General features: G+C 47.0%; 3 protein-coding genes across 6 annotated transcripts; 1 reads left to right on the top strand and 2 right to left on the bottom strand.

Annotated features, from left to right (window-relative positions):
- Positions 1 to 20321: 20321 nt before the first annotated feature.
- Positions 20322 to 121959, bottom strand: LOC147693604 (sialidase-3-like). 3 transcript variants are annotated; one of them, XM_086933825.1, is made up of 4 exons: positions 121803 to 121959; positions 103149 to 103307; positions 48884 to 49098; positions 20322 to 24700 (listed from the first exon to the last, which is right to left on the bottom strand). In XM_086933825.1, the coding sequence occupies exons 3-4, from the start codon at positions 49082 to 49084 to the stop codon at positions 23690 to 23692; spliced, it is 1212 nt and encodes a 403-aa protein (XP_086789951.1). In that variant the 5' UTR covers positions 49085 to 49098; positions 103149 to 103307; positions 121803 to 121959; the 3' UTR covers positions 20322 to 23689. The 3 variants fall into 3 exon arrangements, with proteins under 3 accessions (XP_086789951.1, XP_086789952.1, XP_086789950.1); XM_086933826.1 differs by lacking the exon at positions 121803 to 121959 and adding an exon at positions 117902 to 117953; XM_086933824.1 differs by lacking the exons at positions 103149 to 103307; positions 121803 to 121959 and adding an exon at positions 98201 to 98576.
- Positions 121960 to 163944: 41985 nt separating this feature from the next.
- Positions 163945 to 199291, bottom strand: LOC147693603 (signal peptidase complex subunit 2). 2 transcript variants are annotated; one of them, XM_086933822.1, is made up of 5 exons: positions 199143 to 199291; positions 187969 to 188052; positions 179915 to 180074; positions 178034 to 178169; positions 163945 to 164762 (listed from the first exon to the last, which is right to left on the bottom strand). In XM_086933822.1, the coding sequence occupies exons 1-5, from the start codon at positions 199179 to 199181 to the stop codon at positions 164576 to 164578; spliced, it is 606 nt and encodes a 201-aa protein (XP_086789948.1). In that variant the 5' UTR covers positions 199182 to 199291; the 3' UTR covers positions 163945 to 164575. The 2 variants fall into 2 exon arrangements, with proteins under 2 accessions (XP_086789948.1, XP_086789949.1); XM_086933823.1 differs by having other exon boundaries at positions 187969 to 188049; positions 199143 to 199202.
- Positions 199292 to 200229: 938 nt separating this feature from the next.
- Positions 200230 to 513011, top strand: LOC147693602 (X-ray radiation resistance-associated protein 1-like). The gene is made up of 18 exons (XM_086933820.1): positions 200230 to 200355; positions 242153 to 242261; positions 245692 to 245891; positions 250447 to 250518; positions 252941 to 253013; positions 278330 to 278427; positions 285314 to 285447; positions 292610 to 292714; positions 304230 to 304495; positions 330343 to 330392; positions 351506 to 351643; positions 428065 to 428158; positions 434241 to 434359; positions 440327 to 440632; positions 450388 to 450553; positions 453251 to 453366; positions 481717 to 481822; positions 511770 to 513011. The coding sequence occupies exons 2-18, from the start codon at positions 242168 to 242170 to the stop codon at positions 511955 to 511957; spliced, it is 2325 nt and encodes a 774-aa protein (XP_086789946.1). The 5' UTR covers positions 200230 to 200355; positions 242153 to 242167; the 3' UTR covers positions 511958 to 513011.
- Positions 513012 to 576716: the final 63705 nt, after the last annotated feature.

Here is a 576716-nt window from a genome sequence, read left to right as displayed (position 1 = left end):
TGCAGTGAATCGCTCCCCCAATAAAGTTATTTCTATCACGGAAGAGACTGTTTCAGGGACTAGCGAAATCATCCAGGGGGGGAAAGGAATCGATAAACCCTCAAATCACACCCCTAGACCCTTGATCTCTGGGGAGATTGTGGACCCAGCTGTTATTCTGCCAAAGAAATCTACATATACCCTTACGGTCTTGTCATGGAATATAGCGGGCTAAAGGGGAAAATGTCGGAGGATGATTGGGGTTCTTATGTGGATTCTCATGATGTAATCATATTACAGGAAAGTTGGTCAACTGACGCCATTTACCGGGTTGGTTACCTCAATTATTACAAACCAGCCTGTAAAGGCTCTAAAGGTCGCCCATCTGGAGGCCTGGTTATTTGGATTAGACAATCCTTAGCATTTAAAATCACAGACCTTCCTATTCCAAGTAATGATATATTAGCCTTGAAACTAACCAGTAAAAATAACCATGACATTTTCCTGATTAATATTTATGCAAGGGGGCGACCTGGTGGGAAGCCAGTGAGAGCGGCAGATGATTTAGATGCCCTACTGAATAAGATTGGCAGAGAAAAATGTGTTATGGTGGCTGGGGATTTTAATTGTTCATTTGAACCGTTTCCCAATCTGGATAATGGGGGATATGGGGAAGTCGATCAAATTTGGAACATTCCCCATCTATCTATCCCTCCTGTTAAAAAAGTAACTGAGGCTGCTATGCAGTGGTTAGGACTTTGTCTTGTATGGGATCTACGAGCAGCGAATGGAAGGACAAAATCAGATTTGATGGGAAAGGTTACATTTGACAATTCCCTCCATTCTAGCCATATTGATTATTTACTAATAAGGTTAGAGTTTTGGAATTTACTGGAGGATATGGAAATAGTCACAAGACCAGAAAGCGATCACAATCCTCTGGTAATAAAACTATTAATGAATGGGGGTTTTCTTATGGATACTGTAACCAATTTTGTCACAGCCGAGGCGGTTCTTACGAACGACTGCAGAAGGGTACGCTGGGCTAGGTTCTTAGATAATCCCACCATTATTGATAAGGTTACAGTTGAGGTTTTAGCAGCTACAAATCTGATGGTACCCATATTAAACAAAGGCACATCATTGGATCAAATTGGGATGATCCATGAGCTTCTTTTTAACAAAATTAAAACTTTTTTTATTGAACCTCTAAAAGGAAGAAAAAATGGCCCAGCTCAAACCGGGGCAAAATGGTATAATAAAACATGCCGCCTTGCCCATAGCTCCCTGATAGCTGCTATTAAATCCAAGTCAGCCACTGATATAAAACTAGAAAGGGTGAACTACAAGAAGGTGCTTAAAGAGGCAAAAACTAACTGGGATGAACAGCGCTGGTTAGATTTATATCTTGCAAGTACCTCCACCAACCAACAAAAATTCTGGGAGGTTGTTAAATGGGGAGGGACTGGGAATCAGCAAGTTCCTGTCAACCATGTCCCTGCAGAACAATGGGTCAAGCATTATGCGGCACAGTTTAGTAACACGGAACGGATCTCCCTTATTACTAGGGAAGATACCAGTGTACAGACTGTGGTGCCCCCACTTGACCAGATTGTTTTTACTGAAATGGAAGCCACTAAAGCCCTTAAACAAGTGCAGAATGGTAAAGCCCCTGGTATGGACTGTGTCCCTGCGGACCTTTTTAAGTTTGCCGAAGCGCACTGGGTCCCTTATATAACCATCTTAGCGAATGCTATAGCCAGAGGGGCTAGGATACCAAACTCGTGGAAAGGGGCTGAGATTCTGCCCGTGTATAAAAAAGGGGATAGAACTGATGCGGGAAATTATCGACCCATCAGCCTCATCGACGCCCTTCAAAAGGTAATTGCCAGAATGCTGCTAGGAAAAATCCAGTCATGGATGACAGAAGCTGACATTCTGTCTCCATTGCAGGCTGGTTTCAGGGCAAATATTAGCACAGTTGACCAGATACTTAGATTTGTTATGATCTACTGGAAAACTGTGTTTTTGAGAGGAGGTACTATATTCGCAGCATTTGTGGATCTCAAATCTGCGTTTGATTTGGTCCCCAGAGGAAAGATGTGAGCAGCTCTGAGAAGGATGGGTGTTCCATCTGCACTCCTAGAACTTACCATCAGGATGCATGAGGGTAATTTTGCTAGAGTTAGATGGGGCCGCCAGGGTCAGGTTACAGACTCCTTCCCCGTGACCCGTGGAGTGAGACAGGGCTGTGTCCTGGCCCCTACCCTATTCATACTCTTTATCAACCAGGTGGTTAAGTTCCTCTCAGCTACCCCTACTGATGCACCAACACTGGGTGGGACCAAATTTCCCCTTTTAATCTTCGCTGACGACACCCTAATACTGGCTAAAACTCAGAAGGGTCTTCAGGTGGCTATTAATAAATTTGTGGACTTCTGTAATGAAAATGACCTTGAAATTAATATTTCTAAAACTAAGTTCATGGTCCTGACAAAGAATAAACCACTGAGGGGCCATGTAACGATGAATGGGTCTAGTCTCGAACAGGTGGAAGTTATGACATACCTTGGTGTTACAATGGACTATAGGTTACGCTGGAAAGAGCAAATAGCGGCGCTCAGTTTGAAATTTGCTCGTTAGTCCGGTTGTCTAGTGAAGGAGCAACGGTGCTCTTTGACCAAAAGAGTTTTACCCGCGCTTAAAATTTATAGCGCCAAAATCAGCTCAGCCATACTATACGGGGCCGACATATGGGGGGGTGTGGATCTGGCTGTCCTGGATAGGATCCAGAATACATTTTTTCGAAATCTAGTCAGTCTTTCTCCCTCAACGCCAGCACTACCACTCATGATGGACATGGGCTTTTATTCTATTAAACATCAAGCCCATTATAGGATGGTGGCGTTATGGAGGCGCATATGGTCTACCCCGGAACTTGTCATGTTTGCCCAGGAGATACAGGATGTAAGAGTGCAACAGGGGGCAATTGAAATACCATGGTTTAAGTTAATCAGGAATACTCTTAGTGGAATGGGCCTTCCTTTGCTTTGGTCCTAGCCGGGCTCTCATATCTTTCCCTCAAAGAAAGATTTTAAACTTCTCTTTTGGTCCATGGTAAAAGAAGAACACGTTGCTCTTTCGGAGAAACCTAACTTGACAGGCCTGTTTTTGTTCCACAAAGTAGTTCCACACACAGAGACCTATTGGGATGTTATCCTTAAAAGCTTAGACAGGAAACTTTACCATCAGTTTCGTATAGGTACATTGCCACTAAGGGCTTTCACTAGTGGTTGGCAGAAGTCGGAGTCCACTTCTTGTCCCTGTTGTACCGAAAGCAAAGAAACAATAGGTCATTTTTTATTTGTATGCACTGCTTATCACGAGCCACGCTATAAGTGGCTGAAGCCAATATGTAATAGATTAAACACCCGGGTGAGCAGAGAAGCATTGTTCATCCTGAGATCTAACACATCCGAATGGTTATCCATAGGACTGGCTAAATTCCTTGGGTGGGCCTGGTTAATTAGAACTAGGTCTGTTCGTAGCACTTCGACCTGAAAAATCTAAACAGTTTGTTAGCTTACTATATTTTGGGCAGTATTGATGATTTGTCTCTTTTTTTATACTCAAATGTTTTAAAAACTTTTTATAGACGTCTTCCTATGCATATTTAATTGAGTTTTTTAAACAAATTTCTTCTTGTCTGTTTAAAAATGTTCATGATTTTGTTATATGGTGTGTATTACTATGTATGTATGTATGTATGTCTTTTATGAAGAAAATTCGAAATAAAGACGTTAAAAACTGAAACTGAAACTAAGTATTGTGCACCCTGCCTTAGGGCTGTAAGGCCTGCTCCAGGTGTGACTCACCTGTACTGCATGCAGAGTCTGCACGCATGGCACACAGGGTTGTGTGGCATGTCGAGTTTTCACTTTTGTCTGCACCAAGACACACAGCCTTCAATGGCAGTCTGCCTGGGTTTGGTGAGCGGTCCCTTAGGGTGCTGCACCCGTTAGGGACCCTCTTTGGTACCTCATGCCCTAGGTACTGGAGTATCATTTACTCAAGACTTGCAGGGGGTGCTAAAGTTTTTTCCAATTGGGGAAACAGTTATACAGTTTACGGAAAGAGATCTGGCACTGGGGACCTAGTTGGCAGGAACCCAGTGCACTTTCTGTCAAAATTGCATCGAATTCCAGGCAAAAAGTGGGGTTGACTATGTAAAAAACAGAAGGGCACTTTCCTACACTGTCTGTGGCCTAAGAGGAGCTCTGAAGGACCAGACCTACTCCCCCCTGTATCTATGACAAAGATGTGGCGAGGGCGTGGCTTGGACGCCGATCGGGATGGCGGCGTGAGCTCGCAGCTCCGCGCGGAATCCCGCTAATTCTCCTGTTTTCGGTACCCTGGGCGACCTGGAGGCGACGCACCTGCCCTCTGAAGTGTAAGGGGACAGCCGGGCACGATCGGCGAGTCGCTGGGGGACTGCTGGCCCCGAGGAGATCGAGTTGAGGAGACGGCCGAGGTGTTGCCGAGAGTGAGAAGAAAATGGCGGCGATGAGGCCGGGCAGCCCCGGACTTCAGTGTTGAGCCGAGTTGTCGCCGACTGGCAGGAGATCCTGCAACTGATAGATCGGGGCACTAGGATCAACGGTGCTGTGGCCAAAGATCAGGGGACGTTGACCCGTCCCGCCCAGTCCTTGGGAACCCTCGCTAGCCGCCGTCCCGAGATCTCTCCTTCCCCCTCAGGCTTCCGAGGGGGTCGGCTGAACAGGGCTCGCCAAGCTGGTCATTGCTCCTGAGGGAATCGGCGACGACATTGGACACTGTCCGGTGCCGGGGAGCCAGCACGGAACCACGAGCGCAGACGCTAGACGGGCACTTGGGCCTGTGACGCAGCACCCTGGAATGGCGGCGATCGGAGGGCTGATGGCCGAGGAGCGCGCTGAGGGGGACCCGGCGACATCGACTCGGATGGGCGAGATTCCTTCGCCGGAGTTAGACCAGGAGCAGCGTCTGAATCGACGTTTGGATGCCATACTAGATGCGATCACCTCGACCAAGGAGGCGCTGCATCAAGATATCGCCCAAGTGGCCACGGGCCTGGGGCTACTACGAGTGGACCACGCGAAGCTGGCGGACAGGGTCAAGGACCATGACCAACTGTTGCTGGACCTGAAGCCGTCGGTGGTGACGGCGGAACACAGGATCACGGATATTTTGGCCCGGCTGGACTCGCTGGAACGACGGGCGGAGGATGCCGAAGGCCGCAATAGACGGAACAACGTACGGGTCGTAGGCCTGCCGGAACGGATTGAGGGGGAGGATGCGGTGGCCTACATGGAGAACTGGTTCCGCACAGTGGTGGCGCCGGAGGGGCTTACTCCTTTCTTCACTCTGGAGCGAGCTCACCGGGTACCTGCTCGCCCGCCGGGGCTTGGCCGCCCCCCCGACCGATGGTGGTGCGGCTCCTCCACTACAAGGACCGGGATCTCCTCATCCAGCGGGCTAGGATGTCGGGCCCATATGGGGTGGAGAACAGTAAGGTCACAATTTTCCCGGACTACACCCAAGCGGTTCAGAAGAACAGGGCGTCGTTCCTAGCGGTGAAGAAGGAGCTCCGGGAGGAGGGCATCCAATATTCCCTGCTCTACCCGGCCAAGCTGCGGATCATACTGGATGGCACTACGCACTTTTTTCAGACTCCGGACGAAGTTTGGCAATGGCTGGAGTCGTACAGAGCGGGGACAGACAGGTCGCATAAAAGCAGGCGAGATCAGCCTAAGCCGCCCCGGATTAGGCAATCGCAGCGCATCAGGTCCCGGAACAGGCGCCAGCGGGAGAAGCGAGAGGCTCAAATGGAGGCGGAGAAGAGGGATGCACTCGCAGCGACGGCGGCCATTACAGGGTCGCAACAGACTAGTGAACTGGCAGAATCGGACTCAGGCGGGGAAGGCAGCAGGACGGGAGAAGAACTCTCAGAGGCGGAAAGCTCGAAGGGGCCGATAGTGACCCCACAAACATCGGATGGAATATTTTGCGGCTGAGACTGTTTTGGGACTTGATCGAGACTTCATGGTAGGGTGGTATCCTGTTGGTGAAGAGCGGGTTGCTGGGTATGGGGGCTGAGTGCCTAGTAGGGGATGAAGGCGCGGGACGCGGGCTCCGCTAGCTGGGGTCGGCGGTGACTCACCCCCCTTGGGCCCTTAAGGCCTGCTGTGGTGGAGACCACAGGGTAAGAGTGTGGGAAGTTGGTTCAAGGTTTGGATGGGGGCGGCCATTGGGTTCGTGTGCTCTGTCCTGGGGAGTGGGGTTTGGGGAGTTTTTCTGTTCCGGGTGTGTTTGGGGGGGGGCAACTGCATTGGGGGGGTTGTGTACCTTTATTATTTGAATCGGACTGTTCGATGTTGGAATGGGGACATTACCTAATTTGAAATGCCTGACGTGGAATGTCCGGGGGCTGCGTACTATGCTGAAACGTCACAAAGTTCATGCATACCTGGTGCGTAGGGGGGTTCAGATCGCTATGCTACAGGAGACTCATCTCACCAAAAAGGAGTGCGCTGCATTGCAAAAAAGATGGCGGGGCCTGGTAATTGGCACCACTTATTCAGCGTATGCCAGGGGGGTGTTGATCTGGGTGAGGGCGGGGATACCCTTTCAAGTGCTGAATCAAGTGGTGGACCCGGATGGCCGGTTCGTGGCGGTGGAGGGGAGGTTGTATGGAAGAGATTTGGTTCTCTGCTGTGTGTATGCGCCGAACACTGATCAAGCTCGATACTTTGATAGCCTCTCGGGGTCCTTGGCCTCTTTCCTGGCGGGCCCGATAGTGTTAGGGGGGGACTTCAATTCGATCACGGATGTCGCTCTGGATAGGTCCCATCCCCCCCTGGTGGACTCCCCGGTACGCAGGTTGGCCTTGCACAGGAAGGACTGGCAGGATAGATGGGGGTTGCTGGATGTTTGGCGGGAGCAGCACAGAAACACCAGGGATTACTCCTTTTACTCTGCTCTCCACGATCTGCATGTTAGGATAGATTCGGTGCTCTGCGGAGGGTCCCTAGCCCCCTTGATTTCTCATACGGAGTACCTGGCTAGGACCATCTCGGATCATAACCCCCTATTGGTGCACATTCAGTGGCAGCGGGAGCGCTCAGCGATACCAACATGGCGGCTTCGGCCGGAGACGCTAGAGGATTCTGTGTTCAGAGACGCGGTCCAGCAAGGCATTGATAGTTATTTCGGCGTGAATGAGGGCACGGCTACGAGTAGGTCCACGGAATGGGATGCAATGAAAGTGGTGGTGAGAGGGGTGTGTCTGGGTAGGTTCTCGAATGCTCGCACGACCGTGTTGAATGCGCTCATGAAAGCGGAGGAGACTTTGAGGGACTTGGAGCGCCGCAGGCCGGCTAGGCCGGACTTGCAGACCCAGTTATTGGAAGCGAAGGAAGTGGTTGCCACCGAGACAGAACGTTTGAGGTGTTACGACTACAGGCAGTATATCGTCAGAGCACATGCGGAACGGGACAAGGTGGGCACCCTCTTGGCCAGATTAGCTAACCCGGAACTTAGGGGCTGCCCGGTCCTCAGCATTAGTAATGCGCGGGGGGAGATGGTGCACTCCCAGGCAGCGGTGTTGGAATGTTTCAGGGTGTACTATGAGGGTTTATATCAGAGTCAGCTGGGAGTGGGGGTTCAGGACATTACAGACTACCTGGGGGAGAGGCAGCTCCCGGTCCTGGACGAAGAGGACGCGAAGGAGCTGGGTGGCCCGATCACGCTCACTGAAATACGGGTGGCCATTAAACACATGGCCCGTAATAAAACACCCGGGGTGGACGGATTGCCAATTGACTTTTACCAACAATATGTCGACAGCTTGGCTCCCAGGCTTCTGGTGGTGTATACGGAAGCTTTTACGGCCGGGGAACTGCCTGGGTCCATGCGAGAGGCCTTGATTATACCGCTCTTAAAGCCTGGCAGGGATGCGGCGGATGTCCTATCGCCCGCTATCCCTGTTGACGGTGGATTACAAGATTCTGAGCTGAATCCTAGCCACCAGACTGGCCCCGCACATGACGAGCTTGGTGCACAGGGATCAGGCCGGGTTTATACCCACGAGGAGCACGGCGCTGAACATTCGCCGCTTGGTGGGTATAATGGACGCCATCTTGGACGGGGAAGGAGCGCCGGCGGTCCTATCCGTGGACATCGAGAAGGCTTTTGATAGTTTAGAATGGTCTTTTCTGGATGGAGTGTTAGAGAGGTTTGGCATGGGAGAGGGGTTCCGCCAGTGGACGAAGGTCTTATATGCCTCGGCGACGGCGAGGGTGCGCTTGGGCGGACTGGTGTCGGCGGCATACCCGGTGGGTAGGGGCACGCGACAGGGGTGCTCCCTATCCCCCCTATTGTTTGCTCTGGCGATGGAACCTTTGGCGGTCCATGCGAGGTCGGGCGACAGGTACGCAGGGATAGCCAGCGGTGAGCAGCGACATTATATATCGTTATATGCGGATGACCTGCTCCTGTACCTCGACAACACGGCGCGGGCCCTGGACGGAGCGATGGACCTGTTGTCGGAGTTTGGCCAGTTGTCGGGCCTTAAGGTCAATTGGGCAAAGGCTTGTGTGTTTCCGCTTAGAGCAGGATCGCCCGACCCTGGTGGCGATCTGGGTGTGGTCTGGGAGCCATCTTGTTTCACCTATCTAGGAGTCCGCATCTACCACGCGACCGCGGACCTATTGGAGGGCAACATTGGTCGATGTGTCCGGGCACTGAGGGGCAGCTTGTCCTTCTGGTCGACCCTCCCGCTGACGGTTCTGGGTAGGATCGCGCTTTTAAAAATGGTGGCGCTCCCCCGCTTTCTGTACTACTTCCGGACGTTGCCTGTCGGGATTCCTCAGGGGATCTTCAAAGACCTGAGGACAATGATCATTGGCTTCCTATGGGGGCATGGTCGCCGCAGAGTGGCGCTGAGCACGCTACTTCGCCCCAAGATAGAGGGGGGCATGGCTGTGCCCGATTTCGAGCTGTATTATTTAGCGGCGCAGTTACAGGTCCTCACGCAGAACGTGGCTAAGGTGTTCAGGGGTCCAGAGGAGGACCGGAACCGGGGGATACCACGCCATGTGCTATCCTATATTATCATGCAACAGAGGCTCGAGTTGCGGGGCCTCACTATGGAGGAACGGACGCTCCGGCTGTGCTGGCAAAGGAGCCTTCGGAGAGCGAAGGCGACGCGGCCTTATGCACCGGAGATCCCGATCGGCATGCTGACGGCCTTGCCGCACGGGGGAGATTGGTCCCCATTGCTGGACTGGGAGGAGGCGGGCCTACAGGTAGTGGGCGACCTATACATAGATGGGGCCTTAGCACCGTTTGATGCGCTCCGGGAACAGTTTGGGCTGCCCGACGGGGGGTTCCTTCTGCACGCGGCAGTGGTGGCTGCTATACAGAAGCACTGGAAAGGGGGGCTCATAGAACCGACAACGACTATGGCGTGCCAGTATGTGGTGATGGCGGCGGGTACGTTCAAGGCAGTGACATGCCTCCATAATAGGATGCTGAATGAGGGACTGGAACCGCTCCAGAGGCTCAAGACTAAATGGGAGGAGAGTGTGGGCCGGCCCATACCGGACACGGCATGGGGCCACATCTTGCGGCGCACGTCGAAAGGCACGAGAAATGCGCGCTTCCAGCAAGTGCATTTCTACGTGCTTCATAGGGCCTACTTAACCCCTGAGAAAATACAGCGGCACTTTCAGGTGCCGGATGCCCGATGCCCACGGTGCTCGTCTCCGGGAGCGGACATGGACCATTTGTTCTGGGGGTGCTCGCACCTGGAGGCCTATTGGGCGGAGGTGGGGGACCTCCTAAACGAAGTGACTGACAGGGAGGTGGACTTCGATATGGCGGCATGCCTGTTGCTCTGGTTCCCGCACACCAAACACACCAAGGTGACGAGCAAATTTATTGATCTGGGTCTGATACTGGCGCAAAGGGAAATATTGTGGCATTGGAAGTCCAGGGGGGGACCCTCACTGCGTAGATGGAAGAATGAATTGCTGCGGTGGTCAGACTGCGAGAGTGTGCTCCGGATGAAGCAGGCTGTCAAGACTGGGAATGAGAAGGCTTTGGATGCGGCGCGTGCATGGGAGTTAGTGGTGCAGGCCTTGCGTGATTCTTTGGTGGAGGATGAGGACGGTGGGAATTAGGCCAGCGGACACTGCGGGGCGAACACAACAGAATCATAATCCGCACTGTAGTGGATCCATCCAACACGTCGGAACGAGGCATACACCTTTCGCAGTTGCCAGGGGGGGGGCTTTGGGGGGGTTGGTTAATGGGAGTTTGGGGCGGGTCGGAAGCCAAAGAGATGGTTGCCCAACAGGGCACCTCGAATCCAATAGGATGGTGGAGTACTGTGCGGAGTGAGGAATGGCTGGGGGGTGCGGCCAGGCATGATAGACCTACAGTGTTCGGGGCAGGACCCGACATGGGCGGTACCACCGATAACCACTGGGAAGGCTGACGGAGTGTTGTTGAGGGTGGGGGGGTAAAAGCAGATACGTAAAACGACATATCAACCAGGGTCCCTATGGGACGTGCACAGTGATGTTTTCCTATTGAGTGGAGTATCATGCCGCCCGGCCTCCGGGATGCGGGCTGAATGGCAATGTACGATCTGTGTTCTACTATTGACCGGGGCGAGGTCACAAGTGCACTGGTTGACTACTTGTATTCTGTGGTTTCTAACTCTGCAATAAAAATATATTTAAAAAAAAAAAATGACAAAGATGTGGCATACAAGTGTCAGTAGGCTGAACTCCTGTGTGCCTATAGGGACATAATAATTTGCAAGAGGCCTTTCCCTTAAGTGCCCAGCTGACCACTGACAACTGAACATGGACTTGAATTGGTTGCTTTCCTCTGCTTGACACCTGGAGAGTCTCTAAGTGCCTTCCTCCAAGGTCCTGAGCTCCTTAAAATCAAACTCCTGTTGCTGTTGGGGCACCAAAATGTTTTGGAAACTTTTGAAAACGTTTGCTCCAGAGCTCCATAGCTTCATGGGAACCTGTAGTGAAAAGTATCTGGCCAGCAGTTCCACAGCATCAGATTGAATTTCAGCTTCATCCCACTCAAGGCTCCCAATCTATGTTGGGACTTAAAAGAAATGTCAAGGCTTTTCTTTAAAAAAAATGACACAGTATCTTTCTAAAGTGGGACTTAGAAACTTTTTCAAATGTTTCGACTTCCAGACTTTCACTGGGACCAATCCATTTGTTATATGTAACCAGGACTCAATTTCTTTGGGCTTTATTGGACCTAGGTCCAGGTTTACTACTTTGATAGGCTACCATCTTTCTTTCACTTTCCTTTGTGCTTTTTTGGAGCTATTTCTACTTAGAACTTGTGGTGAGTTTCAGATAACCCAACATGCAAGCTGGCATATAAAGTCAAAATACATTCTATGACAAGCAGGGCACATGAGATGGAATAAAGGGGCAGTGGAAAGCTAGCATTTTTGAAGACTTTCACAGCAGAGATTGGGAGAGTGTGTGAGCAATTTTTGTCTGGGTTTATGTAAAAATTCCTTGTGATATCAGAAAGACAACTCACCATACCCAACTGAAAGCACCTGTACCCAGCTACTTTCCATAAAAGACATTTATTAGGGGGGGGTGTACCACCCCGAACACCCCTTAAATCTATGCCCCTGTCTACTAGTGCCTTGGTGTCTTAGGATAAGCCTGTCTGCTCTGTGCCAAAGCTACCAGTGGGCTGAAGTCAGTTCATTTAGTGACTTTGAGAGTTCATCCTGGCAAGAGTTGTGATTATTCCTTTTGGTGGGCAATCACCCACCCTAAATAATTATCCAATTTCTTACCCATTGGATAACACCATTTTACCAAGAGAGGAAAGCAGGATTCATCCCAGGTGTTCGCGGTTTACTTTGTGCAATCCAGCCACTAAATGGCTCTTTCTTTCGCTCTCCTTTTTACATCAAATGTTTATGCTTTGCATTTAATTCTTACTAAAACCGGGCGGGGTTTGCTTGTTTTCCCACCTGGAGGAAACCTGGCCTGGTAGCTCGGGCTGGACTGTTCCTACTGGAGCAGGACCAAGACTGATTTGCATAAGGCTTGTCTCTGTCTAGAATGGCACAGTGAGTGAAAAATGATGGTCTGGAATGTGGTCCAGTGCAATCGCCAGTGATTGAGACTAATTCAGGTATTTCTTCCACCACCTTGTTGTCTTTTTCCGTAAACCTACAAAGTGTGATGGGTATGCCCAGACATGTGTACCGTACTCACTGTGCCATTGGACTCAATCTTAACCTCACTGATGATACCAGGTAGAAATATTTCTGGGTGTTGCTTGTATTTCCATATGGAAGGGACCTGGCCAGGCATTTTTCACTGCACTGTTCCAATTGAAGCAGGACTAAGACTGATTTGCATAAGGTGGGTCTCTGTCTGGAATGGCCCAGTGGGCAAAGAAAGATGGTCTGGAATGCGTTCCAGAGCGATCCCGCCAGTAACTGAGATTAATTCAAGGATTCCATCCATCACCTTGCTGTTTTTGCAGCAGACTAAAATTACTTTGTCAGAATTGGCAAACTGAGTAACAGTTCATGGATTATATACGGCAGCTGCGTCAAGATTCACATGGAAATAACTGCAGCCACCAAATGTTTTTTTCAAGAGGCCTAGAGATTATCACAACTGTTGCTTGAGCATGTGTTTCTGGTCAAATTTGCCTGTTCCCAATGGTCAAATTTGCCTGTTCCCAATCGTATATGGTTTCTGAAAATTATGTGGCAGCACTACTGTATGACAACTCATCCAAAACGCCACTGCAAGACTGGTCCTCAACCTGCCACGACACTGCCACATCTCCCAGCACCTATGCACACTCCACTGGCTCCCCATCGAAGCTACAGTCACCTTCAAGATGCAAACCCACGCTCACAAGGCCATCCACATCACCCACAGCATACCTGAACAGCCGACTCAAATTCCACGCACCAAAAAGGACCCTACGATCAGCCCAGCTCTCCTACACCGTGGTCCCACGCACCAGAAAGACCAGATCGGGTGGCCACCCCTTCTCCTTCCGCGCGGCCAGAGCCTGGAACTACCTTCCGCTCCACCTCACAGATAACATCGCTCCCCATCTTCGCAAGAAACCTCAAAACCTGGCTCTTCGACAGACCCCCTCCTTGATGGACTGGAACCTGCGACTCCCACCCCCTAGTGCCTTGAGACCCTTAGGGGTGAGTAGTCGTGCTTAGCAAACACCTGATTGATGGATTAATAAATAAATGTACAAAATGCAGCCCCTTTTATTCTGTAATGACCCCACTCCTGCACTAGATTGATAAATCGAATGGTTAGAGAGCTGCACAATTGGTGAAACCATTGCCATTCTTCGATACTTTTTAATTCAATTAATAAACCCTTAAAGAAGGTTTGTGTTATTAGTTTGATATTTGAGTTTTCAAAGTATTTATTCTATCAATTCACCAACATTTTGGGCGATTGTTTAATAACCCAAAATGATGTTTAAAATTATTGCTGTGCACTAGAAATCCTTCCTTGTTTACTGTGTATCTCAATACATTTCAAAGATGTACACTTCATTCGCAGGGCAAGATCATATTCATGGTGCCATTCAAAAATATATTTCCCATGAGTCTTTACATATTAGGTAACCAAGGTTACCACAAACCCACAATTACAGAATGTTGTTTTCAGTAGCCATTATAGCAATTGCAACCATCTATTTTTACTAAACATAATTAATAAACTCTTGATGCTCTGTACATAAATACAGTCAATGTTGAAATCTGTAAAATATAAATTCAGTCTCGATACTGCACAAGGCTGGAGAGTCGTGTGTCTAAAATATTCCTCTGCCACTTCCAACACAAATGTTGTTGTTCATCTCACAACGTTACCTGCCTGGCATATCTTAATATGGCTGCTGACCGCCGCCATATTAGAAGAGTGTCCGGAACAATGCAAAGTAAACTTTATGGGACGATAAGGAATAATCTGCCACTCGATACCGCATGATCTCAGAGTCCGCCTAGATTGCTTCTTATGCTCTCTCCCCATACTTCTCAAAGTGCAGGACTCTGAGTACCTGGGCCGGGTCTTATCGGACCACAATGCCCATAATATCACACTAGCATGGCGACTGCCCACGCTGCCGGTTCCCACATGGCGCCTGCCATGTGAATGTCTAGATGATCCAGTGTTTAAACAAACACAAGCAACACATATACAAAACTACTTAAGCGAAAATACTCACAAAGCAACCACCCGAGCAGCAGAATGGAATGCATTTAAAGTAGTAATAAGGGGCACATGTATCCAACACATCTCAGGAGAACGTAGAATCCTAGAGAGAAACATAGTAAAAAAAGAACGCACATTGGCTACACTGACGCAGGCAGCAGATAGAAATGAAGCCATGCTGGCCGAGGAAGCAGAAGTTAAAACTGCGCACACACGGAGTTGCACGCAGACCTCCGCAGATATAACTTTAGAGCACATGTGGCTAGGGTACACAAGAAAGGTAACAGAGCAGGGGCACTGCTGGCCTAGCCCGTGAAACAAGACACCAACTTGCAACCGATCACTGTAATACGTACTATAGCAGGAGCCCTAGTTCACTCCAAAGCCTCCATAATGAAAGCGTTTCAGCAATATTACTTGCTTCTATACACTGCCACATATCTAGCAGCCCCATGAGACCCTAGATGAATTCTTAGACATGCAACCCCTACCCTGTATAACGTAAAGTGACCAAAATGCCCTAGATGACAGCATAAACGCAACAGCAGTCACACAAGCAATACAGACCCTGGCTACACACAAGGCACCAGGTCTGGACGGCCGACCGCACCTTTTCGACCGAGTTAGTTCACCGACTGTTAGAATTATACAAAGCGGCACTGAAGGAGGGCGATTACCGCAATCTATGCGCAAATCAAAAATAGCCTCATTCCTAAAACCCGACAGGGACCCCTATCACTTAGGATCATACCATCCCATAGCCCTGCTGCCCGCAGACTATATAATTTATGGAAAAATGTTAGCAGATCAATATTCCACAATTCTCCCAATGATAATACACCCGGACCAGTGGGGGTTCGTACCGGGAAGAAACTCTTCCTATAATATTCGGCGGCTGTTCCATGTATAGGATCAGGCCCAAGACTGATTCCCCTTTGCGAGGTGCCTGGTCCTGGACCTGAAGTAGGCCTTAGATACATTATTGTGACCGTACCTCTCTAGGGTTATTCAGCAGATGGGAATAGGACTCCGCCTACTGGCCTACCCTAAGCTCATATACCAGGGTTCTTCAAACTGTGGGGCGCGCCCCCCTGGGGGGGCGCAGCACCATCCCAGGGGGGGCGCGCGCTCCACTCCGATCTTCCCTTTGTGCAGCGCGATGCAGAGACTCTCTGTGAGGGCTGGCGATTTCCGTCAGAGTGGGGCTGCAGGGGCCTAAGAGCTGAACAAAGCTCATTAGCATGCGAATGGTCTCTTAAAGAGGTGTGAAGTGCTCGGGTGCGGCTGGCTGGCTGAGTGTGTGTGTGCCCAGAAGCTGTGTCAGCCCAGGCACACACAGACATGGTGAGATGAAGAGGGAGAGGGAGGGAGGAAGGAGACAGAGACAGACAGAGGGAGAGGGAGGGAGACAGGCAGACAGAGGGGGAGCGAGGGAGGGAGACAGAGGCTGACAGAGCGAGAGCGAGGGAGGCAGCGCAAGGGAGACTGAGGCAGACAGGGAGAGCGAGGGAAAGTGAGGGGGGGAGACATGCAGATAGAGGGAGAGCGAGGGAGGGAGACAGGCAGACAGAGAGAGAGCGAGGGAGGCAGAGTGAGGGAGAGCGAGGGAGAGCGAGGGAGACAGAGTGAGAGAGAGCGAGGGAGACAGAGGGAGAGCGAGGGAGACAGAGGGAGAGCGAGGGAGACAGAGGGAGAGCGAGGGAGACAGAGGGAGAGCGAGGGAGGGAGACAGGCAGACAGAGGGAGAGCGAGGGAGGCAGAGTGAGGGAGAGCGAGGGAGAGCGAGGGAGAGCGAGGGAGACAGAGTGAGAGAGAGCGAGGGAGACAGAGGGAGAGCGAGGGAGACAGAGGGAGAGCAAAGGAGACAGAGGGAGAGCGAGGGAGGCATAGCGAGGGAGACATAAGGAGAGCGAGGGAGACAGAGGCAGCGCGAGGGATGTCGGGTGGAGCCGGCCACCAGACGTCCGTTATGTTGCCATGTGGGTGAATAGATGTATGGGTGGAGTGGTGGATGTATGGGTGGAGTGATGGGTGGAATGGTGGATGTGTGGGTGGAGGGGTGGATGGATGAGTGAGGGGATGGATGGATAGGTGAAGGGGTGGATGGATGGTGGGAGAGAGGATGGATGCATGAGTGGAGGGATGGATGGGAGTGGATGGATGTGTGTATGGTTGGAAGGGTAGATGGATGGGTGGAGGGATGGATGGATCAGTGAAATGGTGGATGGATCAGTGAAATGGTGGATGGATCGATGGGGGGGTGGATGGTGGACGAGTCGGTGGGTGGATGGATGGATGAGAGAGGTGATGGATGGATGTATTGATGTATTGATGGGTGAAGGGGTGGGTGGGTGAAGGGGTTAATGGATGGATGGATGAGTGAAGGGGTGGATGTGGGATGGATGGGTGATTGAGGAGGGTGGATGGAAGGGGGGATGGATGGAGGAGTGAAGGGGTGGGTGAGAGGTCAATGGATGGATTCATGAGTGGATGAGTGGATGGATGAGTGGGTGGATGGGTGAAGGGTGGATGGAGGGATGGGTGGCTGGGTGAGGGGGGAATGGAAAGAGAGGGGGAGGATGGATGGATGGATGAGTGAGTGAGGACATGGATGAATGATTGGCAGAGTGGATGGGCAGGTGTGTGCATAGATGGGTGAGGAGAGGAGCATGGAGATGGATGGGTCAGAGAGTGCATGCATGAGTGGGGGAGGGTGGAGAGCGGGATGGATGGATTGGTGGGTGGATGGATGAGTGGGGGGTTGAGTGGGTGGACGGATGAGTGACTGGGTGGATGGATGAGTGGGTGGGGGGATAGCTGGATGGATGAGTGAGTGAGTGGATGGGTGGAAGAGTGGATGGATGAATGGAGGAGTGGATGGATGGATGGATGAATGGAGGAGTGGATGGATGAATGAATGGAGGAGTGGATGGATGAGTGGGAGGATAGCTTGGGTGAAGGGGTGAGTGGTTGGATGGGTGGGTGGAAGAGTGGATGGATTGGTGAGGGGATGGATTGGGTGAAGGGATGGATGATGGATGGATGGGTGAGGGGGTGAATGGAGGGATGGATGGGTGAGATGATGGATGGAGGGATGGATGGTGGATGAGTTTGCAAGTGGTTGAAGGGGTTTGGATGTGGATGGGGCACAGATGGAGGGAAGGAATGAATGGTGGGGGAGTTGGTGGATGACAAGGTGTACATGATGGATGGGGAGGGTTGTGATGACTTCCTTTGCCTTGGAGGATTGTGTTTTGAGCTGTGTGGTACGCCTCTGTCGTTTCGCCACACCCACTCACAGGCCTGCAGTTTGCTAGGCACTCTTGTTGTGTTGAGCATTGTTTGCCGGATATGGCCCGTGGTGTGCGCATTGCAGTCGATCATGTGGTGTGCCAGATTCCCGAGGTTTGGGTCGGGTGGTGGGGGGGCCCAACATCTGGGGGAATTCAGCTGGGGGGGCTCAACCTGGAAAAGTTTGAATACCTCTGTCATATACACTAGGCCGACCTCCAGAGTAAAGCTTGGGCACCAAATATCGTCCTCATTCCTGATATTAAGAGGCACAAGATAGGGCTGCCCGCTCTCCCTGCTACTGTTTGCCATATCAATAGGAACCACTGGTGACCTGGCTTAGTAGAGAGGGTGATCAATGGGGAATCCCAATAGCGGATACTACGCATGCTGTATCACTGTATGCAAACAATTTTTTTATTCATGTCCAAGACATCACTTCGGACCTCACCCCGATCTTCACCACTTTAGCGGACTTTGAGGCCGTAGCAGGCCTAAAAGTCAATTGGGCTAAATCTACAATATACTCATTATCCAGCAGTCTCCCTTCCCAGCCGATGCAAGCGGGAGGAACGGACATAACGTGGAGTGCTCAAGCTACGCGCTACCAAGGGGTGCACCTGTACCACACGCCACAAGACATATATGAGGGAAAAGACTGTAAAACGCTAAAAGGCATTCGGTCCTTGGTCAACTTCTGGAAAACACTCCCTCTATCAGGAAAATCGTGGTGGCAAAAATGTTCTTAGACCCGAGACTGCTCTATTTTTTCACTGATCTCCCAGTGGTTCCCCCGCTCTTTTTCCAGGAATTAGACATTCTCCTCAGCACTCTCATTTCGGGGGCGGGCCGCAGATTGGTAGCCCTGACCAAACTACAATTACCAATGGACCAAGGGGGACTGGGTGCCCCCTCCTTTGAGGCATACTTCCCAGCGGCCCAGCTGCAGTGGATGTCATGGTGGATAACGGGCCACGCTCTGGGAGAGGCTCACACAAACACAGGGCCAATCTCTGTCCCAGTAATTCGCCGCATGCTGATGCCAGCGGCTAAACCCACATTAAGCTGCCCGTTGCAGTTAACAATAGCACACACCTGCATGAAACGTTTACATCGGATGGCCGCGTAGCCCCTCTGTACTCCCCTCTACTGCCTTTGGTAGGTCTTCCCAGGGGCCGTAATCACTACACAGAACGAGCCTGCACACATGGATAGAACACTCAATTACACTCAATCACAGAAGCAGGCTCCCTGTTTGTAAACGGTCAGCTATTATCATTCGCAGAACTAATAACTGACACGGATCTTCCAAAGGGGCAGTTTCTCATACATAGGCAACTGGTGGCAGATTGCTGCTGCGTCTGGCACACAATAGACACTGAGTCACTCATGCACCCCATCCTACACGCAATATTACAGATTGGCCCCGGACGTCACATAGTGACATGGTTGTATTAGGCAATCCGGGCGCTGGCCGCGGTCGCGCTCACTCCTCTTTGAAAAAAAAGGGAAAAGGAGTTTCAGCAGTCACTCCACGTCAAAGAATGGGAACAAGCACTGGAATTCCCCAAAAAAGAATCACATAACTACTGCTTCAAAAACATACAATACTCTATACTACACCGTGCATACTTAACACCGGAAACCCTCCAATGCTTTTACCCAAACACACAACTCATATGCCCTAAATGCTCTGAACCAAGTGTGTCCTTTCTCCACATGTTCTGCAGCTTCCCGACACTCCGGACGTACTGGAACGTGATACACACCACACTATATGAGGTGACAGGACTCACTGACATCACCACATGGGAAGCTAGCGCGTTAGGCATAATCAAACGTTGGAAATACCACTGAGTAGAGACCCATTTTGTGTCCCTAGCCTTCCTACTAGCCAAGCAAAGTATAGTCATGTACTGGAAGATCCCAGTGGGACCACTGCTAGGGGCCTGGAGGGGAGCAGTCAGTAAATGGGGGGCATCAGAGGAGGATGCCCTAAGACTCAAAGAAGTCCAGGGCACCCGAAAGCACCGCATATCTATGCATTGGGAGATACACGCCTTCAAACAAGAGGTGCCAACCTACACAGATGACTCCACCCCCCTCTAAAATCTTACGGGAGGAAACGTGCCCAAGTAGCACGCGGGACGACCCCCCTAATGACGTCAAGCTCACAGGATGCGGACGCGGGACAAACATAAATATTAAACCTTGCGCCCACTCCGTTCAATCCATTCTGGGCCCAGGCCTATAATGACTAGATGCTAAAGACCATTACAAAGCTCGCCTACATCCAGCGCAAAGCAGATCCTCCTATACAGTGCATCCCAGTTGAACTGACCTCCGTTAAACATTATGTCCCCCATTGAGATGCAATATGATGTATCTTCTCGTACCATTAACAGCTGATAAGTGCCACAGGTGATATACACAATGTAGTCATATTTTCTTATCATAACACACCCTTTCTTTGTTTCTTTTGATCATGAGGTGTACCAGTACAACAATAAATGTTGCTAATGATTGCAGCTCAAATGACAATACGCTAAATTGCATGTACAAACTCTTATGTGCACTTTTAACAGTCAATGAAATTGTCTGTAACCCGAAGAACACAACATGCAAATAAAAAGGATTTGCACAAAAAAAGATAAGGAACAATCTGTGCCAGTAGAAGATATTGATATCTAAATATGGATAACTTTTGATAAACCCTTTGTGGTGAAGACGCTATAGGCTAGGTAAAGTTGAATCAATTTATTCAGTGGAAACATGGTTGTGGAGCTAGCAACAGTAGTGACTCCACCAGGCACAGCTCAACTCCAACTGTAATGTTCCCTCAATACAGTCTAATGGCACTTGGCAACAGGTAACATTCCAACTAGACATGCAGTTCTGAGACAGAATATTCATACTGACAAAGATAGCAAAGTCTCACATTATAGTATACAAGAGACCATACTACACCCTTGAACATGGATAATTTGTGTCGTTGATGTTTTTACCCCAACCTCACTCGATTCCCTCAACATTTCATTTTTCTCTTTGAAACAGCAACTGAGGACAGGGATGTCTCTTGGGAGATTCAAGAATCATGCGCCTAGCTCTTAATCTCCATGCACTCAGTCACACACACTTTGTCTGCCATAGAACCAAGGCTGACGACTTACAGAATAGTAAAACCCAGTCTTTATAGTGTCCAAAATGAATGAGAAAACTCACATGGAAAGAATTGAATTTGACATTATTTGCATACCATTGGCCATTAGGAAAATTCCATCTAGATTGTAGTAAGTGGACGTTTGAGGATGACAGTCCTCTCCTCACTATGTTAGTATACGTTGAAAAATTACTTTTTGATATGTTTCCACTTTTGGTTCTCACTTTTTCTTTCACTTCATACACGCCTATTTCATTGTATCAGAAAAAGCAGTTGGCCTTGTCTTGTTTTCTCAGTGTCATTTTTTGGTACTCCAAAATGTCCAATTTATTTCACTTAAGTGCTATGAAGTAGCTTTGACCTCTATACAAAAAAACAAAAATAAAAAAATACACAAAATTCTTGTTTTGCTCAGCACAATCTGTGACATTTAAAGGAACTTTTTTAAGAGTGTTATATAGCGCAAACTAGACCCGCGACATCGGGTATCAGAGCGCTTTACATGAGCACCAGTTTTGTTACAGAAGGACGCATTAATTTTTGTTAGGCATGGGGAGATTAAGGACCATATGTAGATAATCTCTATGTACCGATTCTTAAATACCAAATTTTACCGATTCGGTATTTAAGAAACGGTAAATAGTATGTAGGTAAAAATTCGGTAAATATTACCGAATCGGTAATATTCGGTATTTAAGAATCAGTATTTACCGATTCGGTAATTCCCATTCATTCCTATGGGCCTATAGGCCCATAAAAATTAATGAAAAGCCATTCCCGAATCGCTAATAGGGGGAACATATTCAAGGGTGACAGGGTGTCACATTGACACCCTGTTGCACTCCTGAATCGTGCATGTGTGCACATGTGGCATGTATGTCTGCAACGTATCCTTAAATAAAATGCACTCACTTGAGTGCTCCCTACGTAGGATTTTAGGATTCGGTAATTTACCGTTTCGGTATTTTAAGGAATCGGTAATTTACCGAATCCTAAAATCAAGCCACCTACATCAGAAAAAGCTAAATACCTGTCGGTAACTGCAAATTTAGCGATTTCGGCCGTTACAGACCGGTATTAACCTACCTACATATGGCCCCTAGTTATTTGCCCAGAATCGCAGGATATTGAGCGTCGTTGCTGAGACTCGAACCCGGTTCCACAACTTTGAAGTTGACCGCTCTAGCCATAAGGCTACATCCTCTACCATTGTTTTCTATGTCATCAAATCCTGTCCTCTCTTGTTAATATCTTTCCGCAATACTATTCTTGTTTATGTCCCCTCTGTCGCCACCGAACACCACTTTGTTGTTAGCTCATTCATAACTGTTATGTTACCTTTGTCCCTATATGTGTAGGTGGTCTCTCAGTTAACACTGTCTCTAGTCTCTTTACAAGAGTTGCATGCTGTCCATCGCTCTGCTCCTTGCCCCACCCTTCTTGAGTATGATCTCTCAAACACAAAGCTGCTTTTCTGAAGAAGTGGCTTTTTTGGTGGGGTAGTAACTCCCTTTTCCCGAGTGGCCTCACAATATGCACAATTGCTTCTTCTAATTGAAACTTGAGGTTACTGATGCCTTTAAGTGGCAAATATCAAAAGAACTGTATCTCTTAATTTGCACATAAGCTTAAAAGTTACATATGCTGTTCATTCTTCCAGGTACTGGGCAAATTATACCCGTTCTCCCTCTTGCAAACTTGCTAGACACCACTCAGGCACTTGATTTAGAACAGAAGGCAGCACTTTGCTCAATCATCTGCCTCAACTCTAACCTATTTCCAATTAATTCTGTATTTCTCATTGAACTAATTGCTAGTCGAAGGACGTTTAAGTATATCTCGCCTACAGCGAAAGTACTGCATTGGCTCACTGTCTCTGCCTCGTCTATAATGCACTGCAATTGATTAAACCTGACTTCCTTGCTTCTAAACACAGCCCGTCCAGTGGCACTTACACTGTCAGAGACATCTCTTTGGCAAGGCTAGACATCCAAAAAATTTACAAAAAAACGTATGTCAATAAGCTTTCTCTGCATATGGACCAAGATTCAGGAACAACTTCCCTTTGCACCTGAGACTTGCTTGTGCACTGTTGCAATTCAGCAAAGGTCTCAGAAGCCGCCTTTTTACATGTTCTGTACCATATTGGACTGTTTCATTTCAGTCACCTTCTTTGCCCTACTGAGTTGCTGTGTGTCAAATTCCCTCTATATTCTTAAGCACTTATTCCTTCAGTCATATTGTGAACAAAGCTGAACATCTATGTATCCTTGCATGCTGGCTGCTTATCCTAATGCTATGTGCTTCACCCCAGGGCTAGGTGCCCGTTATAAATACCCCCGTAAAATGAACAAAATAGATTATTTTTAAAAGGAAGACTATTTTAAGACATCAAAGGTCGATCCACTAGAAACAGATGACTTCATAAAAGTTTTTACTTATAACATGGGTATTTGTACAGCCCACATTCACCCGTAGGTATCTTGGCACTGAATACTAGATGTTTCTTGTTACTCAACTGTACTCATTCTAGCAACCTCAGATGGATGAAAGGCTGAGTGGACCCACCAGGATTTGAACCTGTAACCATTAAGTTGAACACAGGCAACTGCAGTGGACGCATTAGTCCTCTGAGCCACCAGACCCTTCTAAGGGTGACTCAACCATCCTCAAGCAATGACAGTACCCCTCTTGAGTTGTCAAAATGTGAAAGTGCAATGAAACAGCAAAGAAATATCCTTACATGGTCAACATTAGCAACTACTGAGACCTAACCTGGTAAGCAGAATAGACAGGTTGGAATAAATCACAAAGATGAAAGTGAAATTCTAATGAACCCTATGAAAGGAGTAGGCCCTCTGAAAATGCTGAAAGAAGCGGGCGGCACCCCTCTGACATTTTTCATAGGAGACCTATCAGTGGAAGGGCTGCCTAGGGCAGAGAGCCAGGTTCAACATTGCAACATGCTGCGCATAAGGTTGTCCATGCTAAACATTTGAAACGCTATTTCTTCATAGGCATCATGAGCTCCACACTCAAAGAGGCACCCAAACGAACCAGATCCATCAATCGCTACTAGGTCTGAGTATGCACTTGGCCCCTTGTTAATAACCAAGGGATGATTCCAGCTTCCGTTGGTTAATGGGGACTTGTTTAGGTAGATGCCCAGGTCAATTCTCTTCTTCTTATTTGTTGGGTGGGAATAGATAAGCCACGATAAGGTGTTTTTCTGAATTAAGGGGTTCTTCATGCAAGAGTCCTCACTTCCCTCAATATCATTTTCCATTTCCTGATACTCCTCAGGAGGCACAAAGCTTATAATGCTGCCCTGGCAGCCCTGCGGTGGCTCACAGAGAGTCTTGTTAAGTTGGAATATCCCAAAGTCCCACCCAGAGTCAAGACTGATCGCCTCTGCCCTGTAGCGTTTTGTGGTCCGTGCGCTGCAGTATAACATACATGAACCGTCAATGCAAGCAAGCTCAGCCACCTGGCACTCCCCAGTCGAGAGTTCCTGGATCACTCCTCCCTGGTGCCACGTCGTCCCACTGTCGTCGCTGTAGAAGATGAGGGAATGTGGTTTTGTACAGCAAAAAAGGGGTAGGCAGGAGCATTTGCGTTGTTTGAAATAGGCATAGGCTGGGATGATCAAACGTCCACACTGTAACTGGATCCCATGTCCAGGTCCCACTGCAAAGGTTGCCCAGTGGACAATTTCTGGCCCGATTACATTTTTGGTTAGGTCAGTCAATTGGCTCCATGTAGCACCAAAGTCCTTGCTAGTGACAAAGCACAATTTAGCTGCATTCTTTCCAGAGAGGATCTGGTACTCCTCTGTCCAGTTCAGACGCACACACATGAAGAAGAGGAACACCATCTTGCTGTCCCGGGCATACACTGGGCAAGGATTCATGGTACGAAATCCTGTCAACACCGCTGTCTTCATAGGTACCATACACTGCCACTACAGCAAGAAAGAAAAGAAAATGTATTTACATCTTTTAGTTTAAATGACTTCATTAAATTCATTATATTTGTTTATTAAGGACATGAGAAGGTAATAAAATACCTAACACATCACAGCAATTGATGTACCAGGTATGGTTTAAAAATCCCTGTTATGGCCCCTTCCTCCCCTCCTTTCCTACAAATTCTCTCATCCTCGTTGTTTGTTGACTGTTCCTTACTACGCTATTGTAACTGATGTAATGTGTAACGCAATGTTCCTCTTGTATAGCGCTCTGATACCTCCGAGTCTAGCCAGCACTATATAAACCTTTTTAGATATACCTTGTAATGCAACAATCCTCTGGTTTTGCGCTCTGATACCTCCGGGTATAGCCGGCGCTATATAACCTTTCTCAAATCAAATAAACTAAAATCTGGTTTTCCTGAATGCTGAGACCTGAGCAACATGGCTGATGCCCGGTGGAGCTGCCCAGACCGCTAATGAGGAGATGGGCCCTAGTTTCCCCCTTGACCATCACCTACCCAGCCGGGCATTGGGCACAGTTCCTCGTAGTCTCCCCGATATTATTCCTTTATCCCCTCCCTCGTACGAATTATCTGGACTGGTGGAAATGCTATTGAAAAATAAAAAACTTTGGAAAAGTTTGAAGGCCAGCAGTCAGGTTTGATGGATCAGTTTGTTAAACGTTTGCTACACTGATAGGGAGAACAATGACGGCAGTCACAGTCAATGTATAGAGATGTCCACTGGCCTGGCAGGCATTTCTAAACTTGGTGGGTGGAGCAAAGGCAGTAAAGTCCTCTGCTCCCCTGTCTGCCTTTTTTCCATCTGCTAAATCCTAAATGGTGGCCCAGTGGGCGAAAAACAATGGTTTGCACTTTGCCCCGAGGGATTGCCACTGGTTAGACTATTTGCAAGCATGCATCCAATCATCAGTTTGGTGTTTGATTGCCAGTAGTAGGCCTGGATGCCCGGAGATTGGTGTAATTTTCCAAGCCTACTACTGCAATGTTTGTGAATTCTAAAAAGTAGCAAATTTGCATCCATTCAAGAAGTACTTCCATGGGTGCATTTTTCCTATATTTTTGATAAACCGGTCACTAAGGGGCATATTTACAAAGAAGTGGTGCAACACAGCTCATTACGCATAGTTGCATAGGTGCAGGCCAGTCACCAGAAGAGCGCATAACTGCCATTTCTTCAACAAATTGGTGCAGTTCCACTCTCCTCATTCACTGGCCCGCTTTGGGCAAGGGTGTCTGTGTTACAGTCAGGGTAGTATTTGTGTCAAAGGGGTACCTTCCTGTACAAAACTATCCTTGGAGGCATTTTTATCTCTGCATGTGGGCCGCAGAATGCAGCACACATGCCAAGAGGAAATAATGAGGAGAAATAAAGATGCTTCCCCTCTTTACACCAGCCTTAGACGGATGCACCATTTGGCGCAAACCCACATCTACAATTCTTTGTGAACACAGGTTTGTGTTAAAATTCATGGGTGGATACACAGGAACACCTATGCACCATGCATGGAATTCCTACCTGAAGCACGGTAATGCAACCCACATAAGTCGATATTTGCGTGGCTTTGTGAATCCCAAAGAGTATGTTGCAAAAAAGTGACACAACCTGCACACAAAATCTTTGTAAATCTGGGCCCATGTAAATATGCGTTTGTGTCAAATCATTGAGTGGATGCACAGGAGCACCCATGCACCACCAACTGTACCTGGCACACAGTAACATGCTGACTTGCTTTACTTTTTCGTACAAAGCTGCACAAATCAACATTTGCGTGGCTTTGTAAATATCAAAAAAGCATTTTGCGTCGGCACTGTGTCAAAAAAGTGACAAAACCAGACACAAAATCTTTGTAAATTTGAACCTAAATATATTTAAGTTCCTGATCCAAAAAATTAACAAGTTAAAACCTCTTAGTGAAATACGGATGACACGAAAAACCGACACAGGCATAGCAGACTGGACTCAGGGCCAGCAGACCCAACTACCAAGCCAAAATGTATTTATCTGCGGGGGTTCAGACCCCCAAACCCCCCCCCAAAGCTACGTCCCTGCGTCCAAGCTAACTCTAAGAGTAAAATAGGAATGGGACTTTAGCTCCCTAATGTTCTTGTGAAAAAGCAGTTACTCTCTAACGAATAACAAAGCTGCTCAGCGCAAGACGTCTCTAATTCACTTCAATATTAGTTACCAAAATAAAGAGGCAGTCTCTGGAAACTGGAAGGCAAGAACAGGTTTATTGCTCCAGAGGAGAACACATCAATTCAGACACACGGAATGTCTTCGGGAGGTGTTCTAACCACATCTCCGCTGCTTGGTCTTTTATACACGTTTTGCATCAGTTTATTGGTGGTCAAACATCCTCGAAATTCCCGCTCCAAGCAGGTTCCCACACAGACCCAACAGTTATCCTCCCCCACCCGGATCTAACAAATGATCGCTATCTTGCAGCTGGACATTCCGACAGGATCTGAGAATATGTGTGAACACTCTAAGAGTTCGCGTCATTGATTAGATCAGGCGTTTCTGTTAATACAACAAGTCCTGCCGTGTGGGGGGCAATAAACTATGTCCGCAAGGGTTGGTTTAGTGCTTGGGACTGGATTGAGCAGCAAGGTGCGGTCAGGGGGTTATCAGAAGGGCTTGCTTGGGTGCGGAGGATGAAAGGACAACCGGGTTTAGGGCGGGATGTGGCTCCGGGGCTTTCTCACGAGGACAAGGTTTTACAACCCCAGTACGCTTGGTCGTGCCGAGTCAGGGCGCTGGGGATGATTGCGAGGTCAGGGTGAAACATAGGTGACGAGCAGAGCACGAAATGGCTGCGGTGTCTAAAATGGGTGCGGCTTACGCGCACGCAGTGGCTCTCGCTAAGCAAGATGGCGCCGGCGATGTTCATGTCTGTCGATTATTTTTCAACAGTCGCCCCTTTGAACCTTCCTCAAGACATCTTGCTACTCTACTTCAATCCCCATGGTGTTTTGTATTTCAGTGTCATACATTGCGTTAATTCGTTCTATGCGAGTATCTACAGTCTTAGGGCACAGCGAGTTCAGACACAGAGAACACAAGGGCGGTATGCAGTGTATCCCCAGACAGCAGCCACATATTACGAAGACTTGAACCAAGAGGACTATCAGTATTTTCCAACCCCATTCTTTTAATATGCCCCAAAACCAGCTTCCAAGTGTCCACGGCTCTGGTTCTTGATGGATCTCTGATGCCAGCCTGTGAAGATGTTCAATTGCCTTGTAGACTGAAGGTGAGTTATCAGGGCCGAAAGTGCAACAGCTGGCACAGATGATGCGGCATGCTCCACCACGGTCCGCTAGTACCACCTCTAGAACAAGATGGTTCTGTAAAGCCACCAAGCGGACCGCCTGAAGCTCAGCAGTGTTGTTGGTGAGGATGCCAGCTGTGACGTTCAAGGCTGTCTCTACTGCTTGAGACAGGTGTCGAATGGCCCGGCTCTTTGCCATCGGACCCCAGAGCGGGACAAGACCTTTTGCTGCATCGAGGAACTGGGATGCAGCAGAGTCCGCTTGATCCATGTCTTTGGACCACCTTTCTCAGTGGTGTCCAGCAGGTGCTAGGTAGGTAGGAGGTAGAACAAAGGTGATGTAGCATGTGCCCCCCCAGCCTTTTGGGAGCCAGGTGTAGGCTTTTGTACCGCAGATGAAGTACATGTTGGGTGATGCAACAAATGAAGTGGGGTCAGCAGTGTTCAGAGTTCTTGTGATTTGACAAGTGCTGTGGCCCACGATTTTCGTTCCGTGGCCTTCGATGCAGAGAAGGCCTGAGACGTTCACCACAGATAGGGCCCCTGTCAAGGTTGCAGCAGTTCTTTTCTTTAGGAAGGAAAAGGTTGGACTGGCTGGATTGTTGAACACTTGCATTTCCACTTGTTCTTTGGCAGGAATGTTCATTAGGAAGGTTGCATTTGACGTGAGAGGACAAAAAGGGAGCAGTTGTTCTCCCTGTTTTGTTCAACCAGAACTCGTTATAGAATTGTTTTATTGTCCCATCGGAATTGGCATTGTCTTTGTAGCTCTCTTGCAGGAGCATTAACCAAGCGAGGCAAGACCCATGAACAGAGAAGGGTGAAGGGCTGAAAGGAATGGAATGTTCAGTGGCATGTGGTAGCAGCCCACAGACCCAGCAGTTCGTGGCATTTGCGGCAAGATTGTGCTGGTGCAATAGTTGGATGAAAGAGTTGTTCCAGAATTTCTTGCGTCATTCTCGGAGGCGTGGTGACAGTGACACCAGATAGTGTTCTTTCTTCGTGGTGGGCTGCATGGTGGACATTGTTCGGTAAGCAGGAGCACTCTCTTCAATGATCCAGACTGTGACCATTAGCAAGAGACTGGTGAGAGATGCTGCTACAAGTGCAATTGTCTTTGTGCTGTGAACTTTGGCAGTCTTGGAGTCTTTGCGGCGGTTCTTTGGTCGTCCGGGTTCTTCCATCACTTTCAAGGGGCTCGATGACTCACAGGACCACATACTTTGGTCTAGCGTTTCTCCTGGTAGCATTTGTAGTGTTATCTACAGATCTAAGACTTTTGACTCAGTTAGTGGCCTGTTTGTCGAGACACCCTCCTTTCGTTGATCTCAAGTTGTACCCTTTCTTAGATGGCACTGTAGGGTCGAGATACTCTGCCAGTTCAAGTGTCTCTGTTGGTGGGTAACAACTCAGGGCTGGTCGGTCTTTCGTCAGGAGCTCTTCTTGGACGTCCACTTCCTCGCAGGTCGTCAGAGTTGGGGAGATCTTCCTACAGTTATGTGCATGGAGCCAGTTTCGCCTTCCTTCCACTCGAAGAGCAGTTCGTGTGGCGATCAAGACCTGCCAGGGGCCCGTCCACCTGGGTTCCAGACTCTTCGTCCTCTGGAAATTCTTTGTCATCACGAAATCTCCAGGTTTGATATCATGTCCTGGGCCCCTGGATACATCTGGTATGGCTTGCTGCACCTGTTGGTGGATAAGTGTTAATTAGTTTGTCAACTTGTACAGATAATCAGACATTAATATGTCCGGGACATCATTAATGGAGGTTGGTTTTGGTGCCGCCCAAATATTCATAGGCCTGCCAAAGACTACTTCATACGGGGTCAGTCTGTGCTTGGTTGGGGTGGAACGCATTTATAACAATGCCAGTGGGAGGGCGTTGGGCCATCTCAGTCCAGTTGTGGCGACTATCTTTGCCAGTTTTCATTTTAATGTGGCATTGTGTCTTTCTACCAGGCCCACTGACTGGGGGTGGAAGACGGCATGGAACTTTTGCTTTACCCCCAACCCCTTTAGAATGTTCTGAATTACTTCTGCTATGAAGTGGGGGCCATTGTCGCTCAATAAAATTCGACAAAGGCCATATCGAGGGAAGAATTGCTTCAGCAATACCTTTGCAGTAGCTAAGGCGGTATTGTCGCGGTGTCAGAAGATTCAAGTAACACTGGAGTCGACACTAATTCCTATGCCCACCACCTCTGAAAAATACTTATGAAACACTCTGGACAATTGCTGTGAATTACTTAGAATAAAACAGGCGAAGTCTCTTACCCTCAGTATGATCTGGACTAGCCTCAGGATGTGATAGATGACGGGTAATTCTCTGTTCCTCACAAGTAGCCAAGGCGAAGAATCAATTGGAGAATGGCTAGGCGAGACTCTTGGGGAATTGGAATGGAGAAAGTTCTGACTCAAGGAATGAACGCTGTAGTTGACACTGAAATGACTAAACCTTGCTATAAGTAAGCTAATATAGTCCTATTGAACTGACTGAACTAAGGTGGAGTTAAGACCCCTACTCTGGTACTAGAAATATCCAACTAGAATTCCATGAAGTGGCACTAACTAAATACATACTACGAAATTCTTCAAATAAAGTCACTTGCCAGAATCCCACGTTGCGCATGCGATAAGAACAACCAAAACAAGAAGCGCTGACAGGAATTTCCTCGGAACAAGAACTTCACTCAGAGCCGCGCTATGACTCCGGTGAAGAGGTCAGTTGAAGTGCGCAGATTCCAGGGCAGCCGTGCGCTTCATCTCCACAGCTGATCGCGCGCTCTCGTAGACTAGAGCGCTCACTCCTCACTGTTCGTAATCCCCCTTGGCGGCCATGTTGGGATACTCGCTTCCTCAGATTCTGTACACAGCGCTGCAGGAACAACGTGGTCACTCTATGTTGCCTTCTCCAACGTGGATATTTGGAGACCTGCTTTAATGACCGTTGAGCTTTTGCTGGCACTGATCTGATGCTGGCTATGGTTCTGGAAGTCTTGACAGTACCCCCTTTCAAGAATGGTCCTTCCAAAGCGGCCTTGTTGGGGTGTGCCTTATGAAAGGCTTCAACTAGTCGTGGGGCATTTACATGGACTGATGGTTCCCACGACCGCTCTTCAGGTCCGTACCCCTTCCACTCTATCAAGTAATACAGTTTATTCCTCGTGACCTTGGAATCTAAGATTCTGCTGACTTCGTATTCTTCGCTAGATTCTACCACTATAGCGGGTGGAGAGGTTTTTAACCTGACCTTGTCTGGACTTTTCTTCAGAAGGGAAACGTGGAAGGTCGGATGAATTTTCAATGACCTTGGTAATTGTAACTTCGCAACTACAGGGTTAATGATCTTCTGAATTTTAAATGGCCCTATGAATCTAGGCTGAAACTTCCGATTACCCTTTAATCTCAAATGTCTTGTGGATAGCCACACCTGATCACCTTTTTCAAACTGAGGACCTTGTCTTCTCTTTTTGTCTGCCTGCTTCTTATAGGATTGTTTGGCCCTGATTAAGTTTCTCAATGCTCTTTTGTAAGAGCTCTGTAGCTCTTCCATTACTCTAGCAACGGCAGGGACCTCCCCAATCTGTTTTCCCAGTGTAATAGTCGGATGTCTGCCTGTGTTCAAGTAAAATGGAGTAAACCCTGTGGAATCATGAGTTGCGTTATTGTATGCGAATTCTGCAGTCCACAGTAATTCGGACCATTCAACATCCTGCTCTAACAGATAGAGGCGTAAATACTGTTCTAGATCCTGGTTCAACCTCTCAGTCTGACCGTCTGTCTCAGGGTGATAACTAGTTGAATAACGTGTATCTATACCTAAGCTGTGCATAAAGGTCTTCCAAAATTTCGACACGAACTGTGACCCCCTATCTGAAATGATTACTTGTGGAATTCCGTGTGTCCGAATTATGTGTTGATTAAAGGTCTGCACTAATTGTGAAGCTGTGGGTACAGTCTTGAAGGGAATGAAGTGTCCCATTTTGGAAAATGAGTCCACCACCACCAAAATCACTGTGTTACCTTGGCTAGGGGGCAGATCCACTATTAAATCTAATGTCACAGTGTGCCATGGGTAGGGTGCGTTTGGCAAGGGTTGCAATAACCCTTGCGGGGCCTGACGACTGGGCTTCCCCTTGATGCAGATTTCACAGGTCGAAACATATTGTCTTACTTGGGCTGCCAAATCTGGCCACCAAAAGTGTCGCCGGACCAGTTCTTCAGTCTTCTTAACTCCTTTGTGGCCCGCCATCCGATCGTCGTGGCAACCTCTCAAAGCCTCTTCTTGAAGTTTTCTGGTTGGAAGATATAGCTTGCCTTCATGATATGGGAGCCCTTCGACAAGAGTTCTTTTACCATCTGACTCGGCCCACTTACGAAGATCCTCTTCTGAGCAGACTTGCTGAATTTGTTCGTCGAATTCTTTCATTTGCATGGCTCCGATTAATTGTTTCAATGGAACTATGGGTTCTTCGACTGAAGGTTTCTCTTCGGCTGTTGGATTCATGCGTGAAAGAGCATCGGCCTTTCCATTTTTCGCACCTGGTTTGTACGTGATCACGAAGTCAAATTCTGAGAAGTACAAGGACCATCTCAATTGACGTGGCGAAAGTGTTTTTGCAGACTTGAGGAATTGGAGGTTACGATGGTCTGTAAACACAGTGACAGTATGCTTGGCCCCCAGTAAGTAGTGTCGCCAATCTTGGAATGCTTCTCGAACAGCCAACAATTCCTTGTCGGCGATGGAGTAATTGCGCTCCGTGTCAGACAGCTTCCTGGACCGGTAGGCCACCGGATGCAGTTGTCCCGTTGTTTTGTTCCTCTGCGACAAAATTCCTCCGGTCGCGAAGTCTGATGCATCAGTTTCAACGAAAAAGGCTTGTTCCGGATCGGGGTGCATTAGAATGGGCGCGCTAATGAAGGCCGTCTTCAAATCCTGGAAGGCTTGTTCTGCCGTTGCAGTCCACACAAATTTTTGCCCCTTCTTTAGCAGGTGAGTGATGGGAGTGACTTTGGACGAGAAATTAGGAATGAACCTCCGGTAAAAATTGGCAAAACCAATAAAACTTTGGATTTCCTTCACACTCCCTGGTGATGACCACTCCTGAATGGTACGGACCTTTGAGTTATCCATCTCGACCCCAGCTGCGGACAACATGAATCCCAAGAATTCCACCTTCTCGGCATGAAAAGAACACTTCTCCAATTTCACGTACAAGTGGTTATCCAAAAGCTTCTGGAGTATGGCTCGCACATGCTTGACGTGATCTTCCATCTTGTCGGAAAAAATCAATATGTCATCAATATACACTACAGCCACTCGGTCCAAGAATTCTCTCAGAACATCATTTACGAAGTTTTGAAATGCTGCTGGGGCATTGCTCAACCCATAAGGCATCACTTGATACTCAAACAACCCATACTTGGTCCGAAAGGCTGTTTTCCATTCATCACCCTCGGCCACTCTCACCAAATGGTAAGCTCCGCGCAGGTCAAGCTTGGTGTAAATCTTCGCTCCTTTTACTTGGTCCAATAGTTGATTGATTAGAGGTAATGGGTACCGATTTTTCACTGTGACTTGATTCAAGGCTCTGTAATCGATACACGTGCGGAGAGTCCCATCCTTCTTTGGCCGGAAGAAAAGCGAAGACGAAACTGGAGATTGTGATGGCCTTATGAATCCCATTTTAGTATACTCTTCCAAATACTCTTTGAGATAGATGTTTTCCTTTTCTGTGAGCGCGTAAACTCGACTGCAGGGCAGGTTGGCACCGGCTTCCAATTCGATCTTGCAATCATAGCTCCTGTGCGGTGGTAGTTTCTCAGCATTCCTTTTGTCGAACACACTTGCCAAATCTTGGTATTCTTTAGGTATTTCTTCTGCGCTAACAGTGCAGATGTGGAGCGACAACTTGGCCAACTCCGTAGCCGGCGATCCCTGGCACTCTTCTGGATTCTTAGTAAAACAATTCCTCTGACAAAATTCCGAGTTCATCTTGACCGTTCTCCTCTCCCAATCAATAATCGGGTTATGCGCAGTCAACCATGGCAACCCCAAAATCAGCTGGAACTGGGGTGCGTCTATGAGGTTAAATCTGATAAATTCTCGATGACCCTGTAACCCCTCCAATTCTAAGGTCTCCGTTTCTTCTACTATGGGTCCTGAAGTCAAATTGGAGCCGTCGACCGCTTTTACTACTTCGAGGTTCTTCTTCTTGATCGCCTTTATGCCCATCTCTTGCGCATATTTCAGGTCGCAGAAGTTCCCAGTGGCCCCTGAATCAATCATGACTGAAACTTCTTCCAACTTCTGGGTTCCGAATTTGACTGTAAAAAACACGGTAAGATGAGGGGCCGCTGACTGTAATGTGTTAATCAGTTGCTGAGGTTCATGAGTTGACTGTTCGGAACATCCCACCAGGGCAACTCCCTTTACTGGTGGGATAGATCTTTTAACCCCTGGTTACTCTTGTTTCTCTTCGGACATTCCCTCACAAAATGTCCCGAGGTACCACAATACAAACACAACTGGTTTGCTCGCCTCTTGTCTTTTTCTTCTTGGGAGAGAGGGCCCCTGATGGAGCCTATTTGCATTGGTTCCTCTCCGGTACCCGTATCAGGCTTTGAGGGTTTGGGTCTCATACGGTCTAGGCGTGGCACAAACGTCTTGTAATCTCGCTTCTTTTCTGACCTTCTTTCAAACAATCGATGCTCAATTTGAAGAACTAAATCTATAAGTTCTGATATTTCCTGAGGACGTTTCGGGATCTGTGCCAATGCATCTTTTATTTCATCTTTAAGACCACGATAGAATATCGCCACACGTTTACTGTCGGGCCAATCTGTTTCGACGATTAGTTTGTTGAACTGGGCTATATATGCTACCAATTCTCGATTGCCTTGCTTAAGATCTAGGAGTTCATTGTCTGTGGCTTGGTTGGCCGTTCTTCTATCGAATATTCGTAGAAATTCTTTCTTGAAACGATTGAAATCGTATAAGGCTGCGTCATTTCGAGAGACCAACGGCATAGACCAGGCTGCGGCGTCGCCGCTCAAGTAAGACAGCATGAATGCGACCTTGGCTTGATCCTCTTTGAACACTACTGATCTGCACAAGAAATGTAGGGAACATTGTGTCAGGAAAATCTGGGCCTTATGGGGGTCCCCGCTAAAGCGTTCTGGGTTGGCTAAGGGGACAATAGGTGCCACTGAATGAATCACTTGCGTGGCCACTTCTGCACCAGAGTTATGAGAGGAGTTGAAACTAGGTAAAGGAGTTGTTCCCGCTATGAGTTCCTCTAATTTCTGTTGAACGTGACGAGTTTCTTGTTGGGACCTTTTTACCTCATCCCTAAGGACTCTATTCTCTTCTGTGGAACGCGTAAGCTGGGCCTGTAACCCTTCTAGGATTCCCGCCAAGGAGTTCATATCAAATCCCTCAGCCATGTCGACTCGAGTGAAAGGTTGGCACTTCAATCTGTCAGAAGATTCAAGTAACACTGGAGTCGACACTAATTCCTATGCCCACCACCTCTGAAAAATACTTATGAAACACTCTGGACAATTGCTGTGAATTACTTAGAATATAACAGGCGAAGTCTCTTACCCTCAGTATGATCTGGACTAGCCTCAGGATGTGATAGATGACGGGTAATTCTCTGTTCCTCACAAGTAGCCAAGGCGAAGAATCAATTGGAGAATGGCTAGGCGAGACTCTTGGGGAATTGGAATGGAGAAAGTTGTGACTCAAGGAATGAACGCTGTAGTTGACACTGAAATGACTAAACCTTGCTATAAGTAAGCTAATATAGTCCTATTGAACTGACTGAACTAAGGTGGAGTTAAGACCCCTACTCTGGTACTAGAAATATCCAACTAGAATTCCATGAAGTGGCACTAACTAAATACATACTACGAAATTCTTCAAATAAAGTCACTTGCCAGAATCCCACGTTGCGCATGCGATAAGAACAACCAAAACAAGAAGCGCTGACACGCGGGTGGGGTATACCTCCACCCATTTGCTAAAGGCGCACACAATAACTAGGACGTATTTCAGACCATGGCACCTTTCTAATTGGATGTAATCCATTTGGAGGATTCCGAAGGGATGGTCAGGGACTCCAAACCCTCCCCTTGGTACTGCTGTCCCCTTCCCTGGATTGTGTTTTAGGCATACTATGCATTGTTGTAGTAGGCGTTTCGCTGAGTCTGCTATCCTGCTGTTATGCCATACCCTGTTGATCAGTTCGGTCATGGGGGCGGATCCTATGTGTACAGGTAAATGTGCCATGGTCAATATGGGGATCAGGTATGCATTAGTTAACAGCCATTTGTTTCCTTCTTTAGTCCTCCAACAGCCTTCCTCGGCTTTTAATCCCACCCGTGCCCACTCAGTCAGTTCATCTTGTGTGCCTGTCATTTGTATATCTCTTACAGTCGGGCTAGCGTCAGTCCATCGTTCAGCTTGGGACCTGGTCACATACATTTGTGTCGTGGTTCGGTCCTCGGCTGTGGCTCGGGCAGTAATGTCGGCTATTGCATTTCCCTGTCCAATGAGATCTGTCACCTTTTTATGTGCTTGGCATTTTATCACTGCTAGCTGCTTGGGGAGTAGGACTGCTTTGGTCAAGGCGGAGACTAGATCTCCATGCAGGATGGGCGTACCATGTGATGTCAGGAACCCTCTTTCCCTCCAGAGGAGCCCAAAATGGGGAACTACCCCAAAGGCGTATTGACTGTCAGTGTATAGGTTCACTCTTGTGCCTGTTGCTAAAATGCAAGCTCGTGTGAGGGCAATGAGCTCAGCTGCTTGTATAGATCGTTGGGCGATGCGGGCTGTCTAGTACTGTTCGGGCTGTGGTGACAGCATATGCAGCTGAGGTGGTGCCGTCGGGTAGTTTGATGCACGAACCATCTACCCATAGTTCCCCATCTGGTTCTGAAAAGGCTGTGTCTCGGAGATCTACCCTATTCTTTGTCTGTTGTCAGTCAGTGTCAAGCAGTCATGCAATGGGGTCACACTAGGGTCGTTTTCTGGTAGGAGTAGCAATGTGGCTGGATTGAGGGTGGTGCATCGTTTCAGAGTGATGTGTGGTGCTAGCAGGTTCAGCTCATATGTCAGTCGGGCGCTTGTCAAGTGTTGCGTCTTGGTCTGGTTTAGTAGTATGTCGACTGCATGAGGCACTAACACTGTGATTGGGTTGGAGAGGACTATTCCTTTGCTCTGTCGTATGGATACTGCTGCAGCTGCTACAGCGCGCAACCACACTGGCAGTGCTCTAGCTACTGGGTCGAGGGTGGCAGAGAAATATGCACAGGGTCGTTGCTTGTGGCCGATCAATTGTGTCAAAATGGACAATGCATATCCCTCCCTTTCGTGTGTGTAGAGGGAGAATGGTTTGGAGTAGTCTGGTGTTCCTAGAACGGGTGCTGAACAAAGGGCATCTCGTAATTCTTTGAACGCCGACTGGCATTCGGGTGTCCAAGGGAGTGGTAAGGGGATGTCTTTGGCCTAGGAGGAAGAGAAGGGGTTTGACAATGAGGCTAAAGTTCGGCAACCATTGTCGACAAAATGAGGTGAGGCCTATCAATGAGCGGACATGTTTCTGGTTCTTCGGTATCTATTTTGGTCTGGATCCTGTCGGGTGTGAGTGTTCTCCCTTCCTTCGATAAAAGGTGACCTAAGTATGTCACTTGTGGTTTGCAGAACTGCAGTTTCTTTCGGGAGACTTTGTGACTGTTCTCAGCAAGGAAATGTAGTAGCTGGATAGTGGCAGCAACAGCTATTGGAGTGGTGTATGCAGCTAACAGGATATTATCTACATACGATATCACTGCTACTCTGTCCGGTAATTGTATGGCACCCAACTGTCTTTTGAGTGCTTGGCTATAAATGCTTGGGCTGTCTGTGTACACCTGAGGTGCTCTACAAAATCTATATGAGCGGGATCTTAGGGTAAATCCGAAAAGATAGCGGCTGTCCTTGTGAATAGGTATGGAGTAGAATGCATTTTTGAGATCGATGTCAGTGAAAGTGGTAGCTGTGGACGGGATGAGAGTCAAAATGGTGGTGATGTCGGAAACGACCAGGTACTGAGGCACTACGATCTTGTTTATCTCCTGTAGGTCGATGATAAAGCGGTAGGCTTTTCCATCTCCCTCTCGCTGTCTCTTTATGATCGGCAAAATAGGACTGTTACATACATTGCTCACTACCTCTTCTACCACCGCTGCTTCTACAAGTGAGTGTATTATTTCTGTCAGTGCTTTCTCACCCTCTGGTGATATTTTGTACTGCGGTACTTTCGGTAGCGTGGCGTCTTGTCGTATTGTCACATGTACTGGGTCAATCATCATTCGTCCTACATCTGAGTCAGCCCTAGCCCATAAGTGTGATGGTAAAGTGTCTAGTAGGGATGTGTCTGCTTCGGAAATGGGATACATATGCTGGGAAGGATTATCTCTCTGGTGTTGGTGGTTGTCATATAAGATGACTCGTACTCCGTCCGGTGAACAACTGATAGTTGCACGGAAATGCTTCAATAGATCGAGACCCATAATGGCGTCTGGGGTATTGGAGGAGAGAAGGAATGTTGTGTCGATAATGTTATTTTCAAGATTAAAAGGGATCGGTTTGGACAAAGGGTTGGTGGAGGGCGTACCATCAAATCCTATTGAGGTCACATGCGAGCCAGACAAGGGTGCCCTTGGAATCAGTTGTTTGGATAGTGCACTATGTGTTGCTCCCGTGTCTACCAGAAATGGTGACTTTGTGCCCAGGACCTTTGCGGTAACATAAGGGCCTTGCTGATCAACATAGAGCTCGACTGGATCCCTCCCTTGCCCTTGGCTGTCCTATGCGAAGTCGTACGTGTTGTCGTAATCTGACTGTTGGTCCTGATTATGTCTAGGGTGATCAAATGTATTCGCTCTTCCTGGCCTTTCTTCACTAGCGTCATTCATGTATCCTCTTCCACGTCCCCTTCCTCTCTGTCCATTTGCTAGTTCTCTCGCCCCTTTGTCCCTACCAATTCCTAACAGGATCGGGCATTGAGACTTCTAGTGTCCGTACCCCTTACAAAATGCGCACTGATCCTGTCCTAAGTCATGGCGTCGATTAATTATTTCTGGGTGGCTGCACTCTAGGGGCATTCTGCTGATATCCTCCCTTGTATTGCACCCTTCCTGTATTCACCCCTTGAAGCTGCGCAATCATAACTCTTTCCTTTAAGTCCTTCTTTTTCTTTTCGGTAGCCCTATCATTTTCATTTTTCTGATGTTCGTAGTACTGGGCCATCTGGAGGATGGCCGCTGGTTTAGAGGCTGCCCAATTGCATTTGCTGGTCTGCAGCTTCTGTGATACCTCCGGAAACAGCCCTTTAACATAATTTTGTACGAATAAGTGATGTCCGGTCGCGGTGGACATGTCTTGTCCACTGTAATCGGAGAACACTGTTTCGAACCGGGAGAAGTATTCCGAAACATCTTCATGTGGTTTCTGTCTACACGTGGTTACTATGGACCAGACTATCTTTTTCTCCGGGATCATAGTCTTCACCTTTTGTACTATTTTGTCAGGGAGGTCTAATAATGCTTTTACCAGTTTCTGCCCAGGGTTTCGCTGTTTGTCCAGTACACCGAGTTGTTCCCAGGTATGACCGAGCAGATCTGAGTGGTCTACCTTCCTGATTTGTTTCCACACATCTGCTGGCAGATATAGCCCAAAGAATAAGTCGATGTCGGCAAGGGTCATGATGGTTGACCTGTGTAAAATGCAGTGGGATTCTTTCGTAAGTCCGGTAAGGACTTACGGAACGTTAGAATGTCCTGTCTATTTCAGGGTTGATATACCCAATTGTAGACCACCCTCCCTTTCGCATCCTGGTGGTTTATGTCATCGTTATTTCCTTGTCCTCTAGGGGGGAACCAATAGGGGGCAGCTTCTTTTATTGGCATCATATTATCTAGTTTTTCTATCGGGGCCCTGTCATTACAGATGTCATGTCCTTGACTACCCGTCCTTGTTCCATGAAGTGGCGGAAGACTTCTAGTGTGTATGAGAAGAGTTTCGCTACATCACAGTCACTTTCATCTCCCATATCCACTTTCCTATAAAGAGCCATGAGTCGGTCGGGCCCTACATTCTTGTATTTTTCTTCATAAGCTGTGAGAGTGTAGAAACAAAGACGTACGACAAAGTGTTGTTTGTGATTGTCAACATTGGAGTTGCATATGTGGGTTATGTACTCTTCCGCTTCCTTTCTATCTACTAGGGTTTTAACTATTTTCTCGATGCCTGCTCGTTCGTTCTTACTCAGTCACGGTCTCTCGGCAGCCCTTTTTCTTCTGCTTCGATTCCTATTAGCGTGTCTTTTGACGAGGCATTGGGCACGAGAGGCTCGGTCGGCGCAGAGACCATGGAGACCGAGGCACTGGTGCTACCTATGTTCTGTGATTCCTGATGTTGTACTACAGGATGAGTAGGGGCATAAGGAGGTGGCATATAGATGATCAGTGGGCCTAATAGTAAATCATCATCTACTCTTTGCTTCGATGGTAGTTCGGGGTAAAGAGTCGAGGGCGTTCTAACAGGGTATTGACCCGAAATCTCTGACTTTTGCTCCTTTCTAGCATTTTCCCTTTCTTTTATATCTTCTTCTTATCTTTTGTTAGCTAGGTGAGCTGATTTTCGCAGTTCCTTATCTATTCTTGCTTCGTTTCTTTTCTTTCGTTGAACTGCTTCATTTTGCCATAAACCGAAACTATCAAGCATAGTCGGTGTAGTTTTCTTTTTGTGAAGGGCTATTTCTAGCGCTTCCATTTTAGCGGGGTCAAAAGATCCCGTCAGTGGCCACTGATTTTCTCGATCTTTCTTAGTGTGTTTATGCTATAGTTTGCTATAAGCTACAGCGATTAATCCGTATTTTACGTACATGTCCTTATTAGGGGTGCCCTCCGGTGGAGCCGGATGGCTGACCTCTAATAAACGGTCCGGGCTGAACCAATTACCAAACAGTGGGGAGAAGATAGGCATGTTGTATTAGCGGTCAATAAAATATCTCAAACTATCGTGGACAAAGGTCCGCACTACCTATCCTTCGTTGTCTGCAAAGAGAGAGAATTGTCCTATTCTTCGTTGTTTGCAAGCAGGGAATGTCTCAAAGAACCAAATAACCAAATAACCAAAGAACCAAGAACCAAAGAACCAAAGAGCAGAATACTAGTATTCGATCCAAACAATTCTATTTCAATCAATCAAACAATCAAATAACAGTCGTTTTTTACGACCTTACCCGGACCGTATGGACAGTTCTTCGCCTTCCCCTTCCAGTGCCTGATCGTCCTCTTACTCCGATCTTACCGCAGCAATCCTGTGGGATCCCAGTCAGGACCGTAGGTCACTCGAGAGAGGTCCGTTCGGAACCGGTGAAGTTCAGGTTCAAAACATCAAATTTTAAGGTTTGTTGCTTCCGTTTATGGCTTGCCCAATCGGATTCCTTTATTCCTCATAGGTTCGCGCAACGATCCTGCCTCTTTATTATTTGAGGGGATCTGCAGCGTCTCTCGTGAAAAACGAAACGCTCCGCCTGCCCGGTCTCCCTGGTTGCACGTGGCAACAAACCTTAAAATTTGTGGAAACACAGCCCTTGCTACGGAATGTAATATCCCTACGCAAATTACAAATCCTCCGATGATATAACAGAGTGGAAGCGGAGGTTCTACACTCATTATAACCCCTGGGATAAATCTGGTACCTCAAAGTAAAATTGTTATGAATAAAGAAGATGTTTTTAAAACTGTCCTGAGGAAGGTGTTGTAAAAAACGAAGCACCGAAACGGGTCGACACACGGATTTTTAACTGTATAAATTGATTGTTCTTATTATGTACTGAGAAATATGTACTGACTTATGGTAAAACTTAGAAAATATGTCCAATATGTTGTTTTAAATAAAACTGTATGATTTTGTTTTTAATAAATTGCTTAATTAAGTATATGAAAAACTTTTTAATAAATAAAAAAATTATTTAGTTACATACAATTTTATGTTTTGATTTAAAGACACTGTATGGGGATATGAGGATGAAATTGGTCTAAACAAATGTTATTGTATATGACATATACTAGCACCTAAATTGAAATACACAGAAAGGAATTCTGTTTTGGTTGTGATATTTCCCGGCCCTTTCTGGGTTTATTTGGGAAAACTCTCTCTTTTTATAGCAATAGGAGCAGTTACATCATGGTAGTATCAGTCAAGTAATGGATGTTCCAGCCCTGGGATCACTGCATAGGGTTAAATATTAGCCTGACCCAGATGCTGCATCTTCACTAAAAGCTATAGTTCCCCGAGCAGCCCATTGGCAGAGTAAATAGCTGTAGTGTAGCAAGGGTGCCATTGGCCTTAATGCAAGAAAGGAAAACCATCCCCACCGCTCCTGGTCAGTGATAAAAGTAGCCATAATTGACATACAGATGTCCCTCACACAGCTGGAACAAGGTGTCACAGCACCCATCGAACTAATGGTAGCTATACATCTCAACATGTCTCATTCTACCTGTCCCTTCCTTTCTCCCCTCCCATTCCTGCCTCTTCCACCTTTTTCGTCCTCTCTTCTTCCTATCCCTGCCTCCCTTCCCTTACTCTCTCACTCATCCTCACCTGCTTCCTCCCTTTCTCACACCTCGCTATCCTGAAGCCCTCTTCTCTCCTTCTCTTCTACTTCCCTCTCCAGAAATTGTCCACTTTCTTCTGTTTTCCCTTCTCTCCCCCCAACATCCCCTTAGTTTGCTTCTTTCCCGGTCTTCAATCTGCTTACTCCTGTTCTTTCCCGGACATGCTGTTCTGCACACTTCACGTCCTCTTCCTTATTCCCGTTTGTTCATCTGTATCTCATTTTATTTTCTGTAACTTGTTCCTCTTTCTATCTTTCATACTTTCATACTTTCATTTCCTTCACTCCATTCGTCGATCTTCTCCATTTCACCCTTAACTCCGGCCTAATCCCTCCATACCACCATACCCCATCCAGGGCAAGACAGGCCTTCGAGTCCACAGGGCCTTTCCCTGGTGGGAAGGAGGCCGGTTTTGAAAGCCAAGGCCGCTCCTGGTGTCCCTGTCACTTTCCCTTGCTCCGAGAGGTTAATTGCAGACAGTAGGAGGAGGCTTAAAAAAAGAGAGAGAGTGGGGATGGGGAAGGTAGAGAGGAAGTGATCAGAGTGCGACAAGAGGGAAAAGAGAGAGAGAATGGATGGATGGGTGGATGGATAGATGGGTGGGTGGATAGGTGGATGGATGGATGGATGGGTGGGTGGGTGGATGGATGGGTGGGTGGATGGATGGGTAGATGGATGGATGGATGGATGGATGGATGGATGGATGGGTGGGTGGGTGGATGGAAGAGTGGATGCATGGATGGACGGACAAAGAGAGATAAAGGGAGCTGGGCTGGACTGAGCTTTTTGACAGTGCTGCTTCAGGTTCCCCAATCGGGCCCGGACTCCATACTCCAAGAGTGCCAAGACCATGGTAGGTGACCTATAATCTAATTTAAGATAGTACAGGGCAGACTTGGCCCAGTATTCCACCTCTTGGTCCCAGTACCACTGCACCGGTTGTACAACTGACAGCTACGCCTGTAATGTAGAGCACCACATGCAATCAGCTACACTGACCTAACAAAGCATCAGAAAACACTGCTGAGATTATGATAATTGGACCATTTTTCTGGGCTATAAAAGCAGCACCTAAGGCTGGCATTATTGAGCATAATAATATTAGTAGCATCCTGGAATATTCAACCAGCTCTGAAATGTAATTGGCATGCACTGCAAACAGTGAGGACCATTCGGCAATATATTGAATGCGACAGGCACATGATGGCATCGAACTGAAAAAAAAATATATCAAACATCACTGCTGGTGGTATTTTATTTTTCGTGTCGAAATTCTGATGGGCTACCAAGTAGTTATTAATGTATTTCACTTGGAATAGAACAGGGCTTTAAACAGCATTATTTCAAATATGCCAAACATGGATAACTAATCATAATCACAATTTACTTAGAGATCACTTTAGCACTCATCAGCAGTGGTAAATTGCCCAGAGTCCTAAAGCCAACAAAAAAATCAGTAAAAACCTGTAAAAAACAGGAGGTCAAAAAACAAAAAGTGTGGGGGTAAACCCGCTAAAAATGCCAGTTCTAACAGTAGCACAAACCTGCTGTGAGTGCAGTTTTTTAGGTCTCGCCTTCGCAGTGCGCATGCGCAGCAAGGCAAAAAGACCTTTTCCCGTCGCTTTGGCTTTTCAGCCAAGCACATGCACGCGTTCCATTGCCTTCAAAGGCAACGCGTGCACCTCAGGAGATTCACTTGCGGGAGCGCGCGCCACCATCTGGCAGCAATTATCGCTCCCGTGAGTGAATTGCACTCGCCTCCCTCTCTCTCCCCCCCCCCCGCGGCGCGAGGCGCGCATGTTTGTGCTTTTTTATTAGGGCTAGGCAGCTTCAATCTGCTGTGGGGCAGTATCTTTCTCCAAATGCTTGGTGGGTTTTTTTTAACGGTGTAGCGTCAGCCAACTAGCCATCTAGTTTAAAGATTACTGCAAACATGACAAATCTACGAAATACTCCCGATCCAATGGATCCAAAGGATGTCTTCATCCACTCATTCCCTAAGGTTGCCACGCCCCGGTCCGCTTTACTTCCGTATGTACCGCATAGCTAGATGGCGAACAGTGTAGCTGCCACCTTGGTTTGGTAGTACGGGTGTCACACCGACAGCAGTTTAACTGTTTAGAACAAAAAAAAAATAAGCATGGCAGTCCCTAGTCTGTTGACAAAACACACGCAAGGCGATCTGCTTATTATCTCACACTGGGAATAAGAGCGACGGAGGCATTTGTTTTAAATTATTTTTGGGAAAATGTTTTATACTGCCCCCACCCCTCCCACTTTTAGCTCAAGGCTGGTTTCCCTTTGCATGAACCCCTTCCCTCCACGGCCCTCCGAAGTCGGAGTCTGCCGCTTCCCGCAGCTGCTGGCCGATCTTGGAGAAAAGCTTTCTTTTAACTTGTTAATTCTGCCATACTCGCTGACACTTACGCTATGGGCCACATTAACAATGCAACCGTGTGAAATGACACCGTCTACTGTATTGTTCACGTTTTTCGTGCTGAACCACATAATATTATCCATGTTAAAATCTTGCTAATTACTGTACCATTGAGCCGTATGCGGAACAAGTGTCAAATGGCTATTAATGGTCACTGGCTAGTCATGTGTGGCGCTCTAGTGACTACGTGCTCAAAATAATTATAATATTTATCTTCCCCGTGAGTTCACTAAACCTTCACAAACATAACAGTCTTAGGACATACATTGTTTTATTATCAGAAATGAACAAACACTGATTTCCACTTTTGTGTCAAACGAGTGTCAAATGGCCATTAATGCGTAGTGTTTACTGGCTAGGCATTGCGGCGCTTTAGTGACTAAGGCTGAGAAAGCTTAATCTTTCCCGTAAATACTACACATGAATACACCTAACCTTCAAATAACCAACTGTCTCATCATGATTCAGACTTCTCAGTAATGATCCGAGACTGATTCCCCACTTAGAGACAGATTCTGTACATGAATGGGTTGCCACTCTGTAACGGCTGCCGCTGGACAGCCTTCTCTATCGCTCCATGCCATGCACTGTCCGACTGTGCCTGTACACGCACGCATATCAGCTGCTGCAGGTATACTTACTGGCCTTCCGATCGCGTCCCGAAGGATGGATAGGATTGACTCTGTCCTCGGACAACAATAAGGTGAGCCGCCCTGCAAATATTATCGCCAGATAAGAACGCTACGGGGCATTATTCTGCAAGGTTTTTTTGACTGATTAGGAATGAAAAGGACTGACCTGACTATCTCACTTCTTCATGATAGAATCCTGTCGGCCTAGAGTAATTTAATTACATATCACCACTCTTCCAAATTGGTGAGTAGGGTCTCTTACCTAATTATTCTCTTATCTATTTCCGTTGCTCATCTACATTGCTTCATTGCCTAATCACACTGTACATGGTTATGTTTATTCTAGAAGTGGATTCTCATTCACCGCAAGTACTGGTGAGTAAGACCATGACCATACAGTCCTTTAAACATCATCTCTCTTCACAATACCCAACCACTACACTATTCCATTTTTTACCAGTAGGACCTACAGCAACCATTGGTTACCCTGAAAAATACCAGAAGCCTGAAGTGGCTTCTTCTAGGCGAGGGTAAGCATTCGCTCACAACACTTAATAATGTGTGTTTTCCTTACACCGGCCCGGTGTTAATACATCCCTACCATGTCATTAACAGGTATTAAACCCTTTGGACTAACAAGAAGAACCGACTGGTGGATTAACGCATCCACGCCAGGAGTCAGCCACGGGTCAATTCGGCATTTCATCCTTCCGAGGTACACAAACCAGTAGCAGACGCTGTGAGCCTGGCCAAATATACGGATCAGTGGGTCATCTGCATTACATTTTCTTAAAATGTGATTTAGGCAAAAAAAAGATCAGTACACATACTTAATGTAGTGAACATTTTCACTGTCTAGCCTCATGGGTGCTTTTAATATGCACAAAGAATACTTGAACCAGAGCCAAAGGCAAGTGCAAACATTGCTCGTTGGTTTGTGTACAGAACGAAAAAGTCTAATCATACCGGGGTGGAATGTGTTCATCCTGCCAAGGGTTCCCCCGGGTCACGTATGTGTCTGTGAGGCTGTTTAGTCCCTCAGGGGTCCCCATCAAGCTTTGTCCGGATGAGAACTCGATGCTACGAGCGAGTTGGAAATGCCCTCGAACCCACTGCACACAAGCTTAACGGGCTTGAATAAATAACCGACAAAAGTGCTGTCTGTTAAACAGTAAAGAAGGTTAGAACGGGGGGCAGATCCTTTATGGTTGCTGCGGCCAGACTGTGGAATGGGCTTCCTTTGGAACTACGACAAGTTGGGGATCTTCTTCTTTTTAGAAGAAGACTAAAAACTTTATTGTTTCCAAAAATCTAAACTGCTTCACTTGTTCTGGGTGGTCTACCCCTGCCTCTCTACTGCACGTCTCTTTACCTGTACTGTATTGCCAGCGCCAGGATGCCTGTTGGGTGATAGAGCGCTTTAGAAATGAAATAAATAAAATAAATAAACAGTAAACAGTAAATACACACTGAAAAGTTTTTTCTTGCACAGCACGAGGCTAGATCTTGATAATGTTCATTACATTAAGTGTATGCACTGATTTTGTTTTTATTTGCCAAAATAATATTATAAGAAAATTAGTGCCGGAGGAACCACTGCTCTTTTATATATTTCAGCCGTCCGAGGTCGATAACTAGAGTAGTATGAAGCTGGGGAACAGTAAACACCCATCATTTCAGTGCCAAGAGTGTAGGTGCGCTTCACACATAACCTTTTAAGTTATGTAGCTCTTGCTACCTATGAGTTGTCAAGTGGTCTCTCGACCTATCAGGCATGGAGCCAGTGGTCACTCTTCTGCATCCTCACGCCTCCTCTCACCCTCACCACTAATCCACCCAGAGCTCATAGAAAGGCCCCATTATTACCTAGCATCCAGGGTACCAGGGATTAACCCACTGCCCAATCTCTTGTCAGGCAGGCCATACCAACCCAAACATCATCAGCTGGTGTCTCGGGCTGCAGTCTGCAATGGAAACCTGAGAATTATGCACAAGTGCCAACTGTGATGCCGCAAAGTACTAGAAAGACCCAATGAACCACACATGATGTACACCATTCAAATGCTGCAAACATTTCTCTCAGTTTGTAAATAGTGTTGCTGCCACCCATCTCCAGTAAGACTGGTGCTATGGGCCTTATAAGGATGAAAGACTGAGTCATCCCGGCTTCTAGAGATTCAAACCTGTGACCATCATGATTCAAACAGAACCATACAGAGGTGTGTAGACCATTGAGGAATTGTGCAGCCTGGTGCTGTTTCCTGCTGGCTTGAATCCTGCTGCAGAAATTTAGAAGGCCAGAGGGTATCCTAGGGAGGAGATTCTTTGACAGTGTGAACAAGTGCTTAAGACCGGGTGCCACCTATAGGTTGTCTATTGCAGTTGACCACATTTTCAGAACTCAAAACCAAAACGGCCCCAGACAAAGAAATAGGATGCTAATGGACCATCACGGCAACACCCACAAAATATGCCTGCACAGGCACCCATGCCCCCTCACAGACAAAGACTCCATATTTCAACAAGCATTTGCAATGCAATATGTCTCTCATTTGCAAGAGTTTCAGCTTTTGGAACCCTTTCATTTATGTGTTTTGAAAACCTGCAAGGGGTGCGTAAACACACACTTTGTACTTATAATACTTGGTTACGATGAGCAAGGCTGGCAGTAACTGCAAGCCTCTCATCTCGTAAGCAACGACTAGAAGTGCAAAGTGCACGCTTACGTACGGCTTACAGGTTTTCAAAACACATAAATAAAAGGCATTGTCAGTTACAATGCTAATAGCTCAAACTCTCACAAATGCGAGACCTATTGCATTGCAAATGCTTGTTTGTACTAGGCACAATTAATCCTGTATAGGCATACACACTGTTTGCTGCTACAGTGTCACTTTCCATATAGCTCCTTAGGGAGAGATCCTCACTATACCCTTTTTGGAAGCTTGCTCTGTGCAGACTGGGGCAGCTATGACTTGTTCTGCCAGGACCAGGCTCAATTCCCAGTCTGACCTTGCCAGGCTGCCACAGTAAACAGGACTCTCCACCCTTAGTCTGTCATAGGACCCACACCACCACCACGCAAGCAACAGTACATGAGGGATCCACATCGAAAAACCTCAAAGTATTACCTCAACTGAGTCCTTGGCCACATGTCCGCGCCTCATGACCAAGTATTCGGCATCGACATCTTTGGCAGTGGATCGCTTCTCGGCAAATGCCAAGATGGTGCGCGTAGACTGGAGGTAAATCAGTGCTGGAATCCTGTAGGTGACCCCACTCGGCTCCTGCTGGAAGAGGGTGGTCTTCTCAGGTAGGGCAGTGGCCTGCATGGTGTAAAACAATTCTAAAAGACACAAAAGAAACTGCAAAGCATGAGTATGTGAATCAGAAGCCTTCTATGCCACACTTCACAATACTTTACACAAGTAAGGATTACAAAGAAGTGATATCTGCAGTATTTGGAATGGATGGAAAGAACTACATGGCTGACAATGATAACACCTTTTGTTTCGATCTCCTCTGTTCTAACATTGCATTATTAATCCTAATGTGTCTAACCTCATTGGTGCAAAAGATGAATTGTTCTCTTACTAGTAAAAATTGCATTGGTTTGTTGTTGAAGAAAACTCCATGATTAAACATATTCTTAAATAGATGGCACCAGCAAAGGAAGAACCAGAAGCAAGACCATATGATATTTTACAAACTGAAGAGCGAGAAAGTCAAGAGATCAAATAGGAGAGAGAAAGAGTAAACGTCAACCTGTAGGTGAAGGTTCTGTGGCCACAGTGTACCAAATTGTGTGCAAGAGTGGAGAACTATGCCCACGGGCACTGGAGCTCTTCGTCATAGTGTCTGTAGACCAAATTTACTCCCCGCATGCAACAAACATGGCCTGCAGCACTTTTTCATTGCCCGTCCCAGGATGCTACTCAGACTACAATCCATGCAACAAATGTGCTCAGGTGTATTTCTAATTTTAAAACATGCCAGGATACTTTTTTACAGGGTAATCATTGGGGAATAGTAGAATCTTTGTCTCTGCACATTGACTTGCCAAAAGAGCACAATGCAACAAATGATGAACATCAGCCAAATTCTGTGTTGTGAAGAAGCACTGAGAGGGGAAAGGTGAGGACAGGAAGAGACTTATAATAGGGAGCTTGTCATGGAGGTGGATGTGTGTGTGTGACCAAAGAGGAGCCACCTCTCAAAGGGACAAGTACAAAAAGACAAAGAAACGTGGCATGCCAAAGAGCAAGTGTTGGATGAGGGGGGGGGACGACAAAAAGGTGGGTAGATATCGCCTATAAGGTGTACACAGTGTAAGCACCACAGACCTACACTATGAATGTCCACTCATAATATTAGGCCTACCCCAGGACAGCACTGATCCCTGAAGAGTCCCTTCTGCGACACGTTAAATGCACACAGATACCAGGCTATGCAAGAAGTTAGTCTCACACAAACAGCCCACACACATGCACAGGCTTGTGCTCAGGTGTTCATGTGCAGCCAACCATGCACCTCTTACCATAGCGATGCGGCAGTGGCTTTACGTTAAAAGGTGGACACTGGCGATTAGCACTCTCGATGCAATTGCTGTCAATTTATCGTGAGTGAGACTAACTCATAGTAGAAGTAAAAAAATGTGAATTCAAATGCGAAACATTTACGGCAACTTAATGGGTGGAACCCCATCTACTACAATTTATAAAACGAGAAAATGACTTCTAAGGCTCTGATTACAAATTGCGCAATTCTGGAAGGTTGGTAACTTTGTACATGTAAAAAACCTGTGCCCTGCGCACACTACTAGTACAGTGAAATTACGAGCTAAACCCCATGGAAGTGTAGAACAGGAATTACTAGCCTGAAATATGCACTAAATTCCCAATTACATGGCGTGTAACAGACATATTTACAATGTGGCCTGAGCAGGAGGTAAATGTATGTGGGGACTCTTTTGTGGGACAGTGAGAAGTAGGAGAAGTCTGGGGAAGATTTCACCTGGCTGGGGAGAGCATAACAAGCTTCCCTGCTGCCAATGTGTGCAGGCTTTCAATACAGCCCATTCCAAAGCAATTTTACTGAACTGATTTCTGGCCGGTAAAATTGGGTTCCACATTCCATTCAGATAATCCAAGCTAGTTGTTATTGGGCAGGATTCCACACTAGCAAATTTGCTTTTTCACCCCAGATTTTTTTTTTCATTTTCTATACCCTATTTTCTTTGGCTTTATGACTCTGCACCCTTTACCACTGCTAAAAACCAGGAATGTGAGGGCGTGGCTACCCGGCTGAGCAAAATGGCCGCAAGTTGAGGTATCTCCGCGACTCCCTCCTGATACTGCTGATCCGACTCATAAATCCGTGCCTCTGAGGTTAGAATCGCGAACCCCCAGTCCTGTGTACAGCAGACCTCCCGAGCTGAAGTTACGAGCACAGACGCTTGAGGCCTCCTCCGACGTGAGAGCTGGGGCGTTGCGTGACAACCAGGCCAGGAAAGAGATCGTGCCAGCCGGCGTGACTCCCTCCCCCATCCAGGGGCTCTGAATGCTCTGCATCTAATCTCGCCGAGTTGGAATGAGCCGAGATACACAGCGGCCCTGCAGTTCCTGGCCTCTTCTTGCCTTTCTGATATTCGTCTCCGAACATTGAGGATCCACATGCGTATGCAGTGAGGAACCCGGCGGTGAGCGGACCGAGCTCTGCTGAGGCCTGCGGAGGGGCCGTGAGCTGCAGACTTGTGAGGAGACGTGCAAGGGGTATTGCGCCCGGATTATTGCCAGATCTGTGGCGGCCCCCCTCCTTACGGACCTAATTAAATTGCTTCCACGTGTCCCCGCTGGTGGCTGCTGCGGTGCTGACATCCCGCCCACCAAGGGGCCCGCTGGTGCCCAGTGCTTACCGGGTTGGCCCTCTCTGCACCCAAATTAATGCGAGGTACCGCTGGACCTGGCGCTATCAGAGAGCTTCTATACCTTGTAAGTGGCCATTAATCAGCCTTTCATGACCAGTCTGTGAGGACCCAGTCAGTGCTGAGGAGTTCCCTCGACCGCCTTCACAGCAGAAGATCGTGGGCCGGAGGGGTGCGCTCCTTCTTTCCCCCTTCCCCACCAGTGGTGCGCTAAGTGAGGCTGAGACCAGGCACAAGCGGTGGCAATACCAACTACGGAGCTTGGACCGAGTGACGTTGCAGTTCTCACCATGTCTGGTGCAAAGAGCGCAAAAACAACTCAACAGAGCAGGCCGGACTGCTATACTTGCCCGAAAGCGGACTTACCCGAATGCAAGCTGGCAGGGGACAAGCAACAGGGAGGTGCTGAAAACGACTCTCCAGACCTTACACTGAAAGACGTAATGGAGGCCATAACCGGGGTACGCACCTCCATGGAGCAGCGAATGGGCACACTTTCCTCAGAAATTATGCTTATCCGAGCTGACCTTTCCAAACACACAGAAAAAGTTAAACAACTGGAAATTACTACGACCAGCCTGGCGTTGCAAAACAAAGGGTGCATGAGGCGCAATAACATACGCATCCTAGGTGTGCCGAAAAAATCAGAAGGGCCTGCCACGGATCTTTTCGTAGAAACCCTAATCACGTTACACCTGCAACCGAAGGGCCTATCCAACCTATTTGTGATCGAAAGAGCTCACATGGTGCCCAGGGGTCGCTTGAGGCCAGGAGCCCACGCCCTGCCCGATACTGGTCAGATTGCTGAATTACATTCGATCCTGCAAGCTGCCAGAGTTGCCCCGCCAATTAAGTTGGATAATGCGGAAATCACTTTCTTTCCAGACTTTACACAAGCTGTGCAAAAACAACGGCGTTCCTTTCTAGGCGTCTAAAAAAGACTACGTGACAAGGGTCTGAAGTACGCCATGCTCTTCTCAGTCCGTCTCCGAGTCGAGGCCGAGGGAAAGACTAGATTTTTTGATCTTCCGGAATCAGCATCCAAGTGGCTTGACGGCTGGAGGGAAGCGATGGAGAAAAGTTCCAGTGGACCCTGAAGCCGACCACCTGACTTCAACAGTAAGACTCCAAGTGGTCTGTAACCGCTAGCCCACCCTCTGGTTTGCCTGGTACACACCGACAACTGGCTCAAGTAGAAAATAGTTTAAATTGATGCATGCTGGTGGACTCCGACCGTTATTATATACTGTAATTTTGGTCCAACTGGGCCCAGAGAACCTATACCTTAATGTATTGGTGAGGTGGGAAGATGAGATACCTAGGCCTCCCCCCAGTTTTTCTTCTTTTAGTAATTTGTTGGGCGACAGGCACTCTGCATTTTGTAATTATGGGCAGTTTAGAGCCCAGAGTGCAGGGAGGGAGGTTGTTGGGGGGGATCATTTTCATTTGTTTCTTGTTATTGGGTTCGTATCGACAGCACAGTCAGTAATTATTGTGGCGGGAGTTGCACTTTACCACATCATCAATGGGGGTACAAAGGAAGAAGGATAGTAAATTGTTTGGATGGAATGTTAACGGCCTTGGGGACAAGATAAAGCGTTGTGTTGTTTTGCAGCAAATTAAGACATTTGCGACAGACATCGTATTACTCCAAGAAACTCACCTGGTTGGTAACACTTGCAGGGCAATGCACAGGTGGGGCTACTCGATGTTTGCACATGCGGGCTTCACAACCAACTCCCGGGGTGTGGACATCATGATGAAAAGAAAATTTCCCCTATCGCTCACGTCCACTTGGGCCGACGATCAGGGACGATACATCGGGGTCACCGGGACATGAGAGGGGCGGACCATAACGTTTATGTCCATTTATGCCCTGCCGGGCCTACAGTCCACCACCTTCACTGACCTATGCGCTCTATTACTAGTATTACCAGATGGACTGTTGGTGTTTGGGAGAGACTTTAACTCCATACTCTCTGGTACATTAGACAGATACACCCCTCATGTGCTGCCCCAATCTTCTCAATCCTTCTCCGGCTTCCTAGAGGCCATCGGGTTTGTGGATGGGTGGAGAACCTACAACCCAAGCAAAATCCAACACACCTTCCATTCTAGGGCGTACAACAGTCTCACCCGCCTGAACTACATTATAGTTCCCGCCCCACAGGTCGCAAACATTCACAAAATTAGACACCTTGCCATGGGCATTTCCAATCATTCCCCACTATGGGTACACATAGTCCTTGACCATACACAGGTGGGAAGAATCGCCCTCATAAACGCGTGGTACTTACGAGATCCAAAAATTCGTAAAGATCTGATTAAGTCCATAGACAACTACTTCCTGGAAAACAAGGCATCAGTTGACTCTCCCCAGGTCCTGTGGGAGGCCTTTAAAACTGTACCCCGTGGAGAGGCTCTCTCACTGATAGTGAGAATTAAAAAAGACAAACTAAAAGACATCTACGATGCGGAGCAAGAGATATATCGACTAGAACAGGACATGGGTTCGGACATCACACCAGATGCACTCCACACATTCCCCCTCCATCAAGACGAGTACTGGGCATTAGTGACTGACAGAGCCAAAACACTGGGACAGGATAAGTTGGGTCGAATCTACGACTGGGAGGACAAAGCAGGGAAATGTATCGCTTGGCTTGACAAGAAAGAGTACGCTAGCAGACTCGTCCCAGATCTCAGGGATGCCGATATGACTCCCATAACAGACCCCCCACGATATCGTTACCCATTTTGCTGACCATTTTCGAAATGTTTACACCTCAGTGGCGCCACACGCTGAAGATGAATCCCGGGACCTTTTAAGGGAAATTTCTCTCCCCACTTTTTCACTTGAGGATCGAACATTACTTGACAGCAAACTTTTCACTGATGAAATAGCACTCGTGAAACGTGCACTGCACCCTGGCAAGGCCCTGGGACCGACCTGTATCCCTATTGAACTTTACAAACTCCACCCTGACTGGCCCCGTACCTAAAAGCCATGTACGAGGAAAGCCTCGAAAGAAGATCGCTGCCTATAGATCAAAGAATTGCGACTATTGTCACAATTCATAAAGAGGGGAAAACCAAAACCAACTGTGCCTCCTACCGCCCTATCTCACTTTTAAATGCGGAGCCCAAAATTCTTGCCAAGCTACTTGACAACATATTAACTAAAGTTATAGGGGATTTGGTACACCCTGATCAATTAGGCTTTATGCCGCGCAGAAACACTGTGTTAAATCTGCGCAGTGTCCAGAGGGTTTTGGGTAGAGCGTCCACCATACGGGAACAGCCGATCATTGTATCCCTGGATGCTACATGGCCTTTGACACAGTGAGTGGCCCTACCTCTTCGCCGTACTCACAAAGTTGAGATTTGGTCCAGGCTTTATACGGTGAGTGCGTCTTCTATATTGCGAACCTATGGCTCAAGTAGTTGTAAATAACAAAAAAACTGAGGCCTTTACACTCAGTCGAGGGACCCGACAGGGATGCCCTCTATCCCATCTACTGTTCGCACTAGCACTGGAACCCCTTGCAGCATGGATCCGGAGAGACCCAGTCATTCGAGGAATGCGTTGTTCTCCAGATTGGGAAGACTGTATTTCTCTCTATGCTGATGAAATCCTGTTATACCTAACATCCCCTAAGAAATCTCTGATCACGGTTCGCGACATCCTAGCCATCTTTGGTAGATACTCCGGGTTTGAGATCAACTGGCAAAAATCCATCCTCTATGTCCTTCATGGCAACCCCCCTCCATTACCTCCAAACTGCCCAATACAGACTGCTACAGAAGGTTTCAAATACCTGGGAATATTTGTCTCACTTGATCCGGCACTCCAGTATTCCTGCAAACTTGTCCACCCACTGCTCAGGCTCAAACGAAACATTACAAATTGGAAGTCACTTCCACTTTCAACGTTGGGCAATGTTGGGCAATGCGGCCCGATTCAAAATGATGTCGCTACCCCGTTTCTTGCACGCACTGCAGAATTCGGTTGACCCTGTCCCTAATACGTACTTCAGAGAGGTAGAAGGGCTCCAGCGTGAGCTTCTGTGGGACGGGAAAACATGCATCGCCTTACACAAACTTACACTTAAATGGTATGACAGGGAATCGGTTTGCTGGACATCAAAAAATACTACTGGGCTGCACATCTGGCGGCCATCAATCACGGCATCCACGGCCGCCCTGATGACCCGGGATTCAACTAATAAATCACTCGGATGGGACCAGAAACTTACACTAGCAACACCCCTATGGGATTCTCAAAAACTGGGCGATTTGTGGAAAACAAAGGGACTTTGACAAGTGGGAGCTAATAGGCATCTCGCATATAAAAGATCTCTGAAACAAGGGCCGAACTCCAATGTCAGCATGAGTTGGCAGATTCAGAAAGGTTCCGATATTTACAAATACGACATGCCCTGCAAGCGGCCTTGCCTAAGGAATCCTCCACCCCTGACGCACCCCACTAGAGAACAGGATCCTCGACAGATACTTAACGGAGAAATCTATTTCCCTCATATATAAAAAACTCATAAACAATATGGAAGATCCTCTCCACACGCTGCGGGAAAAGTGGGTGGGAGATGGTATTGAAATGCATGACGAGGACTGGCAGGTAGCTGTTTCCTCCCTCAGAACGGTAGAAATTCCAGCACGTCTCCGATTAATACAGTTGAAAGTCCTCCACAGAATCTATGTCACAGGACCTCAACTATTACACATGGGAGGGCCAATGGACGGGATTGTAGACGGGATCTAACCAATTGCGCACGTTCATGCACATAATTTGGCATTGAGATTTCATCCAAAGCTACTGGCAGAAGGTACACGATGTGATTAGTGAAGTTTTGTCAATTGCTCCCCGTCCAGAAGCGCGTAGATGCCTCCTAAATATGTGGATGCCCACTGAACTCAACACCTACACTACTCAATGGGCCACACTCGGACTCACGGTAGCCAAAATAAACATTGCACAACTCTCGACTAGTGTATGCATAGGTAAAAGACGGTTTACATTGCCCGTGGCTGCCCCCGTAAATAGTCTATAATCTGGGACCCCTGGAATACGTATCTTGGTGATATCTGTGTCCCTCCCCGTAATATTGATTTTGATTACGCCCCTTCTCCTTGACCCCCAATGGAATATCGTATTTGTAATGATATTTGTCTCCACTGTATTTTCACAAGTCATGTCTGCTGTACTGTGTGTTTATGGTGATAACATGTTAATAAAAAGATATTATTAAAAAATAAATTTTAAAAAAACAAGAATGTGCCTGCGTTACCCGTTTGAAGCATGTGCTGCACACTGGATCTCCTGTTTTGGCCTTTTTAACTAACCTATAAGTCCACTGTAAATGATGCTTAAATTGTCTCAATGACATTGAAAGTTAAAGTCCAAATCAAGGAGAGAGGCTCTATTTGGCCTACAAAGGGAATGGAGCGCCCAAGGTACTGACAAGTAAAACAGAAAGGTTTCCCTTTGTGTAATGGAATAAATCAATCAAAAATACCTATTCACTCATCTCAAACATTCTGGTTGGACCTGTCACACTTCATGAAACACTTGTAAGTGTTTCACGAAGTGTGACAGGTCCAACCGGAATGTTTGAGATGAGTGAATAAGTATATTTGATTGATGTATACCATTACACAAAGGGAAACCTTTCTTTTTTAATTGAAAGTTAAAGGCCATGCGCGAGCTGCAGTGTACCACCCACATATGTGACAAAAACATATTTCTGCAAGGCACAGCAGTGTGCTCTGGCTATGCTGCAGTTTAAATGGCACTGCAGTGACACGTGGTAGGAAAAGCTGTCTTTGCCATGTAGATAAAGCCTAAAGCCTATTTTTACATATTCAAAAGTAGCCCTAAAGTGTGCCTTGTAAACCTACAGGGCAGGGTGCTAAAATGTCAAATGAAGACACACTATATATTGGGGTCAAATTGCCCTCATAGTGAAATAAAAGCGAAAAGCTACTTCACTTTGTAGGCCTTGCTAGGCTTTTCTGTAATAGGCGTAGGTTGCATTAAAATCGTTAATTTCCACCTCCACTTAGGAAAGGGCTAGAAAAATGCTTCATCGTTTTTACCTACTTGGGGCCCGATTCCCAGAACTAACTTAAGACAAAATCCTAAACTTACTACTTTTGGTATTCACAGAAGTTAGGATTTTGTCTTAAGTTTGTCTTAAGTCTGTCTTAAGTCTGTCTTAAGACAAAATCCTAACTTCTGTGAATACCAAAAGTAGTAAGTTTAGGATTTAGTCTTAAGTTAGTTCTGTGAATCGGGTCCTTAGTTTTTAATCAAGATTAATGGTGAAATCAGATTTTGATAGCTTAAGCAGAAAAGTAACTTTGTAAAAATGTACTTCTAGGCTGTCTGAGCCCACCTGGCTTAAATCAGTTCTGCCACTCATCACACCTCTAGAGCTGGAATATACCTCCTTGGATGGGTGAGTTACCAACTCGGGCTCATAGGACGATGGCTTACCTTTGGGCCCAGGAAAGGTCAATGGAAAATAACTGTTGAGCACTATCTAGGAATTAGCAATCTGGGAGCAGACAGGAACAGTTGGAAGAATAAGGGACATCTCATAGAGGGCTTCTCCTATTCACACCCAGGACCCTCCTATACAGTTAGGCTTCAGCCACCATAGAAGGGAATAGCAGCTTCAAGCCTCTCAGATAGGGAAGTGGCCAAAAAGCTGGAAACAGAAGTGCCCGGGGCAACTACGTCCCATCATCCAGCATCAGAAGCTTCTGTGTAATTTTACAATGAGGCAAAGAGGAAGTGCTGCAAAAGGAGGTTGGGGGGACGGCAAAAAGATGGTTAGGAATGGGCGGTAGGATTTCTCGAGTCACTGACTAGTGCATACGATAAATCTGGCACTTCGACCCCCTCCCTGCTGAAAATAAATCCTGACTTCTGACTCTTGCTGGAAGAAGAGGGGTCACATACGGACTCAAGCATCTGTGACTGGGGGTGAGTAGTTGAAAAGTTTTAGCGCTCCGCCCATCATCTTGTTGTGTTTGCTACCTTGTAAATGTAAATGTAAATGAATTTATATAGCGCAAATCACCGAGCGGTTTCTAAGCGCTTGCTTAGGGAACTCGTCCTGGTATTCCCCTGTGAGATAACCCCAGCAGGGTATCCGCAAGGTGAAAGCCAGGCATCCCGCCGCGAGGGGCTGTTGTGGAGATTAAGCAAGCTATTGCCCAGAGTCGCAGAGTGTGAACCCGTGAATCAAGTACGCACCGGAGAGAGAATTGTCGAGTCCATGGATATTTTAGGACTCAAGACCCCGCCGAGCCGGGAATTGTCCCGGGCTGACCTCTGCTTCCAGGTCTGCCTCCTCTAACCAGTGAGCCACACTTCTCCAGTCCTCTACCTTATATATGTATGTCTATATGTGTGTACATATGTCACAGCACTGGTGTGGCTGTCCCCATGCTCGGTACACCACCAACCCTCGAAGCCTCTGGAGCCTTCATTGGCACATTAAACCCCTAATGAAAGACATACACTGAACCTCCTGAAGTACAGAAGAATTGCATACTGTTGGAAAAAGCAGGGACAGTTTTGCTGTAATACAAGTAATTATCTTTTGGCAGAAAGGATCAGCATATGGAACCAGGCTGCAGAGACATATTCAAGCGTTCCATTATTGCAATCATACCACATGAGACGGAAACAACTACATGTAATAGCACTCGCTGCAAATCTTTCATTTTTACAGCTGATGTGTGAGGTGCAGCACGAACCAAGGCCTGAGTGAGCCGCCTTTAAAGACAGAGAAACCAGTAAAACAGTCCTGTATTTTCCATGCTCAGGTTTTTTTTTGTTTAATCATGCTAGTCTTATTGGTTGGCAATGAAAACATATTTTATCACCTTTGCACTTTGAGCACATGTAATAAAAGGGAGAAGCGCTTCGACATTTAAAAGTATTGGGAGTGGCGGGCACAATCTAACCTGAATGTTCTATTTCTGTCAGGAAAACTCCAATAAATACCTACATTCATTTTTGAACAATAAATATGGGTAATATTAGCTGGTATTCCCATGCTTACCTTTATGGCTAAGGCTGCCGACTTTGTCACTGGGAACCGAGTTTGAGTCCCAGAATCAGCTCACCAACCTGTTATTGTGGGCACATCACTTCTCATAGCTGCAAACTAACTGCGATTCTTCCGTTCAGATCAGCTGGCAGAGGTTATACTACCGTGACTATCTTCACCAATGGCACAGTCCTCATACAAGCCAACAATGATAACCTGGAAGCTTTTGACTCCTTATTTCCCTCTCTCAAGTCAGCCCTCCCTACCCATCCGCACCTCGCCTCAACACCCTCACCGACCACTCTCTCAGCTGACAGAGAAGACCTCGACACGCCCCTTCTCGATCCACACACAGCCCGCCAGGCTCCCCCTCCCCCGCCATATCTCATCCCCCTCACCCACCCATCCACCACCAACAGGAATCCCAACCCTCACCCCTACCCCGCCCTCTAACCATCTCACCCCCCCCAGCCACAGCCACCGACCACCGCCTAGGACAATTACCTTCCTGCCAACAGGCAGTCCCCAGCCAACGAGCCTCCCCTCTAGTCTCCCCCCAACTCTCAAACCTCCCCTGTCTAATCCTCCTCCTGTCCCTCTCCCTATCCCTCCCATGTCTAAACCTCCCACTAGCCCTCTCCCCAAACCTCCCCCTCCCACTACCCCGATCCCTATCTCTCAACCCATTCTCTCTAACTATAACACGCTCGGCCCCAACACAGCTGCTCACAACCCCCCCATTGACTCCATAACAAAGCGGCTCACTGCCCTTGAAAACCAGGTCGACACTATCACCCAGGGCTTAATAGAAATCCTTCTTAACCTCGGTATAGCCTGCAAACCCCACAAACCCCCTCTCCGAACCCCCCTCCTCGCCAACGCCAACATCACCCAGGGGCCCACAGTAGCCCTCAATGCCTACCCGATCGATCCCTATCCCAAGGACCTGGTTTCCAGTCCCAAAAAATCCAAACACTCCAGAGCCCCATGCACCAGGCCCCCGACCACTATCTCTTCTCACTCCCTAGCAGGCTCAAAACACCTGACCTCCAGACCGCGCAGATCAGAAGCTCCTATGTCAGACATAGAAGCAGCCTTACTAGCCACTACCTACGACCCTACCATCTCAGTTTCACCTAAATCTAAAATCCAAGTAATCACGAGCTACCGGAAAGACCTACCCACCCTCAAACGACAGAGATTACCAGTCCTCACCGCTATACCTAGAGAGACTAAAGACAAAACCACCAGCAATCAGGAGAAAATCACCAACTGCCTCCTAATCAACTGCAGATCGGCCTCACTACATGCAACGGACTTAGCCGAAGCTATCCTCACACACTACATTGACGTTGCGTTCCTCACGGAGACCTGGCTAAACAAGGCATCTCCTCCCTGCCTAGACATGCTGGTACCACCTGGTTTCTCCCTCATCTCCAAAGACAGGATAGATCAACGAGGAGGTGGGGTGGCTATCATCCACAAGGACAGCTGGAGCATCACAGAAACCTCCTCCTTCGAGTACAACTCATTCGAATGTCTATCCGCTGTCATCAAAACCAAAGACAACGACTCTCTACTGTGTCATCTACTCTATCACCCCCCGGGCAGAAACAACGAGTTTGGAGATCAACTATCCAACCTGATTGCACAAGGCGCTCTCGGTGATTCCAACAACATAATTCTTGGTGACCTGAATCTCCGATGGAACGAAATCCATAACCCTCTAATCAGATCGCTATCCGGCCTCCTCGCAGACAACAACCTTATTCAACATTGCACTGAGGAGACGCACTACAAAGGAGCCACACTGGACGCCATCATCGCACAAAAGAACTCAATCACGGTCAACCACATACTACCTGTTGACTGGTCAGATCATCATATGATCCTATTTCACATCAATCACCCCATCATCCCGCTTAAACCTCCCCAAGACCCCCCCAAATGGTCAAGAAACCTCTCCCAAGTACCCCAAGACATCCTAGAAGGTCAACTAAGTTCACTTCTTCCAGACAACTCTTTGCACCTCTCGACCAATGATCTCATCGACCACTACAACTCCGAGCTAGTCTCCATTCTCGATAATCTAGCTCCACTAAAGCTCAAAAGAAGCCGTGCCACCCCTTCTAGAACCTGGTTCAATGCGGACCTCAACGCAGAAAGAAGATCCTTGAGAGCCAAAGAAAGAAAGTGGAGAAACAACCCAACAGCCATCCTTCGCTTACAACTAAAATCAGCACGCAGGAAATACAACAACCACATCAAAAACAAAAAATACGGGGGCGTGGCTTGGCGGGCGAAGATGGCGGTCGCAGCCTTGTAGAGCTCCCGCCGGCCCGGACACAATTTGCTCATTTATCCTGGCCCCCGAGCCCGCAGTTGGTACCACGTGAGTGGCATCGGTTCCAGGAAGTGCTCTGACAGCGAGGTGCGGCCTAGTGACTGGTGGTGGACCCGGGCCCTCGATTTTCAGGACGCCAGGTGGCGATCGGTGGCAGACTGCCGGAGATCACATCAACTGGGCGAGTCCCAGCCTGACTTTGCAGCTCCAGTTGCCTACGAGTCGCAGAGGTGCCCTGTGTTCTGGGGTTATGCCCTGGAGAGCCTTTACAGGCGATACGGCGTGGTGGAGGCCTACACCGCCCTTGTGAGACCGGGGCCTCGAGTTTCGCGACATTGGGACTGGCCTAGACTGGCAGCGGTGATTGTCGCCCTTCAATCCGAAGACACTTGCGGCGGCGTCCCGGCCGGGGCCCGCGGCTTTCTGCGCCCACCGCTGTGGGTCCGCTCCTGGGGTTTTGCTGAGAATTGTCGCGGAAGGTGTCCGCCCTGGTCTTGAGGTGTACGGCCCGGCTGAGTGGAGATCTCCGGTGCCAGCGCCACAGGCGGCTGCCTACGGAGTGGCGACGTTGAGACTACAAGCGGCCATGACCAGGGGTGGTGGAGGTGGCCCGCCTAAGCAAGGCCCTATCGACAAATTTACGGGGCCCAGTGGCGGATCAGGGGCGCCCAGCGGCGGCAGCGGGACAGGGCCGGACAACGCGGCGATCCTGGCGGCCATCACCCAGTCCCGGGACATGCTTGATGCCAAGATCGGGGCTGTGGGTGCGGACGTTACACTGCTGCGCCAAGATCTCCGCAATGCGGTGGAGCGGATTACTGAGACCGAATCCCGAGTCTCGGTGGCGGAGACGAATATTGGCGCGCTGAAGCAGAGAATGGCGGAGATGGAGCGTACCCAAAAGACTCTCGCTGCCCGAGTGGAAGATGCCGAAGGGCGCGCACGGAGGAACAACCTTCGCTTTATAGGTTTTCCGGAGAGGTGTGAGACGGATGATATGGAGCAGTTTTTGACCCGATGGCTGGAGGGCTGGCTCCCGGAAGGGGCACTGTCCACTTGTTTCGTGATCGAGCGGGCGTACAGGGCCTTGACACAGCGGCCGCCGGAGGGTGAGCGTCCTCGGCCTGTTATTGCAAGACTCTTGAACTACCACGACCGCGATGTCATTCTGCGAGAGGCGAGGAATAAGGGTTCGCTCTCCTATGAAAATCACACTATCATGATCTTCCCTGATTATACGAAACTGGTGCAGCAGCAGAGACAGTCGTTTGTGGCCGCCAAAGCCAAGTTGCGGGGCCTGAAGCTCCAGTACTCTCTTCTGTACCCGGCCCGCCTGCGGGTGGTATACCAGTCCCGGACACACTTCTTTGATTCGCCCGAGGAGGTCTTTCGGTGCACGGATGAAGCAGTAAGAATCAGGCCGCATGCCCAGCCGGGGCTGGACCCGGGCGGGTGGAGGGGATCATCGCAGGAGCGGACGAACCGCCAAAACCGAAAAGGACGACATCGGAGGTCCAGATCACGCAAACGGTCAGCCTCCGCTAGTGCGACACAGACCAGTGGCACAATGGACTCTGAACACTCAGATGCTGGCAGTTGAACTCTGGTGGGGCCTGGAACCTGGTCCTGTCCGGTAATGTGTTGCCCTACTTTGTGATGGATCAGCTAGTGGGGCTGTTGTTTGGGGGTCTTGTTAATGCCAGACTGTATACGTTCAAGACATTTTGAGGCTACCTGTGGGAATGCTGTGGGGCTCGGGAGGCGACTTCCAAGGGCCTTAGACCCTCACAAGTTGTGGGTGTTGTCTGGGGGGGTGAGTGTGTGGTGATCGGGGTGTTGGGATCTTTTGGTATGGCTGGCCCTGGGCCCTCTGTTCTGGACCCGGGTCTATCCATGATCCAGATACTTCAGTGTTCTATGAGGTATAGGGGTGGGGGGAGCGGGGATGGGGAGGGAGCTGGTTTGTTGCTGTTGTGGGGGGTTCGGGACCGGGGTGGGGTGGGGAGGTTTGGGGTTGGGGGGGTGGGACCGCACGTGTATGTTGATATTGGATCGAGTGAATGGTGGGGTGCGCTGGGGTGGCGCGGGGGGCCTAATGGGGGGGACTGCATAGATGATGGCTGATCAACCTGCTGTGCTTCCTAATAAGGCCATTCGTGTTGTAACATGGAATGTGAGGGGGATGCTCGATAAAATCAAACGTGGAGCAGTATTGCGCTGGGGGAAGAGGGAAGCGGTGGATGTGCTGTTGCTCCAAGAAACTCATATGCTGGGGGGGAGGAGCTTCGCGGGCAACCAAGATGGCCGCGTGAGCTCGGAGCTCCGAAGACCCTCCGATCCTCCGCACTGATCCTGCTATCTATCCTGTCACACGACGGTGGGAATCAACGGCGAAGTTGGTGCTGAAGCGGCGCCCGGTCTCAGACTGAAGATCCGAGCTTCCTGGACCGAATTATGCCGTCGTGAAGTTGGCGGGCACTACCGACGTCATTGACTGGTGTTGTTGGGACCGAGAAGTGGCCTGCCTCGGGATACCCCGTGCGGGCCTGCCACACTTGTTGGACCAGCTGGCCCGGGTGGTCTCCTTCATAACTTTCCTCGTGTCGTATTGGGGTCGCTTTGTATTGTGTGTCTCGCATCGACTGGAGGTGTTCTTGGTGGCCTGCCCCTCCCTTGGACTATCCTGCCCTCACTATTCAACATGGCGGGCAGAGGGGATCCGGACAAAGGGAAACCTCCGAGGGTCAGCAGGAAGCCGACCCAGTCCCAATCTACTATCCCGGAACGGTTTTCCCATTCAAAGGGATCGCCGGGCACGGCGGGCCACACTAAAGACTCGCAACGAGATATGTCCCCTGAAGATCCTGAATTCACACTCCGGGACGTGATGGGAGCCATTGCTGGCGTGAAGGCTGAGATGCATAGCCAACACGAGGCGCTGTCCAGCAAAGTGGATACCCTTAAGATCGAACTCAATCTCATTAGAGCCGACCTCGGCAAGACGAACGACAGAGTGAATTCGCTCGACATCAAAACATTGAGTTTGACTAACGACATGCCGGATGTACAGACCGAGGTACGGGACCTGAAGGCTGCTAATGGGGCGCTTGCTCGCCGGCTTGACGATTTCGAGGGACGGGCCCGTGCCAGAACGTTCGCATTACGGGTGTGCCGGAGGGAGCCGAGGATGAGTCAGTGGACTTGTTCGTGGAAGAACTGGTGGTTAAGAACTTGGCACCGGGAGGACTGAGCAAGTTCTTTTCAGTCGAGAGAGCACACAGGCTGCCAGGTGATCCACCAAAGTCGGGTGCATCCCCTCGCCCCATCATTGCAAGACTTTTTAACTATGGGGACCGGGACGCCATTTTGCAGGCGTCGAGGAGCGGTGGCCCGCTGCGATTCCAGAACGCTGATATTAACTTTTTCCCTGACTTCACACAGGCTGTTCAGAAACGCCGGCAAAGTTTCATGGGTGTGAAGCGACGGCTTAGGGAGATGGGGATGCAGTACTCCATGCTTTATCCTGCAAAACTTCGAATCGAGCATGGCAACCGGACAATGTTTTTTGATCTTCCAGATGCGGCAGGGGAATGGTTGGACACTTTGCCTCAACGTCGGACCGAACCGGAGGACCAGACGGAAGGTGCAGCAGGAGGTCCAGGTTCCCAGGAATGAACGTTCTGCCTATGACTTTCTATCTGGGGGGGTTGCTGCGGTTGGCATCGAACTCGAACAATTGTTTCTTTTTCTTATTACTTCTGAACTTCTTAAGAAGGAGGGTGACGGGGGGGATAGGATGTCTCCTTTCTCCTCTGGGGGCTTCTTGTAGGTTAGTTTCAGGGGCGACAGGCACACTGCTAGTTGGGGTGGCTTCTAGTCTAATGCAGGGGTGCAGGGTGGGGGGTGGTTGGGGCGTGTGTTTTCTATCTGTTCCTTTCTTTCTACTCTCTTCATGGCTGGGATTCCATTGCTCTGCTACTATCGGTTTGTTGGCAGCATTCCGGGGGGGGTTGCTGGGGTGGGACGTCTTTGATGATGGGGGGCAAGTCGTTGAATGTGTTGAGTTGGAACGTAAATGGGTTGGGGGACCGTATTAAACGTGGTGTTGATACAATTACTTAAATGCTGTGTTCCAGATGTTGTTCTTTTACAGGAAACTCATCTTGTTGGTAACACCTGTAAGGCTCTGAACAGGAGAGGGTTTAAAATGGTGGCCCACTCCGGGTTCTCTACGGGGTCCCGCGGGGTGGGCATCATGGTGCGCATGTCCCTTCCCCTAGAGGTGGAGTCTACGATGGTGGATGATAGGGGCCGCTACGTGGCCGTGGTGTGCAGGTGGGAGGGACGCACTCTGGTATTGGTTTCGGTTTATGTCCCCCCGGGGCTGCAAACAGCCACCTTCCAGGACCTTGGTGGCGCCATCTTGGGTCTCCCGGAGGGACTGCTGATTCTGGGTGGGGACTTCAATTCTGTGGTCTCGGGTGATCTTGATCGTTTCCCGTCCAGAGATCTTCGTAGTGCACAGTCGTGGCTCCCGGACTTCATGAACACCATGGGCATGGTTGATTGTTGGCGACTCTTGCATCCCGCCCAGCGACAATACACCTTCCATTCAGGGGCTCATGGTAGTCTCTCCCGTATCGATTATATATTGACCCCCGCGGCTCAATCGCAGTCGGTTTCTAGTGCTCGTCTTATGGCCAGGGGCGTCTCAGACCACTCTCCGGTTTGGGTGTCTTTTGACTTTGGTATAGTGGCGGCAGCTAGGGTGGCGCCTATCAAACCCTGGTATTTTCGCAACCCTAAGACCCGTGACCTCCTTGCTAAGTCCATTGAGCTGTATTTCGCTGAAAATACGGGTTCAGTGACTTCGGCCGTCTCTCTTTGGGAGGCCTTCAAGACTGTTCTTAGAGGAGAGGCCTTCTCCTTGATAGCCGAGGCGCGTAGAAGACGGGATGAGGACTTGGTGCGGCTGGAGTCGGATATTGCTGAACTAAATTCCCAGTTGGTCCTGGGACCGACTCTGGACTTGCTCCATGCTCTCGCCCTGAAGCAGTCGGAGTATGGCGCCACTGCTACTGACGCGGCCAAGGCGATGGGCAGGGAACAGCAGGGTAGGATCTACGACGCCGGTGACAAGGCGGGTAAGCTACTTGCCTGGTTGGACAAGAAGGAATTGGCATCCCGAGTTGTACCAGAAATCCTGGGCGACGACGGCCTGGTCGTCACTGACCCTACTGCTATTGCCGAGGCGTTTGCCGACTATTTTGAGACGGTCTACACGTCTGTCTCCGCCCTATCTGAATCGGACTCGGCTTCCTTTTTGGAGGAGATCGAGCTCTCTTGTTTGTCTGATGTTGAGCGCGAAGACATGGATCGTGGCATGACGGTAGATGAAGTGGCATTGGCGATAAGGTCGCTGCGCTCTGGGAAAGCTCCGGGGCCCAATGGTATCCCAGTGGAGCTGTACAAGCTCAATGCGGACACTGTCGCGGCACCCCTGAGGGATATGTTCTTGGCGGCTCGAGAGGCCGGCGAGCTCCCGCTTGATCAACGTTTGGCCACTCTCGTGGTCATTCACAAAGAGGGGAAGCCTCGAGACCTGTGTCGGTCATACCGTCCTATTTCCCTGTTGAATGCCGAGCCTAAAATCCTGGCGAAGCTACTAGCCAATCGGCTTGTCGGTGTGATTGCAGACTTGGTTCACCCGGACCAGTCTGGTTTCATCCCACATCGGAACACGGCCCTTAATCTCCGCAGGCTTCATGCGGTTATGGTGCGAGCTCACATGCTCACAGAACCGACTGTGCTTGCTTCGCTTGACGCGACGATGGCGTTCGACTCGCTTGAGTGGAACTACCTCTGGGCGGTGCTTGCTAAATTTGGGTTTGGGCCTGACTACATTAGTTGGGTTCGGCTCCTTTACTCTTCCCCGATGGCCAACGTGACGGTGAACGGTCGTTTGTCGGCCTCATTCGCCTTGCGCTGAGGTACTAGACAGGGTTGTCCGTTGTCACCGCTCCTTTTTGCTTTGGCGCTTGAGCCGTTGGCCGCATGGATCCGTACGCATCCCGATATTGCGGGTATCAAATGGTCGCCGGGCTTTGAGGATCGCGTTTCGCTTTATGCAGACGACATCCTTCTCTATCTCACCTCTCCCTGCCGGTCTTTGATTATGGCATTCGACGTACTGGGTACTTTTGGTGGTTACTCGGGCCTGGTCATCAATTGGTCCAAGTCCTACCTCTACGTGCTGTGTGGAGACACTCCGCGTCTCCCTAGAGGCTGCACTATACAGATATTGCAACAAGGATTCAAGTACTTGGGCATCTATATTTCAATGGATGCCCGTACGCGTTACACTAACAACTTACTCCCCCCTCTGGCGCGATTGCGGCGAGATGTGGAGGGTTGGAAGAGATTGCCGCTGTCCCTGTTGGGCCGAGCGGCATTGTTTAAAATGATGTCCCTGCCGAGGTTTCTCTATGCGCTCCAGAACACACAAGACCCAGTGCCGTCCAAGTACTTTGGAGAGGCTGAAAGCCTGCAGCGTACCTTATTGTGGGATGGCAGACCGCGGATCTCTATTGCTAAATTGACTATACCGTGGTACGATGGGGGTATTGCCTTGCCGGATATACGTCGCTATTATTGGGCGTCTCAGCTGACGGCTATTAATCACGGTTTTTACGGACCGGCAGTCAACCCGGGATACGCCATGGATCGCTGGCTTATGAATGACGGGATGTACTATTGGGCGCTGTACTCTAGATCTCTGGACCGGAGACTAACTGGACCCACTAAGACGGCGGTGCACTTGTGGAGGGCGGTGACCAAAACTTTGGGCTGGCAGGGTAGGCTTACCATGGCTACTCCCCTATATGATTCTGATCTGTTGGGAAAACTGTGGCACTCCAAGGGGTTTGACCGGTGGGACCTCATTGGCATTTCCAAGGTCGCGGACATGTTGTCTAGGGGGGAAATCAAATCGTTCACTGCTCTACAAGCCGAGTTCCAACTGGAAGCTACGGAATACTTTCGATACGCACAGCTACGACACGCACTCACATCTTCTATGCCTGTGGGAGAGAAAGTTCCTGAATCGTCCCCGTTAGAAGACAGGGTGCTGGACGGCCATATGCCGGATAGTGCCATTTCCCTGACCTATAAAAAATTAATTAATGTACGGATGGGCCTACTGGTGAAACAGAGAGACCTCTGGGTGAATGACAGGATTGAGATGGATGATGAGGAATGGCAATCTGCGGTCTCCTCCCCTAAGGGGGTGGCCATCTCGGCCAGGCTGCGACTGGTCCAGTTAAAAGTGCTCCACAGGCAGGGCTCGAGAAATTCACTCGACCGCTCGCATTTGCGAGTGAGATTGATTAAGGACGAGCTATTTTTAGGTCCTACTCGCCCTTTCTGGCGAGTAGGAATACAAACTTGACACTTGACCTCTGCCTCTGAAAGCAGAGGAAATGTGACAAGAAAGCAAGATTTAAAGGCATCTTTATTGCTCACGAAGTAAATGAGCAATAAAAATGCTTTTAAATCTTGCTAACTAGTCACATTTGCTCAGTTTTCAGAGTTTGAGGTCAAGTTCATTTAAGTTAGGTCGAGGAGATTTTGTAGTTTACTAGACCTGCAGGTCTAGAGCATTTTATATGATTTGTCGAGCCTTGACAGGGTTTATATCACAGGCCCCAGATTGATTCACATGGGGCTCTCCCAGGACGGCCTCTGCAGGAGAGGATGTGGCGCAATGGCCACCTTTATGCACATACTCTGGGAGTGTCCGGTCATTGCCTCCTACTGGGAGCGTGTGCATGCGATAATGAGAGTTGTGACTGGTGTGACCCTGCATGCGGAGGCTCGGCGCTGTCTGCTGAACGTGTGGGGTCCGACTGATTACAATGTGGCTCAGACCCGTTGGGTCACCCTGGGCAATATGATAGCTAAGAGAGACATCGCCCAGAAATGGGGTGCTTCGACCCCCCCCACTGTTAGCCTGTGGAAAACCAATATGGATTGGTGCATGCTCCAAGAGAAGACTGTTTACATGGCCCTGGGTAAGCCCAAGATGTGGGGGTTGGTCTGGAGTGCTTGGAACTCGTATAGAGGGGACATTTGTGCACCCCCGTAGATGGTTCAGCCGGAGGTCCGCCTATTTCCATAGCTCCCCCTTCCCTAGGTTCCACACGGCTAATCCTGATTTTCTGCTCCCCGTCCACGTGCTTGTCGTGCATCCTGATGCTTGTATGGTGTATCGACCCCACCTCTCGCTGTGATATGTGCCTTACAATTTTTGTGTTTCCTAGCCTAGTGACATTTCTTTCTCTCTCTCTCTCTCTTTTTCTCTCTTCCCTTCTCTCTCCTCTCTTCTCTTACTTGGCTCTGTTGGTTTCTCTCGTTATTTTAGACTTTTTATATCATAAAATTAAACCTGACTACTCCTGTGTTTTTGTTTTGTACATGTTTACGAATTGAGTCACAATGCTGCCAGGCCTCCGGGATGTACGGCTGAATAGCGGTGTACTTTGTTTTGGTAAATAAAGGTTTTCCAAAAAAAAAAAAAAAAAAAAGAAGCTCATATGCTGGGCTCCAAGGTCCTTAGCCTCCAGAGATTCGGCTTCCAGCAAGTTTACCATGCCGGCTTTGCGAGGGGATCAAGGGGGGTGGCCATCTTGGTTCATCGCAGGGTGGCATACGTTCATGAAAAGCAGTGGATTGACCCTCAGGGCCGCTTTGTTTTTATCAAGGGACAGATGGCTGCCGAACCTGTGGTATTCGGTAGTGTATATGCCCCTCCTCCTATGCAGTGGGCCCTGTCTGTTTGCGGTGTGGGATGAAATGCCGGATGTGTTGACAGTGGTTGGGGGCGATTGGAATGAAGTTATGGATGTGGGCTTGGACCGCCAGAGACGCTTGCCTGTGGCTGTGGATCCATCCTCCCCTACCCCGCATTCTAGACTGCATGCGACGGTGGACAGCTTGGGCTGGGTCGATGTGTGGCGCCACTTTCATCCTGCTGCGCGTGAGTTCACGTATGTGTCGGCGGTGCATGGTTCCTTCTCGAGACTTGACTACATCTTTATGCCTGGTGCCTGTTTGAGCCGTGTGAGTGACGCTGCTATCCTACCCAGGGGTCTGTCTGATCCCTCCCCAGTTGTGGTTCCAATCGACCTTCCCACGAAACGACAGCTGTTCCGTTGGCGGATGTCTTTGTGGCACCTACAGCAACCTGAATATGTGCATCACCTGCGCGAAGCGGTTGATAATTACTGGCGCGATAATCTTGTGGGAGACGTTGACGCGGTGATGGTTTGGGAGGCGCTGAAGCCCACGATACGGGGAGTCGATATCGCTTGGTGTGCAGCCGCCCGACGGAAGCATCGGGAGGCCATTACGGCCACTGCCGCTCGCGTAGAGATCTTGGAACAACGTGGCCAGGATGGGGGGGATGAGGCTGTGATACGGCAGCTCTTGCAGGCGCAGCAATCTTATGCCTCGGTCCTGCATGATGAGGCCAGACAGGCGTGGCTCGCCACGCGTAGCAGGATCTATCAATGGGGCGACAAGTCCTGCACAATGCTCCATAGACTGTGTCAGGCTACCTTCCAGCCTCTCACGTTGCCAGGCCTCACGACGGAGGATGGCTCGGTGGTGACAGACCCGGCCCGCCTCGCAGCTAGCTTCGACCATTACTTTGAGGCGCAGTACGCCTCCCGGGACTCCCTGGAGACGGAGGAGATATCCACGTATCTCGATGACCTGCTGCTGCAGGCCGTCTCCGATGACACTAGAACTGCGCTGGACGTCCCGCTCACGGCTGAGGAACTCGGGGAGGCGCTTGGACAGCTCAATACAGGGAAGGCGCCGGGCCCGAGTGGTTACCCGTGCAAATTCTACAAAAAGTTTCACCTCCAGCTGGGGCCCCCGGACAGACGCGCACTTGAGGCAGCACGGGCCCAGGGGGAGTTACCGCCAGATTGGCGCCATGCCGAGATCGTGATGTTCCTGAAACCAGGCAGGGCCCCGGATAGGCACGACTCGTACCGGCCCATTTCGCTTTTAAACATAGAGGCCAAAATCTTGGCAAAGGCCTTGGCGAACCGCCTGCTGCCCTATATTACGGACCTGGTCCACCCTGACCAGGCCGGGTTCATGCCCCGTAGGGCGACTCGCCATAATATCCGGCGGGCGCAGGCGGCGGTTGACGCCATGGGTGCTCGGGATGAGCAGGCGGCACTCCTACTAGCGGATATGGACAGGGCCTTTGACTCTGTGAGTTGGGCATACTTGTTTACACTCTTGCCCCGCCTTAACCTTGGCCCAGTGTTCCTTTCGTATCTGAAACTACTGTACACCAATGTCACGGCCTCGGTTCGGGTGGCTGGGGCCACGTCCGGGCGCTTTCGGATTGGTCGGGGTACCCGACAGGGTTGCCCACTGTCCCCATACCTGTTTGCCCTGGCGATGGAGCCCTTGGCATCTCGGGTGCGTGCTGATGCCCAGATACGCGGGTTTGTGTGGGGTGGTGAATTGGTGGATAGAATCGCATTATATGCGGATGATATCCTCTTTTTCCTCACTGACCTGCAACACTCAGGTCCTCGGGTTCTGGAGGTCATGCGCTTGTTTGGCGAGATCTCCGGCCTACGGCTCAACCTTCACAAATCGACTCTATGGGTGCTGGGTGGCAGGGTCGTGGTAGACCCCTGGGCTGCAGGACTGCGAGTTGCAACGGATGGACTGAAATATCTTGGCGTCTTTCTTTCGGAATCGCGCGCCGTGGCTGGGGATCGTGGCGTCCTACCGGTGTGGGAACGGGTCCAGGCCGATGTCAAGACTTGGTCCAGAATGCCTCTCACCATATTTGGAAGATCGGCCATCTTCAAAATGGTGGCGCTTCCACGCCTTTTGTACCAGCTCCAGAACTTCCCTTACCCTATCGGCCCGCAGTGGTTTCGCCAGGTTAACTCGACGCTGGGTCGTTTTCTGTGGGCTGGTGGAGCGGCGAGAGTGGCGTTGAAAACATGCTTCCTATCTACCTATTGCGGGGGCCCGGCCACCTCTGATCTCCTATCTTACTACCAGGCTTCCCAACTGCTTGTTCTTAATGAGTGGTGGTACGGCGACAGGGGGGATCCGGCGTATGCATTGGAGAGGTCGCTTATGGGCGATAACACACTACACGCCATTCTGTACTCAGCCCATCTGCGTCGTGCACTACCGTCGGTTACCAGAGTGGTCTTTGCAGTGTGGAGACAGGCCCTACGCCGCATGGGCTGGTGGGGCAAGTTGACAGCTGAGACGCGGCTCTGGCATAATGGCCTGCTCCCGGAGCTTTCGACCCTGACCGGTTTTGAGGGCTGGGAGGCGATAGGTATCTCGCTATTGGGCCAGGTCATGTCCGGCACTACCCTCAAATCATTCGAGGAACTTCGCACGGAGTTCCAAATGCCTCAGTCCCAGTTCTTTCGTTATCTGCAGCTGCGCCATGCCCTCACCCCGAGCATTGCCAACCTGGACTCCCTACCAGAGTTCAGCCCAGTCGAGGCAAAGGTCTTTATGGGAGACCTGGGGGATAGGAAGGTATCCCGGATATACCAGACGCTGGTTATCCATTGCTCCTTTACCCTGCACTCTCTTCGGGCGGCTTGGGAGGTGGACGTGGGCCCCCTAGATGAGGACGATTGGAGGGAGGCGTTGGAATCCCCGCGTGGGACCGCCATTGCTGTACGGCTCCGGCTCATCCAATTTAAGTACCTGCACCGGGCCTACTACACCCGTGAACGTTTGTGGAGAGCTGGGTTGATTGCATCCCCGGAATGTCTGCGCTGTGGGGCGGTGCCTGGATCCCTGTTACACACTGTGTGGTCGTGTGGTCGGTTGTCTGGCTTTTAGCGAGGCGTGTGGAGCTGTCTATCTGAGGTCCTAGGCTGGGACCTTCCCCGCACCCATCGGCTGGGGTTGCTGCATGTTATGGAGGGCATTGGTGGAAACATCTATAAACGTCATCTGCTGCTTTTGGGGCTTGTTGTTGCCAAGCGGGACCTAGCCCGGGCGTGGAAGGGAGTGAGGGCCCCTCCCCTGTCTGCGTGAAAAGCTGGTTTGGACTATTACATGGGCCTTGAAAAGCCGATCTTTGAGGCGAGGGGCTGCCCACGCAAACACTACAAAATTTGGAAGCGGTGGGCCGACTACCGGGGTCTGTCACTGGATCCCCCAGCGGAGCGAGAAGAGGACGTTTGATTGTACGGACATTGTTGGCCCGATTCTGCGACACTCCTGTCGCACTACACCTACACTCTTTATCTGCTGCTATATGTACACGTGCGGGGGAGGGGTGGAAGGGAGTTTCTGGGAGTTGGGGGGACTGGGGTTGTGGGGTAGGGTGGGTTGGGGGTTTCTTCATATTGAGCCTATTTTCGGTGCCTGCTTGAACATTTGCTACTCATTTGATATACAATACCTGTACTGTTGGTGGTGATCTCCGAACTGTGGGGTGCCACAATCTTATTGCCAACTTGCTCAATAAAATTGGTTGTGAAAAAAAAAAACAAGAAATCCAGCTTCTTCCGAGAGGCACTGGCCAATTCCAAAAACAGACCTAAGGAGCTCTACAACATAATCAGACGTCAAACATCCAAGCCTCTGCCCTGCAGGAGTCCAAAGAACTATGCGATAACTTCGCCACCTTCTTCAACGATAAAGTCTTAAAAATCGAATTATCTCTAGACATCAACAACTCACACCTCCCGAAGAACAACGCGGCCATCCCACAGGCCCTACCATCCGGCTCCTACCCCCTCCGTTGGCTAAGCTTTCGCCACGTGCAGGAAACTGAGATAATCTCGTTGATCTTGACCTCCAAACCATCAGCTCACATCTCAGACCCCATTCCTCCCTCACTAATCAAAAAAATGAAGCTCACCTTAGCACCTATCTGGGGCAAAATCATAAACAGCTCCCTACAAAGCGGAGTGGTCCCCGACTGTCTAAAAAGGGGACAAGTCACCCCTTTGCTGAAAAAACCCGGTCTTGACTCTACTGACTTGAACAATTTCAGACCGATATCTAACCTCCCTCTACTCGCCAAAACACTGGAACGATGCGTTCTCCTGCAATTGACTCATCATCTGGATAACATCAATCTCCTAGACCCCCTCCAATCCGGCTTCAGACAAGGCCGAAGCACAGAAACCGCGATGCTGAACATCATAGACGACATTCACGGTTCCCTTGACGCTGACAAATGCTGCCTCCTCATACTCCTTGATTTATCCGCAGCTTTCGACACGGTGGACTATAAGCTCCTCATCAAGACTCTGCAAGTAAGAGCTGGCCTCGGCGAGGTAGTTCTCGAGTGGTTTTCCTCCTTTCTACACAACCGCTCGCAAATAATAAAAATGAAGAACTTCACCTCCGAATCCCAGCAAGTCAACAAGGGTGTCCCGCAAGGATCAGTACTTTCTCCTCAGCTCTTCAACATCTATATGGAACCGCTCGCCAAACTACTCAGGAATGCCAATATCCACTTCCACCTCTACGCGGATGACACACAGATCTACCTGGAAACCTCTTCACTTAACGACATCCACAGACTAAATTCCATCTTAAATGATGTTCAAGATTGGCTGACAAAGAATCACCTGAAACTCAATCCCGACAAGACCGAAGCTCTTCTCATCTCAAACAAAGAAGACAACCCTCAAATCATCGAGTGGCTGAAGTCGATCGATGCTCTTAAAGGTTCTCTCACGCTAGCTGATTCCGTAAAATCTCTGGGCTTCACCTTAGACCCCAAACTAACCTTGACAAACCACATTAAGAACTCGGCAAAAAGCGCATTCTTTAACCTCAGACTTCTGAACAGAATCAAACCTTTCATTCCCAACAAGGACCTTAAACTAGCCACGCAATCTCTAGTTCTATCTAGACTGGACTATGGGAACTCAATCCTAACAGGCATCCCCAAATCACACCTGGCTCCATTAAAAACAACATTGCATGCTGCAGCAAGAATGATCACAGGATGCAAAAAATCCGACCACATCTCCCCTGCACTCAAAGAACTTGAATGGCTCCCGGTGGATATGCGTAGCACCTTCAGAACGGCCTGCCTAACCCACAAGGCCCTCCACACTGGAAAACTAGAATACCTGGCAAACAAACTCACAAAAGCTGGCCAAAGTAGAATCTTGAGAAGCTCTAACTCCCTGCTGCTCCTCCTACCAAAAACCAGAAAGAAGAAAACTGCGGACTGCTCCTTCACAGGAAATGCCCCCAAAATATGGAACTCTATCCCCCCGCATATCAGAACCATACTGTCCTATGCGGAATTCAAGAGCCAACTCAAATCCTTGTTCCTCATCCGTTCCCTAGGTCCTGGGTAACTAGGATCAACTTCCATCCCCAGAACTATGTGATAACTCTGTATCCTATTACCAAGAAGTCCTACTGTACGAACTTCTCCTCCCCCTAATTGTCATTTGATGATCACCTTTATTAGTTATGTGTCTTTTTGTCCACCTTTTCATTCCTTTTACTGTAAAGCGCTCTGCTACCTTCGGGTCTTGTTAGAGCTATAAAAAACTTCTAAATAATAATAATAAATAAAATAATCTCCCCATGCCTAAAAAATCTAGCACACTACTCTGCAATATTATGTTATGTTATGTTATGTTAAAATGGGACTTTTATAGCGCAACGGCTACTCCAAAGGAGTGTCCCGGCGCTTTTGAGCTCCAGACCATAGAAAAGAGCAAGAAACATAACAATAACAGAAAGGGGCCCAAAGGAGGGGAAAAATTATCCAGCAAACAACCAAGTTTTCAAGTCTTTCCTGAAAACAAGCAGATTGGAGGTGTTTCGCAGGGACAACGGTAACGAGTTCCATAGCTGAGGAGCGAGGAAGCTAAAAGACCGGCCGCCTAGCCGAGCCTTTTTAATGCGTGGTGCCCGAGCCAAAGCCAAGGCCTCTGACCTGAGGGATCGTGCAGGTCGATAGAAGTTCATCCTCCTCTGAAGATACTTGGCGCCGTTGCCATGTAAGGCCTTATGGGCAAGAGTCATGGCCTTAAACAGTATCCTCTTCCGCACCGGAAGCCAGTGGAGGGAAACAAGGAGATTAGAGGCGCTAGTGCGACGATGAAGGCCAAAAATGGCACGCGCCGCAGCGTTCTGGGTGATCTGCAGACGTTGGAGGAGGTATTCAGGCAAGCCCAGATAGAGGACATTGGCATAGTCCAATCTGGACCCTATAAGGGCCTGAACAGTGATCCTCCGATGTTGCTCCGACAGAAGGGGAAAAAACTTGCGCAACATTCTAAGTATCCCAAAACAAGTTCCCGTAAGAGTGGAAACCTGGGATTTGAGCGAGAGCTCGTTGTCGATTTTAACTCCCAGGTTCTTAGCCCACTTAGAGGACTGTGTGGGAGGGAACATGTCAGCAGGCCACCATCCTCGCCAATCTGGTTCTGATGGACATCCGAAGAATAGTATTTCGGACTTGTCCGAGTTGCACTTGAGGCTGTTTTGTGAAAACCAGCTAAAAACAGCCCCAAGGCACTCGCGGATCCCTTCACCATCGAACTCTTCGCCCTTGCGACAAGTGAAGAGGAGCTGAGTGTCGTCAGCATAAGAGACGATCCGGGCCCCATAGGACTCCGCCAATGTCGCCAGAGGGGTCATCAAGATGTTAAAAAGAGTGGGGCTCAAAATAGAGCCCTGAGGCACTCCGACTCCCAATGGCGGCATCTCGGCGGATCCGGGTGGGACCCAGACCGTCTGGCGGCGGTTGGCCAGAAAGGAAGAAAACCAATTGAGCACCGTCCCCCCTAGCCCGATGTCACGGAGCCTGGCGAGGAGATCCTCATGGGGGACGGTGTCAAACGCCGCCGACAGGTCTAGCATAACTAACAACACCCTGCCTCCCATGTCCAGCACCTCTTTTACGATCTCCGAGACTTCCAAGAGCGCCGTCTCGGTGCTTAAGTTGGAGCGGAATCCCGATTGGGATTCATGAAGTAAATCATTGGACTCCAAGAAGTTGGAAAGCACGCTGTGCACGTGTTTCTCCAAGATCTTGGTCAGTGCTGGAAGGAGCGAGATTGGCCTGTAGTTGGAGGGTGCCTCTGGGTCAAGATTAGGCTTCTTAATCAGAGGAATGACCATGGCTTGCTTCCAGGTCTGGGGCAGAAAGCCCTCGCTCAGGGATAAATTAAGAATGGGATTGGCTATAGGGTTTATGGCATCTGCCATTTTTGCCAGAAATTTTGCCGGGCACGGATCTAATGGTGAGCCCGACTTGAGATTCCTCATCAAGGCTAAAGATGTGGCATCCGAGAGAGGAGGAAAATCAAGCAGAGCTGGGCCTGAGGGAGACAGAGACGCTGCCTCAATCGGCGTCGCAGGCACATCATCTGGGGCTCTCAGCGGAAAGGAAACCTGGATTTGCCTAATTTTGGTAGTAAAAAAATTGGCAATAGTGTTAGCCCAGGTCTCTGCTGGAGCACCCAGAGTAGAGATGGACCGGGGACTAGTGAATTCGCGCACGATTGAGAAAATCTCCTTACAGGAATTAGCAGCATCATCAATCCTTTTGGCAAGATACCGTTTCTTGCTCTGAAGGACAAGTTCGTGATATGACTTCATCGTGATTTTATACCGTTGTTTAGCCTCGGGCTCATACTGGGCTCTCCAAGCCCGCTCCACCACTTTACATTGCCTACGGGCATGGGCTAGTTCCTCCGTGAACCAGGGGGCAGAAACCCGTCGAGCAGCGGACCTGGGTGACTGTAAGGGAGCGAACTCATTTAATCTGGCAAGAAGCCAGGATTGCAAGCTCTCCAGATCTTTCTCCAGGTCCCCAGTACAGGCCACAGGGTGGTCCGTCAGGGCATGTGTGAGCATATCTGAGGTCACCCGATGAAGTGCCCTATAACTGCTGCCCTGCTGTCTCGTGGCGCTAGCGGGGGAAGCCAAGGTAGAAGGTATTTCAAAATGGGCCAGGAAATGGTCAGACCAAACGATTGGCAAAAGTGTTACATTCATGATAGGTATGGTGGAAAAAACCTGATCAAGTGTATGGCCTTTATCGTGGGTTGGACCAGAAAGATAGGGGGAAAGACCCAGGGTAGATGCGAAATCCAGCAATTTGATGGCATTTTGGTCATTGTGGTCGTCCATATGAAAGTTAAAATCTCCCGCAAGTAAGCATTGCTCCGATCTCAGGACAAGGACCGACATGACCTGTTGAAGATCATCGAGAAAGGAGCCCACAGGACCTCTGGACAACCACGTCCAGTCACCAGGGATAAATTCTGGTGGAACAGAAAAAGGATGCAGCTGACCAATCTACTGCCAGATTCCAAGCCTCCAACTCTTATATTCCACTGATTGATCGAAGCTATATAAAAACACCTGTCATACGAAAACAAAATGGCTGGCGCTGCTTTGGAAAGCATAATGGGAATACATTTAATTTAAAGAAGTGCCAGCCATCTTATATCTTGAGGGAAGAGGATGTGGTGTAAGGGCTAAAGTGGCTGACCTCGAAGCTGGGGAACATGGTTCGAGTCTCGGCAATCTACGCCATGGTCTGATTCACATAGTCATGAATAGACTGAATAAACCCCTTGCCCCTGATGGGCACCTTATAAGCAAGATGGCCAGGACTGCATGAGGGAGGGGGAGCGAGATGAAGCAGTGACGGGGCCGGTTGGGGAGCAAGATGAACCTCGGCGAGCTAAAGCTAAGGGTTTTAAAAGTGTCAATACGGAATGCTGCTATCAGGCTAGCCGGCAGAAAGAGGGAGCAGGAGCAAAAATCCAATAAAATACGGGTGCCAGAGCTAACTCGCACCCACAGTGTACCAGGAGCAGGAAATAAGTTAATAAATGAGTCCCCAAGATGACAGATAAACAACCAAAGGGTAAAGATACAGTACTTGGTCCCTGCTCCGTGGTAGGAAAGAAAGACAAAACAGAGGGACAAAGAGGCAGGACGGACCATTAGCAAGCAAGAATTTTTAAAGGACACTAAAACAAACAAATGATAAACAGTGTGGGGCTGGGCTTTAAGCCCACAAAGAGAATAAAGCGGTTTTGAAAACTCAACCTAAAAAAGGACACCCATCCCTAGGCAGGCGTATCTGTGTCTAGCCCAATAACAAGGCTATATGTTAGTGCAATGATGAAACTCCATACATAACTAATAACAATTGAGTCTGTCAATGGCTAAAAAATATGGGGCAATCATCATCAGAGTTAGACTTAAAAGAGCGGGCAAAGTGTTCGCCTCTTTCCCTTCACTGATTGCATTAGCTCCGTGAGACAGATAGCTATGCCATAAGCCATAACAAAACAAATAAATATAACCTCACTACTTGCTGTAGAAAATCCACAGCAATAAAACAAGCAATTAGACTGGAGCAAATGGCTCGTCGTCTAATACCTGGAGTCTTTTCACACATCTCCATCAGCAGACAGGTTTACAGTGCCAGTAGAGGCTGGGGCACAGATCACTTTTACAGTATGCAACCCAAACAAAAGAGATTTAAAGTAAGTGCGAGCACTTTGGTACCGGCTGCAGTGGTAAGGAGGTGCAGCAAGTACCACTAATTCCGTAACAAGTGGCCAGTCAGCTGAAGGTGTCTGATGAAGGCGTGGCCTGAAGCCGAAGATGGTGGACGTGTAGTCCTCGAGCTCCGTCCGTAGCCCTCAATACTAGCAAGTTATCCTGAAACCCCTACCTGCAACCCACCTGAATTCTGTACCGGAGGCCCCCGGGAGTGTGCTGCGTGAAGCGGAGCGTGTCTGTCCACTCGGCCCGTCTCGCATGAGCATTGCGACATCGACACTGGCCGCGGCCTACTGAGCGGAGAGAAGCCCCGGGCTCGAGTGGATGGCCTACCCGGCCTGCCCATAGCCTCTGGCGCAGTCCGATCGGGACCCCACACTGGATGCAGTTGCGGACACCAGCCGGGATATCGGAACACGGCGAGGCGCCCTGATCCTTCTGTGACCCTGCTGCCTCCCTCCCTGCTGCTGAGCCCTGCCCGGCCGCCCTGCTGTGGGGCCTGCGGAGTACACGGGAGCAGCCCCGGTCCGGCTTACCAGCTCGCCGCCCGCCCGCACGGTCAGCGGTACGCCTGTTCTTCACGGCGCTGGCCGGACTGCGGTCGGGTGGCACCAGTCACCTGAAGCCGGCGCTGTGAGCCCGGCTTCCCCCGGACCTCCTCGGGCGCTACGGTACTGTGGCGCATTTTCGCAGGCGCCATCTTGTCTCCGCGCCCGGGACGGACAGTGTCCCCGGATCTGTGCTGTATCATCTTGCTTGCCCCCAGACTTGCCAGTCGGCGGACCCAGAGCGGGGACCCGGCGCGGGGTGGCGCACAGCTGGGGCCAGCGCACCTCACAGCGGACAGCGGACAGCGGACCCCGGATACCCAGGCTGCCAACCCCGACCCACGGTGAGGGAGTGCGACGCGCGCATTGCGGCCCTGCCACCACACAACAGGCCTGTCGTCTGTCGTGCTCCTGCTGGGAATTCACGACTCGCTGGATAATTGCAGTGGCCCTACTGTCTCCCTTCGTCTGCCTCTGGAGGGCCGGGCTCACCCCTGCCTGCAGGGCCCCCAGTGGAACGCCATCCTTCCCAATAATAGCGCCACGCTCAGGGACCCTACACGATCCCTGCCAATCCTGGGGTCTACACAGCTGCCGCCTTTGGCCGCCACAACTGGAACCCTTGGCGGACACGGTCCGGCGTTCTAAGTGGACACTTGAGTGGGCAGCGGCAGTCTGCTGTGCCCTTCACAGCGCCACCCTGCTAACGAGATCCATGGGCAGGAACAGGGGCAAGACTCATGACCAGGGCGCTGCGGCGGACATGCAGTCCACGGGCTCCGAAGACCCGCTGGCCTCCTCCAATGGAGACATAGTTCCACCGACCGGAAAAGGGTCTCAGGACGCAAAGTTGGACCTTATCCTCAATGAAATACGCGCGACGCGCAAAGCCCTGGAATCGCGCATAGACAATATGGCGACTGGCCTATCACTGTTGAGGGCTGACCATAACAAGTTGGCGGAACGGGTGGTGGAGCAGAAGATAGCGCTGAATGACCTAGTGCCACAGCAGACGGAACACTCCACGAAGTTGGAGGGCGTGGAGAAACAGCTTAAACAACTCTGGGAGAGGGTGGACGATGCCGAAGGACGGGCTCGCCGCAACAGCGTCCGCATCCTAGGCATTCCGGAGAGAAGCGAGGGGAGAAACCCCACCCAATTTGTGGAGGACTGGCTATGGAACATGGTGGGCCAGGAGGACCTCACTGCCCTATACAGCGTGGAACGGGCGCACAGGATGCTGCCACGGCCTCCCAAACCGGGGGCGCCTCCTCGTCCCCTGATCGCGCGCCTTCTCCATTACAGAGATCGAGACACTGTCCTACGTGCGGCCAGGGAGAAAGCACCGATACGCTTTGAGGATAAGAACATTTCGGTCTACCCCGATTTCACGCCCACTGTGCAGCGCACCAGGTCCACCTTCATGGGTGTGAAACGCAAATTAAGAGACAGGAATATGAAATATGCTCTTCTGTTCCCCGCTCGGCTTAAAATTCTGCACGACAATAAATCTCACTTCTTCGACTCACCAGAGGAGGCGGAGGAATGGATGGAAGTCACTCTGACACCACCGACCTCACAGGACCCGTTTGAGGATCAACATGGCAGCGACCATAGAGACCCACCGGACCGACGGAACAACACTCCCAGCCCGGGACATCACTCTTCCCACGGAACTCCAGCGAAGGCGCACCCTCCTAGTAATCGGATGGAAGGCCACTCGTCCTCAACACAGCGACAGCGACTAACAGAGGAGGCACTGGCAGCTCACGACGCGGAGGCAACCGGAGACAGACACACCGTCACCACTGACACCCACACGGAGGTATCCGGATCAGTAGACAGCTTGCCGCTGTTCCCGAAGATTACAGCCCAGATGGCGGAGGAGTTCTGATCTGCTGCGAGCATGACCCCCTCCGGGTGGTAATGTATATCTGATCCCCCTCCTTTTTTTTTCGTATATGGTGGGTTGCATAGGGGGCCCACTTTGTTGAGGGCTAACATGCCCATGCAGGCCGTTCAGTGACAGTCGACAGAGGCCTGCCACCCCCCGGTCTGCACATGAACTTCATTGACTTGTGCCCACGTTGGGCACCATGGTTTGGCTCCCGGGCACGTTGGCTTGGGGACCTTCTTGTTAAGGGGTTACATGTTTCCACGACACTCTCACCTACTCGCAAAGCAGAACTGACATGGGTACCCGGGTGTTTCCTTGGGCCGCACAGCACAAATAGTTATGGGGCCGCTAAATAATTACCAACTGTGCACCTGGAACGTGCGTGGCATGGGAGCAGTACAGAAACGTCATAGACTCTTGGCTCAGCTTAACCGCAGGGGGACACAGATTGCTTGCCTGCAAGAGACACATTTGAACGCTGCGGAAACTGTGAAACTACGCAAGAAATGGAGGGGGCAACTCTTTGCTACCTCCTATTCTGCGTTCTCAAGAGGAGCGGCGATCTGGTTCCGCGGCTCTGTCCCCTTCCAGATGTTGGAGCAAAGAATCGATAATGAGGGTCGATATGTATTTGTGCGGGGGCTGTTGGACGGGGATGCTATTGTATTTGGATGTGTGTACTCGCCGAACTCAAATCAATCGGAGTTCTTGTTAACAGTGAACGGGGTTCTTGCGGATTGGGCTGATCATCGCTGGCTCATTGGGGGTGATTTCAATGCTGTGCTTGATATTACATTGGATAGGTCACATCCCCCTCTACAGGCAGCTGAGAGTAGAAAGCAGGCGGATGCTCTTACGAGATGGGCTGGGGGCTGGGACCTGGCAGACGCATGGCGCAGCACACATTCACAAGAAAGGGAATATACTTTTTTCTCCCCACCACACCAGCTTCACACCAGAATGGACCATATTTTCTGCTCCCGCTCAATGGCGGATTCAATTGTCCAGACCCAGCACATGGGGAAAACTCTATCCGATCACAGCTCCGTAGAACTCACCTGGCAGTGGGGCAGGCGGCTGGCCCCCATCCCGACTTGGAGACTGTCTCCAGATCTCCTTGAAGACTCGGTATTCCGGGCCTCCATGTCTGACACTATAGTATCCTACTTCTCCACAAATGTGAACACAGCCAGCACCCGGCAAGTGGAATGGGACGCTTTTAAAGTTTGTCTGAGGGGGGCAGCAATGGCCGCTGGAGTGGGCAGGAAACGGGAGGTAATCAATCAACTGAAGGAGGTGGAGGGCTCGCTAGCATCCCTGGAGAATGAAGCAGCCGGCACAAATGCACCCTTCACACCACTGCAGGAGGCTCACATTAGACATGCAGAGCTGCTGGAAGACCTGAGGCTTCTAGACTATAGAGAATACACGAATAGGCAGCATACACAGGCAGATAGAGCCGGCCCCCTTCTAGCTCGCCTTTTACGAGATTCCCCAGTTAACCACCCTATCCTGAGAATCTTAGACCAGACGGGCAGCACAACTACCACACAAGTCGGGATTAACACGGCGTTCAAGGAATATTACACCACGCTATACAGCCCCCCACAGCCCCTATCCGAGGTTGCCTTCGAGGCCTTCACGAGGGACTTGGATCTACCTCAACTCACTGACAGGCAAACCAAAGAACTGAAGCGCACCATTACAATAGCTGAAATCAGGCAGGCAATACGAGCTCTCCCAAAGGGCAAGACCCCCGGAACGGACGGCCTACCGGCCGACTTTTATGCAACATACATAGACCTTCTGGCCCCACGTTTGCACACTGTTTATTTGGAAGCGCTACGGACGTCCGCCCTACCGCAATCGTCAATGCAGGCATTAATCACGTCCCTCTTGAAGCCTGCTAAAGAAGGGCTTCAGATGGCCGACTACAGACCCCTGTCCCTTCTCAATACTGATTCCAAGATATTGAGCAAGGTGCTGGCATCGAGGCTCGTGCAATACGTACCGCAGCTGATCCACTCGGATCAGTGTGGTTTTGTTCCGGGCCGCAACACGGCCATGAACCTCAGGCGATTGGCCCAGCTTATGCTTGGAGACCGGGAGGACACAAGCTCAGAAGGCTGCATATCCCTGGATTTGAAGCAAGCGTTTGATTCCCTTAGGTGGGACTATATGTTTGCCACGTTGTCTAAATTTGGGATACCACCCGAATTCCTCGCCTGGGTCAGACTGCTGTACACCGTCCCGACAGCTAGAGTGCGCACCTCCAGTCATATATCAGCTCCTATAGCTATAGCACGGGGCACCAGGCAAGGCTGCCCACTCTCCCCCCTCCTCTTTGTCCTTGCCCTTGAGCCTATTCTCTGTAGACTTCGGTTGATGGGCCCCCGACATGGCATTCTCAGGCATGGGACAGCGCATATTGTGTCCGCTTACGCGGATGATATTATATTATATCTCAGAGACTTGAGGGGCGACTTGAGCCCTGTTTCCCAGGTCTTTGAGGACTTTAGGGCGATCTCTGGCCTGACCATAAGCAAATCCAAGTCCTATGGGTTCACGTTTGCAACCACGGACCAGTCTACCCCCCTGCCCTTCGCCCCCCACGAATTCCAGATGGCAGAAACCGCCTTCCGATACCTGGGGATGCAGATTTACAGGGAAGCTGACATGATGATTGACGGTAACCTAGGCTAGGGAGAGCCATCAGAGCACTGAAATTGCAGATACAATTCTGGCTAACACTACCACTCTCAATACCTGGCAGAGCAGCGATATCTAAGATGGTGATGCTCCCCCGTCTTCTTTACCACTTCACCAATTCGCCGTACCTGATCCCAGCAGCGACATTTAAGACCCTTGACACCCTACTAACCGAACTTGTATGGGGCACGGCCGCAGACGTATAGGTTTGTCCAAGCTGCAGCTCCCCTCTTACGCCGGCGGTATGGGCCTGCCGGACTTTAGAGCTTACAACTATGCGTGTCAGCTGCAATGGCTGGCCTTCTGGGTGGCGGGTCGCAATTTTCAGGAGGTCAATATGATGGATGAGGACCATGACATGGGGAGAATACACACATTACTTCTGCCCAACTCGGAAATACCGAGAGATGCCCCACCACTCCTTAGACTAGCGAACATTTATTGGCGGAAGGCATTAAAGTACACGTCCCCTACGTCGTCTTATGCCCCCACGATCCCGCTCTTGGCCATCCCGTTGGGCTCGGGAACTCTTACAGCGAACTCGCTAGCGCAGTGGCATGACGCAGGAGTGTCGAGTGTGGGTGACCTGTTTGCGGAGGGGCACCTGTTATCCTTTGAAGACTTTAGAGCCACACAAGGCGTTCCTAGAGGCTCATTCCTTCTCCACGCTGGCCTTCGCCACTATATAACGCATGCGGGCCAGGAGCCTGTTACAAACCCTCTCATCACGATGCACTACCTAATGGGTACGGGCGCCCACCTGACGAGATGGCTCACTGCTAGCATCAAAGGGGGGAGGGCACTCACTCTGTCGCCACTCCGGGGGACATTGGAGGGAGATATTGGTAGGCCCCTGAGAGATAAAGAGTGGGAGCGTATACTTCAGTTTCCCAAAAAGGTGGCGAGGAACCCCAAGTTTAAGTTCATCCAATTGATGCTCCTACATAGAGCCTACCTGACCCCGCACCGCATACATGTGATGTTCCCTGACGCGAAAAGCAACTGCCCCCGATGTGACACTGAAGACGCATCACTGATACACATGCTTTGGCAATGCCCCAAATTAGGATATTACTGGACCACGGTCCGTGAATCGCTCGAGAGTGCGGGTGCCCTGTCCCGGTCTCCTACATTAGAAAACATATTACTGGGACTGGGACCCTCACAACGCACCAGAACCGTGGCGACACGCTTCTCGGATCTGGCCCTGGTGCTGGCTAAGCGTGCCATCACGATGAGGTGGAAGTCACCCAAACCTCCCAACCCTGAAATGTGGAAAGCGGAGGTGGTACGATGGGGTAAGGCAGAGGGAGAGGCATTGCAGCGAGAGGAACATAGAGGCCTGCGGAAAACGCCGATCTCGCTGGACTGGTTTGCCACTTTGGGAATGTTTGAAGCTGGGGATGACGGGGATGACGGGGATTCATGTGACTCGCCAAATGTAGAATTAATGTGTCCTTAGCCAGACTTTCATTTCATGCACTGTCTCTGACTGTGGTGCGCTACGATGATGTGCGGGGAAACCCGATCCACTGGCCTTTGCCTCGTTCCACCTGTGTATACAGAAAAATGAAGCTACGTGGTACGGCGCCATGGGTGCCCCAGTTTAACGATCATTCAGTTATGTGCACGTTGAGAGAGTGTCGGGTGGGTTGTTTGAGGGTGGGGGGAGGGATTGCATTGACCGGGTTTGTCTAATTGTGACGGTTATAGTCAACGACAAAATGAAAAATCAAGTTACCTATGCAATTATATGTTCTAAGCAGGCGCACGCATGTATTAATCTACTTCTTACTGATCCCAGAAATTTCTGTAAACTGCTTTACCTACTATGCTAATAAACAGATTTTCAAAAAAAAAAAAGAGTCAGCCTGATAATGACTCTCCTATATACTAGAATACAATTCTTTTTTAATTTGATCCTACAAATCTCTGTTTCCAACAACTCCAATTTGTTCCAATGTTTTGATTCATTATTTTCAGAATATACCACCATGGTAATCTTTTATTTCGAAAAACAATTTATTGAAAAAATATGTAATTGTTTGTAACAAAACATGTTTCATAGATGTTGGCTACTTTCTTATTTTTCGTCTTTCTCAGAATACATTATTAACTACAGCATAATATGATGATTCTCCTCTAAAGTACAGCCCTTTTAAAACAGTGTGTATATATTTTTATTCTTCACACCTCCACAATATTTTTTCCTATGGAAATTCTTTTGAGCCTTGTTCTGTATAACTAACTTATGGTATACTTATCTTCGTTTGAACCACTTGCTGCAAGGATGGATATCTTTACAGCTGTGTCATAGCAGGATTAGTACAAATGAAAAGATACATCTTGTTTTAAAGAGTCTGCATTTTAGAGCAAAATCATCTTGTGGTGCCGTTTTTAAAAACACATCCTAAGAGAGGTGAAAAAGTAAAGTAGACTAAACATTTTTTAGCACAGTTGATACATGATACTATACGTGACAAAAGTAAAAGAATAAGACACGAGACATCGAGAGTGGATGCATTAGTAAGGAAATAGATTCAGAAACAAGGATGGAAGATGGCCCTATAAAGATATCTCTGCTAGATAATGGACGAACATTATGTTTGTCAATACAAAGACAGCTTATTAAGGTCTAATAGGTGTATTAAGTGAGGAATTGGCAAAAAGAATATAAAAGGTGTTAAATTGATGATATATGTTTTGGATTCAAATGTAATGAAAAATATTACATGTTTCTTCAATCAATTGTAGTTCTGAATTTATAATTGGCATGGTGGTATGGTATGAAAATAACTAACTAAAAAACAGTTTCAACTGGAAGTTGATGAAAACAGAGAATGACACCACCACATTAAAAATGAGTAGAAGAAGCATCTGTATAAATGAATGCCAAGGAGTGAGCCTAGATATCTTCTTTAAGGAACAACCTTGAAAAACGTGGATGTTTCCCTCGGAGTAAGGTTTTTAATACACTTGCAGGGGCCCTGTGGTTGAATAACAGTTCATTTATGTCCATCCTGCTGAAATTCACGAGTTACAACGTTAACCTCATCCGGCTTCGTTTTGAGAAGTGCCAGCGCCTCCCCACGAGTCATGTGATCCCCTTTGCAGGCGCTTCTTTGAACTTTACGTGTCTTTGCATAAGTTGGCACCAGTCTGCGGTATGAAGTGCTTCCTGTTAGTAACAGATGTGCTGCGGTTCACAGCTTAGCGGTGAAATCGTTGTGCTATTTCCAATTCTCTTACAGAAGTCTGTCTTGCTGTGTGTGTCACATCCTCTTTCATTAGCTAGTCCATCACAGCACAAAACTAACTTGATTAGATTTGGCAAAAGGTTATTCAGTTTGAGCAATGCTTTCTTAACTCCTTAAGTAGTTTGTTGAGCTGGCGGGTGTCTCAAACCAAACCGCCTTACTTTATTTACTTCTGATACAAACTGTGTGTCCCCTGAATATTTGAATGCATCAGGGAGGGTCCCAAGCTTTCCTAAAAAACTGAGTAATTGAACTTGGGGACATTCAAGCCCCTAAACCTGTTACCCCTTCCCTCTGGGATCCGACCAAGTTTCGCTGCCAGTAATTCCCCAGTTACTTACCGGTAATCTTCATTACTCCGAGTCCTTGTCTTCCTCGCCACAGTATTAACACATGAGCCTCCGGCTCCCACAGAAACTCCAAGCACAACCTTTCTCGCTCTAGTCTCCCTCTCCCTCCTCCAAGATGGCCCCCAGTGGCTACAGCCAATCCCATAAAGAAACACAGAACCAGCAAAACGACCTGAAAAACCAAGCCGCAGACATGAAGCCACCACCAGGGCCGGGAGGGAAGGGAAACTATACTGTGGCGAGGAAGACAAGGACTCGGAGTAATGAAGATTACCGGTAAGTAAACGGGGCATTACCTCCTCGTCCGTCTTCCTCGCCACAGTCTTAACACATGAGCTGATACCCAAGCAAATCAGCTTCATGGAAGTAAAAAACAGCCCACAACATCAAACCTGTGGAACACAGTTTAATAACAAAATGCAGATAAACCAAAGAAACCATCAAGGAATACCAGCAGTGAGCACAGAAGATGCAAATGAAACAGAACCTCCACCCCCAACCTGAAGGCGTAATGGGACATGAAGGTATGAGGGGACGATCAAGTGGCAGCCCTGCAAACATCCTCCATGGAGACCCCCTTAAACGCAGCCCAAGACACAGCCACCGACCGCGTGGAATGGCCTTGAAGAGGGAGAGAAGGAACCTCGGAAACCGAATCATATGCTAACAAAATAGTCTCCTTAATCCAACGACTGACCGTTGAAAGGGAAGGTTTCAAGCCCTGACGGGACAAACCAAAATTGACAAATAAATTGTCCACCTTGCAGAAAGGAGACGTGCTGGCTAAATACACCAATAAGGCAATATGAACATCCAAAAGGTGCAAAAGGCAATCCTCAGCCGAGGAAGGATCAGGGCACAGAACAGGAAGCACCACCTTAGCAGAACGGTGAAAATAGGAATCAACCTTAGGCACAAACGTAGGATGAGGACGCAAAACCACCCGATCCAACAAAATAACCAAAAACGGAGCAGACCGGAGGAAAGCCCCCAATTCCCCAATACGCCTGGTCGAAGCAATAGCCACAAGAAACACGACCTTGAGCGTCAAAAACTTCAAGTCAACCGACTCCAAAGGCTCGAAAGGAGCCAATTGCAAGGAACGCAACACCAAAGGAAGGTCCCAAGGAGGCGGAAAAAGGATAGAACGGGGACGCAGGAAAGACAGCGACTTAAAAAGCAGAGCAACCAAAGGAGCCACCGAAAGCAAAGGAAGGACATGAAATGCCCTAATGGCGGCCAACTGCGCCGAAGAGTAGAGATGGCCAACCCTAACTCAAACCCTTCATTCAAAAAATCAAGAATGCGAGCAGGGTCCAAAGAAGCCACAGACAGCCCGCGACCAACACACCAGGAAGCAAAATTATCCCAATGCTTAGCATAGGATTTTAGCGTAGAAGGCCTCCTGGACTGCTGGAGAACACCAGCAACAGCCAATGAACAACCCCCATGGATCAGCGAATCCCTATCAAGAGCCAGGCCCGCAGACCCATGGAACGGAACATAGGCAGAGGAAGTGGAGGGCCCAACAGAGGGTAAGGCACGAACGGCAAGCCCACCCCGGTGTCACAGCCAATTCCAACAAGAGGGGATACCAAGGGCGACGACACCAACCCGGAACAACCAGAAGGACATAGGACCCCTCCCTCTTGATTTTCTGCAACACAGCCGGAATCAGGGGAACAGGGGGAAATGCATACAACAGGCCCCTCTGCCATAGGAACGACAGAGCATCTACCCTCCAAGCATCCCGGCAAGGCATAATCGTGTAGAAGCAGCGGATCTTGGCATTGGACGGTGAAGCAAAGAGGTCGACTATCGGAGACCCAAACAACCTCCTCAACTTCCCGAACATCAATGGTGTCGGGAACAAAGAACCTATGGATGGAAACACACAGCTCAGACAGTCCGCCACAGCGTTCTCCCGACCAGGTTGGTAAATCGCAGATAGGGACGCCAGGTGCAACTCCGCCCATGAACAAATCCGACGACCGAGGCAACTGAGGGAAAGAACCCGGCAACCCCCCTGATGGTTGACATAAGACATCACAACCTGATTGTCCGTCCGGACCTGATCATGGTGACCCCGAAGACGGTCCGAGAAAGCCAACAGACCCAATAGAGCAGCCTTCAGCTTCTTGTAGTTGGAAGAACATGACATCACAGACTGAGACCAAACCCCTTGGGTCGTGGAATCCCCTAGAGTAGCACCCCAACCCAGTAGGCTGCCATCGGTAGTGAGAACTCGAGTAGGCTCAATCAGAAATGGGCGACCCCGAGACAGATGAACCTCGTCCAACCACCAATCCAAGACCATCCGAACCTCGGAGGACACAGGGATCAAAACATCCATATCTAGGGAACAGGGGTCCCAATGCAACAAAATGTGAGACACCACTGGATACATGTGAAGGCGAGCCACCTGCACCGTCAACAAAGACGCCAACATCAGACCCTGAACCCTCAACCACAGGTTCACAGGATGAGAAGGCCCCAACAACAAGGAACAGCAGACACCAGGGACGGAATCTGAGCAGGGGGCAGGAACACCATCCCCAACTGAGTCTTGAACAGAGCCCCAATGTAAGTCAATTCCTGCGCCGGAACCAGGGAGGACTTCGGAACATTCACCAGGAATCCGTGATGCTCCAGGACATGGCACACCCTCCAGACATGCAACTCCGCCTTAGAAAGAGAAGAAGCAGAAATCAGAATATCGTCCAGATAAGGAAAAACACTAATGCCTTCCCCATGCAAATGTCCAATTAGAGGAGCCAGAATCTTAGTAAAAACCCTGGGCGAAGAGCAGAGTCCAAAAGGCAATACCTGGAACTGAAAGTGACGACCCATGACGCAGAATCGCAGAAACTTCTGAGAGTCTGGGTGAACAGGCACATGCAGATAAGCATCCTTCAAGTCTATTGAGGCTAGAAAATCTCCCTGAGACACCAGAGGAAGAATTACCAGTAGCAAAACCATTTCGAATTTCAGATGAGGAATGAAAGAATTTACCCACTTCAAATCCATCACCGGTCTGAGATCCCCTGTGTGTTTGGACACCATGAAGAGGATGGAATAAACACCCAACCCCAAATGATCCTCCGGCACGGGAATCACTGCCTTCTTTACCAGAAGAGAGTTGATGCCTTCCAAAAGCGCCACCCGCTTCAGAGCGTCTCTGGGACAAGGAGTGGATCTGAAACAGTCTGGGGGAGTCTGGGTAGACCCAAGATGCAAACCGTCGGAAACCACCTGAAGCACCCACTGATCTGACACAGTCTTGCGCCAAGAGTCCATGAAGCAAGTGAGGCGACCCCCAACCGGACCCACTCCAGGAGCGACCCAGTCATGATTTTGAAGCTGGAGCGGAGGAGGCAGAAGCACCGGAGAACCGGGATTTGTCAAAGGAAGGAGCAACCCAGCCACGCCACGCCCCCTCCCACGAAAGGGCTGACCAGCACGGCCCCTCCGAGAATGAACAAAAGCCCTCTGGGAACCAAAGGCACGGAAGCGACCAGTACGCTCAGGAGCAAGCAGCTTACGGTCCTCCGCCGTCTTCTTCACCATCTCATCCAATGGGGAACCAAACAGCTTAACACGAGAAAAAGGGATTTTCATCAGAAGACCCTTTTGCGCAGAATCAGCCTTCCAGGATCGGAGCCACAACTACCGTCTCGCAGCGACAGAAGACCCAGCCGCAGAAGCTGCTGCCCCCAACGAATCAAAAGAAACATCAGAAAGCAGTCGAACCTGCTGCTCCATCATCGCCAGAGTAGAAGAGACATCCTCCCCCTGGTCCATCAATTCAGCCAAAGACTGAAAATCTTTAAGCAAATATTGGATTGCATAAGATGAATATGCCGCAGCTCGGATGGGAAAAATTAGCAGCCGCCAAAGTGCGCTTTCCAGCACCCTCCACCTTACGATCTACAGGGTCAGCAGGAGAGGAATCCTCAGAAACAACAGCCCCCTGAGAGAACATACTGGCCATCAAAGAATCAACCTTAACAGATGAAGGGAACTTCACAGCAAAATCTTGCAGAGGATAGCGTTTATTCAACTACGCGGAAAAGATCCCTTGTCCACATCCTTCCACTCCGCCTCCAAAACTCGCAACACAGAAGAATGCAGAGGCAAAGATTCAGGCTCAGGTCGCTGATACTGAGAAAATAAATCATCCTCCAGAGGCACAACAGAGTCGGGGAAAACCAAGTTTTTGCGAATGTGACTCAGCACCTCCTTAAGGTCTGCACCCTGTACAAAACGACCTCTGATGTCAACATCCTCCTCAGTTTCAGAGTCAACAGTCGGAGCGTCATCATGCCTCGCTCTTTTATCAGGAGGAACCGGCACCTTATCCTGAAAAGCAGCAGCCACAGCAGAATTAATCATTCTCTGTAACAATTCTATAGAAGGAATTGCCACCCCAGAACCAGAAGCCTCCAGTGAATCAGGATCAGCCAAACCGGATGAACCACCTTCCATGATAGCCACACACCAGTGAGAAAAACACAGGCATTCCCCAGAAACACCTGACCTGTAAAAGAGGCCGGAGGTTGCTAAGCAACCCTGTAAACCTCCCACAGGACGCCCACCAACGAAAGCCCTGGCCCGTATCACCAAGACTAACCTCAGCGCGATACAAACGCGCCACCCGCAGCCCCAGTGTCGAAGTGCCCACAAGGTAAGCACGTATGTAACCGGCCAAAGAAACCAACCGACCGTGCAATGTCCGCTAAGCAGGACGCGCGGCCAGCAAGGGGCGCACACCCACGCACCTACCACTCAGCAGGAACCTCAGGCGCGGCCCCCACCACAAGCGAGTCCCATGCGAACCAGCCGATGCAACGCTCCACCAAGTCCACTAGAGCAGGACCTGGAGCGCGCACGGCAACAGAAGGGGGAAAACAAACATTGAATATACCAAATTAAAAGCGAAGCAACACACCACTAACTTCCCCCTTCCATATACCAAAAAGGACATAAGGGGCTGCCCCAGCCCCCACTCACCTGTACACCAGGCAGACAGCACTCGGAGAAGTGCAGAAACCAAAAAACAGATTGTTTTGTTGGTTCTGTGTCCCTTTATGGGACTGGCTGTAGCCACTGGGGGCCATCTTGGAGGAGGGAGAGGGAGACTAGAGCGAGAAAAGTTGTGCTTGGAGTTTCTGTGGGAGCCGGAGGCTCATGTGTTAATACTGTGGTGAGGAAGACGGACGAGTAGGTAATGCAGCTATCATTGTTGTTCATTTAAACCAATGGGGAAACCCTTTTGCTCTATTACTTCCGACTGCCCTCCCCCTCCTCTGGGAAGTATAGAAGAGAGCTGTGCTGTGTGCCTCAGTACACAGAGCATCCCTGGATCAGAGTCTCATGTTTTCCTCTTGTGCTCAGTTTTCATTGTATACAAATTCTGGGGAATACCTAACTACTAGTTTAAAGTGCTGTTACTTAATTTAAACACACACTATAAGACCCAATGATTTAATCCTCCTGGATCTGATTATCCATTTAATTGTGCTTTTTGAATTTCAAAACGCTTTTATATTATTTCAAAAACGTCTGGTTATCAGGAAAACACTTATTTATTTGAGCTCATTTGAGCATTATTAAACAAATTATCTACAACATATACACATATAATGATGAACATGTAGCTAAACATTGTGAAACATTTATAACATACACGCATGCACCTATCTCTTCATTCACTAGTTTTCACTAATGCTTTAGAGCATAACATTTTTACAAGAAAATTAAGACAGATGTCATCATATTTAGATTTCACATATTCAACGGATTATGTTTTCAAACAAACAAGCCGACGCGTTTCAAGTCCTTATGTAACTCGTGGGACTCTCATCAGGGCTTCAGGGTTTGTTAATCCTCTATTTTCTATAGACTTTAATATGTGAATACAATATTCTTTTAGCAGCGTATCGCCTTCGCTTTTCAGTGTTCTAGAAGGAAATGCCCATGGAGCTCTGTTCGGATATGCTTTTTATGTAGACGTGTTAATGTTTCTGCCTCATTTTACTTTGTGGCTGTTGCACCGAGAGAAATTGAGGAAAAGGGGGAGGGGTTTTCATTGTAAGCAGTTTGGAGAAGAAGCATACATTGGTTCTGTCAAACAGACGAGGTTGAAAGGGACCCCCGGCCTAATCCCACATTTAACCCCTTCAGTGCTGCCGTCGGGAGCACTACCTCCCGAGTGCTACCGTCGGCCAACGGCCGACGCAGCCCAGCCCACCCTTTAGAACGCCCGCACCGCGGCAGAAAAACCGCTGCGGTTAAGGCGTTAATGTTATGTTACATATATATTTGTACGGCGCACGACTCCCCCAGGCGGGATCCTGTATAAAATATGAAGTCATTCTTATACGTCACAGTTAACTTAGACCTTAGCCGTCAGCTGCATCACCTACATGATGTTAAAAACAAACACTCAGCAGTACCCGGCATGAAGGATCAATGTCTTTGGTGGCACCGCAGCAGAGACATCATCAGGTGTGAGTTAAGAGAGGTTAAGAAGAAGATGGGACAAAGGGCCCTCTCCAGTTATACACTCAGGACTGAGAATTCCTTTCCTCTTTACTACCACAAGGAACTGAATATGCATCTCATCCGAGGGTGGTCACCCTCGCCCATATATTGTAGCCTCTATATTGGCCTATAGTTTTTGCATTGCAAGCTAAGGTTACCTTCTTAATTACTATTCATAATTCCACTCCTATTATCCCTCCAGCATAAGTGAGAGTGTAGCTGAAAATAGTAAATATATACTTGCCTTACAATGTAGTCGAATGCAGGGACATCTTAAGGATTTTGGGGGCCCTGAGCCAAACGGATTTTGGGGGGTACATGTTCAGAACAGCTTTGAATTTAAGAGATCTAATTTCAGCTTTCCCATGACATCTTTAGCCAGGTCACTGACAGCGCACGGGTACACTCGTCCAAATTTTTAAATGTGTATTACATGTAATATTCAGGGATAGTGACTTACATTTTCAATATTTAACACAGCAGCAGTTCACTAATATTAGTGCAAATTATCTCAGTAAAACCCTCCAATTTTTCATATGTGAAGGCCTGTTTTGATCTAAAAGAAACATTTTGGGGATGTTGAATGAGACATAAACATAGCATTTCTCTCTAAAATGTCTGTAATGGACACTTTACCCACATTCAAAATAAATTAATTAAATTAAAGGAAAATGGTATTTGAAACAATTTGTTTAATTACTCAAGATCATCAGGGTAAGACTCTGCAGAACAACACAGCTGACTGTATAAGGGCCCCTGAAAGGCTGGGCCCTGGGCCAGAGCGCACTTTGCCCTTGTCTTAAAACGTCTCGCAGGTCAATTTGCGGGTGGGACACTATTGTAGCTCACTCACAGTGGAGTTAGCCAGTGGCTGAGGTGGGCTGACATATTACCCCACGACGAATGATGTAGCGGGTGAAAGACACAAAAATGTGAATGACACAACACACCAATGAATGAAGAGGTCCAGCCACATGCCCCGGTATCATCTATGTCCTTTTAGTAAAATCAAAAGATCTTGGCTAACGCCAGGCCTGGAACTATTTAAAGTGGCCATCTGGGAGACCGGGTCCCTTATCTCAAAGGACTAACTATAGATTGTGAACTTGACAACATAGCTAATCTAAGCGCTTGTAATTACTCAGGGTGTTTTCCTCTACAGCTGGCCTCAATACAGATATGCAAACTTTACACTGATTAAAGAGACTAAGCAGTCTCATCCAATAACTGGGATTAATAGACTACACCCAGTTCCTCCTTATGAGAGACAAGTTTCGGCCACACCTCCCGGATGCCGGTTGGCAGTGGTTTCCTTGGTAGAGTGCCATGCCGCAGCCTTCATACAGCTGCAGAAACGTACAGACCAGTTTGCCTTTGGCGCGCCAGCAGTGCACCCGCTGCCACTACAGAGCAAGAGGAAAGAGAAAGCACGACGCTTGAGAGAAAGTGGCGGTCTATGGGGAAAGGAACCACCTCCACAGTTGCCCAGGGTAAAGGAAAGAGAGAAAATGGGAGGATGAATTAATGGGCTAAAAATAGGTTTTAAAGTTGAAAGTTTTAATAAGGTTAACAAATTTTTAAAAAAAATTCAAATCCTTTGTTTCCAAACAAGTTGATCCCCTAGAGGAAACTAAGGTGAAGAGCAAACTTTGTGCAGCTGTGAAATCAACATAAAACAAAGAGGATCAAGCACTTTCCGGATATAATATCCTTAAGTGTAAAACATAGGCAAATAAATACAAAAAAACTAAACAAGGGAGACCAAGGTTCGAGCCTCGGTGTCGACTCCACATCCTGTGATTCTGGGCAAATGACTTAATTCCCGTGCCTACCAAAAAAATAAATTAATGTGTCCTTGTGTAACGTAACCGGTGCTCATGTAAAGCGCTCCAATACCTTCGGGTCTAGTTCGCGCTATATAAATCAGCAAAATTAAACCAGCACTGAACGCTAATACTTTTAAAAACACAACTGCAAGCAAACTGCCTTTCTTCTATAGCAATTCTCAGTAGATGTGCATAATGGAACAACGTGAGGAGGAAGAAACCATTTGTAAACGGTGAACTGGACATTCCACCACAGTCTCATGCGTCAAAACCAGAGTGCTTTGAAACGGCCCATACAGCGCTACAGACCAGTGTATAAATAGCCAGACGCATACATTTTGCATGTCACTTCCAGTCACGCCTCCTGGCGCCCTGTCCCCCTCACCTGCCTCCAGCTCCTGGTCTGTCCGGCGGTGCTCTGTCCTCAGGGTCCCCCTGTCACTTGCTGTCAGTTGTTCCGCAGTCCCTTCTGCATTGCTCCGTCCCAGTTGTCAGACCATACATATTCTGGAGGCGCGGCCGAAGCGCAGCCAACGGCTGCATTCGAGACGGAGAGCCGAGCCCATCGCTTCCCGGAGCCTTTGTAAGACTCCTCCCAGTCTGATGCTGGATGCAACACTGGATCTTCGACTTTCTTGTTGGAACGTGTCTTCCAGGCAGTCAGGCAGATGCAAGTATCTTCACCCATCACTGGCTTAACTCCAGAAAGAGAAGTGCCACGGGCAGTGGCGCAAGGTGCTGAGGTTTCAGGTTAATATTACACTCCTTCTGAAGCAGCCGCTGCGAATTTCACTTACTGGTGTTAGAGCGCCACCTACAGTTCTCGAGCGTCAGGTCTGAGAAGAGTGGTACTTCACAAACATTATGGGGCTAATTTACAAGCCCCTTGCGCCGCCGGTGCGTTACTTTTCTCCCATATTAAAAGTGACGCACCGGCGGCGCAAGGGGCTTGTAAATAAGCCCCTATGTTCTTATCTGTAAGGATGTGTCATCTTTTTTTTTTTAGTTCAAAGAAAAGTTTATTAAAATAATCGAATAATAGCAACATAATATACAACATAATATACAAAGAAAAAACTATAAGAATAGCATGAATATTAACTGAGAGCATTATAAGAAGTGTGATGAAATAAAATGAGGGGAGGGACAAAAAAGAAAGGGAGGAGAGAAGGGAGAAAAATACAGAGAGATAACCATGAGGCTAAAACTTTAAAAGTATAATCATTGAATCTACATAACATTGGAGGCAATGCACAAATATGCAAATAAATAATCAGTAATGAATAAGAAGGAGCAAAAGGTTATTCAAGGGGGCTCAAGGGGGTTTCGAAACTTCTTGTTGAACTGGGGATATATGGACGGAGCGCTGGGCACATGCATCTAGGTAAAGGGTAACTGGGAGCCATAATGCAATTCTTTTCGGAGCCAGGGAGGTGGGGTAAACAAATGCAGTATCTAGTCTGTGGTTGTAACATACATTAAACCACCAAGCTTTAAAAGTAATGCCCTTGGAGTCTTTCCAATTAACAGTAATTTGCTGGAACGCAACAGCCAATAATAAATCAACAATATGAACATTTGCGTCAACATCAATCCAAGAAGAGGAAAGTGAACCAAGGAAAATGTCAGTGATAGAAAAGGGGATGGAGGTATGAAAGATAGAGTTAATTTGATTCCAGACTTTAGTCCAGAAAGCATGCGTGGGAGGACACGTGAAAAGCATATGAAAGAGTGAGGCATTGGGGTTAGAGCAAGACCAGCAGAGGTCGGGGGTCAGGGGAAAACGTTTGTGGAGGAGAGATGGCGTGTAAAGAAGACGGTTGTAGAGGAAAAAAAGGGTTTGCGTGAGAGAGGCTGCTCTGGAAGATTTGCGTAGCTTGGTCCATATTTTGTCCCACAAGGATGTGGGCCACGAGACATCGAGATCAGATTCCCATTGTTCCTCAACTTTGGATTTAGGTCTAGGAGATGGAGGATTGTAAAAGGAATGGTATATGGAGGATGCTGATGGGTGAGAGCGTAGTTGAGTGTGTAGAGAAGAGACGGGAGTGATAGGGGGTGTAGTCGAATTAGAGGTAGAAAGAGAGTCATAGGCAGACATAACTGCATTTTTGAGTAGGGTGTATTTATGAACAAAGGAGGCAGGGAGAGAGAAGAGTTGACGAAGAGTAGGAAAAGGGATGAAGGCAGATCCAGTGAAAAGTTGGGAAACCCAGATTAAACCACGCTGCCGCCAAGTTTTCCAGTAAAAGGGTTTCAATTTGATAAGAATGCTATTATTATACCAAATTGTGGTGGTTAGAAGTTCTGTAATAGAGGAGGGAGGGGCCGGAGTCTTGGCTAAAAGTAGTTTCGCTGTATGTTTATGAATTGGACTGGACAGGAATTGGGGCTTGCGCGAGAAGGATAAGTACTCAGCAAAGGTAAAGGGAGAAAGAGAAAGGCGTTCAAGTTCAGCCCACAGAGGAAGAGGGTCATCAGGGTCTGTAAGCCAAACGGCTGCCTGTTTCAGGAGGAAAGCTTTATGATAAGCAGGAAAGTTTGGAAAATTAACCCCACCCTCCGATTTGGGGAGGCGGAGACGCGATAAGGACATACGCGGTTTCTTACCAGACCATAAAAATACAGAGAGTATGGAATTTATTTTAGTGAAAAATTTGGCAGGAATGGAAATCGGTAAATTAGAAATGGTGTAGAAGATAATTGGGGACAGCATCATCTTAATAGTGTCGAGACGACCCCACCAAGAAAGGTATAGGGGGTGCCATCTAGAAGTGAGGTCAGATAATTTTTGAGAGCATTTAGTAAGGCATAATGAAATAGTATCTGGGACAGAAGGAGTAATGTACAAACCAAGATACTTGATATGAGCCGGACTCCAAGTGAAAGTGGATGCAGCAAAGTCGGGTTTAAAAGTGAATTTGGTGAGAGGCAGGATTTCGCACTTGTCACTGTTGAGCTTATAACCGGAGAGATGGGAGTAAGTATGGACTTCAGCGAGGAAAGCGGGGATGGAAGCCGATGGAGTCGAAAGAAAGAGCAAAATGTCGTCTGCATAGGCAGCAAGTTTAACTTGCGATTGGGCAAGAGGGAAGCCATGAATGTTCGGATTTTGACGTATTCTGGATAAGAAAGGTTCCAGGGCAAGGTTAAAAAGAAATGGGGAGAGAGGACAGCCTTGTCGAACTCCTCTACCGAGACGAAAAAATGAAGAAATGAGACCATTAGCACATACCGCTGCTCTAGGGTTCGCATAAAGGAGGGAAATAAGGGAAATGAAGTTGGGGCCAAATCCAAACCATTTTAACACTGAGAAAAGAAAGGACCATTCTACTCTATCGAACGCCTTCTCGGCGTCCAAGGCAATAGCAGCTAAGGAACCATTGAAGCGTGGGGATTTAGATAAGACATTAAAAAGGAGCCTGGTATTGTCGGAGATAAAACGACCCTTAACAAAGCCCGATTGTTCAGGACCAAGGAGATCTGGGAGAAAAGGATCAAGTCTAATGGCCAAAGATTTAGCATATATTTTATAATCAATGTTGACAAGGGAAATCGGTCTATAGTTCTTGCAATGTTGATGATCCTTGCCTTCCTTCGGTATGATGCATATGTAAGCATCCGAAAAAGTACCTGAGGAGGCATCGCTAGTTTTGAAAGAGTTAAGAAGGTGGAATAGTTTGGGTAGAAGAAGGTTTGCAAAGTGCTGGTAAAATTCGACGGTGAAGCCATCTGGGCCGGGAGCCTTATCCTTTTTAAGTGAATGAAGTGCAGTGCGGAGTTCAGGAATGGTAAGGGGAGCTTCAAGGGAGGTCAAATCAACAGGAAAGGTGGAAGGAGGACGGATGCTGGATAAGAAAGTGGAAATAGAGTGAGCAGAGGGTTGAATGCCAGAAGAATAAAGTGCAGAGTAGAAGTGAGAAAATACCTCCAGGATGTCAGCATCTTTATGTTGCAGTACTGAATTGATATCAAAAACAGACTCCACATTTAACTTATTTTGTTTGACTTTCAAATAATTGGCGAGAATTTTCCCCGCCTTATTTTATCCACCATAAAATTTTGAACTGGATTTCAGTAGGTACAGGGAAGCATCATCAGTGGATTGTTTATTATAATTCATTTTTGCAGTGACGAGAGCTGTCAGAGTCTCCGGAGTATGAGAAGTATAGTAGGAATTCTCTAGGAGTTTAATCTGAGACAGCAGATCTTTAGTGCGCTGACGAGCAATTTTACGTTTTGCCGCAACATGTCTGAGGATGAAATCCCTGGCAGCTGCTTTGAAAGCGTCCCAGACAGTGTGAGCAGGCATGGATGGGGTCTCATTAATAACAAAAAATTCATTGGTGAATTCAATAAAGGAGGTGGTAAATTTGGGATCAGTGAGGAGGGTATTGTTGAAGCGCCATCTTTTAGGACCACTGGATTTCGGTAAAAAATCAATGTTGACCAGGACAGGAGCGTGATCAGAAAAAACTATGGGACCTATCTCCGCTTGGGTAAGGGATTGGGAGAGATGGTGGGAAAGAAATATATAATCAATACGGGATTGGGAGTGATGAACCGGGGAATAGAATGTAAACTCTTCGTCAGTTGGATGACAAAGTCGCCACGCATCAATTAATTTGTGTTGGGAAATAGCGTGGGCAAAAAGTTTATGGGATTTATTAAGAACAAATGAAGATTTGGAGCGCCTATCCAAAAAGGGGTCCAATGGTAGGTTACAATCACCTGCTAAAATGAAATTGTCATCTATGCAATCGGTGATACGGGAAGCAAACGCTTTCCAAAAAATAGGATCCCCACCTGTGGTGGCATATACATTAAGCAAGGAGAAAGGGACACCTTTAGAGGATAATTTGACAAATAACCACCTGCCCTCAAGGTCAAAGGCAGATTGTAACACTGAATGAGTAAAAGATTTACGAATTAACAAAACAACACCATTTCTCTTGCCATCACCAGGGGCAGAAAAAACCGTACCCACCCAACCTCTTTGGAGTTTAGCAGCCTCATTGTCAGTTAAGTGGGTTTCCTGTAAAAAGGCAATGTCAACATTAAGTTTAGCTAAGTGAGAAAGTATCTTTTGCCTCTTAATGGGCGAATGTAAACCTTTAACGTTCCAAGAGACAATACGAACTGACATTAAGAAAATATGAAAGGGGAAAGTGCAGAGCAAAAGTGAAGGTAAGCCTCAAAAAATACGAAAAGGAAAAGAGTGAAAAAAGGAATGAAAGTAGGAAAGTATACAGAAGAAAACAGGCAGAGAAGTACTAAAAGGGTAGAGGATGAGAGGAAAAACTGCGATAAGAAAAACATGGGGTAGTACTTACAATAAATGATGGGGGATGGATGTTCAAGAACAGGAAACAGAAGGGAAGGAGTGGAGACGAGAGACGAGAGGAGGGGGGAAAGGCCAACCAACGGAGGACAAGCAAACGGGGCCACGGGACGTCCCATCGGAGAGACACGACGGCACACAATGAGATGATCTGTGAGAAAAAGAAAACAGTGAGATTAAAACAAGCAAACGACTAAATAACAGAAGAAAAGCGGTAGATTAAACAACTGGAGAACAAAAATAAGCCAGCACAAACTAAGACCGACCAGGTCATATAATGACTGAGGAACCTGTGGAAGAAATATCTTAACGTTAGAGGAACAACAAAATATCATGAACAGCAGGAAAGACCGGAAATGTTAGCAACAGAGTCATGGCGGAAAGGAAGAGGAAGGGCCAGAGAATTCCATATCAGCCGGACCGCAGGAATTGAGGAAGCTGTGTAGTCGGAGAGGATCTTCAAAAGTCATTGTCTTGTTATTATAAGTAACTTTGAATAAACAAGGATGAAAAAGTCCATATTTGGCGCCAATGGATCGCAGTTCTGGTCTCATGTCGAGAAATTCTTTGCGACGAGAGGCAGTAGCTTTGGCGTAATCCTGAGCAATGTACAAGGTGGAGTCCGACCATTTCAAGTGAGGCATTGCTTTAGCCGCAAAAAGAACCTTCAGCAAATCAGTATACTCAAGAAAGTACATTATGACACCTCTTGGCTTTGTCGTAGGAGAAGCATTGGAAGGAGCTCTACCAAGCCTATGTGCGCGTTGAATGTTAAGAGAAGTACCTTCAGGAAGATGGAGGAGCTTGGGCAAGAAGGATTTGAAGAAGGCAATGGCGTCATTCCCCTCGCAACCTTCCTTCAGGCCGTAAAGACGCAGGTTATTGCGCCTATTCCTATTTTCAAGGTCTTCCACCTGCTTCTGGAGAGTGGAGAGCCTCACATCCATATGTACTGATTTGGTAGCGGCTTCCTGGAGAGAGGATACAGTCTTTTCCACCTGAGAAACTCTGGTATCCATTAACGACCAATTGTCAGTTAGAACTTGCAACTTTGAGTTGGTCTCCTCCATAAATGGGCGCAGTGCTCGTATTTCCTCAAGAAGGAGTTCCATGGAGATAGCTGTCGGTGATTTTGGGGGCGACGGAGGATTGTGTTTCACCCTCTTAGGAGTGGTTTTCGCTCCAGGCTGGGGGAGGGCGTCCATGTTGAGAGAAGAGTCGCAACTGGAGGAGCCTGCAGAGGCTTCTAATTGAGCCAACGCAGTGAATAGCTTTGAGTTTTTAACGTAGTTGCGTTTAGGGGTTTTGCCCGGACCCTCCGCCATGGAAGCGACAATAAAAAGAAATCTCCAAGGATGGGTAGAGCAGCTGTGCAGCGCAAGAATGAGGAAAACCTAGCAAAGTCAGTGACAGGAGGAGGTAAGGTGAAATCCAACACAAGTCAGGAGCAATTGAGAAGAAATGGTCGCATTCCGATCAATATGAGGTGAATAGCAGAGGTGGCATGTGAATAAAGCAGTAGAAAGTGCAAGATGGCCGCCAAAGCTGAGGAGAATGCTGGAATTCGAATAAAAATGAAATAAAATGATTTCAGAAGAAAAAGAAAGTCACCTGGCCAAATATTCATGAAGCGCCGTCATTTCCTGCAATTATGGGATGTTGCCGTGAACTGTGCACGGTTTTACCGATGACGACGTGTCAGGCGCGCTCCTGAGGCAAGCGCCGGTTTAGGCATCAAGATGGCGGTCGCGGCAGTGGTGGAGCCGCGACCGAAGCAAAACGGAGCCCGCCGTGCAGGGATAAGGAGCTGGTGCACAGCGTGCGATTAATCAGGCGCCAGAAGGGGTCCGCTGCCGTTTGCAGGTGAGCATTGCGGTATAGAGGGGCTGGAGCCGCCGAATTCCTCCGATGTAGACGGAGCCTCACCCCGCTGCTGCCATCCGTCACAGGCGCTTAGCCACGCCCCCAGGATGTGTCATCTTAAATAAAATAATCTGTTGGAAAAGCAAGGATGTGTCATCTTAAATAAAATAATCTGTTGGAAAAGCAACTTTTTAACTTTTGCTGAAATTCTGGTGTATTTTCCGTGCATAATGCGTCACCGTGAGTAAAGCTGTAAATCAGTCACCCTACTTTTATATTGCATTACTTCTCAAATGTTGTTTGTGTAATTCCAGTTTCAGGATTAGACAAGGAGTGGACACATACACAGATAGTCTGATGGTTTTACAGGATGGGCTGAAATGCTGAGATTTACAAAACACTCGTCAGACACAAACCACCGTCAGTGGCGTAGCCAGGGTGTCATGTGCCTCAGTGCAAGGACGGAAGTGGGCTCCGGGCTGCTGTTTGAACGGCGAAATAAAACAATAAGGGGGTCGGTGGGCCTCGGGGCACCGGTTCCACTGCACCTGTTGCACCAATGGAACGAAGCTACGCCTCCGACCACCATGAGTTAGAAACACGTTAGGACACCTTGATGTCAACGCTAAGCTTTAAACAACTTGTGAAGGTTCCCACACACATCAAAGGTCACACCCTTGACCTGGTGTGGACTACAGACCCAAATGTGACACTGAACGAGGTAGCTCCATGCATTTGGTCTGATCATCATTGAGGGCCCGATGTAGGTGCCCTAATACCGGTCGGAAACGGCCGAATTCGGCCGTTTCCGACCGGTATTACGGTTTCCAGATGTAGGGCATGCATTTACAGAATCGGTATTTTACCGATTCTGTATTTACCGATTCGGTAAAATTACCGAATCGGTAAATACAGACTCGGTAAAATACCGATTCTGTAAATGCAGATGTAGCTGGCACATGTCAGAGTGCCACAGGGTTTTAAGAATCGGTATTTTACCACCCAATCCTATTGGGTGGTAAAATACCGAATACAGGTGTGCATGCACATGTGTGCATGCACACCAGTGCCATGTGACAGACAGACATGCCCTTAGGGCATTTCTGTGTGCCACATGGCACACGTGCCTGAATTCAGGGTGCTAGAGGGTGTCAAAGTGACACCCCCTGCACCCTTGCAAAAATCGGTATTTACCGAATCGGTAAATACCGATTCTGTAATGACCATTGATTCCTATGGGCTGCAACGCCCATAGGAATCCATGGGCTTTACCGATTCGGTATTTACAGAATCGGTAAATACCGAATCTTAACGATTCGGTATTTACCGAATCTGAAATACCTACATTCCCCCCCTTCTAATTTACCACTTCTTAAATACCGAATCGGTATGATTCGATATTTTAGAAGTGGTAATTTAGAATTACCTACATCGGACCCTTAGTATCCTGTGAGATACGTATTAATGGCCAAATAATTATTCCACCACCGGAAGTCAGGATAATCCGTAAATGGGCAGACGTTGATTTGAGAACCCTGACCAAGGCGCTTCCGCCTAGGGACTGTCCTCTGAGCTCAGACCATAGTCTGGACCAGCAATACGCGGATCTAACGCGGAGCTTGACTCTAGCTATTGATCAGATAGCACCTAAGAGAACGAAGCTGATAAAAGGACCAGGTAAGGAAGCCCCATTGTTTACGCCATCGCTGAGGGACCACAAAAGGAAACTCACAGCCCTGGAAAGAGGCTGGAGGAAAACTAAACAGGATTCAGCCAGGAACCTCTACCGAACCTCCTTGAATGCATATAAAAAACATATTACTCTTGCCAAAGCCGAATATTATGAATCCCGCCTAAGTAAGGCAGCAAACGTGCAGAAAGAAACCTTCAAGATCCTGTCGGAGTTGACTAAAAAACCGGACAGTGCCCAGTCCCCCATAAACTGTAATTCCTTTCAGGGATACTTTCTGGAGAAAGTAAGAACCATTATCCAGGAGATAAAAAGTGGTATGTCAAATGGGATGGTTACACTTACAGCCCCTCAGAAATCAGTTGACTGCTCCATCACACTGTTTCCAGAGATTGACACTCTGAGTCTGCAACAGCTGATGGACAGAATCAAGTCTGGATCTCCAGCGGACCCGTGTCCACCTAAAGTCTTTCAGGCAGCCCGTCCCTTATTGGAGGAGCGTGTTATCTCCCTCCTAAATAGGTCCTTGGAGACAGGACAATTACCAGCAGAACTTAAAGAAGCGCGTGTGAGACCTCTGCTGAAAAAGCCAGGCGCAGACCCCGCAGTACTAAAAAACTACAGGCCTATCTCTCAACTACCATTCCTCTCTAAAGTACTGGAACAACACGTACTAAAATCCCTGTCCATGTATCTGGAGTCTCACCATCTACTTCACGAACGACAGGCAGGGTTCCGAGCGCATCATAGCACCGAGTTGGTGAAGCTCTCGGTGCTGGATGAATTGAGAGGCCTGGCTGACGGTAAAAAACCGAGCGCCCTGATCTTATTAGACCTTTCAGCGGCGTTCGATACCGTCAGCCATGCGCTGCTGCTGGAAAGACTGAGTGACTTTGGCATCAAAGGCCTGGCCTTCAGATGGTTGCAGTCATTTCTGTCAGGAAGGACCCAAAGAATACAACTTGGGGAAGAAACCTCCGCAGTGGGAAAATTAGAATGTGGGGTGCCCCAGGGCTCGGCCCTGTCACCACTTCTATTCAACCTATACCTGCAGCCTCTGATTGCTTCCCTGGCGCACATGGGCTGCACAGTATTCAACTACGCGGACGACACGCAGCTGTTGCTGAGTGTCGACAACACAAGCGCCGCTCAACTCCACACTCAGAACATCTTGAGATACACGGTCCAATGGATGGCTGGAAATCTTCTAAAAATCAACCCAGATAAGACTGAGGTACTGGTGATTCCATCTGCCACCTCACCATGGTGTGACCTCTACTGGCCCGCAGAGTTAGGCCCGGCTCCAAAACCCAGCCTGAACATGAAGAGCCTGGGGATTAAATTAGATTGTGACCTATCTATGGTCAACCAGATCTCCTCAGTGGTGGGTAGCTGCACCAACATTATCCGACAGCTACGGAAGCTAGTACCCGTCATCTCCCAATCCATGTTACGCTCCATTGTCGCAGCCACCGTGATCTCAAGGATAGATTATGGAAATGCCCTCTACCTTGGCCTGCCAAAAATCCTGACAAATAGGCTACAGGTTGTGATGAACGATGCTGCTCGTCTCATTTTTAGACTGCCAAGACGAACTAAAGCATCCCCCCTGTTACAGAGCCTCCATTGGCTCCCCATTAAGAAGCAAGTGGAATTTAAAAGTTTGTGTATAGCCCACAAAGCCATCAATGGCATGGCACCCGCATACATCAAAGACCGTGTGGCGGTGTACAGCCCAAGGAGAACTCTCAGATCTTCAGACTCTCAATTATTGGTCTGCCCTCGGTACAAACTTGTCACCAAGGGTGGAAGAGCCTTCTCGGTGTTGGTTCCTCAGCTATGGAACACACTACCTGAACCGCTGCGCAGGGAAGAGAACCTCCTACGCTTTAGAAAGGGGTTGAAAACGCTGCTGTTTAGGAGGTCCTAGAGTGCCATCTAGGCTAGTGGATGCCTCTCTGTATTGCTAAGGTTGTTGTTTGTACCATCGATTTCCGAGCGCTTAGAGGCCTGTAGGTGATTGAGCGTGCTACAAATCAAAAATAACAATAACAATAACAATAACAATGGTTGAAATATTGAACAAGAAATGAATGCATAACCGATGTATGTACCTGTCACTAAATGCTAATGAAATCGACATGGAGATGTAAGGATGTGTTCTGGTGTGATAGAAACGTACAATGAGGGGGGAGGGGGGTCTAAGAGTGCTGACACTAGGGTCACCCAGTTGTTGAATAGGGCCATGTTGTCTGTTATGAATAATTGATTATATGAGAATGCTTTTTCTCCATGACGACAGTGGTTATGATATAATGCATATAACATTTATTAAAATATATTAAAAAGAACCAGCTAGCTGGCCCGCTCATGGGCGATAGGACACAAGGCAGCTCTGTTCTACTGCTTCTTGCTGCTGTGTGCTCATCCTACCCCACCTCCAGCTCCTGCCACCCCAGGGTCCCTTACTCCCTTCCTGGGGACAGGGGAAGTGCTAGGTTGCGCTCAGGATATGACGTACAGATCAGGCTGATCTCGCCCCCCTCCCCCGCCCCAACATAAAAAAAGTACCTGAGTTAGTCCACTCTGGCAATGAGTCTTTCAGTGGTTTCACCTTTCTAGACGGAGGCATAAACGAATTAAATGGCGGAGAAAGGGCTGGTCGAAGAGGAGAAGTAGAAGGTAAGGACAAGGTCAAATGAAAGAAAGAATTAATGAGAGGACCAGTAGAACATACATTGCCCAGGTAAATCTGTGTCCACTCAAGAGTCGTTCATGTTGTGAACATCGTCACCGGCGCGTCTCGTTGCGTCATCGTGTTCCAGGTCTGCACGTGCAGCAGAATCATGTCGCCTGACCGATGACAACGGTTCAGGGGAGTTGCCTTTCAGCATTCGAAAGTAAGAAGAGTTTCTTGCAATGTCACTTCAGTTTCCGCAGGCCATGGCACGTCGCAGGCCATGCTTTAAATGGGCCGGTACTGTTCGGTACTGAGTACCGGCACTATTTTATTTTGAGAGGGAGAGTACCGGCACTTCTATTTTTCCATTTCAAGCACTGGGTCCAGCAATCATGTGGCATTCACCAACAATCTTCTGCACATGGGCTTCTAATATCGGAAAACAGATTTTGAAGTAGGAAGCCCTTTGTCACTTCAGTGGCCCAGTGGCCTTCATGTGCCAGCTCCATGGCTGGGCTTTGTAGGGTATATGGGTTGAGTTCTTCTGGGGACGAGCCATGGTGGCTGTTAACCAGTTATCACTGTATTTGCCTGAAAGATTCGAGGTCTGTTAACTGACTGTGGTTGTGACTGTGGACTTGTCTCAGTACCATCCTTGGTTGATTCTCAATGACCTATGAAGCATCTTACAGTGTAGGATCGTTTAGTGATGCTCGGATAACTGTTTCCTTGCAGATTATGTAAGACTCCCATGCTAAAGGAAGCTATTTACCACCTAGCACATCTAAATATACCGATTAACGTGTGGTCACTTTACACACTCATGCTGCAAAAGCAGAGCATGAGAAAATGCATTCCTTTCTTCACACCAATCAATGCTCCTTTTTGCAAGAACCTGCTAAGCGAAAAATTATGGATGTATAACAGAACCACGCGTGCCTTTACCATGCATGCCTTTACTACGCATCCCTTACCACACAATGGGCCCGATTCACAGAACTAACTTAAGACAAAATCCAAAACTTACTACTTTTGGCATTCACAGAAGGCATTTAGTAGTCCTAAATTAGGATTTTGTCTTGAATTAGGATTTTATCCTGAATTAGGATTTTGTCTTAGATTAGGATTTTGTCCTAAATTAGGATTTTGTCTTAAATTAGGATTTTGTCTTAAATTAGGATGTTGTCTTAAATAAAGATTTTGTCCTAAATTAGGATTTTTGTCTTAAATTAGGATTTTGTCTTAAATTAAACTTAAATTTAACTTAAGTTTGCCTTAAATTTAATTTAAGACATAATCCTAATTTAAGACAAAATCCTAATTTAAGACAGAATCCTAATTTAGGACAAAATCCTAACTTAAGACAAAGTCCTAATTTAAGACTACTAAATGTTTTCTGTAAATACCAAAAGTAGTAAGTTTAGGATTTTGTTGTAAATTAGTTCTGTGAATCAGCCCCAATGCCTTTACCACACATTGGGTTTACTAGGCATTGCCATTACCATGCATATGCCTTTACAACACATTCCTTTACAACAAAAATCTAAGTATATAGGAGGCAAGTGAAACCCCTAACGACAGCACATAACGGTCGCCATCTTTTAAATGTTCACTCATAGTAATTCACGATTTTGAGATACAAAACATATCGTATCTGTAATAAAATTAATTTTGTACAATTAACATGAAGCTTAAATCAATCCTAATATTGCATGATTCTAAAGTATTAAACTAATCCTTTCCTGGTGAGTAAATAGCCGAATTCATAATAAACGCCACTATACAACAAAATGCAATTCCGTGACAAATTGCTATAGTGTAAAATACAAAATTATTCACATCAGGAACACATAGTATGAAACAAATACTCATATGGAGTAAGATAATGTGTGTCTTAAATAAACTCCCAAGTGCCATTAGCGTACAGATATGTGCTGGATAATCTAGGCAGCAGCCAAATTTGAAAGTATGCCTCATAAAGGCAGTGCAGAGCCAAATGTCCCAACAATGGTAATATCAGACCTTGGCAAAGGTATGCTGTCAGATAACCGTACAGGTTGTGAACAGCATAAGTATGCAGTCTGGAGAAACAGAGGTTGCAAGATCCCAAGTGGGTGGAAATCGCAAATCAGGGTACCCTAACCAAGTGCCCCAGAGATCCTTGGGCCAACAGGGAATAATATATCAACATCCCAATAGGAGTCTGAGAGAGAGCGTGGTGGATATAAAAACATATGTGTAAAGACAGTGTAGGAAGCTGGCTCTGCATATATATACCAAAGTGGGTATAGTGTGCACAGAGTCCAGGGAGTCCCCCAAGGTATAACAGAGGCTAAATTAGGAAAGTACTAACAACTCTCTTGGTGGTAGTGTGGGCAAGCAGTTATGCTTACCCAGAGGGTGTGTTAATCATTTATTGTATTCACTCACTCAAGAATGAAGGCACACACCCAGAGACTGAATCCAGACAAATTGGGTAAGTATTAAAAAGGTATACTTGTGTTTTCTTTCTAGAACCAAGCAGGACTTGAAATTTTGAAATTTGAAATTTGAAATTTAAACTTTATTGTTTAGTTAATTAAAACCATAACAATTTGATGAATGTCACACATAGTTATAAAATTTATAAATTTGTCGCTTAAAAAAAAATGTACCAATGTTAAAAATTTCAAAGCATTAATTGTTCATATTGTTTTTATACGTTTCTCAAATGCCTGCAAGAACTTCACCAGCTTGCAGTGTATTCTTTGAGCAGTAGTATCCAGGCTTCCAATAATGGCTGATCTGCATGTTCGTAGTTTCATGGACCGATAACTTTCCTTTAGGTGTGACCGTTCCTTGGATAGCATCTTACAGTGACAAATTATGCGTATTAGATCCTCTTTAGGGCTACCACACAGTCGACAAGAAACGTCGTCAAGCAGTTTCCAGGCAGGTTCATTTGCTCGTGTGGGAAAGTCCCCAAGTCTCAACGCCATCAGCTTTTTCTTAATAAAAATAGAATAAGTTGTTTCCAGGTATTTTGCAGCTGTCAATGTCTTATAGCCATTTATCACAGCCCATGAATGCGAACGATGGGAGAACATTTCTTTGTCCAAGATTAACGAATGAAGTTTGGCCACTTTATTTAGGGTCTGTTTTAGGACAACAAATGACAGATTATTATCCCATAGGGTTTTTGAGCAAGTTGTCTCCAAAGCTTGCATAAGAAATTGATTTGCTTTGGAATTCTTTTGGGATTTAAACTCTTGCCATAGGTAGGTATTCAGATTGTTATTACTTGTTTTTTGCTTGATCTGGTACCAGACCTTAATATACGAGTATTGTCTCCCCGGTATTTCGTTTTTTAGTCCAAATTCAAGTCGCAATTGCGCTGGTGATGTCGTGCGTGGGAGACGTAATACTTTTTTGTATATTTTAGTTGTCAGGATGTTTAGTAGGTCGGCATCCTTTCCGTGCATTGCCACACTTGCATAGGTCAGGGTTGGGAGGATTTTGTTTGCCATTACGGTTAGAAGGGGTTTGAGTGATGGTCCTTCCAATTTTTTTGCCAAAGTACTTAGTCCAAATATCAGAGCACCCGCTCTTTGTGTCAGATAGTTCTTCTGTTCTTTTAGGTTAAGTTTGTCGTCTATATAGAATCCCAGATATTTGTAAACCGAGACTTTCTCTAGAGGTTTTCCTTTTAACCATATATCATGATGCAATCCACGGCAATTAGTAATCAACATGGTTTTAGTTTTTGAAATGTTTAATGACAACTTGTTTGCCATCAAGAAGTCCGACAGTTCTGTTACTAATCTGGTTAACCCCATCTTTGTTAGGCTCAGGAGGACAATGTCATCTGCATAAGCCAAATGCTTGAGCTGTAAATCGCCAAGTTTTGGTGGGTGGGCATTGCAGTGGTTCAATTTCGCAGAGAGATCTGAGATAAAGAGGTTAAATAAGTGCGGCGCAAGAACACACCCCTGTTTGAGGCCGATGGTTGTTGGAACTTTTCTCGACAGTCGTGATCCATCTCCAATTTTTACTTGAGACCAAGTTTCAGAATAAAATAGCAACAAACCTTTTAGGATACACTCAGGAATTGCCCATGATCTCAATTTCGCCCACATCAGATTACGATCCACACTGTCGAAGGCCGCCTGAAGATCTATAAAACACATGTTCAGATCCTGTTTTCTACTCATGCACTTCTCCGCGATCATAGTTATGGATAGGATATTTGCTGTTGTTCCGATCCCTTTCCTGAACCCCGTTTGATTTAGGGGAATCAGTTCTTTCTCACTAGACCATGCGACCAAATCATCCAAGAGTAGAGAAGCAAAATATTCTGCCTCGATGTCCTGCAATGCTATCAAACGATAGTTGTTTGCTAAGGATCTGTCCCCACCTTTATAAATCGGCGTAAATATTGATCCTTTCCAACTCTCTGGTACTTGGTTCATGTTCTGTACGTCTGAGAACAGTTCCCCCAGGCAAGGTCCCCAGAATTCCGGAGCATATTTATACGCCGCTTGTGGGATGCCATTCGGGCCTGGCGCCCCACTTGTTTTTCCTTTTTTGATTCTTTTAATTATTCCTTGGGCCAACAGGGAATAATATATCAACATCCCAATAGGAGTCTGAGAGAGAGCGTGGTGGATATAAAAACATATGTGTAAAGACAGTGTAGGAAGCTGGCTCTGCATATATATACCAAAGTGGGTATAGTGTGCACAGAGTCCAGGGAGTCCCCCAAGGTATAACAGAGGCTAAATTAGGAAAGTACTAACAACTCTCTTGGTGGTAGTGTGGGCAAGCAGTTATGCTTACCCAGAGGGTGTGTTAATCATTTATTGTATTCACTCACTCAAGAATGAAGGCACACACCCAGAGACTGAATCCAGACAAATTGGGTAAGTATTAAAAAGGTATACTTGTGTTTTCTTTCTAGAACCAAGCAGGACTTGGTAAAGGTAGGTAAAATATACTTTCAATCAAAGAACATTTCAAGAAGTGCAATTGGGAATGGATTTGCAATTGTTACAGGTTTGTATTGGTTCAAAAAGAAGTTTAAATTACACAGTAATCAATTTTGGAATATGTTTAGATTACTTTTGGATTACATTGACTACTCAGGGTGGTATGCCTAGATACCACACTGGGGATCTCACAATACAAGGTAAGTAAGACTTTTTAGGGTTTGCAGTTTAGTTACTTTTTCTTTCATACAAAGTCAGTTCAACACAAAACATTTTTGATACAAAAACTCGTAACATTGGTTCCTATGGAAGAAAATAGTTATTGGTTTTGCAGGTAAGTAAACGTCTTACAAGTGGGAGTTTTGGGGGTTAGGACTAAGGTTCCCCATGGTCTAGGTAGGCACTCAAATTGTACAACCAGCGGCACTGGGGCGGAAGGGTGCAGAGTGCAGGGGCCCAACGGTTACCCATGGGGCTAAGGGGGCCTTCAGTCAGGGACTACTTACAAGCAGGCCACTTGGCTGTGGGAGCAAAGCTCCTGGGGTTAAGGTCAGCATTGCAGGGGCCAACAATCAGCACAGGAGCTGCACCACCAGCGACACAGAGGACGTCAGAGACCCCAAGGAGGGACTTATTGGTCCCGACCTGCACACCCCTTTTAATGCCCCTAAATGTAGTATTTAGGGGTGACCCTGAACCTTGCCTCCTCAGATTTGAGAAAGAAAGAAGAAGGACTGAAAAGCTGTGCTGACCCAGGAAGAAGAGGATACCTACTGCTTTGGCCCCAGCCCTACCGGCCTGTCCCGACGTCAACCTGCCTACAATGAGAACCCTGGCGAGTCCAGCAGCCAGCAGCCCTCAGAGCCCAGAGGACCTGGCCTGTGACCATCTTTAAGACTCTGTCTCCCATGAGCACCACATTTGCTCAAGCAAGGACTCACCCACAGAATCTGGATTCAGGCGGCTCTGCGATTTTGCACCACTCTGCACCTGACGCCCATGGGCCGAGATCGACAGGCCCAACACCACAACGAGGTTTCCCCAACGAACCTGACCTATGATCTGGTGATACCTGACCTCTCTCAAGCCTCAAGCCAATGCCTGCAACTCAACCTGTAGGGTCTGCCCGACCGCAACCGGAGCTGGTAAAGAGACCCGAAGCCAAAAGACCCCCCTGCACCCGACGCCACATGGCCTCGGGTGGTCCAACAGACAGTGTCCAGGCATCTCTCAAGAACCAACTTACCTCTCCAGCTGGTCGTCGTCTCCAGAAAGTCTCCCTGCCCAATCCTGCAGCATCTTTTCCGAACCAAAGGTCCCCATGGGAACCCACAGGGTGGGTACAACTCCTATTGTGCCACCCTCCAGTGGGATGGGGGCATGAGCCTCTTCCTAATTGGTTAGGTCCTCTCATCTTCAAGATGGAGGCGAAAGGGATGTGTGCTTCACCTCACCTCCTCCACCTAAGGGGTGGTGTTGGCAAAGGGGTGACTTACCTAGTCCCCAGGCAGTGGCAATCAAAAAGTGCACTTTCCTACAGACAGTGCTAATTAAAAACAAAAAAAACAAAAGAGACTTCATTCATCCTAATTACAGGCAACCAAAAGTGTATATAGGACAGGACTGAGGAAAGTGTTAGCTGAGTACACAGGCATTAACACAGACATGTGTACTCTTCTCATCCATGTTGTGGCCATGTGGCTATTTACTGACTAGCTCCAATATGAAATATGTTTCCAATTTGCAGAGTTCCTTCATCCTGTCTCCCCCTCTTTTGTTTTTGGGAATGTGTACTGGACCGCTATATTTCAACTCAGTGGGGTTACTGTTATGGAATTTCTCAAAGTGCTGAGCAACAGGATAGCTTCGTTCATTGTTAGTGATTGCTCTAATGCGGTGGCGTACCAGTATGGTGGTACTGCCCACATATAGTTTCGCACATGGGCATTTGAGAAGATATACAACATAGCTGGTCAACTATTTCAATTTTCTGTACGTGATCTGGGGGCAAGTTGTTGTCTGACATATGATGGGATCCTCCCTGAGATGCCAGTGTTTCTTTAAGGCAAGTCAGACTTTGATGTTCTAGATTATAAGAGGCAACTAATCTTTGTCGCTGAGTCTTTGTTTTTTTTTACTTTTTATGGTCAAAGAGGACTGTTTCCATTTTCTGTGCCCTTGCTCTCTCTCTGATGCTCTTCTTAATTTTGCATCAGGATATCCCTTCTGTTTTTAGCGTTCTGTCATCTCTATTTCAACCAGTTTATAGTCATCTCCAATTTCTCTTCCCCTACCCGAACCAGAACATTAAAAATTAAATAGCTGTGTTACTGGTTTTGCCTGTGAACTTGAGTTTAAGACCATTGTTATTGATTTCTGTGAATAATTGGTTGGCCTCACTCTCTATGCCTTTCCATAGCACAAAGAGTAATCTATAAATCGTATCCATAAGGCAATGTTTTCAGATCAGTTTTCCATGGTGGCTCCCCCGATCACCTGCTTCTCCCACCAACCCATATGCAGATTTGCATAGCTGGGGGCGAAGCAGGCACCCATAGCTGTTCCTCTTAGTTGCTGGCATAGCTCATTGTTAAAAAGGAATATGTTTTTATTCAAGCACCACTCCATCATTTCAAGAAGCATGTTGTTGTGCACTATGAATGTTATAGGTTTCATTCTTAGGTAGTGTTGTGTAGCTGCCAAACTATCATAGTGTCTAATGCTTGTGTATAATGTAGACACATCAAAGGTCATTAAAAGCATATCATTCTTTCACTTTATAATCAAATATACAGCGTAACAAGTCTGCAGTGTCCCAGATGTAGGAAAAGTTATCCATGTACTTAGACACATTTTCAAACATACTGCTCTGCACAGCTATAATGGGTCTCCCTGGTGGTGTTGTCTTATTGTTATGTATTTTTAGTATTAAATAATATACAGGTAACTTGGGGTGATCTTGTTTCAGTACGCTGTACTTGTCCCAACTTAAAATTTCTTGTTCTTTCCAGGTGTTGAGTATATCAGTGAGTTCTCCTTTATAAGTAGATATTCCTCAATAGTAATGTGTTTATAGCATTCTGTGTTGTTTAGCGGCTGATATGCTTCTCTCAAGTACAGTTCTTTATCTCATAAACAATGTTGCCTCCCATGTGTGAGGGCTTCACTATTACATTGTCCAATTTTTTTAGTTTGTCTATTGTTGCAAGGAAAGTTTCTTCTTGATTGCTTCTGAAATCTCCATTCTTGCTTGATTTGAGATTTATATGTGGTAGATTTTTTTTTTAAAGTTTGATTTATTGAAGAAAAAGGGGTAAGAAAGGAGGAAAGGGGAGGGGAAAGAAGAGTTACAATAAGCAAGTGGAGGGAATAAACATTAGAAAATAAAAAATTCCATAAAAGTAAGCATTACAAGCATGAAAATTTGTGAACATATCATGAAAAGATACCTTAAGCAAAATACAATAATATGAAAAACGTAATAATAGTAATAGTCAAAAATGTGAGGAAATAAACAGGATTTAAGGAAATCACGGGGGCTTACTAACTTCAACTGTATCTGGAGCAGGGGAGGGATGAACTGGAGCTGATGAGGAGAGATAAGTTACCAAAGGGAGCCATAGCAGGTCACGCTTGATAGCTAGGGAGATGGGAGATACATAGTTGGTGTCTAAACGGTGATTAAAACAAAGTGCATTCCACCAGGCTTGATAAGTAACATTTGCAGCTTGTTTCCAATTAGAAGTAATAACATGTAAAGCTACGGCAAGGAAAAGATCAAGTAAAGGGTAGTGACTGAAGGGATGAGGAAGATCTGACGAGAGGGAACCAAGGAAAACTAATGAGGGTGAGAAGGGGACCTGAAACTGAAAAATTCTTTGAATTTTCTTCCAGACCGATTGCCAGAACTGGGAAATAGGAGGACATTCGAACAACATATGTTTGAGATCAGCAGAGGGGCATGGACAGGACCAACAGGAAGAGGGAGTGTCTGCTGAAAAACGGGATAAGGCAAGTGGGGTAAATACAATTCAGGGATAAATGAAAAATAAGGTCTGGGTAGTGTTAGCAGCTCTGGAGGTTTTATGAAGTTTAGTCCAAATTTTATCCCAAAAAAGGACCGGCCAGGTCTGAGAAAAATCCAGCTCCCACCCAAGTTCAGTACGAGATTTTAATCTATCATTAGTAAGACGAAAAGAATTATATAAAGTGGATGCAGAGGGAGAAGTTTCTAATAGGAGGGAAGTATTTCTGCAATCTGCAGGAATCTCATTGGAAGATGGAAGAGCTTGAAGATATGAAAGCAAGACTGGATAAAGGGTGTTATATTGCGTTCGGGTAGAAGCAGGTAGAGAGAAAAGAGACTGAAGCTCTTGAAATGAGAGAGGTATATCTTGAGTCAATAATTGAGATATCCAGGATATCCCTCGAGAATGTCAAGTTTTCCAATATATGGTACGGTTATTTATTTTGAGAAGTGAATTATTCCAAATCGGTTGATCCTGAAGAGAGAGAAGAGACGGATAGGAAGAATTTAAGTAAGGAGAAAGGAGTTTACGAGAGTGTGAAAGAATAGGAGAGCGGAGACGAGTTAAGGAAGATGTAAAAGATAAGAATTCACAAAAGGTAAAAGGGGAAATGAAGGAAGATTCCATGTTTAACCAAACAGGGGGGTGATGGGGCAAATTAGATGAAAACCAGCAAGTCGATTGTTTCAGGGAAAAAGCACGATGATATTGTTTGAAATCGGGAAAGCGTACTCCAGATTGAGACTTGTCTTTACGTAAAGAAGCGATGGCTATTCGAGGGCGTTTACTGTTCCAGAGGAATTTCAGTAACAAAGAATCAATCTTCTTAAAGAAAGAGTGGGGAATGAGTAAAGGGAGCATGGAAATAGTATAAAGAAGCAGGGGAGAAAGCATCATTTTTATTGAATTAAGTCTACCCCACCAGGACAAAAAGAGCGGATGCCAACGAGTGATAGCTGTATCCATTTTTTTATATACATAGTCAAAATTTAGTTTGAGAGTATCGGACAACAAAGGAGCAAACCAAACCAGGTATTTGATTTTGGATGGTTGCCATGAAAAGCCTGACTTGTTGGGAACCAAAATGAAAACCGGAAATAGTGTCGTCTAAACGAATTTTAGTAAGGAAGGGTTCTAGGGCTAAAATAAAAAGTAGGGGAGACAATGGACAACATTACCTAACTTCTCTATGTAGTGAGAAGTGATCCGAGGACATTCCATTAACAAAAATAGAAGCTTGGGGGTCAGAGTAAAGTAAAGATATAATAGAAATAAATTTAGGAGGAATACCAATCCAACGTAAAGCCTGAAATATGAAGTCTCACCCAATCCGATCAAAAGCCTTCTCTGCATCTAGAGAGATAGCCGCGAAAGGAAGAGTGAGAGAAGAAGATTTGCCAAGTATGTTAAGAAAAACTCGGGAATTATCTGATGATAGACGCCCCTTGACAAAACCTGATTGTTCTGGCCCGATGATATCCGGTAAAAGAGGGTCCATACGTAAGGCTAATATTTTTGCTAGAATTTTATAATCAGTGTTGACCAAAGATATTGGTCTATAATTTTTGCAAAGGGAGTGATCTTTGTCTTCTTTTGGAATTAAACAAATTAAGGCTTGTTGAAAAGAGCCACTAGAGGCGCCGGCGTCAGAAAAAGATTGAAATAAAAGTAGGAGTTTAGGAAGAAGAAGAGAAGCAAAATGGCTATAAAATTCAATTGTAAAACCATCCGGGCCTGGGGATTTACCATGGTGAAGTTTAGAAACAGCATGAGAGATTTCAGAAAGAGAAATGTCCTGTTCCAAAGTGTGGAAGTCAACATGAGAGATCGGGGGAGAAGGGACAGAATTAAAATAAGCAAGAAGATCATCAGTCGTAGGAGTTTGTTCTGGAGTATAAAGCGTATCATAGAATTTAGCAAATTCTGTAAGAATTTCTTTATCTTTAAAAGTGGATTCACCAGAAGAGGTTTTAATAGATTGGATTTTTGTGCGTTCTTTACGAATCTTTAAGTAGTTAGCCAAGAGCTTCCCCATTTTATTTTTACCTCCATAGTATCTAGAATTACATTTAAGTAGGGTATTAGAAGCGGCATCTGTTGTAAATTTATTAAAAGAGATTTTTGCATCAATAAGAGCTTTAAGGGATGATTCAGATTTAGAGACGTAATAAGCATGTTCTAAAGCCTTGATGTCAGCTAATATTTTCTCCGATTTGGCCGTTTGTAATTTTTTCCGCCGTGATACAAAATTAATAATAAAACCCCTAGAAGCTGCTTTAAATGAATCCCAGATCATAACAAAAGATGAGTCAGAGGTTTGATTTAAAAGAAAAAATTTGTTGGCAAAGGCAGTAAATTCAGTAACAAAAGTGGGGTCTAAAAGTAAAGCATTGTTAAATCGCCATCTGCCAGGTTGTGGGGAGAATGGGAGTAGATCAAGGTCTACAAAAACTGGGGCATGGTCTGAGAGTAAAATGGAGCCAATCTCTGAACGAATAGCGTGTTGGGATAAAGGGTTACTGAGAAAGATATGATCGATACAGGATTGGGATTGATGAGGAGGGGAGAGGAAACTATATTCACGAACATCAGGATTGCATAATCTCCAAATATCTACTAGGGCATTATTTTTAAAGGAATTCAGAAATTGCGTGTGCATTTTAGAGGGAGTAAAAGTAACTTTTGAGTGTCTGTCAAGGAAGGGATCCACAATCTGATTGCAATCACCAGCAAGGAGTATATAATCTCCAGTAAGGGAAGACAACTTGGAAGAAATAGCCGGCCAGAAAGATCTATCGATTGCAGTAGGAGCGTATACATAGAAAAGGGTAAGAGGAATGTTATCTATGAGTAAATTAACAATAAGCCAACGGCCATCAGCATCACATTCATGAGTAATCGATGAAACATTTAACTTTTTATGTAACAAAAGCACAACACCATTCTTCCTAGATGTCGTAGGAGAACAGAAAACATGACCTACCCAACAGCGTTTAAGTTTCAAAGCTTCCGGTTCATCAAGATGAGTTTTCTGCAGAAGGGCAACGTCAGATTTAAGTCTCGCTAAATGCGAGAGAACCCTCTGCCGTTTAATGGGATTATTTAAACCCTTAACGTTCCATGTAGTTACACGGAATGAAACATTTTAGAAAGTAACTATAAGCAACATGCTTAATAATGCATAAAAATACAATGGAGAAAAAATGAGAAAAGTAGAAGAGAAGAGTGAAATGAAAAAGAAGTCAAGGATAAGAGCAGTGATAGTTCCAGAAAAGATGAGATAGAGAAGGAAAGAAAGAGAAGAGGGTGAAGAGTAGAGTGGAGAAGAGTTCATGGTATGAGAAGTAGGAAGGAGGACAGAATCAGTAGAGAAAAAAGAGACAGTACATGTCCGAGACGAACGGCTGAAAGACATACTTACGAAAATGAGAGAACCGAACAGAAAGGGGGGATGGTGGTGGAAGGAGACGACGACGAGAACATCCAGAGCAAACATCAAAACCTCAAAGATGATGACATCCAAGAAAGGTAGCACGAGGGGAGAAGAGGGTAAAAACGAGGTGAAGTGATGAAGGGGAGTACCTGTTGAAAGAAGAGAAACATGAGGGCAAAAACGTGAGCATACAAGGAATAAAAAGAGAGATGGGATGAAGAAAAGGTGAACATATATGAAAAAACATAGAAGAAACAACAATTGAGTGCCTCATAACGTCAACATTGCGAACATTAAAAATTCAGAACCACATTCAAATGTATTAATAAAGGGAGTTAATAAGTCAGTCATCCAGGATTGGACATATCCATAACATCAGGACCATGTCGGCGAAGAAAGGCCTGTAAGGCCGCAGGATCCTCGTAGGTGGTAGTTTTGTCCTTATAAGTAACTTTGAAAAGACAAGGATGCAAAAGGCCGTATCGAACATTGAGAGCTCTAAGCTGCGGTCTCATGTCCAAGAACTGCTTCCTGCGTTCTGCGGTGGCCCTGGAGACATCCTGTGAGATGTAGAGACGATGACCTTCCCAAATGATCTGTTTCTTGAGTTTGAATGCAGAAAGAACTTGAAGAAGGTCGGTATATTAAAGAAAAAGCACGATGACACCTCTTGGTTTAGTAGCAACTCTAGGGCCAAGACGATGAGCCCATTGAATATTGATAGATGATAAAGCTGGTGCGTCCAAAATCTTAGCAAGAAAGGACTGGAAGAAAGCGGTAGGATTGGACCCTTCTGAAAGTTCCGGAAGGCCGTAGAGGCGTAAGTTGTTTCTGCGATTCCTGTTCTCCAAATCTTCTGTCTGTCTCTTTAGTAGTAGGATCTCCGCCTCCATGGACGATATACGAGAACATGAAGATTGCAAGGAGTCTGCAGACTGTTCCAGGGTGAGAACGCGTGCATCCAGAGACGACCATTTCTCCTGCATTGCCTGCATGTTTTTAGTGGTAGCTTCCATGAAAGGCTTGAGAGCGCGTAGTTCCTCTAGTATGAGATCCATAGAGGAAGAGGAGGACGAACTCCCAGGTGAAGGTGGATCTTTTTTGAGACGCTTAGAAGAAACCAAAGAGGAAGGCGTCTTACCCACGTTGGGAGTCTTTGGAATGGCTCCATGCGGTGTCTCTGATTCTGATGGACGGTTTTCCTCCATGTCTGGAAGAGGGGAGTCAGAATCCGAGCCAACCGGAACCTTAGAAGTAGATGTGAGCTTCAAGTTGCGAAGTTTTCCCATGAGAACTCAAGAAAGCAATTGAAAGAAGTCAATGAGTCCATTAAAAGGGCGTAGAGGTCTAGGCACCGCAGAAGAGAAGCGTAAAATTACAGTCAAGCTAGTAACATAACAGAAAAGTTCTGGAGCAAGCTCTGAAGATCCTGAGAACAACGAAGGCGCTGTTATGTGGTAGTCTCAAAGCGAGTTCGACAGAGCCGGGAGGACAATGCTGAGGAAATCACTTCAAAGAAGAAGAGATTATGCAAGAGTTTGCATGGAATAAAAGGGGTGGCATGCAAATAGTGGAACAGACAGAAATTGCGAAAATGGCAAAAATAACATGCTGTAATAGTCAATTATGTCTTGTAGGGAGAAGAAAAGTTCCACAAAAGTTCCACAAATTAATGTATAGAATTCAGCAAAGAACGACATTAGGAACAAATGCAGGGAACATCAGAAGTATGGTAATCTGCAAGCCATGACTAACCGCTGTCGTAGTTGTGCTATGTTGAAGAATTGTAAATAACCTCTTCGCTGTGCGGTAATTGAAAAGAGCAGAAAAGCCTCTGAAGAGAAGTGGAAATGCAGAAAATGGCGGCTGGTTGAAATTAAGGCAGTCCCAGCGACGATATACTGAGCATTATGAGGCACTTCAAAAGTCAATAGAGAGGCTCACCTTTGAAAAAACGCCGCATTGGAGGATGGATGGGAGCAGAAGCGGCACTATTAAGTTTGAGAAGCACCTTCCCGCCGGCCGCTATGAGGAAACGCGGCCGGCGCACAAAATGGCGGCCGCTATCATGAAGAGAACGATCCTCCGTGAAAGACAGGTAAAGTGAGCTCAGAGCCGGGAAACAGAGACGGCTGCCAACGGGTCTCACATTCCGGTTCTCGAAAACGGCTCACTGCATGTAGAAAAGCCCGTCCGTGCCGCAGAGAAATACGAGGCTCCGAGGCTCGATGCGGAGCTCCGGGACTACGCCGCCATCTTGGCCGGCGCGCAAGCCACGCCCCTCATGTGGTAGATTTTTAATCACCTTTTCTGAGAACTTGTCTATGTTATCTTCTGTTGTTTGTGGAATATATCTGGATTTAGGTCGAAAAGGGGTGGCTCCTTCTACCTGGATGTCTATCGAAGGCAGTACTTGATCCAACTATATAGTCAGAGGTTCTCAGGGTATATCTGGATTACCTTCTCCTTCAAATTTCAGGAGTTCCTCTAAACGTTCTGCATCCGATACCAATAAATTGGTGGTGCCTTAATTTTCAACGTATTTTTTATGCTTCGTAGTATGCATTGTGTGGTGGATCATCTCTTTAATCTTGTGTATTTTAGTCAGTTTCCGTTTCTGTGTGAATTTATATAAGTCTATTTTACTTTGAGGATAGTGAAACTTGTTTTTATGGCAATAGGTTAGTCCTAGTTCAAGGATTTCAGTATCATCCTTCATGAGGGGGGTATTGCTCAGGTTCAATATAGCATTTCTCTGGCTGATTATTTCCAGTTGGACCCGGTCAGTCTCCCAGAGGATTTTCCTTGTTGTTCTTTTTCTTCCTTGGCCTCCCTCCTTTGTTTCCTCTGCCTCATGGTCTGCCTTTCCCCCTTCTTGGTCTATAGTCTGGTCATTGGTCTAGCTATAAAAAACGGATTTGCCTGTTACTGAGATGATTGTTATCTCTCTAGTCAGGTCTCCCTGATCCACTTCTGACCCTGTGTCTGAGCTGAAATCGCTGCACGACCGCTCTTTGCCTTCTATTTGTATCGAAATACTTTAGTATATATTTGACCTCTTTGGTAGTCTAAATTGTCACATAGGAATTTGTTAGCTTTCCTTTTGTTATTCTTTCTTCATACTTTGTTAGGCGTTCCTTCAATTCCACTCCAAGGGGCATATTAGCAACGCTTTGCGATAAATATCGCATGGCGCGCTTAGAGCAAATTTTTTTATCGCCGGATATTGCTGGATTTCATCGCCGAGATAGCGCGTTATTAGCAACGCGTATCTAGAAGGCGATATTAAATCCAGCGATAGCCGTGATAACATGCTGTATCACGGTAAAACAAGCGATGATTTCCCTGCGATACTGCAAACCTTGCTGATAGGCAGGCATGGACTCAGCCATGCAATCCACCTCCCATGTTAAAGATGGCTAAGTTGTATTTTTAGCAGGTGTTAAAAACCTTTGATAAAGGGGGCTTAGCGCGGCTTTCAAGCTCGCATTGCGTGTCTTGTGCAGCCTTGCTAATATCCCGAAGCTGTGTACCACCCAATACCCTTACCCACCCCAAAAAACCCTAAAACATCCTTACCACTCAATACCCTTACCCACCCCTGAACCCTAAAAATAACTTAACCACCTAATATCCTTACCCACACCTAAACATACCCTTACCACCCAATACCCTTACTCACCCCTAAACCCTAAAAATACCCGTACCACCCTACATCCCTACCCACCGTGAAGTTTTTATGCCTATTTTAATTGCCTTGTATATATACATACATATTTCAATCAATTGTTGCAAATTCAGCAAATTTTGAACATCAACTAGATTGGTTGTATTGAGATTTTTTGCCTGGTTATGTGCAATATCTATGTTTTTTGCCTTGCTTTAAATAGGGAGTCATTACCCACTTGGGTGTTATACCACTTTAATCATGCATTAAGCAATGTTTAAACATCAGGTATTTTAATGGATCTCAAAATACCCTGACTTTACTGGTTTTAAGCGCTTTAAATAATCATGATGTAATGTTTATTTTAGGGTTTATTTATTGTTATTTGGGCTGGTACTTTTCAAATTGGGCACATATGTGGAAAAACACTTGCGTGTTAAAGGCATTTGGCAGTAAAGGCTGCGTGATAATGGGAATGTGTGGTAAAGACTGCGTGGTAAACGTTTCTCAAATTATTTATAAAAATATCTTTCCTACGTCCAAAATTAAAAAAGCAGCAATTCTTAGATTTCTGCCAAAAGGATAATACTACAGAGGGGGACTGAGTCAGTGTCAGATATGTTTGAGGTTCTGTATTGTATTGCATTGCAACATTTATATAGCACATGACCCTATATGAGGCACTGAAGAGCATAGCTACATGGGTGACACACTACACCGCATAGGGTGAGTGGTTGGAAAGATGGTGTCTTTGTTTTGATCCAGTGATCCAGTGTAGGAAGTGTTTCCATGTCAGGTGTCGTGACCACCAAGGTGCGGGTACAGTGTTATGGTACACACCACTTAGCAGTGTGATGGGCAAGAAGTGTGAGAGAGATGCCCTCAGTTTATGGTTTTCAGTAAGCTAGTAGCTTTGATCAGCTCCACAGCAATCTTCGAGATCTTTTTGGTATCTCTTAGGTTCATAGTCCCCTTAGCTGGTTACTGCTCTGGGTTGTCCATTCTGAGCTATTTTGTTTAAAGGGTATGGTCATGAACAGGCATAGGTTAAAGGGAGAAGTGTTGGAGGGATCTGCTTGGATGGACTTTGTTAATATCATTCCAAATCTGACTGTCATTGTGAGATACCAAGAAGTGGCCTTAGTATGCCACTAGTCGGACCAGCAGTGTTGGACTAAATCAGAGACCTCCATTGGCCAGCGTAGGATCTCTTTGGGGGATGTATGACGTTACAACGCATGCTTTTACCACGCATGCCTTTACAACGCATGCTTTTACCACGCATGCCTTTACAACGCTGGTTTTACAACGCATGCCTTTACAACGCATAGTGCTTTGGGGCGCTGGATAGTGAATAGTTTAATTTACTATTCCAACTCCAGTCCCCGTGGATAGTAGGGAAGGTGTTGGATAGTAAATTAAACCTATTCCCTATCCTAGAGCGCCCCCCAGCGCAATGCGTTGTAATGGTTTGCGTTGTAAAAGTTGCGTCGTAATGGTAGTGCGTTGTAAAAGTTTTGTTGTAAAGGTTGTTTACCCTCTTTGGGTATTCTACACTTGTTCAGATGGTAATGGGTGGTTCACGGCAGTGGACTGGTGCTGTACTGGTGATGGACATGGCCCTTAGCACTCTGTCTTCTACTAGCGTAAAAGTAGTTGGTGGTGGCCACTGAATATAAGTTTATTGTGTGATTGCTAAAATCATTATAATATAAAGTTAAAACATATAGAAGAAGATAACAGTCAAAAATTAAAGATAAAAGATTAAAAGCAAAGTCAGGATTTGAAATTGTGCCGGCAAAATGGCAGGGCGGCCAGTCTCATTTAGCCTGGCGCCTAGGTAGTTATAACTTAGCACACAGTTCAGGCTCAAAGAACCCAGGTGCCACTTAATGAGCTTTTTCTTTGGGTGGCTTCCGAAGATCACAATTTTGGATTTGCTTGCATTAGCTGTCAGCTCGTAGTTGGTGTTGTATCCAGATAGAGCAATAAGGGCATTTTGGAGGCCTATTTTTGTCTGGTGCACAAGAGCTAGATCGTCGGCATACTGCATTAGGTAGATTTTTTTATTTCAAATTTTTGGAGTAGTGAGGGAGGCTTCATGCAGTGCCGGGCTCAAGTCAGCGGTGTACAGGTTGAATAGTAGCGGTACCAGGACACAGTCCTGCTTTAGCCCTTGATTTCTTTTTTTTATTATAACATTTTGCAATATTAGGTATACATTACATTTCTGGCATTTCATGAGTGCATGCATGATAGTAAGGTCAAGTGTACATTGCGTGTTCACACTTTTACATTGTTTATCAGTCTTGTGTCCCACATCCATTCTTTGACAAACCCTCTGGAAATTATCATCACTAACGCCGTACCCCCGACCAGGATCTCTTATTCACTAACATACGACACTGAATCAACTTGTGGAGGATCACAGATGTTTCCCCGATAAGCGTTCCATTTTCCCCACACCTGTGCCCATTTCTGGCGCATTCCCTGTGTACACAGAACGCTTTCTCTGCTATCATTGCGTAGTCCATATCACTGCACCATTGAGGAACGCCCCCGATTTGTGGCAAATCTTTCATGGCCGTCTCCCATGAGAGTTTAATCCTTACCAAGGTTCCCGAGTACAATGATCTGATGGCTCACAGTAAGTTGGGGCAGATGTTCCACCCCACCAGTTTCTGCCAAAGGATATTACGTTCGACCCCGTCAAAGGCTGCAGAGTAGTCAATGGTGCATGCGAAAACTGGGACGGAGCGATGGGCAACTGCTTGTTGGGCTAAATATGACTGGACTGTGATGTTGTCAACAGTAGAGCCCCCAGATCTAAACCCGGTCTAGAAAAATGGCAGGAGTCCTTCGGAGTGTACCCAGTCCGCTAGTTCCTGAAGAAGGGTGCTTGTGTAGGCCTTTACCTAGATGTCTAGCAGAGCGATCATCCGATAATACTTGGATTCGGTGTTTGTGCCTTTTTTGAACATTGGTTGCAGCAGTGCGCCCCTTCAAGAGTCTGCACATCCTCCAAAAGCCTGCATTCTGCCTACTGTATTGAAAGGTTTGTAGACCAAAAGTTGACGTCCTCCCTGAAAAGAGAGCCGGGCAGGCCATTGGGACCTGGTGCTCCATTTTTCTGGATCCTTTTCAAGACCATGCGGACAGCAACTTCGATTTGAACTGTGGTTTCCGCAGGGGGCCTAGGGTGCTCAGCTCTGGCATTACCTAGGATGCTCAGCGGGATGTATCCCTTTGCGCATATGGATTTCTGATCACAAGTGTATATTGACTTCATGTGCGCTACCCAGATCTCTGTTGGAGGATCCATGAATTAGTCTTGTTAGGTGCCAATAGTTCAAAGATCTCTATCCATTTCTCCTCTGTGGCTTCTCGTTTTAGTTTCGAAACGAGGTGAATGTGTGCCTTTCTTGCTGATTTCAACTGCTTCTTCGAGGCTTCAGTTCCGATTTTTTTATGTGCCCTTTGTTTTCTTTTTAATTGCACCGCGCTTTGTTTGATCTGTAGGACTGAGCCTGAAGTAAAGGCTGCTATACTTGTTTTGGTATGGAGAATGTTTCAGCGAAGCAGCATACACAACTCTAGTGCAATATTTTGCCATTCCCCTATGATGGCCACCACAATGGTCCCTGCCAGCCAGCAAGTCCATGTAGATTTCCATGATAAACATTTGTTGATGGTAATCTGCACCCATTTTATTCTCCTCAGGAGTCTGTGTTGTTCCTCAGTGTTTGACTGCCCGAATGGGCTAAGGGTATGACCGCTTTCTGCTGTGGTCTTTAAGTACAGCAGGAGTGCTGGGTGGTCGCTTTTACTCTGAGGGAGCACTTCATAGCTTAGCATGAGTTTCCCTAATCGCTGGCTCAATAGGATGTAGTCAATAGTTGTCTGATTATTATAGGTGGGTGGGTGGACTATGCCCAGTTCAGACAATGTAGATAAAAAGTTTGCTGATTCTAAGTTGTACATCTGGAGGAGTATGTTGAATCTCCCAGTGCTCCTGATGGTGCTGCCGTCAGTGTTCTGAACCCCTAGGTGGTGCATATTAAAGTCACAGAGAATAATAATTGCCTGGGGTACACATTGTGTTATCAAGGTTTCAATCTACTTGATCAGCCAGGTGAGCTTGTCGGTGGATCCTTGAACATGGGGATTATAGTATATATTGATCAGTAGGATGGGTAGTGTTCCTTCGACGCACTTGAGCCCTTTCAAGATGCCGGCTAGAACCACGTCGGAGGTTTTTTTTATTTCTCTAAAGCACAGCTTCAGGGAATGCTTTATGTATATGGAGATGCCCCCAGAAGGTCCCCCAAATAGGTTAGTTTTAATTGCTGGTTTAAAAAACTCTGCACAGCCTGTTAGGGAATTAGGTGTGGTTGCCCGGATTTCTCGCATGCAGATAATGTCAGCCCCCTCGAGGAGCTTGATCGCCTTCGGGCTTTGCAGGATCGTGTGCATGCCCGGAACATTCCATGTAAGGATGTTTAGTGTTTGAGTGCTTTTTGCAGTGCTCTTGTAGTGGAGGGGATCAGTGCTAGCGGCGGGCCCGTGTTTTGTCCGTCATGTTGTAGGCGACCCATCCCCAGTAAGCCAAGTTTCGAGAGGTTGAGAGACGGTGATGTGGACAATCTTTATTGGCCATTGCTACATGCCTGCCCCCATGCTGGCCATCCACCCTACACCTGATGTTCATGTTTGTATGTTTTTGAGGAGTTGCTCCTCAGCTGGTCCCTTTCAGGGCACAGGCCCTCAGGGTATTATTGACGGGAGCATGTCGAATGAATGGATACTTTTCCTTGGCGACCATCTGGATGTCGATCCCCCATTCTGCGAACTTGTCGTTTTCTTTAAGCACACTTCCTGATAAACTTGTGTCGCGCCAAATAGCTTGTTCATTCCTAGGGTGCGTCATCATAGTTACAAATTGCACACTGACAATGTCCCTGAAGGTAACATGAGACAGCAGCTGAATATAATGTAGGAGTTTGAGAATGTTTGCTCCATTGAGAACATCCATGTTGCCTTTTGATATATACAGCGGAGTCATCCTAGTCTTTGACGGTTGAGCACCCCATAGAGCAGAGTTATTTGACCAAAGGCTAAAGTCGCTGTAAGGACCCCTTTGTGTAGATGGAGCTTTGGGGGCATATGCAGGAGTACTACTTTGGTCTTGTCAGTGCCCTGAGATGCTCGATCCCGCCCCTTGTGCCGTAGTAGTTGCATCGGTACACCTCGCCCCCCACAACCTTCACCACCCAAATGATCCACAGACAAGCAAGTTGGGAATAAGAAGTTGCAGGTTTATTTGTGATACAAATAACAGAGCGGGTTAACTGTCAGGCGACCCCCCCTTAAGCCCCGCCACCCCTCGTGGCAGGGCGCCTGAAGTTGAGCCAATGATGCGGACACAATGGCCCTGGCCAGGTGTCGATCCTGGGAGGCACCAGCCTCCCACCGATGGACCTATCGTCCACCTGCCCCACCCTCCAGACAAGGGAGAGTCAACTCACACCTTGCCCATCCAGGCGGGGCGTTATTAGCAAACCCCCGGTTGTTCAGGCTTACAACCGCCCTAAGGACTAACGGGGTGCCGTTGAACCAAGTCCCCGAGAAGGGCCCCTCGGCTTATATATGACTCAGCGCTGTGCATTTGCACTGGGGCTTCAGGTCCTGTTCCTGCGCCTGTCCTGCATGGGGGATCGCCCTGTAACACCTCCTGCAACCTAAAAGAAACATAAACAAAATTAATATACCCCCCTCACCACTTCCCCCCTTTCAGCGGGTGAGCGGTAGGGAGGGGAGCTGAAATTGCGGGCCTCGCGTCCGGGGTCGTGGGGTGAGGGAGAGGGCCTAAGAGGGGCTAACGGGCCTAAGGCTGGTGAGGGACAGCCTTGCGACCGCAGTGGTAGAGGGGCAGCAGCAAAGAGGACGCCGGGAGGGAGGAGCTCACCTATACCTCCCAAGAAAGGGGGGGGGGTGGCCTGACCTAGCGTGACCCCGCCCCTTCCCACCCAAGGGCTGGCCTCGGTTCCCTGCGCCCTACTACGGGGTTTGCCCTCCCATGGGGGTCCCTTGCAGGGACCTCTGGCATCCTTCATAGTAGTTGCATCGGTACACCTCGCCCCCCACAACCTTCACCACCCAAATGATCCACAGACAAGCAAGTTGGGAATAAGAAGTTGCAGGTTTATTTGTGATACAAATAACAGAGCGGGTTAACTGACAGGCGACCCCCCCGTAAGCCCCGCCACCCCTCGTGGCAGGGCGCCTGAAGTTGAGCCAATGATGCGGACACAATTGCCCTGGCCAGGTGTCGATCCTGGGAGGCACCAGCCTCCCACCGGTGGACCTATCGTCCACCTGCCCCACCCTCCAGACAAGGGAGAGTCAACTCACACCTTGCCCATCCAGGCGGGGCGTTATTAGCAAACCCCCGGTTGTTCACGCTTACAACCGCCCTAAGGACTAACGGGGTGCCGTTGAACCAAGTCCCCGAGAAGGGCCCCTCGGCTTATATATGACTCAGCGCTGTGCATTTGCACTGGGGCTTCAGGTCCTGTTCCTGCGCCTGTCCTGCATGGGGGTCGCCTTGTACCTTTTCCACAGCCCTGGGCCTGGCACCCGCTGCGCCCAGAGCCCCCACTACCTAGCCCTTAGTCCTCTTCTATCTGCATCCAGCTGTTTCTAGCGCCTCCCCTAGATCTAATAGGAAATTGCCCTGCCTACTTTAGACAAGTGTACCCCGTCAGATTCCCAGCAGCCAATGGATTTGGCGTGCGGCAGGCCGTGCCTGACGAAACCTACCCCTCGCTGTTCGCTGAATGCCAGATTGGTCTAGGGGTTATTTCTGACCATGATATGTTGCATTGTCCTGGCAAGCCAAGCTTGGCCATTCCTGAGTACAGGTGTTGCCAATACTCATACCACCATCGATGAGGGCAAGGTATGCTCCGCCCCCTTGTTCACTCAGAGTCAGCACCCTGCCTCTCCTTAAACGACCAGCAGCCAGCTACTGCCTGTGTCTTGGATAGGGGCTGGAGTGTTTGTCTGTCCCCGGGTTGCTGAGGCAATACCCTAACCAAGAGCCTAACTATGTTGGGGCAGCTATGGGGCACCAGCAGCCAGCGAATGTTGCCAGGAATACATGTAAATAATTTTGCCTATTCTAAAAACTACACTTCTTCTGTACCGCTTAGCTGATGTTATAAGCTCTCCTGCTAGAGACAGACTAACCCCCACTTAAATGTTTGCCCCAGGTCAGCGAATGTGGCTAGGAATTCATGTAAATAATTTTTTACCTATTCTAAAAACTAAACTTCTTCTGTACCGCTTCGAGCTGATGTTACAATTTCCGATATGGTGGTGCGAGGTAGGTTGTGGACTAGGGTGTTGGCACACTAGTTCATAAATCTGTAGCCGAAGGCCCACTGGGCCTTCGTGCGTTGCTTTGCAATATCTGGCCCTTTGTTTTTAAGACTAACTTGTGACAGAGTTGAGGTTGTTGCCCTCGTTCTACTACGATGAATCGATTGGTCTGCAACAAAGAGATTGTTACTTTAAGGACACCCCTTGACCAAACGGAATAGCGTTATCAATTACATTGAGCTTCCAGTGTATGATGAGCACCACCAAGCAAGATATGCAAGAGTCAGGATCATATCGTTTGCTGAACCTCCCTATTCTCATAACGGACTGGAAATGAAAATATCGTCCAAAACCCAGTGACTTCTTGTACTTGTAATTAAAACCGTGTGTATGAAAATATGTATTTATTTGTTATCATATGGTATTAGCTTTGTTCTACTATCTGAATTTCAAACTGTTAATTAAAATTCAGCCCTTGTTAATTTCCCTTGTGTTCTTCCCTACTGTCATTGTTTGCCACTTGTTTTCCGTGTATGACTGCCTATGAACTTTATTTCACACGGAACACTGGTACGGCAGGTGGAGACATGTTTTTTGCTACTTTAACGCGTTGTCAAAGTACCTAGAGGGGTTACTGATTTATTTTATACTAACTTAAGTTTGTTTGCAGCATCCAATTTCCCATGTGCATGTTTGTTTTGTTAATTAACTAAGGAGGGACATGATGAACATATTTATTAATCTATTTATTAACTATGTGTTACTTGCTTAGCGTTGGGTAACATGACCGATGTTCTTAAATATGTTAGAATGCCTGAGTGTTTTTATTGGGAGGACTACTGGTGATGGGATGAATGACAGCACTTGACATCCTTGCTGTCACTCCCCCGAGCGGGCTCAAGAAGAAAGCCCATGTTTTTTGGGCTGTACTCCTGTCTTACACTGCTCTTTTAGTCCATTTGTTTGTTTATTAAAGTCTATCCTAGCAGCCAAATTCTGTTCACCAACTCCTGCCAGATTTTGTGACAGATTCAAACACCTGGCTCTTCATATACCGGGAAAGCTGTCAGAGACACTATCGCTCCAGATAACAGGACCAGGCGTCCAAAGGCATGAACTGCGAGGAATTTTGCACCAAAGGTATTACTATAGCATAAACATGTTCCATGTATGAGATCCCAGATTATCTCCCTCAGTTGCCATGAAGGCGAAAATTAACCCACCCTATTTATCGAGCAGACATAAGCAGAGTTAAAGAAACTCTTTCATCTGCTATGCAAGTTATTCCTTAAAATTGGCAAACCTAAAGGACGCTGCAGGATGGCCCGCATGGAAATTGGGGAATTCCTCATGGGCCGGGGCTGCCAGTCCTATTTTCTCCAAGAGCCACCTTGAAGAGGCATTATTCGGTTGATGCGATAGCTCTTTTGCGTGGCACAAGGCCATGGCAGGTTTTCTTTTCCTTACGCTCCTATTGTGCCAAATCAGGGTTGTGCCGACAACATTCCAATTTAATACCTGCTCCAGGTTAGTCCTGAACTCACAACCTCGGCATTGCTCATTGCAAGTACTGCATGTAATTACCACTCGCTAACCGATTGCGCCACTGGAGCTTGCTCTAATGATCCGTTCTGAGGCCTCTGTCTCCAATGTATTGATCTTATGAGAAATCCTTGAATATATTTTAAAGTAAAATGTTTCTTGATGCCTGTTGATCATTGAAGCATTGCCTGCGCACTGTGTACTTGTGTAGTCATGTGTGAAATCCTTCGTCTGGTGTCCTGTAAAAGGACAGATTTTCCTCACCTATGGAACCCCCTTTCCCCTCTTAGAAGGCAGATATATGCCGTATTTACCATTGAACTTATTGAGTTCTTTGTACTTAAGCTCTGGGTGCCTAGAGGCCACTTACTTATGCTATCTTTATGTATTTTGCTTACTAATTCCTTAAGTAATCCCTTAAAACTGTGGCTAGTGTTTATCCTTCTTGCTGATAATGTTACGATGTAACTTACTTACTAGCTTCCAATTGATGGACCTTGTACAGACGGGGAGCGCCAGGATCTGAATAGGGCTACGCTCATCCTGTTATGAACCCTTGGCGCGTTTTGGATACGTTATGTGAGGCATATACTCCTCAAAAGGAAGGTCTGCCCGCTAGCTTAAAGCTTATCCCCTGCGTTTTACATATATAGAGTGCATGTTAACCCCATGTAGAACATCAGTTAAGGGTGCAACACATTGCCCTGCACCGCTAGAGCCCCCCCCCATGTTGACTATGCCATAGGATATTTTCCTCCCAGGTGACCTCAACCCTTACTATAAAAACATTTTATAACAGCGGGGGACACTGAACCGGATGAACCATTTGCTCCTGCACCCGCCTTGTGGGCCTTTCTCTGTCAAGGCTTTCCTTGGGACAGACGCCCTCGAAGCTGCCGCCCGGGCTATGTCACACAATATGGGGACGGGGGCTGAAGCCTTATTGTAGGTGTAATGTTACATATTGTATTATATATCTGGATGCCATTGGGTGCAATGACAGAGGCAGCAGATTACCCAACAAGAGGCACACTATGCTAAGCAGAGATTTTTATCCTGCCCTCCCCACGGTGTTTCCTCCCACTTGTGAAGCCCTGCTTACGAGAGCAGGTACCTGAATCTACGAGAAAGGGGCAAGTGCGGCTACGAGGGTGTTCAGGTATATGTTGCATGATATTGCGTGCAAGTTTCCTCAGTGTAGCAAAGTTGTGATGGGCTTTGGTGTCAACATGGGAATTAACCCCCATTTCTACTGGTTGGACTGCACGTACAGTCCTAGCATGGGTGCACCGGGCTCATCAGACTTCCCGGGTGTGGAACAGAGGGCGCCCCCTCTCCTACTCTGCTGTTTGTTGCTAGGTGGCGCAGCTAAACGGTCCAACTGTGGCTAGACGTTTCAGTCCGATGTCCGGGAAGGGCATCATCTATGCTTCGCTGAACCTGATTTTCGTGGTTAATTACTGCGTGTGCGCCCTAATTACCAAATCCTCATCAGCTGCTTCACGCAGTAGGGCGTGCGAGAGGCCCATACTGAGGACGAAGTTCAAGCTAAAACGGGATTCCCATAGTGCTTTTTCTGCAGCCTAGTTGTAATTTGTCCGGGGCGTAAAATCCTATTGCCTCTGTAACCTCTGTTTCCCGTTAGTCGCCTGGCTTTTACCCTACACTCATCTGCGCAGCAGGGGGGGGGCACTGCATTCATGCAAGGAAGATGCAAAGTGCTTTCCCACCCAGCAGACACACTTTATTGAAAATACAGTCATACAAGGGGGGGGAGTCCCTGGGCCCTGGCGCCACTGCACCCTCCGTACTTTTGATGGCTACGTCCCTGTCTATACTTGACCGGCAGACAAGGCCAGCTTATGCATGCACCGCTATGCAACATCCGGTGTGTATTGACGTTTGTAAAACACAATGTTCGCTTCGTGGTCCTCCTTGAGCTACACGCCAACACCAGATATGTATCTAACGACCCGAGGGGCTTAGGTCTCTGGAAATATGTTTCCCGATTTCACCTGAGGCTTCATAGCTTATTGTTACTGGTCTTGTAAAACCAGAATTTTCTCTGCCCACTCGGGTCTCCGAACCCAGCTACGTCCAAACCGTGGCCAGAGCAGCATGCACGGTGTAGGCGAGAGTATTTATAAAACGTTAGTATGCTGCAGCGAAGCATGATTAATTGTTATATTGGTAATGTACTCAGATTTAAATATTACCTGCAGAAAGATAAAACTAGTGAAATATGTTCCTTGATGCCCATATGCAGGACTGTGAGCACAGTGCATGACATCCTTGCACGTTCTATGGACCAATATTAAGTATTTTTTAAGTAAACGCCCTAGTGAGATTAATTGATATGTGTCCTTATGAGAGATTCAAATGTTAGAAATTTTATGTACTGCATTGGGACAGGGCCAATGCTGTCGCCATCAACAGGGCCACGCCTGATAGACAGTTGCGAGAACTGCCTGACCACCCAGCCTCCGGGTAATTATCTTCGCATAATCGTGAAACATCTCCTACGAGGATGCTAAAACAGGCTTGCCAAGCCGCTTAAGGCCTAAGGAAAACCTTCCAAGCTTGAGAATCGATAAAGTGTCCTCCCAGCGGCTCGTACCGATTACGAAATGAACCCGACTCTCGTTGGCTCTGAGATACGTTTAAATAGTAATTTGTGTAACCTTATCGTTCCGATCCTGGCATCTTCCCCTTAAACCCGAAATTAGTCTGCCTACTGTATTATAGAATTTGTGTAGCGCCTTCCTGCCCGTTGACATGATCTCTGTGCGCTTTCTGTTTGGTGCTGGAGCGTGCAGCTCCGCCTCCTCAGCTTGTTGTGTATAAATGGGCGAGTGTTTATGTGGGATGTATTTCGGTGACAAGCCCTGGGCCAGGAGATGCGCTCCAGACCTGATGCCACCGATCTCCGCAGCACCACTTTTTAATGAACTCAAATCCCTTCCTTTTAGTTGTACGTAATAACTTAATTCCTTTCTCTTCCAGTAATATTTGCATGTTATTGCGAATCTTGTTAGGAATATCACATTATCAGTCAGACACACAACAGATGCTGTTCGGAATCGCAAAGTATGACTAAAATGTAGGACACCACCCAAGACGTGAGCAGAACTTCCAACACGAATCAAGCAGACGGGGAGGTCTGTTTGTACAGTAGCATTTGTATAGCGCTTTCTCCCTGTATGTGGGGCACAAAAAGCGCTTGTTCACGCTGCTTTGTATTTCCAATGCCATTTCTTTAAGTCTGTGCATAAATGCAGTTTTGCGCTACTCGCGTGCACGCAGCCCTGAATTGATAATAATGCGGCTGCTGCTCTAGCGCGCGCCCGGGGGGGTGGAGGGTTACAAGGCCGCAAGCTGCTGATCTGTCGAGCCCCCTGGGAAATCTACAAGCCTGGGCCCGAGAGAGCTGGCGATTATTGCGATGAACGCACACCCCACCCCCCCCTTGCACCATCCCCCACACGAGGGCGGGGAAAGCCAAATCAGGGGCCTACCTCACTGCGATGTCCCTGTTGCCACTGTTTAACCGTTCAGGTGGCTGCGACTTATACAAGCCCAAAGTGAGCTGTTAGGCCGGGGGGGGTGAACCCGAGCCCCCCCTCACTGCAAGCTACGATAAATGTTAGTTCTGGCTTGATGGGGCGTGGGGGAGACCGCGTGCGCCGCGCCGCGCCGTTCCTGCCAGTGAGGCGCCTAGCAGGGTTGCGTGTCCCATTCTGGCCCAGTAAGGACCCACCCTGCCACAATAGCTTCCGCAGCTTGCACTGTCCCCCCGAACTCGCAACCTTCAGTGGAATGTGCCGCAGCATCAACCTAATAACTGATGCGAAGGCGACCTCTCTCGGTTGAGGGGGAGGAGCGCGACCTCTCTCGGTTGAGGGGGAGGAGCTGCGCACCCATGCAGTTGTGTATTGTTAAACATGGCTGTGCTCCTTTATGCTGTCGTGGCTTCGCCGACGCCCCAACCTGGGTGCGTGCTCAACCCTCGGGTTCTCTAATGCCTGTGCGTGCTCAACCCTCGGGTACTCTAATGCCTGCACCGCATCGGCATTCCCAGCGCCCGAAACCAAACCTCCAAGCCATTTGCTGCCCCCCTTGCCTCCTCCGCATTCCCACCCCTTACGAGCATCTCCCCCTCCCCGTGGAATCGGACCACGGAGCCCCTGTGCAACTTGGGTTTGGCCCAAGGACGGGGCCTGGGGGAGGGAGAGAGCGTCGCCCTTACCTTGCGCCCGACGTTCCGACGATATCCCGGAATTGGTAAAGTGATCTAATGGGATTAACCAGCAGGGGAGCTGAAATTGCGGGCCTCGCGTCCGGGGTCGTGGGGTGAGGGAGAGGGCCTAAGAGGGGCTAACGGGCCTAAGGCTGGCGAGGGACAGCCTTGCGACCGCAGTGGTAGAGGGGCAGCAGCAAAGAGGACGCCGGGAGGGAGGAGCTCACCTATACCTCCCAGGAAAGGGGGGGGTGGCCTGACCTAGCGTGACCCCGCCCCTTCCCACCCAAGGGCTGGCCTCGGTTCCCTGCGCCCTACTACGGGGTTTGCCCTCCCATTGCAGGGACCTCAGGCATCCTTCAGACTTGTCGATCTTTTTTCCCCGGGGGCAGTGTCGAACCAAATGGGTTGTTCTGTTAAACTTTCAGTGTTACTGAAGCTTCCTTGTTTGTTTATTTCTAACCCTGAAGCACTGTGTGTTGATGTTGGTGGGCTTATATAAGTGCCTGGACGCAACTGAGTGGCCGTGAAGTGGAGACCCTTGGTATGCTGAGTTAGAGTGGCCGTGCCTGAATTGCTAAGCAAAGTGCTCTGTTGGTTGTCGTGGGTGTTTTTGTCCCACAGATAGAAGTTTTCAGTATTGACTGTCTGAGGCTTTTCAATCTGAGTCTGTGGTGTTGTGTCCCCTGGAGTGGTGGTCACTATCTGTGCAATGTAGGCCCCCATAGTAGCCTGCGCGTGTGTTTGTGCAGTAGTGGTTTTTGTAGCTGGGGCAGCCGGGGATGTGCATTCTTAAGAAGTATGGTATGGGGAAGAGAGGTGGGCCGTACCCGACATCAGTGGGCTACTTAGGTGGCCCTTTTTTTCCTGCTGCGTTGCTTGGTTTCTGCCAGGGAGTTTACGTTAATTGTCGCTTTAGCTGCTTTTTGAGACATTTGTCATAGGCAGTACTATTTGAGACACACCCTGCGGGCCTATGGCCCCAGGTTATGAGGTGCTGGTCCGCTATTTGGTTGCTATGTCCTGTCATTGACTCGGAGTGTGATGGCCAGGTTGCCTTGGCTGTTGCCTGCTGCTGGGGTTGGCTATGAGCAGGGGCTAAGTCTCTGCTGGCTTCTGCAAACTCATTTGTGCAGTTCCCTAAGATCTGTGGGCATGAGCAGGTATTGATTTTGAGTTGTAGCTCCTCCACCAACGAGGTAAGTACCCTTGGAAGGGATGCCAGTTTATCTACTATCTCTGGGCACCGGCATTGCGGTGAAAGGGTCGGACTGCTTTTGGCTACTGCAATCCTGTCTACTTTCTTGGCCGTGTCGGCCATTGTGAGTGCCATTACTTGGATGGTTTCCATCTGTATTTCAAGTTTCTCCGATTGCCATGTTAAAGTATTTATGGCTGCAGACAAGGAGGTATTGACTGACTTTAGCAGATTGTCTTGCACACATGAAAGTTCAAATGGTAGTAGTGAAGGTGATCTGTGCATAAAGTAGCTTGAATCTGGCTCAGATAAAGAGTCTAAGATGATGCATGAGCCCTTGTTTCGCTTGTGCATATTTAGGTCCTGATAAGGCTCTGCCGTAGTGGCTTTGCCTTGTGTGCGTAAACTTTATTGGATAGGTTTTGAAGTGTTGAGCGGGCTGATGGGGCCATCTGGAACCTCTAGAGAGGCGGCAGTGTGGGAGCTTCCTTGTTGCTTTATTTCCTCCATAATGGGGGACTCAAGTGAGGAACCTCGATGAGCTCCCAGATTGTGATAAGATTGGGACCTTTCCTTCTCTCGGAGGGGTGTGGCTTCCCTGGAGCGGCTGGGCACTGTGTGTGTAATGGTTGGGTGGGGTGTTTCTAATCCCGTAGATGTGAATCCTGGACCAGTCTCAGCGTCACTGCCAGTGGCCATCACAGTAAATGGGCTTTGCTGTTTCACGGTTTAGGCGTCATCAGTAGCGATTTCTCTAAGGTCCTCGATGTCCTGGCTAGTGGCATCAGGGATGCTCTCTGCAAAGGTGGGGTTCCAAGTGTGTACCCAGCTGCGCAACTCATATGTCTTAGGGTTGATAGTCCGAACCATTGCTCCCCGAGATGCATCTATGTGTGGTGGCATGTCTTCAGAGGTGGATTTTGATTTCTGCTTTAGCCTTGCAGCTGGCAGGCGTGTGCTTTTTTTGTCATTGCTAAGGTGGTGGCCTTGTCCGGGTCCTGCCTGCAAGGAAGCACGAGGGGGTGAGGGCAGTTGGGGAGGTTCAGCAACCTTGACTGTTTTTGGCTCCCACTTCGAATGGAGTCTGGGAGACATCTGTGCCAAGGCCTTGTTTTTGTTTGAAGCGTCCCTCCAGTTTTAGCCACACCTGGATTCTCACAGGGTTCGACCAAGTGACAGAAGGAAGAAACATCCCGGGATAGGTAGAGTGGATAGGACCACCACACAACGCGGATTGCTGCTTGCGTACTTGGTAATGAGTGATACACAGCTGCCCTGCCTTGGTGCGTTACAAGCTGGCTAGCTGGCTGTATGAGCCTTCATGTTGGCTTTTTTGATGTTCCTCTGCGGACTTCTGAGGGTCTGGGCAGGCTAGCTGCTTAGAAGACCAGACTGTTGGAGGAGAGACCAGGGGGTCGGTCGGAGCAGGTAGCCGTTCCTTGAAGTCTAGTCCAGCCCGGTCCAGTCCCTCCCCCCTCCCCCCGAACTGCGCCACAAGGATCCGGAGGGGGGAGAGATGAGCAGACAAAGCGATGTGTGGAGGCCTTGAGGTCCTTGGCTGGGCCCCACCGCTAAGCAGAGCAAGGAGGAGCAGGCAACAGGTCGAGACAGGTGGAGTAGCAGGGTGGGAGCAGTTGTGCCAACTGTGGCACTTGCTCGCTAGCCCACTTTCCCGGCTCTTCCTGCTTCCGCTGAGTCCGCTTCCGCTTACACTCGGAACAGCGTCAACAGTACAGTTCTTTCCTCTGGATTTACTGGGACTGGTGTCTACTAGTGTAAGAGTATCAGGTAGTACCAGGGAATTATCATGCAGCCTGCATGAACTACAATCGCCTGCTTGAACTCTGAGTGTTATGGTACTAGTACAGGTTGCATATTATATTGAATTGTTATTGCAATTATATAGCACTTACTACCTCGGATGCTAGAATGGAAACCTATGACTTGTAAATAGTTTCTGCTCTCCCTCTCCGCCTGCTTACTACACGCACTGAGAAGCTACTGAGAAGATCTGCTCCCTCTGAGCTGTTCACACCTACCAGACATGCGAGAAACCGGTCCTATTTTAAATCCTACAGTGTGTGAAAAAACGCATTTGGCGTGCTGTGTTTAGAGGACTTTTCTCTTCCGATTCTAGAAACGCGGGGTTCCAGTTTGTGCGGTCTGGCGGTGCGCGGGACTGGGCTGGGCAGGAGGCCTATTGAATCAAACAAACAAGTGAGTGAGAATCAGAACATAACCTAAAGTAACGTTCAACTCGAACCCAGGGAACATATATATATATATATATATATATATATATATATATATATATATATATATATATATATATATATATATATATATATATATATATATATATATATACACATTATTTAGCTCAAAAAGGCATTGCGCCCCATGTCGCTTAGTGAGTGTTTCACCTGTATGTCACCAAAAAAGTTCGGCAGTTTAATATAAAACCACACAAAAATGTGCACTAACAGGCCTGCAAACAAATAAAACAGACTCAAAAGAAGAAAAGAAACAAAGAAAAAAGAATTGAAAGGAGCTAACAATTTAGCAAAAAAATAAAGCAAAAAACAAGTGGAAATGTACAAGACCAAGAATGGAAAACAGAAACATCCAAGAAAGCCAGAGAATTCAGATAGAATAAATATCTTCCCTTCAAAATGAATCTCGAAGACGAGACGGCTTACCTCAAGACCTTCCCCATGGCTTGTTGGTCTAATTTGCAACTTAACCCGGTGTTCGACCTGTGAGAGAGTCTGGGTGGATCCCTGCTGTACAGTATCCATTGGGGGTGAGGAGTGAGGAATGAGGAATGAGGATGTCCTAAAATGGATGCTGTGCTGCTGTGATCGCGGACCATATGTAGTCACAATAACCTTGGGCCAGTAGGGTTCCAAACCGGACCTAGATATAGCTTCATCTCAAGCCAGACAATACCGATCACTCCTGATGGTTCAGTCATTCCAGTAACTTCTCTGGAAAGATTCCACTGGGTTTTGTTATTCATAGCCTGTGTCTAATTCATTCACTCCCTGTACTTTATTTCTTAGATAAGAGTAAGTCTAGTGAGTTTCTGATTTTTAAGTATGGTAGGCGGAGCTCACTTGAGAGGCTCCACCTTACACAGCCTGAATAAAGGTGGCTTCCCTGTGGGGTGAGTGACTGGGTTGCTAGGCAAGGGGTAACCTGGGTAGTTGGTGAGTGGTGGTGATCGTAAGTTTTGCATTGAAAAAATGGAAAGAGTACGCTTGCTGGTGGCCAACCTAGGATACACAGGGGACAGTGTACCCTTTTATTCGTCCTTAACTGTGTTGCCTATAGGTATCATTAATAAATAATCACAAAGTGTATGGCATGAATAACATCGAAAGTAAATGGGTTAAATGTGGGTGCAAAACTACTTTCTGTCAGAGCAGAGTTGTCCAGGATAAATGCTGAGATGTAGTGTCTGCAGGGAATCACCCCCTCATATCCTACTCCAAACTGTGGATCCTAGCACCAAATATGCCCTGGCCTGCACGCCGCAAACAATGTATTAGAGGTGTATCCGTTGTATGTCAACCAAGTTCATTGCTTTGTAAACAGTCACTAGTAGATGAGGAGGGTGCTGGCCTAACAGAATAGAAGAGGTAAATTCAGAATTGTTTATTCTTGCATTTTATGGTCCTAACACTGACAAATCAGATACATTTATGCCACTTACTACTACTTAGTTACCAGAATTCGAAGGTTTCTATATCTTTTTTGGGGATTCCCTTGTCTTGTTGAATCCTGGTTTAGCTCCACTGAGCAAAGAAGTCATAACTTGATCAAAGTTAGAGCAAGTGTAGTACAAATCGTCACAGCATTTTGGTCATTAGATGTCGAGAGAGAGAAAGGATACAAGGGAGAATGTTTTATATTGCTGCTCATCATGTGGAATCTCTTACTGGCATTCGTTTCTGTTCAGCCTATTTGATTAATAAAGGTGCTTCCAAAGTCCACATCAGATCCCAATCTGCTTCATACCCTGCTTGTTGGAAGGTGGTTCATTAGTAGGTGCAGGTAGGTACCTACAGCTAGTAATAATACCACAATCACAAATAAGGTGCATTTAAGTCTCAACAAATTAATCATTGCTCAATCCTTGATAGCTTAACTTAGGAGACATGTGTGTAAATCATGTAATATCACCAAAACAGTAAATAAGTAAAAGCCACAACACAATAAAAATCCAACAACAATTTATAAAACTAGAGAATATTCTGATCTTTAAAATGACACCACAATGACAAAAATCCAATGGCCGGAACTGGAGATGTTAATTTTTAAAGCTTAAATGTAAAAAATGTGCCTAAAAGGGTAAAGCGACAACCGAGGCTATATCTCGTGATGGAGCGTCGGTTGGATATGAGTGGTTGGGCCCGGTCAAGTTTTTACCTTCTGACGTAGTCACGTTTTTGGAGCTTTTTCTATCGACAATGAGCGATCGGGTCCTTGGATCTGGATTTCAATACAACAGTGCTAGCCTGCTGCAGCGCAATGCCTCTGTGGGTTCTGGAGGTCTTTGTCGTCGATGGCAAGGAGCTCTGGAGCTTTCAGCTGGGCAAACCAGCATGGTCAGGCCAAGTCGCTGGCTTGACTCTCATTGTTGATGCCAGTCTTCTCATGGCGCTTTTCCACAAAACTTTGCAAAAAAGTTCCCAAACTTTTAGACGTTTTGCTCTTAAGGTTCCTTGATGTAGGAAAGGGTTCCACCTCACGAGCCAAAGGTTCAGAAGCTCTGGTTTGCCTCTTGCGGTTTGGGACTCCAGCTCCACAATGCACCTGGTCAATCCAAGTAAAATCCAGGTGAAGATGGTCTGCTGGAGTTGTCCTTGAAGTGGATGTTGCAGGTGGCGTGTTATAGCATTTTTCTACCTGTTTCTGCTCAGGGAATCTCCTCCTTATCTTTCAAGACAGGCAAAGTCTTTCTGTTGTGGAGTCTTTAGAGTGAAGCAGGTGTAGTCCTGAGTGCAGTCATACCTTGTGCAGTCCAAGGATCCAGCAGGGCAGTTCTTCTCCAGATGTTTTCAGGGAGGGATCTGAGGTGCTCTTGCAGCTCTCCTATATTTATTCCCCATTTTGGTGTTGGCAGAGGGGAAACCATGACCAAAGGGGTGCAAGTTGCCACCCTCTGCCATTACAACTTCCTGGGGAGTGTGACATATTTTTCCCCAGAATGCACATCTCAGCAAAAATCAAAATAGGGAAAATCCCTCCTTGGAGGTCAGGTCTGGTTCACTTTTCGTTACACTCCCCTTCCGACCAGCACCTCTCCTAGTCTAGAGGGATTCCCATCTGGCTGGGGATCAAGAAAGAGGTGGGTGGCCTGTATCCTGTGACATCTGAGTTTCTCCCTTTGAAGACCAGTTTATCTTCTCAACCCCCCTCCTTTCTACGGCTTATCCAAGAACCAAATCTCCTCCCACCAAATAGCTGTATTGTTTCAGCCCAAGGCCTCTTCACATCTAATCAGGGAGCAGCTTGATTCAGGCTGTCAAAGGCTGGCCAGTCAGAAGATGCTGCTACAGGGCCGCTTTAGATAACTTCAGGAAAGCAAGTTCTAAAACTCCTTTCCTGCAATAGGTATAATAACGCTGACCTTAGCAAGATGTTGGATTTATTTTAACTATTATTTTGATACTTTTAATTAGGATGTTAGCTCACTGCTGTCAAAAACTAGACTTTATTAAAGTTTAATAAAGCCTTCGCATGTTAGCCTATGGAGCTAAGAGCACTACAATGGGAAAAACAACGTTGGCAGTGTTTCCCCCACCAGGGTATATAAAACCTTTTATAATGTTCCTGCTTTTTATAACATGGTACCCTATCTTTGGCTCAGCTAGGGAACCTCACGCTCTTCCTTCTGAACCTCTCTTGCCTCTTTCTGTACCTCTCTTTCGGCACCTCAAGTGCCTCTTTCTACACGTATCTTGCCACTTTCTGCTCTTCTCTTGCCTCTTTCTGCAGCCTTCTTGTCTCTTGCAGCACCTCTATTGCTTCTTTGTGCACCTCTCCTACCTCTTTCTGCACCCCTCGTGCTTCTTTCTGCACTTCTTCCTTTTCTGCACCCCTCCTGCCTTTCTGTACTTGTCTTGCCTCTTTGTGTATCTCTCCTACCTCTTTCTGCTCCCCTCGTGCTTCTTTCTGCACTTCTTCCTTTTCTGCACCCCTCCTGCCTTTCTGTACTTGTCTTGACTCTTTGTGCACAGCTCCTACTTTTTTCTGCACCCCTCTTGCCTATTTTTGCACCACTCTTCCTGCACTTCTCTTGCCTCTGTCTACACACCTGTTCCCTCTTTCTGCAGTTCTGTTGCCTCTTTCTGCAATTCTATTGTCTTTCTGTACCCCTGCTGTCTTTCTGCACTAGTCTTGCCTCTTTCTGCACCCCTCTTGCCTCTTTAATCACCTTTATAGCTTCTTTCTGCACCCCTCTTGCCTCTTCTGTATCCCGTTTGCCACTGTGTACACCTCTTCTGCAGTTCTCTTGTATCTTTCCGCACCTCGGTTGATTCTTTCTGCACTGCTCTTGCTTCTTTCTGCACCTCTGACTTAGAGGTAGTTTTAATACCCCCACCCTATTATGTACTAAAGTCTGTTGGACCTGGTCCTTTTTGGCAGGTTCACCCCAAAACTTTTTTGCTTTTTCCTAGCCTGTTTCTGGGACCTGGTGTTGGTGATTTTAGGCCTCTGCGAACTTTTTCACTGTGGTACAGTGTAAAGTGCATGAGCTCTCTGTGTGTGTGGTGAGAGTGACCTGCCCTCCCATAGGAATGAATGGGGAATATGTATGACCATGGTAGTTCCTGATGTGTGGGGAGTGCAGGGTCGAGTTTGGTATGTGCGAACTCGGGAGATTGAATGCTGCACAATGATGTATGCGGCATGAATGTGTCCAGTGTGGAAGTGCCACTTCTAGAAGTTGGCATGTTTGTGTAATTTGTGTCTGGCGTGTGATTGGATGGAGCTGGCTGGTGAGCCTGGCTCCAGGAGTCTGGATGGGTCTGCTCTGGTGGTGAGTGGAGTGATTAGCATGCTGATGTGAGGGAGGGGTACACCTGGGACCTGAATAGGGCTTGCTCCAGCCACTTTGGTGCGTCTGATGTCCCTAGCCTGGCCAGTCAAAGGAGTTCGCCATAACCAGTTGTAGCTGGTTCTCACACTGCCTGCACCCTGCTAGACAAATGATTTTGGGTATAAAAAGGGTGCTGTGACACTCTGAAAATGTTCTTGTTTCTGACTCGAATCTGCCAGGGGCATGCTGCTGCTGGAGCCCAGGGGAAGGCTTGCCTCCCTGGGCCCTGCCCAGCCACTGGATCCCTGGAGGACTTCTTCTTTGGAGCCTTTTTGCTTGGCCTGGGAGGGCTGCAAGACTCTCCCTGACTAGGACCTGTTGGGCTCCCTCGCTTTGTCCCTGGGCTTGATTTCTAGCACTTGGGGAGCGCTGTAATTATCCCTCTTGCGCTTGGGAGCGCTTTATGTTCCAGGCAGGTGCCCACCCTGCATTTTGCACTGCCAGGGACCTTGCCGCTATTTTTATTATTTAGATTCCAAGCGGCTGCCCACGCCGCATATTTGCCTTTTATTTGTACTTTGAGAGCTGCGAGGGTGCCTACCCATCTCACTGCCCGTAAAGCAATCACCGACGCGGCCCGAGCCGCCTGTACAGTCTTTCCCCGGGCCGCCAGCGCTGCCTAGCGTGACCCGGAAGTAGTGGAAGAGGGGGGGGGGGGACCTGGTGAGCCTTTGTTCTGCTTCCCCCTGCCTGGGGGAAGCCTTTGGTGTGTTTCCTGCTTTTCAGGTCTCCCGTATGGAGAGGGAGACCGGAGATGCCTGCCTGCCCGCCTACAGGAAGAGAAGGAGGGGCGCGAGGCACAGTCCTGTGCCTGCCCCCGCCGCAGCTCTGAGGAGGACCTGCCGCCTCCGGCAGCATACCAGAGCCGGTGAGTCGGGCCCGATATTGTTTGTAGGAGGGGCGACGGGGCACGTTGCCAGTGCCCGCCTCTCCTGCCAGTTATTTGGAGCCCACAAAGGGCTCCAGGGGCATTTTGTTTATTTCGAGTCGCAGAGGCTCTGGGGCACAAGTGTATTTCGAGTCCCCTGCGAGGGACTACAACGAAGGGGCCAGATTTGTTGACGAGCCCCGAGAGGCTCCACAAGGTGGCAATCGTTTACTTAGAGCCCACGAGGCTCTTCTGGGGGCCCAGTAATTTGTAGAGCCATGAGAGGCTCAGGGGGCATTTCTTTTGATCACGAGTCCCCAGAGGGGGGGGGACTCCAACAACGGGTCCATATTTGTTTTAGGAGCCTGAGAGGCTCAAGGGCATGTTTTGTGTTAGAGCCTGTGTGGCTCCAACGTGAGCTATATTTCTTTGAAGGGCCCAGGTTCTTGTCCCCATGTTTTGCCTCATTATGATTATAAAGCCTAGAGGGCTCCAAGGTGCACAGTGGATTTCAGGGACTAGGAGGCTCAAACGTATGGCCATTAATTGTTCAGAGCCTAAGTGGCTCCAACTCTTTGCACAGTTTTGTTGTGGGCAGCTGCACCGTTTAGGTGCAATTTGAGAGAGAGTGCCTGACGGACAGAGGTGGCACAGTGGTGCCGGGCTGTCCACAGCTGCGCAGCACTTAGTGCCCGCTGCAGCGTTTAGGCCCTTGTGACTGTCATCAGCTGCCCAGCAAGTAGTGGGCAGCTGCAACGTTTAGGTTTGCGCCGGTGGTGCACCCCTGACTGGCGCTGCGTGGTAGCACGCCCTGACATTCTGGACACAGGGCATTTCAGCCCATCCTTGAGATGGCCAATTGGGCTGGTATGTGATTTTTGCGCAATGTGGTTTTACTATGTTTATAATGGTAATTGCCTAATGTGATTTTTGCGCAATGTGATGTTACTATGATTATGAGGTTATTTTACCTATGTAGGTTTATGTTAGTGAGAGTTTACTTCACGGTGAGTTACGCCCCTAAATGTGATTTATTCTTAGGAGGCAGAGTCCAATGTGTTAAGACTAGTGAGGAGATTGCCTACTGTATTTTTACTGGTTAGGCATAAATGGGATTGCTGCGTATTGTGCTTCGCCTTTAAGCTTGTGTTATACTTCTAAAGGTGCTCATGCTTAGAAGTTTGCTTGGGGGGCGTGGTTTGGATGCTGATGGCGGAGGTCGCCTGAGCGCTCGGCTCCGCGATCGAGCCAACATTAATCCTGCATAGAAGGCGGCAGCCGATCCCTGGCCCACAAGAGATCGAGTGGGAAGGGACACACAACTGGCGACAGGCAATAGAATTCCCTGACAAGGCCTGCGGACAGAGAGAGGAACAGAGCGAGATCCAATGCTCTAAGACGGCGCCGCGACCAAAATGGCGGCCCTGAGTCCTCGTAGGCGGCCAACAGATTCACGGAGCCTGAGCCTTTTACCGGACCCCCCAGCCCGCTGGAGCGGAGCGCAACGGCTGCCCGGACAATAGGGGGACACTCGGTGACTTCCGCATGGCGGCTTTCATACACGCCCACCACGCGACCCGCACTGGGGGCTATACATCGGGCCCGGGCCTCGAGAGGGGTGTGCCCGCAAACTGCTGGGGACTTGTGAAGCCGATCCGCGCTCCAGCAAACCATTGGCGAGTGCGAGCCCCCCCCTGAAAAGAGATTAGACGGAACGGCCCGGCCTCCCGGGCTGCTCGAGCGGGGCAGATATTTGGAGCCTGCGGTCCCCCGGGGGGACGACCAGCGTGACGACCATGGCAGAGATCTGACGCTATGAGGACTGAGCTCGGGGCCCGGCGCTCCCACCTTATGAACAGTTGATGGTCGGGCCCGCCCCCCCGTAGCAGCGCCTGGTGGAGTGTGTGGCCCAATGCCTTATTAAGGCCCAGGAGGTCGACGGAGCGTGCTGGGGATCCGGTGCGAGGTGGGGCGGTGGCCCCGAAAATACACTGTTGAGCCGTGCTTAACGTCGCTGGAGGCGCTGGGCAGGCCCCTCACCAGAGACTGAGCCACGAGGGGCTGAAGTGGACCTTTGGCTAGTTTGTTGGCGGTATTGCCCAGAGCGGAGGAGGCCGGAGCGTGGGCTGTGGCGTGTTGATATCCGATGTAGAGCCTAGTGCAGACGCTGCTGCTGACTAGTCCGCCGCCCCGGGCGGAGATCCCCTGCTGGCTCGGCTTGTCACCTGCTATAGCCCTCTGATGCGGGGAGACTGAGAGACTTTGATTACTTCTGCCCCGACCCGACGCTCTTGCTTTACGGTGTGGAGGAACGGGCAGTGGGTCCCTCGTGGCTTATCATTGGAGCTTGTGCAGTGTACAAGGAGAGGAGTCCATATCGGAGAGCGGAGGCCCGTTAGCCGAGGTGAGACTTGTTAAGATACGCTTGCTTTTTGGTGGTTCATCCCTTTGCTAGCTGTGGTCAACGTTGGGCGCCACGACTGAGATGGGGAAACCGAAAGGAGCCAAGGGCAGCACTCAATCTACATCGGATGTGGAGATGCCGGATAAAGGAGAACAACCTGACCCTGAGACGCCACGAGACCCACACCTCCAGCACCAACTGGACAAGATCTTGACGGCGATAACGGATATCGAGCGGCACTCCAGAAAGACATAGCGCAAGTTGCAACGGGTCTCGGATTGCTCAGGGCTGATCATGGCAAGCTTTCTGACAAAGTCAAGGAGGTTGAAAATGTGGTTTGTACCCTAGAGCCGGCGCAAAAGTCACTCTCGGCCACTATGACGGATGTGCTGGCCCGAATGACGCTCTGGAGAAAAGGGCAGAGGACGCTGAAGGGCGCAATCGCTGGAACAATATCCGAATAGTGGGGCTGCCAGAAAAAATTGAAGGGGGAGATATGGTCTGCTATTTGGAAGAGTGGCTCCAGACAGTGGTGGCGCCAAAGGGACTATCCTCCTTTTACATGTTGGAACGGACACATAGGGTTCCGTCTAGACCGTTGCAGCAGGGCCGCCCCCCGCGCTCAGTGGTTGCGCGGCTGCTACACTACCGGGACAGAGATCTGCTACTTCATAATGCCCGGTTGAACGGTCCCTTCCAGCTGGAAAACAGTAAGGTCAACATCTTCCCGGATTACACTTATGACACACAACGCAAAAGAGCCTCTTTCTTAGCGATTAAACGAGAACTGAGAAGCAAGAGTATACAGTACTCCTTATTGTTCCCAGCCGGGCTCTGAATAATAGTGGATGATACTACCAAATTTTTTGATACGCCAGACGAAGCGTGTAGCTGGCTGGAACTGTACAGAGACGGTAAGGACGGCCCTGGCTCGCTTTTTACAACAGTCCCTGAAGAACGACCACGGCGGAAGTCCAGACTTATAGGCAATGGACGCAGAGGGCTTGGGAGACCTTCATTACTGGAGACAGCGGCGGAGAGGCGAGGAGTTTTGGAGGTGGTATCCAGCATATCGGGATCACAAGAGGCGCCCTTGATGGAGGGCACAGAGTCAGGCAGAGGTGAAGACTGCTCGGACACGGAGTACTCCAAAACTGACAGTGTGCCTATGCCCACGATCACTCCGGAGACGGCTGAAGGAATGCTAGATGGACAATGAAGACTCTTGGTGAGCTGTTACATCTGTAGAGAGAGACTTTTGCGGGAGATTTACTGTGTGTTGCGAGAGGAGATTGTTGACCTGCTAATAGTTGGGTGGAGGGTGAAGAATTGAGCTGACCATAAGTCATTAGAGCTCGATCGCACAAAGGAAGTTCGAGCAAAGGGAGGCTTCCCGTCGGCGCCCGACCTCCCACATTGCCCCTAAGGCACACCTGCGGTAACTACCGTCGGGTTTACTTGATTGTTTTTTGGGTGAGTTTGGATGGGAACTAGATTGCGATCTTTGGGTCCTTTTCTGGGGGAGATGGAGGGAATCGAGAATGTTGTTTTGTTGGGGGGTGGACACGCCATCGGTGCAAAGGGTTTTGCATGTTTAAACCAAGTGGAATTTGAGTCGAGGAGGGAGTACAGGGCATTGTGAGACAATGGGTGAAGTATCTAACTTGAAATGCATTACCTGGAACGTACGGGGACTACATACTATGAAAAGACAACACAAAGTGCATGCCTACTTAGTACGCAGAGGAGTCCAGATAGCGTTACTACAGGAAACACATTTAACAAAGACGGAAGGGCTAGCATTACAACGCAGATGGAGAGGACAAGTTTACAACACTACATATTCAGCTTATGCTAGGGGCGCGCTGATTTGGGTTAGGGCTGGAGTCCCTTTTCAGGTGACTAGACACATAGTGGACCCTGAGGGGCGGTTTGTGGCCATAGCGGGTAAACTGGGAGGCAGGGATATAAACATTTGCAGCATCTACGCACCTAACGTGGACCAGTTGACCTTTTTCGCGACACTGTCGGGCTCTCTGGCCCACTACTTAGTGGGACCACTACTGGTGGGTGGCGACTTTAACTCAGTGGCAGACGTCGCCCTTGATAGATCACACCGAATAGCTAAGGGTAGACTGGAGTGGCAAGCAAAGTGGGGTCTGACTGACATTTGGCGAGCCCAGCACCCGCATACCCGAGATTACTCCTACTTCTCGGGAATGCACAAGCTTCATGTGAGGCTGGATGCGCTCTTGTGCTCTACAACGCTGACACCCATAATTACCAACACCGAGTATCTGACCAGGACGATCTCAGATCACAATCCTCTACTGGCTGACGTGCGGTGGTTTCAGATCGCCTCCTGTGTTCCTACCTGGAGATTACGCCCCGAAATGCTAGAAGACCCACTTTTTCACAAGGATCTGGGGGAGAGGATCATTAACTACTTTGCAGAGAATGAAGGCACGACTAGGGAGAGAGCGACGGAATGGGACGCCTTTAAGGTAGTAGTAAGAGGATACTGTATAGCCAAAAAGGTAGGAATGCGTAGAGTGCTGTTAGACGACCTCAGCAAAGCAGATAAGAAACTCCGAGAGGCGGAGATCTTGCAGCCTGGACACCCTGAGCTTCAACAACAGTGCACAGGAGCGAAAGAAGCGGTGGCAGTTGAAGTGGAAAGGCTGCGCAGTTTCGACCACAAGACTTATATAACCAGGTCCCTTGCGGAGGGAGATAAATCGGGAGCCTTACTGGCCAGGCTGGTCAACCCTATGGGACGCAGCTCACCTACAGTCTCGATGTGCACCCCTGAGGGCGTCGAAGTATATACTCAACCTGAAATTCTTCACAGTTTTTCAAGTTACTACGCAACTCTATATCAGAGTAGATTGACAGCTGGTACTTCGGCCATAGATAACTTTCTAGAAGGACTCCCTTTCCCGCAGTTAGAACCGAGCAAGCGCAGGACTTGGGCAAAGACATCGAAATAGGGGAAATCCATTGCGCCATAAAACGGATGGCACGCAATATAACCCCCGGGCTGGACGGACTACCCATTGAATTTTACGTAAAATACATAGATTTGTTGGCCCCTCGACTAATGGTAATATATAAAGAGGCGAGACAACTGGGTTGCCTACCACGCACTATGCCCGAGGCGTTGGTGATCCCCCTGCTCAAACCCGATAAAGAGAGCAATGACACGGCGTCTTACAGACCGTGGTCGATGCTCACAACAGATTATAAAATTTTAAGCAGCATCCTAGCATCCAGACTGTTGGAACACATGACCATGCTGGTTCATGAGGACCAAGCGGGCTTCATACCTAAGCGCAACACCACTATGAACATTCGCCGACTGGTTCGCCTGTTAGAAGAGGACAATGGGGAGGCCCCCTACCCCATGATACTGTCGGTAGACTTGGAAAAGGCGTTCGATAGCCTGGAGTGGGAGTATCTCCACAGGGCACCTAGATGTTATGGGGTGGGTGAGGAATATCTACAATGGACTTCAGTGCTATATGCATCAGCATTGGCGCGAGTGAGATCGGGAGGGCTGATATCCCCACAATATCCGGTGGAAAGGGGTACGAGGCAGGGATGTTCACTATCCCCGTTGTCTTTGCACTGGCAGTGGAACCCCTCGCAATGACGATTCGTACGGGAGCCCATTATAAAGGGCTACGATCCTTGTTGGGGCAACAGGTCATCTCCCTATACGCGGATGACCTTTTGCTCTTCCTAGAAGAAGCAGACGGAGCTCTGAGGGGAGCAGACACCGTACTGACCACCTTCGGTGAAATATCTGGCCTTAGGGTGAACTGGTCCAAGACGTGCTTATTCCCAATGCGCAGGGGAGAAATCCAGCCAACCACGACCATGGCAATTAGATGGGAACCCAACTGTCTGAAATACTTGGGGGTCTATATTTATCACACCGCAGCTGACGTCTTAGAGGGTAACATCTCTCGCAGCATCAGAGCACTTAAGGGTAGTATGACCTTTTGGACCACCCTCCCACTGTCAGTAGCGGGTCGTATAGCGCTGCTCAAGATGGTGGGGCTACTTTGCCTGCTATACTATTTTAGGACGCTCCCGATTTGGGTTCCTCCTGCTGTATTTCGGCACCTGAAATCATTGATCGTGTCCTTCCTCTGGGGAACGGGCCGACGTAGAGTGGCACTTGAAACTCAGATGAGGCCTAAATCAGAGGGGGGGCTGGCTGTACCCGATTTCGAAGCGTATTACTTAGCAGCTCAATTACAGACATACACTCAAGAAATAGTGCGAGAGTTCTGAGGTCCAGAGGAATCACGGGGCCTGGGAATACCTAGACACGTGCTCTCCAACATAGCAATGCAGCAGAGATTAGCTCTTAAGGACCTCACACAAGAGGAACGTACACTTAGGCTATGCTGGAACCGAACACGCATAGAGCCGGGGTGACCCACCCCAACGCCCCAGAAATTCCACTGGGGATGCTCACAGCATTACCGCATGGTGGAGACTGGTCGCAACTGCAGAACTGGGAGGAGGTGGGGATCCAAGTTCTGGTGACCTCTACGAGGACGGGATGTTACTATAATTCCCAGCGCTCTTGGATCGCTTTGACATACCTAGAGGCGCATTCCTACTGCATGCCGCAATCACGCGAGCAATACAGGCACACTGGAAAGGGGGGCTGGAAGAACCAAAGACAACAATGGCATGCCAATATACTATGATGGCAGCTGGGACGGTTATAGCAGCCACATGCCTGTACACCAGAATGCTTATGAGGGACTTCCTCCGCTGGAGGCGCTTAGAGGTAAATGGGAAGCGGACATAGTAAAGGAAATCCCTGAGACAACATGGGCTCAGCTGATGGAAGAGTATGCGCAACGCGCGGTTCCAATTAGTCCACTTTTATATTCTGCACCGGGCGTACTTGACCCCGGGAAAGATACAAAAATACTTTGCCATAGATACCGCGGCTTGCCCTAGATGTCAGGCAAATGGAGTGGAGCTTGGCCACATGTTATGGACCTGCCCTAGCTTGACCCTCTACTGGAATTCGGTGGGGGATACTCTTAATGGAGTGACAGAGCGTGCATTACAGTTTGACATGGCGGTTGGGGTTCGCCATTGGTTCCCGCATACCCCCAAAAACAAAGTCACTAGCAAATTTATAGATATGGGACTTATCCTAGCGAAACGTGAAATCACACGGCACTGGAAAGCACGAACGGGTCCAGTAGATGCTAAGTGACACAATTCCTTAAATGGGCTGGGGGAGAGCACTCAGATTTCAGCTAGCGCGGCGACAGCAGAACGATAGAGCTTTAGAGTCTGCGCAGGCGTGGGAGACCTTGGTGCAAGCTTTGCGTGATTATGACACACGAAGCGACTCAGAAGACTGATGCTATGACCGGACTGCTTTCCCGTAACACGACATGTTCAATGCATGTTTTCCTATCTGACGGCCCCAATGTTCCAGACCCACAACCACTACCCTAACATCGATGGCGGGGACCGGGAGGGAGGGGGGGTTTAAACTTCAAATTCTACTCCTCTATACACTAAGGCCACAGTGGACTGGATAAGAAGCCCACCACGGAATTGTACCCTGCTGACCAGGATCGCCTCAAAAGCCAATATTTAGCTTTAAATGAGTGACTGAGTGGAAGGGGGGAGATAGTAAGACACGGCTAAGTAGATACCTTATTGTTAGCTCCTAGGGATAGTTTAGTTTGCTTTTTGGGGTATCGGGAGAAATGGAAAAGCAGATGTAGAATCCTTGTTTGCCGGACGTAGCAATGACAATATGAAGTGCGTAGGCATATTGCGATTCTGATTACTGCCGCCTGTCCTCCGAGTTGTGGGCTAAATGGCTGTGTATACCAAATTTCTCTATATCGTTGAATCCAAATAACGATTGTATAATTCTTGACCGGCGTAAATGTGTAAAGATCTGCAATAAAAATATATTTAAAAAAAAATGCTTAGAAGTTTGCTTTGCCTAGTATGTTATACTGGAGAGCTTGTGTGTTCATGCATGATCCATGCCTATGGTTATTAGTATTGCGTAGTGTGTACCTACCAGTGGTTACTGGTTGTGACCTATAATGGTTATTTTGTGCTACACTTATTCTAAGTTCTAGAAGTGCTATTGTGCTATTTCTGCTAAGTGCTGATACTGACTTTGGCCCTGTCCTGGTGTAAATAATCCCTTGTGAATATTGCCCGTGCCAGTTGGCACAATGTATATTGTGGGATTACTATCTGATGTGTTTTGACAATACAAAAGTTATTTTTATATAACCTTGTGTGGAGTTCCTTTTGTGGTGTGCCTAGGATGTTGTTGCAGTTGTGTGCGTGCGCAAATGCTTTACACATTGCCTCCGGGATAAGCCTGTCTGCTCGTGCCAAGCTACCAAGGGGTTGAGCAGGGGTTATCTTGGCGTGTGACTCCCTTGCCCAGACTAGAATGGTGGTTTCTGCCTGGTTTTGGCGTAAGCCTTAGCCAACCAGAAATCCCAGTTCTAACAGAGCCTTACAGGGGAGGTCATCCCATTCACAGGGGTACCCCAACCCCTAGTGTATGTAGGTGTTTTCACAGAATTCTACGTGTCTTTTAGCATAGCACTGGCTCCGGCACCAGTAAACTAAAAGTTGGGGCGCAGAATGACTTTGCAACGAGGCCTCTTTGTGCACCTCTGTTGGTTCTTCCTGCATATCTCTTGCTTCTTTCAGCGTCTTTCTGTACTTTTGTTGCCTCTTCTGTATTTCTCTTGCTTCTTTCTGCAGCTTTCTTCATATGTCCTACCTATGTAGGCATAGTTAGAAAAATTAGCATTTAAAAAAACCTTAGAAATACACTGAAAAAAAACATAGGTTTCAGGGACATTATAGGAATTAATTATCATTTTAACAACCTTAGAAATACACTGAAAAAAACTAAAGGTTTCAGACACGTTATAGTTATTAATTAGCTTTTTAAAAAACCTTACAAATTCACTGGGGAAAAAACAGGTTTCAGGGAGGTTATAGTTCGAAATTAGTAATTTAAAATAAACTTAGAAATTCACTGAGAAAAACACAGGTTTCAGGGACGTTATAGTTAGTTGGACATTTCAGTCATACAAAAACAAAAAAACAGAGAAATTCAGTCATTATAGTTAGTTGAGGTAACTATAACACGCCCCCACAATGCACTGCTGATGTAGAATTGAGTAAAGTGGCATGGAGAGACAGAGGAAGTTCTGTACAGTGAAGTAGAGTGGAGTAGACTGTCGTAGATTAGGGTGGCCCAGAGTGGAGTAGTGCCATGGAGTGGCACAGATTGTCAGGAGTGTCATGGAGGGAGGAGATTGTCAGAGTGGAAGGAGGAGAGGTGTAGAGTGGAGGGGCATAGTGGGAGCTGCGCGAAGTACAGTGTCGTGGAGTAGTGTGTCAGAAGAGTGGCATAGAGTGGAGTATCGTAGAATGGAGGAGTGGAGTGTCGTGGAGTGAAGTGTCATAGAGTGGATTGGTGTAGAGTGTCACAGAGAAACATGCAGAGTTGAGTTGCATAGATTGTCGTTAAGTGGAGTGCTGTGGCATGTAGTGGAATAGAGGCAGTTGAGTAGTGTGTTGTTGAGTGGCATAAAGTGGAGTGCTGTGGTATAGCATAGAGTGGAGTGGCATGTAGTACTGTGGAGTGTAGAGTGATGTAGTGTGGAGTATGCATGGTGTGGAAGCGCACTGCCATTACGGACAACACAATTTCAATATAAAATGACCATTACATTGGTAGAGACATACAACTTTGCTAATAAAACTATACAGCGCATAAATGTGTGTAAATGGCATTACCTGCTGTGTTGATTTGTTTTGGTCGTTTTCAAATATGTTCCACTACAAAATATTTGCTTTGTTTGTGCTTTCCCAATTCTGGTATATCCTGAAATATCTACACATTTCATTTTCAGACACTTAAATTTAGCTGCGTGCCAGAAAAATATCATTTCCTTCAACACCCCCCAGTAGCCAGCAAGATTGTCACATAAATCGTCTCACTTTGAAGTCAAGAGAAGAAAAATACCAAGCTCCCTCGGAAGACACAGCCTGACATTTGACCTCAGTCTTTGAATGCACAGCAAATGCGACGAGGACAAAATTTAAAGGCCTGTTTACAAAAAGAAAGACTTTGTGGTAGAATGCATAGAATGGTGATAAACAGGCTATGCTCCAAAGTAGGGATTAACTCAAGCTGGACAGCCTAAAGCAAATAAAGCCAGCAAATAGAAAGCAAACAACAGTGAATTAGGAAGCCCAAAGCCAATAGTAAGTAACAGACGGAATGCATTCCCAGGGAAGGTTTCAGAATGTCCCCAGGAAGTGTTTAGCAAACAAAACAGCTGCGCTGCCTGGTAGGCTCTACCTATTGATGCTGGATTATGGCCTTTCCTGTAAGCAGTTAGAGCTGCATGGTGGACTTTAATGGAATAGAATTCCAATTTTGCTGAAGCCAGATGTAACCAGTACAGAGAAATGACTTCTTGGCAGACAATAGTATTTTACCTTGTTGGTGACACCATAGGCAAAATCTCTTCCATTTGAAGCAGGAATATCTTATTGCTGGATCAGTCACCTCTTTTAGAATGTCCACAAACAGGGAAAGATTTATATGACCAAATGGTCTGATCTCAGGAGCTATGCAGCCAAATTCAAGGATATCCAGTTAGAATGGAATATACCATCTTTTAATCTGGTGAGCGAGTTCTGTTTGCAGGGCAACCACGTGTGTTTTTGTAAGTTTTTCATAACGTTTTCAAACAAAGATACATGCAGACATATAATATCATTCTTGTCATCAATATATCTGTACAAAGATGGGTAATGTTCAGGAGAAAAATGCTGAATGGGTAACAAAAAGAAAAATCCAACAAACTACATACTCACTAGAAGGGGGAGCCGGGGGCCCTCCAAGGGTGCGTGAGATGTGAGGTGCTGTGTCTTCTGCACAGGAGGCGCGTAGGACGATCTCCTTGGGGATATCAGAGATACTCCGAGAGAGGTACAGATGCAGTCCATAATCTACTCATTCTAGGCAGGGGTGCGTGATGTACTAAGGCGTCAACGTAGCAGCTGACCCTATAGGGGAATTAGGTGCAGAGTTCTCCAGGAGAGGCTGAATCTCAGGTGAGTGAGCTGGGGAGGGGTATTGTGCTGGATGCAAGTAGCAGCAATACACGTGCCATAAGTCCTTAGGCCGTGAGGCCAGGGATTGGAGTGTTGAATAGATTTCAGTTTGCAGGTCGCAGTAAGACATGCTCTCATGCTGTTCTTGTGGGTGTATTTTTGGTTCCCCAGGGAATTGTGATTTACCTCTTCGTCAGTAGTAGCGCAATGGCGACAAACATCAGATAGCATACTTTTATATTAACTATTTCCAGCATGGCCAGCTTCGGGGAAGGAAGAAACGGTGTGCCAATGGCATCAGAGAGAGAGTCCGGAAGACCACAATCCAATATGTGGCTATCTGGGAGCATGTCCAGGTCATGTGGGCGAAATCAGCATCTGGGGCCTGGCATTTGGTAGGGTCAAATTAGGTTAACTGTTGTGGAGACCTCTTGTGTGGTTTAAAAAACATTTGCAGCAAGGTCTGGCACCAGCACTAAAAGCCACTGTAGAGCAATGTGGATCACTGATGCCTGACAATTTTAGTTTTTCAGGATGCATGTTGAGATCAGTGAATTCAGTGGAAATGCACAGAGTAATGTCACTGATCAATTCATCTGAACGTCAGAGCCCAGGGATCCTGGATCTTGAAATCAGGATGCAGTCATAGCAAGGAGCACAAGAGATCTATTTTAGGATAGCAACAAATCAAACAAGATTTCTTTGAGGACATTGTCGTCTACCACCACTTCATGGATGTCTTCATAAGAAGTGCTAAGGGAATCTACTTGCCCATTTAGAAATCTTGGAAAGTGAACTGTCTTTATTGAAAGGCACCTCAACAGAGGCCACAACCAGATATGCAATCTTCTGTGATCTAGTGCCTCTTTGTTTGTGGCAGTGCATTGTTGTTGTACTGTCCGTCTGAATGAGAATGTTGTTCATTATGTGAAATGGCAGGAAGACCTGGAGAGCCAGGTGTGCTTCTCTAACGTCCAAAGGTTTAATGTGATGAGGATTCTCCCTTCTTGACCAAAGCCCTTGTACAGAAATAGCTCTTAGATGAGGCTTCCCACCATCAGTGGTGCATCACTTACATTCATTCATGTTGAAAACATCCACGTCAATTTGTGAGATAGTGATTAATTTCCTGACTGCGTTAGCACAGATGGCGAATGGTTCCGGGATGAGGAGTGAATAGACAGCAAACTTGATGCCAACAGTAGTATTGAATGCTTCGATGTAAAAGATGTACTGGACCAGTGCCAATGGCAGTGTTTCCTCTCGATGGCAAACATGTCAAAGCTGAGGCGTTAGCGAACATCAATGGCTTCATGTATTACTAATGATCTAAGATATTCATATATTCAATGAAAAAAACAAAGGTAAAAGAGACATTCTAGTTAGGCGAAAATATCACCTACACCTAAAGTTTTAAAGTAACAAAACCACTGAAATTAAACATTTATAGGTATCTCAACTACCTATAACTTGTGCCTTCGCCAAGCAGTGGTATCAATGATGTAATTTCAGATGACATTAGGGATGTTATCAATGCAGTCACTGAACATGTCACTGATGTAATATGCGAGGGTAGAAGCAGTGCACGGCGAGGGTGTGAGTTATAGTTACTTTAGGGCACAAGTTCGTTACTTAACCCCTTGGATGCTCATGACGAGCTCAGCTTGTCATGAGGTACACCTCTCGTATGCTCATGACCAGCTGAGCTCGTCATGATTGCATTGTTTTTAGAGTTCTTCAGCACAGCAGGGGATTTGCTGCAGCAATGATGATGTGAAGATAACTACAACTGGTGAATTAGTTCAAAACATTATGTTTTGAACTGACATTTTTACCCAACAATTACATCACTTTAAGATTTTTTTTTCATGTAAAGTAAGCTATTATTACACTTCCAAGCTAAAATGTCAGTTTAACCATTGTTCTTTTCCCCAGTGAATTCCTCAGTTTGTTTACTTTACATAAAGTAAGATGCCCATCATTGGGCATGTAGTCATGTGCATCCAGGCCCCCCTCTCCTACCACAGGCATCCAACATACTTTATAAAAATGTTTTTGGTGTGCTGTGGAACAGTCATGATTCTTCCAGGGAGGTTGTGCTGAGCATCGCACGTCACCCACCCCCATGTATTTGAGAAAAAAATATTTCTCCTACCCCCACAAGGCCAAGGGGGGTCAGGATACCCATTGCTGCCCCCTTATTTTATTTTTTAGAACTTAGGTACCAAGCCCTAAGATGGCAGTAACAACTTTTCCTTCAGGTTGTGCCCACGAAATCATGTGGTTGAGCTTGCGTTTCTTTGGTTCCTCTGCAGCGTGAAATACATACATTTTGAGCCTTAACTTCTCCAAAAACACTTAAATTATGTATATCCAATCATAAAAATGCATACTTTCTGTAAAAACTAGTTTTCTGCCAAATTTGGTGTAATTCTGCCGTTGTAGGTACGGAGGTGTCCAAAGGTTCTATATAAAGTTGCATGGTAAAACCGCATTTTGAGACCCCCCCCCCCCCCCCCCCCTCTTTTTCTTGGCCTCTGCTTGACAGACCACCCCGAAACAGTCCAGGTAACAGCTGAGGGGGATGAGAATTTTTTTTTTTTTTTTTTTTTAACTGCGCCAAAGTTATTAGCAAACTTTAAAAAATCACTTCATATGGAAACGTGGTCCTGACTATAACTGCCCAGTGGCAACAGTCACTGGGTAATGTTGGTTTCTCAACGTTTAAGAGTTCAATGAATCATCCTGTGGTGCAGTTACTCTAGGCTGTATTGCAGATGCCGTAGCAGTAGTTCACATTGGTTTGCTGGTCAGTTTGCCTCCCCTCAGTGCTCCACTTTGCTCTCCGTCTACTTCCCCTCCCAGTCCCGTCATCTGTGCTTTCACCCTCCTGCAATCCAGCATTGCTGCTTTCCCGCCTGCCCATTGTTGCTTCCACTCAATGTTGCCTACCCCCACCTGAAGAAAAAAAAAAAAGAAAAAAAAAAAAAAGAAAAAAAAAAAAAAAAGAGGTGGATTGGACTCCTTTTTACTTATTGATCCGAATGGTCAATAACTACAAAGAAAAAATGCTACCAAATACTTTGTAGGTACGCATGTATAGTGTGTCCACCAATAGTGATGTTAAAGGTATTTTTTTATTCTTTGGCCATGATGCGATACAGCATGGATAAAAACCATTGGGAAAGTCAACAGGTCTGAAAGGCGAGACTACTGGTGTTTTCAATGTCTGTTTCAAAGCTACAACCGTGAACTACTCAGTTTAGAAGAAATTAGTGACTTGGGACATTACTGTAACCAATGTAAAGCTCTCCGTACAGCGAATACCAAACCATGTACTGCTCAACTGTCTAGGTACAATTGAAGTGTAAGACTTGTTTATACCATAGAAAACCCAATAAAGTTTGTGGGGTGAAAAATTTGAATGAATTAGTTTCTATGATACTTTACCTGGAAAATGTAAAAAATAAAAAAATTGACTAGAGTGTGTGCACTCAGGCATGAGGTACCTGGCAAACCTAAAAGATGATTTCATTAAATTGGTTTAACCTCATAGATGCTCGTAAACATCTCTCCCCAGTGCTGCGCTGTCCATTGGAACTAGTGCTGAATGGACGTCCAATGGTCGTGCGCAGCACTGGGGAGGTAGTGCTGCCGTCGGCCAACGCCCTGACGCAGCACTTAAGGGGTTAAGATTAAAAGGTCTAACGTTTTCTGTTGGGGGGTTTACAAATAAGGATTCAGAGTTACTCGCTCTTCATAGAATGATAAGATACAATAACAATCTATTCCCTTAGACATATTTATGCAGAGAAGCAAAGTTGCTCACTGTTATGGTTTCGTTGGACAGTTCATCTACATTCAACACAAGACTTACAAGACAGGCATCTCTGTATTTGGTCTGTTACCATCTACAGGTGAATGGGCAATACACTGTTCAAGGCAATGTTACCCTTGGGGAGGGCAAAGTGGACTAAATAGGTATTTGCTTTATTGTCTCTGAGAAGAGCCAATTAGAATACATGCCAGAAAGCGTTGAATAACACGGGGTGAAAGTTATTTTCTCTAGGAATATGTTCAGGTAATAGATCAGTCGCACATTTATCAAGCTGCATCATGCTGGCAGGTTCTGTAGCCGATAAGCTCGATTCTGAAAGAGCTGACTAGACAGAGATGCACTTTATCTTAGATAACTGTATCCTCACTTGAACTACAATATTAAGTGATAATGTTTTAAAGAAAACTATTACAGAATTAAAACACAAAATTACGTTTTTTTTCTTGTGTCGTCAAGTGGATCTGGTACACACAAATAAACTTGTATCGGTAGGACATATTCTACCACAGTTGTGAGCAAGGCCACCAATCCAAATAAAAGGTTTATAATGCAAAAATACTTTATTAACCGGCCACCCATTAAGACTGCACATACTTTAATTCGCTTCTGTTATTTCCTTTTATTGAAAAACTTTGTAGATAGAAAATGGCAGTTCATATATAAGAGAACATTCAACAGAAATGCTGATATGAAATGTGCCGTGGGACAGAAGGAGATTCACAGATCTAAAAATACCATTGTCTTTTATTTCATGACCTCACATACAGAGTGCTAAGCTTTACATACAGAATTTACTCGCATTTTCACTTGGTTTTCCCCCTCAACAAACAAAAGGTGTATAAAACAGCTTTTTCATTCTCATCAAATAAATATAAAAATAAAGAATGGACAGAATTTTTTTAATGTAATGTTTTGTCCTGAATTCCTAGATGTCAACACATTTTAGACAAGAAAGGTGAAAAAAGCAGAACATTAACTGTAACAAAACTCGACATATAGCATGGCATAAAGCTACATTGTAAAGCATTGCCACTTAGAAAGGGGAGTTATCTTGGCATTCAACACAACTTACCCTGACAACTATTATAAGATACCTCGGTTCATTAATTCCTTCACCCAGACAGTGGATCACCTAGAAAGGCGGGTAAACACTGCAACCTGACAGACCCAAACAGCTCGTAGCACGAGAACGGCTACCAAATTCTTGGATCTGAGATTGAAAAATCCTGCCTATCCAGAATTATGTAGGATTTCAGGACAAAACACAGAGGCATGAACATTCTTATTTAATGTAGCATTTTCTTATTATTCTCTTAAACCTAGCATAATCCCAGCAGAAAGGTCTTTCATTCAACTGCTATTTCACTTTCCTTTCTGTAAGCAAGCTGTCATGAAGTCTGGACACTTCGGGCTCATATACATCCATTACTAATGTTCCATTCTCATCGAAGAAAGCAGCAACAGACTTGGTGAACTCCGCTTCCCTTTGCTTCTTATTTTTTCCACTGATAAATGTCACTTTAAGGGTGTATTTGTCATCAAATCTGAATTGGGGAACACAAGACAGTAATATTTTAATAATGTGCAATACTTGGACAATTTAAATTAAGCAAATTACATTTATAACACTATTGGAGCTTTTGTGCATTTCATATTTGTGTGATTAACGTGCAGAAGCTAAATTCACTCGATTATACATTGAGATTGTGCTAATGTCTTTGAAATGATTTTGCTAGAACACGTAGGAGTGCGTTTTTCTGGCTTATGTTAACTAGGCAGCAATTTAGGCCCAAAACGTCATATTGTTCAAAAGGGAGTTCTACCCCCGTGCCTGTACACTGTTCATTATTTCTGCAGCACACAGTCGAGCAGAGTCCTGTTTATTTCCATTGATGTTCTTGCTGGTCGATTAAAACTTTCCAGCATGGTCACAATAATGTTTCTTTCCTTAAGAACCTTCAGCTAGCTCACTGTACCCGGTTTATTCATAATAGTTTGCTGTTTTTCATGCAACTACTTTGTCTAGCCATCTCTGAATTACATTAGCAAGAGTGGGCAGAATTCATATTCATGCAGTGGAATATTGCTTAGAAGTCAAGGCAATAAGACGTTTTACAGAGTTGAGCTCCGATTTGCTGAGAATGTGATACACTTGTTCATACCATGATCAAGGGTTTATATACTTTTATCACATTTTAAACCATTAAAACTGTAAAATGATTTTGTAGGTGAGCCAGAAGACATTCAGATGCTACAATGGATGCGGTCAGTTTCTCTGTTAATTTTGCTGCTCATTTGGGACTTGGTATACAGGGCATACTGAATAAAGGGCAGATTTAGAAACTTGCTGAGAGCGGTCATGGCATTGGACTTTTGCATTTATGACACCTGTACTGTCCCTTTCGAATGTTTATAATACATATTTAAAACTTATTCAGCTGATCTAGAACTCAATTATTGAGTATGCCCTTTTTTCTTAATTTACTGTGCTCTTGATGTGCTGGGAGGTACCTTACCTTGGTGATACATGCCCTCATGAAATTAAGATTTAACACGGTCTCCAATCCATAAACCAGAGGGTGTGTAGGAGAGACAACATTTTGTGTTGTAGAATTTGTGGGGGACTCAGCACCCACAATAGTAAGAAGAATTCCACAAAACATTAAGAACGATGTACTATAAGGACATCTATAGCTGCAAAGATAAATCAAGTAATCTTTAAACACCATAACTATGTGTTTTTACTACTTTGCTAGCTTTTCCAGCAAAACTTTAAGCTGGCATAATGAACCACGTGCAGCCCAATTCTATCTTAGTTTCTTACTGTGAGCCTTCGACATCTTAAGGACAATCCTAAACATTTTCTTTCCTTTGGTTTTGAGATTTCAAACATTTTGTCAAATGCAAAGCTTAATACTGGAGACAGAGGTGGCTTTTATTTAGTGTGGATATGATAAAGGCAGTGGAAAAGCATTTCAGTGACTTAAAATTCAATATTTCAAGGCCTTCAGTTACAAATGGGGAATGAGAAGACATTTTTAAATCTCTACTTTTCCACCAGCACTCCGAAATGTCAATCCCCTGTTTAGGCTGTACTTCTGCATTGTTTCGAGAATTCTCCTCTTTAACTATCCGCAGCTTGAAATTGTAGATGGGTGCCACAAACCCCAACAGGTGCTCAGATAAACCAGGTAGTGGCCACTACACCATGTTTGCCTTCATCATACTCATAAAGGAACACATCTGCCGACTTAAAACAAGCTTGAACGGTTTGAAAGCCATCACCTTAAGAGCATATCACTCCAATGCGGATAGGTCACCTGCCTGTGCCACCTTGCCTACTTACAATAACGTTCATCAGGGTTGGAGGGGCCACAGGAGTTCCTTTTCTTTTTTTGTAGAAGGAAGAAGAATTTTGTGTTTGTATTGCACAGTTCTGCCCTAATGTCCTCGTCACCAGGGTTCTGGGCTTTGTGAAACAGCTTTGTAAAGGTTAACAGTGTCTGGTCTTTACATCTGTGGAGTGGTTGATTATGAGACTATTGACTGTTGTATGTGGTCTTGTATAGAGTATGATTTGGGAGTGAGAAAATGGTTGTATCTTGTCAGCAGGTGGTGTTCGGTGGCTAAACTGTACGGCACCGGTGTTGTGAAGGTGGTCTGATTTGATTTATTGTAATTGTGACCATAGGGTTGTGCGAAGTATGTTTTTGGTTTGTTGGGATGTATCCTGAAGAGAGATAAATGGTTGTGTGTTTGTTAGGGTGGGGTGCATTGCCTAACATTTTCTGTGGCATCATTTGTATGTTGTTAAGTGTGGAGACCTCTGTAGCGTTGGGAAGCATCAATATCAACTATGTGGCTTTACAACAGCATATAAGATAAGAAAAAGTCTAAAATGTTATGTTGGAGCCATGAGCCTTATGTAGACTCGAATATTAACAGAGCCTGCACTGTTCACAAACATTTAAAGTGAAAAAAACGTTCTAGGATGACCTAACCATCTTGGAGATCTGACCCAACCAAACAAGTGTGACGTTAATTGTTGACAGCGTATGACAAATATCTGCTATCTCTAGAAAGGTGTAGTGTAAACAGCTCTCAAATGTGTATTTTTTTAAAATAAATTAAAACCCACATAATACTGGCCAGCGACAAGAACATTGTGTGTCTTTCTGCATGCATCCAGAGGAAGGACACAGGTAATTTTCTTGCATCCTATCACTATCTAATGTTCTAGATCGGTGATCAGATGTGACAGATTTGATCTACACAGCTACTGGACAGGTCCTTCCACACTCAAGATGTGCTCCCCTTCCAAAAAGAGGTTTCACTGCAAGAGGATTACAACCCCCTCTTTCCCAATTCAGAAAATGGTAATCATTCACACAACAGTTGTCTATAAAAGCAGCAATGCACACACAAACACCTCCCTTGAAGAAAAAGCGTCACAAAGGAAGTAGATGGATTAAACCCAGATCTGTGACTGGGGGTGAATGTTTTGCCATTGTGCAACATTCCGTCCATCATCTTGTGTGTTTTGCTGTTCACCCTATGTGGGAAGGGTATGCCCAGACGTGGGTCCCTTGCTCACTAAGCCAATGGAGTCAAGCTATCATGGCTTAAGACGGCTGATAGCCAGAAACCGGTCCTAGGATGCTTGATTCCGGTCCAGGAAAGACATGGCTTGGCAGTTTGGGCTGGACTGTTCCCATGAGGCACAGGGTCAAGACTGATTTGCATATGGCCATGTATGAACTGGGGTGGCTTGGTGAGCAAAATAACAATGGATTAAACCCAGATCTGTGACTGAGGTTGAATGTTTTGCCATTGTGCAACATTTCGTCCATCATCTTGTGTGTTTTACAAAGGAAGTAGAAGCATCACTATCCAAGACTACTGCCATGATGAGACGGTTGAGGGGGAAGCGAGTGAAGGATAGCTGAGGCGGACGCTGTAGGAGATAGTTGTATAAAAGAAAGATCTTGTACTGGGGTGAGAATGTTAGTACTCAATCACGATGAGTGGTGCAGGCAGATATTTTAAGTGCTTTACTGAGCGAAAACTGCAATGCTATACCAGACTAACAAGTTCATCAACCATAGTACGGAAAGTGGCTGGGCGGCCACATCTACAGCACGGCTTAGCGTTTTAAAGGGTGTCCCAAGCAGACTCTCCTGGTACAGAAGCACATAAAACTGAATAAGTATGTTTGCCGTTATAGGATAAATGGCATGTAGCCATGGTGTGACACACCGTAGCATGGTAAGAGGCATCTATTTTTCAGCAGTGGTGCATGCTAAAATTCCAGTATTAGCCCCAAATTTTAGGAGATGTTGTGGTAGAGGTGGCACAGAGCGGTCGTTGGTTCTTGTACCAGAGCCCATATTAATGGGGTTATGTGACTCAAAGGGGACCGACGGAAACTTAGAGGAAGGGCAGAGATAGGAAAGCAGAATGATGAAGAGTGGGAGAGGGCAGTAAGGTCACAGGAAAGTTATCAGTGCCTGGAGTTAGAGCTCAGAAGCCTCTAAGCACGCCTTGTATCAAAGGACGGCTAGATAGGGGGAAGGAGTTAATGGGGCGCATGCTAGGCATGGGAGTCAATGGATAGGATAGAAGGAGAAGTAGGAATAGGAATGTCATAGCTGGGCAGTTCAGAAAGTACTGATTTCAGAGGCTGGCCAGTTATTTATTTACTTATGGCGGCTAATGTGCATGAACTAGTTGGTAGAAGACAGGTTACAATGCACAGCTCGCTCGAGTGCTGTGTTACTTGCTTCGTCAAATGCATGATCATTGCTAACTGGAACTATAGTATAGGAATAGCAGAGGTAAAATTACATTAATGATCCTATCATGTAAGGGGCGTCACCACTTTTATGTTTCTTATTCGTTTAAGGTACCGGATTTGTAGGTTTTTGTAATTCAAATGGTAGGTGTCCGTCTGTTACACTTTGTTGTGCCAGTCTTCAGGCTGCCTATCAATTGGTTATCATTTGCATGCTGGATCCATCAGCGTGCTTGGACTGTATGATTTTGAACAGTGGTAGAGGGAGAAATGGAAGCGATCAGGCTTGAGACTTTTGTGAAAGGCTGTAAGTGTGTGCAGGATTGTGTTCAATCTTTTGTATTCAGAAGATCATCATAACCATTTTAGGAGAACGTGGGATAGTGAGAGCTCCCAGAGGTGGGTTAAAAGGCCAAAGCTGAGAAGGTACATGACCAGCTTGGTTTGCAGTAATTTAGATTTTGCAACGTAAATCTTTCTGGATTCACTATGCTGTGCATTATTCCGCGGTGTAGTGGTTGGGTCCGGAATCGTAGTCTTTTTCTTTCTTTTTTTTTTGTAGCCCAGGTGGGCGTCGACGTACCAACTTCTGGTGTATTTCCTATGACGTCGGTACGCTTCCTGCCAAAGCTCCCACCTTTGGGCACCATCTTCACATTCTTTTTTCCGCAGTTGGGTCTGGATCGTCGACGAAGGGCTCTAGAGTTTTTGGAGGAAAGAAGAGGAAAAGACTAATTTTACACAAAAAGGTTGTTAAAGATACAGAGGAACAAGATCTCCAAGCCCGGACGACGAAGAAGGAGGAGAACTTAGAGATCTTCGACGTCCAACGGAGAATGCACACACAGGGAGGCACCTGAGCGCAGGAATGGACAAGACACCTTTTAAATTCTGCCGTAACTGCCACCACAAATACGCGCAGAAGGACCAGCACCAGGTCTGCAACCTCTGCCTGCCGGTCGACCACAAGAGCAAGGACTGCAACACCTGCTCTGCCTTCACCCCGAAGACACTCCAGGTCAGAGAGAGACAAAGAAGAGCCAACTACACCATGCAAGGAAACGGCCAACCTCCGTCGCACCGGGACCTGGGCCTCTCCAGTGACAAAGAGGACAACATCGCCGAGGGACCAGATGACTACGCGGTCGTAGAGACCGATAAGAAAACATCTAAGGAGGTAGGAGAGGCGTCGACCCCTAAACCCCGATAAACTCTCAAAAGCCTGAGTCAGACTCTCAAAAGACAGAGTCTAAGTCCTCGAAGGGAGCACTGGCGCCGAAACTCTCGACGGCCGCAGCTGCATCCGAGGACAATCAGCCCAGCGGATCCTTCGAAAAGGACTCCCAGGCAGCAAAGACCGGCGAAAAGCCAAGGTTGTCGAAGCACGTCCCCGAAAAAGACCGCTCGACTTCGAAGGAGCCGAAGGTTGCTTCGACGTCGACAATTAAGTCTAAGAGATCGGCCAAAGCGCTCGACACCGAACATGCTGCCGAGATGGAGAGAAAATAGATAAGGCTCGAGGCCGAAATGGAGAACATCCTGCAAAGGAAGAGAAAGTTCGACAAAAAAATTAAAAGGTTTCGATTCCGTTGAAACCGCCCCCGCCGATCGTCGAAATAGAAGAGGAAGAGGGGACGCGAAGAACCTCCGAAAACTCTCGAGCCCCAGGAACAGGGCCTATACTACAAGGAAGAAGGCGACGATGACCAGCGAACGACTTTCGGCTCGGCATCCTCGATGACTCAGGACCTGGAGTGGGAGTGGCAGGACCTCAACGCCGAAAAACCCGGAAGAGTCGTGGGGACGTATCCTTCGAGGCCTTCACTGCAGAGGACATTGGGGCCTATAACATGGTCATCAGGAACGCGGCAGCGGCTTATGGAGTAAAACTAGAGGAGGAAAAACCAGAGGCAGACTTCCTCTTAGAGATCCTGCTCCCCACTCAAACAAGGAGTCAATTCCTCCCCATGCTTCAGAGTGTCATGGACTAAGGCAGAGAGGCGTTCAAGGACCCAGCGACCAGCAGGTCTGTCACGCCTAGAACGGAGAAGAAATACAAACACTCCTCCAAGGACCCTCCCTACATCCAGGGATCCGTCACAGCGGACTCAAATATTGCGGCAACAGCCAGGAAAACGTCCCAACAACATCAGGCCCACCACCAGACAAGGAAAGTAGGAGGATTGACCTAACTGGGAGGAACGTAGAGAGGAATGCAGCGGTACACCGGCGCATGGCGAACTCCAATGCCCTGCTAAACAGACACCAGCACCAGCATTGGGACGAGGTCGGAGAGCTGCTCAAGCACCTCCCCAAGCAATACCAACAAGAGTGTCACACCTGGTGGAGGAAGGAAAGAATATAGCAAATGCTTGCCTGAAAACAGCCTTGGATGGGGCTGACACATCCAGCAGGCTTATGATGATAGGAATCACAGAAAGAAGACATGCCTGGCTCAGGATCTGAGACTTCAAGCCGGAAGTGCAGAACAACATTCTGAGCACCCCTTTCAATTGGGAAACACTGTTCGGGGCTCCGGTGGATGAAAAGCTCACCCAGATCAAGAAGGAAAATGAAACCGCAAGGTCAATGGGGGCCTTGCAATTTAGAGGGATGAGAAGAGGTACCCCAACAGGGAGACCAAACGGAAGGGGAGGAAACCAGCCAGGAACGTCACACCAGACATTCCAGCAGGCCCACCAGGGTGAAAATCAGGCACAGCAGGGACAACAGAAACAAATCTAGCAGTACCAGCCTACTGCCAGTCCTTTCGCGGGAGGGCGAATGGACGAGGGTAGACAAGAAGAGGGGGTCAACAACCCACCTCAAAGTGACTCAGTCACGCAAAGCCTGCCCACCCACACAACCCCTCCAAGGGTGGAGCACAACAAGGTCAATAAGAGAGGGTTACATGGCCGAAACACCAACGACCATGTAACACCAGTAGGAGGCAGACTAAAACACTTCTTCTAGGAATGGAAGAAGATAACTACAGACAAATGGATACTCAACATCATACAGTTTGGATAATGCATAGAACTGGAAAAGAAACCACCAAACAGAAAACGGAAGGCACATTTAGGAAAAGAACTAGCGCTACTCCTGGAGGAAGCACAAGAACTCCTCCAAAAGGAGGCCATCGAACCAGTTCCATTCAGAGAAAGGAACAAGGGAGTGTACTCAAACTATTTTCTAGTACCAAAAGTGGACAAAACGCTAAGACCCATCCTGGATCTAAGGTTCCTAAACAAATACATAAAGACACAAAAATTCAAAAGGACATCCCTACAAGAGGTCATTCCTCAGATAAGGTACGTGGACTTCATGTCCACCGTAGACCTCAAAGATGCCTACCTGCACATTCCCATGAACAGGTAGCACAAACATCTAAGATTTACAATCAACAAGGAATACTACCAGTTCACAGCCCTAGCCTTCGGACTAAAATCCGCACCAAGGGTCTTCACCAAATGTCTCGCGGCCGTGGCAGCGTACCTGTGGAGGGAAGGGATTCATGTATACCCTTACCTCGACGACTAGCTAATAAAAGCAAGTTCTCATAGAGCATGCAAGGAACACGCACAGCGAGTCACAAACGCTGACAGACCTGGGATTCTCCATACACTGGGGGAAATAGTCAATGGAACCAGAGCAAGTGAAGATCTTCCTGGGTGCACAGATCAACACCATACAGAGCAATGTGTTCCCCAGCGACAAGAGAACACTGGCCCTGCTGAAGGAGACATGCCACTACCAGAAGGGGCGAGCTCTGACAGTGAGCAAGATCATGGGGATGACGGCATCCTGCATTCACTTGGTCCCCAATATACAGCTCCACATGAGACCATTCCAGGAATGGCTGCAACAACAATGGTTACAAGCTACAGGAAGTTGGGAAGATCTAGTGGTTGTAAAGCACGCAGTGCAGGAGGAGATAATGTGGTGGAACAAGGAGAACATATCAAAAGAGAAGCCTTTAACACCACCAACCCTAACAGTGACCATCCCACAGACGCATCCCAGATGAGATGGGGAACACACATGAACAAGCTCAAGGTGAGGGGTCTGTGGACTCCAGCAGATGCGGTCAGACACATCAACTACCTGGAACTGAAGACAGTGTTCCTCGCCCTGAAGGCCTTCCAGAAACAACTCTACAACCAGGAGTGTTGATACAAACAGACAACACGACAACGATGTACTACATCAACAAGCAGGGAGGAACACAATCAGTCGCACTATCCAACCTAGCGCAGGAAATATGGAGATGGGCCCTTCCACTCAAAATAGACCGGCTAGCGATACACCTGCCAGGGAAGGACAATGTGGAAGCAGACTGGCTCAGCAGACAGACATCAGCATCCCACGAGTGGGAGCTCAATGCACAGGAAATGCAAAGGCTTTTCAGGAGGTGGGGAACACCGACGATAGACCAATTTGCAACACACCAGAATGCAAAATACCGATACTTTGCATCCAGGCAACCAGGGGAACGATCCCAGGGGAATGCCCTATGGATAAGCTGGTCAAAAACATTTGCCTACGCATCCCCCCCCCCCTTCCCTCCCCCGATACCACTGATACACAGGGTACTCAACAAGTGCAGAACCAGCAACATGACACGGATCCTGGTGGCACCACGTTGGGCAAGGCAGACCCGGTACTCACATATAATTTAAATGGCACAGGGGCCACCCCACAAGTTCGGGAAAAGAAAATACCTACTCTCCATGCAAAACGGAGAAGTACTACATCCCAGAGCCACAGAGCCTCAGCCTAGCTGCATGGCTCCTGAAGACAGAGTTTGCACATCTAAGGCTACTGGAGAGCACCCTGCGGGTGCTACGAGAGGCAAGGAGACCTACCACACGAAGGTGCTATGTGGGAAAATGGAAGAGGTTCACACAATGGTGCAGCAAGAAAAAACTACACAATAAGATGACAAGAGAATCAACGGTGCTAAGATATCTCTCACACCTGCTGAAAGCAAAACCAAGTTCATCCTCGCTAAGAGTACACCTAGCAGCGATTGTAGCCTACACAAGAGGAGAGACAGGAAAGAGCTTCTTTACATGACAAGTAGTAAAGAGATTCCTGGAAGGGGCAAAGAGGATCGCACCACCCAAGAGGATGCCGCCACCAGCATGGAACCTTAATTTAGTCCTAACAGAACTTATGAAAGCGCCCTTTGAACCCATCCATAATGCCTCAATACAAATGCTGTACAAAAGGGGGTGGTGATGGCGGAGCATCAGAATCAATCAAACACTCACACCCAGTCAAAAGATCTGGGTTTAATCTATCACCGTTCTTCATCCCACTCTGCCACCCCAGTTCAGACATGGCTATATGCAAATCAGTCTGACCATGTGCCTCATGGGAACAGTCCAGCCTGAACTGCTAAGCCATGTCTTCCCTGGACCGGAAACAAGCTTCCGAAGACCGGTTTCTGGCATTCCAGCCGTCTTCAGCCCGGCTTGCTTGAATCCAGTGGCAAAGTGAGCAAGGGACTCACGTCTGAGCATACCCTGCCACACTTATAGCGGCCAAAAAAACTGGGGTGGTAGAGTGGGCTAAAGAACGGTGATGGATTAAACCCAGATCCTTTGACTGGGTGTGAGTGTTTGATTGATTCAGATGCTCCGTCCATCACCACCCCCTTTTGTACCGCTTTTGGCCGCCATAAGTGTGGCAGGGTATGCTCAGACGTGAGTCCCTTGCTCACTTTGTCACTGGATTCAAGCAAGCCGGGCTGAAGACGGCTGGAATGCCAGAAACCGGTCCTCGGAAGCTTTTTTCCGGTCCAGGGAAGACATGGCTTGGCAGTTCGGGCTGGACTGTTCCCATGAGGCACAGGGTCAGACTGATTTGCATATAGCCATGTCTGAACTGGGGTGGCAGAGTGGGCTAAAGAACGGTGATGGATTAAACCCAGATCCTTTGACTGGGTGTGAGTGTTTGATTGATTCAGCTGCTCCGTCCATCACCACCCCCTTTTGTATCAATACAAATGCTAACAATGAAGACAGCCTTTCTGGTGGCAATCACCTCGCTGCGCAGGGTAAGCGAGCTGCAAGCACTAACGCTGCAAGAACCCTACATCCAAATACACAAGGACAGGGTGGTAATGAGAACGGACCCACACTTCTTGCCAAAGGTGGTGTCAAGGTTCCACATGAACCAAACAATACAGATACCGAGCTTCTTTCAGAAACCATCCACAAGCGCAGAGAGCACAGGAAAACAAAGCAGTTCTTTGTGTCCTTCGCCGCCAGTTTCCTGGGTAGACCAGTAACAAAAGACACCATTGCATGATGGATCGCTCTAACAATACAATTCTGCCACAAACAGGCAGGGCAGGAAGTATCGGAGGAGGCACAAGCCCATTCTACCAGGAAAAGGGGAGCAACAATAGCCTTCCTGGCTAACACACCCATTCAGGACATTTGCCTGGCGGCAACATGGGCTTCAGTGCACAAGTTCACTAAGCACTACTGCGTGGACATATAAATGAACAAAGAAGCACAAGTAGGACAGAAAGTGTTTCAACATATATTCAACAACCAACGCTCATCTTCCACCCAGCCGCCACAAACATAACAAACCGCTACAAAGTATATGCACAGCATAGTGAATCCAGAAAGATTCACGCTGCAAAACGAATAGTTTCTTACCTGTCGGTGTAGTTTTGGAGCTTGAAGATCTTTCTGGATTCACTAGCGTACCCACCCACCTCCGCCATGAAAGATGAGGCAGGAGAAGAAGGTGGAAAGACAAGTAATAAAATACAAACAGACACTTTGACAAAGTGAAAAATCACTTACTTCAAGGAAGAACTTGAAAAGAGGGGCAAGGATTCACAAACAGAACACAAACAAGAAAAAAAGAATCCTAAGATGGCGCCCAAAGGTGGGAGCTTCCACAGGAAGCATGCAGACGTCACAGGAAGTTCACCAGAAGGTGGGACGTCGACGCCCAACTGGGCTACAAAAAGACCCAACCACCAAACCGCGGAATAATGCACAGCATAGTAAATCCAGAAAGATCTTCAAGCTGCAAAACTACACAGACAGGTAAGAAACTATTCGTTATGTTCTACTTACAAACCGGTTTGCGATTCAGAGGGCCAAAAAGCTGATGCAGTGACCGGCAGCCCGCACAGGGTGTGTAGTCGGGCTACCTATCCTTTAATTGAGCTGAAGTAGAGGTCTGGCTGCTAAATAAGAACAGTGATGCTATAATACAAAATGGGTGTGTATTTGATTTCCCTGATATTATGAAAGCAGAAGCTTGTTCTTCTTACATGCGGTTTATTATGGAACCGAGGATGCCAAGTCAACATCTAGCGTTTTTTGTTGCGATGAAATCTAGGAAAAGATCAACAGTTTCTCTAGGTACCTCGTTTGCTCCATGGTCCTCCCCCATTTAGGTGACCTTGGATCTCATTACTCAGCAGCCATGAAAGCTTTGTGTAGAAGCAAGAATCATCATCCTTTTTTCACCATGTTCTTTAGTAGAGATTTGCTATATGCTTAAAGATTAGGATAAAGTTTAGAAGAGGATTATTGCTGCATTTAGTCTGGTAAAACTGGTGTTTCTCAAACCTTCATGTTATGCTGGCATTTTTGGTATACACTGAAAACGGCGAGATCACAGCAGGAATAAAAGTGACGGGCATGAATAAATGACAATAATAAAGGGAGGGTGCCATTGATGGCCAATTCTGCTGGTTAAAGGTAGACATGATCACTACTTCTTGCCCATTTACGCATCTTCAGCTATCTGGCTATTATAGCTAGGGTAACAGCCTTCATGGCATATTTCTCAACAGTTAGAAGTGTATCACGTTGGAAGTGTTGCGAAATTAGTGCGCGTTAAAAAAATATTCTACATCCATTTTAGGTTCCTCTAAATGGCCCTCTTGCATTGAAATCCTTTACCAGGGTGTAAATCACTAGAGATAATGCTGCAGGCTATTCCATCACGATATGGGTCAGGGGCAGTATAAACATTGTAACCACTTATAACACATTTAATAAACTCACCACATGTTGATTTATGGTCCTCACGGTTTCCATTATAATTGTGGCAGTATACTGGAGAATTCAGAACCAGCGGGCTGCTTTGTCAATTCAGATGGACCCTCCCTACTCAGCACTGTCGCAACAAAGGTGATGGCAAATTTGCTTTAATTATTTTTTTAGGAGAAATTGCCTCTGCATACATCCCAGGGCAAGATCGCACCAGTATCATCTTCAGAGATTAATTTCAGTGTCTCAGGATGGATGGCCATAACAAGGATTGGGTGGACTGCAGTGGTGTAATAAAGATTACCAAAAAGTAATCTGCTTATTTCTTTCAGGTTTATAGAGATGAGAGATGCACTTCAGGACTTCTGGAAAAGTAAACTAGAATACTGGTCCACCCAAAACGACAAACCTTAGAATGCCTTTCTGCGCGTGAAGTTGCCGAGGTTGGAGGCGGTGCTCATGGAGGCACCCATGCATGCACCATTTACAGTAAACTTCAATATCATGCTGTAGGAGTAGCGCACTCATAGTGCACAGAAGAGCCAGTTGGAATTTAGGAGTATGCATGTTACTAGACTATTAGATTTGTAAAGCCATTATTACACTGGGCAAGACTACCATTTCTCGTGTACGCAATTTGTTAAATGGACTGTATTGTATATATTTATATCTGGTTCTGCCAGTCACGCTACAAATGTGTCACTTGTCTGATAAACCGTGCTCTACAAATGGCCTCAGTTTTAAGCTGTATGGTTAAAAGTTTCATTATTAATACCTATGATATATTAAAAAAGATCCTCACTATCAACTCGAGAACTACAGAGCTTCACCTTGTAGGAAAAGGTTTATGAAAAAGCAGTGCCGTGCAGGTTTCTTCAAAGGTACCAGATAGCATTAATGCAGTCACAGCAGCACGTGGGAGCACATTGCGCCTGAAAACAAACTGAATCCCTTCTCGCTACAATATACATTAATTGTGGAGCATGGACAGTACCGTTTCAGATTAGAGGACAGCTGCCAGATGTCGTCGGGGTCCATTCCAGTAGGATCCTTGCGATGGGCCACCAGGAAGATGCTCTTTTCCTTGTATGAGGTATAGATGGTGAGCACACCCATCATCAAGAAATAGGTACACAGAAATTAAGGGAAAACTGGGATATATATATATAGGTTTAACAGAACAGTTTGATTCAATGAAAGCAGATCTAGGTCCAGACACAGACCAGCAGATTGCCTCATACTCTGAAACATTTAGGTAAAATGCAAACATGTATTACTGCAACTCAATTCAGTTAGCAGCACAAATCTAAAACTCTGTTCCGCTCAACTGAAAAAATCTTTCACTCTGCAACACCAACACTTTCATCTCAACAAGGCTGTCCTGGACAGTTACACCTATGAATATTAATCAGCAGTTCCAGGGGAATCGTTGAGCCCCTCCCCACCAATAGTACCTCATAATTTTAATCAACCAACCAAATGTCTTAGCCGAAAGAGACCTGTGCACCAGCCCACTGCCAGCTACCTAGTAGTAGCCTTCTCATGAGCGGGTACCTTAGGGGGGCAACTATGATCTACTGCTGCAGGCGGTGGACTGAGATCAGATATCCAATCAAAGCTTTCCAACTGGACCTTAGGGTAGTTCTGAGCAAATTACAATATTTAGCCTTATTTCTTTTATCTGTCAAAAATCTGAGCACCAGTTTAGGGTGCTGGGACTCTGCTCTGCTTACTCTCTCATTACTGTTTCACAGCTGATCAGATTAATAAAACCCAGCAATGCAGGCTTGTTCTCGAGTGAAGCTATCCAACAACAGCAGAGATGAAGCACAGTACAATAAAAATCAATTTGATAATAAATGCTGTGCTGGGCAAATGAGAGCGAAAGTAATTCTCCGAGTCAGAGCATTCTGTAACAATTGAAAATTGCACCATAAGGAGATTAGAGCAATACAGGGAGTTAAATTTGACTGCAATTACTTTCATGGAACAACTAGTGAATTGCTGTAATGTTCAAAACACAGCAGAGCTGCCACGGAAATGGAACCATGTGTTAATTTGACACAAAAGGCGACATCTGCCACACGCCATTCTGGAAACAGTAAAGTGGGAGGTTTTAAATATGCAGAGCCCATGTTCTGAACTGCAAATCAGTTTTAAATGTATGCTTACTGTGCAATCTGAAAGGAGGACCGTGACTCAACCTCAGTACTGTATGGCCTCGTGCACTTCAGGCATGCATAGACATGGTCAATACACTGAGACTTTACAAACACGTATTTGCTTCTTTTTGTCTCAACATCCCTTTATAGTGTCAGTCTTATCTACTCATCGAAATGCTGCTCCACCCTTGTGGGGGTGGAGAAGCTTTTGAATCTATGTATTCACATTTATGCCCGGTAAAGTACAGCTGGAGAAATGCTACACTTGAGGGCGTCAGCTATGCAGCTGAACATCCCCCAGTGATTTAGAGGGCCGTTGCACAGAAGATCACAGGCAGCCAACAAGCGAGCTCTTAAAAGCAGGACTTGGGGTGCAGCTTTTTAAACCCAGTTCCACGGACCTCTAGTGGCCGACATTCCTGTACTAAAACCTTATTTGGGATCTGGTAGGCCACAAGGGTCTTCTACCCAGGCCCAGGAATGTATTTCTAAATGTCATACTACCAAGAGATTGAAGTAGGTATCTAGGCATCATTAAGCACGTGAACCACACCCCAAAACTACAACTGCACCCCTCCTTGCTCATGAACAGGGTCTATCAGCGCTTTACATTAGGGTCTATCAGCGCTTTACATTTGCGTGCGCACAATGTTTTCAGAAAAACGGACCTTAAATGTTCAAGACAGTGTGTGTGATGCCACTTAAAGGATATGATACGACACAGATGGTTAGGACGGTTTTAGATTCTGGAAACGGGTGCAAGTAATCCCAGACCAGGGCAACAATTGCAAAGATGCAGGAGATGGTGCAGATGGCGAGGCGGCCATCAATCAGACCGAAATTCTCCACATACCTGTACTTTTCTAGGAGTACCTGCAAAGAAACAAGAGAAAATTAGGCCTCCTCTTTTCCACCATTCGATCGACCATTTCTACAAATGGTTTAATTCTTAAGTATCTGATTTGTACAGGGTTCTCAGCAACTGTTAGTCAGTTTAGATATTGCTTCCCAATGAGTGTGTGTATTTCTGTGCTATGCTATCACTGCTGTATTCTAACTCTCAGTATGGAGAGTGCTCCTAGGCTTTATGGCGGTTTCCTTTGTCACTTCACTGTAGGATAAGAACTAGGTGGGGCAGTACCTGCACCATGTCATCCCAATTACAGCCCTGGCACTACACCGAGGCTACCACTGGTACACCTAAAAAAAAAAGTGGAGCTAAGTTCATGCAGCAAAAACAAATGACATTTTTTCAAATAATCCAAACAGTTTTCCGTGTCTGCACTGCCCCTCTAGTTTTCCCCGAATCAGTTTACCCATTCACTTGTAGGAGGTCCCCTCACTTTGGTTAAACACGACTGTAAGGACAAAGGTTCTTGCATGGCATGTAAACCTCTGAATCTCACCCAGTCTTCCAACTTTCGAGCATACCCAGAGATTTGTCCCGGTAAGTGGATATAGCAACCTGCAAACATACTCCTGCATACAACGTAGACTAATGCCCTTGAAAAAAGGCGATTGGGAGAGTCCATTCTAGGTTTAAGGTATAGGCATTTTCACCTGTAGTCCTAAGGGCAGGAACCCCTCAGGGAATCCTGGTAAAATGAGTTGTGCCCCATTAACTGGGCCCTTCATTTCCCTCTTCCCTCAAGTGTGGGTTGTGCTCGCGGGTTGCTATCTTACAGAAACATGAAGCTGGGTGACAATGTGGGATGTCAGTGATGCCCTAATAACGTTTTTTTTAATTAAACCACTATAAGCATTTTTGGATTATAATTTACAAGAAAAATGTGCACTATCCCAGATGGGACACATGCCCCTTTCATTAAATCTTTATATGAGCACCTGCGACATCACAGTCCCACGCACCCAGTCAGCTCAAACAGTGCTTGCTTCCATCTAATGTATCAATGGCACGGATTTTAAGCATTGTTGGCCCATAGCAAACATGGTAATTCCCTTCCATGCCTGCCAATCGCCCCAGCTTCTGGCATGTTCAGGGGACATGCAATGTCTAGACCTCTCCCTAAAGTGTCTATTGATGGAGGGGTAGACCCTTCCAATATCTTGCAACAGCACGTTTAGCAATCAGGGGCACCATGTTTAGAAGGCAATTGTGCCCCCTATTTAATCAATCTTCGTCTTGATATGCAGAAAGGGACAGTTAAAGTTGTGCACCAGGGCATCCATGCAAAGCCACCCAGCTAATGGTTCAATGGCGAGCGTGAACAGCAAGGGTGATAGAAGGCAACCCTCTTGCATGCCCCTCTGAACAGGGAAGCACTTTAAAGTTCCCAACCAATTTGGACCTTAGCCCACATTCCAGTGTAAAGCTAGTGTGTATAAATATCCTAGGAAAGAGTTGCTAAAACAATCTACCATCAGGAGGGCCAGAAGGCCCTTTAAACAGTCCACTATGGACAAGGTGTTATATAGCCGGAGTAGTTCTTCCTGGCATGAATCCACAATGATCCTGGTGGACAAGGGACTTGATCACTGTCAAAGGTATCGGCAGAACCTTTGCAATACCTTTCAACTCAGTATTAATTAGCCAGAAGGGCCAATGTGAGCCACTGAGGTATAGGGGTGTTTGGGGTGATCGGTGAACACCTGGATTAGGGATCATTATACTACTGGCCACTGTAAGGTCATACAGTAATGTTCTGTCCCAAACACCTCGTTTACTATTGTATTAATCAGTGGGATGGCTTGTTTGACAGTGTATTTAAAGCATTCAGCCAGTAGGCCACTGGGACTGGGGTCCTCAAACCTATAATTGTGCAAAAGCCTACACTAGTTCCTACTCTAATCTGTTCATCTAGCTGTAGTAAACTGGAGTTTTGTTTTCCTCCCTACAGGGATATTGAAGATAAGGTCTACCGGTGCCTCTGGAGTAGCCCTCTAGACTAGTATAGTTGTGCATAATGAGTTGCACATTCGAGATACACCTGCCAGCCAAGCACTAGTTGTCCCCCCCCCCCCTTCTCCCCCGAACTCCTGATCATGCTGATATGTCTGGGGAGACTCTTTATACCTAAATAGCCAATGAAGACCGTTTGATGCTTTGTTACTCCACTGATACATTCTACTTCGTGCAGCAAGCCAGGCTGTCCTTGTCTCGTCCAGGAGTAGTGGTCGCAGTTTGGCTCTGTGGTTGGCTATATTGTGTTTGAGTAGAAAGTCTTGGTAAGTATGGTGTTGTGCCTCTAGTGTCTGGAAGGTCTGTTCCAATTGTGTTGCATCTTGCTGTCCACGTTGATTGCAACTTGCAATGTGAAGAATGCTTCTATGGCAAATACGGGCCATGAAAGCATCCCACACTACCACTTAGGAATTCACCAAACCAGCAGTCTTTGCGAAATAGCCTTTAGTTTCTTTTAAAATATGTACTTTGAACTCTGGGTCAGCGCAGCATCCAACCCTCTCTGGCGCTACTACTGGAATAGTTAAGGATTAGTTTAATATTAACCACATGGCTGCTGCGGGGATTTTTGCGCTGTGCTGAATTGCTCTGATTCCCACTCTTCATGACGAGCTCAGCTCGTCATCAGCACACGACACCCGTGGGTGATGACGAGCTGAGCTCGTCATCAGCAGCGAAAGGGTTAAAGACTGCGGCCCAACACCTGCATATGTACAATGTGTCTCAGTTAATCTGCAGGAGCTAACAGCCTAGTTTAGAGTAGACATTATGAGAGCTGGAATAATATGTGAAGCCACGATCAGGAGGATAAAGCTTATGCTACATATTGCAGAGGCTCATCTTTGCCAAAATTTGGGTCGGGTGTGGAGTGCACCATCTTTGGACTAAGATCTAGTCACTGTAGTATCAACCACTCTGGTAAAGTACTTTCTATGATTAACGGTCTTATTAGGTTTGCTTGCTGTATGACTGCTGTGCCATACATGGACGGCCTCACCTTCACTACACCCCATCGGTGATCCCTGGTCATCACTTATGGGGTATGAATCACCTGTAGGGATGATGTAGTAAACTTGTTCATCTTGGCCGAGTATGCCCTAGGACTGTTTGTGCTCCTAGCATGAGGTCAGGAGAGGAGGCGGTAAGAACGACAAGTGAGTCTGTGGTCTCGCTATGGGAAGATATAACCACACAGGACTGATTCATGTGAGCAATTGAGAGGAGGCTGCTATTACACTCAGCCTAAGGATCCATAACGACAATACGCCCAGCGGTCTGGCCATTGGGCTTGAAGGACCAGTGCAATATTGGAAATGGGGGCTCGCTATGGGAGGATATAGCCACACAGGCCGGATTACTGTGCCAATTGAGGGGCCCCCAATACAACACGCCCAGCAATCTGGGCAGAGGGATTAAAAGATCAGTGCAATAAAGTTCATCGTGGCTTTGGTACCCCGGAACTGCGGGATCTTTGCTAAGTCTCTGTAGAAGGAGACTGACACAGGCATGTACATTAGGGCCGCACAGGTAGTTACTATCTTAGTCCTTCCTGTGTGCCTAAAGCACCACAAAGGGGGGCCCAACACAAGAGCAACAGGAACCCACTCGGGCATGAAGCCCACAGTGTACATGGCCCACAGGCACACACCGCAGACAGAAGAGTGGGAGGGGACACCCCCCACCAAGTCCAAGCTCAACTAGGAGGGGCCCATGATTAGCTCCACAGTCACTCACTCGCCAGCATGCCATTCAGGCTCGAGCTGCCAATCGACCCACTGAGAGGGATCAGCCCAATCCAGCCCTCGGACACCATCAAGCGCTCCGAAGCCACTACAACTCCTGCGGCTCATTCATTTACTTTGGGTGACACTCCTGTCACCTCCAGGCCTGGCTGCCACCCTGCAGTGGCATATGGTAAGTAACCAATGATAGGTACCATCTGCAAACAGGGCCAGTCCCCAGGAACCCAGCAGCCCTAACCTCACTGGGCCGCGCAGGGCAAATCATCCAGGGTTGCTCCACTTTGGCGTCATAAGGCTCAACGGCTGGGCATCTTTAGAGGTTAGCCCACTCATCAGTAGTAGGTCGATGCATCGTAGGGACAGTCGCACCTGCCGCTCAGCACTCATCGCTGGTGCCGGAGTGCTAACCAACTTGGTCAGAAGACAATGATGCCGATGGGGGGTGATCCCGCCTCCACTCATCCGACCAATATCCACCGTTTCTGCTGTAGACTGCACAGGGTGTGTTTTTCCAGCAGCAAACAGTGCTCTGGAGGAATCAGTTACCAGGAAATCGCAGACATGTTTTTTCTTGGCTCAACATAGGATTATGAAGGATCCGAGAGTACCGGATGGAGTTCTCCAACTAGGAGGCTGCCAAGCCACGGCCCAGCAATATTGAATTTTGCCCAAAATGTTGGTTCTCCCTTAGGTGGCTCTCATTTGAACGGACACAACAACCAACATACTGTGTCAAGGCTGACTCCGTGGACTGGTGCCAAGTCTCCCCTAACAGTGGAGGAACTGGGCTGCTTGTCCTTTACCAGGGGTACACTAACTGAGAATTTCGGGACTATCTACTGCTCTGCAATGCCAAAGAAGTAAGTTAGTGAGGATGCAATCTTCCGGGGGTGTATGACATTTCCAAAGTGCAACGGTTGATTGAGAATTAATTTATTCTGATGGAAATTAATGTTGTGTGATTTACCATCAGTCCAAAGTAGAATAAATACTGGCTTCTTGGAGCCAATAACGTATATTTTATTTTGACTTCAAGGAAACGCTCCGTGGCACCCGCACAAAGGCATGGTTGCGAGGAACAAGGCACTGTGCTGAAGTTCACTTCATGACTAAGACTAGGCCCAGGACCATGGGGAAAAAAACTTTGCGAATGTGACCCACCTTGGTAATAGCTGAAATGCCCAGTGTGGAAAGGGCAAGGCACCTCGTGAGGAAGACAAACAACGAAGTCTGGCAGAATGGAGCCTGTATGGAGAATGTTCCAAGGCAGTAGGAGGACCAAGAACCATGAAGACCTAACACAGATATGCCAGCAGACAGCCAGAAGCAACAAAAGAACTTCTGCAACATCGTGGGTACCAAGAATTCCAAATGCAGTAACCCTGCACCATCACAAACTCTCCCTCTACTATCTCAAATTTTCTGGTACCATGTAGTACTAGACTGCCATCCCAAAAGCAACAAGGTGTTTCCTCTTCATCCTAGGTCTTATGTAGGATCCCGTGGCCAAGAAGAGTTGCCCAGTTTCCACAACCATGGGAACTGCCTCTGTAGTCCTTACAGTTTCGATGATAGAGCATTATAAATGATAAATTACACCCAAACATTAAATTCCATATCTAACCGGTGAACCAGGAGTTCCAGTGAGAAGCCCAGATTCTGCAAGTGTCCATGCCAACATGAGATTCAACCATAACAGGCTGTGTTAGAGGTAAGATCCAGTGAACGTGGCACCCATGTCGGCATACAAGGTCACCTGCATCAGTATTATCAATTAATAAAATAGGGCACTGGTTGATCTCCTCTCCAGAACTGTGTCTGATGATCCAAACAAAGACCTCTGGACAACCAGTGGCGCAGTAATTTAGCATAGGGACATCTGGAAACACTGAATCAGTCTCCAAGTTGGGTGGAATGTTGTAATCTTTTTTAGGGCTCTGGGTAACATTGGGATCCCTGATTTTTGGGACATTCTGCATGCTAATCTCACTGAACAATTTCTCCTTGCACCCAGTTCACTGAAGGATGATGCAAAAGGCAGGCATTTTGAGGTATTGCTACTTTGTAACATTGGTACCATTCTGTATGGCACCTTTGCTAACGAATACAAGATTAATCCCCTCCGCCCGCAGGTATTTCCCAAATCCTTTCCCAAATAGGGTGAAATAAGCAGACTAGATGCATGAATGTGTACTATGGCACTATATTGAGCAAATGCTAAAGTTATGTTCGTGGACATATTGCCCTCCCCTGACCTGAAAGCGAAAATACTTTTTTCCCTATGGAGCGTCTCATCTTAACTGTCAGTTCTCCAATGTGTTGAGAAAATAAAATGTAACTAACCACGGCCTTCAGAGCAGTTGAATGATCACTTTCATTTAGCCTCCAGGCAGATAGACAGCAGAAATAAAATACGCTTTTTCTCCCCTCTGAAGGCCATGGTTAATTTACTTATTACCCGAAGAAGGAGCATTATTTGTTTATTTAAGGCGCTTCACGATAAGCATCACATACAACAAGATTACGGTCAGGTTTACTTACTGATGTATTCTCGAGTGTGGGAGAAAAGATTAGCATGCACTGGGAGCATTTGGAAGAGACGGCAGAGCGAGCAGAAGGCGGGGGGGCGGGGGGGACGTGGTTAGGCAACAGCTCCCCTGACAAAAAGGCCACCGAGGGGCCATTTTCTAACCCAGACCCCGCATGAGGTATGGCCCCGCGATTCCTGGCAGGAGCCTCGGCGGACCAGTGAAGGGACGGAGATTGAAGCCGACAAGACTTGTGCATCTTGGAAAGGGCTGCGACATGCTGTAGCGAAGAACAGAGGCTCCCTCCCTCAAGGCGGCCGAGAAACAAGACCGGAAGGGGGCGCGAGCAGAGCGACGCAGGTACTGACAGCAGCAAAAAGCCCGCGAGTGGTGCTCGCGCGCGCCACTGCGATCATATGTTTCAAATTATTGCGGCTGTCAAGCCACGATAATTCAAAACATATGGCCTCTGGTGCGCGTAACAGACACCAATAGGCCATAGGTGGAGCTACGCGACCGCCTATGGCCTATTGCGTGTTCTGTTTAAAAACAGCATGCACGCGAAGGCCTATGAAAATGGACCTTGGAAATCCACACGCACGAGCTAAGTGGAATTTCAAGGTCTGTTTTCAAAGCGCCCGGAATAGGACTCTCGCTGCGAGACACTGCATGCGCAGTGTACGCAGAGCCCGAGCCCTAAAGAACCACTGGATAAAAAGCAAGCATTTAAGAGCGACAACAAGGGTAAGCAATGGTTTGGGCCAAAGCAGATTGTAAGTTGTTGTTATAATCCACAATAGGAGCAAGTCTGCTAGACAGCAAAATAATATTTTTTCGAAGAAACCGAAGCTTATTAACAGAAATCAGTGTCCACAACTCGCATACTGTTTCCAGGAGATAGTGCATTGTCATGAGCAGAATTACCTGCCCTCCTTGAGAACATTATTCCAAGATTGCTTTAACTAACCTTAACGTGAGAGCACTGCCAAATACATTCAGCAAGGTCAACTCTCATTTTACCCTTTCAAACTCTATCGCTCTTCCATATTCAGTTTGCCACATAAAATGTTGCAACGTCTCCAACATTTAACTTGTGAGTAAAATGCAATGGTATCCAATTTGTGGGTGAGGAATTACAGAATACCAAGTCATTTAAGTACAGCATAGTGACCCTTGGACACACATTGCTGCCTTTTTATCCCCTAGATCGCAATCCTGCGATTTGCAGTTCCCTCATTATATTCCTTTGATAAGCAAACATCTAAAACCAAAGAATCTTCGGTAAAACATGAGCACTCGTGGCTCACAAGGGTTCATTACACATTAAATATAGGATCACAGCTTGGCTGATATGTGACAATGCGTTATGCTGAGCAACTGTAAGCTGGAGGGAAGTTGTGCAGCGGAGTGACAACACAAACTGTACATCCGCAGAGCTCACAATTTTAATCTACAGCTACATTAATCCACCCCTTCCGATTCCATTTAAGAGTATTATTTTCAATTATAAAAATGGAGATAAACATTCCCATCAGGGCCACTCTCATATCCTTATTAGCCTTTTCAGGCATTACCTTTTTGGCAGAATCATCCAGGGAGTTCTTCACAGCAGATCCGTCCCACTTGTCAATTTTCACCGGTTTGTCATCGATCTTCCACTGGAACACGAGAGGAGAGTGAAAGATTTTGATTGCAAAACACATGGTGCATCAGAGTTGAGGGAGGAGACAAAATAGCTGCCAAACTACCAGTCTTTGAAGGGTGATTTATCACATTTGCCATTTTCCTTTTTTGACATTTCACAACAGAGTAACCAAACAGGCCTTGACATCAACCTGTCCGGCTGATTCGGTCTACGACTAGCATACAAAAGAAAACATACTGCACTACCCAACTGTACGAAAACTTAGCTTCTTTGCATGGAACCTTCCGTCCAAAGCCTGTATGCTAGGCAACAACGGTTTAACTACATTGCAAAAGATAAAAATTTGTGGTCGTAGGTGGAGGGCAGCTACAGATTTCAAAATGTATACACGTGGGGTTAAAGGAGGAGTCCAGTAAAACTGTTATTAGCCATTGGAACCAAGACTGAGGAATAGAGAATTTCCTGTAATGATACTAGATTGCTCATTTATACGCTGCTATACATGTGTTTTGTTTATAGAAATCGCCTTAAAATAAATTGGTAGAAAAAAAAACAACAAAAGAAGAAGAGTCAGAGAATCTGGTAGACATTCGCAAACAATCAAAAGAGCAGATAGTGCAACTTTGTTATGTAAGAATAGTATACCAATCTCAAATTGGGGCATCAATCTAGTATATACCCTTTTTAATCAGGTGTGTATATCAATATTAAGTGTCATTCCTTGGTCTAGATAAATATTAAAAAACAGAAAGGCACCAGCACCACATCAAACTCAGTTATTGACAGGTCCACTAACATTATGTGAAAATGGAGCTCCCACTAAGCCACGGGAAGCTGCTGGTGGGTGCTGTGGAAGTGGGTGCTGTGGAAGTGACTGAGAACTCAAGCCACATTCTGTGGTTAAGCTAGCTAAACTGTATCCCTAGGTTCCGGGCAGAGGCTTAGGGTGTCGAAAGGAAAAGCAATGGGAGTGGTTAGGAAAGTGGGAGTGATGGAGTCTGAGAAGTAAACCACTTCTCTTGGGGAGGAGCTCTGCATGAGGGAACAGAGTGCTATCCAGTGCAATGGTTGAGGTAATTTTATAATTTTGTTTTGACATGGCATGTGAACGGGTTCAAACCTGATGTACACCATTACCGCAGGGGCAGCAGGAGAGCAAGAGGAGATCATATTCCAGAAGAAAATAACATACCAGACCCAAGACAAAACTTTGAGGCCTACCAACTGGTAGATGTGTGGGAGAGAGAAACACTGACAAAGAGGATGTGGTGTAACAGTGAGAGCTGTCGACTTTGGCGGTGGGGAACTAGGTTTGAGTCCCGGGTCAGTTCAACATCCTGTGATTCTGGGCAAACCACAATATCCCCATTCCTAACCCCCCTCCTCCGAAAAAACGAACGAGTGTCTTTGTGTAATGTAACTGGAGCTCACGTAAAGTACTCCAATACCTTCAGGTTAAGTTCCCGCTAAATAAACCTGCACCAAAAAAAAAAAAAAAAAAGCGGTTGACGAGAGTGGGTAAAATTAATTTTAAAGTCTGGATTTTAAAAGCGTACAGAGATCCACTGCATCAAACATTGCTATGATAATATAGAAGTACTGGTCATGTGTAAAAGAGAGGGAATTAAAAACAAGGGCAAGAAGACATTGAATACCAGAAGTCAAACATAGCCTGGGCCTTGATCTTAAGACGTCTGACTGCAACAACAGTAAATGAAATATACAGCACCACAAAAAAGACCCAACCATAATGACACAACATGATCCATCCATACCGATGGATTCAGAAATGTATGAGATCATTACACGCATCAATAACCAGCCCTTCATTAAAGGTGAAATTAATCATTGTGGCCACTTCAAAGAAGGTCATTATCACCAGTACTCTGCCCTTTCTTCACCAGGAACTACACACATTGCAAAGATCCACCGGATATACAAGAAATCCTTAAATTGTTGTTTCACAATATTCAAAGTTAACCGTAACAACTGAAACCTCTGAATCCTGTTATTGCTCAGGATATAGAAGACACACCTTAGAAGTGGCTGATGTGGGCAAGAACATCCACCCACGTATACGTAGAGATAACTTGGCACTATAGATCAAGGAACATAGCTTCAAAACTTTTCTGATGTAGCAGAAGTCAAATTCCTTCCTAGGCTGATTCAACTGCCATCAGGGTCTTAAATTATGCCTTTTTCTGGCAAACACCCACCAGGTCTTAATCATACTCAGACAAAAATGTCAATAGAGAAGCGCAACATTCAGCTTTGCTCCCATGCTAAGCAGCCATTTTAAAATTACACTATTAGTAGGGAGACCATGCTCTGTATAGACATGCTAGTTCTGGAACACACTCCTGAAGAAAATGGATGATTGGTAATCATCTAGAATTTAGACAGGCAATACAAACCTTGACGTTTACTACAACATAATTTAAAAACACCAACAAGCAAAGCCACTGTATTGCCATACAAGCAGGTCTGTCCTCCACAGGATAAGGTACGGTCACAAGCTTCCGAAAACTCATGTGGGCTTTAAAGGCAGGCTGAAACAGGTTGGCTTTATAAAGGGTTTTTGAGACATTGATACTCAACAATAAACCTTTACTCTGTTTTTAGTTATCTCTAGGGTACCCACCTATTAAAGGACATTTCCTCAGGTATACCTGGAGACATTTTTATCTCTTATCTTCTGGACCCCTGCCACAAATACAGCTATGATTTATATAAAAACTGCCACTTTTTTTGGTTGAGTCCGCCCTAGTTGTAGCAGGGCGTGGATAGGAGCCGATGATGAAACATGCCACTATTAAGTGAAGTAGTGTGGCTCACTGGTTAGAGGCGGCAGACCCGAGAGCAGAGGACGGCCCGGGACCAGGGTTCGATTCCCGGCGCGGCAGGTTTCTGGACCAGGGTCAGCGGACTCGATAATTCTCTCGCCTCGGTGCCCACTCTGATCAGCGTTCACACTCGGCAACTCTGGGCATTAGCTTGCCTCATCTTCACTAACGGCCCCACCAGACCGCCGGGGATGCCTGGTCTCACCCTGGAGATACCCATTAAGGGACCATCTCTCAGGGAAGCCAGGAAGGGTTTCGCAGCGGTCGAAGCGCCTTGGGACCCTCCGGGTAAGTAGTGCGCTATATAAATGCCTATACATTTACGTGGGTGAGGGGTCTACTCCAAAATCTTCGATTTCCCCCCTGTCTATTCTGGAAGTTAATTCTGGCACCACATTTGTGATTGTATTTGGGAGATTGCAACTAGGACCACTTTTCTCTTGCTCTTTCCTTTTAAATGAAAAGTCTTTACATAAAGACACATTTGTGATTGTATTTGGGAGATTGCAACTAGGACCACTTTTCTCTTGCTCTTTCCTTTTAAATGAAAAGTCTTTACATAAAGACACATTTGTGATTGTATTTGGGAGATTGCAACTAGGACCACTTTTCTCTTGCTCTTTCCTTTTAAATGAAAAGTCTTTACATAAAGACACATTTTCATGAGGCGTTTCAGCCAGGAAACCAATATTTGACATCAAGATGTTTTCCTTGATTACAGTGCTCTTTCCTTTTAAATGAAAAGTCTTTACATAAAGACACAATTTCATGAGGCGTTTCAGCCAGGAAACCAATATTTGACATCAAGATGTTTTCCTTGATTACAGTGCATTAACAAACAAGAGTCATCACAGGCTGTAAGAAATGTTATATGACCACAGCAGAACTGACAACCTATTGTTTATGGGAAGGAATACAGCTGGTAAAGATATCCATTAGAGCCCTGATCCCAGAGGCGACCACTGCGCCTCTGGCCTGGTCGCCCCCTCGCTCCTCTACGCTCCTGCTCCAGAGCCCCCCTGCTGACAGAGATCCTCACCGCCGAGCGCCGCCGATAGCAGCGCCCCAGCCGCCGCAGGGCCGTCCGCTCAGCCGATCCCGTTTTCCCGCCGCTTCCTGCCTGCGGCCCCGCCCCCTCGCCAGACGATTGGCGAACGCGACCCCGCCTCCCAGCTGACCCACCCTCCCGGCTCCCTTCTTATGTCGACCGCGCAGCGGGAGCACCGATTGAGCGCCGATGGTGCGCCAAAGGTAAGCCCGTCTGCGCCCGTCTGCGCCTGGTGCCAGGACCCCTGGCCCCCGCAGACCCCAGCCCACCCACCAGACCTACGACACCACCCTACTCCATGCACTCAACGCCGGAAGAATCCCGGGGTGCTACCGAGCCACCCCGAGACGCACCCACGGACCCTTCTGCTGCAACGCCTGCAAGTTCACCTGCATCCGGACCTGCACCACTCCAGCAGTGCTCAAGACCTCGACGAGCAACAGCAGCAGCCACCTAAAGTGCATCCTGCTCAACACCCGCTCCGTCCACAGACACGCCGTCGAGCTCTGGAACCTGCTCGACACTACTTCACCAGACGTCGCCTTTCTCACGGAAACCTGGATGAGCGCCTCTTCAGCGCCCGACATCGCCATCACCATCCCAGACGGCTACAAGATCATCCGAAGAGACCACATCAACCACACCGGAGGAGGCATCGCCATCGTCCACAGGAACACCATCCGCATCACGACCAACACCGACGACACCCTCGCAACCGCCGAGCACCTGCACTTTCAGGTCCACATCAACCCCAAGACCACCCTCCGAGGCACCCTCATCTACAGACCCCCGGGACAACGCACACAATTCAGCGAAGACATTGCCGACTTCATCAGCCCGCACGCCCTCTGCTCCGCTGACTACATCCTCCTAGGGGACCTCAACTTCCACCTGGAGAACAACAACGACCGCAACACCACCACCCTGCTGGACAACCTCGCCAACCTGGGACTCAAGCAACTGGTGACCACCCCCACCCACTACGCCGGACACACACTCGACCCCGTCTTCTCATCCAGCAAGGACATCGCCTTCAGCCACGCCACCGGACTCCACTGGACGGACCACAGCTGCGTCCACTTCAGCTTCGGAAGGACCACGATCCATCACCACCAGCAACAGGTTGCACGCAAGTGCTGGAACAAGATCACAGCCGACCAGCTCACGACCTCCCTGAACATGAATCCTCCCACCAGCACAACGAACCCTAGCCAGGCGGCCACCAACCTCACGAAGTGGATCAGCGACTGCGCAGACGAGCTCGCCCCCCTGAGGACCCCACCCAGCAGACCCGGTAGCAAGAAAGCCCATGGTTCACAGACGAACTCAAGAGCTCCAAGAAGAACTGCCGAGCCCTCGAGAAAACCTGGCGCAGAGACCCAACACGGGACAACATGACTGCCCTCAAGCTCGCCACCCGAAAACACCACCAACTCATCCACGCCACCAAGAAAACTGCATTCAAGGAACGACTGGACAACAACGCACACAACAGCAAGGAACTCTTCAACATCGTCAAAGAGCTCTCCAACCCCAACGCCGGAAACAACGACATCACCCCTTCGCAAGACCTCTGCAACTCCCTCGCCTCCTACTTCCACAACAAGATCGCGGACATACACAACAGCTTCAGCACTCAACCGACGAACGCCAAGACCGAAACACCGCCCCCCACCACCACCACCCTCCGTGCCTGGACTCCGATCAGCACCGAAGACACCGTCCGCACGATGAACTCCATCCACTCCGGATCTCCGACCGACCCCTGCCCTCACCACGTCTTCAACAAGGCCTACGCTGTCATCGCACCCCACCTGCGGGACATCATCAACACCTCCTTCGACACCGCTACCTTCCCGGAGAGCTGGAAGCACGCCAAACTCAGCGCCCTACTCAAGAAGCAATCGGCCGACCCCACCGACCTCAAAAACTACCGCCCCATCTCGCTGCTCCCGTTTCCTGCTAAAGTCATCGAGAAGACTGTCAACAAGCAGCTGGCCGCCTTCCTCGAGACGAACGGATCCCTCGACCCCTCGCAGTCTGGCTTCCGGGCCAACCACAGCACCGAGACCGCCCTGATCGCAGCCACCGATGACATCCGAGCGCTGCTCGACAAAGGAGAAACTGCGGCCCTCATCCTCCTCGACCTCTCCGTGGCCTTCAACACTGTCTGCCACCGTACCCTAGTACAACGCCTCAGCAACGTCGGAGTCCAGGAGAAGGCACTGGAGTGGATCATCTCCTTCCTCGCCGGAAGGACACAGAGAGTCCGCCTCCCTCCGTTCAGATCTGAAGCCACCGAAGTCATTTGCGGCGTCCCTCAAGGCTCCTCGCTCAGTCCAACCCTCTTCAACGTCTACATGAGCCCCCTCGCAGACATCGCACGCCAGCACAACCTCATCATCATCTCCTACGCCGACGACACCCAGCTGATCCTCTCCCTTACCAACGACCCCGCCACCGCCAGAGCCAACCTTCACGAAGGGATGAAAGAGGTAGCCGAATGGATGAAGAACAGCCGCCTGAAACTGAACTCGGACAAGACGGAAGTCCTCATCCTGGGATCATCACCCTCCGCCTGGGACGACTCCTGGTGGCCCCCTGCCCTGGGCACCGCTCTCAAACCTACGGACCACGCACGCAACCTGGGCTTCATCCTGGACTCCGCCCTCTCCATGACCAGACAAGTCAACGCCGTCTCCTCGTTGTGCTTCAACATCCTGCGCATGCTACGTAAGATCTTCCGGTGGATCCCCACCGAGACCAGGAAGACGGTCACCCAGGCCCTCGTCACCAGCCGACTGGACTACGGCAACTCCCTCTACGTCGGAACCACTGCCAAACTCCAGAAGAGACCCCAGCGGATCCAGAACGCCTCAGCAAGACTCATCCTCGACATCCCCCGACACAGCCACATCTCCGGACACCTGAGAGACCTGCACTGGCTCCCGGTCAACAAGAGAATTACCTTCAGTCTCCTCACCCACGCACACATAGCCCTACTCAACCAAGGCCCAGGATACCTCAACAACCGCCTCAACTTCTACGCTCCCAAACGCCAGCTTCGATCGACCAGCCACGCCCTTGCCGCCGTCCCCCGCATCCGAAGAGCCACCACAGGGGGACGGTCCTTCTCCTACCTCGCCGCCAACACATGGAACCCCCTCCCCACCCACCTCCGCCTGACCCAGGACCACCTCGCCTTCAGGAAGCAACTCAAGACCTGGCTGTTCGAGCAGTAGCGGACCCCCCTCCCCCAGTGCCTTGAGACCCTCTGGGTGAGTAGCGCGCTATATAAATGCAATGATTGATTGATACTCCAGCTCTGAGGGTGTCAAAAAAGGTCATAATCTAGTGTAAGAGAAAACAACAAGTGTGAACGTGCACTTTGCAATTGGAGTGTAGGAAGCATATCATTCCCTTCACCTTGGAGTCCTTCACATGTGATGCAACACAATAGTTTTGCTGTTTTTTAATGCCATGACATGTTTGGGAACTAAACGTTGTCAGGTGCCTTTTCTTTTACATACACACTGTGCTCAACGACTGAAGAACATACATGACATATTTGAGTACACTTTATCAGACGCAGTTTGTAAATGACACGTTTTCAATTTTTTATATTTATTAGAGCAGAGAGGGTGACCTTGTCTTCATGAATGCCACAAACCTCTTCAGGAGGTTGTATAGATAAAAAAAATGTTGAGTTCCGCTAGTGGGACCCTCGCACCTACATTATTTTAAGAGTGGCATAATTGAAAATTCCGAAAACATTTTTTTTCTTTTTTTAATAAAAGCCCTCATAAGTTCTCTATTAATCCAGTGGGCATTAGTAACTGGTGGCTAGATGCTCTGGTTCAGTGGATGGAGCATGCCACCTACCAGCTGGGTGAGGGCCTTACCCATTGTATTCCTTCTCATACACAATAGGCAGTCAGTTCTGTTCATATGATTATCCATGGACAATGTACTGGCTATGCCTTCAAAGCCTCCTGACTCGGTTGTGTTTGCTATAAGAAATTGTAAGCAACTTTATTTTCAAACAACCTGACGTATAATCAATCTTGAGTTAACACTTAATGCTGTGACAGGATGATGAGAAAGGTGGGTAAGGCACCGACAGACCGTATTCTATAGAGCAGGCTTCTGCCACTGATCAGTCCCCTTGACTCAGCAAAGACATGAGGCAGGGCTGTAGGCACCAGTTAATGGTGGCCGTTGGTAACTTATGCATGGGGCTTGCTAAATCTGGCCTGCCCTCCCAAAGAATAGAGAGGAAGCAATGATGTCCCTATGTAATGTGTGCCCAAGAAGATGTAACAGAGAACAAGTCAGCTTGGGAAGATGACAAAAAACCCTTTCACCTCCAGGTTCTTCGATCTGCCTTCTGAAAGAACAAATGGGTTAGGTTAATTAGCATGTCAGCAGGCTGCCGGGGTGTCAGAGGTATCGTATCAAGACACTCAACAGAGTGTTACCATTATCACATTAAACAAATACCCCAGAAACAAATGTGTGTTTCCCTTTCAAACACAATCCAACAAAGCTTATCTTCCCTTGGTTTTAAAATCCTGCCAATGTGTCATTTTAAAACAGCTAACTAAATAGGTGTAAAAGATAAGTGATTTCACCATAGGGAAACTGGGATTTTAAAAGTTTCTTTAATAACCATGTGTAATAATATCTAACTTATTTGGCGTTTCTCTCACTCAAGAATGTGCTCCAGTGCCCTGACAGAATATTAACACAATCCGAAACCTCAGATTCTTGGACGGAAATCCACAGGTATTTAACAATGGTGCATCTTTAACTTTCATACATGCATGCATTTAACAGATTATCAATAATATTCATTTGATAAGATGTCCATGTAGAAATAACATAAGGGTCCACACCTTGGTAAAGCAATCTTTTCATTTGACACTCTGTGTCAATGTACGTAAGGTATTAAAGAATATTTACAAATGCACACTTTTTTCAATGTGAGCTTTTGAATCCTTTGAGCCTCACTGCCGCTTTACTGAGACACCAAGTCAATAGATATGAATGTCGCGTTTGTAGATGAACAGGTATATTAAATAAAGGCTGGGGAGTCGACTGGAACACATCAGGGTTCATCATGCACCTTGCATTTGTGGACTCCATGCACTCGTTTATTTTTGGCTATCATGGTGCAAACCAGGAAGGATATAATGGAATAATATAGATGTTTCTATTTTCAATAAACATTACCCATAACTGGATTAGCTGAATTGGCCAAGCTCTACATTTCCACAATGACAACATATTCCACTTTGTTTCTCGGATTAAAATTACATCTTGTATCCTATGCTTATAGTATGCATATTTAGCAAAGTTTCTATGTCTGCTTTGACTAGAACGCAGACCCATTCAACTGCCACGGCTGTGACATGTCCTCCTCAGATGAAGCAACCTCATTGCATAACGCCGGCGAAATTTAGACCCCGCTGATTTATGGGTATTGTTCCCTGCGGTCTGGGTTCTAGCTATGGTAGCGTGGGTGCTATACAAAGATTAATACTTTAGAAGTTTATGCATATATCAGAACATTGGCAAAGTGTAGCTGATTCTGTATCTTTTAAAATTGGAAATCAGGTACATGGTCTCATGTAGCTCATAGGACCATGCATACGACCCACCAATAACTTGATGAATCTGGCTCTCGTGGTTGTGGCCCCATGGAGGACCACACAACACATCTGCATTACAGAAGTGTTTAGGCTGAATGAAGCACAACCATGTTTATGGAAGTCGTCCTCCCCGTATCTCTTCCCACTCCTACATTGGCAAGAAGGAGCATGCAATATTAAAACAGTAATTGTAAATCTTTAAATGGAGATGGAAATGGAAATTTGACTGAGCCTTTCAAACTCAACAAATTGGTGCATCCAAACGAATTTTCAGAATGACTGGATGTGCAGTGAAATGGTCAGGTAGAAGTGTTCATCATGATGCGAAATAAACTTTTGTGCTTTGGGGCCAAAAAAAAAAAAAAAAAAAAAAGATGGGAAATATTTAAATTCTGCTTATAATGTACTAATCGGTGGGTCAACGTGCGCAGCTCCATCAGCCAATGTTTAGAGGCAAAAAGGAGGGTGTCCAGGTGGAATTACTAGCCAAAAAAAGCAAATATGCCTTTGTAGTCGTTTTCTATAACATTTCAACTACAAGGTCCTCCCTTTCTTCTGAACGCTAACACATCCACTCAAGGGCTGTACTGCTGGTACTCCAACTGTGTTACGTGGCAAAATGTTTACGCGATAGACAAGTCAAACTAAAAACTGCACTTACTGGATCCACGTGCTTTAAACTGTCTCGTCAGAAGCATATTCTCTGTATAGCTAAAGCTACTGGTTGGCAGCAAACGATTTATTAGTAGAAGGGTACTTTCCGAAAACAACAATTTTAGCGCTTTAATTTGTGACTTTGGAAATAAAGAAAATACCTTTCAGAACGGTTAGCCAGTTCCAAAATACTCTACTTTAGTACCCCTTCCACTTCTAAGAATATCAGTCCGATGCACTTTAAGGTAGAGGGTTTCAGAAGAGATTTCGTGCTCAAACCTGTCAATTGACCGGTTACAAATAGGTTTCACGGGACTCAGGTGCAGCATATGGATTGGGAGCTGAACAAACTGCGTTCGTCTTAAAAACAATGACATTGTTAAATAATGCACTAACTGAAACCACAAGAGGCCGATCCCCAGTTAAGACACAGCTGGAATCAACTGAAATCGTACATATAAGTGCATGACTGCAGCTTTTTGATCTTTTTGATAGGCGCCTTGACACCTTCGGGTTTTAGTTCGCGCGGTACAAGATGCAAATAATAATAATAATAATAAATGTACTTGTCACTAGTTCAGCAGATAGCCAAAATCCCAAAGCGCATTTACAACTGGACAGCTGCGATCCCCGCTGTGGCCATTGCATGGAAGGCTGTATAACTGTAATCACAGCTCCCCCCTCGCAATCCGCAAGGGCTCCCCTGGGACCATAACCCCCGCCCGTAGGGGCGCCCTGTGGGTAGGAACTACGAGGAGGCACAGCAGGGATACAGCCGCACCGAAGAATAGAGAGCTTGGTTCCCCTTCCACTTGAGGACGCTGCAGAGCATGCCTCTCCGGGAGTAGCTGCAAAGACTCTACCTCCCCTCAACCCCAGACCCCGCGCTGCGCCCCCAGCTCATTACTTTCTCGAGGAGCCCGTTCTTTCCGCTTCTCGACGACATCTTGAAATAAGCCAACTGTCTGCCCCCTCCAGTTCCTCGACTTGTGCGTCGCTCATTGGTGGAGTAGGAGGCTGACGTAGCACTAGTGGGTGGAGCCGAGCAGTCCTGTGAGAGAGACAGTGTCCGTGCATCTTAACGGAACCACAGGACTGTAGAGGAAACGGAGCCCGTTAGTGAAGCCAAAGTACAACGTCAAGAACGAAATCTCGTTAAAAAAAAATAGGCATTCAAATATATGTTTATTCCAAAGTTAGGAAGCACGAACATACTATATATATATAAATAATAAGGCACTCTATTCTAAACACCAATATAACATTCAGCCACTTTAGCGTGTCAAGAAATACTTACATTCCCTTTTCATTATGGCGGCTTTATTTGGATGACGCCGAGGTCAGGCAATCGAAGCTGCGAGCCTATAATCAAGAGAGCGTTTTATGCACAACAGCCATCTTTAAAGGGGATACCTCTGTTGGACGACGACTAAATGAAAGACATAAAAGCTAAATATTGTTTTCATACATCGTTATTACACTATGTACCAATAATAGGGAGCCACTCGCTATTTGTTATCTGTAACAATAAATAATGATTCTTATATAAAAGGTTACCAAATTAAAAAAGACACGTTGATATGTATACTTAACAACGATTACTAACCGAATAAGAAAAAGTGTATGGTTTTTAAATTAAGTCCCACAATTTTGTCCTCTCACGTACTAATGCCTGCAGATCACTCCGTTCACATATGGCCGTCGTTAGACTTCTGACGTATCATGGCTGAAAGGCAAAAAAACCCACAAAAATCCGCATTAGTCTTTTTTCGTTCTTCCTGTCATGTTCGTTCCAGATGTTTACTCGTGTAGTTTTCTCTCGCGACTTGGCTAAACAAGGAAGCCATAAAAAAAACTACAAGACCCACGAGACCGTGCAACGTGAGGGCAAAAACTGAAGGAAGCATGATGGGAGTTGTGGTTTGAGAGCTTCATCATAGACCTGCGCGGTGGAATGCGCATTCCCATGACATTTGATAGCGTCTGTGTTGCCTGGAAACGGCACTTCAGCCAGGAGGAACATGGCGACTCCAGCGGAGTCTGCAAGTTAAGCTGATCGATGAGCAGAAAGAGCACCACAACAGAAGCTCCGAGCCTCTGATGGAAGGAACTCCTGAGAGGTAATCAGAGACATAACCCTTACACCCCCAACTGCGTTCTTTAAGCGGTTTCTCCCCCCCCCCTCCTTATTCTTTCCCATTTTTCGCCGTATAGCTCATTCATTGTATAAATGCTCAGTCTCCAGTATGAGTATTTTCCCCTACTTTTCACCCTTATATTTTCCCTTGAAGAACTTCTTCTTTTTCGATTAGCAACCCTTACTCAGATTTCTATCTTGTCTCCCTCTTGCATGTTCCCGATGTAGTCATCGCAGTTCTATGCAAGCTGTGGAGGTATTGCCACGTGACATGTGAAATACGATAATGTATTTTTTAAAGATATATTCTATTGTTTACAGTTGAATAACAGCAATACAGAAAATAAAAAGACACAAACTGCAACCACCCTCAAACATTTGAAATGCAATAAGAACTGACCGCAGATCAGTGCCCACAGAAGGAAACATCTTAAGTATCATGTCCCGACACTTTCCTCTCATGGCTACAAAGCCAGTGCTTTAAATGGAAAAAAATAAGGGCAGGTACTCGCCAAATTGAGATATGGACTAGGGGGCGGGGCTTGGGGTGGAGCTAGGGGGCGGAGCTATGGGCAGCGCAAAGGAATCCAGCCAGGGGCACCCATTTCAGTATTCATTCACGCAGACAGGGCATTCAGTACATGTGTTTTATAAGCGCTTACATTCGCTTCTGCCCACATTACTAAACCTTGATTCCCACGTGCTGTGCAACAGCATCACTATCGCCACCTGCCTCCTCAGTCTGGTTGCCAGCAAGTGCTGCTGTATCCTGCTATGCCAGCAGGAAGCCTTCTCTTCGATTTCCAGAGAGTAACGAAATATGCCTGTTAGCAGGCCTGCTCACATACATACAGTTCTATGGACTCCACAGAGCCTAAGTGGACGCTGTGTCAGTAATCACAGTGTGAGTCTGGCCCCTGCCAAACTTCCTGCCAGCTCTGAAAGAATGCCTTCTGAAGGCCTCTCAATTAGCACATTGTAAGGCGAGATTAGCACTCGATGAGAGTGTTTCACGTAAACGGACCCACTCTTTGTCAGCTGCAGTGCGTTTCTTTTTGAAAATGCCAATTTCACTGAGCTTGGCTCACATTCCCATGAGTACCGGTACTCTCTTTGGACATAGAGAAGTTCCGGTACTCAAGCGTCGAAAATGTAGAAGCGCTGGTACTCAGTACCAGTGAGTACCGGCCCATCTAAAGCACTGCCTGTTACAGAAGGTACCTTCGTCTCATCATTAGAGGAAACCTCCTGTGACCCCCTCCACCCCCTTCCCAGAAACATAGGCAGAATCTCACCCCAAGCCTGCAGTTCGTCCTCCACCTTATCATCATGTCTGCATTTCTAGAGGTGTACTTCTTCTGCAACTTCCCACTCACTCACATCCTTTGCCCAGCCATCCACACTAGGCCCAACCTGCCCCATCCAGATAATTGCGACTCTCCTCTTTCCCAATAGCAAGAGCAAGTGCAAAAATCTGAATTCCATTTTTTTTACCTTTACACTTCTTAACATCTACAGGGTTGGTCTGCCACCATCCTCCTGCTAGATCTCAGTGCCGCTTTTGACACTGTGGCTCATGCTATTCTAAAGGCAAGATTGGAGGAAGTGGGAATTCAGGGCAAAGCGTCGGAGTGGCTCGCCTCCTTCCTGGAGGATAGATCTTTCCAGGTGATGGTAGGGGACTGCATGTCAGAGCACTTCCCTACCACATGTGGCACCCCGCAGGGTTCGTCCCTCAGTCCGACTTTGTTTAATGTTTATGTCCGTCAGTTGGCTTATGTGGTACAGGAATTTGGAATATTGGTGGTGTCATATGACGATGACACCCAGTTAGTGGTGTCCTTTTCTAATGGCTCTGAATCTAGCAACAACCAACTTCCTATCTGTTTTGAGAGCGTGGTGAGTTGGATGTCCAACAGCTGTTTGAAGCTGAACGGGGGGAAAAGGAGCTCATGTTGTTCGGCGATCCAGGCATCCACTCACCTCTGATACATTGTCCCAAATGCATGGGAGATCCTCCCATCACCAAATGCATGGGAGATCCTCCCATCGTCAAATCCGCTATAAAAAAACTTGGTATTTGGCTGGAGGACTCGCTAACATTGTATTGTCAATCCAGGAAACTCTCAGGGATATGTTTTTCCCTGCTCAAAATGTTAAGGAAAATTATTGATGAAATCCCTGAGCACCTGAGGAAAGTGGTGATACAATCCCTCCTCAAATAACGTTTGGACTATGGAAATTCCCTTTCTCTGGGTTCACCTAAGCAGGTCACTAGGAGGCTGCAAGTGGTACAGAATGCGGCTGCCAGACAATTGTTAAAGATCCTCAATGCATCTCTGTTAGGGAAGCACTTAAACAGCTCCACTGGCTACCTATTGAGACTTGAGTTAAGTTTAAAACTCTTTGCATAGCTCGTAAAGCTATTAACAACTCTGGGACCGAAAAACTGAGCCACCTGATATCCAGGTACATCCATTCTACACATCTCGGATCCACCCAGCAACAGCTCCTTAAGACTACCAGAGTTAAAAGAGACAGATTGTGAGAAGTTGGCCTGGCATATGCTGTCCACTATTCTAGTGGGCACCTTGCACCAGTCCAAACGACCCTTATTGATGGTAGGTTTAAAGACAACCTATATAGAAAGCTATCCTAGTGGTAGCTGTAGAGAGCAGCCTTCAGGCTAAGTCTTGAAGGAATGTAAAGAAGCTTGTTTTACCAGTCTATAATCTCATGAGTGACCAAATGAAAGGAGAACCACACCAGGTATATATATAAAATATATGTATTTATTCTAAACACACTCCTCTAGTCTCTTTATGAGGCTAGAGGCAAAAGTACATCAAGTAAACTTATTTAGCACACAGTAAATTATCACAGTATACGTTTTACCCTAGGGGCCTCACAAACCATATACTAAGAAAGTGGTATAAAAACCTCGACTGACATAGATACAAGGCTTAGAGCCTTTAGAACCGCTAGGGCCACCAGGAACCACCCAAGGTAGTGACACAGGGGACCCACAGGGGACCCGTCCAGTGTCTGAACACAGCAGTAAATCCCCATTAACTTCTATGGGGAAAGTCGCGGTTGGAAAATTACAAGTTAAGGACACTTAGGAGTGGACTAGGACAAAACCCCTTTAGAACTAATACTCAACTCAAAGGCTCAACTACTCAACTACTACTGCTACTCAAAGGCAGTGTTGTGCGGCTGACCTGTCTGGGCGTTGTTGTTGCTCCTGCTCACTCACTGACTTCTGTCATCGCTGGATTGAACCCTTTCTCACCCAGGACGCGGATTTGCACAGGGAGCTGCTGCCGCTGGTAGAAGGACCCGCCCTCACCGCCCACACCGCCCACACCGCTGCGGGACTGCGAGGCAGTCTCCACACCTGCAGCCTCTTCCCGCAGCGGCCCGCCCCCCAGCCCGTTGCTGTATAAACTTTCGCAGCACCCGCTGCGCGGGTGCTACTCAAAGGCAGTGTCGTGCGGCTGACCTGTCTGGGCGTTGTTGTTGCTCCTGCTCACTCACTGACTCCTGTCATCGCTGGATTGAACCCTTTCTCACCCACGACACGGATTTGCACAGGGAGCTGCTGCCGCTGGTAGAAGGACCCGCCCTCACCGCCCACACCGCTGCGGGACTGCGAGGCAGTCTCCACACCTGCAGCCTCTTCCCGCAGCGGCCACGCCCCCTTTACTCAGGAGTATATAAACAGCCTACCCGTCTCGCGCAGCGGGACGCGCGCGGGACGGAGCTCAGGGCGAAGCCCGGGCAAAGGGCGGGCCCTCTGAGGCCCTCGTAGGCCAGAGTAGGCTGGGCTGGGCCCACCCATTTACGTCTGTAGCTCAGTCGTCCGTGCTACAGGCAGGTGAATGGCTATGCTGTCTGAAGAGGGAACCCCTGGGAAAAGAGGAAGACTACTCAACGGGTCTCTGGACAATTACTTCCCTAAGGTTTTGTGTGAGGGTGACAAGGACTCTATTTTGGCTGAGCGAAGGGCTGAGCGGCGACGTTCAGTCGAGAGTCTGAAAAATAGATCCCTTACTGACAGTGCTCCTCTTACTTTGGCCCGGGAGGGAGGGTTACTTGATATGAGTGGGGAAAATGCCAGTCAAGAAGGTGTCCCTCTTCTGTTGCGTGATTTTACCCCCACCCCCTGCTTGCCCTCAGACCATATTGTAATTGTTTCCCCTACTCCTAGTCCCTGCCGTACCACTGTTACAGCGAAGCCGAGGAAGTCGAAACCTAAGCAATTAGTTGTTGCCCAGATTCACCGCCCACCACCTAGTAAAAAAAGGAGGAAATCAAGGGCGGCCCTAGGTAAAGCTAAAATCCCGCACTCTGACTTTGGTAAAGGGTTAAAAACTCTCACTACAAATGAGAGTGTACTAGTAGAGGTGCCGGATTTTCCATCAGCTGAGGCACCATCGCCAAAAACCAAATCACCTGAAATAGTCACACAGGTTGTGGGTTCTGATAGTAATGTTGGGGTCGTAGCATCAGATATTCCATCTCCCCCCACATTAATAGGGAACTTGGAATTTTTACTGAGATCTCTCCTCTTACCTATTAATGAGACCATTAAAAAAGTTGAAATCAGATTGACAATCCTGGAGACTGCTATAAACAGCATGGTTACTTTAACCAAAGCCCAGGGGAGCGGGGTGGTGCATCCCATACCTCCAGTTAGGCTACCTACTAACAATGTTGCTAATTCCCCAATCTCCCCACCCCAGCCGACTAAACAGAAGTCACAGCCCCAGGGTAGGGCTGAGCCTGGCCCTCAAAATCCACCCCCTCCTAAACATATAAATACTCCAGTAATTGAAACGGGTGGTGACCCCAAAAGGTCAGTGACGAAGGCCCCCACAACTAACAAACGGGATGAACATGGGGAAGGTAGATATATTAGAGGCCCAGTAAACAAGGGGCCGCAAGTGGAAATTCCCCCAGAAGCAGTACCCTTTGTGGTAGTTTTGACCGGGGTTCCACCGTTAGCAGGAAATAAGAAGGAGGGATATGCTGAATTAAAAAATAAAATCATACACTGGTTGAGGACATATAGGCCCATAGCACATAATATAGATGGGGATATAGTGCATGTCAGGCGGATCAATTGGCTGGGTAGCAGACGCAAAGATATTGAAGGGGACATAGTGGTGGTTAACTTCAGAGACCCTCGGGCAGTAGACTACATTCTAAACTGGCCCACTGGAAGTGGGGACACTCGTATTATCCCTCGGGCCCTAACTTATTTCTATCCTAGGTCAGAGGCCTTTCCCCCCAATTACCAAAATAAGTTCCACGGTTATAGACCAATCCCTCCTTTACCATATAGCAACACTTATTCTCAGCACGGGCAGTACCCTGCCCAGGCTGCTGACCACTTTGCCTGGATTACAGTACCCCAGAGACACACAATGAACCATGACACTAGGATGGAACATCTAAGACCCTTTACTCCTCTGGATATTTGCAATAGATTTTCGCAGTTCTCCGGGTTGGAAGACTGCGATTGATGTTCACAGTCTAAGGGGGAGAGAGGTGGTCAGTTAGGTGTGGAGGCTCTGCGGTCAGGTGGCCATAAAGGTACATGGCAGGAGGGATCCCCTGTAGTTCAAAATGCCGCTACCATCAGCACCATTGGGGCTTCATTGGTAGCCGCGAGTACGGTCAGTACGGTTGGCTGCACTGTACACCCCAAATCTCCTATCCGGGCAGTGGGTAGCTGCACGACCAAGGTGGGGAATGATGGGGGGAGCAAGGGGGTCCATACCAAAGTATCCCAGGGTCGACGGGTAATAAACCTGTTATCTTGGAATGTAGCGGGGTTAAAAAGGAAGTTGGACATACCGGAATGGCATACATTCATCGAGAAGTTCGATGTTTGTCTGTTTCAGGAAACCTGGAGCCTGCTACCCATAAACAAACCGGGTTATACCACCTTTTTTTCTCCTGCAATAAGCAGAGGAAAGGGCAGACCGGCGGGAGGCCTCACGGTCTGGATAAAAATTGATTTAGACTGAGATGTGATCCACCACGATTCAGAGTGTAGTGATATACTTCATCTCTCCTCTAGGGGTCACATTGAGGGATGTAGGCTTGAACTATTCAATGTGTACGCCCGAGGGGCCCCAGGGGATACCATCTCAGCAACTATATCAAGTCTAGACTCAGCTTTAGTTAACTGTCCTCCTGCAGCTAAAATCATTGTGGGGGGGGATTTCAATTGTACGTTTGAACCCCTCCTCGGAGATGATCCCCTAGGTATTGAAGAAGAAGATTCTAAATGGTCCATCCCAACCCTGTCTTTACCCCCCATTAGAAAATGGTCTGCTAGGGCAATTCAAATTAATGCACTTACCAGGGATCACAAACTAAGAGCTCTTAACGGTAGGACTATGTCCGACCGGGCAGATGCATTGACCTTTAATAGGCTCATAGGGCCGTCCAGAATCGATTACATCCTAATGGATGTTAGCATGTGGACTGACCTAATTGATATGGAGGTGATACCTACTCAGGATAGCGACCATAATCCCTTGTGCAGCAAGTTTAAGTGGGGTAACTTTAAAGATAGGAGGGTGAGTGCCCCCACGAAGATAACTAAAGAGATTATCCCATATAACAATAATCGTTGACTGAAATGAGATAAGGCAAACTTGAAGGAGGACCAACTAGGGACCATTAAATCCCTTGTGGTGGGCCTGTATTTGGATCTGGAGGTTTGGGATCGGGAAAACGGGAGTAGCCTGAACCCTCCCACTTCCCTTGACACAGTCTATAAAGCCACAATTGAGCAAGTAAGTCACTTTTTTATCTCCAAAGGGAAAAGCTGTAGAAAGAACATCACACCCCCCATTTCAAGCAACCATTGGTATTCGGACCAGTGCAAGGGTAAAAGGAAAAACCTGACAGAAGCCCTACTTTCAAGGGATCCTTTACTAGTTAGAGCGGCTAGAAAGGATTATTTGAAAGTATTAGCGCTGGCTAAACGCGAATGGGAGGAACAGCATTGGCAAGACCTAACAGATGCTGTGAGCAGGAGGAACCCGAATCTTTTTTGGGACTTAATCAATAGAGCTAGACAAGGGAGATCGCAACCACTAGCTGCTCATATAACTAGCCAGCAATGGTTTAATCACTTTTCAGCTTTATATGGCGGAAATGAGGACACAAATAGCCTCGGGGTAGCCAGCTGTGGGGGTGGGGATCCTACAGGGGAGGACAAGCTCCCCTAAACGGCCTCTGAAGTAGCAGTGGCTATTAGACACCTAACCCCCAAGAAGGCGGCCGGTCCGGACGGGATCCCTGAAGACCTCTTGATTGCGGAACCTTTGGCCTGGGCCAACCTAATTGCCACAATAATGAATCTGATTGTAAGGGGCCACCCTGTGCCTGATTCTTGGAAGGGGGCTGAGGTGGTAACAGTGTTTAAGAAGGGGGCAAGAGATGACCCTGCCAATTACAGACCTATCAGTTTGATAGATGTAATCCAGAAAGTGGTTGGCAGGGTCATTATCTCAAGGGTTGGCGATTGGATGGAGGAGGCTAGCATCCTCTCCCACTTCCAAGCTGGATTCCGCCGAAAGGTAGGCACGATGGACCAGGTCTTTCGCTTTTTTGTTATCTATTGGAAGGCAGTTACCATCAAAAAGGGCAGTCTATATATGGCCTTCATAGATCTTAAAACAGCTTTTGACCTGGTCCCTCGGGCTAAATTGTGGGAGATCCTAGGAGGGATGGGCTTCCCCGGTAGACTCTTGAGTTTAATTGTAAAGCTCCACGAGGGGAACTACGCGAGGATCAGATGGGGTACCCAGGGACAGTTAACTGATAGGGTCCCTGTGAGGAGTGGAGTACGCCAGGGCTGTGTTATGGCTCCGACTCTTTTCTCCTTGTTTGTGAATGGAGTGGTGGATCATCTGAGAGGGGAAGAGTCGGATGCCCCATCCCTGGCGGGGGAAAGAATCCCCACCCTACTCTTCGCCGACGACACTATACTGATCTCCAAATCCCCAGTGGGTCTGCAAAAACTCTTGAATCGATTCAGCTCCTTCTGCATAAATAGAGACTTAACCATCAACACCTCGAAAACCAAGCTGATGGCCTTCTCACCCTCCAAAAGATTTAAAAATAACTTTTCGCTCAATGGGGCCCCCTGGAGATGGTCGATTCATTCGACTATTTAGGGGTGCGTATAAATAGTCGAATGAACTGGAAGGACCATCTGGCCAAAATGTTACTTGGTCACAAAAGAGTATCTGGGGTGACTCTGAGGGAGTTTCGAGAGTCAACCAGTAATCCTGTCTCCATGGCCATTTATGATGGTCAGATACTCCCGGCTGCATTATATGGCTCTGAGCTCTGGGGGTTCGAAAATGTTTCGGAACTTTCCTTAGCGGAAAATAATTTTTTGAGGGAGGTGGTGGCTCTCCCCGCCTTTACCCCGCTGAACCCCTTGCGACAAGACTTGGGTAGACGAGCCCTTAAGGACCTAGTGAGGCTGCGCCCATTGCTCTTCTGGGTCCGCTTAAGAAGGACTAAGGAGCTTGTTAAATATGCTGAAGGGTTGGATGACCTATTATTGCTTGACACTGGCAATAAGATTGGATGGCTGAACAATGTGAGACACCTGGTTTTCCAACTGGGACTGAGAGATGCATGGGAGTCACAAATGCCGCCGCCCAAACTAGTGATCAAGAAGCTATACTGGGACTGGGTACAGGGCGAGGCATTACGTGGTATGGTTGGGGGTTCACTCACCGATCGGTTTTTAGAGTTCAAATGGGTGAGAAAGCTGGAACCCCTTTTTGATCTGATAACCAAACCCTTAGACAGAGCGCTATATTTAAAACTAAGGTAAGGGACACTCCCGGTGCATGAATTCACCGCGAGGTGGTCCAACTCTGGTGCCCCCTCGCATTCGTGCCCTGGCTGCGCAGCACCTAAGGAGTCTGTGGCCCACCTATTTTTTGCCTGTCCCGCCTACAAAGTGGCTCGGAAGATCTGGCTGAAACCTGTATGCAGGAAGTTGGGGTTGAGGTGTCATAGTCTGGCCTTACGTGTACTCTCTACTGACTCAACATCCACTGCCATGATATGCGGGGTGGCAAAATTTTTGAGTAGTGCATGGATGACGCGCTCAAGGTTACTGAAGCTGCATTCTAGGCTACCAATTGATTGACTGTATGTAATTGATGGCTCTTCTACTTAACTTAGTGACTGTTGAGGATGCTTCGTCCTAGGTCTATATTAATTATACTGTTATATTTTATCATTGTTTTTAGCGGGGGAAATGTATTTTTATTGTGTATATGTACTCTTTTATGGTGAACAAATTTTACCGAATAAAGATATTCAACACATTACCTTTAGAACTAGGCAGTTCTAGAGTCAATACCCACGGGAGCACCGGAGTACTCTAGTTACCTTACCCAGGGAAGCCGGGTGCATAGGTGTCTTTTGGTGTTGGGTTTCGTCGTAATTTTCAATGGCCAGCTGCTGAAAAGTGCTGCAGGCGACCAGGTGAAAAGTGTCCGGATGGATCCAAGTGTGGATCAAAGATCTGAAGAACCTGAAAGCAGAGGGGACAGTCTGGGTCACTAGCCAGTGACCAGGAAGGCGATGAGATGATGCCAACCGATGTGGGGTGATTTCAGGTGAAGAAGGTGAAGCTTGACTCTTCAGCCACGAGGACCAGTAGTTGTCGAAGATGAGCAGGAGCTGAATTCGAGCTGTCCCACGAAGGATGTCGAGTGCTGCAGCGTTGGTATCCGGATTGGACCTACCAAGCCTTGGCAACAGCAACCCACGCAGAAAGCAAAGATTGGCTTTGGTCACCCTTTAGAGGGGAGTCAGGCCATGTCTGGAGCAACCAGGAAAGCCAAAGAAACAGAAGAGTTAACTTCGTGGAGACTCACAAGTCGACGGACCAGGGAAAGTGAAGGAGCCTCGAGTAGAAATGCTAGAAGCGAGCCCACGGAACACTCGTGGAGTGTAGGCCCCCAATGTTTGGTGCAGATGGTGCGCAGGGCTTGGATTACAAGTAGCCCAATGCACAACTTCGGGAAAGCTCGGGAAGTAGGTGCACTAGCAAATGTGCATGGTGTTCAGGGGTTCCGGTTCCATGTTCCGAGGGCTGCAGGTCTCAGCTTTGCTGGGATCTCATGTCGGCCTCGGAGAAGTCTGGAAGTCTGGGTCCAGTGTCCCAAATTCGTCAGGATCCGGCGCCAACCTTGGAAATGCAGACCAGCAAGATGCTTCTTTGGTGCCTGTTTGAACAGGGAAGTCACTCCTTGACCCCAAGGGAGATTCTTCTGTCTTCTAGTCGAAATAGAATGTCGAAGTTCCAGGATATATGTTGCAGAGTTTCGTCCAGGGTAATGTAAAGTCCTAAGGACAGGGTTCCTATACTTATACTAAGTTTAGGGGTTGGACTAACTCTAAGGTCCCACCTACGGGAGGACCTGGGGAGGGGGTGGTTACACCCCTTCCCCTTTGTCCAGTTTCACGCCAGAGCAGGGGATGAGTGCCCCAGCAACTGGTTTGAACTGGGATATGCACAGGGACATCAAGTGTGCCCCCAGCACTGTCTGAAAAGCATTCTCAGAATGCACCCACCCAGCCCCAATACACTAAAGCCTGTCTGGGAGGTGGTTACACCTCCCTGTGACAGGAAACCTATTGTCCAGGGCTCTCTTGCCGGAGTTTCGTCCAGCTGCAGGAGGTCAGACCCGTGTCTGTGGCATCCATTTTGTGATGCCAGGGCTCATAAAAGCTATTACCGGTTAGACCAGTGTGTAAATGTCTCTCCATCAAGAAGGGTGGAATTCTACCCCCGCCACCAGAACTGGCGGGGGTGGGGGGTAGGATTCCAATGCAGTCATTCCAAAGTTAGCATTAACCGCGAGGTTATAATGCACTTAAGAGTATATGGTCTGGCCGCATCACAGATCAGCTACAGAGAAGTGATTCCGAAAGCTGCAGAGGTGTCATGATTCAGGCCCATGTTGGAAGAACTGCATCTCCCAGAGTGCCTGGTGTGTAGTCTGTTGTTTGTGTTGTTGGTCATTTTCCCTGATTCCTATATCTTTCTTTCACTCCTTGCTTCCGGTGCTTGTCACCTGAGAGCCGAGCTGCTCTGTGCCTGGTTAAGCCTTATCGGGCTCTTGGAGAACTTCTGGTGAAGAGTTATTTGCTCGGAGTTAGCGGAGACCGAGCATTGCCGTGTGCAAGACTTTTCCGCTTCACGGCTTGTTTACGCCCCTTTGACCTCTGAGAGCCGCGCTGAGAGCCGGGGAGCCGCGCTGCTCGCGCTGAAAGAAGGAGACCGCTGCTTACGAAAAGACGCGGAGAATACGCCAGCTGCATTTAAGGGAAGTGAACATTGTGTGGCAATTACGGACTGTGTAAAGAGACGCTGATTTTCCCTCGTGTCTCCTCCTTTCATTTCAGAGAGAGCTGGGCGCCTTGATTAGTATTTCACGGAGGTATTGAGACTGTATTTTTTCCCCAGCCTGCCCCTTTGTTTTTGGCTGGATGTTCTGGTGCCATGTGATTTAGTGAAATGACCCCCAGCCTACTGCCCGTGTGGATTTGAGAAAGACTGAACTATGATATTTTTGATTTGCCACGGAGAAGGGGAATACAGTTCAAAATATGGAAGAAATATAGAGAGAGCACATTAGTTTCTTAGATGTGCATTTGGAACTAAGATTTTGCTTTCTCTCTGGAGTTGTGCTCTTTCAGACTTGGATTACTTTCCTTCTTTTTCATTGGACTTTGTCTTCTTGGATGTGTGTGGCAGCATAGATAGTGAGTCTTACTTCTTCTTTATACCTCTTTGCCTTTTGGGCTCTATGAAAGGGAGGGGGTTAATATTGACAAGTGTCTTTTTGTGTATTCATGCAGATTCAGCAAGCAGATGTGAAAAAGAGACTTCTAATCTGTCTTCGCCTGCTGTAGATGATTTCTGGCTGCCAGCCTATTATATTTTATTTCTCCATTTTTCCCCTTCCCTGGAGGAGGTCAACCTAGAAGTGTGTTATATGCATGACACGCCTGGGGGGGCCGCTTCTAGGGAGGAAGGAATTAAGCTACGACATCGCTCCTGCTGCTTCTGACTTTTAAGGTTAGTCATCCTGCCTTGTTTGTGACAGAGTGACAAGCCTACGTCTTTTTGCGGCCTGAGCGATGGACACCAATACTGTATTACAAACCTTGTTGGAATCCTTAACTGCTTTACGGGTTAAGGTAGACGCAGTGAGAGTGGAGAATCACGACATGAGGAGTTAGATGGGTGCATTAAGACGTGATGTTGAGGGATTGGCCCAAGTCAGACCTACAGGAAAGCAGTACATTAGGGAGGCTACTTTACCCCCCCCCCCCTCAGTTCATGTACCTTCCCATTTAGCCCCAGGAGTTCAGGGCCCATCCACCATTCAGGTTATACAACCTGTACAATTACCCTTGGCACCGCCTGAAAGGTTCTATGGGGATCCTAGGAAATTCAGTACCTTTTTAGGGCAGTGTAAGCTGCACTTTATGTGCAAACCCTCTGTTTTCCCTGATGACCATTCTAAGACCGCCTTTATGTTGTCTTATTTGGGAGGCAACGCTGCGAGTTGGTCATTTCCTTTAATTGATAAAAATGATCCTGTGTTAGCTAATTTTGACAATTTTTGTGAGGAAATGCGTAAGTTGTTTGATCGCAAGGCTCATATGTTGTCCTTGGATCGGGAACTGATAACGCTTAAACAGGGATCACTGGATTTATTGACCTACATCACCCATTTCAACCGTCTCTTTGTCGAGACTGATTGGCCGTCTGCCAAACGAGTTTCCTTGGTTTATCAAGGATTAAGAGGGGAGCTAAAGGATGTTCTGGCTCAGGTGGTGAACATGCCTACTTCTTATGAAGAATTGATAGATCTTACGATACAGCTGGATCATCGGTTACAAGAACGGAAGGGCGACAAGTACCGCTATGAGTTGCGATTACCAGTAACAAAACCTAAAGTGGCGTCGGAGGGTGCATCTAATACAGACACTTCGGAACCTATGCAAATAGGGGGAGTCAGAGGTCCTTTGAGCCAGGAAGAACGAACACGTCGACGCAACCAAAAACTTTGCATGTATTGTGGAAAGCCAGGGCATTTTATCAGAGACTGCAAAGCTAAAACAAAGAACAACAGAAATATACCTGCAGTTGAATATCCCTCACAGGATTCGGGAAACGAGAAGGCTCAAACAAACCAGAGGCCCTTGGTTTGAGCTTGGATGAAGTGAAAGAGGTCTCTCATGCCATTGCTAATACCATGCAACCTTCTGTGCCCCACATGAATCTGTGTGTTACCCTTACATGGCCTGGAGAAATACCTGTGATGGTACATGCTATGCTTGATTCAGGAGCTACGGGTAATTTCATTGACGTTCAGTATGCTAGGAGATTGGGAATACCATGCATTGAAAAAGATGTACCTGAAGCAGTGAAAGCTGTAGACGGATCGGATTTGATATCGGGGCCAGTGTGTTATCATACCAGGCCATTAGTGATGCAAGTAGGACAAGAACACTACGAATATATATCATTTGATTTGATCGATGCTCCTCAGTTCAGATTGATTTTGGGCATGCCCTGGTTAACCCAACACGATCCAGTTGTTAAGTGGGCTGCTCGTTCTATCACACTGAGCTCTGTATACTGCAAAGAACATTGTACTCCAACACATCCTCATGAGGAAATCAGAATGGAAACGCCTGCTAGTACCTTAGCTTCCGGATGTATATTGAGCGTACCAAGATGTCTTTAGCGAAAAAGAAGCCAGTAAACTGCCCCCACATCGGGAATATGACTGTGTCATAGATCTGGAACCCGGAGCAAACATTCCGTGTAGCAGGGTATACGCTCTCACTGAAGCAGAAAACGTGTACTTGCAACAATCTTTGAAGAAATTGCTAGAATCCGGATTCATCCGTCCGTCTACGTCTCCTGCTTCGTCGCCCCTGTTTTTCATCCCTAAGAAGGAGGGGGGCTTGAGAACATGCATAGATTACCGGGCTATTAACAGAGTTACCAGGAAGAACAGGTACCCGCTGCCTCTGATTCCAGTCCTGTTGGATCAGTTAAAAGAGGCTAAGATTTTTACCAAGTTGGATCTACGGGGAGCTTATCATCTGGTGCGCGTCCGTAGAGGAGACGAGTGGAAGACTGCTTTCCGTACCCGATACGGGCTCTACGAATACCAAGTTATGCCGTTTGGCCTCTGCAATGCCCCCGCAGCATTCCAATTCTTCATGGACGAGGTGTTGCGGGGCTTATTGGATGTGTCATGCATAGTCTATATATATGACATCTTGATTTATTCCTCTACGGGGGAAGAACATGTTAGACATGTGATGGAGGTTCTGGAACGATTGCAACGACATGAGTTGTATGCCAAGCTCGAGAAGTGTCTGTTTCATACAAACGAAGTGGAGTTTTTGGGATATGTCATCGGTCCGAAGGGTGTCCAGATGGATAAAAAGAAAACACAGGCTATCGTTCAGTGGGAATCTCCGTCGTCTGTAAAGGCTTTGCAGAGCTTTTTGGGTTTTGCAAACTTTTACAGAAGATTCATCAAGGACTTCTCTAGGATTATCCAGCCATTAACCCATCTACTGAAGAAGGGAGCTGCCTTCAAGTGGACCGATTCTGCGGAAAGGGCTTTCCGAACATTGAAGACTTGTTTCGTGACTGCTCCCATTCTTCGGCAACCAGATGCTAGTCAGCCGTTCATCATGGAGACAGATGCATCATACTACGCCATAGGAGGTATCCTCTCACAGAGAAATCCGGATACTGGTCAACTACATCCTGTGGCATATTTCTCTCGGAAACTAACTTCTTGTGAGATCAACTACAGCATCACTGACACGGAATTGCTAGCCATCAAGAGAGCCTGTGAGGAATGGAGACATCATCTACTGGGGGCTAGACACACCGTGGAAATCTTCACAGATCATCGTAACTTGCTCTTTTTGAAAAGCGCAAGGGCATTAACACCACGCCAATTACGGTGGTCTTTGTTTTTCTCGGACTTTGATTTCGTGATTAAATACCGTCCGGGTCCCCAGAATGGCAAAGCCGATGCGCTCTCGAGACCGGAATCTGCTGGAAGAGAACTTTCTCCAGACACCGAAGAGCCACCAAGCATTTTTCGAGAGGCATCCTTTTCTCCATCAGTTTCAGCTATTGGGGGCTCCCTTGAATTCCTGAAAAGAGTGGAAGAGGAAGTCAAACTGGTGGATGTGCAAGCTTGGATAGCTATCGAACCACAGCAAAGAACTTCACGAAACAAACTTCTCTTCAGGGACAGACTGCTGTATGTGCCTACGGCAGAATTACAAAATCAAGTTCTGCAATATACTCATGACTCAACATTAGGTGGATATTTGGGGGTTCAGAAAACCTTGCAAACAGTCACCAGGTATTTTTGGTGGGAGAACTTGCGAAAGGACATTGCAGACTATGTGGCAAAATGTCCTGTATGTACCCAGGGAAAGGCACTGCATCAACGAAGTAGCGGTGGGTTACGCCCTATTCCGATACCTCCTGCGCCATGGCACACCGTCTCAATGGACTTCATAGTGGAGATGCCTCTCAGTCACGGCAACAACACCATCTTAGTGGTCATAGACCATTTAACCAAAATGGGGCATTTTATAGCCCTCACTAAGTTGCCTACCTCAGGGGAATTGGCCCTGGTTTTCTTACAAAACGTGGTAAGGCTACACGGTGTTCCCTCGGTCCTTATCACGGATAGGGGAACACAGTTCACGTCTAAATTTTGGAAGGCATTGTGTGACATTCTGAATATCGATGCACGACTGTCTACAAGCTATCATCCCCAGACAGATGGGAAAACTGAAAGGCTAAATCAAACACTTGAACAATATCTAAGGTGTTTTACCCTGCAACAGAGTGAGGAATGGAGAACGTTGTTGTGGATGGCGGAGTTTGCCTACAATAGCGCCACCCATTCATCATTGGGATGTTCACCCTTCTATTGTGTTCACGGTTTTCATCCCAATTTTCTGCCTTTTGCTCACCCTGGTGTTTCCTCCCTTCCCTCTATCCAGGAGCACCATGCTCGTCTTATTTCCATAGCGAAGGAGGCTAGGGAACAGTTGGTGGCAGCCAGGGATTATGACAAAAAAGAGGTTGACAGAAAAAGAACCCCTGAACCAGTGTATGCGATAGCAGACAAGGTTTGGTTGAGCACAAAGCACCTAAAACTGAAGGGGAATACTCGATTTCAACCTAAATTTGTTGGCCCGTATCCCATTCTAGAGGTTATCAATCCGGTGGCCATGAAGCTTCGTCTTCCCCCTACATGGCATATACATCCTGTGTTTCACGTGTCTCTCCTGAAACCGTATGTACCGGGTACGAGAGTCTAGGGGAGGCCACAGCCAGTTGAGATTGATGGGGACACTGAATATGAAGTGCAAGCAGTGCTTGATTCCAGGAGAGTGAGAGGGGTTTTGCAGTATTTGATTGATTGGAAAGGGTTTCGGCATGAGGAACGCTCTTGGGAGCCTCATTCCAATCTCCGCTGTCCTGGTTTGTTACGGCGTTTTCACGCCATGTATCCGACGAAGCCAGGTGGACCGCCGAGACGTCGGTCGTTGAGAGGGGGTTCTGTCATGATTCAGGCCCATGTTGGAAGAACTGCATCTCCCAGAGTGCCTGGTGTGTAGTCTGTTGTTTGTGTTGTTGGTCATTTTCCCTGATTCCTATATCTTTCTTTCACTCCTTGCTTCTGGTGCTTGTCACCTGAGAGCCGATCTGCTCTGTGCCTGGTTAAGCCTTATCGGGCTCTTCGAGAACTTCTGGTGAAGAGTTATTTGCTCGGAGTTAGCGGAGACCGAGCATTGCCGTGTGCAAGACTTTTCCGCTTCACGGCTTGTTTACGCCCCTTTGACCTCTGAGAGCCGCGCTGAGAGCGGGGGAGCCACGCTGCTCGCGCTGAAAGAAGGAGACCGCTGCTTACGAAAAGACGCGGAGAATACGCCAGTTGCATTTAAGGGAAGTGAACATTGTGTGGCAATTACGGACTGTGTAAAGAGACGCTGATTTTCCCTCGTGTCTCCTCCTTTCATTTCAGAGAGAGCTGGGCGCCTTGATTAGTATTTCACGGAGGTATCGAGACTGTATTTTTTCCCCAGCCTGCCCCTTTGTTTTTGGCTGGATGTTCTGGTGCCATGTGATTTAGTGAAATGACCCCCAGCCTACTGCCCGTGTGGATTTGAGAAAGACTGAACTATGATATTTTTGATTTGCCACGGAGAAGGGGAATACAGTTCAAAATATGGAAGAAATATAGAGAGAGCACATTAGTTTCTTAGATGTGCATTTGGAACTAAGATTTTGCTTTCTCTCTGGAGTTGTGCTCTTTCAGACTTGGATTACTTTCCTTTCTTTTTCATTGGACTTTGTCTTCTTGGATGTGTGTGGCAGCATAGATAGTGAGTCTTACTTCTTCTTTATACCTCTTTGCCTTTTGGGCTCTATGAAAGGGAGGGGGTTAATATTGACAAGTGTCTTTTTGTGTATTCATGCAGATTCAGCAAGCAGATGTGAAAAAGGGACTTCTAATCTGTCTTTGCCTGCTGTAGATGATTTCTGGCTGCCAGCCTATTATATTTTATTTCTCCATTTTTCCCCTTCCCTGGAGGAGGTCAACCTAGAAGTGTGTTATATGTATGACACGCCTGGGGGGGCCGCTTCTAGGGAGGAAGGAATTAAGCTACGACATCGCTCCTGCCGCTTCTGACTTTTAAGGTTAGTCATCCTGCCTTGTTTGTGACAAGAGGGGTCCTGCTCATGTATTGGCACCCTCTCACACAAAACCAAGCACTCTGCCTTCAGGATTGATAAGGCCTGCCATAGGAGTGACTTATAGGTTTATATGTGTCAGTAATATAAGGTAGATATAGGTAACCTATATCTTAGTAAGGGGTGCATGCACCACCTTACCCAGGCTGCAGTAGCAGACCTGTAGTGCCATTTTAGAAGGCTTCCCAGGGGTGGTATAATACATGCTTCAGCCCCTGGTAGGCCTCTGGGGTACCTTTGCCCTTAGTACCTAAGGTACCATATACTAGGAACTCACAAGGGTAACCCAGTAACCAATCTGGAGTGTACCTAATGTACATGAAATCAATTTAGGGAGGAAGCAGCTAGGCTGGGGTCCAGGTTAGCAGGGTCACAGCCAGACTAAAGTCGAAAAACAATGAAACACCAGCAAAAAGTGGGGGTAACCATAGTAAGCAGATCCTACTCTCCTACACAGTACACAGATCCTTCTCCCATCTGATACCTAAGCTGTGGAATGGCCTCCCACTGGAAATTCGAGCTTCCCCAAAGAAATCAGCTTTCAGGAAAAATGTGAAAACCTGGCTTTTCCCACAATAATTAGGCGTTGGCTCAGCTCGTCACTGTTGGAATTCTTTTAGCGCTGGGAAGCTCTTGGGCAGCCATGCGCTCTATAAATCCAATAAATAGAAATAGAAATCTCCCAACAGGCAAACAGCCAGAACCAGCTCAATTGCAACCCCAAAGACCATCGCCACTCACCTCACAACAGACTCTCAAAAAGTTTAACCAAGGTACAACACCAGGCAAGGTGTAAGAAAGACGCCACTGGGGCCTGACACCGATGTTAACCACTGGGCTTACTGGGGTCTATCCTATGCCTCCGCACCAGTGTAACATATGTAAGGTGCAAGAAATTAAAACAGACCAGTTTAAATTGTGTATTACAGGATACAGTCCGGGCCAAAGAATAAAATCTGCTCCACTGTGCATCTTCCAGGGGCACCCCTAGTTCCTCTTTCCAAGCAGCCCTTGCCGGGAACGGGGTTTGGGGTTTGTCAGTGATCAAGGCCAGGCGATTTATAACATAGAGTGAGAGGCAACAAAAACTAAGGTGTGAGAAACAAAGAGTTATACACAGGACCAAGGAAACAATAGGAGTCGGTCCTTGCATGTGATTTTCTTTTTTTATTCCGTTCCTCTTCTAGGATTACAGACAAGCTCAACCTACACGTTTTACTCTAAACATAGGCTTCCTCAAAGCAATAGCATATAAAACTGTGTTTTAATCACTTATTTTAAGAGACACAGCGTCGCAATCTAGCACAATGTCCTCAACAATACAGCCAGAATTTGTAGTCCACTAAAATAGATTTCAGTAACAATTGATATGATCCTGGTATGGCGATCCTGAATAAGTAAGGTATCAGAGTACCATAAATGATTCATCTCCGAGCAGAGAGTTTCCTATTATTGCAGTGTTTAGCGATGTTGGTTTTCTAGACTGCTGTGTCTCGTTTGTAGTGCAGGTGCAAGACCAAATGGCAGGCTCCTTCCAACTCCAGCAATCCTCGGAACAATATTTAAGTGAGGAGGGCAGCCAGAAATGTAGGCCATACTTCTCTAGTTATGGCAGCTATACTGGCATGCTTTAAAAATTGCCCCATCCCTATCCCTAAGGCCTCCTGAGCTGCTCCAAAGCAGATAAAATCCTCATTGAGATACAAGTCTCCTAGGGTCTCTAATCCACCCCCCAGCCCAGCAGTAACATCAACTGACACAGCAAGTGTACGAAAAGCTGGTAGGTCCCAAAAATGAAATTCCTGAGCAAAGGGAGCTCTTCCCACCACTCCCTTACCTGCTCACTCCTAAAGGGATGCTGTGTGCCTGATAAGGTACAATACTGGTGCCTTGTCCCGTCCGCCTGAAAACAACTGAGGGAGAGTAGTACCACATGCCTTGTCGGCCAAAAGCACCTTCTCCCAATGTTTCCCTTCTGACAACCAATGACCGGTATGTTGCAGCTGGCAGGCCAAGTGTTAGACCTGGTACCATTGGCGTGAGTCTCCCTTCCACGTTTCACTGATTACCTCCTCTTTTTTTTATATGTTTTGGTGGTTTAGATGCTTTGGGACTGTGGCACTGCTATTCAGTTCCACAGTGCAAGTGCTCCATATGTTAAATTGATGTAATGGATTAGTAACTCCATGATTGGCTCATTTGATTTACTTGTCAGACCTTAGTATAGCGCACCATGTGTGCCCAGGGCCTGTAAATCAAATGCTGCTGGTGGGGTTGCAGCACTGATTGTGCCACCCACAGAAGCAGCTTGTAAAGTGTGCCTCAGGCCTGCCGTTGCAGAGGCTGTGCGCAGTCTGTGACTGGCATGTCGACCTGGCAAGGGCACCTACTTGCCAGTCCCCAAACCTTCCCTTTTCTACATATCAGACACCCCTAAGGTAGACCCATGCATTGTATGTAAGAGGGAGGACATGCCCTGATGGTTGTGGCATGTCCTGATAGTGAATTACAGCCATTGTCGTTTTTCACTATTGCAAGGCTACCTCTCCCCATAGGCCAGAATGGGCAGTTTGATTATAACATCTTATAATCCTAACTGACCCAGGGAACACAGTAGAAATTCGCATTTAGTCTGCCTGTACTCAGGATGATAAAATACACCTTTTAGTGAAGTTGGTTTTAACATTCTGTGTTTGAAAATACCACTTTTAGAAAGTAGGTATTTTCTTACCTAACCATCCATCCTGCCTCTGCTAGGTTGTGTATTGTATGTCTGATTTTGTGTGTGACAGGGTCTGGGGTGGCTCCAGGAGACAGGGTGAGTCAGCACAGGTCCGTAAAGACCTATCTGCATGTAGAGTGGTGGGAGGAGTAGCACCTGGGCCTGAATAGGACTGTTACACAAAGATGGCCTGCCCCTAGTAGGCTCTATGGCTACAAGGAGTTTTTTAGGTCTCGGCTAAACGCGCGGAAGCGCGTTGTCGCCGAGAACTTATTGTTAGCGAGTGTGCTTCCCAGGAGACACTCCTGGCCGCGCGCATCGCCTTGGAGGCGATTTGAAACGCGCACGCGATCGCGCTCGCTGTGGGCAGCTGCTGTCGTGCATTCACACAGACACACACCAGCACCCATGCACGCACTTGCTCATACAGTGCCATGCTTCAAGGAAGTAAAAATAATGTGGACAGAACGAATAAAAAGAAGTTAAACATGAATGCTAAAGCTGTGATGGGCACTAAAAATCGAAAAGCTTAAATCAGATGTGTGAAATAATAACATACCGAAAAAACTCTGAAAAATAACATGTGCATGAAAGCCAAAAAATGAAAAGCAAGTGTTTACCTGTGGTTGCAGTCCGTGCGAAGCTTTAATACAAATGTTTACATGCTGGCTTATGTGTTTAATCAAACGGAGAAGAGAGGATAAAAGCACAGTGCTAGTGCAATGAGTGAAACAAAACATGGTGCTGTGCTATATATGTCCTCCTAGATCCAACACACAGTCTTACATCGCAGGTGCCAAGAAATATATGAGAGTACCTACATACTGCATCCGGCCGTGAAGGGCATTTACACTACGGAAGGGAGAATGCAGAGTAGTGAGTGCAGAGTAGTGAGTAGTGAGTGCAGAGTAGTGAGTGCAGAGTAGTGAGTGCAGAGTAGGGAGTGCAGAGTAGTGAGTAGTGAGTGCAGAGTAGTGAGTAGTGAGTGCAGAGTAGTGAGTGCAGAGTAGTGAGTAGAGAGTGCAGAGTAGTGAGTGCAGAGTAGTGAGTGCAGAGTAGTGAGTGCAGAGTAGTGAGTAGTGAGTGCAGAGTAGTGAGTGCAGAGTAGTGAGTGCAGAGTAGTGAGTAGTGAGTGCAGAGTAGTGAGTGCAGAGTAGTGAGTGCAGAGTAGTGAGTGCAGAGTAGTGAGTGCAGAGTAGTGAGTGCAGATTAGTGAGTGCAGATTAGTGAGTGCAGAGTAGTGAGTGCAGAGTAGTGAGTAGTGAGTGCAGAGTATTGAGTGCAGAGTAGTGAGTGCAGAGTAGTGAGTAGTGAGTGCAGAGTAGTGAGTGCAGAGTAGTGAGTGCAGAGTAGTGAGTGCAGAGTAGTGAGTAGTGAGTGCAGAGTAGTGAGTGCAGAGTAGTGAGTGCAGAGTAGTGAGTAGTGAGTGCAGAGTAGTGAGTGCAGAGTAGTGAGTGCAGAGTAGTGAGTAGTGAGTGCAGAGTAGTGAGTAGTGAGTGCAGAGTAGTGAGTAGTGAGTGCAGAGTAGTGAGTGCAGAGTAGTGAGTGCAGAGTAGTGAGTGCAGATTAGTGAGTGCAGAGTAGTGAGTGCAGAGTAGTGAGTAGTGAGTGCAGAGTAGTGAGTGCAGGGTAGTGAGTAGTGAGTGCAGAGTAGTGAGTGCAGAGTGCAGAGTAGTGAGTGCAGAGTGAGTGTGCAAAGTGCAGAATAGTGAGTGCAGAGTGCAGAGTAGTGAGTGCAGAGTGCAGAGTATTGAGTGCAGAGTGAGTGTGCAAAGTGCAGAATAGTGAGTGCAGAGTGCAGAGTAGTGAGTGCAGAGTGCAGAGTAGTGAGTGCAGAGTGAGTGTGCAGAATGCAGAGTAGTGAGTCCAGAGTAGTGAGTGCAGAGTGAGTGTGCAGAGCAGTGAGTGCAGGTGCAGAGTGGTGTGTGCTGTTGAGTGCAGAGTGCTGTGTATTGGCAATGTAAATGACAATGCCATTTATTTATGATTTAAAGAAAAAAAAAGAAATGTCATGAGCAATGCCAATAGCTCTACCTTTAATGATGCCGAGACCATTGCATTGCAAATGCTTGTCTTGTATTGTGGCAGAGTATGTATATACCTTCTGTCTACAAAAGTTTGCACTCTGTTGCAATTTTTAGTCTGGCAAAGTTGCCTACATGTGTGTGTCTAATAGCTCCACCACCCCACTATATATTTCCCCTGTCTTCCAAACGTGAAAAAAGGGGAGGGAAGGTTGACAGTGCCTCACGGAAGCAACACCAAGGGGAGGATTCTACCAGACTGGTACTCGCCTGATTCCTCACTTCTCATCATCGGCTACTGTCAACCCCAAAAGAAATGGTAGAAAAACAAAAATAAGGAAAGTGCATATAGATCAGACAGCCATCAAGTGTTGTATGTGCTAGGACCCGATGTGATATATCCGTGCCCAGAATAGTGAAAAACAAATATACCACGTTAAAAAGAGTAAGGCTAACTGGCAACTCCTGACTTTATTCTGTGCTGTTAGCTCACTCTGTTAAAAGTCAACCGACATGTTTCATCACTTTATCTTACGTTTCAGTGATTTCTTCAGGGTTTTTTTGGGTCAGCGTATAGCATGCACCTTTCTGAATCTTCCCTTATTGTACCTGTAGCGGTTGGTAAAACATAAAACACACACATTACATTTGTACATTGAGATGTCTCAGCAAGTGGCACCGAGTCCGGTGCGAACTGGCAAGTGACCATATATTGAGTAAAAACGTATATTACCAGGTGGCCTTCTCTGGCAAACCTACCCGGCCCCCGTGGAAGAGTACTTGTCGTGGACAGTCCCCTAACTCAGTAGTGGGAACCTGTGAACCGCCGAATGGTCGGTATCTGTGGCAAAAACAGGAAGCGGGATGAGCGTTTTGGAATACATCGAGCTTCGCACAAATGCTTGTCAGTTTTAAAGCAAGTATCTTATTGCAAGGTTCCCTCCTTACTTCAGCAGCCTGCCCCACTCACGGTTTCCAAAAGGTTCCCCTCTAGATGTTAAAGAATTGGCTATTGAGACTCCTTACCGCTTACGCGTCCAGGTGCGGTCTGCGCTCACCCCTCGTGCGTCGTAGCGGTGCCGGCAGTCTGTTTACATAGCCCGATTTCTGGTCACGTGAACGGACGTATCGACGTGACGCAGCGCGTCACGCTTCCTCAGTAGCGGACGCCATCTTGGAACGGGAAACTACATCGGGGATACCCCAATGTATCTATATCGCCAGTGCCATGTCGAGTTGGGATTGTGATCCTAATCGAGTGTGGAACTGGTATGTACAGCGGGGCTAACAAGCATTGGTAATTAGGACCCTAAAACCTCTTTATAGGTTATGGATATGGATTGGTGTATTCCTATTTTAACCTACCCATGTGTTACTTTTAAAAAAAGACTTTGAGTAGGTTAGAAAACAGACACTATGGTACCCTGGATGGAGTCCCCTAGCAGATGGTGTCCACTGTGCTTCTACGTTGTTGAATCGAGACATAATGCTTGTCTCTGCAGATTGTTCATTGGTCCCTAAAATGTCTCATACGGGTTGCACTCTAGATCATTGAGACCTTGTTCCACTCAATAATTTAGTTGAGGCCTTGGTCAGCTGTTAATTCTTCATAGATCCACCGTGCCTCTTTCTTGAGTAGTCTGTTGCTCATATTATGTGGGTCTCCTTGTACTCTCTCTATCACGACCCAGCGGAGATCCCTGGGTTTGTGTTTTAGGCTGTTGAAATGTTGCACCAATTTGGCCGAGAGTTTTGCTGTTTTCAATGTATGGTCACTTGCCAGTTCGCACCGGACTCGGTGCCACTTGCTGAGACATCTCAATGTACAAATGTAATGTGTGTGTTTTATGTTTTACCAACCGCTACAGGTACAATAAGGGAAGATTCAGAAAGGTGCATGCTATACGCTGACCCAAAAAAACCCTGAAGAAATCACTGAAACGTAAGATAAAGTGATGAAACATGTCGGTTGACTTTTAACAGAGTGAGCTAACAGCACAGAATAAAGTCAGGAGTTGCCAGTTAGCCTTACTCTTTTTAACGTGGTATATTTGTTTTTCACTATTCTGGGCACGGATATATCACATCGGGTCCTAGCACATACAACACTTGATGGCTGTCTGATCTATATGCACTTTCCTTATTTTTGTTTTTCTCCTATTTCTTTTGGGGTTGACAGTAGCCGATGATGAGAAGTGAGGAATCAGGTGAGTACCAGTCTGGTAGAATCCTCCCCTTGGTGTTGCTTCCGTGAGGCACTGTCAACCTTCCCTCCCCTTTTTTCACGTTTGGAAGACAGGGGACATATATAGTGGGGTGGTGGAGCTATTAGACACACACATGTAGGCAACTTTGCCAGACTAAAAATTGCAACAGAGTGCAAACTTTTGTAGACAGAAGGTATATACATCCTCTGCCACAATACAAGAAAAACTCCTTGTAGCCATAGAGCCTACTAGGGGCAGGCCATCTTTGTGTAAGAGTATTTTGAGTGGGGGGCGGCCTGCTTCTCATCCCCCTAAGGCTCCTGTTAGTTGAGCCTGAATAGGACTGTACCTGCCTTCCACAGTGCTGGCTCCACCTCCTGTGGTGTGTCTGATGACCCTGGCCCACCCTACCAAAGGAAAGACGGAGTCATATAAACAAAGTGCTCCAGGACTGCACAGAACTGGTTTGGACTAGGTACAGGATCCTCTGCCTTCAGAGGACAAATGTTTTTGCAGTATAAATATTGGGGCCAAGACCCCAGAACTTTAGATCACTTCTGGGAAAATAAGACAAACCTTCGCCAAGGAGAGGAACCAAGGAAGCTGCAGGATTTTGGACTGCCAGTGTGCAGTTTGCTGGGTTGACCTGCAGCGGACTCTTGCCAAGGAAAGGAGAAGAAACTTTTTAAGAACTTTCATCATCTTGCAGAATATTACTCCAAGGGCTTGATTTGAGCTTGCCTCCTGACCGAAGTCTCAGGGATACCAGACTTAACCACTTCTGTTTGACTGCATCTGGAACCTGCTGTTCTAGCTACTAGAGAAAGAATTCTGCAACACCGATGCTGGCGAGCGACGCCGTCGTCTGCATCGAAGCTGTGAGTGCTGCTCCAACTTGCAACTAGACCAGACATCGTAAGCCTGCCATAGCCGCGAGCGCTGCTACGACTTGTGACGTAGGCCCGACGCATTCTGCTGTGCCGCATCGACTCCAAAACCGACATCATCGTGGAGCCGATCGTCGACGTGGGTGATCAAGAATCCATCGACATCTTTACATCGTACGGAACCGTGGTTTCGGTGCCATCATGACGTCATCTTCTCTCCGGTCAGGACCAACGCCTCCCCTGCCTGTGCCCGCATCCAGGACACCAACTCATCAGCTCCCCCTAAGCAAGGAACCGACGCCGCAACTCGCCAACGACGTCGCACCTCACCAACGTCGTGATCTGTCTTTGTTTTTGCTTTTCCAAGGTACTGTTCTGTGGGTCTGTTTTGAATCCGGGCCCAAAGCCGCGCACCTTGCGGTTGGCGCCGTACCTTGGGATTTCTTTGACCTTGACGTTGTGATAACTCCTGTTTGGGTTATCTGTTGCTAAAGACTGCTTTTAAGTGAATAACCTATTTTTGAACTATTCCTACCTTCGTGAAGAATTATTATTGATGACAGTATTGTGGATTTTTGTCGTTTATGATCTTGTGATAAGCCTATTTAAAGAATAGTTATTTTTATGAAACCTGTGTGGTGTCCATCTGTGGTGTTTTCACTACATTATTGTATGTGTTCACAAATGCTTAACACACTGCCTCGGGGATAAGCCAGTCTGCTCATGCCAAACTACCAAGGGGGTGAGCAGGGGTTATCCAGGAGTGTAAACCCCTTTCCCTGACTAGAAGCAAGGGTCCCTATTTGGTCAAAGGTGCAAGCCATTGCCAACTAGAGACCCCCAGTTCTAACATTGGTGGTCAGCAGTGGGTATTCTGGACTTGCATTTGTGACTCATATACAGTTATTGGTGTACATTACTAGTGAGTGCAGACCAAACGCGACCACATACTTTTCAGTAGAATATTTTTCCTTGGAATGTTTTTTTTTAGAACTGCCAATTCTTACTACCATGAGCCGACCAGCATCTGTTGCATCTATGGGTCTCGATTTTGAGGAAGAGAGGTTGGAAACCTACAATGTAAAACAGCTGAAGTACTTCTGCAGGAAATCGAAAGTTGCTCCCCAATTTATTTAAAAAAAGGATGAATACCAAAAGGCGCTGCGGGTGTGGGTAGAAGTGAGAAATACCTCAGACTTGGTGGTGGAGCCAGTCAGGGATGCAGATGGGGAGTTGGATGTACCATTGGTTCCATCCAGGGCACGGGTGCCGTTCCCTCCTGGCAGCAGTGTCTCTTTCAAAGGCCTGTCCCCAGGAGAGCTGGAAGACAGGGAGAGAGACTGGATGCACAAGCTGGAGATGGCCAGGCTCAAATTAGAAGGTCAGAGGGACCTCGAGAATAGCAGGTTGTCCTTGGAGAGAGAGAATGAGATTGGAACATGAGAGAATGTTGAGGGAGTTAGAGATCAAAGCGAAAGGCTTAGAAATCAATCCCTCTGCTGGCAGCGCACCATCTGTGCCTTCAGAAGGCAAGGTATATATCCCCAAGGATGTCATCAACAATTTCCATAAGCATGAAGATATTGGGCAGTGGTTTGCAGCCTATGAGATAGCAATGTTGGCCCACCGGGTCCCTGAGAAGGATTGGGGACCGGGGTTGTGGGGCCGCTTTGTGAGTGAAGGGAGGGATACATTGTTAGACCTACCCAGTGAGAATAGGATGTCTTATGCCCACATGAAGGAAGCCCGGATATCAAGGTATGGTTTGACCCCATAACTCTATAGACAGAGATTCAGGAATTGTAAGAAGCTGGAGGCAACCACTTGGATAGAATATGTATCTTTCTTTTGCAGAGTTATGGATGGTTGGGTGAAGGGTATCAAAGTAGCATGGGAGCACTTGTCTGCTAATTGTGTTCCATAGCTACACCAGCACCTTATTGATAGCAAGTTAACTAACCCTAGGAAGCTTGCTGAGGAGGCGGACCGCTTGGTCATCACCCGGGCCCACAAGGGTCACTTGGGAGACTTCGCCAAATGTGGGCAGGGTCCCCAGCAGAAGAGTGGGAGGACAAGGGTAAACAGAGGGAGTTCCAAAAAGGGCCCCAAAGTAATTCCCAAGGGAAACCAAGGAAAGGGTTCCTACCCTCCCCCTGAGAAAAAGTCAGAGCCCCTGACAGGTAAACCTGTTCACAGGGGGCCCGCTACATGCTTTCAGTGTAAGCAAGTGGGACACCATTGGTATGATCCCCAGTGTCCCCAAAAAGGTCATTATATGCCTCCCGTGCACCACCCCGTCAGATGGCGAGTGTAGCCCTGGGTGGGGAGGAGATGGGTGCCCAAGCTGGGTGGAGTCCTGGAGAAATGTCCCTTGTCTCTTTAGGAGAATTTGAGATGGTCCCTAAGACCCAGCTGCCTGATAACACTAAAAAGTACAGGCAGTGGGTGACCATCAATGGCCAAAGGGTGGAAGCTCTAAGAGACACTGGGGCTAGTGTGACAGCTGTCAGTTGCTGGTTGGTGTCCAAAGAGCAAGTTATCCCACATGCATTCTTCCCTGTAGTTGCCGCGGACAACTCAGAGAGCCAGTGTGAGGTGGTTCAGGTTCCCTTTGAGTGGGGGGGTCTCAGGTACTCTCCAAGTAGCTTTGAGGCCAGCCATGCCTGTTGATTGTCTGTTGGGCAATGATTTAGAGAGCTCCCCTTGGGCTAAGTTGGAGAAGAAGGCTCATTTGGAGACAATGGGTCTGCCTGAGTGGGCGTGTGTGACCACTCGGTCTATGGCAGCCAGTAAGGGTGTTCAAGAGGTCCTGGAGCCTGAAAGTATGGCCCAGGAACCTGCCTTAAAGAGAAGAGGTAGAGGTGCGGGAAACCATCCCCCTTTGTTCCCACAGTCCAGGAGGAGGCAGACCTTGAGAGGGATGCCATGGAACCTACAGGGGAGCAAGTGGCTGAACTGTGGGACCTGCCTGAGCTGACCCATTGGCAACAAGAAGGAGGACCCTCCAGGGAGGAATTTTGTGCAGAACAGAAGAAGTGCCCTTCTCTTGTATGTTTGCAGTGACGGGCCACAAACCAGGCAGCAGGTGATCAGTCTGGATCACGTTGGATCTTCTAGGAGAACGACCTCTTGTATAGCGAGCCTAAGGTTGCTGAGCCTGGGTCAGCCCATGTGCTGGTGGTACCCCAGCGCTTCAGCGTCTTCCTACTGGGTTCGGCTCTTGATGTTCCTTTTGCTGGACACCTGAGGCAGAACAAAACCTTTGAACGGCGTGTCACCCTTTTTTATTGGCCCAAGATGCGGAAGAGTTCAGACACTCATTGTAGGACTTGTCAAACTTCTTCTGGCCTTAGTACTGGCCTGGTTTATCGCGAAATATAAATTTTTTTGGTATTGCTGAAGCTGACGGTCTGCATGTTTAAAATTTACAATATCTTGGACATTAAGATAATATTGAAGTATATATTGATCTCATGTTTTTCAAACATTTCTAGGTGTGTTTGTTGTCTAACCTATATCTACAGCTCGCCCTGCTGAAGGTGTGGCTCCGCCTGGGGTTAAACACTGAAACGCGCGTTGGCCATAGAAGTTTGTTCCGTGTCTACGAGATTTTGTTCTCTTACTGTTGGGAGAACCCACAGGATATTTGTCATCTCGCCATCAGTTGGCTGTCTTACCACCTTGAGTGAAGTGTGATGTTGTAGGATTGATGAGTGGTTGTATGAATGAGATTGGGAGTATGAATGAAGTGATGTGTGGGACATTACAGATTATTGATGATGTTTATTTATGACACATTTGTGGATTTTTTAGTCTGTTTTGATATCATGAAAATAATAAATTGCTATTTTTGCTAATCTTGTTTGTGCTCTTATGGCATAATAATTAAGTCAGGGTCAGCTTCAGCTAACAATGTATAATCTTTGGAACCCTGTTCTAGGGCCCTTGGTATTTTGAAATCTAGGCAGTAGCTTTTCCTGCTCAGTTTGTTCTATTTAATTCCCCTGTGCTACTTGCCTAGTATTCGTTTTCGGGGGTCCCCCTTTTGATTGGTGGACTTGTCAAACTTGCCAGGCAAGTGGGAAAAGTGGAAGGAAGCAAAAGGCTCCTCTCCAACCTTTCCCTGTAGTCAGTACCCCTTTTGAACGGGTGGGCATTGACATTGTGGGGCCACTGGACCCCAAGACAGCCATGGGCAACTGGTTTATCCTGGTCTTGATGGACCATGCTACCTGGTACCCAGAAGCCATCCCTCTCAGGTCGTGATGGCCCCAGCGGTGGGACGTGAACTGATGGGGATTTTCTCCCGTGTGGGGTTCCCCAGAGTGGTGGTGTCAGACCGCGATACAAACTTCATATCTAATTCTATGAAGTCCCTGTGGCAGGAGTGCAGTGTTACATGCAAGTTCACCACTCCTTACCACCCCCAAGGTAATGGGCTGGTTGAGAGATTACTTGCAACAACAAGAGAGGGAGGGAAAGACACTCTTATACTCCCTGTAAATCAATATGTAACAACAAAAGAGTGTACTGGAGAGCAAGCTGAAGGTTGCCCTAACAAAAGTTAGAAAAAGGATTGGAAACTAGCACAGCATAATGTATTAAAAGAACCCTCACTCACCGACCTGATCGGTGACATGCTTCATCATAGGGTTCTACCAGAGAAGCAGAATGCTTCTCTGGTATGCTTCCACACCTGAGTTACAGTGGAGCAGGGTATTCAGATGTGTGTGTGCATCAGTGGTGACGTGAAAAGAAGTGATGATTAAAAGGTGTCTGGCGCTAACCCATCCACTATTTTATTCAAGGTCTGCCAGGTACCATTAAAAACGTGAGACGGATGAATGCCAGTTCTATAAAGTAATTGGTATCATCCGATTTTGGTTATTTTCTAAGAAACGGTCAACATGTTTCTGCTTTACAGTGCTATTAGCGAAGCATTCGTCAGGACCTTATATCTGAGTTTCACGGTGGTATGCACACTCTAAGGCGCACCCTAACCTGTGAAACACTACAAAGTGGTACAACTCACAGTTATACCCTGGAGATCTTGTGTAGATGTCAAAAGATCTGTGTAACAACCTGCAAAAAAAGGTATACATATAAATATATATTCCAGCATCTGCATTGTGATGCAAAAGTGCAATTTATTTAAGCAATCATTCATCATTAAAGTGCTTAGTTCCTTGTGTTCTAAAACCTGTCAAATTATAAATTATACAGGAGAGACATGTCATATATCGTCATATGAGGAGTATATAATTATAGACACAAAGCTAAAACCTTTTTTGAAACTTTGTACTTAAATGGAGGCTATTCCTTTTTGGACGGCTGTGCATAGGTGAAGGGATTATTAATCCTTCTGCACACCAGGAGCATTATCTATTAGTAGCTCACAAAAACGGAGTTTGACATGCCAAATCTACCGGTGCTGCTTAAAAACCTACAATCTTAGTAATAAGGTCCCCATATGTGAAGTGGGATGTTAATTTGTCGGACAAAAAGCGACATTTGCAACATGGAGGGAAAACCCGGAACTTATGTGTAATCACTTAATTAAGTGCATCATGGAGCCCGTAGGGAGAGGGAACAGATGTTTGGGTATCTAAGGGGGAGTAAGAGGAAAGTGATCAGGAAGGCTAAGAAAAGACAGTTTTAACATTAAGATATCAAAAACTCTGATCGCTCGTTTACTTACTTCCCTGATCGTCTTGTTCCAGGCAGCATACCTATAAATACACTCCCGGGCCGAATGTTGGTAGTTGCTCGTAGTGTCCGGACTCTAATGGTGTTAGTCAAACGCGTCATCACGGGTCAGTGCATGATGCGTAAATGGGGACGGGGCCCCGAAACGGGACGTCGTTGAGACTAGAGCACTGTTTTTGGTTACGTAGGGGTAAACATGATGAACTTTATTGAAAGAGACAACGCTTACAAAGGAGACTGTGAACCCATCTCTGCTATTGAGCCATATGATATGAAAGGGCTCTATTGTACAAACCACACAGGCTGTCAACATGAAACCCCTATTTAGATGGAGCTTAAGGTTTGCCCATTTACAAGGAAAACCGGGGGGGACGTTGGTTAACAGAAATAGCTGTTCTGATTGTAGCCATTATTTCTTCTATATTAGTTAAAAATATTCTTTTTTTGGTTTGTTCTCACACTCTATGTATATTTGTTCATTTTTTAAGGATCGGCCATAGTCAGTCAGCAATAGAAATTCATACGGAAAATAGATTCTAACTTTCAAATAAATTATTACTGATGAATGAACTCCTTATATAGTGAAGTCTTAAGGAAGTATCGCATTAGTTCTATGTTGTAAAGTTTCAAAAGCATTATTACTGCTGGCTAATCCTATTGTGTAGTTGTATTTTTAGGGGATCATTAAATGAAGTGACACATAAGTTCTATATTGCAAGGTTCTATTAGTCAGTATGTGTCAGTTGAGTGTGTGATGTGGAAACACTCAAAAGCATTTCTGGCTGAGTTACTTTGGAGCGCATGTCAAAGGTCATCCCAACGACAATTTTAACGTTTCAGAACCGTACTCCATGGGATGTTATCGTTTAGTCCTTCAAGGTGGGTGGGCATACGATAATCCATCTTTGTTCTTTTTCAAAGAGCGATTGGTGTGTGGTGGTACCAGGCGGCAGATGTTCTATCACCGTCCACTGTAAATCATTAATAGTGTGTTGCTGTTGGAGAAAATAATCAGTCAATTTTGTATTGTTCTTTTTGCACCGGACATTGCTGCGATGTTCGCCAATTCGTTATTTTATTTTCCGTGCAGTCATCCCCACGTATTTGAGTTTACATGGACAGGTGATTAGATAGATCACATTAGAGGTATTGCAATTTGTATGTGACTTTTGAATCCATATTTTCCCTTGTTCAAGGTCAAGGTTTTTTGAAGTAGTCGTTAGATGGCACACGCTGCACGACCCGCAAGGGTAATGACCCAACACTGGGGGAAGGCCCCAGGTATTCAGGGCCGATGGTTGGTAATCGGGTATATCAGGGCGAGGTCGTGTATGTACCAAAGTGTCCTTCAGGCTGCGAGCCCACTTGTACGAGAACAAGGGTTTTTCCCAATGATGATTATTACTTTCTAAAATCTTCCAATGTTTTCGTATAGACGTACTCACTACATTGGAGGCTGCATTGAGGGGTGGTGATTCTGTCAGCCTAGAGGTATCTGCATCTAGAAGGGCTTCACGATTCTGGTTGCGCGTTCTCTAACAGGCCTTCTTCAGAATGCCATTAGGGTAACCGCGATTTCGTAGTTTCTCGGTCAGCTCGTTGGCTTGACTTTTGAAGGTCGTGATCTCGCTGCAATTTCTCCTTAGCCGTAAAAATTGGCCGAATGGTACATTTTCCCGAAACGGACGGGGCTGGTAACTCGTAAAATGAAGATTATTCTTGGAGGTAGGTTTGTGATGAGTCCTAGTTTGTAATTTGTTGCCTGACTTGGAAATGACAACGTCAAGGAACACCATTTCTTCTTTGTGATGTGTGTGAGTAAATTTCAAATTTTCATCACATGTGTTAATCCAAGTAAAAAATTCCTGAAGGATGTCTTCTGAGCCTTTCCAGGTAATGAGTACATCATCGATGTATCTTTTTCATAGGGAAACCTGGGACATGAAGGGATTGGCGTCTGACAGGATATAACTGCGTTCAAAATCATAGACGTACATCCCCGCCACACTAGGGGCAAAAGTACTGCCCATTGATGTCCCAGTGGACTGGAGGTATAGGGAGCCTTCATATTCAAAGAAGTTCTTCTTTAGAGCCAAAGTGGCACAGTCAACCACAAACTTTTGGGGTGTAATATCGTTCCAATCACTGCCTGCCAGAGTCTCTTTGATTACTCAAATGGTGGAGCCTTGTGGGATACATGTATATAGACTCTCTATATCTAGTGTGACTAGGTAGATGGGTTCTTCATTCAGTTCGATTGTATGAAGGAGGGCCGGCAGGCTCTTAGTGTCTTTCAGATAAGTACTTGTTTTCTGAATGAGTGGTTTTAGGAAAAAATCGCAATATTGTGACAAAGGTTACAAAAGAGATCCCAGACCAGAAACGATCGGCCTTCCTGGTGATGGTGACCTGTTTTCGTGCATTCTTGGCACGGTATAAAAATATGGTATTGTGATTTTGCTTGTGGTTAGGAAATCTCTTTCATGTTTGGTAATGAAACCCTGATCCTCGGCCTCATTTGCCAACGATAGGATAGAATCACGTAGGGTTGACGAAGGGTCCACCGCCAAATGGGTGTAACTGACCCTAAAAGATAGAAGGCGGTTACATTCCGTATCGTATGCCTCTGCGTCCTGAACCACTATACCTCCGCCTTTGTCGGCGGGCTTCACCACGATGTTACGGTTGTTTCTTAAAGATTGTAAGGCTTGAAACTCACAAGCCTGCAAGTTCTTGAACACTTCCGTTTCCCCGAAAGCCTCAATATCATTGTGAACCGCTTGTTCAAAAGCTGTGATCTCTGGAGGAATGGTATGAGGAGGAGGAGTAAAAAGGAGGATTTGATGCGGAAGGTTGTATCTCCTTGATTGCTTTCGGTTAATGGTGTGCCTTGTTTCTCCCCCCAAATTTTTTGTTTCAGCTTACGAAAAAATTCGGCAAGCTTGCAATGTAACTTAAACCGATCCAAGTGGGCCGTTGGAATGAAACCCAGTCCTTTTTCAAGAACTGCTTGTTCTTGAGATGTCAAGGTTGTTGAAGAGAGGTTAAACATTAGGCTCTCGTCTTGCTGGGCCCTGCTTGTTGTGATTTGCTCCTGGTATTGTCCCCCACTGACTCCTCTTGTTCCCAATGCACCTGATTTTGGCCTCGTCTTCGTCCTCTTGCTCTCTGGCCCCCCTCTAAAAAAGGCGGACGGTACAGATTCTGTTGGAAGTGTGAATAGGGCATGTAGGGGGGATTCCACCCCATCATCGGATGGAATGCTGGTGGTTGAAAGGAGTTTGGAAAGTTGGGTCCTCCTGTTTGAGGGAAAGATGGCCAAGATTGGTGATATTGTGGCTGTTTTCTGTTTCTTCCTCTGCCGCGTTGGCGAGAACGATAACTATCCCGACTTGAACCGCTGGCTGAGGAATCATTGTCTGATCCATCGGTACTTTGGTCAGTCTTTGACGGTGGGGTGAAGTCTGGACTGGTATAAGGATAAACCTTTGTATATGACCATTTTGTTAAGTCCTTTTAAAGTTTTTGGGCTTTTGATTGTGCCCGTGGATCCTTATATTCGTTCACTTCCTTAATAAGTTTGTCTAAACGTTTTTTATAGCCAGTTAGGGTGGCCCTGAAATGCATCTCCGTTGGTTGAGAGATTAACCGGACCCTTAAAGGCATGATTATGGGTCTTGAGGAACCTATGAGGCATAAGTGGGACGTCCTCTTGCCATGCTGTCTTTTTGCTTACCGTGAGGTGCCACACAAGTCCTCAGGATTCAGCCCCTTTGAACTCCTGTATGGTCACCCGGTAAGAGGACCTTTGAGTCTGGTCAAGGAAGGCTGGGAGCAATCTCCCAGGAAACCTCCCCAGGATGTATACAGTTACATGCTGAACTCATGAGCCAGACTCGGCGATTCAGACAACTCGCTTAGGCGAATCTGGAACCCAACCAGGAAGAGATGAAGTGGTGGTACGATAAGAATGCCACTCTGATTGAGCTTCAGCCTGGTCAGAAATTTTGGATCATGGCCCCTGTAGAGCCTTGTGCGCTCCAGGACAGATGTACCGGACCATTTGAGGTGGTGGAGTGCAAGAGTGATGTCCCCTACCTGGTGAACTTGCAGTCTCTTAGGAACCCTTTGTGGGTGCTGCATGTTAACCACCTGAAGCTCCACTTTGAAAGGTCCGGCCTGGGCATTTTCCTAGCGACAACTGTTGGAATGAAGGAGGAGACTGAGCCTCCTCGGGTCTGCAACAGAGCAAGATGGGTCAGTGGATGGTGTAAGCCTCTCTGCCATACTGACCCCTGAACAGCAGCAAGATTGTCGCAACTGTTGGGACAATTCCCTGATTTGTTCTCCCGGGTGCCTGGTGTCACTGAGTGGTGCGTCCATGATGTGGACAATGGGGACAGTCCTCCTGTTTAGCACAAGGCTTACAGAGTGACTGACAGGGTCAGAGCTTACATCAAGGAAGAGGTCTCCAAGATGTTTGCCTTAGGGGTGATTGAGTCCTATAACAGCCCTTGGGCCAGCCCAGTGGTCTTGGTCCCAAAGGGTGTTGCGCCTGGTGCCACACCCGAAATTCGGTTCTGTGTGGCCTACCGAGGACTCAATTCATTCACCAGGACTGACGCGCACCCCATCCCCAGAGCTGATGAGCTCATTGATCGGTTAGGGGCTGCGCAGTACCTCAGCACGTTTGATGTGACTTCTGGGTACTGGCAGATCGCTTAAATTGATGGGGCCAAAGAGAGGTCAGCATTCTCCACACCAGATGGGCACTACAAATTCCAGGTTATGCCCTTTGGGATGAAGAATGCCCCTGCCACCTTTCAGAGGTTGGTCAACCAGGTGTTGGCTGGACTGGAGGATTTCAGTGCCGCCTACCTGGACGACATCGCAGTGTTCAGAGCCAGTTGGGAAGAACATCTGCACCACCTCTGGGAAGTGTTGATGGCACTGCGAAAGGCAGGCCTCGCGGTCAAGGCGAGTAAGTGCTAGATCGTGCAGGGATACCAGGTGGGGAGCGGCCAGGTGGCGCACCTACAACCCAAGATTGATACCATCTTGGCATGGGAAACCCCAAAGACCCAGGTGAGAGCATTTTTAGGACTCGCAGGGTGCTACAGGAGGTTTGTCAAGGGGTATGGCAACATTGTTGCACCCTTGACTGAGCTGGCTTCCAAGAAGCAGCCCAAGAAAGTGAACTGGACTGACACCTGTCAGAAGGCTTTTGACGCCCTGAAGACTGCCATGTGCACAGCACCCGTGCTTCAGGCGCCCAACTTCTCAAAGGAATTCATTTTCCAATCAGACGCTTCAGAGCATGGTGTGGGGGCTGTTCTTTCACAGATTAATGAGGAGGGCCTAGACCAACCTGTAGCCTTCATCAGTAGGAGATTACTTCCACTGGAACAGAGGTGGAGTGCAATTGAGCGTGAGGCATTTCCTGTGGTCTGGGCACTGAAGAAGTTGAGACCATACCTGTTTGGGACTCACTTCCGGGTTCAGACAGACCACAGGCCCATCAGATGGTTGATGCAGATGAGGGGTAAGAATCCGAAGTTGTTGAGGTGGTTCATTTCCCTACAGGGGATGGACAATTTACGGTGGAACACCACCCTGGTACAGAACACGCCAATGCTGATGGTCTGTCCAGATTTTTCCACCTTAGTGAAGAGAACTACCTAGGGGAAGGGTAGTTCTCCCCACATTTCAGCTGGAGGGGACACGTGTTAGACCTGGTACCATTGGCTAGGCACAGCCCTATTCAGGTGTCAGAGACAACTCTTCCCACCACTCTAGCCCAGGAAGACCCATCAGCCTGCTGACAAGCCATCAGGATATGCAGGACATACCTCAGCTCCCTTTGTGTGACTGTCTAGAGAGAATGCACAAATAGGCCTCTGTCAGTCTAAACCAGACATTGATTCCACAGTCAAGCAGAGGCACAGGATGGTTAAACAAGAAATGTGTACTTTCTAAAAGTCGCATTTTCAAACACACAATTTAAAAATCAACTTTGTCAAAAGATGTATTTTTAACTTCTGCAACACTGCAGTGGCAGGCCTGAGACACGTTTACAGGGCTACCCATGTGGGTGGCACAAAAAGGGATGCAGGTCCATTAGTAGCATTTGATTTACAGGCCCTAGGGGCACATAGTGCGCTTTGCTTTGGACTTACCAGTAAATGAAATATGCCAATCATGGATTACCAATCAAAATCACAATTTACACAAGGAGCACTTGTACTTTAGTACGGAACAGCATTGGTAAAGTGCCCAGGATACCTAGACCAGCAAAAACGAAGTCCAGCACACAGTCAAAATCACAGGAGGTAGAGGCAAAGACACTGAAGAAACAATGCCAGTATGAAGAAGTATGAACACAAAACACTAGGCTATATTCATTATCATAGCAAAAGCCCCAAGTTCGTCAACCATCTCATAAATAAATACGAACCGACCCGGGATCTTCGCTCTGCCCACCTGTCCCTTCTCTCGCTACCCATGTACAAAAAGAAACGCCTAGGTGGATCTCGCTTCGCCTACCTCGCCCCCAAAATCTGGAACTCCTTTCCCCTGTCTATTCGGAACTGCACTAAGCTAGTAGAATTCAGGAGAGCCTTGAAGACCTGGCTATTCAAACAAGCGCACGGCTAGAGCATTGTCACCTCTGCCTCATCAGTCACCTTCTGTCTCTCAGCGCCATGAAACCTCTGGGTGACCGTGCGCTTAACAAATTCCGAATAAGATAAGATAAGATAAGAATAAGAACAAAGATCGAGGTGAAAGCCAACTAAGACTGATATGTATGTTGCATAAGGCAGGGGCAGACTACATGGATCTGATTCCCTTACCTGCTGCCAGCTTCTACATGCTATGTAGATGCCCCCTACCTGTTATTGGTGACTGACCCATTACTACAGTGACTTGAGAATGCAATACCTACTGAAAAGTTCAGCAATAATGTATCCCCTTCTGTTTTTAATGCGCAATAATCCCGAAGTACATAGCTCAAGTCATTAGACAGTTAGTATGTTTGTACATCGAATGCTTTGCGACCCTACCCGTAAATATACATTGCAGTGCAAAATGTATGTTAGGTAGGATTTCCAGAATCCTGCCCAATTAATATTAATGAGGCAGGATTTATGTTTGCAAATCCTCCTCAATGGGTTGTGAATGCAGAGGTAGAAGCCTGGGAGGCACAGAAGGCCTGCTTCTGAGCATTCACAGTCACAGATCCCCAACTCCCCAATTGTACAGCTTTTCCAGCCCCATCTTTTAAATAGATAGCAACTATATTAATAACATTTGGCATACCCTGGGCCACTTTCCGAATCCCCCAGCGTGAAGCACCCACATTCACACATGATAAAGCAGTGTATCAAACAGTAATTATTAGTTAAAGCATCCCATCCATCACCTTGTTGTTTTTTCATTTGACACCTGAAGTGAACTGGGTATACCCAGACGTGGGCCCAGGGCTCACTGTGCCACTCGAACCAAGATAAACTTAGCCCATAAGAAGAGTGAGATCGCTCCTGGGTTTCTTGTGTCCCGGTTCGGGCTGGACTGTTTGCATGAAGAGCAGGGCCAAGACCGATTTGCATATGGGTGGAGAAGTGTGGCTCAATGGTTAGAGCGGCAGACCCTGATGAAGAGGTCTGGCCCGGGAACAGGGTTCAATTCCCGCCTCGGCGGGTCTTGGGCTCAATTCCCTCGGACCTGATAATTCTCGCCTCGGTGCCTATTCTAATCATGGGTCCCACTCTGCAACTCTGGGCAATAGCTTGCTTAATCTCCACAACGACCCCAACAGCGCTGGGATGCCTGGCTTCACCTTGGGGGTGCCCAGGAGTGGACATTTCACAGGGAAAAGCCAGGAAGGGTTCCACAGCGGTACGCATTACAGCACCAGGACACACCAGTTGGGGTATTAGTGCGCTTTACAAGTACGAATTCTTCTTCTTCTTCTTTTTGTGTATAAACTGAGGTGGCATGGTGGCTGAAAAACGATTGATTGGGTTGTGGCACAAGCGATTGTCAGTGGCTGAGATTAATTCAAGCATTCCATCCATCATTTTGTTGTTTTTGCATCTGATGCCCTAAGAGCGCCTGGTATGCCCAGACGTGGGCTCCGGGCTCACTGAGCCACTGGGCCCCGGCTGATGAGCCCAAAACAACCACAAAACCGGTCCTGGGTTGCTTGTGTTCCGGTTCAGGGAGGATCTGGCTTGGCAGTTCGGGCTGAACATCATCAATACTGTTTTGCATATGACTGGATCCTAACAGAGGTGGCATGGTGGGTGAAAAATTATAGATTGTGATGAGCCACAAGCGATTGCTGGTGGCTGAGATTTATTCAAGCATTCCATCCATCATCATGTTGTTTTTGCCCAAAACCTAGTAAAGCTCTTTGTTGTTCTCCTGTCTTTCGGGGGGCACCACAAGAAAGATTGTGCACATTTCAAATGGACTACAGTGCCTTATGAAGTGCTCCTTTGCGTTGAGGACTATCTCCAAAGGCCGTTTGTTGCAGCTGCCAGACTGTAGAAACCTTTTTTTTTACTTCAAATTTTGATACACTTCTGCAGCATTTAATTCAACTGTGGGTGCTGTTGCCTGCTTTCTGGGGCACCGATCCACAGTTCACAGAGACCACATGGAGGTTCCTGTGCTGCACCGCCTAGGCCATCTCCAGACCCACCTCAGCACTCTTCTCCTTGTGCTGGATGGAGAGATGAATGCCACTACTGCTCCCACCTGCCAGTGGGTGGGTGCAGAGGTGCAGCTATGCTCTTCTCAAGGCACCACATAGTCCAGGCCCCTATGCTCACTGGGGAACAGTAGTGTCAGTGGTTCCCACCTTTCCTTATGGGGCAGTATGTGGATATAGCACAACAGTGCTTCAGGTCCCTGAGGAGCACCAGTACTCCCTGGGTACTTTCAAACAAACCACTAGATGCAGTAAGGCTTTCCTCAATATAGGGTGTGGTATGAAATTTAATTTGGCAACACCACTTTCCACAGCAAGGTGTCCTTTTCCCTAAAGGCAGTTTCCATTCCATCAGCAACGTTCAATTGCCAGTCACTTGCACAACTGCTTTGTCACCAGAAAGAATGGCTGAAGACTCCACAAGACAGGCTCCTCCTCTCGGGGTACAGTTCAGATACCCCCTTTCTCCAGCAGGCAGTTGTTTCTACATGCAGTCTAAAGCTCTCCAGGCAGGGGTCTTGCTCAGATTATCCCTACTAGAAAGGAAGTTGGCAATAAGAGAGTCTTGCTCTGGAATTCAAATAATTCCCTTCCACTCTCAGGGTGGATCTTGTCACTGGTTCATGAAAATACAGGCCCACTGACCTGCATTTCTACCCACTATTTATCCTACGTTTGCAGACGGAGAGAGTGTAGTCCACTAAACCTCTTCCTGGACAAGTTTCAGACAGTTACTGATATTTTCCGCCTCCCTTCCAGACTGTCAAGCCACAGTCTTTGTCCTAGAGTATCAACAGGAAAGGAGGTGTAGCTGGGAGTTCCCGGTCAGGGAGACACAAAAAACAAAGGCACAATAGAGGAGAGGCCTTCCCTCTCGGCTACTATACAACTCTGCCCGCAGTAACACCTCTGGGGGACGAATGATGCATGAAAGTTGTAGGGAGCACCCCTGTTGTTCAGAGGGGCTTCTGTCTCTCTCCTTCCTTTCACAGGAGGCTGCTCCACTTAAAAAAAACCCCAGTAATGTTCTGCAATCAATATCCATATCTGGGAGGCTCTCACTATCCGCCGTAGTGTATGCAATACCCACATATGGAATCCAAAATGGATTCCTGTCCCCTTACAGTAAAGCACTGGAGATACTCTACAGGCTTACCTGTCACCTGCAAACGACCCAGAGCTAACTGTAGGCTTCTGACCTTAAAGTAAAAGGTGGGTGCCACGGGATGCAGCTCATAAGCCACTGTAAACATAGTTTACCGTGTGGGAGACTCTATTAGGGAGGCTCACCCCATAGCATAAGTCCAAATGCAGGAGGGTAGAATGTATGTATTTATATTGTGAGAACCTAGCAAAAAGTGGCAAAGTGCTGTACAGAGTCAAAGGCAAAAGTACATTTAACAAGTGATTGAATTGGTAGCTGGCTTCTGGTTGCTGTAGAACTGTTAGTGCCACATTTCCTAACAAAATGCCAATAATATTAATGGCCTGTAAAAGCCGTTGTTGCAAGCAGATAAATAATGTAATATTGAACTGAGTTTCTTATTGAATTTAATACCTGTTATATAACGTTTTGAGTTTGTATATAGAGCATTACTAGTCTTTGAACCTTTGTTGCATCTTCTTCGTAGGTTTGAGCATCAAACATGGCCACCACTGGCTTGTACAAACTGGATGATGGTGAAACCTTTGCAAGCAACTGTTTTCCTGTCAGGAGCCTTTTTCGGCCCGGGGTTGAGGGTAAGGTTGATTTTTCCACATTTTATCTTTTCTTAAATACACCTCCTCACTGACTGCCACTACTTGACGGCTGTATAATTTTGTTCCCACCACTTTTAACATTATCCAGTTTTATGTTGGATGGCTGTAAAATGGGCCTGGCCATAAGAAATCACCACAAGCATATGGCCTAATACTAGTGAAATCATCAGGCAACAGGCTGATACCCTAAAGCAAGTGGAAAAATGTGTTGATTTTGTAAAAGCCAAAAATCTGATGTGAGAGACTTGCATAAAGTTCATTGCCTCTAGGTATTCTCAAGTGTTACTGGATTAAGCTAATATATGCTTATTTGATATTTGTTGGTGTTAAGGCCAGGAGATTCCTCATTAGATGCACCAAGGGCGTTTTTACTAGTACACAGAAAGAGAAGGGTTTGAGCCTGATTTTATTCCTAGTTGTAGTATATCGATAAAGACACTTTTAATCTATCATGTTAATCTTGGTAATGTGCCTTGGTACAAATAGGGCTCACATCTTCCTTAAACATCCTTTATATTATTTTTTGGGGCAGGCGTATGTGCATTTCTTACCGTATTGGTCCAATACATTTTCTTTGGTTGTAAAAAGCTGCCAGTGTAAATAGTGTATTGAAATGTGTTGTCTCATTGCTATTCAAAGATAGGGGTGCTTGTTAATTTCCAACTTATTAATGCATTTTTCAACTTGAATGACAGTATGTTGGACTTACAGATTGAAACTTCCATCACTGGGGCAACTGGCCGCACAGCTAATTCAGGAGTGGTCTATCAGATTAGCCTTTTGTACATGTATATTTACAACTGGAAGTGTATTGGATACATCCCGGTGTATAACACATGACCACCAGTGTGTGTAGGTGCTTTAAATAATTGATTATATGTTCATTAGATATAACCAACGTGGGTTATTCATTGAACCAACAATGGTAAGAACACTGCTCATTTTTCATTGCAACTCTGCATCAGTATTTTTTTTTCATTATGTCATAAAGGGAAGATGTGTTGATGTAAACAACAGCCTCTGCTTTGTTATGAGTGTGCAGTGAGAAAAACTGGATGTTATGTTTTTTTTTTGTTCAATAAATGTATTAAATTTTAAGAAAGAAAAGAAATAATTAAATAGAATATAGAGTGATACAAACAAAATCCATTGGTGCATTAGGCATATTCGAATGAAGAACAAATAAATCCTGCAAGCAATATAATTGTGAAAAAAAAGAGAAGAAAACCATGAGATGTTATTTTTTTTTAATCACGCAAGGACTATCTACTTTGGATGTCACTTTACTTGTGAGGCCATCTTAATCTTCTTTACCTGCTTCATTCTGCTGCTTTTCTTGATTGGTGACATAAGCTCTGGCACATTCCAAGCAAGCGTTTCAATCACAATCGGATATTGAAATGAAATGTCCTATAACTTCAGCTTTCAATTTTCACATCCCTGTTCCAGATGCCATATTGGATAACATATTTGAGGAGGTTAGATTCAGAGCCAACTAATACTCAAAAGGACTGATAAAGAATAACGGGTTCCAGAATCGTTTGTGTGTTTCTGGAACGGCATGGTATGAGTTTCTAAACTGTGGCAAACTTGCAGTGATCAGTTTGTAATCTCATTTTGTAATCTTACTTCAGCAACTGAAGGATCACCAAATAGAAGAGCTGGAAATCAGACTAACTGGATAGTAAATTAATTTAATACTTTTAGAAATAAATTAAAAGTACTAATCAGATCTAGAGGCAATGAGATCCAGATTGAGTCTCCCTTGGAAGGCCTTTCTGATGATAAACTACATGAAGCCACATAAATGGTTGTAGAGGGGAAACTACTCCTGCTGCCATGGGTTAAATGGTTCCACTGTCACATGTGGAGGTTAGATGTTTGTGTCCGCCCACCTCAGAGAACGGCACGCCTTGTTGGGGGAGGGGATCTTTTCAATTATTTTTTTTTATAATACTCGGGGTCGTAACTGAGCTTTTTAGTAAGCACCCCTAAAATTTACAGATAAGAAAATGTAGGAATAAGGAGATTGTGAGGCCAAGGATTCTGTTTCATCACAATTCCATAATCAAGTCACATCCTTTATACACTTGACTCACTCAAGATAGCAATAGCAAGCAGAGAAGGCTTACCCAGGGTGCGATAGAGGGATAGTGACTCGGCTACAGCGTAACATGGTTTTGTCGAATCTATGACTCCTCTAACGTCTACAGGCTTAACTTAGAGGCCAGTATGCAATGAAACCTACGAACTAAGTCCGCACATCCCTGTCCCCATGCTTCGCTTCCGCTGCGATCAACCCCCCCCCCCCAAGCACTGCATCAATGCGGCCCTCGGTCACACTACCAACCATACTTTTTGGCCCCTGGGAAAATGTTTTTGAGTACCAGTGCTCTGGTAAGAAACTGCCTTGAAAAACAAAAATAAAACAGTACATTTCACATTTATTATATTAGTAACTCACTGGGAGGTTCTTTCGAAATTAAAGGGAACTAAAAAGAAATACAGCATGGTTGGCATTCATCTACGGTCTGAGTGCCTGCTGGAAAGAGTTTCTAATTTAAGAACAGTGCCTTTGATCTACATCTTGATTTGTTTGAAAACTGAAACAGTAAAGGTGCATGATTCAGAAGGTTTAAAAAAAAAATCTCCAGTCTGGTTGAATAGGGATTTTGTATTTAAGTTCTTCATCCTTCTCCCCATTCATCAAATGAGAATGTTTGCACTACCTGGGCTAATTGTTTTTCTTTTCAAATGGCTGATTACAGCAAGCTGACCATTTAAACCGTGCACAGTGTCTTGCTCATCACCACACAACATATGCAGCATTTTAAATACGTTTTGATTAGTTTGAGATAAACAAATTATTTTGTTTGTTAAAGTCTCAAAATATACAGTAGATGGTGGAGTATGTAGTGAGTGCAGCCAATTCATATTTACATAACAAAATTGCAGTTCAAACTCATTTTCCCAGTATTCATGTCTAAGCAGCAACCCATCTAAATGGTGCTTTACTTGCAGTTGCCTGAACTTACTTTGTTCAGCCGAGGTGTTTGAGATGCTTAAAATATTGGTCTCACGACTTTGTCTCACATCTATTGATTCCTAAACCCCCACATATGTATCCCCTCTTACTGCTCTGCAAGAGATATTGAGGTTACATCTTAAAGAGAATACTGTAAGGTTTGGTACCTAAGCAACATTATGTTCACTTTTATTGGTTTATTGAGATGGCTAGAATGTTATCTGCTGTGACTTTGTCTCTCAACTTTCTCTCCATAACCCCTCAAATGTCCTCATCTTCCTGCTCTGCAAGAGATATTGAGGTTTCATGTTAAAGATTATTCTGTGGAGTTTGGTGGATAAGCAATATTATGCTAACCTTTTTGTGGCTCTTGTTTTGTGACAGGCGCTGGGCACTGGCTGGTGTCACACAAAGCCAACCAAGAGCGCAGGTTCAAGGCCATGATCTGTTCAACGTCCCTTCAAAGGCAAGAGTGTGGAGAGAACCGGCTGCATTTCAGCACGCCGGCCCAACCCGTGAAAGGAAGCGCGTGCCCCGTCAGAGAGCCGGAAGCGGGAAACAAAGTCCTAAATGCAGCGTTTTTGGTAAATGCAAACAAAAATCCATATACATTGCTTACATTGCTTCTTAGTTCAAGTATAAACAGTTTGATATTACTGTCTTATAAATAACTTTTTTGAAGGCAATCTCCTCCTAAGCATAGCTATAATCAGCACATTCGTCGCAATCTTAGCATGACCCAGGGGGTTTGAAAGCCCTGCTGACCTACCCCCTAATTATGGGTCTTTTAATACCCAATGGAGATACGGTGCCCATTTACCTTCTTGCATTAAAGCCCATTGCGCCTTTCCCATGCCACTAGGGTTCCAGCTCTAAGTAGGTCCATCGGCAGCCCAAAGCACAGTCTTCACATGTCACCGTGTTTCCGGTCTTTCAGGTGATATAGTAAAATCCTGCACTGAGTAGGTTAGTCAGTGAAGTAATTTATATTCTGCAGATTTTAAACATGGACGTCATACTCTAGTCCCTTATGTTGTTGGTCTTTACTTTGGTGGTGTGGTTCCATAGGAAAGGGTGATGGATGCGAGCAGCTTAGATAGTCCAAATTAGAATGTTTTGTGGTTTCCCGCTATGAGGGCTGTCTTCTCTTGCCACCACTCACCAAGGGGAATGCTAAATACTCTGGGGAAATTGGAGAATATAAAAAAGAAATCTGATTCTGGAATCTCTGGTTGGTACCATAAAGACCCTGTGAAAGTCGCGGCAGGGTCTGAGAGAGGACAGCATAAGAAGCTTTCTTCTCTCCCCGATCCATTCCCTCCCGCCTTTTATGCTATAAGACTTTTCCTGGGATGTTAATCAGTAACACAGCTAGGGTTGTGCTAGATGTCAATTTGAGTATTTACCATGTTTAATTAATGTTATCATGTGTGTGCCGGTGCTTATTACCAGAGCTCATTTTAGAGCACCCAGAGTTGACTCAGCTGCTTGTTTTCATGAGTGCACTGATGGTGCAGTGGTCATGCATTTGTGCATTTTGCATGACTGAACTGCTTATGCAGTAACTGTGAGAGATACACAACACATGTATTTTCATTTCAAGAACCACACTTCTATTGTGGTAAAGGGACTGTGGCACCAGTGGCGGAGAAGGACTCTCATAGACACCCTCCAGACCCCCAACCAGGGAAAGTCACAGGCGTGCCTTGTATTGGCTGAATTAAGATAGGGTGGGCCAAGTCAGAGATGTAGTTCCTGCCTGCCTCCCGCTGAACCAGTTAGCGATGTGAGACCACCTGACTGGCCTGTCATCGACACATCCAGATTGTGATTTATATTCAGAGCCTCGGCCAACACAAATATGAGCTCCTAAGTTGACCCATCCAGTCAAGTAACCTATTGAGTAATTTTTAGGTCGAGCCTAATCAGCGCGCAAGCGCTGCTTAGCATCTGACCTTTTGGAATCGGTCTGTACTTTTTGGAAAACTCGTGCATGTACGGCACTGTTTCCAATGAGTACTCGTACATGTAAGGCATCCACCTTGCGGGAGCGAGCAGCTTCGCCATCTGTTTCCAATTATCCTGCCTGCGCTTGTTAATTGGAAACAGATGGCGCTGCAAGGTTAAATACCGTACAAGCATGAGTGCTTTCATTCTGAACAGCTGCTCTTCATTGCCTCTCCTGGGTTGCAGCTGCATCCTCCTCTTCCCTACGCACTCCTACGCTGGAGTTTTCTTGACGTAACGAGAAAGCTGGAAATATGTTTCTATCAACTCCATTCTCGTTATAGGCACACCTTTTCTATTTAATGCATGTGCCCGCTTATTACTTTTTGCTTAAGAATAGTGTGGCCGCAGCGCTTCAGTTTAATCATAACACTGGCATGCAAGCACTAATTTTAAACTACAGGTTGAACAGCATTGAAATTTTGGATAAGAATAGGATTTCTCCATCTAAAAATGAAGGTAAAATGTGTGCAGTGTGACGTCCTCTTCGCTTGGAATATAGTGTGCTTTCCGAGTCACTAAGCAGATTCTGGGGTCTGCACTGTGTAAGCTGCATGCCGAGCTGGGATGGCCCTCGATAGCATCCACACACTGTTGCACTACGGCTCTCTGGGGTCCCAGCCTCCGTTACAGGTGTGAAGGGGTGTCACATTAATGCAGCCGGTGATCACAGACAGGCGTTCTCCGGAGGGGGGTTGGAGGCTCTGAGGCAGAGGAATTGATACGAGCAACAAGTGTGCAAGTGGGTTAACACAACGTTTAAAGTATAGGTAAAGGGCATTGGTGGGCATCTCAAAGCTCTGATCACAATACACACATTTGTTACATTGTTGACTTTCGGTTATAGCAAGAGTTTTAATGAAAATCGTATCTGAAGCGTTAGTAGGATTCCTCCTCTATGTGTCTCTAAGTTCATCAGCTCTGCAGTGGATGAAAGGCTGAGTTCGGATAGGAGATTAGGATGCTATACTGTGCCGCTACAACACTCTGCAGACAGCTGGTTAAACCTGCGAGCAGCCTCCCCTTTCATCTTCACTCAAAGGACATGCGACGTCTAATGGCTTAAATCTGTATAAAACAGTTGTTATTCAAAGAAATACATGAATTTATGTGACTTCATCTTTTCGATGCATTCTATGTCAAAAATCACTATGGGTGGGTCTCTGGGTGCTTAGTGAATCGGCGCAGTTATAAAATATGTTTATTTTATCAACCTACGATGGATACAAAGCTTGGTTGATGCATGACAAAGTAAAACTTAATTGATGAATCGGAGACGAAAGGGGAGGCTGCTAGCTGCTTTCTCTCCCATGCCCATTCTATTGTTACTTGCACTGGGTTCAAGTGAACTTTGGTGCAGTGTTAGCTGCACAACACCGTCTCAATCTCTCTCTCTCTGTGGCCTGGATGTTCAGATGGCCTGTGATCGCCCACCTTCGTGATTTACTTTTATGCCCCCCAGTTTCTTAATTAAATACTAATAGTTTTGTTTTTTCCTCCATTACAGCAAATTATAATAAACATCTGGCTACAATGTGAATGCAGCCCTTTGTAAAGAGAAAGACCCGGGTCATTAATTTTGTGATACAGAATTTATCATTGTTATACCATAAACGCCTCTGGGTGTGGTGAGACGGGTTGACTCACTCCATTGCGGTCTCTGTAGACAAGCGTCCAGACGCCCTGTGCATAGGAAGAGCTGCCTCGCTTTCCTGTCACTACACCCGGTCAGTCACCTGCTGACTTTCCCCCTCTCCCCTCCACTTCCCTCTCTGCCCCTTTCGTCCTTATCACATCCCTTTAAATCTGCTCTTCGCGTCTACACATTCCAAAATGACAGTGGAGCGTTTACATAGACATAAAAGGCACATAATATTTATAGGGTAATATCTCCAAAGTTGCCAATTCAGTATGCATACAATATTCAGGTAAGTGCTCTTCCTATTGTCTCGTGCTTTGGTGTACAATTGCCGCGCTGAAGGGGCACTTTACATGTGCACAAATTCCGTCTTTCCTCTTTCTTTTAAAGCACTACTCATGCCACTCCTGCTTTCCACTTTTTCCTCTGCATCCCCCTTTCCTTCCGATCTCTTTACAGAGGTCAAATGATCACATCACTGCAAACAAAAAAAAACACAACTAAAAGAACAGTGTCATTTGCAACACCAATAGCTCTAACTTTCACTAATGCGAGACCGATTGCATTGCAAATGCTTGTTTTCTTTGAATTCAGGTACTTGTGGTTTGTCCCCCCTTGTAAATGCTGGACAACAAATACCATAATGCAAAGGAAAAACAGCACTTATAAGCTACTCAACCCAGACAGAGAACAACTCAGGTTCAATCATTCTCTAGATAAAGGTGAAACACTGCTCATTTGAAATAAGCAGCAAAATGCAGTGTATATATTGGCATCTAATTGGGGATCTTACACGGCTACTAGGCTGTCAAATGAACTGTATCATAGAAAGGGACACCGCAGAAGAGGTGGCACCTCCCTTTGCAGTGGGCAGCATCATCAGTGGTGGTGCTGGCCATCACCACCCAAGAAAATGTCTGGTCTCAGGCATTGGGTATTCAACTTTTCTCAGGCACATCCGAATGTAAATAACAAAATTGTAGGACATTCTAACACCTGGCAGTATATTTTTCTATTTATTTTAACCTGTTTTTTGTTTAGAGCTATGCTCTTAAATTAGCATATTTTCAAAACCAGATGTTTAAACAAAAAAGTTAGTGTTGTCGTTAGGAAAAACCTAGTTCTTCCTTACATTCTATGTTAATACAAATAATGGATTTAAACTTCCAGAAATCCATAATGTTGAGAGTTTTGGTCCATTCTTCACCTGACAAGTTACCTATATCTCAAGTAGAGGGCTATACTGGAAGTTACTTTTCAATCTTAACAGCATTGTTTCATGAGAAGCAGACGGCAAAGGGGCTCCTAAAAAAAATTCCAATGACGGTTAAGTGCAGTATCACTAATTAAAAATTCATTTTCCTGCATTAACACCCAATTACAATCTCACCTCTTTTCTTAAAGTTGCCTCCATGTTCTTGTATGTATGGGACACACATAACTTAAAGTTTATTGGCTATACATCGCTAATCCCTTATTTGTTCAATTTCTAGCTGAAGTCGCACTATGTTGATCACCCTTCAGATCTGTGCTCTGTGGATATACGTGACAAACATTTAACCTCTGTAAGTATAAAGACTTCGTATTCATGTATTAAACCATTTTTTTTAACCGGACAGCACAAGGTGGCTGTTGTGGCCTGATGATCCTTCTGGGGTTTGATGCTGTATCTTATACTACACAATACAATATAGTCTCCAGCATCTAGGTAACAAGAATTGTCAAGTCATTGATCAATAGGGTAGAAGAAAGAGTCCTCTTTCACTCTTTGTGGTGCCCTGTTATATTCAAGTCACGTTTAGGTTGAGAAATAAATGTTTGACTAACTTATGGATAACAGCACTGTTGTGGAGATCACTGAAAAATACAATGTACTGCTGAACTAGGTCTAAAAATAACGATTTGGATACTGCTCAACGCAAAGTGGGCTTGACCAATCCTAGGAAATCTAGGTTTAATATTTTGATTACAGCACTCCAAGCAGTAGTCCTCATATAGCCTTATGGCACGCTTCCGAGGATGATCATATTTGTTAAAGGTCTTGAGGTACAGGCCTGAGCAACAATCAACAGCTACCACCACAGTAGATGAGTGATGTCCAGGGTGCAGAGAGAAGCATGTGTGTGGCAGTAGATGTCGGGGTGAACCAGCAGTACCCCGTAAAAATTCACCAGCTGATGCAAGCCTACCATCTTAATTCTTCTTCACATCTCAAACTGTAGAGGATATTGGAAAACCATGAAATGCAATTGATAAACATGTGAAACTGATGGTTCACCAAAAGAAGCGTCAGAGATTGAAGAATGAAGCCCAGGTGGCTGTGCATTTTGGGATCTCCCATCTGAATATTATTTTATTGTCTGAGCTCTGTGTACGTCAAATGTCATTAAATTTGAAGAACATCACCAGCAAAATTCAGGAGGGTCTGATCTACTTATGCCTGTGTAACTGAGGTCAATTATCAGAACAGGATGTAGATATTGTGGACGCCTGCAACCAGACTTATGAAACCAGCAAGGTATCACCAAATAACCTGCAGATTCTGGAAGGTTTAATGTAACCATTAAATGTAGGTTAAAGGGTTAGGAATCACCAGTCAAAAAGGTGTCTCACCTATTAAAGCACATTATTGTTACTGAGGGGTAACCTTTGTGTTCTCAAGGCAACAAGGAGAATTAAATACCATTAAAGGAAGGCCAGGTTAAACACCCTACAATATGTGGGCCAATTAGAAGTGGCCCATTAGTTCTTGTGGGCCCGGTAACAGCTGTTACTGGACCCATCGGAATTGGAGTGGTGGTGCTTACGCCGAGATTTTGATGCGTAAGCGGCTGACATCTCAGCGTGAAACAGCAGGGGAAAACATGGGAATTGGCGTGAAGCACAGATTCCTGGATTTTATTCCACAAAATCTCCTAAAATTCCCATTATTTTCCCACTCTAGGAACTACCAGGACCAGTGGTAATTATACTTCCAGGGATTTAACCAGGCCCTGTAATCGAGGCAGAGGTCTAAGAGAAAGCCACCCGGAACTTATTGCGTCTTCTGACTGTCTTGTTTTGTTTTTGTATTTTAAATAAAGTATTGTACAAAGTGTCATCCTCACACAAAGGTAGGATCTGAAAGTGTGTCTACATACATTTCTGAAAGAAATATGAAGAATATACTATAGGGCAGCAGAGCTGGGAGTTCTTGTAGATTTTTCTGATAGAAAATAAGAGACCGCATCATGCCAGAACTGGGTGAGAGACTTATTTTGGTCTCAAGAATCTTCAGCGACTGAACGAGCCTACCCTGCGGCACGACTAATGTAACCACAAAGGCACCAAGTATTGCACCTGTACCGCCTTGCATTACCACTGTACTGTATTTCTTTTAAAAAATTTCAATAAAATCTTTGAAATTAAAAAAAAAAGAAACCCTGTGTTCAGTATTGCTAAGCAGCAACGAGTTAATTTCTAATTCCAGTTTCCAGACATAATGGAATGAAACAGTTGAAATTTGGCAGCAGTGCAGTATTGACAGAGAGCGAGAGAGGGAAAAGTTACTGTTGGGACAGAGTGCAATAGCACATAAAAAGGTGCATGGATGTAGGGAAAAATAAGTGCCAAACCCAGTGAGCTAAAATGTTGGGGAAATGCTCCCAGAGAGACAAACGTATCACATTGTAGAGATTTTAAAAATAAAGATACTGTCTGAATGTGTTAAACTTATTTTTATATTAATAAAAAGAAAGTGATGACGGTATCAGTCCTTGAAAATGCTTAGAGCTCCACATTTTCGACATGTTTCCGTAATTTTTAACAAACCTTCATTTGAATTCTTTGTTTTAGTCTCTGTACCTGAGACCTTTGTGGACATGTCTGCTGTTGAGTGGAAGAATGCAATTTATTCTATATCTTTGTGGGGCAGAACCTAGAAAAATACCACTTTTTGAAAACTGCCCAACTCAATGTATGGTTTTTTCCTCAATTTTTCTCCTGCAGGTTAAGGAAGATGACTTTGAGCAGTTTGACTGTGTGGCCTACATCAGTGCAACAGAAAACTTGTTATCATTAGGTGAGTGACTCACAAAGTCTACAAAGCACACAGCTTACTGAGGTACTGGCACAGAAGGTGCCCAGCCTGTTTATCTGCCAGTACCCTTACACTGTGGTAGGTCAGGAAGGCTGTGCTCCCTTCATGACTGCACCGCTAGACTGAAATGGACTATGTTGGCCTTGCATGGGTGTCTGTCCATGCTAGGGCACAGGTCTATGCTGGAATAGGACTAGTGATATCCTGCTGCCCCTCTTACCCTTAGAAGGAGGCAGTATTTACAGCTGTTGCTGGTTTTACAGAGTACCTGGTGCTACCATGGTGGTGATGTCATAGGCAGCTGGCTGGTATTGCACTAACTTAGCCCTGCTCAATAATTTGGGTTGATTTTCAGCATCACTGGAGTATTTAGTTTTGATTATTCGTATATCAGTGTGGTAAGTTCATTGTTTCAAAAGCCATGCCAGCGCCTTCCCTGCACTGAATTCCTCCCAGTTTGTTTAATATTTAGGTCTAACATAAAGACAATAATACATGCCTGCTAAAGCTCATGTTATCAATCAAACATAATGCAGTAAGCATATTGAAGGTGTTTTAGATCGGCCCCCTTCAGCCATTGTTCAAACTGTCACTCACATTTGGTACATCCAACAGGCCCTCTTACATAGAAAGGTGCTGTGAGTCAGCTCCTTGAGCCTTTGCTTTGTTGGAAGTGTTGTTCATCTTTTGGATCAGCCCACCCAACGACCATTCGGTATTGAAACTGTCAGTCATAAGGACTGATGGCATTTTGACTCTGTCCTGTCAGAGTCCACTAGAGGGATGAGCACTGAGAAGCAAAGTTTTCCTTCAACATCCACCCCCACTGTGCATGTACACCTACATCTTGGGAGCTGTGGTGTGAGCCTACAGGCATCTGCGTATCCATCTCATAGCAGAAGAGCGTGATGCCCTCATCTCTTCAACCCTAGAGCGAGTGAGGCACATGGTGTCCTCTGCACAATGTCAAGACCCTTACTGTGTATCTGTAAGGTAAGGATCTAGGGAGTGGACTTGGCTGTCGCTGTATTATACTAGCCACTGTCAGGGCATTTTTGCTAACACGTTTCGGCTCATCCTGTCTGTAGGTTCTGCAAGGTTTTCGCCAGAATGAAGAAGGAGAATGTTCTGGAGGCCATGCTGTCTGAGCGACCATTAACATGGACTTCACATTTGGTCAAGGCCCTTAGCATGTTATTTGATTTATTATGCGCTTGAATCACCCCCAAAGGGGTATCTCGGCGCCAGACCAGGATGACAGATAGAAGGAGCTATCCTTAAAATAGATGGGTCTTGAGTGTTTTCCTAAAATGGAAGTGTTTTTCACTAGTACATAATTGTAGTGGGAGTTTATTCCAATGATGGGGGGCGAGAAAGGAGAACGATCTGCAACCTGATCTCGCCTTTCTGAATGGGGGACCCTGAGCAGCGCCTTGTCGCGTGATCTTAGAAGTCTGGAATGGTACAGGGGATGAGCTTTAAGGATAGATACTTAGGCCCTTTACCCTGTAGAGCCTTGTGGGCTAAATAGCAGATCTTAAAAATAATTCTGTTTCTTACCAGTAACCAATGCAGGGACTGTAGAAAAGGGGCAGTTGACGTACCTGGGGGGAGGTTACAAATAAGACGTGCAGCAGTATTCTGTACCACCTGACGCTTAGAGTGAATTGCCATAGTCAAGATGGCTGATAACCAGTTCCTGGACTAGAGTTTTCCTTGTGAAGAGTGGTAATCGAGGAAAGACTCTTCTCAGCATGCGCAACATGTAAAAACATGAACTGGTAATGACAGAGATTTGTTCTTTCATAGTGAGGGATCGGTCCAGCCACTGATTTGGGTACAGGGGCCCTAGCCAGTTCTAATGGATCATTGAAATAATATCGAGAGACAGAATATCGACCATCAAGAATATCGTTGAAAAAATATTGACTGACAAAATATTGAGTTTCTATCTACAAACAGGTAAGTACAAAAATATCGAGTTAAAAATATCGTTTACAAAAATATAGTTTTAAAAAATATCGACTTTATTAAAAACAATGTTAAATTAAATTAATATTAAAAATTATTTACTAAAATATACTTTCAAATACTTAAATTTTCTCTGCTCGGGAAACTACGGGAGTGGTGTCTTTGATTGCCGTTACACCCCCAGGACTTCAGCCTTAATCTGTCCACTTTTCGCGGCTCCCGCTCCGTGGGTGCCGCTCAAGGAAGGAGACTCGGGCCAGTGGGCGATGAAGTGATTGAAACCGGACTCCAGCGGGACTGAGAGGACCAGCGGGCAGTGTGTTGTTAATCTGCCGCAGCTGGTCCTCTTCCCGCCCCCACCTCCTCCATCTATATAATTGCTCAGGGGTTCGCGCACGCGGGACGCGCGCGGGCTGGCGCCGGGCTAAGCCCGGGCAAAGGGCAGGCCGTTGTGTGGCCGTTAGGTGGCTGAACAAGGCTGGGCTGGGCCAGGCCTCTAACTTCTGCTGACCTCTTATTCTACTGTTCCGCAACAAGTAAGACTGTCCCGTTTCTGATATTGTGCACCTATGTCATGCGCTCGCATTGAGCCTATTCATTGGAATTGTTTATTTTGTGTCTAACTCCATATAGCGCTTCTTACCCAGTGTTAATCTTAAGGTTCTCCTCCCCCGTCGCCCCACTAATAACATCTATATATTGGGTACTAGGTTGAAAGGGTATTTATCTATTCAGGGTTCAGGTTTTATTTCATTACCTAAGGCTATTCTCTGGTAAATCCAAGTTATTAATTTAGATAAAATCAGCCCTGCTATATATTCCCACCAACACTGACTCTTGTAGTCCTCATGGCCACTATTCAAGAAAAAAATCTGTTGCCGGACGTAGGGGGAAATAGCAAAGGTACTTTGGATAACTACTTTAGAAAACCTGCTCCTGACATAGAAAGGGAATGTGACCTGGCAGAACGAAGGACCGCCCGCCGTCGTTCTATTGAATCTATTAAAAATAGATCACCTGCGGTCACATTATCCCAGATTAACCCAGTCGGCGTAGGTCTGACACAAGGAAGCGAGAACCCCCTATCTAGACAGGGAATTCCAACGCTCCTGCGTGATACGCCCCCCTCTTCGACTGCTCTTAATAGTGTGGAAGAAAATAATACACTGGCCATCAGCGATACTAGCACTTTAATATAAATAATACCTGATAACCCTCGAGTAGTAATGGGGAAAATGAAAGCTGGGAAGCGGGAAGTTGTTAAAGCCATTGGACCCCCACCAAACAAGAGACAGAAGAGGGGAGGTGCTCAACAAAGAGTTAAGATCAGTCATACTGATTTTGGAAAGGGTAGAAAGGTTACAGTTACACCTGCACCCACCATAAACGCTACTTTATCTCTCGACCCAGCCCAGGAGGTATCCCCTATAAACATCTCTACAATGACTGGAGCTAGACCTGCTTTGACACCCACCAGTAATCATATACCCAAGGAACAACTGTCGACTCTCTCCCTCGACAGCATTGAACACTTACTTAGGGCATTTACTTCTCCTATATTAGAGAGGTTGAAGAGGTTGGAGCAACGACTGGGGGACATAGAAATGGCTATTACCAACAAAGCAGGTCTATCGAAAGTACCAGCAGAGCCAGACTTACCCCCCGCAGCCGTTGTTCCAACCTCTATCCCTTCACACCAAAAGGACTCAATTTTAGCTAGCAACCCGGTGAGTCGAAACTATAATGGGGGGAATCCACCTAAGGCATCTAATCAACCTGTCCAATGCATTTGTAAGGAAATCCTGAAGGGGGTTGGTATAGCTATCACTGGAAATAAGCAGGTTCTAGGGGGGAGGGCACAGCCAGACAGAGTAGGAAGTCAGAGGGGCCGCCAAGTCGAATTACCACCTGATGCGGTCCCCTATGTTGTTGTACTCATGGGTGTCCCTACTTTAGAAGACACTAAGAGGGAAGGCTTTAGCCAATTAAAAAATAAAACCATGCATTGGCTTCGCCAGCACAGACCGCTCCCATGTAATATCAATGGAGAGATTGTCCACGTGCGGCGGCTCTCCTGGCTGGGGAGTCGAGTGAAAGATATAGAGGGCAATTTAATAATCATAAACTTTAGGGACCCAAGTGCGGTCAGACACATCCTAAATTGGATGCCAAGGACCTCTGGTTCAACCATCGTTCCTTGTGATCTGACCTACTTCTACCCAAGATCCCAGGTGACACCCATGATGTCTTTTGAGGCACCTTTTGGCCTTTTGAACAATCCGCCCGTAACATATAACAACCAATACATGTGGCAGGCCCCCAATCTTACATTGCCAAAAAATGTATACGGATGGAATACTGTACCTCATAGGGGGCACGGGAATAACTATAGAAGTTCAGACCACCCGCAAGGAAATAGGGGAATGGACCATTTGCTGCCTTTTACGCCCTTGGAGACAACTAATAGATTTGAAGCATTCTCCGGCCTGGATGACTGCGAATGACGGTTGGAGTCCCCTGTTAATAGGCCTGAGTGTAGGCGAGTTGCTAGTAATACTACTATTACATTAGTCGCTCCTATAACTGGGACTTTGCAGGAGGAGGACAAAGCATTATGCAAAATCCTTAGTTGGAACGTTGCAGGCACGAGAGTGAAGAGGGAAGACCCGCTATGGATTAATTTCATTTCCTCCTATGATGTGATAGCTATTCAAGAATCCTGGGAAACCTCAGTAAACACCTGGCTAGATGGTTTTGCTAGCTTTTTTTATACCAGCGACACCCAATGCGGCGGATGAGAGCGAAGGGGGGATTAATTTTCCTCTTCTCTCTACATTTAGTGGGGTCTTTTAAGCAACTGGAGTCAGGCTCTTCTAATCTTTTGATTGTGGAATGGACTGTTTCACCGAACTGTTCCATCCTACTAATTAAGTTTTATAATTCTCGGGAGAGGGCAATGGATACTGGTTACATTGCACCCCTAGAGACATTTTTACTCAATTTCAGTCTTAATAAGCACACTGCTTTTGAGCTCATTGTGTTGGGCGATTTTAATACCCATTCATGCAATCTCCCCTGTTACATAGATGAATACGCGGGACTTTTAGGGGTATCAATTCCCCATTTTGAACATACAAAATCAGGTGAAGCACTGGAAGCACTATTGGCTAGTTTTAATTTGTATGAATCTTTCAATACAGGTGGGGGGGAGAGAGTCCCCACCTATAAAGGAACACCTCAAGGTTCCATAATTGATTATATTTTCATCACTCCTGGGCTAAACACCAAGGTGAAAACCTATAGGACAATTCCCTCAGCCTACAGTGATCATAACCCTGTGCTATTGGTGATGTGTTGGGGAGACCTTAAACGTGTGGCCTTGGGCCGCCCCCATGGGCAGGAGGTACTTGTGCCTACTGATCAGGGTAGGCGGCTCAAGTTCGGCAAGGTGATCCCAGATGATTTTATGGCAAATGTATTGCCTAAAATCGAGGGAGATATAGAAACATGCTTAAACCAAGAGGTCCCCAACCAAACAATCATACAGGCTTTTGAATCGATATGTGTTCAAATATCGAAGGATCTGACAGTTAAGCCCACTAAGAGAGTGCCTAGTACTTTAAAGTGGTTTGACTCAAACTGTTCACGGTTTGACTCAAACTGTTCACGACTAAATACTCGTTTGAAGCGTGCGTTAAAAGTCATACCAAGGGACAAGACTCTTCTCGCCAATCTAAGGAGGAAGTATAAACTGACACTAAAGGAGAGAAAAGATGCAATTAAAAGTGAAGCGTGGGACAAACTTCTCTCTATCGATGTCTTGCGAGATAGTAAGAAATTTTGGGAGATCATAAATCACCCTTTTTTTGTCGGGACACAAAACGCAGTCACTGACTGCGTTATTCCGGACGAGAAGTGGGTCCTTCATTTCAAAGATGTCTATGGTGACAAGAATAGTACAGCCTCGCGCGGCCAATTGGTTGCTCGGGTGTCCCCCCCGGTAGAGTTTTCTGAGGAGGAGGTGTTGAAGGCCATTTTGGAGACCTCAAAAAACAAGGCGCCGGGCGCCGATGGCGTACCTGCAGACCTATATAGACATTCTCCGATAATTTGGTCTCAGGTTCTAACCAAAGTTTTTAGGGCAGCAAATGAAAATGTGTTCCCCAATACCTGGGCAACCTCCATTATAGTACCAATCTTTAACAAGCATTTACAGTGCAACGGTCTCGCCTTTGCAAAAGTTAGAGCTATTGGCATTGTAAATGACAATTTTTTTATGTATGTGTTTGTTTTGAAAACAGATAAATAAATGGCATTGTCATTTATAATGCTAATAGCTTAATCTCTCGCAAATGTGAGACCTCTTGCATGTGCAACCACACACACACACACACACAGAGCCACACAAAGAGCACACACACACACATAGATGTGGTGGAAGTGGATCTGGTGGATGTGGGGGTGTTGGATGTGTTGGTGGTGGATGATGTGGTGGTTGTGGATGTGGTGGTGGTGGATGTGGGTGTGGTGGTTGATGTGGTGGATGTGGTGGTGGTGGATGTGGTGGGGGTGGATGTGGTGGTGGTGGATGTGGATGTGGTGGTTGTGGTGGTGGATGTGGTGGGTGTGGTGGATGTGGTGGGTGTGGTGGTGGATGTGGTGGCGGTGGATGTGGCGGTGATGGATGTGGATGTGGTGGATGTGGATGTGGTGGATGTGGTGGTGGTGGATGTGGTGGTGGTGGTGGATGTGGTGGTGGTGGATGTGGTGGTGGTGGATGTGGTGGTGGTGGATGTGGTGGTGGTGGATGTGGTAGTGGTGGATGTGGTAGTGGTGGATGTGGTAGTGGTGGATGTGGTGGTGGACGTGGTGGTGGTGGATGTGGTGGTGGTGGATATGGTGGTGGTGTTGGATGTGGTGATGGTGGTGGATGTGGTGGTGGTGGTGGATGTGGTGGTGGTAGATGTGGTGGTGGTGGATGTGGTAGTGGATGTGGTGGATGTGGTAATGGATGTGGTGGATGTGGTGGATGTGGTAGATGTGGTGGATATAGTGGTGGTGGATGTGGTGATGGTGTTGGATGTGGTGGTGGATGTGGATGTGGTGGTGGTGGATGTAGTGGATGTGGGGGTGGAGGTGGATGTGGTGGTGGATGTGGGGGTGGTGGATGTGGTGGTGGTGGACGTGGTGGTGGTGGACGTGGTGGTGGTGGACATGGTGGTGGTGGACGTAGTGGTGGTGTATGTGGTGGTGTATGGTGGATGTGGTGGTGGATGTGGTGGTGGCTGTGGTGGATGTGGTGGTGGATGTGGTGAATGTGGTGGTGGATGTGGTGGTGAATGTGGTGGTGTTGGATGTAGTGGATGTGGTGGTGGTGGTGGTGGATGTGGTGGTGCTTTTAATTACTTAAAGTCCCGCCGTACATTGACAACAATGTGCGTGTCGAGTGGGATGTCCGCTGAAAGTTTACTTCCCAGACTATTAACAATAACAGAGCCTGTCGCCCTCATTGAAATAGGCATGTGCTGGTGGCAGTAACAAAGCCACCTGTCCGTAAACACTGAAAGCCACTGGTTTTAAACCCAACACATATTTAACCTCCCAGACACCTACAGCCATTAACCGTGCAATATTTACAGCAGCCTATTTTTCCATGATCTCAAGGGAGGGTTTGCACAGAAAAGATTGTTTGTTTTCCCTATTAGTTTTCACCGGGTTGAGCAGTGAGCTAAGATGGGCCAAACGAGAAATACAAACGTTTGACCCAAGGGGCCATTAGGAACAGCTGGTTGTTGAAAAATAACTTCGCTCTGCAAAAAAAACACAAGACTTTTAATTTTCACAGCTGTGAGCTCGCCGCTGATCTTGGGGTAAAACTAATGGAGCTGACAAGACCAGGTAGTGAGTGCTCAGCACTTCGAGCCGAGCTAGCCGCACACTGCTCCAGGGGTGAAAGCACGGAGGATGACAAGAGCGGGTGCCTATAAAATGAAGACATCCATCAAGCAGAGACTGTGCTAACAAAAATGTATACTTACTCGTGCCAGCCTGGCAGACTGAAGGCTCTGAAGCAGGGAAGGGGCAGGGATCCTCCAGGGGCCAGGACTCTCGCAGATCACCCCGACCGTGCCACGTGCAGAGTCTGGACACCTAACTCCCCGGTTAAGTTGATCCGTGTAAGCAACCGAGAGGAGGGGAGAGTCGTGGCTGCCTGCAGCCAGCGTTGCTCTGCTGTTACTGCCCGAGCTCAGGTTTCCCGCAGCCTGCCTGCCTGCTGCAGGAGCTTTCACAGGACACAACCTGCAAAAACTTGTTTAGAGTGGCGCTGAAGAGGGGGCGCATAGTAATGCATAAAATGAGTTAGTAGAAAAGTGACGGGTAGGAAGAGCAGTCGATGCTACCAACAAGTTGGCCTGGAGCGAGCCTTGGAAGAGACGCGGGAGGGCAGGAGTGTGATGCCGTGAGCGTGCATATTGGCGTTCCCTGCGGCTCGCGCGTTCACAGACCGGTGTCTGCTCGTGCACCAGTCTGTACCACTTGGGGAGGCAACACAGCGACAATAAGGCTCAAGAGCGGCAGCGCTTCGCGCTGCAACGCCAGGCGAGCCCTAAATATGGGGAAAGATGGCGCCAAGGGCGCTCTTGACAGAGGGTACGGATCTTCGTAGGAGGCCGCGGGAGTGCCCCGACTTCAGCTCCTGCGTTTCTGTTGCTCGTGCATGTCCACTGAGAATGGCTGGACGGGGAGGTTCGCATTGGATATTTACATTAAGGGTTGTGTCAGTGGAATGGGGTCGGCCAGGAGGGGTGCTTTTGCTGCAACACGTAATGCAAAAAAAGAGAGATAGGAGGAGCAGGGGACTGAGGACCTGAGCGTCCCACTCACGGCCTATTGGTCTCGCCCGACTCTGCCTCAGCCGATACTGCTAGACTAGACCAGAAAGAATCAGCCTTCTGATTGGCGGTTCCTACTCCTGGATGCAGAGGGGAGGTGCATTGTGGGAAGCTCCTAAGCTCAGAGCATCCTTGCTGGCAAGGTGAGACCGGGGCAGGAGCAGCATCCTGGAGAGAGCAGGTAGGGAACCTGAGAAAGAGGAGGAACGAAGTGAGTGCTGGGAAGGACTACATAAAGGCGAGGGAGGGGAGGTAGGGGCAGGGCTGCATCAGGGGGGAAATAATGGATGTACTGGAGCTGAGGAGAGCAGTTATGGTCGTCATTTAAGGCCGCTGGGAAAGGAGAAGAATAGGCTGAAGCGGCGTGAGCGATAAGTGCAGCCCAGGGAAGGTATTATATGCGCTACAGGAAGGAGTATATAGAGGGAGTGGGAGGGGCGCCCACTGCAACCTGGAGAGGAGCAGGTATGTGCTACAGCATGGAAGGAGGGTGCAGATGCAAGGACTGCGGCCGAGGGCTGCTGGGCAGGGAGGAGGAAGATGCTGGCTGACTGCAGTTTAAAAAGCTGAGGGGAGGCGAGGGAAGGGGCTAGAATAGAAGGAAAGCATCCAGGAGGGAAGCAGGAACTGAGTCAGGAAGTGATGTCTTAAAGGGCGGGGAGGGGTCGGGGTTACTACAGGTGTAGATAGTGGCCTGGGGGAAGTGACTGATATGGACAGTAGTTAAGGAGGGCATGAGCACGGAGCGATGTAGTGCAGTGTGGGAGAGTAGAGTGCAGTATGGGAGAGAGTGGAGTGCAGTGTGGGAGAGAGTGGAGTGCAGTGTGGGAGAGAGTGGAGTGCAGTGTGGGGGAGTGTGGAGTGCAGTGTGGGGGAGTGTGGAGTGCAGTGTGGGGGAGAGTGGAGTGGAGTGCAGTGTGGAGAGTGTAGTGCAGTGTGGGGGAGAGTGGAGTGCAATGGGGGAGATTGGAGTGCAGTGTAGAGAGAGTGCAGTGTGGGGTAGAGTGGAGTGCAGTGTGAGAGAGTGGAGTGCAGTGTGGAGAGAGTGGAGTGCAGTGTGGAGAGTGTGGAGTGTAGTGTGGGGGAGAGTGGAGTGCAGTGTGGGAGAGAGTGGAGTGCAGTATGGGAGAGTGGAGTGCAGTGTGGAGAGAGTGGAGTGCAGTGTGGGGGAGAGTGGAGTAGTGTGGGGGAGAGTGGAGTGCAGTAGGGGAGATTGGAGTGCAGTGTGGAGAGAGTGCAGTGTGGGGTAGAGTGGAGTGCAGTGTGGAGAGAGTGGAGTGGAGTGCAGTGTGGAGAGAGTGGAGTGCAGTGTGGAGAGAGTGGAGTACAGTGGGGGAGATTGGAGTGCAGTGTGGAGAGAGTGCAGTGTGGGGTAGAGTGGAGTGCAGTGTGGAGAGAGTGGAGTGGAGTGCAGTGTGGAGAGAGTGGAGTGCAGTGTGGAGAGAGTGGAGTGCAGTGTGGAGAGAGTGGAGTACAGTGTGGAGAGAGAGGAGTGCAGTGTGGAGTGTAGTGTGGGGGAGAGTGGAGTGCAGTGTGGGGGAGAGTAGAGTGCAGTGTGGGAGAGAGTGGAGTGCAGTGTGGAGAGAGTGGAGTGCAGTGTGGGGGAGAGTGGAGTAGTGTGGGGGAGAGTGGAGTGCAGTGGGGGAGATTGGAGTGCAGTGTGGAGAGAGTGCAGTGTGGGGTAGAGTGGAGTGCAGTGTGGAGAGAGTGGAGTGGAGTGCAGTGTGGAGAGAGTGGAGTGCAGTGTGGAGAGAGTGGAGTGCAGTGTGGAGAGAGTGGAGTACAGTGTGGAGAGAGTGGAGTACAGTGTGGAGAGAGAGGAGTGCAGTGTGGGAGAGAGTGCAGTGTGGTTTGGGAAAAATTGGGTTGCAGTCTTGGAAAAAAGGTAACCTGAGCGCAGGCAGGATATATTGGGAGTCATGGTATGCGTATTATTTACTGATTGTGGGCAAGCACAGGTGTGTGAGGCGCACCTTCGCACACGCGTATTTGAGGGGTACGACCCACTTTAAAATACAAATTATGTATATGCTTCAGTCACTCGTAAGCATTCCGAATTCCCCAGGGTTGCGTTCCATCGCACAAGGGGGAACAACCGTTTTCAAATCCTTTTTTCTCTACTCGAGAAGGAGTGCAGACCGAACTGCAGAGATCACACGGTGCGTGTTCTGCAGATACCTCACTCTGGTATTTTCGCTGAAGTGCAGGGGTCGCAAATGCCTGGCAATATCTCGTGCCCAGGCTTGGTAACGTTCAGTGCTTGCACTGCACTTAACCCATGCCAACGCTGCCAGGGGCGACTCCCTCCCTGAACACCCCCGCAGGTCTGCAGATGGCGCTGCAGCTCCGTTTCAAGTGCGCAGCAGCTCTCTGCTAATAATGACCGTTTGCATAACCCCTACCGGAGAGAAGTATTATCTTGACTGGTCTTTACTGAATAGTTAACGGTGTCGATATTAATATAAAATAAACACATATCTCTGAGTGGGTTGACCATTTGCTGCAGAAGTCTATGCTTAATCTGCATTTTACAGTTTAGAATCCAGGCGTGCGGCCATTCCTGCAAGCACGATGGACAGATCGCTATTAGTTCAGTAATAGTTATTTCTATTATGAAAAACAAAAATATTGTGGGCAACAGTGGTAGTGTGTTTGCGTCGGCTGAGCCTACAGCAGTCTCTGAACTGAGATGTATTTGACTTTAAGCACAGCGTAGCTTTAGAAACAGCACCGACGATGCCTTATTTTCAGGATCGTTTGCGTGCAGTACACCTCGAATGCGTTTTACTAATACTGCTAAAGGAGGACGCGATCTCTGTTTGAAGGTCATTTCCAGTCGGTATATCTACAAATCTCGCGTAGATGGACGACAGAGGCCACGCGCAGAGATTACGTCACTAGTGCACAAACTGGGCTGCACAACTCTTACTGCGTTCACTCGTGGTGCCTTGGCGGGGCTTGCTGGGCTTGCTTGTGTGCTTCCCAGAGAGACAGGAGATTGGGAACGCGCGCGCGCGGCCGGCTCCGATCGCTGTCCTGAGCGTGCGCGTGACCGTCCCTGTCTCCTGGGAAGCAGACCCGGCAACAATAGTATCGCGCCTGCGCGATGGCATATGGCTTCGCCATATGCATCGCAGGCGCGAGACCTAAAAAAGGACAACGTGAGGACCCGGGGTGCTACAGACCAATTTCCCTCCTTGACTCTGCCATCAAAAATCTGGGCAGAGTCTTACTGTTCAAACTTAGTGGAAATCTGGAGGTCTGTGGGGGGCTTTCCAACATACAATACGGGTTCAGAGAGAAACGAGGTACCCTGGACCAATGTTTGAATTTGCACCTATTGATCGCCAAATATGCGGTGGCCGGGGAGGGGTCTCTTTATCTGGCCTTCATGGACCTCTCCTCGGCCTTCGATCTGGTTAATAGGTCCAAACTGTGGTTGATCCTTCTTGAGATGGGGATAGACCCATCCTTGGTCACTTTTATGGCCTCTTTACATCAGGAGTTATACGCCAAAGTTAGGGTCACAAATGAGGGGAGGTGCACGGACACGTTTAGGTCAGAGAAAGGGGTCCGCTAAGGGTGTATCCTGGCCCCCCTCCATTTTACCATCTATATAAACGGGTTGGGAAAATATCTAGAGGAGGGGGGGGTAGACGCTCCGCGTGTGGGAGGACTACAGGTTCCAGCTCTCCTATACGCGGATGACGCCGTACTGATTGCCCGCACAGGTATTGGCCTACAGACATTATTGGAACGTTTTGGTTCCTTTATGGAAAACCTTGACCTGAAGGCAAATGCTAAAAAATCCCATTCTATGGTAGTGGGTAAACAGAGAGGAAAGTTTAGAACTAAATCATTTATATGTAAGGGTGAGGTGGTTTCAAGGGTTCCGGTCTTCCCTTACCTGGGGGTCCTCTTCGATGAAAGGGGGTCCTGGGCTCCTCAGATAAAGGTGAAGAGTTTATCCTTGGCCCGTTCGACAGCTGCTCTGTTGGGTTTTACAAAAAGGCTGGGGGCTAGGCCGATGGAAGCATTGTTAAGGGTTTATAACACCAAGTGTATTCCCATTGCCACCTATGGGGCCGCCTTGTGGGGCTACGCTACCCAAGATAAAATCCAAAGGGTAGAAAATGGAATAATCAGACAAATGCTCTCAGTCCCCAAATCGACCCCTACCTTTTCTATCCACAAGGAAGTGGGTTTGCCTTACATTGCAGATAAGTTGAACCTGGCACCCCTCTTATTCTGGGCAAAGACATGGCTAAATCCAGAGTTAACTTTGAATCATCTTATTGTGGAGGATGTCGTTTCTTTGGACCATGCCATGAAAATACCCTGGCTGAAGTATCTAAAAAATACATTTTTTGCCTTAGGTAGACTGGAACTTTTTTCAACTCCATCTAATATCAGGAGAGAAGATGTAAAGTGGATCAAGGTCCATTTTATGGAGAGAGCCCGTCTTAATAGAGAGGAGAAAGAAATAATGAAACCATCTGTAAGAGCACACTCTATGTTAATCACTACGCCCTCTCTGGAACCATATCTGAAATATGTCACAAGACCTTTTCATAGATTCCTATTAGTCAGATTTAGGTTTAACTTGATTCAATTCTCTTTAGGCTGCTACCCATCATGGGACAATCCAGAAGATGCCCCTCCTTGTGAGTGTGATAATTTTTCAAAACAAGATACGATGCATTTTATGATGTTTTGTGGGTTTTATACTGCCGCAAGGAAAAAACGCTTGTTACCTGTTTTGAGGGAGGCTGGCTTTACTCAAGTCAGACCTGCATTAATCTACCTCCAGATGTTGGGCAATGTTTACATCACGTTCAGTGTTGCCAGCTTTCAGAATTAGGAATAAACGGGTTCCACTGAACATTTTATTGTAAATAAGGTATCACTAATGGTTTTTAATTCTATGAGCCAAATAAGTCCCAGTAATTATGGCCATCACCGATTTTTGTATATAAACGAACTGTGATTTTAATATACATGTATTGTATGTGGCTTTTATGATTTTTTTTTTAAATCGAATAAAGTGTGCTTTGACTTTGACTTTGACTTAAATTAACTTATAATAATTAAATAATTAATGAAAGTAAAAAAATATTTTTTTTTAATTCATATTACTTAAAACATATATATATAGTAACAAAATATAATTAAATAATAGCCAATATTATTAACGTACAATAACAAAAGTGTAAAAATTACTATTCCCACTCCAAAGAGTGCAAGCATAGGGTAAGCGTTGGATAGCGTAGGGGTTAAAATTACTATTCCCACTCCAGTGGGTGCAACAGTAGGGAAAGCGTGGGATAGCGTAGGGGTAAAAATTACTATTCCCACTCCAAAGAGTGCAACAGTAGGGAAAGCGTTGGATAGCGTAGGGGTTAAAATTACTATTCCCACTCCAGTGAGTGCAACAGTAGGGAAAGGGTTGGATAGCATAGGGGTTAAAATTACTATTCCCACTCCAGTGGGTGCAACAATAGGGAGAGGGTTCGATAGCGTAGGGGTTAAAATTACTATTCCCACTCCAGTGGGTGCAACAATAGGGAAAACGTTGGATAGCGTAGAGGTAAAATTTACTATTCCCACTCCAGTGGGTGCAACAGTAGGGAAAGCGTTGGATAGCGTAGGGGTAAAAATTACTATTCCCACTCCAAAGAGTGCAACAGTAGGGAAAGCGTTGGATAGCGTAGGGGTTAAAATTACTATTCCTACTCCAGTGAGTGCAACAGCTGGGAAAGGGTTGGATAGCGTAGGGGTTAAAATTACTATTCCCACTCCAGTGAGTGCAACAGTAGGGAAAGGGTTGGATAGCGTAGGGGTTAAAATTACTATTCCCACTCCAGTGGGTGCAACAATAGGGAAAACGTTGGATAGCGTAGAGGTAAAATTTACTATTCCCACTCCAGTGGGTGCAACAGTAGGGAAAGCGTTGGATAGCGTAGGGGTAAAAATTACTATTCCCACTCCAAAGAGTGCAACAGTAGGGAAAGTGTTGGATAGCGTAGGGGTTAAAATTACTATTCCCACTCCAGTGGGTGCAACAATAGGTGGTATTATTACCATATATTGCCCAGCCTTCCTGTAAACGAGCGGCAAAGCAGTTTTTCCAGGCGCTGTTCTAATAGTGCACTTGAAAATAAGCAGGGTAAAGAGAGAACACCTCCCCCCGCCCCCACTCCCCTAAGATGCAGAGGTGCCTCATAGCTTTAAGTTGAGGACGTTTCCTGCATCTGCCTATAGAATGACACTATTGCTTTAGTGCATTTTTTTTATATTCAACACAGTTTGTTTTTGTAATGCAATTACCGGTGGCTGTAATTTTACCTCAGCAGTAAATGACCAGTATTTATCACCTGCAGTAATAGTAAATTACAGCCTGCGATATTTCTCTCCAAGGATCCACTAGTCTCAGTTTCACATATATTAAAATACATAGAATTCTTTTATCCCAACCTATGTTGTTAGTAATTGTGCAAGCAGGGCTTCATTCGTAACCCGCACTTGATAGTATTACAAATTGCAATTCCCAAACTACGTGTGGAGGTTTACATCTCCACATTTCCTATACTTATGTGTGTAGTTCTCCACCAGAACTGAGGAGTCTCTGCACACATAAGTATAGGTTTTAGTAGTAAGGGAGGGAGGGACATGGGACTGGCTTAAAGAACGGGCAGATTGGGGAGTAGTAAGAGGGATTTAGGTAGGGTTAGCGAGGACATCACTCACCCACACAAGAGTAAGCCAGTTGCATTTCTCAGGGGGTGAAGACCTGAAGCTTATACTTTTGTAGTCAGTTTACACTTGCAATTGTGAATACCGAAAGTAGTAAACTTACTTCAAAGAGTGAACTTACTCTAAAGTGTTAGTTACCTTTATGAATCAATCACAAAGGGGCACATGCATCAAAGGAAATTGCATTCGCAAATGGTGCGAATCGCAAAATTCGGCCGTTTGCGAATGCAATTCCCATTTTTGGGATGCAGTAACATTTTTGTACTTTTTGCAATTTAAGAAATCGCAAAATTGTGATTTTTTGAATTGCGATTGCATTTAAGGAATCTCAAATTGAGATTCCTTAAATGCAATACATCAAACTCTAAAAATTTGCGGATTCGCAAATAAGGGGAGCAAATTACCATGAAGTTGACCGTAGTGGTAATTTGCGAAAACTTTGAAAAATGCACTAAAGTGCATTTTTCATAGTTCCATTTTACACACACACATGCACTTGGGGCATGTGAGTGTGCAAAATGTACTTCTAAGCAGATTTCAGGGGTGCAACAGGGTGTCCTTTGGACACCCCTGCACCCTTGAAATTGCATTCTTACTTTGCGAATTTCTAATGGAGAATTGCAAATTAAGAATGTCTTTCCATTCATTCCTATGGGCCTCTAGGCCCATAGGAATGGATGGGGAGGTATTCCTTAATTGCGATTCTCAATTAGAGAATCACAATTAAGGAATTTTAAGAAATCGCTATTTTTATAGCGATTTCTTGATGCATTGCAGTTTGCAATTCCTTAATTGCGATTCCTTATTTTTCGCAATTAAGGAATCGCAAAATGCAATATTGATGCATGTGCCTGGAAGTGCCTAATTTGGGACGATAGTTGCACCGGCACTCATTTTGATGCACCAGCACTTCTTTTGTGGCCTCAGACTTAGACTCATAGGAAGGACAAGACAAAGGCAACAAAAACAAGAAAGAAGGTGGAAAAGAAAGATAGGAAAACAGTGACATTGGGGGAAAACAAGGAAGAAAAGGAACCTGCATGAGTGAGATAAAAAGACTAACCCCCAGATGCATAAAGCATCCATTTTGCGATTCCTTATTAGCGAAAAATAAGGAATCGCTAATAAGGAATAGCAAAATGCTATTCAAGAAGAACTCCCTCATAAAATAGCGAATTCTTAAAGTTCCTTAATTGCGACTCGCAAATTGCGAGTCGCAATTAAGGAATACCTCCCCATTCATTCCCATGGGCCTACAGGCCCATAGGAATGAATGGGAAGACATTCTCAATTCGAGATTCCTTAAATGCAAGTAATCAATTTGAGATTCCTTAAATGAAAGTAATCGCAATTTAGCGAATTCTCAATTTGCGATTTTTGCATTTGGGATGATGCATCCCAAATGCAACAAGCACTGGCGTTGCCAATAGGTTTCGCATTTGGAAGGTTGGAGCTATTGGTTGTGTAAATTACATTTTATATTTATATATCGTTATTGGCATTGTCAATAACAATATAGAAATATAAAATGTCATTTACAAAACCAATAGCTCCAACTTTCCAAATGCGAAACCTATTGGCAACGCCAGTGCTTGTCTTTCTTTTGAACTGTGTACAATGAACGTGTTCAGTCTTTTGTGCCAATGGTCGTTTTTAAAATAATTGTATGACTTTCAACATGAACGTTTGAGTGCCATCGCGCTCAAATTTAACAGCAGTATATAATTGTTATGGCTTTGCGCATTTACATTGACATCGTGCTTGTCTTGTCAAATTTTACATCGCACTTTTTGTCTTATGACGTTATTATGAACCTTTGCGTGATTACGAACGTTTGCACGCTCAAATGTAACACCAGTGTATAATTGTTAGGAGTTAACATCCACATAGTTGAAATTAGCGCATTTCTGATGTACTCTCACTTTAAGAATGGAAGCATCTCACACAGAAACAACATAAAATGTGAAAAAAGATCTAAACCAGTCCGAGATAATAGGAGAAAAACAATAACGCCACACGCGTGGATCTTTCAAGGTTCATGTGAAAGGGTAAGCAAGCTTTCTTCAAATTGAAATTAGAAATGTGCTTGCCATTACTTCCCAATGTGCTTTGTGTGTCTTCCCTGTGCTATCAATTTCCCTGTAGCTTTATCCGTGACATCTACTGTGGCAAAGGTGAGGCTTCTTCCTTGCTTCAAAATCTGAGCAGTGATTAACACCGAGTCTCTAATTTTAGCTGCATTCATGTACGTAATGTTCATATCCACACTGAGCCCTGGAATTCCTATTTCTGTGAACGCAAGCGCTGTGGTTGAAACAACATCTATTAGAGTGGCTGTCATACCACCATACATCCTTCACGCTGTGCCGGTGTGTGTGCACTTTCGAAAGTGAATTACAGTGACAAGCAACCACTCGAGATAAGATAACACCAGCAAGAATGTAGCCAGGCCTCTTTGATGGATGCCAGAAGTCGCTCTATAGCTGCCTTCTGCTCGTGGGAGTTAATGCCTGTGTGCGAAAGCGCGATGCGCTTGGAGAGTGTATGCTGGCAAATGGCCGGAGGGAAGCCGAATGGGGGCGGGAGAGCCTGGTGGGGGGGCGAGAATGCGAGCGAGGGGAGGAGAAGTGTGGCAGGCGGATTAGGGAGATGCGCGTGCTTGTGTGGTCACGTGACCCGCTTTTGTGATCACGATGGAGCACTTGAATTTTCGCCTATTACATTCGCAAGCGAATGATAATAGGCGAAACCTCCCTTTGTCAGTGTTGGGCCGAGTGGCACTACTGAAAATGGTGGCGCTCCCGAGGTTGCTCTATTACTTCCGCACATTGCCCATCTGGATCCCTCAGCGGATCTTTAAAGAACTAAGGATGTTGGTAACGGACTTCCTCTGGGGTCACGGACGACGCAGAGTAGCATTGAATACTTTGCTTAGACCCAAGCTCGAGGGGGGGATGGCAGTCCCCGATTTTGAGTTGTACTATTTGGCGGCACAGCTTCAGATATTCACGCAGCACGTGGCCAGGAAATTTAGAGGACCGGAACACGAAAGAGGGTTTGGCATACAGCGTCACGTCCTGGCTTACATAGTTATGCAACAGAAACTAGAGTTGAGGGCCCTTACTATAGAAGAAAAGACGCTCAGGTTGTGTTGGCACAGGAGTTTGAAGAGGACGAAGAAGTCCCGGCCTTATGCCCCAGAGATACCACTGGGAATGTTGACTGCGCTACCACATGGAGGTGATTGGTCTCCGCTGTTGGAATGGGAGGAGTTAGGTTTGCAGATGGTGGGTGATCTGTATGTGGATGGAAGGCTGGTCCCCTTTCAGACGTTGCAGGAACAGTTTGGTCTACCGGACGGGGGCTTCCTTTTGCATGCGGCAGTGGTGGCGGCGATACAGAAACACTGGAAAGGAAGGCTCCTTGAGGCAGAGACGACCATGGCCTGCCAGTATGTAGTGATGGCCGCGGGTACATTTAAAGCGGTGACCTGCCTACATAACAGGATGCTACATGAAGGGTTGGACCCGCTTCTGGGGCTGAAATCGAAATGGGAGGATAGTATAGGTAGGCCCATTCCAGACACAGTGTGGGGTCATATTCTGAAGCGAACATGGAAGGGGACAAGGAATGCACGTTTTCAACAGGTACACTTTTACGTCCTTCATAGGGCTTACCTGAGCCCGGAAAAGATCAAAAGGTACTTCCGGGGGAATGAAGCGCTGTGCCCGAGGTGCCTGGCACCGGAGGTTGACATAGATCACCTGTTGTGGGGCTGCCCAAAGTTGGGGTCGTATTGGCTAGAGGTAGGGGAACTCCTGAATGTGGTGACTGATCGGGAGGTGGATTTTGACATGGCGGCGTGTCTATTGCTCTGGTTTCCACACACAAAGAACACAAAAGTAACGAGCAAATTCATTGATCTGGGGCTTATACTGGCGCAAAGAGAAATTACTTGGCACTGGAAGTCTAAGGAGGGACCATCGGTGAGGAGATGGGTGAATGAACTGCTGAAATGGTCCGAATGTGAGAGTGTGCTCCGGATGAGACAGGCGGTCAGGATTGATAACGAAAAGAGCTTGGAAATGTCAAGGGCGTGGGAGACAATAGTCCAGGCGTTACGTGACTACATGGTGGAGGACGAAGAATAGACAAATCGCATACCTGGGGCTCCATGAGGCTTGGAAGAGCAAAGGCATTACTCGATCTGTAGCGAGCTCCATAGTAGCGTTAGCAAGACCAGGCCCACATCAGCAGCGGTTGCAGTGGGGGGGTGGGGAGAGGGCGTTGTTTGGGGGAAGTGTTAGGCACCGAGGCCATGATCAGAGAGGCACTGCATTTGAACCTAGGGTTAGATATGTTTCCAAGAGTAATGAGAGGGCCCAGACAGGTGGCGAGGGCGATGTGGAGACACACTAGGTCGACACGATAGGAGTTCATTGGTAGATGGGTATGAGACCAGGATTACAAGTGTGACGTCGCTCGGTAGGATCGCTAGAGAATGCTGGCTGGTGTAGGGGAAAGGTTGGGAGTTTAGGGGGGTAAAATGCGGATTCAGAATGATGCCATTGACCAGTTATCCCTCTGGGATGATCACTGTGATGTTCTTGCTGGAAGTACGGATTGATGCGCTGCCCGGCCTCCGGGTTGTGGGCTAAATGGCTGTGTACGATATTCTGCTTACTTTATCCATGCATTGGGACACCATGAGTGTGCTGGTTAATCTATTATGTGTACTGGTTTCTAATTCCGCAATAAAAAAAAATTTAAAAAAAAATAAATAGTAGGCGAAACCTAAAAATACCGGTCGCAAAGGGGCAGATTCTAAGAATCTGCCCCTTTGCGAGCGGATTTTACCTTGACGCTTCTGGGCCTAAGAGCCTTATTACACAACGTGAGCACTGAAAGTGCACATTTAAGACCCTTATTTATTTACAATTTTAAGTACTGCTTGCATTTAGAACCCTGAACCTCCTGAGGCGAAAAGCCGGGAGATAGAGACCTTTGCTTTTAACCTTTGGTGTAACTTTTGATATTGTGTGTAACTTTTAATATCTTCTGTTTTTAAAAACATTCCCTACCTAGCTGCACAGGACTCGCCCCTGCAAATCCACCGCTCAGCTGCCCTGCGCTGACAGCGGGTCTCTCCTAACAAACACGGCGCCATTGCCGGCGTGCGACTAGGCCACGCCCCCTTGGAGGCCACGCCCCCTTCTGAGCAGGTACATAAGCTGATTCGCTAGCGCTGCCTGCCAGAACCCTGAACCTCCTGAGGCGAAAAGCCGGGAGATAGAGACCTTTGCTTTTAACCTTTGGTGTAACTTTTGATATTGTGTGTAACTTTTAATATCTTCTGTTTTTAAAAACATTCCCTACCTGGCTGCACAGGACTCGCCCCTGTAAATCCACCACTCAGCTGCCCTGCGCTGACAGCGGGTCTCTCCTAACAAACACGGCGCCATTGCCGGCGTGCGACTAGGCCACGCCCCCTTGGAGGCCACGCCCCCTTCCGAGCAGGTACATAAGCTGATTCGCTAGCGCTGCCTGCCAGAACCCTGAACCTCCTGAGGCGAAAAGCCGGGAGATAGAGACCTTTGCTTTTAACCTTTGGTGTAACTTTTGATATTGTGTGTAACTTTTAATATCTTCTGTTTTTAAAAACATTCCCTACCTGGCTGCACAGGACTCGCCCCTGTAAATCCACCGCTCAGCTGCCCTGCGCTGACAGCGGGTCTCTCCTAACAAACACGGCGCCATTGCCGGCGTGCGACTAGGCCACGCCCCCTTGGAGGCCACGCCCCTCATCTGCATAAAAGTATGTGTCACTTCCGTACGCGCAGCGGACGGGCGCAGCGGGCGCGCCGTTTGCGTGCCGAAGGCGCGCCTAAGGCAAGCCCGTCTGCGCCCGTCCGCGCCTGGCCCGTGCCTAGGGCCAGTCCCCCTGCCCGTCCAGCTACCTCTGTCCGCACGTGCTGGACCAAATCCCAACTTCTCTTCCTAAAACCCACTACCTGCCCGGCTACTACTCGTTGTAGTCCTGATCACTTGGCAGATGCCTCTTTCCACTGCCCTCGATGTAATTTCACGCTCCTGTCTTGGAGCTGCGCTCTTCTCCCTGCCCTACCCTGCCTATCCACCAGTCCCTCCCCCTAACGCTGAAAGCTGGCTTAGTTAACTGCAGGTCTTTGCCCCGCCATACCAACGAGATTTGGATGTCAATTATCTCCGACGCATGGGACATCCTATTCCTTACCGAGTCGTGGCTCACAGATTCCTCCACCCCTGATATCCACCTTGCCACCCCGCCAGGCTACACCTTAAAGGGCATCAATCGTGCAGGGGGTAAATCAGGAGGCGGTCTAGCCATCATCCTCAAATCCCATCTTAATTTGTCTACTACTAAATTGACAAACATAGGAATGATTGAAGCTATGTACTTTACTGTCTCGGATTCCGCGGCAGTTATATTGGCTGGTACACTAGTTTACAACCCTCCTACCACCTCCACTCTCTCACTAACTGCGCTTACCCACCAGCTGGCTGATCTCTCCCTCAAACACCAATACTTTTTTGCGCTAGGAGACTTCAACCTCCATGTGGATAACCCTCTCTGCTCGAAAGCGAACAATTTGTTAGAAACTATGCAGAGTCTAAACCTATTACAATTAGTCAAAGGCCCCACACATACAGCTGGACATACCCTTGATCTTATCTTTGCCAACTTCTCTAACATCACAGTTTTCCCTTCTCTCCCTCTCACCTGGTCTGACCATTTTCTTATTCCTTTCAACCTTGCGCTAAACCTGAAACCCGCCCTTGCGGCCCCCAGGAAAGAGCCGAGGAGAAAAAGGCTTAAAGTCACCGCTGCCACCTTTGACCCAGCATTCCACTTTCAACCTGAACCTCATTCCAGCGACATCGATAGAAATGTCTCCAGACTTAATGCTGCACTGTTCCAGGCCATCGAATCCATCGCCCCCCTCAAATCCATCTCCTCCGCCAGATCTCGCCCTTCTGCCCCTTGGTTCTCTACCACCCTCCGTGAGTAAAAAAGCAGATGCAAAACACTCGAACGCAGATGGCGACAGAATTACGACCCTGAAGCCAAAGTTATTTACAAAACCGCGTTAAAAAATTTCCTTAAACAAAAAAAAACAACAATGAGAGACTACTTCTCATTACAAATTGCCAACGCCAAAAACTCCTCAAGAACTCTTTTCAATATTGTCAAAGACTTCATTAACCCCCCCGCTAGGGCCACGCAGAACTCCTCCAGTCAGGCACTATGCGATGGACTCTCGGACTTTTTCTTTGAAAAATAAATAAATTACGTGCCTCATTCCCTATTGGGGTATCCCCACCGTTCCCCGATATAAGGACTCCGGAAGCCGCATCCCTGCTGTCCTATAACAAACTGACTCTTGAGACTGCACTCAGGCTATTCACCCAATGTAGATCTGGTGCCCCCTCCGACCCTATCCCTGCCAAAATCATGGGTGATCTGGCCCCCTCATTGGCCAGCTCCTTTCTCTCCATCTGGAATGCCTCCCTCCAACATGGCATCTTTCCAACTGTGTGGAAGGAAGCACTGGTGGTCCCCATCTTGAAAAAGCCCAATGCCGACCCTACTAAATTCACTAACTACCGTCCCATTTCTCTCCTCCCCAAACCCGCTAAAATCCTGGAAAAAGTAGTGCAACTGCAACTTACAGAGTATTTGGAGGACAACTCCCTATTGCACGACTCTCAGTCCGGATTTAGAGCGGGTTTCAGCACTGAGACGGCTCTTTTGGAAGTGGCTGAGACTATTCGTGAGTGTGTAGATAGGGGCGAGGAGGCCATGTTGGTCGTCCTCGACCTATCTGCCGCTTTTGATACGGTCTCCCACAAAATACTCCTAAACCGTTTCAAGCAGGTCGGAATCGGCGGCATCGCTCTTACCTGGATTGAATCCTTCCTCACTGGCAGAAGTCAGAGGGTGATACTTAGACCATTTAAATCAGAGGGTAGACCCCTGCTGTGTGGTGTTCCGCAGGGCTCTGCCCTCAGCCCTTTGTTTTTTAATGTCTATCTTGCTCCCTTGGCCGCCGTGGTGGAGTCTTGTGGAGTCAGAGTGGTCTCGTACGCTGATGACACTCAGTTGATATTCTCCTTCACAGACCACTCTGACTCCATGTTTGCCAACTTCCGCCAATGTCTAGACAACATCAATGTATGGATGACTAATAATCACCTAAGACTTAACTCTGATAAAACAGAGGTTTTGTTCTTCAACCAGAAAAACCCTATTCCCCCTTCCCTATGGTGGCCCACAGTACTTGACCCCACACCCATCCCAGTCCACTCTGTACGCAACCTAGGTTGCCAGTTCGACGACTCACTTTCATGCAAAGCACAAGTCAATAAGGTCGCCTCTGCCTGCTTTATGAAGCTGCGCATGATTAAGAAGATCCTTCCCTACCTCCCCCTGGACGCCCGCCAAACGGTCACTCAGGCCCTCATCACCTCTCACTTGGACTACGCTAACAGCCTGTACGCCGGCGCTCCTCAATATCTGATCGATCGGCTCCAGATCGTTCAGAACGCGGCGGCTAGACTGATCGGAAACATCCCCTACCGTCAGTCAGTTGCCGCCTATCGCAAGGAGCTCCACTGGCTCCCCATTGCAAGCCGCATCCAGTTTAAGATCCTCACCCTCGCCTTCCGAGCCATCAACGGCCTTGGTCCTATCTACCTTCAAAAGCGAGTGTCAATATCTCACTCCGTTAGATCACTGAGATCCAACAACTTACGCCTCATGACCTCCCCTCGCTTTCGACGCGCCAGAATGGGCGGCAGAGGGTTCAGCGTAATCACTGCTAAACTGTGGAACTGCCTTCCAACCGACCTCAGGTTCTGCCCGTCCGAATCCATCCCTCGTGCTAGACTAAAAACCTGGCTATTCTCCGGACTGTGATCCCTTCTTGCTGACTTCCTTTTCCCCCCCTTCCCCCTTGAGGTTCTGGTTCTAGCGCCGGGACACCCCTTCGGGGGTAGCTGTGCGCTGTATAAACTACATAAATAATAAATAATAAATTTATAATGTGTTCATGGTGTTCACACTGATAAGGGACCTCTCAGCTCCTCTTTCCCCTTTAGATGTAATATTCAGAGAACCCTCTTCCCCATCATCTGGAACTGAACCCCACCCTCAATGTTTCTTCGCTAGGTCTGCGATGTACAAGTTCTGATATATGGAAGCACACATTCAAAATGCTGTGTCATATGTAGGTAGTGGAAGGAGAGTACAAAACGGAATGTCGTAGGATTAAGCCTGCATAGATCTAAGTGGGTTGTTTTACGTAACAATGCAGGGAAATACTTTGCATGCCTTTACAGTGCATTGTTTACCCCACATTATTTTAGGACACCTATGCTTTTACAACTCATGTCATTACGATGCATTATTTACATATATTAAACAAATATTTGTGGGGGAAGACCCCCAACTTACCTTAAAAGTGTGGTGAAGGCATGCGTTGCAAAGGCATATATGTGGTAAAAACATTCATAGTAAAACATTGTGTGGTTAAGGCACAGCATGGGGAAAATCTCGTAAAGGCTGTATCGCCTCTAAGCGGTGTCTGATGCTTTTAAGCAGGCAGTGACTGCTTGATCTCTCTGTCCTTCCTCTCTGCACAGGTCACTTCTGTAAGTTTTCTGCACTCCGAGAACTGGAGCTTTCTATGAATCGGATCCAGAATCTCAAAGTTGGTGCTGGAGACTTTCCCCACCTTGAAGTGAGTGCCAGATATCCTTCCCTGCAGCAAGTTTTGTTTTTCTTGTTATTGAATTTTCTTTTCTGTTGATAAATGCAGTGTTGTACATGGCTTCCAAAGGAAACCTTTATCGTGAACAACCGGATCGAAATGTGGTTACTCACTGCAGTGACAGTACAAAGGTGGGTATCCAGGGAGATTAACCACTGTTCTGATGACACAAGGGTAAGCACTCACTTCCCCATTTGTTCTGCTGCCTTGCTTGGCTTCCATTCTCACCATCTTGTTATTCTACTGTGAACATCCAAATGTAAGAGGTGTGCACATATAGCATCAGCCCGTGCTCACTCCCACCATCTATACTCAATAGAATACTATTCTGTGAAATGCAGTGATGTCCTTTTACTAGTTCTGGACACATCAAAATACAATCTACTCTCTTGAATGCGGTTTGTGTGACCAGGCAAAATGTGGTAATAGCTGTGAGTCGTATCAGGAATATTGGCTGTCCTTCAACTTAAGCCCCTCAGAATGAGTGATTTTGGTATTCCGATTCTGTGGAAACTTGAGTTTCTGCAAGAATCAGAATTACACCTTTTTTTATGGGAATACGTGTGAGAAGTTCTCCTGATATGTGATGTCCACTATGCTAGTGGGCACCCTGTATCAGTCCAAACAACCCTTATGGTGATGGTTGTAAAGTCAACCTTATAGACCAGCTATCCTAGTGGTAGCATGGACAAAGCAGCCTTAGGCTAATACTTCAGAGAGCATGTGAAGCCAATTGTTTTACCAATAATAACCCCTTGAATTCCAAATGATAGGACAACACACAAGGTATATATCAAATATATATGTATTTATTACTAACACAACCCCTCTGCGCTCTTTATGAGGTCAGAGTTCGAGATACAGCACAAGTGACTCAATAAGCATACTATAAGTTGCACAAATACCATTCTGCCCTAGGGGCCTCACGAACCATATACTAAGTAAGTGGTATAAGAACCACTTCAGGATAAGTGAATAGGCCTGGGGCCTAGGGAATTGCTGGGACTACACTGAGTAACCAAAGGTTAGGAAGCAGGAGTCCTACAGGATGCGTGTGCTGTGTCTAAACACACACGCGGGTTCTCATAGACTTTCAGCAGGAACTTAAAGTTAACAAAGTAGTTGATTTCGGACACTTCCGGGTGGACTACAGGAAAACCCAGTTAAAGTAGAACACTTGGGGGCGTGGCCAAGATGGCGGCGGAGTGAGACGTCTTTCTCGGTCCCTCCGTCGGCAATTTCTCTACAGCCTTCTCGGGGAGGCAGCGAGGCGACGCTGGTGGACTGTACCCCCGAGAGTTGCTTGTGAGGCCATACCAGACATTGTGCGCCGTACCCTGACGGGGCCCCGAGGTGTGGGAGCTGCAGGGGCCCGCGCGACATAGCCCACGAGTGCAGCCGGTTGGGCGATAGCGACGGCAGGTGTGCCTTGACCCTAGTGTGCGAGAGGGGCTGCGGCATCATGGCGTCCAACAGGACGAAGAAGGAGAAGGCCCCAAAGGACGGAGTTCCGAGCAGCTCGCCGCTGCGAGCAACGCCGGTGGCTGATAAGCCCTCGGCTCCGGACGACAACGAAACCCCGGCCACCAAAGCTTTCATGAGGGAGCTCTTCGCGGCCATAAAGAAGGACATTCAGGAGCTGCGGACACAGCTAGCCTCGGATCTAAGGGAGGTGAGGAGGGACGCCGACGCCATTGGTGACAGAGTCGCGACCCTAGAGGACCACGATCTGGAGACAGCCGGGGACATACACCGGCTTCAACAAGATGTCCTGCGCCTCACGGAGCAGAATCTCAACCTGCAGGCGCACACGGAGGACTTAGAGAACAGATCTCGGCGCAATAACATCCGTCTCCGAGCAGTCCTGTGGAAAGGTGAGGGGACAGACCTGCGGGAATATGTCGATGGCCTCTTCCGTCACATCTTGCAAGACGACGACCTCCGTGAGATTCAGCTGGACAGAGCGCATAGGGCCGGCCTTCCACGTGGAGCTAATGCACCTCCCCCGGATATCCTAGTGTGCGTCCACGATTTCCAGCTCAAAGAAAAGATCCTGAAGAAGGCGCGTGAGCACACCCCCCTCGTGTTTCGTGACCATCGCCCGGTGCTCTACCAGGATTTGGCGGCCTCCACCCTGGCCAAGCGAAGAGGCTTTCGACCGGTCACTGCCTTCCTGCGGGAGCAGGGGGTCCCCCATTCCTTGGGGCACCCCTTCAGGCTGGTCTTTCGATGGAAGGGCAAGTTGGTCCAGGTACGATCCTTGGAGGTGGCCTGTGAGCTGCTGGGACTGGATGGTGCTGATCCCCAGGCGGAGCCCTCGTCCTTCCCGTCGAGGCGACGCCGTCGCTCCACAGAATGGCAAACTGTGGGTAAGCCAACGAAGCCCTCAGGTCCAGATTTGTCTATCAGTTTGCAGGAGAGGGATGCGGCTGTCGCATCTGTAGCAAAGGCGCCGGAGACGCCTGAAGGGTCCTGATATCTGTACCTGAATAATTCACCTCTGCAAGATGACTGCTGGTACTGGAGGGACCTGGCCGATGGACTCTGATGGGTAATGTACTGCCACGTTCCCCGAGTATACTGTTCTGTATCAGGATCTGGGTGGCTGGTGGGGTTAAGTCCATGCCCTCAGCCCTTTGGACTTTTGTGACGAACTTTCGTTCCCTCCTGTTGTCTTCTACATGGGAGGGCACTGTCAGACTGTTGGGGGTTCTGTTTCTGGGGGGTTCCGGTAGGGTAGGGGAGTGGGAAGTTGGGTTGGGAGGGGTTTGGGAGGGGGGGTTACTCCGCATCAGCCGTTGTATACCTCCATGTTGATGCTGCGCAAACGTTGCAGGGGGGCGATGTGTCTGGCCTCAGAAGCGCTGTCCTTGTCTCACCCTTGCAATGGGGAGGGAGCTGAAAATTGTTAGTTTAATTGTCCGAGGCCTTAACAGCCCCGTTAAGCGTGCAGCGATTCTGTCGCTGTTGGAAGCGGCGGAAAGCGACGTCTGCCTATTGCAGGAGACGCATCTCCTTGCCAAGGACACTAAAAGGATGAGGGACAGGCGCTTTCCTACTCAGTTGTGGTCCTCTTGCAATGCGAAGAAACAGGGAGTAGCGATACTGATCAGCGCGAAAGCGCGCTGTAAGGTGCTGTCTCAGGTAGTGGAAGTCAAGGGCAGATTTCAACCTGAGGGGCTGATCCCGTTTTCCACCCTCCGCCGAGAATACTTTGAGTTGCGCGAGTCGGATGCCTTCCCTTACTCACAAGTCGCGCACTGGGTTACGCTTTCCACTAACATTGCAGACATGTCGCGTCCCATGACAACCTTAGAGCGCTGGGTAGTCTTTAAGAAGGATGACCGCAGACTTATCTCTGAACTCTATGCCTTAATCATGAAGCGTCCACACACACAGCGCACCGAGGCGCAGGTTCGGTGGGAGACGGAGTTGGCCCGCCCTCTGACACGCAAGGAATGGGACAGGGTGCACTATTGCGCACATCACACTGCCGCTAATGTTGCTGGGGCTGAAGCTGCTTACAAAATAGTGTCATACTGGTATCACACGCCGGCTAGGATCCACGGGTGGGACCCTAAATGTTCGAGTCTTTGTTGGAGGGGCTGTGGTGCGACAGGTACCTTGACACATCTGCTTTGGCACTGCCCCAAGCTAGTGCGCTACTGGCAGGAGGTTCTGGGTGACATAGACAATGCTTTTGGTATTACCTTTCCCAGAGCCCCGGAGCATGTGCTACTAGGTCTACCTCATCCTAAGGCGTTCCCCCTGCGCTCCCCGCGGGGTAGGCAGATAGCCCTGGCTCTTTTGGCAGCGCGCTTAGTCATCCTTGCGCAGTGGCGTTCACCCGCCGCCCCGACCCGAGGGACTGGATCAGGCGACTTTGGTTGCTGTTGGGCATGGAGAGACTCTCCCTTTGTGTGGATGTTATAGGGGAAACATATGCGGAGCTCTGGGCACCATTTATACACGTGCTGTCACGGGACCTGCGGGAGGTAACATGCCCTAAATTTCTACAGGTTTTACAGCTTATTCCGTTGGAACCGACAAGGGCGAGCTTGTGAGGGCCTGGGAGTTGCTCTTTGAGAGTGGCAAGGTTCCGGGGAGTGAGGGTGGCAGTTGGAGGTGCGGGTAAGGCTGATGCGGAGTGGGAGGGTGGGTGGGAGAGAGGGGGGCCCAGGGGAGGGTGGAGTTGGTGGGGGTGGGTAGGTCTTTGTTTCTTTATTGGTGTTTATTTTTCTTTCTTTATAAAAAGCAGCATCGGCGTCCGAACTGGTTGCACCACTTGGCTGACAGTCCATCCTCGCCGGGTCGCCCTCTGGGTTGTAGACCTTATGGCTGTGTTTCAACGTTGTCTTCCCACGCTCTGCCGGCCTATGGATGTAGGTAGTCTAGCTGTGTTTACTGATGTGTGTCTGCTGAATAAAAACTGTTTGATTCTAAAGTAGAACACTTGGATAGTTCTTACCCACGGGAGCACCGGAGTACTCGAGTTACCTCACCCAGGGAAGCCGGGTGCATAGGTGTTCTTTCGTGTCTGGTTTCGTCGTCGAATCCTATGGAGAACTGCACAAAGATGCTGCAGGCGACCAGGAGGAAGATGTCCAGTTGTATCCAAGGGTGGATCGAAGCAGTGAAGAACCTGAAAGCAGAGGGGACAGAGTCTGGGTCACTAGCCAGTGACCAGGAAGGAACCAGGCGATGTTGAGCTGCAAACAGGTGAAGAAGTGAAGCTTGTCTCTGCAGCCACGTGGACCAGGAGGCGTCGATGATGACCAGGAGCTGGATATGGACTGTCCGTTGAAGGATCTCACTGTTGACGGTGTCGGCTTCCGGATTGGGGTCAACAAGCCTTGGCAAAGGCAACCCACGCAGGAAGGGTAGATCGGCTTCTGTTCAGACCAGCAAGGTCTGGGGAGCTTCCCCTTTACAGGAAAGCAGGAGCAACCCCGGAGCAACCCTGGAGCAACTAGGCAAGCGGTGTTGTTTCATAAAGATGTCTTCAGGAGGGCCACTAGCCAGCGGGCTAGCAACCGCGAAGACTCGTCGAGGAGAAATGCAAGAGCAGGCCCCACGCGGCACACGTGGAGTGTGGAGGGCTGAGCTTCGGTGCACAGGGTTAGGGCTTCTCAAGTCCCAATGCACAACTTCAAGGACGCCTCAGAAGCTGCACAGTTAGCAAAAAGCAGGTACTGCAGGTAGTCCGATCCCACGTCTCTCGTGTCCGCCACGGGTCTCAGATTTGCTGTGGATGTGGGTCGGAGTCAGAGAAGTCTGGAAGTCCAGAGGCTGCGTCGCTAAGTCTTCGGGCTCCGGCGGGAGCGTCGACAAAGCAAACCGGCAAGTCACTGATGGTGCCTGTTTGCACAGTGTGGTCACTCCTTGACCACAAGTGAGATTCTTCAGTCTTCTAGTTACAGTAGAATGTTGAAGGTCCAGAGTTTCGTTTCAGAGTTTCAGTTCAGGATAATCTAAAGTCTCTAGACTCAGCTCCTAGCTTTATACTAATCTAAGCGGCTGGATTACCTGCTAGGTCCCTCCTGTGGGTGGTGGGTGGAACCTGGGAAGGGGGTGGTTACAGCCCTTTCCCTTTGTCCAGTTTCGCGCAGAACTGGGGCTGGAGTGCCCCAGCAACTGGTTTGAACCGGGCTATGCATGGAGCACCTTGTGTGCCCCAGGCAGATCTCATTTCATTCAACCCACCCTGCCCCAATACCCTATAGACTGTCTGGGGAGGTGCTATCACCTCCCAAGGCAGGAACTCTATTGTCCAGGCCTCCCTCGCTGGAAGGGCTCCCAGCTGCAGGATGTCAGACTTGTGTCTGTGGCAGCAGCATCCATTTTGTGATGCTGAGGCTCTGTTTAACCTTAACTGGGTAAAGCTACAACTACATGTTTTCTCCCTCTAGAAGGGTGGAATGCTACCCCTGTCACCAGAACTGGCTAGGGGGTAGTATTTCAAGGCCTATGACACCTTACACGACATGTTTTGATAAAGCCAAACCAAAGTTAGCATTAACCACGAGGATTATAATGCACTTAAGAGTATATGGTATGGCTATATCATAGAACAGCTATAAGGACATGGTTCCGAAAGCTACAGACAGGCTCAGCTCATGCTAGAGCACCAAGCACTCTGCCTTCAGGATTCTCAAGGCCTGTTATAGGAGTGACTTATAGGTATATATGTGTCTATATGTAATAGTAGGTATAGGGATACTATACCTAAGCAAGGGTTGATTACACGACCTTGCCCCAGCTGAGTGATCAGCCAGTTGTGTCAATGTGGATGGCCAGACAGGGGTGGCATAATACATGCTGCAGCCCCTGGTAGGCCTTGGATGCACCTATGCCCTGGGTACCTATGGTACACTATACAAGGGCTCACAAAGGTGACCCAATACCCAATTAGGTATGTACCAAAAGTACATGGTATGAATTTAGAGACAGAACAGCTGGGCTGTGGGTCTGATTAGCAGGCCCACAGCCACACTAAAGTCGAGAAACCAGTATATCAGAGCAAAAAGTGGGGGTGACCATAGGAAGCAGACTTTACTCTCCTACAACGTGGTTTTGGGCTTTTGCTGCACAGATATTCCACTAGGAAATTGAGACAAAATGTGTGTGGGAAGATAAATATGAGGGAATAAATGTGCAAATCCCAAAGTTATTGTCTGTTCCTAAAATCAAATCTTGCTTTACTGTAGTAACACTGTAACCCTGGAATTACTGTGCCATTGGTATCTGTAATTCCAGGTGAGAAATGGGGGGGATTGATGTTGCAAAAGTGCATTCATTCCACATCCGTTGTAGAATATACCTAATGTGATGGATTCTTTGTTTTTATGTATTTTAGATTCTGGACCTTTCCTACAATAACCTCTTAGCTGATGATGTGCTAGCGCTTGGAACTCTCCCTCGTCTGAGAGTCCTGCACTTGACAGGAAATGGTCTCACTCACCTTCCTCCGGACATGGCCGTCTCAGAGCTGTAAGTAGACCATATATCCATGTGTGCGCAGTCCTTAAGATTCTCCAAACCAGCCCTGAAAAATTCTGCTGGCAAAAAAAGATCTTTTACAATTTCTTATTTTTGTAAGGTGCACACCGTGAGCTGATTTCAGGTGTGTCGTAATGCCTGCCTGGATCCTTTCTGGGTGCACTACACCCCGGCGCTTTGATAAACAGACATGTCTTCAGTAAACTATTGCATTCATGGTGATCACCAATTCACTGGAGGGCTTTGAGCAACTAATTTCAGAAAGGAACCCCTGACTTGGAATAGCCTACTCTCTATGATCCTTTGTCCATTCCTCTCAATAATCCTAACAAAACACATTCAAGTCAGTTCTTTGTGAAGTCTCTTCAAAGATCTGGAGGTTTAATCTCTTTTATGTTGCTCAAAAATAGTTGTGACTATGTTCTGCGTGCATGTTTGTGTGTGTCTACCTAAGGATATGTTCGTTAGTGACATAAAGCTGGAGATGGCCCATTGTGACAAAATTGTTGATCTGTGTGGCCATCTAACAAAAGTACCGCTTTTGATAAGTTTAGTGTTTTCACAATAGGTTGTGATCAAAATAAACACAGAAGATTGTGAACACTGGGGTATTTATTAGAGAGTGCTCAACATAACACTTCACTTAAAGGGGATTGAGGAAGCATTGAGCATCACTAGCTGAAGAACCTTCCTTTCTACCCCAATGATGCTAGCCAAGGATAACGCATGAGCAATGGGTCCTAACCACCACACACCGATTCTCAAGCCGCATCGCTAGCTGGGTATCATTGGGGTACCTCTGATGCTCCCGATTGTACACCTAGAGGGGAAGCATGAGCCATTGAAAAAGAGCGATTTCTGTGCCTTGTGGATAACAACAGTATAGGACCCTGGACCAAGAGATCAAATCCTACATAGAACAAACGTGAAAGTGTACCAGAGAGAAGGCTAAACTGGACTTTGTGTTGCTCCCAAGTCTCGGGCCTGATCCATTCTTTCTAATAGGGGCTGGTGCTCCATCATGTTGAAGGCCACCTGTACATCTGGTAAAATTAGCACTGCCAGGAAGCACCGCCCCTTAAAACACCTCTCATCAGTTTTAGAAACAATTGGCAAATTGTATATTGGCTCGCAGTTTGTTTGCTTATCTAGTGAAGAGCTCTGCTTTTTGACCAGAAGAGTCACAATTACATGGTTCAAACTCAAGTCATCCCTACAAAGAAGTATTTATAGTTTTGCCAATCACTGGAGCTTATGCTGGAGCAATACACTACATGATAGCAGCTGGATACATATGTACATTAGATCTGAACGTGCTTCTTTTGAGAATCAAACCTGAATATAGGAGACAGTAACATGGATAGTGTAGATATATTATAGAAGAGCAGGGAATCTGCATGTTCATGATTTGTTATGGCGCAGCTACTTTTAACGGGAATTTCACTAGGTTTTAAGCGTTGGTTTGTGACTATGATGTCTTATCTATTTATGTTTTGTTAGGGATTATTTGTTTTCTTATGATACACTAGGGATCTTTAGAAGCTGTTTCAGTGTCTCAGTTGTTTTGAGTGCATGTCAATGGGTGTTCTCAGTGGGATAGGATTGTTCTCTGCATGGTATATAAGCATGTTTGCCTACCCTGTTTGCCTACCCTGAGTGCCTAATTACATGTGAATGTGGTATCCTGACTTCTATTATAGCCCTAGTTTCACATTAGCCTGTGAGCAGAGCCAATGTGAGGTCCAGAACCTGTCATATGACTTGAAGGGGCACTCTAGGTATGCTCTCATAGTGTGCAGAGGACGACTATCCCTGACATAGGTGTGGCACATAAAGCAATGGTGGCAGTGTGCCGTGTTGTGTGATTTATAGTGTGACCAGACCTTTTTTATCTTTGTCAGTGAGAATCTGGCGTACTGACCCCTCTTAAGTAAACTTCTGCTACGAAGTGTACTCTTGAACCACGTGCTGACCTCATGTGTATGTCAAGTCCATGTGCAGTGAGTCTGTGATACATGTCTAGCAGTAGGACTCTATGGGCCCGATTCACAAAGGTAATCTTAGAATAAACGTCTGAGTTTAGACCTGTAGTCTAAGTTTAGACCAAAAATCTAACTTAACCCCTTCCGTGCTCCCGTCGGGCGTTGGCCAACGGAGCCCCGCCCACTCTTTAGAACGCCCGCACCGCTGCGGAAAAAACACTGCGATTAAGGTGTTAACTAGAAGTAAAGTTAGACTTTTGGTCTAATCTTAGACTTCAGGTCTAAACTTAGACTTTTGTTCTAAGTTTACCTTTCTGAATCAGGCCTTGTATTTGTGCGTCTGTGTGAGCCTGAGTGTTGAAACCATTGGAATCCCTTTCAGATGCCCCAGCGTAGCGTGGCACCAGGTGGAGGATAAGGACAGCTTTCCCAGACAGTGCATTCCTGTGTCCGGAGGGTGGAGCTCCAGATACTGTAGTGAGGAGACTGGATGGATTGTAGCGGTGAAGGATGGGACTGCGGTTTGAGTTGTCAAAGGTTGAAGTGTTTCTAGGTCAGGCAGCTTTGTCAGACACTGGAAGTGTATTGTCTGCATTCCTGTGGCTGGAGGGTGAAGATCCAGACACTGAAGTAAGGAGAATGGAGGCAGGGATACATTTAGATATTCCATGAAGACTTTGAGACTTTGTTAGCAAAGGCTGCTGATTAATAGTCCCTGAGTACTGCTGTTTGGTGGATGGTAGCCATGAACAGTCGGAGTGCAGTTTTGGTTGTTCAATGTTAGGATATTTCTAGGTCTGCCTTCTTGTCTGCTGCAGTTTACTGATTTAGAAAGGCTGATAACAGCCAGGTAAAGAGATCGCACACTTTTTTTTAAACACAATTTTATTGGTTTTTGTAACATTACAGTTCTTATAATCCACAGTATTCGACTTATACATCATAAGATACATCTAATGACAAAATCAAGAACTATAAGATTGACTAACTTCCCCCCGCATCCCACCCTGGTCTCAATCTGACATTGTGTACTTACTTAGTGGTCTACAGTACAACATAATAATAGGCAGTTATTTACAATAGCAGGCGACACAACACATGAGCAGTCCATAGAGCTTATACCCTCCCATATCATATCACCCTCATCATTGGGACCTCAGCCAAACCATCCACTGTTATATTCTCTTCCTATATCTGCAAATCTATGCTTGTAAATTCTTCCAACATTGCATGCCATTCTAGCGAGATGGGTATCTTGCGCAGTCCCCTTTGTTCTTCCCGTTGAAGCTCAGCTCCCTCCACCCTGCCCCATCAGACCATTTCGTTGTACAAATCTAAGGTCGAGGGCGGTCTCACCACCTTCCATCTCATAGTGATATTTCTTTTAGCTAATATCAATTCTAGGTTTGCAAATTTGGTAGCAGAGTTACCCTTCTTGCCTTTCGGCCCCAGACCTAATAAACTACAGTCCAATGTCTCGATATTCAGTGTCGGGGCTACATCGTTCACTATTTTGTGCTCTACTGTCCAGTAATGAGTCAATCTTGGGCAGTCCCATATCATGTGCAGTAATCCGGCGTTTGAGGAGTGATATCGTGGGCAACTATCCGGCACGTCCGGAAACATTAAGCTTAGTTTGTGTGGAGTCAAATACGCTCTGTGAACTATCATAAGCTGAATAAACTTAAATTTGGGAATTCTGGAGACTTTTCATGGGTGTTCCAGTATTGTCTCCCACTCCCTATCTGTGAGTGCCCAGCCAAGATCCATGTCCCATTTATTCCGGGTTACCTGGAGTGGCACTGAGGTGTGTGCTCGAAATCCCCAGTATAACCATTTCGTCAAATGGCCACCGTTGCCCATTAAATATTGCATGTGTGTTAAAGTGTGTGTTGTCTGCTCCTCTCTTCCCGGAGCCCATATCTGCCGTATGTAGCGAGATATATGTGCATGGAGTAAGAATAGTCTAGCTGGCGCTCCTGTTTCCCTCACAAGTGCCTTGTGATCCATTAAGATTCGGTTGTTGAAAAACGTGCCTATCGTAGACACCCCGGCCTCCTCCCATGTTACAATATGTCTACTGGTCACTGTTCCTGATGGTAGAGGAATTCCCAGGAGAGGTACATTGGGAGCGTATGGGGCCACTGCCTTAGTATATAGTGTTTCCCTCCTTCAATATAGCAAGGCCCCTCGCAGGAACATTGACGCCTGCGTAGGAATTTTGCCGCCTGGAAACAACAGTGTGTGCACTGCCCCACTTTCCCACTCCAAAAGGGTCATATTAATTTCTCCAAGGTTGCGGCCTACGAGCCAATGCTCCATCCATTGCAGCTGGCCTGCATAACAATAGGCTTTCATATCCGGGGCTTCCAGTCCCCCTTCTTTAGAGGACAGCTGTAGTTTAGGTAGACCTATGCGTCTATGTCCCAGTCCCCATATCAATTCAATGAGAAGAGTGTCAAGTAATTTAAACGTCTGGAGCGGGATTACAACAGACAGGGTTACAAAGTATAATAACAGTCTTGGTAACATTACCATTTTAGCGATTCACACCCGTCCCGGCACCGATATGGGCAATGATGTCCAAAAGCGGACCTGTTTTCTAAGCGTTGTTAAAGCCCTAGTCAAATTGCCATCCAGCATATCTTCCACATCTCTATATATATGAACACCCAGATATATGAAGGTGACAGTTGCAGTCTGAAGCGTCCAATTACCAAAGTGAATTGGATCAGTCCTGGTAGCGTCATTAAAAAAATATACATACAACTTATTTTCATTATTAGAGAGCCCTGAAAGCTACTGGTATGTGGTAAAAAGAGTCGGGATTGGTTCGTAGTTGTCGTCTAGGAATCAATGGGAAATACAGAATCGGTATTTACCGATTCGGTAAATACCGACTCTTACAGAATCGGTAATTTTTTACCTACATCTGCCTCCTTCCAATTTACCGACTCTTAAATACCGAATTGGTATGAGTCGGTATTTAAGAGTCGGTAAATCGGATTTACCTACATCTGGCCCAAAGTCTCCTAATATTGAGGGCTGTACTTCTTCCCGGAACAGAGCCACACTGATCCGCATGTATCAGTCTAGGGATATATTGCAGTAGCCTGTTTGCCAAAAACTTGCTCAGTATCTTATAAATAGAATTGAAAAGCGAAAGGGGTCTGTAACCTGACATGTCTTTACTGTCCCTGCCTGGCTTTGGGAGCGAAATCACTGTGGCCTGTAGCGTGGTGAGCGGGAGGAGCCCATCTTCAAATGCTGCTCTATACAGTTCCTGCAGAGGAGGAACCAACAATTCAGAGTAGGTGGCATCAAATTCTATGGGCAGTCCATCATTACCCGGCGATTTATTGCGGAGTAGTTCTTTAATAGCTGCTTTAATTTCCATAGGAGTCACTGGCTTCTTTAGAGCAGACGCTTGGTCTCTAATTAGCTGAGGAAGTTGCAGCCCCTGAAAGAATGTCTCAAAGTCGTCATCCGCAGCCTCCTCTGAGGGCACATACAGCTGCTCATAATATGCGCATCTTTCAGTAGCCTGCCCTATCCGCAGTCGAGTGCTGTTTTTGGGTGTATAGGCGACAATCAAGGATACGAATCTCTTCTAGTAGTTCAGAATAGTTTATATGTATCGTTTGTAGCTCATTCCTGCTGAGATCTCGCACTTTATTGTGCCCAAGTAATGGGTGCTTCAGCTTGGAGAGTCAACTCTGTACCCCCGGAGCATAATTGGATTGTGCAGTGCTTAGTTCTGTTGTGTAATTAAATTACATTTGCGAAAAGACCAGCAGAGGGCGGGACATTGAAGTTCTTGTGTCTGTAGGTTAATGGCTCCCACACTACTGGGCCCAGTTTGCAGGCCATAGAAAGATGGGCAGCAGGGCACCAGTGGCAAATGACCTCAACCACCAGGGTTGGGGCCTAGTAGCTTCTGCCTGCCCTTTCGCCCCTTGAACGGGGTCTGACTGCTTTAATTATATACTCGGGCTTCGGCATGCAGTATTCTAGGCTTGGCAAGCAGCCCCGACATTGTTTTATTTCCTGCGAGCACAAGATATCAGCATGCCACCCTCACAAACAGTGACCTTTTGTGTAAGGTTGTCAGCTGGCTTATTGTCAAAGTTAGCTGGGTCGTCGAGACATTACAAACGTTGAGTTCCTATGAGCTGGGGTTGCACCTGTAGGTTACTGGATTCGAATTTATGATCATTTTGGCTCCAGCCGTGCTCTTGACATTGGGCGTTAGTCACAATACTCATGGCCCGAATAAAATGCAGAGCTCTGATATGTCGCATTTAGGTAAGCTCAAATAAAAGCATCCCTTGAACTCAAGGGTTGACCCTCTGGGCGCTGCGAAGATCGTAATAATGCGATTAGTTATTGTTCTGAATAATTGTTCCCAAAATTAATTCAGGTTGTCCAAAAAGGTGAAAGAATCATATATTTATTCAATCCATGAATGTATTCAATGTCTCTTTAAATGTTCAACTTTTCACATTTGTTATCCTGTTTTTACAAAAGCTTTCTTTACAATGAGATTATTCCCAATGCATTTCGTGCATCTCGTGCGCTTCATCAGGGGATATCTGGAAATAAATGTAAAATGAAATGAGGGGCCACCCTTCAAAATCGAAGTATTACTGTGATGCTAATTCAGTGTTGCTGGGATTCTGTCGCTTTAACCGTGTGAATTTTTAGTAATGTTAAACGTGATGGTTAAAAGAATCTAGACTGCCGTATTCTATTTATATCATGCATAATCGTGGTTTTATGTGGATTAAAAGAAGAAGGAAAAAGAGAAGAAGTGCTCGATGTTATTTAGTTAAGCGACAACCCATTTTTCCTGAATATTCTGCTCACATCCTTTTAATATACAATATATTGGACACGTGTTTCCTACAGCGAATTTTAAGTTAGCTGTCCTAGGGTTTGATACACCACTTTGTCTGCCTTGCTTATTGACCTCTGACACCTGCAGTACAGACTTGCATGGAGTGGAATTTGAAATCACCCTCCTTGTGTCCCCAGCTTTGGTTTCTCTTGAAGCCACTCACTGACCACTTAAACATATCCATCGGATTACATTCAGTAGTATACAGTATTTTTTCTACATGTACGCTGTTTACTTAGGATGCCTTTTCAAATATCAAATCTTGTCTTTGCAGTAAAAATCCTGAGATCAAAAGGTTTCCATCTCTTGAAATACTGATGCTTGATGACAACAAACTGTCTCACCCAAGTGTTTTTGCGAGTCTTGCCAATCTGAAAAGGTAACCCAAATAATTTGTTCTTTGTTTATTTTATAATAGTGCATTGTGCTTAGCATATAATCAGTAACCCCTTTGGTCTCTGCATCAATACACCTTGTATAATTTGAGCTTGTAGGGTTCACATAGGTTACATTATAACTACTAATGGCACTAACTATCTGACATTTTCAGAGAATGAAACTGAAGTTCAGATAGCTGAAGGTTTTGATCCCTTGTAAGGTTGTCGGTAAGGGAGTGGAGCTGTGGGGTGACCAATGGTGGCCCTCTGAGCTGGGACCCACTCCGACCCCGGTATCTGAGCTGAAAAACCTGGGGGTCTGGCTGGATGCGGGCCTCTCCTTTGTAGGGCATACTAAAAAAACTGCGGCCTGTTGTTTCGGTCTCCTAAGGGGCTTGAGACCTGTTCTCAAGTTCTTTGACGCCCCGACCAGGCAGCTGGTGATCCAGGCAACTATCATCTCCCGCCTGGATTATGCCAGCTCTCTTCTGGCTGGGGCTAACCAGGCCGAGCTAACCCGTCTGCAGCGGGTTCAGAATGCTGCGGCGAGGGCGATTGTCGGCCTGCCCAGATTCAGCTCGGTGGCAACTGTCCTTCGTACCCTACATTGGCTCCCTGTCAGGAAGCGCATCCTTTTTAAGGTCTTGTGTCTCGCTTTTAAGATTCTGAGAGGTATTGGCCCGGAAATCCTATCCAGCTGTCTTTCCTTTTATGTTCCCACCCGCACCCTCCGTTCCCAGGGTTTGGCCCTTGCGGTGGTCCCCAGATTTAGGCTTAGTCGCATGGGTGGCCGCTCGTTTAGTATAAAGGCCGCGTCAGCATGGAACTCCCTTCCTGTTGAAATTCGTCTGATGGAGGACCTCTTGACTTTCCGGAGGGCTTTAAAAACTTTCCTGTTTTAGCTGCTTTCATGTTTTTAGTTTCCTGTTGTGTTATGTTCTACCTTGTCTCTGCGCCGGGACGCCCCTTGGCTGGGGTATCTGTGCGCATAATAAATCAATATAACATAACATAACATAACATGACTGTGCATTTGTCACAAAGACTGAAATGTATTTCTGAAGTTTTACATGTTTGGGTTTGTATAGTGAGTTTAGTGCCATGTGAGATCCTGGTTTGGAGCTATTATAAGCATAGTTTGTACACAAAGTCATTAAGTTCTCCTCAGCATCATTGGAAGCAGGGTTTAGGTGTAGTTTATGCTTTGAAGGCATGGTGAAATGCAGGTACACAGATTCAACACTCTTCTTAGAAACAGGATTAGTGGCTGCAGAGAAAGTTATCTTTAGGCAAGATTCAAATAAGAGCCGTCACAATGTAGTTATAGTTAGGTCAGAGTTTTCAGAAGAAAATCCTTTTTTTGCCTTGCTGATGACTTTGGTGCTATTTAACAAATGATCACCAAACCTAAAAAGAAAAAGTTCATCCACCTCTGCTCCTTTTTGAAAATTTTTGGAGGTGATCCATCAAGTGGGGGCGAGGAAAGGGGGGGTTCCAAAATGCATGTTTCCAGTGTAATTTCCCATAGGAATTTTGAGAAATGCAGCTTAACAGAATGAAAAAATATTATTTGACAGAAAGCTAGATCTTAACTCAGAAAGTGTGCTTTTCGTGATTTGGTGTAAATCCATTCAGCCATTTTAGAAGATGAAACTTCAAAATATAGTGATATTTGGATGGTTGGTGTTGGACTTGGCCCTTTTTGCAGGGTCGCCCCTAAACTTTTTGCCTTTCTCCTAGCTTTTTTTCTGACATGGTGCTGATGGTTTTAGGACTCTGGGAACTTTAGCACTGCTGTCCAGTGTAAAGTACGTGTGCTCTCTATGATAAACATGATAAGATTGGTCTACACCTGTTTGGCCTATTTAATTTACCTGTCAGTCCCTTGTAAAGTGGTATCTCATATGCCCAGGGCTGGTAAATTAAATGCTAATGGTGGGCTTGCAGCGCTGATTGCGCCACTCACCAAAATAGCCTTTTAAACCTATCCCAGGCCTCTGCCATTGCAGGGCCTGTATGCGCAGTGTTACTGCCGCTGTGACGTGACACCTAAAGTGTGTGCCGTGTCAGTGACCCCCCCCTTTTACTGCATGTCAGTCACCCCTAAGGTAGGCCCTAGCTAGCCCTATGTGTAGGGTGCATTGTAGGTAAACGGTAGGACATGTCCCTTAAGTGTGTGACATGACCTGGTAGTGACTAACATCCATTTTGGTTTCTCACTACTGTGAGGCTGCCTTCTCATAGGAATGCATTGGGGATTCCCTGATAAGTGTTTCAGTGGTAATTCCTGATATGAGAGGAGCAGCGTGGTCAAGTTTGGTATATTTGGAATAGTGATAATAAATGCTAGGCAATGGTGTGCGCAGATTTATTATAACTATTTCAGAAATGCCACTTTTAAAAGTTGGCATTTCTGTTTGCTATGTGTCTGCCTACCTAATGTGGATTGCATGTCTGGCTTTTGAGTGACAGGGGCTGGTGAGGTGTGTGTGGCTCAAGCAGGGGCAGGGTGAGTCCGCGCTAGGCTGAATAGGGCATCTTCATTTGAAGTAGTGAGAGGAGTAGTCCCCTGACCCTGAGTAGGATTATGCCTGCCCTAGTGAATGCTGGTTCCGCCCCCCTGTGGTGTGTCTGATGACGAGCAGCCACTTGAAGAAGGGGAAAAGGAGCCTTGTAAACAAAGTGCTCCAATTCCACCCCGAACCAGTTTTGGCTTGTTCCCCCAAGCCCTGTGCCAGGACAGACAATGCAAATTTGTAGTATAAATATAGGGGCTGTGACCCCATGAAATGTTGTGCTTCCTGGTGCTGAGGGGACCTTCTCCTGCTGGGCTCCAGGAGTTACCGCCAAAAGGGTCTGCCTCCCTGCTGGAGGGCTCTGTGAGCTGGCCTTGCTGGGCGTAGCCTTGTGCCCCTAGAACTTTGCTGGCTGGAGCTGTGGCTTCTAGCGCCTCGTGAGCGCTATACTGTAATTGCCCAAGAGAAGAGCGTGGGCTTCGCAGCACGGAGCTGCCACCTATTTGGGGGGGAGGGTCCCGACGTGGGGATTGCCCCGCATTCTTGCCAAGCAGAGCATGAGCCCACCCTGCTTTATGCATATTTTGACAGCGGGTGCCAACCCCGCGTTTGGTGTTTGCTGGCGGGTGCCCACCCGCTTATGTGCTTGTTTGGGGAAGGCGGGTGCCCACCCCGCACTTAAACGTTATTTTAAAGCGGGTGCCCAACCCGCATTGCAACACCGAGTGAAGGTGCTGCCGGGCTGCTGCCAGCGCGACCCAGAAGCCAGGAGGCCTTGCCTGGTTCTGGGCGGGGCCAAGGAGGTCTGACGCGCCCAACCACGATGAGGGAGAGACAGAGCTCGTGACGGCTCTTCCTGCCTCCCGCCGTAGGAAGGAAGGGAAGCCTTTTTGCCAGGCGGGACCTCCTCATGAGGGAAAGGGGAAGCCCCACGCGCCTGCAGCTGTGAGGAGTCCAAAGACAGACGGAGTTCTGAAGAGTGCCCCCATAGAACCCTGTGAGTGGGGCCAAGTTGTGAGCCTGGTGGGGATGTGTGTCGATGCACATTGTCAGTGCCATCCCCTGTACTCGCTCCAGAGGTACAGAAGTGCCAGTGCCACTTTATTTTGCTCACAGCTGTACCACCGTGGTGGACAGTTGCAACATGGGAGTGATTTTTGTGTTGGGGTCCCTGTGGGGCCCACAGGGCACAGTGAACGCCCGTGCCTCCATTTATTTGCACCGCGGGAGAGACCAGGCAGCTGCAACTTTGGGCACATTGGTTTTGTAGAGTCCCAGTGGGGGACTCCAGGAGGCACCGTTAGTGCCAGTGCTATTATTTCTTTGGGGGCATTTTGGTTTGCAAGATAAGAAAGGAGTGAGATACACTCCTGCCCTGCCCCAGCACATTGTGTGCACTTTGATTTTGCTGCTTTGGCAGCCAAGCCCTGAAATTCTGGACACAAGGGCATTGGGCCCCAGAGAGAGGCCAGTTGGCCTGGGGTCACGGTGGGTACCAGTGTTGGTAGGGCACAAGGCCCTGATGTTAGGCCTACTGGGATTGTTAGAGTGTTTATGCTAGGCTATTATTGCATAATGTGTCTGTGCTTATGAGGTTGGCGCATAATGTGCTTTACTCCTAATGTGATGCTGATTGCATAATGTGAATTATGTTGCAGGATATAATGCTGAGTACAGTATTTTGCCAGTAATTACTGGTTGTGTTCAACATTTACTACTTGTGCTTTGTGATGGTTCTGACAGTCGCCCAATTGGCCCTGTCGTGTATATAATCCCCTGTAAATATTGCCTAGTGCCAGTTGGCATAGTGAATTTGATGTGATTACTATTCTAATGTGTTTTGGATAATACAAAGGCTATTATTATATATAACCTTGTGTGGAGTTTCTTTTGTGGTGTGCCTAGTGTGTTGCTGCTGTGTGTATGTTGCACAAACTCTTTACACATTGCCTCTCGGATAAGCCTGACTGCTCGTGCCAAGCTACCATGGGGGTGAGCAGGGTTTATCTTCAGCGTGTAACTCCCTTGCCCTGACTAGAGTGGTGGGTTCGAGGCATGTGGGCTGCTGAATTCATATCTGTGCATAGACCGCCACCTAGTGTTGGGTCCGGATGATTGCACATTGTTGTCCTGGAAGAGTCTTCGAAGTATCACGAGATAGGTGGCTCCTCCCCTGGACTACAGTGCGCATGGGCATCGCCTCCATCCCCAGATTGTTTTTTTCCGCCATTGGGTTCGGATGTGTTTCGGTTCCCTCTGTCGGAACCGATAGTTGTTCAACTTCTACTCGAGACCAAAAGGTCTTTAGGCTGGGCGTCGGTATAGTTGCGTACGGGTTTCTTTCTGACTCTCAGCTCCTATCTCTTGCTGCCCTTCCACGTGCCTTCGGCGCGGACGGGCCTACACTACAACTTTTGCTATGGAGCGAACTCCATTCAAAAAGTGTCCGCTGTGTCACTCCAAATATTCACACCTCGACGTGCACCCTGTGTGCAATACCTGCTTATCGCCGGATCACCGCGAAGACACCTGCATGGCGTGTTCGAAGTTCCGAAGCAAGAAGACTTTAAAGATTCGCCGGGCCAATCGGCTCCAGGCTCAATTGTCGGCTTCGGCACCCCCACCAGATGACATTTTCCAGGAATCTGTCGAGGGAGAAGACGACGTGCAGGAGTCGGACTCTGGCCCCGCGTCCGAAGAGGAAAACTACGACGCGGGTGACGCGGACCTTGACGAAGTCTCCGACGAGGTAGGGGACGACGATCAGGCTTGTGCCACGATGGGAGATAGCTCAGAGGACGAGCATCCCCAGTCGGACTCAGGGGCTATTCCCCTTCATACGGCCCAGGTCGAGGGATCGCCTTCGGGCCTTACCCAAGATCTGCCTATCAGTCCTACGTCCCCGCCTCCGGGCCCGGTCACGGACATTTCTAAGCCATCTCTTCTGTTGAAGAAAACAAAAGTGAAACCATCTGGTCACGCACCCTCGGATGCGAAACCGAAACTGAAAGTTGCGTTGGTGAAGAAGGTTCTGGAGGCGTCAACTTCCAAGACATCCAAAATGGCCGACTCCAAGAGCCGCGCCAAAATGGCCGACCCGAAGCCCTCGGGGTCGACGCCGAAGGCGAAGGTCTCCGACGCGACCGCGTCGGCACCGAAAGGGGTCGGGGACCCGAAGAAGGTTTCGAAGAAGCGTCAGGGCGACGACGCGCCTAGGCATGGGGCGTCGGCCCCGAAGAAGAAGCCTACCGGCGATCAGGCTCTCGAAGATGAGGGGTCGCTCGAGCAGGTGCAACCCTCGACGAACCTTACAAAGAAAGTGGAGGAATCCTTACAGCGGATCCGAAAGACCACGGTGGTTCCCACTCAGGACACTGTAGTGCCTACGCTCACGCCTAAGCCTACTAAAGAGAAAACGCCTATTCGTTTCGTCCTTCCGCCCAAGTCGGCGCCAAAGGCCTTCGCGCCGAAACAGGGCGGACATTCAGGGGAGGTGTTAACGCCGAAGGCTGCCTTGGTGGTATCGAAGCTTCGGCTCCAGCCGCTTGCGGTGGAAGAGCGTCGTGAGGTCCTTATCGACGCCAACACCGGGAAACTGTCGCTCCTCAAACGAAAAATCACGTCGGAGCCGGCGTTGGAACCTTTCAAAATCCCGCTCAAGAATAAAAGGTACTCTGCGGACTCTCCGGCTCTGGTGGAACCTGTGTCCCCACAGGCCTTGGAACACTCGCCGACGCATTCCCCCGCGGCCGATGCGGACGAGGAAGATGCCGAGTACACTTATCCTGCGTACTCGGATCCGGAGGAGGAGCATGTGCCCTGGGCCGGGGGAGGCGACGCAGATGACCCGCAGTCGGGTCAGGACACTCAACTTTTCACCGCCAAGACGTCCCCGACAGAGGACTCGACGGCCTTCAATGCTTTGATTGAGAGAGCCGCGGCGAACCACGACGTTGAGCTGCACTCAGACCCCGTGGATGCGGACTTCTTGTTCGACACCTTCTCGGTAGCCGAAAAGCAAGTCAAAACGCTACCGATGCTTAAGGGGGTGCTTAAGCATGCACCGGAGGTTTTCAGAGAGCCCACCCGGGCGCGGGTGGTCAACCCTCGCATCGACAGGAAATATAAGGCGGCACCCACGGATCCCACCTATATCAAGGGACACTTTCCATTGGACTCCCTGGTTGTTTCCAACGCTCGGAAAAGGGCGAATTCTCAAACTACTGGTGACGCTCCTCCCCCAGACAAAGAGTCCAAGATCTTTGAGGCCTCGGGCAAACGTATTGCTGCCCAGGCAGCTAACATCTGGAGAATTTCTAACACCCAAGCCCTGCTTGCACGTTATGATAGGGCCCATTATGACACATTAGAGGCCATTCTGCAACACTTGCCTGACCAATACAAGGAGGCAGGAGAGATGCTCATTCAGGAGGGTAAACTCATTACAAATGCATCCATCAAATGTGCTCTGGACGTGGCAGATACAGCCTCTAGAGCCATCAATACAAGTGTGTTACTTAGACGTCATGCCTGGCTTCGTATTTCGGGGTTCAAGCCCGACATCCAAACCACTATTTTAGGGCAAACAGTTAACCCTGACCATCTGTTTGGCCCTGAGGTGGATGCCTCACTAGAAAAAATGAAAAAGGATACCGAAACTGCAAAGTCGATGGGGGCTTTACAAAGTCAGCAGTTTCGGGGTGGTTCCTTTCGCCGTTCAAATTCAAAAGGCACCTCCCGGGGACAGGCATCCCAGTCCGCACAATACTACAAGGGTAACACCCAGCCCTCGTATAACAACAAGGGTAGAGGTGGTTACAGAGGCAATAATACCAAAGGCAGGGGACGTGGAAACAATGGCTCCAGGTCCACCACCACCAACAAGCAGTGACGTCTTGTCACTGCCCCCCAACCATGCAACACCGGTTGGGGGGAGACTTCAGCGGTTCCTGCCGGCGTGGAAGAACATCACCACGGACAGGTGGGTGAGGTCCCTTATCCAGTACGGGTACTGTCTAGAGCTTACTTCCATTCCACCAGACATACCCCCAAGAAACCGTCCTATGTCAGGCGAGCATTTGACCTTATTGCAGCAGGAAGTTCTAGTTATGCTGCAAAAAGGGGCAATAGAGCTCGTTCCATTGCGAGAGCGGGGAACAGGGGTTTACTCCCTCTATTTCCTGATTCCCAAGAAGGACGGATCCCTCAGGCCTATCCTGGACCTCAGGCCCCTAAACTGGTACATACTCTCGGAGCACTTCCATATGCTCACGTTACAGCAAGTGCTTCCCCTGCTTCAGCAGGGGGATTTTCTGGCTACACTGGATCTGAAAGATGCCTATTTTCATATCCCCCTACATCCTTCCCACAGGAGGTATCTCAGATTCACGCTCTTAGACCAGCATTACCAGTTCAAGGTCCTGCCGTTCGGGGTCACCACGGCACCAAGGGTATTTACGAAGTGCCTAGCGACTGTGGCGGCGCATCTCCGTCGCCAAAACGTCCACGTCTATCCTTACCTGGACGACTGGCTCATTCAGGCAAGGACGGAACAACAGTGCGCAGACCATGTGTCACGCACCATTCATCTCCTGCACGATCTGGGCTTCTCACTGAACTACCCCAAGTCCCATCTCCAGCCCGCCCACGTGCGACAGTATCTGGGCGCGACGATCAACACTCTGGCGGCCACTGCGCAGCCAAATTCAGTGAGAATCGCCAGTATCCAGGCGCTGATCCAACGGTTCAGACCCCAACACTCGCTTCCAGCGAAGGTGTTCATGCAGTTGATAGGCATGATGGCCTCCTGCATCTCCATTGTCCCGCACGCGAGACTACATATGCGTCCGCTTCAGGAGTGCTTAGCACGTCAGTGGACTCAGGCTCATGGGCAACTGACAGACCTAGTGTTGGTGAGCGGTCGGGCATACAACTCTCTGCATTGGTGGAATCCACAAAACCTTTGCAAAGGCCGACCATTCCAAGAGCCTGTCCCACAGATTATCCTGACGACGGACGCCTCTCTCCAGGGATGGGGAGCGCATGTACTCCATTACACTGTGCAGGGACTATGGACACTACAGCAGAGGAAGATGCACATCAATGTGTTGGAACTGATGGCAATCTTCATGGCCTTAAAGGCGTTCAAAGTACATCTGTGCAACAAGGTCGTGTTGATCCGGACGGACAACATGACGGCCATGTACTACATCCAGAAACAGGGGGGCACGCACTCTCCACAGCTGTCTCATCTGGCTCAGAGCATGTGGAAGTGGGCCATTCAGAGGAATATCTTCCTCATGGCAGAGCACCTCCCGGGCAAGGACAATCAGATGGCGGACCTCCTCAGCAGGCACAGCCATCAGATGCACGAGTGGGAGATACATCCATCAGTACTCCAACCGTACTTCCAAATGTGGGGTCATCCAGAGATAGACCTGTTCGCCACAAAGGAGAACGCAAAATGCCAAAGCTTCGCCGCCAGGTTCCCACACCCCCAATCACAGGGCAATGCGATGTGGATGAACTGGTCAGGCAGATTTGCGTACGCTTTTCCCCCAGCATCTCTGATACCGCTGGTGGCACGCAAGCTCAGGCAACACTCGATGACGCTCATCCTGGTTGCTCCAACGTGGGCTCGCCAACCATGGTATACCACGTTTCTGGAACTCTCCGTGGTACCGCATCAAAGGCTTCATCTCACTCCCAGCCTTCTGACGCAGAGCCATGGCGACATTCAGCACCCAGATCCGCAACAGCTCAACCTGGCGATCTGGCTCCTGAAGTCCTAGAATTTGGCTACCTCAATCTTCCTCCCGATTGCATGGACATCATTCGGGAGGCAAGGAAGCCCACTACTAGAGCTTGTTATGCGGCTAAATGGAAGAGGTTTGTCATCTACTGTGTGAACCACGACATTGACCCGCTAGATGCTTCCATTCAAAACATCATCTGTTACCTTTTTCACCTGTACCGATGTAATCTAGCGTACTCTTCCATCCGCATTCACCTGTCTGCTATGGCAGCATACCTCCAAAATAGGCAGCACCTGTCACTCTTTAAGGTCCCTGCTATCAAGGCCTTTCTGGAAGGACTCAAAAGGGTCATTCCACCAAGGACTCCACCAGCTCCGGAATGGAACCTCAACGTGGTTCTTACAAGGCTGATGGGTCCCCCTTTTGAGCCACTGTACTCTAGTGAGCTTCAGTTTTTGACTTGGAAGGTGGCTTTCTTAGTAGCAATTACATCGCTACGGAGGGTTAGTGAGTTGCAGGCACTCACCATCCAAGAGCCTTTTTTCCAAGTACATGCTAACAGGGTGGTGCTCCGCACTAACCCTAAATTCTTACCCAAAGTAGTCTCACAATTCCACATTAACCAAACAATTGAATTGCCGGTGTTTTTCCAAAACCCAGAAACGCTGGCGGAGCGCATGCTCCACACCCTTGATGTGAAAAGGGCCTTGATGTACTATGTAGACAGGACTAAAGATTTCCGCAAAACCAAACAACTTTTTGTTGCTTTTGCCACACAACACAAGGGAAACGCTATCTCCAAGGCGGGGATTGCTAGATGGATAGTAAAGTGCATTCAGATCTGCTACGCTAAAGCTAAGCGCACTCTCACTATCCCACCGAGGGCCCACTCCACTAGGAAGTTAGGGGCCTCTATGGCTTTCCTAGGTAACATTCCCTTAGAAGATATCTGTAGAGCAGCCACATGGTCTACCACACATACTTTCACTAAGCACTACTGGGTAGACGTGCATTCCAAACAGCAGGCAGCTGTTGGTCAGGCTGTTCTAAAAACGCTTTTTCAGACTGCTGCAGCTGGCACGGGCGGCCGCCGTTAATGGAGGGACTGCTATGTATTCTATGCACAGATATGAATTCAGCAGCCCACATGCCTCGAACTGCAAATGCTACTTACCAGTATGCATCTGTTCTTGGCATGTAGGGCTGCTGACATTCATATCGCCCGCCCTCCTCCCCGGCGCCTGTAGCAGCTGCAGTATTTATTCATACAAACACATATGCACATAGCATGGTCATCACTCACATTCTGCACTCCATCTCTGCCAATGGCTAAAAACAATCTGGGGATGGAGGCGATGCCCATGCGCACTGTAGTCCAGGGGAGGAGCCACCTATCTCGTGATACTTCGAAGACTCTTCCAGGACAACAATGTGCAATTATCCGGACCCAACACTAGGTGGCGGTCTATGCACAGATATGAATGTCAGCAGCCCTACATGCCAAGAACAGATGCATACTGGTAAGTAGCATTTGCATTTCTGCCTGGCTTTGGCGCAAGCCTTAGCCAACCAGAAATCCCATTTCTAACAGTTGGTTCTGTGATAGTCCAGCGGTACCGTAGATTGAAACAAAATTGGACATTCTGATTGGCCGAGAGGGCTTTTTTCTCAGTTATTTGCGATGTTACCAGTGATGTCATAGAACATGTCATGAGTGATGTAAAATGTGAGGTTAAGAGCAGTGCATGGTGTAGGGGTACAAGTTATCGTTAGCTCAGTGAACTATAACTCGTTTCAGTGTTTTTCAAACGTTAGCCTTTATTTTATTACAAGCCCTAACTATAAAGTCACTTTACCCTTTGTGTTATTTCAGTGAATTTCTAGAGTATCTTTAATGTAAGCTAAAAGCTTAGTCTATAACTTCACTTTAACACTGGCAAAGCTAATAGGCTGACAGTCATCACTAGACCTGATGCCTTTACCAAATGATTGTTGCCAAGTCGATATATTGCCCAATCAGACATCCTGATGAAAAAAGTCTGATTTTCTTTTGCAGTTTTTGGGGGGATTCTTGACTACTGAAGGACAAGAGTGAATGGAAAGAACATATGTTGGGGGGCGGAGCTATTCATGTGGGTGTTATGGAGCATGAGCTCAAAGTTAGTAAAATCAATTGAAAGGCTGGGTCAGTGAATCAGCTACCAAACAACTGCACTGCTAGATTTACTTGTTTTTTGTGGTTTTAGACTGAAGCAGTTGTATTTGGATAAAAATGGAATTTGTGAGATCCCATACCTGCATCAAATGGAAGATGAACAACACATATCCAGTCCAACTTGGGTGCGAGTCAACACCAGTCGGAACGAGTCCTCCCGCTCCCTTTCAAGGATTCATTCACAGTTAAAGAACAACCAACAGACAGACTTACCTGGAGTGCAGGAAGACATTCATAGTGATGGAGAGGAAATTGGTTATGTAGTGTCATCGAATAAGGATGATCCAGATCGTACAGGTAGGTGTCACATTGTGCATTAAAATGTAGATGTGCCTTTGTACCATGGCATTAAAATGATGATAGTTCTGTTAAGTTCTATGCAGGTATGCTGAAACATGTTACAATGTTTTCCTAAAATGTTGCCTTAGAAAGGTGAGATGCACCAGGGTGTACAACACCTGGTTAAGACAAACACCAAAAAAGACACATCATGCAGACAGGCATCTACGCAGCAGTGTAAGGGTGGACTCAACAGTACTACCTCTTGTACTCCTTCCTATTTTTGTTTGGATTGTGTTGCATGTTTGTTGTGATTCCGCAGTACTTAATTTGAGCTAGTGGTTGCCGGTGAGCACCACTGACACTTATTTTAGGGAACTGAGCCCTTTATACATGTTCGCAGGCATCAGTGCTGCTTATCAAAGATTACGGGGCTGATTTAGATCTTGGCTGGGAGTTGCTCTGTCACAAATATATTTCGGCGGACAGGATATCTGTTACTGTTGCACCTCCAGCACCTCCAACCCAAAGGATCTTACAACCTTAGCAAGAGGAGTGACATAGATATTGAAAAGAGTTGGGCTCAGGGAGAAGCCCTGAGGAACACCGCACAATAAGGGTTTGGGGGCTGAGTAGAACTGACCAAGCTTCAATGTCTGTGCCCTCTCACTGAGAAAGGAGGCAAAAAGCCCCAATGCCGAGCCCCCAATACCTATCTCTCTAAGGCGATCAATCAGCCTGTGAGGAGACAGGGTATCAATGGCGGCGGCGAGGTCAAGTAGAACAAAGAGAGTGGTATGCCCTGCGTCCACTCGAGTCCGAATGTTGTCAAAAACAGCCGTCAGTGCTGTTTCCGTACTATGGTGACTTCTAAACCCATGTTGAGAATCATAAAGTCGGTGGTGATCATTTAGGTAGGTGCTGAGATGAAAGTTCAAGTGAGTTTCCAGGATCTTAGCTGGAACAGGGAGCAAGGAGATCGACCGATAATTCTTCAGTTCATCAGGATCCAGAGAAGGTTTCTTTAAAAGTGGCTTCACTACCGCCTCGTCCACTGAGTGGGATATTGCCCCTCGAAGATAGCAACATTCAGGACATAAGTAAGAAGGGGAATGATGACTTCACGGCCAATTGTTAGCACCTTGAGGGGGCAGTTATTCAGTGGGGAGCCCGATTTAACCCGTTCTAAAAACCGATCAGTCACCTCATATGACAAGCAAGGAAAAGTAAGAAGGCTGGTAGACACCTCCGTGAATGAGGCATCATTAAGATGATGAGAGGGTCGAGTAGGCGACCCCGCGATGGAGTTGGCTACTGCAAGCAGGGAATAAATGTCTGAGATATTTGTATGGAAAAATTCAGAAATGTTATCTCAATGTTCCAGGGGGAGTTCTGAGGGGTCAGTGACATTGGGAGAGGTGAGGGAGTTTAATACCTTCAAAAGATCCCTGGAAGATTTCAAAGATTCAATGGTCTTGGAAAAGTATAGTCTCTTCTCCTCCATGATAGCAGTTTTATAATTATCTAGACAACGTTTATCCAATTCCCTACTTCCTGTTCTAGGTCTGTGCGCCAGAGCCTCTTCTGTTTACGACAGCCCTTCCTCAGCTTTCTGAGTCTCTCCGTAAACTAGGGAGCAGAGGATTTTTTCCTAGCTACAAAGTGTTTACTAAGAGGTGCCAGGGTGTCCATTGCTATCGATAGATGTTGTGATTGATCCACAGCTGCCAAATTCACATTGTGAAACTTAGAGAGCTCAATGTTATTAAGGAGATCAGAAAGAGACTCCTTGTTGATGAGGCTAAAGTTCCTCCTGTCTTCTAAGGTCCTGCTGCCAGAAAGGGCCTTCGCTGATGCCATGAAGTGTAAATCAAAAGGGATGGTAAAGTGGTCAGACCAAGCTAGGGGGATAGGTTCCACCACCCTTATACGAGGGTCATTAGAGAAGACACCGTCCAGGATATGCCCCGCTATAAGGGTGGGCTTTTTGACTAATTGTGTGAAACCACAGCCACTCAAGGTTTCCAAAAGGCATTGAGAATCTTTACATTGGGTATTATCTAAATGAAAGTTGAAAAACGGTGAGCAGAGAAAGAGGAGGGTGAGGTGGAGAGAGAAGATGATTAAGTGAGAGGAAGCAGAGGATGAGATGGGCTTGAGAACAGGGCGCAGAGGGTGTGGCAGAGAGAGCAAACAAGATAAAGCGCATAGTTACACGCCCACACAATACTAGTAGGACGACCCCAACAGTAGATAGAGTATGCTACTCATACCCCTACAAGTCCATCCTGCATGTCCAAAGCCAGCTCTCAAACAGGTGGGAGACATTAGGCAACCCCATTCATCTTCACGGCCCACCCATGCTGCTTCATGGCCCTCCCAGTTCTTGAATCCTGGAGCCAGGCCTGTTAGTAATACTGCCCAAAGGCTGGGAAGTTTGGGTATTTCAGAAAGACGCTTCTCTATTGAACCATTGGGGCCCATGCATGCGAGCACAAGGCTGCATTTTATTTCTGACACCTTTATGGACTCAATGCAGTAAAAAAGAAGGGGTGGCCTTGTATCGCTGCAACCTCTGCATTCCCCCTGCCATCTGCAGGCCCCTTGCTTCAACACCTTGGTGCATAACATAAATTCACCTCCCAACCTCAAAGTTTATGGGGGTGCGATGTGTACCGCACAATTGTCCAATTTGCCTGGTCTGTGTATGAGCAGTTTGAGCCAGTCCACTGTTTTGGATTAGCATTCTGGGATTTGTAATTTTCATTATACCATCGTAAAGTCAGGACTACAATTCCCAAAATGCAAAGAAAAAACCTGTAGTAGCTAAGGTTTTCACAAATGGACCTAGGAAACTCGGGAGCGCAGACAATAAGGCTCCAGGCTGTCATCTCTGAGCAAATAAAGAGGGCCGAAAATTGCAGAATGTAAGCTGTGTAGCGGATACTGCTGAGGAAATAAAGTAGGATTGCCCCTTCCTCTCTGAATCTGGCATCTGGGTGTAGGTGAGATCAGATGTTGAGCCCCATTAGACAAACCCACAGATTGTAAAGTGTACCCATCACCAGTACTTTTATAAGTTCCAGCACTGCCACTGGATAGACGAAAAGGAAGATGTACAGCAGGCAGAATTGCTGTTTAATTCTCCCTTGCCTGCAGTGTTTGTCACCAAGAAGATTACTGAAGGGACGATCTGATCTCATCTTTTACAGCAGTGCCTGAAACAGAGAATAGAGGTTATACCTTCCCCACCCCTCCCCTTTGGCAAAACAACTTCTTTCAATTCCCCACGAGTGCTGGAGGCTGGAGGCTGACTGAAAGCTGAGAACCTGCATCTTGTCCTGGGAGTTCAGTGAGCAGTTCTTGTACCACCTCAGCCAGCCTCCTGTCCCTGCCATGCCATCCCCCCTGTAACAGTGTTACCCTGAGCAGGATCTGATGGTGGGAGGAGCAGCTCCTGTGTTCAAGTCTGTAAACTCCCTGTATGATGGGGCTGGGACAATGAGGGAGTGCAGCAGGAGGTAAAGGAGTTCTCTAAGGAGACTGGAGAGGCTACTATGAGGCTAACAAAAGATAAGTCATAGCTACTATAGCATCCTCCCAGCCCGGAAGCATGCACATGAATACGCCACACACAGACCTCTGGATTGTACATCTTTATTCCTCTTCATACAATCACACACTGTTCTCTGATTGTCATACCCGTTAATAAGCACACCAGAACACCTTAACACCTCCCAGCCAGTTATATACTTACTCTGTTGAGTCCGCCCAGAACAACAAGGGTCCTAGGACACATAGTCTAACAACACTACACCCCCCCCTTGTTATTGAAAAAGCGCAAACAACAATTACATTGTATTTCTTTGATAAGTACTCGAGGCGCTCTCACTAGTCGGGCAGATCAAGTGGCAGGAAGCGGTTGAGATGCACTCTGTTCATGCACCGATGATACAGGTTCTGATGCTTAATCTGGATTGTTAGGTGGGATGGCCTCATTGATAAGTACAGGAGCTGATGATCGCAGAGGTAGGTACTTAAAATGTGACGAGTCCCATGTGATGGACTGTCTAGGACGATGGGCCGTCACCAGTGGTCCTTTGCACATCACAATCCTCAGAGGATTGTCAGCAAGTAGAGTGTATGTTTTCCGCTTTTGCTTCTGCTTGACCAGGACTAAATCACCTTAACTGAACACTGTGTCTTGTGCCCTCCGACACTAATCAGTATATGTCTTCATTTTTCCCTATTCGAAAAGTGTTAGTGACACAAACTTTATCAGCACTCATGGAGCAGGCTACTGTCCATTGCAGCAGGTTGGTTTAATGGCTCTCCCAAATAGCAAGGTGGCAGGACTTTCCCCAGTTGTGGAGTAAGGAGCTGAACGATAAGCACGGAGGGCCTGATGCAAGGCTTGCTTTAATTTAGTCCCCTCCATTGGTGTTCACTGAATAAAACTTTCAGGAAGAAATGAACCGCCCAACTTGTAATTAGGGTCTAAGGGCCAGATGTAGGTAATTTCCATTTACTGATTCATAAATACCGACTCATACTGAATCGGTATTCCTGAATCGGTAAATGGTATGTGGGTAAAAAATCGGTAAAAGTTACCGAATCGGTATGACTCGGTAACCCAAATTGGTAATTACCGAATCGGAATAATCCGAGTCGGTAAATTCCGAGTCGGTGAAACCCAAGCATCCCTATGGGCCACATGGCCCATAGGAATGAATGGGATTCACCGAATCGGAAAGATCCTATTCGGATTTTACCGATTCGGTAATTACCGATTCGGTAATTACCGAATCGGGAGTTTGAAACATGCCATGTGAGCCTGCCAACCAATCAGGGACAGCCTACACACCCCACAACCAAGGCCCTGTGAATCCAACCAATGAGAGTGAAGCACCCCACCCCAGTACCTGGGAGTGGCCACACCCATGCAGGTGGAAACCAACAGAACAAACAATTCTTCAGAGCAGAGCATCCACAGGCAAGCAGAGTGACAGAATGGAGGCACAGGAAGGCCAAAAGGATGGTGGTGAGAGGAAAAGGAAGATAAAGTTCAGCCCAGAGGAACTACAGGTGGCTGTGGATGAAATAGTAAGCCACTACAGCCAAATATTTGGGAGACAGTCTCTGCATGTTGCAGAGACTGTGAAGAGGAACATTTGGATAGCTATTCAGGCCAAAGTCAATGCCATTGGTGTCACCCACCGGGAGATTGAGGACATCAAAAAGAGGTGGTATGACCTGCGCATCGTGACGAAGAAGAAAATTGCTGCACAGAAAAAGGATGCTGGTGTGACTGGAGGTGGCAGGATCAGAGCCCTAAAACTGACACTAATAGAGGAGCTAGTGGAAACCACCATGGAGCCAGAATGCATCCATGGGATAGGAGACCTGGATAGCACAGCGAAAGCAGCCAAGAAACAAGGTAAGAGGCATGTTGCCACATCCACCCCCAGCAACCCAACCCTGTACCCCACTGTGTACACACATCACACTGCAGAAGAGCTCAGACTTTGTGGCAGCAATGCATCATGGTAGACGTAGTCATGTATACATAGATGCAAAGTACACCACACATGACTCAGCAAGGCATGCCACACACATCACCAATTAGGCAATGTGGACTGTGCAAAGGTGTGCAGACTATTTAATTAAGAACCACACACAGACAAACAAAAACATTGACCCTATGTCAATTTGATTCCACAGGAGAGTCGTCACGCAGTTCAGCACCGCCGAGGGAGGAGAGGGCAGCACCAACTAAAAGAGGGGAGAAAGAAAAGAGGAAAAGTTGTCACAGCGCAGGAGAAGGAGGAAACGCTCCCACCCAGGAGCCCTCATATCCAGACCCACCCACTACACCTGTCCCAATGTCCCCTCTGTTGTTTGGATCTCCTGACCTCACAAACACACCCAGTGCAATGTCCAGAGGGTCCATGCCGGGAGGGGAAAGTAGCCATGCGGAGCCCCCGCAGAGGATCCCGCAGACCTCTGAATCAGAGGATGAGGAAGATGTCCCCCAAAAGAGTGCACCAGTGGCTGACAGGCCAAGACCACCGATTGCAGCAGGCGCTGCGCGCACCAGTGTCCTTGGCAGGAGGGCACGTGAGGGTGGGGAGGGCCAGGAAGGGGAGAGCGTCTTCTGTGGCCTGGAGGGCACAATGGTGAAAGTACAGCGCCAGCAGGCCAAATCACTGCAAGCCATGCATAGGCAGGTTCGCTGTATGAACACCAAAATGTCCAACATGGACAAGGGCATAAGCCAAATGCCATCTAGCCTGGAGCAGATTGCACAAGGGATCACAGACATCTCAACATACATGGGAGTTCTCTCAGACAAGTTGGACAGGGATCATCTCCAGCGTGCCAGGGAACGACAGTACATGCGCCAACAGACAAAGGCCAAGAGTAGGTTCGCAACCAATACAGCACTCCTCTGCAGACGCTCCATTTCAATGCAGGAAGCAATAGTGCACTGCTGCACAGACTTAACACGGGGCATGGGTAGAGTGACCTCTGCGATGGAGCAGGTGTTGAACTCCAACACAGGCAATGCTGGTGACACGGGTGTGGAGGAGACTGAGGGGTCAACCAGCAGGAGTGGCTCCAGTACACCTGTACCGGAGGTGCGCAGGAGCGGCAGGCACAGCCATGCGGAGTCAGGCACCAGCAGGGAATCTGAAGGACAGGCATCAAAATCCCGCAATGTAGTGTGAGGACGCAAGCACTGACCTATGTGGGAGACAGACTCAACTGCACACAGTGACGGAAACTGAGAATGTGCAGCCAGTGACATTGACGTACATTGATGGATCCTCTTCAGAAGTGACAATGATGACGTGGTGCTGATTAAACTACTCATGTCATGAAGTATACCTGTGTATGTGTCATACTTTACCTAGAAATATCGTTGTGTTATTTCTGTCCGTCTCAATCTACCATCTAGTGCGGCTGGTCCTGTTGCCTGGGGCTCTGCATGTTCTTGGTCGTCATCTATGTTCTCATGATGTGTCAACTCCACCTCTGTGCCTTCCTTGGTAGCAAGATTGTGCAAAATGGCACAGGTGACTATTTTTTTGCAACACAGGATGGGGGTGTACTGTTGCGCACCTCCACTTTTGTGGAGGCAACGGAACCTGCTCTTCAGGAGTCCAAAGGTTCTCTCCACTACGTTGCGGGTGGACCTGTGTGCCACATTGTATCGCCTTTCTGCTCTGTTGGTTGGGTTGCGGTACGGTGTCAGCACAAAGGAACACAGGGCATATGCACTGTCACCTGGGAGAGAACGAGAGGTACATGAGTTATATTCACATTTCACATTTAGCTGAGATACATTTCAGGGTGTGTACAACATCTTTACTTAGCAGATATCCATCTCCAAAATCTCCATTCAGTAGCTGTGTGTATATTCCGCTGTTCTGGAATATGTAGGAGTCGTGCGGGAATTTGGCAACTATGTCGGTGATGATGTTCCCTGCATTGCATATCACCTGCAAGTTGATGGAGTGCGTAGACTTACGGTTTCTGTATATGTGTTCGGTGGCTGCAGGTGGGCACAGGGGAATGTGGGTGCCATTAATGCAGCCTATCACATGCGGGAAGTGTGCCAGTCCATAGAAGTCTGTTTTAGTTTTGGCAAGTTCCACAGGTGTGTCAGGGAACTGTATGTAATGTCCCATTTTCTGAGTCATGACATCCAGGAACTTCCTGATAAAACGGGACAGACAGCTCTGGGATCCACCTCGTACTGCAGCTATCACACTCTGGTAGCTCCCAGAGGCAAGCAGGTGTATGCTACACAGCACCTGGACATGGGTCGGGATGGCGTGGGCCCTGGGTGTTGGATGATCCAGGTATGGGTGGAGGTCCCTTATTAGGTCTATGATGGTAGTGGGGTGCAGCCTGTACCTCTGGAGTATCTCAGGCTCAGTCAATTGGAACAGAGTGATCCTCTGCCTGTACACCTGCTCCTCCCTTTGCCATACCCTCAGACCTGCAGCCTGTAGCCTTCGCCTCCTCGCAATCACATAGAGTGCCGCCATTTTGACAACACCGTTGCATTTTGGGCCCTTTTTTATAGCATGCACATGGTTACCACCAGCTTTCAGTCCATGGTAAATACTGACTCTTTAATACCGAATTTCAATTAATTCGGTATTTTTGGCCTTTCCTACATCTCGATGGCCATGTTTTCCGATTTCTTATTTACAGATTCGGTGAATAAGGACTCGGTAATTTTCGTATCGGTAAATTACGAATCGGTAATTATGTACTCGGTAAATACTGAGTCGGTATTTTTCCGATTCATATTTACCGATTCGGTATTTTTTTGTCACCTACATCTCTTTCTCGCTATACCGGTCGGTAACGGCCAATTTTACCGATTTTAGTCCATTACCGACCGGTATTTGGCTTCCTACATCTGGCCCCAAATGTCTTAATCAAAAAAGTAATGATCAATGAACATTTTTAAAAATATGGTTTAATTCTCGGCTTCTAAAATGTAAAAATCACTTTTTTGGACTTCACATTTCTGTGTGGTAAGTGACTTACAATCATGCTCCTAAATCCTTCTTTCAAAATCAACCAAACATCTTGATTTTATGCAGTGCTTCATAATACACACTTCTGCTGCAGCTGAGTGCTGAGTATAGCCAGAATTTATGGAGATAAGAGGGGGAAATACATTGCATGGGGCCCCTTAGCAGATCTAGCAGGAGTGGGACCCTCTTGTTTCGTTACACCACTGAGCCCACAGCTGTGAACAGTGTGCTTGACCACACGGCCTGGCGCAGAGCTTTTCTGCACACCAGGCCCTATGGCCAGAACCTATGGCCATTTGCACCCGGCACTAGGGAGCAGGTCTGGTGCAGACCCCTCTTGAAGGCTTTGGCTGGACTTCGAGCCCCCCACACATGGCTTGAGGCCCTGCACAGTGAACTCGGTGGCCTGGGGCTTGCTCACGGTTTAGTCACAGGCCAGACGTTGAGCCAAGAGTCTGCTGCTCAAAGCCAAAGGTTGTTTGCAGTGGGCTTAGAGGAACAGGGGCTGAGTGCCAAGGCTGGACTGACCGCAGCGGGCATCGGGCATTTCCCCATAAGATTGGAAGGGTGGAGGACTGGGTTTGCAGCAGTGCAGCAATATCGGCCCCCAGTAACAAAAACAGCAGTGCTTCACACTGCACCCAGACCCCGCCCCCTCCCAAGGGGGGGTGGGGGGAGGGGGGGTCCGACAAAATTGCTGAGGCTGCTTAGGGTTCCCAGTCCTGATGAGAGCAGGACCTAGCAGAAGGCAGAAGCATGAGGTAATAATATTTAACATTGAAGTATGCTATGCACTGTCAGTATGTAAACAAACTATTTCATATCTGTAGGTGTGGCATCGTTATGGAAATGGTGAGGTATGTGATGTCATTTGCAATGTCATCTTTGTCATCCTCTGTGTGGTTGTAAGCAGTGCATTGTGGCAAGTGACGGTTAACCGTAACCGATGAATGTCAGTGTTTTTTAGCTGACAATCATAAACAAATTTCACTTTATGACAGAAATATATGGTTTTGATGGTGTAAGCGCAGGTTATAGTTTGTGTAGCAAACAATTGCATTTGCATTTGTCACCCCGAGTGGGATGGGTATGCTCAGACGTGGGTCCCTCGCTCACTAGGCCACTAGATCAATCTATTCTGGCTGATGAGGGCTGATAGCCAGAAACCGGTCCTAGGATGCTTGATTCCGGTCCAGGGAAGACATGGCTTGGCAGTTCGGGCTGGACTGTTCCCATGAGGCACAGGGTCAAGACTGATTTGCATATGTCTGAACTGGGGTGGTGTGGTGAGCAAAATAATGATGGATTAAACCCAGATCTATGACTGGGGGTGAATGTTTTGCCATTGTGCAACATTCCGTCCATCTACTATGGCTGCAACAACTGTCCGTGCCGCAAACTCTCTAGCTAGAGATATGACAGGTAGATGTGGTCAGACATCTCCCCCTATGTTAATATGCTACCAGACCCTGCAAAATCTTAGGCAAGAAAAATTTCACGGGAAGGAGAATGTACTTCTGCGGAAATGACCGACGAAGCAGTGGATGTGGCGTTTACAGATTTCAGGCAGCTAGCGGGTGCAGCAGTGCTAAGGGGGCGAGGTTGGCTGAAATCTACATCCTTTCACCAAGAGGTCCAAGCTAAGGTAATCGACATGCCATTTGATGGGGAGTTTAACTTTAAAGTGCTTTATTCGATCTTACTCATAAGATCATAAAAGTGTTCACAGTCACAGTTTATAAAAAACATAATACAAATGATCATAAACCCAAGTATGAAAATGATGCAAAAATTAATTATATCTTAAAAACGAATTCATCAATATGTACACAATAAAAACATGATGAGCCATCCTGCTGTATCTTACAGGGCCCAACTGCTTTCTCTTTTTCAGACATGCCCAGAGAAATGAGGCTAGAGAAAAACAAATATAAGAATTCTGCAAGGATTTAAGGAAAAACAGACCTACAACGCAAAATTTAAAGTTGTGACTCTTACAAATTGGTACAATAAATTTGTATCGTTCTTGACAATAAAAACCACAAAAAAAATGGAGATCATTTTGTGGGGACTTGTTGTCACAAGGACATACTGAGAGATCCGAATGGTTGTATTGCTTCCCTGGAAATCCTATCATCAATGGGATCATATTTAAGCGAAATCTCAGTAATATATATTTGTGGTGTGAGAATGTGACATCCGCAGGTAACAAAAAACTTCCCTCCATCAGCACAGGTGTTAATTCATACAGACGAGCCGTCTGGGTGTGGGAGTTTTTTTCCTTTCTCGGATATTGAGCCCTCAAAATGAATATCTCTGCCAGTTTTTGCTTAGATATGAATTTACAAGTAGAGGGGTCTTTAAAAAGGCAGCTTGAACCAATATCAGATAATTCCGACTCCACATACTGTAGCCACTTAACCCTCCTATAATTGTCTGACTTTAAAATAATTGTTATCAAATTTTGTATGAGGGGGACTGTCACCCTGCGCCAGATACAGTGCCACAGTAGGAGTGGTGCCATTTTAATTGTGTCAATGATGTATGGTAACGCCAGTTCCATGTGTAAAACATAGTTTGAGTATGGCTGTGGAACAGAAGTAAAGGACTTTAAACATTTGTTCTCTATGGCCTGCAGAGTATCACAAGGAGCCTCCCCCAAATTGCTGCACCACATACTGCTGCCGCCTTAGTTTTAGCATGATAAATGTTAATGTTATGGGGCATTTGTACAAGCGCACGGCTACTCCGAAGAGTGTCCCGGCGCTAAGGAAAAGAAAAAGAAAAGACCCTGGGAAGAGAGACACAGTTAACTCCCACTCATACATAGATCTCATTATTGATGGAACAGCCAGGTCTTGAGTTGGCGTCTGAAGCTCAGGAGCTCTGCTTCTTGTCCCAAAGATAAAGGCAGCGAGTTCCATAAGCTACTCACTACCACCTGAAAGGAACGTCCATCCTTCCTTGCCCTACAGAATTTAGGCATTAGCAGCAAATATTGGGTTGATGACCTCAAAGTCCTTGCTGGAATATAAGGCATAATTCTTTTTCTAATATACTGTGCCCCACTGTTATGCAACGCCTTGAAGACCAACACCAGAGATTTAAAATCAACTCTGTTTTTTACTGATAACCAATGAAGTGATCTCAGGTGATTCGTCATGTGTGTTCTAGGCCTGACTATAGAAATTGCTCTCTCGGCTTAATTCTGAACAACCTGAAGACGGTTCAATAAGTACTTGGGGGTATCTAAATAGAGCACATTCGCATAGTCCAGCCTAGACATTATCAAGGCCTGGACCACTGTCTTTCTATGGGACAGTGGCAGCAATGGAAGGAAATTCCTCATCATTTTTAACAGCCTGAAGCATATACCAGCCATTTTCATTGTGATAGGTCTAACTCCCAGCCTTTTAGTGAATGTTTTCAGTGCCATAAGGTTTCTCTGCATGCCCAATGCTCTTCCCTCTAATAATTTAGACCATGATTGATTTCTATCAAAAAGGACTCCTAAATAGGTGAACGAGTCCACCACCTCAATCTTACCGGAGTCCATAAAAAAAGAAGGAGGTCTGTCGTGTTCCCCGCGCAATGATAATAAAAGATTTGCTCTGGTTAACCTTTAAATCTAATGATGCCATAAAAGTTGAATATGCAGTTATAAGATGCTAGAGCCCACTCCCAGTTCTCGCCCTCAATACGACATTGTCCGCATATGCTTACATTGGTAACCGCTGATGGTTGGAGAGCACGGGGACGTCTAAGGCTGCGCCATCAAGATGTTTTCCCACACCATTAGTGTAGATGGAAAATAAAAATGGTGCCAGGACGCAGCCTTGTCTTACCCCTCTCAAGATCTGAAATGAGCAGGTAAATTCCCCGTTCCTCCCATAGTGGACTGAGGAGGAGGCGTCAGAATACAACTGCCTGATGAAGTCCACCAGTGCCTGATCTATTCCCATGTCCTCCATTATCTGCCAGAGTCTAGGCTGGGACACACAGTCGAAAGCTGCGGATAAGTCCATAAAGGCGAGATAGATCTTCCCACCCTTAGCTCTGACATATCTATCCATGATCAATGACAGATTCAGGCAATGGTCTATTGTTCCTTTTCCCTCTTGGAATCCATATTGGGACTTCATTAAGAAATTTTTACTCCTCGCCCATGCCTCTAGTCTCGTTAAAAGTTGGCGGCCCATAAGTGTGGCTGTCGTATCGATCAGTGAGATCGGTCGATAATTTTTGGGATTATTTTTGTCTCCCTTTTTATGAATGGGGACAATAATACTTGTTTTCCAGGACTTAGGGGGGCCCCTATGGCAATTTTGTTAAAAACATTAGTTAAAAAGGGAGCCCATATATCCATGTTCTCAAAGAAAAAAATCCATTGGGACACCATCGGGCCCCAGGGCTTTCCCACTGCTGCATGTCTCAATCCCGTTCCTGACTTCATTATAGTTGAATGAAAGGTAAATCTCAGGGGTAAAGGTTACTGGTGGAGATACGTAATCAGTTTGGGAACAAAATGCCTTTAAAATGAGCCACCCAATCCACCTCCCCCACATTAACATCAAGATCTGGGTTATTTGGAGTTTTAAAATGCGGCCATTTATTATTCCCCAGAATTCCTTTGAGTTGCCTGAGGCCGAGGCCTGCTCTAAATTTGCCCAGATTTCTATTTTGAGTTCCTTTTCCCTATTTATCCTCACCGTTTTATATTCCCTTCTAAGTATAGAACTTTCTGACATATTCCTAGGCTTGACCCCTAAAGCTGTAATAAGCGCTTTCTTTTTCTGGGAGCAAATAGAGGCAAACCAGCCCTTCCCCCTTTTCAACTTGTTATACATTCCAAAAAGTCTACAAAGGAAGATGTCACAGACTGGGGGTCGTTGTCAGAATCTAAACAGATACTAATAGTGGGAAGGGCACTCCTGATTATTTTTGGTATGACCTTCCTTTTATCCACTTTTGGCCACTTCAGTTGATATTTGTTTTGCCTTGCTAATATTAGTTGACCAGTTATCTGAGGGTTTGTTGTCAACTTCTGGATACATTTAATTTCACACAGTAAAATCGTATGATCACTAAAAATTTTGAATTCAGTAGTTACTTTACTACATCTAATATTTAAAGAATTAAAAGCCAGTATAAAATCAATTGTCGATTCCTGGTGAACCCTACGAAATGTTGGTAATAGGGTATCATTTCTGGAGGCTAAGTTGTTGACAATAACCATATTTCTTATTGACATTAAGGTATTGAGAGAATTTCCATAAGTATTGTGCGAAAAGTGATGGACAGGATTTCCCCTCATATACCCCACACCACAAACCCTCTCTCAATTGTGTTTGCACGGATGTAGATTTAAGTCTCCCAACCATAGAATATTAAGGGCCGCCTTTTTTTTAAATATAAATAGTTACCTTGTCAATGGCACAGTTCACTTCATCCAAGATTTTAAAGCTATTTATGCCACAATTATTATAATAAAAATGTATTAAAAGCCATTGGTCTTGGTTCGTAAACTCTAAGATCATGAGATGAAAATTTGGGGAAGTTCATTCCATCATCTTTACTTTTACTGGTAGTGTATTTGGAATTAAAGTGATGAGTCCCCCCATTGCTCTTCCCGATGGAGATGGAGTAGCTCTTGTTTGGAAAGAGCGGTAACCATTTACAAAAATATCTTCTATGTTCCTAGTCTCTTGAATGCAGGTGATGTCATAGTCCTGCCACAGACTGAGCCATTGGCTGTCCCCAAGTTTGTTTGCAAGACCTGCGACATTCCAAGATGCTATTCTTATTACCTCTGACAATCTGCTTATAGTGTTACTCGGGGTTATAGTCACTTCTTCACTAAGGGGAGTTTCTCTTTGGCCAGCATGTCGACGAGGCCCTTCAGGCTATCAAAAAGGACACAGAAACAGCAAGATCACTGGGTAGCCTTCAGTTTCGTAAGTCGTCCTTTCGAGGTGCTAAAGGACGTGGATCCTTCTCCAATAGAGGGGGCTACAATCAACAGAGGTCATACCAAACCTCCCAAAGTAATCAGAGACACCAACCTTACAAGCAGCAGTCATACGGACAGCGAGGTAACTCCTATTCGCAATCAAGAAGGAAGCCCTCCTACCGTGGACGAGATTCCACCAAGAAACAATGAGACATGCCACCTGCCACCATCTCTGCCCCCCACCAGTCAAATTTTGGAGGAAAAATATCCCAATTCTACTCGAACTGGTCCGCAATTACTACAGACAAGTGGGTCCTGGATATAGTGGCCGGAGGCCACAATTTGGAATTCATCAAGATCCCTCCAAACTCTCCTTCGAAGGGCCTACCTCCGGCTCATCTCAAGGAGCTGTTTTCCAAATAAATTTGATGATTCGGAAGGGAGCGATTGAAAAAGTCCCTCATTTTCAAAAAGGAACAGGATTTTACTCAAGATTTTTCCTCATTCGGAAAAAGTCGGGAGAATGGCGCCCCATCCTCGACCTGCGCGCCCTCAACAAATACCTGAAAAAACTGTCCTTCCGAATGTTAACACTTCAAGAAATCCTCCAGCTCTTTTCGGTAGGGTCTCACATGGCCACCCTCGACCTTCAAGACGCTTATTTTCATATGCCGATCCTCCCCAGACACAGAAAATTCTTACGGTTCAGAGTGGCTGGCAGGGACTTTCAGTTCAGAGTCATTCCCTTTGGACTACGGTCAGCACCTCGTGTGTTCACAAAATTTCTAGCTCCTAGTGGCTGCATACCTTCGCTTAGAAGGCATTCAAATCTTCCCATACTTGGACGACTGCCTTATCAAGTCAAATTTTTTTTCAAAGGCAAGCATGCAAGTTCAAAGATGTCTATTGTTGTTCCAATCTCTGGGTCTCTCCATTAAGTTCAACAAATCTCATCTGATTCAGTCGCAAAGAAAGACCTTCTTGGGAGCCACGCTGGACACCCACCTCACTCAAGCTTTCGTCTCAAGAGAGAGACAACACAAGATCTGCAAGCTAGCTCGCCTGTTGCAAGAAAAAGAGTGTGTTTCAGTTCAACTATTCAAATCTTTCCTGGGGATGATTTAATCCTGCATCCCTCTGATACTCAACTGCCGTCTCAGAATGAGGCCTTTGCAAGAAGAACTCAACCTCCAATAGTTGCAGGTTTCAGGGACGTTCGACAACGTCATTCTCATAACTCCTTGAATGCGAGAAGCCTTTCTCTAGTGGTCTCGGATAAAGAACTTCCGAGAAGGATGTGCATTCCTGGTGGAAGTACCAAATTTCACTATCAACCCTGATGCCTCCCTCGAAGGATGGGGGCACACCTCCAAGGAATGACGGTCAACGGAAAGTGGAATGTACAGCAAAAGAAGTGGCATATCAACCTCCTAGAGTTGCGAGCTTTTTTCTTGGCCTTGAAGTCCTTTCGAACTGTCATCCAAGGGACCTCAGTACTAATTTGGACAGGCAACACTACAAGTATGCATTACTTAAACAAACAGGGCGGTACGAAGTCGGCCCTGCTCTCTCAACAAGCCCAGGAGATCTGGGGCTGGGCACTGCGTCACAAGATCAACCTTTCAGCTGTCCATGTTCCAGGGGTCTCCAATGCCCTAGCGAATTCCCTCAGCAGATCTACAATATCCTATCACGAATGGGAGATGCATCAACCAACATTAGATCGAGTCTTCCGGGAGCGAGGCCATCCCAATCTGGACCTGTTTGCGACCAGCCAGAACTGCAAATGCCCACACTTTGCAAGCTGGCTTCCCGACAAGGACTCGTGCGGGAATGTGCTTTCAATGAACTGGTCACAGATATATGCCTATGCCTTTCCTCCAACTTGAATTTGCACACTTAGGTATTCCTGCGGACTGTCAAGAAGTTTTGGCCAATGCTAGAGCACCTGCCACGATGAAGACATACAAACTCAAATGGAGGAGATTTTGCACTTGGTGTCAATCTGTCAATTTACATCCAATTCATGCCAAACCAGAACAGATCTTACCGTTCTTTCTTCAATTGTCAAAATCAGGTTTTTCTCATTCCACGTTGAAAGTATTCTTGGCATATATTTCAAGGTTCCTACAGGATGGTTCCAACTCTCTCTACTCTACTAGAGTTATTCAACAATTCTTCAAGGAGTTATTTCTTATGTTTCCCCCTATTTGGCGTCCACCTCCAGCCTGGCATCTAAATGTGGTGCTCGCGCAACTTATGCAGCACCCCTTTGAACCTATTCATAAAATGGATTTAAAGTTCTTTTCTTGGAAGGTGTCTTTGCTTTTGGCACTGACATCAGCAAGCAGGGTCAGCGACATTCAAGCATTCACGGTTAAGACACCTTTCCTACAGTTCCCCTCAAATTCAGTGGTACTTTGTACTAATCCCAGCTTCATGCCTAAGGTGCCTCTGGATTTTCACCTTAATGAACCGATCATTTTAAAAACTTTCTTTCCAAATCCTCAAACATCTGCTGAAAGAGCCTTGCATTCCCTTGACATCAGGAGATGTCTCAAGTTCTATCTTCAACGAACTGCAACAATTCAGAAATCAGATCAGCTATTTGTAGCATACAGAAGATTACGTCAAGGGTACTCTGTATCCAAGCAGACCATAGCTCGTTGGATGTCCGCGTCGATTAGTCGGTGTCATCAGCAGGTAGGAAGACCTTTACACACCATGCCGAGAGCACATTCTACGAGAGCGATTTCCTCATCTACCGCTCTCTTTGCTGGCGTGCCTCTTAATCAGATCTGCAGAGCGGCAACTTGGTTCAGCAGACACACTTTTACCAAACATTACTGTTTGGAGTCTTCAAGTGATGCAGATACGTCAGTGGGACGAGCTGTTCTCCACAATCTTTTTAAATAAGGTGAGCCTCTGTTCTCCCTCCTCCACTTTGTTCTTTTAAGGCTTATTGACATACTGTTTATATATCTTGAACTTGTTATGCATATGTTAAGCACAAATGTATCTATATACAATTATGATATTATTCATACTTCAATATAGTATATGTATGCTTATATGTGTATATATATATATATATATATATATATATATATATATATATATATTATTTGTATATATATATATTCTTGTTACAAGAGCGTCTTACGAGCATTATGTTGTGTACTGCTATCTACTCTGATTCAGGCATGTGAATCTATGAAAGACACCCCAATACTGGAGAAGAACAATAGTTACTTACCTGTAATCTTTAGTTCTCCAGTATTGGTGTCTTTCATAGATTCACAAGCAACCCGCCCACCTCCCCTCAGAGACTGGTTTAGGCTATCTAGCTTTGGTTCACTCCTGTGCGAGAAATCTGAGAGCCTGAGCCTCTGGGGAGAACATTCTGGTGGGTGCTGTCGCCTCATTGGCTGCAGTTTGAACTAGTACATAATGACTATGATAGTCATCAGTGTGGAAGTTTTTCTCTTGTAGCTTAGGGCTACTTTACTTCCTGGTTGGTCATTACCAAGGTTTTTTGTGTCATAATTGATTATTATGTACATATTAATGCTTTTTATGTATTGTGGGACTCCCACTCCGACGACGGGAAATGATTCAGACATGTGAATCTATGAAAGACACCAATACTGGAGAACTACAGATTACAGGTAAGTAACTATTGTTCATTTACCTGATTGAAGGAAGGTAGTGATAAGAAAGGATAGTTTAATTTGAGAAAATATTAGAACAATTCAGCAGTAAATCCATCAGGTCCTGTCACTTTTACTGATTTAAGGGAAAATAACGTTACAAAAAGAAGGGTAAACCCACAAGGAAGTCACTGGGACCTGGGTTGTAGCAGTACAGAAAATGGGGTCCCAGAACAGAGAACATCAGGGACCATGTTGTCCGTTCATTCCTGGACCCACCTGCAGTGACCACGATACTGTCCCTCTGGAATCTACCTCCTGTACTCAGACACCACAGATGTGGACATTGAAAAGCTTGCTCTAACACCATTCAAACCAAGGAGTTCCATCACAAACAACACAGGATGCTTTTAAAAGCTCACTCTAATTGCAATACGTTTAATTTCATTTATTGTATTGTATGCCCCTGTGATTTGATCTACGTGGGTCAGACCCAGCAAAAGATCAAAGTGAGGGTTTTGACACATTCCAGTCGCATTCGATGTGAAGTAGTGGGCGCACCGCTGGTAGAGCATTTCAAACAAGCTGGACATGCGCCAGACAGTTTCAAATGGATTTTACTGGAAAAAGCTACCATTGGACTAAGGGGAGGTAACATTGGATCAGTGCTAGACATCCGTGAATCGAAATGGATGCCTTTTTTGATTCTGTCAACAGTGGGCTTAATGAAATGGACAGCAGTTATGTCCAACTAGCAACCATTTGCCCATAGATCATTACACTACACGCATGACTGAGTTTCCTCCAACCTCACTCTCTGAACCTGGGCTGTAGCTTCTATCCAGCACAACCCCAGGTACCAACGCGTCTTTACCATCATGTAAGAGTGGTACGCGTGATAGGGCCTGAGTTGTTTTATTAATTTTTTATTCATTGTTGGTTGTCCAATATTCATGTATCTATTGCGGTTGTGCTTATCTATTGAGTGTTTTTCCCTGACAAGCTTTTGCTCCCATCATCTTCCATGATGAGCTTACACTTACCCCCCCTTCTTCCTACCTGGGTCAGTCCCACGATGAGGTCTTTTATCCTTATTAGCGCTTTTTACCACCCTGTAAGGTAGGTACGCGCTCCAACATTTGGTGACTATCTGGGCCTCAATAGTGATGTATCAATGTATAAATGTGCGGTCGTCTTGTATTTATTGCCTGTGTGTCCGCATATTGCCTGTGAATTGTCTTAAACACCTCCCTACCTATGTACACTACACCACTTGGTTCCTTGCTCTTAAGCGCCTTACCACCCTGCGAGGTAGGTACGCGCCCTGGGCTTTTGGTGTTGATCTTTTTCTCATTCAGCCCTTATGAGAGGGTAAGCTTGATTGTAGATACCGTGACCATCTTCTGTGACCTTTGTGACGGCCCACACTGCTGCATTAATGTGCACTTATCTACCCGGCCTTCCGCCGTTTTTCGTGATATTGATGATATACTAATGCGCCCCTGTGACTGTAGGATCTTTTTCCAGACATAATCAATTTTTATACATATTACTTTTACCGACTGGAGTCAACATGCATTTAGACCTCTTTTCCAATGGGCATTTTCTTCAGCTTTTTCATAGTTAAGACAACCTTCCTGTGTTAGACTTTTTTCCCTCGCCTTACGCATAGAGCGTGAGCACTACGTGCACGCGCGCCCAAAGCCGTCAGTTTCAGCTTCTTAAACAGCGTCTGTCTATCGGGTCCCCCGCTCGACTGATGACACAGCCTTGGCTCTGACTGATTCCCTCTTTTCAGTTATGTCCCTTCAACCCCGCTTTGACCGTTGTTGTTATACACACCAAACTATCACTGTGTGGAGTGTAACTCTTGGTCTTAATCATTTTCAGAGACCGTGGTATTGCCGATGGCTCCCTGGTGGCTCTACAATTCCTATTCTAAATCGAGGATATTGTCCACGAACCGTTTTCCGCTGTAAGTCTGAACCCTGCTTTGCTAACGTGCTCCAATTAGACTCATGATTATGTCCTTTAGCCCATTGTGACACTGTGTGCGTCACTTTTTACAGATGAGACCCTGCCTCTGACCCGAGGACATCAATATGTTTCCCTTGTAAGTTTGACATTTCCTTTATCCCGCAATTTTTGCAGAAGAGTCAACACACTATTTAGTTTATTTAAATTGTGCACATTATTTGTTCACAGATGAATACCTGGTTGCATGCATTGCCCTCGTCTCCCTGTGAGACAAGCCCACACAGTATTTATTTGATTATGTAATACTTCACTTCCGCTTTCCACCGCCTTTAGTTTAACTTTGATCCCCTTGGGACCGCCATGACTGTGTGTTTTTTATGTCTCTGCTCTAGGAAGCTTGCTCACCACCCTCCCCCTTCCTGAGGAAGACCCCTCTGTAAGGGTCCACTTTCCCTACGCGCTTCTGGGTCGAAACGTAGACCACTGTCTCTCCTGCCAACCTCTATCCCTAGCACAAATTATACTGCTTACACTAGAAGTCTGGTTACCTGAACTACATGATCTTTTACTGTACATATGTCTGGCTCTCGCCTGAAGCCAGTTTTGAAGAGTTTTATTTTGATTAAGTACGCTTGACTTGCTTCACGTTCCTTACCTTGCACTACCTCCTACCACTTTCCCTTCCCTACGACTTGTGATCTTATGAACTTATGCTTTGTACTTAAATATGTGTTAGTACTTTGTGATTAAAAAACAACGTACTCCTAAGTTGATTACTTGTGTGCTTTATTTTAACAATCAGTCAATTCTATTGTGATTTCCCTCTGTTCTGGGACCCCTTCTTCTGTACTTAAGGGAAAATAAGGCAGTACGAAGTTCACGCAAGGTAATATCTTTTTCTTGCTCATTGAAATCTAACATTCTGTCAAAATCCTCCTTGAGAGAGGTATTTCTTAATGTCAGGGTCAGCAGTAGAATGTTCAGGGGTATATTGTTGTTTATAAAATTGTATAAAGTGTTGTAAGATTTCTTCATCGTTTTACAATAAATTAGAATGGGTATCTGCTATAGATTTGATTTTGTTTCTATTCCTTTTAATCTTAAGATAATTGGCTAATAATTTTCCAGATTTTTTTTGGGACCATAATATTTGGCACAGTATTTTTTTATATATACTTTTTAGTTTTTAGAAACTTATATGATAAATAAATCACAGGCAGATGCATTGAAAGGGTCCCATGTGCAGTGGAAATTGAGTTCATCTATGTGATTCAATTCAAAGAATTCTAGAAAGAAAGACGAGAGTGCAGAAGGAAAAGAAGTGTTTAGAAGTAGAGTATTATCTACATCTGTTAGATTTAGTAGTGTTACGTAATCGGTCTAAGTGAAGAAATACAAGGGCATGATCAGAAAGTAACATTGATCCTATATCATCATCATATTTATGTAAAGATTGTGAGATAAATACATAATCAATTCTTGCTGTGAGAGAGAGTAATAAATGAGCTCTCGCAGAGTTGGATTGGAAAGTTTCCATGTATCTATCTATGCACTCTGTGAAAATGTTTGAAGGAATTGTTTCTGAGATTTGTTGGGTAAATATGCTATTGTATTTTATCAATAAAGGGATCAGTAATCTGATTACAGTCACCTGCAAAAATAAAATGGTCATCTGGGCATTGTAAAAACGTTTGAGTGATAGAACAAAATTGGCTATCAGGGCTAGTTGGACCGTATAGATAGAAAATGGACACTGTAACACTATGAATCAAAAGACATGTGAGTTGCCATGTCCCTTCTGAGTCAGATTCCTGAGTAATTAACTGAACATTAAGGGATTTATGACATAACATCGCAACACCTTTCTTCTTACCATTACCTGGTGAAAAAAAACATTACCCACTCACCCTCTCTTTAAGTTTATGGATTCAGCTGCAGTAAGATGCGTTTCATTGATAAAAGCAATATCAGCATTCAAATGTGATAAATGTTATTCAAACCTTCTGACGTTTATTAGGTGAACCCAATCCCTTGACATTCCAATATACACTTTTTAGTGTCATGTAAGAAACAATTGAAAAAGGTTAATTGAGCATGAATAAAGAACACAGAAGAAGATGGAAATTGGAAACAATCAAAGACGACAAAGGGTAGAAAGGATGGTATGGGAAAGACAAAACCATCTAACATGAAGGAAGAGAATTAAGCATAAAAAGACTAAAGTGATAAAGAAATTGAGGGTTACAAGAAGACAAAAGAATATAAAAATTGTTTGGAGAACATGAATAAGAGATATCATACCTGCAAATACTGTATAAGAAGACGGGGTGTGTTGAGACCGCACAGAAGGATGGCACATCCGAGATCAAGGAAGACAACATAAGGGGAGAAGGTTGATAATGGAGGCATGTTAGGGTAGGCACAATATAGGGTTGAGGAACAGAACCTGCAAAGAGAAAATTAAGGTGAGTTTGTTAAAACAAGAAATAAAGGTATATTAAAAAGTAAAGTGATAAGAGAAACTTAACATCATGTATCTATAAGGTACATAGAAGTTTACAAAAGAGGTTAACAGGCTGAAACAATAATAAACAAAGTACATCTTAAGTCCTGTTAGGTCAAGAAGTATCCATGAATTCCAACTGGTATGCCTGAAGAAAAGCTCACAAACTGGCAAGGTCTTCATAAGTATAAGTTTTGTTATTATAAGTTACCTTGAATAGGCTTGGATGAAACAGGCCACAACGTGCACCAAAAGAAAAAAGTGCAGGTCTCAAGGAAAGGAAGTCTTTCGTCTGTCAGTTGTATTTTTGGCGTAATCCTCGGAGAAATACAAGTTATTGCCAGTTCATAAAATCTTTTTTCTAGACTGAGCAGCTGATAAAACTTTGAGCGGATCTGTGTATTCGAGAAAATATAATATAATACACTTCTCTTTTGGAAGTTGAAGCTGCTTGAGGAATATGACCAAGTCTGTGGGCATGTTGTATGTTCAATGCTGAAGATTCCGGTAGGTTTAGTATTTTAGGAAGAAAGGATCGAGAAAATGAGACTGGGTCAGAACCTTCCGTTCCATCTGGAAAACCATAACCACACAGGTTATTTTGGCGTTTCTCTTTCATAAATCTTCAACCTACTTTTAAAGCAAGGAAATCTGCGATTGAAGTTGTTGAACTTTGTAAACTGTTAGTGAGGTATGTGATACGTTTTTCACCTACTACCATCCTTTCCTTTGGTGCCTCCCACTTATCATCTAGTCTTTGAAGTTTTGCGTTGGTCTCCTCCATGCAAGGGCGTAGAGCTCTAATCTCCTATAAAGTAAGATCCATGGAAACTGAAGAATGGAATTTTGTGTGAGAAGGAGAGTTTTTAAAAATCTTTTGGTCAAATCTTTCCCTACTGGCTGCAAAGGAGTGGCACCACCTAAGGATGTAGAGGAGGTGGCATTTCTAGCTGTCAATGAAGGTGTGTCCTCCATCCCAGGTTGTGATGTCCAAGAGGAAAGTGAAGGTACAGTTTACTTAGAAAAGCGAGGAAGTGCTTTATAATGGCACTGAAGTCTTCTTGGTCTGTTCATATATTGGTTGTCAATTACACAATATTGCACAAATTGAGGAAAGGAAAACAATACCTGTGTATATACGGAGATGGCATGTAAAAACTTCTATTCTGTCAGATTAAAGCACTAACCTTTCCCTGATACGCGCTGCTTTGTTGATGTAATGGAGGCCAAGTTACAAGCTTTGTAATGTGGTAAAGAATAACATGTGTTTTAGTAATATCAGGAAAGAGGTCCAGGAGAAGATATTATATATGTAAAGGTTAAACTGAGTAGCAGGTTATATGTTTTAATAATCCAATATACACCTGAAATAGTGTAAAAATAAGTGTTGTAGGGAGAAACTTTGGGAGAAACTTACTTAAGAGTGTTCAAATCAACTAAATTAGAGCTCAATTAGGGAGTAAAGGAAGGCTGATGCAGGTCCCGTGTGAACATTCTAACGAGCATGGCATGGCAACATGGCTGACAATTTTAATGCCTGTATGACTAAACTTGCCACTTGGATGAACGACCACTGTCTGAAACTGAACGGGTCAAAGACGGAGGTCCTCATCATAGGAGGCAATGAGGCTAAATGGACGAATGAGTGGTGGCCCAGCTGCCTTGGTCCTTTGCCCTCCCCATCCCGAGAGGCGAAGAACTTGGGTGTGTGGGTGGACAATAAATTGTCCTTTGACAGCCACATTAGAAAAACGGTGGGCAAATGTTTCGGGGTAATGAAAACTCTGAACCGTACCCTTGACCTGTTACCTATTAATTCCAGACGTACCATGACGCAGGCACTGATAACATCCCGTATTGATTACGGAAATGTGCTGCTCATGGGTACATCTGAGAAAAATATTAAAAAGCTGCAGGTGCTACAAAATTCGGCAGCTCGCCTGGTCTTAAGGCTCCCTCGGCGAGCTCCATCTTGCCCCTCTCTGGTAGCCCTCCATTGGCTGCCCATCAGGAAAAGGATTGATTTTAAGGCTATGCTGTGGTGCCATAAAATAATTCATCACAGAGCACCGGCCTACATGTCGGATTTGGCTACTGTCTATGAACCGAGCAGATCGCTTAGGTCTAAAGGTATGGGTCTGCTCAGAACCACTCGCCCCAAAAAGGTCAGAATGGGAGGCAAATCCTTCCGGACTTTGGCGGCCAGGAAATGGAACCTTCTTCCTGCGGATATCAGGATGGAGAATAATGAAATCCTGTTTAGGAAGAAATTAAAAACTTGCCTCTTCACTTGCTGATGGGTTTTTTTCCTCTACTCCTTCACACATCTCTCCACAGCGCGGGGACACGCCGAGAGGCGTCACCAAGCGCTTTACAAGCTCCTTTAAATTAAATAAATGTTAAGGAATGCATGAATTTGGCCGGGAAAGGCCACGAAAATAATTTTTTATGGTCCAGTGCGCTTCTCATTGCCTCTGGAATGAAGTAATTTTGAGGGTATGAAGAAAGACCGTCACCACGAGAAGAATACTCTTGTCACTCAGCGGAGAGCTATCAGGACAACGCCATCTTTGTTGGGCGCAAGCCACTCCCCCCCATTTTCATATATTTTGATTGTTGAGTGGGCTACGCCGACCTATTTGTAGAATTGTTCATGTCATAAGAATACTACATACATGCCAAACTGTACCTGAAAGGGTTTATTGATAAAAAAGGAAAAATTAATAATCTGTGAATCACAGGTCGATCTGGTCAGAGTTCCCCCCAGCAACGGTTAGTGGAGCAAGCTTGCAGACAGAAGACAAGACACACATTTCTACCCTAGGATACACAAGTGTTGAGTTAGGTCACATGTCTATTTCTTACTCTAAACACTTGCAAGTGCCTGGCGTGAGAGCATGGGATTGAGAAAGGATGGCCTTCAAGTAATTGCAAATAAGTAACTGTTTCGGCTGACCGTCATCACATGCAGCTTTTGACGCCTTGGAAGCCATGATGCCAAAGCGGCTCCACATCTATAGTGGGCACTAAAGCCTAATGTGAGTAAATACGGTTCTACGCTTTCACATGCATGTTCAATATTGTTTTCCATCTTTTCGTTCAGTCTTATATTTCATAACTATTTTCAACATACCAGTTCATAAAGTTATTTTAATCCAAATATTAGTGGAAAAACTGAAGATACAAAAATTATAGTAACCAAGTAACGAAAACCTTTTTTTCTATTACAGAGGTAGTGTTCAACTCCAATCCCAAGCCACCACAGGACATTTCATTGCTGGTAAGATTGCAGTTTTGTCTTGCGTCTTGTTATTATCGAAACAGATTTTGCTGGTAGTGGAGGTCTGACTGTCCTTGGCCAAGATTACACGTTAAATGGAGCTGAATTCCTGCCCACTGCCTCATCCCCTTCTAAGGCATGGGGGGAGCATTTCCCCTTTCAAGCAACGTCCTTTCTATCACTCTCCCTAAACACTTCCTCCACCCCTGCCATCACCTGCGCCCCTGCTCACATTTACCATCTGGTTGCAGCAGGTGATAAAGGTGAGCATTAATGCCCAGGGCAAAAGGAATGCTTTGTAGAATAACATCAGGTAATACCAGGTCCACACAGTTATTCCACAGGTATTAACTTGTTCTGGTGGATTTACTGCAGAGTACTGATGTTTACGGGTGTGGAGTTTCCATGCCGCCAGTGGCTTGCGACTTGGTTTGCAGGTTTCTATGCACATTACCTACCATAAAGTCCTCCTCAGATTTATATGCTTTTAAATTCTTCTTGATAAACGAAAAGTACCCTAGAACAGCTTTTCATGTTGCAGCCTGCTGTACTGACAACACAGTATTTAAGTAGTACTTTGTTACTGATCCTCCCTGAACAAAGTCCAGCATTCCAGTGAGAGAAAAAGTATCTGCATTGTTCTTTGGTAAAGGAGAAGGTGACTTTTTCAAGATTCGAAACATTGAGTTAAATCTCTTCATCATCCTCTTCATTCCATGAGATCTCCTTTATATTTCATAAATCGTTTTGGTTTAATAGTCTCTCCCTGGGCATTATGTGCTGGAATTTTACGTTGAGACACTATTACTCACTTTGTACTCGCTGAAGAGCTGACCTGGAACCAGAGTCGTAGACCTCGAGATTCAGCACACTCTATATCTTCTATTTCTAAAATTATTCGAGAATGGTCTTGACATCAGTAGCATGGTCAAGGGTGTTAGGCAGATCTTTGTTGAAATAGGAGGTACTCAACATCGAGGAAATGTTTATAAAGAGATGACGTACCTCTAGTGAAATCTACCTGAGATGTCTCGGGTACCCCCAGCTAAATTGCCCATGTGACACACATGAACATATTCAAACTAAACAGTGCAAAGTTTGAAATTCATCCTAGAAAGATTTCTAAATGGGCTCTTCCAGTTTTGCACACACGTCCATCGCTGCTTGCATTTTAGCCATTTGTTGTCTTTATATCAGATGCAAGGATGTGAGAAAAGCGTACCCACTTTCCATAGCATTTTAGTGGTAAGGCATGTATCATGACAATATTTTAGTTCTATAAGGCACACCCACGAGGAGATTGCAAGTTTACGTGGGGCCATTTTAGAATCCCCCCAATCACTCTAACCCAGAGGACCCACCCAGGTGTCCCACTGCTCCTTGAGTGCCAGAAAGAGATGTGAGGCATTAATAACTAAGGATCTGTAGATATGTAATAACCCTCCTCTCCCCAATCGGTCCATGATAACTTTGGCTTCAAGCAGGCAATATTCTGCTGGTTCAGTCAGAGAGGGTTGGTGGCACGGCAGTGCATGCCGGTGCTGCAAATATTAAACATTGGGGGGCACATTTGTGAGCCCCTGGCACCGCCGGAGCGTCGGCTTTTGTGACGCTCAGGTGGCGCAAACTACAAAATCATATTTAGGAGGTCCCTCAAAGCCACTTTGCAAGGCTTTGAATGGCCTCATAGTTCATAGATATTGAGTAAGTCAAGGCAGCGCAAACGGTTACATTGCCTTACTTTGCGCTAGGGAGGCAGTCCATGGGTGCTGCGGTGGCTGTTCCCATGCCACATATACTAATCTTACTATTCTGATTGTCATTACAAGACTGCTCTCTAAATCGAGTCTTGACTGAATGGATGAATAAAAGAGCGTCAGAGTGAATGGACAATTAAATTGGTTGTGCTGCATTGATAAGTGACAAATGCAAAAAGATAAGTGACTGCAGAACGAATTAACAACAACAAAATAACAACAATTCTAAACACAGGCAACTAGTAATGAAATACGGTGTAAGTGACCACTGGCTAAGAAGAGACAGACCAGGAAATCTGTCAGAACAGTGTGACAAAACTGTAAGTAATGCAATATTGTTCTAGAAAATTAAACTCTCTACTTTTAAAAAATGATGAACAAAACATGCATATCTTACTAGGTGAAAACTATGAGAGGACAGAAAAGGGTACGAATTCCCAGCCGCATATGACCATATTAGGCAGTTGAGATCACCAAGATCAACTGCAGCTCCTCCACCTATAGCACTATTCTTAGCTCGTTGGGTCTCCGAATGTTGCCAGTTAATAGTATAATGAGAACTGGATTTCTCTTAAGTGAAGAAAGGAGTATACAATAACAAAGAGCAGGTGCAACTTTAAAAGTACATGTAGTTTTATTCAAAGGGTAAGAGAGACTGGGAGATTTGTAGAACTTTGAGGATCTAAGCAAGAAAGCAAAAATTGGAGATATATTGGGTGCCAGAGCTTTGGATTAATGTTCCTATGCAAAGAGGAAGATTTTAATCTTTTTGGGGTTTGACTTGAGGAAGCCTGAGGGTAGTCACTTTTGAATATTTATTAGGTAGTCCTGGAGAAGAAAGTTGTCAGCAAAGGAGGCAGTTTTGAGACATAATTGAGAGTAATCCGCATACTGGTGTATGGACAAACTTGTCTTCTACATAACTCTCAGCTGGTCCTTGTACAAATCGACCAGTGTTTGGGCCAGATTCGACCCTTGCAGGATTATGTCAATAGGACCTGGAATTTTCCATTCGAAGCAGCCATTTGCATTTTCTGATGAATGAGATGAACCAACTAAGATCTATGCCCCCAAATCCTATGCAGGTGTAGAGGTATATGGGCTTTGAGTAAGCTTCTGATGGTCAATTTTTTCTCAAAGGCCTCTTAGACGCCACTGCTCCTCGGAGGGTCTCGGGAGCAGGTCAATCTGTGGGTCAGCAGGAGGAAGTAATCCATGCCAGGCTCAGCTTGGGCCGGCCGCCCCTTCCCAATCATTCAACTTTTTTACCAGCTGGATTTCCTGGCCAGTAAAATTGGGCCTAGTGTTCATACCCATTAAATTCAGGTGCGGGAACACCAAAATAGATACGACCACATGGGGATATCACTCCATCTGACTCACAATCAAGGCCATAGGATTGCAATGGAAGTCACACAGCATGGATTCTGGAGGGTGGAAGCCACATATACTAATCTTACTATTCTGATTGTCATTACAAGACTGCTCTCTAAATCGAGTCTTGACTGGATGGATGAATAAAAGAGCGTCAGAGTGTATGGACAATTACATTGGTTGTGCTGCATTGATAAGTGACAAATGCAAAAAGATAAGTGACTGCAGAACGAATTAACAACAACAAAATAACAACAATTCTAAACACAGGAAAATAGTAATGAAATACGGTGTAAGTGACCACTGGCTTAGAAGAGACAGACCAGGAAATCTGTCAGAACAGAGTGACAAAACTGTAAGTAATGCAATATTGTTCTTCTAGAAAATTAAACTCTCTACTTTTAAAAAATGATAAACAAAACATGCATATCTTACTAGGTGAAAACTATGAGATGACAGAAAAGGGTACGAATTCCCAGCCGCATATGACCATTTTAGGCAGTTGAGATCACCAAGATCAACTGCAGCTCCTCCACTCTGGCAGAGGAGCTTCACCCGCCCGCCTGCAGCCTCAAAAGCTGTAAAATAATACAATAATTAACCAGGTTTATTAATGTTTCCTTTTTCAAGTTCTGAGGGCCGAGTCTGGAGGGGCAGACAGTTGCGGGGCAGTCACTGAGGGGGAGTGGTGAGCACTGCTGTTAGTACGCATGTGGGTTTGGCCGGTTGTCTTAGGGCTGCCAAACCAACATGTGCACTGAGATGTCTCCAACCCGAGATGCGTTGCCGGGTTAAAGATAGTAGGCACAGGCTCCCAGTCTTTCTGCGAGTGCAAACCCAGGGCACTCAGGCAAATCAGTCCAGTCCTGACGCTGCTCTCATGCAGCCAGACGCAGATGAACAGCCTCTGGGTTGGTCGCAGGTGAGTCTGGGAGCCTGTGCTGCCGTGGAGCAGAAGAGCTGTTGTTTTTGTTTGTTTTGTTTTTTAGGTCGAGCCTATCCCATTCCGCAAGGAATGGATAGGGTCGAATTTTAGTGTGCAAAATAAGTTCTCAAACCATCGGCAGATTTAAGACAGTTCACGTGGGTCACGTGGACACAAGCATGCGCATTTCCCCACATCAAAGCCATCAGCCTCCCTACGACAGGCTTCCCCTGCGTGCGCAGTGCGCGCTGGCCTCACTTCTCCTCCCCCCCTAATTGCTTTTTTTCACGGCCGCCAGCTACATCAAAGGGTTCGGCTCCCCGCCCCCTGCTTTACGGACGCTTCTCAGGCCACCAGCCTGCCCAATACTTTTTTTTTTTAAGTAGGCAGGTCTGCTAGTTTGGTAACGGGCTCGCATTTTGAAACGAATATGCTTCAAGAAAGTACAAAAGGAGAAAACCCCATTTCTGAAATAACTACGGAACTTATGACATCAGTACATAGAAGCAACTACAGAAGAAAGGGGGCTCGTTGCTTACGTCTTTAATAGAACTGTCTGTACTGGCTGTAAAATGTAAAACGGATCCTAAGTGTTGTACTGTAAACTATCATCAAAAGTAAATTACAGTGACCATGATATCTCTGTATGCCTGAACATGCCGTATTTGCTACCCTGTTTTGTGAAGTATTTGTTGTAAAGACATGTTGACTACAGTTCGCGAGAATAAATAAATTCCACCCGTCTGCAAACATGGCTAGCCGGACGGATCAGCAAGTCGAACAGTTGCTTCGGAAACATGCTGTCATCTGCAGGTCACGATTCACAAATTCGAATCTCGCAAAGCCTTTTCAATCTGCCCTCCTTCCCAAGTCTGTAACTTGACTTTTTAAATTGAGCGGTAGTCTTACTATTCACAGAGCTTAGAAACAGAAAGTGTGGTTAGAAGCGCTGTGTAAAATGAAGTTATTATAAATAACAAATGCAAGGTAAAAACAAACATAAACGTAGATTAAATAATACACACACACAAGCAAAACCCAGCGCAGAATGCAGCAAATGCTGTTTATTGGCAGTGGAGGGGGATTCGAGTAACTTGTGAAGCGGTTTCCTCCTGCGCAGCTCGGCCTCCAGCACTGCAGCAGTTACACGCCAGGTGCCCCGCTGACTGAAATAGCAGTAACATTTGACTCGCCGGACTTCAAAGAGACAAGGATCTGCGGTGTTTTCTTTTATCTCATTGCAGGCGTTGACGGCAGCCGGGATGTGTTAAGCAGATGCTTGACATGTCTGTCAGAGGGGCTGCCAGGCCTCCTCCTGCGCGGGGAGCCGCCTGTCTGTCATGGCTCTCGGCGGGGGCCGGGGTGAGGGCTCGCAGTGTCCGTCTACATCTCAGGGCCGGCCTGCCAGTCCACGGCTGACAGCACAGGCAGATGATGCCATCATGGCGCCCGGCTCTGATGTGCCACTGGGGGGCCCATGCCACTCTTAGGGGAAGCCAGCTAAAGCCGTTGTAGGCCGGCACAGCCTGTGTTTCACTTAACACCCGCTCACCTTTTGGTATTAGAGGATGGAAAGTGATAGGGACGTCGCAGGCGGGGAGTTTTGCCGCGTGAAGCTCCTGGCTGACTCTACGGCCCCACATATATCCTTCAATGATCTGTCACAAACTCACATCACCGATTGCAGAGCTGCTCATTTCTATATTTCATTTCCGATTAATGAACGTAGCGCTTTCATGCCCTTCAGCTCGGGGAAGCACTTGCCCTTTTATGTTCTCAGTTTAAGCTACCAGGAATTTAAAGCTGTTTCAAAGCACGGTTCTTCGAATTTGCATATAAAAGAATGAGTATTGAGCAGAACTTCAGTGGGGTAGTCGACATGCGCAAAAGAAGGCTATTACAAATCCCACAGCCGAGATCCAGTCTAAAGTGTACATTTCACCTGATCAACGCCGTTTGAACATCTGCGAACGTGCCTTGAAGGAGCGGCTTGGCTCCGTGCTGAGATGCTAATGTATAGAAAAATACAGGATGTGAGCCATTATCTGTCTCCGCTCATACGTAGGAAAATAAAAATACCAAATCACTCAGGGACACCACCACATCACTCGGAGACACCACCACATCATTCAGGGACACCACCACATCACTCTGGGACACCACCACATCACTCTGGGACACCACCACATCACTCAGGGGCACCACCACATCACTCAGGGACACCACCACATCACTCAGGGACACCACCACATCACTCAGGAACACCACCACATCACTCAGGGACACCACCACATCACTCAGGGATACCATCACATCACTCTGGGACACCACCACATCACTCTAATATACCACCACATCACTCTAATACACCACCACATCACTAAGCCCAACCACATCATCACTCAGCACCACAAAAGCACTGTCCTTGCTTGCTACCAATAAGCATTGCCATAGCCAATAGGACTCGCATTAGGAAAGTGTAAGCTATTGGCTTTGTGAATAACAATGCTATTAATTTATATATTTTCAAAGCCAACACATTTTTAAAAAAATTGTCATTTACAATACCAATAGCTCACACTTTCCTAATGCGAGACCTATTGCATTGCAAATGCTTGTTTGTCTCTTCTTGTCGTTGTCCCCTCCATGCCACTATGCCCTGACACCAGCGGCTACTGCCCGAGATATAAGACCCCTGGACAGTGCCAGAATCAAAGCGGTCTTTATATAATGTTTAGTCAATAAACAATAATGAACCAGCTCCTGACATTTTTAGTGTTTAATATTAAGGTTGACCTATAGATTCTCCTTAGGCGTTTCCACGTTTACTAGTGGGTCAGTCTACGCCCCAAATGAAGGTCAGGAAAGGTTCTTTCACTCAGCCCTCACAGAAGCCTCAAACACACCGGACCGCCACATTCTGTTGGGGGGAGATCTAAATTTGGTCTTTGACAATACTCTAGATAGATCATGCCAGCACACCTCCCAAACTGGTACTCTTTCCTGGGGGGGATTGTCCCGTTTGCATGAGTTAGGTTTCAAGGATCTATGGCGCAGCTTCCACCCGCAGAGTCGGGAATACTCCTGTTATTCTAGTGCACACAAAACATATGCCCGCTTAGATTACCTGCTAGCTTTGTCATCTGTGCATGCACTGGCGACTGAGGTGGAGATAGGGGTTGCCTCCCTATCGGATCACGCACCAGTGACAGTTGTCCTCTCCCTTCCTCTGACCCAGCTCACGCTACGGACCTGGCGCCTCCGGGAGACATTATTACACCGCAAAGAGGTGGTCACACGGATACAGCGCGTTATCACTGACTATCGTTCTCACAATAGCAATACGGACACCACTCTTGCGATGCAATGGGCAGCACTGAAAGCCGTCATAAGGGGTTGAGTTTACAGCAATTTCGGCCGCGAATAATATCGAACGCATGCGTAAGCGGGAGGAACTCACTCAGCAGACCAAGGAGCTGGAGCAAATGCACCAGAGAACGGGGGCGCCTCGAATATGTAGGCAACTTAAAGCGGTTCAGCAACAACTAGCAGCTATAGACCAGGATCGGGCGGAATTCGCGGCTTTGCGGCTACGGCACGCATATTACACTGGTGGAGACAGGTGTGGGCGCTTGCTCGCTCATAAGCTGCGCGAAACTCGACAACACCAGAGCATGCAGGAAATTCTTCGGAGGGACGGCAGGTGCGTCACGGAAGATAATGATATTGCTTGTGCTTTTAGCGAATTCTACGCCGACCTCTACACCGGTTCCCCGGTGGGGGACTTGGTTGGAGAGGCCTTTCTTGACTCCGTTCCGCTTCCAGCCCTTACGAAGGACCAGGCGGAACATCTCGAGCGTTACATTCGGCAGGAAGAGGTCATCGCTGCCATCTCACGCCTTAAATTGGCGAAAACGCCTGGGCCAGACTGCTTCCCCGCGAGCTTCTATAAGACATTCTGTGCCTAAGACGCTCCCCTCCTCATGTGCCTTTTTAATTCCTTCTCAGACCCCAGGGCGATCCCAGGGAACCTCTTGGAGGCTTCCATTGCGGTCATCCCTAAGCCAGGGAAGGATCGGTCGCAGTGCGGGGCATACTGCCCTATCTCCTATATCCTATAGGTTGGTTTTATCCCGAAGGGCCAAACCTCTGATAATACTAAGCGGGCCTTACACCTTATCGAGAAAGCTACACGGACAAAGGGAGAATTCATGATGTTGTCTATCGACGCCGAGAAAGTGTTCGATAGGGTCCATTGGCACTATTTGGAGAAAGTTCTGGAGAAGGTGGAATTGGACGTGAAGTTCCGTACATACGTCCTGAACTGTTACGAATTCCCGACAGCAGCGGTTCGTGTCAACGGCTGCACTTCCCCCGGTTCACTATTGAGCGAGGCACGAGGCAGGGGTGTCCTTTATCACCCCTCCTCTTCACCCTCTACATGGAACCGTTGGCACAGAGGTTGAGGCTTAACCTGAGGGTAACAGGGATCAAGTTCGGGGGCTACGTCCATACGATTAGTCTTTATGCCGACGACGTCCTGGTCTCGTTGTCTCACCCGCGAGAGTCGCTGCCTGCATGCCTTGAGGATCTGGAGCTATTTGCACAACCGGCCGGGTTCAAGGTTAACATGGGCAAGTTAGTGGCACTCGACCTGTCCCTGGAGAAACTCACTCGAGAATTTCTGCAGGGATTGTTTCCCTTCCAATGGGCGACAGGCGCGATCCCGTATCTGGGGATCCAGCTGGCCCCCTCACTTCTGGACACAGTAAGCGTTATTTACGCCCTGCTGCAACAGAAAATTAAGCGGGAACTGGGGAGGTGAAAACACTACCCTCTGTCATGGCTGGGCAAAGTAGCGGCGGTCAAAATGACCATTCTCCCCCAGATCTTATATCTGTTTCGCACTATCCCCCTTTGACCACCGCCAGGTTGGATACAACAAACACAATCAGAATTGGTTCAGTTTATATGGAATGGGCTGAAGCCGTGTCTAAAACTGCGGCTGGCGACGCTTCCCCCAGAGGAGGGGGGGGACTTGGACTCCTTTACTTGTTGCTCTACTTTCAAGCTGCTCAACTGCGTCTTCTGGTGGAGTGGAGTAGATGGGAGTCTGAAAAACATTGGCTCTTTCAGGATCAGGCGGTGGCTGGTCGACCTCTCCAAGAAATTCCATTCCTCCGTAAGCAGCACAGACCCCCCAATCTGTACGCCTCATACATCACTAGGGTCCCCACGGAAGTTTGGGACCACACCAGTGTTAAACACAATCTCACTACCTTCCCGTCCCCTCTTACCCCTTTAATGGACAACCCTGATTTTACTCCGGCATGGATTCAACCCCTCTTTCTCTTTAACTAAATTCAGATTTTAAGACGTGTGTCCTGTGCTGGGACAACGAATCTAAACCTGGTCCAGAGCCCAGCCGGGTCGGAAGTATCACCGGCTACGCGGTGAGCTTTGACATTATTTTTGTTCTCACTTTTCTCTTGTCCATTCTCATCCCTTAATATCTGACCTTAATTTTGTTTTGTTTTACTCTCTCCATTCTTTCTATTTAGACCTTAAAGTGGGCCCTCACAATCCGATAGGTACAACATGTATTTCTTGGAGGGAGACCAGTAGCAGCACAATATATAGAGCACCAGCATGCCTTAAATGCTACATATTCACGCCATACACTGTCTTCATTGACAATCACTATTGAACGGCTCACAACGACTTTGCGGAAATACCTTTTTATCCTCTACCCTCTCCCTACAATCCGATTGCCACTCTTTCTTTCCCCCGTGCCCTTGTTCTACACAAACACTACCCTGGCACTGTTATTGGTTTCCACCCCCGTGGCCCTAGAATTTTTGCACCTTGCTGTGGGTTGAGTGTGCAACACATAATACAAAGTCACACTGCACAACCCGTGTTCTCTCACAAGAAAGAGTTTCGTGTTGTATATTCCAGTTTCATTATTTGTATCTTTCCCAGCCCTGAGGAGTCGCGGAAATTACATTCCGTTGCGACGAAACACGTGTCGGCTGGCCACAAAGACTATTAAATGAAGATTTCTTAAAAAGACATTGTTGTTTCTTCTGACAGCTGTGATTGAAATGTTCTAGTGTCCACCAGGACACACCTTTTGTTATACTATCGCGCTGTGTGCACTGGGCATTTGCTTATACGTCTTAGTGTGTTGACTGTTCAACACACACCTTTAGAGGGGTTATAGGGCTTATCCCCTCACCCCTTTGCACCGCCTTAGATTTAGTTTGATTTATACCTTGCGACTTATAATTTGCTGTGCGCCCAGTATTTCCCCTGAATCAAAAAACCCTGCCTCTATGGATTCGGTGGCCTCTGCGAGGTGGAGGCCCGCTGAGTGTAGGTACCTCTTCCATGTGTACGCAGCACAGGGAGTTATCCCCTTCCCTCACTTTAAACAAGAATATGGGATGCCAGAGTCAGAAAGGCTTCGATATTTGCAAGCGTGACACTGGGCACTTAGCGAGCAGGTATGTCCTATGGCTGTTAGGCACCCTCTGCCATACGAGCATTGGGTAATCACATGCAAATCGGACAAAAAACGAATCTCGCATTTATATAGGATGCTGCAGGTCAAATATACCCACACTTATAGCTCGGGTAAGGCACGCTGGGAGAGGGAACTGGGTAGGACACTCAGCCATAAGGAATGGGAGGGCATATATTATAGAGCAAGGCACTCTGCATATCACATGGGGCTTACTGACACTCTCACTAAGATTGTAACCTATTGGTACTATACCCCTGGCGGCTGCATGAGATGGACCACACTAGAGAAGCGACATGTTGGCGGGCTGCGGTCAAGTGGGCACACTGGTGCACTTGCTCTGGGATGGCGCTCTTCTCCAGGCTTACTGGAAGCAAATACTGGATGAGGTAGATGCACATTTTGACACAGAGATTCCACAAATTCCCTCATACGTCCTGCTGGGTCTACCGAACTCTTTGACATATCCGTTGCGCTCCCGCAGAGGTCGATTGATTGCAATTGCGCTAGGTTCAGCTATGCAGAAAATACTCATACACTGGTGCACCGCACAAGTCCCTACATTCAATGGCTGGCTTCACCGTTTATGGCTCGTGCTACGTATGGAGAAGCTTTAGCTGACAATGGCGGGGGAGGGAGCTAAGTACACAGAGTTGTAGCAACCCTTCTTGTCCCTGTTAGCTTGGAAATCCTGAGAGGTCACTTGTCCTCGATATCTACGCTTATTGCGCCTCTCTGACACTGAGCAGCCGACGACAGGCTAGTGGTTGTATGAGTATGGATGAGATAGGTGGTGGACTTGGAACACGGGTGGTGGGTGGGGAAGGGAAGGATAGGGTAGGGGTTAGGGGTTTTCATATAGTTGTGTTTCTTTCTTCTGTCAACTGCTTGCATATACGAAGCTCTTTTCAGCTAGCTTCATCCCACATCGGCAGATGGACTTGTCCGTCCCTTTTGATCCTTAGACTCTGCTATGCTAACAGATGTGGTCGCTATATCGGCAAGTCGTTTTTTGTGTATGTGCTGTAATCTTTCAATAAAAAGATTTAATACTAAAATATAATGTTAACATATGCACTTAGAAAATTAGAAACAGAGGAAATGGTCTGACTGCTTAACCAAAATCACCTATGATGGGATTGGTTTAGAGAATGTCACATTTCGCGGCACGACAATAGAATTGCCCTTTGTTATTTATCAAAATAGATTGGCTTCCTAGTTATCACCCCTTGTTTATTATCAAAAAATGTACAAAACATTTTGTAACAAGCTTCTGGTGCAAATAGTGTAAGTCAAGGGCTGCACATAACTATCACTCCTCTTTACCTCACTTTGCCTGAAGAAAGGGCGATTTTATCTAGTTGCCACGGTGCCACCCTGAACTTAATAGATACGTGATAAGGTGACAGGTGTCAAAGTAGAAGAGTCCCAGTAGGAGGATTAGCCTGAAGGTACAACTAAAGCCCCATGGCAAGTGAAGATGGAACCTTGAAGCTGAATAGCTGAAGAAAGAAAGGCTTGGCATTGAGCTACCCAGAGCTGAACAGAGCAGCACTTGGCAAGAGAATCCAGGAGTGTCTTGGTCCAAGAAAATAATAATCCAAAAAATGACTAGAGAAAAATAAAAATCAGAGACATAAAGATTATCTGATGGCTCATGAATTGGACTTCGAATGTGTTATGACGTACCCAACTAGAAACCTTGACCCTTGGGCCTGGAGAACACGAAATGTCCTCAGAGAATAATTCAGAACTCTGCCTTGGTTTGGGGAATAACCGAATGAATCCGTTGCAAGAGGTACTGCCTCTTCCTGGCAAGCTAGCCATGTGCTGGAACTCAGTATGGCTGACAGGAGGAAAGGCTCCTTCACGTAACACTGTTCTATTCCCAGACATCTGTTGGTGCCTCTAGAAACGTGTCCTGCCTCCAGGTTCTTGTGCATTGTGCTCTGGCCTGTCACAACAAATGCTGGTTTGGAACAGCCCAGTGCGTCTGGGAGCCGCAGAGTAGTGTCAAAGGCGGACACGGAGACTCGGCCCCTGAGCCTGATGAAGGCTGAGCAGCTGAGCTCTCTGTGGCCCTGCTGTAGGAAGAGAGCTGCACCTCGGATGAAAGAAATTCCCACAAAGACGCACTGTTCTCATGTATGCTACAACACCTCAACCACCGACCCTGCATCCGCTGTAGTCAACACTGTTATGCAGCAATGATTTCAGGCTGCAAACAATAACTTAATAATGGAATATGGGTCTGCATCCTTACAGTTCAGCAATCTTGTCACCCAGAACTCAATTTAAGGTAGGCACGAGGTACTGCATATTCGTAATCTATACTGTGTAATACACCTTAGTAGCGACCTCTTGTAATTGCACCCATGTAATTCAGCATTCATGGTATGTAATAAAATACCGCCTAGTTCAAATTTGTAATATTTCATCGTATTTTACACATTGATGCTTATATGTTGGAATTTGCATTTAGTAGGGTAAAGGATTACCCATCAAGCTCTAGCCAGTTGTTGAAGGGAAAACATTTGTAGAAGTTCTTTTTGAGGAAGAAAGAAGCAACATAAGGTTTATTTTTAAGGCATCCTATTGCTACTTTGTTTAAGAAATGCACAGCACTGGGGGTAAAGTGGTGGTCGGCAGACTACAGGGAGGTGGGAATCTACATTGCATAACTTCAGTAGCACAAGAGTGTTTTGCATCACAGGCAAAGAACTGAATAGAGGATGGAGTTCTTTGGAGTAAGGGTCAGATTTTGGCATGAAGGCATTATCATTGTCTGTCTTTTGTCAAGAAGTGGCTTAAAGGGGCAGACCCAAAGCAGGCAATATTTAGACGGGGCTGGCCCAAAGCCTTTATCTGTAATTTGTTTTGTTAATCACATTGACCAAGCTAGGCGGCTAACACTCCCTCTAGCTAGACCTAAAGATTGCCATTTACATTAACACATGAGATTGATCGTACGAAAAAAAATATTTTGTTATTAAAGTCAGCAATAAGCATTGTACAATTGTTTTTTTTAAAGATTAACACGTAATATCATGAAAAAATCAATAAATCAGAAGATATTAAGTAGAAAAATGGCATGTTTTACATTACAAATTGCTAGCTAACACTTTCACCTATGGAACTCAGGTAAAGTGATTAAGTGAGAGGTTTGCTTTCTGTAGGCTGCACCCCATGCTTTACTGCCTTCAGACAAGGAGTAAAAGAAAGCGTTATGTAAAGACTAAGGGGCCGATTAGGATCGCGGAGAATCCGCATCCTCCGGGCCGGCGGTGGATTCCGCCGGCCCGGAGGATGCGGATTCTCCGCAGCGGAGCCTTCAATGTCCCCCCGCCAGATTAGGATGGCTGGGGGGACGGGAAGTCCGTCCGCCGCTTTTCCGCCGCAGTCGCCTTCCGACCGCGGCGGAAAAGCTCTAATATTGTGGCGGTGTCTATCAGACACCGCCAGCCATATTAGTATGATGGGAAAGACATGCTTTTCCGCGGCGGCTTTCCCGCCGTGAAAAAGCATACGGACTTTCACTTGGGGGCCCGTTGCGGGCCCCCTGGGTGAAGATGGGTGCACATGGGGGGTACCTATGGTACCCCCCTGCATTTGCGTGCACAAAGCAGCAGGCACCGCGCGGTGCCTGCCGCTTTGTGCATGCAAATGCGATGCATGCATTTTTAACCTTGCGGCGGTTGCAGCTTGATGCTGCACTCGCCGCAATATTAAAGATAGTGGATGTGACCGCCACCCTGGCGGTCACATCCTAATCTGCTCGGAGGGAACGCCGCAGCCCCTGCGGACGTTCCCTCCTCCTCAGGGGTTGCGGACGGACTCAAGTCCGTCCGCGATCCTAATCGTGCCCTAAATGTTTTGTTTCATTCCCAGACACTCCCTAACCCCAGCTGCCTGTACATTTGTCTGGGAATTCCCTTGTGACGCTAACATCTGGCGGTTTCAAATTCCACTATCAATTTATGTTATAGGAGGGCTTAAATGGCTCATAGCAACAGCATGGCTTTCTTTAGCACTTTGCATTGCATGCGGAAGAATGCACATTTCTCAGATGCACACATGCATTACCTTTTCATCTACATCACAAGGAGCAAAATAACAAAAAACCAAGGGATGTTACCACGTGCTGCTGCTCGTGAATAAGGCGTTATTGCTACACATTACTGTCTATCTTCTAACAGTAGACAGGCTATATGTGAGAGAACCACAGTCTCCAAACATGTCTTCCCCTGTTTATTAGGAAGAGGTCTTCTGGAGGGAAAGTCACATTTGTAGTACCAGTTACATCTTAGATTGGGGTATGCAGAGATTCTCGGCTGATGTAGCTCTTGGAAGTTCTCTCCTGTTTATGCAACCTTCAATTTATTATAATTTGGGTTGAAGAGTTCTTAATCTGTCTTGAAAACACTAATATAAAAGTATTTAATCAATTAGCTGTTCATTTAAATAATTGTTTTTATTATAGTAAAACTATTCACCTCCTTCTCTCTTTGCAATAAAGCAGCCAAATGCAAGAGGGTCCTGACACCAAGGATTCAGTATCGCTAATGTGCAGAATTTAACTCAATATGGCCATATACTAGGGATTTGAGTAGCCTAATTGTGTAAGACTTAGCTTAGTCTGCCCCTTTAATGAAAATCTGAGTAGCTAAATTGTGCATAATCTAGACTGATCTGTCCATATAGGATGGATTTAAGTAGGTTTGTGCAGGATCTGGCTCATTCTGGCCATATAACTGGGATTTGAGTAGGAAAATGGTTCAGGATGTAGCCGAATCTGCCCATACAGTGGAACCTTGATTAGATAATTAGAGAGGATTGAGCCCAGTCCACCCATACAATGATGATGCTAGTAGCCCGGTCTCACAGTATCTAGACCCACCTTTGCGATTCGCGATTGTTGGTGTTGGAAGTACCTTCCCTTAGATGCTCGCATTTGGCCATAATTGCTGCTGCTGCGAGGCAATAAGTGGGGGGCTTACTATAATTTTTAAAATTGTTGTTATATTGTTTTAAATACTTGGGAATAGTCAGGAACCGCTCACTTACCCGCACATTAAAAAAACCTCGCATTTCACCTCGTTACTTGAGCGGGAGCCTGGGTAAACAGCACTTCCTCCTGCGCCATCTTGGTCAGCGCTCTAGTGGTTGGCCGGCTCGCAAACTCACTATTTAGGAGGAGCAATGCAAGCGCGCAGCGTGCCTAGTGCAAGCAATGCTGCCCATTTGGAAAAGAGCAGGATAAGTTATTCTAAGGAACTGCTGCTTAGAATTGGGAAGCGGGAGGGGAACATCATGTAGCTTTGCCTCAGGCAAGTACTGTCTTAACATGTGGCCTGATCAACAGCAGATCGGTGGTAAAACATTATCAGGAAGTGTCAAGTTTGCTAGAAGACATGGACCTGAATGTTTTATTTATCACAGAGACCTGGACTAGCACTGACTCATCTGTTGAGCTGGATTTTGCCTGTCCAGGAGGATATAAGACATTTCACAAACCTAGGGCCTCTGGACGAGCTGGGGGGGTCGGAGTAATATTTAAGGAAAGATGGAACTTTGCTCCCCTACAGGTAGATGAAGTTGCTGGGATTGAGCTATTGGGCTTCACATTGCAGGAGTCAAAAGGAAGATTACTAACCGGCATGGTCTGCAATAGATTTCCAGGCTCAGACACTCAGTATCAGGCACTGATGGATACTATTGCTGCTCTGGCTTTGTCACACTCCAGAATGCTGTTCTTAGGAGATTTTAACCTGTGGAAAAATGGGACCCTAGGGAGTCATCTGAGGGATCTGAGAGATACTTGCGAGAATCTCAGCCTAAACCAGCTAGTACAAGAACCAACCCACTTAGGAGGACACATGCTGGATCTTGTGTTCGCAAATCAGTCCGAGACGGAGGTGATTGATATTCTGCCCCAAAAATGGACTGACCATTCATTAATCCACTTTAGGATCACTATACCCAACTATATACACAATAAAATCTGTTCAGCGACCTATCGAAAGGGTAGGGACTGGGCTAAACTGGATGAAAATAGCACAGACCGAATATTCTCCAATCAGTCCTTCTTTGTTCCTGATGATTCAGTGGATAAGAATTATCAAATCTACTGTAATCATATTACATATATCTTAGATAGGCATGTCCCCATGAAAAGAATAAAGAACAGAAGGAAACCTTCAGCCCCTTGGTTTAGCGAGGAGCTGAAACTAATGCGGACTACATGCCGACAGGCTGAAAGAAGGTGGAGAACGTCCTATTTAGAATCAAATAGGAAACAATTGAAGCTAGTGCAGGCTCAATATAAGATGAATATAGCCAAGTCTAAAGCACTCTTTTATGCCAGCTCAATTCTACAAGCACCTAACAGTACAAAAGCCCTTTTTAACATTATAAGAGATCTCTCCAGTCCCGTGTGTATGGATAATAAAGTGGTCGCATCGCAGAAACTCTGCGACGAAATCGCCGCCTTCTTCGATGAAAAGATCGCAAAAATTGTTGGAAGCTTTGATCCAGAGAATACCAGCAGCCAGGAGACACTATCCCAGATATTAGCAGAGGAATCTTGGGCAGAAACATCAATGGAGCGCTTTTAACCACTCACTGAAGAGCTCTTTAACAGTGTTGCTCAGAGTGTCTCCTCGGGGTCTCCCCTAGACCCACTACCCCATAAGATCTGGAAGAAGATCGGGCCAGAAGTATTCCCCTGGTTGCAACAGATCTGTTGCCAATCCCTGGAAGAAGGTACGGTCCCGGAGGTTAGGAAACAGGCAGTGGTCACCCCCCTGCTCAAGAAGCCCTCTCTGGACCCAACAAATCCCGCTAACTTCAGGCCTATATCTCTCCTGCCTTATCCTATAAAAATCCTGGAAAAGGTGGTTAGCAAGTCCCTTTCAAGCTATCTAGAAGTTAATCACCTACTGGATAGGGATCAGTTTGGTTTCCGCCCAGGCCACGGGACGGAAACAGCCTTGGTAACTGTACTGGACAACCCACGAATGCGAGCCGACAATGGCAACTCATCTGTATTAGTGCTGCTGGACATGTCGGCCGCATTCAATACGGTAAGCCATGCAGTGTTGATAGGTAGGTTGGAGAGACTGGGTGTGAAAGGCTGTGCCCTGAAATGGCTACAATCATATCTTTCAGCCTTTCACACCGTTTGCCTCCCTGAAGTCTCCAGTCCGTCATGGAGTGCCACAGGGTTCGGCAATAAGCCCCATTCTCTTCAATGTATATCTCCGCCCCCTGATCCCTATTATAAAATCATTTGGGATAGATCTGGTCAATTATGCCGACGACACCCAACTGGTGATTTCCCTGGAAGCGAAGCACGCAGTGTCAATGAACACCTTCCAGGAATGCATGCCTCAAGTCTCTGGCTGGCTCAAAGTAAACTCTTTGCAGTTTAACGGGGGAAAAACTGAGGTGGTATACTGCTCGGCTGCCAAAATGTTACAGCTTTTACCGTGCAAGTTCAGACTTACCCCAGAGGATGATCCCCTGACCCCAGTCAAAACTGTTCGCAACCTGGGTGTCCTGGATGATGAAGATCTTCAAATGCTATCACAGGCTAATAAAACGATCAGTACTTGCTTTGCCTTGCTAAAAGCGCTCCACCAGATCCTTCCTCTGCTGCCCAATGAGGCCAGACCACTTGCGGTGAGGAGTATAATTCTGAGTAAGCTGGACTATTGTAACTCCCTGTATTTGGGAGCTCCACAATATATCCTACAGGGGTTGCAAAGAGTCCAGTCTATAGCTGCAAAGCTGGCACTTAACAGACAACGTAGCTCATATACTACACTGGTTTTGAGAGATCTTCACTGGCTGCCCATTAGGGACAGGGTCAGCTTTAAATACTTATGCATAGTTTATAGAGCAGTGCATAGTACTGGCCCTCTTTCTATGCAAGAGATATTTACTTGGTACAGGCCTACCAGACTTCTCCGCTCCTCCAGCGCAAATCTAGTAATGACTACCAGATTCAAGAAATCTCGGATGGGAGGCAGGGCCTTTGGCACAGTAGCATCACGCCTTTGGAACGAGCTACCACAAAGCATCAGACAAGCCAGCTATTTGCTTTGCGTCAGAAAGTGCCTGAAGACTTGCTATTTCCCAGAAATGAGAGTAATACCTTCCACTAACAATCAGTCCCGTCTCTGTTGAGTCCATCTGTTCAGTTTACAGCGCCAGGATACCCGTAGGGTGACAATCTGCGCTATATAAGAACGGGAAAAAAAAAGAATAGAACCCTAAGAGCAGACACACACTGCCTGGAAATGGTAAGTACAGACAAAAAGTCTGTCATCCATATAATGCAGCTGCGCCGTCACTCTATCATTTTCCCACGTGCATACAGACCGCATGACTTGCAATCACCCAAGCATAAAAACCATCAAATGTGTTTTATTATGCTTCATGTTTTCATAGCACGCATTGTCAGTCGGAGGCTGCTTAAAGAAAAGAAATGGTGACAGACTAATGTCACAGACGACCCCACCCAACCTAAATCCCTCCACTCTGTAGTCAGGTCCCTTATCAGCACAACTAAAGACTACCACCAACCAAGTGACTATCAGAAACAAACCACTCTGTAAAACTGTCAAACTGCATTCATTCTTTTCCAGAACCCCCAGTCCCACCATAAGTCAACAAGTGCAAAGCCATCAACCAGTTCTTCGCCAAGAAGGGCAACAAAATCCGATCCAAATTGACAACATCAAGCTGTCATCTGCTTCGCTGCATAACTCCACCACTCCAACTCCACTGAGCTCACCATATTTCTCCATTCATTCAAAACCACCTCTTTCAAAATGACATTCTGCTCTCTTTTGTTAGAAAATCTCTCTATGGATATGCCTTTGCACACCTGTGCAAAATTAATGGCAAGTGCTGTATCCAAGGACCCTTCCCAGGCACCTTCAAGTCAGGTCTGATCTTCCCCTTGCTAAAGAAACCAACCTTAGATACAGGCGATTAAGCCATCTTCCATCCCATTAACCATATATTCTTCATAGAGAAAATCATAGAAAATGCAGCAGAGCTGCAAGAGCAGATCATCAATCACACCATCCTTCAAGACTACCAATCTGGCTTTAGTAAGCACTGCAGCACTGAGGTATCGACTTTTAAATTATTCGGCAATGCTTTCCTCATCATTGATAAAACGAGCACCTGCACTTGTTCCTGCCTGACCTTTCTGCAGAATCTGACGCTGTTGATTACCAAGCACTGGTCCTCAGCTGGAAACATTCATGAATTTCTTAAACAGCCCTGCAGTGGGTCGCCTCTTACCTCTCCTCTCAAATCACCACCAACTCACACAGATAGGATCCACAAGTTTGCAGAAATTCCCCATCACCTGTAGAATGCAACAGAATTCCATCACACCTCTTCAATCTCAACTTTTACGAGGACTCTTTGAATCCATACTCACCGGTAACAACATCAAGATCCATCAATACGCCAACATTCCACAACTCTATCTCAGAATGTCTTCACCCACCTACATTCAGTGACTCAAAACCAGCCTTGAGCGTCTCAAGATCTGGCTGTCAAGTACCTACCTAAAGCACAAACTGGCACAGACCTAATTTCTGTTGTTTGCCAGCTGCTCCAAGCAACCACAGATTCAAGCCTGGCTTTCCATCATGGGCTTGGATTGCTTAACCTTCCTACTGACAGACAGTTAAAAATCCGGAGGATTCACCATTGGTGCAGATGTCACATTCAAAGAACACATTGCCAGGAAAACCAAGACTTGATGGTACCAACTATAACTCCTGAAAAAAGTAAAGCATTTCCTTCCAGAAATTGATTTCAGAATGGCAATGAAGGCCCTGGTTTCCTCCCATCTGGCTGGGGTCAACACACTGCTAAACGGTCCCGTAGACTGCTCTTTGGCACCCCTGAAAGACAGTCTACACTCTCTAGCGTGTCTCATCACCCTAACAATGAAGAAACAACATATCATCTTGAACACCAACTGCATGACATCAGCAACATGGCTTCCAAAACGATGCTCCAGCATACCTGTCCAAGAAACTGGCTCAGGCACACAGCGCTACACCAGGAACCACAACATGATCAGGCAAAGAATTGCCTAAAAACCAGGAACCACAACATGGTCAGGCAAAGAATTGCCTAACATAATATTTAAAAAAAACAATAGATAGGACTTCTACATCTCTGTACCTAGGATCTTGAGCAGAAAAATCTCTCTCTCTCTATCTCTCTCTCTCTCTCTCCCTCTCTCCCTCTCTCCCTCTCTCCCTCCACCCCTCCACCTCCACCTACCCCCCAGCTATGGGTGGGTTATGGATGTTACAACTGTTCCGTACTTCAAAATGTTTGGGTCCTAGTAATATACACCTTCAGCACAAAAGGTATATCTTTGTCTACATTTTTTTAACAGCAGCACTCAACAACATGATATGTAATAAATGTGTTTGCGTGCTTCCGCAATGTTCCTTCTTATAAGTTTTGTTCTCTTCCCATTTCTTTTTGTTTTCAGAAACCTGCCAATTTGGAGAAGTGTTTTACATTCCCTGACGAATTCAAATCCCAGGTTGAGAATTCCTTGAAGAGGCTAACCCCTGCATTTGAGCCCCCACTTCCAGAACTGAGATACCTGAGCCTGGCTGATAACAAGGTCAGTCCCTGTTTCCTTGGTATGATTACTGGATGAGTTTGTCATAAAGCTTCATGGAAATTAATCAGCATTGTCTCTGCAGCAAGAGAGCAGTGTAGAGTCGAGAATACCTTTAGGAACTTAAAGAATATAATAATAATAATAATATATAAATAAACAATACACCAACGAGAAGTAGCAAATATAGTACATAACAAGAACAGAAATCAGATTTCAAAGGATTGGTACAGCTTGCCTATTGTACACCTTCTATAAAAGTCTTGTTTGCCCACTCTGCAGTATTAATGATTAATGGGCGGTCACAGGGCAGTAACAAATGTACAAATGCCGGAAATCAACATATTTAATGATTTAAGTGATTCTGACGTGAACGTGCAAATTACAGTGCTTAATTTGTGCTTGTTGTTGCAGATAATGGGTACCAACACTTATTTTTCATCATTAAACATTGACCTATAACAAGAGACAGAAGGGCAGAATAGGAAGAAAGAATGAGGAATAGGAAGAAAGAATCATGAAGAGTAGGAAAACCATGGCAAAAGAACAAGCCATCGGCAATTCAGGATTGTAGTATTTAATTTGAATAGTAATAAACTTTATTGCATGATTTAAAAAAAAAACCTTTGCAAGTACAAAAAATAAAATGAAACACTTGTTGAATTTTGTAAAATTGAGCCCCAATTCCTGTAATAAAAAACGCCCGGCCACCCACATGACCGAAATAGGTGCATTGCCCATGGATGAGTGTATAGTGAGTCTCTGAATTAGCCAGCTTATGCACCAATCCCCCCCTTTTTTTTGTAGGAGATTTGTTTTGAACTTTCCAATAGATTTCTATGTGTTTAAGTGCCCGCAAGGAAGCTTGTCCATCTATTGTGGAGGTCCTGAAGTCTGTGTAGCTGCCTGAGGTGGCGGTCGACCTGTCCTCTCCCCCAGCTTTTTTGCTGCCTGGTCCATAAACCTTACCAGTGCGCAGTTTAAATTTGTGTTCCGCAGATCAAAACATGCCAGTACTGCAGCTCTACATGATCTGACCGCCTTGGTGTTCCAGCCCCTCCGTGGAAGGGACCTTCTTTCCTTCAAGAGGGTTGGACACAGGCATAAAACATGAATTATGTCTTCCTATGATGGCCACAAAGCCGACATGGTTATTGGTCATGATCTCTTTTCCATTTGGGAAGGTGGCAAGACAAGGGGATCACCCCTAATCTTAATTTTAAGAAGCATAGTTTAGTGTATGCACTGAATGGTAAAGTTAAATAGCTCTGAGGAGACAACTGATCGTATGATATATGGGTCATCCAACCGTGGCTTCTACTTGCGTTGTCTTCCATGGAGGAGAGCTTTTTTGCGCTTATTTTTGCTAACCTTTTGAACTCATTTTGGCTGACGTGTAGGTCCCATACGTCACTCAAACATAAGATTTTTAACCAGCTTTTCAGGTAGCAGTACCCCGCTAGCCATCATTTTGTATTCAGTTTGGCCCATAGATGGTGCGCTAGGCTGCCTTCCTTTGATGTCCTCAGTTTGTGGCAGCTCACTAGAAAGGACATCATTCTGCCCAGTGATTGTTTACAGATTCAGAATTCCAGCCTGATTTGTGCTGGGGACGTATTTGGTGGTAGCTAGAAGACTGTTCTAAAGATTTTTGCTATGATTTTGTCTAGTTGGCCGCTGTCTAAACCTTTTAGCGCCTCGCTTCCATATGCCAAAGTTGGGATGATTTTTGCCTGTGCCACCTGGAGTATTAGAGCAAATGTTGGACCGACTAATTTCCTGCGAATGGAGCTGAGTACAAATGCGAGTGCTGTTCCTTTCTTTTCTTGCTCTCCCAAATGGCTTTTGTATCTTCCGTTGTTGTTGAAGAAGACTCCTAAGTACTTTTGGCAGTTAGTTTCCATGATGCTTTCCGAGTTTCAGACCCAAGCCAACTTCTTGGTCCTTCCTGGGCGAACCGCCAGTATTTTGGTTTTCTTGTTGTTTATCTGAAGCTCGTTCTTATTTGAGTATGGGGCAGTAGCATCCATTAGCCTTTGTAGGCCTATCTTTGTATTGCTTAGGAGGACCAGGTCATTGGCGTATAATAGGTGTGACAGCAGTAGGCTGCCTAGTTTGGGAGCGTGCGAGTTGACTGTATTTAGGGCTGCCGGGAGATCCGATAGAAATAGATTAAAAAGTGTAGGGGCCAAGACACATCCTTGTTAGACCCCTTGCGTTGTTAAAATTGGTTGTGACAATCTGGAACCGTCACAGATTTTGATCCTTACCCACGTGTCCTGATGCAGTAGCTGTAATGCTCTTAATAGACCATTTGGTATGTTCAGTGAGGAGAGCTTCTGCCATAGCTCGGCCCGGTTTACCTTATCGAAAGCCGATTTGTAATCTATAAAACCCATGTAGAGTGTTCTGGTGCTGGACTCTGCCTGGTCTATCAAGCAAGAGAGAGCCATGAGATTAACCATAGTGCCTGTGTCTCTTGTGAATTCAGTTTGGTTTGGAGGGATTACAGAGCGTTCCTCGGCCCATGCCCAAAGTGAATTGAGCAGTATCCCTGTGAAGTACTTCGCCTCGTTGTCGATTAGGGCGACTAGCCGATAATTTCCTGGAAATTTGTGGTCCCTCCTTTAAAAATTGGAACGAGAATCGATCCTTGCCAAGAGGGTCGGATAATGTTCTTGTCTAAGATGAAGGTAAAGAGTGGAGCTAGCTTGGCGCCCCCAGAAGGCCGGATCCTCCTTAAACAAGCATGGAGGAATGCCTCTTGGTCCTGGGGCCCCCTCTTTCCGACCCTTTTGGATCAGCTTTTCAATTTGGTCCTCCAGGACTGTCCTGTGCTCAGTGCTGTTGGCTTGGTTTTGTCTGTCTACATGCTTTTCAGTTATTGGGCCTTTTTGGAGATGTTCTTCCCTGATTAGTCACCATATTTAATGATTTAAGTGATTCTGACATGAACGTGTAAATCACAGTGCTTAATTTGTGCTTGTTGTTGCAGATAATGGGTACCAACACTTATTTTTCATCATTAAACGTTGACCCATAACAAGGGACAGAAGGGCAGAATAGGAAGAAAGAATGAGGAATAGGAAGAAAGAATGATGAAGAGTAGGAAAACCATGGCAAAAGAACAAGGCATCGGCATTTCTGGATTGTAGTAGAGAGAGGCATGAACTGGATTCAAGATTGGGCAGCCTGGGTATTAGGTTGCATTTGCATTTGCCAGTGTCCGGCTCCTAAGAAACACTTTGAACTGTACCCTTCCATCCTGTCTACCAGCAAAACGATCAACGTTTTAAAAACAATGTGTATTCCTACAAAACAAAAAAGTTAGCTGTACAGTCTCACATAAACACACACCGTCCTCCTATATAGTTTCATACCCATATCTATTCTTCCTTATTACCTGTGCATATAGCCAAGAAAAACATCTACTTCAAATCCTTTATTTGCTATTTCTTTTGTACATGCATATCAAAGAACTCATTGTGATTTCTATAAATCTTTAAAAAAGACAAATATTTTTAACATAATTCATTATTCACAAGCACATACCTTAATTTAGATCAATGCATACTTCTTTGTAAACAAAGAAACTCCCACATTGTGTTCCTACACCTTCAAGGGTAATCTTCACTCATGCATATGCCTATGCATCTATCATCTTGTGTTGCTGATGCGTTTAGGCTGCATCCTACCAATCTCCGCAGCCTTCTGTAGGACTATCTGCGCATCAGAATTAGAATGACGTACTGATCTCCTGAATAAGATTATAGAGATTGATAGGATGCAGCTGGAACACAGTGTTGACAGAAGATGGTGTGTGGCACTGACTAGGCACGTCTAGTCCTGTTTTAGCTGTTTTGCCTTCATTTCATATGCCTCTGATTATTGGTGCGACTGTTAACCAACCATTGATTCCAGTATGTTCTTATTGGTAGCACAAATACCACATTTTGTGGACAGGTCAGATGTGACTCTTCCAATCCTACACATCAAACACCATAGATCCTGTCGCACTGGTCCTATTTGTGACTCAGTGTAGTCTTGCATCCCCCATGTGCCCATATGTGCATATTTCAAAGAGAAGAGTACACAGTATACGTATATCTCAAAAGATGGAGCACTCCATCTCAAAATAATCTAGAAGATTAAAATCAACCCCAGAAGCCCTATAAACTTTATACAGTCCCACTTGAGACGATTGTCTTGTGAATAGTTTGGATTCACCATGGTTTAAGTGATCTATAAATGAACAAATTAAATAAATGAGCACTACCTAAAAGGATTGGGCGGAGATGTGCCCTAGTGGCTACAGCTGCCAACTTTGGAACCTGGGGACACAGGTTTGAATCCCGGCCAGATGCTTCTCTCAACATTATGTGAGTCTCAGCAAATTACTTTCTCTCCTTGTGCCTAAAAATGTGAAATGTAATGTGTATTCGTGTAATTCCCCACTTAATGTGCACAATCTTGTAGATCGTCTCCAAACCCCTATATAAAGTACAGCACTCTGTTGCATTTAGCTTTATGCTATATAATATATACATACATGGATGTTCCATATGCGACCAGTGAATATGGACCAGTGAAGCAAGGCAAATGTGTGGAGAAAGTATTGCTGAGCTTCAGAAATGGAGAAACTCAAACCACAAATTTGGAAACTGCAATCATAAAAGGCATTGCAAAAAAGATGGTATTGACTGGGTACGCCCCAGCTAATGCATTGGACCAAAAGGATCTGTTGTACCCATTCCATAGCAGAAGGGAGCTCTGTGAAGTAGCTAGAGTTCGAAGGTGCTTCCAGTCTGGCGGGAAAGAAACACCTAAGGTATCATACCGCACTGGTGCACTAGGTATGCTGAATCCCACTTTCACTTTCAATTTTGAAACTTCCTGGTCCAAAGTAGACAGCGAAAGAAGTGATGGATGGAAATGTTACATCAGTCTCAACCACTGGTAGCTTCTCTGGCACCTTCCCTTCCACTGCCTGACATACAAAGATAAAATCGGTGTAAATCAGCCTTGGTCACAGTCCCCCCAAAACCTTCTCGGTCACTTGGTCTTTGAACAGGAACATAAACAACCTCAGACATGTTTCTGCCTTGTTTGGTCCTCATCAGTGGGGTGCAGTGCGCTTGGCACCCACTTAGGGAGACCCATTCATTCAGCCAACATGATTGATGGAAATGTTTAATCAAACCAAAGAACACTAGTTTCTCTGGGTATATCCGATTCCATTACTTTATAGATCATACGTGCCACTATAGAAGGTCAACCATATGCAAATCAGTCTTGTTTCAACTTGCTAAAAGGCCCACTATTCATAGATTCTGGAGTCCAAGAGACGGCATCATAGAATAAGAGTTGAGGTATTAAATGCCCTATGGTTTCAATGCATGCAAGGAAAGCTACACGAGGCAACTATCTGTTATGACAACGCTTGTGATGGTGGTTGCAGTGACTCTTACTTATTTAGATGGGCCAAAAACCATAATATTGTTTTATTAGTTTATATAGTTTCACTATGAGCTGAAGTGCTGCAGTGACAACCCTTTAACATCTGACTGTCCCCTGGTTACCCAGCTAAACATGGGAAGATGTAATGCACTTTCCTAGTTCTAAGACCCATGAATCAATGGCAGTGTACCCTGAATAATGTATAATGTGTCTGTTCCTTTTGATCTGGCCCTTGTAAAATGTTGACATTTTGGTGCTTGTTTTGATTATGCAGAAAAAAGAATTATAGGATGTTGTTCCAGCTGAGAAAAATCCTATTTCTGGATCTCCAAATGCTTTGCAGCACAAAGGCATGCCATTTATTCATCAGCTGAAGTTTCTGTTACATTGTCAATCAATGTGTCATATTTTCTTTGGCAACGCCTCATGTTTACTGCAGTGGTAGTTAACGTTCTTTGTACTCCAACAGGGATAAGTGGGTGGCATTGATTCATCAGCTATTTGGAGGAAGGGAGTCAAGGATGCATTGATTCATCTGCTTTGGGGAGGAGTGGTATCATTTATTTAACAGTTATGGGGAGGAAGGGAGTCAAGGATGCATTGATTCATCTGCTTTGGGGAGGAGTGGTATCATGTATCCAACAGTTATGGGGAGGGATAATGGCATTTAATAAACAGCTATAGGAAGGAGTGGTGGCATATATTCATCAGCTACAGGGAGGAGGGTTGGTACTGATTCACCAGCCTCACAGTACGAAGTCCCCATTCTGAGTCTTTTGGATACTTGTTTGTGAAGTATGTCCCAGCCCTAGCCTCTCCATCACATGGGCAATTGTATATCGCCTTTTAAAAACTGAATGAATCCATCTGGCTTTGTGACCTGAACGGCTCAATGTATGTTGTCCACCTTTAAGCGATGCTCCCTCATAGGTCATTGACAAAATGTTGACATGCAAGGGGTATTGGATACCATGCAAAAACGTCGCTTCTTGCAACTGTCAAACTCCCTGTCTACGACAGAGAAAACCGTCTTAAATAACTTTTTGCCTATGTTTTAAACATTTTCATCCTGGATTAATTGCCTCTACCATCTTCTTATCCACGACTGTATGAAGGTAATATTAGAGTAAAATCTGTCCTTAAACCATGTGGCACCCCCGATTTCCGCAGATTCCCCACCTTATGAATAAACCTTCTAGGCTTCAGACAGGTCTAGCAAAAAGGTTTCCCCAGGAGTGAAACCCTAGGTGGCTTTAACTGTGATTCCGCTACTAGATGTGACATAATCGGGGTATAGTGGGCTCACGCTGGCACCAGTTCCTTTTTTTCCACACTTCATTAATTCGATAAGGAGCACTCTTTTGCTGTTTCCCAGAATTCCTCAGCTTTTACGCCGACCAGGTCCAGTGTCTCCTAAAGCATGCTGCATAATGTTGTCCACAGACTGGAGTTTCCTGATTCTTCAGCCAACTCTGCTTAGATCAAGGCCTTCTGGCTAGTGATGCTTAAACATCCGTTATTCAGCACCAAGATGCCCCGTCAGGGGGTGGACGTGCGCTTTACAAATACACATGTTATGTTTTATGTTATGGATGATTACAGGATGGCTCAGCAGCTGCCTATGCTTCTCCTCTGCAAACTTGGAGATTCCAGCGTTCCAACGCTTCCTCAATGCTGTGCCTTCACATGATGTGGCCCTTGCATCTATGGCATGGCCCATGATTTCACAGGCCTTTCTACAACACAGTTTTCTAAGCTGATAGCAACATTGCCCACAGAGTTGTCGACGAAGGACTTGATAGTGGAAGATATATCAAATCAAATTGTCTTTGAGTCTACACATTTAGCAGGGCATACACTAGATGGTATCTGCACCAATAACTCTCTTATAGAGGTTAAGAAGGTCTGCCTTTTTCCTTGGTCCGACCATTCTGCGGTGCACTTTACCATCACGCTAGCAACATCAAATAGTGGACGGAGGTTTCGACCCCTGACTGACAAACATCGTGCCTGGAAGTCAGTCAGTAAAACTGACTTTGTGTCAGCACTTAGTGATAGGCCTGCAATCTCTATTGACGCTAATCAAGCTGCCACAGACTTTCACAACGGGCTAAATAGAGCTGGAAACACAGTTGCACCTGAAATGATTATGCGACCTCGACATAAAAAAGTCTAGTCTCCCTGGTACTTTGCAGATCTTAAACTAGCAAAAATTAAGTGCAGACAAAAAGAACGTATCTGGAGATCTCAATATGACGCTGCACAAAAGAAAGTATACTGTGCTGCCCTTGAAGAATATAAGGTCGCAATCATACAGGCCAAAAGTGCCTATTTTACCACCAAAATCCAAGAAGCCACAAACTCCCCAAAAGAACTGTATCAAACAGTCTCTGCGTTATTGAAGTGTCCGTGGGATGCAACATTCCCACCAGACCAAAAGTTTATAGACAAACTAGCCGGATTTTTTCTAAACAAGGTCCAGTCTGTATATAACAGCCTTTTAAAATCAGCTAAGGATACCGCAGGAAATGTTTCAGCTCAGTCTGAAGACAATGTCGAGCATTGCGGCCTATCGCAATTTCCACTATTGGCAGAGGAGAAAGTGGCAGACCTGTTGTTAAAAATCAAATCAGGCTCTCACCTGGACCCCTGCCCGCCGTATATACTACATCTGGCCCCAGAGGAGATAAGCACATTAATATCCCCTTTACTAAATCAAATTTTGATTTCAGGAGTTTTTCCAATGGCATGGAAAAAAGCCTGTATCCGTCCCCTCTTAAAAAAACTTAAGCTGGACCCACTAGACGAAAAAAAATTACCAGCCCATCTCCTGCTTGCCTCTGCCTGCCAAAGTTCTTGAGAAGGCCATGAATTTAGAACTAACATCTTATCTAGAGACCAATAACATCCTTGACAATACACAACATGGCTTCCATTCAAAACATTCTACAGAGACAGCCTTGATTATGGCAGCAGAGGAAATACGTATGGTGATGGATGAGGGAGGAACGGCTATACTGGCCATGCTGTATTAATACAAAGACTACAGGATGTAGGTATCAGTGGTACAGCTCTTGCCCTCCTTTCCTCCTTTTTATCGTCTAGGAAACAAATGATCCCCTGGGATGGATATCGATCGGAGGAGTTCTTACTCCCTTGAGGTAATATAAATTTTATGGTCATGTTGTGTTCCCTAGCGAGTACCCCACCGACTCCATGTACGAGTTAAAAGTGCATGTAACTTCCCTCCTGTGCCAGCTATGAAGACGCAAATACATTTGCGTCCAACGTTAACTTGTCCTCTTTCAGACCCACCCTGAATGGGTTTGAGGGTCCGTTCCTAAGTATGCTATGCCAACGTCTTTTTGAAGTATATTCCTACGTTTTTCAGCCTGGATGAAAGTAGGCCCTGAATCTCTGTGCCACCGAGCCTCTTTTCTGGCTTCTGACCGCGAGGGCCCCTGCCCAAGCAGCCCCCGTACCCGTGAACTCTGACTTACTTCTAGCGCGGCCCTCCGTGCTCAGCTCAGCCTGCTGCCTGCCAAGATTGACTATAACCTTCGAGTTATCTGTTTTCCTCCCCGAAGATACATTCCAGCCTGCTAGTTTCAGTAAACATCCTTCCTCAGCTACAGGGCTAAAGGGCCGACCTGTCTTTATGCAAGTAATTCATAGCCTCTGTTGCCATGCTTCCATGGAAGGCCCCATGCCCCCACGCTTCTCATACAGACACTCAGGCGCTTATACACGCACTCACAGCAAGTATAGAATAGCTTCTGCTCTAGAGACCTTTCTGCCCAGATAGCTTAGTTCCTAAACATCAGATATCAGATATGATAGAAGCACAAGTTGATCTGACATGCCAGACTTCTGTCTCTTTCCGTCAGTGTAAATGTCAAGTCCCCTGCACCCCGTCTATCACACGTCATGCAGCTGCGCGCGCATCCAAGCTTCCGATTTCTGCTGACATTGCAACATTCTGTTAGCACCACCCCTTGGTGCCACCCATTTGCGTCACCTATCAGTGACGTTTCTAGCACACACTCCTAGTTTACGCCTAGTTTACGCCTCTTGATGATGTACTAGTACCACGTGTATACTGTTATCTTGTTTTCTCTCAGCTGTTACGCCTCTTACATTGAACATTATGATGTAAATCAAGTATATAAGCTATGTATTGTCAAATAAACGAGAGCGCGCTCATCTATCCCTTCTGACACCCTGTGTGGTGGTCAGAACATGATATCCTGATTCCTTTATGAGGAATAAAACCCTTAGAAACTCTTACACCACGGACTCTGTTTTCCTTCATTCTGATTGAGTTATTATTAATTAAGTACTTACCTGCATAGAAATTAAGAGAGTAAATTAATTATTTACATCATTTTGGCGCCCGAATAGGGACCCCTCCCCCACCTCACGCGCCGGAAGGTGCGTTGCAATCCGTGTCCCCTGCCATCAGTTAGACGGACTACACGTGTACTGGCAGGACTTCCTGCATCCCCCTCTGACACACGGAGGTGACGAAGACTGCAATCAGTGCCCAGACGAGGCGGTGAGGAGTGCGGAGGATCCCGACCAGAGCCCAGCCGAAAGAAGCAAGGTCCGAGGTGTGAAGAGGCCCACCAGGTTTCCGAAGTTTTCCGAAGTTTTCCGAAGTTTTCCGAAGTTTTCCGAAGTTCTCCGAAGTTTTCCGAAGTTCCGAGCCGAGTCCAGTCGAGTTTTCCGAGGCCTTCTGTTTTCCGTGCTTCCCGGTGAGTACCATTGCGGGGTCGTATCTAGACGGGTTTGGGTACGCAAGTCCGGTCTGCACTGTTTTTAGGCAGTGTATCTGTACTGTTTAGCAGTATATAAAGTATTCCGAATTTCTGCACTGTTACAGCAGTGTATCTGTATCGTTGAGCGGTACATTCAGAGTAGGGGGAAGTTAGTTATGTCTTTACGTTTTCATGTAATTAATGTCGTGGTATGAATGTGATTGTTTTTGTGCATTATTGTGTTTTCTTGTATAAATAGTTACAGTCGACATTAAGTACCAAGGATCAAGCATTACAGTATCAAGTAGGCACAATGCCGTTTTTCAACAAGTTAAGGCAGATAGGGACTAGGAAAGGGATATTAGAGGAAGAGATTCCAATCCCCCCTAGGGACACTCCAGGTAATTTTATGTACAATAAACATGGCATAGACGCCATCCTGTATCTAGAGTTATGGACCGATTATACCAAGCACCTAGAGGAAAGATACCGATGGCCAGTTAACGGAACATGGGATGCCGAGTGCATCATAAAGGTAGAAGAAATATTACGGAAAAAGAAAGCCAGACAATCTCAGAAAGACGCCATAGAATTTTGGCGTAAGGAATCACGTAAGCGTACTGAAAGAGCACTCCGTAGAGAAGACAGACTTCAAGAATCAGAAAAGGCCCAAGAAAACGTATTAGTTACTGAGGGAATTCGAGTAAAATTAGAACAAATAGATCGCACCCAAACGAGCCAAGTAAATAACATGTATCTTTTGGCCGAAGGTACCCCTGACGCCATCTCAGAAATACCGAAAAATTTGCCGTCACCATTGGTTCCAACTAAAGTAATGCACAAGACTACTAAAGACATATTCCTAAATTCCTATCTAGATGATGTAGCACCAGCCTACACCAATCTGCCTGTTCGCGCCCTGCCTGCAGACAGGGACGGGGGTGGTACTCCACCCCCAGGTCACGTTCCGCCGGTACCACAACAGACTTCTCCTGTTCCGCCAGCCCCGCCACTTCCCCTACTCAAAACTGACCTACCGAAACCACGTTTGCCTGATCCACCTAAACAACAAGTTCACGTTCAGATACAGACTCCGCGGAGAGATAATGCCCAAGCATCCGCCTCAGGAGGTACGACAGCGGGTCTACAGACCCCGCCACCGACACACAGATTGCATTTAAAGGACACACAGAATCCTTTCCAGTCTCCCCACTTTTCTAATCCTTTCTAGTCTCCCCACTACACATCCCGGCTTGAGGCATTGAAAGATAGGATGTCATTCTGCAGATATGATCCAGTACCCGGAACAGACGATCTAATGGTATTAGCATCACTGCGCTTAAGATCAGCCACCGACAGCTTGTTATGCTGTGTGGGAATGCAGGAAGCCCTCGACAGACTATACAAATTCATACAGACAGGGAAAGACCCCGACAGTGTCCAAGCTGCCATGTATAAACAGAAAGTAGACATTCAAAAACAGATATTACGATTCTTCATTAATTGTGTAATAAGAGAACGAGACAGGCCTGGAACAGATCAGAGTGAATTAGACGTATTGAACAAGTGGGGCCAAAATATAGCCGAAGCAAAACATGACAAGGGGACTTGCATAGCCGCCATGTCCCAGAAAATTAGAAAGGCAGTATTAACTGCGCATCAAGAAGCAACTGATAAAACTTCCTCCGAGGAAGAAAATGAAGATGAGACATCAGGAAAGTCTACAGACATTATAGCGTATGTAGGTAGGGGAAACTACCTTAGGAAAGGTGTCCGTCCGGAGAGCAAGAGAGTTTTCTTCTCTGCCTTGACGAATCCGAATTCTGCTGAGCACCAGTTCCAGGAGACTGATAAAAGGCTTCGAGATCGAGTTGGGTACCATGTACTCAATTCCATGGATGAACAAGAACTAGCCCGATCAGCTGTATCGTGGGCCGAGAATGCCGACATATATAATGATGATACCATAGCACAGACATTTTTGAACCTCTCCCCTGACGAACAGAAAATAGCAGGTGTATACATGATTCAGCACCTTCTCATAAAATACAGAAAACATTATTCCGATCCAGGTCCCTTACACGAGACACTGGAGGCACTACTGATGGATAGATGGAGAGGCCTAAGTACCAAATTAGTTCAAATAATTCTAGAACAACGGCGCAGATATGATACCTTTGTAAGCTCTGAATATGTTCCCGCCCCACCTCCAGAGAGGAAAATGTACCATATGCAGTGCGGGGGTGGTATTGAAAGTCAGAACCCCTTACGAGAAGTACACCCTGTTATGGGTGAGGACAAGGTTTTGAGGCGCGTGTACGTACACACGCCTCTGACTAAATTAGAACTGTTAGAAATGAAGAAATTAGTACCGTGCCATGATAAAGACCCTGCAGGTTTTCATAGAGAGCTCAAAGATATGTTACTGATGGGAGATTACACGTATGATGATATCATGAAAATGTTAAAAGTATTACTGCCTACGGGGATATTCGAGAAACTGAAAGAAAAGGAATGGGAGGTGGGAGACACAAAGATTGCCTGGGCAGAAATAGAAGACGAAGAGAAAAAACGAGTTCCAGGGTTAGGCCTTGGGGACAAAACTAAAGCATTACCAGGTTTGATAGTACAGGTCCTGCCCAGATTATTGACAACTAGAAAAGAAGATTGGGACGCAATCTCGTCCTGTAAACAGAAACAAGATGAAGATACTAGCGACTTTTATTCAAGATTCGAGAAATGTTTTATTATCAATAGTGGCCTCCAGCCAAGTAGCGAGTCGTACCCGCATCTTTTTGTATCAAAGTTAGTCGAGAATTCCCTACCGTTAGTTAAAAATAGAGTGTATAAGGTCGAGAGTACATGGCAAGCAAATACGCCATCCCAGATGTTACAAATGTTACAATATCACCAGAACAGAATTAGGGAAGAACAAGATCAGGAACAGAAACGTATGAAAGACACGAAAATGAAAATGTTAGTAGCTCAGACGGTCCCATCCGACAGTCACAGAAAAGGTACGACCCAGACAAGTCACACTGCAGCTCCTGTTAAAGGGACATGCAATTATTGCAAACAGCCAGGTCACTACGTACACGAATGTGCAGTTCTGAAACATAACATAGCGACAGGTAAAACTAAAGAAAGACCGCATCCGCCTAGACAAGACCATAACCAGCATCAGTCTACACAGAATACACAGCCGATGCATGCATCTGCACAGACAGCACAGACCGTAGCAGTACCACAGCCACAGCCCATTGCTGCAACTCAGCAAGTCTCACAACAGATGTACCAGTATGCCCAGTCTGCTTACCCCGAATATTCCCGATATACATGAAACAGCCTAGAGAGGGAAGGTGGCTTGCCTCTTATCGAGATTCCTGTAGATCAAGAAGGTCCTTATGTACACAGTCAAGTATTGGGGAAAGACAGGAAGTTTTTAATTGACACAGGGGCAAGTCGCACTACAATAAGTCATGACGAAGTTCCAGGGGCACCCCTCTCAGGCTCACAAAATGTTTCCCTCGGTTTTTCAGGACAGCCTATTGTAAATGAAGTATCAGAACCAGTTCCCCTGGCTGTGGGTCCATTATCACGCGTTACAGACCTGTTACTAACAAAATCATGTCCGGAAAATCTGTTAGGAATTAAAACACTGAAGGCTCTAGGAGCTATAATATGCTGCTCCCCGGAGGGGGTTAGACTCTTTCTGCGGGATTTCAAGGGTCATTACGTTCTTCGTGAGTTTGACGTCAGATTGAAAAATGTACCTGATTACTTGTGGGCAAAAGGCCCAACTGATGTAGGATGTATGCACATTACACCATACCGCGTTACACTCAAGGCAGGTGTTGTATTACCCAGAATCAGACAATACAAGTTACCACCCGATGCTGTAGTGGCTTTACTGAAAATAATTGAAGAGCTCATTGCCCAAGGAGTGGTCGTCGAAACCGACTCCAATACCTGTAATTCACCCATCATTCCGATTCTTAAACGTACTGATCCCAATGCACCGCCAGTATATCGGCTGGTGATTGATCTTCGAGAATTGAATAAATGCATTATCCCACAGTATCCTGTGGTTCCCGATATATCATCTCTCTTGACTGCTATTGATTCAGAAGCAACGTTCTTCACTGTAATTGATCTCAAGAACGCCTTCTTCAGCGTGCCTATTGATCCAGAGAGCCAATATCTCTTCGGATTCTGTTTAAATGGACGCAGTTTCAAATTTTCGCGCGCACCTCAAGGATTCACAGAAAGCCCCAGCATCTATAGTCAAGCACTGAAGAGACAACTAGATTGTATTCAAATGCCAGTTAACACCGCTTTACTACAATACGTCGATGATCTGCTGATCACCGCACGAAGTGAGCCCGAATGTGAAAAAGCATCACTGACAGTTTTACATTTCCTGGCCGACAAGGGACACAAGGTGTCTCCTTCGAAGCTACAATTCTGTGTTCAGCAAGTTGTGTACTTGGGTCACTTGCTGTCCAAAGTGGGGAGACAGCTCACTCCCGATCGCATTCAGTTAATTGTGAACATGCCGCAACCCAAGACACAAAAGGAAGTGCGGGCCTTCATAGGCCTCACCTCGTACTGCAGACAATGGATTCCCCAGTACGCATTTCTAGCTAAACCACTCATCCAGTTAACGACACAGGAGGCAGCGACTTCGACTGTCCTCCCTTGGACTCAGGAACATACACAAGCTTTTGAAGAATTAAAGAAAGTTTTATGTCAAGCACCAGTTTTAGCGACACCATGTTACAGCAAACCGTTTACACTTTTTGTTACAGAACGTGATGGCACAGCGCTGTCTGTCCTCACTCAAGACCAAGCAGGTTCACATAAGCCTTGTGCTTATTTTTCTAGTACATTGGATTCAGTAGCTCAAGCACTCCCTGCGTGCTTAAAGTCAGTAGCAGCAACAGCGTTAGCAATAAGACAAAGTGATTCAATTGTTTTAGGTCATCAGTTAACAGTTCAAGTACCACATTCTGTAGAGGTTTTGTTAAACAGAACCCAGACTCAACACTTAACTATAGCACGACTGACAGGTTATGAATTAACACTATTCCAGCCACACATAGAAATCAGACGTTGCAGCATCCTGAACCCAGCAACACTGTTACCTACAGTTATGACAGATCCAGCTCCGCATGATTGTATAGAAATAATTAATGCAGTAACTAAGCCTAGACGAGACTTAACAGATGTCCCATTGACAAATCCAGACCTGACACTTTATGTGGATGGTTCATGCATGAGAACAAGTACAGGAGAATTAGTGGCCGCGTATGCCGTGACCACTGAAACTGAAATTAAAGAAACATATCGTATTGACACACTGTCTGCTCAAGCAGCAGAGCTCATCGCTCTGACCCGAGCCTGTATTCTAGCCAAAAACAGAAATGTTAACATATACACAGATTCCCGCTATGCCTTCGGGGTTGTACACGACTTCGGAGTCCTCTGGCAAGAACGAGGTTTTCTGACTTCCCATGGGACCAAGATACAGCATGGCCCCCTCATTCAAGCACTGTTAGAAGCAATACATTTGCCCTCGGGCATATCAGTCATGAAGTGTAAGGCACATACTAAAGTCACAGATTCTGTTTCCCAGGGTAACGACCTGGCAGACCAGACAGCAAAACATACAGCATTGACTCACACCCAGACTACTGATGTGACAAAGACAATAGTACAGACACAGTGTATGGCAGTTAGAGATCCCGCCCTAGACGTAATTGACATCCAGACACATGCTACTCCAGAGGAGATAAAGAAATGGACTGAACTAGGAGGGATTCAGACAGATCAAGGTTGGGTGACGAAGGGAAAATCTATATGGTTTCTCCCCGACTCAATGGTTCAGGTCATGATAAATACAGCACATAGCCCGGCCCATCTTGGAGAAAAAGCCATGTTAGACAGTTTACAGAATCTCTGGTACAACAAACACTTACGAGCAGCAGCAAAACAGAAAGTGCGTACTTGCATGATCTGTTGTCAGTTCAATCCAGGTAAAAGCGTCCCTGTTGAGCAAGGTGGATTCCATCCTCCCGATCACCCTTTTGAAGTCCTCCAGATGGATTATATCCAGATGAATAGCTGTAGAGGATTTAAGTATGTCCTTGTAATTGTTTGTGCTCTGTCCCGTTGGACCGAAGCATACCCAGTCCCAGACTACACTGCTCCGACCACAGCCAGACAGTTGGTTCGTGAATTCTTCCCACGATACGGTTTGCCCCGTGTCGTATATTCAGATAACGGACAGCCGTTCTCGTCCGAGTTGATGAGACAAGTTTCCCTCTTGCTAGGATATCAGTGGAGGTTCCACTGTGTCCGACATCCCGAAGCAGCTGGCCTTGTAGAAAGGCATAATCAGACACTAAAAATCCGTCTTGCCAAGATCTGTCAGGAAAAAGGGGTCGACTGGATAGTCGCCCTGCCCGTGGCACTATTCTACATGAGAATGGTCGCCCATTCAAGATCAGGGCTATCCCCGTACGAAGTGGTCTTTGGCAGACCACCGAATATGTGGGGGACGCCCATTCCGAAAAAGATCACTGATGTTGATTGTAACATGTTGACAGATTACCTTGCCTCCTTGATGTCTGCACTCCAATCATGTCGTTCACAGGTTGCCGCAGCGTTCCCTGACAATACCGATGTGAAGGCGCATGAGGTCCGTCCAGGGGACCTGGTACTCGTCCGGAAAAGTCCGCTGGAGCCCCGCTGGAAGTCTCCAAAGACCGTTCTGCTTACCACCAGGACCGCTGTGAAAATCGAGGGGAGAAAGGGGTGGGTCCACACGAGTCACATCAAACTATGCAATGAACTAAAAAACGGACTGAAACAGGACTCTGACTCGTCCACCCCCACCAAAGACTGTGTTGAAGCACAAGACGTTACCGTTCCTAAAAGAGAAAAGACTCCCCAAGAACTCTACCGAATGAAACTCCGATCTAGCAAGTCAGACAGTTTAATTGTTTAAGTCCTCCCCTAGGTGAATCGGTTAAATAAGTTTCTGACATGTATCCCCTAGATCGAGATAGAGAGAGAGAGAGAAAAGAAAAGAAACATACATACTGTAAATCACTGCGTAGTCACTGTATAGTGACGTTGTTAATAATGTTTTTTCTAAGTATTCTAATTATTATTGCCAGCATTCTGCTACCTATATACTGGCCTATTTTCAGGCGTGAACAATCTGCTTACAATGTCTCTGCTGAACACACTTTTAGTGAACTTCCTGCACATGAACTCTCTTACAGACTTGCGCTGCGCAACAATACATTCATTAGTATGTTACACCATTCCCATCAGACAAGTAATGCCACAGACTGCTGGATATGTGGCCGACTCCCTCCCTACCAGAATTACAAGGGAGCTCTGCCCCTCTTTCCGTACCCATTCACTCACAATGGCTCCTGTGGAGCATGGTTTAAAATAATTAATTCCTTAGATCCTGATACTGCTGTTTTCGATGGGGGCTGGGTTTGGGGAAACTTGAACTTAGTCCTGCTCAACGTCTGTTACCCTGATAAAGAGGGACTTCCCACTCGAATAGGAACTGATCTAGAAAACGAAGTATATGGATTAGGTAATTACACAATTAGCCTTATGATCCTCACTGTTGAATCTGAAGCTGCTCCAGTTTTGCCCCATATGTTAGTATTACCAGTCACAGGTGAATTATGTGTTAGCAAGAAAGGTTCAGTACACGTAGGTCATAGTAAATGCACTACTGTGGTCGAGTTCAGTGACCATGGTAAATCGTCCTTTAAAGCTACCAGTCATTCTTACTTTGTTTGTGGTCATACCGCATACATTAGCCTACCTCCAGATTGGGATGGTACCTGTTACATTGCATTCCTTCTGCCACCTGTTTTCCTAGCTCCCCCTGATTACCATAGAAATACGAATCTAGCACCGAATAGACCCAAAAGAGATATTCCCCTTGTCGACTACACAGAAACGGCATGGGAACAGTACACTGATTTCAATAAAGGATTCTTTTTCTTCCTAGGACCTGTCCAAAACAGTAAATTAATACGCAGATTAACGAGAACACTTGAAGCAGTAGTGAACGAAACTGCTTCCGCTCTAGGTAACTTAACAGAGGAGCAGTCTGCTATACGGACTGTTGTCCTTCAAAATCGTCTTGTGATTGACGTCATCTTGGCAGATAGAGGTGGAGCCTGTAAGGTCATCGGGTCAAGTTGCTGTGTTTTCATTCCACAAAATGCACCATCTGTTTATCTAGCTATCACCCGTTTACATAAAATTGCAAATCAGATACATCAGAATCCAGGCACCTGGACTTGGTCCGGTTGGTTCTGGACTACGTTAACAGCTTGGGGATGGAAGATCTTATCCTTCCTAGGCATTGGCCTTGTTATAGTATTCAGTTGTTGCCTGTGCCTGCAGTGTGGGCCAGCGATATGTGGACTGTGTGCCACATCCTGCATTGAGCATTCCAGTTGCCTCTCAAACAGTCAAAGAAAGAAAGACGAACATATAATGTTACAAGAACAAACCGATCGATTTATGAGGATCGATATATCATGAAGGGTCCGTAGGGAACAAGGAGGGAATGAGGTAATATAAATTTTATGGTCATGTTGTGTTCCCTAGCGAGTACCCCACCGACTCCATGTACGAGTTAAAAGTGCATGTAACTTCCCTCCTGTGCCAGCTATGAAGACGCAAATACATTTGCGTCCAACGTTAACTTGTCCTCTTTCAGACCCACCCTGAATGGGTTTGAGGGTCCGTTCCTAAGTATGCTATGCCAACGTCTTTTTGAAGTATATTCCTACGTTTTTCAGCCTGGATGAAAGTAGGCCCTGAATCTCTGTGCCACCGAGCCTCTTTTCTGGCTTCTGACCGCGAGGGCCCCTGCCCAAGCAGCCCCCGTACCCGTGAACTCTGACTTACTTCTAGCGCGGCCCTCCGTGCTCAGCTCAGCCTGCTGCCTGCCAAGATTGACTATAACCTTCGAGTTATCTGTTTTCCTCCCCGAAGATACATTCCAGCCTGCTAGTTTCAGTAAACATCCTTCCTCAGCTACAGGGCTAAAGGGCCGACCTGTCTTTATGCAAGTAATTCATAGCCTCTGTTGCCATGCTTCCATGGAAGGCCCCATGCCCCCACGCTTCTCATACAGACACTCAGGCGCTTATACACGCACTCACAGCAAGTATAGAATAGCTTCTGCTCTAGAGACCTTTCTGCCCAGATAGCTTAGTTCCTAAACATCAGATATCAGATATGATAGAAGCACAAGTTGATCTGACATGCCAGACTTCTGTCTCTTTCCGTCAGTGTAAATGTCAAGTCCCCTGCACCCCGTCTATCACACGTCATGCAGCTGCGCGCGCATCCAAGCTTCCGATTTCTGCTGACATTGCAACATTCTGTTAGCACCACCCCTTGGTGCCACCCATTTGCGTCACCTATCAGTGACGTTTCTAGCACACACTCCTAGTTTACGCCTAGTTTACGCCTCTTGATGATGTACTAGTACCACGTGTATACTGTTATCTTGTTTTCTCTCAGCTGTTACGCCTCTTACATTGAACATTATGATGTAAAAAAAGTATATAAGCTATGCGTTGTCAAATAAACGAGAGCGCGCTCATCTATCCCTTCTGACACCCTGTGTGGTGGTCAGAACATGATATCCTGATTCCTTTATGAGGAATAAAACCCTTAGAAACTCTTACACCACGGACTCTGTTTTCCTTCATTCTGATTGAGTTATTATTAATTAAGTACTTACCTGCATAGAAATTAAGAGAGTAAATTAATTATTTACATCACCCTGGTGGAGCCCCTCAAGGTTCGGCTCTATCCCCCACACTTTTTAATATTTACATAGCCCCCCTGGCGAGACTAATAAAAAGTTACGGCTTTACGCTGGTGTCATATGCTGATGACACTCAGCTTATAGTGTCTGTAACGCAGTCAGTGGATGCCATGGCAGTTGAATTTTGTAATTGCACCTCTGCTTTGATGATCTGGATGAGTTCTAACTTTTTGATGTTGAGCACTAATAAAACGGAGATCCTGAAGTTTGGTCAGAAAGTTTCGATCTGGAATCATCTTTGGTGGCCAACTGCAGACGGTACCTGTCCCGTGCCAGTCAGCAAAGCTAGGAATCTCGGATTCATGTTCGACAAAGACCTCATCTGGGCCTCGCATATTAACCAAGTTTCATCTGCCTGTTTCTTTATGTTAAAAGGCCTGAGGAAGATTCTTCCATTCATCCCCTTTTCTTTGAGGAAAACAGTGGTAGTAGTCACTATTCTGGCAAGAATTGATTATTGTAATGCTCTCTATTTGGGAGCAGGCGTTGCTCAATTTGCTAAACTTCAATCAATTCAGAGTGCGGCAGCTAGAGTTTTGCTCAAGTTACCTAACATTACCCCACATTGAAAACTATAAAACAAATTCACTGGCTCCCAGTTCGACGACGTGTGGATTGTAAGACGCTTTGCTTGGTGCACAATGCCTTGTTTGGTGGTTGGGCTGAGGATGTGCAATCCTTGTTCTCCCGTTACCTGCCTTCACGGTCTCTAAGGTCAGCCACTCTTGGCCTGGTACAACTCCCCAAGATAAAAAGAGTAAGGTGTGGAGGAAAACGCTTTTCCTTCCTGGCATCCAAACTTTGGAACTCACTGCCTACACACTTGAGAAGATTACCAAATAGGTCGGTCTTCAGGAAAGAAATCAAAACATGGCTCTTCTCCCAACCCTAAATATGTCAGTTTTTGTGTTCAGCCACTTTACCCCAGCGCCAAGACGCCTCGGCAGTAGTGCGCTTTATAAATACCCTCAGTCAGTCAGTCAGTCCTCCATGTGGTAAAGGAGAAGCTCAAGGCTAATCCATAACAATGAATCCTACCCAGTGCACCTCAGGTGCACCACGACAGGCCCGAAGGTTTGCTTGATGAGAGGAAAGTTTTAGGTGAAGTTCATACGCTTTGGCTATGGAGATAAGGACTTTGGCCGCACATGAGTGAAGACTCAAAATCTAATCACCTCCTGCTACCTTACGTTTTTAGGTCTTGCGTGGCACACATGCGCAGTCGAGCTCGCAAGATTTTATGTTTTAGAGTGTACTTCACTAGCGAGGGTTAAGCCCCGCCCCTCTTCTCCATTGGCTGGCCTCCTAAACGGTGGCCAGCCATTGGAGAAGAGGTCCTAGTGATGTTCTCCCTTCTCTCTAAGCCTGTCCTTTTCAGACGGGGCTCCTTGACTTACTGTTGGCCTAAAAGCTTTCTTATCTTCTTTATGGGGCCAACAGATGGCCCCATAAAGAAGATAAGGAACCTTTTACGCCAGCAGGAAGTCAGGCGCTAAAAGAGAAAATTCTGCATTGTGTGGTTTCCGGGGCACGGCCCGCCCCTTTTTACCCGCATTGTTGTTGTTCTTTCGGCAAGAGGCAGACTTCTGTTGTCCCACCATCTCTCCCACAGCATTCGCTGTGAGGCTCCTGTACAACACGCTGCTTTTCAGAATCTCGTTCCAGTACCGCCGTATGTAGCACAAGAAGGACCCTAAGGGCAAGGGAGGGGGGCAGCCAACCCCCGGCGGGCAGTCACCTAGCAGGAGCCCCCCCCTGCTCCACCTCTACTCTGGCCAGAGGGCCATTCTGGAGGAGGCGGGCTACGAGCTGCCTGTGGAGAATACATACCTCTCTTAATACATGCACAATTGTCACTATTGCCTCATGTAAGGTAACGTTTGCTTTTGTAACATGCTCATTTGTAATTTTCTCCTCCTTGTTCCTATTTGTGAAGTGCTCTAAACCCTCGGGCAAAGTCCGCTCAATATAAAAACGCATCAAATAGAATAACTAAAAATGCTCGTCCCTTCGTCCTTAAATCCTGACTCTCCTTCCTTTCTTCCCAAACATCGTGCTCCCAACCCCTGCTCCCCATCCCTTCACCTCCATTGAGTACCCATCCCCTTTGTGCCTCCTCCCCTGACATGAGACCCTTCCCCATCCCTCCAAATTTGAAGCTCGATCCCCCCTCCTGCTTGCGGCACCGCCAAAAAGGTCCGTCAGGTGGTCCTCAAACACTGTGCCCCGTAACCCGCCCCCTCCCCCCCAGTAGCGCTCATCCCCAGTACCATGGCTCCCCTCTGCGGTCCCACCGCCGCCACCCTCCGACCAAGAGCCCCACCCACTGCAACCCCTCGCTCTCCGGAGAGAAGCGAGAACAGAGGGAGACGACGAGGGACCCCCACACCGCACCCGAATGAGAGGGGAGGGGGAGAGCAGCGAGGAAAGAAGAACCCGACCACAAGCATAGTGTGCCCCGCATCCTGGCCCAGCTGCCGCCCCCCTCTACGTTCCATCCATTCAATGTATATTGGCACATATAGTCTCTCATTAGCCTACATATCAACCACACCAGCATACACATAGAACAGCATCGAAGGCATATAATGTGCAAAAATGCCTCGAAACTTAGCAATCACCTGAAGCTGATTAAAGTATAGCGGTACAGCCCAGCGTTTGAAATATACTGCAATTTCCTTCCGCACACACATTCATGCACATAAAACTCCTGATGGCAGGTATGTCCCCGCGCGGTCCCAGTGGCCACCCCACACGACACCCGCAGAGGGCTCCCACTCCACACTAAGAGCATGCCCAACCCCCTAACCAAGGCCTCAGTCAGCGTCTCCGTGCCAAGTGCTGCATACAACGGGCACCCCGATCACCCCCACACCACGTGCCCACCAAGCCCAAATTCGCACCCATGAGTGAAGCATCCCTGCAGTCCGCCGACGGCGGCCTCCTGCACACCATGCAGCGCAGAGTCTGACACCTGCACCAGGGGGCACGCCAGCCCTCTCCGCAGCTGCGGCCCCCGGAGCGCTTCCACGCCTGGGCCTGTCTGCTGGGAGCTGCGCAGTGTGGGGGGCCTCCGAAATGGCAACCCTTAGGCTTAGGGGAACTGGTCGGGGACACTCGCCCGCATTCTCTGCCCTCGGGAACCCAAATACTCTTACCCGCAGATCCATAAGCTGCCACTGGCCACGGCAGCCACACCTTGCGCAAACACTGCTCCTGCGCACCATCGCCTCACAAATGCATCGGTAGCTCCACGCATAAACCCCCCCCGCAACCCTCCCCCCCCACTGACCTGCCAAGCCACACCCTGTGTTCCCGAGCACCCCATCCATGCTTTTGCAACCCTCAACTGAGCCACCAACCACTCAAAGCCGGGCCCCCCTTCCCGACTTTTCTTCCCCGCGTCCCAGCCTTCCTGTGTTCCCGCCATTCTAAAACTACTCACCCAACTCCCCGTGATCGCCGTTATCCCCTCTGCCAAGTGTGTGTGTGTGTCTCTGTGTGTGTGTGTGTGTGTGTGTGTGTGTGTGTGTGGCTCTGTGTGTGTGGCTCTGTCTGTGTGTGTGTGTGTGGCTCTGTCTGTGTGTGTGTCTCTCTGTCTGTGTGTGTGTGTGTGGCTCTGTCTGTGTGTGTGTGGCTCTGTCTGTGTGTGTGGCTCTGTCTGGGTGTGTGGCTCTGTCTGTGTGTGTGGCTCTGTCTGGGTGTGTGTCTCTGTCTGTGTGTGTGTGTGTGGCTCTGTCTGTGTGTGTGTGTGTGTGTGTGTGTGGCCCTGTGTGTGTGTGTGTGTGTGGCTCTGTGTCCACTAATACTCTCTACTACGCTCTAAGGCTCACCTATTGCCATTGTAAATGACAATACCATTTATTTCTGTTTTTAAAAAAATAATGAAAAAAATACCATTTGCAATGCCAATAGCTCTAACTTTAACAAAGTCGATACCATTGCATTGTAAATGCTTGTTTACACATGTTAACACTATGCAAAGAGCCTTCCACTGTGTGTGGCTCTGTCTGTGTGTGTGTGGCTCTGTCTGTGTGTGTGGCTCTGTCTGGGTGTGTGGCTCTGTCTGGGTGTGTGGCTCTGTCTGTGTGTGCGGCTCTGTCTGTGTGTGTGTCTCTGTCTGTGTGTGTGTGTGTGTGTGGCTCTGTCTGTGTGTGTGTGTTTGTGTGGCTCTGTCTGTGTGTGTGTGGCTCTGTGTGTGTGTGTGTGGCTCTGTTTGTGTGGCTCTGTGTGTGTGTGTGTGTGTGTGTGTGTGTGTGGGTGGCCCTGTGTGTGTGCGCGTGTGTGTGGCTCAGTGTGTGTGTGTGTGGCTCTGTGTCCGCTAATACTCTCTACTACGCTCTAAGGCTCACCTATTGCCATTGTAAATGACAATACCATTTATTTCTGTTTTTAAAAAAAGAATGAAAAAATGCCATTTGCAATGACAATAGCTCTAACTTTAACAAAGTCGAGACCATTGCATTGTAAACGCTTGTTTACACATGTTAACACTATGCAAAGAGCCTTCCACTGTGCAGCCACATATTACTGCATTTCTACTAACATTTGATCCTTTTTCTGATAGTTTTTGTAAAAATAGTGGGCCTCATTTATGAGAAATGACGCACCGCTGCCTGAAAGCAGCGATGCGTCACTTCTTAGTGCGCACTCCTTGCGGCATTCCTGATGCGTCATATTTAATGTATGACACATCATGTCACAAGGAGTTACAGATACGTCAGTATTTCTGACGTATCTGTAAGCGCAAAAGTGACGCATTGCTGGAGTGTGTCACAAAAGTGACGCAAATCCAGCAATGCGCCCTTTCACATGGAGCAAGCCCCATTTGAGAGGGCCTGCGTCAGTCTTCTGCCTGCTGTGAGGCAGGTGCAAGATTTTGACGCAACAGCGTCATAAAAGTGACGCAGTGAAATCTCATAGATTTCACTGCGTCACTTCTACAACCCTTCCTTGCGTCAATACGCCCCTCTTGCATACATTATACCTGGCGCAGGTATAATGTGGCACAGGGGTTTACAAAGTGACTCATCTACCTAGATGCGTCACTTTGTAAATATGGTGCAACAAGGCACATTTTTTACGCTGCTGGTGCGTCACAAAAAGTGACGCACCGACGACGTAAAAGTGACGCACGGCCTCATAAATAAGGCCCCTTCAACTTAGGCTGTAAATGATGGATTATATAGCTACGGTATCAAATCCATAATTATGCCTAAAACGCAGCAGCTTCGAATAAATCCTGTGGCCCTGGCTATAACACTGGTATCCCAAAGCGGTGTTTGGCTGCGTGACTGCCGTGTTGTGAGATAGTGATGTGTGTGATATTAGTGCGGTGTGTTTGTGTGAGGAGGGCTGGTGTCTGTGTTTCTGATTATGTGTCTTGCTTGTGTCTGTGTCACAATCTGTGTGATTTAATCAGGGTCACTGGAATTGTGTGCCATGGGAGGACCACATTATGCAGAGGTGTTGGCTAAATAAAGCAACAAGAAATGACAAATTATGCTTCATAATGCAGCACATTCTGTTGTAGTATTATTTTGACATTTTAATACACATTTGACCATGCATTCATACAAATTCTGATCAGTATCTCTCCACACCTTCCCTTTGTTGCATCCAAATCCAACTCTAAAAGGAAACAGCTTCCCAGCTCCCTCCGCGCTGTCCTAAACTATATCCCATATCCGCAACTACCTTCTGCTGCAGCAACTGTGTCATTCAAGCCATTTGAGTGTACCCTCAAAAATGCCTTGTACTCAAACTGTCCTCTATGCACAGTCTTCTTCTGCGTCACATCAACAGGTGCACGTCTCACCTAGCATCCTTTCTTTGAAAACCAAGGTGCAAACACATCTTCATATATCACATTAAGTACAACACTGAAAATCATGAAGACATAGAATTGTACCAGCTCAATTGTTTTTAGCCCTAGACAACAACGAATCAGAATACTTCCAAAAACCCACCCTCTTGCTTCAGTCCCACGGATCGTCAACAATCTGCTCTCTCCACCATGCACTCCTGTCTCTCAATCTTGACTATCTGAGAAAGAATTAGCATCTGACGTCACCTACAGAATTAACAGTATCAGAGAAATCCTTGCTACACAGCTCGGCGCTATACACCCAAGGCATCTCTCAGTAAACCACTCTGTGCCTGCTACATGTCACCATGACACAGAAACAAGAAGGGGTACACAATCCGCGCTTCGCCTCTGGGCGCTATCTGGGTAGAAGGCCACCGCACAAGAGTAACTGTGCTAAACAGGGACTCGGACAGATGTCTGGCAGGAAGGGGGGATGGATGGGTAGTTGATAACAGGTTAGACAGCCCCCACCCCCATTAGAAGAAGTTCCAGGAAGTGCAATTAGTGACAGTTCCTGACAGTCAGTGACAGTTCCGCCTGCACTAATGTGACATACCGTTAGTGACAGCTCTGAACGTGGTTGTCCAGTCAGTGCCAGAGCAGTAAGTGACAGTTCCCTGCAAGGACAGTCCCATTCGTGGCAGAGCTGGAAGTAATGGACCTAGAAGTGAAAGTCCAAAAGTGACAGCTACAGCCTCAGCTTGAGCCATGTTAATGGCTCTCGTGGCTGCACCAGTCCCATTAGTGAGTGACTGCCCCATTAAAGACAGTCTCAAGAGTTGCAGTTACTAATTCTAATAGAGACAGCCTGGCAGTGAGAGTCCTGGTAATGACGGGACGGACAGGGGACACCCCTTTACTGGCAGACTTGTCAATGACAGTCCTGTCCCTGATGTCCCAGAAATTAAAATATCTTTAATGACAGGACAGCCAGTTACAGTGATATTACTGACTGTAGAAAGCAGGGGTCATGTCGGAGACTGTCTCAAAAGAAACCGTCTACGCATTTAGTGGCATCAGTGAGAACGCGATCCGTGGCAGGCCGCAATGTCATATCTCTAATAGGATTCTGACCCACCCGTCATGGACAGCCTAGTTAGAGAAATCCTTGTGAGAGATAGTGCCCGGCAACCCTATCAGAGACAGTCAGCTCACGACAGTCCCATGGAGAGATCTGAGAGTGACTGGGCCATTAACTTTTTTGTTTACATTTTTTTATTAAATTTTCACATATCACGCCCCCCCAAAGGGGGGGTAAGGCAAAAAGAGAAATTGATTACACATTATCGAACACATTAAAGGGTTATATTTAAATGACTAGTAGTACATGTAGAGTCTACTAGTGACACGTAGTCACAACCTCCTCTGACTTGCCGCATATGATGGGTCCGTCAGCCTGTGTAGTGGAGGTCTGGGAACCCTGTGCTAGGGCTCTCGCCTCCGTTTCTATGACCTCGTGTGCCGGTGGAGGTGTGTGTGAGTATCGTCCCTGTGTATGTCGTTACAATTTGTAATCCCGTGATAAATCCTGGTGAGAGAAATGTACACCGGTCTCGGAACCGCTGGCTTGCAATTTGAAGAAAACATCGAACCGTGGGGAAAACTTTTCCCTGTGTAGTATACAGTGCTGGATGTGTGTGGTACACTAGTCGGGGTCAGTGGGCGTTGTACATATGGGGCGATACGATTTGCCGGGGACAGCGCAACCTATCCATGAGAGGGGGTCTATAGTCGGTTTGTCTCGCTGTGCGCGTGGGGAGTTCAGGTGTCAGACAATGGATTGGGGTGACGTGGGGAGGCCTGGGTGTGCGGGGGAGATGGATCTGGGACAACTTCCGGGTTGTTTCGTATTTGAATTGCATGAGCAGCTGTGCCCATTCTAGTGAGATGGGGTTCTTTCGCATTCCCTTTACTTCCTCATCCCGTAAAAGCTCCTCCTCTGCCGGCCCCCATTTATTTACAGCTCCTATCCAGGCGGCTTCTTGGGGCCCGAGGGGGCCCTGAAGTGCATTGCAATGGCTCTTTTTGCTAGCAAAAGGGCAAAGGAGGCGGATTTCCACTGTCGTTTCCCTGACTTTTTCCTGTGGTAGGTGCCTAGCGCAGTAACTTCCCAGGATTCGATTTGCGGGAGGTTAACCAACGTGCGAAGAGTCTGATATATCGTGGCCCAGTATTGCCGGAGGGAGGGGCAATCCCAAAATATGTGTTTAAAGTGCGCTGCAGGCAAGTTGCATCGTGGGCAATGGAATGGAGTGTCTGGGTAGTAGCGTTGAAGTTTATCAGGCGTGAGGTAGGCCCGGTGTAGAATGTTACGGGGTACCTAAGTCAGGTCCTTCAGGCAGCACAGATGAAGTCCAGCCCTCAGCAGAAGATTCCACTGATACTTTGGTACCAGATGAGGAAGATGAGGGAGAAGAGATAGATTCTGATCTTGAGGTAACAAGCCAGTTCCCAGTCAGAAGACTTAGCCAGGCTAACCTAAGCATACATGGGAGTCAATATGGGCAGCCCCCATCCAGACCCCCAAGCGGGCTTAACCAGAGGCAGAGAAGAGGAAGATCCCACTCCAGGGAATCTCTCCTATCTCATGCTTCAAATGGCTCTCATGTCCCTGCTCAGAGGAAGATGACATCTCCTCAGAGAAGGGAACATGAGGCAAGAATGAGAGAGGCTGATCTGAGGATCCAGAGGCAGGAACTTGAAGTTGCCCTGGCCATAGAGAAGCTTGCACGTGCCAGAGAGCACAGAGATAGTGGGTTAGAACCCACTGGTGGCAGCAATATGCCTAAGGATAAAGATAGGTCCTATCAGAATAGAAACCTAAGCAAGATTGTGCCCCCCTACAAAGAAGGGGATGACATCCACAAATGGATAACTGCTTTGGAGAGGGCCTGCAAAGTGCAGCAGGTACCCCAAAGTCAGTGGGCAGCAATCTTATGGCTCTCCTTTTCAGAAAGAGGTAGAGATAAGCTCCTCACAGTTAGTGATGGGGATTCTAACAACTACTCTGTCCTGAAGAGTGCTCTGATTGATGGGTTTGGCCTAACCACTGAACAATATAGGTTGTTGTTCAGGGATACCCAGAAGACACAGACTCAGGACTGGATTGATTTTGTTGATTGTGCCACTAAGGCTCTGGAAGGTTGGTTACTGGGATGTCAAGTTAAGGACTATACGGGATTGTATAATTTGATCATGAGAGAGCAAATCCTTAATAATTGTCAGAACCAGTTACTGCATCAGCACCTGATTGACTCTGATCTGACCTCTCCCCAAGAATTCGGAAAGAAGGCAGGAAAATGGGTCAGAACCAGGATTAAGCAGAAAAACCAGAACCAAGGGGGTGATCAGAAAAAGGCAGACCAGAAGGGTAATGAGCAGAAACAGAAGTCTTCACCAGGACCCCACAAGGCACAGGGGGAGGGTGGCTCCAAAAAGAACAAACAGAAACAAAAAGAAGGCCCAAAGACGCCCTGGGGTGGATACTGTAAGTCATTTCCTCACTGGTTTAGTGAGTGCACCAAGAAGGGCACAGCCACAACCACCATTGCCCCTAAGGCAACTGTTCCCCCTAGTCCAGCTGTTAGTGGTGGTTATCGGCAAAAGAGTGTAGCAGGGTTAACCCTGGGAACTGAGATGGATTCTGGCCTAGTCAGAATACCAACTCAGGCTGCTCTTGTCTGTGATGGGGACATAGCAATGTCCTCTACTGTAAGTCCCAGTAAACTGAGCAAGTACAGGCAGACGCCTTCAATTAATGACAAGATGGCTCAGGCCTACAGGGACACATGTGCCAGTGTCACCATGGTGACACCTAACTTTGTGGGCCCTGATCAGATCAAACTAGGTGAGAAGTACCTAGTGACCAATGCTAGCAATGCCACTACCTCCCATAGTGTGGCAGTTGTTAACTTCTGCTGGGAAGGGGTAACTGGCCTCAAGAAAGTTGTTGTGAGTTCAGACCTTCCAGTAGAGTGTCTGTTGGGAAATGATCTTGAAGCCTCAGTTTGGTCTGAGGTGCATTATAGGACCCATGCAGAAATGCTGGGAATATCAGCACATGTCCTTGCTGTGACCAGGTCACAGGCCAAAAAGTGCTTACCTGAACAGGTGCTGGATCCTGGAACAATGGACCAGACACCAACCAAGAGAAAGAGCAGTAGGGTTAAGGCAGTGCCTCAGGTTGAGGATCCGCCCTCTCAGGAGGATGATTCAGAGACCCAAGAAGGAACTGTCCTAGAAGAGCTTGAGCCTGACCAGGTTGAGTTTATTGGGACAGGGGGACCTTCAAGGGCAGATCAGAGGCAGGCGCAATTAGACTGTCCCTCTCTTGAACCCTTCAGACAGCAAGCTGCTGCTGCGGCTGCTGGGAATGTTCAGGGTACCCTTAAAGTGTATTGGGATGATGGGCTCCTTTATTCAGAGGCTAGAGGCCCCAAGCCTTGTGCTTCCAGGAGGTTGGTCATACCTCTGTAATTTAGGGGCTTCCTTCTTACCTTGGCCCATGATATTCCCTTAGCAGGACACCTGCTCCAGAACAAGACTTGGGACAGGCTTGTCCCTCACTTTCACTGGCCCCATATGTCAGAAGATACAAAGGAGTTTTGTCGCTCCTGTGTTACCTGCCGAGCCAGGTGGCACAACAAAGGCCCCCCTCACACCACTACCTGTAGTGGGGGTACCCTTTGAAAGAGTGGGGATAGACATTGTTGGACCAATGAACCCCCAAACAGCATCTGGGCACAGATTTATACTGGTGGTAGTGGATCATGCCACCAGGTACCCAGAAGCAATTCCCCTGAGGACCACAACAGCTCCTGTTGTGGCGAGGGGCCTACTTGGAGTTTTCTCCAGAGTGGGGTTTCCAAAGGAGGTTGTCTCTGACAGAGGTGCAAACTTCATGTCAGGATATTTAACTGCAATGTGGAAGGAGTGTGGTGTCAAATATAAGTTCACTACCCCCTATCACCCACAGTGCAATGGGCTTGTGGAGAGATTCAACAAGACCCTCAAAGGGATGATAAAAGGTTTACCAGAAAAGTTGAGGCGAAGATGGGACATCCTTTTACCCTGCCTTCTGTTTGCTTACAGAGAGGTCCCACAAAAGGGGGTTGGCTACAGCCCTTTTGAGCTTTTGTTTGGGCATCCTGTAAGAGGACCCCTATGTCTTGTGAAGGAAGGATGGGAGTTACCTCTCAAAAAGCCTAAACAGGACATAGTGGACTATGTACTTGGTCTCCGCTCCAGGATGGCTGAGTATATGGAGAAGGCTTCCAGAATCCTTGAGTCCAGCCAAGAACTGCAAAAAGCTTGGCATGTACCAGCCAGGACAGAAAGTGTGGGTGTTGGAGCCAGTGGCCCCAGCAGCACTCCAGGACAAATGGTCTGGACCCCATACAATAGTTGAACAGAAGGGAGACGTCACCTACTTGGTGGACCTTGGGACTCCCAGAAGCCCCCACAGGGTGCTTCATGTCAACATGCATATGTCGACAGGGCAGACATGGGCTTGCTCATGGCTACAGATGAGGGGCAGGAGGAAGAGAGTGACCCTCTCCCAGACCTGATTACTCAGAACCCTGATGATGGTTCAGTAGATGGTGTAGTCTTTGCTGACAGCCTCTCTGACCATCAGCAACAGGATTGCAGACAAGTTCTTCAGTCCTTCAGACATTTGTGTTCCCTGGCCCCAAATCAGACAAGCTGGTGCACCCATGAGGTGGACACTGGTGACAATCTGTCTGTCAAGAGTAAAATCTACAGGCAACCTGACCATGTCAGGGACTGCATAAGGACAGAGGTCCAAAAGATGTTGGAGCTGGGAGTTATTGAGCCCTCGGAGAGCCCTTGGGCTAGTCCTGTGGTCTTGGTACCAAAACCTCACACCCAAGATGGTAAGAGAGAGATGAGGTTTTGTGTAGACTACAGAGGTCTCAATGCTGGCACTAGGACAGATGCCCACCCCATCCCCAGGGCTGATGAGCTCATTGATAGATTGGCTTCTGCCAAGTTCTTTAGCACATTTGACCTGAAAGCAGGCTACTGGCAGATCAGATTAGCTGATGATGCAAAAGCCAAGACAGCATTTTCGACCCCAGGAGGACATTATCAATTTGTGGTAATGCCCTTTGGTTTGAAGAATGCACCTGCCACTTTCCAAAGGTTGGTGAATCAAGTTCTCACAGGACTGGATGACTATTGTGCAGCTTATCTAGATGATATTGCTGTCTTTAGCTCCACCTGGGAGGATCACCTGGTCCACCTGAGGAATGTTTTAGAGGCTCTGCAAAAGGCAGGCCTCACTATCAAGGCTACAAAGTGCCAGATAGAGCAGAGCAAGGTTGTGGGGGTTAGGTTCAACCACTGGAGAGTAAGATCCAGATCATCAGAGACTGGACTCCTCCAATCACCCAGACACAGGTCAGAGCGTTCTTGGGCCTGTATGGGTACTACAGGAAGTTTGTGAAAAACGATGGGTCCAAAAAGATTCCAAAGAAAGTTCAGTGGGCAGTTAGCTGTCAAAAGGCATTTGATGACCTGAAGCAGGCCATGTGTACTGCACCTATTCTGAAAAGTCCAGATTACTCCAAAGAGTTCATAGTCCAAACAGATGCTTCTGAGTTGGGTGTGGGAGCTGTACTTTCACAACTGAATATAGATGGTCAAGACCAGCCCATTGCTTTCATAAGCAGAAGGCTGACCCCTAGAGAGAAATGTTGGTCAGCTATAGAGAGGGAGGTCTTTGCTGTGGTTTGGGCCCTGAAGAAGCTGAGGCCATACTTGCTTGGCACTCACTTCAAGATTCAGACAGACCACAAGCCCCTCCTATGGTTAAATCAGATGAAGGCTAAAAATCCCAAACTTCTTAGGTGGTCCATTTCCCTACAGGGGATGGACTTTACAGTGGAACATAGACCTGGGACGGACCATGCCAATGCAGATGGACTCTCCCGATATTTCCACTTAGAACATGAAGTCTCAACTGGTCAAGGTTAGTTTAATGTCCCTAAGTTTGGGGGGGGGGGGGGGGTCTGCTTCCTATGGTCACCCCCACTTTTTGCTTTTGCTTTACTGGTTTTCGACTTAGATATGGCTGTGGGCCTGCTAATCAGACCCACAGCACAGATGCACTCTCTCTAAATTCAACCTGTACTCTAGGTACAACCACAATTGGGAATTGGTTCACCTTGTCAGCCCTGTAATAAGTGAACCCTAGGTACTCAGGGCATAGGTGCAACCAAGGCCTACCAGGGGCTGCAGCATGTATTATGCCACCCCTGGCTCGCCACTCAATAGACACAACTGGCTGTTCACTCAGCTGGGGCAAGGTTGTGTAATCACCCCTTGCTTAGGTATAGTATCCCTATACCTACTTATATATATTCACATAGTAACCTATAAGTCACTCCTATGGCAGGCCTTAACAATCCTGGAGGCAGAGTGCTTGGTTATATGTGAGATGGTGCTCTAGCATGAGCTGAGCCTGTTTGCAGCTTTCAGAACCATGTCCTTATAGCTGTTCTATGATATCGCCATACCATATACTTTTAAGTGCATTATAATCCTCGCGGTTAATGCTAACTTTCGTTTGGCTTTATCCAAACATGTAGTGTAAGGTGTCATATGCTTTGAAATACTACACCCTCGCCAATTCTGGCGACGGGGGTAGCATTCCACCCTTCTAGAGGGAGAAGACATGTTAGTTCCTACGATCCCGGTTAAACTTAACCAGAGCCCCAGCGTCACAAAATGGACGCTGCTGCCCCCGACACAAGTCTGACCTCCTGCTGCTGGGAGTTCTTCCAGTCACGGAGGTTTGGACAATAGGTTTCCTGCCTGGGGAGGTGCGAGTACCACCCCAGGCAGGAGTTTGTGTATTGGACAGGGAGGGCTGAATATATTGAGACACTGCCTGAGGCACACTAGGTGCTTCATGCATACCCCAGTTCAAACCAGTTGCTGGGGCACTCCAGCCCCAGCTCTGGCTCGAAACTGAACAAAGGAGAGGGGGTGTAACCACCCCCTTCCTGGTCCCACTCATAGGAGGTACCTAGAAACTAATCCAGCCCCTTTTAGTTGTATAAAGGTAGGAGCTGTGTCCTTAGACTTTAGATTAATCCTGAACTGAAACTTGAAACGAAACTCTGGACCTTCGACATTCTTCTGAAGCTGAAGACTGAAGAATCTCCCTTGTGGCCAAGGAGTGACCACCCTGGGCAACCAGGCACCATCCAGCAAATCAACGGCTTGCTTTGTCGACGTTCCCGCCGGAACCTGAGCACAGAGCCTGACAAGACCCAGACTTCCAGACCTCTCTGAGACCTCTCTACACGACTGCAGCATAGCTGAGCTCCGTGGAGGCGACGAGACACGTGGGACCGGACATCTTGAAAAGCCTGCAACTTGCTAACTGTGCAGCTCCTGAGGCATCCTCGAAGCTGTGCACTGGGGATTGAGAAACCCCGAAACCGAGCTCCACCTGCACCGAAGACCATCCCTCCGCACTCCACGAGTTCTGCGTGGGGCCCTTCTGCTTGTGTTCTGCTCGACACGTTGTCCGGTTGCTGGGCCGTTGGCTAGTGACCTCTGTGACAACAATCCTTTTGTTCTACATCACTTGTCTGGTTGCTCCAGACTGACCCTTGCTTCCCTGCAAAGGTGAAGCCCCTCAGAAGCCTTTTGTGTATCTTGCGTGGGTTGCCTTTGCCAAGGCTTGTTGACTCCAATCTGGCAGTCGACCCCTCCATCTGCGAGAAACTTCGTGGGACAGCTCCTCTCCAGCACCTTGTCGTCGTAGACACCTCCTGGTCCGCGTGGCTGCAAAGACAAGCTTCAAGACAGCACCTAATTGCTCCTCGACGTCGTCTGGCTCCTTCCTGGTTCCACCCGGTCACTGGCTAGTGACCTAAACTCTGTCCCCTCTGCTTTCAGGTCTTCTTCATCTTCGATCCACCCTTAGATCCACCCGGACACCTTCCTCCTGGTCGCCTGCAGCATCTTTCTTCAAGGCTCCATAGGACTCAACGACGAAACCCGACAAATCTTCACACCTATGCACCCACCGTCCGTGGGTGAGGTAACACGAGTACTTCGGTGCTCCCAAGGGTAGTGACTATCCAAGTGTCTAGGTTTTTAGTTGTTTCCTCCTAGCTAGACCGGAAGTGTCCTAAATCCTTTTAAATCTAACTTTGAGATTCCCATTGACTTTGTATTGACTCCGGAGTGTGTCTAAAGACACTGCACGCGCCGCCTGTGGGCCTCCTACTTCTAAACTAAGGTTCAGATATTGTAGCCCCAGCGATTCCCTAGGCCTTTCCTTTTCTCGTGACGTGGTACTTATACCACTTTCTTAATATATGGTTTTACGTGCCCCTAGGGCCTAACTGTAAATTGTGCTATTTAAAGTATTTCTTCTAAGTAACTTGTTATGTGCTTTTGCCTCTGGCCTCATAAAGTGTTCAGAGGAGTTTGTTAGTAAATAAATACATATATATTTTGAATATATATCCTGTGTGGTGTCCTTTCATTTTGTATTCAAGGGGTTACATATGGTAAAACAGCTGGCTTTACACGTCCTCACGAGTCTTTTAGCCTAAGACTGTTCTGTCCACGCTACCACTAGGATAGCTGGTCTATAAGGTTGACTTACAACCAATCACCAAAACGGTTGTTTGGACTGGTGCAAGGTGATCACTAGAATAGTGAACATCATATACCAGACCAACTTCTCACATCCCTCATCTTCATTGCTTGATTTCGCATTAGAGAAAGTGTCGCTCATACTCGTTTAAATGTCAGTTATAATGACACTGAAAGTCTGAAAATGTTACAAATAGCAATCTGAAACCTTGGCAGCTAGGCACCATGGTGCAAGGGTGCCTGTGTTGACGCTAGGCTGCTAAGTGTAGCGTCAGCGCAGGGGGAAACATGGGCTGCTCCATATTGTTGTAATTATGATGCAGCCAGCGTTTCTGAAGTGGGGGAGTGAGGCGTTAAGCCAGGAAGGCTAACGCCTCACTCCACCACTTCCCTTGTAAATATGCTCCTTTGTACTTATAGTCGTTGCTTATGAGAAGCAAGGCTGGCAGTAACTGCACCTCTTTTACTGCCAGCCTTGCTTCTCGTAAGCAAGCATTATAAGTACAAAGGGGCTTATATACAAGCCCCACGCGCCCCTTTTCTATCATTTTTAACATGGGAAAAGTGACGTAAGGGTGGCGCTATGCGGCTTGTAAATCTGCCCCAAAGTGCATGTTTGCAAACCGCTTGCAGGTTTTCAAAACACAAAAATAAAAGACATTATCATTTACAATGCCAATATTTCAAACACTTGCGAATGTGAGGCCTATTGCATTGCAAATGCTTGTTTTTTATGTCAATGGTTTTTAGGACTTGCCTGAGCCCGCGCGTATGCACAGCCCTGCGAGACATTTAGTAAGGGCTTTCAGCTCTGAACACAAGCTTGTCGTATGCTTTTTTTTTTTATTAGCCCACAAATTGGCCTGTGCATGTGTCTTTTTTAAAATCAATTTGTCCAAGGCGGTTGATTGTCCCGCCTTGTTTGTTTCATGCCGTAGGGTCCTCAGGAGCTAGCATTAATGCCTTCTGTTTCCACTTATCGCGTGCACGTTAATTGGAAACAGATGGCACGATGGTGGTCAAAAAACGTCGCACTGGCTTTTCGCTGGCAGCGGGGGCACAAGCACGCACACGCGCAACACTCCCGGGCTTGTCTGGTTTTATACAGTGCCAGACGTCAAAAAAGCCACAAAGTAGCCTAGGCAGCATGTATGTATGATCCTGAAGCTCACCGCTTGATTCGGAGTGTAATCGTGATGGACACTGTAGTTGGGGCTCTTCGACTTCAATTACTGAGTGTCCTCGAATTAGAACTTGTAACATTTTGCTGAGACGCATCGGGTGCCACCACACCTGCTGAGCAACACTTCACTTTCAACCAAAAGAAGCATGACAGAGCTCATATGAAGGAGGCTGCAGAACAGATGTTTGTCTTTAAAGAAAAAAAGGGAACTATTCCTTTGAACTTTCCTGAAAAAAAGACAAATACGCTCCTTGTACCTGCACGTGTTGTGTTCCTTCACTGCCATGGTCTGCATTTCTGGACTGCTCTCGGGCAGCTTTCACTGGCCAGTGCTGCAACCAGAGTCTGACAGATTACACGCTGCAGGCCTTTACACTTTCCGAGCCATTGGTTTCGATTTCCATTACAAACTATGGTCAAGCAGAAGTTTTAACTACAACTCCCAGAATGCATCTCTCTTGCGAACTAAGAGCACCCGATTTAACATACGAGTCACTTGGTATGCAGAGCTCTGAAGGTCTGCGGTGCAGGGTCACTTCAATGTACTATTGTGCTGGTCTTGGGACAAGTGCAAGTCCTCCGCACTGCCTCCAGCCCTAGCTGCATGAGACAAGCCTCCTGTGGGCGGGGCGGATTATGTTGAGCCTCACAAAGGTCAGGAGTTTCTCACTCCACCCTCACAGGCCCTGGCAGGCATCTGTTAGAAGCAATTGCTCAGACCGCGAGATTTGTCCGCAGAATAAGATGACTGCACGGGGCGCAGTATGATGCAAGCAGCATTTATGGACTGCTTACCCTGCAAGGTGGGCTGCCGTGCATGCTAGTAATATGGCCGACATGTAATGAGATTTGCATTCATCATATAGAATTACTCCCTCTTTGGGATCATAGCTGCAAGATACTGAGGGGCAGATTTACAAGGACTGGCGCATCCCTGTATATCAGCAGGGATGCGCCAGGTAAGATGCGTCATGCAAGTTTACCCTTGCGCCACGACAGATGCGGCGCATTTACAATGCGGCGCATCGCAGCGCAAGGATAAACAGATGCATGCACATCTGATGGCGTAAGGGCGGCCCATTGCTAAAGTCGTGTCGCAAGCGCGACGCAACTCCAGCAATGCTCAGGGGCTGCTCATACATAACATGCTGCGTCACGCCTTACACCTGCTTCAAGCAGGCGCAGGGTTTTGACGCAGCAGTGTCGGAAAAGAGACTCAGTGAAATCTTGTAGATTTCACTTCGTCACTTTTCCAAGGCTTTTTCTTACCGAACGCCCACTTTGCATACATTAAACCTGACGCAGGTTTAATGTGGCGCAGGGCTTTACAACATGACGCATCTCCCTAGATGTGTCACGTTGTAAATAAGGCGCAACATGGCGCATGGTTTACGCCGCCGCTGCGTCACAGAAGTGACACCACAGCGGCGTAAATGTGTCGCATGGGGCTTGTAAATTTTCCCCTGAGCGTCTAAGTGCCTCATTTAACAGAGGTCAGTAGTTTGTAGTAAAAGCAAAAAGAAATAGTAGGAAATCTCCCCTATTCGAGCAGGTCTTGAATAAGGCTATCAAACACTTCCCCTTAAATATTCTCTGGATAAACCTCTAGTAGTCACAGGTGAAGCAATCTTGGCTTCCCATTTCCAAATCACAGAGCTATTGAGTTTCCTTTGTCTATGTCTGAGAAACGGTTCTAATCAGGGTCTCATTTAGCACACTATAAAATCAGGACTACAATTCCCAGAATGCAATGTAAAAACCGGCACTACAATCGTTTCTTGAGCTCTGAAAACATTATTCAGATTCAGAATAGTTTTTCCTTAAAAGTTGTATTGCTTCTGTGACTTTTGTGCCTGTATTACCCAATTAAAGAAAGAAGAAAAGGATATGAGGTGTTCAATGTGTGTAGATATTTCCTAGGTAGAAAGACTTATATAATGAAGATGAGCATGCATGCAGCAGTCCATGGAGGTTAGATCTGGGAAGGGATGGAACCTGGTGAGTATGGGGGGTGGTGCAGTGTGTATTCGTGCTTGGTTTTGTGCCCCTACATGAAGGCATTTTACCACCAGGGATTACGTTCACCCATGTTCATTTGGTGAATTTCCTGGTAGCAGTCTTTCCACATTTTCCCTTAATTAAGCCATTACTAAGGTCTGGGAGGTGGGCGCTCCCTAGAGAGTCTCACTCACTCCTGTTCTCCCCTTCATACCACTTTCTTCTGCAGTCTCTCATTGTTAGACACTTACGACCTTTATCGCACAACATCTGAAAGCCTCCATCTGCATCTCTAACACATCATCTCCTTCTTCTTCATTACAGTCTTTTCATTCTCCATACTTTACTGTATGCTCCAACACCATACGCCACTCCACTCTATGCCACTACCCTCTAATCTACTCTGTGCCATGCCACTCTTCGGCACTCCAGTCTACAGCACTCCAGTCTACGCAACTCACTCTATGCCATTCCACGTCACGTCACTTCACTCCACTCTACTCCACTGTACATCCCTACTTTGTATGCCCCTTCACTCTACTCCACTGTACACCCCTACTTGGTAAGCCCCTTCACTCTACTCCACTGTACCCCCCTACTAGGTACGCCCCTTCACTCTACTGCACTTTACACCCCTATTTGGTACGCCTCTTCACTCTACTCCACTACACAGCACTCTACCAAACACCACTCTACTCGTCGACACTCCACAGCCCTCTACTCCACTCTGTCACTCCACGACACTAAGCAACACTACTGTACCCCACTTAACTTTACAACACTAACTTTTAGCCCTGCTGAACAGCAGCCACACTGGTGTACAACATGGCAAAAACACATGGGTAAAGCCAATAGCTCTTGCATAGGTGAGACCTATTGGCTTTGCCAATGCTTGTTCGTGTGGTGATAGATAAGATGTCAAAATATTTGTAGAGACTTTATCAACATTCTCAGGGGCTTATATATGAGCCCTTTCGTCACTTTTGCACTGCCGGTGCGTACGATTTTGACGCACTAGCAGGGTAAAAAATGTGCCTTGTTGCAACATATTTACAAAGTGACGCATCTAGGTAGATGCGTCTCTTTGTAAATCCCTGCGCCACATTATTCCTGCGCCAGGTAAAATGTAAGCAGGGGGCGAGTTCCGAGGCAAGTAAGGATCATAGAAGTGTCGCAGTGAAATCTATAAGATTTCACTCGCCACTTCTAGGACGCAAATGCGTCAATATCTTACGCCTGCATCATTATTGCGTCTAAAGATACATCAGAAATATGGACATATCTGTAACTCCTTGCGTCATGATGCGTTATACTGTGAATATGACGCATCATTAGTGTCGCAAGGATGGAGCAACAAAGTGACGCATTGCTGTTTTTTCACAGCGATGCGTCACTTTTCATAATTAGGTCTTCAGTTTTTAAAGTACCTGTGAGTGGTGCAATATTTTCTGTGTTTTTATCTTGGGGTCAGAGGTCGGGTTGCATTATGTAAACAGTATAGATTCTGAGATGCTTTGCACAAGAGAAGTGAGGTCAAAGGCTACCACAGGATACCAGGGTGCAGTACCGCACGTCGACACTAGGTGTCCCACTCCAGCCGGCGTTCGAGCCATACAGGGACAACTAGAGACGCCTGACGGGGAACGCTGTGACGTCATCGGGCCTGCTTTGTTTATCTCGGGCGACGCTGAGCGAAGCACTTCCTGCAACGTGACAAAGTCGGAACGGATATCCGGCTGCCCATAATGCATTGCAAAGATGAGAAACCTTTTGCATCTAATTAAACACATTACACTTTTCATTAATTAGACGGTAATGTCTTCATATTTGTTACAGGACGATAATTATCCTTTTGCATCTATCCCTATTGACTGTGAAAAGACACGCCAATATTCACCAGAGTTTTATCAGATAAGATATTTTTAAAAGACGTTGTGTCTGAAGATGAGTCCTGGTGATGATGAGTAGTAGTTGATGAATCGCTTTTCTCGGCTTCATTGCACTTCGTGTGGCGGCTGAAGACCAGAAACTGGCAATTTTTGGAGACCCTCGTAGGTCTACATGAAGGTGAAGAAAGTTAGGATATATAGAAACGCATTTAATCAGCGTCTATGAGTGTCATTGTCTCGCAGGGCTTCAATCAAGCAAAGAAGATGAGAGGCACTTATTAATATCAGAGATTCTAACCATTTGAGCAACGAGAAACTCCAAGAAGAGCTTAGAAATGCTGCAGGGCACCAGAAATGGAAGGGCACTAACCAGACACACACTGTGACTGCAGGCTGGCAGGCACTGCTGCTGCTCAGAAGATGATCTGTTCATGCCCGCATGCTAGCCTAAAAAGCACATTTTATAGCATGGGTCAGCTTGTTATTGAAACTCCCCTCACAACCCAACCCTTCTGCATCTCTCCCACCCACAAGAAAAATTCCAGCTTTCTGTTCTCATTCGAACATTTTGCAAAGGGCCAGACACAATTCTTAAATACAACTTTACATAGCTGCCATTTTTTATAATTGCTTATGTGTGATATGTATATGTTTTTATTGTGTGAATGAGTGGCATTTTACTACCGAATGTGTGACACTTCGAGAGACATTTCCGCATAAGTTTAATATTACAATAGCCAGATATACAACACAATCTTTACAGTGCTTGAATCCATCACGTTTTCACATTTAAACTGTCTTCTGCAGGTTCTCGCTCTTTATACACTTAGGGGCAGATCTACAAGGCACTTGCGCCACTTTTGCATCATTTGTAACATGGGAAAAGTGATGCAGAAGTGGCGCGCGGGCCTTGTAAATCGGTCCCTTTCATTCTTTCTCTTCCAACAACTCTCGGGAATTGTCAATAAGCACGTCATGTCTGAGTGTTCTTAAAATCTACAGAAACGTAATCTATCCATACCAATATAATAAAGAGAGAGCCCAAACCTTTGAGTCGGGTAATCTCAGGAACCACAGCACCAATCACAACACCCAATACAGCGTTGGAAAGGCCAGTTGCAGCAGAAGGACATAGGCTATGCAGACGCCCACCATATACATTTAGAAGGTAAAAGAACCTTGCCAGTAAAGTAGTCCCTTGTGGGCGTTTCTGCGTTGTGCTGTGGGCGTGTGCTGGGGGTGTGACAAACGCTGGGGGCGTGTGGTACGTTCCGCCCTTCATGCCATGTCTCATATCATATCGTGTGCTAATCCCACCCTGCTCCCTTTAAATACCCCTGCACCCCATAATCATAACCCACCCTTACTCCTTAAAATACCCCAACACCCTTAAACACTAACCCATTTCCAAGATACAATACAATATAGATTCTTTTAGTTACTTAAGATCATACACATTACTAATACACAGCATAATGTCATAGGAGTTTTCTGTTAAAGGAATATGTGATAACACTAATTCACATTAATGTCGTACTTTTAATGATGGCTAAATTAACATGAGCTTGTTCAATTCAACATGATGTGACTTTGTGATAGAAGAAGCCCACTTGTCTAAACTGCACAAAAATGTGTCCTCATTGTGTTGGATAAAAACACAAAGTTGTTATACACATCTTGATACAGTCCTCATTGTGATGGATAAAAACGCTTTACTAATACCCAACATAATGTTAAAGAAGCTTACTGTTAATGGAGCTTACTGTTGAAGGAATGTGCAATAAAACTAAATCCCATTAATGTAGTACTTCTAATTAAGCTACATTAACATGAACTTGTTCAATATCACATGATGTGACTCTGTGATAGGAGAAGCACACATGTCTAAAATGAACCAAAGTGTGGTCCTCATTGTGTTGGATAAAAACACACAATTGTGACACACATCTTGATACAGTCTTCATTGTGATAGATAAAAACGCCAACCTCTGTAATAGGCACCACAATATTACTTGTGACAGATAAAGGTACACAAACCTGTCTCACTCAATTTAACATGGTCCTCAGTGTGACCTATAAGTGCACATAGGAGCATAAGCCACCTTTATATAGGAGCAATTGTAAAGCATAAAAGAACACCTTCTTGTGATACACAAAATATGAAATGGTTTTCAGTGTCCAGAAGAAAGGTTCATATGCTTGATACACATGTAAAGTTGTGGCAGTGTCTACTACATGTTAGAAACACAAAAGAAAACTGTAACATGTGCTTTGCTATGCTCCTTTTTGCAATGTATAAAACCTCACAATTTACACACATGGTCATCTGAATTGCATACCACAATGTAGTCCTCCTTTTGATGGATAAAAACACGCAAGAGTTTTTTTTCATCAGAGTGTGGTGTAATATCACAGAGAGTTAAAACATGCACTGTGATGTCGTTATGAGTTTGATGGACTAAAAGTCTTAAACAAATCATATTTAGTGACACCAGATGGGACGGACCAATCTCACATGAATACAGTTGTAATGAGGAATTGGTCTATGTCTATTAAGAATGCTACGGTAGCCTTGTTATTGTATGCCAGCACATCACAAAGTCTCTGCGATTAATTACAAATGAAGAAATAAACCAACATGCAGCTGTAGTGCACTGCATGATATTGCCCTCTTGGTGATATTTAAAACATGCACATCCATGTAAAACTATATGAAATTGCCTTCTATGATAAATAGACAATCTCTCATGTTGTAACAGATAGCATGATGTTCTCCTTAATGCGATGTATCAAAACAAGCGATCTTGAAACATGTCATGGCATCTAGTGCTCATTGCACTTGATAAACCCAAATTAATTTGTTACATACAATGAGATATATTCCTATTTGTTATGGAAAGAAGTTAATTCTTGGTAACAGTACTTTAGGTACTAGCACAATTTTGCAACAGACCTAGTGGTGTGGTCATCACAGTGATAGGAAAAAGCTCAGTTGTGTAACACACAACATCATGTGGTCCTCATTATGATGGATAAAATCCAACTGCTGTGATGCACACCATGACTTGATCCAAAGTATGATAATAGTAGCTCACATATATAACATACCAACACACCTGTAACACTCAAAGCTATGGTCATTTTACAGGGCAGGAGAAAACCACTGGCAAGATTGTGATTGTGACCCTGCTGGTTCTTTTTTTTTTAAGGTTTCCAAAGAAAGTTTTATTCGGCTGACGCGTTTCAACCAAACTGGTCTTTCTCAAAGCCAATACATACGTGGTGATTATACCTTATCACCTATAAACACCAAGCTCACATATGAGTAAACATAGTGAAAAGACTTTGTTGGACCTTGTACGATACCTAGAACCTTTGGAAGAAAGCCTGGCATTAATAGGTCTAGGCAGCGTAAATAAATTAACACAAGTGCATGATTTACCTTATGCTTTCACATGATCACAAAATATATAGGGTCATCAAAAAATATATATAAATATTTATCTTAATAACATATAAATATTTAAGTTCTACTAAGTTTCTAAACTTGCATAATTAATGAAAAGCACATACTCGACACGGGTACATTGAGAAACGCCACCCGAAAATAACAAATCCAATGCCTGTCATCCCGGCACACCATGCGCAGCCGCCACGCCGGCCCTCAACCATGACCCTGCTGTGATTCATGATGCTTTTTCAATAAAGGATTTAATAGCGCACAATGTTGCAATATGAAATGTGATATAATCATTTTAATGGACTAAACTATCAAAAACAACTCCTGCTTATCAGCACCTAAGAGGAACAATCTCTGTCAGGAGTGCACTCAGAATTGGATACAGTTCTGCCTCTATCAAGCATCTTAAGGCAGCCTTATGAAATTTTTGTGCAGTGTAATGCAGGCGGTGGGGATTGCGAGTCTTTCAATGAAGGGCTCAGCTCCTTCAATTATGTATAAGTTCCCGATCGAGTTCCTTCTCTGCTGCATCGTCTCTCCCTGGTATGCCAACAATGCAGAAGTCATTGAAATACTTCTGTTCCCCGCCACTGGCATTACACTGCACAAAAATGTCAATGCATCACGGGTTCTGCCAGAAATCATCCGCTTCACATATTATTATTATTATTAATGATATTTCTAAAGCGCGAACAAAGGCCCATGGGCGTCTCGGCGCTAAGATATCTGTAATATTTAACCTGAGAGGGGGGAGCGGAGTCTAGTGATTAAAGATCCAGGTCTTAAGTTGCTTACGAAAGGACCAGAGGGAAGGACTGGCTTTAATCGAATGGGGCAGCGTGTTCCACAATTTTGCAGCTGACACCAGGAATCTTCTGTCACCCCATGAAACAGTTTTGGTCCGAGGAACCACAAGATCAATTAGACTTGAAGAACGTAGTGTTCTGGACGGACAATAGGGAATCAGATTTTGGACAAGATATGCTGGTCCCATATTATGCAAGGCCTTGTACACAATACAGAGAGTTTTGAATTTTATTCTGTTTCTGATGGGTAACCAGTGTAACTCTCTGATTGTGTCCGAGGCGGATTGATATTTGGGAATTTTTCCCAGTAGCCTGGCAGCTGAGTTTTGTATAATTTGCATTTTGTTTAAAACTCCTTCTTGTGCATTGAGGAATAAAGCGTTGCAGTAATCCAAGGTGGACAATACAAGAGAAGTAACCAGGGTTTTACCAGCTGTATCAGGAAGAAAGGGGAGGATTTTTTTGATGAGTCTTAGTTTGTGGAAGGCTGAGGAGGTGATCTGGTTAGTGTGTGGATGAAAAGTGAGGCGGTTATCAAAAATGACTCCCAGGTTCCTCACCTTACTGACAGGCTCGGGAGGCGAGCCTAATAAGGATGGCCACCAATTGGAGGACCATTCCGGAGTCAGCGATCCGAAGATGACTACTTCCGTCTTGTCGGAATTTAATTTTAGGCAATTGGAAGCCATCCAGCTCCCAATTGCTACCATGCCTGATTTAAGATCTTCCGCTATTTTATGGCCGTTGTTCTTAATGGCAAGGACCAACTGTGTGTCATCTGCATAGGTAGTAAGGCTCATCCCATGCGCACGAATAACATTGGCTAAGTCCGACACATAGATGTTGAAAAGTGTCGGACTTAGGGATGAGCCTTGAGGTACTACACATGGCAGGGACAAGGTGGAAGAGTGAAAGGGTCCCATTGTGACCACCTTGGTTCTATTGGCCAGAAAAGAGGCCAGAAGTTTACTGGCATTTTCCTGGACACCCATGTTTTCGACACGGTCGATCAACGTAGCATGATCGACCGTGTCGAAGGCTGCTGATAAATCAAGCAGTATCAAGACTGCTGTACCCCCAGCATCGCGGATGGATCTAATATCATCCGCCGCTTTGATCAGAGCCGTCTCCGTCCCATGGAATTGGCGGAAGCCAAACTGGGATTCATCAAGTAAATGATGTTGCTCTAAGAACGCGGAGAGTTGTTGATTCAGAGCTTTTTCAGCTATTTTAGCCAGTACTGGTAGGCTGGCAATAGGTCGATAGCTCTTAGGTTCTTCCATGTCGAGATGTGGCTTCTTTAAGAGTGGTTTAATGAGGGTTTTTTTTTAGAATATCAGGGTAAGTGCCTGTACTAAACATGGCGTTGCAGATAGAGGTGATGGCAGGAAGAACCGTTTCAATAACAGGTAGTAGTACTTTAAATGGACAGGAGTCAAGAGCAGAACCTGATCTAATGGTGGATTTAATATCAGCAATCTGGGAACTAGACATTTCTGCAAACTGAGAGAGGATGGGTCCAGTATGGGCGGCGGTCGACAAGTTGGGAGGGAGTTTGGTGTTATTAGCAAAGGCAGAATAGATGTTGTTGACTTTACTAAAGAAGAAGCTGGCTATGGCGTCACAGAGGGGCTGTGAGGGAGGTGGAGTCAGGTTTGTGGAGTATCCTGCTAGCTGCTTAGTAGTTAGCTTTATTGGAGTTTTTGGCCATTTCGATTCTAACGCTAAAGAATTTTTTCTTGGCCTCATTAATCATAGTTTTATATTTGGCTACCGTTTCTTTATACTTAATTTTGGCTTCTATAGAGTACTCTTTCATCCAGTGCCTCTCCTTATTCCTACACTGTTGTTTTTGTTCTCTTAAGGCCTCCGAATACCAGGGGGCCGACGGGGTAGATCTATTGCGAGACCGTTGTTTAACCGGGGCCAGGGAGGATGCCGCCGAGCCTACCCACTCATAGAATTGGGAGGTGGCGGTGTTAGGGTCGGTTGATAGAGGGGGAGTGGATTTGGTTAAGAGAGTTTTCAGGCTGGAACTATCAATGTCATTCCACGCCTGGAAGGACTGTTGAGAGTTGGATGGTAGTGTGAAGGCACCAATGTCTTGAATGGTTAGTGACGCCATGATGGCATGGTGGTCTGACCAAGTAACTGGAAGGATTTGAGAGACTTGTAAATCCTGTGAGTTGGTAAAAATGCCATCCAATATATGGCCCCCGTCATGTGTGGATGATTTGACCAACAATGGGAGACCAAAGGTGGTCATATCTCCTAGAAGCGCAGCAGTATCTTTGTCCTCTGTTTTGTCAAAATGAAAGTTAAAATCACTGAGGACAGTGAGGGAACTATCAAGGGCTGAAGATTCCAGAATGGACCTGAGGTCGAAATGAATCCGATCCTTGATCCTGGTGGACGATACAAAAGGATCCCATTAAAGTTATAGGAGGGAGTCAGTTTGATAGAAAATTGCAGAGCTTCACAGGATGGTAGTGAGATCATGTTGGTTCTGGCGATAAAAGTGTTGCGTAAAATGACGGCAATCCCACCACCTTTCTTGCGTTGTCTGTCCAGTCTATGGATGGAAAAGCCTTTTGGAGCTGCAATCACTATATCTGGATCGGACAAACTATCCATCCAAGTTTCTGTCATAAATAGTAAGTCTAAACTATTGTCCTCCATCAGGTCGGTTATGTCCTGTCGGTGTTTCCCGAGCGAGTGGACATTAATAAGGGCAAGTGAAAAAGATTTGGGTGATTTATACTTGGTGGTGGGGGGAGGATTTAGATAAAGGGGTATCTGTGATTTACAACAGGGACAGAGTACATAGGATGTACATCGTACATGAGGAGAAGAACCATGTGAGGCCCCCATGAGAACCATTCACAAAGCTACAGCTTGAAAGCCATTAACAAGTCCCCCCTGTCATCATCTAATTATTTTGAAGCGTGAATATCATATTGAAGCACCAGCAACCGCCGCAGTCATTTCTGGACACAACAAGAGAAAAAGGACCACACCCCTTGAGTTCATAAGGCATCATCACCCATGAGAATTCCCTCACCTCAAATGTGAATGACCAAGTCCTGGTCCTGAGGAGAACCCTGAAATCAAATAGGGTTCTGAAATGTGTCGACCCCACCCAGCCAGCAATAATCACCACCAATCAACCGACCCATACCGAGTACAAACAGGACATTTAGGCCTGGTGTAACTGTTTACCTGCTTCGCTGGTTATGGCAGGTGTATGTAGTGAAACACATAACTGAATTGTACCGCCATTGTTCTTTATGTTAAAATAAGGACTAGTCTATTGTTTTGTCATGTTTGGTCATTTCCTAAGTATTTGTTATATGTCCAAAGTACTGTCACCATTGTGTTGTTGATATATGTTGGTACTAATTGTTCTTCTTTAAGACATGAAAGAAATATCCATCTTGTTTGTTCCACAAATAAATGAACAAATAACAAGTGTAAGGAAAACAATATAACTACTTGAGAATCTAAGGTGGTTATTTATGAATGTATTTATTCAAAAATGTACGTCCAGACCTTTTTCTTGTTTCCAACTTTCTAAAAAGTGGCATTTTTAAAATTGAGGATTGAAATATGAATTTACCATTCAAGATGGTTTTAAATTACTCTGATACCATTCATGACTTTCCTACCTTCTCCCAATAAAAAATTAACACTTATTAAATGTAATAAGGTACCCAATGGTATGCTATGAAAGAGGCAGGCCTTGCAATAGTGACTACCAGGACATGTCAGATTAAAAACTACATGTCCAACTTTTTGAACCCTTTCGATGCTGATGACGAGCTCAGCTCGTCATCACCCAAAGGTGTCGTGTGCTGATGACGAGCTGAGCTCGTCATGAACAAATGGCATCAGTGGTTTTCCAGCACAGGGGGGGAAAACGCCCAGCAGCCATGTGGTTAAGTAAACTGCACCTTGCCCTATGTGCTTTTGAGGGCCTACCCTATAGGTGACTTATATGTACTCAACAGAATGGTTTACGCTTGGTAAAAGGTTTATTTTGACAGGTGGAAATGGCAGTTTACAATTGCACCCACAAGCTGCAGTGGCAGACCAGGGACAGGTTAAAAAAAGTCTACTTAAGTGGGTGGCTCAAAAAGTGCTGTAGGGACACTAATAGCATTTAATTTACAGGCCGTGGGTGTACGTGCAATATTACTTTACTAGGTACTTGCAAATAAATTAAATGTGACAATGGGGTCTGTAGCCCAATTTTATCATGCTTCAGGGAATGTGAACAAGCAGTTTAGCACTGGTTAGCAGTCCTAAGGCCAACAAAAGCAAATTCAGAAATATAGTGGGGGTGAAGGCAATCAGCTTTGGGGACGACCACCCTAAGGCTGACTGGTCTAACAAGCATTGACTTGTAACACACTCCATAATATTTTTCTCCTAGTGATGTTTAAAGCATGCACAACCCTGCAATACACAGTATGAAAATGTCCTCTGTGATGAATAGGCACCCGCTCATATTACTAACAAACACCATGATGTGGCCCTCAATGTGATGTATCAAAGAACAAAATCTTGTAGCATGCCATATTATCTGTTTCTGAGTGTGAATAGTAAAACCACATGCAATTGTAATATACTAGGTGATATAGTCCTTATTGAATAGAAAAGAAATTCATGCTTGATAACAGTAGCATTGATAACAGCACAAATTTGCATCAGACCTAATGGTGAGGTAATTGTTATGAGAATAGGGTCAGATGTTTAACACACAATATCATATGGTCCTCGTTGTGATAGATAACAGATCACACTTTTTTGACACACACTAAGATATGATCCATATGATGGCAATAGAAGCACAGACATATCAGACACCTAAACATTTTTTTTTTTTTTTGGTGCAAGACGTTTATTAAGTACTGTCAAGGGTACACAGCGCTATGCCTACAACCCGGAGGCCAGCCGCTATCGGTGTAAATCAGCAGGATAAGAGAGACAATCAAAAGGCAGCATAAGCAGTTCTGTATAGATAGCACATCAACTCATTGACAAGTACAAACATATTATAAGCATATCAATTCGTCTTACTTTTTGACATTTTTTGTTGTTAAGAAAGAACTTAAGCATGTGCAATAACCCAGTCACTTAAAGGGAGAGGCATATGCAGCAGCCGGGTGGCATGATAACATCCACAGTCCACATGAAATCGGAGAGAGAAAGGGGTAAGCAAAATAAAACCGTGCAATATATGGATTAAAGTACACAAGTAGGTCACATGAAGTCACCTCGGCATCCTGAGACATTCCCACATCCCCCCCTGGTCAGGCAACATCAGATCAACATCCCAGCAATGCCACCTTAATCATCATCAGCCAACGGAGAGTCCGTTATCAAATAGCAGTGTAACGGGGCCCATATGTCAGTGGGCCTCGAGGAGGGTGGCAACAGTTCGGAGTATGTATTCAATTGTTCTTGGCAGTAAACCATATCTCGCATCCACTCCTTAAATTTGGGCGCCCTTCCCCTCCCCCACCTGCAGGCCACTCTACGCTTGGCCAACAGCAGGGCCATCGCCACATATTTGCTGTGGGCCGCCTGGCGTGGCTCGACATAGCCCAGCAGAGCCAAGATCGGGGATGGCTCCACTGTCGTATTTATCATCTTGGAGAGTGCCTGAAAGACCTGATCCCAATAGTGGTATACCTGATCACACCCCCACGCAAGGTGCAGGAAATCAGCCCCTGGAGCCCCGCATCTGTCACAATTGTCAGTAACCCGCAGCTGGAATCGGTGCAGACGCGCAGGTGTATAATATAATCTATGAATGAATTTATAGTGAATGATCCTGTATCTACTGCTGGAGGAAATGCGTTCCGTTTGCTGCAGGCAAAATGTCCATTGTTTATCAGTAAGGGGTACGGCCAGTTCCTGGTTCCACCTCTCCCTAGCGGGCAACTCAGCGTATTCCACATTGACACGAATCGACCTGTATAGTGTGGACACAAGTCTGTTGGGGTTCTCGAGCTGGAGTATGTGTTGTAAAGGGAGTAGTACAGGAGGTTCGTGTGGGAAATCTGGTGTAATTGTCTGCAACCCATGTCGGAGTCTTATATAGTAAAAGACCTCTAGTGGCGTCGGGTGTATCCCTTCATAGAGTTGGTCTTTGGTACGGAAAGTGCCGTTTCTGTATAAATCACCCCATGTTTGAACATGGATTTTTGTCAATAACCTTTGGAAGCCGGCTTCCTGTAGGAGAGGCAACTGTGGGTGGTATGTCAGGGGCAATAGGGGGGCGTATATCAGTCGTAGTTCAAGTATCGAGCTAATCTGCTTCCATGCCGTTACTGTACTGAGGACCGTGTTTGGGGTTTTGTCCCTACCCTCCACTGGGGAGTAAAGCGCTCCTTCGATCGGTGTCGGGTGTGCTAGCCAGTGTCCGGCCGCCAGCTGGGGCATGTATCTAGGTTGCCGTACCCAGAAATAAGCAAAGTGAGCCTGGGCCGCACGATAATATAGCTCGAAATCGGGCACCCCAAAACCACCCTGTGAGTAAGGCCTGGTGAGGACCTCCCATTTAAGCCTGGGCGTCTTCCCACCCCAGACCAGCTTGAGCATTTCCGAGCGCAGCAGCTTAAAAAAATATGCTCCGGGATGAAATGGTATATTCAGGAATAAATACAGCAGTTTAGGGAGTATCACCATCTTAACTAGGGAAGCCCTCCCAGCCATAGAGAGGGGAAGGGTTATCCACCGGGAAACATTATCACTGATTTTATCCATCGCCGTGCCGTAATTGGCACGAATAAGCGCCTCCCTATCTTTCTCTATATGTATACCCAGGTATTTGAAATCCCCCTCGCACCAGGTAAGTGGATATTCTAGTGTAAATTTACGCGTCGAGGCGGTAAGTGGAAAAATACAGGACTTGTTCCAGTTAATCTGCACTCCAGAGAGGGCCCCAAACCGGATAAACTCTCTGAGTATGGGGTGTAGATTCTCGCCTGGGTGACGAATATAGAGTGTAATGTCATCCGCATACATGGAAATGAGTATCTGCCTTTGAAAGCACCGCAATGCACGATCCCGATGGTGTTGATGCAGTTTAGCAGCGAGGGGTTCTGTGGCTATGGCAAATAGGAGCGGGGACAAGGGGCAACCCTGCCTAGTCCCCCTGGAAACAGGGAATTCTGGGGAAAGCTGCCCGTTAATAAGTACTCTGGCCATTGGGCGTGTATACAGCAACCTGATCCAGAAGATGAAAATGACAGGGAAGCCCATACGCCCTAGCACACGGAATACATAATCCCACTCCAGCGAGTCAAACGCTTTAGTGGCGTCTAGGAAGATGGCTGCCATCGGCAAGTCCTCGTGGACAGAATCGTATACTGAGAAGAAGGTGCGAAGGTTGTGTGATGTCGCCCTGCCTGGGACAAACCCAGCCTGATCAGGAAGTATAAGGTCTGGTAGCAGGAGACTAATGCGCGCCGCGATGAGCTTAGCAAGGATCTTCACGTCACAAGTCAGCAATGATAGGGGCCTATAGGAATCGCAGTGTGAAGCGGGCTTCCCAGGCTTAAGCAGGGACATGATGAGAGCAGTTCTCATGGAGGCGGGGAGGTGACCAACCTCCAACGCATCTTCATACACCTCGCGCAGGACCGGCGCCATGAAGTCTATATATGTCTTATAAAATTCAATGGGGATGCCATCCAGCCCTGTGGCTTTACCTGATTTCATGTGCATGATGGCTTCCCTGACTTCATCAAGTTCAAATGGGGTGCTTAAAAATGCCCTTTGGGAGTCGCTCAGCCATCCTAATGACACATCTGCAAGGTAGTCGTCTAGTGACAGTTCTTCCGTTCTAGTCGAGGTGTAAAGTGTACTATAATGTCGAACAAATTCATTCAGTATTTGTGTGGTGTCCCTAAGCAGCAGTCCTTCAGCAGTCTCTAACTCAAGTATAACAGTGGGCGTGCGCATAAGTTTAACTGTAGTAGCCAGAGCTTTCCCAGGCCTCTCGCCCTCCCCATACCGTCGTGCCACCCAGTGTTTGTGTCTGAACTTCACTTCTCGGGCAGCCTCATCTGTATATTCCGATATCTTTTCCCGTATCTCAGCCAGTATGCTGCTGTCCGGGTTCGTTCGGTGGGCTTCTTCCGCTCGCCCGAGATTTGTTTCCAGGGCCCTCAGTCTATGCAGTATGCTCTTGAGTACCCCCGAGCCCTTAGAGATGCAGAAGCCTCGAAGCGTGACTTTAAATGCATCCCATATAGTTTCAACATCTCGCACCGAGTCTTTGTTGCGTTTAAAGAAATCCAAACATTCCTCTCTAAGCTCCTCCTGGAATTCCATATCCAAGAGCATCGAGGGTTGCATACGCCATGCCGTGACGGGGGGGCCCAATTCAGCCCCTTTCAATGTAATAAGAACCGGAGAGTGATCAGAATACGTTCTGGGGAGGTGCGCTGCATGTGTCAGGGATGTGTAGAGGTGAGGTGTTAAGAGTATGTAGTCAAGTCTAGCCCAAGATTTTGCCTGTGTGGTGAAGTGATTACCTTCCCCCTTTGGCCCACAGTGAGAGCGCCATGCATCTATGAGATGGCTGTCATCCACAATCGCACGTAGGGTCTCCCTCCCATTAGTGTAGTGATGTGGGGCGGGGTGTGATCTGTCTAAGGCAGGGTTTAAGGTTACATTGAAATCTCCCCCCCATATGATGTGTTGTGCCCCCGTCTCAACTATTGCTGCCCATAAGGCTGTAAAGTATTGCGGATCATCTACGTTAGGTCCATAACAGCAGGCGAGGGTCACTGTCATACGCCCTAGTCTGCCCCACATCAAGCAATACCTCCCCTGTGGATCTGTCCTCGAACCAGCTAGATAAAAGGGCGCATTCCTCTTGATCAGAATAGCTGTACCACGTGCATAAGAGGAGTATGAGGAGAAGGCAGTATATGAGGCCCATCTGCTGCCAAAGGAGTGTGGTCTATTGGATGCAAAATGTGTTTCCTGCAGGAAAGCAATGTGTATTTTATGGCGATCAAGGTACCCCAATATCTGTCTCCTCTTTCTATGATCCCCCAGCCCTCTCACGTTCCACGTGAGCACATTCAGGTGTGTGTCCCCCATGGGTGCAATCGGTTACATATTTCAGAAATCAAGACATCCATCAAGGCGTAATAACAACCAGTAAGTTGCAGAGCCAACCCAGGTCTCGCCCCGCCTGCAACACCCAGGGGGGATGTGAGCCGCCTCCCAGGAGCACCTCCCCAAATACCAGTACTGTGTGTTAACCACTCATATTGCCCGTATCGGCAAGTAGACCCATCTCTCTCCCGGCTACCATCGAGCCACCTTCCAGCGTGACATTGAAGCAATCCTACAAGAACTAGTGCACATGCTACGAACCAAAACCAAATAAGTGTCCCAAAGTGGGCCCTTTTCCACCTCTCACGTAGACACAGAAATGGTCCTCCAATACCCAACTCACCTAATGTGAGCCAAACGCAAACAGGACTCCCCAAACTCCCCCCCCTTCTTCCCCCCCTCAACGAGTCCCAGCGAGAGGACTAGGCATTCAACATTACCAATGTCATCGAACAGCCAACTCTGGATTCTCCACCCACCCAGTGCCGCATCGTTAAAACACTCTGTATCAGCTGTAGTCCCGCCATGCAAAGTCCCCGCCCGCCACCCACCTCCCACTGAAGCATCCCCAACTTGCCAGCATCCCGCACCCACCCCCCACCCAGATAAGAACCAAAACAGTTGAACACCAAAAGAGCAAAAGTCAAGGTCCCTGGGGTACACCCAATTGGGGCCATCAGAGGTGCACTTCCTTCCACCCCCAGTCCTCCCGCTCCGTGCAGGGCCTCCCTTAGCGTCTCTTTCCGGAAGGGAGAGGGAGTAGGGGGGTGGGGGCCTGGCATACATTACCACCTGCAGACCAGCACCCGTCCGTGGCACCCCAGGAGCCAGTCGTAACCACTGCACACCGTGGTATCTTTCGCCTCGCAGTGAGATAACGATGAGGGTCCAGCCAATCAGGAATTCAAGACAGTACAAGGCCAGTGGCCATTCATTCCGAACCAGAGTCATGCAGGCCTTCCGCATCCGCAGGTCGCCTACCACGTTTAGGCAAAGTTTTAATATAATCTTCAACCTGTTGGGGATTGAGAAAGAAATGTTGCGTGCCTTGATGGGTTACTCGCAGCTTGGCCGGGTACAATAGGGCATAATCAATATTCAGGTCTCGCAGTTTCCTCTTAACACCAAGGAATTTTCGTCGCTGTTCTTGAACCACCGGGGTAAAGTCAGGATAGATAGAGAAAGGCACTCCATCATAAGTGAGGTTTTGGTTCGCCCAGGCCGCTCGCAGCGCCGCATCTCGATCCCGATAGTTGAGCAGGCGCGCAATAATGGGCCGCGGTGGGGCGCCAGGCTTGGGTTGGGGACCAAGCGAACGATGAGCGCGCTCCACAATAAACTGGTTCGAGAGGGCTTCCGCACCGACTGCCGCTGTAAGTAGCTTTTCAATGTAGAGCTTCATCTTCCCCGTGTTGGTGGATTCAGGAATGCCCGTGACGCGTATGTTGTTCCGTCGACTTCTCGCTTCCAACTCCTCATTTTTGGCGGCAATCACCCTCAATACATAATCCATTCGGGAAAGACGTGAAGTATGTGCCGCCGTGGTGTCGTCATTTTCGGATATTCGGCGCTCCACCTCCGTAAGGCGCTCTTCATGAATGTCAATTTTTTGGACTATGCCATCCATTCTGGCGGACAACCTATCCACCTTGTCCACCACAGTGGCAAAGCCCTGGCGCATCTCTTGCAGCATCGTGGCAATGTCAGGGGCCGTGTGGGAAACCTCCGCTGCCGGGCTCCTAGGCTGCCCACTGTCGCCCGTGTGCCTAGTCGCTTTCTTCTGCGCTGCAGGCTCAAATTGCAGCTTGGGCTGTTTGTTATCCGGTTTCCCCATGGTGGCAAGGAGAAGGGGCGCGTTCCAACGCTACGCACACCGAGGCAGTTGTAATATGTGGTGAAAAAGCCCGCTCACCGCTGCTATGGCGCTGTGCAGTAGGTGCAACACTCCTCCCGCGCCCCACGGCACAAGTGTAGAGCCGGCAGCAGGCCAGTTGGTAGATCCAAGGGGCAGCAAAGCGTGGACTAGGGCCGAAGCAGGCCACAGGGTTTCAGGCATTCGAAGCAAGTGTGCCGCCGTAAGTCCAGTGTAGGGCAAGCGTTAGTGCCTCGGGGCCCACACCCGGGGTGCCGGCTCTGTGGGGCGTGCCTGCCTCTGCAGCTCAGGTCTGAAGCAACGGCCGCGGCAAGGATCGTGATCTACCTGCTCAGATATGGAGCACAGGCAGGCCCGGGCTCACAAGTCTCACTAGCGGGGGGTAGCAGCAGGCCGAGTGCGGCGCCGTGCGCCCGCGCCTGTCGAAAATAGAGTGCAGAGGCCACCGGGTTGAGTAGCTTTATCGGCGCTCAAGGGTCCTCTCAGGATTCCCTATCAGTGCTCGTACTGCGTTCCTTACCGGTGTCCCTTCCGATATCAGCCAGTGTCCGATTCCACCACCAGTACGAGCAACGCTGCCAGCTAACGGTCTGCCGGCCTGCGCGCCACGTGGTGATCCTCGTCTTCACGTGGTTTCCGTAGCCGCCGCCGGTCTGCTCCCAGTCAGGACGCACCACCGCTGCTTGTTCAACCGGCTCTATCTCCGCGATCACAGGTGGCAGAGTCCCCAAACTTGCACCGAGTGTGCAGTGTCACCTGTCGCTCCTCCGAGGGGATTTTCAGGCGGGCGGGAGCAGATTTGAAAGGATTATCGTAGGATAAAAAAGCCAGGCTGCTGGAGCCTCACTAAGGTGCGGCCATTCAGCTCGTGCGCCCTCTAGCGCCCCTATCAGACACCTAAACATGTGTAAAACTCATAGCTACAGAAAGACAAACACCTATGTATCCCCATTTTAAAGATCAAAATAGGTTCAGCTCTACTCTTGCCTTCCAGGTCTTATCTGAGCGACCTCAAGTTCTTATGTTGAAGTTGACGTTTAACCAGCTTTTCACAATTTATGGACAGAATTTACTTACAAATTGTCAAATGCCATAATTAGAGTTGGATGAATGGGATACACCTTCACAAACGAGACGGAGATCCCGTCTGCAGTTTTACAAGTGCTACAATGCCTAATCCGGGCCCTACATTTTTTACCACTTTAAGAATATAGCACATGTGGCTGGAAACTGAAAAGCAGCTCTTCACTTCGCAAATGTTCAAAATACCAACTGAATTGAGAATGCAGAACTATACAAATTCAAAGGGAAACACAGTGAAAAGATGGATATTTTAGCAGTTAGGAACTATTTTTTAAAGGTATTGTCTAAATAATACACTATTTGAAATCCAGTATGGTCAGTTAAATATACGCTGGATGAAATAAGAAAGCAGTGTTTGCTAAATGCATATGTATTCTGTAATAAATTGTCAGTCACATACGAAAGGGATCCAAATAAAGGCTGTTTTTTTGACAAATATATACTGTACCAATTAGGAAGACACTATATGTAAAATATAATCTGGTCCTCATAAACAGCCTTGTATAAAAACACACACCGGTCCTCGTAAAACTGTTTGCTGTCTTTTTGTAGTGTGTATAAATGGTCTTCATAACTCTTGGATACGGGACATATGCGGTCCTCATAAGGGGGTTATGTCAGAAAGTCTCAAAACTATTCCCATAATCGTTTTTTGAAAATCTGATGTAACTTTCATACTGTCATTATAGTATAAACATAAAATGTATGATCATTTTGATTCTCTGATGATCAGAAAGGGTGGCCCTCATAATGTAGGTTTTTTTCACTGGTCTTCATAGAGTGATATAAACATGTATGTGTGTGTGTGTGTGTGTGTGTGTGTGTGTGTGTGAGGCTCTGTGTGTGTGTGTGTGTGATATGAGCTGGAAAGCCACATCCCACAACCTACACCTGCAGTGTGAGAGACAGCAGTGTGTATGAGAGACAGCAGTGTGAGAGACAGCATTGTGTGTAAGAAAGACAGCAGTGTGTGAGAAACAGCAGTGTGTGTGAGAGAAACAGCAGTGTGTGTGTGAGAGACAGCAGTACACCTGCAGTGTGAGAGACAGCAGTGTGTATGAGAGACAGCAGTGTGAGAGACAGCATTGTGTGTAAGAAAGACAGCAGTGTGTGAGAAACAGCAGTGTGTGTGAGAGAAACAGCAGTGTGTGTGTGAGAGACAGCAGTGTGAGAGGCAGCAGTGAGTGTGTTCTAGGGAGTGACAGCAGTGTGAGAGAGACAGCAGTGTGAGAGATATAGAGAGAGAGAAACAGGAGTGTGAGAGCTTTTATTTATGTTTTGGTTTTTGAAACATAAATAAAACGCATTGTTATTTGCAATGTCAATAGCTCAAACTTGCGTAAATACGCGGCCTATTGCATTGAAAATGCAATAGGTCTCGCATTTGCGAGAGATTAAGCTATTGGCATTGTAAATGACAATTCCATTTATTTTTCTGTTTTCAAAATCAACACATAAATAAAAAAGTTTGTCATTTACAATGCCAATAGCTCTAACTTTTGCAAAGGCGAGACCGTTGCATTGTAAATGCTTGTTGAGTCTGACATCCACTTAGCTTTAAAAGGACAAGTGCCCTAAATACTTCCTCTGAAGGGCACTTAATCTACTTCTCTGCTTAGCTGAACAGGATGGATCCCAGAAGTTCAGTGTTGTACTACATCGACTGCACTTGACAATACAGAGTTGAGAACAATCTCTTTGTAGTGTTTACTTTATCTAAAAAGGTCAAGGCAGTGACAGAACTTATGTTGAGTTATCCTTTGTATCAAGATCTGCTGTGCCCAGTGCATGAAAAACCCTTCGAGTCCATGCTCATTCGATGAGGGCAGTGGGGGCTTCTACTGCCCTTTCCAGAGGTGTCCCAGTTGCTGACCTCGGCCAGGCACCTGAATGGTAGTCTTTGCATACTTTTGCAAAGCATTACTGCCTCATGTCTCGGCTTCCTACTTTGACTGTGCTGTGTTGCATAGGTTCACATCGTTAAAATTGACTCAAAAATATCATCAGACACAAATGTTGTCAAAAAATATTGTGGTGACAAGAATATCGTGTCACTAGGTATTGCAGGTATGAATATTTTTTTAAGTGTTTAATATATATTTTTGTATGTATGGTTGTGTATAATATACATTTTTTATTATGTTGTATTGTTTTACGATTTTGTGTGCTTAAAGTTATTGATATGTTCATTTGAGTTATTTCTAAGTTTTTTGTAGTTTTATTGTTTTGGTAATATTTTTAAACTGTTGAGTTTCTTTCAATTTGTTTACATTATTGGCAGATTGTTGGGGTGGTAGGGTTGTAGGGTAGGAAGGTATTTTTTTATGCTTTTTTTTCAATTTTGTAAAATGTAATTGTTTAATTAGGGTAACAATTGTGTAAAATATTTCATGGTTACATAGTTGAATTTATATTATCAAAAATGTTGTTTCATTTTTTAATTGGTTAAATATATTATCTAATTTTTAAAAATGTCAACTATTTTTACCATAATTGGCTACTTATGTTATTAATTATGTAATTATTTAATTTAAACAATTAATGTATTTCATTTTGTCAGTTTCCTTTTTAAGAATTACTTTTTTTTGTAATTTTTTGTTGTGATTTATTTAGGTTTTTTAGAATAATTTCACAATTTGTTTTAGGATTGTACCAGAGTAGGGTGGGAACTTTATTTATTGTAAATTCTTTAAGCGTGTTTACTTGGTAAATTAAGTATTGATTAGTATTTTGTAATACATATTTTCTTTAAATATTTTAACCATCACCTTATTCTTATTGTATAGATAGAGTTCTGATTACCCACTTTCTGATTCCTTCATCCTCTTTTTCTCTTCTTTCCTCCTATTCACTCCATGACTATCTTTACTTTACTTGAATTTTTGTTTTTTCCCCATAGTCTCTATGCTTGTTGTTGCTGATTACCTGCAAGGTATCAGATTGAAAAATCAGTTGGATGACATTTTAAATTGAAACAAGCCTAATAAAGAATGAAAAAATATTTGGTTGTTTATGGACATTGTTTTTTTTAATAAGAACTTAACTTTTATAAGTTTTTATGTACATTTTTAATGTTGTGATAATTCTAAATATATGTTTAAAATAATTATTACTATATATTTTTCCAACACTTGTGGAAATAGTAAATTTGACCCCCCCCCTGCCTCCAGAGTTCAACGCATCCATAGTGTTGCTCATTTTGGGGAGAGAACAGTAAATCTCAGCTATCCAGAGTCCAGTGCTTTCCCTACTGTTCCTCAGGTTGAAGTAGAAATAGTAAATATGACCCCTCCAATCTCAAAAGCTTTTTTTACTGTTACTCAGGTTGAAGTGGGAATAGAAAGTCTCACCACCCTTCATAGTCCAGCGTGTTCCCTACTGCTTAGGTTGGAGTAGAAATAGCAAATCTTGCCCTGCCAAATTTCAATACTTTCCCCAATGTTTCTTATGTTAGATTGGAAATAGTAAATCCCCCCCCCCCTCCACCAAAGCCCAACGCTTTCCCTAATGCTGCTTAGATTGGAAAGGGAAGAGGCAATCTTATCTATCCAGAGTCCAACACTTTACCTACTGCAGCTTAGGATAAAGTGAGTATAGTAAATCTTATACGAAAGTAGAATGGTTTCCCTACTGTTTGTTTGATGTTACATTATATTCTTCAAATTGTTAACATTTTTAAACATTTTGTATGTTAATTTGGAAGGTTAATTTAGTTTTATTTGTCTTTGTTTAATTTTATTTTTATTGAGTTTCCTTGTTTGACATTTATTTTTAATATTTTATGTTTTTCATTTTGAATGTAGCATTTTAAATATTTAATACTGAATATTTTTTTCAATGTTTATTATAAATATATTTTTAGTTTGTATTTTTATATATTTTTCTATTAGTATTTGTTTCAATTTTTGTAAAGAAATGTTACTAGTTATGTATTTGTATTATTTTTTTACAAAATGGATTACCTTTATTTACTAATTGTTTAACTAGAAACTAATTATTTTTAATTTTTTTTAATAGAAAATTTTATTGGTTTTAAAACAAGATAAAGACCAGCAATACAGTACAGTTCGAAGATGATCAACTCCCACATTTTATTAGGTGGTACACCAAGGTACATCATGACCCGAGAGGTCTCAAATAGTACATACAGCCAGTCAGACAAAACGTTATTATGGTATCTGACCCAAACATTTGCCCCAGTCCTTATTGTATTTTTCGGACAAACCCCGTGCTTCATATAGGACCTTTTCTTGTTTGGCACTCGAATCAACCCCCCTGCGCCACTTCTTGGCGCTAGACAGGACATTTACAATTAGCAGCTATGTCTCGCTTAGCTATGATCATTGCAGTATTAAAAAACTGCTTTTCGTTCCTGGGCCCATCCAACCCGTCAGTGATCCCCAGGAGCGAATGTAGTGGGTCATGTGAGACCTCCCAACCCAAGACCTCAGCAAGTTCTTGATTTATACACCCCTAGACCATGTGGAAGAAATCAGCCTGGTCCTGGCCGCAGTGTGTACATGAAGCATTTGGGTAAAGGCCGGCCCTGTGGAGGTGAGCTGGGGTTAGATAGGCTGTCTTGGGTGCCATCAGTGCGTCCCTTCAATCCTCCTCCTCCAGGGGGCCCACCCAGCCCTCCCACTGGTCTCTGAGCTGCCCCAGCGTGGTTGGGTGTTGTTGGTTAATGAACGATATGTGTGAATGAAGGGCATGGCATAGCTGCAGGTACCTATAAAATTGGTATGGATGCAAGGAGTGCCTAGATTGCAGATCTTGGAAGGAGCACATGTGATCGCTGGTCCATACATCCCCGAGCTGGGAGATCCCAATAAGATCCCAGGACCTAAAACCCTTCAGGGCGCTGACCTCTTGTAGCCACGAGCGGAGTGTGTTGGGTTATTTGATTAGTCCACTGGGTGTGGCGCAGGGATGCCCGCCAGGCCAGAGGATGGATTGTGTCACCCCAGGTAGTGTTCTAGGTATGGTCCCCCCATACATCATCGCTTGAATTTGGGACAGGCGCAATTCCCCCAGTTCGAGTCTTTAGGCCGGGTCCGACCACCCCCCCATTAAACCAGCCTTGCAATGTGTGCAGGCGAGTCGCCAAGTAGTAGGTATAAGTTGGTCATTCCCATACCCCCGTCATAGGGCGGAATCCGGCAGCGAGCCAAAGCTATACAGGGTCATATTTTCCGCCCCAGAGAAATTTAGTTGCTAGGCTAGCGAGATCTCTGAACCAGGCCGGTGGGAAGCAGAAGGGAGTGTTCTAGATGATGTAGAGGAATATGGGGAGGATCTTCATTTTGAAGAGGGCTACCCTGGCCAGGGGATTTAGCGGCAGCTTCTGCCATCTACAGAGGTCTTCACTAGCTCGCTTCACCAGCGGGGTTATGTTGAGGGACCAGGCGAGATCAGGAAGTAATGCAATCCAGATACCCAAAAATTTAAAAGATTGCCGCCTATTATTTCTAATTGTTTAGCTAACTTTTCTAATTGTTTAACATTTGACAGACTCCAGAGAGCTCCAGAACTACAGGCCCATCTCTCTCCCCCCATTCCCCGTCAAAGTCCTGGAGAATGCAGTCAACCTCCAACTCACTGTTCATCTAGAAAGAAACAAGCTGCTGAACCCATCCCAATCAGGTTTCAGAGCCAACCACAGCGCCGAGCCTGCCATGATTGCGGCAACAGACGACATCTGAGTCCTACTCGAAAGTGGAGAATCAGCTGCCCTCATCTTCCAGGATCTCTCCGCAGCTTTCAACACCTTCTCCCATCACACACTCATCAATCAACTATGCCAGATTGGAATCACAAACATTGCGCTCAGATGGATGACTTCCTTCTTCACAGGATGCACCCATAGAGTCTACCTCCCTCCCTTTACCTCGTATCCCAAGCATTCGATCTGCTTACTTCCCCAAGGCTCATCCCACAGCCCTGCTCTCTTCAACATCTATGTGACCCCTCTCGCAGACATCGTCAGATCGCGCAATATCAACATCATCTCCTACGCTGATGACACTCAGTTCATCCTCTCACTCTCAATGAACCCCACCCTGACAAGACTAATGTCCGCAACTGCATGAAGAACGTCACAACATGGATAAAAGACAAGTGCCTGAGACTCAACATGGGGCAAAACAGAAGTCCTGATCTTCAGCAGACACACCACCCTTTGGAACAACTCCTGTTGGCCAGAGCAGCTCAGACCCACCACCCTGCAGAAAGGCCCCCATCCTCGACATCATACTGGACAGCGTACTCTCCATGAAACAACAGGTCAACACCATCTCTTAAGCCTGCTTCTGTATGATCCACATGCTTTGCAGAATCTTGATTGGCTTATCAGCACAAGAAAAATGGTGACAGAGGCTCTCATCACCAGCCGGCTTGAATACGGAACCGCACTCTATGCCGGCACCTCCTCAGAGCTCCTGCAAAGACTCCAGACAATCCAGAACACAGCAGCCAGACAGATCTTCAACCTGCCCAAGTGGGCTCACATCACCCAGCATTTGAAAGACCTCCACTGGCTCCCGTCCAGAATAGATGTCAGGTCAAGCTCATTACCCATGCATACAAAACCCTCCACAATCAAAGACGAGACTTCATGAGCCACTGCCTGATCTTTCACCAACCTTCCAGAAACCTTTCCAAAGCCTGAAACACCCACTACCTCCACATTTATCCATCGCTGAACAACTTCAGGAAGGGACTCAAGACCTGGCTCTTTGACTGATATCTGCAGCACAGCATCTGGATACCCCCTGGGTGATTAGCCGCACTATACAAATACTACTTGATTGAATGATAGATTGAACAATATATCTATATACACATTATTACCTACTGGCGGTCGCCAGTAGGTAGTTATAGTTAGGATTTTTGTCAATGTTAAATCTCAAAATTCTATTTGGAATAACTTTGGCGCCGGTTGACGAATCTGCCTGAAAATTTCCTCAATATGGCCTCGCGGAGCTCCGGTCCTTCCCTGAAAGTTTGGGGGGGGATGCGTCAAGCAGGGGCCGAGATAAAAGGGAGGTCCCAAAACTTGTTTTCCCCATGTTAATTTCCATAGGGCGGTCGATTTCACTTTTAGCCCGAACGGCTGAATGGATTTCCACCTAATTTGATAAAATTGTAGGGACTGGTAGCCCGATGTGCCTTTGCTATGTCTCAGGATATGTGCTCCAGTGGATTTTGAGTAATTTAGGTTAAAAAAATATATATATCTAGAGCCGCGCCCCGGTCCGCGCACCGGGGAGCGCTCAAAGCGCGCCACGCGACTTGCGTACGGAAAGCTGATTGGCTCTCGGGTGTCTGTAAACATTCGAAACAGTCCCCAGCGGCCGCCATCTTGTACCTCGGTAGGATTGAGGTGGTAAAAATCAAAGTGGGAAATGAGCAAAAGGGGGCAGGGTACAACCCCCCTGACCCCCTAGGTTTGATGTGGGGGTCATAAAAGGGCCGTACGGGGCAAATAAAAAAAAAATTTTTTGATTTGCGCCGGGGGAACGCCCGGTCCGCGCATCGGGGAGCGTACGATTGAGAAAAAGAATGACACTTTTTAAAAAAAAAAATAGCATTTTTTTTATAAATTGGAGGTAGTTCTGAAAAGAACTTTTTTTTTGTTTTTGTTGTTTTATATTTTTTTAGACTTTTTGAAACGATTTTATATTTTTTTTGGATTTTTTACAGGGGAAAAACAAAAACAGGGATTCAAAAAATGCTCAACAGGAGCAAAAAAATGAGAAAATTTAGGGACGGGGAGAACGTCGGTGTTCCTGTTTCTTTATTGCAATGAGTTCAACGCTCTGCTCCCCATAACAGAGTAGTTCGTCACAGTCCTTGCATAAAAATGTTATGCCTGCAAAAACCGGCTGGATGTTAGGGACCATTCTTGCACGTGTTGAACCTGAAGGTGTTGCTCCACCAGTGCAGGTGCTGCTGCCATCTCTTCGCGCCTTCTCTGCCAGCTCCCTGAAACTCTCCCTGGAATAATTTTTTGGGTGTCTTCTTTTGACATGCCTAATTAAATTGGCATTTCCAAAGCTGTATTTTTTTAGAGGATTGCCTCTGGATAAAATACTTCCACATATTTTACAAGTTACTTTACTTGCATTAACTTTTTTTTGTCCTTCAGGGATGTCATAAAATTTCCAGATGAAGTGGTTCTTTGTTTTCTGGTGAGGAGGGTCCTCTTGCACAAATCCATCTGAATCACTGCTGGATGACTCCCTTGCAGCCATTGCTGTAGATCAGGAAAGAAATGAGTTGAAAAATCACAAAACACCTCTTGCTCTCTCCAAGTGCAAATCAATAGTGAGAGAAATGGGTGGGTTTCTCTAAATTTAGAAAAATATAATTATTGAACCAATGAAAAGTGTTATTTACAGGTCACATGACCATGGGCTTCATCATTATGAAACCAAAACTGTTATGAACCAATGAAAAGTGTTATTTTCTGGTTACATGACCCGACGCGCTTACGCGACGCGCCGCGGCCAGCGGCGCGCCGCGCCGCATAAGCGTGTCAGACGCCTACGTTGCGCGATCGTATTCGCTCAAGTGCTTCCAGGTGCGCTTACGCCATGAGTATCACGCGGACGCGGCTACGCGATACGTCACGATCATGTTTTCGTTCGCGATATTGGTGCTCTCGGGACGCTCCCCGGAGCGCGCCTCGGGACGCTTTATAGAAGTACGCTTTTCGGGGCGCTCCCCGGGGCGCGCATCGGGAGCACTCCAAAAAAAAAAAATGGGAAAATTGTAGGGACAGGTAGCCCTATTCTGAAGTGCTTTTTACGAAAATTAACTTTGGAAAAATATGTATTGTGCTACATTGGGCTTTATATATGGTAGAGCAAAAATGTAGGCCAAATGTAGCCAAATGTAGCCCAATGTAGCCCAAAGATGGCCACCAGAGACAAAAAAAAATATAGCTCAAATATAGCCCAACTGTAGCCCAATGACAGAATGTATCAGAGTGTTCTAAACAACTAGAGCGCTAACAGTCTTACTTATAAAGTGAGACTTATAGTTAGGAATTAGCATTAAAAAAACCTGTGAAATTCACTGAAAAAACCATAGGTTTCAGACCAGTTATAGTTAGGAATTAGCATTTAAAAAACCAATGAAATTCACTGAAAAAACCATAGGTTTCACACCAGTTATAGTTACGAATTAGCATTTTAAAAACCTATTAATTTCACTAAAAAAACCATAGGTTTCACATCAGTTATAGTTAGCTGGAAATTTTACTGACATAAAACCATTGAAATTCAACGTTATAGTTAGTTGGACTCACTATAACTTGCGCGTGTAATGCACTGCTGATGACGTCACATATTACATCACTCATGACATGGTCAGTGACATCACTCATTACATCACTGATGACACCATCCTTGTGAAAGAGTGACAGACCTCCTTTCACTGTAACCCTTGAAACACAATTCAAAAATAGAAACTAAAATTTTCAAAAAAACCCAAACCAGTTACAACAACCAATTCAGAAATTCCACCATTTATATACACATCCACTAATTCACCAACAGTTCTATGTAGTCACTCATACATATACTCACTCATCATATGTAGTGATACACCTATACATCCTGTAACACATCGACAGTCATCCAAAAGTTACTCACACACATACTCACACATGCAAATAAACTATTGAACATCCATTTATTTGCATATACAACTATACACACTACCACCTTACTTCTAAGGAAACTTACACATACTTACTCTCTTAAACAATCACTTATAGAAACACATACTTATTTAAACAAGAACTCTTTCAATCTCTCACTCATACTCACTCATTTTTTTTATTTTTTTTTATTTTTAAAATATATTTTTATTGCAGGAATCAGTACATTTTTACAAAGCGACCAGCATTATAAATTCAATCAAAATCAGTAGACTACATCCCTCAGTCCCCCAGCAGGATGAACCATTACACAGCCGTTTAGCCCACAACCCAAGGGTCGGGCGGCGATATCCAATGGGGACTCAACAGGGAGTCGAAGCCGGTCCGGATGATCCACTACCCGTCATCTGCTTTTCTAAACCATCCTACAAAGAAAGCCAAAAGAAAAACCCCTCCCTCAAAACACTATGAACTAAACCAAAACCCCCCCCCAACCCCGCCATCAGTGCACGGTAACAGCCGTAGTAGGATCTGTGAGAGGACCCATGAGGAAAGCAGCAGACATGTAAAGTGCAATCGTCTATCGGGACTCGGGGCGAGCTGCATCATCACTTTCGGAATCGCTGGGAACGCAATAATCTCTGAGGGCCTGCACTAATGTCTCCCATTCTAGCGCTGCCTCCTGCGCCTTCTCATTATGCTGTCTCCTAGCTAACTGGTATCGCAGCGTGCTTTCCCCCGCCGCCCATTTCAAGAGTTCACTGTGCCATCGGGCCCCCGTTGGACCAGCCCGTGCCTTCCAATTCCTGGTCACCTCCCGTTTAGCAAGGAGAAGCCCCAGATCAATGAATTTACTAGTGATTTTATTTTTGGGGGTATGTGGGAACCAATGCAGGAGCCCCACTGCCGCATCTACTGATAGGGATCTCCCCATTACCTCCTCTAGGGTATCCCCCACTTCCAGCCAGTAGGAGGACAGGACCATAACATATGAAGAAGGTCCGCATCAGGCGCCAGGCACCTGGGGCAGTTCGCGGAGTCCGTGGCAAAATATTGTTGGATCTTCGCCGGGGTCAGATATGCCCTATGGAGTACGTAGTAGTGGACCAATTGAAAGCGGGCGTGGCGCGTGCCCCTCCAGGCCCGCCTCATGAGTTGGGACCAGGTCGTCTCCGGGATCTCCTTCCCTATGTCTTCCTCCCAACGGGTCCTTAAGGTAGTGAGGGGGGCCAACCCCTCATTGAGCAGTCTGCCGTATAGGCAAGTGACCGCCTTAACAGTTCCCGCAGACATCATAACGTACTGGCACACCGGAGAAGTAGGAGGTTCCTCCTGCCCGTGCTTCCAGTGCGCCTGAATCGCTCGGACCAGGGCCGAGTGCAAAAGAAAATCACCGCGAGGAACCTCGAAGCGATCAATGAGCTCCTGGAAAGGCAAAAGCGCCCCGTCCTCGTAAAGGTCCCCCACCAACTGTAGCCCCGCGTCCTCCCAATCCGCCAACCGTGACCAATCACCGCCATGAGGCAGGGCCGTCAGCATGCCCAGAGGTATTTCGGGTGCATACGGTGTCCGCAATTGGCCCCGGGCGTGGGCTCGGTTCCAACACAAGCGAATGGTCTTCTCTTCAAGCGTCAGGTCCTGCAAGGCCAAACGCTGTCGCAGTGCTATGAAGGAGAGAACATGCCTAACTATCCCTGTGCCCCTCCTATCTTCTGGGCCTCGGAATTCCTTGGCGACCTCCTGGGTGAAAGTCTGCAGCTGCGCTGCCAAATAATACTTTTCAAAGTCCGGCACCGCCAGCCCACCCTCAGCCTTCGGCCTCGTCAGGGTCTTGAGGGCCACTCGTCGGCGGCCCGAACCCCAGAGGAATCCGACCACCATTGATCGTAACAGTCGAAATGTGGCTGGCGGGATCCAAATCGGCAGCGTCCGGAAATAATATAGCAACCTGGGGAGCGCCACCATTTTAAGCAAAGCGATCCGTCCAGCTACCGAGAGTTGTAGAGTAGCCCAGAAGTCCAGGCTACCACGCAGCGCGCGAGTGCTGCGAGCTATGTTTCCATCCAAGAGGTCTGACGGTTCGTGGTAGACGTACACCCCCAGGTACTTAAAGCAGTCAGGTTCCCACCTAATCTCTCTACTGATATCAGGGCTAGGTGTACCCTTACGAACCGGGAAAAGACAGGTCTTAGTCCAATTCACCCGAAGGCCCGAGACCTCCCCAAACGCCGTGAGCGCCGTCGCAGCTCCATTCAGGGCAGCAACCGGGTCCTCAAGAAAGAGCAACAGGTCATCAGCGTACAGCGAGACGTAATGTGGGCCCGAAGGCGTCCATAAGCCATTATAGTGGGCTCCCGACCGGAGCAGCAGCGCCAGAGGTTCCACTGCCAACGCGAAGAGAAGCGGGGATAATGAACAACCCTGTCTCGTGCCTCTCTCCACCAGATATTGCGAGGAGATCAGCGGGCCTGCCCGTACCCTGGCCGACGCCGAGGTATATAGTACCGTGGTCCATCTGACGAAACCCTCCCCGAGGCCGAATCGGAGTAATACTGTGCGCAGGTAGTCCCATTCCAGGCTGTCAAAAGCCTTCTCCAAATCTACCGAAAGGACTACCGGGCATGGGGCGTCCACGAGCGGTTCTCCCAGCAAGCGGAACAGCCTACGGATGTTCATGGTCGTGTTTCGCTTGGGGATGAATCCAGCCTGGTCCTCATGCACCAGAGAGCTCATGTGACCCAGCAATCTCGATGCCAAGATGCTGCTCAGTATTTTATAGTCGACCGTCAACATCGATAAAGGACGGTAGGACGCCGGATCGGACGAGTCCCTTCCCGGCTTGAGGAGGGGAACCACTAGGGCCTCGCACATCGAGCCGGGGAGCCGACCAAGCCGCTTAGCCTCCCTGTAAACGACCAGCAACCTCGGTGCCAGGAGATCAGCATAAGCGGCATAAAATTCAACCGGAAGGCCGTCCAGACCCGGGGTCTTGTTCCTCGCCATCTTTTTAATGGCGCTGCGAATCTCCCCCAGTTCAATGTCGAGCCCAAGGCTTTCGCTACGTCAGGTTCCACCATTGGGAGCTCCAGGGGTGGCAGATAGTCATCAAGCCGGTCGGGGTCTCTGGCAGAGCGACTGCGGTACAAGCGTTCATAGTAGTGTAGGTAGCAGCTCAGGATCTCGGGCTGAGTGTGCACTTCGGTCCCATCCGCCGTACGCATGGCCGTTGTCAAAGAGGTCTGGCGCGTAGGATTAGCTAGCCACGCCAGCAATGCGCCCGATCTGTCCCCCTCTGCGAGGGACCTAACAGTGTAGGCCTTATAGTCGAAACAGCGTAGCCGTTCGACCTCCGCCGCTACCGCCTCCTTCGCCGCTGCCGTGCGTTCCTGGAGTTCCGGGCGCCCGGGGCGGCGGAGTTCCAACTCACGGAGTTTCCGGTCTGCCGTTGCTAAATCGTCAAAGGATGATGCGCCTCATGCCCACCTTCTTGGAAATGCAGAAGCCCCTGACCACCACCTTAAAAGCATCCCATTCTATCGCCCTCGAACCCGCAGTGCCCCCGTTGGACGAGAAGTACTCCGAGATCTTGTCTTCTAGGTCCGCTTTGAATACAATGTCCTCCAAGACCTCGGGACGCAACTTCCAGGTGGGCACAGCAGGCATCCCCGGAAACCAACGAAGGTCCAGAAGGAGAGGGTTATGATCCGAGATGGTCCTGGTCAAATATTCAGACCGGACCGCCGCTGAAACCAATTCCGCCGAGCCCAGAAACCCGTCCAGTCGGACGTGTAACTCGTGCAAGCCTGAGAAGTAGGAATAGTCCCTAATGTCGGGATGCTGTGCCCTCCAGATATCCGTCAGACCCCAGTGCGTCTGCCAGTCCCTCCTACCTTTAGCCACACGGCGAACCGGAGAGTCAGGGAGGGGGGGATGTGAGCGGTCATTCTCCACGTCTACTACTGAATTGAAATCCCCGCCGAGCAAGAGGGGCCCGGAGAAGAAGTGGGCCAACGAGCCCGAAAACCCGGAAAGGAAGGCAAGCTGGTCCACATTGGGTGCATAAACACAGCAAACGTTTAGGCCCCTCCCCCCCAGGGTGCTCGAAATGGCTACATATCGACCCTCCGGATCCACCACTGATTTCGTAACCTGAAAAGGAACCCCAGCTCTGATCCAAATTAGCGCCCCCCTGGCATACGCGGAGTACGCAGTGCAAAAGACCTGCCCCCTCCACCTACGCTGTAGCGCCGCCCCTTCCGTCTTGGTAAGATGGGTTTCCTGCAGCAGCGCCATTTGCACCCCTCTACGCACTAAATAAGCGTGGACCTTGTGACGTCTAGACATAGTGTGAAGCCCCCGTACATTCCAAGTAATGCATTTCACATTAGCAACATCAGCCATTGTCCCATATTGTTCGTGCAAAGTCTCTCCATCCGGGCCCCAACAAAAAAAAGGGCAACAATCAACCCAGCACTGATGGCGGCCATTTTCCCCAACCAAAACACAACAACCCCGGTTCGACCCAAACCCTTGCACACCCTCCCCAGAACAGGACCCAAATAGTACCATCTAGTTCCCATCCAAACCATACCCCCAGCAAACCCTCTGTCCCCGACTAATCCTGCAGTCGCCACCGCAGGAAGGCCTTAAGGGCCAGGTACGGGCTGGGCGTTGGCAATGGGCCCTCGATGCTCGGTCTACCGAGACTAAAGTGAGCCCAGAACAGTAAGATAGTACCCTCAAGGCACTAGCAGGGCACCCCATCCCCACTTCCCCAGGGATTATGAGCAATCGCCCACTCCCGCCGCCCCCGCTGCGGGCCCCCACCCAAACGGATGCATCTCACCCCGTCAACCCTGTCCATCCAGAAGGTCCTCAACCGATTTCGGAGTGATCACTGGCGTGTGGACACTGTCGGTCACCGATTCCTCCGAGTCCGTTGGTACCCCCTCGTCACCAGGGTCCGCTTCCTCTTCTATGGTACCATCCCGTGAGCCAGACAGCGCAGATAACACCTTCAACACTCCCTTCCGCTCCGTCGACGTCTCCGCAGTCGAGGGTCCGCCCGACCGGCCACGGCGACTCCGAATTCTTTTGGATCGCCGTCGCTGTCCAGGTTCCACTGCTAATTGAGATGAGGAGCCAAAGCCATCCTTTCCGGCTCTATAGAGTTCGAGCCAGTTACAGACATCCTCCGGGGAATCAAAGAACTGAGTCTTATCATCAACAATTATGCGGAGCCTTGCCGGAAACAGGAGCGAATACTGGATGCCCTCGCTCCGGAGTTCTCGCTTGACCGCCAGGAATGAGAACCGCCTGCGCTGGGTCTCATAGGTGTAGTCCGGGAAGATATTCACCTGGCTGTTCGCCACCTTGAAGGGGCCATTATGTCTGGCGGCATTAAGGATGAGATCTCTGTCCCGAAAGTGCAATAACCGTGCCACCACCGGTCGGGGGGCACGGCCCTGTTGCGGCGGCCTCGCTGGGACTCTGTGTGCTCGCTCCAGGGTGTAGAAGGAGGATAGACCCTCCGGGGCCACCGTGTCCCGTAGCCAGGCTTCCAAGTAGGCCACCATGTCGCCATCCTCAATCTTCGCCGGCAGGCCCACCACTCGAATGTTATTTCGCCTGTTGCGACCTTCCGCGTCCTCCGCTCGCCGCTCCAGGGCATCAATCCGGGATAGGGCATCCTTCATCGTCGCAGCCAGGGTTCTCTGTGCCGGCTCCAAGGTTTTAATCGAGCCCTCCACTTCCTTGACCCTGTCTGAAAGCTTGCCGTGGTCAGCTCTAAGGAGGCCCAGACTCGTCGCAACCTGGGCAATGTCCTGTTGGAGGGCCGAGCGTGTGGTCGCGATCGCCTCCAGGACCCGGTCAAATTGTTGCTGCAATGGCGCACCACCAGAACTCTCCGGGTCCCCACGTTCTTCTTTGTCCGGGGCCTCCGAGTCTGAGGCGGCTGGGGTGGTCCCCTTGGCTCCCCTCGGTTTCCCCATGGCGCAAGAGTCACACGGTGGAGAGCCAGTCAGAGGCGCCACCGAGCGCGGGCGTCGACAATGTCTCTCTCGGCTAGTGGCCGTCTGGCCGGGGACGGGCGATCTCCGTCTCCAGGGCCTGCTGGACCTCCACAACTTCGGACCGCGCCACCACCGCGTTGTCGGAGGGCACTGAGGAGGAGGCGGGGACAATCGGCGCCAGGTCGGGCAGGCCCGTCTGGCCGATGAGGATCTGGAACGAGGGTCTCCAACACCACCGGAGACTTTGTGGCGCCAAGGCGCCGTGCTGCCCATGGAAGTCAGTCACTCGGGGGGATGCAGCCAGGCACGGCTCAGGGGGTCGGCACCTTAGCCAGGGTCGCCAGGCGTCCGTGGGTCGAGGTCCATTGTAGTGTGGGCATCCGATCATCCAGGAGCGATCACCGTGTCTAAAGTCCGATCAAAGCGACATCCAGACCAGCATATCACAGGGAGATGAAAAGGTGGAGGGTGCGCTGTAGCTAACGATGCCCCTCCAGACTAAAGGTCCCGACCAAGGGGACAAAGAGGTCCGGGCGCCATGTTGGGCCGCACTCCGCGGGATCACAAACCACGACTTTCCGTCGGTTCAACTCATGTTCGAGTTGCCCCAGGTGCCTCGGCGGGTCCCAGTCAGTCCGATCGACGGTTCGCGGGGACTAGGGTGCCCCACGGCCTCCGATCTGCAGGATAATCACGGGCTCCGTCCCGGAGCCGAGCTCTCAGGCGACCATCGCCATCGGCGTCCAAGCCACGCCCCTCCACTCATACTCACTCATATACATCAATACTCACATATACTAGATTAAAACATATGTAGTTACTGATAAAGACACTAATGAGACAGTCATTCACTCACTAACACATGCATATACACACTCATCCACCCATACAGTCCTGCACATATGCCGTCTTCAAAACACACACAAACAGTGAGTCAGTCATTGATGCATCTATGTGCTAAGTAACACTCCCACCAAACCATACAGACACTCATACTGATACTAAAAAAAACATCTAATAACCCATATACACACACATGTAGCTACTCACCAACCCATGCAGCCATTTATACACAAAGTGAAACACTGATACATATATTTAAATATTTAAACATTACACGTTAATATATGTATTCACTAAGATACACTTAATAAGACAGTTAACCAATCATTTAAAAAAAAAAAACATCCATTTAGACACTTATTTAAACATTTATTCTTCCATCGACCTTTACATATACATATATAAAACATATTTATTTTTCAGAAAGGCACACATTCACTGGATGGTGTCATGAGTGATGTCATGAGTGATGTCACTGACCATGTCATGAGTGATGTAATATGTGACGTCATCAGCAGTGCATTACACGCACAAGTTATAGTGAGTCCAACTAACTATAACGTTGAATTTCAATGGTTTTATGTCAGTAAAATTTCCAGCTAACTATAACTGATGTGAAACCTATGTTTTTTTTAGTGAATTTAATAGGTTTTTAAAATGCTAATTCCTAACTATAACTGGTGTGAAACCTATGGTTTTTTCAGTGAATATATATATATATATTCTTTTTTATGTCATTATATTATGAAATGCTGTTAAACGTATATAATTATCTTTAAAATTTCTATATCTAGTACCATTATATTGTGGATACAATATTTTTGTAGTTTACATTGTAAATATGTAAACTCGATATTTAGTACCACAATATTTTTGCAGTATATTTGTGTATTGCAGTATTTTTTATGACAATTGGGAGACAACCATTACAACGCGGAATTAACAATGCGATACCTTTACGGCGCGGTCATCACAACGCAAGGCGTTACAATGACTTGCGCTGGATGGCGCTATATAATAAGGAATAGTATGATTTACTATTCCAACACCTTTCCTACTGTTACGTGTGCTGGAGTTGGAATAGTAAATTATACTTTTCGTAAATCAAGCGCCTCTAGCGCAAGTCGTTGTAACGACTTGCGTTGTGATGACCGCGTCGTAAAGGTATCGGGTTGTTAATTCCACGTTGTAATGACATACATCCATGACAATTAGTATGTCATAGAAGCATTGCAGGACTTCCTTGCACTACTCAATCTCACCTCCATGGTAGATACTGCTTTAAAATACATTACTAAGGTGAGGAAGCTAAATGAGGATTTATCCATCACAAGGAAATGTTACATCCTGCAGATTCTTTACCTTTCTCCATTCTCCCTCCTCCCAGATGAGCTGGTGACATGAATAATAATAAGATAACATGGTATGAAAACATATTATGTCCTGTATTTGTTCAGGTGTGACTCTCGGTTCCCCTTTGTGCACCTCAATAGGGCCTGAAATGGATATCAGAAACTAGCACCGGCGCATCAGTTGGCAGCTAATATATCTCGATGAGGTCACATCCAAATGCGAAGGGTGACTGGAGCTACATGGGCCCACCTGGATGCGCTAGGGAGTTATTGCTGGGGAAAAGCTTTGGAAAACCTGGAAGAGGTAGTCAGAAGCTGAGAAATCTGGGGTAGAATGATTTATGTAACAGAAATATCATTAGCTAAGTAAGTCTATTTTTTTGTTCAGTTGCATCTAGACAGATGCTGTGCTTCACACATTCGCAGCAAATCTTTCTAAGGATTCTTGCTGTTTGCTTAGCAATAAATTAACTGTTTTTCTTCCTTACTGCTGACATTCTATTTGCATTACCACACTTGTGGCTTCTTCTATTTTCCTTCCTATATTTACTCTTCAGGGGGGCCCCAGAAGCCCCTTGATCTTTGGGGTATTTGAAGATTTGCTTCTTGTAAAAAGCAGGACCCCCCCCCACATGCTCCTAAAACATGTTTCCTTTTTGTTTTATCTGGCCCACTTATCCATCACTCTGCTGCGTGTTACCCAACCTGGATACGTGTTTCCCTTAGAATCTGGATGGAGCTCTTCTGCTCCTGCTCCTTCATTCGGCACGCATCAGGTGTCATTGCAGCCTGCATAGTCCATTTTTCTTTGCCCGCACCTGTCGCAGTGTATGTCCACTGGTGTGGGGCTATTGGAGAGATCACCGGTGGTGAGATTTCAGTGGTGAGTTGCCTGCATACCTTTTCCAAGATCTGGGTCCCAACACTCTTCATATAATTCGTATACCATGGTTTGACCACTGCCTTTGAGCTGGTGGCTGCAACATGAAAAGCAAAGACTAACCATCTGAAGCACTTACAACTAAGAGCACTTCAAAAGCTCTACTTCATGAATGGACCAGTGGAATAAGTTATGCCTCCGGATGGCCGAGTGGCCTGTTGTAAACATGACCATGCTTATAAATTTGCCATTGTCAATGAAAAAAACGCTTCCTTTAAGTCATACATTGTGGACATGGATAACACATCCATAGAGCTCCTCCTTTTGTATAAGAAGCAGGTAGCATAATCTCTTTAGGCACGGTAACTGATATTGTCACAAAGGTATGTTATGAAACCGCTGAGTTCACCAGTGTTTTTCAATGTGACTGAGTGAAAAGTGTCATGTGATACCCAATATCATTGATGGTGCTTATTCGGAGACTTTGGCACTCCACAGCTTCTTCCCTCCATGGTGTAATTCTTCAAACCATGTTAGGAACCAATCTTCCTTAGAGTTAAAAAGATTCAAAAAGTAATTCTTCCTACAAGCTTCTGTAATGTAGTTTGTATACTTTCTCCTATTCTCTTGTAGATCGAAAATGAAGAGAATTTGCTTGCTGTGGCGCTGTTTCCTTCGTTGGTAGAACTGGTAATTTATGACAACCCTCTGACGACTCTTAGAAGCGGTAAAGTATAGTAAAGTGTTTAGAACTTGTGAATCGGACTATGAAATCATAAGCGTATACATCAAAAGTAGTTTATTGAAACGTGTAATGATACCCCTTGCAGAAGATACATAAGCAGTATGCTGAGAGGTGATGTTGTGTCCTCCTATTGGATACATGTGTCATATGCTTCCCTAATTGAAAGGATACTGTTGGTCTCCCAGCAGGTGAATGCTCATACAGAGATGGGTCAATTTTACAGGTCTTCAGTAAAAGGCTAATTTGTATAATGAAAGAAGGAGGCAAGAATTGGGTTGTGACCCAAAGGAATAAAAACAGAAGGACAGGATAACATATGAAGGCCGTGGCCTCAGATTCCACCTGCTTCTTTTGGGACCACCAACTGGTAGGAACATCACTGAGGGTCTAACATAAATGTTCCATATATGATCATCTTTTAAGGTCCATCTTGACATATTTAATTTTCCTGAACTCGTTTAGGAATGTTCCTTAAATTGCATACTCTTCCACTTTCACCCTCCATCTCATTGTTAGCTCTCTCTTGAACCGTTCTTGACTTCCCCCAATCCTCCACTATAACATTTCGAACCTCTTGTACCCACTTGTTAACTTTCCACTGAGTATCATCCTCCTGTTTCATGTACCGCTTCCCATTCTTCATACCCATCTTACGTACATACTTGCGATTTTTCCTCTTTACTATGTACTCCACCTTCAATTTCATGGCTTTAAGACACGTTTTGTTAATATATCCACAGCACATATCCTTCCAAGTGCTTCTTAATTGTATTTTCCACCACTAACGCATCTGCTCTATCCTTGTTACTTCTTTTCATCCTCACAGACTTCATCACTGCCATTCGACCATTCGAGAAGGGCCATGACTAAGTCTGTGAGGACAAAATGCGTCACCAAATATAGTTTATTTTCTGAAATACATCCTTGAGTGCAAGTGGTTTGTGTCTGCCAGAAAGGGACACAACACAGCCTGCTGGTTATATATATGTTCCGATAACACATGACCGGCACACAGAAGTAAGTACATCTTGCAGCATCCTGAAAGGGCATCATTATTTTATTCTATTGGAGGGTCAGATCTACACTCTTTTGGAGGGATGCATTTGGTGTATTCATAGCTATTATTCTGAAGAATTTTTGGACACCTCTCTGAGCATTCTGCATGCTGCAGGTGGGATACTTAACATTGTATGGCTGCTCTTTGGACTTGTTTAAGGCTCAGTCATTGAAAATAGGAGGAATGCAAGGGTTGAAGTTGGTCCTAGTGATATTGGCATGTACCATGGTTGTTAATCATTGTGTAAGGTTATCTTCAATTCAGAAAGCTTCTTATAACCGCCCTGTTCTAAAAGCTGCCTGTCAGCCTTCCCCGCAATACTGTTCTCAGCGCAGAGAAACCCCTTTGGGGTGATTCAGGCACTATATAAAACCTATAAATAAATAAATGAATGAATGATAAAGGGAACAATTTTTAGCAGTGTGATACAATGTTAAATCTGGAAAATGTCACAGAAAAATACAAGAGAAGTACTTGTTTACCTGTAGTGAAAACTTGTTGTGGATGTTACATGCCCATACATCCTCCCATAACTTCTGACCATATTTATGCCTAAAGATTCAATTAGGAAATTGTATACGAACTAAACAAATATCAATATGCCTCAGGCCCTTCCATGCATACACGTTCCTCACTTTTTCCAGTTCGCATTCCTCAAGTGACCACTCTTACTTCTAGATTTGCCATCTGCGGGTCGAGGAGTATGATTGAGAGGGCAGCCATTGGGAAACAGGACTGCAAAAATGGCATGATTACACTTTGTTCTCTCCCAGTTCTAGCAATGCCTTACCATTGAGTGATGATACACATTTTTGTAGGGCAGAAAAAATGAAACCAGGTCAATTGGAATTTAGAAGGTTGAGATTATCTGGCACTAGGCCTGGCTGCATGCAACAATGAACTTGCTAGCCATGGGGAAATTGAAATTCAAGGGAAAAGAGGAAGCTAGAAACAAGTGTACAATAATCAAAATATTCTGAATTTCAGGACAACATTACAATGATTATACATGAAAACATTGTGCATTGTTATAAGTTAATGACCATGACTATGTTTAGTTATTTGTTATCAAAAGACTTTTTATTTTTATGTTATTTATTATATCTGTATATGAAAACATTATTTTCAATTTATAATAAATAATTACAATTGTTGATACATAAAGAACAATACTAGGAGCCCGATTCACAGAACTAACTTAAGACAAAATCCTAAACTTACTACTTTTGGTATTCACAGAAGTTAGGATTTTGTCTTACATTTGTCTTAAGAAGACTTAAGTTAGGATTTTGTCTTAAGTCTGTCTTACGTCTGTCTTAAGACAAACTTAAGACAAAATCCTAACTTCTGTGAATACCAAAAGTAGTAAGTTTAGGATTTTGTCTTAAGTTAGTTCTGTGAATCGGGCCCAACATAATCATGTATTCATGAGAGAAGAGTGCAATTAGTTTATGCAAGTAATTAAACAGTTTATAAATGCACATTTATATACAGAAGAAAGATCCAGATATTTCATAGACAATGGGAAGGCTGGCGGTAGATGGAAGCTACTCGCGTTTCGGCCGACGTGCCTTCATCTCAACTTTCTCTATTTTTGTATCAGCAAGAAGCTTATTAAAAAATAAGCAATCAGTTTCTTTTCTCTGTGGTTCGTTTGGTGTATATGATTCGGTTAAGCCTGTGGCATAGGCAAACAGTCGAAGTTTAGTGTAGAAAAAGGGAGATTTGTAAACTTTTATACACTTTTCTCAAAAGCACTATGAAGTGCTTGATGTTTAAAGTCCTTATTTTATTGTTTTTCTTTTTATTGATGCCTCTATATACAAAGGATCCCAATCTCGGATGAAGTATGGTCCTTATTGTCTTTTGTGTGTATTTCTCTATACACTTCAAAGTGTTTATCTTTCGGGGTACTTGATATATTATATACCTCTTTATTCATTCAGTTTATTAAAGCTCTTTAGCATATGTAAGGATAGTATATAATATGGTTCTTTCAATCTTCAAAGAAGGCTCCTAGTTATTTGTACCGCACTTTGTCTCTGTCCGTATTTCAAGGTAACCGATCTGTAAAGCCGCCCGACACTGGTGTGCTGCTTTTTGAACCATTCACTCCGAGCGGCTTTGCAGATTGACATTTTTTGATTATTGTACACTGGCTTCTAGCTTCCTCTTTTCCCTTGACTAGGTCTGGCTGAACCACCGACAGGAAAAGTCCCCAGAGCCAGCTATGCCAGAGCCCTTGTTGAACAGGTGCGAGGTGCAGAGGACGGAAACGAGGTCCCTGAAATCTACACCTGATTGCTAGTGTTGTAGTAGGTGGGCGAGGTGCTGTGAGTTGCCATTGCTAGTACTGCAAGCAGTTTAGGACATTTTGTGGGTTCCTACTTCACTGAAGAAGTATCTGTCCCCTACCATTGACAAAGACTCATGCTTTCTAGAATGCAATTTAAGGAGAGGCGTTTAATTCCTTTGGTGCCTTTGAGGGTTATCAGTGCCTTGGATGGTTGTGGAAAGAACTAACCTCATAGCTGCTGGCATTTTCTCTTTGCCACCTGACCCTTTATGTTTCTTGCACATAATGAGTATGATATTGTATGTCCTTATATATTAGCCCATTCCTGTGCAGGTTAATCTAAAACTCAGTTATGGTCCCCTGATCAGGAAATGGATAATTATTGCAAAAGTAGGAAAAATAAGACTACATTTTATTTTATTTATTTATACTTTACCTGAGATATTTAATTGAATTTGTATTGTAGATAATGGAATAAAGAAGAAGTATTAGGAGAAATAAAGAAACAGTTGTATTGCCTCAACATACAGGCTAGACATATGGAAATTGTAAGTAGATGCTGGGGAAGGATCCACAGCTTATACACCTAAGAGTCTAGTAGTCTCAAGAAGGTTTTGTTGTCAAGTTGGACCGACCGCTTAAGGGTGTGTTTGAGCCCACATTCTGAACAAGAGGCCTTTGGTCACTATGAGTGTTTTGGGTTGTGTTTCTCTAGGATCAGCTGGAATTATGAAGGTTCCACCACAGGTCGCTGTTTTCAGACGAGGACTAATTCAGGTTGATTGGTGCCAAATGATAGAGTGGTGTTTTATAGGTAGCATATGTCACTGCAAATCCAGTGAGACCCAACAGTAGAATCCTGTTACCTTGGGGGTCACCTCATCAAAAAAATTCAGTGATTCATACTTCTCGCTTTCTTAATCTAGGCATCAAAATTCAATAATCTGACTTATACATGGAACACGAAAATTGAAATGATGATCCCCTATCTGCACGGTTCCTTGTATCAGACTTCGCACATGCACCATATATCAGAATATAATTTAGGGACAAGATGAAGGAGTTTCTCTTCGTAGGATCTCTTAGGGGAGATGATAAATAAGAGTGAGAAAGTAGAAGAAGTACTCCAGAGGTGTATCCTCTTACAGCTGGATACTGCAGGCTCTGGCATACATTGGGAAGTTACAGCTCCGTGGCTAGTCCCTGTTCTTGGCAGCAGTTTCTCTGTCTGGTTCCAGAGGAATTGCAAGTCACTTGAACTTGGAATGTGGTTGGTGCTCCTCTCTGCCTCTCCTAATGCCCCTGATTTCTCACATTCTTTTGTTCCCCTTTTAGGGAGGCTGGGTCTCTCCTATAATTTATCTGGGTACTCTGGTTTTCCTGTGTCCTTGTCACAACAACTGGCGTATTTGTTCTTCTTCTTTGAGTTTTGTGAGTTTTCTGGAAACCTGTAAGTGATTCTGTGACTCACATATATTCTGCCATCTTGTGTGAGTGCCTATTCCTGCGAGGTTTTTTCCAGAACCACCAATGCCCTGGTTGGAGGTTCAATATATTGAACATTGTGGTGTGGGGAGATGTCTGTAATATGGAGAGGTGATGTAAGGATGCAATTGAGACATTACCTCTGCAAATTGATATGGTACATTATTTTACTTCTTTGCATTACAAATATGTCTGATCTGAGGCTCGGAATCATTTAATTTGTGGATTAAAACTCTACTAAACCCTAATCTCTTGTACCTCAGAATCTCAGAAAGTATCACCTGCGTTAATGGTGTAGGGACTTTTAGAACCCTTCAGGCATCCTTTGTCCCTCTTTTTTCATCTTCAGCTTCATCCAGGATGGAGGATAATTCAGAGGATAAATATGCTCTTGCCACGTTTTTGCAGCATCTCTGTGTAGTGTTCACGGTACATCGGCTGCATATCAGAAACCCTGTTCCTTTTCTCAAAGAGCTGGGGTTCATAGATGACGTCTGCTTATGGTTATAGAAAAGATAAATGTGGAGTTTTACTCAGATGAAGCATGTTTCTCTACAGTTCTTCCTCATTCAGTCCTTGGAAGGAAATAGACATGTTGGGATCCTAATAGCGAAATATCCTAATTTTAATTTCAATGCAAAGCACAATACTTGTTCTTAGTGAATTAGTACGAGGTGCTGTGTACCAGAGGAGTTTAGACTGGCCCTCTTGTAGAAAGCTGCAAAGGCAGCTCTATATTTAACATGTATTTGGATTTTGAGCAAAGCAACAGTATAAACAAAGCTATAGTCTGGGTGATCCAGACCCCAACTGGGTAAAACACTATCCACCGTCGTATTTGCTACTAGATTACATGACTGTTAAAGTGGCATCCTCCTTGCACATCTAGATGAGCAGTGTCCATTCTCTTAACTCTTGGGGCCCAATTTACAGAGGGCCCAGACACTCGTGGCGGGACCTCGGAACTGCAATTTCTCATTGCGGAGGTCCCGCCACAAGTGAGGGCCCCGCCCGCCACTACTGCAGGGTCTCCGTCATAAGTGCGGAGGCCATTTGTGAATCAGGCCCTTGTTCATTAACTCTGAATATGAGATGCAGCCTTTGCTTATATCCTATGCATTTGACTTAGAAGTTTGTTCATCATTTAGCTGGAAGTTGTTGACTGCTGTGTATCAAGAGCATAGACGCTTTGCAAATGTATGATTGAGTTGTATCTGTTTTTGCAGGTGACCCGCCTTTGCTCACAAAATTCCTTCAGGACCGGTTGGGGATCAAACTGATTCGAAGAAAGAATTTGGTGCAATGGAAGCCACACATCTTTATTCCTCTCAAAGCGAAAAGGAAGGTAGGGACTGATGGGGCCAATTCGTAAAACCTTTTTTTCACATCAGTGACACTTTTGTGCATGAAAGGTGATTCTCGCAATCAGGAACTATGCGTTTTTATAGACTCCGTTGAGGTTTACTGTACAATGATTGGCTAATTCCTCACATTCATAAGTGTGAGTTAGGAGCAGGAAAATGGATATTCCAACCCAGGGGTAATGGGAGGTTTCTCTCTTAATGGATCTTGGTGCATTTACAAACATGTACCTTGGTGCATTTACAAACATCGCACTTGCCTGTTCCCCCACCTGCTAAACATACAGTGCAAGGGTGGTTTTATGAGCGTGGGCAAGTGACCCACTCACCTCATTTTTGAAGAGGAAGGTTGGAAGGGAATTGTTCCTCATTGTTGGACTTGGCCCTTTTTGCAGGGTCATCCCTGAACTTTTTGCCTTCCTTCTATATTTTCTCTGACCTGTTTTTGTTGGTTTAATGACTTTGGGCACTTTACCACTGCTGATCAGTGCTAAAGTGCATATGCTCTCCCTATTGAAAATTGATTATTGATTAGTGATTCCATGACTGGCTGGTTGGTTTACTTGTCAGACCCTAGTACAGTGCACTGAGTGTGCCCAGGGCTTGTAAACCAAATGCTTCTGGTGGGGTTGCAGCACTGGTTGTGCCACCCACAGAAGCAGCCCGTAAAAGTGTGTCTAAGGCCTGACATTGCAGAGCCTGTGTGCAGTCTGGTACTGCCATGTTGACTGAGCAAGTGCACCCACTTGCCAGTCCCTAAACCTTCCCTTTTCTTCATATCAGACAACCCTTGGTAGGCCCGTTGGCAGGTTGCATTGTAAGTATAAGGTAGGACATGCCCTGATGTGTGTGGCATGTCCTAATAGTGAATTACAGCAATTCTTGTTTTTCACTATTGCAAGGCTACCTGTTCTCCATAGGCCAGAATGGGCAGTTAGATTATTACATTTTATAATCCTAACTGACTCAGGGAACATGGTAGAAATTCGAGTTTAGCATGCCCGAACTCAGAATGACAAAATACATCTTTTAGTGAAGTTGGTTTTAACATTCTGTGTTTGAAAATACCACTTTTAGAAAGAAGGTATTTTCTTGTCTAACTATCCAAAGCCTGCCTGTGCTAGGTTGTGTATTCCTTGTCCGGAGTTTGAATGACAGGGCTGGGGAATTCCAGGAGACCGAATGAGTCCGCCCAGTGGTGAATAGAGAGATCTGCATCTAGATGGGTGGGAAGAGTTGCACCTGGGACCTGAATAGGGCTGTGCCTGCCTTCCACAATGCTGGCTCCACCTCCTGTGGTGCAGCTGATGTCTCTGCCCTGCACTGTGAAAGAAGAGAAGGAATCATGCCAACAAAGTGCTCCAGGGCTGTGCTTTCCATCCACAATGATGGCTCCACCTCATGTGGGGCGTCTGGTGTCTCTGTCCTGCTCTGTGAAAGGAAAGAAGGAGTCTTGTCAATAGAGTGCTCCAGAACTGGTTTGGACTGGGCAAAGGCCCCTCTGCCCTCAGAGGAAAAAGGATTTTGGGGTATAAATATTGGGACCCTGATCCCAAGAAATTTGATCACTTTTGGACAAACAAGAAGAAACCTTTGCTGAGGAGTGGAACCAGAAGAAACTGAGGAAAGACTATCCCTAAGCTGAAGTGCTGCTTGGGGGATTGGCCTGCAGTGGTTGCCTGGCCTGCAGTTGTTGCCTGACTGCCAAAGAGAGGAGAAAGAGACTTTGTGTACTTTCATCAACTTGTAAGGATCTCCAAGGGCTTGGAACAGAGCTTGCCACCTGCTGAAGTCTCAGGGACAACAGACTTCAACCCCCAGCTTCTCAGAGTTCCTTGGGAAGTGCCCGCTCCTGTTTTGGGCCTTCTGAGGGACTGCGTGTCGCAAGCAGCTGGAAGCGCGACTCAAGAGGAAGAAGCATGTCGCCATCGCTGCTGCTGCCGTCGCATCTTGGATGCTGCCGATGTAGCTGTTGTATTGCACCGTATCGAGAAAAGCGTCTCGCAACAAAGAGGAAGCGTGTCGCTGCTGCTGCCGTCGTATCTTGGATGTCGCCACTGTAGCTGTCGTATTGCACCGCAACAAGAAAAGCGCCTCGCATCCACGTAGAAGCGTGCTGCCATCAGAGCTGCTGCCGTCACATCTTGGATGTCGCCACTGTAGTTATCACATTGTACGGAAGCGTCTCGCAATGTCGGAGAAGAGTTCCGCAGCCGAAGCTGTTGCAGTCGCATTGCTGAACAAAGGTGTCGCCGCTGCAGCTGACGCATCGAATCGAGACTTCTCGCATCACCGGAGAAGCGTGCAGCATCTGGACCTTGTACTAAATGTAGCTGCGTAGCGCCAATGCAGGAACTCTTGCGTCATAGTGCAAGGGTGCATGCGTTAGAGAGAATCATTGTTCATGTGCAGGAAGGTATTACTTCCTGCACATAAACAATCACTAATGGCGATTTGTAACTTCTATGTCTGCTGCAGAATGCAGCACATATAGAGGTGGCAACTTGTCCTTTTGTAATGATTATTTATGTGCAGGAAAGGAATGACAATGTGCTCTTTCTATGTGTGCTACAGATTGCAGCACACATAACAACAGGAAAAACAAGGAGAAATTAATCATTTCTCCTCATTATGCTAGTTTAAGACCAGGTTTTGCCTGGTCTTTTTTTTTGGTGCTGCCCCATATTGACGCCAACCTTGTAAATAGGAGGCGGTGTCAAAATGCAACGGTTGTTGCAGCGGAACACCCACTGCAACACCCGTTGCCCGCCCCTTTCACTCTAAGTGCTGCGTGAATTGAGGCATTATTTACAAGGTGGGGGTAAGCCACGTGAAGTGGCTTAACCTCACCATGTAAATAAGATGAAGTGGTTATCGCCACCAGAATGTTAAATAAAAGTGACGTTCTGGTGGTAGTAACGCCTTGTAAACATGCCCTATAGTCTCTACACACATGGGTAACATTTGTGTGCTACCTGGAAGCTTACGGTCTTTCCTTCCTAAGCTTTAACCCTCTGATGTCCTAGGGCTGTAATTTAGACCTTGCGTTGCTTCACCATGTTTGCCCATCACAACCACACTGTTAAATTATTTTGTATCATCTTAAGTAAACCACCCTGCAGTCCTCCTTGGAATGCAGCTCATTGTTTTTCTTGTATTATGATAACCATGTGCTCCTCTCTTTATGCCAAAATAAACAAATAAAACAGGAATGGAGCCTTTTTAAAAAGGCAAGGCATGAGTATCCATCCGACAGCTATCTTAGAGTCACAAGTAAGACAACAAATGCAGTGTACCATGGAATTAATGGTAAGCGCACCGGTTGAAAATAAAACAGGAAGGTACCACACACACTTAGTATACACATTAGGAAAGAACATATCAATTCCTGGAACAGGGCCACCTGTGTGCACTGATCTTACTAGATCTATTAGTCAGTTTTGAAACCAATAAACACCAGGTGGCAATTAAAAATTGCCTACATTGGCTGGCATCACTGGTACTGCATTGTCATTGTTCATTTAAATCCCGCAGGATAGTACTCATAAGGTAAAAGTATGGCCATTCCACTCCACAATAGCCTCAGGGCTCTTCCCTCTCATCAACGCTATTTAACGTTTACATGGCCCGTACAGGCTGACATCTTAAACTCCTTCAAGATAGAAGAACACATTTATTTCTGCGAATGGTGTATAGTTCTCACTGCTGTTCGCATGTTCATCAACGTATGGAGAATAATTGGCTCCGCTTATACTGGGCATAAACTGGTATCCTGCTCCTGAGCCCTGTCAGTTCAGCTACATCCTCTGTCTGTCCACCTTGGCTATATCTACTGACTAAGCCTTAATCCTAGTGGCTAAAATGTACAATTTGTTTTTGGCCTTTGACAGCTATCCGTTATTTTCTAATTTATTGCTGCATAAAGGCTGTCTCCAAAAGCAGATTCTACCATCTACACCGGTTGAAAGGGCTCCTGTCACTGCTGTACTGCTCTCAGCAAATCAATGTAATCTTTGCTGTGGTCATGACATATCTAGATCATTGCAGTACATTACTGTTCTACCCATTGCATTGCATTGCATTGCTGTCTCAAAACTTTAGTGTGCGCTACATTTAGACAGTACTATGCTGCTAGGTAGACTGAAAAGACAACATGATTCTGGCCCTTGAATCCCTCTACTAACTGACAGTTTCTCATACACAAGGCTTCTCAATACTGTCCATCAAATTACCTTTCCAAATTGATAACCCCTTTCCAAGCCCACTAGAATCATTAGGTCTGGTGATTATTGTTGACCCAATCATTCGGATATATGAGTAGGGCAGTCGATGCCTCCACATTCAGGACTGTGGAATCATCTGCCCCCTCAAGTGACATTGTAAAATGACTATCTCAAATTCAGAAAGTTCTTGAAGACTAGCGTATTCACCCTGGAAGGTGAATACTCAGAACTTTTCATAACTGACTCTCTAGATGATCCTTTATCTGGCTGAGTCAGATCCCGAAAATGCCTTCACCTCTTCAGGCACCGTTTCAGAACTCTTGCTTTCAAAGCTTTGTGATCTTGCTGGAGGCCAGATTCAATAGAGGGTTACCTCCAGCCAGCGTCCTTCCCTATTGGACAAGTGCCTAGCCTCCAGTAATAGTTTCACCTCGCTAAATGTATCTACGCACAGCAATCTGAGGCCCCCCAAGATGGTTAGTAGTGCTTTGCAAAAAGATTATATAAAATCTCATCCAGGTGTCATCTCCTCTTAGAGCACTTCCTTGCTGTCTTGCACCGCCTAATAGGCTTCCTAATTTCACCCTGCACAATGTTTGCTTAGTAATTTCACACACTCTTTCTGTTCTCAACCTAGGCATGGACTCTGTTCTAGATAACTCCTTTGTTCTTCATGGTCAAGAACAGGTTCTCTCCTCCTGCACCATTTCTCTTTACCATTGTATCACCAGGATAAACCAATGACATGCTTGGAAAAATCTGCCAGTTCTGGGCTACTATCATGATCCCCATTGAGACTTTGAACAATCCTCGCAATCTCATGTATTCCCTCTCCGCAATCTTTTCACAACCATTCTTATATAAACCCTCAAATATCTGTATTCTCACCACCCACTCTTTGCGATTCCACATTCATTAAAACAAATCCCTGGTCCTTCTGACTGACAGCTAAATTCACTCTGGCATGAATGGTTTTGGGTGGATAGAATTAAAACCAGCCTGTTCTATTTATATTGCACAAACTAGCTACATTATTTGGTTATGTTGTGAGACATTAAGTAGGGAATTCGACATTTAAACTTCACAGTTGTGCTACAGCTAAACTGTTACAGTTGCATTACATTTTCCTCAGGTTTACAAGTTTAGGCACTGAGAGATTAAGTGATTTGCCAGAATTACATGATTTTCAGTCAAGCGCCGAATCCAACATTAGAACTCGGGTTCACAGGCGCTCGGCCACCAGATCACATCTATTCCCTTTATAAATAACACATTCACTACACTGAATCTGTTACATAAGTTTATTGCCACATTCAGCGCATCCTTTTCCATTTGGTTTGCTATGCAGTGCACCTGCATGTGCTCAAACTGTGTGGGAGGAATGTATGTTCAAGACATTAATGCAGCATTCCCTAACCATGAGTGTTTAGCAGCACTCTTATATTGATGTGATTTCTCAATGACTTCTGTTGGGCTCCTCTCCTTTCCCCCCCACGATTTGTAAATTCTCATTGAAGACCAGACTGTGTTGTGAAGCAAATGAGTTACTTATTCAGGTTTTTACTGTAATAAAATGCTGTTCGCTTTAGTGTCCTTGACCACCTCAACTGGGTGAGTTATCGAAATGAAATCTTGGACTTTTGAATATTAGAACCATATATGTCTTTTCAAATCTGCTTAGAAACCTGTTGGCTTCAGCGTCTGAGTCCTCTGATTTATCCGCTCCAGGTGAAGACCCACATCCCAAAGATTCCCAAGCAGCCCTTGATGTTGGAAGCACCTCCCGAGGCCTACGTTTGGAGTCTAGACTTTCACTCCTCCAGCACTGAACGCAGTGATTCCAGAAAGCAATCACAGAGCCCACAACTGTCTCCTGATCCTCTTCCACCTATCAAAGCATCTTCTGTGGCACAGAGTGAAGGTGAAGAGGGTATGCAGCACAAGACCACCGCACCATCGGAGAGTGCACAGCAAGACTGGGAAACAGATCAGGAGCTAGAGCCAGAAAATGTGGACACAGTGTTTATGACCCAGGTTTGTAAATTCATCTATTTAGGAACCAATCAGGATTAATGGTCAAACACAGATACGCGGCCATGCAACTAATACCTTTATCACATGCCTTAAATGTAATTTCAAGTTAATCACAAATGGTAAAGTCCATTCTTACTTGAAACAAGCGAATAATCCAATTGTGTACTTTAAACAATGGTACTGAACCACAAAAGCCCATTCATTTAGTTGCATCAATACTGATTCTTTATTCAAGTTGGTCTCTCTATAACAGACACAGTCCTTTGCCTCCCACCTCCAGCACATCACTTCCTCTCTCTCTGTAGTTACTCTCTCACACCTAGATTCACCAGACTGGGGCCATTGTAGGCAACATTTGGAACCTGGCATAGCTTCCCCCTCCGATGAGAGACCATTCTTCCACCCTAAATCGTGTTTCACAGAAATAAGGCACACCTGCACGTTTTCGGTAGGGCGTACAACTTTAATCTCTTCTTGAAATTCACTTCCCTGGGTTTGTGTCCTGGAGGAAAGCAAGGTAAGATTCTTCAGCACTGCACAATGATAAGTCATGATTACTCAGAAGCCTTTGTAACCTTCAAGGAATCCTGTACATGTGTTCATGCCAAAACAGAGGCCTTCGGATTCTAGATATTTCCTTTGCAGCTCCCTAGCCAGAGGTACACAAACAGTAACATTACATCACCGTATGCGCCCACTGTATCTCATCATTAGATCGTCATAGTGAAGGTTACACCACACATCATTTAACCCCCACCCCATGTCCAATGACATTACACGAACTAGCAAGCTTAACCTCTGAGTTTCGTGAATGGATATTGTACCCTTTTAATAGTATTTATTGAAAGCCCAAACCTTTTAGCACCTTGTATGGAATGCTGAGACAGTAGGAATGTTTAGAATGCATGCACTAATAAATATTCTCTGTTATTTGGTAATAAGATAGTGGGGGTGTTTGCTTGCCAGGTGCTGGGTAGCATCAAGGGAAAGGGTGGTAAAACCCTTAATGCCCACATGCTACAAGGCGTTAATATCTGTCAAATGTGCTTTCAGCTCTGATCTACATTGCTGGTGAAGCAATTGGCTGTGGGTAATAACTTTTTCAGAGTATATTAAAACCGGGTAACTCCCTGAGCAGAAGGCAGAAACATATAAGTAATTGATAATGGCACGGCCAACCAAGTTCTAAAACTAGCACATGGCAAATGTTGTGTCTCTGGCCAGGACCTCTTCCACTTGGCCTATTGCGATAAAACAGTCCTTCTGATAGATACATCTGCCGTGTGGATTCCTCACCTTGTGAATATCCCCCTTGCGCCAGCAACATTCGAAAATTCTTTTTCGTAGCCTCGCGCCGACGTGGATAGGACGTCACAGAGACACGGCTCCGCTCGCGACTCCGCTGACGTCACCGACGCCTATAACAGGCCCACGCCGGCGTGATGACATCAGTTCCCTTTTTTCCGCGTCATCGACGCTAACGGTTATCGGGAATCTCTGTAGCCTACTGGTACAGTGTTGCCATTTTGTTGGTTAATTTTGCTTCTCTGTATCCTGTTTCTTCGAAAATGTCATCTAAGAAGACCGGCTTCAAGCCCTGCAGGGAGTGCGGTAAAATGATGTCCATTACCGACCCCCATGAAGACTGCATCTGGTGCTTAAGTTCCGACCATGATGTGGAGGATTGTTCTTCATGTCGGAAGATGAATCCGAAGGCCCTGAGAGAGAGAGAAGCCAAACTTCTGGTTGCGAAGGTGAAAGCTGGAAAGGAGAAGTCGTCGAGGTCTCGTTCTCGAAGGGCGAGGTCGAAGTCCAGGGCGAGGTCGAGATCTGCTTCTCGAGAGAGGTCGTCTTCGAAGTCGGCGTCGGATCATGTTTCGAAGTCGAAGAAAAAGCACAAGAAGAGGAGACATGAGTCCCGACGCCGGTCTGGTAAGGAGTCGGGCTCGAGGTCGAGGTCGAGGTCACCGAAGAAGGTACGTTCGAAGGTGGTTACCCTCGAAGTCTCCGAGCATGAAGGTGAGGCCTCGCCATCTGAGTCGCGTGGGCGATCTCCATCTCCGGCTCCGAAAGCTTCTCTGGTTCCGAGTCCGTCTCCGGCGCCGTCCCCGGCCCGTGAAGAGGAGGAGGCCCGGGAGGATGTGGATTCCGCGCCTGTCGTAGAGCCGAATCCGATCCCTCTTCAGGACCGGCCTGATGGTTTTCAGCCGCCCTTTCCTGCTCCAGGCCAGGACCCTTCTGCGTTTCTTAACGCAATGTATGGTGTCTTCTCAAGGGCATGGTACCCCTCTGGTGCGCCTTCGGGTCCCACGGGTCCATTGGCATTCAGCCTGGGAGTTCCTCACTCCTATCCTCCGGCTCCGTTTATGCCCTACATGCCGGCTCCGACGCCGCATTGGCATTTCCCGGCTCCGCCGAAGTCGTCGACGCCGATTCCGGCGTCACCTGCTCCTGGTCATCCTCGAGGGCATTCTTCTGTGCCGTCGGATTCGATACCGGCGTCGGCCCCGAATCCGTCGAAGCCGCTGGTGGATCCGGCTGCGAGGCGTGTTAAGGAGAGATCCAGAAGAGAGGCACAACGCCTTCTGGAGGAGCAGAGTTATATGGGCTCTCAGTCTGACGTTGAAGAAGGTGAGCTAGAGGAGAGCTGTTTTGAGGAATTGGCGGATTCTGGGACCCTTGATTTCTCTCCAGAGTGGGAGTTGTCCTCAGGCTCAGGTGCTCCATCTAAGGATATCCAGCCTTACCATCTAGTTATGAGAAAAGCTGCTGAGCTTCTTCAATTGACTCTGCCTACAGTGGAGTTCAAGTCTAACCTCCTCACAGAAGTATTGCATTCTCCAAATTCGGTGGTTGAGCCTTTACTTCCATTCAATGATGCCTTGACTGATCCTATTATGGAAGTCTGGAAGAAACCCTTGTCTGCTCCTGCGGTATCAAAGAGTGTTGCAAGGAGGTACAGGGCCGCTCCTGAGGACCCGGCTTTTCTCTCTTCACATCCTTCGCCGGAGAGCCTGGTCATTCAGGCTGCCTGTTCAAAGAAGGGTCTTAGTGCCTTTCCGCAGGTTCCTTGTGAGAAGGAGGCAAAGAAACAGGACCAGGTGGCAAAAAAGACCTTTTCATCGGCTAGTATGGCCTTAAAGTCAACTAATGCCACATGCCTAATGGGGAGGTATGTTCATGCCCTGATGGACTCCTTACGTATCCTGGCCCCTAAAATTCCTGACGCAAACCGAAAGGATTTTGAGGAGGTGATTAATGACACTCAGGCGGCTGCCCGCCAGGTAATTCAAAGTGGTCTGGACACTGCTGACTCTGTGGCTCGGATTATGGGCACCGCTGTTGCGACAAGGAGATCTGCCTGGTTGAAGTCATCGGACTTTTCGGCTGATGTTCAGGCGACTCTGCTCGATCTCCCCTTTGATGGCTCAGGTCTCTTTGGGAAAAAGGCGGATGCTGTTCTTGAGCGGTTCAAGGATTGCAGGGCAACAGCGAAGTCATTGGGCCTCCAGGTCAGGGGCGCTTCTTCCGGCAGAAGGTTCAGGGGCTTTGGTCGCTCCTTTCGGAATTTCCGGCAAGGCCAACAGCAGCAGCAGCAACAGCAGCAGCAGCAAAATTCAATGTACAGATCGTACAGGGGAAAACAAAGAGCGCGTCCTCGTGGACGTCAGCCCTCCTCTTCCTCCACCTCTTCCAACCCCCCTGCCGCAGAAAAGCAGCCCTAGATCCGCTATTCAGGATCATGTGGGTCCGGTTGGGGGTCGGCTTACCCATTTTCTACAGGATTGGGAATCGGTTACGTCAGATCTTTGGGTTCTCAATCTTGTAGAAAATGGGTATGCCCTTCCCTTTCGGGAATTCCCCCCTGTTTACCCTCCTTGTCAAGGTTTTTGCACCCAGGAACATCTGTCTCTTCTGCAGGAGGAGGTTCTAACTCTGTTGCGAAAGGGTGCGATAGAGGTGGTCCCAGAGCAGGAAAGGGGTCAGGGATGCTACTCCCGGTATTTCCTGATCCCCAAGAAGGATGGCAGGCTTCGTCCTATCCTGGACCTCAGGATCTTGAATCTCTATCTGAAGCAGGAGAAATTCAAGATGCTCACCCTTGTTCAGGTTCTTCAAGCGTTGATGGAAGGAGACTGGATGGTGTCGCTCGACTTGCAGGATGCGTATTTCCACATCCCAATCCTGAAGTCGCACAGGAAGTATCTCCGTTTCACGGTTGGGTCGCAGCACTACCAGTTTGCGGTCCTTCCGTTTGGTCTTACTACTGCGCCTCGAGTCTTCACCAAGGTGATGGCGGTGGTGGCAGCTCATCTCAGGAGATCGGAGATACCTGTGTTTCCGTATCTAGACGACTGGCTGATCAAAGCGGAGTCGTCGGAGAAGGTGCTCCATCATCTGCAGGAGACAACTCAGTTGTTGTTCAGGTTGGGTTTTTCGATAAATGTACCCAAGTCTCACCTGGTGCCCTCCCAGCGCAACCTGTTCATAGGTGCCGTACTGGACACTACTGTTTGTCGTGCATTCCCTCCTCCTCAAAGGATTCGCGACATACAGGAAATGATTCCTTTGTTTTACCCTGGAGCGGTCGTTCCAGTCCTGAAGGTCCTTCGCCTGCTCGGTCTGATGGCTTCTTGCATTCTCCTGGTCAACCATGCATGCTGGCACATGAGGGCACTCCAGTGGTGTCTCCGCAGGCAGTGGTATCAGCACAACGGAGATCTCGGGGAGTCAGTGAAGATCTCCAGAGAAACTGCAGCGGATCTGTCTTGGTGGAGCGTGGAAGGCAACCTGTCGCAAGGGAAGCCTTTCCAACTACCTCCATCGGTGGCCACGGTGATTGCGGATGCATCCACCCTAGGGTGGGGTGCTCATCTGGGGGATCTGGAGGTCAAGGGTCTTTGGTCTCCAGAGGAAAGGTTGCTTCACATCAACCTTCTAGAGTTGCGGGCGATACGTTTGGCGCTCAAGGCCTTCCTCCCTTCCCTTCGCGGTCAGTCGGTCCAAGTCCTGACGGACAACACGACCGCGATGTGGTACATCAACAAGCAGGGAGGAGTGGGGTCGCAGTGTCTCTGCAGAGAGGCTCTGCGTCTCTGGTCCTGGGTTCAGGACCACCAGATTTGCCTGATGGCAAATCATCTGGCCGGAGTTCTGAACGTACGTGCGGACAGTCTCAGCCGGCAGTTCTCTGCCGACCACGAGTGGAGGCTTCATCCAGAGGTGGTTCGTCACGTCTTTCGGACGTGGGGGACCCCTCGGGTGGACCTGTTTGCCACTCGCGAGAATGCTCACTGCCCGTCATTCTGCAGTCTCCAGTATCCGATGCAAGGAGCCTTGGGGGACGCGTTTCAGTTGTGTTGGAGAAGTCAACTCCTTTACGCGTTTCCTCCCATACCCTTGATTCCTCGGGTTCTGAGGAAAATTCGCCAAGACCGGGCCCAAGTTATATTGGTCGCCCCGGATTGGCCAAGAAGGGTGTGGTATACAGATCTACTCCACCTCTCCTCTCACCCGCCGCTCCGTCTCCCTCTCAGGGCAGACCTCCTCTCTCAGATGGAGGGGCAGGTTCTACACCCCCACCTCCAGACATTGCACCTTCATGCCTGGAGATTGAACGGGGCAACCTGATTTCCTATTCTCTCACACCTGATGTGGTGGATGTCATTTTGTCTGCTAGACGTGACTCCACTAAGACTGTCTATTCTTATAGATGGTCTAGGTTTGTTGTTTGGTGTGGTGAGAATGATATTGACCCGTTGAGAGCCCATTTATCAGATGTGCTCCGGTTTGCTCTCTCTTTGGCTCAACAGGGGCTGGCAGTTGCCACAGTTAAGGGCTATCTTTCGGCACTGTCAGCTTTTATTTGTTTGCCTGATCAGCCCTCTCTTTTTAAGTCACCTGTTGTCTTGAGATTTTTGAAGGGTCTTGTAAATAAGTTTCCTCCTACCCCTTTTATTGTACCTCAGTGGGACTTGAATCTTGTTCTGACTTTTCTGATGGGCTCTCCCTTTGAGCCTCTTCATAAATGTCCTATGAGGCTTTTAACCTTTAAGGCAGTTTTCCTAGTTGCAATTACCTCGGCAAGGAGGGTGAGTGAGCTTCAAGCTCTTAGTTCCAAGCCCCCGTTCCTGACCATACATGCTGATCGGATGGTTCTAAGGACCAGGGCTGCTTTTCTTCCTAAGGTGGTGACTCCTTTCCACCTTGGTCAATCCATTACCCTCCCTACCTTTTATCCTCCCCCACACCCTTCCAAGGAGGAGGAGAGGTTGCACCGTCTGGACCCTAAGAGGGCGGTGTCTTTTTATTTGGACAGAACTAGAGACTGTCGCTTGGACGATCAACTCTTCATTGGCTTTGCTGGCTGCAAGAAGGGAAGAGCGGTCCATAAAAGGACTTTATCAAGATGGATCGTTCTGTGCATAAAGATCTGCTACTCTTTGGCCGGTAAGGAGCCTCCGGAGGGTATTAGAGCTCATTCCACTAGAGCTAAGTCATCTACCTCTGCTTTGGCTAGAGGTGTTCCTGTGGAGGACATTTGTAGGGCGGCAACCTGGTCTTCCCTCCATACTTTCGCGAAGCATTACTGCTTGGATACGGAAGTCAGGAGGGACGGCCACTTTGCGCGCTCTGTCCTTCAGGATTTCCTGGTTTAGAAGAGTGGACACCCTCCTCCGGGAGTGGGGACTGCTGTGGGACTCTATTCACAAGGTGAGGAATCCACACGGCAGATGTATCTATCAGAAGAACAAGTTACTTACCTTCGGTAACGCTTTTTCTGGTAGATACTATATCTGCCTGTGGATTCCTCACTGACCCACCCGCCTCCCCGTTGTCCACTCTTCTATGCCAGAGTTATTGTACTGTAATGTATATTTGTTTTGATGTCAAGGAAATGTTTCATTTGCTTCCTGCATTTGCTTTACACTGTGTGTTTTGCCTTGACTATTGTATACTGTGTATGCTTTGTATATATCTACTGTCATTGGTCCGTCCGTGTGCCTCGATGGCACGGAAAAAAGGCGGAACTGATGTCATCACGCCGGCGTGGGCCTGTTATAGGCGTCGGTGACGTCAGCGGAGTCGCGAACGGAGCCGTGTCTCTGTGACGTCCTATCCACGTCGGCGCGAGGCTACGAAAAAGAATTTCCGAATGTTGCTGGCGCAAGGGGGATATTCACAAGGTGAGGAATCCACAGGCAGATATAGTATCTACCAGAAAAAGCGTTACCGAAGGTAAGTAACTTGTTCTACACATCCACTGCATTGCTCCTCTCACATCTGACTAATGGTCACACATAGCTCCCATAAATTGCCAGCATTTATTATCCATAGCCCGCACCTGTATGATGAGAATACATCGCATGTCCAAGGGAAGACCTCCGTACTCACCCCTCCTCCCTCTGGTAGTTTTCACCAGAGAATGGAAATACTACACCGCAGGCACCCTCCAAGTCTGGGCCGACCTTGCAGTCACGGAAGTAGAGTCCCTGTTCGAGGAAGGCAGCTTAAAACGTACGCCCAGATGGCCAAACAATATGACCTCCCGCCAGGCCAATTCTTAACGTACAGGCGACTCACAGAGAGCAGCCGCCGCTACTGGAACTTAAACGAAGGGGAACCCCCGACACACCCAGTCATACATACCATTTTACACATGGCAGTAGGGCGGCACCTGGTTACGTGGCTCTACAAAGCTATTCGGGAACTAATTCTCCCCTCACTACAGACTTCACGTCAGACGTGGGAAACAGAAATGGAGAGGGGGTTCAATGACAAAGAATGGAACACAGCCTTAGAATAACCCCAAAAAGTCTCCAGGAACGCACGCTTTTGGAACATACAGTCAACGTCCTCCACAGTGCATACTTCACGCCACATTGTGTCCACTATTTCTACTCAGACACACACTTCGCATGCCCCCGATGTCAATCTGTCGAGGCGAACTTCAATCATATGTTCTGGGACTGCCCCACCAGTGAAAGCTACAGGGACCGAGTCCACCAGACGCTTAGGGTGAGGACCAACATCACGACTATGTCCACATGGGAAGCGTGCTCTCTCGGGATCTTCCGCAGGCGGAAGACCGAAAAAGTGCAAGACCGCTTTATATCTCTCGCCATCCTCTTAGCAAAAAGGGGAATACCCATGCACTGGAGGGCCCCACAGGACTCCCGGAAGCAGCCTGGATAGGAGCCATGAAAAAATGGGGAAGGGCGGAGGAAGAGGTGCTGAGAGAAAAGGAAGTAAAAGGAATCCGTAAGCATCCGATCTCCTTAGAATGGGCGCAACTATTATACAGATTCACACATGAAACAAATCCGGCAGAGGCACCAGCAGACCCCCAATCCCAGACCCCACCTCTTTCTCCTGCAAGGCCCAATGCAGAACCTCCATGGTAGGATCTACATGCTTAGATTCACTCCTGCGCCAACGTCACGCCTGGAGATCTCCTCGTCTATGCTAGAGTACCCAGCTATAGAGGTTCCACACTCACATGCGTACAAACACACCCTGCACTGTTACACTGTAAAAAGGCAACTACATCACCCGCACCGCCAATCCTGTCGGCATAAAATCCGATAGCTCCCTAACACCCCCCACAGTTTCACCCCTGTTGTTGACAGTTCGCAGTTTCGCATCTGTAGCTATGACTCAGATATCAGTTTGATAGGAACACATTCAGACAAGAATAGACACAATAACACTGGGAATAAACACACAAAGTGAAATATTCATACATGCTCACCGATGGCAAACTCAACCAGAACATGAGATGCTACCCCTGAAAAACACAAATCAACTGGAGGGCCCCACCCAAAAATGGCTCTTTAATGTATAACAATTATAATGGTTGTGCCTCAGTAACAATGTGTATGCTTATGATTACAATTACTCCGCACCCAACTGTAATTGTGTGTCAATACATTGTAATAATGTAAATATGTCATTAAGTAATAAGAAATGTAAAATCCCCATGAACAAATTTTAAACAAAAGAAAATAAGTTGCCAGCATTTATCATGCCTCTTAGATGCCTCGGACAGGTTCCTATTTCCTGGCAGACTTGAGGACAGTTCCAGGATCATGCAGGCTCCTCACAACAAGGCCATACTATTGAATTTTTCTGGCACAGCGGAGGCACCCAAAGGACTTTAGATGCAACAAGACACCACATGATGATACATGGCCGAAAGATGCTTGATGCCTCGTTTCCCACACTTCCCTAGCCCCATCCCTTACAAAACTTCCTGAGGGACCTAAACCTTGCAAATAGGCAAAATGTATACTTTTAAAACATGATTTGTGAGATGGATTCAATGACACAGGTCACAGACAGGGCTTTTAAAGCAGTAACAGAGGGGTAATAATTGCTGCCTCAATGGTTTACACTTGGAAGCTTAATTGACAGGTGCGTTGGGCTTCGATAAGGATTACTCAACTTGCAATCCTTAAGATGACTAACTGGAGGCAACTCTTGGAGCTCTGGAACCTTTTGGGAAGACTATGTTGAGAAAAGCCTCAACTTGTAACCAGATGCTCTCTACTGTCTTATTTGCCTAAGGTCTTGTATTCTAAAGTTACTCAAGCAGACTCTGCTCATTTCTCACAGTAACGAAAGAACAGCAGCTTTTTCAAGGAAGACTTCCCGGGGAAGGGATGTGAATATAACACAATCTTTTCTTTTTGTGTATTGAAGCAGTGGATAATAATTTAAATGATTCATTTTGTCCCTTTCTGTTTCTTAAAAAGGTGGATGATTTACCAGATTCCTCTTGTGAGTCTCAAGAAGATCAAAGCCTGCAAGAAATACCAGAACTGGAGGATAAGGAGCCACATGACCTAATCCCAGAGATATTCAGGGGATATGAGGAACTTTACTATGTAGAACCAGACCCTGATTTTATTGAGCCGGTAGGTAAGTACATTATTGATGTCAAAGGAAAAAACAGCGAGGAGGAAGTGGGAAAAATAAATCCCCTGGCAGTAGTTTCTCCGTACCTTGACTGAGATCATGTCAAGGCAATGCTGGATACTTTTAAAGGCTCCTTTTGCATTAGTTAAAAAGTTGTTTTGAATGAAGCACACTAACATCTGAAAAAAATCCTTCAAGATATATTGCAAAATACATGTATACATTATTAATAAAGGTGCAGAAAAATCAGATTAGTCTCTTCTTCTTTAACATCAAAATTTCACCATTTGATCTGCCTTTAACAACTCCAATTTGTGTGATAGCAATTGATTGCACGTTTTTCTGTGCTCACATCCTTCCCAGTTACCACCTCCTCTGGCAACCTATGACTTGGGAAAAGGCACTGTACTTGTGAATTTTCCAAAGCAGTAAGTTTCGTTGTTGAGTGTGAATGTCCATTGCTGTATGCCACTGCCTGTTGCACGCAAGCTACATTTAGGTGCTCAGAAGGTTTTGTGGCTCAGCCCCACAATAAACAGGACTAGAAGAAACTTTCTTCTCGATTTAATCCAAATGGTCCAGCCGATCTCTTCCATTTACCAATGAAGTAAAGGAGATTATAAAACATCTTGGCCATGGACACCATTTGATATCCTTTGGTGGTGAATCAAGTTCTCCTGGTGACCACTTAGTAAAATTCTTCCAGACCTTTGAGATCCATATTTGCTCTGACTAATGGAGAAGAATTCTGCCACTTAATGTAACTAGTTTCAGATGTCAGTAGCATTTTATCCATTTTCTTTTGTTTTGCTAAGGCACATCCAAGCACTAATATCGGGAACCCTGATGCTGTTGATTTCCGCTATTCTGTAGTTCCGAAAATATATTGTGGAGGTAGAAACAGAAAATCTCCTCCATGTTATTATTGCAGGAGCGCATAATCAGCATATTACTTCTGTAATAATGCAGTTCTTTATCCTGCATGTAGGGCAATAATGCCATTTTTAAGTAAAAAAGGGTTCAAGTTGTGTCCGCAGTTGGTAGGCGGTGGGCCAATGCGCTTAGGTTTATTCAAACAAATGTTCGCGATAGAGCTACAAAATAAGGTTAAACATGTGGAACACCACTCATTGTTTTGTACCAGAGAGACTACATGCTGTATACCTGGAAAGTAAATTTACTTACACATTGATGGTTATGTATGCAGTTTGAAGTGATGGGTGTTGAGGTGGTGTTTAGGCAATATTTGGATTCATTCTTACTGGGAAAAGAGGCTGGGTGTGTAGGGTCTCTCTGACGCCTGTTCAAGATCTACACAACATAGGCCTCAAATTTGACTCCAAGGATTCACTTGTGCCTCACATTTTGGCCCTCTCCTATACCTGCTGTCAGAAGCCGTAACTTTTTCGAAAGACTCCTCCTCCTGATTCAGTAGGAGTACTTCTTTGCAGTTACAGCCTTGATTAATTCCTGGTTGAATTATGGTAGAACAATGTACCTGGATCTACACAAAGGTACTTTATCATGAATCCAGTGATTATAAATAGGCAGCAATCTTATTGTTTGTGGGTTCCAAATCTATGCCTGTATGTCGCCCAGATAAAGAAACTCCATTTGCTACCTATAAAGGGCAGGTTACACTTCAGAGCTTTGTGCTTTGGCCATAGCTCCTTTTACAAAGCTACACTGTGGTTCATAAAGCATAAACACAAGAGATACTCTCCATCACGGGCCCTTTGGTCTGCTGACTGTATTCTTAACCAAATAACTCAATTCTGTGAGGTCAGGTAAAGGTGAAGGAAATTCTGAAGTCTATCACCAAGGTAGTGGAATGCTTTGCCACTGCTATTCTCCAATTTCGGCAGACCTGACTGTGCATTGGTTATTTTTTGTACTTCTTGTGAGTGCTCTTAAATTTAGAACCAAGAAGGCATGTGGGTGAATGTACCACTAATTTAGTAATAGATTTAAAAATACAGAAATTGATAAAACATATTTGGCTAAATAAATAATCAAACTTATTAAGAAGTTGTTAAAAATAAGAGGACTTGCATTAGGCCTGGCACTTTGAACATGTGCCTTGGATATGTTTCAGTGCACACTTGACATAGATGTAAAATATGATATGTAAGATAACACATTTGTTAATGCAACTATTTTGAAAGAAGTTCTTTCTTTATTGCACTTAATGCAGCTTTCATTCAAGCCATATAGGATTTTGAGCTTCCTCAGGGCTATAAATATAGTTGAAATTGATGACTTGCTATTCATTGTCAGCATCATGTTAGATGAAGTTTTGAAATACCAATATGTGTAGGTCATTGATCTGTTTTGTCCTTAGCAAAATCAGTGTATTGTATTAACAGATATTGAGGCTTATAATTAAATAAACTTATAAGTAATTACATGGATGATTGTATCAAGTAAACCACAAGCAAGAACGTATTCATTTTAATGTTATCTTTAATTTGTAGCTCCATATTATTTTTATTGAGTGCTATATCAATTTCCGTAAATATTGGATTCATTACTTCTGGATAGGAATGCTAAACCCAGGAACCAGTAGCACTAAAACTGCAAATTCCAGCCTTGTATTGGTTATTTCACTTAAATCAAGAGCTGTTCAATCATTTTTTGTGACCTAAATCCTATGTTAAAATATTATGATATTTACTTCACTACGGTTTGTCTTCTTTCTAGGAATACGGCAAAATGTGAGAGCTCTGGAACATGCTCTGAAGCACATGCGTGTATATCGCGAGTCAAAACTAAGGCTGAACAGTAATCAGAAACCTTACCATTCCAAGGTTTACAAGGCAAGCGCTACAATGCATGTTTGAGTGGTAACAATACTTTAGTCATTAGTCTCTGGTTTGCCTAATCTGTCATTCAGGAATCTGCAAGAAATGTTGGGTCTGATTCACAAATGTTTCCTATCAGTAGTTATGACTTACTCTTGTAGTATTCATCTCTTGCACCAGAATTTCAGGAGTACTCTTGAATTACTCCTTGCTTTCGTCAAGGTCCAATTTCTGAAGTTAAAATGTATGTGAAAAGATCTCGGAACCCAAAGATTTATGCCTAATAGTAGGAGTACATTACATATGAGTAAGGGTTACTTACAATTCAAGATACAACTGTAAATGTACTACTGTTAACTTTGTGAGAATATTTTAGGTGTTCTACATAGTGTTGATGAAGAAATCAGCCTATGATATTTAGAATTACAGATTAAAAAGAATATGGAAATGGCCATCACATGTAGCAGATAAAACAAACCTGACAGGCATTACTGATATAAGCATATAAATACTGTTCACCCCCAGGGCTCTAACCTCTTCCGTTTGTGTCACAGTGCTTTGCATTGCCACATAACACCTACATTTGTGTGGTTTGGAGAATAGTGTTAGATTTGACACAAGGCATGGGTTCTTTTTTAACCACATTAGAACTATATATAAATGTTTGTAATTGTATATGTTCATGTTGTTTGTACTTTTAGAACCAGGTTTGTGTAGGTGTGCAAATGTTTACAGTAATGTGACCATTTGCAGTCTCTTTTAATATTCTTATTTAATCATTTACTATTGTTTAATGTTTGGATAATCTGATTTGTAGAGGTTTATGCAATGTTTAATTATGACTTTCATTTTTAATATTAACATTATATATTTATTATTTTTTAATACTAGTGTAATGTGTTATATATGGGTGACATTTATGATTGTTTTTAATTCATTTTATATTTGTTTGATTTACAGTTTTTTTTATACTTGTAAAATCTGGCATATATGAGTGTCTTCAATGTCCTCAAGGAATATGCCAATTTGTTTTATTTATTTATTTTTTAGGTGTTGAGCTTTGTGCCAGCAGTGTTACTCACTGCCTCCATTGATTTGTATGTGGTTCCCTTGCAGTACCTGTGCGGGGTAATGTGTTGTGTGTGGCAGGTTCTGCTCAGTGTTGTGTATATAAAGCAGCGTGTCATCCGTGTATGCAGCTATGACCAGATTGTAATGTAGAGATCAGATACCTCTGTAGGCATGGTACTCCCGCATAGCACAGGCTAGGGATTTCGCAACTAGTCCATACAATATGGGGGAGAGTGGGCATCTCGAAATTGCAATCTGGGTGAGAGGAATCTATTGATCCTCAAGGGCACCATAGGAGCAGCGTACAGAATCTGAACCAGCTTCAGGAAGACGTCCCTCACCCCCACTCTACTGAGGATGTCATATAGAAACCGCCATTCCACTGAGTCGAAGGCCTTTTCTAAATCTATAAAGAAGGCGGCCGCATTAATCTTAGTACCTATACGAGCGATGGTGCCAAACAGAGTTCCCAAGTTATAAGAGAGTGACCAGCCCTGGACAACCCCAGTTTGTTCTGGTCCAATCAGTTTCGGCAACAAGGGTGCAAGTCTGTTCGCCAGGATCTTGGTGTATAGTTTTGCGTCTGTATTAAGCAAAGATAGAGGCCTGTAGGAAGAGCAGTGCTCTGGTTGCTTCCCTGGCTTGATTAATATAATCAGAATGGCCTCTCGCATGGTGCCCTCTTTTGCAATATGTCTGCTATTTTTAACAGTGAGAACGTGGTGTAATATCTCATTTTTAAAATACCTTTCATAAAGAAAACATGCCTACCATAGGGCAATATTTTTGTTTATTTTTCGGGTTTGTTTTTTAGTTAATTCCAATTAGAATGAAAAGACTCTTTTACATGTATGATTCACACTGTCAAAATGTCATGTTCCATTCCTTTTAAAATGCATTAAGGTGGATGCTGTTCAGTTTACTCCCAATTCAGTTATTTTACATCTACCGTGATGCATTGCAGTAGGACAGGTGCAAATGTGAGAGGGTACTTCATTTTGATGGGAAGTTTAGACTATGGATATAAAATACTAGTTTCCACTTGTAGGCCTGATTTATTTGGGAGGCTAGAGGGCTGTTTATGACTTCAAAGAAGATACGCATGATGGAGTGCTCTAGCCGTAACTACAAATCAGCAATTCAAAAATAAATATATGGTATTTTAAAGTTGACGTGTGAAATGATAATAAAAATATATATATATACACATACATATGCATACACATATATTCTCACCACTTCCGACTTTGTATAAGAATCGGACACCAACACAGGAGTTAGCTTTGCCATTCAGCTATCAGGTTTTTCTTATCTGCTTTTCGGCACACCTGCCTTGTTCCATATATATATATATATATATATATATATATATATATATATATATATATATATATATATATATATATATATATATATATATATATATATATATATATATATATATATATATATATATATATATATATATATATATATATATATATATATATATATATATATATATATATATATATATATATATATATATATATATATATATATATATATATATATATATATATATATATATATATATATATATATATATATATATATATATATATATATATATATATATATATATATATATATATATATATATATATATATCATGAACATTATCTAATCCCTTAATACGGAGGACAAAAAAACAGGTTGGAGGGAGGAGCCTAGCCTGCAACCATGATGGCCGCTTAAACCCTCGGCTCCGCCGATCCTCTCGCTTTCCTCCCGTTCTGCGACTTATCCTGCCAGCAATCCTGAATTTGAGCCGAGTCATCGGAACCGGGAGGTGACTCCGATTCCAACGGTGTGTTCTCTGGCACGCTCCCTGCGGTGGAAGTAGCGGGGCGTCCTCGCCTCCTCCCTGGCGCTGAATGGCGGTGACCGGGTCTTTGTTCCTCGGGGAAGACCGGCCCTGACCACAACAACAGCGGCCATTGAAGACGAGGCGGAGCCGGCCGGCGGAGAGTAGCTGCCGCACTGTGTCTTCCGCTGCAGTGATCCACTCTGCTCCGCTCATTTCTACGCTCGGAAGATACCGCAGCTGCGAGTGCTACATTGTATCGTCTCCCCAGCCCGTAGACGGCCCTGCTTGCTTTTTCGTCTCTCCCAGCGCCGCGGTGGGTGCCATTTTGGAGATCGAGCGCTCGGCACTTGAAACTGACGACCCCGGGCTGCTACTGGGGGTACGGACGACTGCAGACACTGCATTGGCACCGTTCGTGGTGTCGAAATGGAGTGTGCTCCCCCTGTGCCCCCGGCCCGATTGTGCTATGCGGAGCGCCGGCGGGGTGATCGGCTATTCACAAGGGATTTTGGTGGCCAGTTTCGTGGGCTAATGCATGTCCGTGAGCCCCAAGTGCAGGGAACCGCTGCATCCTTTCTTCCTGAGGCACCATTGCTGATTGGGGATATTCTGAGCGCTCTAGGTACATTGCGAGCTGCTCTACATGACAACACCCAGGATCTGGGGGGCCGACTGGATGCCATCTCTTCTGGCGTGCCCCCGACTGGCCGAGTTTGCTCTCGTGTGCGGAGCACTGCGCCACATCCTGTATCCGACTACTGTGGACTGCCTACTCAAGTGGACACGGAGGCGTTGGAGGTACGTGATCCTGACATCGCCGAGGTGCTGACTGTAATGGTTGTGAAGAGGTCTGATGTTAGTGGACTTGTGCAGTGGCTGGGGAATCGTCTCCGGACGCCATGTCCGGCAACTCCTTTGTGGTCTACTGGCGTGATTCAGTACTTTATCCTGAAATTGATGCTACTGCTTTGGCCAGCCGACCTTGGAGGATTGCTGCAATGCGTTGCTTCTATTTGTACCGTTGTTAAACACATGGCTTTGAGTTGGACCGACTTTGGTGGACAGCGTCCTATTCTGTTGTGGTCATCCCGTCCGCTTCTCCCATCCAAGATGGCTACTGTACAGCTGGACTACGTCGATACACCAGATCGCAGGGGGCAAGTTTGAGGATGTTTCCCTTCTTTGGATTGCGGTTGCTCGCACTGCCGGGACTATGAAGGGTGGACTGTGGAGTTGAACGTTGGTTTTACATTGGTTCGGGGGTCCGGGGATGGGCGGCCGAGTATGCACATGTTGGTTGTCCTGAGCACACACGTATGGCCCTCCTCTGGTTTTATATGATTCCTTTCTTTCTTCCTTTTCTTTCTGCGGCTGAATTTCAGGTACTCTTTTTTTGGGCGACAGGCACACTGCTAGGGGGGGGTAGGCCGTAGCCTCTGCATGCGTGTAGGGTGGGGGGTAGGGGGAGGGGGGGTTTATGTTGTCCGTTTCAGTTTCTATGGGCCTTATTTTTCTCTCTATTCTTAAACTCTTTTTCTTTTCTTGTTTCTTCTTTGGGTCAGTAGGGTGGTTCGGTGTGAGGGGGGCAGCGACCGGCATGTAACATAATTTGTGATTGTTTATCCTTTTGTATTATCTCCATGCCGCTACTCTGATTATGTTTTCTGCTTGTTGGATTTCTTCTGGTAGACGTTGCCCACTCATGTCTTCGGTGGATTGTATGGACTATGTTAGACGGACCGGGAGGGTCGGCCGAGGATAAGGGAGAGGTCTCCGGGGAGAGCCGTCTCCAGCGATCGTACAGACAAGTAACTTCCCCCCCACAGACGTACACCACACAAGGATCAGGTTCAACGATACTTTATAAGCAATTCTTCAAGTACGGTAAAATGATACAAGGAGGTCTGGACTCAGGGGTCCCCTCGGTTCTGGTCTCTGAATTGGGAAAAGGGTAGCGGGACAGTCTTGTTACCAATTGCATAGATGAAATAGCTCTCAATCCTCGAGCTCGGCGTTCTAGATGATCGGGCCGCGGCGGAGCCAGCTGGTCCCGAGATGGTTGAAGGTAGCGACGGTCCGCGGCGGAGCCAGCAGGTCCCGATGAAGGTGGTAGTTACAAACGGTCCGCGGCCACGCCAGCAGGTCCCGACGACGATGAAGGTTTAAGCAGGTTGCGGCAGCGCCAGCAGGCAGGACGATAGTTCACGAGGCAGGGCTACGGCAGTGCCAGTAGTCCGTCAAGCACTTCTCTGTGTCTCTCGACTCCAGGATACAACTGCCTTCCTGCTCTGGAGCTGCCCCAGTTATAGGTCTGGCGCCCTTTGATGTCCGGAAACTCGCACTTGGAGGTCGGGAGGTCCGGGATGAGGGAGTCCAGACACCCAGCAGGGGGGTGGAGCCAGCGCCCGGGGAGGCTGGGGGCGATCGGCACCTGGCGGGGGAGAGCCATCGACACCTCTCTCTCCCATTGACCTGCCAAGTAGTCCGCTCACCTCCTGGGTGGATGGTGGTGCCGGGATGTCGGAGGCCTGGCCAGGCCCAGGGTTAGGGTGGGTCGGAGGCCACGCGGCCTCGTGGTGCTGTGCCCAAGATGGCGCCCAGGTCGGGCGAGTGGGCCGGTAGGGGATCGGGCCCATGAGGTCGAGATGTTCAGAGGCAGGGGTCCCAGAGGGGACGGAAAACGGGGAATGGTGGCGTGTAACACTTGAGGGGTCGGGCTCGGGCCCGGTCGTGCGGAGGGGGAGCGAGCCCTTCATGTGGCCTGTCCAACAGACTCTGATCCTTCTTAGTTCCTATACTTTAAAACATACTTTAAAAAACTTTTAAAAATTAACCTTAACTTCTCCTGTCTCTCGGTAACCCAGGCTGATTGTTATTTTGTATTAAGGTGCTACTGAGTTGCCGTATAGTTTGCTAAATTGCTTAAAGTGATGTCGAGGCCGGCCGGATGGTTGTGGGCCCGTATTTGTCTTGCTGATACTGTGCAATAAAGGTTTTAAACTTTAAAAAAAAACACAAAAAAAACAGGTTGGTAGAGATACTATTGCACAGCGTTGATTATGCTAAGCACACACCTTGTACAGAGAAGCTTGCCCTTTCAAAGTGTCATCTGAAATTGGAATCTAAGCAATTATGCTCAGCAGATGTGTGACTTGATTTCCAGCAGAGTACTGTGCAAACCTCACTGATAGGGACATTTCATATTTTTATTTACACTTTTGGCCATCTGTCTTTCATGAACGAAAACACATATCTCTGGAAATAGATCTAACGAGCATTGGTAAAGCAAACAGATCTCGCCCATGAAACATATCTTTATGTACAGCAGCGTAGTTAATTTTTTTGTTTTGTTTTTTAAAAGCACTGTGATGCAGATGTTGCCTCATTTTATAGGAACGTGCAACTACAAACTGAGATGGGCATTTTTTTCTTTTTATTTACCAATCCGATACGGAAAGCACTATGACGTGGCTAAAGACTCAATATGTAGGTGTGCGCCAACATGCATGCACCTACAAAATGAGGAGAGCATTTCTTTTATTTATTAATCCAAGAAGGATTGGGAAATAAAAAGTAGCGCCAAAAGAGTTTAAAAAAAAGAAAAATTGTGGGCAAAATATGGGAACAGGATGGGGCAGGGAGTGGGTGGGGAAGAAGCAACATGGAGGGCGAGTGGGGTGAAAGACACAGATGAGAGAAGACAAGGTGAAGTGCTTAGTGGAGTGCTGGGTAGGGTAGAGAAGGACACGGCGAGATAGCCACATGGAGTGCTATGTGGGGGAGAGAAGCAAACATGTGATAGAACAATGTGGATCACTGTGTGTGGGCTGAGGACACAAGGGAGACAGATGGAAAACCCATGCAATCATGGAGTGCTTTATGAAAGAGAAAAACATAGGGGCCAATGAACAAGTTACTTACCTTCGGTAACGATATATCTGTAAAAAACAGTAGTTAGTATTAGATTCCTTACCTTAGAATATCCCCAGGCGTCAGACTGGATCCGGAAATTTTTGCGTAGCAGTACCCTTGCGCGTCGGTAGGTGTCGTCTGCGGCTCCACGTCCGTCGTGGGCACCGTGATGACGTCGTCGGAGTACTTAGAAACCGTCTCCGCGCGCTGACGTCAGTTCTTAGACACAGCTTTTCCGCGCCAGAAACGCAGAGCCATGTTAAAAACCAACACTGGTGCCATTGAAACTAGGGCCCTGAAAGGGGATGACCTTAACCCTAGATATCGGTTCGCAGAACGGGGAGGATGGGTGGGGCGGTAAGGAATCTAATACGAACTACTGTTTCTTACAGATATATCGTTACCAAAGGTAAGTAACTTGTTCATCTGAATGAAACAGGTTACTATTAGATTCCTTACCTTAGAAAAGATACCCCAGCAATACCAACCCCGGTGGTGGGTCTGCGAACCAATAATCACACCAGAAAGTCCTGGATGATGGAACGGCCAAAGAAGCCATCCCTCCGGACTTGGCTGTCCAGGCAGTAGTGTCTTGTAAACGTGTGCAGCGATGCCCACGTAGCTGCCTGACAGATTTCCTGCAAGGGGAATCCCCGGCCCGGGGCAGGGGTAGCCGCCGTGGCCCGAGTGGAATGGGCCCTCAGCCCAACAGGAGGCTCCTTCTTCGCCATGGAGTAAAAAACCTTGATACACAAGACGACCCACCGAGAGATGGTCCACTTGTGCACCGCCCGTTCCTTCTTAGCACCCACGTAACCAACAAAGAGTTGGTCATCCACTTGGAACTGGCGTGTGCGATCTAGATAGAATGAAAACGCACGTTTTGGGTCCAGACGGTGGAGCCGCTCTTCCTCTTTTGAGGGGTGCGGTGGCGGAAAGAAGGTGGGCAAGGTGATAGACTGCCTGATGTGGAAGGCCGTGACAACCTTGGGCAGGAAAGAGGGTCTAGTCCGCAACACAACCTTGTCCGTATGGACTGAAAGGAAAGGAGGTTTGGATAAAAGAACCTGGAGCTCACTCACTCTCCTGGCAGAGGTGATGGCAACCAGGAAAGCAGTCTTCAGAGTAAGAAGGCGGAGAGGACAGTTGTTAAGTGGCTCAAAGGGAGCGCACATCAGATAGGTAAGAACAAGGTTCAAGTCTCACTGAGGCATCACAAACGGAACAGGGGGAAACGTGTGTGTGATGCCTTTCAGAAAACGAGTTACAATAGGGGACTTGTACAAAGAAGGTTGATCAGGCAGCCTTAGAAAGGCCGAAAGGGCAGAAAGGTAGCCCTTGATAGTGCCCAGAGCAGAGCCCTGCTGGGCAAGAGAAAGAAGGAAGGGAAGAACCTCGGAAAGAGGGGCAGAGAGAGGATCCACAGCCTTTCCTGTGCACCATGCCACAAATCTGTTCCACCTGCAGGCGTATACCGACTTAGTGGAGGGACGCCTGGCTGCCAGAATAACATTACAGACTTCAGGAGGCAAGTCAAATGGCCTCAACTGTCGCCGCTCAATCTCCAAGCATGGAGGCGGAGACTGGACAGGTTCGGGTTGAGGTCCGTCCCCTGTTGCTGCGACAGAAGGTCCTCCTGAAGAGGCAGACGAACTGGGGGATCGACTGACATACTGAGTAGCTCAGGATACCAGTACCTTCGTGCCCAGTCCGGAGCCACAAGGATGACTTGGGCCCGGTTGCGTTTGATCTTCTTCAGCACTCTGGGCAGAAGTGTTATAGGCAGAAAGGCGTACAACAGACCGCAACTCCACTCGCGATGAAAAGCGTCTCCGAGCGAGTGCCGCCTTGGAAATTCCAGCGCGCAGAACTGATGACATTGCGCGTTCTCTTCGCTGACGAATAGATCTAACCAAGGCTCTCCCCACTACAGAAAGAGACCTTGCGCCACGTCCGAGTTCAGACGCCATTCGTGATCCATCATGCACCGGCGGCTGAGTTCGTCTGCCCTGGCATTCAGAGAACCTGCCAGGTGTTGAACCACCAGGGTCACGCCCTGATGTTCCAGCCACTGCCAGAGGCGCAGAGCCTCCTGGCACAGGGTCCACGACCCCACCCGCCTTGTTTGTTGCAGTACCACATGGCGGTGGTGTTGTCCGTGAACACCTGCGCTACACTCCCCCGGACAGAGGGGAGGAAAGCCTTCAGTGCTAGACGAATCACCCGCAGGTCCAAAAGGTTGATATGGAGCCGGGACTCCGCCGGAGACCAGAGGCCTCTGATCTCTGCCTCTCCCATGTGGCCTTCCCAGCCCTGGAGGGATGCGTCCGTCACAACTACGTGCTCCGGTTGGGGAAGGGAGCGGGATCTGCCGCTGACCAAATCGCGGTCCGTGAGCCACCACTGCAGCTCTCTCGCAGTGCCCTCCGAGATCAGGACATGGTCGGACAGGTTGCCCTGATGCTGGGCCCACTGAAACTTCAGGTCCCACTGCAGAGCCGGCATCAGCCATCGGGCGTGATGCACCAGAAGGATGCAGGAGGTCATCAGCCCCAGAAGCCGCAGCGTCAACCTGACTGAGACTCAGGAGAAAGGCTGACATATCGGAATCAGAGCCTAAATAACCCAAACCCGCTGTTCGGGAGGATAAATCCGAAACTGCACAGAGTCGGGAACCGCTCCGATGAAGAGGAGCTTCTGGGAGGGGCACAGGTGTGACTTCGGCACATTGATGGAGAACCCCAGCTGGTGCAGGAGGTCTGCCGTCGTCTGGAGGTGGCTGACGACTGTCTGGGGCGAGCCGGCCTTTAACAACCAGTCGTCGAGGTAGGAGAAGACTGAAACATATAACCTGCGCAGATGAGCTGCGACCACCGCCATCACCTTCGGGAACACCCGTGGGGCGCTGGTAAGGCCGAAGGGGAGCACGGTAAACTGAAAGTGCTCATGGCCTACCGTGAACTGCAGGTAGCGCCGGTGGGCCGGCAGGACGGGGATGTGGAAATAAGCGTCCTGCAAGTCCAACGCTACCATCCAGTCTCCTGGGTCCAGGGCAGCTAAAACCTGAGCCAGTGTCAGCATTTTGAACTTCTCCTTCCGGAGGAAGCCGTTGACGTTCCGTAGATCCAAGATAGGGCGAAGGCCCCCTTTGCCCTTCTTGGGTACCAGAAAGTAGTGGGAGTAGCAACCACACCCTACTTCTGGCCCAGGAGCGCGCTCAATGGCCCCCTTGGCCAAGAGGGCCGTAACTTCCTCGTGCAGAAGTCGCAAGTGATCCCCCGACACGCGGTGGTATTGCGGTGGCATGGCTGGAGGGGTCGCCTCGAAGGGGAGGGAGTAGCCCCTTCGGACTATTTGCAGCACCCACCTGTCCGATGTGACTGTGCGCCAGTGGAGGAGGTGATGACGAACCCTGCCCCCCACTGGCCTCATATGGGCCTGAAAGCACGGACTAGGAGGGTTTTGAGGCGGATGCTGCAGGGGTAGGTGTGGACTGGCCTCACCATTGTCCCCGACCGCCTCCACGGCGATTTCCACGGCCGCCACAGCGTTGGAAATTAGTCTGCGGTGCGTGGCTGGCGGCACGTGTGGGGCGCCCCTTCCTTGGCCACGAAAGGAGCAAAAGGCACCCATTTGCTGGCGCGGGGCCGAGAGGCCCAAGGATTTGGCGTAGCCCTGGAGTCCTTAAAGCGCTCAAGCGCATGGTCTGCCTTGTCGCCAAAAAGGCGACGGCCATCAAACGGCATGTCCATGATTGTATTTTGGACATCGGCCGAAAAGTTGGCGGACCTCAACCAGGTGTGGCGACAAATCGCCACTGTCGTTGCCATCGCCCTGCCCAGTGAGTCGGTGGTATCCAGCCCACACCGGATGGAATAACGTGCCGCATCTCGACCCTCCGCAAGGGTTTGGGCGAGTTTATCCTTGACGTCTGCCAGGCATTCTGGCAGCCCGTTCGCGACCGCGTCCCACAGAGAGTGGGTGTAGTGGCCCAAGAGGCACACGGTGTTGGAAGACCGCAGTCCCAAACTCAGGGAGGAGAATAACTCCTTGCCGTATTGCTCGTACCTCTTGGATTCCCGATCGGGCGGAGCCGACGGGAATGCGGTCTGGGAGTTGGAGGCCTGGATGACCAGGCTCTCAGGGGTGGGATGGGTGGACAGGAAACAAGGGTCGCCCGGGGCCGGGTGGTGGCGTCTGGCCACGTTCCTATCTAAAGGCGGACCTGTAGCGGGCCTGCACCAAGTGCCCAAAAGAACGTCAAGCAAGGCCTCATTAAACGGCAGCAGAGGTTCAGCCGAGCTTGACTGCGGTTTAAGGACCTCAGTGAGGAGGTTAGTCCTCACGGCCGCGACGGGGAGCTCAAGGCCCAAGGCCCTGGCCGCCCGCGTCAACACCACACTGTAGGTTGCCCCCTCCTCCGTAGCCATGGTAGAGGTGAGACAAAACCAGTGTCTGGCGAAGGGTCCAGACCACTGGCATCCCCAAGTTCACCTGTCCATTCCTGCTGGGACTGACACTCACGTGTCAGAGGGTCCTCAGACCCCTTCCAATACTCCTCATCACCCATTTCCTGAAAATCAGGGTTGTCAAAAGATGGGGCCGGTTCATTGAAGTAAAACTCTCCAAGCGGCGCCGTTCCGACGCCGGAACCGGATCGAGGGAGGCTTTGGGGACGGCGTCGCCCGAAGTCGGTGCCGGAGGTGACACCCTAGGGACCGGCGCCGTTGAGGTAGTCAGGTCAACCGGCGATGACCCGGGTCCGGAAGCGGATCCAGCGGAGCCCTGCGGCACCGGGCCCGAAGGCGTCGGCGTCGTCAGGGCCGAAGCACCCGACCTGCTAGGGCCCCCAGACGGGTCCGCTGGGCCCGAAGGCGCCGCGGAGCCCGTCGAAGGAGAGAGAGACCTCATGGCCATGAGGAAGCACTCGATCTCCTCCGGCGTCACTTGCTGCCCAGGGACCGGAGGGTATGGGGCAGGCTGCGACGCCTGTGACTCCGACGGAGCCGTGTGGGCAGTGTCACCCGAACCCCCGGCCGCGTCACACGAGCGTCGGGGGGGAGTCGGAAGAGCGATGACGTCTCTTCGAGTTCTTGTGCTTACCTGACGACTTCGAGCCTGAAGAGTGATGGTGACACCCAGGGCTATGATGGCTCCGACCCCGCGACCGGTCCCACGACCTCCGTCCGGACCGAGACCTCTCACGGCGCGGGCCGACTGCCGGAGCTCGAGCCGCTTGCGGGACCGCTCCCGCCTAGCTTTCGAAGTCAGGGCTTGGCAGTCGGGGCAGGCCTTGTCGTCGTGGTTGACGCCGAGACAGTGAAGGCACCGGCGGTGAGGGTCGGTCACAGTCCTCACAGGGTTTAAAACCTGGCATCCCTACCAGCACCGTTCGGAGTCGAAGACTCGAAAATGATCAAAAGAGATCGTAAAAAGTTTAGTCAAAAAGTGACTAAGGTACCACTTTTTCCGGATCTGCGCTGCTAGCGCGGAAGAAAGAAGAACTGACGTCAGCGCGCGGAGGCAGCGTCTAAGTACTCCGACGACGTCATCACGGCGCCCATGACGCCGACGACGGACACGGAGCCGCAGACGACGCCTACCGACGCGCAAGGGTACTGCTCCGAAAAAAATTCCGGATCCAGTCTGACGCCTGGAGATATTCTAAGGTAAGGAATCTAATACTAACCTGTTTCTTTCAGATTTATGAAATAGTCACGCAGTGCAGCAAGTCGACGTGCTATACTGCACTGCATGACAGGGAAAGAGCAAGAATGCTCTGTATTTAAGGCATGCATTCCTGTCTTTTCCTCTGTGCTGATGCCCTTATGGCAGCCTTGTGCCAATTCAGCCACTCTTTCAACATGGTGCAAGGGTGCCTGCATTGAATGCAGGATTGTTTCTGTGCAGGAAGAGGCACCTTTCTGCACAAAAACTATCCTGAGAGGCATATTCCTCTTTCTATGTGTGCTGCAGAACGCAGCACACATACAAAGAGAAAGTAACGAGGAGAAATAAAGATATTTCGGATTGTTACGCCTTTCCTGGGAAGGCGTATCTTTTTGGCACATTCCCAGGTTTAATAATTCTGGTAAATCTGAGAATGTGTCAAAATCTATGCGAGTTGTGTGGGAGCACCCATGGAACGCCTTCCCTGGGTAGAGTAAGGCAAAGCTGAGATTTGCGCTGCTTTGCCTTACTCTAGATTTATGGAGCTGAGCCGCTCAGGACCACGCAAAGTGGCCTTGCGTGGCTTTAGAAATCTGAAATATGGTTTGTGCCACTCATGCATCACATTGTGTAACTAGGCCATGTAGTTTCCGGGAAGCAAACACCAGTGGAATCATAGAAGGGAACCAAAAATAAGAAAGATAGTAAAAAAGCTATGCTTCACGGAAGGGACAAAGACAAGATGGACGGGCTAAAACAAATAGTCATTGAATGGAACCCAAGCAAAAATAAGTGTCAAAACAAAAAGCCAGTGGATAGAGAAATGGCTAGAGCTGCTGTCCAAGACAACTATCAACATGCCCCCAGTAAGTCTTTTGCAACCAGACAGCTGCACTGTCTGGCAGGCATTAACTTACAAAGGAGGACAATTAAATAAAATTATTAGTAAGTAATTACAATTTATGTGATTCAACAACACGGGAAGGAAGAAAGTTGTTGATAATGTTTGCAAGGTACATTTCATGAAAGGTAAAACAAATGGAGTTAAAAGGAGGATAAGAAAAATAAACAAAGAAGCTAAGAAAAGTGTATGCACAAATTTCATATTTTAGAGGATTCTCTAAAGCAGATGTGGCAGGCATCTATAATCCTTTTTAGGTCGAGCCTAGCGCAGCGCACATGCGCTGCTCTATGGGAGGCTTCTTGTAAGCACTCCAAACTTCCCTGAAACTTCTCGGTGTGGGTTTGTCAACTCCCACACATTTCATTGGCCTTTGTGTGTGGCTTTCAATAATGAAAGCATGCAAATGGCCAAAGACGGGCGCATGTCCCGCCTTTTGTCTAAACGTTCACTCACATGGCGTTTGGGTCTCGGGAGCCAGCAGCGAGGCGCAGGCTACCAGCTGCAGCATTCCTGGATCATGTTACTAATTAACACAGCGCGGTCGCTTTCACTTTCGTGGCAGCACTTTTCTTTTTTTTTCATGGTGTCTCTGTATCTAACACGTTTAAAGTAAAGGTCGGTGCCTGGGGCATATTTTTCGATTTCAAATCATTTTTATTGAGTTTCAAGAAATGAACAAATAACTAATAGAAATACAATACAATAAAGGAAATAGAGTGGAAATGAGAAGTACTGACAAATCACAATGATAATGATAAAAATAATAATAATAATAATAATAATAATAATAATTAATAATAATAATAATAATAATAATAAGTACAAATCATGAGAAATACAGAATAAATAAATAAATGGAAAACTACAAGTTTCTCAAGTGCCTAGCGATGGTAGTCAAAATGAGCCCACATCGACGTACAGGTAGGTAAACAAGCACAGTTCCCCTACGAGAATTAAAAAAAAAAGATACAATATAAAATATAGTACAGGTGTGTCAAGTAGGTACATTTTACAAAATTGTGGAGGCAGGAAATACAGTGCAGTACAGGAGTATCCCCGCAAATGTAGCATACAATACTCATTAGAGTCTGGGGACGTTGGTCGATTTTCACAGGGGATCATATGAGAAGGATGAGGCATCAAGGGACTTCCACAATTTCCTGTGTGATTTACGGCATGGAGAGGTATGAAGTGCAACATTATCTGCTCCGCTAAGGAAAGATGGCCATTCCTGCCACATTCTAAAAGAAACTTATTTGGAGTTTTCCACTGGGGCATATTTTTAAAAGCAAACGGAGGACTCCTGGCTCTGTGCCAATTGAGGTGGACAAAAGATTACCAGGTTCTCTTAAAACTATAGGCTTTCAGTTTGGCTTTGTTGGAGCCTTGATCACGGATCTCAACATTTGAATTTGATTTGCTGGGGTGTTTATTTAGCTTCACAAACACGGTGGGTATGCTTGCGGCTTAAACCAATGCGAGAGTCGTCCTGCTAGCTTTCTGCACATAAAAGTATACCGAACCTAGCTTCACTAAACACAGCAGTGCGCGCATGTTCTTGTCTGCTGTTTTTAGAGCTTGCCTAGCTACTCTCCTCCCCCAACCGTTCGGAACCAGAGCAAAGAAAAGAAGTGGATCTCACAGAATGACAACTGCGGGACCCGATTTCGAAGGGAGAAAGCATCAAGTACCAAGATTTTGTTTGCCGTACTAAATGAGATTAGAGGACACCATACAACACGTTGTCATAGCACACGCAGTCGTTCGTGAAGTCTTCTGACGCATTCCTACATTATTTTAATGAAACCGATCCAATTTCTATTTTTTTTTTAAGAAGCGGCCAGCTTAATAAAATGCCATAAAGCGGAACAGCTCTACGATTACAATTGCTTTGTGCACCAAGGCACACCACCCTATAACACCTATTAAGAAAACTGTTTATGAGCATTTTAAAGATAATGGTTTGTGAAGAGCAGACATCTGTGGCGGAGAGCACCCCGCCCTTAGCCCTCTCTCCCCATCACCAGCCCCCTCCATCCCATAGATCAACTGGCATTTAGGTGTAAATGGGGCTCGCTCGACCCATGGGCGTAACGTTGGGGGCTTAATTTCAATAGGGGTCGACCAGTGCGCACATTGGCATTGAGCATTAGAACGCTTTATATCAATCACAGACGTGTAATTCTTAACTAAAGTAAAGTAGAAGGATGCTTGCACCAGTATTAGCCAGTTCCGCTTCAACAGCAGCAGTGTAAGGCAGGTTTGAGTCTCTGCGTCGACTCAACATCCTGTGATTCTGGGCAAATCACTCAATCTCTCCCGTGTCTACCAAAAATGAATATGTCCTTGGGTAATGTAACTGGTGCTTATATAAAGCGCTCCAATACATTTGGGTCGATCTGGTGCTATATAAAACGGCAAAACGGGGCCAGAAACACAGCCGTTGTCCAACGGTACGAGGAGAGGTATCACAAGGGTGTTGTCTACTTCCATTAAAGAAGCTGAGGTTATGTGCGTCCGAGGACTTTAAAAAAGAAACAAACTTTCAGTATCTGAAGTTAATAATAATATTAGTAGTATCTGAAGTAATTGGCCTTGTCTCATGTCTGTAATTCTTCTCTAGGGGCAGTCCTCATTTTGGAACTTGTATGCGTGTTTGGGTCGGTCATTTCACTAATAATATTGTTTGGTAGCGCTTCGCACCACAATTCGCCATTTGTTTAAACGGTAAATAACAAGCGTTACAATTATCCCATCAAATTATATTCTAGTTGCCGCCCTCAGAAAGATGAACGGCTGGATGATCCGCTGATTTTTGCCACCACATTGATGTCATCAAGCGATCAATCCTCGGGCCATTATCCCAACAGCAATTTCACGTTCGTCTTATTTCTGACTCCAGGTGTCCTTGCAGTCGTGCTCTCCCCAAAGCCACAAATCCCACACGCCACCCGCTGCCTTGTCCACCTTCCCCCACTGCAGCAGGAGATTGTTTTTTTGCGAGGCGGTGATTCCCTTTCTTTTAATGGTCTCTGCCAAACCCCACAAGAACGTCGGACAATTTTCAATTTAGTCCAGCCCGAACTGCCAAGCCATGTCTACCCTGGAGTTGGCTGGGTATGCCCAGACGTGGGCCCCGTGCTCACTTTGCCACTGGATTCAAGCTAGCCTGGCTGATGATGGCTGATTAGCCAGAAACCGGTCCCAGGATGCTTGTTTCCGGTCCAGGGAAGACATGGCTTGGCAGTTCGGGCTGGACTGTTCCCATGAGGTACAGGGTCAAACTGCTTTGCATATGGCCATGTCTGAACTGGGGTGGCGGAGTGAGCTAAAGAATGATGATGTATTAAACCGAGATCAGTTGACTGGGGGTGAGTGCTTGCAATGTTCAACACTCCGTCCATCGTCCCCTTTGGTTTTGCTTTGTTTGCCCTAAGTTGCAGGGTATGCCCAGACGTGGGTACCTTGCTCACTTTGCCACTGGGTTCAAGCTAGCCTGGCTGATGACGGCTGATTAGCCAGAAAACAGTCCCAGGATGCTTTTTTCCGGTCCAGGGAAGACATGACTTGGCAGTTTCATCCCCTTTGGGTTTGCTTTATTTTTGGAAGGAGCGCAGCATTTGCGGCTGCTGCAGTGTGCCACTTGAAAAAACTAGTTAATCTGCTCCTAAGAGTATTGGAGTACATAGTATGACTTCTTTATTAGGTCTCAGATTCTTTTGTACATCTAGCTTTGGTCCGGACCAAACAGGATTTCTGAGTATATGTAAGACAGTCTCAGATTACCAAGTGAGCGATAAAGTGGTGAATGCTGAAACGCTAGGAAGCGTTGTTCTTTCATTCCTAGGTCCTGTCTGTAAAACATGGTTCTTGAGATCTGAAGAATGGTCTCAGCTACTGAGGTAAAAGTGGGTATAAGTGTCAATTATATTGATCGTTTCTGCCGAATACCCTACTATCCCTTATCTGTAATGGGTGAAGGAGCATTTATACTAAAGAATATGACTCGTTATTTTGCATCCAATTAGTTCGCATGCCATTACTACACCGTTTTTTCTTAGCAAAAACCGTTACTACGCAAGTTTTTAGTTAGCATACCATTACAGTGAAAGTGAGAAGAAAGGGAGCAAAAAGGGTTGAGGCAAGAAACAGCACCTGTCACTATACGTGGCTGTACTAATATCAGTGATGGTGCCGGAGAAACAGGAGGTGGTTAATAAAGAAAACATATTTTTGAACATTAAGACAACGCCTAGACTATGGATAAATCTTTTCAAATCTTCAAGGACATTTAATGCTTTTGTTTAACAATTTTCAATAATTCAATTTTATGTGTGCGGTTTCCATTTCTTTGTTCTCAGTGTTAATGAATTCGAACTAAAAACTTGCCTAGTAATAATAAAACCCAACACTACATACAAATACACTACACTACACATCCTAAATTTAAAAACACTACCAAAACCCTCAAATACACTACCCTACACTACACTACCCTAAACACAAAATCACTACCCCCTGCACAACCCTACCCCCACTCCCAGTCCTGCCCCTACACGCAAACACTTCCCTACACGACCCCCTGACACTACCCTAAACCCTAAAACACTACCCTACACTACACAAACATTACTACAGTACCCTAAACCCTAAAACAAAATCCCAAGCATGACCCTGCTCCTACCTCCAATCCGCTCCCTACACTCAAACATTACCCTGCACGACCTCCCGACACTACCCTACACTACACAAACATCACAACACTACACTAATCCCTAAAACACTAACCCCTGCCCGACCCTACCCCATCCCCCACTCCGGTACCTACACACAAACACTACCCTACACGACCCACAACACTACCCTTAAACTAAAAACACTACTCCCTTAAACACAAACCCTACCAAATTAAACAGTCCCTCTTACCTGTATCTCCTCAGTGGGTGCCCATAGCCGTCATCGCTGCCTCCTCGACTCCGATAATACTACACATGCGTTGTAACAGCGCATGCGAAGTAATAACAGGCTTACTAAAAGCTACGCGTTATTACAGCTCATGCATTGTAACACATGTGTAGTAATGGTACGCAGTGTAATGACCGCGTACAAAAGGATGTTTCCCATACTAAGCATAAGCTCCAAGTTAGAAAAGAACAGAGCAGTGGCGGCTGGCACGGTTTGAGGGTAGCAGGGCGTGAAGAGAGGAGGATGTAAAAAAAAAAAAACCTTCTCGCTGCGTCTCTCCTCCCTCATATCTCCTGTCGGGTCGGAAAGGAGAAGCACCCAGGCTCCCTTAAGCCAATCACAACGCTGCAATGCAGAGTTGTGATTGGTCTGAGCGCCGTGAATCGGCGCTCGGACTGGGAGCCTGGGCATATTCTGCCTGGGTGGATAACATGCAAGGTGTGCATGACTATTTGGGTGACCCAAGACAGCCGGCCAAACATTCATGTGCACTTATAGAGTGCCACCTCTCCTCCACCTGCTCTGTGAGCAAAGCAGCCCGCAAAGCTGCCACAGCAGGAACAAATAAAATGATTACATTTAGTTATCATTTTATTTTTCCTTTTTTTACACTGCTGAAAAGCAGTGGGGCAACACTCCATCGCATTAGTGGACGAGTCGCCACTGTCGATGAGGTGCTTTATATAGTATGGCTCACATCTGTGAAGAAAGGCTACTCCAAGAACAACACAAATGCTTCAGTAATATTTACAAAGTTACCAAGGCCCTATGTGCGTGGCTTCATAAATAAATGTAATGCAAGGCAGCGCCGTGCACTACATTACAGTACATTTCAACGTCAGAGGCATTACATGGGTGGAGCATGAGCGTTTCCATGTATCCACCCATGAACTTTGGGGCATTCCCAGATTTACAAAGACTTCTAAACGTGGAAATGCTGCAAAATGCTATGCTGTCCCAAGTGAGGCGTAACGAGGAGAAATATCTTCACTTTTCCTCATTATTCCCTCTTTCCATGTGTACTGCATTTTGCAGCATGCATGGAAAGAGGAAACTGACTTTAACAATTGTTTTGTGCAAAAAGGTGTCACGTTCTGCACACACAATCCTGGCGGTGACACAGGCGCCTTGCACTAAGGTGCAAGTGTACCTGCTTTGATACTAGGCAGCACAGAGTGCGCCAATGCAAGGAGAGAGCATAGATTCCCCATATCTTTATATATATGTAGCATTTCTGCTCTATAACTTTCATGCAACGCAGTGCAGCATGTGACCCTATGTACTTTACTGAACTCACCTGCACAGAAACACCAGGCACCTCATGCTTCGAGAATGACACTGTATGCACAATAAACATAACCAGTTATTTCTTCACAACTGAAGCATACCACACTCCAGGCTAGGAGCTCACATTCTTGGAAGATATCTACAGACCTCAGCTCAGAAAATCTTATTTAATTGTGGTTTCAATGTTAGAATGTCCAACCGGACTCTAAGCCCTCGCTGGGACTCACTGAATCTTAGATGTGCTAGGAGTCTGCCAAAGAGCCCACAAATGTACACATGTAGTAGGTTACACAAAATACTGAATGCATGAATATCATGGTGTTCTACAGGTGTGGTGGGATTATTCATTAATCACCTTCATTCACTTCACACCGACTCCACACCACATTTCCTAGCCTATTGAGAGCAGTTGTAGAATGAAAGTTGCAAGGCTAATTTCAAAGCTACTTAAATACACAATCGCATCTGACCTCCAGAATCTACTGACCCAGTGCTTTTACTGACAAACTGGGACACAGCATACTGATGCCCCCAGCAAAATGATGCACCTCAAATTAAGAAAACATGAGTGTGCTGAAAAACCACCAAGCAGTGGTTCACTAGAAGGCACTGTGCAAGAGCCACTACAGGGGCTACCCCACAGAGTCATTAAATGAATCATAAAGACTTAAATGTACAAACACATCAATGATGTCCCAAGTCAAACAAAATCACCCCTCCAGTTGCCTCTCTGCAGCATTGATAGAACAAAATAACAAACATATGAGATTCTGTATCTCTCATTCCACAACCAACAGCTTACCCCTCCACTGCCTTCACCTAAGCCATGCCTCCCTCCTCTTTTCACACAGGTGACCATAGACCAGATGTCAATCAGAGCCCAAAAAATAAAACCCCACCTTGGAGGTTGAGCCATGTCATACATCGCAGCATAAAACACATCTTTCCCTCGCTCATGATCTACATCATCACGTCTGATAAATGCATTTCTCTCCAAGGAAAGGGTTTACTAAATAAAGCATGTAACTGAAAAACAACCCTGTTAAAAAAAAGCTCTGGGAGAAACCCTGAAAAATAGGTTATTAGCACTAAACGCTCTAACAATCAGAGTTTGTGCTTTTTTAGACAGCAGAGTCTTGTCTTGCGAAGTGTAGGGAAGTTGTCTTCACCACCCCAGATGAAGGAAAGGATGCGCTTGATCTCTCTGCAGGCTACAATACTTTGTGCCCTAAGATCCTATTGGAAAGATGCACTGAATGGTCAATAGAGAACTAGTCTTAACAGAGAGGAGCCCCTTATAAGAAAACACAAAGTGCACATTGGATCTGATGAATCCACTATATGAAAGGGTACATGCAGTATCTCCCAGTGGTCCTCTTTATTTCTACTATTATTCAAACCTTTAGAGGGTCCTACTTGCATACATGCTACCATTGTCACCATGTGCATCCCCAAGTGCATGCTAATAGCACTTAGATCCGCATCATCTGAACAATTATTCAGGGGGGTAGCCAATGGCTCTGGCACATGATAAATCAGGGGCCAGTGAAAGTTACTCTGCCTCAATTGAACAATAACAGTTCCTAGTACTAAGAAGGTAAAACCATGACCAGTCTGTTTTAAATGACTATACAAGGCATATTGGAATAAAGGCCCTGGCTACCTGCATAATTGAGTTCCCCACTAAACATCAGCTAGGAACCTTGGTTTGACTAACTTGCCCCTTATCATCCAATGGACGTGGAGGCAAGCTTCTGGGTCATACAGGGCTCCAAGCTAGGGGACGATCTGACCCCACCAGTCTTAGAGTAGAACCACATGTCCTTAGTCCGAAAAGTCTTACAGCTGTAACATTTCAAGATGGCATTCCACTAGATGAAGATGGTCAGCGATAGAAGAATACGGCATTGGATACCACCTCCTCACATTTGGTAACCTCATGTTTTGTAACTATGTTCATAAACAAGTGGTGCTGCAATATGAGTGCAAACAACCTATGGAAATACTGTTGATGTATATATGTGAAGGACCAAACATGACCCTAAACAGTGCTTATGGGGGAAATGAAGAAACGGCCATACATTTTTGAGCTAGAGGCTCAGCAACAGTCCCCGCACCACAATATTGTTATGCATTTCTAATATGTACACTTGAGACCATTTTCTTGAAATTTGCTGTCCAACTTCAATCAACAAAAATCTTTATCAACATTCCTTTAGTTCATAATTTATTATTATTACAGTCATTCTCATTCTTTCATCTAAAGCTAGAATATAGATTACATTTTCTTAATTATCCATGAATTTTAATCAATTTCCATCTAACTCCCTCTGTATTTCAAGCCTTACCTGTTCATCGGGGACTAGTTTATAAGAGCAGCTTTGTGAAATGTTCAGCTGAATCTTGGTCATAACGAAGCCTACGCACAGGCAGCCCTCCTGCAGTTTCTCCTGCAACTGGTGCGTGCGTAGGGACCTCTTCCCCCTGCCTGGCTTTGAGTTACTCGGTATTGTGGCTCCTAGGCTGTTGCCAAGCCTCAAGCTCAACATTTCTGGTAACTATTGAGAGGTTTCACCAAGAAGTGAAGCCGGTCAGGAAGCACACAACAAATTGCTTAACATATGTAGCAAAATGTTAAATTAGCAGAAACAAAACCTGCACCCGGTGTGAAATTAAAATTAATTTTTCTGGGGAATATAGGAATTCTAATGAGATAGGTTTATGTCCAATGTCTCCTCGAGGAGTAGTGAGTGACCTAAATATACACTAATGATACACAAGTCCACTTCTACTTAGTATATGGTGCTGAGAACCCAACTAAAATGAAGTTGTATTTTGTTGAAAGCGATTGTCGCTGTAATTTCCCTCTAGGGAGTCTCTTTCATTCAAGCACAGAGTCGATATCAGTGTCCCCAAGATGTAATCCTGACATTTAAACCATAGGTTCCTGTGCATGAATAAAGCTAAGACTGAGTTTATAGTGATTGAAGGCCCTGCTTCTAAATCAGTGCCTTTTCATTAGCCAACAAGTTCGTAAATGCCCCATCCACCTACCGAGAAGTAAAGAACCAAGGATTTGTTCAATCCAGAGAATCCATTTGCTCCCTATCAGAAACTGGGTTTTTAATTTAGAATGGGATAGTCTTGCCAACGAGTTCAACACAATCTGAATAGGCTAAAACACAGTTCTTAGGTAATCTCTGCTCAACCCCTAGTAGCTGTGTACTTAAAGAAACATTTAACGAATGTAAAGGCACCAACATAATTAAAATTGGATAAGGGGAAGTGAGATATTAATTTTATGCAGGTTTAAGGCAAAAACGTATCATGGAAATGTAAAGCACCAACGTAAATGATCACTTTGCATTTGACTTGGACCTGAGTGTAATTTTAGGCTGGCCGCGATGGAGAAGAAGTCGGATACACCTAGTTGGTCGCACGCAGATCTCTGCAGTGTCCCTAGAGCCACCTCCGTCTCTAATCATCTGCGAGACCAACACTAGCTCAGGGTTGAGAACTGAATCAAGTTCAAAGCCCTGAGTTACATGTTTAAAATCAAAACCGGAGTTGCCCCCAAATATCTGCAGTCTCCGGTCATCCCTATGTGCCTTCCCGGTGCCTTTGCTCATCCACTCGAGAAATTCTCGTTGCCCAGAATCAAATTATCTTGGATGGGAGGCAGATCGTTTGCATGCCTCTGTCCCTCACTATGGAACTCACTTCCCATAGCCATTCCAAATGAAACGGCATACACACTATTTCGCAAATCCCTTAAGACTTGGCTTTTCAACCAGTAACCTAATAGGCTGCGCCACATTCTTCTGATTAGCTCCGGTGCCGGGAAACCTTTCTTGGGTAGCTGCTGCGCCTTACAAATTTAATAATAATAAAGGTAAAGTATTTACCTTGGGACCTAGTCTGCTTTTTGACCCTCAAAGTCTTCCAGTGGGGCACGCTCCAAGCTAAGGTACCTCCGAGTTGAATATATCATCGAGCTCCCACTGAAGTGGTTGGTTTTTGCTCCTAAAGCTCTAAATGGGTCAAAGCTGGATTTCATAGTCAATGAGGTCTCCTCACCACTTGCCAAGATTTTACCCTCTGAGTAAGGGCCAGATGTACTAAACGTTTTAATGGTTGCAAACACTCCAATTCAGCAGTTACAACAGTGAAAAACATTTTGTTGTATTTACTAATCCCTTTTAAGGAGTTGAAAAAGCTCATCTGACTCCTTAAATTGGATTCTTTTTCAGTATCTGGAAGGGGGGTGTTGTAGGAATACTCCTAAATAACAAATCAATATCTAAAGTATCATTGTTTTGTGACCAAAACCAGATCACCAAACATTGATATATTAAGTGACACCTCAATGGAGGTGGTAATGTCTCAACAAAAGGGAAGGAGTCCCACATGGACCTATTGCCCTTAAACCAGGGGGCCAAATCTTAAACAAAAAAAAGTAAACTTTTATCACAGTCCAGTTTCCATCAAGGACATAAGGCTGCATTTAAAAAATAAAGTTTACTTAATTGACCAGCACTCACAGTCATGGTGGTCAGCTGGCCCCAACAGGCCACCAATCCCGTGATGGTGTCCAGTCACACTGAGCCACAATTTGCAACGCATCACATTAATATTTATGAGGCGAGTCAGATTGTGACACACAACGATTCAGATTTTTAAAAATCAACCTATTAGTACATAGTTTGCAATTTGCAACCAATATTTTGCGACTAGATATTCATACATCTGGTCCTTAGTGCCCTTTTTTTTTTGGTTCCCAATATCCACCCGAGGGGCCAGGCTGGAGATTATTGCCAGGAAGGGCTCCACAAAGCCAGTTACCTTTACCATGAAGTTCAGCTGAACCACTTATCTGAAAGAGACTATTAGTTATAGATTCCTTACCTTAGAATTGTCCCCAGACGTCAGACTGGATCTGGAATTTATTTTCTCAGCGGTCTCCCTGCACATCAGTAAGTGGCGTAGGTAGATTCCTTGTTAGTTGCCGGCATCGTTATCCCCAGGATGATGTCGCTGTATCTGCTTAGACGCCACACCTGCACGCTGAGGTCAGTTCTTTCTTTTTCCACGCCAGCCAGGGCAGATCCGGAGAGAGCAGTACCCTTAGTAACTTTTTGACTAACCTTTTTCGACTTTGTTGACATCTTTTTTGAAGTCTTTATGACTCCTGGTGGACGAGGGATGCCAAGTCGTTGACCCGGTTTCAAGCCTTGTGACTCCTGTCCCAAGCTGATTTTGGTTACCGATCTGCACCTTGTGTGCTTTTGGGGCCTGGAGCGCGACCCAAAGTCGTGCTCAAACTGCTGGGCTCTGAATCCAAAGTCTTTGTGGGAGTGGTCCCGAAAGCTTTTAAAGGCCCGGCAGTCAGCTCTGCGCCATTCGAGGTCTCAGTCGAGGGAAGGTCACGGGACCGGTAGCGGAGCCACCAGCACCTTTCGTCATCGAAGTCTTTGTCTCCCGGTAAGTCGAAGCACAAGAAGAAGGCAAAGAAGTATCATCGCTCTTCGCCTTCTCCTCGTCCGTCGGCCGACGCAACGCGGGACACGGAGGGTCGTCGTTCTCCGGCTCCATCCTCGGAGCCTGCTGGGACAGCTCTGCGCGTCCCTCCCTTTGCCGGGAGCCGGAGTGTCCCCTCCTCAGCTTCGTGCATTTTACGAAGCCCTCCATTTTATCTTTGGGAAGCCAGACTCGGCCGGCGCGTCTTCGGGCCCTGGGGTCTCGGCTGGGGGCTCTAGGCCTTTGATGCCGGCAGCTCTGACCTCGGTGCCACAACGCCCCCAAGGATTCAGGCCTGGATCCAGATCGATGCCAGACGACCTCACGGTACCTTCCCCGGTGCAGATTCCTCTGAGGGCGCCTCAGCGTCCGACACCGGTCGTGCCCCTGGCCTCCCTCTCGACATGGACATGGAGCCAGACCGCCGTCGGGCACTTTTGTGCAGCTGTTCTTCCCTGGCATTCCTTCGCGCCCTGAGTGGCAGCCAGAGGAGGGTGAGGAGGGCTGGGAGGGGTCTGTTGACCCTCTAGCAGACCAGTTTGAAGAGCCGGATTGGTGAGAGGAGTTTGGTGATGCCAGTGTTCTGGATACCTCCCCAGACCTTGGCATGCTTTCTCCCCCTACCGTGGCTACAGAGGGGGGAGCTTATGCACCATCCAAAAAGCTTACTGGGACAAAGGGCTTAAATACATGCCCCAACCAGAGACTTTCACTGTTTGTCTGCCTACCTGATCAACCACATGTCTTTCTACACAGTAAACACAGAGGCATATTTCTGAAGGCTTCATGGTATGAACTATGGCATGCCCTTAACCCCTACCTGAGAGCTGAATACAACTAAATCAAGTCCATGAAACTCCTGAACTTCTTAAGATTGCTGTCAGTGTATCTCAACACAGGACAAGGTTGGCTCTGATAAGTATTGCACTCAGTTACTGTTGTGTGGCGTTTTAGGTTCCGATTGAACTTTCCCGATTCATGCCCTTATATATGTACAATTCATGTTGCCCTTATAGGAATATAAATCAAGCCCTTATTTAGGCATAGCCCATGCTACCCAAATACAGGCATGGCTCCTTCATCCGTTCACCAAACGTGACAACGATTTCTTGGTAAACCAGCTTAAGCCGTTAGGGACTTCCCCTTGCTTGAATATTAATCCCCAGGGGTTCATTTATGAAGTTCATATGCCCGACTTTATGTCAAACATGGCATTCCTAAACACCTTCAAGGTATAAATATGCCTTCACTTGCTATGGTGGTTCGGAGCAGATCGACAGCCTACTTACCCGACGCAGCTCGCTACAGCAAGTGCCGAAGGAAGCCGACTCTCCAGTTGACGCACTGATCAGGAAGCTGCCCTCCTCTCTCTCGAGAGAATCCAGCTCCAGTGTTTCTGACTCCCCTTGTGGGGTTTTGGGAAATCGAGTCCCAAGAAAGAGATACCAGTCCTCCTTAATTCTAAGGTATGGAGCCGATTAGAACCTAGAGACACCTTTGGTAGATTCTTGGCAAAAAACTAAACCTATGCTAAACAATACTTACTTCTTCCCTCGTACTAGACTTAGGTTAGGTACATTGGGGTAGGCATATTTTAGAAGCACCAGTTGAGTATTTTAGTCTATGTTATTTATGTATGTATTTTATGGCTTAGAAACCATACCATGCTGTTACAGTATTATTTTATAATACTATTCTCACTGTACGCATTATACTTTGCATTCTGTCTAACGATTGTAGCAGTTCACTTCTCTTGCATGAGAAAGAAGACTGTTCAATAAACCTTTTATTGAAAACGCCTGTCTCTCTATTGCTCTGCAACTATGTAGAAACAAAGCTTGACGTGAGTAAAATAATTATCTATTGTTATTGTTACCGTGACTCTGAAAGATATATTCTTATTCTTGGTAAACAAAGTTGTCATGTTTATGCGGTTGTCAGAAACTAATCCCTTCTTGTGAATTCGAGAACGTTTCTAGTGACCTCTGAGTTAGCTGGCACACACAATTAAGTTTAGTATATTCAATAGAGACCTATTGACAAATAAGTCCTACGTCAAATCTATAGGATATATTATTCCAATGCACAGAATAGGACCAACACTACATTACCTACCCAACCTGATGGCACCAACTATTCCATCTAACCATCATGCTGGACTTCTTTCTGTCAGAGCTCTGAATTAACCACATGGAGACATGAAGCACTTCACAGTGTCTAAATAAGTAAGACGCTCCTTCTCCGTGTGTCACTGTTTGAGATAGCGAAATAGCGGGCACAGGCCTGGTTGAGTGGGGGTGGTAGTGAGGTTAGACCAAGATAGATTTCATGTCATATGTTTCCTACAGATTGAATCAATGCATGATATGGAGTGGGTTCCCTTCCGATTTGATTGAATGTCACTTCTGTGATGGAGCGCTGCGTCATTAATTAGCGAAGAAAAACAAAATTGATGAGTGGAATTAATGATTTTGCCTTATCGCTGGTAATTACTCAGGACTGCATTCCTGTCCATCATTTATTTACCTACTCCACCATTCCAGATAAGGAGCAAATTTATGCAATAATGGATGGTGGGCTCAAACAAATGTCCAGTTTAGTAGTAACTATTTGAATGTTTGGTGGCGGCAAAAGCACCAATATGGTTAGGGGGTAGAAAAAGTAACAGTGAGCCACTAGGGAGCATCCGTACATGTGAATTGAGGAGGATCTCCTGCTCAGTGTGCCTGAGGATCAACTTCCACAAAATGCAAACACAGAATGTTTCACCCAGGGATAAAACGTGCAGTGAGCCAGAAGTCAATTGTATTTGCTATATTTGTGCCCTACCTTTCTGAAAAGGTAATCGAAGCACCTCACATGGATATGTAAGATACAGTGTTCCCTTCGACCACATGTGATGTTGTACTCTACACTTCTATAGTACACCTCCGATAATTTGCTTGGTTTCTTAAAAGTCAAGGCAACTTCTGAACCAGATTTGCATATAGGTATTTCTGGGCATTTTAAACTTAATATTGCATTTAATTTCTATAACTATATAGATTGCCACTTAAACTGTGATTATTGCGCATTTTAGATTTTTTGGCACATATTTACTTCGGGTGTAACCGGTTTCATATAAAAGAGATGCACATGTTTCACATTACAAATGCAATCGGTCATATTTTCCACTTTGGTTTGGTTTTAGGTTGGGAAAGGACCATCCATTCCTCTTCAAAAGAACAAAGCAGAAGTATTAGAAGATATACTATCAAGTATGAAGAAAGCTAAACCCTACACAGAGCAACCTCTAGGTACTTTACTTTCTTTATACATTTCTCTATTGTCTTTTCTGCCTTACGTCAAAAAAATGGTCTAACAAAAGACTTAACATTTAATAATGATTTTGTGTGAAGTATCGCCGGGCCATAGCCTAATAACCCAGCATGAAAATGGAGGCCAGGGGTTGCACTGGTTGTTTTGCTTGGAGGAGAAAATTCACATTTATCGACTGCCCAGATTGGTCCTTTTGTCTGGGAAGGTGCTACTAGTTCAATGAAGGGTCCAGCATGAATTCTCCACAGAAAGCACACAGCAATGGAACAGCTTTCCAACCTTTCTCAAACCGCAGGGTTCCTACTCTTCATTAAGAAGCAGCTGGCAGACCCTGTTTTCCCAATAACTCAACAGTTGCATCTTAGCACCTAGCATAGGTGACACCACTAGACCTCTGCTGCTCTAGCTTGTTGTCCAGGTATGTATATATGCCTTTATGCCACTCTAGTTATTGCTGCTTCTCTGTTCGATTGAAGGCATATATATATGTATGTAATATTTATCTGGCCTTTTATTGCTTGAGGACGTCTTCTGGTGGTATTAAACTTGTTAATAAGGATAGGATAAGGCCACATTTTAGATAGCCAGGCTGAGTTTGCAAGTGTAAATGTAACTTGTTCCAAAGGCAAGATTCCTGGACAAAAGAAGCCACCACCTTGAGCAGGAGAGCATTTACCAAATCTGAAAAGTAGCAGGAAACTAACATATGCAATTAGCCTCTAACTTGGTGAATTATTGTTTTTTTTAGAATTGTCCCATGTCCCCTGCTCTTCTAATTTTCAACCTGTTATATGTTTTATGATTTTGTGCCCTGAGCAAATTAGATGCTCTGCTTCCTAGGCTTACACCAGCATAGTTGAATTGTTGTTCCCTCTAGCACAGAGGTGCCAAAATTATTTGCCATTCAAGTGAATATACTGTCACTGTGTCTCATTTCGAACTTTCATAACATGCATTTGTATCCTTACTGAACTGAAATTGAGATTATTGCTAATTAGAAGTGCAAAAACAAAGGGTTGTTTTAGATCCATTGTTGGTGTGTCAAGCATGTGCTATTTTTGTTTCAACATTTCCCTTGTGACATTGGTCACTGTAGTGTCTTTCAACTTAGTATCGAGGTTAATTTGTGGGGAAATCAGCCTCTTAAGTGAGTGCTTCGCCTGGTCCTCTATCAGTTTCTTGATCACTTCGACAAGCGTCCTAAAATAGTCCTCTTTCCAGTGGCAGTTTGTAATGCTAAAAAAAACGAACCATATAGAGGCTCATCTTCAAGGTTTTAGAATGGTGGCTAGATTCGTACAAAAGTGTAATTTTGTTTGTTTTGCATGTGTTTATACACTTCTTCCATCCAGAAGTCCAAGAAAAGATTTGTTTCCAGATAGGAGCGCATTGTAAATTTGAGATCTAGGGATAATGCCTTACCCAGGTATGGAATATCAACACATTTTCCATTCTCCTGGTCTAAATTCAAAGACCTCAGTGAACCGGAAACTTGTGTTATAAATGTAGCATGTTCTTAAAAGAGAGTTCTTTATTTATTCAGCCAACCACTGACTGACTGCACTTATGAAGTGCTCATTATCGCTCAGCGTCTCATGGAGTTGGTCTTACAAGTTATGCTTCGCCACGTTGTGGCTTGTTGAGACAAGACACTTGTACTTAAACAGGGTTCAGGCTACGTTGAGACCGTGTTTCGCTGAGTAAGGTATTGGTTCTCATCTGGAGTCTGTCATACCGAGGTTCTAGGTATCTATGTGCTCACCAGACACTTTGGGTAGCTTGCTGACCAGTAAAACCCAAGTCTGAGTGACATAGCACTCCACATAGTGGTTTGACATACACATTTGTTCCACTATTTCAAGGCAATCCAAGTGGTCACTGGCACTTCATTGTTGTACACTCTGTTGGTCCTGATGAAAGCCACTGCATCCCTACAGGGAGCTTCAGGCTGAAACATGTCGACCTTCCTATGATTTGACAGATTGAATCTCCTTCTGTCCTAGCTGTATCTTTTAATCCTGGCCTATGTATGCAACACTAAAATTGTCCAGCATATCATAGAGTTCGTTTTAATCACTTTCACCTATTCACTCATCCCTCCCCACACCCTGCTCATCCAAAGGTTTAATATACCTCATCATCTCTATCAAAACACCCCAGAGCTCCTCCCTCTCAGAGTGGGGGTTGTAGCCCACACTACAACTAGATTTGTAGTGCGAGGAGATCCCCTATGATGAAGCATGCCACCTCTGGGTGGGTGAAGGGAATCGTCCTAAGAAAGGGATACCTCAACACCTCTATATTAAATTAGACCCAGGGGCCTGCTATTATGTCTTCTATGTGTACTTATTATCTCAAAGAAAGCTTTTGAGGAGGTGCATGATACAGCACCTACAGATCAGTGAGCAGGTGAGTGAGACCCGTAAGTAGGAAAACCACCTCTTCACTGGAGGAGACAAAAGTGAAACATTCTATTGTACATCTATCACAGGAAACACCATGTAAGAAAGCTGTTCCTGGGGCATGCAGAGCTACTCTCTCATGTCTACAATAAGGTCAGCCCTCATGAAAATTTATTTTTTCAGGTGGTTCTGGTGGTGCGATTAATAATGAACAATTCCTCTTGTTGTATACCAAACCAAATTTTCTGTCGCCTTCAGGACAGGTAGCACAGAGCTCCATCAAGAGATATGATGTCATAGGTGCTAGCCTCATTGAGCCTACGGGGAAATTTTTTCCTGCATTAGCTATGAAGAGAGTAACGTCTTGCTAGCTTATAAAATATAGATCACTAGGGCAGAAGTTGCACATGCAAGATCTTGTATCAAGGTCTAAAGTTTGGATTGACAAAAGCATTTATGAGCCAAGGAAGTAGTACTACAGGATTCACTCTTACATGCCCATTTGAATCTGCCATGAAACGTGCAACTTCATATCTATGAAAGTGCAAAGAGGGCACAGTCTTTTCTATCTTTGCTAACTGTATATGCATATTTCTTGAATATTTCCATTTTAGGTGTTTTAGAGCAAATTAGAAAGGCAAGGTAGAGTACCTAATAAAGAAATACAGGAGTGGTAAGGAAAGTTTCTTACTGAAGAAGCATTTCCTCTCATTAGGTGTCCTTCACCTCCCTGGGAGATAAACATAGCCTTTTCACATCTTATGGAGGATCCTTTCGAGCCCATTCACAAGGCATCCCTGCAACATCTTTCTTGGTAAAAAAGATTTCCTTGTAGCAATAACTTCAGCCCAAATGATTAGTGAGATCCAAGCATTATGTTCTCACAAACCATACACAGTATTTCACTCTAACAAAGTAGTCATGCGGACTCACCCAAAATTCCTCCCTAAGGTTATTTCAGATTTCCACGTTAATTAGACCAACATTCTTTCAGAATCGCTCTGCTCCAGCTGAAAAGACCCTTCATTCTCTAGATGTGAGGACAGTCTTGTGGTGTTATCTAGATAAGACACATGACATCCGATGATCAAACCAATTGTTTATCAACTATGGTCCGGTCTATACAGGGCTAGCCACTTCCAAGTAATCCATTTCCCTATGGATAGTTTCCTGTATACTGCTGTGCTATCAAGCAACTAACAAGACACTATCAGCTAAACCAAAAGCACACTCCACTAAAGGTAAAGCAACTACTGCTACTTTAATGAGAAATATCTATATAGAGGATATTTGCAAAGCAGTTACATGGAGATCAGTTCTCACATTGACCAAGCACTACTGCCTGGTGTCAGACACTAGAGATGCTCAAGTAGGACAGGCCTCCCTCAGAAACCTATTTACTTGAATGGCTACCTTTCTCATTCCTCTGTCTTCTCCACAGCTGTTGGCATGGATGGGATTGCTACTCTGTTCAGTGCTTATGACTATCAGTGGAGATCCCAACGAAAGAAGGAACAGTTTCTTACCTGTAACTCCAATGCTCTTGTAGGGGAATCTCAACTGAAGCCATAAGCTACCCCCGCCCTCCTCCGCGGTGGAGTAAGCAGATGTACCTACATTTCATTAAAGACGCATCACCTCAAAAAGAACTGAAACAACTGCCACCTGCTGAGCACAATGTGATACTTATGGTCTCTAGGTTCTTTAAGGCATAGTCTTTCTTTGCAACTCATATAATGACAGCCTATGGGGCTACACTGTCCTGTTTTCCTTCATCTCAATACTCTGTCAAAAAAGATTTTGTGAAAAGCATTTATGCTGTTTTTACCAAAGCATCCTGAAATTATATACATATCTATTTCTATGGCCCCCTTACAAGATAATAATTTGGCCATTGTAGCCTGCTCCCATATGCTGCATAATATTTGTCTCTTTTAAATGGCCCTTAAATAACTGCATGCCTCCCTGGGATCCCCACATGTGGGCGGGACTATTCAGTGCTTACAACTATCAATGGAGATCACCTACGAGAGAACTTTCATATTGCACAAGTTACTTACCTTCGGTAACGATATATCTGTCTGTAAGAAACAGTAGTTAGTATTAGATTCCTTACCTTAGAATATCCCCAGGCGTCAGACTGGATCCGGAAACATTTGCATAGCAGTACCCTTGCGCATTGGTAGGCATCGTCTGCGGCTCCGCGTCTGTCGTCGGTGTTGGCGCCGGGATGACGTCGCCGGAGTACTTAGATGCTGCCCTCGCGCGCTGACATCAGTTCTTATGCACAGCTTTTCTGCGCCAGAAACGCAGAGCCATGATAAAAACCAGCACTGGTGCCATGAAACTAGGGCCCTAAAAGGGGATGACCGTAACCCTAGATATCGGTTCGCAGAAGGGGGAGGATGGGCGGGCGGTAAGGAATCTAATACTAACTACTGTTTCTTACAGATATATAGTTACCGAAGGTAAGTAACTTGTGCATCTGAAAGAAACAGGTTAGTATTAGATTCCTTACCTTAGAATAGATACCCCAGCAATACCAACCCCAACCCCTGTGGTGGGTCTGCAAACCAATAATCACAGCAGAAAGTCCTGGAGGACGGAACGGCCAAAGAAGCCATCCCTCCGGACTTGGCTGTCCAGGCAGTAGTGTCTTGCGAACGTGTGCAGCGAGGCCCACGTAGCTGCCTGACAGATATCCTGCAAGGGGACTCACAGGCCCCGGGCAGTAGTAGCCGCCGTGGACCGAGTGGAATGGGCCCTCAGCCCAACAGGAGGCTCCTTCTTAGCCAAAGAGTAGCATGTCTTGATGCACAACACGACCCACTGAGAGATGGTCCGTTTGTGCATTGCCCGTTCCTTCTTAGCGCCCACGTAACCAACAAAGAGTTGGTCATCCACCCAGGACTGTGTGTGATCCAGATTGTATGAGAGCGCACGTTTTGGGTCCAGACGGTGGAGCCGCTCTTCCTCTGTACAGGAATGCGGAGGCAGAAAAAAGGTGGGCAAAGTGATGGACTGCCCGATGTGGAAGGCTGTGACTACCGTGGGCAGGAAAGAGGGTCTTTTCCGCAACACAACCTTGTCCTGATGGACAGAAAGGAAAGGAAGCTTGTAGGAAAAAAGCCTGGAGCTCACTCACTCTCCTGGCAGAGGTGATGGCAACCAGGAAAGTAGTTCTTAAGTGTAAGAAGACTGAGAGGACAGTTATGAAGCGGCTCAAAAGGAGCGCACATCAGGTAAGTCAGAACCAGGTTCAAGTCCCACTGGGGCATCATGAAAGGAACAGGGGGGAACATATGAGTGATGCCATTCAAGAACCTATTTACAATCGGGGACTTGAACAAAGAAGGCTGATCGGGTAGCCTTAAGAAGGCGGAAAGGGCAGAAAGGTAGCCCTTGATAGTGCCCAGAGCAGAGCCCTGCTGGGCAAGAGAAAGAAGGAAGAGGAGAACCTCAGAAATGGGGGCAGAGAGTGCATCCACAGCCTTTGCTGTGCACCATGCCACAAATCTGTTCCACCTGCAGGCATATACCGACTTTGTGGAGGGACGTCTGGCTGCCAGAATCACATGACAAACTTCAGGAGGCAAGTCAAATGGGCTCAATGTCGCCGCTCAATCTCCAAGCATGGAGGTGGAGACTGGACAGGTTCGGGTGGAGGACCGTCCCCTGCTGCTGCGACAGAAGGTCCTCCTGAAGAGGCAGATGAATCGGGGGGGTCGACAGACATGCTGAGTTGCTCGGGATACCAGTATCTTCGTGCCCAGTCCGGAGCCACAAAGATAACTTGGGCCCTGGTTGAGTCTGATCTTCTTCAGCACTCTGGGCAGAAGGGGTGTAGGCGGAAAGGCGTACAACAGACCGCAGCTCCACTCGCAACGAAAAGCGTCTCCGAGCGAGTGCTGCCTTGGAAATTCCAATGCGCAGAACTGATGACATTGCGCATTCTCTTCTGTGGCGAATAGATCTAACCAAGACTCTCCCCACTGCTGAAAGAGGCCTTGCACCACGTCTCAGTTCAGACGCCTTTCGTGATCCATCATGCACCGACGGCTGAGTTGGTCCGCCCTGGTGTTCATGGAACCTGCCAGGTGTTGAACCACCAGGGTCACGCCCTGATGTTCCATCCACTGCCAGAGGCGCAGAGTCTTCTGGCATAGGGACCACGACCACACCCCGCCCTGTTTGTTGGAGTACCACATGGCGGTGGTGTTGTCCGTGAACACCTGCACTACACTCCCCCGGACAGAGGGGAGGAATGCCTTCAGTGCAAGCCGGATCGCCCACAGCTCCAGAAGGTTGATGTGGAGCCGGGACTCCGCCGGAGACCAGAGGCCTCTGATCTCCGCCTCTCCCAAGTGGCCCCCCCAGCCCTGGAGGGACGTGTCCGTCACAACCACGTGCTCCGGTTGGAGTAGGGAGAGGGATCTGCCGCTCACCCAATCGCGGTCCGTGAGTCTCCACTGCAACTGTCTTGCAGTGCCCTCCGAGATCAAGACATGGTCGGACAAGTTGCCCTGATGCTGGGCCCACTAAAACTTCAGGTCCCACTGCAGAGCCCGCATCCGCCATCTGGCGTGATCCACCAGAAGGATGCAGGAGGCCATCAGCACCAGAAACCGCAGCGCCAACCTGACTGAGACTCGGGATAACAGCTGAAAGATCAGAATCAGAGCCTGAATATCCCGAACCCGCTGTTCGGGAGGATAAACCCGAAACTGCGCCGAGTCTAGTACTGCTCCGATGAAGAGGAGCTTCTGAGAGGGATACAGGTGTGACTTCGGCACATTGATGGAGAACCCCAGCAGGTGCAGGAGGTCGGCCGTAGTCTGGAGGTAGCTGACGAATGTCTGGGGCGAGCCCGCCTTCAACAACCAGTCTTCGAGGTAGGAGAAGACTGACACCCCTAACCTGCGCAGATGAGCTGCGACCACCGCCATCACGTTCGTGAACACCCGTGGGGCGCTGGTAAGGCCGAAGGGGAGCATGGTAAACTGAAAGTGCTCGTGGCCTACCGTGAACTGCAGTTAACGCCGGTGGGCTGGCAGGACGGGGATGTGGAAATAAGGGTCCAACAAGTCCAACGCTACCATCCAGTCTCCCGGGTCCAGGGCAGCTAAGACCTGAGCCAAAGTCAGCATCTTGAACTTCTCCTTCCGGAGGAAGCTGTTGACGTTCCGCAGGTCCAAGATAGGGTGTGGGCTCCCTTTTCCCTTCTTGGGTACCAGAAAGTAGTGGGAGTAACAACCACACCCTACTTCTGGCCCAGGAATGCGCCCGATGGCCCCCTTGGCCAAGAGGGCCGTAACTTCCTCTTGTAGAAGTTTCAAGTGATCCCCCGACATGCGGTGGTACTGCGGTGGCATGGCTGGAGGGGTCGCCTCGAAGTGGAGGGAGTAGCCCCTTCGGACGATTTGCAGCACCCACCTGTCCGATGTGACAGTGCGCCAGTGGAGGTGGTGATGGCGAACCCTGCCCCCCACTGGCGTCACATGGGCCTGAAAGCTCGGACTAGGAGGGTTTTGAGGCAAATGCTGCAGAGGTAGGTGTGGATGGGCCTCGCCATTGTCCCCGACCGCAGCCACAGCGGTTTCCACGTCCGCCACCGCGCTGGATGATAGTCTGTGGCCCGTGGCTGGCAGGACATGTGGGGGCGCCCCTTCCTTGGCCACAAAAGGAGCGAAAGGCAGCCGTTTGCTGGCGAGGGCCGAGAGGCCCAAGGACTTGGCTGTAGCCCTGGAGTCGTTAAATCGCTCAAGCGCATGGTCTGCCTTGTCGCCAAACAGGCGACGGCCATCAAATGGCATGTCCATAAGGGTGTTTTGGACATCAGCCGAAAAGTTGGCGGACCTCAACCAGGCGTGGCGATGAATCGCCACCCTCGTTGCCATCGCTCTGCCCAGTGAGTCCGTGGTATCCAGCCCACACTAGATGGAATACCGTGCCGCATCACAACCCTCCGCACGGGCTTGGACGAGTTTAGTCCGGGCCCCCTCTGGACATTGTGGCAGCACGTCCCCGACCTTGTCCCACAGAGAGTGGGTGTAACGCCCCAAGAGGCACGCGGTGTTGACTGACTGCAACCCCAAACTCAGGGAAGAGAATACCCCTTTCCCGTATTGCTCATACCTCTTGGATTCCCGATCAGGGGAAGCCGTCGGGAATGCGGTCTGGGAGTTAGAGGCCTGGATGACCAGGCTCTCGGGGGTGGGGTGGGTGGACAGGAAGCAAAGGTCGCCCGGAGCCGGGCGGTGGCACGTGGCCATGTTCCTATCTACAGGCGGACCTGTAGGCGGGCTTGGACCAAGTGCCCAGAAGAACGTCTGACAAGGCCTCATTAAAAGGCAGCAGAGGCTCTGCCGAGCTTGCCTGCGGTTTAAGGACCTCAGTGAGGAGGTTAGTCCTCACGGCCACGACGGGGAGCTCAAGGTCCAAGGCCTTGGCAGCCCGCGTCAGCACCACACTATAGGCAGCCCCCTCCTCCGTAGCCATGGTAGGAGGGGAGACAAAACCAGTGTCGGGCGAAGTGTCCAGACCACTGGCCTCCCCAAGCTCACCTGTCCAGTCTTGAGAAGACTGGCACTCACGTGCCAGAGGGTCCATGGACCCCTCCCAATCCTCCTCGCCACCCATCACCTGGTACTCAGGTTCAAAGGATGGGGCCGGGTCATAGAAGTAGACATCTCCAAGCAGCGTCGAATACGGACCCGAATCGAGGGTAGGACCGGGTATGGAGCCGTCCTGAGACGGCGCCGGGGGCCGCGCCGGTGAGGTCGACCGGTGACGATCCGGCGGGGCCCTGCGGCGTCGGGACGGCTTGGGGACCCAGTCGGGGCCGTTTGGCCCGAAGGCGCCGTGAAACCCGACGGAGGAGTGAGCGACCTCATGGCCATGAGAAAGGCCTCGAACTCCTCGGGCGTCGCGTTCTGCCCAGGGACCGACGGGTATGGAGCAGGCCGCGATGCCTGCGGCTCCGGTGGAGCCGCGGGGGAGGTGTCGCCCGAACCCCCGGCCGTGTTCCTCGAGCGTCGGGGGGAGTCAGAAGTGCGATGTCGCCTCTTCGACTTCTTGTGCCTCTTACCTGAGGACTTCGAGCCCAAAGACCGATGACGACTCCTGAAACTGTGGTGACTCCGGTCCCTCAACCTCCTTCCGGACCGAGACCTCGAGCGGCGCGGGGCTGACTGCCGGAGCTCGTGTCGCTTGCAGGACCGCTCCAGCCTAGCTTTGGATGTCAGGGCCCGGCAGTCGGAGCAGGGCTTGTCATCGTGGTCGGGGCCCAGACAGTGAAGGCACCGGCGAAGGGGGTCATTTGGCAACAATCAGCGCAGGGTTTGAACCCGGGCATCCCTACTGGCACCATCGGAGTCGATAGACTTCGAAAGACAATCAAAAAGGATCGAAAAAGTTAGTCAAAAATTGACTATGGGTACAACTTTTTCAGGCCCGGCGCTTGCTTGCGCGGAAAAAAGAACTGACGTCAGCGCGCGAGGGCGGCGTCTAAGTACTCCAGCAACATCATCCCGGTGCCAAGGACGCCGACGACGGACGCGGAGCCGCAGACGACGCCTACCGACGCGCAAGGGTACTGCTACGCAAAGGTTTCCGGATCCAGTCTAACGCCTGGGGATATTCTAAGGTAAGGAATCTAATACTAACCTGTTTCTTTCAGATTCAAAATTCATCTGGGGATAGACCCCTATATTTGCACCTTCTCCTCCTCACAGAGCCTGTTAACTCTGCTCAACACAGTAACCAATTTCTGGGCCACTTGTTAGGATACATGAAAATACAGTGCATGTTAGTATTTTTCTGCCCATAATTGTGTTATTGCACCTCACAGTAAAACTAAACTTACCGAGGCCCTGCTTGCATTGACAGTCAGCCCCTCTGTAAAAGTACATGAGAACTATATTGAGATCTTTGTGCAAAAGATTTTAGGTATGGTGCAAATGAGCTAAGGGCTTTGTGCTGTATGTGTGTAAGACCCAAGTATACTGCCCTCTTCCTCAAAAGAGTTGCGCTTCACCTCCATCTCTTATAAACATTTGTAGTCCAAGCCTCTTACATTGTATTTTAGTAGCCTTTCACCAGTTGGGCCCTTACAATATAAACAACAGTCCAAGGTGGTTGCCCACAGCTGAAAGTACATTCATTTTAGAGCATTCTTTTATGGGCTGGACAAATAGTGTAGATCCTGCTACATTCTAGGGACGTATGCAGTGTTGCACTACTCCACCCTACTCTACACCTCCACCCACCCCACCCACACAAACCCAACGATATTGGTTCAAGATGGCTCTGTGAGTGTCAGGTATACAGAGAGCTCGAGTATGTAGTAACTATGTGCACTACTGTGTTTTGCAATACATGTATATTACTTCATGTACAGTTAATTTGGATTTCTGGTGTGCGGTTTGTTGTTTTATATTTAACTAACTTGCAGGGGTGAACTGAACTCTGCATGAGAATAATCGGTTTCTTACTCAAAAACTGGTGAAAAACACTTGGCTTGCTGTTCATAGTATACGCTTCCCTCGAAGCTCGTGGTCAAGAAGTGCCACGCCCCTCTGATACACAGACCGCCGATTTCAGCAAGGAAGACGCCAGAAGCCCCAGCTCCAGGCCCTGGATGATCTTGATCCCGATCCCGATCCTGCGGGGGCCTGGGAAAACAGATCCTTGAGCAAGGGTAGAGCGCCTTCCTTTACCGTTCATTCTGTTGCAGCAAAACGAGGCAAGCCGCGAGCCGCTGCATTTTCGTCTCCCCTGTGACTCCCCGTTGCTTTGTGGCTCAGTGGTTTCTGAGTGAGCAGGAATAGCCGCGCCGGTCCAGCTGGGAAGTAGAGAAAACGGAGGACAGAAGAGGACAGAATGAGTCTCGTGGGGCGTCAGCGGTAAGTGGCAGGTGCCATAGCAGGTGGCCGCAGTGAGAGTGAGCCCTCGGCAGCACAACTAGCACGACCTCGCCCTGTGTGCCTTGCCTGCCTTCACTTTTCACTGCCACCATTACTTTGCCTTCCATCCCACTCCTCGGCAGCTCCTGACCACTCAGAAAAAAAAAAAGTAAAAAGCCAAAACAAGACGGTTTAGGGCATTCGGGGATTTGTAAAATACTATAATTGGGAGGGTTTAATGTAACCAGCAAACACTGGTAATACTTAAGAAAACCCCCTAAGATTACCTCGCCCCAGGACACAGAGGTATTTAGGTTGCAGTAAGTAAACCTGTAAACCAATAGGTGCACGGCGATTACGCCCAAGCAAGCCGCACTGCCCCTAAAACCCGAAACCTGTGCTAGTAACCCACCATGAGATCAGGAAAAGTCAGGGGGGCCATAGGCAGCCAGCAACTGAAATCCAAAAAGGAGGAAGAGGACCAAGCAGAAATGGGAAATTCCAGTAAGTTACGGGAAATGGAATTGGATTCGGAGTCAGATTAAGACCAAGAAAACGATAGGGAGAGCAAAATAAACAACTTCCAAGAGGACAACAACACTCTTACCATTGCCACTTTCCCCCCCATCAAAACCAACACCAAAACAAACAAGCGGGCTCTCATTACAGATTTCTTAAAAGTATGTCACAGTTTATCCCCGGGGAAGCAAAAGGCTCACAAAGTAGTTAAGGAAGGAAAGGAAGCCAAGAAGTACAAGTACAAGGGGAGCAGTCCAGGCAACGAGATACATAAGGATAGTCCTAGTAAACCAGCAAACAAGGAAGGCCCCGAACCAGTGGACTCTAAGCTCACTACATCAGAAGACGTAAGCTGTGCCAGTCCTACATATGGCTGTTTGAGCTCACTAACTGACCACCACGGATCCCATCAACAGTCCTTTCAGGCTATAGTTCATAATGACCCGGGATCAAACATGGAGTCCACGTCGAAACAATGGACCTGCCAGGCCCAATTAAATTTACTAAGTCAACAACACCAGCAACAACAACCAGCTCACCAAACCGACCAACAAACCGCTGAGCAGCGCCTTGAAGTGCAGAGCACGGAGGACAACCTGGTGCACCGGCAGGATAGCATCGACAGCTCCTGCGCATTTCTAAACACATTGGCAGTCCCTCAACCTCTTGACCGACCCTTTGACCAGTTTGGGGGTCAAACAGTCTATGTGCAAGAACAATTTTCCATTAATTTGAAATCATCAAATAACCAAATTCAAATTGCGCATCAGCTGGAGCAGGTGCCATCTCAACAAAAGAAAAATGGACTAGTGTCCTACGACTTCCAAGAGGTAGGACAACTCAGCTCAGTCAGCAACTTAAAAGCACAAAATGTATCCGTAAAACGACGTTGCACCAAGAAACAAGAGAGACCGTACTTAACGGAACAACAAGAAGGCCCACCAACGGGAGCATTTTGGAATCAGCTATTAGGCACTATGAAAACGATCGGATCAGCTACGACCTATCATGCCGACAAGCTGGACACTCAAGTCGAGCTATTAAATGTCCTAGCTTTATATGTTCAGGGGATAGAACACAAATAGCACAACTTAAACGCCATGATAATAAAGGTACAAAAAGCGCAGGACATCACATACCACAGGTGCCATTGTTACCAAATAATTGATAAGCTTGCAACTGTGCCAACTATAATGTTTGAGCTGTTGGTGGCAGTTAGGGAAACACAACCCAATCCCATAACATCTATAGAAAGAGATCACAAGGAAGCAGACATAAGTAATGGGGACATGTTGGACCCGGCCTCGTGGCGTGGTCCCACTCCTCCCGCATGGCGGGACCTGGATGACATCGACCCCTGTCCTCCGGCCTGAAGCGACCCCCTCCAACCTTCACGAGAGCCTCCACTCCTGGCGACCCCGGGCTCTCCCCCTCCGGAACACGGCAACCCCTACTCGCCCCACTCTGCTGGTCCGACCCCTATCCCGGGCCACCATCTCAGACCCCGACTCCATCTTGGACCCTCCACGACCGGGCCCCGTGGCCTCAGCTCGACCTCGGCCTCAGACCCAGCGAAGCCCCGACATCGAGGCACCAAGGTCCGACCAGGTGGTAAAACGGCCACTTGACGGATCAATGAGGAGAAGAGTTTCAATGGCCCTCCAGCCGTCCCCCGACGCCTGGTTTCGATCGCCTCCGGCCTCCCTGGGCGCTGGCTCCACCCACCTGCTGGGTGTCTGGACACTCTCATCCCGGCCCCTCTGACCCCCAGGCGCGAGGGTCCGGACATCAAAGGACTCCAGACCTATATCTGGGGAATCTCTGGAGCGGGTCGGGAGTTGTAACTCGGAAACCCTCTTTGGAGCCTTGCTGGCGCTGCCGCGGCCCAACCTCGCTAAAACCATCCTTGGAGCCCTGCTGGCGCTGCCGCGGCCCAACCTCGCTGAAACCATCCTTGGAGCCCTGCTGGCGCTGCAGCGGCCCAACCTCGCTGAAACCATCCTTGGAGCCCTGCTGGCGCTGCCGCGGCCCAACCTCGCTGAAACCATCCTTGGAGCCCTGCTGGCGCTGCCACGGCCCAACCTCGCTGAAACCATCCTTGGAGCCCTGCTGGCGCTGCCGCGGCCCAACCTCGCTAAAACCATCTTCGGAACCCTGCTGGCGCTGCCGCGGCCCGACCCCAAGGAATCCCCCAGCTCGAGGATTGGGAGCTGAGCGTAGGGTATCCCTGTACCAGACTGGTACCAAGACTGTCCCGCTACCCCTTCCCGCAATTACTAAAGACCTTAAGGATCCCTCGATCCATTTGTACTTGTATTGCTGAGATAACCTGCCTTCATTGCTGATAAAGACGTTAAGAATCTATCCTTGTGTGGTGTCCATCTGTAGTGGTGTGATTGCTCGCCTGTACGATCCTAGGAGAGGAACCTCGCCAGGAGGCCTCTCGACTGCGCTCGGCCAGTTCTAGAAGGAGAGATGGGTCTCGGGGTGGTCGGCCAGACAGCCTCTGCCTCCCCCCTAAGATCGCCTTTCTAACATTGTTGGCAGGCGGTGCGATCCGAGCCAACGCAGATCGTACAGAGAGTGACTCGCCCACTACTGACAAACACACTACGACCATGACTACCAAGGAAACCAGACCGACCGCAGAGTTCCAGATGGAACGGTTGGAAGACTATAACCACAAAGAATTGAAACAATTCTGCAAGGACTTGGGCATCGCTACCACTGGGCTAAACACCAAGGACGATTTCAAGCAGGCCCTGCAAACATGGGTAGACACAGGAGCGACGCCACCCCAGAACGAAGATATCACGATCCCAGATATGCAACCGGAAGCCATCACAACCCCAGCGGAAGAAAGAAATACCAACCTAAAAACGGGCCTCTCCCACGAGGACGCCCGAGAACGAGAAAAGAGCCTGCTCCACGAATTGGAGCTGGCCCGACTCCGTCTGGATGGAGAACTACAGCTGGCCGAGAAAAAGATAGCCCTTGAGCAACTACGGCTGCAAGGGGACCTAGAGGAGAAACGAAGGCAGAGGGACTTAGAGGAGAAGAGGCTCGCGTACGAGCACAAGCGTGGTTTAAAAGAACTTGAGATCAAGGCCAAAAACGGGGAGGCCATCGCCTCCGGGAACCGGAGCCCACCTCCTCCTGCAGACACCAAGGTCCACATCCCCAAGGATGTTGTCCGAGAATACTACAAGAACGACGACATCCAACAATGGTTTAAGGCCTACGAGGTAGCCATGACCTTGCACCAGGTGCCGCAAAAAGACTGGGGTGCCAGGTTGTGGGGGAGGTTCATCAACGAGGGAAGAGACGCCCTGCTACAGCTCCCCGACGCCGAGATGACCTCTTACGAGCACATGAAAGCCGCCCTCCTTACTCGCTATGAACTCACCCCCGAGATGTACCGGCAGCGATTCAGAGACTGTAAGAGAATCCCCGGTACTACCTGGGTGGAGTATGTGAACTTCTATAGTAGAGCCTTAGAGGGGTGGATCAAAGGCAGCCAAGTCACCACCTACGAGCAGCTGTTCAACCTCATTGTATGGGAGCACCTCTCCAACAACTGTTTTGTCGAACTCAGGCAGCATCTCCTCGACAGCAAACTGACCGAGCCCCGTAAACTCGCCATCAAAGCCGATCGATGGGAGAGCACCCGGGTCTCCCGGAACTCTATGGGAGACCAAGGCCGAGCCCCCCAGGGGTCCCACCGTCCGCGAGGCGGCGGATGGGGCCAGAACAGGAACCGGGACGCCCCCGCGGTGCCTCCCCCGACCAACACTTTGCCCTCCCTGGCCAGAAGAGGGACCCCCCAGCACTGCCGGGGCCCCGCTCGAACATTATCTGCCACAAATGCCAGCGACTCGGTCACTATGCCAATGACCCCAACTGCCCAATGAACCAGCGATCCAGCACCACCGGTCCGCCAAACCGCCAGATCGCGGCCGCCTCCCTGGGACAGGAAAGGGGCGAAGAAGAGAACTATGACAAAGACCAGACCGAGTGGGAGCCCGCCGCCATTTTCCTGGTATGTCTGGGCGAAAGAGACATGGTCCCCCGGGCCCCGATCCCGGCCAACACTCAGAAGTACAGCCAGTGGGTCACCATTAATGGACACCGGGCCGAAGCCCTCCGCGACACGGGAGCCAGCGTGACGGCCGTCCGTTGCCACCTGGAGACCTCGGACCAAATCCTGCCCAATGTACTGTGCCCAGTATGGTCCGCGGACAATTCCGAGAGCCAGTGCCAGATGGCCCGCATCCCCTTTGAGTGGGGGGGAGTGTCGGGCATGCTGAAAGTGACCGTCCGGGACGATGCCCCCGTAGACTGCCTCCTCGGGAACGACCTGGAGAGTTCCCCCTGGGCTGACGTCGAGCGGAGAGAGCATCTGGGGATGCTAGGCCTCCCTGAGTGGGTCTGCGCGATCCATGGCCGCCCGAGCCGCCAACCCAACGGAAGAACCAGAGTGGCCCGAGCCTCTACCGCCCGCCGTCTCCGAAGACACCGACCCTGAGCCCGGTCCACTGGGGCCCAGCCGTGAAGAAATTGCCCCACTCAGCGAACTCCCGGAACTGGCCCAATGGCGCCAAGAAAGTGGCCCCACACGAGAGCAGTTCCGTCAAGAACAGAAAACGTGTCCCTCCCTCGAGGTGATCCGACAGCAAGCCGCCGCTCAAAGCACCGGAGACCCCTCGGGGTCCCACTGGGTCTATTGGGACAACAATCTCCTCTACAGTGAGCAGAAGATTGCCGAGCTGGGGGCCAGACGGGTACTGGTGGTCCCCCTCCGGTTCAGAGACTTCCTCCTGAATCTGGCACACGATGTGCCCCTCGCCGGGCACCTGGGGCAGGACAAGACGTACAGCCGCCTGGTGACCCATTTCTACTGGCCCAAGATGAGGAATGATGTAAGCAATCACTGCCGGACTTGCCCCACCTGCCAAGCCAGCGGGAAGAGCGGCGGAAAGCTCAAGGTCCCCCTGCAACCTTTTCCAGTCGTCAACACTCCCTTCGAGCGGGTGGGGATCGACATCGTGGGACCCATGGAGCCCCGAACATCTCAAGGTCACCGTTTCATCCTCGTCCTGGTGGACCATGCCACCCGTTATCCCGAAGCCATCCCTCTCCGGACCGTGACGGCTCCCGTGGTGGGCCGGGCGCTGATGGGGATCTTCTCCCGGGTGGGCTTCCCCCGAGAGGTCGTCAGTGACCGGGGTACGAACTTCATTTCCCGCTACATGAAGTCCCTGTGGCAACAATGCAGGGTCACGTACAAATTTACGACCTCCTATCACCCCCAAGGGAATGGACTGGTGGAACGTTTCAATCGAACCCTCAAGGGGATGATCATGGGCCTGGAAGAGCCCTTACGACGCCAATGGGACGTGTTGCTGCCCTGCCTCCTCTTCGCCTATCGGGAAATCCCTCAGAAGTCCCTGGGGTTCAGCCCCTTTGAACTATTGTACGGGCACCCCGTCCGGGGTCCCCTAAGCCTGGTCAAAGAAGGCTGGGAGGTGGCTGCACAAGATGCTCCCCCCGACGTATACCGGTACCTCCTGACCCTCCGAAACCAGACTCGGCGGTTCCGGGAAGTTGCCAAAAACAACCTCGAGGCCAGTCGAGAAGAAATTAAACGCTGGTATGATCAAAACGCCTCTTCCATTGAGTTCGAGCCGGGCCAACAGGTCTGGGTCATGTCCCCGGTCGAACCATGTGCCCTCCAGGACAAGTGGACTGGGCCCTTCAAAGTGGTGGAGCGCAAGAGCCCCGTCACATACCTGGTGGACATGGAGTCCCCCAGTAACCCCCTCCGGGTCCTCCACGCCAACAGGCTTAAACCTCACTTTGTCCGATCGGAACTTAGCCTCCTGATGGCTACCGACAGTTGGGCCGAAGACGACTCAGAGCCCCTACCGGACCTCCTGAACGCTTCCGAGAATGACGGCTCCGTGGAGGGAGTCAACCTCTCCTCCGCCCTGACCCCAGAACAACGCCGAGACTGCCAAGAGCTGTTGGGACAATTTGCAGACTTGTTTTCTCTTACCCCCGGAGTCACCCCGTGGTGCATCCACAATGTCGACACCGGGGACAGCCCGCCTGTGCGGCACCGGGCCTACCGAGTTCCCGATCGAGTTCGGACCTGCATTCAATCAGAAGTGTCCAAGATGCTGGCTCTGGGGGTGGTCGAGCCCTCTGACAGTCTGTGGGCCAGCCCTGTCGTCCTGGTCCCCAAGGCCGCTGCCCCTGGCGCTGCTCCCGAACTAAGGTTTTGTGTAGACTACCGGGGTTTGAACGCCATCACCCGGACGGACGCCCACCCCATTCCCCGGGCTGATGAACTGATCGACCGCCTGGGGGCGGCCCGCTACCTAAGCACCTTCGACCTAACCTCTGGCTACTGGCAAATCGGACTCACACCAGGCGCCCAAGAGCGCTCCGCTTTCTCAACCCCCGATGGCCACTACCAGTTCAGGGTGATGCCCTTCGGGATGAAAAACGCCCCCGCAACGTTCCAGAGACTGGTGAATAAGGTGTTGGCGGGGCTAGAAGAGTTCAGCGCCGCCTATCTGGACGATATCGCGGTGTACAGCCTCCACTGGGCTGAACACCTCCAACACCTCTGGGAGGTCTTGGCGGCCCTCCGCCGGGCTGGATTGACCATAAAAGCAAGAAAATGCCAGATCGGCCAAGGTTCCGTGACCTATCCGGGACACCAAGTGGGGAGCGGCCAGGTGGCCCCCCCTCCAACCCAAGATCGACGCCATCCTGGCCTGGAAGCCCCCGGTCACCCAGACAGAGGTCCGAGCCTTTCTGGGGCTCACTGGGTATTACCGGCGCTTTGTAAAGAATTATGGCAGTATTGTGGGCCCCCTCACTGAACTCACTTCCAAGAAGCAGCCACAGAAGGTGCACTGGACACCCGAGTGTCAGGCCGCCTTTGAGACCCTAAAGACAGCGATGTGCACCGCCCCCGTGCTCCAAGCCCCCGACTACAGCCCGGAATTCATAGTCCAAACTGATGCCTCCGAGCACGGTGTCGGGGCGGTTCTTTCCCAAATCAACGCCGAAGGAGTTCATCAACCGGTGGCCTTCATCAGCCGACGTCTGCTGGCCCGAGAGCAATGTTGGGGCACCATTGAACGAGAGGCCTTCGCCGTGGTGTGGGCCCTCAAGAAACTCCGACCCTATCTCTTCGGCACCCACTTCCGGGGGCAAACTGACCACCGACCCCTGCGGTGGTTGATGCAGATGCGAGGGGAGAATCCGAAGTTGCTGCGTTGGTCCATCTCCCTACAAGGGATGGACTTCATTGTGGAGCATCGCCCCGGCAGCGACCACTCCAACGCCGACGGCCTGTCCCGCTTCTTCCGCCTCGGCGAGGAGAATACCCAAGAAGATGGGTGACTCTCCCTGGCTTCAGCTGGGGGGGACGTGTGTTGGACCCGGCCTCGTGGCCTGGTCCCACTCCTCCCGCATGGCGGGACCTGGACGACATCGACCCCTGTCCTCCGGCCTGAAGCGACCCCCTCCAACCTTCACGAGAGCCGCCACTCCTGGCGACCCCCGGCTCTCCCCCTCCGGAACACTGCTGGTCCGACCCCTATCCCGGGCCACCATCTCAGACCCCGACTCCATCTTGGACCCTCCACGACCGGGCCCTGTGGCCTCAGCCCGACCTCGGCCTCGGACCCAGCGAAGCCCCGACATCGAGGCACCAAGATCCGACCAGGTGGAAAAACGGCCACTTGACGGATCAATAAGGAGAAGAGTTTCGATGGCCCTCCAGCCGTCCCCCGATGCCTGGTTTTGATCACCTCCGGCCTCCCTGGGCGCTGGCTCCACCCCCCTGCTGGGTGTCTGGACACTCTCATCCCGGCCCCTCTGACCCCCAGGCGCGAGGGTCCGGACATCAAAGGACTCCAGACCTATATCTGGGGAATCTCTGGAGCGGGTCGGGAGTTGTATCCTGGAGTCGAGAGACCCGAGAAGAACTCACCTACTTCGAACCCGGAAACCCTCTTTGGAGCCTTGCTGGCGGTGCCGCGTCCCAACCTCGCTGAAACCATCCTTGGAGCCCTGCTGGCGCTGCCGCGGCCCAACCTCGCTGAAACCATCCTTGGAGCCCTGCTGGCGCTGCCGCGGCCCAACCTCGCTGAAACCATCCTTGGAGCCCTGCTGGCGCTGCCGCGGCCCAACCTCGCTGAAACCATCCTTGGAGCCCTGCTGGCGCTGCCGCGGCCCAACCTCGCTGAAACCATCCTTGGAGCCCTGCTGGCGCTGCCGCGGCCCAACCTCGCTGAAACCATCCTTGGAGCCCTGCTGGCGCTGCCACGGCCCAACCTCGCTGAAACCATCCTTGGAGTCCTACTGGCGCTGCCGCGGCCCAACCTCGCTGAAACCATCCTTGGAGCCCTGCTGGCGCTGCCGCGGCCCAACCTCGCTGAAACCATCCTTGGAGCCCTGCTGGCGCTGCCGCGACCCAACCTCGCTGAAACCATCCTTGGAGTCCTGCTGGCGCTGCCGCGGCCCAACCTCGCTGAAACCATCCTTGGAGCCCTGCTGGCGCTGCCGCGGCCCAACCTCGCTGAAACCATCCTTGGAGCCCTGCTGGCGCTGCCGCGGCCCAACCTCGCTGAAACCATCCTTGGAGCCCTGCTGGCGCTGCCGCGGCCCAACCTCGCTGAAACCATCCTTGGAGCCCTGCTGGCGCTGCCGCGGCCCAACCTCGCTGAAACCATCCTTGGAGCCCTGCTGGCGCTGCCACGGCCCAACCTCGCTGAAACCATCCTTGGAGTCCTACTGGCGCTGCCGCGGCCCAACCTCGCTGAAACCATCCTTGGAGCCCTGCTGGCGCTGCCGCGGCCCAACCTCGCTGAAACCATCCTTGGAGCCCTGCTGGCGCTGCCGCGGCCCAACCTCGCTGAAACCATCCTTGGAGCCCTGCTGCCGCGGCCCAACCTCGCTGAAACCATCCTTGGAGCCCTGCTGGCGCTGCCGCGGCCCAACCTCGCTGAAACCATCCTTGGAGCCCTGCTGGCGCTGCCGCGGCCCAACCTCGCTGAAACCATCCTTGGAGCCCTGCTGGCGCTGCCGCGACCCAACCTCGCTGAAACCATCCTTGGAGTCCTGCTGGCGCTGCCGCGGCCCAACCTCGCTGAAACCATCCTTGGAGCCCTGCTGGCGCTGCCGCGGCCCAACCTCACTGAAACCATCCTTGGAGCCCTGCTGGCGCTGCCGCGGCCCAACCTCGCTGAAACCATCCTTGGAGCCCTGCTGGCGCTGCCGCGGCCCAACCTCGCTGAAACCATCCTTGGAGCCCTGCTGGCGCTGCCGCGGCCCAACCTCGCTGAAACCATCCTTGGAGCCCTGCTGGCGCTGCCACGGCCCAACCTCGCTGAAACCATCCTTGGAGTCCTACTGGCGCTGCCGCGGCCCAACCTCGCTGAAACCATCCTTGGAGCCCTGCTGGCGCTGCCGCGGCCCAACCTCGCTGAAACCATCCTTGGAGCCCTGCTGGCGCTGCCGCGGCCCAACCTCGCTGAAACCATCCTTGGAGCCCTGCTGGCGCTGCCGCGGCCCAACCTCGCTGAAACCATCCTTGGAGCCCTGCTGGCGCTGCCGCGACCCAACCTCGCTGAAACCATCCTTGGAGTCCTGCTGGCGCTGCCGCGGCCCAACCTCGCTGAAACCATCCTTGGAGCCCTGCTGGCGCTGCCGCGGCCCAACCTCGCTGAAACCATCTTCGGAGCCCTGCTGGCGCTGCCGCGGCCCGACCCTAAGGAACCCCCCAGCTCGAGGATTGGGAGCTGAGCGTAGGGTATCCCTGTACCAGACTGGTACCAAGACTGTCCCGTTACCCCTTCCCGCAGTTACTAAAGACCTTAAGGATCCCTCGATCCATTTGTACTTGTATTGCTGAGATAACCTGCCTTGATTGCTGATAAAGACGTTAAGAATCTATCCTTGTGTGGTGTCCATCTGTAGTGGTGTGATTGCTCGCCTATACATCCTAGGAGAGGAACCTCGCCAGGAGGCCTCTCGACCACGCTCGGCCAGTTCTAGAAGGAGAGGTGGGTCTCGGGGTGGTCGGCCAGACAGCCTCTGCCTCCCCCCTAAGATCGCCTTTCTAACAGGACATCTCTATCATTAATACCAAACTACTAAAAGATGAAACTAACTCTCAAGAAGGTGAATGCAGAAATGTACCTGACATCGAGAAATAGTCAGAACGAGTAGAGGAACAGCTGTATTTAGAAGGCACACCACCAATGTTTAATCAAAGCAACTTACTGAAGGAACCTGCAGAAATTAAGGAACAAAAAAGCTTGAAAACACCTCTCTCAAAACGGGAACGAAAACGCTTGAGGAAAGCAAGGAAAAGTAAATTAAACAAAGCCATTCCACAATCATTATTGACATCCACCCAGAAAAGACAAGATAAAAGTGAAGAAAGTAATAGTGATACAGTCAGCACGCCGGATTATAACAACCCAGCAATAAAAGAGGCTGCTGCTTCAACAGAACGCGATGTGCAAAAAATAGAAGATTCTTCAATGATTAAAATATATGATATATTTAAACCCTCGGTTAACAAGGAACAAAATAATCTTGAAAGAAACTGTAAAAAGAGATACAACCCAAACTTCACAGAATCCAAAGATAAAGACAAGCGAAAATGGCACGCGAGACGTAGTACTAATCGGGAAAGGAGCCACACAGGTGCAAACTGCCAACAAGGAAATTAGAACCAATGCACAGCGCCAGATGCTTAGAGAGCCCACTGAAAACAAACAACAAGACCAAGTCAAACATATCCATTACGTCGTAATACATCACCAAGACCTAACAGAAGCATCAACCCCGATCAACCACATAAAAACACTATCGCTCACCACTCAAGGCCAGATAGAATTTGTCCCACATTATAAATCGAGGGGAGTCCATGATATACTGAATCGAAGTGCAATAATAAGGTTACTCAAATCTCTTCCTGCCTTGAGACATATTACATCCAGTGACTTGGAAAGAATTGAATTCAAATCTAACCCCAACTAAATAGGGCCTGAAATAACAGCTACTTGGATAAATCACTCTGTCATCGAACAGATTTTGACGCATAAGGAGGTATTTGCATCATGGGGTATAGAACTAAAAAAGGTAGAACCTCCTCGTTATCCGAGCCCCCTACAACACTCCCCACTGTACAGAGGGTGTATTAAAAGGAGCGAAAGGCCCTGAGAATCCGGACCAAACAAAGGAAGACGTCCAATCTATAAGACAAATTACGATTACAATCTCACACTCAGAAACAGCTAACGAAGAGGGCAACCAGAACTGGAGATCTCTAAACATACAACAAGGAGCAGCATGAATACAAATCCATACAGAAACCCAAAGGCGTTGCAGGACTGCAAAATCTGTTCCTGGAACATGAATGGCCTAGCCTCAAAAATAGAGGATATTGATTTTGCTGACTTTATCCTACAGTACGATATACTGCTATTACAAGAAACCTGGCAGACAACAATTGTAGGTTACAAAGAACACTTGATCCCAGCTAAAAAGGAGTCAGCACACGGAAGAGCCAAAGGCGGCCATCAATCTACATTTCAACAGATATTTTATGGGAAGAAGAAAACATCGATTTAGACTCCTGTTGGATGCAATGTATCAAACTTACAGTCTCCAAACCCTGCACCTTGTTAATTTTGAACATCTACATACACCCGGCTTATAAGCATAAGGGGAGAGATATCCAACAATTGGTAGCTGCCATTACAACCTTAAAGCTAATCTACCCACATTCCAATACAATACTCTCTGGGGATTTTAACATGAACTGGATGCAAGCTCAAGAAAAAAACCTACCCACCAATATAAAGGCCAGGAATGACAACACAACTAGACGTGACACTTCGGGGAAGAAATTCGCTGCACTATTGGATACAAAATCATTGTACACTTTAAATGGACAAGGCCCACAAGATAGCCCGGCAGCTTTCACAAGAGTGACGGCAAAATCAGGAGCGACCATCGACTTCACTCTAGTAGACCCAGACCTATTTCCCTTCATTAGGAACTTTCAAATAATAGAAAGAGTACATAGTGACCACTATCCCCAATTTTTTAGATTAAACAACATTCGAGAAAAACCCCAGGCAACCAGTGCCCTCACACAACTCACCCAACTGTATAATTTAAACCGATTAACATGGAACGATAACACTGTAGATGCAATGCAATCATCGAGCTTTGCTCAGATTTACTGACTGCCACTGATGCAAAACCATTAGGGATAGAGGCCTGGGAGTCTCTCATCAACAGCCTGAACAGAAAGTTTTCACACAGTTCTAGAAACCAAAAATCAGTCAGGATTAGCGGGTCAGTATGGTACACCCACGCCCTAAGGATAGAAAAAAGACAAGTAAATAAAGCTCTAAGACAAATGCGATCTCATGGCCAACAACCATCTCGGCAGGCCCTGACCATAATCAGAAAAATTAAAAGCGACCTAGAAAAAAGAGATTCGTGCAGCAAAACACACACACAACGAGCAGTTTTGGATAAAAATGCTTCGTCTGCCGAAAGAGTTTTGGGCCCAAATTAACTTCTTATCAAACAGTAAAAATCGGCATTACAACTCTGACATCACCGAGCACACATGAAGAGCTCATACAGAAGCTACATATAACCCTCAGAAATCCTCAAGGCTTACCACAAAAAATGACACACCGAAGGCGAGACAGTTCAGCACCAGTACCTCTAGAGACACCCCAATTAGAGAGCATTGGACGGCTGAGACACCAAAAATAATCTCTCAGGCCCTAGATTTCACGAGTTTCAAACTGAACCCAAAAGACCACAGTAACCTACAAGCCAAACAAACTGAAGGTAAAACCAGGGTCAGATAAATCACGCAATGATATACAGATCAAACAGAAACAAGTATTGAACATCATAAAAAAACAGAGGTCTGATGGGCGCCGGGACCAAACGGCCTGCCCAACGCCCTATTTAAAAAAGACTCTGCAGTCTGGTCTAATCATTTATCAATACTGTTCGCTTACATTCTGGAATCTCACACGATTACAGATTCTTGGCGAGGCAGCATATTACACCCAATATTTAAATCGGGGGCTCTTTCAAAACCCTTTTGGCCGACCAAGCCATTGCCAACTCAAAAATTCTGTACGCATGTTTCGTTGACCTCAAGGCAGCCTTCGATAAGGTCCCCAGACGAGCACTGTGGGCAAAAATTGAATCCTGGGGAATCCCCACAAACCTATTGAACGCAATAATTAACCTCTACTCAAAAACATGGGTTCAAATAAAAATGGGAGACGGTAGAACTTTAACAAACAAAATCATCACCACCGATGCCTTAAAACAGTGGTGCGTTTTAGCCCCCTGTCTATTTAATATATATACAGCCGACCTAGACAATAACTTTCATTCAACATTAGGGAACCCCCCAAAACTGGGGAATGCGAGAATAGCAAGTCTGCAATACGCCGATGACATCGTGCTACTATCTCAAAAGCCCCGTGGTCTCCAACAGTTGATAAACAAATTAGCAGATTACACAGCTTCAAATCAACTACACATACATTTAAAAAAAAAACAAAGGGTGCCTCTTACCGCCCTATCGCCCTCCTAAACACTGACTTAAAGATATACACCAAGATACTGGCTAAGCGACTCGACTCATATATGCCAGGGCTGGTGAACCCGGACCAGGTGGGGTTCATTCGGGACCGGCAGGGGGCTGACAATGTACGTAGGCTGGCGCACTTGGTAGGAAAAGTGCAGCACTGGGATATCCTGGCTTGTCTTCTCTCGCTTGATGCGGAGAAGGTCTTTGACCGAGTGGACTGGGCTTTCCTGAAAGAGGTTCTCCAGAAGATCAGTTTAGGCCCCAAAATGATCGCGAGAATCATGGCCCCCTACATAGGGCCACAAGCCAGAATCAGGGTCAATGGTCAACTTACGCCGCCGCTCACGATACACAGAGGCACGAGGCAGGGGTGCCCACTCTCGCCGCTCTTATTCGCCCTTGCGGTGGAACCGCTGGCGGCAATGATAAGACGCGATTCCAGAATACACGGAATAGCCCATGGGGGGAGAGACAACAAGGTGGCGCTGTCGCAGACGACCTGATCCTCACTCTCACGCGCCCTCGCGAATCCCTCCCAGCGGTCCACGAGGTGCTCTGCCTATATGAACAGGCGCCAGGCCTTAAAATAAATCATACCAAATCTTGGGCGCTCAACCTCACTATACCTGAAGAGGAGATCCCATCCCTGAAGAAGGATGTGCCCTACCAATGGGCGGAGAACCACATCAAATACTTGGGCCTGACTTGACTCCCCATTTAGACTCCTGGTCCTCGGTAAATTGAGCGGAGTGCCGCAAAACGGTGCTAGAAGACCTTCGGAAGTGGAAACCTCTGATGATCTCATGGCTGGGGCGCCTTAATGCGGTTAAGATGTCGATCCTCCCCAGAATTCTCTATGTCTTCCAATGTTTACCCACCCCAATCCCGCTTCACTGCATTTGGAGCCTTCAGCGTGAGATCACGTCCTTCATCTGGGGCGGGAAGCGCCCCCGGTTCTCGCAGAAGGTCCTTATGGAGCCGAGAGATAGAGGCGGCCTGGCATGCCCCAACTTGGTACACTACTATTGGGCAGCACACCTCCGTTTTGTGGTGGAATGGGGCGCACGCGAAAGCGACAAGCATTGGTTCCACATGGATCGAGCGGTCACAGGACGCACCATATGGGACTTGCCTTGGCTTCCGCGGACGGCACGCACCAGAAGTGCGAACATAGCAGTCCCCACAAAAGCGGTCCTGGATGTTTGGGACAGGGTAGCGGTGTCTAGAGGTCTCACTACGTTCCCATCCCCACACACCCCGATAGCGGGAAACCCACAATTCCCCCCGGCTTACCGGACTCGGGCATTTGAAAAATGGATGCACAGGGACTGTAATGTTATTGGGGACCTTTTCCTTGGGCACTCACCTAAAACATGGAATGACTGCAGGGAGGAATTCAGGATACCACCGACGGCTGGCCTACAGTATGCCCAGCTACGTCACTGGACTATGGGTGAAGACATGTATCAAGCAGCCACTAGGGCCTACACACCCTTCGAGAAACTAGCACGTTCCCTTGGGGGGCTGAAGAGACTTATCTCACAAATATACCACATACTGCAACACCCTACCTCGACACCTGCGCACCCCTATCGGAGACAATGGCAGTTGGCAGCAGGCACAGACATCGAACCCTCCCAATGGCACAGACTGTGGCGTGATATCCCCAAAATCTACCGCAGTATCCCGCAGAGGGAAAACGCCTACAAGTTACTCACCCAATGGTACTATACCCGCTGCGACTTAGCAAGATGTTCCCCAACACCTCGCCGATGTGCTGGAGGTGTGGTTCTGTGACTGGTGACTTTGTGCATATATGGTGGACGTGCCCGACCCTAGCTGTTTTCTGGAAGGAGGTACTCAGCCACATCAAATGGGTACTGGGTTTCCCCCTGCCTGAGGAAGTGAGCACGATTTTGCTTGGAATCCGGCCTACCACACTTAGGGCACTTACCCGCAGCGACTGGATCCTTACGCTCCAAATGCTGGGCACAGCTAAACAACTCATCGCCCTATACTGGAAGCGGGCTGAGGCGCCACCAACAGCTTCCTGGTTTGTGCGTCTCTGGCAGGTCCTGGCAATGGAAATCCTCACGGCAAGGCTACAGGCGAGGGACACGCGCTTCAAAGCGGTCTGGGAGCCCCTAGTGCGATATCTCTGCTCTATAAGCTATGCGCGACATATGCCCCCTAGACTCCGCGCTCTGCACCTCTTTGAACACGCCATCATCCCGGCGGATCCTGCCAGGCTATGCCCTTGATTGCCATTCACACTGCAAGCGTTGCTGCTACCGCACATGCCCTCCCATGCCCTACTCCCTGAAACGCCGCACATAACCGCCGCCCCCACTCTTTTTTTCTCTACCTACTCTTAGGCTACCTGACCTCACATACTTCCTTCTTTCCTACTTGCCAATCTGGCCTTCGTCTCTCTACGAGACAGTTACGCCCGGTTGGGCTTTCTTTCCTTTGTGACACTTAAGCCAGTTACCCACCATACGCCTCCCTTACGAAGCGGAAACGCACTCGCATGCGACAAACCCCTGCGAACTTCACTCCTAAGCCATGCGGCCGGCCCTCCCTGGAGGGTTGTAGGCAAGGCGCTGTGTTAAAGCTTCTTCCCCGCCCCAGTTGGCGTAGAAACACAAGAGTTATCATGTACGCGGCCAGCCTCGGCTTGAGGTTGTAGGCTTAACGCTGTGTTCACAATAAAAACCGATTTGAACAAAAAAAAAAACCAAAGGTTATGTGTTTCTCAAGCCCACACAAAAAAAACTAAAGTTCACTTGGACGATCAACGGCAACTTCCTGGACCAGGAGGGAACATATAAATATCTTGGAGTAACTTTGGATCGCCACCTTAATTACAAGCAACACCTAGAACAGCGGAAAACACAAGCCAAACAGCTATTATTTGCTTTTAAAACCTTGCAAAAACATCTCAGTGAGTGTTCGACGACCCACTTATTAAAGGTCTGGCAGCAAAATGTTTACCTTCAATCACTTACGGATCAGAACTCCTTAACGCAAAAGATGCAATAACCCTGAACATCGCCCATACCAGTCTCTTTAAAAATCTGTTTAAAATTCCACGCCATATTTCTCAAGCCCGGATTAGACTAGAATTTGGGTTAAAAAAACAGATCATGTCAAAACAAGGAGCACTGATAAAATATTATTGGAGAATGCGGGAAGCAGAGGAAGAGTCTCTGGCACATTACTGTTGGCTGGAGGTTGAAAGTCAATCCAGACTGAGTAATTCGGTTTATCCATTTTTAAAGCTATCAATTGAAGCCTTAAAGTTAGAGGAAGCCTGGCACACAATACCATCCTACCCAGAGTTCAAACAAATAGTCAATAAAACGACTAATCAAATATCTCAAGACACGGACTCATTAACGAGGAAAATCAATGCATGGATTGTGTTGCCAACATACAAAATGTTAAAGCCTCAGTCATACCTGTCGGAACATTTTGCGAATCGCATGAAGCACCAACTGACCCTACTGAGACTGGGAGTTCTCAACTAAAGACCAATCCCAAAATGGAAACGGACCTGGCCAGCAATGGATTGCCGCCTTTGCGGACAAGGAGACAAATCATTGCTCCGCCTACTCTGTATTTGTCCTGCACTATTATCTATACGGAAAGAACTTTTGCGGCCAATCTTTTGCGGCCAATAATGAAAAGACAACAAATAAGGACTTGCAGATCCGCCGTAATAAATTGTTTAGGAGGCTGGACTGTACAATTGGCATGTAAAGCAATAAAGTTTTTGAGTTTAGCTGCAAATGAACTAGAAAAGAGAGATAGAGAACTTGATCCACCAAAGCATGTAAAGTGAAAAAGTGTAAATAATCAGTTCGCAGCCTGTATAAGAACTACATATCTCATAGCCAGACTCATTACCAATTGTACTCTGCTTTTTAATAGAAAAAAGGTTTTACTACAATTTTTACGAGAATTTATTAATCAATCTGTATTTTGCTTATGAATTTTATGTGTTTTAGCGGTTAAGCCGCTCTTTTTATGATTTAAATTAAATCAAATAAAGTAATTTAACCTAAAAAATGAACTACTCAAAACCTGTGATCTGAGGGCAGTGTTGGCAAGCAACGGTGTTAATATCTTTAGAACCCTGTCCATTAGCCTAAAACAGGCATTGTACAACTAGATCACTTGCAGTAGCAGACCCGGATGAACACTGGGTCGCCCCTCATTTAAGTAGGGTTGAATAGCTCAACAAAGGGGAAGACTATCTAATCCTGTTCCTTAGGGCAGTTATTGTGAAAAATGAAAAAAAATACTACCTAAAGCTAATTTAAATATGTAAACAGATGTAGGAATATCCCATTCTGAAAGATGCAAGTTGTTCATGGATCAAAATAGTATGTATTCTGTGATTGTGCTGAACCTATGTTTGTTGTTAATACAGAATCATGTTTGCGCAACAAGCAATCCAACCGGAAGGAGTATGGAGAAGCCCTGATGCTACTTAAAGAGATCCAGATCCACTACAATCGCTTCCATGAAGATGCAGCAAAAAGAGCCAAGAATCTAGAAAAGACGAACAGAGACATAATTGTAGATACGAAGGGTGCAAGAGACCATCTGCACAGATGATTAAGTGTTAGATGGGTGACCAACCAGCGACTGGGAACTGTTCCTGAGCGCAGGTTGCATGTCACCGGCACAATGCTTTGTGTAACCTTTTCACAAGTAAACATTTAAAAGTATTTTTTCAACCATGTTGCAGACATTTTAGAGGTGCAAATAAGAGATAACATATAGTGTTCAAGACAATAACGCTACTGTCACAGGTATTAAATAAGAGGTTGTTTAAGCTACACCTGGAAATCATTTTAAATCCTTTACAAAATCATGTAACTATACCATCGGAATCACAGTTTGGCCATAAATGAAAGCCTTCATTTTCTGAAGAAAATTCTAAATACAGATTAGACTCCACCAGCTGAATTTTGTTTCGCTGCACAATGCATATGATGGGGAAATTGAGCCAGTGGACCCTCCTCACCATTTAGAATTTCCTCCATAAATTGGTAAATTCTCAGTTAACACCAACTCTAAACCAGAACTAATTGTAGTTCATACAACAGTGTTGCCCGATATAGATCCAGCAAAGAATGTCTGCAGTTTGTTTCTCACTTGTACACCAGGAATGTTGTAGGATGTCTGCTAATGTCCAGTCCATGATGTGGTTTTATCTGATGATTATTGTCCTATTTAAGACTAAGCAGCCATATCTGAGGTATTGGAAGGTTTAAGGTGTCTATGTATTAATGTAGCAGTCTCCTCCTTCTGTCTTCCGCATACCAGAAACTCCCAAGTACTCAGTATTTATCAAGCAGTAAAGTCCAAATCTTCATATTCTGCCTGGACGCAGTTTGTATCTGTTTCGTTATGCAATCTTTAACAGTAAACATTTCGGTTTCCAGTACTACTATGTTGGGTGTACTCTTGGAATATTACAGATACTTGTAACTCTTAGAACGTATTAGGTTACACAGTTGTCACGGATTGTAAACAGCGTCATTAAATAACCTCCTATCGCGAGGCTCTGAAAAATGTTTCAGCTAAAAACCTGTAAGCCATCTTTAAAGAGTATGTTGTAAATCTTTTTCCAAGTTTCTATGACAGTAAAACTATAGTCAACTTTTTCGTGGTGTATGGATTATAATGTGGTCACACTGCTACTGTAGCCCAGCGAACAAAGCCTCCATAGCAGATATCACTTGGTCAACTCAACAGGTCTATCCAGCTTTTTAATTGATCTCAAGTCGATAAAAAGACCACCACTGAGTTAATAGTGACAACTGCTCTTACAGCTCTTTGAGACATGGATGATATTGGAAACAAGCTCACACTATACCAATGACTTAGGGTTTCCCAGAGGTCCAGTGATGTTTTCGTGTGAGCAAATGAGAGAATCCTGCTACGCAGCTGTTGGTCAAGTGGATTGAACAGAACAGATCCTACTCTAGAGTCAATCAACATCAGTACCATCTCTGAACATCAAGTCACTTTGCATCCCCTGGGTTATACCAGCACAACCATCCCAACTCCAATGGCCACAATCCAAAACTCTAAATTTCTTCAACACACAAACTTCCGTTAGATCCAGCCAATGCCTCAAGGAACTATCTCTCGCCTATTCACTGAAAGAAAGCAGCCCGAACCTTCACAGGGCCATTTCATTCCTCTGGCAACAAAACTTAAACTTAAACCCATTGCTTTGGAAAATTAATTGTCTCCCACCACTGAAACCATCCCATTGGAAACTTTAGCCCTACCCCAGCAGGCTAATCTGTCGTTCGTTTAGCGAGGGGAATAACACAAGTGAGGCAATTGCCATGATACACAAACTCTTTTGTAAATTAATATTCATTCGTTCTCAATCTTTGACAAAAGTACTATAGAAGTAAAGACTTCCCCCATCCAAACCACATGAATATGTACTACTCACAAAAGAAGCAAGTCCAATGTGTATTACACCCACATCATAACCGAGCAGATTAGCCCTTTATAGAGCAAGCTTCTCCAACCAATAGCTCTACAGCTACCTGTAAATAGCTCTCCTGTGTGAAGCCCACCCTATTAAATTAGAAGCTTTTGTTTGGTATACCAACTTGAAAAGTGTGTTTTTAAGATGAAAATGTGTGTATTTGAGACGAAAATGCATGTATTTTCAGAACTCAATAGCTGATGTTTGGAGAAAAATTGGTGAATTTCCAAAAGATATTTTAAGCGGATGTAGCAAATGATAAATTATGTGGTGCTGGGTAGACTTATTTCTAATATTACTTTGGTGCCTGGGGCATTCCAGATATGGATGTTATGTATTAACCCATAAAAAGGCATTCCAAATTATCAAAGTCTTTTTTATATCACTGCTGGTAACTCTGCCTGATGCATTGAGGCAATTACTGCTGGTGATCCTGAATAGGGTTGCCAATAATGTAATCTTCTTGTCTGATGTGTTCAATATTACAACACTAGTAATATCAGTAGCTTGGGAGGATTTTCATTGAAGAAAATTAGCTATTACAGAAAAATGTGGAGACCCCTGGTACAAAGTACCATCCTTCAAGAGATTTAACTGTACTAGGAGAACCATAGTTTGGAGGTTCTCATCATCCCTTAATTATCTAGATCAATATGGTGCAAACTCCACCTACAAAAGCGATTTCAGTCTAGATGTTACCTTCTCCAGCTAGGGCAGCCTAGAGACAAAAAACAATCCACATCACCCAGTGCACCTTGTGGTTCAGCTTTCATAAGGTAAGAGACACAGCACAATGTAAATCCCAGAAAATATGGACCAGAAACACAAAAAGCACAGACGTCTGAACAAAGTTTGTAGAAATCAATGACTTCACGTCTTGTTACTACAACACTTTGACAGATACAATTGATAAGCTTGCATTACAGCTAGAGAACCCCTACCACTATTCTAATTTTCAGGGAAAATAAATGAAGAAAGGAAAGGTCTATGAGCAGATGGAAGACAGTAGAGGGAACCACCCACTGAAGATAACCTCAGATCTCTCAGGGCCACAAAGCAGTACAAGCGCAACATCCCAGCTGCTAAAGTATCCTATTTCAATGCATAGACCAATGCATCAAAAGAATCCTAGTTAATAGTTAATAATGCAATATTAAAACACCACTCTAACCCCATAAATGGTGCACCACTCAGAAAATTTAAGAGTTCTAAAAATTCTTCAGGAATAAATTATACATTTTCAAATGAGACATCACGACTACCACGCCACACATATCCTCCATAGTCATACAGCTTCAGCAAGGTTAATGGTTTCCAGTCAAAACTCATTGGAGGTAATCCACAAAATACTTACCTGGCTTAAACCCTCGGGTATCAAGTGACCCAACGCAAACCACAGTTGTAAAAATCCACCCTCCTAAGAATGGGGACAGACTGCTTAAAAACTGAAAACTCCTTGCTGGACCAGCGTGAATTCTCAAGGAGCATGAGTATCAGTATCATTACACTCCTTTAGAAAGTGCCCAAAACGAATCCCTCTGATCTTAGCACTGTTCATCCCGATAAGTCATTCTTTAGGAAAAGCATTAAAAGCTTTCTTGACAGAAACAACAGAAGACTAAACAACTAAATCAATAGTACTTCCTCTGTACTGTTGGCCAGAACTGGCTCATTGACATGCTACAACCACATACATAGGAGTCATCAAATGGTACATTTCTCCTGTCTGCAGTATTGCTTGTAGACAATAAATATTTCCCTTTAAAACCAATCTCCATCTCCAGAGAGATCAATTCTTTCATCCTTAGTGTTTGACATTATCAACAACTCAACCGAGAAATGGGCCCAATATACAGATGTATGCAACTGTATTCACCCATACAGCAGAGTATTAAAACTTCAGGGCTGCATATCACTTCGCATTAAATACTCAATTCCCACTTTTATGTTCATCTGGCCCACTCTCAACTCTAAGAGTATTTTTCTCTAGTATCACAACAAGCCGACCTCAAAAGGTTAAAAAAAAGAATGATTTTATGATTATTTAGGACTGCAGATGTATTCCAAAACGGCTAAAAAATGCCCTCACTGGAGTAGTAGTAGTAGTAATACTTTATTCGGTATCCAAGCACCCTCAAAGTGTACAAACAAAACATTATACAATAAAGAACATTAAATTACACTTTTAAAACATCACATAACTCAGTCTTGTGATAAAAGTAAAAACTACTACAAATTCATTCCTTCAATCATTGCTATATTCAAAAAGAGGTGCAAAAATGAGCTAGGGATGTGTGCAAAGAAGCAACAAGAACGGTCCAAAAGTTTATCCATAGGTTTTGCAAAAGATTTTAAAATTATATCTTGATTCATGGCGATCCCAAACTGCGGTCTACCACGTCTGAACAAAACCGCCTGTAAAAATGTACCAATAGCCATAACAATTATAGCAGTGGTGTCGCTCTTTAGCATTCTATAAGCCACTAGATATCAGCTCACATCCAAACCAAGACATAGTGGGGTGATCCATTTCCAGCGCGGCCCTACATATCCCGGGAAAAAGAACGCTATATGTATCTCATCTTCATCTTCCAAGCCACACGCCCGGCAGATACTAGAGACTAGGGTCTTATTTCATTTAGTAGTAAAAGATCTCAGGGGTAGGGTACCAAATTGAAAACGGATGTACAGACCTTTCGCTAAGGGGGAGAAAATTAAATCTAAAAATTCCTCAAAACGAGGGAATGGTTTAATATCTATAAATCTGTTTATCAGTGAACCAGTTGACTGGTTGTTAGTGTATACCTCCGGGTTATAAGTCCAATAGCTGGATTTTAAGATCTTGAGATCACCTTTACACATATGTATCGGATCGACCCATAGCCTTTGCAAACCCAACCTGCTTAACCAGTCACAAACAAACTTGACCCAGGGTAATGACTTGGCACCTCCTGCACTCATTAAGTCTACAAGGCAGTCTCTAAACTCAATTAACTCTGGTGTGACCCATAGGCGAACCCAATAGATGAGTGGTCTGAGTGCAGCCGGATCTACAATACTTTTGAGTCCTAAGTCAAAAAACAGGGGAATTAACGGTGAACTGGTTGGGGCAGAGACCACATGTGAGATTGTTGCCTGTATAGTGTAAAGATAGCACCAGGCCTCAAGGTGCGCGGGAGAGACACAATCGGGATACTGGTGGGAACCAGTGAATCACCCGCGCCACCAGCAATAGCACCCTAATGCGGTGGACTCAGGCGGTGGACTCACGACTCCGCTGGGAGCTGGGATTCAGGGCCTGTGGGACGTGGCAGAACACGGAAGCACATCGGAGGCCTGATGGAGGGAGCGGGAGCCCTTCGAGCTCACCAGTGAACCACCCAGGACGACCCCCTGATGAAAGGACTGGAGGAGTCCAGTGCAGGGGTGCCCCCAGGAGATACCCCTGACCCCGTCCAGGGTCTAGCAGGGGGTGATCGTGATCTGAGCGTCAACCGGATAGTGAGACCAACTGTCACCGTAGATGGGACCCCGGGGTGCTTCTGACATCGTATTGGGCCCCCACCCCTGCTGAAGACCCTGAGCCTAAATAGCACGTAACAAACTTTGCACACTGAGCATCCCTGTACCCTGCCAACAGACATCAGGGCCCGTCTTCCCTCTAGCTGCCACTGACCCTGGAAGACACTGAGCCAAAAAGGAAGCACGGAGGGGTGACTGGACACTCCTCACTACCATTTCTCGGAGTGATACTCCCCCGGCAAAGTCTTCACCAGCTTGCATGGGGCACATCCCAGGAGGGTCTGCGGGCGTCTCCCATCTGCGACCGGGCGACTGCCGGAAGACACAACCGAAACAAGAGCGGGGAACACCACAAGGAGAAACATAGACCTCAACTGACCGCAAGCCATTGGGTCTCCACAGAAGGAGAGTGACACAAGCATCAACCGGCAGCTGTCGACGAGGGACACGACCACCATGGGGCGCCCACGCACAACGGGCACTTCACAGACCACGGGGCCCCCAGAACAACACCCCCGGCACCTAACACCACACAACTGGGAGAGGAACCCTCAAACTCAGAGTCTATGTCAAATAAATTGGACAAAGTCCTAGCGACAATTGAACACTCGAGGGTAACCATGGAGCACAAGTTCGGAGAGCTGGCCACAGACCTTAATCTGCTCCGGGGCGACCACAGGAAGCTGGCAGATAAAGTTGATCAAGGAGAGAAAACGCTGCATACTCTGGAACCGCAAATACAACAACAACGAGACACTGTGAAAGATCTACTATCATGGATGAAGATCCTAGAGAACAAAACGGATGATTTAGAAGGACGGTCCAGAAGAAGCAACATTCGCATCCTTAATCTGCCGGAGGGAGTGGAAGGGACTAACCCTCTTGGATACATTTCAACATGGATCGTGACGTTCACACCAGCTGGGGACCTGACCCCATTCTTCTCCATAGAAAGTGCACACGGGGTGCAGGCCTGCAAACCACCACCAGGGTCATCATCCCGACCATTTCTCCTAAAACTGCTCCATTACCAGAACAGAGAAGCTATCCTCCGAGCTGCAAAACAACAGAGAACACTCGAGTGGAGGACAAACAGTGCATGCTATTCCCAGATTACTCACGGGCTGTTCAACAACAAAGGTCCACCTTCTTGGCAGTCAAACGCATCCTGCGCCAAAAGAATGTCCAATACGCGCTTCTGTTCCCAGCCCGTCTCAAGATCATACACAATGGAAATACCCACTTCTTCTCAGACCCCGCAGAGGCCAGCAGCTGGGTCGAGCAGCAGCTGTCACAAGTGGACAATCCCAGGAAGGCGCAAACCTATTGACCATCAGGCCGACAGCGACGACAACAGAAAAAAAGTCATGCTTACACAGCGCTCTGTTCTCGCAACTAAGCTCATGTTCGGACTCTTCTAACAAGAACTCTCCAGATCTCGAACAAATCATAGCAGAATGCTGGAGAGAGCTTCAAGCGGCCGCAGGGATGGGGCTCCCAGGGGACAGCTCAGATGGTGAGAGGGGCTCGCACCTATTCACTTCAGAGGAAGAGGGCAGCGACACAAATACTCCCAGAGATGGCTCAATGACACCACCAATAGTGACCCCCAAACGGCAGACACTCTGATCTGATACTCCCAAACTGGAATGACGAACATAATGGGAAGCATCCTTCGAGACCTTCATACCTCCTACACTTGCACAATACCGAAGGGGCGTTCCAGCAACCGGTCCCCAACTAAATGCGCCTGAAGATTGTATATAGCATTGAACTGCAACAGACGGCGGTGGCTAGCATAGTCACAGTTGGGCACCACCAAAGCACGGTCAACGAGCGGGTACCTGTAGTGACAGCGGCTGATGGAAGTGGACGACCACTTCCCCCACGCAACGAACTAAAGTTTGCACATGATGTGCAGTTTGGACGTATCACCTCGAGCTATAGGTCCTATGAGTTGGGACTGTGTCCTATTGGTTTACCTTATCTCCCCCACACTTCACATCCCCTCAATACTCCAAGGGGAGCACACACACGGCATAGAGAAACATGGTTCGGATACAAGTGGCAGGCGTCCTGGCGGCGAGGGGGCACGAGGGACGAAAGAGACACCAAGCCAGAAAAAACACCACCTAGACACTAGGCGCAATGGCCGCCAAGATCCCTAGCATGGACCTGAAGGTCATTACATTAAATGTCAGGGGCATGCACATAGCAAACAAACGGCATGCAATTTACACCTACATTAAACGGCAGCAAGCACAGATAGCTCTCCTACAGGAGACACACCTGACGATGACAGAGGTGGATTGCCTATGTCAGAAATGGCGAGGTATTATTTGTGCCACAACATACTCTGCATTCGCCAGGGGTACCCTGATTTGGGTTAGACCTTGGGTCCCCTTCAGAGAACAATCCAGAGTGGTAGACAAAGAAGGTCAGTACTCCCTGTTAGCGGAACTCCTCGAGGGAAAGGAAATAATGATCGGAAGCATTTATGCCCCAAATGTGGAACAGGCTCAATATTGGGTCCGCCTTACCGGAGTGTTAGCACATTACACATCACTGCCTTGGCTGTTGGCAGGGGACCATAACTGCACCCTAAACATCAGCTTTGATAGAGCTCATCCCCCTCCGGCTCAGTCCCCCGCACTGAAACGGAGCAATCCAAAAACTGGGTTAGTAGATGCCTGGCGAGAAAATAACCCAAGTATTAAGGTGTACTCCTATTACTCCGCCCCACACAATCTCAGGGTGAGACTAGATAGATTTCTTTGCTCCGCAGGACCTGCTCCCTCAAATACAGCCACAGACTATCTGGGCAGAGTACTGTCTGACCAGGATGCACATACAGTGATCCTCAGTTGGAGGCCGCCCCACCCCCGTACCCACATAGAAATTGCCCCGGGAGTGCCTCACTGATCAGGTGTTCTGTCACACACACAGCGACCACATAAAGGAATACTTCACACTAAATGCAGACACAGCCTCATCCAGATAAATAGAATGGGACGCGTTTAAGGTCGAGGCTAGGGGACACTGCATCCAACAAACAGTAGGAGTGCGAAAAACACTAGAGCAATCACTGCAAACTGCGGAAACAAGATTGGCGGACCTAACAAAAAGCATGGATAAAACGGAAGCTACCCCGGAGCAAGTGGCAACAGCAAAAGCAACTTGCGTGGAAACTATGAGAGACCTACACAAATATTACTTTAGAGCGTATGCCGCCCTGGTACATCGGGAGGGAAACAGGGTGGGAACGCTCCTAGCCTGGCTTCGCGAAACAGGACACGGACATACAACCAATCACAGAATTGATAGACGCAACGGATACCCCTAAGCAGTCACAAGTAGATATACTACACATTTTCCACGACTATTACACAGGAATCTATCGGTCTCCACCACAGTCATCACGACTAGCGTTGCCCCAGTTCTTCCACTCATTGCCTCTACCCGGCATCCCGTCGGCAGATGGGAAGGCGTTGGAGACAAAGATAAAATCCCCGGACGTAACCCACGCAATCAGGGCACTGGCACGACGGAAGGCGCCGGGAATGGATGGCTTTCCCCTCGAATACTATACACCCTTCTCAGGTCAACTGACCCCATGACTTGTGTCCATGTATGAAGACGCATTACAAAGAGGTGAACTTCCTGGTTCACTCAGGGAATGTACCTTGGTAACATTCCTCAAAGCACATAGGGATCCCACTCTCCGACTGTCCTCATACAGGTCCATGTCCCTACTCATTGCGGACTGTAAAATTTCAGGGAAAATTTTAGCGGATCGGTACATCCAAATCCTCCCACAATTGATCCACCCAAACCAAAACATTTTTTTCCCCAGGTGCAGCGTCTTGCAGAATATAGGTAGACTCTTCCATATACAAGACAGAGCGAAAGATCACTTCCCACGAGCTCCATGCCTAATTCTAGACCTCAAAAAGGCCTTCAATAACTACTATGGCCATACCTAGTCGCAGTCCTTCGTAAGGTACAAGTCGGCCTGACCCTGCTGGCATACACACAACTCCTCTATAAGGGCCTCACAACTAGGGTGAGAGTGGAAAAGTACATTTTAACTCCATTCCCAGTGGAGTTGGGGACGAGGCAGGGGTGCCCCTGGTCTCCCCTCCTATTCGCCTTAGCAGTGGAACCCCTGGCCATTCATTTGTGTCAGGGGGGTGAGACCTGGGGCATTCCAATAGCAGACACAGTACATAGGGTATCGCTATACGCCGATGATCTCCTGATTATGTGTGAGATATCACAAGCGACCTTACACCGATATGGACAATATCACAAGGCTTTTCAGAGGTCTCCGGACTCAAAGTCAATTGGGAAAAATCGACAATCTTTCCACTAATTCCCCACCTAGCTCCCTCGAGGATAACGATGGGGCCCCAGACACTCGGGTGGAATGCTGCGGCACCCCAATTCCTAGGGGTGAGACTGTATCACTCACCCGAGGGGCTCTACGAGGGGAATCACCACAAGATGCTGGCCGGGCTACGTGCAGCAGTCGCCTTCTGGAAGACCCTGCCCTTGGCCCCCATAGGGTGTGTAGCCCTAGTAAAGATGATTATGGTACCCAGGCTACTCTACTCTTTTAGTAATCTCCCAGTGATACCGCCTCGCTCCTTTTTTCAAGAACTAGACACTACTTACAACATTGATATGGGGGGGTGGTAGACACAGGTTAGCCTTACAAACCCTTTATTTACCCACAACACAAGGGGGTCTAGGAGCCCCCTCCTTTGAGACGTACTTCCTAGCAGCTCAGCTTCATTGGCTGTCCCATTGGACAGCAGAGCGCCACATAGAAGAGATATTCTCCAGTGATGGCCAGATGGGTACCAAGCCTACACGTACACATCCCCTACAGGTAGCGATAGACTGCAAATGCATGATGCACATACACCATATGTCAAGGGGTCAGCACCTCTACTCAATTCGAAAAACAAAAGAGGGGCCCTGAAATCTAAGAACTGCTAAGTGGGGAACGACCCGTCAGGGCGAGATAAACGTCAGAAAAACATGAAAGGGGGGTTTTCCCAATCGAAAATAGGAATAATTCCAAACTATACAGAAAAAGCCCAGAGAGCAGCTTAATATTATGAAAATATTTCTTTTTATTAGCATAGAAAAAATATTTTAGTTCTAGAAAATTAATACATAATCCATTTCTTTATCATAGTTTTGTTTGAAAATATCATAAAAAACACATACAGAAAATATGGTAACAGCCAAAGGACAAAAAGGGACATTAAAAAATTGGCATACACTTCACTCACTCTTCCAGTCAAACCAAAATCGTACCCATACCAATCCACACAATCACATTCAAGCAAAAAACAAGAAAAGCCCCTCTACTCCCCATTGCTTCCATTGGTTGGATTCCCTCAACAGGAGCAATATTACACCTCCAGCGCCCTCCGGATATGGACTGAACATGAGGTGACAGAGGTCAAGTACCTGTTTGAGGATGGGCAGCTGAAAACATATGCTCAAATGAGGGGGAAGCTACGATCTCCCCCGGGATAATTCCTGGTACATAGACGATTAGTAGATAGCGCCCGACACTGCTGGGATCTCACTGAGGGAGAACCACTGACACACCCGGTGCTGCACACATTTGATCACAACCCCTCTACAAGCCCTACGCCAGAAATGGGAGGACGAGATAGGACGGGTGCTCCATGACAAAGAATGGGAAAAGGCACTAGAGTACCCAAAAAAGGTTTCTAGGAATGCACGCTTCAAAAACGTTCAATTCAATATTTTACATTGTGCATACTTAACACCCCACCGGCTCCACCGATTTTACCCCGATACACATTTCGGATGCCCCAGATGCCAAACACCTGAGGCAACGTTTAAACACATGTTTTGGGACTATCCCGCAATCCAACAGTATTGGGATAGGGTACATCAGACCCTAAGGGCGACAGTCAACCTCATGAACATTGCAACGTGAGAGGCGAGCGCCCTAGGCGTCTTCCGCAGGCGAAAGACAGAAAAGGTGCAATGCAAGTTTGCATCCCTAGCTATGCTTTTAGCGAAACCTTGAATAGCCATGCATTGGAGGGCCCCAGCAGAGGAGGATGCACTGAGAGACGAGGAGGTGAAAGGGATACGTAAACATCCCATCCCCATGGAATTCCTGTTCCAATTTGTTTAATAGGCAACACCAGGGGACTCGCCCACGGCCACACAATCCCAATCCCAAACTCCACCCCTGTCCCCCATGGCGCAAACAAACACCAACGCGTAACAGCCATACGATATGAAGGGTCGACTGTGTGCTGGGGCCCCATTGGAATACCACCCCGGTCCATGATGGGAGACACAACCTCTACCGGGCTCCTCTCCCCCTCGCTACTGACACCATCTCCTTACGAGCAAACCAGAATCAGCCACAAACTAGGCAAATACCACGTTATAATCCATAGCAGGGGTCTCCAAACCGGTCCTGGAGGGCCGAATCCATGCCAGATTTTTTGGATATCCCCATTGAGATACATGGAGTAACTTTAAAAATCTGGCATGGATCCGGCCCTCCAGGACCGGTTTGGAGACCCCTGATCCATAGGATCCCCGACCCCCCTTCCCCTCCACTTCCCCCTTAGTTAACTGTTCTACGTCCACCCCCCCCCCTCCCCGACACCCACGTAGTCGGATTATCAGTATTGGGAACACACTCGTGGACAATATAAAAGGAGGTGTACGGGGATAAGCTGGGGACTGAATATCAACCCACACCTCGCGTAAACCCACATATGCAGACGATGGTATGGTTGTTCCGTGACGCAATGATACTATTCAACTGCCTTCATGCACCTGTTATCATGTATTAATAATGATGTGTAACTATGTACCATGAAAAGTAAAACTCCCAATAAAGAAATGTAAACAAAAAAAAACTTTGATCGAAATCCAGCTTCAAGGGCTGACATGATGTTATTAGAATCTACCCTGTAGCAGTTTTTCAAGGTTTTGTTGAGCAAAAATCTTTTGTGCGTTATCGATTAAGCTAATTGGTCTATAGTTTGAGGGGGCATGCATCACCTTTTTTATATATTGTAATAATCTTGCACCCTCGTTCTACAGCATTGGAAAGTAAGTTAAGATAAACTGTCCAAATCGATGCTCAGATTTGTATAAATCAGCAGTGATTTTGTCAGGTCCCAGTGTCTTGGCAGATTTTAGCGAGGCAATCGCTCTGAGAGTGTCCTCTGGACTAAAAGCAATAACTGAATCATCTGAATCTATAGTGACATGATGACGAGATATATCGGAGATGGATGTCAAATCACTACAAAGCCGTGAGATATTTGGAGCTTTTGCCTCAAAGATCAGAAAAGTGGGACACCCATTAACCAGCAGAAATATGATGGTGATAACTTTTAGCATGATCTGTTCAAGATTGAGTCACTATGCGCCAAAAGAGGTTATTGTCATTTGTTTTAACAGCAGACAGCATATCATCCCAGATTTTGTCATCCAAATTCTTTTTTGCGGATTTTATAGAGGCTTTATATGTGCGTCTGTCTTCAGCTATTGTGTTCCTATTGCCGCCACAGATGTCAGATCTTAACCGCATTGCTGCGGCGGCTTTTCCCGCTGTGTGCGGCGTTTTTAAAAATACCGCGTTACATGAGGCTTATTTACAAGTCACTTGTGCCGCTGGTACGTCACTTTTTCCCATGGTAAAAGTGACGCACTGGCAGCGCACTGGGTTTGTAAATAAGCCCCCATGTCTTAATAGAATACCTTTTGTAACTCTTTAAATAATATGCTGTGTATGTTCAGAATAGGAATTTCTGTTTTATATAAACCTACGTAATTCAACAAAAACTACAAAAAGCCCCTATATCTGGGTCAACAATTTAAGATTTGACAAAACTCTAGGCTAAGAGACAGAACGTCGACAGTTAGCTAATATGGGTTCAGCCACTGTTGTATAGCGTGTATTTAAATCCCTGTCAAGGGAAGTTCCAGCCGGTGATAAGGAGTCATGGTCAATATCGGAGCGCCGGTCCACTTTCATGTCGACCAAAAGTGGCCACAATCTCATATCTAAAATAACTAAATCTATGACACTAGTGTGGGAGCCTCTTCTGAAAGTGGGACCTCGATCGGGGTCAGAGGTAGTACCGTCCATTGCATGCCCTCAATGTTCTGGCGACTGTTAGGGAAGCTAATTTGAAACCAGTGGCCGTAAAGTTTACCCGAAGTTTTCTTTTTAATGCTGGAATACCCCACAGTTTATCATTCTCTTCTATGGTCTCATTAATATAAAGATGGTTCGTAAAATGTATTAAAATCTCCAGCCAGTATTATTTTGGTATTTGAGTGTAAGGAGTCTAAAAGTTCGTCAAGAATAGATAAGGTAGGAGATTCAGTACAGGCCATAGTCGTGCTTACATAAATATTTAAAAATACCAAGCTTAGCCCTGTAGAAAGAGTAACATTGATCCCCATTAGATCTGGTTTTAGACACAGTGGTCCCTAAACGAAAATAATATACAAAAGCGATAAATATAGGCTCAATCAGTGCTATATTTGAAGCTGTCCAGCCGTACAGTGATATTAATATTCAATTATTTAAAAAAAATCTGAACGCAAGACATTAAAGTGGGACACAAGCCTGTATCCTACTTAACAGATAAGACGAACAACCAGTAGCAGAGAAGGCTCAGGCAGAGTGATTTGTTTGCATGTAGCCCATTCTGATATTACAAACAAAATGTGGTGGGACACCATTACACGTAAACAATATTTAGTAAGAAAGTGTATATGTATACAGTAAGTTGACGGCTTTTCGATCCCTTCTAAGTATATTAGGATCATCATAAGGACATTTACATTAGCATGTGAGAAGACAACAATGTTGCCAACGTGTACTCGCGGTAAATAGTGGTTTAAATCAAAATCTTCAGCGAATAATCTTAGCGATTGTACTTCACTACCAATATGCCCTGTCCAATGGCGTCGACACTTCAATCCAGGTCATTGTTAAACTTTCAAATCTTTAATTTTTGTAATGTTCAATCAATGTATTTAGTACGTATGCAATTAAAAATAACAATATCCAGGCAATCAGAAATAATATCAAACTGGCAAAAAAACACACACACAATGTAGTGCAAAAGTATATAAACACAAGTAAAAGAAAGCAAGATAACCATTAATTATAATCACATATAAAATTTAATACCATGGATACAAATTGATAAAAATTATTACATTATTAATAATAAGATAAAAATTAACATTAAGAGAAAACAGATAAACTAATCTTTTTATCGTAACAGACGGGGTGGGAACAATGATGGCTCCCACGGCTGATGGTTCGGGTCAATGCGTTTCGACACTGAGTGCCTTCATCAGGACCTTAACAGCACATTATCAGCACATATCTGATTATATCTGAGGATATCTCTTAATTGGATTCTTCTGGATAAAAAGGGTTCTAACGATTAAAAGGCAAAGCCACGAAGTGTTATTCAAGTCATTTCATGAATAGGAATATTAGGTGCCTGCTGATGTTTAAGGAATCTTCAATATTCAGTATTGTCCTTACCATAAACGAACAGTTCACTAAGCCTTCATGTGGGCGTGCTATTGTGAGCTCCCAAAAGATACCGGATGGTGGAATGCGACATACGTTTCTCTCCCCCAATGTATATTGCGTAGTTTGTATCCACTGTTTGCCGGAATCTGAGCTTCCTATGTTTTGGTTGAGAAGCGGCTGGATTGTCACACGAGATAAATGGGTTCGGAAACGTGGTGCTGTTTCACAACAGCGATCCGGTCTGATGAACGGCGGCGAGAGAGTACTAGGCACGAATGATAAAAAATTATTTTTTTTAAAAACGTATGCATGAATCCATGGTAACACATCACATCCTATCCATGGCATGATAAACCCAATGCATTTCGGGTCAAGGTCTGACCCTTCATCAGGGGTCACTCAATGGGTTCTACGGAAATGAAATGGAAACGAGAAGCTGTTCGTCATACAGTCCACATAATTTCAAAATGAAATGAAATAAGATCATCTGTGTATACATCAAGTGGCTAAGTGCAGCATGCCAAGTTTGTGAAGTTGAGGTAATACAAAACCTCAAGTTTGTGCCTAAACAGTAGTGGAATTATAATACTGGTAAAGCTCTACCGTAAATAGGGCTCTATTAGGATGGCGGACGGACCTGCTTCCATCCGCCACCCCAGAGGAGGAGGGACCGTCTGCAGGGGCAGCGGCGGTCCCTCCGTGCAAATTAGGATGTGACTCCCTAAGTGAGAGAATCATTAGAGAATCATAGTGAGCATACAAATGACAGGCCTGTTAGTACTGTGTCTGATGCACGAGTTAACGTGGAAACAACGAACACGCCATGTTTTAACAACAGCGTTTTTGGGAAATAAAATATCACATCAATTAGCCTCGGTCACCGAAGGTGTTTTAAACAGTGTTCTCCAAGGAATCACAAGAGATGAAAAAAGTGAGCGTGGATATATTAGTACCTAGTTAGACGCTTACCGGGATTCCAATGGTGTTCAGAACACAATATCAGGCCGTGCCTGTCGGACGCGGTTGCGTGTCAGCGTTATATTGACACCGTACTTATCAGCGTCTTAAAGGAATGGTGCATGTGCACGTTAAAAGAGAGTGCAAATAAAGTTAATCAACAAAGGTCTGTTAAAATAAAATTCCCCAAAGAATCACGAGAGATAAGGTAAACGCGAAGATATTAGTACCGAGTTAAACGCTTACCGGGATTCCAACGGTATTCGGAATGCGATGTCAGGCAATGCTCTTCTGACACGGGTACTTATCAGCGTAATATTGATGCTGTAATTATCAGCGTCCTAAAGGAACAATACATGTGCGCGTTAAAGAGTGTGTGAATAAAGGTAATCATCAGAGAAAAAACTGCAAAATGATATAAAGAAAAGACGATATAGTTCAGGACAAACTCAAAGAGAGGAGACACCTCGGCATATTCAACTTTGTGAAACGCCATGCAGATAGCACATATGAAGCAAAAGTAATAATGAAGTTGCAAAAACAGAAGATAACATCATAATTACAAGAATCAATTAAGTAAAATGTTATCATTCATCCCTAGAGGCTGCAGGGCATGCAATTTTTTGATTCAGTAGAATTCAGATCTGAAAGAAACATATTAGTGATAAATTCCTTACCTTAGATTATGCCCAGGCATCAGACTGGATCCGGAAAGTTTTCATCAGCAGTACCCCTGCGCGTCGGAAGATGGTGTTGTGCGCCTCTGCATCCGTTGCTGGCATTGTAGGCACCGAGATGACGTCACGGAGACTACTTAGGCGCCACCCATGCGCGCGGACGTCAGTTCTTTCTTTTTCCGCACCAGCAAGCGCAGATCTAGTTAGAGCACTTACTCTAGTCACTTTTTGACTATCCTTTTGAAACTTTTTGTCTTCTCCTTTTGAGTCTTTGACTCCTGGTGCCATGTAGGGATGCCTGGGTTTAAGTCCTGTGGGGCCTGTCGCCCCATGATGTCGGTGGGCGATCCCCATGGCGTCTGTTTCTACTGTCTGGAGCGCGACCATGACTCCTGGTCATGTTCCGACTGTCTGACCATGGCTCCGAAGGCCTTACGGGAGCGGTCCCATAAGCTGCTAGAGGCCCGGCAGTCGTCTCTGCGCCGTTCGAGGTCAAGGGGTTGATCGAGGGACCTATCGCGGAGCCATCATCATAGCTCCTCAGGGTCGAAAGTCTTCACACTTGGAACCATGTAAGAGACGACATAAGAAGAAGTCGAATAAGCGTTACTGCTCTTTGGCGTCCCACCATCGTTCTCCGGATGCGGACAAGGGGACCGGGGGTACCACCCCTGTGGCTCCATTGGAGCCTGTGAGTCCCCCGGCCTACCCGCCCTATCCGTGTCCTGCGGCGACTCCTGCCCAGGTGCAATGTTTTCTTCCAGCCATGGACCGCATCTTCAGGCCTCGGGCCCCGCGGTCCCAGTTGAGGGCCCTCCCTTGCCGCCGGCTCCACAGCCGGTGCCGCCGCCGGCTCTGGCCTGCAGGGACCTCCGCTGGCGGCTCCGGCCTAGGCGCCGGCTCCAAAGTGGGTTCCGTTTGTTCCGCCACTGCCTTTGCCCAGGTTTCTGGACAATTTTGCCCCTAGTTGGTACCCTAATTGGGACACAGAGCCAGACCGACACCGTACGGCGCTGTTCGGCAATTTGTATTCCCCTGTCCCTTCCCCACCGCTGCAGCTTGTTCCATGGGCAGTGGAGGAAGGGGACAACTGAGAGGGGTCTGAGGACCCTCTCGCACAGCAGTGCGGTTCGAAACAGGAATGGACAGAAGAGCTAGAGGATGCCGGTGGCCTTGATCTCTCCTCTGACCCTGGTTTTCTTTCGCCTCCTGCTGTTGCCATGAAGGAGGGGGCTACATACACAGTGATGCTCCGTAGACCAGCTGAGGCCCTTGACCTCGACCTGCCTACAGTGACCCTCAAGACTAATCTCCTCACTGAAGTACTTCAGCCGGCGGCAAGCTCTTTGGAGCCCCTGCTGCCATTCAATGAGGCCTTAACTGATGTCTTGATGGGCACCTGGTCTAGACCAGACACGGAGGTTCCCGTGGATAGGAACGTAGCCTGGCGCCATCACCCGGCCCCGGGTGACGCTGCTTTTCTGTCTACCCACCCAACCCCGGAGAGCCTGGTCATCCAGGCCTCAACTTCACTGAGCGCATTCCCTACTGCTCCGCCGGATAAGGAATCCAAGAAACTGGAACAGTTCGGCAAGAAACTGTTTTCATCTGCCAGCTTAGGGCTGCGGTCGGTGAACACTGCATGCCTCTTGGACTGCTATTCCCACGCTGTGTGGGACACGGTTGCGCAGGTGCTGCCTCAGTGTTCGTAGGAGGCTCAGACAGTGCTTTCCCAAGCTGTTGCTCAGGGAAAAGATGCAGCAAAGTTCGCCATCAGGTGTGGACTGGACACCGCAAACTCACTGGGTAGGGCGATTTCCACGACAGTGGCCCTCCATCGCCACGCCTGGTTGTGGTCCACTGGTTTTTCAGGGGATGTACAAAGTTCTCTTATGGACATGCCCTTTGATGGCACTTGCCTGTTTGGCGATAAGGCAGATAGTGCGCTGGAGCGTTTTAAAGACTCCCGGGCTATGGCCAAGTTCTTAGGTCTCTGCACCACGCGCCCGGCCACGTCTGCTTCTCGTTCCTTTCGTGGCCACGGAAGGGGCTCCCCGACACGTTCCTTCAGCCTCAAGCCTGCGCAAAACCAACCTCAGCGCAGCCACAGACGTGGTTCCCGCCGCGGCTGGACAGGGGGCCAGTGTGCGGGTCAGTCCACCTCCACTCCTGCAGCTTCCGCCTCAAAGCCTTCCTAGTTCGCGCTTTGGGGCACACCCCACGCCGGTGGGCAGCAGGATTCGCCTTCACCTTCCCCACTGGCGTTCCGTTACCTGGGACAGGTGGGTGCTGCAAATCGTCCAAAGGGGATACTCTCTCCCCTTCGAGACTGCCCCTCCAGCCATGCCACCTCAGTACCACCGCATGTCGGGGAACCATTTTGCGCTTCTCCAGCAGGAGGTCACAGTCCTCCTGGCCAAGGGGGCCATTGAGCGCGTTCCTGGGCCAGAAGTAGGACATGGTTGTTATTCCTACAACTTTCTGGTCCCCAAGAAGGAGAAAGGGGGCCTGCGTCCCATCTTGGACCTCAGGAACGTCAACCACTTCCTCTGGAAGGAGAAGTTCAAGATGTTGACTCTAGCTCAGGTCTTGGCAGCCCTTGACCCCGGAGACTGGATGTTAGAGTTGGACTTGCAGGACGCATATATTCATATCCCCGTTCTGCCGGCCCAACAGCGTTACCTGCGGTTCACGGTAGGTCAAGAGCACTTTGTTTGCCGTGCTCCCCTTCGGCCTTACCAGTGCCCCTCGGGTGTTCACGAAAGTGATGGCGGTGGTCGAAGCTCATCTGCGCAGGTCAGGGGCTCCAGTCTTCCCCTATCTCAATGACTGGTTGTTGAAGGCGGGCTCGCCCCAGGCAGTCATCTCCCACCTTTAGACTACGCCCGACCTCCTGAATTTGCTGGGGTTCTCCATCAACTTGCTGAAGTCGCACCGAGTCCCTCTCAGAAGCTCCCCTTCATTGGAGCAGTTCTGGATTCAACACAGTTTCGGGTTTATCCTCCGGAGCAGCGAGTCTGGGATATTCAGGCTATGATTCCAAACTTTCAGCCTGTATCCCAGGTTTCAGTCAGGATGACCCTCCAACTCCTGGGCTTGATGGCCTCCTGCATCCTGCTAGTGCAACATGCCAGATGGCATATGCAGGGTCTGCAGTGGGACCTGAAGTTCCAATGGGCACAGCATCAGGGCAACCTGTCCGATCATGTCCAGATCTCGGATGGCACTGCACGACAATTGCAGTGGTGGCTCACAAATCGCGATTGGGTCAATGGCAGAACATGGGTCGGTGTGAAAACAGCTGTTTCAAATCGGGTTCAGTCTGAATGATCATCCAATGTTTCATGATGATGGATTTTATCAAGTTGGATTGTGTAGAATGTTTCAAAACACAGATCGTGGTGTTGGATTGCTTAGGTGTAGGTAGTCTTAATAAAGACTGTTTAAAGTTGACACTTTACGCTTGGCATTATCAAGAACCTGCAATGGGTAACCATGCTGTTGAAATTTGTTGGAGAACTTTTCAATTGTAACATTTGCTTGTTCAGGATCGGATATGATTGTTTTCAATCTGATAAATTGGGAATAAGGCAAATGCTGTTTTAGCGAGCTGTGATGAAAGCTGCGATAATGTGGTTTCTGTCAGTGGCTTTGACTAATACACTTGTCTTTACATAGCCAGAGTGTTTCAATGTTTTGAAGACTTAACTCAATAACAGTTGATAACAGTGTTATTTGAACCGTGCTCCTACCAGCAGGAAGGGTTGTCCCTCTTGCACACTTAATGCACAAGTTACTACTTGTGTAACGATATATCTGTAAGAGACATTAGTTAGTGATAGATTCCTTACCTTAGAATATCCCCAGGCGTCAGACTGGATCCGGAAATTTTTGCGTAGCAGTACCCTTGCGCGTCGGTAGGCATTGTCTGCGGCTCCCCGTCCGTCGCACCCATCGTGGGCGCCGTGATGACGTAGTCGGAGTACTTAGACGCCGCCTCCGCGTGCTGACGTCAGTTCTTAGACACAGCTTTTCCGCGTCAGAAACGCAGAGCCATGCTAAAAACCATCACTGGTGCTATTGAAACTAGTGCCCTGAAAGGGGATGACCTTAACCCTAGATATCGGTTCGCAGAACGGGGAGGATGGGTGGGCCGGTAAGGAATCTATCACTAACTAATGTCTCTTACAGATATATCGTTACACAAGTAGTAACTTGTGCATCTGAAAGAAACACGTTAGTGATAGATTCCTTACCTTAGAATAGATACCCCAGCAATACCAACCCCGGTGGTGGGTCTGCGAACCAATAATCACACCAGAAAGTCCTGGAGGACGGAACGGCCAAAGAAGCCATCCCTCCGGACTTGGCTGTCCAGGCAGTAGTGTCTTGCGAATGTGTGCAGCGAGGCCCACGTAGGTGCCTGACATATGTCCTGCAAGGGGACTCCTCGGCCCAGGGCAGTAGTAGTCGCCGTGGCCCGAGTGTAATGGGCCCTCAGCCCAACAGGAGGTTCCTTTTTAGCCAAAGAGTAGCACGCTTGGATGCACAACACGATCCACCGAGAGATGGTCCGTTTGTGCACCGCCCGACGCCCGTCCCTTCTTAGCGCCCACGTAACCAACAAAGAGTTGGTCATCCACCCCGAACTGGCGTGTGCGATCCAAATAGAATGAAAGCACATGTTTTGGGTCCAAACGGTGGAGCCGCTCTTCCTCATTTGAGGGATGCGGAGGCGGAAAGAAGGTGGGCAAGGTGATAGACTGCACGATGTGGAAGGCTGTGACTACCGTGGGCAGGAAAGAGGGTTTTGTCCGCAACACAACCTTGTCCGGATGGACAGAAAGGAAAGGAGGTTTAGAGGATAGAGCCTGGAGCTCACTCACTCTCCTGGCAGAGGTGATGGCAACCAGGAAAGCATTCTTCAGAGTAAGTGGCTCAAAGGGAGCGCACATCAGAAAAGTAAGAACCAGGTTCAAGTCCCACTGAGGCATCACAAAGGGAACAGGTGGAAACGTGTGTGTGATGCCTTTCGGGAATCTATTTACAATAGGGGACTTGAACAAAGATGGTTGATCAGGCAGCCTTAGGAAGGCTGAAAGGGCAGAAGGATAGCCCTTGATAGTGCCCAGAGCAGAGCCCTGCTGGGCAAGAGAAAGAAGGAAGAGAAGAATCTGAGAGAGAGGGGCAGAGAGAGGATCCACAGCCTTTGCTGTGCACCATGCCACAAATCTGTTCCACCTGCAGGCGTATACCGACTTTGTGGAGGGACGCCTGGCTGCCAGAATGATGTTACAGACTTCAGGAGGCAAGTCAAATGGCCTCAACTGTCGCCGCTCAATCTCCAAGCATGGAGGTGGAGACTGGACAGGTTCGGGTGGAGGACCGTCCCCTGCTGCTGCGACAGAAGGTCCTCCTGAAGAGGCAGACGAACCAGGGGAACAACTGACATACTGAGTAGCTCGGGATACCAGTACCTTCGTGCCCAGTCCGGAGCCACAAGGATGACTTGTGCCCGGTCGCGCTTGATCTTCTTCAGCACTCTGGGCAGAAGTGGTATAGGCGGAAAGGCATACAACAGACCGCAACTCCACTCGTGACGAAAAGCGTCTCAGAGCGAGTGCCGCCATGGAAATTCCAACGCGCAGAACTGATGACGTTGCGCGTTCTCTTTGGTGGCGAATAGATCTAACCAAGGCTCTACCCACTGCTGAAAGAGGCCTTGCGCCACGTCCAAGTTCAGACGCCATTCGTGATCCATCATGCACCGGCGGCTGAGTTCGTCTGCCCTGGCGTTCAGAGAACCTGCCAGGTGTTGAACCACCAGGGTCACACCCTGATGTTCCAGCCACTGCCAAAGGCGCAGAGCCTCCTAGCAGAGGGTCCACGACCCCACCACGCCCTGTTTGTTGCAGTACCACATGGCAGCGGTGTTGTCCGTGAACACCTGCACTACACTCCCCCGGACAGAGGGGAGGAATGCCTTCAGTGCTAGATGAGTCGCCCGCAGCTCCAAAAGGTTGATATGGAGTCGGGACTCCGCCGGAGACCAGAGGCCTCTCATCTCCGCCTCGCCCATGTGGCCTCCCCAGCCCTGGAGGGACGCGTCTGTCACAACTACGTGCTCCGGTTGGGGAAGGGAGAGGGATCTGCCACTGACCCAATCGCGGTCCGTGAGCCACCACTGCAGCCGTCTCACAGTGCCCTCCGAGATCAGGACATGGTCGGACAGGTTGCCCTGATGCTGGGCCCACTGAAACTTCAGGTCCCACTGCAGAGCCCGCATCCGCCAACGGGCGTGATGCACCAGAAGGATGCAGGAAGCCATCAGCCCCACAAGCCACAGCGTCAACCTGACCGAGACTCGAGATAAAGGCTGAAAGATAGGAATCAGAGCCTGTATATCCCGAACCCGCTGTTCGGGTGGGTAAACCCGAAACTGCGCCGAGTCGAGAACCGCTCCGATGAAAAGGAGCTTCTGAGAGGGGCACAGATGTGACTTCGGCACATTGATGGAGAACCCCAGCTGGTGCAAGAGGTCTTCCGTTGTCTGGAGGTGGCTGACGACTGTCTGGGGCGAGCCCGCCTTCAACAACCAGTCGTCGAGGTAGGGGAAGACTGAAACCCCTAACCTGCGCAGATGAGCTGCGACCACCGCCATCACTTTCGTGAACACCCGTGGGGCGCTGGTAAGGCCGAAGGGGAGCACGGTAAACTGAAAGTGCTCGTGGCCTACAGTGAACCGCAGGTAGCGCCGGTGGGCCGGCAGGACAGGGATGTGGAAATAAGCGTCCTGCAAGTCCAACGCTACCATCCAGTCTCCTGGGTCCAGGGCAGCTAAGACCTGAGCCAGCATTTTGAACTTCTCCTTCTGGAGGAAGCCGTAGACGTTTCGTAGGTCCAAGATAGGGCGTAGGCCCCCTTTGCCCTTCTTGGGTACCAGAAAGTAGTGGGAGTAGCAATCACATCCTACTTCTGGCCCAGGAACGCGCTTGATGGCCCCCTTGGCCAAGAGGGCCGAAACTTCCTCCTGTAGAAGCCGCAAATGATCCCCGATACGCGGTGGTGTTGCAGTGGCATGGCTTGAGGGATCGTCTCGAAGGGGAGGGAGTAGCCTCTTCGGACGATTTGCAGCACCCACCTGTCCGATGTCACAGTGCGCCAGTGGGAGTGGTGATGGCGAACCCTGCCCCCCACTGGCGTCACATGGGCCGAAAAGCACGGACTAGGAGGGTTTTGAGGCGGATGCTGCGGGGGAGGGTGTGGACTGGCCTTGCCGTTGTCCCCGACCGCCTCCACGGCGATTTCCACGGCCGCCACTGCATTGGATGTTAGTCTGCGGTGCGTGGCTGGCAGCACGTGTGGGGGCGCCCCTTCCTTGGCCACGAAAGGAGCGAAAGGCACCCGTTTGCTGGCGTGGGCCGAGAGGCCCAAGGACTTGGCCGTAGCCCTGGAGTCCTTAAAGCGCTCAAGCGCATGGTCTGCCTTGTCACCAAAAAGGCGACGGCCATCAAACGGCATGTCCATTAGTGTATTCTGGACATCGGCCGAAAAGTTGGTGGACCTCAACCAGGCGTGGCGACGAATCGCCACCGTCGTTGCAATCGCTCTGCCCAGTGAGTCAGTGGTATCCAGCCCACAATGGATAGAATATTTTGCTGCATCCCGGCCTTCCACAAGGGCTTGGCTGAGTTCGGCCCGTACCTCGGACACTCTGGCAGCAATTCCGTGACCGTGTTCCACAGAGAGTGGGTGTAGCGGCCCAAGAGGCATGCGGTGTTGGAAGACCGCAGTCCCAGACTAAGAGAAGAGAATACCTTTTTGCCGTACTGCTCATACCTCTTGGATTCCCTGTCCGGTGGAGCCGGCGGGAATGCGGTCTGGGAATTCGAAGCCTGGATGACCAGACTCTCGGGGTGGGGTGGGTGGACAGGAAACATGGGTCACCCAGGGCCGGGCGGTGGCGTCTGGCCACGCTCCTATCTACGGACGAACCCGTAGCGGGCCTGGACCAAGTGCCCAAAAGAACTTCAGTCAAGGCCTCATTAAACGGCAGCAGAGGCTCGGCCGGGCTTGACTGCGGTTTAAGGACCTCAGTGAGGAGGTTAGTCCTCACGGCCGCAACGGGGAGCTCAAGGCCCAAGGCCTTGGCCGCCCTCATCAACACCACACTGTAGGTTGCCCCGTCCTCCGTAGCCACAGTAGGAGGCGATACAAAGCCAGTGTCTGGTGAGGTGTCCAGACCACTGGCATCCCCAAGTGCGCCTGTCCAGTCCTCTTGAGACTGACACTCTCGTGTCAGAGGGTCCTCAGACCCCTCCCAATACTCCTCATCACCCATCCCCTGATAATCAGGGTTGTCAAACGATGGGGCAAATTCATAGAAGGTAAACTCCCCAAGCGGCGTCGAAAGCGGCACCCAGCGGCGCCGCTCCAACCCCGGAACCGGAGCAAGGGAGGCATCGGGGACGGCGCCGCCCGCGGATCCCGAAGCGGATCCAGTGGGGCCCGAAGCGGCGTCAGAGCCGAAGCACCCGACTGCGTCGGGCCGAAGCCCCCGACCCGCTAGGGGCCCCAGACGGGTCCGCTGGCCCGAAGGCGCCACGGAGCCCGTCGGGAAAGAGAGGGACCTCATGGCCATGAGGAAGCGCTCGATCTCCCCCGGCGTCGCGTTCTACCCAGGGACCGGAGGTTGTGGAGCAGGCCGCGATGCCCGCGACTCTGACGGAGCCACGTGGGCGGTGTCACCCGAACCCCCCGAAGCGTCGGGGGGAGTCAGAAGAGCAATGGCGTCTCTTCGACTTCTTGTGCTTACCCGACGACGACTTCGACCCGGAGGAGTGATGTCGACTCTCGGAGCTGTGATGGCTCCTACCCCGCGACCTGTCCCTCGACCTCTGGTGGGACCGGAACCTCTCGCGGGGCCAACTGCCGGAGTTCGAGTCGCTTGCGGGCCCGCTCCCGCCTAGCTTTTGAAGTCAGGGACCAGCAGTCGGGGCAGATCTTGTCGTCCTCGTCGACGCCGAGACAGTGGAGACACCGACGGTGAGGGTCGTAGACCGACATCAGTCGGTCGCAATCCTCACAAGGCTTGAAACCTGGCATCCCTATCGGCACCGTCTGGAGTCGCAAGACTCAAGAAAAATTATCAAAAGTGATCAAAAAGTCTAGTCAAAAAGTGACTAAAGTACTGCTTTTTCCAGATCTGCGCTTGCTGGCACGGAAAAAAGAAGAACTGACGTCAGCACGCGGAGGCGGCGTCTAAGTACTCCGACGACATCATCACGGCGACGACGACGGACGCGGAGCCGCAGACGACGCCTACCGACGCGCAAGGGTACTGATACGCAAAAATTTCCGGATCCAGTCTGACGCCTGGGGATATTCTAAGGTAAGGAATCTATCACTAACGTGTCTCTTTCAGATAGCATTTACATTAGAATGCTTGAATACATTTGCCTAGTATCCAATTAGGAGCATCCCGGATGATCCGTGTGTGAGAAGTTGGCCTGATATATGATGCTCACTAGTTCTAGTGATCACCTTGTATCAGTCCAAACAACCCTTATGGTGATTGGTTGTAAGTCAACCTTATAGACCAGCTATCCTAATGGTAGCATGGACGAAGCAGTCTTAGGCTAAACTCTATTGGCATGTGAAGCAAGCTGTTTTACCATATATAACCCCTTGAATACCAAGTGAAAGGACACCACACAGGTAGTTATGAAAGTAAACAAGTATTTATTAACTAACATACACCTCTGAACTCTTTATGACGTCAGAGGGGTAAGCACATGACAAACTCTTAGGAAAAATACGTTCAAGTTGCACGATTTACAATGGTGCCCTAGGGGCACGACAAACCAAATACTAGAAACAATGGAACGCGAGGAAAGAAAATACTGTAAGAAGATCCAGAGGCTGGAGGATCGCTGGGACTACGCTACTGACTAGGTAAGTAAGGAGCAGGAGGCCCACGGGACTCACGTGCAGAGTGGAAACTCTCACGCGGGATGCGTACCAATGTCTATGGATGCTACAGTTTAAAGAGTTACGGATTCCGGACAAACCCGGCTGGAAGGAGGAAAAACAACAGTGGACCTGGACACTAGGATAGTGAACACTGACTTCAGCACCTAGAAGCTTTAGTTACCTAACCCACAGGCTGCGGGTGCATAGGGCTGAAGTGGTGTCGGGTTTGCTGCGTTGATCCTGATGATGCCTGAAACAAGGAGTTGCTGGCAGGCGGCCAGATGGAGGAGTCTGGTGGTTCCAAGGATGGAACTAGGAAGGAGAAGTCCTGAAAGGGAAGGGGACAGAGTCTCGGTCACTAGCCAGTGACGGTGCTGGAACCAGGAGGGAACCAGGTGCTGTCGCCGCAGTCAGGTGGAGGACGGGACACTTCTCTCTGTAGCTGCGCGGACCAGGAGCTGTTCTCTACGACCAGGCTGGAGGCACGAGCTTTCCCACGTAGTCTGCTGCTGTTGGCGGTGTTGGATCGTCGATCTGGTCAACAGGCCTTGGCAAGTGCAAGCCACGCGGTGGAATAAAGATGGCGTCTGGTGCGGACCAGGAGGGTCCGGGGTACTTCTCGTTTACAAGGAGGCAAGGGCCAGTCTGGGGGACCAGACCAGCAGTGTTGAAATCTTCGGGTCGTCGTCTCAGAGGTCACTAGCCATCCGGCAAGTGACCAGACAACAGGAAAAGCAGCAACCAGGCAAAAGGGCCCCACGCAGATCTCGTGGATGCTGGGGGGCTGGTCTTTGGTGCAGGAGCTGCGTCGGTGTGGGGCTTCTCAGACCCCAGTGCACTCACTCGAGGTTCCCTCGACGGTCGTACTGGAAGCGCTGTGCAGGTTTCTTCAAGATGGCCGTCTCCAAGTTGCACGTCGCACCCACGGGTCCCAGCTGTGCTGTGTATGTGGGTAGAGGTCAGAGGAGTCTGGAGGTCCGGGTCTCGTCGACCTGGGTCGTCGGGTTCCAGGAAGGAAGGACTTGCAGCAAACCGCACAGGAGCTTGATGGTGCCTGCGAAGCAAAATGGTCACTCCCTGACCATAGGGGAGATTCTTCAGTCTTCTAATATTCAGGAGGGCGAAGGTCAAGAGTTTGTCCGGTCTTGCGCCAGCTCTGGGGCTGGAGTGCCCCAGGAACTGGTTTAGACCAGAGTATGCACGGGGACACCTTGTGTGCCCCAGGCATGTCTCATTCCTTTCAGCCCTGTCCAACCTAATACACAAAATCCTGTCTGGGGTGGTGCTAGCACCTCCCAAGGCAGGAAACCCTTTGTCCAAGCCTCCCTCGCTGGAAGGACTCCCATCAGCAGGAGGTCAGACTTGTGTCTGTGGTGGCAGCATCCATTTTGTGATGCTGAGGCTCGAGTTAACTTTAACCGGGGTTCACAGTTACATACATGTCTTGTCCCTCTAGAAGGGTGGAATGCTACCCCCGTCGCCAGAATTGGCGAGGGGGTAGTATTCCAATTCGTATGACACCTTACTCGACATGTTTTGATAATGCTATACCAAAGTTAGCATTTGACCGCGAGGTTCATAATGCACTTAAGAGTATATGGTATATCGTTATCATGGAACAGCTATTAGGACTTGGTTCCGCAAGCTGCAAACGGGCTCAGCTCATGCCAGAGCACCATCTCACAAAATTCCAAGCACTCTGCCTTCAGGATTGATAAGGCCTGCCATAGGAGTGACTGATAGGAATATATGTGTCCATTTTAGGTTTAGATATAGGGATACTATATCTAAAGCAAAGAGTGATTACACCACCTTGCCCCAGCTGTCGTGCAGCCAGTTGTGTCTGTTTAGATGGCCAGCCAGGGGTGGCATAATACATGCTTCAGCCCCTGGTAGGCCCTGGGTACACCTATGCCCTGGATACCTAAGGTATGCTGTACAGGGACTGATAAGGTGGCCCAGTACCAATTGGTAAATGCACCTAGGTTACATGGTTGTCAATTTAGAGAGAGAACAGCTAGGCTGTGGGTCTGATTAGCAGGCCCACAGCCAGGGAAAGTCGTAAACCAGTGAAGCAAAAAGCAAAAATCGGGGGTGACCATAGGATTGCAGACCCTACTCTCCTACACCGTGGGGGCAGGATCATACCCAAGCTGAGAGGGGGTAATTGCATGGAATAGGTTGGAGGGTTTGTACCGATGTAGGGCGTCCACTTTCAGATAAGGGGATAAAGTGAACTGCGTACGCAATCACACAATTGAAAAGGCGGGGCTGGGTCAGAGTGGACCTAATTGGGAAGCCCCTGTTAACATGGTGTGCTTGCTGCCGGCATCTAGCATGAAAGATCTGGATAATTATAATAAAGTGCAAGATCTGAATAAATTTTTCCTAATTAGAATCAAAAGACCCCCAATTGCCCGCCCATAATGCTGGGGAGGGTGAGTGGGGGGTTTGGCTTCCACACTAAAGGTGGTAAACTCATTGACCAGGTCTCTTGAAACATACATTGTCATTGACCAGGTCTCTTGAAACATACATTTTGTTCACCAATGTACAGCAGCCAATCAGGGGCAACCAATTTGGGTGGATTTCCTGCTAAATTCCAGGATAAAAAGCTGACACTAGATTGTAAATGAGTGACCTCCGAATCAACTTTATTAACTGGACATGGAGTTACATCGGCAAGTCAGATGATTGTTCCATCCCCCATTCTCCCTCCATAAAATCTATGACTGGCCGAAATTTCGTCTAACCCACTCATACATGGCGGAGAGCTTGATATATTTTTCCCAGCTTCTAACCTCATTTACCTCTGGAATCACAGTACATCCAGTGACAACCATTTTGAGATCTCCATTCCCAACATTAGGAAAGTTGGTAGTAGCACCAATTTCGACGACTAATACACTCTCAGATACTGTGCTTACAGGAAGTTAGCAAGGGGGCAATATGGCCTGGGTATTCAATCAATTGCATTCAAGTTTGACATATCATTATACAATGTAGTGTGGTTTGCCTGCTCAGTTAAAGTAGGAAAATACACAATTGAGCCTTCAAGGGTTCTATCCGAGGGAGGGGATATTTTCAGTCCAATTCTTAATGACTTGCTCCCCAAAAGATAGCAGATACGAAGTTCAAAGTTAATAGATTCTCGACCAACTGATTAGCACACAATTTAACCAGAATGTAATCCGAAAATGATGTGTCAGAAGAACACCGCCTGGCATGCAGAATGTCAGATCTAATTACAGATCGACAAGTACGTTTTATCCTGAGCCAAAAGATTACTTTGTTAATTAATGCTCAGCATCCGCATAAACTCCGGGCTTTAATTTGGGCATCATTCTCATATCAATTAGGTTATTGAAGTCATGACTTAATCTTCCTTGGGCGTGGCCAAATGGAATTTCAAAGAATAGTCCTGAGAAGGATAAAAAGTATCATTGGAAATAACTAGATTGGAGAAGGCGCTTTGGATGATCCGGTCCACTGTGCCCTTGTTTAATTCAGCATGTGGTGATCTTTTAACCTTGCTATTAGGTATAAATTGTGTTGGGAGCCTTGTGGTATATTTCTGGTACTGGTTTAGGCATTTGGGCAGAACTTGAGTTAGCAGCAAGACCCGGAGACCACACTGTTCATTTTGGGTTTGCTGTTAAAGTAGCGGATTTCCAGACCTCTTGAGCCCTCACAGAGGGTCCAAATGAACCTGCTTAACACGCTTGGTTGCAACTACAAGAAAGATTTTTTTTAAAGTGATCCAATAATGAAGCGATCAAGCTGGTAAGAGGATCCAATTTAAAATTGAATATTTGCAAAGTAACCATGTCCGTGGACGCCCCTGCATCCTGATGTATCCCGTTATCCATTTGATCAGCACAATTTTTCCCAAGTTGTGCACGAGGTACATGGAGCCCTCTGATGTCATCAGGGATTTGTAATGGAGCAAATCTGTTGTGTCAGGGAACATTAGAAACAATATTAATTTCAGGTAGTAGCGGACATGAGACCGTGGAGAGTAGTACCGTGGATGTCGATTCCTTCGATTTAGACAAAGCAGTGACTTACCCTCTGTGGGCTCTGTATTCTCATAATGATGATCTAAAACGGGTGAACTTGTTGTTTGACCAATATCTGAGGCAGACAATTTTTGATTATGTTTTTAAATGTGGCAGGGAATGCCGAGCAGGGGCAGAAAAGCACTTGTCTGTCAATGAGGTGACCCTTAAGATGCACAGGTTCTCAGAACAGTTTGGGGGGGAGGGGATCACTCTGGAAACACACACCTGCAGTGGGGAGGGACCAGAACATCCCTTTTTTAAACTTTTTTTATTAAAATTAAAATCATATGTATACAGAAAAATAACTTTCATTTAAAAAAACAAAGTTTTCCTTTACAGCGAATTACATCTTTAGAATCATTTGGAACCATTTCATCCTAAATACCATATACAATAAAAGATCTGATCAACAATTGTCACAGTATGAAAGACAGGAAGCCCAAATAGATAGATAAAGAAGCAGAATCTAAGTAATTCTAGCCTCCCTCCAGCTTTTAAGCGGGGCCCACAAGTTCCGCCCCAGTTCCCTCAACTTCCTACCCCTTCGGGTGTATAGAGCGGCTTCAATGTTATGAATACCAAGTAGTCTAGATAGCCACATCTGAAATGAGGGAGCACTAGGGTCTTTCCACCGTGCAGCTACCAATATTTTTAAGGACTGAGACTCCGATAAATACAAAAGCTTCCTCCTCTTTATTTAGCTTTAGCTTCGAGTCTAGACCAAAAATCATCTGGACGGGGGATAGGGTAACTTTGGTCCCTAGCAGACCCTCCCAAAATGTTTCCATTTCCAAGATAAGCATTTTAAAAGCACTGCAATCATAAAACATATGAATTAAATTGGCCGGCCCCACCGAGCACCTGGGGCACCTGTCATCATCTCTTTTCCCCCACTCAAAAAAGCTTCGCAGGAGTGTAGTACAACATAAATAACGTATTGTAGTGTTGTGCCCTTAGGTTTGTGGACCGAAATAAACTGTGTGCCATCTGCAGTGATCTATCCAGATCCACATCCGGGTCCCCTAGTTTAGCCACCCAAGAGGCCTCAACCTTTTCCATATCGTCTTGCCATGTATCGGAAAGTGCCTCATAGATCATACCGATCCTGGTCCCCTCGCCCAAGACATAGTCAAGAATCTTGATTCTCCCTCCTGGGTTAAGTCGGGGTCTAATGGCCATCAGTGTATGGTGTATTTGCATAAACCTGAAGCTGTGATTTGCTTCCAGGACATATTTCTGTTGTAGTTCGGCAAACCCCATTAAGGCGGTGCCGTCCAAAACATCCCCTATTCTGCGAACTCCTAATGAGTCCCACAATGCCCCCCCCTCCATCAATAGGGAAGGAGCTTGGACCTCCATAGTGGTGTATAATAATTAAGTTTCAAAATGCTGAAGGGCTTCTTAACTTCTTTCCAGACCCACCATGCTGTGTCCAATACCTTGTATCTTTTTTTATTATAATATCGACGAGCAGTATTACGTAACCGTAAACCCTCTGCCTCCTTCCCCAGCAATAGTTCATAAATAGTGGGTGGTGCATCGGTGTCTGGGAGTGTATGAGAGTGTACTGTCGGGTTAACCAACAGTATCGCCATTTGACTAAACAGGGAGGCTAAAAGATAGCACCTAATGTTAGGGGCGCCCAACCCACCTCGTTCCTGTGGTAGCGCTAGATTTTTTAATGAGCGTCTTGTCTTTCCATACTGCCACAGGAACTTGCTAAAAGTTCTTTCTATGGATTTGAGAACGTTCTCCCCCAGCATTAACAGAATAGATACAAAAATGTTGGCATCATGGTCATCTTTAAAACATTAATTATGCCTATTAGTGACAGATGGATAGTATCTATCCGTTTTAGCTCCGCCGTAACTGAGTCAATCAGTGGTTCATAGTTCTCTTTAACAATAGAATCCACTGCCGGGCTAATTTTAACCCCCAGATAGGTTGCTGAGTCTTCATATCTGCTAATGTGCTTAGTAATGTTACTAGTGCACACAATCTGGGTCTTGTTTACATTAAGTAAATAGCCTGAGACTCGACCGAACTCGCGCATCGCTGCAACGGGTTCTGTGGTTAAGACCGCCATGTCGTCAGCATAGGCCAACAATTTGGTCTCATACCCCGACTATAATTGGACTGAAGCCCCTGCTGCCCAGAATCTCTCTGATTAAGGGGTCAATTTATAGAGCAAAGAGAATTGGGGAGCAGGGACACCCCTGTCGTGTCCCCCGAGAGATAAAGATCTTATCTGAGGCTCCTCCCATTAACTGTATGCTTGCGCAAGGGTCAACATACATCGCCCTTATAGCCTTGATTATTTTAGGGCCCAAGCCCCGCCTCTCCAATATCCCCCACAAATACGACCAGGTCACCCGGTCAAAGGCTTTTTCGGCATCGAGAAGGATCATGGCAAGCCGCCCCCCCCCCCCGAGGCAGCAAGGGAATCAAACAGGGTGATAACACGTCTTATATGGTCTGTTGTACCCCTCCCCGGGATGAACTCGTGCTGCCAGGGGGAGACCAGCCCGCCTATGACCCTTCCCAGCCTATTAGCCATGACCTTTGCATACATTTTCGTATCTGCATTTATGAGGGATATCGGGCGGTACGACCCTGTGTCCTCCCTCTTTTTACCCTTTTATGGAACACTATGTTAGTTTCTCTCCAGGAAGTTGGGGTAATTCCAGTCCATACAATGCCAGAAAATAGGTCCAACAGCATTGGGGCCAATCTTGCATGCAAACATTTATATACTTCAGCGGGGATATTATCGGGCCCGCGAGCTTTGCCGGGTGGTGAGTTCTGGATAGCCATCAAGACTTCGTCCAGTTCGATATCCCTATCTAGTATATTCCTCTCAAGATCGGATAGTGAGTGCCCGAGATCCTCAAAAGCCAGACTGGAGGGGTTTGCTCTGGCCTCTTCTTGATACAAATTTTGGTAGAACTCCTTGAAAACCCACCTAATACCTTCTGGATCCGTATAGACTTGATTACCCGCCTGAATTTTAGCAATATGGTTTTTACTAGCCCCTTGTTTGATCCTCAAAGGCAATAGCTTGCCAGCTTGTTCCCCTGTCTCGTACATTTTACCCCTAGACGTCTGGTAATTGTCGGTGCTTCTCTGAGCATCTACTTTATATATTTCTGCCTTCAGTGCTAGAATCTTACTAGAACTTTCTCTTGAGTCCCTCCCCTGCACAATGTCCTTCAGGTGTTGTTCTTCTCCCTGAGTAAACTGACCCATTAGGGAGTCATACATCTCACACGCTTTTTTCCTTTGAGAGACTGTAAAACTTATGGTCTCCCCTCTTAGTGCCGCCTTAAAGGCATCCCAAACTGTAGTACGGGAGGCACTATATCTATTTATGTCAAAGTAGCCCTGAGCCCAGTTTTTAAGATGGTTCACTAAATCAGGGTTAGCTAGTAACCTCCTCTCAAACGTCCATCTGTAGGGTGGAGAAGTTAGATTATCTTTTTCATATACTACAATCAATGGACTATGATCAGATATTGTTTTAGGCAGTTTACTTATACTAATCTTACCCACCTACGATTGGGATATAAGCACATAATCAAGCTAGGTGTATTTTTTAAAGGGGCAAGAGAAGTAGGTAAAACCTGGGTTTTGAGGTTCCTTATAGCCCCAGACATCCTGCAAATTAGGAGAATTAATTAATGCTGACACTGCTCTAAAAACCTTAGGTTTACGGCCTTGTTCAAAGTTGCCGTAAAATATGCGGAAATATTGAAGTCTCCGCAGACTATCAATGGGTGTGGCCAATTGAGTAGTTCCAATTCCAAACTATCGAATATATATCGGCATAGTCTTGGTTTGAGCCATAAATTGTACTGATGGTAATACCTATATTTAATTCTGCTATGGCCCAACGCCCCCACCTATCTGCTAGGGACCGCTTACATCCTCCCAAGTTACGTTTAATTAATATGGCCACGCCCCTGATCATGGATGATTGCTTCGAACAGCCCGCCAGCTCAAAACCATTAAGATTTAGCAAATTTCTCTTCAACCATGGCAAATGTGTTTCCTGGATACAAATAACATCTAGGCTATTCAAAACAACAAAATGCCCCAGTTTCTGTCTTTTTAGCCCATCATTCAACCCCCGACATTAATCGTGCAAATCCTAAGCTTCCTCATAATTAATTAATTTATTTATTATAAAGTTTTGTATAGCGCGAACAAGACCCGTGGGTATCAGAGCGCTTAACATAAAAGAAGTCAAGGGTTAACAAATATATTAACAATTATAGGAACAGCAGATATGATGTATATGATATATGTTCAAGACATATGTTCTGTTAGCGTTAATAGTCAGTTGCGGCTAAACTTCTATCATAGGCAATATATATATACATAGACATATATGAGGTAGATCGTTATAAGTTCATGTAGGATGTAGTTATCAGTTCGGTCAAGATATTATTTAGTGATATACTTTAGGTCGGTCTTACATCCTAGAATTAGCGTTCATTATATTGCTGTCTGTGCTTCCTTTCAGATGTCATAACTGTTTTGTATTAGGGTAGACATATATCAAATCCGTGCTCAGATATCTACTCTAAGTAATGAATCTATTCATCAGAAGGCTCTTCACTTCACGTTTGAATGTTGCCAGATTCTGGATCTTCCTAACGTTAGGAGGGAGTGAGTTCCAGATTCTGGGGGCAGCTCCTGAGAACGCTCTGTCATAGGTTTTTTTCTTTCGGAAAAAGGCTGGCCGTAACAGAAACTCCTCAGCACTCCCGGCTGGTCGATTACCACCGGACAGCTGAATTTTCTTCGCTAGGTATCTTGGAGTGTTGTGGTGTAGCGCTTTATGGGTGATACAAGCTATCTTCATTTGGATTCTGGCTTCATAAGGTAGCCAATTTAAAGCTTTCAAGTGTGGGGATATATGACCATATTTCCCAGATCCGGTGATAATTCTTGCCGCAGCGTTAAGGCATGCTTTCAGTGATGCTGTGGACGTTTTTGGTAAGCCAGCTAAGGTGGTGCAGCCATATTCAATCCTCGAGATAACTAAGGATTGGATTGCCAATTTGAGATCCGCCTCTGATATGAATGGTTTCAATTTTCTTAAGTAGTTCAGGTGGAAGCGGGCATTTTTAGCCATAGAGTTGATGTGGGCTTTCATGTCCAGATTCTAGTCTAAGGTGATTCCCAGCGATTTAGCTGAATTGATCAGTGTTGGGGTGCAGTTTAGAGCAGTCACGAATTTCGTCCATTCCTTTATTTCCGTATGGCTCCTTGCTGGTGAGATTAGTAGGAACTCTGTTTTGTGAGCATTTAGCTTCAGCTGATTGGTAGTTAACCATTGTAGAGCCATTTTTAATGTCTCGTTCATTCGCTCAATGTCTTTCAGGGTTGCGATCTTTATGTATATTTGCGTGTCGTCTGCATACATGTGATAGGATATCTGCGATTTTTGGAGAATTTCTGTAAGCGGTTCGACGTATAGGTTAAACAGATCTGGGGATAGCGTCGATCCTTGAGGGACTCCTATTGAAATAGGGCATGGAGGCGAGATTGATTGGTTGACCAGGAATCGCTGTGTCCTGTTCTGTAAAAAAGAATCAAACCAGTTCAGCACAGTTCCTGACAGTCCCATCCTGTCCTGCAGCCTGGTCCGCAATGCTTCGTGATTTACCGTGTCGAAAGCCAAAGACAGGTCAAGGAGGATCAGTAAGCATGCTTGGTTTTGGTCAAGGGCCTGTAGCGCATCATCAACAATATGGAGGATCGCTGTTTCCGTGCTATGCCCTGCTCTGAACCCTGATTGGCATTCATCTAGCAAGGAGAATCTGGTGATGTGTTGGCTCAGTTGGTTTTGTACACATTTCTCAATTAGCTTGGCCAGTAACGGGATGTTGGTCACTGGGCGAAAGTTGTTTGGATCTGATGTATCCGCTGAAGGTTTTTTGATTATAGGAACAACTTGTCCTGTTTTTAGGCAGTCAGGGAGGATCCCTTGTGATAGTGACGCATTTATAATTTCGGTCCATATTGGAACCAAAACGTGGTTGATTTCTTTTAAACATTTTGCGGGAAGGGGATCTTGGTAGTGGTTGTTTGGTTTGATTTCTGAGAGCGTCTTGGCGATAGTGTGCTGGTCATACAGTTCGAACGTATCCCAGTTTGCCTTGTTTTTTGCCTTAGTACATTTCGTTGAACCGTCAGTATCGCTCGTAGGCAGTGGTTCGATGGGAAGTTTCGCCACGGCGTTTATGAGCTCTATTTCAAGCGATTTTGCCTTCTCTGTGAAAAATGTGGAAAATTCTTCGCAGTTTAGGGTGTTTTTGAATTCTCATGAACGGATTTGGCTAGTTTGTTTGATTGTTGCTTTAGGATTTCAAAGAGTTTTCGGGGTCTGTTTTTGGCATTGTCCAGTTCTGATCTTATAAATTCTTTTTTGAGTTGATGATCTTTTCATTATATTGGTTTCTAATTTTTCTGAGGGCTTTCAGCTCAGGGAATGAAGAGTGTTGTCTCCATTTTCTTTCGGCCATTCTCAGTTTGCGGCTTTCTTCATTTAGTGTTTCATTAAACCAAGGATTTTTTGTCTTCTCCGAGATTCTTTTCAGTTTTAATGGCATGGTGTTATTGACGATGTTTTCAACAGCTGTTATGTAGTGATCGGTCAGCTCGTTGACATTCTGCAGGTTGCTAGGGGGCTTTAGGTCTCTTTCACAGCTTTCAACCAATAGCTCCATATTTGCTTCTTTTGTGTCTCGAATCCATTTTTTGGACCTGAAAGGTTGTCTGGTCTTGCCTTTTTCCATTATGGGTAACATGAATGTTATGTCATGATGATCAGACCAGTCACATGGCGTTATGGAGAGGATTGTTATATCTTTGTTTCTTGAAATAATCCAGTCTAATGTCGCTCCTTTCGAGTGTGTGGGTTGTGTGCACGCTTGGGTGAGGTTCAGTTTGACGAGGAAATCTTTAATCGTGTTGACCAGTTTGTCATTGCAGTCATCCTAATGTAAGTTGAAATCGCCAAGAAATATGTTATTGGCTCCATTGTTGGAGTTGGTCGTTATGATCTCCATTAATTCCTCCGTACACTTTGTGTTGTCTCCTGGTGAGTGGTAAAAAGTATGCAGGTTGCATCTTTGATTGTTAGTTGATCTTATATTAAGACCTAGATATTCACAGGATTCTAGAGGGTCGTCTTGGATTTGTTTGACCTCTATTACAGATCTATGAATGCAAGCTATACCTCCCCCTAACTTTCTGGGTCTGTCAAGTCTCAAAATGTTATATTGGGGTGGTACTAGGAGGTCCATGGTTGGCGATGAGGATTCCGTAAGCCATGTTTCTGTAAGGACTGCCAGATCAATGTCCTTGTTGATGATGAGGTCCGCTATGTCCGAGGCATGTTTGGTTGCCGACCGGCAGTTGAGTAATAGACACGTCAGCGGTTTTTCTTTGTTGCTAAAGTTCTCATTTTCGGTTTCTGTTGTAGTTAACTGTACGTGCTGTAAATTGTGAGGGTTGGATGTTCTATCGTTCTTTCTAGATGTTCTGTTAGAATCGAGTGGTACTGTTTTGATTCTTTCCTCTCCCTCGCGGTCCGGTATTTCATATGTTCGGATTAAGGCCAGAGTTTCCTCCCTTGACAATGGTTTTGCCCTATCAGGTCGGTTGTCTCTATTTTTTAACTGCCTGGCCGTCTCGTTACTCTTTCTTTGTGAGGAGTGTACGAGGTTTTGGATGTGCTTGACCTTAGAGTGAGTGCTCGCCGTCATCTCCCCAATTTTTTCGATCGCCTGTAAGGTATTAATAGCGACTTGTGTCAGCTTGCTCACTAATTTCTGAAGCTCCTTAATATCTTTCTTGTTCTGAAGTAGTTTCTTAGGGAAGACTGATCTGTTTATCCGGTATTTGTATTCTGCTCTTCTCCGTTTTGGATCTGTTCTTAGTTCCGCAGCCTTTTTCTTTGTATCCCATGTTTGATTTTCCCTTCCGTTTGTATTGGAGATGTCGACAGTGCTAGCTAAGTTCTGTGTTGCTGTGGTTGAGGGTCTGCACAACGCTGGTATTGTACTAGAGAGAGGTATAGGCGGGTTGATATCTTCTACCTCATCCACTTCCTGGTTGTCATAGGGTATTACACTTGAGGCTGATGTATGCTCTACGTGGGAGGTCTCATCGTTTGGAAGCGACAACGACTCTTCTCTTTGGAGCTGGTCTTGTTCCTTGTTTGCCTGATTGGTAGATCTCTCTGTTCTTTCTGTCGAGTTCTCAGGTACAGACATTACTATTTCAAATCTATCTTCCGGATTAGGGCTTTGAACATGGTGTCCCCTGTTTCTATTAGCGCCTCGGGTGATATCGTAGGTGTCGGGAGTGTCTTCTGGTGGGGTCAGGTGTAGATGGTGTCTTGGGTCTTCTAGTGAATCTTTCACTGTTTGGAATATCTTTGCAAATTTCTCCAGTTCTTGATTTGCTGCTTGTATCAACACAATTCCCGATTTATATATGGTTATGCATAGTTCGGCTCTGCATCTTTTTGATGGTGAGGTCATCATTTTTATGCCATGAGGGATGTTTTTCGTAGCTTTTATGGTAAGCATCCTTGAGAAGGCATTGCGCCATTTTGCTGTTTTATTTGTGTAAAATATGAGGTCATTCATTGTCGCGCCTTTAATTACATTGAAATATAGGTCCACAAATAGTATGTCCTGGTTTTTTCTCAGGGTGTCGTGTTTGAACTTCTTAGCTGCATTTTTGGTTAAATTAGGAGGGTATTTCATATTCTGGGCATTCGAGCCGACAGTCTCTAGGTATCTTCCGTTCATTCTAGCTCAGTGTTGCATGTCTTATGGTGCCTCTTTCTCTTAGCTCTCTTAGTTTTACCTTTTTTCTAAAGGCTGACCCTTCAAACCTTAGTCTTAACGCTGCAATACACACTATTTCAATAATTTCCTCGTTTTTACCCCCAACCCTTCTCCCACCCCCCACCTACCAGTGCCCAACACCAACACCCACCCACCCACTGCCCAGTGACCCCCCCCCCCCCACCCCTATCCCCCTCTCTGGAAGCTACGTGCCCTTCTCTGGGAGCGCTCAGACCGTGGTCTGTGCATGCGATGGACGCGAACCCAGAAGGTAGCAGGTCCTATGAAAAAGAAACAGAAGAAAAGACCCCCCCACACAGGATCTAACCACTGTGCCCAGTGTGCACATCCAAATAAAAAAAAAATTAAAAAACAGATCCCCCTCCAATCCCGAGTCCCCGCATTCCCTACTTCAAACTTCTACCTATGCCTCCATACCGTCCCTACCCATCCTGAAGGACTTCGCCCTACTACCTTCGGCACTAAGCAATCGATTTTATATAGCCCCCCTACATCTTTAGCCCCTAGAGTCCAGCGAGTCCAGATACTCTTTTGCCTTAATTTCCGAAGAGAAGTAGCGGGTAGCTCCCTGATTAATGATCTTGAATTGCGCAGGATTAATCAAAAAAGCCTGGATCTTCTTATCCTGAAACGGTTTCAGCAACTGCCTTAGTCTCCAACGTCTCTCTACCGTGATATGGCAGAAATCCGGCCTTACAAAAAACAACACCTCCCCGATTGTCCTCCTAGCATCCGGCCTTGCCTTATCCGAAATGGACTCTCAGTAAAAATTTGCCAAAAAAGAAAGGATAGCCTGTGGTTGGTCTCCTTCCTTGGCCGGTAAGCGCTGTCTGAAGGGGATACGGTGAGCCCTTTGTATCTCCGCTGCCCAGTTCCAGTTGGACATTTCTGGGAAAGCTTAAGTGAACAGACTGATAATGTAGGACCTGGCGTCGGATCCCTCCAGTCCTTCCTGCACCCCAAGGACACGTAGGTTGTTCCTTCTTTGTCTATTTTCTGATTCCTCCAGTTTCCATTGGATGTCCTTTAACTGGGCCTCATGAGCCTCCACCATTGTAGCTACCTTTCCCGTTTCATTTTCAGCGCCCATCACCCATTCCTCCAGCTCTGTAACTCTTTCCCCCATATTGGAAAATGCTTATATAGTTTACGAACCACACCCTGCATTTTCTGCATCCCAGCCTGGGTTTTCCTACTGTCATGACGCGCCTCCTCTCTGTGGGCCAAGATAGCCTGATGAATTATCTCCAGGGTAGGGGGTCCTTCAGGTTTATAAGCAGCTGAGGGTTTATCGCCCGCTCCGGACAGAGGGGTATTGGCTGAATAATCCCAAGAGAGATCTTTACTCTATTTCATCCCTTTGCCTGATCGCCCTGGACCTTTTTTTGTTGTTGATGGCAAGTCATCCTCACTCTCTTCCAGGTCCACATCCGACTCGCGGCTGCTAGCACCCTGAGAAGTACTTAAAGCGTCCTCTGACCACTCAGCTTCATCTGTCACCGAGAAGAAACAATCGCTCTGTTCCTTCTCCTCTTCCCCGCTGTCTTTCACACCCGACGTCTCAGCTGTATATCCTGCTTGCCTTACAGGCTCTTGAAATGCTGAGGGGGACTTGGCACACTCTTTTGATCCTTTACTATTCAATACCCCTCCTTTTACCATTGGGGGATTACCATTTAGGTTAGGAGATAGAGCACCTGTTTTTGCCAGGTTAGATTCTATGGTTTACCCCCACAATATCTCCTGCTGGTCGGTCCTCTTTTGCCCACCATTCAGCGATAACCCCGGGCATATATCTTTGTCTTGAGATGCAGGGTCAACAAGATGTATTACTTCGGGACTCACTATGTCAGCAGCCTGGTCCCCTACACTGGCCCCCACCGCATCATCAAGCCCAGGCTCGGAGCGCCACTCAAGGGCAGTACTCACTGTGGTCGCAGTGTTTTTGTTCCGCTGCAGTAGCTCCACAACTGAGGATCCTGCTGGTTTTAGGCCTGGCATTGCCAGAAGTTGCACCGCCTTTCCCTCTCCTCAATTCCGCCGGGCGTTGCTTGATAGATTGTCCCGAGGCATTATCCAGGGCTTCCGTGGCATTCTCGGGCGAGGTCGAAATTGCCTCACTCGGCGCTCTCCTCGCAGCAGCCGCTGCAGCTGCTTTCGTTGGGACGCTCACTGCTACCTTTGGAGCCATTGAGGGGGCGCTGGGGAGTTGATGCAGCAAGCGCCGCAGGCAAGCCGAGACACTGCCGAACAAGGAGAGTCGTACCGAGGTAGTACAATCGATGGCCGCCAAACACCATCTGAGGCAGGAGGTAAGTGCAGTGATTCAATCAGATCCAGGGCGGGGAGGGGGTATCGGAGAGAGGAAAAGCTGCACTAATTTCGCACTGGACACATTGCTAGCTCCGGACCGTTACCTTCTAGCTCCGCAAGCGGCCACTAGTCAGGCGCCATCTTGCACCCCAACCATGCACCCCTGGGACCAGAACATCCCAATGAAAACATTCTTGTTACCAATTAGTTTAGATTCACCACAGAGAAGTACAACATTATGTTCAAGGATAGCCAAAAGAGACAGAGCCAGTCTTTGGTGGATTTTCTTGATTATGCGTGCAAGGCACTGAATGACTGGGTGCGGGGCAGCTAGTCATTGATTTTACTGAGCTGTTCAATCTGATACTGAGAGAGCACATGTTCAATATCAGTTTTACAGAGCTGTGCCAGCACCTATTTATTAGTAACCTTGGTGACTCCAGAGAGCTTACTAAGGAGGAAGACCTCGGGGTCAGCACCAAAGTTTCCAAAAAGGTATCTGGGGGAATCACCAGAAGGGGGTCTTGGGTCCCACCAAAAGAAGGGGGAGAAAAACTTAAAAATAATGAATTCTCTAAAGGCTTGCAAAATAGTTCTAAGGGAACCATAGTACCCAGTTTCAATCTGAATAAAAGAAGACAGGACCCTCTGACAAGCTGGCATGGTGGTTCATCTCCCATTGTACTTGGTGCTAAAAGTATGGGCACTCCAATGGAGACACCAAATGTCCCAAGAGAGCACAGCCCTCCCACCAGTGGTCAGAAAACTAGTACGGCAAGTGTAGTGCTTGGGGAAAAGGTGGTCCCAGTTACCTTTGTGCCCTTATGGGAGGGAGAGATGGTGCAAGAAGTCCATATGGCCTCAAATTCTATGTATAAGCATTGGATCACAATCGATGGGTACAGGGTGGAAGCTCAGAGACACAGGAGCCAGTATGACTTCTGTGTCATCTGGTATCCTCATAGCAGGTTATCCCAAATACATTCCACCAGTTCAAAGCCGCAGACAACTGTGAGAGTCACTACTCAGTCGCTCGGGTTCCATTTGAGGGGGTCTTGGATTCTCTAATGGTAGCTGTGAGCCCTACCATGCCTCTAGATCACGGGTACTCATGGTACGGCCCGCGGGCCACCAGCAGCCCGGCAAGCCTTCTGTGGCGGCCAGCGGACCTTGAGACATTGTACCCATGTTTTAAAAAAACATTTTTAAAGAGTGTCTGTAAACACTGCCGGTTGTAGCAGGGAAACTCTGAGAGACTCTGCTGCTCTGTGGGGGCCGGGAGATTCATTCCAGCGATAGTCAGAGTGGAGCTGCAAGGGCGCTAATAGGAGGTGAAATACAGCAAAGCCCCATTAACATGCAAATGATCTTTTAAAGAACTGTGAAGTTCTCAGGTGCAGCTGTGTGCGCCCGGGAAGCTGTCTCAGCCCGGGCTGACACACAGGCAGGGTGAGATGACAGAGGGAGGTAGAGGGAGGGAATGGGAGGGAGACAGAGGGAGCAGGAGGGGAAGGGAGACCGAGAAAGGGAGACAGACAGAGGGAGTGAGACAGACAGAGGGAGCAGGGCGACAGAGAGAGCAGGGCGACAGAGAGAGCAGGGCGACAGAGAGAGCAGGGCGACAGAGGGAGCAGGGCGACAGAGGGAGCAGGGCGACAGAGGGAGCAGGGCGACAGAGGGAGACGGAGTGAGGGAAGGGGAGTGAAGGACGGAGTGAGGGAAGATGAGTGAGAGAAGGGGAGTGAAGGAGGGAGTGAGGGAAGGGGAGTGAAGGAAGGGGAGTGAGGGAGAGCAGGGGAGTGAGGGAAGGGGAGAAAGGGAAGGGGAGGGAGGGAAGGGGAGTGAGGGAAGGAGAGAGGGAAAGGGAGGGAGGGAGAGAGGGAAGGCGAGGGATGGAGAGGGGGAAGGGAGAAAGGGGGAAGGGGAGTGGGGGAAGGAGAGGGAGGGAGAGGGAAAGAGGGAGGGAGAGGGGAAAGAGGGAGGAGGGAGCGAGAAGGAGAGGGAAGTAGAGAGTGTGAGGGAAGGAGAGAGAGGAAGACAGAGGGAGTGAGACAGTCAGTGAGGGAGAGGGAGTGAGTCAGTCAGAGTGAGAGAGAGATAGGGAGAGAGAGGGAGTGAGACAGAGGGAGACAGGGAGGGAGACCGAGAGGGATGGAGGGAGGGAGGGAGGCAGAGAGAGGGAGGGAGGCAAAGAGAGAGAGATGTGTGTATGCCGGGTCTGGTAGCTCAGTGGACGAAGGCGGCCGCTGCAGGGACCTGTGTTCAACCTCATGGTCAGTTTTTTTTTGCTCTAGCCCCCCCCCCCCACTGATCCCGCCCCCACTGGTGCAGCCCTCGGACACAAACCACACTGTAAATGTGTCCCCTGAGAGAAAGTTTGTGAGTACCCATGCTCTCCAAAAACTGCCTACTAATGTACTACAGCTTCCACCTTCGACATCTCTGCGATAACCTCCCTTACGGGCAATTCCTACGCCTAAGAAGGAACTGCACGGCTATCAAAGATTTAAAAAAAATAATCAAACTATCTGAAAAAGAAATAGGAAAAACGCCAATATCCTAAAAAGGTGATTGATAATGCATACAAAAGAGCACGCAACAATTGCAGAGATAGCCTTTTGGAACCCAAAATACACAAGGAGGAAGAGAACCGCCCAGGATGCAAAACAACTTTCAACACAAACTCCAATGTAATCACAAAAATAGTAAACACACACTCAACAGTGGAAGCACCAATCTACCAAAACCTATCTTCTCTCATAGAAGAGGTGAGAGTATCCATGATTTAGTGGTACACACCAGACCAAAAGAAAGAAGAGAAGAACAGACAATGCAAACCACTTTAATGCCCCAAATCGCTGGGCATCATCCCTGTGGAATGTGCAATGTGTGCAAACTAACTAAAACAAGCATTGGAAATGCAATAGGTCTCGCATTAGGAAAGTTTGAGCTATTGGTCTTATAAATGACATTTTTTTATTTATGTGTTGTTTTTTAAAATAGCTAAATTAATAGCTTTGTCATTTACAATGCCAATAGTTATAACTTTCGCAAATGTGACACCTATAGCATTTGTAATGCAACATGTTTTGTATTTACGTGACTTAGATGTATTGATATTACAAATAACAATGGCTTTTAACTTTTTAAAATAATTAATACTTAAATAAAAGTGATTGTAATTTATAATGGCAATAGCTTAAACTTTTGTAAATAACTTTAGTGAAGATTATGTTCAGTGTAATTTATTGTGACGAAAATCCAAGAACAGAAGTGAAATATTAACATCTTTTTTGACATTTGTAATAAAGCTTGAAACATTGAGAGGACATATTTGAACCAGTGATGCTGTGGTGATGCGGAGTGATGCTGTGGTTGAGCTCAGTGATGCTGTAGTTTGCGCTGAGTGATGCTGTGGTTTGCGCTGAGTGATGCTGTGGTCTGCGCTGAGTGATGCTGTGGTTTGCGCTGAGTGATGCTGTGGTTTGCGCCGAGTGATGCTGTGGTTTGCGCCGAGTGATGCTGTGGTTTGCGCTGAGTGATGCTGTGGTTTGTGCTGAGTGATGCTGTGGTTTGCGCTGAGTGATGCTGTGGTTGCGCTGAGTGATGCTGTGGTTGCGCTGAGTGATGCTGTGGTTGCCCTGAGTGATGCTGTGGTTGCGCTGAGTGATGCTGTGGTGGTGCGGAGTGGTGCTGTGGTGGTGCTGAGTGATGATGTGGTGGTGCTGAGTGATGATGTGGTGGTGCTGAGTGTTGATTTGGTGGTGCTGAGTGGTGCTGTGGTGGTGCTGAGTGGTGCTGTGGTACTGCTGAGTGGTGCTGAGGGATAATGTGGTGATAATGTGGTGGTGCTGAGTGATAATGTGGTGGTGCTGAGTGGTGCTGTGGTGGTGCACAGTGGTGCTGTGGTGGTGCAGACTGGTGCTGTGGTGGTGTAGAGTGGTGCTGAGGTGATGCAGAGTGGTGCTGTGGTGGTGCAGAGTGATAATGTGGTGGTGCTGAGTGATAATGTGGTGGTGCTGAGTGATAATGTGGTGGTGCTGAGTGATAATGTGGTGGTGCTAAGTGATAATGTGGTGGTGCCGAGTGATAATGTGGTGGTGCTGAGTGGTGCTGTGGTAGTACTGGGTGGTGCTATGGTAGTACTGGGTGGTGCTGTGGTGGTGCTGTGGTGGTGCTGAGTAATAATGTGGTGGTGCTGAGTGATAATGTGGTGGTGCTGAGTGATAATGTGGTGATGCTGAAGGATGCTGGGGTAGGGCTGAGTGATGATGTGGTGATGCAGAGGGCAGAAAGGCACAAAAAACGAGTCTAACAGAGGGCAGAAGAACAAAGGAAAAACGAGTCTAACAGAGGGCAGAAGGGCACAACAAGAAGCTCTTTACAAGGAACCACTTTACCTCCATAGATAGTTTCAGAGTATTAAAAAAATCACGAGTAAAGCGATCAGGCCACCTTGTGTTCAGGCTGACATGCTGGTTGCAGGACTGAAGTAGATTTAAGGGAAATACATTTTTTTCCAAACGGTTCAGTCACTCTGAAAGGCTAAAAAAGACGAGGAAGAGCCAGTGAAAAGAAGATTCAAGAGTGCAGGAGTGGAAGTCTAATTCTGTGGTAGGCGATTAGTTTACTCCTTAATTCCAGTGTTGTATTTACCTCATGTCGCGTCCAGTCCTCTTGGTTAACATAGCGTCCTTAAGCAGACTAGCCCTGAAGTGGCAGTACTCTCTGCAGACAGGGAAGGCAAGTCAATTTGTCTGCTCGCCCTTTGATTGCATGCTGTCTGCATTGGGCACTTAGTCCCACGAGTTAAATAGCACTTGTCAAAAACAACAGCTTTGTTCAAGCCTGTCGTTGACTTTTTACCATGCCACGATTCCAACACTCAGTGCCAATTCTGGTGACATGGAAATGTTGATTCAGGAACAATGTGGAAGCATTTCTTCGCAGCTCTGGCAGTACACATGCTAAAGTACCGTACCTTGTAGGCGCCCATGAGACCTGTACATGGGGGTGTTGGGAGTGAGAGAGGTGGTTGGGCAGAGCATGGAATGGCTACAGGAGGAAGAATGAGGGAGTGTTGCCGCTTAATTGAGAAAGGCTCCATTTGTGCTCAGAGGGTGGGGGAGGGCTCATAATGCGGAGAAGGAGGGGGGAAGCAAAAACAGCTTCAAGGAACAGACTGCCGTGCAAACCAAAAGAAAGGCGGCACAGCTTCAAAAAGTATGTTTATCCATGCTTCCGTTGAAAGTGTTAGCCTGTGTTATAGAAAAAGCACGGTATGCGTTCTGGGTAAAATATATATATTTTTTTTAAAGCAGGCGCTGTATTAAAGATAAAGCATGGTATGCGTTTTGCAAAAACAAAAAGTTTTAGCTACACAATGTGCTCTGCATCATGCCACTTTTGCATGTTGGAAGCAGTAAAACATAAGGCGCGCCAGCTAGTATAAAAAACAAGTGGTTGTTTAATTTCGGTGGGGGCAGCACATATAATGGCAGAGTGAGTGGTGGGGTGAAGAATTAACACAGACAATGGGAAGGTGAGCGGAAAGAAGGAAAACGAAAGAAGCAGCACAGGCTGGAAAAAAGAAAGAAGCAGCAGCAACACTGACACTGAGATAGAAGGAGGAAACGGGGGTCAGGCAGCATTTTTAAAGTGGACTTGACGAACACTGCGATTCCGTGGGAAATAATATCAGAGCAAAGGTCACTGGATTAGCTACCCCTCAATCTGTAGGCTGAAAAGAGATGTTAAACCCAAAAAGATGCAAAAATTGCAGTCCAAAAGTGACATAAAATGGACTAAGACTAGTTGATAATACCACACCTGGAGCAGTTTAATCAAAGTTGGCCCATGATCCCCGCCCCACCGCCCTCCATTATGAATTCATTCAGTGTTCGTTGTAATAGCGCAGATAATTATGGCCGCTTGGTATGCACGGGGAAGGCACCAGCACTTTGGGTGTTGTTTGTGTGAGTAAATGGACACTTAAACTGTGAGCCGGAGATGGATTGGGGGAGGGGGAGGGGGGAGAGACGTGTGGAGGAGGAGGGTGTGAGGGAGAGGTATAGAGAGAGTGAGCGAGAGAGCCCTGCGATGGAGTTTACTGTCAGCCAGAGATGAAGGGGGGGGGTAGGAGACATGATGAGAAGCAGAGACTGAGAGAGCTGCGGCGAGAGTAAAGAGTACATGGAGTTAATACAGTAAACAGGGACGGATGTGGGTGGGAGGGAGAGAGAGGCAGAGAGCGCGAGAAAGTATTGGCATTTAAACTGTCAGCCAGAGATGGGCTGCAGGAGGGTGGGGGAGAAATCGAGGTTTCAAAGCGCCATGGGGAAAGGGTTCCTTTCAAGGCGCATGTCACGGACGTCGAGTCAACAAAAGGACAGGGGTTTCGAAAGGGGCAGGAAAAGGCCCTGTCACTCTTCCCAACTTCGAAGGGGGATGTTTTGTTCAAGTAATTTTTCATGTATTAGCAATCACAAAAAATAATAAATTGCTTAACAGTGTCAGTTTTTGTTTCATGGGGTTTATTCAAAAGCGTGCACATTACTCTACTGAATTTTCTTTTTCTGAGCAGATGGATAGCAGTTTGAGACATGAACACTGACTGTTGTTTAAATAAAGAAGAGATAAAATAAAAGGAGACACGGCCTGCCGGCCGTGAAAATGAAAGTACAGCCGGCCGGCCGTGAATAATTAGGGGAGGAGAAGCTGCTGGCGGCACCAAGCTGGGGAACAGATGGCTGGCTTTGATGTGCACGCGCTTTTTAGGTCAATGCGCTCGGACATTGACCTAAAAGCGCATGGGCACAGCATCAAATAGCCAGTTTGGTTAAACTCTGGATAAGCCCCTATATCTCTCGCCAGCTCGAATGCGCAAGCGCATCGGCAGGCGAGACATAAAAAGCAAAGCAATCTTGTTCCATGATGGAACCCAATGGGACCAAAGAAGATTTACAACATGCAATTAAAAAAAATGTGGTTTATCTGATCATGTGCCTGTGTCTTTTGGAATTCATAGGAATGACCACACACCCTGTCAAGGTAAGGATAGGGGAACACAAAAGTAACATTAAATGCAAAAAGAGTACCACCAAAATGGCAGCCCATTTTCTAGAAAAAGATAAGTGGGAAGAACTTTCATGGACAGTAATCGAACAAATCCAAAAAGAAAGGTATCTGTTCGAAAAAGAACAACGGTGAGTGTTCCGTTTGAGGACTCATGAGTAAGGCCTAAACGATGAGATTTCTTGGAACCAGCTCAGATGTACACAAAATCTAACACAGGAATCCCATGGCAATTAATGATCAACTAAAAAGTTGCCAGACGCATAAGGAGTATACACTACTACAATCACCCCCGTTACTAATATTGAACAAAGAGGAGGTTTATGCCTTTCTTCCTTTTTTACTCCCCCCCCCCTTTTCTTAGTTTTAGACAAACTATAATTTTGGAAACCTGAGTGTACTTACTCTATTTGTAAATATACATGGGTTTGGTTTTTCAATCTTTATCCTCTGACAGGAATATTTTTCCAGTTAATATTATTCTATTATTCTAGCCTCTAGCGAAATTATCCAATTATAAAAAATTGAAAACCTAATAGATTTATTCTTTAACCTTTTTTTCCCTTAGGTGTTCCATTTTTTATAATTTGCCCCCCCCCCCTTGTTTAAAAAAAAATAAAAACACATACATAAACGCACATCTGTGATGACTCCATCCGGGCATCTCTAGAGCAACAATTTGTTTTTGTTTAATAATTCCTTTAAATTCAACCTCCATTTGGCTGCCTTTTGAAACTCCTCCTAAATAGGCCTCAAAACAAACAAATATATACTTGCTTTTTCAACCGATTCAGTGTGAATCGTTCTAACAGGAAGTGGATTCAAAGGAACCCTGTTTTGGTTCCATTCACCAGCGGCCATCTTTGAAAATTTCAAGGTCTAGTGTTTTTTTCAACCAATTCAGTGTTAATCGTTCCAAAAGGAAGTGGATCAAAATAAACTCTGTTTTAGGTCCATTTACCGGCGGCCATCTTTAAAAGTTCAAGGTCTTGTGTTTCCGCCACACCAGTTTCCTATCAAGCATGCCTCCTTGCACTTTAAAAAACCGGTCTCTGGCAAACCTCAGTTAGGTTACGATGAGCCACGAAAAGGTACTTCCTTTGGTGATTGCGCTCCTTCCAGCATGAAATTAGGACATTGGCATGTCCTTAAAAAGGCCAAAGAGATCACGCTGGTTTGTTTAAAAAAGACCCTGGTGTTAAAACCTTGTTTTTCCTTCTGTTCTTTTAAAATACCTACAGTGTCTATTTGAAGGCGCCCAATACCGCTCATGTGAGCTCATGGAGCAATAACAATTAAATTCTAAAGTATGTATTATTATGGCACGTCCTTTTGAGAGCATGAAACCCATTTTTTATATAAAAAGACACCATGAGATTGCACTTAAAAACGACCAGTGCACAGACTTTTGCCAAACATCTCCCATTTTTTCCAAGGCTCATCATGGGAGTATGAATGAGAGTGCTCAGTTGCTGTGAACATCAATCTGTAACCTTTTAGGGGCACACTATGAGTGTACAAATACTTCTTTTATGTATGAATATATTGTAACATAAAATGTATCTTGCCAGGAGATACATATGTATGAAAGAATGTTGAATAAATGTGATACTGGGCACAAGAAATAACAAGGAGTGTTCTTTCAGATGATTTATGAGTAGAGGATACTTACCAATTACTGAATAAAGTGCTCCTGCGTCCACATAAGTCGTAGCACGCCCCGTCCCGTAGAGGGGCGGGAAGACCCCAATGATGAAGCATGCCACTGAATCAGGTTTGTGTGTGTGAGTGGTATTTTACAACTTTTTGAAACATTGCCCTTCCCACAAATTGAGAGGAGCTCTGATCCTTTTGCACCATTTTTCACGTATGACTAAACACTTCAAATAAGAATAAAGAATAAAGAATATAAATCTAGCAGCACACACATGGGTGCATATATATTCACATAATACATGGTAGAATTCCTGAATTAGCACTGCCTGCAGTGCTCCTGAGCTTTAGCTCACTTCTAGTTTCTGCTCCAGCACTGCCCTCAGTGCTAATGTGTTTTGGCATGGTATATAATTTGATTTTCACAATCTCCGTTGCAGTAGTGTTCCATGAGGTCCTGAAGAAAGCCTTTCAAGGCAGAAACATGTCGACCGTTTGATCTAACTCATAATGGTAATATTTGTTTACATCCATTTTTCACTCTGCTTTTAATGTTGGCACCATGGTGACCGTCTCAAAGGTTTTTCAGGCACCATGCTAGTCAATTTTATTTCACTACTTTCTTTACAGCACATTAGCTTTCTACACTGCAACTTTTCTTCTTTCCACAGCCCTTGAGACACTATTACCCATCTCTAGATCTTTGGTGAACTACATACTAGTTGTTGTACTCACATTTCCTCCTTACGTGAGACACCTAGTAGACACCAGGCTGGTGTTCTTTCAACCCAGATGATGAAGTTCCGCCAATGGGTGGGCTGATGGGTTCACGTCTGCTCTTTCCTCTCATTCTTACAGCTTATACCTCTATACTTTAAGTACACAATAGACATCTGAAGCCACCACTGACCTTAGCACCCAATGTGTGTTTTTCATTGGTTGAGAGATTCAACAAAACTCTGAAAGGCATGATAATGGGCCTACACAATAGATCAGTAGAGGGTGTAAACCTCTCCCTTGCTCTGACCCAAGAACAGAAGCATGACTCTCACCAATTACTGGGGCAGTTTTCCACTCTGTTCTCCCTCACCCCTGAACTTACACATTTGCGCACCCACGAAAGATACTGGAGACAGTATGCCTTTGAAGAACAAGACTTACTGATTGTCAGACAAAGCAAGAGCCTGCATCATAGATGAGGTCTCCAAGATGCTGGCATTGGGGCGATTAAGCCCTCCAGCAGTCTCTGGTCCAGCCCAGTGGTTCTGGTACATAAGGCTACCACATTGGGCACCACTTCAGAACTTAAGTTCTGTATGGACTACCGAGGACTCAATTTATCACCATGACTGATGCTCGACCCAAGCTGATGAGCTCAGCGACTGGGTACCCCCAAATTCCTCAGTACCTTTGCTCTCACATCAAGGTACTGGCAGATTGCTATAAAAGGCTGAAAGAGAGATCTGCATTCTCAACTCTAGGTAGGATAGTTTTTGAACAATGAGGCTTAGAATTTATCAATAATTTTCAATAGTTCCCTTGATGGAAAGGAAACCACAGAGAAATTTCGTAAACTATGATGGTGGCTTCGGAAGCAGCATCTATTTACATCATCTGCATCGTATTCGTATATTTCAAACTTGTATATTAATCACCATTTCGGTCCTCTGCTGTCAGCGTTCCGGCCGTATTTCGCTTGCACAGTGAGCGCAGGACCCCGAGTGGGACAGGTATGTCCAGACGTGGGTCCCGTGCTCTCTATGCCACTCGACCCAAGCTATCCAGGCTGAAGAGGGGTGAAACCCTGAAAACCGGTCCTAGGATGCTTGTTTCCAGTCCAGGGAGGACCTGGCTTGGCAGTTCGGGCTGGACTGTTCCCACGAGGCACAGGGTCAAGACTGATTTGCATATGGCTGGGTTCAAACTGGAATGGCATGGTGAGCAAAAAAACAATGGATTTAGGCCCAGATCTCTGTACTGGGGTGAATGTATGACATTGTTCTGCATTCTGTCCATCAACTGTTGTTTTTGCATTTGGTGGGGTCTAGGCACCGAAGAAGTTGAGACCCTACCTGCTTGGGGCACACTTCTAGTTCAGTCAGACCACTAGCCCTCGGATGTCTCATGCAAAGAAGGGGTGAGAATCCCAAACTCTTGAGGTAGTCCGTCTCCCATCAGAGAATGGACTTTACGGTGGATGACCATCCTGGGTCAGACCATGCCAAAGCTGGTCAATCCAGGTTCTTCCGACTTATTGATTAAAACTCCCAAGAGGTTGGGTAGCTCAACCCACTTCGCGTTGGGGAGGGACAAGTTTGACCTGACTGCCTTAAGGTGATCTTCCCCCAAACCTTTTGCCTTAACCCTCCATTTTTGCTGATCTCCGTTTTGATTTTTTGGACTGGGCACTTTGTCACTACTAACAAGTGCTGAACTGCATGTGCTCTCCTCTCTAAACCTAGTCAAATTGGCTTACACCAAATTGGCACATTTAATTTACTCCCTAGTAAAATCTTACTACATGTACACAGGCCTGTAAATTAAATGCTACTAGTGGGCCTGCGGCACTTATTGTGCCATCCACTTAAGTTGCCCTTTAAACATGTCTCAGGACCTCCCATCGCAGCTTGTGTGCAGTTTTAAACTAAGATTTTGACCTGAAAAAATAAACCTTACTTGTTAATACCTAGGTCAACCATAGGGTAGGCCCTAAATAGCCCAGAAGGAATGGTGCAGTATATTTAATAAGTTTGACATGTCCTGGTAGTGAAAAACTCTTAAATTAGGTTTTCACTACTGCGAGGCCTACCTCTCCCATAGGATAACAGGTTATTTACATTTAATAAGTGGTAGCTTTTAATTAATTGGGAACAGGGAGGAATATAGAGTTTGGTGACTAAAGAACTGCAATGATAAGCACTCTCTGATGGTAAAGCCTGGCAGGGAGCCCGGAAATTCCAAACACCTCAAGGGGTGGGAACCTTGAGAACCTTTTACTTTGAAGCGGGCACCAGGTATAGATACTAGACCTTCAAACCCAACTCTTCAGTACACCCCCGGAAGACTGAAGCACTGCTCTGCTGCTCTGCAAGGAGAACTGTTACTCTGTTGCCCTTCTGCCTGGGTGAAATGCATGCATCTGCATTTGTATCCCATGATCTGCAATGTGACTTCAATGTCTGGTTGGCTGGCCTCCTGATCATATCCTCAGGGACAGAAAAGGTGCCAACCAGCACATGGAATCTACTTGCTGCAAGTCTTGCACCCCCCGCACCCCCCATTGTGGTGCCACCCTAGTCCTGGACCCTTGGAAGTGGTCATGAAAGTAAAGCGGAGGTCCTTTGAGTAGAACTGCAGCAGCATGACACATCCTCAGTTACTTCTGAGCCACCACAACGCAACACTTCCCCAACACCGGTCTACGCATCGCAGCCTGCAGTCTCATCAGAACCAGTTGTGGTGCACCCTTGAAACAGGCTTTTGTTTCGCAAGACCTTTTTCCAACGCATCCTCGAGATGCATCTTTGGCATGAGTGTTTGCAACCCCAAATACATGAGAGCTCAACAGCACAAATGTAACCTTAGCACAGCTATTAATACTAGGAATTCCTACTATTTACCTCTAACCTTGGGTTCCAAAGTATCAAGATATTCACTGCATAGTGCCTTGATAGTGATAGTAAGTAATATTTAAATACATTTTACTATTCAATTTACATTAACACTGGTATTTTAAAGACCAATATACACAGGGCTGCATGAATTATGCTGCCCACTGTATTTTCTACATCATTTTGGATTTGCCACATAATCTCTCTGCTTCATAGTTTGCAGATTTCAACCCAAAAAAATGGATTCCAACTCAAATGGATCAAAAGTTACTAAATATGCAGTGATGTGTGTTGCTGTGCAGTGAAAGGCCTTTGCAAAGTTAGACTGGTCATGTCTAAGCAGGTAAATGCTATTATTTTTGTTTGACTGGTACCAATTAGGTGAAACCTTTGCTCAGACAATGTTAAAATGAGCAAAAAGGACAACATAAGGAAGTAATAGTTCACAAATTGTGCCCAATTATGCTGCAAAATGTGCCTTCTATTGCCATCCCGGTCTGGTTTTCCTTTATAAGGTAACGGAATTCTAGAGGGGTTGAAGATAAAGTACTTATGAAGGTGTTGGAGAATTTACCTCACATATGTGTGTTGTTGGCACTGAAGTTAGACAACAAGTTGTGGCACCGTACTGTGCAAATTGAGAGGATATAAGCATAACGGACAGTGATTTGTATATCTTGAAGTATTTACATTTTAAAGCATACAATTTTGAAGCTTTAGACACTAGGAAGCCCACCAATTAAACACTAATTGCTGTAGGCAGTGAAGTCAATCACAGTCGTATATGTATTACTTCAAATGTATGTCCTTTATTTTAAGTAAAATATAAAGAGTGCTTACTCGGAGAGGTCAAAAACAAGGTTGCTTCAGTCAGTTCTGGATGTATAAGCAATCATTGAAAGTGCAACCTAAAAGTCTGGCGTTACATGTACTTATTAGTAGCTCTGGATAAATGATGTGCCTTGGTAACCACTTTTGAATGTATTCTTACCAATTGTTGGAAGAGCAATCTTAGAGGCTAAACGAAAAAACAGAAGTAGTTTTACATAGCTATGTCTAAATAAAGAAATGTACTATTGCAGTCTTTGTTGGAATTCTGTAAATGTTGCAAAACCATCTCAGAGTCTGAAAGAAGAGTGAGTAACGAAAGAAGTCTATTCCCACAGGATCTCACTCCTACAACTGCAGTCGCCTCATACCCTTGAATTATAGCAGAAAGTAACTGTGGGCAGCTTAGTGGTATTAATGGGGAAAAACATGTTTTACAGGGGTAAGGCTGGGCAAAAAGAGTATACATGTAGAGTAAAAGAGGCGATCCCAGGCGACAGGTCCTTTCAAGGGGAGTAGTGGACCCGAGTCCTTGCAGTCCGTTATGCCTAGAGTCCTAGAGGCAGATGTCCACAGTCCTAATTGACCAGAAGATTAATGAACCCCTGGCAAAAAAAATAAGGATATTCGGGTATCAGTTGAGGTACAGCATTTTTCCTATAATGGCAACAAGGCTCCTTCCACAGGTGCGGCCGGTAAGGAGACAGTCACAGTTGAACTTGCTCGGGAAACAGCAAAGGTGTAGTATCCCCAGCCTGACAAAGAAATAGAACATTCTCTGAGGAGCCCTTCGATGAGGACTCCCCTGCTTCCCAGGCTGAGCCTGCATCCCTGCTGGAGGCAGGGAGGTTCTCAGAATGCTCCCATTTACTGGTGAGCCCTGATATCTCATTCCATGCAGATACCCTGTTCAGTAAAACACCTCATCTGAAAAGTGGAGAAAATAAAACATGGGAGGTCTTGCTTCTTTCTTTCCACGCAGTAGTTAATGCTCTAACATACTAGTCACAAAAAACCACCACTGGGTCTGGGCCCCCAACAGCAAGGCTGAGCCACGGATTACAATTGAACAAAAAAATGCCAATACTGTCTCGCTTTTTTCAATAAATCCTAAAAACCATACGAATTATACACTACGGTACAGTGACACGGTTATGTCTGAGTGAATCTTTTGTTTTATTTTTAGATTTTCTTTCTCAAAAAAGACGTTTGGTTATTAATTCACCAATTCATTATACAGTACAAGACCTCCTATACACAATATATAAATTTACACAATATTTACAAACAGACCTTTATACAATTACAAAAATATAGATTTATTACATTAAAAAAACAATCATACTCATGCATACACAGCCTTTCATAGCCTAATACACATACATACACACTGGAATTGAAATATTCACAGTAAGCCATCCAAAATACATTCCTATCAATAAAGTTTTTGTTGAAAAAAAAGTTTAGTGTTTAGATGGCACAAATTGTCTACGCGTTTCGAACTCACACGAATGGGGGCGTCCTGCAAGTCCAACACTACCATCCAGTCTCCAGGGTCGAGGGCAGCCAAGACCTGAGCAAGAGTCAACATCTTTAACTCCTTCAGGAGGAAGCGATTGACGTTCCTGAGGTCGAAGATGGGGCGCAAGACCCTTTTGTCCTTCTTGGGGACGAGGCAGTAGTGGGAACAACCACATCCTACCTCTGACCCAGGAACGTGCTTGATGGCCTCCCTTGGCCTAGACGGCCATGACTTCCTGCTGGAGAAGCGCAAAGTGATCCCCCGACATGCTTAGGAACTGAGGTGGCATGGCTGGGGCAGGGGGGTAAACTCGAAGGTGGTGAGGAGTGACTCTTCTGGACGAGTTGCAGCACCCACGTGTCGGAAGGGACAGAACACCAGTGGGGGAGGTGATGACTAATCCTGCCGCCCACTGGTGGGTGCACCCCAAAGCTCTGACTAGGAAGGCTTTGAGGCGGATGCTGTGGGAGCGGAGGTGTACTGACCCGCACGCTGGCCACCTGTGCAGCCACAGCGGCCTCCAAGCCCATGCCGAGTTTGGTTTGACGCAGGCCTCTGACTGAACGAGCGGGCAGGGGCGCCCCTTCCATGGCCAAGAAAGCAATGAAAAGTAGACGTGGCTGGGTGCGTGGTGGAGAGACCCAACGACTTAGCTATAGCCCGAGAGTCCTTAAAACGCTCCAGGACACTGTCTGCTTTATCACCAAACAGGCAAATGTCATCAAAGGGCATGTCCATGAGTGAGCTCTGGACATCTGGTGAGCTTGCATCTATGCCCAGCAGCTGGAAGGTGGCTCAGGTAAAACCCATCCTCAAAAAGCCCACCAGTGACCCTACCATTGTCTCTAACTATAGGCCTATATCGTTACTGCCCTACTTTGGAAAGGTACAGGAACACATAGTTAATAAACGCATCTCCAGTTTTGTAGAATCCCATTCACTTTTAGACCCCTCGCAATCAGGCTTCCGTGCTGCCCATGGCACAGAAATGGCAGTAACGGAAGTGGTGGATAACATTTGTCTCACCCTGGACAGAGGTGATTCCGCATTTTTGATTTTGTTAGTTCTCTCAGCAGCCTTTGACACCATCTCTCACAGCATTCTTTATCAACGGCTGTGGGAGATTGGTGTCAGAGGCAAGGCTTTGACCTGGTTCAAGAGTTATCTTGCGGACCGGCATACTTACATTAAGGTCAACTCCTTGGAATCCAGTAGGGCGCCTCTCTCTGTCGGGGTACCTCAAGGGTCCATTCTGAGCCCATGTTATTCAACATTTATCGGACCCCTTTAGCCAGAATTATAAAATCTTATGGCTTTACCACAGTATCCTATGCAGATGATACTCAGGTGCTTATCACCTGTAGTTTAGATGTTCTTGACACCCGCCCTAGATTTAAGAGGTGTACGATTCAGATTAGCGAATGGATGACTGGAAATAAAGTCCAACTTAACTATAGTAAGACACAAATTATGCTATTTGGCAAGGCAAAGACACTATGGTCGCATGATTGGTGGCCTTCAGAACTAGGACCATGCCCTGAGCCCAAAGAAGTGGTTTGTGACCTGGGAATAATGATCGAATGGGCCCTTTCTATTAAGGCTCAGGTCACCAAAGTATCAGGCTCCTGTTATGGCATACTGCGAAAACTGCGGAAGATTTTCAGATGGCTACCCATTGAGTCCAGAAAACCGCTGGTTCAAGGACTGTCAGTCAGCCACCTGGATTATGGCAACGCAATGTATACTTCCATCAATGAGGGTTTGTTGACTAAGCTTCAAACTCTCCAAAACACCGCCGCACGCCTCGTGCTAGGGATGCCCCCTAGGTCCCCCTCCTTGCCCTGTCTTAGACAACTGCACTGGCTCACAGTGCGACAAAGAAGCCAGTTTAAGATCCTTAGTCTTACACAAACTTCTCCATGGGATAGGACCCTCCTACCTTGCTGAGAAATTGGTCTGGTACAAACACTCCAGAACCTTAAGATCTAGCTCCAAGTCCTTCCTGGTACAGCCAAGGGCCAGAACATCGAGAATTGGATGTAGAGCTTTTTCCTACATAGCCCCCCAACTTTGGAACAAGTTACCTGCACATCTACTGTCTCTATCCAATTATCAGGCTTTTCGTAGGGCTTAAAAACCTGGCTCTTTCCCAAGTAATTCCTCACCTACCCCCCCCCATACACTTGGTGGTTGTTTGTTGCTAAGCGCCTTGAGACTCTGGTGAACTGTGCGCTATACAAGAAACTATGACTATGACTAACCCGGTAGATCTCAAGCAGGCGTGGCGACGAGGCGCCACAGTTGCAGAAATCGCCCTACCTAGGGAGTCCGCGGTGTTCAAACCACACCGAATGGCGAATTTAGCTGCATCCTTCCCCTCTGCCACAGCCTGGGACAGCATAGCCAGGACCTCTTCAGGACATCTATGCAAAGGTATCCCACACCGCATGGGAATAGCGGCCCAATAGGCATGTAGTGTTCACCGACCCCAGCCCTAAGCTGGCCGAAGAGAACAACTGTTTGCCTAACTGCTCCAGCTCCTTAGAGTCCTTACCCGGCGGAGCCGTGGGAAAGGCACTCTGGGATGTTGAAGCTTGGATGACTAGGCTTTTGGCCTAGGATGAGTGGTCAAAACGGCAGGGTCACCCGGCGCCAGGCGATGATGCCTGGCGACATTCTTGTCTACTGTGGCTGGCTGCGACCAAGTGCCCAGGAAGATGTCAGTGAGGGCGTCATTAATTGGCAGCAGGAATCAGACTAAGTTGACGCCGGCTGGAGCACCTAAGTGAGGAGCTTAGTTTTTATGGCCACCGTATGGAGATCAAGGTTGAGGACCTCAGCTGCCCGATGGAGCACCACCGTGTAAGAAGCGCCCTCCTCCATGCTGGGCAGGGGAGAGGCAAACCCCGGGTCAGAGGAGACATCAAGGCCGCCGGCCTCCTCTAAGTCGTTCAACCAGTCTCGCTCAGTCACACTGGCGAGCAAGAGGGTCCTCGGACCTCGCCTAGTCGCTCTCCACCTCCGCCATATGCAGTGCAGAGCGCAGCGGCGGGGAAGGGACAAACTGCGCCAGGAACGGCACCGGGCGGGGCCGAACCAGCACTGTGTCCCAATTCGGACCCCAGGTAGGTGCAAAATTGTCCTGGAACCGGGGCAGAGGTGGAACCAACGGTATTCACTGGAGGCGGAGCAAGGGTGGTGCTGGGGCCGGCAGAGTGGGACCTTGTGGCGCCAGAGCTGGACAGGAACCTGACACGGGGCCCAAGGGCGTGCTGGCGGGAGCCAAAGGCCTAAACAGGAGGTCCACGGCAGCAAGAAATTCTTGCACCTCTGGGGGAGTCGCCGACAGACCCGGGTAAGGTGGGTAGGCCGCAGGACTCCCATCGGGGCAGAACCCCTGTTCCCCTAGCCCGCACCCGGGGACAGACTTGGTGAAGTCTTTGACTTCTTTTTGTGTCATCTCTTACCCGAATACGAGGGTGAAGACTTGGAGCCCGGGGAGCGATGATGGTGGCCCCGCGTGTGTTCTCTAGAACGGCCCCTGGACCATGAACAGCGCTGGGACGAGTGCCGGACCTCAAGCAACTTCCGGCGCTGCTCCCTCAAGGCCATCACCGTTATTTATCTCACTGCCCCATCCCAGCTCAGAACCTGGCTATATGCAAATCAGTCTGTCCCTGGCCCAGTGCATCATGGGAACAGGGCAGACTAAACTACCAAGCCAATTCTTTACCAGAAAGGAGACAAGCTACCGGGGACCGGTTTCTGGCATTTCAGCCGTCTTCGGCCCGGCTTGCTTGAATCCTGATGGAGCAGTGAGAAAGGGACTCATGTCTGAGTATACCCTGCCACACCTATAGTGGCCAAAATCGATTTACAAAAGGGGGTGGTGATGAACAGAGTGTCTGAATTGAGCAGACCACTCTTACCCAGTCCAAAGATCAGGGCTTGATCCATCACCGTTATTTATCTCACTGCCCCATCCCAGCTCAGAACCTGGCTATATGCAAATCAGTCTGTCCCTGGCCCAGTGCATCATGGGAACAGGGCAGACTAAACTACCAAGCCAATTCTTTACCAGAAAGGAGACAAGCTACCGGGGACCGGTTTCTGGCATTTCAGCCGTCTTCGGCCCGGCTTGCTTGAATCCTGATGGAGCAGTGAGAAAGGGACTCATGTCTGAGTATACCCTGCCACACCTATAGTGGCCAAAATCGATTTACAAAAGGGGGTGGTGATGAACAGAGTGTCTGAATTGAGCAGACCACTCTTACCCAGTCCAAAGATCAGGGCTTGATCCATCACCGTTATTTATCTCACTGCCCCATCCCAGCTCAGAACCTGGCTATATGCAAATCAGTCTGTCCCTGGCCCAGTGCATCATGGGAACAGGGCAGACTAAACTACCAAGCCAATTCTTTACCAGAAAGGAGACAAGCTACCGGGGACCGGTTTCTGGCATTTCAGCCGTCTTCGGCCCGGCTTGCTTGAATCCTGATGGAGCAGTGAGAAAGGGACTCATGTCTGAGTATACCCTGCCACACCTATAGTGGCCAAAATCGATTTACAAAAGGGGGTGGTGATGAACAGAGTGTCTGAATTGAGCAGACCACTCTTACCCAGTCCAAAGATCAGGGCTTGATCCATCACCGTTATTTATCTCACTGCCCCATCCCAGCTCAGAACCTGGCTCATTGCACCATCAGGATTCAAGCAAACCGGGCCGAAGACGGCTGTAATGCCAGAAACCGGTCCCCGGGAGCTTGTTTCCTTCCCAGTGTAAGAATTGGCTTTTGTAGTTTGGTTTGCCCTGTTCCCATCATGCACTGGGACAGGAACAGACTAATTTGCATACAGCCAGGTTCTGAAACTGGGATGGTGCAGTGAGCTAAAAAACAGTGTTGGATCTAGCCCTGATCTCTTGACTGGGTGAGAGCTTTCTGCTTAATTCAGAGACTCTGTCCCTCACCACCCCTTGTTGTAAATATTTTTGTCCACCCTAAGCATGGAAGGGTATTCTCAGATGTGAGACCCTTGCTCATTGCACCATCAGGATTCAAGCGTGTCCTTCCCAGTGTAAGAATTGGCTTTTGTAGTTTGGTTTGCCCTGTTCCCATCATGCACTGGGACAGGAACAGACTAATTTGCATACAGCCAGGTTCTGAAACTGGGATGGTGCAGTGAGCTAAAAAACGGTGTTGGATCTAGCCCTGATCTCTTGACTGGGTGAGAGCTTTCTGCTTAATTCAGAGACTCTGTCCCTCACCACCCCAGGTTGTAAATATTAAACACCTAACGGCACTCAATGTTCAACCCACCATCGTGGACTCAGCAAAATCTCTGGGCATAACACTTGACACCAATCTCCGCATGCAGGAACACATCAACAAAGCAACTAAGGGAGCGAACTACCAAATCAACATCCTTAGGAAACTTAAACCCTTCCTTCCAGCCAAAGACTTCCAAACTGCGGTACAATCACTAGTTATACCTCGAATAGAATACGGCAGCACCGCCCTATGCGGTCTCTCCCTAGCTACTACGGCACCCATAAGAGCCTCTTTAAACGCCGCAGTGAGATTTATCACTGGTTAAAAAAAAACACTAGCACATTTCCCCTGACTTCAAATCCCTGAACTGGCTGCCTTTTGAAGCTAGAATACACCTGAAAATCGCTTGCTTGACACACAAGGCAGTCCACCTGAGCTCACCTAGATACCTAGCTCAGAAGCTGACGATTTCTGGAGGCTCCAGAAACACTAGAGGCACAAACAATCTTTTGCTAAAGCCTAAAAGATTCCGCAAGGAAAAAACCTATAAACGCTCTTTCTCAGGAATGGCTCCCAGGATTTGGAACTCACTCCCCCCTGAAATCAGGCTCATCCCCTCTACCATACTTTTTAAGAAAGAAGTAAAAGCGATCCTCATGGCTAAATGCACCTGAACTACTACTGGGGACTAACTTCAAAGACTCGACTCTGATTTGTACTACTTGTTCGAATCCTTGCATTTTTGTTTGACATTGAAAATGACTTACTAGATTGTTTATGATATCACTTCACTGTACTTCTAACACTATTGATGTATCTGTTTATATATGCTCCCCTACTCTGTAAAGCGCTCTGATATCTGCGAAGATCTTGTTCGCGCTATATAAAACTTTCAAAATAAATAAATAAAAATAAATAAACATAAGGAGGAAGGACTGTGGAAAAGCTCAAACCAAAATGTCTTGCAGGACAGAAGGGACAAAAAAAAAAAGGCCCTCTCTGCGGACCTGGTTGTCTAGGCAGTAATGCTTGGTGAGCGTGTGCAGAGATGCCCACGTGGCCACCGGGCAGATGTCATGGATCGGAATACCATGCTGAAGAGCCTTGGTGGCTGCCTTAGCCTAAGTAGAATGGGCCCTAAGGTCTTCAGGAGGCTGTTTCTTTGCCAAGGTGTTACATTTTTAGGCAGAGAACTAGCTGTACCAGGCCACGCGTTGCTGTGGCTCAGTCTGGTTAAATGGAAGAGAAGGAAAAGAGTAAGCGCACGTTTCTAATATGTTTAATTTCACAATGCTTGTGGGTATGCAATATGCTTGTGACTATTGTCTGTATGCGTCCCGTGTAGTTGTTGCGCAGCAAGCAAATCAATAGGGACCGTTTGGCCTTTTAATTAAAAACGCGCGCGTATTGTCCACACACTTATTCGAATCCGTTGTGTGTGTATATGTATGTGTGTGTGTGTGTGTGTATATGTATGTGTATATATATATATATATATATATATATATATATATATATACACACATGCGCTAATGTTGCAAAGTGAACCAACTCCTCCCCCCTCACTCCACCCACTTCCCGGTCTGCCATCCTGACACCAACTGTCCATCCTAATATATGTAGAAGATTGTCTCGGAATCCTTACTTAATGTTGCAAAGTGAACCAACTCCTCCACCCACTTCCTGGTTTGCCATTCTGACAACAACTGTCCATCCTAATATATGTAGACTATTGTTTCTATGCGTCCCTTGTATTTGTTGCGCAGCAACCAAATCAATAGGGTCTGTTCGACCTTTCAATTAAAAACATGCGCGTATTCGAATCCAACGTTGTGTATATATAAACACGCGCTAATGTTGCAGAGTGAACCAACTCCTCCCCCCTCCCTCCACCCACTTCCCGGTCTGCCATCCCGATACCAACTGTCCATCCTAATATATGTAGACTATTGTCTCCATGCGTCCTTTCTTAATGCTGCAAAGTGAACCAACTCCTCCTCCCTCCACCCACTTCCCAGTCTGCCATCCTGACACCAACTGTCCATCTTAATGTATGTAGACTATTGTGTCTATGCATCCCTTTTAGTTGTTGCGCAGCAACCAAATCAATAGGGTCTATTCGGCCTTTCGATTAAAAACACGTGTGTATTGGACACGCGCGTATTCGAATCCAACGTTGTGTAAAATTTCAAAGCAATCGGTGAAGAACTTTTGGAGATTTGAGATTTTGAACAAACGAACATTGATATTTTTGTGTGTCTGTTCGGGCTTTCTATTAAAAACATGCACGTATTCGAATCCAATGTTTTGTATATCAAAACGCGTGTATTCGAATCCAACGTTGTCTCAAAATTTCAAAGCTATCGGTGTAGAAGTTTCGGAGATTTACGATTTTGAACAAACGTACATTTACATTTTAATTTATATAGATTATCCAACGTGAAATGGTCCTCTTCTGTACAGTGTGCCCCTTCTCTGCACCACGTGCCCTAGAAAGAGTTGGTCATCCACCTGGAACTCTCAATCAAGGCAGAATAACAACGCTCTTTTTGAGTCCAGATGGTGGAAAAGCTCCTTCTTTGGAAGGATGCAGAGGAGCATAGAAGGTGAGCAAGGCGACAGATTGTCCTAGGTGAACAGGCCTCACTACCTTAGGCAAAAAAGAAGCTCTTCTACTGAGCACTACTTTGTCCGGAGCCAGCAATTCACTCATCCTCATGGCAGAAGTTATTGCCAGTAAAAAGGATGTTTTGATAGTATGCCACGGGAGGGACAGTTGTGCAGTGGTTGAAATGGTGCACACATCAAGAAGGTGAGAACCAGGTTAAGGTCCCACATGGGCATAACAAAAGGTGAAGGGGGTAACAAAGTAGCAAGGCCCTTCATTTAAAAAGTGTTGGTCGATCTGGTAACCGAAGAAAAGCAGAG

This window comes from Lissotriton vulgaris, chromosome 8 (assembly GCF_964263255.1).
Source record: "Lissotriton vulgaris chromosome 8, aLisVul1.2, whole genome shotgun sequence".
In the NCBI taxonomy this organism is placed as follows: Eukaryota; Metazoa; Chordata; class Amphibia; order Caudata; family Salamandridae; genus Lissotriton; species Lissotriton vulgaris.
This window is presented reverse-complemented; position numbering and strand designations above follow the sequence as displayed.

Bases quoted from the DNA above. Each gene is read 5' to 3' on its own strand.
- LOC147693602 (XM_086933820.1), top strand. From the start codon at position 242,168: ATGGCCACCACTGGCTTGTACAAACTGGATGATGGTGAAACCTTTGCA. The intron at 285,448-292,609 runs GTAAGTAGACCA...TTGTCTTTGCAG, and splicing joins GACATGGCCGTCTCAGAGCT to TAAAAATCCTGAGATCAAAA. The intron at 428,159-434,240 runs GTAAAGTATAGT...CTGTTTTTGCAG, and splicing joins TCTGACGACTCTTAGAAGCG to GTGACCCGCCTTTGCTCACA.
- LOC147693604 (XM_086933825.1), bottom strand. From the start codon at position 49,084: ATGCAGGCCACTGCCCTACCTGAGAAGACCACCCTCTTCCAGCAGGAG. The intron at 24,701-48,883 runs GTAATACTTTGA...TTCTTGCTGTAG, and splicing joins TGGCCAAGGACTCAGTTGAG to TGGCAGTGTATGGTACCTAT.
- LOC147693603 (XM_086933822.1), bottom strand. From the start codon at position 199,181: ATGTCGTCGAGAAGCGGAAAGAACGGGCTCCTCGAGAAA. The intron at 178,170-179,914 runs CATATCCTTTAA...AATTTCTGTGTA, and splicing joins CCTAACCATCTGTGTCGTAT to CCTATTTCTTGATGATGGGT. The intron at 164,763-178,033 runs GTACTGTCCATG...TCCCCAATTCAG, and splicing joins CTGTCCTCTAATCTGAAACG to ATTTGATGACAAATACACCC.